Raw genomic sequence first — 541,876 nt, 5'->3', positions numbered from 1 at the left:
TCTTATTTTAGGGAACGTAGCCTGGAAAGTGCCTCACTGTGCTAAGCTAAATGTATTGTAAATAAATCTAAGTAAAAATATTGAGGCCTTTTATTATCCCTTCCCATCCTCTTTGAATATGGGAGGCCTGTGTAACTATGTTACCTACTAAATACATATATTTTTGAATTGGAATATGTGCCCAAGATTCGCTCGTCCCATAATAAAGTATACTTAAACATAGCTGGCGAGGAGTGGGTGTATATACTACACACCTCTGCCTACCCCTTGGTTGATACAGGCGTGATACTATGTTAGATTCCGTCCGTTGACGTGCCCTCAAAGTCATAGGTACAAAGTTATTTTCCATGATAACCACCGCTTTTTTGAGTCTGACACTCTCAAATGTAAAGTATATAAACAAATTCTATGTAAATTATATATTCCGTTGAAAATGCCGTGAGAAATATTTAAAGGAATCACTGAATGTTTGTAAAACCGTAACAAAATCGATCGATTGTACATCCCTTTTGAATTCAACTGACATTTCGGTAATAACCGGTAACGTGTCGCATCACTAGCAGACAGCAAATTGTTGGCGATCGAAGCGAGCGTTCTGCGACTGCGTTGTTCAATTGCAAATTTCTCGATAATCCAGCAGCGAGCTAACATAAGTGCACAAGTTTTTACTAGTAAACACTTTGTAGTTATTATAAATGGCAGACAAAAAAGGTATTTATGCGCTTTATTTATTTTGCCTTTGTTCTCTCTCGAAGAATAGCTTGACATGAGTAACGTCACTTATAAGACCTTGATTGACTAGTTTTTGTTACATTATTGTTGTTTTACGCTCTTATTAACTTTCCGGATTTAATTTACCGTTGTTTTTGTGAGAAATTCGGCGTAAAAATCAGATTTTTCCGAATTTTCGCGGCGCAGATCGATAAATGGTGGAAAGCAAGATGGTCGCCAGGGTACTCCTATATGCGGGATTTTGGTCCGGAGCAGAGCTATATTTAGGCCCATTCATCATAACAACTGATTCATGAGCCTACAGTTTACGTTTGGGCTATAAACTTCTGACAAACACCCCAATCTCCTTACACATAGACAACTTTTCTGAGCTTATAATTACCCACTTTTTCATAGTAATTCTTAGAAATTTTCTAAGGTTTTACCGTCTTACCCCTTACTAGCGTAATCAGAATCGGAATCTTTGTTAATTAATCGATAAATTGGTCAATTTCTAAGTAGGTCACAGAAAATTTTCATGCATTTTTATGTAGGTAGGTAGGTACCTGCCTATATTAGAATAAGATAATTCCAGTAATGCTTCCTCTTATGACTAGACATTTCTTCCATGTATAGGTAGGTATTTGTTTGTAAATCTATTGTTTGTAAAGAATTCTAGAATCTACATTGATTACCTGTGTTATATACACTTCTGATTAATTACTGACTTAAGATGACATAATTGTCATCTATTAAAAGTTTAAATCAATATTTTTTTTAACTATAATACACATACACAGATCTGTATGTTAAATATTTTATGAGTTGAATTTTAATGAAGAAAGTTTTTAATAAATACTTACCCTAGTAAGCTGACAAAGTGGTGTCATCCCAATTTTATTAATAGTTTGATAGGCCTTGCACTTTATGTGGGTCAATCAATGTAGGTTGTAATGTGGGTTAGGTCATGCAATATATACTAAAGATTATGTCAAGGAACTACTTACCTAGCCAGCTTTCCGTCCATAAGTCTGTTATGAACTGAAACAAATGAAAATAAGATTAAGATTAGTTTGCTTTGGCTTAACTCAATGGTGCCAATTCGGGCACCCACAGAGTAAATTTTTATAAGTTTTTTTTTATTTACTCAATAATTATGTTGAATTTATAACACAGATAACTTTGATACACAGATAATTCTGAGTAGAATAGAGTAGAATCTTGCATTTAAGACACATAGTGGAAACACATTATATAATAAATAAATAAAAAAATAATTATTTTTCCAGTCAGGTTTTCTGTCAGGCTTTAAACTTATAGTTTCATAACTTAATTTGACAGAACTCATACTCCATCTCTTTCTTGTATTTATTGTAAGTGAAGGACAGCACTAATTGAGCTGTCAAACTAAGATTATGTTAAGTTTGTGTCCAACTGAATAGGCATATAACACACACAACTTCACCCGACAGATATATAACACATCTCTCACTGGGTAAAAAGATTAATGAAGATTTTTTACTATAAACAAAATACCAGTTTGCTCTAGTGACGTCCCAAATAATAGATGACATGATAATCCGCCCACTTCTATTATTGTTTACTTATGTTAAACAAACGTTGAATTATTCACAAAGACATCAGTATGCAACCTTGCGTTACAAATGTCAAGCTTCATTTGAATTACGCTTAGCTCTTAAACCTTATAAACTTGGAGATATTCCTATTTATTTCCAAGTGTACTTTAAATTACATGTAATTTATAATAAATAATATCACTTGAGATACGTGCAACTTCCTAAAAATATTTACACGAACTCAAGCGAAAAGATATGTGCTTATAATAATTGTGAGTCGAGGACAAAGTTCTCGGTCTCCGAGGTGTGTGAGGTCAGGGATGGTTAACCGTCCCGGCTGTTGCGAGTTGGTTTGTAACGTCAGTGTGCGACCCCCAGGCGAGGCAGCGAGACCGCGGCGCCGCCCTGCCCGCGCGCCCGACGACTAATACCTCATGTAATGACACACATAGAATTTTCTTTTCTTTATTTTTTCTTTGGATAGTTAAAGAGAGACCAATATATGATATGTGCGTATCGGCGTGTGGACGATCGTATGTGTTATTGATTCGATTGTAACCCAGTGGTGGGTTGACTGCTGCTAACAATTCTATTTTTTTATCAAAGCTGCCATCTCTTGTTGGAAATAGAAAATTAATAAAAATGCAGAAGTTCACTACATTTTGCAGTATTTTTTTAAACTACTAACTAGACCTGACTTGTTTTATCATTTTGTGAGTCTTCTTCTTCTATCGTGTGAGTTGTGAGGTGGAGTACCAACCTCATCAACCCTGGTGTCAGGGTTACTATTGAGCCGCCAAAGGCCCCTGACATGACTCATATAACGACTACGTACTTACATCAGTAAGTAATAACCGGGACCAACGGCTTAACGTGCCTTCCGAAGCAGATTTTGTGAGTTTAAAATAGACTTATATACACTTAGACTTATATTCATGTGAAACATATTTTTTTGTGTAAAAACAGAACTATTGAGTAGCAGTCAAACCATCACTACGTTTTTTATTCATAAATCAGACTTACGATCATGTTTGCAAAGTAAAAAAGAAAATTAAAAAATATATACTTTGTTTTTTTTTTCTGGGAGGACTGCATTTGACTGAAGCTAAATGGTTGGCTGTACAGTAGATGTTTTTTGCTTGAATTTTATATGTATAGATAAAAAAGTCCTTCCGGAAATAAATATCTTATTAAAAAAAACATGCTCGCCTGTCAGATTTCTTAGTTAACATTTATAAAAAATAAGTTGTGTAAGTCCAAGTTTTGTCTTTTTGCATAAAAAGTAAAATTAAAAAATAATATCTCCGAAAGACAAGACTCCCGTAATTTATTAATTAATTGATGTTTCCTGCTACCACTTCTTTTAATTTTTCATTTCCAAAATTTAGTTCACAGCTTATTTTTTATTTGATTTTTAACACATTGATTTTTTTACATTAAAAATAATGGCCAGTCATTTTTGCTATTTAAAAAAATAAAAACTTTATACTTCTAAGAACTACTATTATGCAACAGTAAATTACAAAATATTTATTTTTAAATTACTTCTTAAAAGACTGGCCATTATTATAAAATTGCTAGAATTTTTGCACCTCTTAAGACAGAGAAGCATAGTGTTTTTTTTTAAAGAAGTGCTCCTCTGTCATCAAGATTCCCTATTTATTTTACAATAGGGACGTCTTTGTTTGAGTTGTTTTTTTTTTTTGAGTTTTTCTTACATAGTTTTATAAGCTAACTCTTTAGAATTACGACCAAATTAGAATGACGTAAAAGATAAATTTTCGTAAAATAAAACAAAAAATGACGTCATTCTTTTTATTTAAGATTGAAATCTGACACGTGTTTTGTGCTCTAGTCCAGCTAACCTCAGATTTTAATCTTCTAGCACCATATTAGGATAGGTCTAATATGTGCTTAGGGCTTGACTTTTATTTTTACATTAATTTAGAAAATGTAAAAGTCTTGTCCTTTCCTTTAGTTAAGATTGTGTGTTGAATACTAACATTAATTTTAAAATAAATCAGATTTATTAAAAAAAAAAAAACAAAAGGTACCAACAAAGATTTAGCTTGACAACAAAATAGTGGTCTAGAATTTATAAAAAGCTGATTTATTTTACTAAAATGGACACAAAAAGGTAAACTAGCACTTTTTTAATAATTTTTGTGTTCATAATTATACCAAGTAAGGTGATGGTGCAAACGACAAGAAAAATATTTTTTCGCGTTGTTTTATAACTTGTATGTTTAAAACACAAAATGTTTGAGTATTAACTTACATTGGATTGTGCACGACTGAACATTAAATTTTAAAATACATTAAAATAGTCGTGTACAGTTCAAGTCAATTCCAGTTACTTGCCAACCCTATAAAATTCACTTTTTATTTTTATTTTAGTGTAAGTTTTTTACAGAGTTGAAAGTAATTGGTCCTTGAATTGAATCGATATGTTAACAGGAATGAAATATGTTAGTGCGTGTGTGCCTAGAGTAAGGTAGGCGAATGGAGATTAGGCTGTTCGGAACACCAATCTGCTGTACACCAAGCCCCTGTAGTGTGCGAACGCAAATCGCGCGCGTTGCGTTATATGAACTAACGATATTGGCGGGTGGGTGATAAAAAATCGCGTCGCGCGCTTTATACAGTTGCTATATTTCGGCTACTGCCATCATAATGGCGGAAAAAATATAAACACAAAATAGCAGATAGAAAAAGTCAAACAAAAAAAATCTTATGAAAAAATTTTTACTTTTTTATTACAGTAAATATTTTTAAAGTAGATTTTCTGCAGAATCTGATCTCCATTGGCCAAGCTGTCTATAGCGACATATCCACAGCTATTGACGGTCTGCATGCTATATAAGCTTATGAAGGACAGGGACGTATGCCAGAGCGGTCCGAATTTTAAACTACCCACAATCAACACCACTCAATCAGTTTCCCACTTTTCATTTTGGTATTCCCTCTCGGTCGTTCCAAGTCTTTTCAGGGTTCCAGGTTCTAAGGGACTTATTTAATTTATATATTAGAAATAAAATAGTTTATTTATCATATAGATATATCAGTTTGATATATATTTTATACTCTAGGGTCTGTTTTAAAAGGATATAGCAGACCTAGCTTGCAATTTAACTATAAATTAAGCTTTACTATATGTTTGATTATTCCTGTTGCCATATTGAAATGTATGCCAAATGGATCCTATTAATTGATTTTGAGTCAATTGGTTTCAATTTAATTGAACCTTATGCAATTGAAAAGATTTTCACGTTTTTGGTTACATTACAAACAAATAATGGCTTTATGTAACCAAGTAATTTATTAAAAATAATAAAGTAAGCCAAGAAACATATTGCCAAATATGTAATGAAAATACGACTGGAACTTGGCATGCATTCCAGTACTGGCCTAATTTGCAGTAACGTGTTTGGCGAGGGGTTACTACCAGGATTTTTGTCGTTTTAACAACTTTTCCGACATTTTGCTGTTTTAAACAGCGGTTTTTTTTGTCAGCATGTCTTTTGTTTTGTTCGCTCGAACGTGGCTTCCCGGAGCACCTGATTTTATAGATATAAATAATTCTGGTAGATGTAGATAATTTAGTTTGGAGTTTAAGTATTATACTTTTTTAGATCTTAATAATAAATATGGCGGAGAATGCATGGTGTTGAAAAGATTTTTAGTTATTTTCTAGTATTTGTTTTATCTTGCATGCTTCTGTGTCCTTCAACGCACTCATATCATAGTCGTTTTTTTTATTTTTTTCAATTAGACTTTCGCTTTTTTGCATAAACGCTTTTATCAAAAACAGCAAAATATTATGGAATTGTTAGTTTTGATTTTTGGCAAAAACGTTTTGAACACAAATCTTGGTAACGAGTATCATAGTTAGTTAAAGATAGATAATGATAATTTTGGAGGAATGTTCACAATGTATCCACGGTGTCTGGATATGTTCGACCACCATGTTTTTTGATGATTTTTAGATAGCGCACGCACGACAAGACTACTTGGCAATTTTATTATATTTTTTTTAACAAACCTTTAAAGAAATACAAAAAATGGAGTTACCTACTTTCAAAAGTTCGAAATTCAAAAATATAATATGTTTGATATTATTTTGAGCGTGCGTGGGTCATAATACTTTGGTCGATTTTCACATTAAAAACTAAAAATATTTATTTTCAATTTTGTCCATTAAATAACTTTTACCAATATTTTCTGGAGTGAAGACAGTTAATCTCGTATTTAAATTTCGAAATACTTCGAAAATCGATCAGCAGTTCTTCTACAGATAAATATTTGATAAAATAAATGTCTTTTCCTAAAGGTTCTTAATCGTGTGATTATTGTTTTAAGTTTTATACAAATGAAATGGTCACAGTGGCTTCTACACTGCACAGAGCTTTACTAAACCCTGCTGATTGTATGAAAAAAGAAAATGTTTTTTCATACAGCCAGTCAGAGCCAGTGTGACCATAGGAATGCATTGTAAATAACATTTGGTAGGTTTGTCAGCACTCGCTAAAGTCGTGTTCGACGAGTTTAACCTACCAAATCATTGTTTGCCTTCGGGGCAGTTTAAAAAAATATTTTTTTCTTAAACTGGGCCGAAGTGCTCACCACACGAGTTTTTTCAAACACATTTTCCGAAGGTGCGTTCAAAGGTCGCTCTCATACAATTGGCTTTTTACTGCCGCTTTTTCAGAGTGAAAAACGAAGGTAGTTGTCGAAATTTTTAAGCGAATTTTGAATGTGTCTTGTATTTTTAACTTTGTTTGATGAAACTCTAAATTTGGTGGACTTCGCCTTGTATGGGCATCGCTTGTCGTTAACACTGACCCAGTGATTGCGTGTGGATGAGACGTGGACAAAATAAAAATAATAAAATTACTACTATTATAAAGTTACCGGTATCTATATTTTCGTAACATTATTCCTCTCATCCATGCGAATGCCTTGCAAAAACAGTGTTGCCGTGAATCTTAGATTAAGAATTTAGGAAACCTTTTCAAAAATTTCCTGTGTAGTATATAATTGAAATGGTTTTACGCACGCCGGCGGGAAATGTATGAAACATTTTTAATATTCGTTATTACAATTTTTTTTCACTATTATCCCCACTTTGTGTACAAACGAAGCACCTAAGTGTCGTCTCATATGTTTTGTGACCGGTGTTATTAATTTTAAATTTTAAAACTGCAACACTGGTTTTAGCATGGTAACACCGCTGCGTCAAGCGTGAATGCTCGGGCTTGGGTTGCGGATACGACCCGACCGGCTGACTAGCAACCGACACGTCAGATTCACACGAGGCTAAAATGGCTTAGCGTTGTTAAAAATCTACAAAAAAGACCAATCACAAGTGTTCATGACGTCATCAACAACGCTTCTGATTGGCCGAAACCTCTACCTATCACAGTTTTTTTTACTTTGTAACGCTAAGCCAAAAATTGGCAGTAATTTCAAAAATGGCCTTATTTAAATCGGTCTTGATTAGCCTCATGTCCTGATATGTCGGGTGCCAACGCCCGCCGGGCAGCATCACGCCGGCGCGCGCTAACAGTGTAGCGGGTTGTTACAGTGACACCACCGCTGGGCGCCTATCCGCAGCCGCAGCCGCCCCAGGGACCTTTCTTGCCGGCGCCGCCGCACCAGGCCGCTCCGCAATATGGAGGTTAGTATAGCTTAGAGGAGCTCGGTGGCGCAGCGGTTAACGCCCTCGGTCTGCGATTGTTGAAGTTAAGCAACTTTCGCAAAGGCCGGTCATAGGATGGGTGACCACAAAAAAAAAGTTTTTATCTCGAGCTCCTCCGTGCTTCGGAAGGCACGTTAAGCCGTTGATCCCGGCTGCATTAGCAGTCGTTAATAACCATCAATCCGCACTGTTTAAGGCCCGATCTCCCTATCCATTCATAGGGAAGGCATAATGGGCTGATGATGATGATTATTATAGCAAATAAGTCGTCTTAGTGCATATTGCGTTGGATGTACCTTGATTACACCGATTGAGATGTAGTCGCGAGCTTATGTTTTTATAGAAAAAAAACCGTGATAGAAGAACGCATGACCGTGACTTACATAGTGTCAGAGGATCGAATCCCGGCTCTAAACCACTGAATTCATGTTTGGATCACAGATAATTGGTACAGAAAAGTAACAGATCTGAGGGTGCTCAAGTGGGCGTGGACCTCGGCTGCAATCCGCCTTCGTGAGTTGTGTATGTTCTTTAAACTAGTTACACGTTAGATTCTTTGATGACTTTGTTTGCAGTGGCGGGTGGCTCGCCGTACGGCGTGGCGTTTGGCGGCGCGGCGGGTGGCGGCGGAGTGGGCGGGGTGGCGGGGGTACAAGGAGTCTATGCCCCCCCTTACGAGCAGCTGCCTCACCACCAACTGCCTCTAGGCCAGCAGCTGCCCGTCTACAGCCCTGTCTACCCGTATCCGCCATACATCCCGTACCCCGTGCAGTATTACCCTTACTACCCAACAGCGGTGCAGCCGAGCATTCAGCCGCTGCGTCCGACCATCATGATACCGGTGAGTGGGGCTATCTATTTCTTCATCACGTCAACCAGTGCGTAGTGAATGCTAGTCCTACGAGCTGCATTGTTAAACTATTATTCCCCCACAGAACGGGTTCGAGGCTGGCGGCAGGTTCGAGGGCCTGGCGCAGACACTGCTGCCGCCGGCGCCGCCCGGCGTGCCGCCGTCGCCCGCGCACCTCGCCGCCATACAGCCGCATCAAGTGCTGTACGTATTACCTTATAGACTCGCCGCCCAATATTCATTCCAACACTACATAAAACTGTCAACCATTAGCGATACGGCTCTACGGGTATAACAGAGATCTCGGTGAGGTGTACTTAGTTGTCCTAGATGTACCTCTAACTAATTATGTCATGTGTTATGTTGGTACCACTTAGAAGAATAAAGTGTTTTGTCCCTCGTAAAATTATTCAACACATAACCCGAAACGAAAGCAGTCATTAATTAAATGATCGCATCAGAGATTGATTAGCATTATCTAATTCAGTTGAGAACCATTAGTGGCATTAAAAAGTAGATTTAATAGCTCCGATTAAAAATATTTTTGTTACTTATACGCGATACTTTGTCATATCATAAATAGCGCTCAGTTAATACAAGCATTTGTGTATTGCAACTAATATAAGTCTGTCTCCTTTCAGGTGGCGTTAAGAGCAGTTTGAGGTGCCACAAGCAGGCGCCGGCGACACAACGTACAGACAGACGAACAAACTATACCCTTGCATGCCATGCCTCCTGTGAGTAGGCCTTCTTAGTCTTCACACCTGTGTAAAGCAGCCTAACCTTTGGGATAACATAGGCTATTTTATTATTTCCTTATCTGATGTCGGGTAAACAGTTCTAAAATACGTATATGAAACATGACTTTTGATTTAATAATTGTCTAGGGTTCATTTTCAATTAATTGAACCTGGATATTTCAATTTAATTGAATCTGGATATTTCAATTTAATTGAATCTAAATATTATGACGTTACTTAAATGTTTCCGGTGTGCGCACAAACCTAATGAATTGTGACAAAAAATGAATTACGGTATACACGTTTTTTGTGATTACACCAATGAATTCATAGATTATTTTTATAATTATAAAATATCAAATATAGAAACTTAATTCAATTAATTGAATTATGATTGAAAAGCATTGTATATTGCTCGGCATTAGACAAATGAAATAGCTCTTTCGATTTATGTCAAAACTATATAAATTAGAAATAGAAGACAAATATATGTAACAAAAAAAAATTGTTGAAAAGATATAATATGTATAAAAAATGTCTGTGTGTCAGTCGGCGCGTGAGCTGATCTGTTTTCGACTGTGATGTCTTACGCTTCGGTCTGCGTGGTCCTCGCGACATGGTCCGACGACCAAATCCGAACACTAGTCTCGTATGATTTATTTATTTAAAATATGTATTGTAAAACATCAGAGAAAAAAAGACACTAAAAGAGTCATGAGAAACGTCAAAAATGGCCAGTCAAAACTAAATATATTGGAATTAAATATTTCCAAACAAAGTAGGTGCTTAAAAAGTATTACGATTGTTTTTACAAGTTAATTGCATTTCTCATGCAAAAATTAAATTATACACATAATGACGAACGTATGTTTTTTTTTATATTTATCAAGTCGATTCCTTTTTTAACCTGGATGATGGGTTAACACTGCTTTTTGGTGTCATGGAAAGACTGCTGTCTATATTTTTTGTTGTGATCTGTGGCGTCGACTACGCGGACTGGAAGCGACTGCTAGCGCCGCGTGCGCTGCTCTCATACTATAGTATTATTCGTAGAGGGCGTATGACTAGTTTAATCTCGCGGGTTGCGCTGCCTGTGTGTTGGAGCTATGTTATTTACATTATCTGTCTGTAAAATCCCAACAATAGGCTTTGATTTAAATTTAAAATAAATTTTGTCATAATTCCACTGTAATGAGATGACAAACTTAACAGTAACATATCTTTTACTCTTTATTATAATATGGTTATATTACAACCCAACCCACAGACAACGCAGTCCAACCTAGTGATAATGAGAATGAAGAATAAAACAGTTATAATAAAGGTTGTGCGTGAGGAGCGAGACGTGTGAGCATGAGTGTAGCGATCTGTCCAGGCTAGTTTGGACTCTAGTTAGGTGGTTTATGGTATGGTTTTGTTTACACTGATAATGAGAAATCAAGTGAGAATATTCTTTTTTCAAATATGTTGATAATGAATTTGATTTTTTAGATTCAATTAAATTGAACCTTAGAATCCTATTAATAAAATATCTGGAAGGAAATATAAATAATAAAAAATGTGGATTTTTTTATTAATTGGATTCGAAATGTTCAGTTTAATTGAATATGAGAACTAAAATAATTTAACAAGTTTCAAAAGCCAGGTATTTTTTACTTATAGTGTAAGAAAAGATGACATTTGCTATTCGATGGACTAAAACTAATAATTTACAATGTAATAATATTCTTTGATTAACTGTTCATCATCAACATAATCTTGAGTTTTTGACAGAAACTACAGCCATCTGAACTTCCAACACAAAAAAAACTGAACTTAACAACATAGAGAATTGATATGAGCGAATATCAAAATTTCAAGTTTGGTGGCGAACTGTCATATAATTTTTTCGTGAAAAATTGGGTTCCGACATGAAAAAGATCCAAAAGGATCCTCAGTTCCACTACTCGGAACCCAATTTTTCACGAAAAAATTATATGACAGTTCGCCACCAAACTGGGCACATTTTGATATTCACCCATATCACATGGTTGCCAAGATTTGTACCCGGTTAATGGCAATAGACATGAGACTTAATATAGCTGGCGAAGAGTGGGTGTGTACTTATACTATACATCTCTGCCTTCCCCTTCAGAGGTACAGGCGTGCTGCTATAAATTCAATTTGAGTCATCATCATCAGTCTCAAACAAAACCATACGATAAAAAAAAGAACAAAAATCAACATGGCGTTAGAATCTCACTTGACAGTAAATATACAACTGTTACGTTCAGTGTTAGGTGTTGAGCTGTTATTTCAAGGTACGTCGGTTCAACGCCTGTGTTATAAACTGTCACTTAGTTTGTTGTGATGTGGATTATTTGTAATGTAACACAATATCACGCCTATTTCCCGTTGGGGTAGGCAGAGACGTGGTCAGTGGAATTCCAATAACATTTAACAAAACCAACATAACATTTTATTGTATTTGTAGTGTAAAGACCCTTTGAAATGAAATGAAATTTATTTGCAGAAAACTTTACTAACAATCATTTTTTCACTTTAATAAAAAAATAAACAAGAAGTGAATACAAAATTTAAAAAAAATGCCTGCGATGTTTTAACCGAACAGGTAACACAAAGTGACTTATGCGATACGTCCCCAGCAAATTCGAACCCGGAACCTCCGAATCACGAACCCAACGCTCAACCACTGCACCACGGAAGCCGTAAAAAATAAAATAAAAAGTTTATACCTACAAATAATTCACATCAAAACCTAGTGGTAGGTGCTAGTTGATTTTCATTCGTTATTAAAATTTGTGTTGATTGTAAGTGGCCTTTATGTAAAGGTGCGAACACACGGCACTGGTAAGGCACGAGTCACAAGGCAGACTGCCTTAGGCAGCTGTTACACGGTCAGATTATGATTGGTTGTTAAATAATAATAAAAAAAGTTAAATTGGTCATACGGACGATCTAGTCAGTTTTTTTTTAATTGGGGGGGGGGAGGAGTCCTTACGTCATCATTATTCGGAATGTCAAGACAACTATATAGAAAACTTTATTAGGAAAAAACTGCCCATTTCTCCCATCAGGTGTCGCTACTGTTGAGTGTCAAACTTTGACAGTTCCCAATACTAGTTGAGTAAACAAACATATTGCTTTGGTTATCCCACCGGGGTAAGCAGACTATACAATCAAAAAATAAATAAAAAAAAAAAACAAAAAAAGCAAAATTATAGTTTTATATTTATTCTCTAAAGATCGGGGAGAAAACTTAGAAAAACTTATTTCCTACTGGCCGCTTTTCGTTTTCGTAACTCATCCTTCAGACGGGATACACTCCACGTTACTCCAAATTTTATAGCAGCTTATCACGTATTTTAGCTGCACAGTATGGAGAACTGTCATTTAGGAACATTCAACAGTGTTGCCGCCTACATTTGAGCTTGTAGTTTTTATCCTTATTCAAATTCGTCAGTCTAAAAGGAAATAGTAGGAGTGACTTATATTCCACTCATCTGTCATATATTGTCGCTTGTTTTTTTATAATGCATAAATATCACAATATACGCCCCACTGTTTGGAACTGACCATATTGTTGTTATAATGATAACAGATAATGGATTTCAATGCATTTGATCATAATTTTGACCGTGAACCGCGCGCCTTGGAATTCTGAGTGCCTTGACTAGTTGTCGTACGAACCTCTGACGGTTCTCATATATACATTCGAAAGTGGAACGCATTTAAAACCGCTTTTTGAATATAAAATTAAATTATAACTTTAAAATGTGCTAATTCCTGTACACCATCTAAATTCATTTTAAGTTATAATTGTCATTTTCTTATCCGCCGAAAAGGAAAGGGACGGATGATTGACAGCTGTCACTTTTAAAAAGTGAGTGAATGAATCCGGGCGAATGAAATAGGTGAAAAAAACAGTTTGATGTGTGTTGTCAAGTTAATTCTATCGGGTTATTGGCCAATGTAATATTTTTAGAAGTTGTTTTAAATTTGTGCACAAAATTGACGTGTTCCGTAAATTTTATGCCAGTCAATTAGCCGTCCCTTTTCGGCGGATAAGAAAATGACAGGTATACTTAAAATTAGATGATGTGTACTTGAATTAGCACCAATGTCTATAGCCTGTGTTCGCAATATTATTATGATAAAAAACTCGATCCCAGTTCGAAATTTAAGCTCAAAGGTCTTTAACATCATACAGATGTAGTAAAGAGATATGAAAGAGTATTATTAAAAATGAAAATTGGTCTTAAGACGACATTGTACTAAATATGACAAGACTTACACATTCCTAATGTATGTGAAAAGTCGTCAAAAATCTAAAAATGTCTTGCCTCAGTTTGCCTTAAGACAAGCTTTCTACAAAACGGTAGCTAACATTTTCCAATTCACTCAGAAATTACAGGGTAATGGAAATAAATCAATTTGGGTAAAAAATAATAATGAAACTTTTATTCGGACGAATTGAAAAGATTTGATTATTTTATATACTTGTATGCTTGCACTGTTCCTGATGATTTAGGCGCACATTGCCACATTAGCAAAATGACATTCTCAAAATTCATTCATTGTTTTAGTGGAAATTTGATATGATGTTATTGTCTTTTTTTTTTTGTGTGTGTGGCGTCCTTTTATAATAAACTTTTTCTATTCTATTCTATTCTAAAATGCCACATTAGCATAATGTCATTTTCGCATAATGCCTGATTGGCGAAGACTACTAAAAAGTATTTTTTTAAACATGTTCGTTGTAATTGTCATTAATAGTAGTGTGGCATTTTGAGAATGTCATTTTGCGAATGTGGCGTTGTGAGACGAATGAAATTTGGAACCCTAATTGATGTTGTTTAGCCAAAACCCTGTTGCGTGAACCCTACACGGGTTTTTCTCGTTGACCGACAAGAACCTCCGTGTGGTTGTTTTTTTTTTTATATTGTTTTCTACTTATTTATGTTATACTGTCGACTTTTTGAATGTATTGAACTTTTTGTTAGCAATCATGTTCGTTAACTCTTTCTCGTAGCGAATGACTATTTTATGAAACATGTAACGTAGTTTTGTGTTCAAAGAGTGATTCACAAAAGAACGACATCTCTAAAGGTGCGTCTCCACACACAAGAACGCCGCGGGAAACAGTCGTTTATAAGACTGTGTCGATTATAAACTAGTGTGGGAAGAGCAAAAAATAATAATAAAAAAATAATAATTGTTTTTTTTTTTTCGAAATTTAAAAAGTGTCGCCATTTCGTGATTCGCTGTTTGAAAATGACGGAACTATGTTGTAGGTTCTATGCGAGATAGAAGTTATAATTCGTTAGCCGCCTTGGGAGAGAATTAAAAAAGTATACAAATGTAGACTATAGATTTTTAAATCAGATAATATTTTCTACTAAAATGTGTTAATTGTCTCCGATGGCGAGCGAGCGAAGCCAAGTGATTTAAGTTGTATTAGCATCCCAACCGGTAGAGGGGCCACAGTATGTTTCTCTTGTGTCCAAAACCCAGCGCTTGTATGGTGTAGTGATTTACTTTGACACTTTAATGCCTAATACAGGGTGTTAGTGACATCGTAACGAGTTGATATCAAGTGGTATTTTACATGACAGAACTATGAAGCTAAAGATAATTTTAAAAACACTAAAATGTTCATGGATTTTCTGACAGGAAATTCCACTTGATATAGTCTCAGAATCATAGTCTGAATCATCCCCCTCAGTATTCGTTACGTGTCGCTAACACCCTGTTATATAGAGGTAGAACCGAGAGTGTTCAATAAAAATATTATGAACTCAAACTCAAAAATATCTTTATTCATTAGGTAAAATAATAACTATATTCTTTTTTTCTCTAGGCTATTATGTTCCACTGCTGAAAAAAGGTTTTAATTATAATGATCTGAATCTAAAATTGATCTAAACTTGTGCTTTGATACAAATATGCACATTTTTGATGAAGAGAATATAAACTTTAAAAATACCAAATACCCCGCTCCGGAACGCTCCCGGCTTAGGTTAGGTTTCCACTGACGCGGAGATGTGCGGATTTGACCAATCACACCGCTCGAGAGCGAAAAACGAAGACGCTCTGTCACTCTCCCTCACGGTAATTGGTCGATTCCTGCTCATCTCTGCACAGCTCCGCGTCCATGGAAACGCAACCTTACCTCTATGTATAGCAAGCTAAATACTGTAGAGTATACGCATTTACAAATCAACAAAAATACATAAATCTGTTTACATTATTGTAATGATTCGGGCAACAACCTACTTAATTTGACAGGACTGCAACTAGCTCCATCTCTTTCCTGAACGTGTTGTAGGAAAAGGACAGCGCTAGTTTAAGAGCTGTCAAACTAAAGTTAGACGTCTGTGTCTGAATAGGCACCATTATCAAAGTAAATCACACACCCCTAAATCACTTTATAGAAATATTTTCGTTGTCAAAATACCGCGGCATCTATTCCCATGGTGTTAACCACGCACTGTAGATATCAATTTGGTTTCGTAAAGACATGTTCAGACGTTCGAGGCGTGTCTTCTTGTGGCTTTGTTGAACTAAAGAGTGACAAGGAGTTAGCACGTGCCGATAATCGCAACTATAGGTGGATGCGCCACCGCATTTTGCCATTAAATGTGATGTATAAGCCGCATTCTATGAAAACGACATTTCTGTCACAAAAAAATGTGCAAATAGAGAATGTGTGGAGATGGTGCATACCTTTGTAGTTCTTCGAACACCGGAACTCAAATATCATAACCCTAAACGCGAAGATATCTTAGGGTGGTATTAACAAACTAATCTCAGCTGAGACTGCCCTCAAGATCATGCTCAAGTCCCTGTTTTTATATGAGAACTGTCACATTGACATGATCTTGAGAACAGTCTCAAAGCTGAGATTCGTTTATTAACACTTTCAAGGACAGAACGTTTAATGACGTTCCGATTCCAAGATGTCATACTATTATGAACCATCAATGACCCATGGTCTCTGCCCGTGAAAGCGTTCATACCACCCTAAGGGTGGTAGGGACTTGAGCATGGCCTTGAGGGCAGTCTCAGCTGAGATTGATTTATTAATACCACCCTTAGAATCTATCTTTTGTCAGTAAATATCCAGTTAGGTCATTTAACGATATCCGTAAGATCTAACTGGATATTTGCAAACAGATTTTACGGCAATGATATGTGATGGTGTTCGATGGTCTACTCACCAGCGCCCTCCTCGTGCTTACAAGGTCCTTGTCACCAGCCTACTTCGTCGAGGCAAACATACCGAGGCACAAGTGACACGTGCCTCGCGTCTAAGCCTGCCTCCTGCCTTAGTGACATCGTAACTACTAAGGGGACGATTTAGACCATGATTCTGAGTTAATATCAAGTGGAATTTTCCTTCGCAAAAGTATAGAACTAAAAATAATTAAAAAAACAAACAATTTCACTTGATATCAACTCAGAATCGTGCTGAATCGTCTCTCTAAAGTTTTCGTTACGATGTCACTGTATAAAGTTTATTGATGCCTTACAAAATATACATATTAAAATACTCCCAGTTGTAAAACTCTTTATATGCCCTAGAAATTACATTTAGCGCTAAAAAGTGTTTATTTTTTTACAACTAAAGGCAGTCGAAACCAGTGTTAAGTTACAACGCATATCATAACATAATAACAACACATCCATTTTGGGATGTGTTTTAGAATCTCACTAAATATAATCGCTATTTCTAGATTCATATAAAGAGTTATAACGTTATGTGTAGATTATGATTTGGTATTTATTTTTTTTATTTTCATAATCTGCATGTGAATATCGTACAATAAGCTTCGGGTATTTAGTCAGTTTTCAAAATGCCCGGAACTTTGTGGTGTTATTTTGACCGTGACATTGTGTCATGACTTTGGCTTGCGAACTGACGACTGCTATTACGTGTGATTCTTTATTAAGTTTACTGTCATTTCTACATATTTCATTTTATATCTCCGTGGCTTTAAACTTAATGAAGTCGTAAGGAATTAAGTCAGGTTTGAGCAACTTTTGACTGTTAAAATTTATGAAAATCGTGATGCTAGAGAGCGAAGTTCAGGAGAAATGTAATATACCTAACTGCACAGACCGACTAAAGAAAAATGTATTGACGAAATGAAGTTACTTTAATGCTACTAGGGTAGTTTCCAACTAGTCAATCAGTTACTTTTTAGTTTTTACTAAACGTCAAATACGAAATTACTATGGAATTTGTGTGAAAAATTAACCTGTGACGTAATATATAAAGGTGACAAAATGTCGCACTTATTATTTACATTTTTCTTTATTCAAATTCATAAATAAATAGAAAAGAAACGTTTCTTGTCACTTTTAGGTCTGTCTTTAACTTAATCAGAAATTCATAATTTATCTTTGACCTAGGAAATCCCAATTGTCTTCAGTTAGTTATGTTGAGTATTTTTTGCATTTTCTATTGAACTTCGCATCAAAAGCTTAGCTTTGCGTCCTATTTGAGTAGACTCTTAAGCGGACGGAGTGTCTGCATTCCCGAATTGCTATGAGTTGTCATAGCAAGGTCCGCCGCGGATTTGCCGATCTAGTTCTATTAGGAATCTGTACAAAACAGGAAATCCTAATGCCTTCTGGGGGGTAAAGGCCATATAGAAGCAACTCACCTAATAAAGCAATATAGATCTTAGATGGATTGCTTTGATTTGGCTTTTTAAACCCTTCTCTAGTTCAAGTGGAGACGGAACACGGTTCTTATGAATATTTCGTTTTGTTCAGCTATATTCAAGTTTTTATACAGTAGTCGTGAAGTTCGGTAGTATGAAGTCGCGACACAGTGTCGCGGGAGTTCAGTCGGGGTACATAAATATAGTAAGTGTAAGTGGGTTATGCTCAAGGTATGGTTAGGTTCGAGTCGCGTGCAATACATAGCATAATTATTATTTTGTTTCCAATAAAATTATTAAAATCGATTTGGTTGTATTATTTCTGACCTGATTCTGAACAAGTACCTACTAATTATTATTACATAATTATTCAAAAATATAATGTGACAGCCTCCGTGGTCTAGTGGTTAGAGCGTTAGGCTCACGATCAGGAGGTCCGGGTTCGATTCCCGATGGGGACATTGTCAAAATCACTTTGTGAGACTGTCCTTTGTTTGGTAAGGACTACAGGCTTGAATCACCCGATTGTCTAAAAAAATAAGTTGATTCCGTGCTTCGGAGGGCACGTTAAGCCGTTAGTCGGCCGTTAAAACCACCAACTCGCAGTGGAGCAGCGTGGTGGAGTATGCTCCATACCCCCTCCGGTTGATTGACGGGAGGCCTGTGCCCAGCAGTGGGACGTATGTATGTATAATGTGATGGCAGAAGCGTATTTAAAAATAATTGTTGCTTGATGTTTGGAGAAGATTATTTATAGAATTTTATTTCTACCAACAATGGAAGGACCAGCCTCACTCGACATCTAATACTGGAACTGCTGAAAGTCCAAGGACTGATTGCAAGGTTATATATAAAAAAAATCTACCTATACTGTTGCTCTTTATTTTGATAAGAATTAATACGATATTTCCACTCCGACCAACTAAACGGATCAAATTCAAAAATATCTTTATTCAGTAGCTAGCATAGTTACACTTTGAATCGTCAATTTTTACATAACGAACGTTTCATCCGCCTAAAACTACTGCATAAACTAGAAACTAATAACGGGTAGAGTGTTGTGCCTGGGTGTAATAAAAAGGATCATCATTTAAATATGAAGGTAAAAGATGCATAATGGTGCTAATTCCTGTAAATACCATCTAATTTTATTTTAAGTAATATCTGTCATTTTCTTATCTGTCGAAAAGAAAAGGGACGGGTAATCGACAAGCATAAAATTTATGGAACACACGTCAATTTTAAGCACAAATCTAAACCAACCGTCTAAAAATTTTACATCCGTCAATAACCCGACACAGTTAAGTAGACAGCACGTCAAACGGATTGCATACCAGCGACGTACCTTTTGATTCGCCCGGGTTATTCATTCATTCACTCATTCTTTCTAAAATTAAGAGCTGTGAATCATCCGTCCCTTTCCTTTTCGACGGATATGAAAATGACGGATATAACTTTAAATAAAATTAGGCGGTGTCTGCAGGAATCGGGGCCAATATGTCTGTTATCCATGAATTTAGAAGTTTAAATGAAGGCAACACTACAGCGCTATCTATATTTTTTGGGGAAACGTGGGCCTGGATAGTCCAATTACGATTTTTTTTCAAATTCAAATTCAAAAATATCTTTATTCAGTAGGTAACATAGTTACACTTTGATCGTCAATTTTTACATAACGAACGTCTCATCCGCCTGAAACTACTGCAGCTTCTCACAACCTGTATAGCCGGGGAAAAGAAGCTGCAAGAAAAACCTCGGCACAGGGCCCTAGACGTTCTTTAAAAAAATAAAAATAAACATAAAATATTGGTATACAATTGAGTAATTTCGCTGCCTAATATCAGTTCTCAGACAGTTAATCCCATGCATTCATATCTTCTAAATAATCACTATCTATATAATAACCTTTTTTGTAAAGTTTCTGTTTAACTACTGTCTTAAAACAGTTGAAAGGCAAATTCTGAATGTATGGGAATCTTATTGTAAAAACGTATACATTGCCCCTTAAAAGATTTAGTGATCTTATGTAATCGACTGACTTGTAAAGCAAGTTTATTTTTATTCCGGGTATTAACAATGTGCCGAGCGCTATATTTTGCAAATAATCCTATATGTTTTTTTACATAAGTACTTATACAAGTTTTTGTGAAACCGCAACATTATATAATAACGTGGTACGTTCATTAGATTATTGTGCCTAGTGATGTAGTTCGACACGAAACACGACAAAAACTACCGTCATAAATTTATAGCAGTTTGATTTGTAACGAACATAATTCATAAAGGAGAAAATTTTCCTACCTTCACTGGATAGCGGCCGGCGGCGAGACCTCGCCGATGGGTTTCCGACGACAGCGAGGCTGTGCTGGACCGCTACGATGGTCCCGGCGAAGTAGTGATTACCTTCAGAGGTATATCAGCACTCATCATTTAAGAGCCACGCTCTTGTCAGTGTAGCATTTTCCATTCCAGTCTATCAAAGGCCAATTCCTTGACTTCCCTATAAATGTCTTATAGACGTTAACCTTTTCTTTAATCTGTTCCACTAAGCACGCACTCCACGCAGCACTAAATCACGTAAAAAATCCGCACTCGCGTCGTACGCGCTATAACTTTCTTACTAATACACGAAGTCCGTATTTATTGAAGCGTTTACGGGTATGTCCATATTTTATGACGTGGTAAAACAGTTATGCGCGACACGATAGAACAAACACGTGCGCTATAGCCGAGCGCTGTACTGCGAATGAAGGTTGATAGTTAGCCCGGGAGTGGGGGAAGTCACGTCTACCCACATTTTATAATAATAAAAAAAACTCAAAATACGTATAGGTCTACCAGAATCTGATGGCATAAAAAAGTAAAAAAAATATTGATTTTCCTATGGTAATATTAAACTGTCTCCTGTCATGTCTAAGTACATGTTTTGTCAACAATACTGAGATTTTCCAAAGATTCCTTGAAATTATAGTAGGTTCCCAATTCCAAAATAACGTAATAAGGACGATATTTGACCACGTTTATGAGCGACTTTCCAAACGAGGTTCCCAAAAACAATATAGATCCAGTTTTAACGTGATCATTACGTATTTCTCATTACTCGGGAACGTAATTAATCAAAAATGTAATGTAATGGCAAAAGCACAATAATATAATTGTTGCTTGAATTTCGGATCAGATTATGTAATTGCCTAATTACAATAATGAATATGGAAAAAGGGTATGGGACTACACACTGCCTTCCATACTTAATAACCTACCTAACAACATTATCAATAAAATAACCGTCAAAAAAGACAACTATATAAAAAACCTACTCAGGCGCCACTTTACTGTAGATAAATACCTACAACCTACAATCACTAGATAACTGCGAGTGATACGAACTCAACAGTATTATGTTGCATGCAAATAATCTTTATACTTTTAAGATTCAGCATGTAACCTTAAAATGTACCCAATATTTTTTTTATTTGAAATAAACAGTTTTAAATAAATAAAAAAAAAATGTATAGAATTATGTTGCTTCTTTTTATTTTGATCACAATGATAATGGGTGGAAGATGTATTTATTGTGCCTGGTGTAATAAAAAAGGGTCATCATTTGTACCCACAAACAAAGATAAAAGATGCAAATGTCTGTTAGCCATGAAATTAGAAGGTAAAACGAAGGCAATTTTATACAGCGCCATCTGTTTTTTTATTTGGGGAACGTAGCCAGCCTCTTTGATGACGTCACCGTTTTATATTTTCTCATTTTATTTATTAGAAACACCATTTAATCGAACCGTTCTGATGCTCGAAAAAAAGGTATCTCATTTAACTAAGTATTTTCAGATATCCACCCTTTAAACGATAAATTCGAAAGTTTTTTAAGGAAACTTGATGCTTGAAGGCCGCCAGATTGTACTGTATCTATCATCATCTGTGTAAATTTGTTTTGTATGTTGTGTGCAATAAAGTATATTTGTATTGTATTGAAACTAGATTTAAAATATGATAACAAAGGTGGTTCGTATAATAATCAATATGAGGTCAGGTAATTATACTTGTTGAATTAAGTGATTTTTCAAAATAACTTATTTATATTAATCATATAAAAATAAGTTTGGCAAAAGGCAAGATGGGAACCACTGCTCTATTTTTCCCTAAAAAGTAGTACTTATGGAGGATGCTACACCGACAAGAGCGTGTCTCTTAAATTAGTGATGATGATGATGATGAAAAATAAGTTGGCCCGAGAGCCATGGCTCTCTATATACCCTACTTGCTCTTTGAAATTTCCATCGATAACTATCAAACTGTAAACTGGTAAGCACTATCGCTTGGTGACAAGATCAGCCTACTTTAGAATTTTACAAATGGGCAAACACTTCGTCAGAGGAAAATGCTTTGCGTATGGCTGCTACCTTCCCCTGTGTTCCTCTAAAAGGCATCATGACGAAAATTTAAATAAAACTACTACGAACTAACAACAATACCATTTATTTGGTTATACAGGTTTTTACATATAGCAACAATCAAATAGGATAATTTGGCTAACTTGTCGAATTGTCGATATATAGGTGATAGGACGCGGGTACAACGCATCTAAACACTAAACTATTGTGAACTCATCAAATGTTAATGTGCTTTAGAGAAAACAACAAAATGGCGACGGGAATACAATCTTTGGCGCCAAAAAATTATAAACGAACCAGCTTCATGTTACATCGATAACACCGTCCGGTACAATTATAATATCAATAATACATATTTTGCAATGGTTCAACTGGTCTAGATACAAAATTGTGTTTAAATTTGAATAAAATCTATAATATCGGAAGACATGTTGGAAGCCCATTATAAATACTTACATCTTTTGACATTGAAAATATATTTTCTTTTTACACATATCAAGTATAATATTATATTCTTCTATATTCATCTACTCTCAAAATGGAAGCACAATGATTTTTTTTAACAACACATACAATAATGGACAAATTCTTTTAGAATTTGCTTACCTTACTACTAAATGTGGAAGAAATTGAAATAACAACATAATAGTTTCTTCTCTACTACCATTCTCGTACAAAGCCATCTCTGAATTTTATTTAGAACATGCGACTAGATACATAGCGCCATCTATTGTTCAGTTGAGGAACGATTTAGTAACGATAAAATTAAAAATAGAAAAGTATCAATATTATTTGGAAGACTTGGTTACTATGTTATTGGAAGACCGTGGATTATAATTAAACTAATATTTTTCTGTTTCCACATCTTATCTAGAACCAGGCATCCACGGACACGCGCGCACTACATATTTACACTTATTTCTTTATAATTTGACTGATAGTTTTCGTTTTCATTTTGTTTCGAAACAAATCCTATTCTTGTTCGAGTTCCACTATTCGCCACTAGATGGCGTTACTTGTTCGAAACTACTACATGACAATTTCTAAATTGGCGCAGTTATATTGCAAGTGAATTTCAAAATTGTCGCGTAGTGTTAAAGAAAAAAAAATGATCGGCTAAGCCACAACATCACATATCAAGCACATCGATTATTAACAGACTTCACATAAAATAAAGGAAGGGTTTTATCAACAGTAAAATGTTCAGATGATCCTGTATTTTTTTTTAAAGTGTTATTTTTTTTTCTGTTGATGGAGCCCTCCCGTACTATCACTCATTACATTACGTTACGTTAAGATTGCTATTGTCATTGTCACATCGCAATTTTCTTATAAACTAGTTAGTTTCTAGTACTGACTCATAAACCAAGTAACAACAAAAATAAATAATTAAATAATAACTTAACATACTTACTCAAATAAAATATTTTCCAATTTTTAATAGATATGGAACTAAAATATGAACGGTAATACACTTTGAAACCAAGTCACATTAACTTTTTGACAAATTGAAATGTCAAATATGATAGTGCCAAATGGTTCTGAAGTAGATAAAGTAGGTGGAGTAGATATTTGAAAAATAATTATAACTGAAAAACAACAGGAATTATTATTACTAATAAATAATAATAAAAATGCTTATAGATAATACTTAGTACTATTTAAACTTATTATAAACGGTATATTTTGTAATTTAAATCTTAATATCTACTGGCGAATGACGTTAAAACGCGAATTATAAATATTTATTGCGTTTATACACAATAATTTAATTTCAATTTACTTATTATTAAAAAAATATAATTGAACTTTTACAGAATTTAATGAAAAGAAATTAAAATTGGTTGTAAAATAGCGAAAAAATACTACATTAAAAAAAAATGTTTTAAATAGGTACGCTTAGGAATCAGCGATAAAAATACAGAATAAAAACTAAGAGTATTCAGATTTAAACTCTTACTACATAATCGTAAAACATTATTTTAATTGGCAAAACGGGAGATATGTCGTACAAATATGTGATCGATATTAACTACTTTATTAACCTAACATGTATGTAAGTACTTACACAATACGACGCGTTACTTTTTTATTCTAATAAACGCGTTGTTATTTGATTACTAAAAGAGCGTCCATTTTGGTATTTTGGAATTAAATTTTCGCAAACTATTTTTGCAGCTTTATTATTTTTGTTAAGAATAATGTTTTTATTTACAGTCTCTGTGGTCTAGTGGTTAGAGCGTAGTGCTCGCGATCTGGAGGTCCGGGTTTGATTCCCGATGGGGACATTTTCTGAAATCTCTTTGTGAGACTTTGTTAGGCTAGTACATTGCAGTTTTGAATCGCCCGATTGTCTGAAAAAGTAAGATGATTCTGTGCTTCGGAGCGCACCGCTATTCGCCGTAACAAACACGTCCACCAACTGTCACTGGAGCAGTGTGGTGGAGAATGCTCCATCCTTCTCTGGTTGATCGACAGTGCCCAGTAGTGGGATGTATATCTGTCGTTTATGTTAAATATATTGTTATTTTTTTTTAAATATTCAGACGGTAATATTATCCTGCAGTTTTAACAAAGTTGCATTTTATGTATATTTCTACAAATATTTAGTTAATTTTTATTGTCCCATCTGTTCTTTATGTAAACGAATCAGTATCAATTCATATGTATATTTATTTATTTCTTATAATTTTTATATCAAATGGACACTCAACTAAATATATAACGCTGTGCGTTGAGGTTACATTTAAACCAACTTTTATAATACTGTTTCCTTGGTTACGCTTTTAGCTACTATATTTTCTATTATATTGTATGTATATATATTTTTATATATTATATATACTTTTTAGCAAGCAGCAGCTTGTAGCTTTTAGAAGTTTTAATAAATATATATATATATCTTTCTATATTATTTTTTTTAATATATATATATATATCTCTTTCTATAATTTTATATTTCAAAACCCCGACAATGCTCCATATATAAGCTGATATAATAATTTTGTTATGTTCGTATTGTTAATAACATTTTAGGTAGGTACTATGTTGTCTTACAGTTGAATAATACTAGAATTTAGAAATTGCTTTGTATTCATAGCGATGCAAAACGTATTTTGCGTAAAGTAAGTAAATCAACATATATTCCCCGCCTTTGACGATATGATAATATTTATCATTAAAATATATATACTTATATTTAAGCCTTACGTCGGAATATGCATCATATTTATATTTAATATTCATTTTTATTAATTTACCACTGCTAATAAACTACTTATGATAAATATTATAACTTATGTAATTACTTTGAAAATATATTTTCATTGTCAACATCGCATATTTGGTAAACATATTTTGACAAATAATTTACATATTTGTAAATGTATATTTTCAGGAAAATTCGCGAAACAAATATATGTTTTTTTTTTAATGAAATGTGTTTAAGATTTAACGTAACATCCAAACCTCTTTTGTGTAAAGATAGACTTTTGTAATAAGTACTCTAAATCAAGTCATATTTTAAATTCAATTTCGACATAGAAAATCGTTTTAAGTATATAGATTTTCCTCCAAATTTAAGGATAATGGACCGCTATTCACTACAACATGCTTCGCTTCATTTATCGTTCCTTCGTAGCAATAAAATACTAAAATCCCAATAACTTTCAATTCCTATTCGCAACTACTCATTCTTCGTTACATTGCCGAATAAATATTAGAAACTAAAGCAAATATGTACAAAATCAATTCTGCCTATCAATAAAATATATCACCTACGACGTGTGTTTCAAATTTTAACTAATACAATTCAATTCTACCTAAAAATAATCAAGCACCCGAATTTTACAATTAAATCAATTATTTAATTAATTTATTTAGTGTGATGGTGATGTTTTATGTAATATATAATTAAACACCATTAATTTCAAGTACAAGTTTTGACACAAAGTTTTTCAAACACACAACAGTCATATTTTTTTAATTTTTATACATTTTTAATATTCGATCCAACAGTTTTTTTTTTCAGAAGAGTATATTCTATGACTAATAATCTATTTTATTACAGCAAAATCTAATTTAGGAAGATATCGTTCGCATGCTAAGAATTTTGTCAAGAAATATATCATTCTAGAATTTTCCGAATTCAAGAACAGTCAAAAGTGTTTTTAGAAGCCAACGATACCTTCCTATGTAAACATTGATTCAGAAAAATAATTACTTATCATTTAATTTTATATATTCGTTAAGAAAGCAAGTTGCTATCGTGGAGAGATAAATAAAATAAAAAATACGACGAAATAGGGATTCCAATTACATAAAAATAAATACAGGAAAAAATAAGAATGACCGTTTGTATCTGTATTTGTTAGTATGTGGTATCAGTCACTAAGTTGTTGTATTCGATCCTTCCTCTAAGTATTCGTCACATTAAGTTCATGATCATAAATGGTATTCATAAAAAAAAACTTAAGTAGGTAGGTATATAGCTAATATTTAACCGGAAAATTTTAGCAATCTTAGATTCATAGGATTGTTTTTGTTAAAAAAACAAGAAATAATATCAGTGATATAATTGTCCGACTGAATACCGTGTGAGAGAAATGTACCTATTTATAAGTGACGTCAAAAAAAAGGTAAGTAGGTAGGTCATTTTGAACATATATTAATTGTATATGAAGAGTCTCCCTGTTATCCCGTATTCATGGAGTCCCCTTACCCAACCTGAAGATTTGACAGGGCCGGTTTTTTACAGAAGCGACTGCCTGTCTGACCTTCCAACCAGCCCAATACAGGTTTGGTCACAACTCCGAAATGCATTTCTCGGGAATGCGGGTTTCCTCACGATGTTTTCCTTCATCACTGAGCTTTATTATTTGTATTCGAAGACAATTTATGTGACATCGTAACGAAAACTTCGAGAGATGATTCAGACCATGATTCTGAGTCGATATCGAGTGGAATTTTCTGTCGCAAAAGTATGGAACTTATAAAAACTACGACGGAAAATTCCACTTGATATCCTCAGAATCATCTGAATCATCCCCCTCAGTATTCGTTACGATGTCACCAAAACCCCGTATAGTCCAGTCATTTAAGCTTAAATTAGGTAAGAATCTCGGAATTCGAGATACCCAGCTGTAAGTCTGTAAATACTTGTATATTGACACCCTAAAAGTTGTCTCAAAACCTACATATGGTAGGGTGTACGCAACTATTAAATTTCAAGGTCAAAGTTCACAAAAATCGTTTTTTTGCGCTTATTTTGTAGATATCTCATTTCCTGTGGGTTTTTTGCTATTTGTATTTATTATCAATATTGTAGAATACAAAATTCTCTACAAATTACCTCTATACATTAGTGAGGGATTTTAGAACAGTGCTTGTTTAAAAGTGGATTTTCAAACTAAAGGGCTGAAAAAAAATTAAAAAAAAAAAGCAAGCCCTCTCTCTCGCGTAGCAACCTGCTCCCGTCACAAGAGGTTATCAGTTTAGTCAACGATGATGTCGTGCCCCAGGCGGTCCATCTCGGCCAGCAGGAAGTCGACATCCCTCTCGGTGACGGCCGCCGAGGAGATGATGTTGCGGAAGAAGTTGGGGCGGCGCTCGTCGGGCTGATAACCCACCATGATGGTGCCCGCTTGCATCATGCGGCCCTTCAGTTTGGCGCACACCTGACGGAGTCAGACAATCAGCTAATTAGTAATTATCCAAAGGTTGCTTGGCAGAAAACGTAGCGGACCCAACTAGTTGGCCACCTAGTTCCGCTCACGTGCAACAGATGGCGCCACATTCAGTCTTCAAGCAGTCGTGAAACGCGGTATCGAAGTTTACACAGCAAGACGCATATATACAACTTGCAATACAACACTGTTGGACCGTCAATCCCTAGTCACACTACCAACTTGTGGCTAGCGGGGTACTTTGCTCTGTTCGGTACCCCGAAAATATCCTTTGGCGGCAGCACATCCTTGCCGCTAAAGAAAATGACCGTAAGCGTAGGCTTAGCCGTAACCCTCAGCCCTGAAAAACCTAAGCCGACCTAAACAGTCTATTACGATCGCCTCTTCCTTTTCGATGCGAATAGTAAAGGACTGGAAATGTCTGCCATCGTCTGTTATTCCAACTCGTTATTATCTGGGAGTTTTCAAGGCTAGAGTGAATAGGCATTTGCTAGGTAAGCGTGAGTCACCTTGGACCGCATCGTCACTGACCATCAGGTGAGATTGTGGTCAAATCATCCCCCTTAGTATTCGTTACGATGTCACTTACACCCCGTACAAGTACTTACTGCAGCTATACAAGTGCGTATGGCTGTTATTGACATGATATTTACATTGATATCAAGTGAAATTTCCTTTCGGGAAATTTTGGTGTCATTATTTTCAGTTTCATACTTTTGCGACTGAAAATTCCACTTGATATGTTCAACTTGCATACTTTTTATAATTTTAGTAATTTATCTGTCCAATAATGTAAATGGAAATAATATTTGATTCTATGTCAATCTGTCTTAGCAAATGAAACAATATAGGCGGAAATGTGACTCTTAATAAATAGGAAATAGTCACTTATTTACCTTTTTATAATATGATAAATACTTAGAATGAGGGTCTGAATCAGCCGTCAAAGTTTTCTTTACGATGTTACTAACACCCAGAATAAAAAAAAAATACCTTTCCAAGCAGCAACTCCTTGTCAGCAGAGTGGGGCACGTGGCGCAGCTGCTGCGGCAGGTACCAGAAGGACACGTTGACCATCTCGGGCTCCAGGATCAGCTGGAACTTGTCCGGCTGCTCCTTGATGCGGCGTACCATGTACTCAGTCAGCTCCATCAGGCGGTCCATGTGGTTCTCGAAGCCGGAGGTGCCCTGGAACGAGAGGGTTTGAAGTTTGCGATTATTATCATAACAAGGGGCTTTCCAGGCTACGTTCCCCACAAATAATACAGATGGCGCTGTCGAAATTTAACTTGATAGTTACCTACATACATACATAAACTCACGCCCGTAATCCCTAATGGGGTGGGCAGAGCTACAAGTAATCAAAGACAACTTGCAGCCACTGTTGATACGATGTCGTAAGCTGGATATGATGAACCTTATGGTGATAAGGGATCAGCCTATCGCCCATAACATTAGTCCATCATGTTAGAGGACACAATCCCTCTGTCGGTTTTCACGACATGCCCGGGAAGACAAGCAGCTGAACGTTTTCTATGTTTTTATTTGCTCCCAGAACAGCATAGAAGCAGATAGTTACCTATTTCCTCAAATAAAAATATACACCCTGATTGGTGGATGTGGTTCCTTAAATCCTGACCATCTGCTGGATTGACTTCCTCTGAACGATGATTGTATGAACTCTTTGCTTGAAGATGTAGGTATGTGTGTATGGTTATCACGAATGTATGGGCTTCTTCTGGGTGGCGATAAATGATAACGCTCAAGTATGATATAAAGCACTCTAATAAACTTTTCACAATAATACTGGTTATTATAATAAATTATGAGACAATGGATTTACATCTACGTTATGTGAAAACGCAGTATATCGGACGGTGGATTAGACGGAAGTGGTGACGTAGTTCGATTGCCGGCTTGCCGGAGGTAGTATTGATTCACGATTGAACTGTATCGCCGCTTCGGTCTGCGTCTGTGACTTAATTCTGATCACATCCATCTACCGAATAAAATAAATAGTACTGAAAAAGTTAATGTCTTCTCTAATAGAACAATTCACTAAAAAGATTCCTTATTAGTGAATTGTTTATATTACTCTCGCCATATTTAGAGGTTTTGTATACGATCTATAAGGATTATTGTATTCGATGATTCGAGGCATTCTGTATTGTACCATGTGTTAATAAACACGTGTATCCCATTATTCAAAGTACTTATTATTTTAAACGATCTCATCTAAGCCCCATCACCACAGAACGTTATTATAATATTAAGTACAGATTTTTTTAATGATGATATATATATATATATATATATATATATATATATATATATATATATAGTAGGTACTTATATTTCAATAGCTCTAAATAAATATGTATTATACATATATAGATTTAAGTGTTAAAGTTCCTAAAGAGTAGATTTTTTTAAGATAGGTTAGTTATAGATTCCTTTTATTTATTTTTAAGTAATCGGCAACTAGATGCCTCTCTTGTTTGCTGTGCCCTAGCAGGGCTTCATATGTACATATATTAAGTACAACACCTTGTATAACTTGTGACTTGCAATAAACTTCTATTCTTTTCTACTCGGGTAAGTACACAAATTATTCAATAATACTATGAAATGGCAGAAGCATTATAAAAATAATTGTTGCTTGATATTTGGATCACATTATGTATAGAATTATGTTGCTACCTATATTGCTTCTCTTTATTTTGATCGGAATAATAATGGGTACTTCGGGTTACAGAACTTGGTACAATTATGACTCAGCTTGGTACAAGTGTGAGCACTAATATTGGCAAGCCACTACAACCACAACTTGAAGTTATCATTGTGTCGACTACACTGGCTCACCTAACGTGGTATCATACTTCGGGTTAAAGATCTTGGTACAATTATAACCCAAATTGGTACAAGTGGTACTAACCTTGGCGCGCCACTGCAGCCACAGCTTGAAGATATCATTGTGCCGACCACACTGGATGACTTTGTCCCCGGTGTCATATTTGGGGTCATAGATCTTGTCTGTCATGAACAGATACTCGGCTGACATCGCGTTGCAACTCAAGAGGATGCCCTGTGAAAATAAAAAATACTTTTAAGTTGCTACGATTTCCATTTTTTTATTATCTTAAGTGCAGTTTTCAACGACCTCCGTGGTCCAGTGAGGTCCAGGCTCACGATCCGGAGGTCCCGGATTCGATTCCCGGTGGGTACGGTCACGAACACTAATATTTATACACTTTGAAACCATGTCATATTTTAACTTTTTTGACAAATGAAACCGTAAGTCTCACTAAATGTCAAATATCATAGTGCGACAGGGTTCTAAAGTGGGTACATTATATTGCTCATGACTGTACATATCATAAACATTACTTTGTGGTCCCTAGTTTGGTTACGACATTACAGGCTGATCACCAGATTGTCCGAAAGTAAGATGATCCGTGCTTCGGAAGGTTACTACTTACTGATGTAAGTAGTCGTTACATGAGTCATGTCAGGGGCCTTTGGCGGCTCAATAGTAACCCTGACATTAGGGTTGATGAGGTTGGTACTCCACCTCACAACCCACACGATAGAAGAAATCGACCATTATAGACAGCGATACGGCTCTACAGTTGGTCTAATAGAAAGCTTGGTGAGGTGTGGGTACTTAGTTCATCTTGCGATGGATGTACCTCTGACTACCCCAATTGGGATATAGCTCTGAGCTTGTGTTCATATTCATATTCATTTATTACCGACTTCAAAAAAGGAGGAGGTTCTCAATTCGACATTATTTTTTTTGTTTGTTCTGGGATAACTTCGTCGAGTATGAACCGATTTTGATAATTCTTTTTTTTTTTCGTAATAGTTATATTATATATTACATGTCATATGGAAAATATAATACTCGTAATACAATAATGGTACATAAGTACTAAGTGGTAAATTTTAAAGTGAAAAATTCTTTAAAGCTATAGAAATTGTGTTCGAGTAGTCAGCATTTAAGCCTACTTTTAAAACATTTCAATGATGGCGCGTCAACGATTGTCCCTCAATCGGCGCTTATCGCTATCGACCCGCCAGTGTCGATTAATTCTTTCAAATATTTTTCCTCTCAGACGACGCCTTGAGCCGAGGTTCGGGCCCAACTGGGCACCTTCAGACCTGTTGTCTTAAACGTTGTACCGGGTGAGAGCCTTCAGCGCTCCCCATTTGTCCGGCCAAGTAGTTAATGCCATCTGCGGCAAATCTACAATAAGTCACGTCGAAAAAAGAAACGTCAACGATTGATTAAGGCAATCTGTTATACACGGTTGGCCCAGTCACATGAGTCAGTTTGCTGGACTTGGCGAGTCTGTGTCTGACAGGTTGGAGTCTATTCGCGTGCCGTAGCGTGTTGTGTAGATATGTAATACTATGTAGCCAGAAGCTAGATAAACAGTTATTCAAACCATTTTCTATTAATAATATAATACTTGGCATACCTCCGTACCTCCGTACTTCATCCCTCTATCGAGCCAACCCCTATCTTTTAAAGCACTTAACATTCCCCGACTAACTCAAACAAAACTCAACCTCACCTAATCCTTTTAAAGTCTATAATCGATTTTGAATGTGAAGTAGGTTCAGTGGCGGTATTGTTTTTTAGGGTTCCGTACCCAAAGAGTAAAAACGGGACCTTACGATTATTACTAAGACTCCGCTGTCCGTCCGTCCGTCTGTCTGTCACCAGGTTATATCTCATGAACCGCAATAGCTAGACATTTGAAAGTTTCACAAATTACTTATGTATTTCTGTTGCCGCTATAACAACAAATGTTAGGGAGTTTGACTTCGATAGCTAAAGAGAGAAAATTGGACTGACCTGAAGCTCCTCGTCTGCTGGATTTCGGGGCGCCCCGGTCTCGTTCACCACAGGCAGTGTATATAGTCCTTGTGTGTAAGATTGCACTTGTCTTGTGTCGATAATTTGGAGTAATTGAGCACTTTTGGGAAATAGAAAAGCCTAGAAGGCGTATGAGCTCGTTGAGCCGTTGTGATTCGACCTGAAAAGTCTTGAGAATGTAATGAGAAAGAGACGTAGTTCAGTCTCTTCACGTTGGCAGCACTGTCGTGTGCGTTTCATTAGTGCACTTTGCAAAGCGTTTTGATCATATCCAAAATTCAAATTAGCTATCGATTTGGATGAATAGAAATACATAAATTACGAACTAGAAATAACCGTCTTGTGCTTGTGACAATTGGTTTTAAAAGAAGTACGGAACAACAAACACTAAAAACAAAATAAACTAAATATTTAAGGGGGCTCCCATACAACAAACGTGGTTTTTTGCCCTTTTTTTGCTCGATATCAATAATGGAAACAGGTATGGCAATAGGAGCCATGGCATGGGCCTTTGGCGGCTCAATTATAACCCTGACACCAGGGTTCAGAGGCTGGTATTCCACCTCACAACCCACACGATAAGAAGAAGAAGATGGCAACAAGTAGGCACAAACACACAGGTAGGTTCAAATATTCACAAAATACCCAAGTGTATTTTTACTTCAATAATAAAATTAAGATAAATTAAATATTTAAGGGGGGCTCCCATATAAAAAACGCCATGTTTTGCTTATTTTTGGTCGATATCGAAAGCTTACAATTTCAATGATACGGAACCCTTCGTGCGCAAGTCCGACCCGCACTTGGCCGGTTTTGTTAAATGATTTCGAGTCGTGTTGCAAGCAGCGTAAGGTTGGTTATGTTGAGTCGTCGAGAGTCGATATGGTATGCTAAGTCGTAAATTGTGAAACCCCGCCCTTCGAGTTGAGATGTTAGTGATGTGACTGTCACATAATATTTGTGAATAAAAATAAATAAATATAGATATATCGATAGTTATCGATAGTCGAGCAATAAGGCCGCCTATTTGTACTGTTTTCAGTACACACCATATAAGTTTATTTTAAGTTGTAAGTACCTGTCATTTTCTTATCCGCCGAAAAGGAAATTTTCATTTTAATCCCAATTGTGGTAGTCAGAGGTACATCCATCGCAAGATGAACTAAGTACCCACACCTCACCGAGCTTTCTGTTAGACCAACGTGATAGGTGAGCCGTATCGCCGTCTATAATGATCAAACTGTGTTACTGAAAACTGCACTGGATTCTACGTCATTTCCCGAGGTGTTATCGACATTAATGGCCATCGTGGTCCGGTAGTAGAGCGTTGGGCTCACGATCCGGAGGTCCCAAATTTGAATCCCGCCGAGGACCTATCAAAAAAATCTCTTTGTGGGCTCTGGTTTAGTTATGATATGACATTTCAGGCTAATCACCTGAGGGTCCGAAAGTAAGATGATCCGTGCTTCAGAAGGTTTGTTAAGCCGTTGGCCCCGGTTGCTACTTACTGATGTAAGTAAGTAGTCGTTACATGAGTCATGTCAGGGGCCTTTGGCTGTTCAATAGTGACCCTGACACCAGGGTTGATGAGCTTGGTACTCCACCTCACAACTCACACGATGGAAAAACCGACATGTCTACATTATGTTCCCCTCACTAGCCCCATCTGACGGACGTTTAATTAAATCCTCCGACATTCACAGCATATGTTGCCAATCACCCCTCGCTACCCTAGCCAAGGGATACTACACTCTATATTCTAGGGAATACGTCTCAAAATTGAAGAGGAACGGTCAATGTACGCACATTGAATGTAGAAATAAGTTTTTGAGTACTTTTTAAAGGTATTTTATGGTTCATTGTGTTTTTTTTTGTTTCTGTGCTGGAGAGGAAGCGAATAAGAAACAACACATTCAGCGGCTTGTCTTTCCGGGAATGTCGTAAAAACCGACAAGAGGGATTGTGAGTTCTAACACGATGAATAATAAGCTAATTTCCAAGTACTTAGTCAAATCAGTTACTTTTTACTAAACGTCTAAACACGAAATTCCTATGGAATTTGTGTGAAAAAGCAACCTGTGACGTCATAGAAATACAAGACAAAATGTCGCACATATTATTAAGTACATTTTTCTTTGAATCTGGTGAAGGTCGCGGGAAGCCGCTGGATGCGGGCAGCGCAGGACCGATCGTCGTGGGGATCCTTGGGGGAGGCCTATGCCCAGCAGTGGGCGTCGTACGGCAGATGATGATGTGGCATTTTTCTTTAATTCTTAATAAGTTAAATAGGCAAAAGAAAACGTTTTTTGTCAACTTCACTTTAATAAGTTACACTTTGAATCGTCATTTTTTTACATAACGAACGTCTCATCCGCCTAAAACTACTGCAGCTTCTCACAACCTGTATAGCCGCGGAAAAGTAGCTGCAAGAAATACCTCGGCACAGGGCCCCAGACGTTCTTTAAAAAACTTGGAATATTGTTATACAATTCAGTAATTTGGCTGCCTAATATCGGTTCCCAAACAGTTAATCCAATGCATTCATATCTTCTAAATCTTTTAATAACCTTTTTCACAAAGTTTCTGTTAAATCATTAGTCTTAAATCTGAATAAAGATAATTACTCACAGATAAAAGTGCCTTAAGGCCAATTATCCACAGACAGCATTTGCCATTAATAATAAGGGCAATTATTTACAGATGACGCCTGCAGTTGACGGGTTTACTGCCCACTCTTAAAGTTAATGTGGCGTGATGACGGCGGCCATGTTGTATTTTATGACTGTCATGAACATGTGACTTTGTAAGTGATTATGGTGGTTTAGAAATGGTAAGTAATTTTTGTATATTATTCGCAACCAGTTGGTAAGATAATGGTGTTGATTCCTGTACACACCAATTTTATTTTAAGTTATACCTGTCATTTTCTTATCCGCCGAAAAGGAAAGACTAAGACACAGAAAACTGGGATCATAAAGATGATTTTCGTGATATGTCCCTACCGGGATTCGAACCCGGGACATCCGGTTGGTAAGAGAAAGAAAGAAAGAAAGAAAATATTTATTTCCATATTGGACGCCACATTTACAAACTTACATTACAGAAATAAAAAGACAAATAATACAGACATTAAATACACAATGGAGGCGCCCAAAATAAAAAAAGGATCTCCCTCAGCATAATGCCGTGACACGTGCTTAGCACGGGCCGCGGCGCTGGTATTATGGGAGACCTATCGAACGTGAGCCACGGACACACCAAACTCAATTACGTACCTACTTATATACAATAAAGAAAACATACTATGATACTTACATAGATTATAATGCATTACTTATACTTGATATTATAGATATATATTCCTATTAAAGATATATATGCAAAATGAATAAATAAAACTTACTTATAATAACAAAACTACTAAAGTAAGCTCAACGCTCAACCACTAGACCACAGAGGCCGTTAGAAGATGAACTGAGTACCTACGCATCAGCGAGATTTCTGTTAAGACTTATGGGATAGGTGAGCCGTATCGCCGTCTGTAATAAGTAAAAACACTTGAATTTTGTAAGGCAATCTACCCCCTAGTGTACGTACCTCGTACTTGAAGTGCACGGTGGAGCACTGCAGCAGAGTGCCCATCAGCTTGTGGGGGTTCCACGTTACGGAGTCCGCTCTGAAACAATACAATACAATTGTTAATGAGTCTGATAGCAAGCACTTACCTAACTCCTGGGTTGCCGTGTGCCCGCATTTTTTTTGACGTGACTTATTGCAGATTTGCCGCAGGTGGCATTAACTACTTGGCCGGACATATGAGGAGCGCGTGCCCAGATGGGCGCGAACCTCGATAGGTAGTCGATAGCGATAAGCGCTGATTGAGGGAAATCGTCGACCACGCCGGCGGGGTCGGTATCGGGGTCCTGAAGTGTTTGGTGTCGCGACCTCAAAGTGAGAGGCAAGCGTTCTACCTACTGGGCTACCACGGCTTAAATTTTTAATAAATAAAGAATAAAAGAAATTAGACCCATGTTGGGCGCCAATATGAGAAATTAGACCCATGTTGGGCGCCAATATGAGTCTGCAAGCATTCTACCAAAGAAAAAAGAATTGTCTCTATCGGGAATCAAACCTCAGAGATCGTGAGCCTGCTCTAACCACTAGACTACGGGCACAGTTTATCCATTTTCTCAAAAACACCATGGGGAAAACATTTATCTAAGCGCTCCATACACATTTCTCTCGCCTTCACCCATCCATCATTCCCACAGAATATTAACGCGAGTTAAAAACCACTTGTTCTGACGTCATCAATTACTTTGTGACGTCACCGCCACAGAGTATAAATGAGTGGCTGTATGCTAATGTTGCGCGTGCCTATTCGGTGTGATAATAATGTTGTTTTTACATCAAGGGGGTGTTTTGTGTTTGATACGGTTTTGTTTATTTTTCCAGATTCAAAACGGAGTTAACATAACATGAGAGGTACGTGCATCGCAAGATGAACTAACTACCCACACCTCACCGAGCTTTCTGTTAGACCAACGTGATAGGTGAGCCGTATCGCCGTCTGTAATGGTCAAGCCAACAATGTTAGTGAAAACTGCACTTACTTAATAGAAATTAATAAGAAAGAAAGAAAAAATATTTATTCGACAACCAATAAAAAAAAAAAAAAAAATATAAATATTTTTTTTAATAACTCGTTCAAATTCAACCCCTAAGGGGATAAAAATGACAAAGTTTGTATGAAACTTTTATAATTTTATAGTCGCGAATAACAGCTAGTCGTTCAATATAATTTGAAAGGACCTCTGTGGTCCAGTAGTTGAGCGTTGGGCTCACGACCCGGGTTCGAATCCCGGTGGGGATACATCACGAAAATTACTTTGTGATCCCTAGTTTCGTCAAGACACTACAGGCTGATCACCTGATTGTCTGACAGTAAGACGATTCGTGCTTCGGAAGGCACGTTAATCCGTTGGTCCCGGTTCTTGCTTACTAATGTAAGTATGTATTTGTTACATGAGCCATATCAGGCGCCCTTGGCGGCTTAATTAGTAATCCTGATAACAGGGTTGATGGAGTTGGTAATCCACCTCGCAACCCACACGATAGAAGAAGAATATAATTTGTTTTTCAAACATAACTTATGTATGAATCCTTTAAAAATCTACTTTGTATTCAATTTAATGATTAGTTATAAGAACATTGTATTTACTCTTCTCACACACCCTCTCACAATCACTCACGTACACTTACATCTTACACAAAGAGAGGTTCACAACCTTTTGTATGATAGTAACTTTATTGTAACTTTTTTGTTGACTCTGTCGGAAACATAGGATTGTATGCTGGCTATATTTTTGTGTCTTTCTCCAGGAGAGAGGCATCATAGACTGAAATACAAGTATTTATATACTTAGTCGGCTATGGTACCTACTCAATTATATTCATGTCAATTATGCTTAACTTAAGGAAAACTATGTACCGATATTTTTGTCAATAAATATTATTATTATTATTATTATTATATACACATCGCTCTTCGAAGTGCAAGTGTATGTAAAGTGCATCAGACAGTTATCTGCTATTGACTCAGCTGGCTCAGCGGCTCAGATGGCTCAGACTCGCAGCGTTAGGGGATGTTTTGTAGGGCGCTGTTACACCGGACTTTTAAAAAAATGCCTTCGAAAAGCGTCTGTTTTGATCATCATTTCCATAGCGTTATGTAATGAGGAACTCGGTGGCGCAGCGGAAAACGCGCTCGGTCTGCGATTGTTTAAGTTAAGCAACTTTCGCAAAGGCCGGTCATAGGATGGGTGACCACAAAAAAAAAGTTTTCATCTCGAGCTCCTCCGTGCTTCGGAAGGCACGTTAAGCCGTTGGTCTCGGCTGCATTAGCAGTCGTTAATAACCACCAATCCGCACTGAATAATACCAAATGTTTTGAATTTATTGACAAATTCAAAATATTTGGTATTTTATTGTAAAAACGTATACATAACCCCAAAAAAGATGGATTTAATTTACTTAATCTAGAATTTTGAATAGCAATTAACTGATGACAGTGTGATAAGACAGATATGTCTTATGTGTATGTGATATGATTTATCTATCTATCTAAATGTGGTGTGAAAGACGATATAGTGACTAAGATTGAGAAGGGTATGTTAAGTTGGTTTGGACACGTAGAGCGGTTGAATGATAATAGAATTGCGAAAGCGGTATGTAAAGCGAAAGTTGATGGTAGGGCTGGCAGAGGACGACTTAGAAGTACTTACATTGACCAAATTGGAGATGTCCTTAGAAAAGGTTTAATACGATCTACTCTAAACCGGCGTGCGTGTATGAAGCGATTGTAGAATGTGGAGGAAGCAAGAGAAGTGTGTCAGGATCGAAGCAAATGGAATTCTATAGTCTCTGCTTACCGCGGTGGCGTGAGTTTATGTATGTAATTAACTGATGCAAATGAAATATATATATATATATATATATGTGAAAATACATATACAGGGTGTTAGTGACATCGTCACGAATACAAAGGTGGATGATTCAGGCCATGATCCTGAGTTAATATCAAGTGGAATTTCCTGTCGGAAAAGTCATCCCTCAAAGTTTTCGTTACGATGTCACTAACATCCTGTATATACGTATTATGTATATGTGTCTGGTGTAAATGTGTATATTATGTGTGTTGTAGGTTTTACCTAAATAAACTTTTTTATTATTTTTTTTTTTGACGCAGGTGAATTTTGCTTTGTTGGTATCTCAAACGCTCGGTGTCACAGGCAGCCATTTCAAAACTGACGTCCCATCTCAGAGGGAGAGTGTCGGAATGTAGCCCTCTTTTTACGAGGGCTTTTAATTAATCGTCCCCCAGCGAGGGGAAGTGACGTAAAGCAAGGATTAGCGGCAATCCCTAATGCTATGGTTTTCGCATTTTTTTAAAAGGCTCTTCGGCCTAAGCTTTTTATTTTGAGGCACTTTTTCTTAGCTTTAAATTAATTAGTTTTTAAGGTTCCCAACCTTAAAAGGAAAAACTGATCACTTTGTTGCTCCTTGACATGACTTATGGAGTTATAGGTTTCCTCAGCTACTACTTGACCGGACAAATGAGGAGCGCTGACAGCTCTTATCCAGTACAAAAACTTAAGACAACAGGTCTAAGGGTGCCTAGTTGGGTCGTGAAATTCGCAGGAATTGTACCTCCAAGTTCTGTTCTGATTATTTTTAGCTCTGCCCACCCCATTAGGGAGTACGGGCGTGTATGTTCAAGTATAAAATATCGAGTCAAATAAAGACCGCTCGCGTAGCAAGTGAACCGTAGTATGACGTGAGAACCTACATATTGTAACGACAGCTACGGCGTAGCTGCGGGCTATGAGCGTAGCAGACTACGCGGGGGATTTAGGGCTGTACCTGGTATTTTTTATTTATATTTTTATCTTTTAAATAATAAAAAAAAAATAGCTTAAGTTCGTCATCCCGATCGGGGTCAGCAGAGGCACACAATCGTTAGAATGTACAGAACCATTTTGCAAAGTTTCAGTTTCATTGTGGTTTTAAAACTATCCAAAAGTTGATGTCAGTGGGTAAGTACATTATTAAGTAAGTATAATACAAACGGCCTCCGTGGTCCACTGGTTGAGCCAACGCTCACAATCCGGAGGCCCCGGGTTCAAATCCCGGTGAGGACATATCACAAAAATCACTTTGTGGTCCTCAGTTTGGTTAGGACATTACAGCTGGTCATTCGATTGTCTTTAAGATTATCTGTGCTTCGGAAGGCATGTTAAGCCGGTGATCCCGGTTACTTCTTACTGATGTAAGTAAGTAGTCGTTACATGAGTCATGTCAGGGGCCTATGGCGAGTCAATAATAACCCTGACACCAGGGTGGATGGGGTTAGTAATCACCTGACAACCCATACGATAGAAGAAGAATCGTATTTGTTTTGAGTGGCAACCCTGTATTAACGTCACTCGGTCCAACGCACACGGGTTGGGATTGCAGATGTTTAGCAGCGCACTAATGGAAGGACGGATTAATAGGTAGCTTTCACTGAGAATTTTGATATAGAAGAGAAAAGTAATATTTATATAACATAACATAATATACATTGTTTTAAGTTTACGCAGTTATTATCATAATTAAAACACATAACACAGACATGTCTACCCGTAGAAAATTATGGATCTACCTACTCTACTCCAATCTCATCAGTCATCCCGTGATCATGGCACTTGCAACAGTGTCGAAATATCGGGAGTCTCATATCCCCATTTTAAACGCGGTAAGAACCCGTTATTATGACTGTGTTTTAATTATAACATAATATATATAAATAATAATAATATTTAAAAAATAAACGTAATATATATAAATAAAAGAGAAAAGTAATATTTATATAACATAACATAATATACATAATATAACATAAAGCTTCTTTTCCCCGGCTATACAGGTTGTGAGAAGCTGCAGTAGTTTTAGGCGGATAAGACGTTCGTTATGTAAAAATTGACAATTCAAAGTGCAACTATGTTACCTACTGAATGAGGATATTTTTGAATTTGAATTTGACTAAGCTCACGACTATATCCCAATTGGGGTAGTCAGAAAATCCATTGCAAGATGAACTAAGTACCTACACCTCACCGAGCTTTCTGTTAGAACAACGTGATAGGTGAGCCGTATCGCCGTCTATAATGGTCGAGACAACTGTGTTAGTGAAAACTGCACTTAAATTAAAAACTCATTGCTGCAAGTCCGGATATATCTTTAGATATACATTAATTCACGATTTTCCACTAGGGTAAGCAGATACTATGGAATTCCATTTGCTCATGAAAATGTTAGTGCTTTTTTGCAATTATTTTCAGTTCCATACTTTTGCGACGGAAAATTCTGCTTAATATTAACTCAGATTGAGCTGAATCATCCGCCTCAGTATTCGTTACGATGTCACTAACACTATTGGGCTCCCCTCAATCAACTGGAGGGGGTATGGAGTATACTCCACCACTGCTGCTCCATTGCGGATTGGTAGAGGTTTATGGACTAAAATCCGGGGACCAACGACTTGACATGCCTTCCGAAACACGGAATATATTTTCATATAAGTAGTATGTATTTTCATGAGTTTTGTGACGGAAAATTTCACTTTATATTAACTCAGAATCATGGTCTGAATCATCCCCTTGAGTATTCGTTACGATGTCACTAACACCTTTTATTATAGGCTGTTTTTGTTATGTATTTGATTGATTGTACTGGTAGTTGCAGCTTCCGAATACATACATATCCTCACGCGAGTCCCTTTTAAATCCATCGTCTACAGGTAATACAAATTCGTTTCACGCGGAAAGCCACGGGAGTTCCGTGGTTCCTTTGCAATGAAAATCTGCACATTGACCTAGGTCTGCCAAACATTGCCCAATGGCTTAAATTAGCTTCAAAACCTTTTTTTATTATTCTGCTCCACACCACCCAAATACCCTGGTAGTTGCATTTCAGAATACATCCCGCTTAGAGACGGTACTGATATTTAAGTATCGGAGTCTGAAGGACGTAATATACGATTCTGACGACCCGATTACTCTAGCCATAGAAGCGGCCAATAAGCTTGCGACAACAAACACTTCAGGACCCCGATACTGATCCCGCCGGCGTGGTCGACGATTTTCCTCTTTAAGCGCTTATCGCTGGTAATTATATTATTATGAAAGTTTATATTTTAAGGTCCCTCAGCGCTCCCCATTTTTCCGGCTAAATACTCAATACCATTTGCGGCAAATCTACAAAAAGGCACTCTGACACCAGGGTTGACGATAGAAGAAGCTCTCCAAAAAAAAAGAGATTGATTGTACTTACCGCTCGATGGCAGTCATACGAGGATGACGATACTTCTTGGAGAACAGCAGGCCTCCGCCCCAAGCAGCCTGTCATCAGGAAGATACATATTAGCACCAATGTTCAAACCATCATAGACGGCGATACGGCTCACCATCTATCACGTTGGTCTAACAGAAAGATCGGTGAGGTGTGAATTGATGAATGTGGAGGAAGCAAGAGTTGTGTGTCAGGATCGAAGCAAATGGAATTCCATGGTTTCTCGTACGCTAACGACCTCCGTGGCCCAGTGGTTGAGCGTTGTGCTCACGATCCGAAGGTCCCGGGTTCAAATCCGGGTGGGGATAAATCACCAAAATCACTTTGTGATACCTAGTTTGGTTAGGACATTACAGGCTGATCACCTGATTGTCCAAAAGTAAGATGATCCGTGCGTCGGAAGGCATGTTAAGCCGTTGGTCCCGTACTAATTAATGATGTAAGTACGTAGTCGTTACATGAGCCATGTCAGGGGCCTATGGCGGCTCAATAATGACCCTGACACCAGGGTTGATGGGGTTGGTAACCTCACAACCCACACGATAGAAGATAGTATTATTTGGTACTCACATCAACATGCATCCACATGTCATACTTCTCGCAGATGTCAGCGATCTCCGGCAGCGGGTCGAAGGCCCCCAGCACCGTCGTGCCGGCTGTCGCGTTCACGAAGAACGGGATCTGGACAGACGGATATAGTTAGTTCATCATCATCAGCCATACGACCCCCACTGCTGGGCAAATGCCTCCCCCAAAGATCTCCACGACGATCGGTCCTGCGCTGCCCGCATCCAGCAGCTTCCCGCGACCTTCACCAGATCGTCGGTCCACCTTGTAGCGGGCATACCCACTGAGCGTCGTCCGACACGTGATCGCCATTCTAGATACTTCTTCGATACTTTCCGCCCCGCATCAATTTTGAACCTAGCTCAGACGCTGTTTAGGGGAGGTGAACCTAGCTCAGACGCTTGGGGTTAAGGCGGCACACAATAAGAATTAGATTTTTGTATGGAGTGTCCAGGGTGTTCCTCCAATTGAGAGCACTGACCGCTCTCCATTTGTCCGGCCCAGTAGTTAAGCAACGTTATACTCACATGCCCCTTGTCCTTGTGGTACCTGACCAGCCGCTCCAGCTCCTGCGGGATCATGCGCCCGCGCTCGTCGCTCGGTACACATATGCAGTAGTCCGTGCCGAGACCGCACACCGATGCGCATGATTTCACTGAGTAGTGGCACTGGGGGAGAGATCATTATAACATGTGAATAGTCGTAAACGTAAAAAAGTCATATGGTATAGGGGTCTCTACACTTGGGGCACCTTTAAGTACTTGGGGCAAATAAAAGTACCTACTTGGGGCAACTCAAAGTACTTGAGGAAACCTAGCTAGAGTGAATAGGCACTCTAGAGGACATCCGTCACTTACCATCAGGTGAGATTGTGGTTGAACGCGAGCCTGGGCAAACAACATTACTTAGGGAAACTCCAAGTACCTGGACAAACTCTAAGTTCTTGGGGTAACTCTATCCATACCTTACTACGATACCATACCTCAAGTATTTGGAGATCAATCAATCAATCATCATTTATTTGCGGAAAACATTGGCAACATTGGTGCTTACAACCCCCAAGGACTTAGATTTTGCCCAAGTACTTGGGGAAACTCCGATAACTTGGGGCATCTGCAAGTACTTTACGTACGGTATGGTGTGTTATGGTTGGTAGATTTTTTTCACACTTCAGGACCCCGATGACACTTCAGGACCCCGATACCGACCCCGCCGGCGTGGTTGACGATTTCCCTCATTCAGCGCTTATCGCTATCGACCCACTAGGGTCGATTAATTCTTTCAAATATTTTTCCTCTCAGACGACGCCCTGAGCCGAGGTTCGCGCCCAACTGAGCACCCTCAGGCCTGTTGTCTTAAACGTTGTACCGGGTGAGAGCCTTCAGCGATCCCCATTTGTCCGGCCAAGTAGTTAATGCTATCCGCGGCAAATCTACAATAAGTCACGTCAAAAAAAAAGGTAGATTTTTATTGCTTGCACCGCCTATGCATGTTCTTTGGCCATATCTTACCTGGTCGGAGGTGAACATGACGAGGTGCCCCGGCAGGCTGGTGAGCCCCTTCTCCTTGTAGTACGGGAACTTGTGGTGGCGGGCCGCCAGGAACGCGTACAGGTTCGAAACTGACCCACCTGTAGGAAGACAGGGTGGTTAGAATTCTATAACCAACAACATCATAAGCCTTTCGCCGTCTATAATGGTCGAGCCAACTGTGTTAGTGACAACTGCATTTGATTCTTGTTATCGACATTAACGACCTCCTTAGTCCAGTAGTTGCGTGTTAGGCTCACGATCTGGAGGTCCTGGGTTCGATTCCCGGTGGGGACATATCACAAAAATTACTTTGTGGTTCCTAGTTTGGTTAGGACATTACTGACTAATCACCAGATTGTCCGAAAGTAAGATGATCCGTGCTTCAGAAAGCACTTTAAGCCGTCAGTCCCGGTTACTACTTACTGATGTAAGTAAGTAGTCGTTACATGAGGCATGTCAGGGGCCTTTGGCGGCTCAATATAGTAACCCTGATGGTTAATGATGTTGGTACTCCACCTCACAACCCACACGATAGAAGAGAAGACGTATTCAGAACTACATCCATTGCAAGACGAACTAAGTACCTACGCCTCACCAAGCTTTCTGTCAGACCAACGTGATAGGTGAGCCGTATCACCGTCTATAGTATAATGGTCGAGACAGCTGTGTTAGTGAAATCTGCACTTAAGATAAATTAATAACTCATAGGTGCAAGTCCAGTGCCTGGGTTCGAACCGGCGCTGCCAAGCTGGGAGAGGCAGTCCAGTGACCCACAGGACCACAGTGATTCCAGTCTTTTAGAAGCGACTTCCTTTCTGACCTTTCAAACTGCGAAGGGAAAGCCAAGGACGATAAGGTTTCCCATCTTTAATCAACTCACCAGGAGCAAGAATGGAGTCTCCGCCCTTCCAGCCGATCATGTTCCTCATCTTCTCCAGCACGACATTCTCCATCAGAATGAAAACCGGTGCTATCTCGTAAGTGAACATGTTGGTGTTGGCAGCTGCTGTCAACCACTCGCCGGCCAGAGACACGATATCTAACCCGGTTGACAGCTGGTTGAAGAAGTGGGGGTGGCCTGTGGGTAGAAAATGTATGATAAATAGAATTTTTTAAATCCAACTAGCTTTTGCCCGCGACTTCGTCCGCGTGGCGTGTTATAAAAGAAAGATCTTTGTGTGTGTGGGAGTGCATATCAAATTTCAAGCATCTAACTTATGCAGTTTAGATTTTTTCATACAATTTTTTTTCCCCGCTAACTCCCATTTTTCAAAATACTTACAGCCATAACTAAATTTTATATTTACTAAGGTATGCATGCATGCTAGATTTAAAACATCCATCTTACGCGGTTTCGATTTTTCATACAAATGTTTCTTCCCGCTAACTCCCGTTTCCGTGGGAATTTTGCAATATCCTGTTGCAACTACGCTTTAAGTTAACTAAGGTACCTGCATGTCAAATTTCAAGCGTCTATTTTAAGTGGTTTAGATTTTTCATACAAAAGTATTTTCCCGCTAATTCCCGTTCCCGTGGGAATTCCGGGAATTCCTTTCTTAGTGCACCTCTACGGTACCTAAGCTACGTCGCTACCAAATTTCAAGTGCCTACGTTTAGCCGTTTAGGCTGTTGATATGTCAGTCAGTCAGTTTCTCCTTTTATATATGTAGAAGATTAAAGCCAAATGGTCATATGCGGTTGGTGTCATAGTAAAAAATGTTCAGAGCAATCTACTTGATGGCTTCGACATATTTTTTTTCTCTGTAATGGAAAGTTGATGATCTCCTTTGGTGCATAATGGCGCTGATTTCAGTCAACACTTCCAGTGAAGTAAGGTAGGAAATCTTAAAGATAGGATATCTCCAAAACCGTAAATAATCGCTGAACATACATGGGGGTTTCTGGTAGCCAACGAGCCCCTCTATTTAATATTTCATTTTGATCCTGAACCTCTGGGCAACCCTGTATAGTATAGGTTATTTTGACGTGATTTATAAATTTGCCGCTTTAACTACTAGGCCGGACAAATGAGGGGCGCGGTCCAAACTTATCACCCGATACTGAAATTTAAGGCCACAGGCCTGAGAATACCCACTCCTCGCCAGCTATGACTAAGAAATAGGGAGCGAGCATATTGGATAAATCCTGGAAAACACGTGATATCAATCTATGATTCAAATATGAGAACTCATATATTAGAACGGAGGAGGTCGGTGGCGCAGCGGTAAACGCGCTCAGTCTGCGATTGTTGAAGTTAAGCAACTTTCGCAAAGGCCGGTCATAGGATGGGTGACCACAAAAAAAAAAGTTTTCATCTCGAGCTCCTCCGTGCTTCGGAAGGCACGTTAAGCCGTTGGTCTCGGCTGCATTAGCAGTCGTTAATAACCACCAATCCGCACTGGACCCGTGTGGTGGTTTAAGGCCCGATATCCCTATCCATCCATAGGGAAGGCCCGTGCCCCAGCAGTGGGGACGTTAATGGGCTGATGATGATATTAGAATATGAGTTGGGATTCGAACCTGTGACACTACGATGTATGTAAGTCATACGTACTCGAAAGGGCATCACGAATTTGAGCTGCTTACCAGCTCTTTTTTGGCACGGAAGAACATTAAAATCTCCCATCTGACTTTCAAATTTACACTGTTTTTACACGAAATGCTTCCCAACATTCTCCAAGACAATTCAATTTACAATAAAACCTCTAAAACTGTGTTACTAGCAACCAGAAACCAATCTCCCAGTCGACCGGCCCGACCGGATGTGACCGGATGTAATAGCACGCGCCATTTCATCCCGCGATTGTCCGCCATGTTGAATTGATGCGGTGTCAACTGTTTTCCTTTTTTTTTAAAAGATTATGGCCTGTTGTTTTTGAGTGTTGCCAATTTAGACACATTTAAACACCTACAACACGTCGCAATGACCAGCTTTCGCGACACGACAACCGCGCCGCGCCCTATGACATTGGCCGCCTCTATAGCTAGAGTAATCTCTCGTAATTTCTAGTAATCTCTCTCGTATATACGTCATATATGATCATCACGACCCAGGATCGTGTAATATGACGTCCTTCGGGCGCCTATACTTTTCAGTATTGTCCCTAAGCGAGATGTATGCGCAACTACCAGGATATTTGGATGGTGCGGAGCAGAATCGATAAAATGTTTCTAGAAGTTAATTTGACCCATTGAACCCAAAAAAGGAAGACCTAGATGCTTTTTGTGGTTAGCACAATTTACGAATTGTGCTATATTTTTGATTTTTAGTACTTAATACAGCCTCCGTGGTCTAGTGGTTAGAGCGTTAGGCTCACGATCTGGAGGTCCGGGTTCGATTCCCGATGGGGACATTGTCGAAATCACTTTGTGAGACTGTCCTTTGTTTGGTAAGGACTTTTCAGGCTTGAATCACCTGATTGTCCGAAAAGGTAAGATGATTCCGTGCTTCGGAGGGCACGTTAAGCCGTTGGTCCCGGCTATTAGCCGTAAAAACACCTCCACCAACCCGCATTGGAGCAGCGTGGTGGAGTATGCTCCATACCCCCTCCGGTTGATTGAGGGGAGGCCTGTGCCCAGCAGTGGGACGTATATAGGCAGTTTATGTATACTTGGTACAGTATGAAATAAACCCCCTAATATATCATAATAATATTCTATCCGATAAGGAAATTGATTTCCCTCATAAAAATACGGCATTCCGACACCGTTCGTGTGGATGATAAAATACCTCGTGTAATGGCCGCGGCAAGATGGCGGCTTTCCCGCCAAAATTGCCAACATGGCGGCAGCTTTATGGCTAATGATGTCATAAAATATAGCATAGAATCGCGATCAGCTTGGGATTTTATACACGTAATCTTTTAAAATGCTAATGGATGGAACATACGAGGATAAAAAGGAAATATTTCATAAGTACCATGTGTTTTGAGTGGTCACTGAACTGGTGACCTACCAGCGGCATCCGGTAATATGTATATGGGTCGTATACGATTCTCACGACCCGATTAAGTACTCTAGCTATAGAGGCAGGCAATCTGCTCGCGACAACAAACACTTCAGGAACCCAATACCGACCCCGCCGGCGTGGTCGACGATTTCCCTACTTCCACGCTTATAGCTACGATAGAGACGATTAATTCTTCCAAATATAGTCCTCTCAGCCTTGAGCAGAGATTCTCACCCAACTGTGCACCCTCAAGTTATCTGTTATTTTTGTTTAAGAGCCCTTAGCGTTCCCCATTTGTCCAACCATACTTAACTACTGTTGATGACATCTGAGGCAAATCCACAAATTAAATAGTCACGTCAAAAAAAATTTAAAATAAGATAAATATTTGTATACTTTATTGAGCACAATGGACGCACGATACAGAGATGTTTATGTTTATAAAAAAAGTGTCAAATGATAAAGTGTCGCCCCCTATCTTAGTAAGATTGAGAAGGGAATTCAAATTCAAGAATACCTTTATTCAGTAGGTAACATAGTTACACTTTGAATCGTCATTTTTACATAACGAACGTGTCATCCGCCTAAAACTGCTGCAGCTTCTCACAACCTGTATAGCCGGGGAAAAGAAGCTGCAAGAAAAACCTCGGCACAGGGCCTGTCTGAGAACTGATATTAGGCAGCTAAATTACTCAATTGTATACCAATATTTTATGTTTATTTTTATTTTTTTAAAAAACGTCTAGGGCCCTGTGCCGAGATTTTTCTTGCAGTTTTTTTCCCCGGCTATACAGGTTGTGAGAAGCTGCAGTAGTTTTAGGCGGATGAGACGTTCGTTATGTAAAAAATGACGATTCAAAGTGTAACTATGTTACCTACTGAATAAAGATATTTTTGAATTTGAATTTGAATTTTGGCCCTAGACGTCCTTTAAAAAAAGAATGTCAAGTTGGTATGGACACGAAGAGCAGATGAAGGACACAATACTTATACAGAAAGGCACAACTGAGAAAAAAAACATCTACCTATTATGTCACCCGCATGTTTATAAAAAAAGTGTCAAATGATAAAGTGTCGCCCCCTATCCCTAGGGGCGGGTTATCTGGCCGCGCAGGGGTGCCAAACAAACAATATTAAATCAATCTGAGGGTATTTAAATTAGCTGGATTGTTGGTTTATGGGTCGAGTTGCGTTCAATTTGAATAAGTATGGTTTAAGATGGTGTTGGATTGAATTAAGTTTGTTTTGTTGGTTGGATTTTTCATAAAGGGAGTGGAATTCTTTGCCGTCTTCTACTGTATTTCCGAATGCATATAACCCGGGTGCTTTCAAGGCCAGAATGAGCAGGCACCTTCTGGGCGAGCTCGCTCCATCTTAGTCCACGTCAATGCCTTCGGGCAAGTCTGCGGCCAAGAGCAAACCCAACAAAGGTAATTTTTTATATGTTTGTACATTTCCTTATGAATAACTGTATCAGTCAGTATGTAATAACAAGGGTCATCATTTATAAGTACACAAAAACAAAGATAAAAGATGATGAATGTCAGTGAAAACTGCACTTAAAAATAAATTAATAACACATTGGAGCTAATTCCTGCAGACGCCATCTAATTTTATTATTTATTTATTAAAAACACTTACATCTACCATTACAGTTTATATAACCAATTCGATAGAGTAGGAACATATCTTGACATCACTTACTAATTTATTCGGTACCTAACTATTGTTTATAAATATTCATTTTATAACTTAACACATATAGCGTAACCTTTGTAAATTCACTTTTAAGTTATACCTGTAATTTTCTCATCCGTTGAAAAAGAAATGGACGAGTAATCGACAGACATAAAATTTATGGAATACATATCAATTTTAAGCAGAAATCTAAAACAACCGTCTAAAAATTTTACATCGGCCAAAAACCCGACAGAATTAAGTAGACAGCACGTCAAACGGATTGCATACCAGCGAGGTGCCTATTTTATTCGCACGTGTTATTCATTCATTTTAAAATTAACTTGTTGACAATCATCCGTCCCTTTCCTTTTCGGCGGATAAGATAATGACGGGTATAACTTAAAATAAAATGAGAGGTGTGTGCAGGAATCGGGGCCAATGGTACCTAAGGACAACGTTAAAACAAAAATCATTCAAAATTCCACATGACATGACTCCAAAACACTTCTTTCTACTGTCATTATATTATATTTTATCTACATTTTTTATCAGCAGCTTTCCCCCACACGCCCGTCGCAGTTTATCGCGCCATTGAAAAAGTTTATCTACTGGCGACACAAAACATGTGGGAGATAGAAGAATATTGTTTTTGCCATCCGCGAGGGATGAATCCCGGGGGAGGCGGGATTTATACACCACGATACGCCAGAGATAAACGTAAACAGACGGACGGGCGGAAATTAACATAGTCTTTTTACCTCTTCCTCAATGTATACCTGTGCTACAGTTTATTTTGTAATGTTTATTTTTGTTATATTTTCTTTTTATGTTATAATTTTACATTGTAAGTAAAATTAAGGCTAGTTTCTAATAAAAAAATTATCTGGTTCCCCAAGATTCAGGCATTGCCTAGTTTGGGGACCCCTGTACAACTCCTGAATTCTAATTAGTTTAAAAGCACACCTTTAGTATTAAGTAAACATATATTTTTGTATTTCTCTTATTTTGTGCAATAAAGTTATTATTATATTATTATTATTATATTATCTTCTTATGGTGTGGGTTGTGAGGTGGAATACCAACCTCATCAACCCTGGTCACTCCCCGGACACTTCATACAAACAACCTCGTTTTACACAGACACTGCACATTGACATTATCGTACACGCGCATCTGTGTGTGTGACGTCTGACACCATACGATTCGAGTCTAAACTATGTTCGAGGGGGGTGAGGTAAACCTAGCTCAGCCGCTGGTGGGGAGCGAAGAGTTGCCATTCTATACGTAGTATTATTCCTTATTCTATGCCCTGGTGTCAGGGTTATCACTGAGCCACCATATGCCCCTGACATGGCTCATGTAACGACTACGTACTTACATCACAGACACACGCACTCAAACGCACACTGAATCTTTACATTTACTTTACATACTTCTTTGTGTACCACTCAATTTTTATATTTTATGTTTTGTTTTGGCTTCACTTTTCTATAGTTCTAAGGTTATAAATTAGGAGTTCCGTAAGAGGTTGGGAGCCTGGTGATCTGTCACACAGGGTCACACCTAGTATCGACACCAGTCTCTCACAAAGGCACTATAGTGTGTATCATTACCTTAGTTAAGTTTACATAATTTGTGTTACCTTTGTGAAGGGAAAATAAAGATTATTTTTATTTATTTTATCAGTAAGTAGTAACCGGGACCAACGGCTTAACGTGCCTTCCGAAGCACGGATCATTTTACTTTTGGACAACCAGGTGATCAGCCTGTAATGTCTTTTCAAATTAGGGATCACAAAGTGATTTTTGTAATGTCCCCACCAGGATTCGAACTCGGGACCTCCGGGTTGTGAGTCCAGCGCTCAACCACTGGACTATGGCCGTTGCAGTTAAGAGTACTGAAATAAACAAGTCCTAAAATATCGAATCGTGTAATGTAAAATTTGACATGCGAGTGGCGATAGATAAGTGCACATCAAGGGTTGTTCACTGAAGTAGTGTCTGGTAGATGGTGGTGTTGCTGACGTTAAGTACACAGTTCATGTCTGATTATTGACACTAAGTAACGACCTCCGTGGTCCAGTGGTTGAGCTTTGTGCTCACGATCCGGAGGTCCCGGGTTCGAATCCCGGAGGGAACAAATCACAAAAATCACTTTGTGATCCTTAGTTTGGTTAGGACATTACAGGCTGATCACCTTATTGTCCAAAAAGTAAAAAGATCCGTGCTTCGGAAGGCACGTTAAGCCGTTGGTCCCGGTTACTACTTACTAATGTAAGTGCGTAGTCGTTACATGAGCCATGTTAGGGGTCTTTGGCGGCTCAGTAATAACCCTGACACCAGGTTTGATGGGGTTGGTAATTCACCTCACAATCCACACGATAGAAGAAGAAGACCTGGTTGTCTGAAAGTAAGATGATCCGTGCTTCGGAAGGCACGTTAAGCCGTTGGTCCCGGTTATTATTACTTAGTGATGTAAGTACGTAGTCGTCACACGAGTCATGTCAGGGGCCTATGGCGGCTCAGTGATAACCCTGACACCAGGGTTGATGGGGTTGGTAATCCACCTCACAACCCACACGATAGAAGAAGAAGACACTAAGTGTTAGAGGAGTTACGATGAGTGATAGAGTATGAAACAGTGTGAAGAGAGATGAAGCGTGAAAGATGCACGACAGGGGTGCAATAAACATACATACATACACTCACGCCTATTTCCCACCGGGGTAAACAGAGACTATAGAATTAAAACTACTGCAGCTTCTCACAACCTGTATAGCCGGGGAAAAGAAGCTGCAAGAAAAACCTCGGCACAGGACCCTAGACGTTCTTTAAAAAAATAAAAATAAACATAAAATATTGATATACAATTGAGTAATTTAGCTGCCTAATATCAGTTCTCAGACAGTTAATCCCATGCATTCACATCTTCTAAATAATCACTAACTTTATAATAACCTTTTTTGTAAAGTTTTTGTTTAACTACTTTTCTTAAAGCAGTTGAAAGGCAAATTCTGAATGTCAATGGGAATATTTTCTAAGGACATCTCCAATTTGGTCAATGTAAGTTTTAATAAATCTTTATTTATACGTCTTATTCAAAAGATCAGTAAAAAGCCAACACCATGTGAGCCACCTAACATGTAAGTGCGAGCGAGACAGACAATCTGCGCGCTCCCCTTTACTCCTTACGGCCATTTAAGACTAAAGTAACACCCAGAGGGGGTGAGGTTGTCCCCCACTGATTGCTGCGCGGGGGGGGGGGGGGAGAGGAGAATTACCGTTCTATACGTAGTATTATTCTTTATCATTTTTACAATAAAATACCAGATAATATTTTAAATTTCTCAGAGAATAAATTTAAAGCTCACGTGAAGCTTACTTTATGTAAAAAAGCTTATTATAAGATTAATGATTACCTAAATGATAAAAATGTCTGTATTGAATGTGTTCCTCTAGTTATCAAATAACTTGTAATGTACCCTCATTGGTTTAAAAGATGTGTTGCTGTTGCAGTTTCTTGTCATTTCTTCTCCTCAGACATAACACGTTGCGAAATGACGTAAATTCAAAAATGTTACATTGACTTTCAACAAGTTTATCCATGATAATTACGTTGAATAAATGATTCTGATTCTTTGTTCTATGACACCATTACTGTAACTTTTCACTAAGCGGTCACCCATCCAGAAACAGGACGGTGCAATCTTCGCTTAACATGCATGATCGCATTTCATCACGCTCGGCTTGAACGGGGGTAGAGAGGGATGAGTGGTACTTGAGGACTTAAATAGGCTTCAAGGGCTCTTGAACTGAGAGGGGATGTCATCTGCCAGCGGTGTCAGTTATTTCTCTCACGCTATGTCTCTAGAGGGGTTGGTAGAGTAATCCACGGAATACCAGCGTCGTGGCTCGCGCCGCGGCTTATGCTGAGTGAGGCCCTTTCATAAAGGACACCGCCATTGTCGACCAGTCCATACACTCAATTACAATTTGCCTTGATGTTTACTGTCTATTTATATGTACTCTTTAGTGTAAGTTGCATTTATTACATGTTTTGATTAAAGTTACGTTTTATTCCGTGTTTTGTTGTTTATCTGTTTTTTTTTTAATTTATTTATAACACTTCATAAATTAAGTACACATAGATTGTTTTACAAACATCGCTAAACCTAAACAGGTATGTCTCGATGCCTTCTTCTTCAACTGTACTATACTGTGGTGTTCCATGTCTGTGGTGTCCTATACTGGGTGTTAGTGACATCGTAACGAATACTGAGAGGGATGATTCAGACCATGATTCTGAGTTAATATCTAGTGGAATTTTCCGTCGCAAAATTCATGAAATTTTGAGTTTTGTTTTTAATTATTTTCAATTCCATATTGTGCTTTTAGCTGCATAGAACCCAAATTTCAATAAAAAAAACAATAATGACAAATTATCGAAAATTTTCGATGTAATGGAGACAACAGCTGCTCGAACGGGTCAACGGCCACACGCACCGCGCCGCGCACCCCGCTCCGCACGCCCCGCTCCGCACGCCGGCGGCGGCGGCGCGGTGGCGGCGCGGCCTACAAAGTAGGCACTACGAACCGATCCTATTTCTTTCTCTGTCTATCGTAAATTATAAATTTATTTTATTCTTATTCTTAAATGGACGGATAATCAACAGGCATAAAAATGGAATACACGTCAATTTTAAGCAGAAATCTAAAACAACCGACAGAATTAAGTTGACAGCACACGTGAAACGGTTTGCATACCAGCGAGATACCTTTTTGATTCGACCGGGTTATTCATTCATTTACTCATAGGAATCGGGGCCATTATCTACCTAAAACAGCTGAAACAGTAAATAATTGTATTCTTTGTTGTCATTAGAATAACTAACAACCAACTAACACAACCACCACAGATTAGGTAATTAGTTACCTACTATGTCAACCATCCACCAACTTAGTATGTAAGTACCTACGCAAAACCTCGCTACACAAAAATCGAGCGAGATCGCGTCTAGAATTGGGCGGACACTCCGCCAGAGTGTTGCCTATCGATATTCTATCGATACCTAGTTAAAAAAAAACCAATAGTAGGTACCTATCGATAGATCTTTTAGATCAATACCCATTATTGTTACAAAGCAAGACCTATCGGTACTATCGCTAGTATCGATCTAAATGTACTATCACTACTTTCGATAGTTTAGACAATTTTCAAGTTCAACAATTGATAATCTACCTATCGATAGTTCGGCAACTCCGCCGCGTAGGCAATGTCGGCATGTTCAAAGAAAAAAATTGTCCGAGAGGAGTGATCTTATTTTTCTTGTTACATGTTGGTACCGAGGTACTAAGTACTAAGTTATTCGTGGTTTTAAATCTCATTGTTAAATCATCAGTAAAGAACTAATTAAACCTATCCTGTTCTGTGTACAATATTCATGTAACGGCTACGTGCTTACATAAGTACCTAGTAGACGGGAGCAACGACTTAACGTACCTTCCGAAGCACGGATCATTTTACTTTCGGACAATCAGGTGATCAGCCTGTAACGTCCCAACCAAAGGCCTTATAAACAGATTTTTGTGATATGTCCCCACCGGAATACGAACCCGGACCCTCCGCATCCCATCGCTCAACCACTGGACCACATAGGCCAAGAAGGTTCTAAGACATAATTAAAGGATCCTGGGACGCAAGACCTCCGAGTTAGGGCTTGTTTGATCTGTCTTGATGGATACTCGGACGTGAATAGCCTCACGGATCACGGAGACTAAAGTAGGCATTACGAACAGATACTAGGTATTTCTTTGAGTTGATAGGTATCAAGTGAAGTTTCCTGTCGCCAAATTCATAAAAAAAATAGATTTTTTTCAGTCCCATATTGTGTTTTAAGCTGCATAGAACGCACATTTAAAATAAACAAATAAAAATTACTAATTATTAAATTTTATCAATGTCATCAATAATAATAATAACGTATCTACAAATTCAGCTATGCGCAGGTGAATAGCCGGCGCACGGGTCAAGGGCAACGCTCGCCAATAAAGTAGGCATACGAACAGATACTATTTCTTTCTCTGTCACTTGCACCATAAACATACTTCTCTCTCTCTGTCTAGTCGTCGGCTCGACTCGGCCGCGGCCGGTGCGTCGTCGGCGCCCTTAGTCGGCGCCTTTGATGCTTTGCGCTAACGCCGCCGCGCGCTTCCGCTCAGTCGAATACTAAGCTTGACGCGAATCGCGTGATGTTTTTCGAGGATATTTTTTTCGTGTTTGTGAGTGTTTGTTTCATTCTGTAAATGAGTAGTGTCGACTATGATGATAGATCATAGACCATTTACTGCGCAAAAGTATGGAAGATTGTTGATGTTTATTAAAGAGCAAGGTGTTGTGTTTGTGAGTGCGTGTGATACCTACCTACCGCGGAAGAAACGCGATGTTGCATACCTACGTGACGTGACATGTTCTAGGGTACCTACCTAGGTACTTCATCCGAAGGAATAACAATTAAGGTAAGGCAAGAGTAGGGTTTTTATTGTTAATAAGTTAGGAACGTTTTAATAACTGGTAGGTAGATACCGTGCGTGAAAAATCGTGGCAGTAGGTGTTCTACTTCAACAAACAACATTTTTAAACGTTGAACCACTAAGCATCTAAATACAAGAGAATGAAAACTCCTACCTAGATATCAACATCGTATCACGCACGCGTAACGTGGCCGCGCGTAAGTTTAGCGTCTGTGTGGCGCGTTGTTCGACTTACATTGCGGCACAGTAAAAATTGAAAATCTTAATTAAACATTTGCGACAAGAAAAACACCCACCATCGTTTTTAGTACAATAAAATAGGCGTTCCATTTTTTTTTTCGTTACGATGTCACTAACACCCTGTATAATAAATATTTCTTTCTTTATTTCTTTTCTTTCTTAATAAACTTTTCTTTCTTTCTTATTCCCTTTACCAGAACATACATACATACATATACTCACGCCTATTTCCCCCAGGGTAAGTAGAGACTATGGGATTCCATTTGCTTCCTGACACACTTCTCTTGCTTCCTCCACATTCATCAATCGTTTATTAATTTCATACACGCACGTCGTTTCAAAGTAGGTCGTACTTTTTTTTTTTGACGTGACTTATTGTAGATTTGCCGCAGGTGGCATTAACTACTTGGCCGGACAAATGGGGAACGCTGAAGGCTCTCACCCGGTACGGTAGGCCGTCTGAACCTTTTCTCCAGTCCCGTCTCCAATCTCCAATGAGGTCAATGTAAATGTTTTTTGGTTTACCAGAAAACGACTATATCCCAATAGGGTAGTCAGATGCACATCCATCGCAAGATGAACTAAGTACCCACACCTCACCGAGCTTTCTGTTAGACGAACGTGATAGGTGAGCCGTATCGCCGTCTATAATGATCGAGACAACTGTATTAGTGACGACTGCACTTTGATTCTTGTTATCGACATTAACGACCTCGGTGGTCCAGTGGTAGAGCGTTGGGCTCATGAGCCGGACGTTCCAGGTTCGAATCCCGTTGGGACATATCACAAAAATCGCCATGATATGGTAAATTTTAGGTTTCACTGTGTTTCGGGCTTTTACAGTAAGTAATATTATACACTTCTGCCTACCTCTTCAGGGATATAGCCGTGGTGTTATGTTTATTTTTTTACGTTACCCCTTAAAATGGTTTGGGTTATACGAGAATTAAAAGTTCTTTTTTTTATTGGTATATGTATTTATGTAATCTTACCCTTGCGTCGAAATAAAAAAAAACAATCAGCATTCTAAAAAAAGTCAACAATAGACAAGTCAGATTCAAAATTGATTCTATACACTCCACACAACAAGTACCAAACAAAACCTAACTTTATTCAACAGTGTTAAAGTTATATTTCCATTGTAATGTTTTAACATTGGGGTTGCCAAAAGTAATATTAATTCGTCAAAAGGAATTTAATATAATCCCCCGCAGATGGTGCGCTATTAATTCCGAGTCAGGTGTTGCCATAAGTCCTGTTTAATCTGCATTCTGGCAACACTGGGGTTTATAATCTATGCTCGTTGGGGCGGGAAATAGTTTTGCTTAGGGTCACTTTGTTTGTTGTTTTAATATAAATTCTTCAAAATCACTGATAGCCGTGTTCGGACAACTTGTTACTTGCATCTTAGCGTTACAGGTTTGAATCCCAGATCGGGCTGTTGCATTTTCTTGTCATTTCTTCTCCTCCTAACACCTTCCGAAATGACGTTGGTTCAATAAATGTTAAATTGACCTTCAACAAGATTATCCATAATACTTAATTACGTTGAATAAATGATTCTAACTTCAGGCTCTAAATCACTGAATTCGAATTCTTCTTCTATTCGTGTGGATTGTAAGGTGGATTACCAACCCCATCAACCCTGGTGTCAGGTTTAATACTGAGCCGCCATAGGCCCCTGACTCATGTAACGACTACTAACTTACATCAGTAAGTAATAACCGGGACCAACAGCTTAACGTGCCTTCCGAAGCACGGATCTTTTTACTTTTTGGACAATCAGCCTGTAATATCCTAACCAAACTAGAGATCACAAAGTGATTTTTGTGGTTTGTCCTCACCGGGATTCGAACCCGGGACCTCCGGATCGTCAGCACAACGCTCAACCACTGGACCATGGTGGCTGTAATTCGAATTTATGAGTTTGAATTCACGTTTAGATCATAGATAATAAGATAGTTTCCAACTAGTCAAATCAGTTACTTTTTACTAAACGTCAAAACACGAAATTACTATGGAATTTGTATGAAAAAGCACACTGTGACGTCATAGAAAAACGTGATAAAATGTCAGACTTATTGTTACGTTTTTCTTGATTTAAATTCATAAATAAGTTAAATAGAAAGAAGAAAATGTTTTTCGTTAGTTTTAGATCTGTCTTTATTTATACATTGTTTTAACTTGCAACAGTGTCGAAATATCGGGAGTCTCATACTTTAAACGCGGTAAGAACCCGTTATTATGTGTCTTTATTTAGTAATCAGAATTTCATAATGTTCAAATTCAAAAATATCTTTATTCAGTTGGTAATATAGTTACACTTTGAATCGTCAATTTTTACATAACGAACGTCTCATCCGCCTAAAACTACTGCAGCTTCTCACAACCTGTATAGCCGGGGAAAAGAAGCTGCAAGAAAAACCTCGGCACAGGGCCCTAGACGTTCTTTAAAAAAATAAAAATAAACATAAAATATTGATATACAATTGAGTAATTTAGCTGCCTAATATCAGTTCTCAAACAGTTAATCCCATGCATTCGTATCTTCTAAATAATCACTAACTTTATAATAACCTTTTTTGTAAAGTTTCTGTTTAACTACTGTTTTAAAACAGTTGAAAGGCAAATTCTGAATGTCAATGGGAATCTTATTGTAAAAACGTATACATTGCCCCTTAAAAGATTTAGTAATCTTATGTAATCGACTGACTTGTAAAGCAAGTTTATTTTTATTCCGGGTATTAACAATGTGCCGATCGCAATTTTTTGCAAATAATCCTATATGTTCTTTTACATGTATCTTGAATCTAGTACACGACCCAATTGATATCAAGTTTCCAGAATTTGTGCCCGGTTCACTAACCGGGCCTATTGCCACTGCAATAGGCTCGCCCTCTGAGACATCTCTTAATAAAAAACCCAAAAACTTGACAACAAAAGCCAGAGGAAATGAGGCTTATCAGTAACCATAAACAAGTTATCTGAGAGGGAGTGAGGGCCCTCTGTCCTCCGGGAGGGCTTATCAGAAGACGTTGTTTATTGAAATGGGGAAGGAGTGACTAGATTCAATATTAAAAAAAAATCTAGTCACTCCTTTTTTTTTAATATTGTATCTAGTCGTTTTCTTTTTATCGGTATTTTTATCAAATAATATTTTAACAGCCTCCGTGGTCTAGTAGTTAGAGCGTTAGGCTCACGATCTGGAGGTCCGGGTTCGATTCCCGATGGGAACATTGTCGAAATCACTTTTTGAGACTGTCCTTTGTTTGGTAAGGACTTTTCAGGCTTGAATCACCTGATTGTTCGAAAATGTAAGATGATTCCGTGCTTCGGAGGGCACGTTAAGCCGTTGGTACCGGCTATTAGCCGTAAAAAACTCCTCCACCAACCCACAGTAGAGCAGCGTGGTGGAGTATGCTCCATACCCCCGCCGATTGATTGAGGGGAGGCCTGTGCCCAGCATTGGGACGTATACATATAGGCTATTTATATAATATTTTAGGCTTTTGGTCGCGTTTCTTTCATAGCTGGTGAGGAGTGGGTACTGTGTACTATAAACCTCTGCCTATCCTTCTGGGGATACAAGCGTGATGCTGTGTTATATCTTGTTACATTGACATTCAGCGCGTGTCGTCAAACTTCAAGCCCCTTCCCAACTTTGATTCGATTTCAAAGTTAGTCTAAAGTTGATGAGCTATTCACTGCGGTGCGGTAAGTAACCCACTTTGGTGGAGTATGCGACGTGGTGCGTTTGATTCAATTTGTGGTCTAATTGCGTGGATTGTTGCTGTGGTATTACTGGACGTGATAAACATGTTTATCTTACATAAACTGACGCCCGTAACCCTTAAAGGGGTGGGCAGACTGCAAGTAATCAAAGACAACTTGCCGTGATATCTATTCAATAATATAAGACAGCATCACGCCTGTAGTCCCGAAGGGGTAGGCAGAGATGTATAGTTCATCCACTCCACGCCAGCCATGTTTTAAGTCCTATTAAACAGGGGGCGAGGCTATTGCCTTTCATCATCAACTCAGAATCATGGTCTGAATCATCCCTCACTGTCACTAACACTCTATCTACTTGTATGGCTACTTTTATGTATTGTACAGGGTGTAAGTGACATCGTAAGGTGGATGATTAAGCTCATTATTCAGAGTTAATATCAAGTGGAATTTTCCATCGAAAAAGTACAGGGTGTTAGTGACATCGTAACGAAAACTTTGAGGGATGATTCAGACCATGATTCTAAGTTGATATCAAGTGGAATTATCCGTCGCCAAAGTATGGGTCGGAAAGTAATTTAAAAAAACAAAAAATTTCGTGAATTTTTTGACAGGAAATTCCATTTTTTCGATGGAAAATTCCATTTGATATTAACCCAGAATCATGGTCTGAATCATCCCCCTCAGTATTCGTTACGATGTCACTAACTACAGGTATTTCTTTACTTCCAAATCCACGAAACTTTTTTAAAACCATCAATATCAGAGAGTAAGTTCACAAATCCATAGATAAGAAAAACCTTCAAATATAATACGACCATCCGTTATCGCTCGGATTATCCGGAGAGAGTGTATAAAATCAATCCATATTCGACGGGCGAATAGATGATCTATCAAACATGGTAATACTGGGACAATGGGTGAGTGGGGCCCTTAGAGTGGGGTGTCTATGGTTTCGTGTTTTATCTTTTAAGGGGCAATGTATGGGTCAAAATCAGAGAGGTGAGCATTTTAGGTTTTCAAATAACTGAGAAATTAAGTTTCCTTTTGAAGAAAACTAACAAGTGGAGTCTGTTGTGTCATTTGTCAAGAACCTTACCTGTGAAGGGGCACGCACATAAATATTTATTTTAGAAGTTGTAGCTTTTAATAAGAATAATGCCACCGCCATAAGTCATTTCGGGAACACTTTAAATTATTTTTTTAAATAATAAATAAATCAACGCATTTAAGATTCACCTTCAATAAACTGTAATAAGCCTGTTCCTAAATCGTAAAATCTTGTTATTTTATATATTTTCATAATCAAAACACTTATTTTTCAAATTACTCTCAATAATTTTTCAATTTGTGTAAATTCCGCCCCAAAATTTCACTTTATTGTATACATAATTGCTCTACGTTATATAATAATAATATGAACACAAAAGTTTAAAGATTATTTCATCTTGTATATGCAAGTTTTAACTATACAATTACTTATTTATGATTTATTTGCCGTTTATGTGATGTTCCCGAAATGATTGGAGTGTTCCCAAAATGATGGGAGTGTTCCTAAAATGATGTCGACTTTCCATGATTGAACGCAACACCCGGTTTTTGGCATATTTTATGAATGAAAATAATTCACATTTACAGTATTATACCTTTATTTGTCTTTAAGGAATGAGGAACATGAGTATCAAAATTTAAACTGTAATTTAACTGTAATTTTAACTGTGTGTAATTTCAATCAACAACAAACATTAAGATTGCACATCAATGCTTAAAATCAAAATCTACACTTTGTAGTTTAAAAATAAACAGACATTAGGAATAAGAAACAATATATGCATAATCACATTAACATAATATCACAAAGTAACTCGAGTCTCAAAGTTTGAACTTAAAGTCTAACAATACCTCACTTTTCGAATATGTCCATATTTTCATCAAAACAATAAAAACTACGTCTACCTTTTTTCTGTAATTCCGGTGTGGGTAAAATTTTAACAACTTGTTCACAGGGGACATATGAAACATCATTTTGTACAATTGTAAATATTTTTGGTGAGTTCCGCTGACAACGAAGAAAGGTGACTTTTATTTCACCATCTTCATCAACTGAGGTGTCAGCGACTGCAACATATCTATATTTGATGTTTTTATTTTCAGTTGTTACATTTACTAGCAAAAATGTCTTTGGGCATATCATGTTTGGATGGAAGTTCTCTTTATCACTTCCGTACGATGTACCAGCACCAATATCGTTATTTTCTCGACGAAGTCAATCTGAAACGCTTTGGAGATTCTCGTCATCCGAAGTGTCTGATCCGTATACATAACCTCTTGTTAATTCATTAACTTTGCGAGTAGGCGTATCAGCACTTTTTTTGTGAAACTCTTTCTTTACATTTTCTGTTTCTCTCTACTTTTTTACGTAACTTATCTATGGTTCTTTGCATTTTTTGTATTTTATGTTTCTGTTTTTTAACGGTTCTGTAAGCCTGCGCTTTATCTTTTTTAACCTGTTTTCTTCCTGATTTTTTCCTCAATACTCGAATATCGTTTTCCATCTCATTTTCAGAATCTGGGGGGCTGTTAGCTAAAATACTTTTCATAATCTTTTTTTTCTGTCTATAATTTTGTGAATTTATTCTCCACAATTTTCTCTGTTTCCTCTTTTCTCTTTCAGTCATATCACTAACAATCTTAACTTTATTTTCAGCTTTCTTTCTTTGGTAATATTCCCTATCTTTCAGTCTCTTCATCTCTTTTTGTTCAGGTGTCATTTTATTTAAAAACTTGCGCTTCCTTGCATTAGCCTTTTCACGATGCCTCTTATAAGCTATACTATCTTGTTTTAATCGTTTTTTGGACTTCCTTTTATCTTCATTTTTATCGTCTTCCATGTTACTGGTAATAATTTGATACCTGAAACCAAAATTTTACTTTGTTATGCATTTCAAAAGCATTAAAGCATAATTTTGTTCAAAGATTGTCATTTCGTGAACGCCCATGTCATTTCGGGAACGTCCATCATATACGAGAACGTTTCCTAAATGACCGTTCCCGAAATGACTATTCAATAAATATTTTCATGTCATGCTTGACGCCGCCATGTTAGATATTGGTTTTAGAGGTTATGAACAAGTAAGCTGCAAAATTTATAGAAATTTTGCAAAAAGTATGCAAATTTTCGAAAAACCTATCAGCAAACTGCGTTCCCGTAGTGACAGGGAATTAAAGTACGCTTCACATATATCAAATTGAAAGGTACTTACCAAAAAAGTCAATTATTTTTTTCCGTGAACACGACGCATGCCGTTTGCTTTCACAAGCGAACTTCACACTGCTGCTCACTAACGCCACCTGGGGTGTGTTGTTTTAAATAAATCGACCGTTGACCTCCGCGTTCACGGAATGATTTGATAAACGTCAGACAGTATTTGAATAGCCAAAATATGAAGAAATTAAATTTATATTAATTTAATTTATAGATAAATTCTTAATTTGATAGTTTTAAAAGCTAATAGTAAAATATGACATTTTTAAGTCCTAATTGTAAACATTTTTGACTTGTCTGAACTATGAAACCTGGTATAAGGACGCATTCCCGGAATTTAATTTATAGATAAATTCTTAATTTGATAGTTTTAAAAGCTAATAGTAAAATATGACATTTTTAAGTCCTAATTGTAAACATTTTTGACTTGTCTGAACTAATTTAGACTTGTTTTTGGTTAAAAACAAATAAAACATTAATATAGAAAAATAAATATGCTAAGTGCCTTGTAATTATGCACAAAACCTTTATTTTGAAATAACTATCATTGTAATATAACATTATTTTATTAAGAAAAACTTTGTCAGAAGCATAATGTTCACCTCTTTGATTTTGACCCGTATACGTTTTTACAATAAGATTCCCATTGACATTCAGAATTTGCCTTTCAACTGCTTTAAGAAAGTAGTTAAACAAAAACTTTACAAAAAAGGTTATTATAAAGTTAGTGATTATTTAGAAGATATGAATGCATGGGATTAACTGTCTGAGAACTGATATTAGGCAGCTAAATTACTCAATTGTATATCAATATTTTATGTTTATTTTTTTTTTTTTAAAAGAACGTCTAGGGCCCTGTGCCGAGGTTTTTCTTGCAGCTTCTTTTCCCCGGCTATACAGGTTGTGAGAAGCTGCAGTAGTTTTAGGCGGATGACACGTTCGTTATGTAAAAATTGACGATTCAAAGTGTAACTATGTTACCTAATGAATAAAGATATTTTTGAATTTGAATTTGAATTGAATCAGGAGTGTTGGTCTCACCAACACAATTCTCACAATTGGTTGGAGGAAGACCGAGAAGGACTTACGATGACCAAATTGGGGATGTCCTTAGAAAAGGTTTAATACGATCTACTCTGAACCGGCGCGGGCGTGCGTGTATGAAGCTCTATAGTCTCTGCTTACCCCGGTGGGAAATAGGCGTGAGTTCGAATCCCGTTGGAAACATATATATAACTTACTTTGTAATCCCTAGTTTGGTTAGGACATTACTGGCTGATCACCCGATTGTCCGAAAGTAAGATGATCCGCGCTTCGGAAGGCACGTTAAGCTGTTGGTCCCGGTTATTACTTACTGATGTAAGTGAGTAATCGTTACATGAGTCATGTCAGGGGCCTTTGGCGGCTCTAATTGGGTTGGTAATCGACCTCACAACCCACACGATAGAAGAAGAATATCTAAAAAACTTTTTCTACTCCTCTACTTTAATCTGGCATTTAAATAACTAAAAAGTCTAATATAAGTACATACATAATTAAACTCTTTGAAAAAGTGTACGCTCTATGGCCTATAAAAGCATTGTTTACAAAGTGTAACTGTACTATAATGTCGCCAAAAAAGCATTGTTGTTGTTTTTTTTTTTGACCTGGAAACTGGCACCTTTACTTTGTTTGGTGCCATAGATATACTATAAAAAAAAAAGTATACATTTGCCGCCATTTTCCCGCGCGTTGGAAAATATTTTTATAAATAAAATTTTTCTTTGTATTATTTTTGTTTCATTTAAAATTACGTCGTCGTAGAAAAAGTATTGTATGCAACGTTGTATAACTAGGTCAAAAAATGCTCGTGGCGTCTCTTATTGCGATGTTCGCCAAGGCTCACATCGCAACTCACGCCACTCGCATTTTTTGACCCTTCTTATACAACTGTTGCATAAAATACTATAATAATAAGTCCGACATTTTATCACGTTTTTCTATGACGTCACAGTGTGCTTTTCATACAAATTTCATAGTAATTTCATGTTTAGACGTTTAGTAAAAAGTAACTGATTTGACTAGTTGGAAACTACCCTCTTGAGATATAGTCGCCAGCTTATGTTATGTTATGAAGTCGTGTAAGAAATAAGTACAGTCACGAGCAATATAATGTACCCACTTTAGGACTCTGTCGCACTAACATTTATTTATTTACCAAAACTTAAAACTATCATTACAGGACCATCCTAATCCGATAGTACAGCACTTATATCTACTTATGACAAATAACACAATACATACAAGGTAGCTTTTGACATATTTGACAATTACCGAGACTTACAGTTCAATTTGTCAAAAAAGTTAATGTGACATGGTACCAAAGTGTATACATATTAATGCTCGTGACCGTACCTCATTGGGACTTGTCCAACATTGACAATTATAAAGGCGACCCCACACGTAATCCAATGATTTGCGCGGCGCGCGGTGTGGTGAGCCTCTTGTAAATCAATGAGGATTTTATAACGCACATTTACTGCATATTTATTCTTGCCGGCAGGGGAGCGACAGGCGCCGGCGTCTAAGCCCGGCTAATTATTTAAATTAAGTAATGTTTTGAATTGTTTTAAAACATAAACAGCCTATATACGTCCCACTGCTGGGCACAGGCCTCCTCTCAATCAACCGGAGGGGGTATGGAGCATACTCCACCACGCTGCTCCAATGCGAGTTGGTGGAGGTGTTTTTACAAGTTTTATTTTTTTTATAAGTTTTATTAAACAGGCCCCAGATCGTGAGCCTTACGCTCTAACCACTAGACCACGGAGGCTGTTTATCCTCCATAAACGTTGCTTTAAAGATTCTCCACCACTTCCAATCCCCAGTTACCCCTCAACAAAGGGATGTAAGAAGGGATGTAATAGTAAGTAAAATTCCGTCAGTGTATCGAATGCGTTTGATGGCCCCCTGCACGTCGCGTGGAAGTAACTGCCATCATCTCGGACCATTGCTGGGGATAATTGAATTGTTTGAGATGCGGGTACACCGCGCTTACGGACCAGCGGGTAGGGCAGTCACGATTTTTGGAGTTTTGAACGACGTTATTGGCAAAAACAACTATCAAGTCTTGATATTGATAGATAGATAAGATCTTTATTTAGGTTACTTACCTAAATTTATTTTTTTAAATTAAAATTTGAACGTATTAGCCTCGTAACGCCGAAGCATAATTACGATTTCGAAGTAATAAACGACGGTGGTACCTTGAAAAGGACCAAATTTTTGTAGTCGTAAAGGCCGAGCACTTCAAGTACAAATTTTAAAGTGTTAGAGTTATCCGATCAGGTTCAAATTAAGTGGAGACCTATGTAAGGATGAATAGAAGACATTTTTGAAAAAAATACGTTTTTTTTTAGTTCTTCCCGAAGGACTCCCGGTTTGAGTCACTACTTTTAGTAAAATTTTAAAAATATTATTATTATAAAGGGTTATGTATTTTTTCATTAACATACATACCTATTTGTACGTCATAAATATGTGTATATACTTACATATTTAAATATAAAATAAGTAACGAGTTTTAGTTTTTATGATGTAGTTTGTGATTAGTCCCTCTGGAAGTACATTAGGTTTATATTATTAGGAAAAAAAATAATTCATGGTGTCAGTTTAGATCATCATTAGAAGGAAAAAGGAAAAAAAATGAAGACGGTAGTTTTTTTTAATCATACGATCACGTAAGCAAGTCAAGTCTATATCGGTATGATTTAATAACATATAACAATTTAAAAAACTTTTTGAAAAATATCCGGACATGACACCTAAAGTCCCTTGCAAAGGACTAAAAAAGTTTGCTTTCATATTGCTAACGATATTGATACAAAATTGATAAAATAACTAGGTCATGTTGTTGATTATTATCTTACCTGCGATTTCTGAAAATAATGTGTATGAAAAACTACGAAATTCGATTATTAACTTGATTTTTTTTACCTCGTCGCCGTGTGCGCGCCATCTTTACCAATAAAATGACAAATTACGACAAGTGATACATATGTCTTTTTTATTAAAGCCACCTATTCACGTAATTGAATGAACTAGTTCATAGACAAAATACTTTTTTTCTCAATCGGCGCAAAGGTTTGAATTAAATTGACAGGCAAAGTTTTGGTACTTTTAAAAGTACCTTCGTTGATTATTAGAACATACTATTTCAAAACCTTCGGCCTTTATGACTACAATTATTTGGTCCTTCTCAGAGGACCCCAGGGCTTACGAGGTTAGAAAAGACATAAAATTATAATAAAAAAAAACTAGGTAGTTTTGGAAGCCTGTTGTGGTTTTTTTTTGTATTTTGACGAAGCTTGTGCGGATTTTATTAAGTATGATTTGAATATCCGTTTTTTTTTTTAATATGAATGTTGGTACTACGAAGCCTGTGGTGGCTTTACATTGTTTTTTTTTCTTTTTTTTTAAATTATAATTAAATATGTTTGTTATTAAATAAATAAATAATCAACGTAAGTCCTTTATAGTTTTCAAACTTTTTTCATGGTAACATTTATGAATCTTTATTTAGGTTTAAGACGTTAAGTACCTACATTAAATTCTTAATATTAAAATTTGAACACATTTGAAAAGACATAAAATTATAATTAAATATATTTTTTTATTAAATAAATAAATAAATAATCAACGCAAGTCCACCCTTTACAGTTTTAAACTTGTTTATCATAGTAACATATTTTTTTATAATTAAAAGATTTGAGTGCATTTGATCACGATCCAGTATTTTTTTTTTTTTTGACGTGACTTATTGTAGATTTGCCGCAGATGGCATTAACTACTTGGCCGGACAAATGGGGAGCGCTGAAGGCTCTCACCCGGTACAACGTTTAAGACAACAGCCTGAGGGTGCCCAGTTGGGCGCGAACTTCGGCTCAGGGCGTCGTCTGAGAGGAAAAATATTTTAATGAATTAATCGACCCTAGTGGGTCGATAGCGATAAGCGCTGAATGAGGGAAATTGTGATGTTATTGTCTTGTCTTTGTGTGTGGCGTCCTTTTATAATAAACAATTTCTATTCTATTCTATTCTAAATCGTCGACCACGCCGGCGGGGTCGGTATCGGGGTTCACGTTCCAGTCTGGTCTAAAGCAGCGATATGGATCCAAACACAGCTTTTTAATGAGTGACTTTCCAGGCTACGTTCCTCAAAAACAATATAGATGGCGCTGTAAAGAATTTCCTTCGTTTAACCTGCTAATGTCATGGATAACAGACATATATTATGCATCTTTTACCTTTGTTTGGATATAATAGAAATGTTGTACTCACCAGTCTTGACCTGGTGTTTGAGGGTGGTCTTGCAGTCCTCGAGCAGCTGCTTCAACGGGAGAGGGTCCTCGGGCAGGTGCAGATCGAGGATCTTCAGCATCTCCTCTGGCATCTTGAAGTCCAGGATCTGAGGAAGTTAAGGAGTTGAAGATAAGAAAGCTTTTGGAATCCTGGCGGTCTATAGGTCACATTGAATCAATTTATCTAAACAAACAATATTGCACATTCTCATTGCAATCTTTGACCTGCTGGACATATTGGTCCAGCTGGAGTGGTCTGACTCGTTGATGAAAACTGATGAAAAGTGATATTCTACCCCTTCAATGCAGACATTAGTGCGTCAGACTTACTGCAATACCTCACGCGTTTAATAATCGGTTAATAAAACTGGATGAATGTAGATGAAAAATGATGAAGAGTGAATTGATGAACTCTTTGCCTTATGAAACCTGATGAAAAGTGATATTCTACCCCTTCAATGCAGGCATTAGTGTGTCAGACTTACTGCAATACCTCAGGCGTCTAAGAATCAGTTAATAAATTTGGATGAATGTAGATGAAAATTGATGAAGAGAGTTGATGAAATCTGATGATGTACCTTCTCATTGCGGTCGTTGACCTGCTGGACATAGTCGAGCAGGACATCCAGCACTCGCTGGAGGAACTCCCGCGTTTGAGGGTTGGCGTCCTCGCGGTATGGGAGGATTGCTGTGGGCAGAGAAATGGTAGTCAGTTGATGTCCAATTGATAAATAGAATAAGTAGGTTTCATTACAGGCTGACCACCTGATTGTCGGAAAGTAAGATGATCCGTGCTTCGGAAGGCACGTTAAGCCGTTGGTCCCGGTTAGTACTCACTGATGTAAGTAAGTAGTCGTTACATGAGTCATGTCAGGGGCCTTTGGCGGCTCAGTAATAACCCTGACACCAGGTTTGACGAGGTGTGGAATGTGGAATATGCTCCATACCCCCTCCGGTTGATTGAGGGGAGGTCTGTGCCCAGCAGTGGGACGTATATAGGCTGTTTAATGTTTATGTATGTACGTATGTATACTTAACGGTTGCCTGGAATAGATTGCTACTTAGCAATAAGGCCGTCTATTGTACTTATTCTATTTCTCTTTTGTTTTGTTTATTATTTATTTCTATTTGTGAAATAAAGTTTTTGTTATGTTATGTAGGAGCTGCAGGGCAGGTAATGCAGTCTGTCGACTCTTAAAAAATTGTCAGTTAAATACCAAGCTTTGTTTTTTTTTTATTTCACACTTCCTTGCCTCTTAAAAGACCTTTCTTTTTCTACAGATTAAAAAAAACAAGTGCATCCTACATTTGTGACGTCACAATCAAAGGGCAAACAATTCCTCATAGAACTTGACTGATTACAGGACAATACATTGTTTTATTAGAAAACCTAACATATTAACATACATAATTATGTTTTACACACCAAGAAAAACTCTTAAACTCACATCTACATAGACTTAAAGTCAAAAATTCAACAAAAACTTGTTTTCTACCACGCATTTTCGCTTAAGCTTTTCACATGAAGCTGCAAAGTTATTTCCGCAGTCGGAAAACGTTTTCACGGAACATTTTTAAATGACATTACTATTTCTCAACTGTAAATATAATATTGTCGACCCTATATTGAAAATCAAAAGCCATTGTTATGAGAAAATATTGTGCGTAATATCAAAAACGTGTGTATAAAAGTTGAGGGATTTTGAACATTAGGTAGTACGCAATAAGGTGGATACGTGATCAGTAGTAGGGTAACCCCACGTAATTTGGGAACATCTGTGGACGGAAGTCAGTGCAATGTGACGCCGGTTGGATGACCATCGTTTGTAAGGGAAATTGGACAAAAAATAAAAATTAAGTACGGTCACGAGCATTAATATGTATACACTTTGGTACTATGTCACATTAACTTTTTGACAAATTGAACTGTAAGTCTCACTAAATGTCAAATATGTTAGTGCGACAGAGTCCTAAAGTGGGTACATTATATTGCTCATGACTGTACATTATGTTTTAGTTTTTGTGCTTGAATGATGCTGATTCCTGTACACACCACCTAATTTTATTTTAAGTTATACCTGTCATTTTCTTATCCATCGAAAAGAAAAGAGACGGGTAATCGTCAGGCATAAAATTTATAGAACACACGTCAATTTTAAACAGAAATCTAAAACAACAGTCTAAAAATTTTACATCGGCCAATAACCCGACAGAATTAAATAGATAGCACGTCAAACGGATTACATACCAGCAAGATGCCTATTTTATTCGCCCGGATTATTCATTCGTTTTAAAATTAACTTGTTGACAATCATCCGTCCCTTTCCTTTTCGGCGGATAAGAAAATGACAGATATAACTTAAAATAAAATTAGATGGTGTTTACAGGAATTAGCACCAATATTAAAACATAAAAAATAAATACAGCAATGCTCTAATGACATTCACCACTTGTCCGAAGAAAACTCACCGCATGGCCACCCTACTCTCACACATTCCTGAGCACAATATTACAAGGGTGGTACGGACGAGTTTTTTTTAATCACGGCACGACCCTTAGAGGGTGAGCAGTGAGCAGTCATTGTGGAACGGATGCGAGTTACATTCCGGGTTTGTCATTTTGTACCATTGCTGATAAATAGGGGTGGGGTTGCCGCTACAGAGGTCGTCGGTTCGAGGTTTGTTAAAATATTTTTTGTACGTTTTTTTACAATGCGAAAGCTTTCAAATATTTTTATTTATTTTTTTATTTATCGCTATGTGTGCGTTACCCCAACAAGAAAGTATCTCCTAGAGTTATATGAGTAGAACGTATAGTTGGTGCCTTATCTGCTGTAAATGTGCCCCCACATAAAAAATGTGTGCCCCCTGTCGTTTCGAAAAAAAATCGAAAAAACGATTCTTGCTGGGGTAACGTTTTTCTAGCAGGAAAATTCTAAACGAATGATCGGAGAGAGAAAAACTGTGCATGGCCAGATAGCTTATATGTGTGCCAAAATGTGCCCCCAAAAATAAAATCTGTGCCCCTTCAGATTTTCGAGATATTGCATTTCCTGCTGGAGTAACGTTTTGATGAATAGTATATCTCTAAAACCATTGCATGTGCCCCTGTAGAATAAACATACGCGAGTAGCTCTTAATGTGTGCCCCTTTGTGCCCCAATTAGATTTTAGAAAATATTTATAGTTTTCAAGTTATCGCGGTTTTATGAAAACCCGAAAAAACATCGCAGCGCCTAAATGAGACAAGGCATAACTTCGCTGAAAACTGTATTCGGTCTTTCTTGACGCTAATAATAACCATACAAAGTTTCAAAAATGTTCATGCATGCGTTTTTGAATAATCTTGCTAAAAGTAAAAACGATGGTGTCATAACTTTGACGGCAAAATACAAGGAACTGGCACAATCCCAGATGTGTAGGTGTAAACCAAAATCTTGTGCCTTTAGTCAAAAATATATGGTGAAAATATTGAGCTTCAAATGTTACGCATTAAGTAAATATAAACAAAAAACCAAAATATGTAAACAACGGCTGGTTATCCGACCAAATTTGAATGACTACTAAAAAGCGACGGATTCATACATATCGATGACCTTCTTTACTTTACTCACTAACCGGTTCACACGTGTTGTGCCTGAGTACACTGAAGTAGAAAAGTAATAACTAATAAAATAAAGTTGTTATTGGATTATATTTTAATAGCTGTTTCTATGACCTTACACATGATTAAGTACATTTATAAGAGCCATTTTCAAATAAAATGTACATGTGACTAACATGCTCAAAATCGTGACCAAACTGTTTTGTGACATACCTGTATTTTTATACTAATGTAAGTCACATTTATTGTAAAGCAGAGTTAAAACTATGTTTCATTTATATAGTCACAAGGTGCATTTAATATATTTTTTAATTAGCCCTCAAAACTTTTGAACGCGACTGTAAGGACAACAGCTTAGGTATAATACGTCCAATAAAGAAGGTCCTCGTTAAGTATGAATCCGTCGCTTTTTAGTAGTCATTCAGATTTGGTCGGATAACCAGCCGTTGTTTACATATTTTGGTTTTTTGTTTATATTTACTTAATGCGTAACATTTGAAGCTCAATATTTTCACCATATATTTTTGACTAAAGGCACAAGATTTTGGTTTACACCTACACATCTGGGATTGTGCCAGTTCCTTGTATTTTGCCGTCAAAGTTATGACACCATCGTTTTTACTTTTAGCAAGATTATTCAAAAACGCATGCATGAACATTTTTGAAACTTTGTATGGTTATTATTAGCGTCAAGAAAGACCGAATACAGTTTTCAGCGAAGTTATGCCTTGTCTCATTTAGGCGCTGCGATGTTTTTTCGGGTTTTCATAAAACCGCGATAACTTGAAAACTATAAATATTTTCTAAAATCTAATTGGGGCACAAAGGGGCACACATTAAGAGCTACTCGCGTATGTTTATTCTACAGGGGCACATGCAATGGTTTTAGAGATATACTATTCATCAAAACGTTACTCCAGCAGGAAATGCAATATCTCGAAAATCTGAAGGGGCACAGATTTTATTTTTGGGGGCACATTTTGGCACACATATAAGCTATCTGGCCATGCACAGTTTTTCTCTCTCCGATCATTCGTTTAGAATTTTCCTGCTAGAAAAACGTTACCCCAGCAAGAATCGTTTTTTCGATTTTTTTTCGAAACGACAGGGGGCACACATTTTTTATGTGGGGGCACATTTACAGCAGATAAGGCACCAACTATACGTTCTACTCATATAACTCTAGGAGATACTTTCTTGTTGGGGTAACGCACACTATCGCTATCGAGCGATAAGCGCTGACTGAGGGAAATTGTCGACCACGCCGGCGGGGTCGGTATCGGGGTCCTACATCTGTTTCTTTACTTGATATTGAAAACAAAAACATAATACTTATGATAATTTCGACGAACATCGGTTTTGCTTTTTTGTAATTGTTTAGTGGATGATATGATGTTATTGTCCTTTTTTTTGTGTGTGGGCCCTTTTATAATACTGGTTGCCTGGAAGAAATTGCTGCTTAGCAATAAGGCCGCCAGATTGTACTGTATCTATAATCATCTGTGTTAATTTGTTTTGTATGTTGTGTGCAATAAAGTATATTTGATTTGATTTGATAATATACTATTTGTGTTCTAAATAATCGTACAAAAAAATCGCAGTTGTTTTTTAATTAAAAGCAAGACTCCCTGAATTTAACCCCTCAGAGGTCACAATGTGGGACATCAGCCGTGGCTAATTGGAGGATGGATGGAATTCCTGACGACCCTCAGTTTAGAGGGGAAAGTATTTTATACGAAAACTTGTTTGTTTCTTTCTCTTTTTGAAATGGAATTCTATAGTCTCTGCTTACCCCGGTGGGAAATAGGCGTGAGTTTATGTATTTATGTTCTTCCTCTTTTTGCCGTGACTTCTTGTAGATTTGCCGCAAAGGGCATTAACTACTTGGCCGGACAAATGGGGAGCGCTGAGAGCTCTCACTCGGTATCTGATTGGCTGCCTCTATGGCTAGAGTAATGTATGTACCCAATCAACCCTGGTGTCAAAATTCATGATGTGTTAAATTATTTTCAGTTCCATAATTTTGCTACGGAAATTTTCACTTGATATCAAATTTTTAGTTACGATGTTACTAACACCCTGCGTTTGTACATTTTTTTTTCATGTATCCAAAGGTTGTCTGGAAGAAATTTCTGCATGAGCAATATCTGTTGTTCTTATTTCTGTGTCTTGTGTTCGTTGTGCTCTTTTTGCCGCAGCAGGCATTAACTACTTGGCCGGACGAATGGGGAGCGCTGAAGGCTCTCACCCGGTAGCCCGTTGAGCTCAATAAAGTATTCTTTTTCTTCTTCTATCGTGTGGGTTGTGAGGTGGACTACCAACCTCATCAACCCTGGTGTCAGGGTTACTATTGAGCCGCCAAAGGCCCCTGACAGTGCTCATGTAACGACTACTGACTTACATCAGTAAGTAATAACCGGGACCAACTGCTTAACGTGCCTTCCGAAGCACGGATCAAGTATAAATTAGATAGAAATTAAATAGAAATTAATAAAATTAGATAGAAATTCTTCTTATCTTATCTTATTTAGCCTATACGATCCCACTGCTGGGCAAAGGCCTCCCCTTGATTTTTCCACTCCTCTCGACTTTGCGTGATCTCCGGCCAATCCTTGCGATAAGCATTGAGGTCGTCACACCATCTTTTACGCGGTCTGCCTCGACTTCTAAGCCCGCCCTGAGGTATCCAGTGAGTAACGACTCGTGCCCACCGCTCCGGATGCATCCGACAAACGTGTCCGGCCCAGTCCCACTTCAGTCTGGCGGACTTTTTCCCTACATCAGTGATACGCGTTTTGGAGCGCAGTGTAGTGTTTCGCACACGGTCGATTCGTTTAACGCCTAGGATACTGCGTGCGTGGATAGAAATTAGATATTAAAAATAAAGTATTTTATCTATGTCGTTCTCAGAAGCATATGTTTCCTGCTCACCCCGTTCGGGCCGCATAATGCAAACAACGTTAATAATTGTCAGCGGCACCCGGTAATCCCTGGATACATCAGAATTCACTTTGCCTAAAGTGTTAACCCTCACACCACCGGGGTCGATGGGCCGCAAAGTGTGGTAGTGTGGGGCCTAAATTAATTCCAATATCGACATTTCAAATTATTCGTTAGTTAGGAGCCGTGGTAGGCCCGTTGGTAGAACGCTTGCCTCTCACTTTCAGGTCGCAGGTACGAATCAAATTCAAAAATATCTTCATTCATTAGGTAACATAGTTACACTTTGAATCGTCAATTTTTACATAACGAACGTCTCATCCGCCTAAAACTACTGCAGCTTCTCACAACCTGTATAGCCGGGGAAAAGAAGCAGCAAGAAAAACCTCGGCACAGGGCCCTAGACATTCTTTTTTTAAAAAATCTGCACAGGCCTAAACCAATGATTGTCGAATTTGTTTTCAAATTCATGTTTGGATCATAAATGATTATCACGTGCTCAGCAGTGAAGGAAAACATCATCGTGAGGAAACTCACATTCCCGAGAAATGCATTTTCGGAGGTATGTGACCTAACCTGTATTGGGTTGGTTTTTTCGCGGGTTGAAAGGTCAGACAGGCAGTCGCTTCTGTAAAAAACCGGACCTGTCAAATCTCCAAGTTGCCACATATGGCATTCACTACTTGGCCGGACAAATGGAGAGCGCTGAGGGCTCTAACCCGGACTCAACAACAAAATCTATACAGGATCACAAATATGACAGCAAGCGATAGCACCTAACGTCCTCCCAGTATGCCCCTCTCAGTAGGGTTGTGTTTGACAGGTAGTGATAGTAGATGGATTACGATACCCATCGAAGACTAGTGATGGGACATAATTATGTCGATATATCGCCTCGATGATGATTTTAAAGGAAATATGGAGCTTGATGACTTAAATTCTACGATTCAGCTTCGCACCACCCAGCGACTGCCTGTCTGACCTTCCAACCCACAAAGAGAAAACCAGCTCAATACATGTTAGGTCACATACCTCCGAAACACATTTAATTTTCTCGAGAAAGTGGGTTTCCTTACGATGTTTTCGATCACCGCTGAGCACGTGATATTCATTTATGATCGAAACATGAATTCGAAAACAAATTCGACAATCATTGTTATAGGCCTGTGCTGGATTCGAACCTGCGACCTCAAACTGATAGGCAAGCGTTCTACCAACTGGGCTATCACGGTAAGGTAGGTTGAACTTTTCGAAAAAGAGTTACTTACAATTTTTAATGACTTTTATATGTAGATATTCATTTTCTAACTAAAACAATTTTCTCTTCACAAAAGTATTCCTTCTTTCATTGTCTTCTATCGTGTGGGTTGCGAGGTAGATTACCAACCCCATCAACCCTGATGTCAGGGTTACTATTGAGCCGCCAAAGTCCCCTGACATGGCTCATGTAACGACTACTAATTTACATCAGTAAGTAGTAGCCGGGACCAACGGTTTAACGTAATTAAAACACGTAATAACGGGTTCTTACCGCGTTTAAATCAGGGATATGAGACTCCCGATATTTCGACACTGTTGCAAGTGCCATGATCACGGGATGACTGATGAAATTGGAGTGGAGTAGGTAGATCCATAATAGATAATAACCTTGTAAACTTAAAACAACGGTTTAATGTGCCTTCCGAAGCACGGAAGGCTTTCATTGTGAGTAAACAGGACAAATTCTCTCGATATAATCATTGCGAGTGGTCATGGTAGACAAGCCACGTAAGCCAGTGGCTCAGCCCTCCATTTTATAGGGGATTTGGAAGACTTGAGGGGGCAATGGGAGGCGCAAGCCCACTGCTGGCTATTAGCGGAAAACATAAGTTTATTAACATTAGTTTAGAAAGGAAAACATGAAACAGTAGGACTAGGGCCCTGTGCTGGGAGGTTTTCTGGCCACGTCTTTCCCTCAGCGTTACAGATTCCGATGTGGTAGTAGTTTTACAGCTAGTTACATAATATTATGTAATTTAATTATGTTTGACGTTCAAAAAGCGCTAACTTTGTAAGCCAATTTTGAAAAATAAATATTTTTTTATTTTTTTTAATTTTGAATTTTTACGCATTAGAAATACTATTTCTGTTCAAATTCAAATTCAAAAATATCTTTATTCAGTAGGTAACATAGTTACACTTTGAATCGTCAATTTTTACATAACGAACGTTTCATCCGCCCAAAACTACTGCATCTCTGTTGAAGCATAGTTAAGTACATGGAGCGTTCCTGAGAAATGCATTTTCGGAGGTATGTGACCTAACCTGTATTGGGCTGGTTTTCCCTTCAGTTATGTAGGATCTATAATCTGGTACGAAATTTAGTATATTATGGGGTATACAACGTTTGAGGTATTTATGTCACAAGCTTCTGACGTTATAGAAAAACGTGGCAAATTGTCGCACTTATTACTTACATTTTTCTTTATTTAAATTAATTTATTTATAAGTAATATTATTTATTAATAAGTAATATTACTTATATTACTTATAATTATATTATAAGTAATATTAATTATATTATATTATAAGTAATATTATTTATAAATATAATTATATTATAAGTAATATTATTTATAAATATTATTTATTAATATAAGTAATTTTAAGTATGCACTTAAATAGAAAAAAAGAAAACGGTTTTTGTCACCTCTAGGTCTGTGTTTATTTAGTAATCACCACATCATTTACCATTGACGTAGAAAATTACCCAATTTGAAATAGTTTGCTAGTTTTCGAAGCAAAAAGTTTTTGCACAACGTTAGCAAAGTAAAACAATAATTAATCGCTTAATCGCTTATGATATAAATGCTAACAGTAGCACGGGTATAAAAGTGAAGCGAGCGAGAAAGCAGACGAGAATTGATAGACTATAGCCCCGTCGGGATTTTCACACGAAATACAATATTTTTTATCTGTTTCTTGTGGATTATCACCGGCTGGTGGAGTATGGAAACGGCTTTTTTATTACTAAGTATCTAATTTTGAGGAGCTCGGTGGCGCAGCGGTAAACGCGCTCGGTCTGTGATTGTTGAAGTTAAGCAACTTTCGCAAACCCACAAAAAAAAAGTTTTCATCTCGAGCTCCTCCGTGATTCGGAAGGCACGTTAAGCCGTTGGTCCCGGCTGCATTAGCAGTCGTTAATAACCATCAATCCGCACTGGGCCCGCGTGGTGGGATAAGGCCCGATCTCCCTATCCATCCATAGGGAAGGCCCGTGCCCCAGCAGTGGGGACGTTAATGGGCTGACAAGGATCTCCACGACGATCGGTCCTGCGCTGCCCGCATCCAGCGGCTTCCCGCGACCTTCACCAGATCGTCGGTCCACCTTGTAGCGGGCCTACCCACTGAGCGTAGTCGTCGTTGGTGGTAGCCGAATCCAGTCCGGGGATATTGTTATGTAATTAATCATATGGCTAATGATTTTTTTTTTTAAATGCCATGACTAGGATACAAAAGGCCCTGGGAGCTGGTGCCGAGTTTTTTTTGCAGCTGCTTTCCCCGGCTATAGATACAGGCTGTGAGAAGCTGCAGTAGTTTTAGGCGGATGACTCAAAGTGTCACTAGTGAATAAAGATATTTTTGAATTTGAATTGTTTTTTTTTGTTTTCGTAAAGCCTTCTCCACATTGCCAAGCGGCAGTGATCCGCACAAATGAGGGATTCACCAGATCTGCAGTAATGACGCGGCTTACTGCGTATTGTGATGAGATGGATGCATTATTTGTACAAACACGAGCAAATAGTTCATACTTCAACTTTGCACTTCACTCGTCCGCAAACCCACCCACACACGGACCTCCGCGGAAGTATATTAGAAGGTTGTCTTGTGCATTATAGTTTGCTGATGTGTGGACGGTCATAGGATGGGTGACCACAAAAAAAAGTTTTCATCTCGAGCTCCTCCGTGCTTCGGAAGGCACGCTAAGCCGTTGGTCCCGGCTGCATTAGCAGTCGTTAATAACCACCAATCCGCACTGGGCCCGCGTGATGGTTTAAGGCCCGATCTCCCTATCCATCCATAGGGAAGGCCCGTGCCCCAGCAGTGGGGACGTTAATGGGCTAATCATGATGATGCTTAAAAAGTTTGCGTCATGGCCTCCGTAGTCCAGTGGTTGAGCGTAGTGCTCACAATCCGGAGGTCCCCGGTTCGAATCCCGATGGGGACAAATCACAAAAATCACTTTGTGATCCCTAGTTTGGTTAGGACATTACAGGCTGATCACCCGATTGTCCAAAAAGTAAAAAGATCCGTGCTTCGGAAGGCACTTTAAGCCGTTGGTCCCGGTTATTACTTACTGATGTAAGTAAGTAGTCGTTACATGAGGCATGTCAGGGGCCTATGGCGGCTCAGTAATAACCCTGAGACCAGGGTTGATGGGGTTGATTCACCTCACAATCCACACGATAGAAGAAGAGATGTAAGGAGATTCCTCATTATCACAGGAAAGCTGAAAACCTTAGTATGATAGGCTATTTAACAATAAATTACTTTTGTATGCAGTATCTTACGAAAAGGTAAAATGGCTATGGAATTTGAGAAGCAGTACGGTCACGAGCATTAATATGTATGCACTTTGGTACCATGTCACATTAACTTTTTTGACAAATTGAACTGTAAGTCTCACTAAATGTCAAATATATTAGTGCGACAGAGTCCTAAAGTGGGTACATTATATTCCTCATGTCTGTACCTAGAGCTGACGTAGTTATCTGTTTGCAGGAGTATTAGCTAAAGACAGTGGGGTTGAACCGGCGACAGCGGTTCTCATACAAAATGCGCGTTAGGGCCTTTCCAACCTTAGCCATAGAGGCACCGAATGAGCTCGCGACACAAAACACTTCAGGACCCCGATACCGACCCCGCCGGCGTGGTCGACGACTTCCCTCAATCAGCGCTTATCGCTATCGACCCACTAGGGTCGAGTAAAAAAAAATATAAAATATTTAAAAAAAAATATTTTATAAAATATTAAAAAAAATAATAATAAAAAAAGAAAATAAAAAAAATATTTATTATTATTTTAAAATATATATTTTTTTCTTTTTTTGTATATATATATATATATATATATATATTTATATTTTTTTTTATATTTTTCCTCTCAGACGAAGCCCTGAGCCGAGGTTCGCGCCCAACTGGGAACCCTTAGTCCTGTTGTCTTAAACGTTGTACCGGGTGAGAGCCTTCAGCGCAACCAAGTAGTTAAATGAATGAATGAATGAACTCGCTCCCACAGAGAAGCCACACGCTTGCGCACAGCCTGGAAGCCATCAGTGCTCCAGGAGGCGAACATCCCCGAGGCACTGCAGCGCCAGGGCAGCCCCAACAACCCCCTGAAGGCGTTATTTATATTGAACGCGCAAAGCACTGAAGGTCTTTTTGGTGTAATTGCTCCAAAGGTTGCACGTGTATAAACTGTGGCAATAGGTTTTGTACAGGGTAACCTAAAAAAAAGGGTTAAAGCCATCTGCGGCAAACCTACAATAAGTCACGTCAAAAAAAAAACTTTTCCAACTTCTTTCTTCTATTTCATGATTCTGATACACGACTTTCGCATCTGCCCTTATAAACTATTAAGTAGTTCTCAAGAATTGAAGGGCATGCGTGTTTCCATCAGCTAATCCTGGATTAGCGAGGGCGGCCATGTTTTTTGTTAATTGACGGAGGGCATTGGAGATTCGGAGGGCCGTGGGAACTGACAGAAGTAACTCGGGCAATTAACGCTTTCACTGTGTAAGTTGCGTAACTGAATATATAATATATATCACGGGCCTTCCCTATGGATGGGTAGGGAGATCGGGCCTTAAACCATACACGCGGGCCCAGTGCGGTTTGATAGTTATTAACGACTGCTAATGCAGCCGGGACCAACGGCTTAACGTGCCTTCCGAAGCACGGAAGAGCTCGAGATGAAAACATTTTTTTTGTGGTCACCCATCCTGTGACTGGCCTTTGCGAAAGTTGCTTAACTTCATCGCAGACCGAGCGCGTTTACCGCTGCGCCACCGAGCTCCTCGTCAGAGGTAACTCAGGGAAATTAACGCTTTCACTGTGTAAATTGTGTAACTGAATATCAGATATAAACTCCTCACTTACAATGTTATTTTTCGATAAACACATTGGAATTTATGACAAGAAAAAATGTGCCCCACATATGGGACATGCGCGTATGAGTTTCAAACTTGAGATACATAAGGTCACGACTATACATCCCAATTGGGGTAGTCAAAGATGACGCCCTGAGCCGAGGTTCGCGCCCGACTGGGCACCCTCAGGCCTGTTGTCTTAAACGTTGTACCGGGTGAGAGCCTTCAGCGCTACCCATTTGTCCGGCCAAGTAATTAATGGCATCTGCGGCAGATCTACAATAAGTCACGTCAAAAACAAAAATACCCAGTTAAGGAGTACTGGAGTGACTTTTTATTTTAAAATACTTAACAAAGAAAATAGATATTACCTTCCCATACCCTTTTACAGAAGCCAGTAAAAGAAATAAATAATCAGAACATAATGATCCCCTAATTCGGGACAAATAGCCGCAATCACTATATTAAACAACGGTCTGTCTGTCTGTCTGTAAGCCGAGGTAAAGCCGGGTAATCCCACTATATATTATTCGCCATAGATTAAATATATTACAGACGCGACAGAACCGAAGAAAATCCACAATTATTTTTTTTGACGTGACTTATTGTATATTTGCCGCAGATGGCATTAACTACTTGGCCGGCCAAATGGGGAGCGCTGAAGGCTCTCACCCGGTACAGACAGCAGCCTGAGGGTGCCCAGTTGGGCGCGAACCTCGGCTCAGGGCGTCGTCTGAGAGGAAAAATATTTGAAAGAATTAATCGACCCTAGTGGGTCGATAGCGATAAGCGCTGAATGAGGGAAGTCGTCGACCACGCCGGCGGAGTCGGTATTGGGGTAACACAAACGCGACAGAACCGAGGCAAAATGTAGTCAAATAAGATACTTTTTTCCGAAAAGTCAAAACGAAAGTTTTCTTTGTAGTTTTGTATGGAAATACTGTCGTGTGACGTCATGAATGAAAGCGGTCAAACGTCGTACTCATTGTTACTTCATTCATAAACAAAATTCGAAAAATATGTCGATTTCTAGATTAGCATTTTATAATTTATCATTGATTTAACTTTAAATTCTACTCTGGAGGTCTAAAACGCCACATCAAAGCAATCATCTAAAAACAATATTGCAATTTGACATTTAAAACAAAAAAGTAAGTGCGCAATATGTAACAAATGTCAAATAGCAATGTTGCTTTTTAGGTGAATCGATTTAAAGTGGGCTTTTTAAACCGTCCGAAGGAAAATATAATGAATGTTCAAAATAACTGTTACAAAATTCAAATAAGCTCACTATGAGTGACTTTCCAGACTACGGTCCCAAAAAAAAAAAATAGATGGCGCTGTACAGATTTAGGCACAATATCCTACCCAGCAATGCGTCCCATCTGATTATATTTCCTACTCTATGCCAACCCCACATTGCATCCCTACAGCACAATTTTACATCACGTCGCTTTGAGTTAGACGCTCCATTGAACGTCATTTACGATAAGACCTTCCAGTGCTCCTATTGGAGTGTTTTTATGGTCTCTAGATGAAGAATGGGAGTGGAATAGATTGCTATTTAGCTATAAGCCAGCCTGTTATTTTTTGCCCGTGAATTTTGTACATTTTTTACGAGATTTGTTAGGTTTGTGTAGGTTATACTGTACGAAATGCAAGTCACCTAAAATGCCTATGATTCCGTGCCTTGAAAGGCAAGTTAAGCCGTTCTTACTAGCTATTAACTTTGGTAAGTACGTAGTCATTCATGATCATCATTAATTTCAGAGCCACGCTCTTGTCGGTGTAGCATTCTCCATTCTTGTCTATGAAAGGCCATTCCCTTCACTTCTCTTTAATCTGTTCCATGTAAGCTCTTCTTGGTCTTCCCCTTCCCCTCTTTCCTTGTAGCTAGTCGCTTGTACGGTCACGAGCATTAATATGTATACACTTTGGTACCATCTCACGTTAACTTTTTTGACAAATTGAACTGTAAGTCTCACTAAATGTCAAATATGTTAGTGCGACAAAGTCCTAAAGTGGGTACATTATATGCTCATGACTGTACGTACAGTCGTTACTTGACAATTTTTTTCTTTGGTTAAGTTAGGTTTTTTGTAGAAAATCATCATGGAGCATGAGTACAAGTCCCGTTCGAGTCAGAATTTCTCGAATTAATCTTATCTTTATGGATATGGGACTTAATTATAACTAGCGAGTAGGTACTGAACACATTTGCCTACTCCTTAGGGGTACAGGCGTGATGCTATGTTATGTTGTAATTTTAAAATCATAATTTATTTCTTAAGATATCAAATCAAGAGGCTGCCTTCTGATTGCAACTCATCCCATTAGTGTTGCACTTATGTGTGTATGTGTATGTGCTTGTGTATGTGCTTGTGTATGTGCTTGTGTATGTGTTTGTCTCTTCTTCTTATCGTGTGGGTTGTGAGGTGACGTACCAACCTCATCAACCCTGGTGTCAGGGTTACTATAGAGCCGCCAAAGGCCCCTGACATGACTCATGTAACGACTACTTACTTACATCAGTAAGTAGTAACCGGGACCAACGGCTTAACGTGCCTTCCGAAGCACGGATCATCTTACTTTCGGACAATCAGGTGATCAGCCTGTAATGTCCTAACCAAACTAGGGATCACAAAGTGATTTTTGTGATATGTCCCCACCGGGATTCGAACCCGGGGCCTCCGGATCGTGATTCCAACGCTCAACCACTGGACCACAGAGGCCGTTATGTGTTTGTGTATATGTATGACGTGTAAGTGTACCTATTGTGTATGTAAAAAACTTCAGTAATTTCGTATCAGTCCTTGAAGTAAATGTTAGAAAAAGGATGCAGTACGTTTTATCTCATCAATCACGCACCACAGACAGCAGAGAAAAAATATTGGAAGAAACAAACTTTTACTCGGAAAACCGCCCGCCCTCTTTTGCAAAGTCATTGTGAGTGAGTATTGTAAACTGCAATTAATCACAGCTGACTTTAAAACCGCATCGAAGTGGCAACTGCCTACCCTAATTGGTTGGGGTCATTAATTATTTCGACCCAGCCGCACTGAGGATTAAGTGAAATAGGTATTTTACTGCCGTCACAAATTGAAATTTCAGTCTTAGAGAATTTATGTGTGTTCTAAAATTGAAATTGACTTTTTAATGGTGTCGTTGTTTAAATTCGCCTTATCTAAGACGGGCAAAGATCTGAGGACGATACAGCCTTGATTTCAGTAATTTAATCTTCGAAATTCACAATCAAAAAAACAGTAAACACAGTTGGCTCGATCATTATAGACGGCGATACGACCACCTACGTTGGTCTAACAGAAAGCTCAGTGAGGTATGGGTTTCAATTGAAATGAACTTTCAATGTACCTCTGACTATCCCAATTGGGATGCATTCGCGAGCTTATGCTATATATAAACTAAAAAAAAAAAAAAGTTTATTTAGGTAAAATCTACGACACACATAATACATTTAACCTCAAAGTTAACAAGTATTAAATTACAGTTTTATCATAGTACCCGCAAATAATCTCAAATCTTAACGTTTGGCGCACGCCCGGCGGTGTTTCCGGAGGAAGTGACGCGACGGATGCAGATAGCGCGTGACTTCACTGTTGATATGACGTCATAAACCCGCGCCAGTTGGACTTTTAGCCGGAATAGGGCTTACATGTCAGTCGACTGAATAATTTTTGTATACGGAGAGGAAATATGATTGGCCACCTGATACGACACGATTCATTTATAACAAACATTATAGAAGGAAAAATTGAAGGGAAGAGAGGAACGGGTAGACCTAGGAGAACATTTATGAAACAAATAAAAGAGAAGGTGCAGGTCGTGTCGTATCGGGAGGTGAAGGATTTGGCGGGAAAAAGAGAGGAATGGCTATTACTCCACCGACAAGAGCGCAGCTCTTAAATAGAGTGAGAGAGAGTATACGTTTTTACAATAAGATTCCCATTGACATTCAGAATTTACCTTTGTACTGTTTTAAGACAGTAATTAGACAGAAACTTTGTAAAAAAGGTAAGGTTTGTAAGATTAATGGTTATTTAGAAGATATGAATGCATGGGATTGTCTGGGAACTGTTATTAGCCGAATTACTAAGTTGTATTAACAATATTTAATGGTTTTTTTTTTAAAAATAACGTCTATGGTCCTGTGCCGTCTTTTCCCCGGCTATACAGGTTGTGAGAAGCTGCAATAGTTTTAGGCGGATGAGACGTTCGTTATGTAGAAAATGACGATTCTCAGTGTAACCATGCTATATGTTACCTGCTGAATACAGATATTTTTGAATTTTGAATTTGACACACCTCTGCCTTTCCCCTAGGGGAGACAGGCGTGATGTTATGCATGAGCAACGTGATAAAATTTTGTCACGGTCATTGTGATGAAGGTAAATGGTACTTACAGTCATAGTAGAGATTTCCCACTGCACTGGTCAGTCTGGGGGTCCCTTGTCCTGACAACGCGGCCATCCTCTCGCCCTGCAGGGTAGACAGACATTTTAAATAAAGCTCTTTTTGACATAACTTGAACAGCCTCCGTGGTCTAGTGGTTAGAACGTAAGGCTCACGATCTAGAGGTCTAGGTTCGATTCCCGATGGGGACATTGTCGAAATCACTTTGTGGGACTGTCCTTTGTTTGGTAAGAACTTATCAGGTTTGAATCACTTGATTGACCGAAAAAGTAAGATGATCTAGGGTGGTATTAATAAACGAATCTCAGCTGAGACTGCCCTCAAGATCATGTTCAAGTCTCTGTTTTATATGAGAACTGTCACATTGACATGATCTTCAGGGCAGTCTCGAAGCTGAGATTAGTTTATTAATGGTGCTAATTCCTGTAAATACCATCTAATTTTATTTTAAGTTATATCTGTCATTTTCTTATCCGCCGAAAAGGAAAGGGACGGGTAATTGACAAGCATAAAATTTATGGAACACACGTCAATTTTAAGCACAAATCTAAACCAACCGTCTAAAAATTTTACATCAGTCAATAACCCGACACATTAATTTACTCATTCTTCCTAAAATTAAGAGCTGTGAATCATCCGTCCCTTTCCTTTTCGACGGATATGAAAATGACGGATATAACTTAAAATAAAATTAGGCGGTGTTTGCAGGAATCGGGGCCATTACCACACTAAGTGTGGTTTATATAAAATACATACAGTATGTAATATTAATTTAAATAAAGAATTTCCAAAAACAAAATCTTGAATGGTCAAGTGGGGAGCGCGAAGACATCATCCGGTATCGTAGAATAAAGAATAATACTACGTGAGGCGGTTGACACGCTCGGTCTGCGATTGTTGAAGTTAAGCAACTTTCGCAAAGGCCGGTCATAGCATGGGTGACCACAAAAATAAAAAAAAGTTTTCATCTCGAGCTCCTCCGTGCTCCGGAAGGTACGTTAAGCCGTTGGTCCCGGCTGCATTAGCAGTCGTTAATAACCATCAATCCGCACTGGGCCCGCGTGAGGGTTTAAGGCCCGATCTCCCTATCCATACATAGGGAAGGCCCGTGCCCCAGCAGTGGGGACGTTAATGGGCTGATGATGATGATGACTACGTATAGGACGGTAACTCCCCGCCCGCACCAATCAGTGGGGGCCGACCTCACCCCCTTTGGGTCTTACTTTAGTCTTAAATGGCCGTAAGCCGCTAAGGAGTAAGAAGAGCGCGCGGATTGTTTGTCTCCCTCGCACTTACACGTTAGGTGGCACACGGTAGAGATGAGATTTTTGAATGGAATGTCCGGTATTTACTTAATAGTAAGTAGCATAAAAAAAACACCAAATAAATATGATTTTTGCTATGGAAAATTGCACTTAATATATTAAGTCAATCAAAAGGCATGAGCTGAATCATCCCCCTCAGTATTCAGTACGGTGTCAGTAACTGTTTAAGTAAGTATATATAAATATGAAAATAAGTACTAGATTACAAAATGAATCATTGGTAAGCACATTTGAAATTAAAACAATCTAATTGGTTATAGTTACAGGTGCCTACTATACGAAATATTATGATAGTTTTGCTATAAGTTACTTTATACATTAACTACAAGGATTCAAATAGCTACTACACATTAATACACACTACCTTCTAAAATAAAATATATAAGTAGTTATATTATGTCATCATGCATAACACATTTAAAATCAAAAAATAACGAACAAAGAAATGCAATTCAAAATGGCGGAAGCAAACAAGATGGCGTCTATTGAAATGTGAGAAAATGGCGGGAATTGGACGAACCAGTTGGATATGCTCAGCAATTTGTTTGCAGTACGAAAAAAAACCGTCCAAGGTTAGCTTTGACATGAGGCTACCTTCTATTCTATTCTGTAAAAAGAAAAAAAGAATTTTATTAATTTTATTCAGAAAAAAAATATATCAAAAAAATTTTAACATTTAAATTTAGAATTCAAGTAGAACGGTTAATTATACATAGCTCTAAATAAAATAAATATCATTCACGGCTATATTTCCAATCAGGGTAGTCAGAGGTACAGCCATCGCACGATAAACTACCCGTGTTTCACAGAGATTTATATTCGGTTAATTCGTCATTTTAAACTATATTGTTTTAATAGAATATATGAATTCAAAAGGCAAGTACATAAGATAGTTCTGCGCAGGTCTCATTGCGCATGCGTCAAGAAATCCATACCTTAAGGTCAAAAGGTTATTAGACAAAGATTTGAACAGTAATAGAGGTTCATGTATGAAGAAACGTGAAGAAAAATAAATGTGATCTAAATAATTCTACATTATTCTAATTTAAACAATATTTAAAATAAAAAAATATGTCAAAAATGGATTTACTAACCTTAGTGTTTTCTTGAAGATTTAACTTTTAATTGTACTTAAGTAATTTAATTCAATTTAACTGATTAAATTTTAAAATTTAAACTAATTTAACTGATTACTATTTGTAAGATATATTTTTTGTTGAGAATCGAATTAATATATGGCAGATCGGGTCGTTTATATAGTTATATATAAAGAGAGTATGCTCGCGGAATTTCGAGATTTTATATATGTTTTTCATATATGAAGGAGAGATTATGGTCTAAGAGAAATATCTGCCAGCGAACAGCTGTTTAGAAGGACTGCCCCCAACTCGGTTGGCGACGGACTGCCAGGCTAGGTTTCAGTTTTCAGGGGGTCTGGCCCGCGCAGGCGCGGTACAAAGGTCGAAGGTTAGGGGGAACAGCCCCCCACTTTAACATGGTCAATAACGGAAAACGGGTCACCTATCGGTTCACCTTCAATTAAAAATTTAAAGCTGAATGCCCCTTTAAAACCCAAACACCTTTTGTGTCTCGAAAACTCGGCTTAAAAGACAATGCTCAAAATGCACTAAGAAACGTAATGTTAACTCCTATACTTAAAGGTTGCCTGGAAGAGATTGCTACTTAGCAATAAGGCCTAAGGCAATTTCTCTTTTGTTTTATATTTTGTTTTTTTTTTCCTGTTTTGCGCAATAAAGTATTTGTTATGTTATGTTAAATCGATCAACCTGAAAGTGGTGTAACTTAATGGGTCATATATGGTCCACACGTACCTAAACCAATCAAGTCAAATTCAGTAGTTTATAGCCCGAGCTGGATTTTTTTTTTAGCGTGACTTATTATAGCTTTGCCGCACATGGCATTAACTACTTGGCCGGACAAATGGGGAGCGCTGAAGGCTCTCAGCCGGTACAACGTTTAAGACAACAGACCTGAGGGTGCCCAGTTGGGCGCGAACCTCGGCTCAGGGCGTCGTCTGAGAGGAAAAATATTTGAAAGAATTAATCGACCCTAGTACGTCGAGGTAGACCTCGGAAGAGATGGCGTGACGACTCTGACGCTGCCGGAAAGACTGGCCGGAGTACACACAGGGAGGCCTTTGCCCAGCAGTGGGATCTTGTAGGCTAGATTAGATTAGATTAGTGGGTCGATAGCGAAATGCGCTGATTGAGGAAAATCGTCACCACGCCGGCGGGGTCGGTATCGGGGTCCTGAAGTGTTTGGTGTCGCGAGCTTATTGACTCGAGCCGAGATTCGAACCCGTGACACGAAGGTGGAAGTCAACGTTCTCCGAACAGGGCTCATGGATTGCATTATACATGTGATGCAAATACGTGCGAAAAAACGTGTAAAGTACAACCGAGTAAGCAGTTACGTAATCCTCAGTGTGGGTGTTAAGTGGGTCCCAAATGGCAAAGGCGCATCCCCACACAGCCACCCACTTCACACGTCTGCCCACGCTTGCACTTGTCTTCCCACGTCTGTTTGAAAAGGGCGTGACCTTTGGTCTATTTGAGCCATGTACAGTCATGATCAATATAATGTAACCACTTTAGGACTCTGTCGCTCCGGCCAAGTAGTTAATGCCATCTGCGGCAAATCTACAATAAGTCACGTCAAAAAAAAAAAAAAAAAAGGACTCTGTCGCACTAACGTATTTGACATTTGGCGAGACTTACAGTTCAATTTGTCAAAAAAGTTAATGTGACATGGTACCAAAGTGTATACATATTAATGCTCGTGACCGTAAGTGTTTCCAGTAAAGCGAAGACTTACTATTCAGTTTTAGCGGCCTCTGTGGCCCAGTTGAGCGTTGGACTCACGACCCGAAGGCCCGTTCGAATCCCGGTGGGGACACATCACAAAAATCACTTTTTAATCCCTAGTTTGGTTAGGACATTACAGGCTGATCACCCGATTGTCCGAAAGTAAGATGATCCGTGCTTCCGTTCAAGCCGTTGGTCCCGGTTACTATTTACTGATGTAAGTGAGTAATCGTTACATGAGCCATGTCAGGGGGTTGGCGGCTCAATCATAACCCTGACACCACCAATGTCGATACCACAAGATCGTCGGAAGTGGAAAAAAATGGAAGAGGCCTACGTCCAAAATTGGATATGAATTTAGGCTGATATAGAGTCCAATCAATAACAGCCTCAGTGGTCTAGTGGTTAGAGCGTTAGGCTCCCGATCTGGAGGTTCAGGTTCGATTCCCGATGGGGACATTGTCGAAATCACTTTGTGAGACTGTCCTTTGTTTGGTAAGGACTTTTCAGGCTTGAATCACCTGATTGTCCGAAAAAGTAAGACTCCGTGCTTCGGAGGGCACGTTAAGCCGTTGGTCCCGGCTATTAGCCGTAAAAACACCTCCACCAACCCGCAGTGGAGCAGCGTGGTGGAGTATGCAGAGTATGCTCCATACCCCCTCCGGTTGATTGAGGGGAGGCCTGTGCCCAGCAGTGGGACGTATATAGGCAGTTTATATATAGAGTCCAATCCAGTGAGTGTAATACCAATTGGAGTAGTCAGTACATCCATCGCAAGATGAACTAAGTACCCACACCTCACCAAACTTTCTGTTAGACCAGCGTGATAAAAGAGTGAAATAAATCAGGAAAAAAACCTCAGCGCCACCTACATTAAAGTTCTCTCAAGATTTCAAACGCAGTAGTCAAACACAAACACCTCTTTGTAAGGCTGAAATCACAAAACGGGACACAAATCTCTCCCCCACTTTCACCCCTCTCACACCCTCTCGGAGGGAGGCAGAGCCCTCTTAGGGGCGTGAGCGGAGGGCTACGCCCCCTCTTAAACCGGTCGATACCGAAATTCTCGTATCTATGGTATAACAAGTATAGAATAGTGTGAAACACGTTCGTTTAAGTTTTAATTTAAAACATTTTTAGTGTTCATTCCAGTACGGTCACGAGCATTAATATGTATACACTTTGGTACCATGTCACATTAACTTTTTTGACAAATTAAACCGTCATCATCATCATCAGCCCATTAACGTCCCCACTGCTGGGGCACGGGCCTTCCCTATGGATGGATAGGGAGATCGGGCCTTAAACCATCACGCGGACCCAGTGCGGATTGATGGTTAATAACGACTGCTAATGAAGCCGGGACCAACGGCTTAACGTGCCTTCCGAAGCACGGAGGAGCTCGAGATGAAAACTTTTTTTTTTGTGGTCACCCATCCTATGACCGGCCTTTGCGAAAGTTGCTTAACTTCAACAATCGCAGACCGAGCGCGTTTACCGCTGCGCCACCGAGCTCCTCAATTAAACCGTAAGTCTCATTAAGTGTCAAATATGATAGTGCGACAGGGTTCTAAAGTAGGTATATGATATTGCTCATGACTGTACACACAAACTAATTTTAAGTTATACCTGTCATTTTCTGACCCGCCGAAAAAGAAAGGGACAAGTAATCGACAGGCATAAAAATGATCGAAAACACGTCAATTTTAAGCAGTCATTTCATCTGTTTAAAGTTCACAGCTGTCAATGAGTCATGTCAGGAGCCTTTAGTAAATAGTAACCCTGACAACAGGGTTGATGAGATTGATAATCCACCTCACAACCCACACCATAGAAGATCTCATACCATAGATAAATAGATAAAATACTTTATTGAGCACAATGGACACAAAATACAAGAGACAAGGACAACGTATACAGAAAAGCACAACAGGCGGCCTTATTGCTCATGCAGCAATTTCTTCCAGGCAACCTTTGGGTACAGGAAAACTCATCATCAACATCATCATCATGTCGTCCAAACCGTATCCGGCGACGGCGACTCCTACGTATCTATCCCGGGTCGTTGTTGTGGTGGGCTCTGATGTGGCTGGCGAAACCGAACTTCGACTTGAAGGTCCGGTCACACGGCACACAATAAAGCTGGCCTAACGAATTACCGAAAAATTACCATAGTACCTAAAAGTCGTAATAAATTAAAGTGCAAATCACGCCTCTAATTCCTATCAAGGTGGGCAGAGTCATAAGTCACTAAAACCACTTTTAAGCCACAATGATATGCCGTACTTGTACATAACGCCTGTATCTCCATAGGGGTAGGCAGAGGTGCATAGTACACCCATTCCTCGCCAGCTATGTTTAAGTCCCATGTAATAGGGGACGAGCCTAATGCCATTAACCGGGCAGGAATCTCGGAAACCACGTGATAACAATTATTTACGATCCAAACATGAATTCAAACTCATAAAAGTCGAATTCCGAAAGAAAAAAAAAAAAAAGTTTTAAAAGTCGAGTTGAATGTATATGTGTGTCGTAGGTTTTACCTAAATAAACTTTTTTATTATTTATTATTTATTATTATTATTATTAAACACTACGTTACTACTACTTCTATGTAATACTAATATTAGTGAGTAAGAAATTATTGTTACTAACAACCTGGGTCCAAGTTACCCGTAATTTTTTTTTTATTATTATTATTAATTCCGTGGTTTAGAGCCGGGATTCGAACCCGCGACACTTTGATGTAAGCACGCGATTCTTACTTTTATGATGACGAATAGGAAGAAGAAGAAAAGAAGAAGCAGTCACTAAAATATAATCATAAACAGCCTATGTTATATGGCGGCTCAATAGTAACCCTGACACCAGGGTTGATGGGGTTGGTAATCCACCTCACAACTCACACGATAGAAGAAGAAGAAGGTTAATGCCGAACTTGTCACTAAAACATAATCATAAAGCGTATATATATACATCCCACAGCTAGGCACAGGCCTCCCCTCAATCAACCGGAGGGGGTATGCATACTCCACCACAGCTAATAGCCGGGACCGACGGCTTAATGTGCCCTCCGAAACACGGAATCATCTTAAAGTGATTTCGACGATGTCCCCATCGGGAATCGAACCCAGATCGTGAACCTAACGCTCTAACTATGAGACTACGGAGGCTGATTTTTTATTCGGATGACCTTCGATATCTATAAACATGGTTTAGTAAGCAAAGTAATGAAATGTCAAGAGACCTCACTCACGATATCAGGTGTCCATCAGCCAGATAGCTTATCAGCTAAAAGCTCGGTGAAGAGGATGAAACAATCTATTTTCAGAAATCTGTTAGCACAGAGTAGTTTGTAGGTATAGAGGCGATATATTTTTTTAATTTAAGTATACAAGGTGTTAGTGACATCGTAACGAATACTGAGGGGTACGATTCAGACCATGATTCTGAGTTGATATCAAGTGGAATTTCCTGTCGGAAACTTCATGAAAATATACAATACAATACAAATACACTTTATTGCACCAAAATAAAAAGAAATAATTACAAAAAGTCTCTTAACAAAAAAAAATATTAAAAAAATAAAATAAAAAAAATATTAGTGTTTTTTGTAATTATTTTCAGTTCCATACTTTTGCGATAGAAAAATCCACTTGATATCAACTCAGAATCATGGTCTGAAATATCTCCATCAGTATGTGTTACGCTGATACTAACACCCATAAGTATGTATTGTATGGGTACTTGTACGTACTTGTACGGGGTGTAAGTTATATCGTAACGAATACTGAGGGGGATTCAGCTCCTTTTTCTGAGATAAAATCAATTGGTATTTTCTGAAACTGAAAAAACAAAAATAAAATAAATAAAAAACTGACAAGAATTTAAAAAAGAAAATAAACATGAATTTTGCGTCAGAAAATTCCACTTGATATTAACTCAGAACCATGGTTTGAAGCATCCCCCTCAGTATTCGTTACGATGTCACTAACAACCTGTATACCTAGAGAAAAAAATATCAGTTATGTTTACAATAAAATAGTATTAATAGTAACAAACAGCGAACACCCTTACCAACCCTCAGTGGAGCAGTGTGGTGGAGCACTCCATACACCCTCCGGTTGATTAAGAAGAGGAGGCCTGTGCCCAGCAGTGGGACGTCTTCTCCTTCTAATCGTGTGCGTTGTGAGGTGGAATACCAACCTCATCAAGCCTGGTGGTGTTACTATTGAGCCGCCAAAGGCCCCTGACATGGCTCATGTAACGACTACTTACTTACAACAGTAAGTAGTAACCGGGACCAACGGCTTAACGTGCCTTCCGAAGCACGGATCATCTTACTTTCGGACAATCTGGTGATCAGCCAGTAATGTCCTAACCAAACTAGGGATCACAGTGTTTTTTTTTTAGTTTGGACGTGTATAGGCTGTTTATGATGTTTGTATTAGTAAAATACTTATACTTAGGTATTTATTTTTATGTTATCATCATCATCATCATCAGCCCATTAACGTCCCCACTGCTGGGGCACGGGCCTTCCCTATGGATGGGATATTTTATGTTATATTTCATCTCAATTCACTACTCTATGATTGCAACGAAAACCTTTCATGGAGAGAGCTTAGCCAGATAACCGCAAACCTACGAGGAGACCGCACTGATAACTGTGAGTTTTATTATTATAAGATTTTTTTTTACATTATCTATTTCAACGTAACATGAAATAAGCTCACGACTATATCCCAATTGGGGTGGTCAGAGGCACATCCATCGCAAGATGAACTAAGTACCCACACCTCACCGAGCTTTATGTTAGACCAACGTGATAGGTGACCATGTCGCCGTCCATAATGGTCGTTTATTTTTTATTTTTTTATTGTACATTTGCCGCAGATGGTATTAACTACTTGGCCGGACAAATGGGGAGTGCTGAGGGCTCTCACCCGGTACAAAATTTAAAACAACAGGCCTGAGGGAATCATATTTGAAAGAATTAATTGACCCTAGTGGGTCGGCGGTAAGCATCGAAGAAGGAAATCGTCGACCACGCCGGCGGGGTCGGTATCGGGGTTCTGAAGTGTTTGTTGTCGCGAGCTGATTGACCGCCTATATGGCTAGAGTAATCAGGTCGTCGGCTATATTACATCAAATCAAATCAAATCAAATATACTTTATTGCACAGAACTACATTTAAACAATCAGACATAACACATGAATACAGTACAATTTGGGCGGCCTTATTGCTCTAGACCAATTTCTGCCAGGCAACCACCAAAAGGAAATAAACATTTACAAACAACTTGGATTCTGATTAAAATAAAGAGAAGCAATATAGGTAACAAGATAATTCTATAGATACATAACGTGATCCAAATATCAAGCAACAATTATTTTGATGTATTTTTTTTTCTTCTGCCATTACATTGTATTTTGGAATCTCTTCTTCTTCTTATCATGTGGGTTGTGAGGTGGAATACCAACCTCAACAACCCTGGTGTCAGGGTTATTATTGAGCCGCCAAATGCCCCTGACACGGCTCATGTAACAACTACATACTTACATCAGTAAGTAGTAACCGGGACCAACGGCTTAACGTGCCTTCCGAAGCACGGATCATCTTACTTTCGGACAATCAGGTGATCAGCCTGTAATGTCCTAACCATACTAGGGATCACAAAGTGATTTTTGTGATATCTCCCCACCGGGATTCGAATCCGGGGCCTCCGGATCGTGAGCCCAACGCTCAACCACTAGACCACGAAGGCCGTTTTTGAATAATTATAAATGAAAAAAAAAATAGGTATGAAGCATACTCCACCACGCTGCTCCACTGCGGGTTGGTGGAGGTGTTTTTACGGCTAACAGCCGGGACCAACGGCTTAACGTGCCCTCCGAAGCACGGAATCATCTTACTTTTTCGAACAATCAGGTGATTCAAGCCTGAAAAGTCCTTACCAAACGAAGGAGTGATTTCGACAATGTCCCCATCGGGAATCGAACCCGGACCTCCAGATCGTGAGCCTAACCCCCCCCCCCCCCCCCCCCCAAATTACCACGAAATTACTTAATTAACACGAAAGCTCTCAACAGCGCCATCTATATTATTTTTAAGGAACGTAGCCTTGAAAATTCTTCATTGCACATAAGTAGTACATTAGGATACTTGGTTTACATAACCACAGACACAATATGTAGATATTGAGGCACAAACGAATGCCACGATCAATATGGGACACCATCGCTCTCCTTCTAACATATAGCCCTGTCTCTCTCTACATCGAAACGATGGAGCCTTGAGTGAAGGTGGCGAGAATTCAGGATTTCAGACGGATGGTGCATGATATCAAACATAACATGAAATAAGTTCACGACTATATCCCCAATTGGGGTAGTCAGAGGTACGTACAGCCATGAGGCTCGAACTCAAAAATAACTTTAATCAGTTAATTTGGTAACAGAGTCACACTTTTAATAGTTAGATTTGTGTTTTAGGTTCAAAGATTCTTTATTCTCATTAAGACATGAAATAAGTCACTTACATGAGAACAGATTACAATAAAATAAATACTAATGTTCGCTCGTACAGAAAATTCACAGTTAACTTCACAACTCACCACACTTAATTTATTTCACATTAAATTAAATACATTCCCATCACGATCCCTCCAAAAACAAGTTATGGTTGATATTTGTTTTCGCCGAATCATTCGCGTAAACTACCTACTGCAGCTTCTCAACTTGTATAGCAGGATAAGCTGCAAGAAAAACCTCGGCACAGGGCCCTAGACGTTCTTTAAAAATGTTAGTAATACTTACAGTTTCAGTAATTTGGGTCCCAGACAGTAATTCCCGAGCATTTCTTTTTTCTAAAGTCTATGGAACACGAAGGAAATACACGTCCATTTTAGGTGGACAACCTTTTCAACATTTTAGTTGGCGTATATGTATGTACCTATATAACCGGACAGAATTAAGTTGACAGCACACATTAAACGGGATATATAATAGATATTTCAATCCCGAGCCTTTATTCTAATGCCGGAATATCGGGGTTTAAATTAACAATTACGGGATTTTACTACATACCTAGTATAAAACAAAGTCGCCTTTTCTGTCCCTATATCCCTATGTACGCTTAAATCTTTTAAACTACGCAACGGATTTTGATGCGGTTTTTTTAAATAGATAGAGTGATTCAAGAGGAGGGTTTATATGTATAATAACATCCATTAATAGTGGAGAAATACTGTTATTTTTGAGGTTTTTAATGTGATGTCGTAAATAATTTAATTTTTTTCCTCAGCATTGCACCACCCGAGCGAAGCCGGGGTGGGTCGCTGGTGTATTTATTATAAACCAGCGTAGTAAATACGTAGTGAGGAGCTCGGTGGCGCAGCGGTAAACGCGCTCGGTCTGCGATTGTTGAAGTTAAGCAACTTTCGCAAAGGCCGGTCATAAGATAGGTGACCACAAAAAAAAAAGTTTTCATCTCGAGCTCCTCCGTGCTTCGGAAGGCACGTTAAGCCGTTGGTCCCGGCTGCATTAGCAGTCGTTAATAACCATCAATCCGCACTGGGCCCGCGTGATGGTTTAAGGCCCGATCTCCCTATCCATCCATAGGGAAGGCCCGTGCCCCAGCAGTGGGGACGTTAATGGGCTGATGATGATGATGATCAGTAAATACGTACTGGACAGGTACCCTGACTTAACGGCTATAGAGATGGTATGAGATTTCTATCATCAATTTAATTATTAATGTTATCAGTGTCAACTTATTTATTAGCGAATTTCTATAACTATTTACTACTATCTATCTATCTCCGCTTACCTAACCTGAAGATTTGACAGGTAGGTACTGTTCTTTACACAAGCGACTGCCTGTCTAACCTTCCAACCCGAATCGAATACCAGTCCAATACAGGTTATGACACATATCTCCGGAAACACATTTCTCAGTATGAGTTTCCTCACAATATTTTCCTTCACCGCTGAGCTGAGATGAAAATTTTAAGTATTATTGATTACATACCTTATAAATCTCACTGTGCAAAAAACTCATCTAACCGCTACAAATTATATCAAATCAAACATTAATTGGGTTGACAGCGAAGTAACTATTTCCACATCAAAAGAACCCAAGATACTAAATGAAAATCCATTTCTATACTCTTATGAATCCTCCGATTATCAGAAGAAAGCTATAAAAATAGATTGAAGAGTATGGAGACCAATAAAAATGAAAATTGGCGTCAAAAGTGTACAGTCATGAGCAATATAATGTACCCACTTTAGGACTCTGTCGCACTAACATATTTGACATTTAGTGAGACTTACAGTTCAATTTGTCAAAAAAGTTAATGTGACATGGTACCAAAGGTATACATATTAATGCTCGTGACCGTACATACTTTTACTTATTGCGTAAGTTTGCAATTCTATACAGCGGCGGCCCTAGCAAAATGTTTAGATGGTGCCATGGTATAAGAAGACCGCTCAATCCTATGACAAGCCGCCATTGCTAGCCCTTTGATGACGTAAGTGTTACCATTCAATTGGTATCTCCAACATTCCAAGGACGTAAATTTTATTGTTGAAAATTAAATGAATTACTGACTAATGTATTTAATTACTATTCTCTCTCTCTATTTAAGAGCTGCGCTCTTGTCGGTGGAGTACCTAATCGCCATTCCTCTCTTCTTCCCGCCAAATCTTATGTATGTATAATTTCTTACTTTGTTCATAAATCAAAACGATTGTCTTCAACGTAATAAAGAACAAAGTGAAATTGACGTAAAAAGACAAAACCTAACAAATTAAAAAACTTTGAAATATTTCACAGATGACGAACATTTTACTCTTCGCCCTGATAGGCGTGGCGGGGGTGGTGATCGCCGACCAATCAGAGGTCAGCGTTTCCGACGGCCAGCCAATTGAATCGCTGGAAAATCACGTGGGAGAGAGAAGGGTAGAAACCCCTGCTGTGGTCCTACAACTGAAGTATGATAGAGGGGAACTGAATAAGATATATCTAGCTCAGTTCCGAAAAGGCTCAGAATCCTGGGTCCCCTCAGTGCCGGCCCGGACGAATCTGTGCGCGGACCTGTGCCACGCAGGTTTTTTTTTATTATTTAGGTTGTTTGTGTTCGTTCCTTTGCCGTTTGTTTACGTTTTTCATTAAAGGTTTTTTTAATGTCGGTTTCTGTGATTGTTGTGACAAAAGGTGTTTTAATAGTGACGTCAGTGATGTGTTTTGTGTAGTTGTGTGGTTTTTATTTTATAGTTTTAAAAATGGAAACAGTTATTCAAACGGTAAGTTTTTCACTTATTAATATACCTCACACTATTATTAAGTTGCTTACTTAATTCACCTTAGTAACAATAAATTCATTAAAAAAATGTTTTCTCATTTTAATATTTCATTATCAAATCCATTGATACATATAATTATAATGTTTCTATGGAACAACTCATACACAAATTATTATAATGCTATTTTCAAACTAGGTAGTTATATTTTTAATGAAATTTTGTTTTTCGTCGCCATTAAAACATTTTGTTTTTATTTTATTTTACTTATATAAATTGATGTTTATTTTTATTATTATTGACCTTTGTGTTATATTGATAAGCATACAGATCGCAAGACAAGCATGAACATAATAAAATAAAATACTTTAAACATGTCAATAGCGCCTACCTATAGAAAAATAAAAAATACTTATTACATTTTCTTGCAATAGGGCAATATAGCTTACGCGGCCTCCATTGTGTCCATTTTTTCTTATTATTGTCTCAGATCAGGTTCTGGACGCAATATAAAAAAAATCGGAAAGAAAGAAAAGATCCTTTGGAAAGCATAAAAGGCATGAAACTCAAACGTAGCTACCGAGATACAATGGCGCTATAGACGTAAATTGACCAAAATTTTGAAATCTTTTTTTTTGTGTTTTCTGGACTCTGAAAAACTTTTTTAAAACAATATAATACATTATGATATATAATTATTTATGTAAGTACTTAGACTTAGTTATTCAGCAACAAATCTTGACTCAATTTTTGTCTACCACTGAATTTTATCACATTTTTAGCCAGGGCAAATATGACCGTAGAAAAAGAACCCCGGGACATAATCTGATAGAATTTTGCCAAAATCATAGGGAAAGCAACAAAAAAAAGCAAGCAAACCCGCTAAGCTAAGGGAGTAAGCTTTCATCACATGCAAGTCTCAACAGTGGAGTTTCTTCCAAATAACACCAATCAATGTAACAGCAATGGCTGTTACACACAGTAGTACACAGTTAGACAATAAACGACTGTCTTATCTTATCTAATTCCATACATTTTTGCCCATTGTCATTTATTTATTTTGACATTTGGCGGCGTCGCATCGTTCACCGAAACCGTTTTCTTTTTCGACTTATCATAAATTTGGCGCATATAGCTTTAAGAGTAGTGAAACTGTCAAGCGTTACAGTAGCCTAGAACAGATGGTCCGTTTTGTGAGAGGTATTTTTCATTATATGTTTTTATTTATATTGCACAGGTCTGGGCGGGTCGGCGTGCGGGTCATCCTGTCTGGACATGTTACCCGTTGGTCTGCAGACAGCCCTGGAGAACGCCAATGATACTGCTGAAGCCTTCGGAGAGCCGAGGGTAGAGGTCTGCCCGGCGCTCTGTGAGAACCACTTAGGTAAGCACCTAGCTGCCACTATAATAACAAAAACGACTCATACATATGGCGACCAACATGGGTCTAATTTCTCATATTGGCGCCCAACATGGGTCTGATTTCTCATATTGGCGCCCAACATGGGTCTAATTTCTCATATTGGCGCCCAACATGGGTCTAATTTATATTATTCTTTATTTATTAAAGAATTAAGCCGAGGTAGCCCAGTTGGTAAGAAAGCTAAACCCACATACCCTAGAAATGTATTTCGCATAATTTTGAAACTCATAACTACTATAAGCATAATAATTAATGACAATAATGATATCTAAGCATAATTATTATAAGCATAAACACTATACTCCGAATAAAAAAAGTGTTGGCACAACTTTGAACATGTTCGAAACTTACTTTTTCCTTGGCTGCATTTTGTTGTGACTTTTTATATTTTTTGACACTATTTCATGCTGTTGGTCATTATTCAGTATACTTTTCGTGTGTAAGATAAACATGCTGGCGGCGTAGGGGTGGCCCAAGGGCCACCCCCGCCGCACCCTAATCTACTGTTATGCCTTGTAAAAATTATGACAAAACACTATTATTCTAAAAAAGAATTATGGATACCTATTTATATGCAAATCAAATTTATACCAACAAATATTAGTCCAGAAATAAGTTATACCTAACAAACCAGTATTCCTAGATGTTATTATGGGAAAGTACTATTATGCTAAAGAACGTTATGCAAAAAGGATTATGATAATTAAAATTATGACAAAAACATTTATGCATTTTAAGAGAATCCTTACTACTACGCCAAACTACATCATGATGTGGGCAACGAATGATATTCTATTTCATGAAATGATGGAGCACATCATGAAATGATCAATTCTATGATCTGGCCACCACATATATATTCTTATACACCTCTGCCTGTCCCTTCGGAGATGCAGGTTTATGTGACTTATATTTCTCTCTCTCTCCAACCAGGTGAGCCGCTATGTAATTGCAACTCAGAGGTCTCCGAACAAGTCAATGTTGTCGACTGGAACGCCGTCTGCACTACCTTCTGTGTATCCGATGGATACGTTCTTAATGGTAAGCATTTACAATTGACAGTCTGAAATGCTTACCGTTGAGGGCCTGAAGTGGCAAATGTTTATGGTTCTACACTCACTGGCGTATAACCCGTGCGAATCGAGACGCATCGCATCTGCAAAGCGGCGGATCTTCTTCTATCGTTTGGATTGTGAGGTGAATTACCAACCCCATCAAACCTGGTGTCAGGGTTATAACTGAGCCGCCATACGCCCCTGACATGACTCATGTAACGACTACGTGCTTATCAGTAAGTAATAACCGGGACCAACGGCTTAACGTGCCTTCCGAAGCACGGAACATCGTCGTGTGGAGGCGGCGGATGATCGTCCTTGGCACAAGGTGTTCATCTGATTCGGTCAGTAGTAGAAAGAGGAACATTTGACATGTCACTTACCTGGGCCTGGGGGCAACGCCGCCGTCGGCGCCGATACACGTAATTTCAGTAAGTACGTCGACAATATAGGGGAGAGCATATTTTATCTCAATCAAATATACTTTTACGATAGATGAGCACCAGTGGGAATTCTACGTATTTTCTTTACTTTACGTACAGAACCACGTACCGTACCTTCAGAACCGTATCTTCAGTTTTAGTTGTCCAAAAAACTACTTTCCGACGCAATATCTAACATAACTCTCACTCCGTCAGGTTGCCCGGCCTGCGAGGAATCCATCACACCGACATCGGTGGTCAAAATATCGTCATTGTCTCGAGTCCTCAACACTGAAGACGGATGGACGGCGTGGTGCAGCGTACAGTGTCAGCAGGGCCACGGCGGCGCGGCCTGCAACTGCCACCGATCGCCTCTGCAGTAATATTGAATATTTACCCAAAACCTAAAAAAAAATACCAATGGGTGAATATCAAAATGTGTCAAGTTTGGTGGCGACTGTCATATAATTTTTTTGTGAAAAATTGGGGAAATTGGGAAAATTGGGAATTGAAAAATTCCTTTTTCATGTCGGTTCCGAGGATCCTTTTGGATCTTTTTCATGTCGGAACCCAATTTTTCACGAAAAAGTAATATGAAATTTCGCCACCAAACTTGAAATTTTGAGATTCACCCCAATTTACCTAATAATACAGCGCATCTCCAGGGAGAAAATGCCAATGCGATACACCAGCCTACCATATATCCCAACTGGGAAAGTTAGAGGTACATCCATCGCAAGATGAACTGAGTAGTCAAACCTCACCGAGCTTTCTGTTAGACCAACGTTGGTGAGCCGTATCGCCGTCTATAAAGGTCAAGCCAGTCGTGTTAAAGAAACCTTTACCTTTTTTATAGTGACTTAGGGTTAGTGGTTTGCCTCAGATGGCATTAACTACTTGGACAAATGGAGAGCGCTGATGCTTTCACCCGGTACACAATTTAAAACAACAGGCCTGAGGGTGAACAGTTGGGCGAAAACCTCTGCTCAGGGCGTCTGAGGACTCAGCCAGGACCAGTAGTCATTATTATACATTAACAATACATACAATCTCCAATAGTAACTACCGCACGCTAGAAACAAAAAAATCTGAATATAATGGTACCCTCTGGAATATAATGGTATTGAGTATTTTTACAGTTGATAAAACATGGAAAGATTTACAACCACTGGAAGCCATTAAAAATAACAGCTAGTATCATTGTCAGCATTAATCAAAACTACAAAAAAATACATAGTATTTGACTTCGATTCCGCACCATACAACCTCGATTTAATAGTCTGTAAACTCGAGGGATTTTTTTTAATTACTTATATGAAGACCTAATTCCACCGCTAACAAAAACCTATCGCTTATTCTTTACAAAAAAAGTAATGTTATCAATTTGTAACCTAAGCTAGCATTCAAAAAAAATTTAAACCATACTATCAAAGTGTTATAAAGGATCAATTTAGTTAATTAATAATTATAAATATATAATTATATGATTATTAATATATCTAGTCATGTAACTTTAATTCAAATAATAATTATAAGTAATACCACTTACAACAAATAATTTGTTTTAAAAGTAAAAGTACTTACCTACATTTATTGTAAAATAACTACTACTTAGTACTTGGCTTAAATTAATATTGTTATATAATATATATTTTTATTAAATTAATGTACCTATAACCAAATGTAATCCTTATAATCTTTAGTTTTAAGAGAAAAACTGTGTGAAGGACAATATAAAACATGTAGATAAATGTGTATCTACTTAAATGTAAATGTATGAATTCATTTAAAATATGTTACTGTTCATTTAAATTCATTTATTTTGATTAAAGTTTGATTTTATTTTACACTTATTTTTTTGTTTTTATTTAGTTTTTGGAACCTACCAGTCAATTATTACCAAATATTATGTTTGACTCCCTAAATTTTTCAATTTTAAACATTATTTACATAGTTGCTAACGGTGTACATATGTCTGTGTGTAGTTCGTGCCAAAATAGGCGGATTATTCTTTACTTGTATTGTTAATATGTAACATATTTCATGATTATCATAGTTTCACTATTTGTAGCTTATGGCTTTTAATACCCAAAACTTTTTGCCATTCAACAATGTACATACAGGTAAAATTATAAAATAAGAATATTTATGGATCTATTTACCTGATAGACGGCAGCAGTAACTGTCAGTGCTATTCAGAGGCGGAGGACAGGAGTCCTAGTACGGCTTTGAAATAGACTACTCTGGGCGCCATCCCACTCGCGTCAGACAGAGTACTGCGGGGCGAAAGGCAAGAGGGAAACCACTAAAAAGTAGCATGGAAAATGCTACACCGACAAGAGCGTGGCTCTTAAATTAGTGATGGACCTTAGAGGGCACAACAAAATAAAAAAAAAACACAAAAAATATAATCGCCAGTCAATCTTCTGAGACGGATACCTCACCTAAAAATAAATTACGGCTGAAGAAGAAAAATAAAAAAAAACAACACTCACAGATAAAAGTTAGAAGTCAAAGATAAGAATAAATCTGAGGAGAGAAAAGTTATTTGAGTCGAATACTGTCAAAGTAGATGCTAAAAAAGTCATAAATGGATATGTTTTTAAAAGTGCCTCTACTTATACGTAAACTCGGTATATATCCTTCTTGCGTGATTTTCTAAAATATCGCTGGCTATAAATAAGATAATCATAGACTATTCGATTCCATGGACAATAGGGAATTTTAAAGTGCTAACAATTACTATCGCTGCCCGCCCAAAAAAAATTACCCTCCGAAATTCGTAAAAAATAAATAAAAATCACATTCAAAAATTTACCCGTACAATTAAATTAATCATAAAACTTACCAAGATCAATGTTGACACATTTATCAATAAATCAACACAATCCACAACTTAACAAACGCCCGTAAAAAAAAACAACTTAAACATATTTTCTTTTCTATCATTATTCTGAAAAAATAAATTCACTAAAAAAAACAATGTATTTTTCAAATGAGCAATTCAGATACGCGACTGCCACGCTTACACTTTAAAAAAAATAGAATTATAAAGAAATAGAGGCATCAATTTTCCAAAAAGAAGACTAAAATGCTATTTTCGCTTCCGCTCGCTACTATATGCCTAGACATGTTTAAGGCTATTACAGAAAAACTACATTTGAATTTAGAACTGTTGTTGTGCGGTTAGCGTAACAACAAATCGACTCCAAACAAACTGCAATCCAGCTTAAAACCAACTGTAATCCAACTGCAATAGAACCGCGTTAATCGTTATATTGCTTTGTGTGCAGTACGTCTGTAATAGCCTTTAGATGTTGTAATTTAACCATTTATCTAATATTACTTAAGTATATTTATTATTACAATTATGAATAAAAAATCGTGTACATATAAACTACAATCCAATGCGTAGAGAAGTAATAAATAGAATATGAAGTTAAGGATCGCGCAGCACTAGATGCCAAAGTAATATTAAGAATTTACTTATTAAAAAAATATAATAAATTATGTGTGATTGATATGTGTGAGAGAGAATCGTTAAAGTTTTTCTTTTTTTTTTTAATTTTTATTTATTATAATCATGTCAAATTTAGTTCCAACACTCGCCACCGGCGTTTCTTTTTGTAGTTTAAATTGGACCGTTGTAAATTATTACTCTATTTCGCCATGGAGTAACTAGATGTCGCTAACCGCACACACTTACATATGGAAATAAGTGCCATCTAGTGACGGTGAGTCGTAGTATTATGAACACTGACAGTTAATGACGGACTTCTCAGGCCACGTTTCTTAAAAAAAAACATAGATGGCCCTGTACAACGTTGCCTTCGTTTATCCTTCTCATTTAATGGATCATCATCATCATCATCAGCCCATTAACGTCCCCACTGCTGGGGCACGGGCCTTCCCTATGGATGGATAGGGAGATCGGGCCTTAAACCATCACGCGGGCCCAGTGCGGATTGATGGTTATTAACGACTGCTAATGCAGCCGGGACCAACGGCTTAACGTGCCTTCCGAAGCACGGAGGAGCTCGAGATGAAAACTCTTTTTGTGGTCACCCATCCTATGACCGGCCTTTGCGAAAGTTGCTTAACTTCAACAATCGCAGACCGAGCGCGCTTTTTACCGCTGCGCCACCGAGCTCCTCAATTTAATGGATAACAGACATTATATATGTACATCTTTTATCTTTGGCTTTGGGTATAAATGATGACCCTTATTATTACACCCAGGCACAGCACATTTTCCACCTATTATTATTCTGATCTAAATAAAGAGAAGCAATATAGGTAGCAACATAATTCTATACATGATCTAATTCAATGAGAAAATTAGTAATTATCACGTTAAAGGGATTACCATCAGGTGAGATTGTGGTCAAAGGCGAACCTATATTATTAAAAAAAAAAAGAGGGGGGAATTTAATAGAAAACAACATGATGCTATGCGCACGGCGCTATCGACACACCCTGTCATAAATCATTATTTTACACAACTTTTTTTTTAAAATAACTTTTAGAATAACGCACCAGCCAGGATGATGTGTTTCGAAGAGGTCACATCATCACATCACCTACACGAGTGTGATAAAGCGTCTGGTTGATAGGTATACCGGATCCATTTTGATACTTTAATACTTACTTCTATATTTTTATAACACCACAATTTGTACGAACACATGGTCGCAATAAAACATTTCTATTTCTATAGTATATTGCCCACACTCCATCATGTTGGGGAATAATCAAAGGCATAAATAATAAAATGACAATTCTACTTCTGTTTCGGTCTACATAGATCAATTAAAACCTATTTTAAGATTAATTGTCGTGTTGTAAACCGCAAATAATTTCTTGGTATTTTTTTTTACGGACGTCAATTAATGATTCATTGTTTTGTGTGTGTTTGCGTGTGTGTATGTGTACATTGCCACAAATACACGTATGGACGTAGGTATGGGAATAGTGTGTAAGAATTTTGTGTGTAAGAGTGTGTAAGAAAGTAGGTAACTGAGAGATATAAAAACCATCTATTGTGTGAATGTATGTGATGTTGTATTGTTTATTTGAATTAAAGTAGGTATGTATGTGTGTAGGATGTATGTATGAGAGATATTTTAGACTAAGAACAACCAAGAATTATCGCAACAAACAATATCACACAAGTCTTCCAATAATTATAAGATTATTAGTGTAAATAAAATTAAATAAAAATAATTATTAATTAATTTAATAAATAAGAAAATTGTATGTATACCACGTGTAACCAATAAAATTCAAAATTATATATTTTATATACATGTATAAGGCTTATTGATAATTTATAACATAATAAAATAATATTACTAGTTTAAAAAGTATAAATTATGCTGCTACATAATTTATAAATGTAATTTTTTACGTATTAATATCAATAATATTACCCGATACACATATATATATTTTTTGCTTTTGTCATTGAAAAGCAAAAACAAAAAAGTTAAGTTAAAATGCGCGCTTTACGTACGTAACATATGAAAATTGTACGCACAAGTTCCACATTAATTTAATATCAATATTTAAAAAATACTGGAGTAAGTATAGTAAAATAGTAATTTCTAGACAACATAAATAATTATTAGGGATCACACACATAAGATAAGCTCACGGCTATATCCCAATTGGGGTAGTCAGAGATACATCTATCGCAAGGTGAACTAAGTACCCACGCCTCACCGAGCTTTCTGTTAGACTAACGTGATAGGTGGTTAGCTGTATCGCCGTCTGTAATATACCTATATTAGGGATTTGCTATCATAAAACATTAATGTCTTTTATGGCCCTCTGCTGGGTACAGTCATGAGCAATATCAAGTACCCACTTTAGAACCCTGTCGCACTATCATATTTGACATTTAATGAGACTTACGGTTTAATTTGTCAAAAAGTTAATGTCATATGGTTTCAAAGTGTATACATATTAGTACTCGTGACCGTACAGACATTATGGAGCATACTCCACCACGCTGCTCCGCTGCATATCGGTGGATGCAACCCCAAGCGTACTCTTGTTTATAACACAATATCATCACGACTATATCCCAATTGGGGTAGTCAGAGCTATCTGTTAGAATACGCTTTGTTTCTATGTTCTTATTTTTATAGATAGTTGATATTAAATTGTATTTTATCTTTCTCTTATGCATGTTATAGTTTAAATTATTCTTGTTGTTGTTAAAAGGATCTGTTTATGTTTGAAATTTTTAATAATATATAATATAAATAATAATTTAATATATATATTATTATTTATTATTATTATTATTTAATGTATAAATAATAATTTATAATGGGAATAAAAAATATATATAATGTATTAAATTATCTAGTTAAGTATAATTAGCTGTTAAAGGATAGCACGTTTATCATACCCATATCAGAATAGTTTTAAAAGCGTCAGTAATTAGTTCTTGAAACAGTTTCGTATACAATGAAAGAGTTTCCAGGCTATGTTCCTCAAAAACAATATATACAGGGTGTTAGTGACATCGTAACGAATACTCAGTTAGTGACATCGTAAAAAAACTAAAAAAAAAAACATGAATTTTGCGACGAAAAATTCCACCTGATATTAACTCAGAATCATGGTCTGAATCATCCCCCTGAGTATTCGTTACGATGTCACTAACACCCTGTATATAGATGTCGCTGTAAAGATTTCCCTTCTCTAATTTTTTTTTGTTTAACTTAAACGAAGGAAAATCTTTAACCTTTTAATTTCATGGATAACACACATAATGCATATTTTATCTTTGTTTGTAGATATGATTGCTTTTATACAGAATGTTAGTGACATAGTAACGAATACTAAGGGGATGATTCAGACCATGATTCTGAGTTAATATCAAGTGGATTTTTTTGTGCGAGAGTCCGGGATGTGGTTCCTGGCAACAGTTAATATTAATTTACCTTTTTTGGCGTGTTTTTAATAAGAACAATGTTCAAGAATTAATTGCTGACGAAAGTCTAGATTAAGGGTACCTATTTAAGACCTAGATCTTATTTTAATCAATGTAAGCTGTTGTGGAGACAATAATACATTAGACCTATCTCCCTTACCCTAACATAATTATAACATCCTTAAAACGTGTTTTGAGATGTAAATGTTAGAAAAATAGATTACTTAAATACTATTATAGTTTATTACATATATAAAAAGCCACATTAAAGCAATTGATCTCAAAAAAATAAAGCCGCGATTCCTTGGCAACATTTGGCGCGCGACGTGTTGCCCAAAATGTTGAAAGTTAGCGCCGAACTTATTGTTTAACAACGTTGTCTGATTACGCTTCTAGTACAAGTCTGTCGTCGACAACATGTCGCTAGAGTAACTAGTGTTGTTGCGTGTCACGTCTACAGTCGGCAACAATTGATGCTCAACTAACGATGCTCTAAACAGCAAGCCGCGCAACATGTTGCACTCCAGCTGGCAACGTCGCGCGCTGTTGTGCAACGTTGCCGTACATGTTGAGCGTTGCGTGTTGCGCGTTAATTGTTGCCTAGTGGATAAGAGGCTTAACTAGTGTTGTTGCGCGTCATGTCTTCACTCGACAACAATTGATGCTCAACTAACGATGCTCTAAACAAACAACAAGCCACGCGACATCTTGCGCTCCAGCTGGCAACGTCGCGTGCTGTTATGCAACGTTGCCGTACATGTTGAGCGTTGTTGCCTAGTGGATACGAGGCTTTAATATTGCAATTTGACATTTCCTTATTTTTGCATTTTTTTATACAAGGGAAAAGAGAAGGAAGACCAAGAAGAGCTTAAATTGGAACAAATTAAAGAGAAGGCGAACGTCGTGTCGTATAAAGAAGCCAAAATTAAATAATTGGCCTTTGATAGACAAGACTAGAGAATGCTAGACAGACAAGAGCGTAGCTCTTAAATTATAATCATGACATTTCCGCATATAAAAGTGCGCAACGTCAACAAAATAATATCACACAGCAATATTACTTAAACTTTATTTTTTTCTATTTATGGCTGCATCCATTATGTTAGGTACTATTAGCTGCATTATTCAGAAACGATGATCCGCATTCTTAGAAAAGTTGCTTCAATTTGGCCTTTTTAACTCGTTATCGATGTTATCATAAGTTTTAAAGTAACTGTGTAAATAGACCCACTCTTCTGGGAAATCTAGGGATCGAACTTAGGGCACTTTCCAGAGACAAAGTTAGTTACCGAATATGACCTTCCTTTCTAGTGTTGCTAACTATAGGTAATTTACAATCGATAATTTTTATGGGAAATGGTTACGGGCGAAAGTAGACTTAATCCCGTGCCTGTAAGGTTGGCCACAGTGAAGAGCATTGCATACAAATTCAAACCGAAACCTACCTTGATTACAGCCTCGACGCCCTCGCGGGGCCCGAAGTGGATCAACACAGTAGGATGCGTGTACAGATAGTTTTTTTTTTGATGATGTGTGACGATAGCGTCAAACTATCGATAATCATAATCATTTAGAAGGGTACATTACATTGTTGATAGACTTTCGACAGGCAACACTATTCCGTTATCGTCTTCCACAGCTCACTATGTATATATCGAGATTATATACAGGGTGTTAGTTACACCGTACTTGATTGTATTAAAAAAAGGGTAGGTGATTTTCTTGTCGGAAATATTTAATCAAGAATTTGTTTATTTTTTTTATTTTAAATTTGGGTTCTATGCATAGGACTAAAGTATTTAAAAAATACACTATGAATTTTCTAACAGGAAATTCCACTTGATATCAACTCAGAATAATGATGAATCTTCCCCCCAAAGTTTTCGTTACGGTTTCTGTCACTAGCACTCTGTATTTTCCTATCAAAGGTATTCAAAACTTATCTCTTACCTGCATCTGTTTCAGCATCTATCTGACCCACTGTAGCATTATTAAGAAAACATATTTCAGCACAATACACTGTTATATATCAATATCTCAATAATTAAAATACAACTAAACTTTACCACGATTTTTTTTTTTTTTTTTTGTTTTTGTTTTCCCCGAAGGGTAAGGCAAAGGGAACTATGCCCATACAGCCATGTCTTACGTATTTTTTTTCTTGATGATTAATGAAATGATGAAAGGTGATGAATGATGATGATGAAACCTAAGCCCCCACCCTCGGAGTAGACTCCTACTCCGAACCCCAAACGAATTAACTCAAAAGTCCGCATAAACTTTTGAGTTATGAAGCGGCTTCCCAGCACGAAGCGAAAATAGGCAGATACACTTTGTTCATTGAATACTCCAATATAATAACACTCGCGAATGTCTTCTGACTAACTTAATGCGATCATTAACCACAAAACACCACTTCGTATTAATTATTTAGATTACTCAATGAAGAAAGCAACTGTCCCGTTCCCGTTTCCCGCCGAAAAGCCACTTTACCACGAACTTTAATAATTCACGCGGGAGATAGAACTGTCAAAGTGACAAATTAGTGATGTGACATCATCGCGGCTCAATCGCGGCTAATAATAATAGGTGATGTTTCTGGTCCATCGATTGCAACAGGTATCTTTAATCGACATACAAAGTTATAATAATATATAAAAAATAAAGTTAAAAGTAGGTTCTTAAGTGTGTTTTTGTTGATTTACATTGTGAAACCTACGCGTCACAGCAATGTTACTTGTAAATTTAAATTATTTTGTAAAATATTTCTGGTTATAATTTAATTATTACTTATACATAACATAATACGTATTATATAATTTTCTTATTTTCAAATACCTGTGATAATGCTTGATGTTTTTCTGTGTTGTAAAATGTTTAATTGGAAAATAGTGTTTTATTTCCTCTATTGTAGGTAAATGATTTTTGTGTTAGCACTCACACGTGCTTAGGGAAACTCACAAAGAGAAATTAATACGATTTTCTCTTTATCGATTTGTTTTTTTTTACCTAATAAGTACACAGTTAGGTTAGGTTAGATAGAAATAAAACAGGTTATCAATAAATAAAATCTTGATTTCGTTAACAAATTAAATAATGTTATCTTAAGTTATTTAATGTATGCATACTTCAAGATTAGCATGATAACCAGGTATAGAACTGAATAGAAATTGTTTATTATAAGTATTTCTTTATAGGTATCTCTTTTCTTTATCATAACATAAGCTGGTTTTCCCTTCGCGGGTTGGAAGTTCAGACAGACAGTCGCTTCTGTAAATAACTAGACCTGTCAAATCTTCAGATTAAGTAAGCGGACCCTTTTAAAACGAGATAACGCTAGGGAAATGATCAAGTTGGAGGCACTTCACGTCTTCAAATATCAAGTGTCTTCGTTTCTCATACAATCCGCACTGGTCACTTTTTTACCTCTCTTTCGAGGCACTAACACTTGCTCTGTCCATTCTTTCACATCCTGAAGCTCCAAACTTCTTGGTTTAAAACTCTTCGGATTCAACGGAACCTTACCCTCTGGGGTCATCTTCGACTTGGCTAAAGTCATCCCGTGCTTTCTTCTCAAATGCTTATCGCAATTCGACCAATTAAAGAACTCCATTTTGCATATTTCGCACGAATACGGCTTAGAACCGGTGTGTTGCCTTTCATGGACTCGCAAAACGTTTTTAAACCTGAAAGTTTTGCTGCAATATTGGCATTTAAAAGGCATCACATCCAAATGCGTCGCCATATGACTTTTCAAGAGAGTTTTCGATCTAAATCTTCTATAACAACTGCCACATTCAAAAGGCCTTTCCTTACTATGCGTCAAAACATGCTTCCTCAACCTCGATAAGTTAATAAAACTCTTTTGACAAATCTTACAGACTTGTGGGTCGGGGTTATCATGAATTAAAATGTGGGCTTTTAAAGCCCCCTTCGTATAGAAGGACATGCCGCATCGATCGCAGAAGAAGTCTCGAGTTCTCTCCGTATGTAACTTCAAATGATCCCGAAGATTATTTGAGCTTTTAGCTATTTTCTGACAAACGGAACAAGTTAAATCCTTTTGGGTCAGAGCGCGCCGTTTTCGTTTCTTTTTAGATTTTGCAGAGTTGTAAATGGAGTTGTGTTTGTCTAAAGAGGCTTGGTCTGTGAAGGTTTCACCGCAGATCGTGCAGTGAAGCTGGTGTGTTGCTAAGTGTGATATTTTATCGTTGTCATATTTGTGATTGCAGTGCGGGCAGTAGGACCTAGAACATATTATTCTACATTACATAACATAAACAGCCTATATACGTTCCACTGCCGGGCACAGGCCTCCCCTCAATCAACCGGAGGGGATATGGAGCATACTTCACCACGCTGCCTCACTGCGGATTAGTGGAGGTGTTTAAACGGCTAATAGCTGGGACCAACATCTTAACGTGCTCTCATTTTTTCAGACAATCAGGTGATTCAAGCCTGTAAAGTCCTTACTCAAACAAAGGACAGTCTCACAAAGTGATTTTGACAATTTCCCCATCGGGAAACGAACCCGGACCTCCACATCGTGAGGTTAACGCTCTAACGTATATGAATGCATGGATTTAACCGTCTGGGAACCGATATAAGGCAGCCAAATTACTGGTGTTTTTTTACCAAATCACTGAATTGAATTACAATGTTTTTTTAGGAACATCTACGGCCCTGTGCCGAGGTTATTCTTGCAGCTACTTTTCCCCGGCTACACAGGTCGTGAGAAGCTGCAGCAGTTTTAAGCGGATGAGACGTTCGTTATGTAAAAAATGACGATTCAAAATGTAACTATGTTATGTATGTGATAGAAGTAATATTTAACTTACGTCAAGCCCGGTCGATGCTCGACCACATGCTCCACGAACTCCTCATACCCACCAGTGGAGTAACCGCAGTCCACGCACGACACGCCGCCACACTTGCCGTGGACTTCTTTCGAGTGGTGGCGAAGTTGGACCTGGTCTGTTACCTGGTAAAGGGGAAAGGATGGTAAGAAAAAAGGAAACATTTTCGAAAATTATTCACATCAAGGTTAATGAGGGATTTTCGAAGCTACGTTCCTGAAAACCAATTTAGATGGCGCTGTACATCCTTCTAATTTCATGAATAACAGACATGTGCATATTTTATCTTTGTTTTTGGGTATAAATTATGACCCTTTTTATTACGCCCAGGCACAATTACATCTTCCACCTGATTATTCTGATCAAAATAAAGAAGAGCAATGTAATTCTATACATAATGTGATCGAAATATCAAGCAACGATTATTTTCATATACACTTATGCGACACAACGAGTTTATTAAAAACATCATAGAAGGAAAGAGAGGAAGGGGAAGACCAAGAAGAGCTTACATGGAACAGATTAAAGAGAAGGTTAACGTCGTGTCTTATAGGGAAGTCAAGGAATTGGCCTTTGATAGACTGGAATGGAAAATGCTACACCGACAAGAGCGTGGCTCTTAAATTGATGATAATGGTACTTCTGCGATTACATTCTGAACCCGAGTAATGAGAAAATAGGTAATTATCACGTCAAATCTCAACAGCGCCATCTGTATTATTTTTTGGGAACGTAGCGTGGAAAGTCCCTTATTGGCGACAGCATAAAAAGCGACTACCCACAAATAATTAAATAAATTATTATAAATTATTGATTAAATATTGAAGAAATAGATAATCGATATGGATAATACATATTTGGTTTTATATAATGAATATAAGGAGCGCGAAAATAAAACGGCGTCGCTCTTGCTACTCCATTTTGTTTCTATTCTTTTATGATAAAATGGTGCTAATTCCTGTAAATACCATCTAATTTTATTTTACGTTATATCTGTCATTTTCTTATCCGCCGAAAAGGAAAGGGACGGGTAATCGACAAGCATAAAATTTATGGAACACACGTCAATTTTAAGCACAAATCTAAACCAACCGTCTAAAAATTTTACATCTGTCAATAACCCGACACATTCTTTTACTCATTCTTCCTAAAATTAAGAGCTGTGAATCATCCGTCCCTTTCCTTTTCGACGGATATGAAAATGACGGATATAACTTTAAATAAAATTAGGCGGTGTCTGCAGGAATCGGGGCCAATGGTGCTAATTCCTGTAAATACCATCTAATTTTATTTTAAGTTATATCTGTCATTTTCTTATCCGCCGAAAAGGAAAGGGACGGGTAATCGACAAGCATAAAATTTATGGAACACACGTCAATTTTAAGCACAAATCTAAACCAACCGTCTAAAAATTTTACATCAGTCAATAATCCGACACGTTCATTTACTCATTCTTCCTAAAATTAAGAGCTGTGAATCATCCGTCCCTTTCCTTTTCGACGGATATGAAAATGACAGATATAACTTAAAATAAAATTAGACGGTGTCTCCAGGAATCGGGGCCAATGGTGCTAATTCCTGTAAATGGCCAATGGCCCCGATTCCTGCAGACATCTCTTAATTTTACTTTAAGTTATACCTGTCATTTTCTTATCCGCCGAAAAGGAAAGGGACGGATGATTGACAGCTCTTAATTTTAGGAAGAATGAGTAAATAAATGAATAACCCGGGCGAATTTTTAGACGGTTGTTTTAGATTTGTGCTTAAAATTGACGTGTGTTCCATAAATTTTATGCTTGTCGATTACCCGTCCCTTTCCTTTTCGGCGGATAAGAAAATGACAGATATAACTTAAAATAAAATTAGATGGTGTTTACAGGAATTAGCACCATTATGTGGCTAAATTGTTACACACCGTTTTCGCTAGATGGCGCTTGTCTGTGACAAATATACATCATCATCATCATCATTGGCCTTATACGTCTGTTTCAGACGATTTATGACGTCATTGCCACGAAGAAATGCACTTTCTTTCATGGCTGTGCAAGCCAATCCTAGAGCGGCAAACTCTACCGCACACTCTGCAGGAGAAGTCTCCAACTGGTGGATTGTTGTTGGTTTGATGGCGTTTCATTCTCCTGCTCGCCAGTGTGTCAAACCAGGTGTGGTCATGAGTGTCGCGTCCATCGAGCACACGCTTCTTCCACAGGTCACGATCATCGGTGAGCTCCTCCCATGCCTCGTGGTAAATCCCAAATGAACTCATGTCTCTTTTGACGCAATCTTTAAATCGAAGCACCGGTCTTCCGACATCTCTCTTACCGAACAAATATACATTCCTGTACAAAAGTATTTACTAAATTTCTGGATTTTTGTTACAAATAAACGTAAATACGTTTTTGAGGAGCTCGGTGGCGCAGCGGTAAACGCGCTCGGTCTGCGATTGTTGAAGTTAAGCAACTTTCGCAAAGGCCGGTCATAGGATGAGTGACCACAAAAAAAAGTTTTCATCTCGAGCTCCTCCATTAGCAGTCGTTAATAACCACCAATCCGCAATTACAGAGGGAAGGCCCGTGCCCCAGCAGTGGGGACGTTAATGGGCTGATGATGATGATGACATTTTTTTTATACGTAGTTTCCAATAATAAGTAATAAAAAGAACATTTAAATAGGAAGTTGTCACTAACTATCACACCCAGAGTAATGCTGAAGAAAATTTTGAGGGTTTATAATATTTTTTTATTGTTTGTAGGTTCTCTAGACATTAAAGTAGTGGCAAAAAGGTGTAGAGTTCATTTAGCTTAGTTTATCTATGACAAAAATAATAATTTCGATCACACTTACGCCATCTATTGGCGCCGAAACGTAACAACGGTCCCAACACCCTTCACAAATACACATTTTTCAAAAAGGCGTTTATGTGGTTTTGACTAAACGGCTACGGTAAATATATTGTGCGGACCCAACTAGTTGGCCACCTAGTTCCGCTCACATGTAACAGATGGCGCCACATTCAATAATGCAGTCTTCAAGCAGTCGTGAAAAGCGATATCGAAGTTTACACAGCACGACGTGTATATACAACTTCCAACACAACACTGTTGGACCGTCGATCCCTAGTCACACTACCAACTTGTGGCTAGCGGGGTACTATGCTCTGTTTGGTACCACGAAAACATCCTTTGGCGGCAGCACACCCACGCCGCCAAAATATCAACAAAAGTAGACCATGAAACATCAAGAATTGCATGGGTTTTATTAACCATCTTACCTTGGTCCCGCAGTACCGACAAAGCCAAGGATAGTCTGCCCAGGACTCGACAACCACATCATCCAGGGAAATCCCTGAGTGGCTCAACAACTCTTCAACCAGCATCTTCTTAGAATTTCTCCGAACCCATCTGTAGGACTTCAGATGCCGTTGTAATGTGGATTTTTTTGAGAATGTCTCACCACAAAGCTGACAATACGGATTGGATGTATGTGTGTCTGTATGCTTGTTGTTTTCTAACTTGATGTTGCAGTATTCACAGTAATACCTAGAAGGAAATATAAAGTACAAATATAAAATGTTGTTGGGGTTGTTGATGGGGGACTTTCCAGGCAACGTTCCCCAAAAATAATATAGATGGCGCTGATGATGGAACATAATAATTACCCATTTTCTCATTACTCAACCAAACAACAATATAATGGCAGAAACTTATATACAAATAAGTTTCTCTATTTTTACTCATAAAATTTTATGTAATAATTTACCATGGCATACTGTTATTTGTCCTATTATTAGTTACGCATAGTATTAATTTGTCATAATCGGAGTATAGTTTTTATGCTAATTATGCTTACATATCATTATGATCATTAATTATTATGCTTATAGTAGTTATGGTTTTCAAAATTATGCTTAAAAAGTTATGCAAAAAGGATTATGATAATTAAAATTATGACAAAAACATTTATGCATTTTAAGAGAACCCCTACAAATAATTGTAGCTTGATATTTGGATCACATTATGTATAAAATTATGTTGTTATTTATATTGCTTCTCTTTATTATGATCAGAATAATAATGGTTAAAGATGTAGATAAAAGGATTAGAAGAACACTCTTCAATTGTTGCTTTCCTTCACTTACAATATGTGCAAGAAAGAGATGCAACTAGTTTTCATCATCATCAATTTCAGAGTCACGCTCTTGTCGGTGCAGCATTTTCCATGCTACTTTTTTAGGGAAAAATAGGGCAGTGGCTTCCCTCTTGCCTTCTGCCCAACTAGTTTTAGTCCTGTCAAATTAAAATTAAGTTGGTGGTTGCCTGAATCAACACCAATACCTATAAGTATTTTTTTTTATATGTGTTATACTTACTTAAGGCTGTCTCTGTGTTCCCTTGCATGTCTAATAAAACAGGTAAAATCATCCAAGTCCAATTCACAATCTGTGCATTTGAAACCATTACAAAATGCATGATTCTCCTTACAATGCGCTCTTAAAGTGTCTATATTTAAAAAAGTCATGTTACAATATTTACAAATACAGTTATAATCACTCCAAGATACTCCAGAAAGGGTCACAAAATTAGATTTTGAATCATGTTCGATTTCTTCATCTAAAGTTTGGAAATCATTCCCGTAATCAATGAAAGAGGTGTTTATTTCAACATTCTTTGTATTTTCTATCTTTATAGCAGTATTTGAAGGCACAGAGAGGTGTTTAGGGATGTTTTGCACGTCGATTTCTTGTTTAAAACTCGTCGAGAACAAATTAGTTAAAACCGCTTGTGATGTCTTAATTTTACTGAAAAACTCATACGAACTGCTCAGAGAGAAGTAACATAAGCTGCATATCGTTTCTGGAAGACTTTTTAGGCCGAAATCAATGGAATTTGAAGGAAAACATGAAAGTTTTTCGTAGATTTCTTGCTGTATGTTCAAATCGTGTAATAAATAGGTTATATCCGCAGAAAGTTTCTGTTCAGCGCAAAATCTACAGTATAGTAAGTCAGAGGCACTCATGGCGCTTTAATTTGTCTGCTTATTAAGCATAAACCATTGAAATAAAACCAAAATAAACAAATACAAGAAAGAAACAATACAATACAATCGCCTGTCATTTCTCCTTTTTATTTCTTTTCAAATTATAATGGCAAAATACTTTTGCCATACAGCCTTATTCGAAGTCATTTATTACGCCACTATTTTGTATTCAAATCACTTCAACTTCAACCACACTGCTAGGAGGTATAATTTATTTTCTAATCTTAATGAATATATAAGAACAATATATGTAACTATTTCTTTTAATCAATAAAACGATATAGAATTTTAGAACAATATAGGTCATTTGTAAATGTGGTCAAATATTAATAGTTAATAAAACTTAAATTAATAATACTGTATGCGCTTAAGTCTTTTGCCTACTCGTCGGATAATATTAAAATACAAAAATAGGGCTTCATTCGAAAAAACCGGTGACAACTTATAATCGAGCATTATTATAACCGAGTTTGTTATATTTTTTACTTTTTTGCTACACATCTACTGGAACTTTTTGTATTTTTTTTCATTTATAAATAGGATAATAAATAATGATAGCAAATAATAAACTGGCCAACTTGCTTTCATTTTAATATTCTACATGGATTACAATGATTACAAAGCACAGGAAACATAGGTAAAAAAATAATACATAAACTGATCCTTGATATAAACTAACGCCTGTAATTCCAGACAGGGTGGGCAGACTTTTAGATCAACAGATAACTAGCAGGCATTGTTGGCGTACTAAGACCGAAATGATAGATCGCGAAGTACCTATCATCTTTCTACGTCAGGCTGGGTGGGAATGATAAACAGTAGATCAAAGCGTGGCGCGCTCGAAAGAAGTTCCGCGATCACGGTGCAAGCGTCGCGAATCTCAATATTTTCATGAAATTATTATGACTTGTCAATGAAGAATTTTCCAGGCTTCTTTAAAAAAACTAAAGATGTCGCTGTAAAAAAAATCCTTCGTTTAAGATTTTAATTTCATTGGATATCAGACATGCATATTTTCACCTTATTTTTGTGTATAAATTATGAACCTTTTTATTACACTCACGTACAATACAAATTCCACCCATTATTATTCTGTCCGAAATAAAGAGAAGCAATAAGGTAGCAACATAATTCTTTGCTATACATAATCTGATCCAAATATCAAGCAAAAAATATTTTTATACATATGCTTCTGTCATTACATTATTGAATAATTATGTACCGGAGAAATGAGAAAATAGGTAATTATCACGTTAAATCTTAACAGCGCCATCTATGTTATTTTTGGGGAACGAAGCCTGTAAAGGTCCCTCATCAGTTCCATTCAAATCCGCGGGATTTTTTTCAGAGCACGTACTCTAGTATACATAAACATACACATAACATAAACGACCTATATACGTCCCACTGCTGGGCACAGGCCTCCCCTCAATCAACCGGAGGGGGTACGGAGCATACTCCACCACGCTGCTCCAATGCGGGTTGGTGGAGGTGTTTTTACGGCTAATAGCCGGGACCAACGGCTTAACGTGCCCTCCGAAGCACGGAACCATCTTACTTTTTCGGACAATCAGGTGATTCAAGCCTGAAAAGTCCTTACCAAACAAAGGACAGTGTCACAAAGTGATTTCGACAATGTCCCCATCGGGAATCGAACCCGGACCTCCAGATCGTGAGCCTAACGCTATAACCACTAGACCACGGAGGCTGTTGTACTCTAGTATAGACTCATTTTATTTTCGACCTAAAAAAAATAATAAAAAAAAATAAGAATACAGAATATTATTTTTAATTTTTTACATTAATGTTCCGATGTGCAATACACTATCAATACAATAAAATAATATTTCACCATTAAAATAAAGCTTATTATTTCCTTATTGATAAAACTTATTAAATATTTATGAATATAACACAACATAACCTTAATTTCAGGTCAACTAAAAGATATGGCTTCATTTCCAACAATGTTGTCAGTTTAATTTAAATGATATTGTCAAAAGCACGAGTGAAATGACAACCACCAAAAATAGATTAAAATTTAATTTAATTTAGCCCTTATTTATAAATAAAACCAATAAAACGAAATTACGAAACGTAAACCTTAATACTTTGTGTGACTTTCCAGACTAAGTTCCCAAAAAAAAAAAAAATTTAAAGATTTGCCTTCGTTTCACCATTTCATGGATAACAGATACACTTATCTTTGTTTTTGGGTATAAATAATGACCCTTGTTATTATACCCATTATTATTGTGAGCAACGTAATTCTATACGTATCTGATATAAATATCAAGCAACAATTATTTTATATAATATGCCTCTACCATTAATTATATTTTTGAATAATTATGTGCCCAAAATAATGACAAAATAGGTGGTTATCCGTGCTTCGGAGGGCTCGTTAAGCCGTTGATCCTGGCTATTAGCCGTAAAAACACCTCCACCAACCCGCAGTGGAGCAGCGTGGTGGAGTATGCTCCATACCCCCTCCGGTTGATTGAGTAGAGGCCTGTGCCCAGCAGTGGGACGTATAGAGGCAGTTTATGTTTAGGTGATTATCACGTTAAATTACGTCAAGCAGTAGTTTTAGGCGGATGAGACGTTTGTTATGTAAAAATTGGCGATTCAAAGTGTAACTATGTTACCTACTGAATAAAGATATTTTTGAATTTGAAAATCTCTACCACGCCATGTATTTTTATGGAACCTAGCCTGGAGAGTCCCGCATTGAGACGCCCAAGACTTTTATGAAACTAATCTTAGGATGACTTGATGTAAGATCATCCTTATTGCGCTTATTAGTCATCCCATCAGAAAGGCTAAAATCCAAGTATTTTCGCTAGTTTTATGCACACCAACAGCATCATCATCATTAATTTAAGAGCTACGCTCCTGTCAGTGCAGCATTCTCCATGCTACTTTTTTTAGGGAAAAATAGAGCAGTGGTTTCCCTCTTGCCTTCCGCCCCGCAGTACTCTCTCTGACGCAAGTGGCACACCAACAAATTTTACCAAAAAAGCGTAGATTCTTTATCCCATACGATTAAGTCTTTCAAACTATTGCTTATTATGCCAATCCACGTTCTAAGAGGTAACATTTTCTTCCTTTATAACCTTTTTCTTGCCTCGTTTCGCCGGAATCATTATTTTACTCTTCCATTCTTCCATACCTTGGACATCTACCTGAACAATTTGACCCGTCTCTGGATTAATAGGGAATACTCCTGCTGCCGTGATCTTCTTCTTAGACGTATCCAGATTATGCCGTCTTTTCATATGCTTGTTATAGTTCGACCAGTTGGAAAACTCCATACAACAATGTTGACAGTTGTACGGTTTGGCTCCAGTATGCTGCCTCTCATGATTCTTCAGAATCTGCTTGAAACGGAATGCTTTATTGCAATATTGGCATACGTGAGGCATAGAGTCCGTATGGATTATCTTGTGAGCATTCAACTGATACTGCAGCCTGAAACATCGGCCGCAGACTTCACAAGAGAATGGTTTAACACCCGAATGCATTTCAACGTGGCGTCTTAACATATTAGGGAATAGGAAAGATTTGTTGCATATCCTACACACATGTGGACGGACTTGTTCGTGAGCCATGACATGCGAGGTCAAAGTCCCTTTACTAAAGAACGTCTTTCCGCAGCGGTCACAAGTGTAATTCCTCTTCCTATCACTAGTATGGCGTTTTAAGTGGTCCCTTAAGCTGTTTGGGTTCTTGTAAATCTTCTTACAGATGTGGCAAGTTAGGTCTTCGACTGTGATTGGGGTGCCGGCTTTCCTTCGCGGTTTCCGCTTAGGTTTGACAGAGATGTAGTCTCTGAGGTGCTGTCGTAGGGCCTCCTCGTTTGTGAGGATCTCGCCACAAGAGGGGCAGGACACATGGTTCTTTGGGAAGTGCTTCTGGATATGTGTTGTCAACTGGGCGGTGGTCTCGTCACAATACTGGCAGCAGTTCCTGGAAGAATGGAATGAAATGTTATCATCAGACCTGCGAACACGTAAAAAGTAGACCTCCAGATTATGTGGGTAATGTTACAGTCAATCTAAAAATACCAGGGCTTAGACCAAGAGGACAAACAAAAACAAGATGGGCGGATGTGGTCAAAAAGGACCTGTGCATGTGCTAAGTCTCCTAGAACGACACTTATAATTCAAATATAAGACCACGCCTATTTCCCTTTGGGTTGGGCAGAGACGAAACACTTATTTACTTAAACCTTTAGAAAACATGCACTACCACAATGCACTACCAACGTTACATAAAAAGGCATTTAAAAAATTCCCCCTGGCACAGATTTTTTTTGTGTGAAAATGAAAAATAGAATAATGTTTATTATCAGAATTAGTTTCAGGTTTATTTTATACAGAAAATATAACAGAAAATTTTTAAACATTGATGAATTAAATCACCTAAGAATCTATTTTATGATTATTACAACTCTCTGCATAACATAAATAGCCATTATTATGACCCACAGCCACTGCTGGGCACAGGCTCTGCTTAATTGATTGGAGGGGGTATAAATATATTATTAAAAAAAGAAAGGAAAACATGAAACAGTAGGACTAGGGCCCTGTGCTGGGAGGTTTTCTGGCCACATCTTCCCTCAGCATTACAGATTCTGATGTGGTAGTAATTTTACAGCTAGTTACATAATATGTAATTTAATTTTTGACGTTCAAAAAGTGCTGACTATGTAAGCCAATTTTGAAATTTTTTTTATATAAAATAATGTTTTAAATTGTCAAATTTTATATAGCAGATGCCCTTGATCTCCTACAAATTGGGATATTTATAAAAATATTAATTATTGAAAAAATGCTATTATTACCTTAAATCCTTCCGATGTTTTCGTACATGCTTCACAAAAATATCAAAGTCATCGGTCTTTCCAAACGCCTTACAATCGGCACACAAAAACGCTGCACATTTACTATGAGCCACTTTACTATGTGACCGTAGTATCTCTACGTTTGGAAACTCAATATTACAAAATGCACACACCCAAGGGTATTCTTTCCAAGATTTTGTATCTTTCCCCACTTCTGGCACTTCTTTTGCATATATTTGTACGTTGGAAGTGAACGGACCCTTCTGCAACGCTACATCTAGTATATCCTGGACATTTAGCGCTTGTTCAAATGATTCAGTTGGACAATTCTGTATACTACTTATTGCACTTTGTATTATGCTTGTTGCTGTAATATCCTCCTCTTTAGGCTCGAGTTTGATGTTAAAGCTAGATGCCACAGGCTGGTTATTTTTGATGGGCGACTCATTTTCCTTTTTAACCTCAGTAAAACTATCATTGTCTCCGAAAAATTCGTCTAAAGCTGTTCTGTCGTCGTCTGAAAAATCGTATTTTGCATCGGCGGTTGTCTGGTACAGAGCGCATAAAATGTCCTGTGCCCTTTTAGCTTTATCTAGGAAATCATAAGCTTTCTTTAGCGCCTCGTAGCATATGAAACACACAGTTCTAGGCAGGCTAACATGGTTAGTTATATCTACGTAAATTGCATTAAGAAATGATAATTTCGATACGACTTCGTTGTATTTTTTTTGATCGCAGTCTAAGTTTAACAGCCTTTCGCGGCCTTTTGGTTCCGCACATAAACGGCAGTACATAGTTTCCATTGTGCTAACTCATTTATATACACGAATTGAGTAAATATAATAGAAAATTAGAAAAATACTTTCGCCTATCGAAAGCCAAACATTTTTTGACAACTACATTAACTACAGATAAAATAACATAAAACACATGAAATCGATCGATTTCGGTAAACACCGGTTTTCAACTTCCAGAACATCTGTCAAAAGCTAAAAATAAAATTGTAACCAAACCGGCCGCCGATAAGATATATTTTTGTTGATATACAAATAAATTATAGAATCTGTTCAAATAATTGTATAAGTGTAATTGTTTAAACAAGCTATTTAAGTTAGTTAAGTGTTTACGCAAATACAGTGCCCGCTCCAGGGGGCCCACACGTACATTTGAAGTCCTATTTTTTGTTTTTTTGTAATCGTACTATATTTTTAAAAGAAAACAAATAATCGAAGTTTTTTGCAATGCTTTAATCAGTGACAACTTAAATAAAACAGTGAATAACTTTTTAAATTCCGCAACATAACAAAAGATTATAAATGGAATCTAATTTAAACATGGAACTAAGCAGTGTAAAGGTAGAGTCTCTGGAATTAGATATAGATATAAAAACAGAAAATGATAATGACTTAGAAAAAGATACTTGGCAAACATATATTTGGGTTTGTTCTCTATGTCATGTTGATTTTAAAACTGTAGAAGAACTGAGGTCTCACACCAAGGAAGAGCATAATATGTGCAATGCCTTTGCCTGTTTCGATTGCAAGAAAAATTACATGTTGTTTGAAGAATTTATAAAACATATTCGAGAGCACAGAGAAGCTTTAGGGTAACAGTTATACTCTTCATTATAATTATTGAATAATGAATGAATAAAATAAAATTATTTAAAAAAATTAAACATATTTACAATAATTATTTTGATTATTTACAATACAATATTTTTTTAATTGTTAAATACCTATGTTTAATATTTTTAAATATTTTTTTATGAGTACAATTTATAATTTTAGATTTAATAATAATAGCCAATTATTTATTTTATTTATTTTTAATTTTCATATATGATAATTATTTAATTTTATTTAGACATTTATAGTTAATTACATTTTTTGAAGATTTTTTTTAATAATATTAGTAACAATAGTACCTAATTAATAATTACTAATTCCAGATCCAACTGTCAATATTGCAAAGAATCATTCACTAGTGAGGAACTGTGTAATGAACATGTGAACACCCATCTAAATGGATCACAGAAGATCTGCAAATTATGTGGAGAGATATTACCAATTGCAAGTTCGTTGGACGAACATAAACAATTATATGGACAGACTGTGCGTGCTAATGGAGAGGTTGAGAAGAAGTCATGGAAGGACTATACTTGGATATGTCAGGTATGGTAGAACATCATCATCATTCTCCTGCCCTTAATCCACTCTAGGTGGGGTCGGCACAACATGTCTTCCTCTTCCATTTCTGTCAGTCGTCATCCCAGCACTCACACCTTTCACACACATATCACAATCCATCCACACGCTCATGGAAGAAATGACATAAAAAAAATATATTAATATGACTGCATATAACTACAGAACTAAGAACTATTGTACACATGATAGCAGAAACAAATGAATTATGAAGAATTACTGCTCCTTCGTTATATTTTAACTAACTCTGTCTATCTGTTACAATGAAATTTGTTACAAAGATAGATTGGACATTGGGAATAAGTTATTATATTATTTTGGGAATAACAAAAAAAAATTGATCTACTTAGGAACCCCCAAATTTGATATGAGGATAAAAATTCACTAGTTTGATCGGAGTTGAGACCTGTGCCCAGCAGTGGGATATATATGATGTTTAAAGTATTTTATCCCACATCCCACCATAGTATACTAACTACTAACTTATAAATAGATCTGCAGTACAAAGTATCCCGACTCGGAAGCCTTGCGTGTGCATGCGCAGGCAGCCCACAACCGTTGCTTCGCGTTCCGCTGCGCCGACTGCCAGCAACAGACGACCAACTACAACCAATTTGTCGCTCATGTCGCCTCACATAAACCTCATTTAAGGTGAGTTATGTCATCACTCTGAAGTGGCAGTGGGTGGGGCATATTGCCCGTGGAACGGACGACCGATGGGACTCGGACTATAAGGTTCTCGAGTGACTGGAAAGCGCAGCGTGGACAGAATGCGTCCTCCTCCGGTCCATGCGAATTTCTTTCGATCTATGTATCGTCATACGTCATCATTATATAAATATAGTAGACCGATATATATAAATAGCCTTATATTCGCCCCACTGCTGGGCACAGGACTCCCTTAAATGAACCAGAGCCCTCTTATGGAGCATACTCCCCTACGGTGCTTCAGTGCAGATTGGTGGAGGTGTTTGGGCCAGTAACCCGGGACCAATGGCTTAACGTGCCTTATGAAGCACAAGTCTGATACACAATTCAACTCATTTATTTGCGAATAACCAATATGTACATCAGGGGCGTTAAAGAGGCCACAACGAAGCGATTCATCTAAAAAAGCAATAATGCTATTTGATATTTGTGTGCATTGCGCATTTACTTTTATATGCTTTTTCCTTTTTAACCTCCCAGATGCAACCCAATATCCGAGAATTAATATAAAATTATGAGATTAAACGAACTTACCTGTAAGTGAAGTTCTATCTCAATTATACGAAGCTCCTTGTTCGCGAGGACTCCCTCCCTTCAATTTTAATATCCCGCCCTAAAGCTTCCACAGGTGATGGAGTAAATACTCTCGAACAAGGAGCGAGTATAATATAACAATAGTTACAATGGCCCCGATTCCTGCAGACACCTCCTAATTTTATTTTAAGTTATACCTGTCATTTTCTTATCCGCGAAAAGAAAAGGGACGGATGATTGTCAACAAGTTAATTTTAAAACGAATGAATAACCCGAGACAATAAAATAGGCGAGATCACTGGTATTGTAATCCGTTTGACGTGCTGTCTACTTAACCCTGTCGGGTTTTTAGACGTATTAATATAAAATTGACGTGTATTCTATAAGTTTTATGCCTGTCGATTACCCGTCCCTTTCTTTTCCAACGGATAAGAAAATGACAGGTATAACTTAAAATAAAATTAGATGGTGTCTGCAGGAATTAGCACCATTATTAGATTATGTTGACATCGCAATGACTGTACAAAAACAGATCATACGAATTTTATGTTACAGAAAATTATTACCTACCCAAGTTAAAACATTTATACAACGCACCATAGTTCATCAAAACAATAGAAGTGCACGAAATTCTAAATGTACCAATGGTCAGAGAAGAAATATGCAATCGTGGAACCCAGTACAAAAAAAGATTAGAAATGCACCCAAATCAGCTTGCGGGGCAACTAACTATTCCAGAAACCATACATAACATAAACATAAACAGCCTATATACGTCCCACTGCTGGGCACAGGCCTCCTCTCAATCAACCGGAGAGGGTATGGAGCATACTCCACCACGCTGCTCCACTGCGGGTTGGTGGAGGTGTTTTTACGGCTAATAGCCGGGACCAACGGCTTAACGTGCCCTCCGAAACACGGAATCAACTTACTTTTTCGGACAATCAGGTGATTCAAGCCTGAAAAGTCCTTACCAAACAAAGGACAGTCTCACAAAGTGATTTCGACAATGTCCCCATCGGGAATCGAACCCGGACCTCCAGATCGTGAGCCTAACGCTCTTACCACTAGACCACGGAGGCTGTGCCAGAAACCATACGTCGTCTAAAAAAGAAACGAGACATTTTCGATAAGGACAGTCAGACCGAATGACTACTTCAAAGAAAGGACCGACTTCGCTGGGAGTAGCGTCCTCCATGCCATATAAACCCAACTCATCTGTTTATAGTCAATGAGACTGATCGCAAGATAAAAAAAAAACCCTACCCGAGTATGTAATCCCAATATCTTTCAGGAACTACTGCCAATACTGCAACGAGTACTTCCCAATCGTCTCCCAGATGAGCCGCCACGTGGTGCGCCACGTCGCCGGCGCACAGCGCCCCTGCCACGTGTGCGGCCAGCTGCTAGACCACACACTGCTGGACAAACATAGGAAGATGTTCTCAGGTAACCGTCTGACAGGTAGACACAATTTTCGTTCGTGATCCATAAATTAAAAAGTGGCTCACGACTTTATCCCAATTGGGATAGTTAGAGGTATATCCAAGATGAACCGAATACCCACGCCTCTCTGAGCTTTTTGTTAGAAAAACGTGATAGGTTGTTAGCCGTATCGCCATCTATAATGGTCGAGCCAACTGTGTTAGTGAAAACTGGACTTAAAGTAAATTAAAAACTGGGCTAACTCTGGTACCGGGGTTTGACCTGCGCTCCCTGTTTGATTAGCAAGTCAATGAACCAAACGACCGCAGTGGTTATCACGGAAGTCAACAAATTTTATAACTAATAATTTCTTTTTTATAATAAAACTTTGTTGTTTCTTCATGAGCTACTCTGAAGAAACAGTAAGGTATTCTGTTCTGGCCTCTGAATCATGTCTCATAATCCCATCTAAGAATTGAATCCTTTTTCAGGGTCCGACACAGAACTCGCTAAGATTAAAACAAAAAGAACTTACAAGAAGAAACCACCTCCAACCATAGACGAATTAACTTGCAAAATTTGTCTGAAAGTCTGGGACACTAAGCGTAAATTGACAATACACACTCGCACCCACAACGAAACTAGACCCAGGAACTATGCTTGCCCTATTTGCAATAAGGCTTTCCGAAAAAAAGGAACTATGCAGGACCATGCTGCGTCCCATAGCGCTGTCAAAACTGAAATTTGTCTAGTATGCAAGAAGGAATTTCACACAAAACGCGGTCTAAAAGCGCACTTATTAACCCATAGTGACATAAAACCTTTCATATGCGACGAATGCGGGGCGAGTTTTAGATCTAAGCGAGCCGTTCAGAGACATTTGACGACACATTCACAAAAGAAAAGTTTCAAGTGTTCCCAATGCGAAAGAGTGTTTAAGTACAAAGAGAATTTGATAACGCATAGCCATTACCACACAGGGACCAAAATTTACCCTTGTGAGATTTGCGAGAAGCAATTTTCGACTTGGATCAATTGTGACCGTCATATGTTTAAGAAACATGGTGTGAAGTTAGCGAAGACTAAGAACACTGCTCAGGGAAGCTTGAATATAGACAAAGCGACAGGAGAAGTGAATCCGTTGAAAATGGATGAAAAAACTTTAGAATGGATGGATAATATGTTAAAAGATGAGAGGAAACGAAAGGATTCGAATGAAACTAATGTAGCGTAGATTTAATGCCTACAAAGTGACGCCATCTGGGGTATTAAAAGAGATCAAATTAAAGCAATTCATCTAAAAAAGCAATATTGCTATTTGACTTTTGCGCATATAAAAGTAAATTACCAATGTCAACAAATGTCAAATAGCAACATTGCTTTTTAGATGAGTTGCTTTAATGTGACCCTTTGTAATCCCCCAGGTGGTGTATGGAGCATACTCCAACAAAAACCAAAGAATAATATGCAAACATTGGCGACAAAGAATTGTCAATAAAACTAATTACATATAAATACATAATACAATTTATATTACTTAATGTATCCGTATTATAAAATGTATTCATAGGAATTCTATGTATTCGTAAATTACCTTTTTATAAGATTTTTAAATAAATTAAATTTATAGTTTAAAAATATTTTTATTTAAAGACAAGAATAAAATCAATAAACAATATATGTTTCGTATAATTTTAGTTAAAATTAATACCTATGTAATAATAGGTAGGACGTATTTATATTTAACGAGAATAACAGCAAAATATATCGATTTATTTTTGAATATAATTAATTTGTAACTATTGACTGCAGTTTTTTTGTATGTGTTTGGAATAGTCCGGACTTTTTAGTGATATGCCGTTATCAAAGTGGGAAGATTGCCAGCAGTAAAGTGCAAAAGTTATCTAAAAAGAGCATTATTACCTTTAGGTAGATAGGATCAAAGTACAAGGAATCAGCGTTGTGGCACTCCCTCAATGTCGGAGTGTCACAACATCTTGCTGAGCTGACGTCCCTTTTTAGAGATAAGTTTTAAATTCATTATTTTGTTCATTATTCTATTGTGTGTACCACCTACTTATTTCTAAAATAAATGTTTTTCTTTCTTTAAAAAAAAAGCAGCCAGTGACCTATTAAAAAGTTTCTACAATAGGAACGTTCCCAAAGCGGGAATATTCCTGTTGTAGAAACTGGTTTTATCACTTATACAAATTAATCGTTAGATGTTAGGCTTTTTTTTGTGTTGTTTGTTTTTTTTTGTGTATGTAATGTAGGAAAGAGAGGAAGGGGAAGACCAAGAAGAGCTTACATGGAACAGATTAAAGAAAAGGTTAACGTCGTGTCTTATAGGGAAGTCAAGGAATTGGCCTTTGATAGACTGGAATGGAAAATGCTACACCGACAAGAGCGTGGCTCTTAAATTGATGATGATGATGATGTAATGTAATGACTAATACAATAAATATACTTTTTTGCACCAAAATAGAAGAAAATATTTACAAAAGAGACTTAACTAGTTACATGGCAAATGGCAATGTAATTTATTATTATTATTTCGTAATTCATTAATGTATTTCATGTAGCTGATTCCAATACATACCATTTAGTTTTATTTTAAGTTGTGCATGTCATTTTCTTATCCACCGAAAAGGAAAGGAAAGAAGAAAGAAAATAGGGACCGATTGATTGACGGTTGTTAATTTTATGTCGCTGGTATGCAACCCGTTTGGCGTGTGCTTAAAAAAGTTGTGCTTGTAAAATTTTTAGAGAGTTTTTTAGATTTTTGCCTAAAATTGACGTGTATTCCATAAACTTTATGCCTGTCGATTACACCCGTACCTTTCTTTTTCAGCAGACAAGAAAATGACAGGTATAACTTAAAATAAAATTAGATGGCACAGGAATTAACCCCAATGTTTGTCATATTTAAATTATTATTTGCATTTTATAATTTAAATAACTAAAAATGCAGACCAGTGTTAAATGCTGATCAACTGCAAACTGTAACATTTTTATTGCAAATAAATGAAAAGTTATAAATAAGTTACTTTTTACTAAACGTCAAAACACGAAAGTTCTATGGAATTTATATGAAAAAAAAAACCACACTGTTACGTCATAGAAAAAGTTATTAAATGATGGACTTATTATGTTTTTCTTGATTAAAATTCATCATCATCATCAGCCCATAAACGTCCCCACTGCTGGGGCACGGGCCTTCCCTATGGATGGATAGGGAGATCGGCCCTTAAACCATCACGCGGGCCCAGTGCGGATTGATGGTTATTAACGACTGCTAATGCAGCCGGGACCAACGGCTTAACGTGCCTTCCGAAGCACGGAGGAGCTCGAGATGAAAACTTTTTTTTTGTGGTCACCCATCCTATGACCGGCCTTTGCGAAAGTTGCTTAACTTCAACAATCGCAGACCGAGCGCGTTTACCGCTGCGCCACCGAGCTCCTCATTAAAATTCATAAGTTCAATATAAAAACGAAATTATTGTTCGTTAGTTTTAGATCTGTCTTTATTTAGTATTATCATCATTTTATCATTTATCTTGAACCTAGTATACTTACGACACAATTATCTATTTTATTATTTTAGTACATGGAATATCTCCTATTTTACTGAAAATTGAACGATTTTTTTTGTCTCTTACCGGGACATCTCCGTCTTTTTATGTTTCCTTCTTCTTCCGCCCCCGTTTCTTCGGCCTCAGCATTTCATCGCACCACTCCCTCGCGTTACCGCCTATCTCTATCTTCTTCGCTTCTCCTGAAAAAACGTAACAGAAGCTCACGACTCTAGTCCCAATCAGACAAATAAGAGGCATATCCATCGCATAATTAACTAAGTACTCACACTCCTAAACATAGAATAATGAATAATACTTCGTATAGAACGGCGAAAAGCTAGGTTTACTAAAAAAATGCTAGCAAAATTGCTTTTTTAGGTGAATTGCTTCAATGTGGCCTGTGTAACCCTCCTGAATATTCATTTATAACCACTAGAACATGTTTTAAGTAAGTAATTTTGTTTTATAGCCGTGACTTCGTAAGCTTATGTGATTAGTATTTTATTAATTTTAAGCTAAAACCACAAAACACCACTTCGTATTGATTATTTAGATTATTCAATGAAGAAAGCCTTCCCGTTCCCGGTCCCACCAAAAAGTCCGCGGCAAAGAGAATATAAATAAATCTGTATGTTGGATGGAAAAACAATTTATTATAAATGACTACTATTTAGGCCGGCAAATGCAACAACTTTATTTTTGATTTGGTTTTCCCCGAAGGGTAAGGCAAAGGGAACTATGCCCATACAGCCATTTCATTTTATGTATTGATTTTTTATTATAATATATGTCCTCTTTTAAAACACGGTACTTACCCATTATTTAAAAATGTTTAAATAATATGCGTTAAAACAAAAATATTTTTCCAATATTCCTTTTCTCAGATTGTAGTATTTTTAGTTTTTTATTTATTCTCTTCATACAAAATCTCTTTATAAATTGTCACTGACATTCTATTACACTTGTCAAGTAGTCAAAGCCTTTAGAGAAAAAAAAACTCACGCACACAAACTAACATTGACACCTCTACACGCTCAGCAAATACACTGTAATCTGCACCACTACAAATGTAGAATTGATCAAAATTGAGGGTCTGAAATATGGTACTTCTCGTATTCGGACCCTAAATTTTTGTTAGTTTGCGAAAATAATACACCAAAATATTACTATTTATCGGTTTTATAACAATATTCCTCTATCCGTTTTCCTGTAGCACTGCATCAACTTTTGTATGGAAAACGGATCACCTTAAGCTAAAAAAGCACGCAAGCGGGCAACCGCCAACTTAATTAGTCAAAACTCAAACTTCATCTCTTTCTTGCACATATTGTTAGTGAAGGACAGCACAAATTTAAGAGCTGTCAAACTAAAATTATTATATTACCGGAATAAGCACCATTATATGAATATGTCGAATATTGGAGGGTTTACCTGTCTCTCTGTTGATGTCCAGTTTCCCTTGAGCAGTGATCTTGGTCTTCGCGAAGGTTACACCATGTTTTCTGATCATATGTCTATTACAGTTGCCCCAATGGTTAAAGGTCTCGTTGCATACTTCGCAAGAGTACGGCCTTATGCCTGAAAAGTTTGGTCAAATATTTAAAATCTAGTTTTCTTATTTTGGAAGGTAGTCGAAAAAAAATAGATGCACTATGGTGCTGACACACCAACTAATTTTATTTTAAGTTAGGTACACCTGTCCGCCGAAAAGGGATGGGTAACAGACAAGCATAAAATTTATGAAACACACGTCAATTTTAGGCAGAAAAATATATTAAAAAATTGCAAAAAAAAAGAAAAAAAAATATGCAAATAAAAAATACAATAAATATCTTATCCATTTCAAATTATACATTAGCCAATAACCCAATTAATTTAATTTTATTGTATTTTAATTTTGATTTTATTTTATTGTTTAAGTGTGTAATTAATTAATATAATATAGTAATTATAAGGTGTATTAAATAAACAAATAATTCATTAGAACATACAAAAAATAACCCAAAACCCAACAGAGTTAAGTTGTCGGCACATGTCAAATGGGCATATCAGCGAGATGACTATTTGAGTCTATATAAATATTTCCTTTTAGGGTAGGCAGAGACTTGGAGTTCCACTTATTACGATCCTAACACACCCCTTTCGCTTCTTCCACTTTCATCAAAGATTACCTAGTTATTACTAGTTATTACCTCATCATCATCATCATCAGCCCATTAACGTCCCCACTGCTGGGGCACGGGCCTTCCCTATGGATGGATAGGGAGATCGGGCCTTAAACCATCACGCGGGCCCAGTGCGGATACAGTGCGGTTATATAGTTATTACCTACTAGTTATTGATTCTTTCATTTTAAAATTAACAGCTGTCAATAATCTATCCCTTTCCTTTTCGGCGGGTAAGAAAATGACGGGTATAACTTAAAATAAAGTTAGGTGTGTACTAGAATTAGGGTCATTACCTGTATGCTGCCTCTCATGAATCTTCAAGTAACTTTGCAACCTAAACCTCTTGCTACAAGTCTGGCATTGGAACGCCATCACATTGCTATGCGATGCCAAATGCAATCGCAACTGACTTTTCCTCCTAAACTTTTTGCCGCATTCGTTACAAACAAATTGTTTTATCTCCAAATGCGTAGCGATGTGGACTTTGAGTCTTTGTTTAGTGAGAAAAGTCTTTTGACATATCTCGCAGGTTTCTGTCTTGTTGTAGTGTGTTTTTATATGGTTGGCTAGCGTTTTAGCGTCAAAGAACGCTTTCCCGCAAGTGTGGCAAACTTGGTCTCGTTCGCGTTTATCGCTATGGATCACTGTAACGGTCACAAATACAAGATTTCGTCAGAAATTAATAAAGAACAGGGGGTTAAAAAAACAATATTGCTATATGACATTTGCTCGCTTGTGAGGAACTCGGTGGCGCAGCGGTAAATGCGCTCGGTCTGCGATTGTTGAAGTTAACCAACTTTCGCAAAGGCCGGTCATAGGATGGGTGACCACAAAAAAAAGTTTTCATCTCGAGCTTCTCCGTGCTTCGGAAGGCACGCTAAGCCTGGTCCTGGCTGCATTAGCAGTCGTTAATAATCATCAATCCATTTAAGGCCCGATCTCCCTATCCATCCATAGGGAAGGCCCATGCCCCAGCCGTGGGGACGCTAATGGACTGATGACAATGACATTTGCTTGCATTGCGTACTTAACCCCCAGGTGGCCTAAATAGGCCACATTGAAACAATTCATCTAAAAAATAAATGCTTTGTAATCTACCTGTTTTTACAGAAGCAACTGACATGGTGGGCTATTGACTCATTATCATTATCTCGCAAGTGTTAACCCGTTTCCACAGAGTCCGCTTACCTAACCTGTAGATTTGACAGGTCCAGTTTTTTTTTTTTTTCAGAAAAAACAGACATGTAGTCAGTTGACTCACCTTTATGATTCTTCAGCTGAAACCTATTCGGGAAGTGTTTATTACAGACTCCGCAAGTCGAACTCTCCGAGTTGCTGGTTCCTCTCACTCTCGGCGTGTCAAACAGAGTCATGTGTTGCGTGAGAGACGTACTATCTGGGAACATGTCACCACAACCATCGCAAGGTTTAGAGGTTGATGTGTGTGTCGATATATGACTGTCTAGTTCCCGGCCGTTTGGATAGTACGCGTCACAATATTGACAGTAGTTTCTGGAACATAAAGACGACTGTGACTTAAGTCTAATCTTTAGAAAAAGAGAAAAACTACAATCAGATATTTTATGTTCCTGACAGACAGAAAATGTTGTCTGTAAAGACCCTCAAGCAAATAGCATGTTGCAATCTTATTATCCATCATCTCCCTAGCGTTTTATCTCGCTTCTCACGGAGTCCGCTTACCTAACCTGAACATTTGACAGGTCCGGTTTTTTACACAAGTCACCTACAGTTGCCTGCCTGACTTTCCAACCCGCGAAGGGAAATCTAGCCAAATACAGGTTAGGTTACATGTTTCCGAAACGCATTTCTCGGGAATGTGGATATGCTCATGGTGTTGCAATCGCTGATCGCTGTTGGTTGCCGAAATCTTATTATTAGCTTACTTTATTTACACTCCTGTTAGCCCTCCTGCTCAGCATGGCATTATTGAAGAAACCTATTTAGAATTTCTATAGTCTTATGTCGTTAAACTTGGTACAAATTTTCTGTAATTATTGTTTAATAAGTGTAAAACCGGACCTGTCAAATTTTCAGGTGAGGTAAGCGGATGATCGTTTAGTAAGAGTATGTAACTCATTTTAACAATACACTCACCCCAAACAACTCCTATGCGCCGTGACGTGTTCAATAAACTGCTTAAAGTTGACCATAACAGCGAGACAGTCCACACACTTCATGGCGAAGCATTTGCGGTGTACCTCCTGAGTGTGGACACGTAGGCTGCTGATGTCTGGCAGCTTGAGACAGCAGTCCTGTAAAGAGGAACAGAGTTATAGTCACTAACAGCTGCTGATAGTAGACCTTTATTAGGATAGGTACTTCCTCTTTCTCTCTCTATTTAAGAGCTGCGCTCTTGTCGGTGGAGTAATCGCCATTCCTCTCTTTTTCCCGCCAAAACCTTCACCTCCCGATACGACACGACCTGTACCTTCTCTTATTTGTTTCATAATTGTTATTACTTCCTCTTTCACAAAGATTTATTTTTTTATTCCTCGGGGCCACAATGAAGCACTTCATCTAAATAAGCAATATTCCAATTTGACACTTGCATATAAAAGTAAGTGGGTAATGGCAGCAAATGACTAATTTTATCTAGCCTACCAAATCCCACTGCTGCTCAAAGGCCTACGTTTTTCGATCTTCTTGTGTGTTTGTGCGTGTCCCTCCGGCAAGCGTCTAAGTAGTCACGCCAACTTTTTCAAAAAATGGCAAATAGCAATATTGCTTTTTAGATGGATTGCTTCACTTGCTATTGAATTTATTGCTTGATGGATTGGATAGCCTGTTTTATCCCCCTGTGCTGTTCTGGTGGGATGTTTAATGGGACTCTGAAGACTTACAGCTATACCCAACCGGACATGAACTACGGAAAAAAACATTAATAACCTGACAAGTCCACTCGTACTCCTTCCAACTGATAGAACATTTCACCTTCCTCAACTTCTTCTTATAACATTTAGATGACAAGGGAGCTCTCTTATACACTCGCCTGTGGCGCTCCAATGCCGGTCGGCTTGGCAGTTCCTCACCGCATAGCTCGCAAATATGGCTAACGTGCCAGTGACTGGCGGCGTGGGTAGTCACCTCGTCGGCAGTGGCGGATTTTTTATTGCAGTACTGGCAATGTAGCCTGAAATTTTATTCCTTAAATTAAGTAGGTAGGTAAATGGATACTTCATTCAATTTTTTTGCACATTTATATTAATTTATTTTTAATAAGATTGAGGAACTGGAATTTATAGTTGTATAAGTTTCTGAAGAAATGAAACAAAAAAAATGGAAGTTGTAAAAAATATCTATAAAAAATAAAAAGATAACTTACTTTTTTATATGTAGATTAAAATATAAGATTTCGCCCTGAAGTAGTAGGATATTATAAGCTAGATTAGGTTAGAATGAAAAAAAGAAAAGAAAGCTAGGGCCAGGCTACAATCCTCAAAAATAATATAGATGGCGCTGTCTAGATTTAAAATGATAATTACCTATTTTGTCATTGGTAGGGTACATAGTTATTTAAAAGTATAATGTAATAGCAGAGGCATACATAAAAATAATTGTTGCTTGCTATTTGAATCACATTATGTATAGAATTGTTGCTATCTATATTGCTTCTGTTTATTTTGATCAGAATAATAACGAGTGGAAGATTTGTGTTGTGCCTGGGTGTAATAAAAACCAAGTAAGGTATAACAAGAGTCATCATTTATACCAAAAAATAAAGATAATAGATGCATAATGTATGTGGGAATGAAAGCTTATTATGAATATGATGTGTGTGAGGTGAAGTTTATGAACGTGTCCTGAGGGGGAGTGAGAGGGCAGAGAGGAAGGGGAAGGAAGATAGCGACGGGGAGATTTGCAAAGCGCAGTTGTGTTCTATATAAAATTCAAAAGTGAGTGAAAAATATAAGAAACCTTAAAGTATTCTATGTTATCCATGAAATTAGTACGTTAAACAAAGGCAACTCTGTACATACAGTGCCATCTATATTTTTTTGGGAATATAGCTTAAAAAAAGAAGTCCCTCATTAAAAAAAAAATATCTCTTACCTCAACATCTCTTTATGTTGTCTAACATGTTCAATAAATGGATTAAAATAATTGAAAATCTCCATACAATCCATGCATTGGAATCCATAACAGATTGCATGTACAACTTTACTGTGATCTCTGACTTCTGACATAGAGTTGAAATTTGCATGGCAATGGCAACAAACCCATTCATAATCCATCCATGAAATATTTTTTGAATCTGTATCCATATTTTTAAATGTATCTATAGATGTATTACTCATATTCTCTAGTGTATCCATGGATGTATTATTCATTTTTATGGATGTATTTGTTCTATGGTTCTTATTTGAAGAATTTGTATGATTATTTCTACATTTCTTTTTCTTATTTTGTTTTAAATTTTCTGTTAACGAACTTATATGATTTTCAAATGTATGTAATATTTTTTCTGAATCTGTTGCTGAAAAATTAACAGGGTCCTTTTTGAAAATTATTTCAGTATTATTTACTTCTGCTTCAAAATTTTCTTCATAAATATCTGTTTCTTCATCTTTTTCTTTCTTCACTGTGAATTCGCATATATCAGTTATTGTACTGTTATAAAAGTTTTTCAACATTATTTGGGCTTCTTTTATTTTTTCTAAAAAAATATAAGCATCTCCTAAACTTTTGTAACATAGTTGACAAATGGTTTTTGGTAACATGTTACATTCTATGTCAAGAAAATCAATTTTTAAACATTTCACTTTTTTGTAAATATCTTGTAACATTTCTTGATCTGTGGAATAATTCAGTTGATATTTTAATTTTTTATTTTCTCCACAAAAACGACAGTGAGACAGTTTATCAGTCATATTTAGAAAATATTTTATAATTGATGTGGTCACCACACAGAACTTTAATTTCTTGATGAACTTAAACTATATTTAAAACACTGCTCTAAAAGAATATTTTTGAATCTAAAGTAATTAACACTGTCAACAAACAAATTTTAGAAATATTTTTCGCAGTCAGCTGTTTATTTTAATAGCAAGTTGTCAAAATTCCAGTAAAAACCGGTAACTTCCGTAAATTGATGATTTACATTAGTCTACATAATTTCTAGGATTTGAGATTACATCCGAATGTAAGAAATACTAAATGACCCAAGTAAATTGCTTGATATGTCATTTACTGCGTGTAACATAGTTCTAATCCTCAAAGCTCCAATCGATCGATTTCGATACAAAAACTGGTTTTTGAGCAAGGTACTCCTAAAAAAACAAATATTTCACAAATGTCAACGTCAAACAAAAGATGGTTGTCCCAAATATCGCCTAAATCGGGCTTGTTTTCTCCTAAATAACAATGAATAACGTTGATAATAATTACTGCCGTCTGTGCGCAGAGCTGAAGCCTTCCAAGAAGCTGCTTAACCTCCAAACTGACGACGAAAAACGACGGGAAATGATAGAAAAGTTGACCAGAGTAAACGCTAGCACAGATTTGTCTGAAGATATCTTGCCAAAAACTGTTTGTTTTGTGTGTTTATTCTCATTGGATCGCGCTTTCGAGTTCGTCGTAGCCATAGAACAGGCTCAAACCGTTCTAAACAACATATTTATCGCCCAACAAACTAAAAAAGAGGTAGAAGAAAGCTGCTCTGATGAGGATTATTACGATGTACCTGATGATGTTAAGGTTGAAAATTTGGATGTAAAGCAAGAGGAGAAGGAAGAATTGGAGACGCTGAAGAAGTTAGGGATAGAGTACGAGGCTAGACCACAGGAGAAAAAGTATAGTCCTAAAGACTTAAGTCTAGATACAATACCGCTTTCACAACTCAAACTAACTTGGAAGGATTACAGTTGGACGTGTTCGTACTGTGAAACCCAATTCGCAACAATAGACGAGCTTAGAACCCATTCCATACAGTATCACGACTATTGCAATGCATTCCGTTGCACCGATTGCAAAATTCGAAAACTACGCTTAGATAGTTTCTTAATTCATGTCAAACGACATCGGAAATACCTTAAATTGTCTTGTTATAAGTGCCATAAACGATTTTCGAGTCCTCGCGAAGTTAACATTCATGTTTCGAAACACAAAAGTACGGAGCATTTTTGTCCTGGTTGTAACACATGTTTTACTACGTCTGAAGAGTTGAATTTGCACACAAGTACATATTACCAATCTAGGAAGTCTAGACCGATACCACAAGTGCCTAGAGCACCGGATGATTTGTCTTGTTACCTTTGTAAAAAAACTTTCAAATACCGTGGTAGCTTAAACACACATTTACTCATACATACAGACAGAAAACGGGACCATACATGTGACAAATGTGGCAAATGCTTCCTTAACAAGCAGAATTTAGCTGGTCATATGATTTTACATGACAATGTACGTCCATTCCAATGTGAGATTTGCAAAGCATCATTCAAAACTCACGGTCAACTTAGAAATCACGTTGGAGTTCACGATAATCGGAAGCCATTTGCATGTGAACAATGTGGACGGTGTTTCCGTCTTCAAAAGCAACTAACTTCGCACAGTATTATCCACACAGATGCATTACCACACATTTGCACATACTGCAATAAAGGATTCCGTTTCAAAACCATTCTAAACCAACACTTACGTCAACACACTGGTGTGAAGCCGTATTCTTGTGAAGTATGTCAAAGGGACTTTACGAATTGGCCTAATTATAACAAACATATGAAGAGACGGCATGGCATGGATATGGCAAAGAAGAAGCATACTCCGGAGGGGGTGTATCCTATAGACCCGACAACCGGTGAGATTATAATGCACATGGAAACAAGTAAAATGATAGAATGGAAGCAGAAAATGATGAGTCAGAGAAGACCGGGAAGGCCAAAGTTAAATGTGAAACTTGAAGACAAAAATATGGTTCAGAATGAAAAACCAACAGAAACTGTCAGTTAAACGTAATAATAGTCAAAATAATTTATTTCATAAACTTTGTTTTATAAACATTTTTGTATAATTTTAATAATTATTATGATAATTTAATAAATAATATGTATGAAGTAAAGATACGGTCATAAAGTAGGTTAAGATTCAGAATAAGGCAATCTGTTTCACTGTACTTATTTTGTATGACATATAAACTTAAGTATAGATTGTTTTTTATTATATTAAAAACGTACAAATACCGTATTTTGTATTAGAAATACATACTTTAAAATTAATTTTGTTAATTATTATATTATATAACACCATAATTTCATATAAAACGAGTTTATTTTCAGCAATTATCCTTTTCAAACATTCTTAAATTATATTCTGATAATAATGTTAGGGTTCGTAATGTTTATTTTATTATTTAATTATTATTAGAACTTAATAACAGACGGAATAAAGTCGTGAATCTGTGTCACAACGTTTATTATTTTTTATTTGGAACTGGCATATTATTTCATTTGTTTTTATTTTGATTTTTTCTTTTTCGAACGGGAACGTTTTCCCGCTTTTTAAAAAAGGCGGTGACGGGAATTTTGTTCGGTTGTGGTAATCTATAAAGAGTTGGAGAGTTAACATTGTTTATGAAAATAACATTATTCAAGAGAATTGCTGAATTGTTTGATTACGACGAGCATCTCCACCTGAGAGCAGTAGTATTATCACAATAATTATTCGTCAGAAATGTGGTACCATCAATTTTATACAAAAAAGAACCTTGCTTCCCTATGCTTTGGAGATGGAGAGCACATTTTATTTCGATAAAAAGGAAATAAAACGACTAAAAATATTAAAATTATCGTTGTTATTTAACGCTTATCAAAGCTAAACACCTGGGAGATATTTTCTCATCAAAAATCTTCTTAAATCTACTTTTTTCTATTCCTTTTTCTTGTAAATACAGCACTCTATCGTACAAAACAAAATTCTCTATCACTGGCTGCAAATAATTTTGAAGTAAAATAAAAATGGCGGCTTTCACTTTCAAATGTTGCGTAGATTGTTTTTTATTATGTTAAAAACGTACAAATACCGTATTTTGTATTAGAAATACTTTAAAAGTAATTTTGTTAATTATTTATAATGAATAGTATTATGAATTATGTTAATAATTTAATATAACACTGTAATTTCATATAAAACGAGTTTATTTTCAGCAATTATCCTTTTCAAGCATTCTTAAATTATATTCTGATAATAATGTTAGGGTTCGTAATGTTTATTTCATTATTTAATTATTATTAGATTATATAACTTAATAACAGACGGAATAAAGTCGTGAATCTGTGTCACGAGTTTATTATTTTTTATTTGAAACTGGCATATTATTTCATTTCTTTTTATTTTGATTTTTTCTTTTTCAAACGGGAACGTTTTCCCGCTTTTTAAAAAAGGCGGTGACGGGAATTTTGTTCGGTTGTGGTAATCTATAAAGAGTTGGAGAGTTAACATTGTTTATGAAAATAACATTATTCAAGAGAATTGCTGAATTGTTTGATTACGACGAGCATCTCCACCTGAGAGCAGTAGTATTATCACAATAATTATTCGTCAGAAATGTGGTACCATCAATTTTATACAAAAAAGAACCTTGCTTCCCTATGCTTTGGAGATGGAGAGCACATTTTATTTCGATAAAAAGGAAATAAAACGACTAAAAATATTAAAATTATCGTTGTTATTTAACGCTTATCAAAGCTAAACACCTGGGAGATATTTTCTCATCAAAAATCTTCTTAAATCTACTTTTTTCTATTCCTTTTTCTTGTAAATACAGCACTCTATCGTACAAAACAAAATTCTCTATCACTGGCTGCAAATAATTTTGAAGTAAAATAAAAATGGCGGCTTTCACTTTCAAATGTTGCGTTTCCCGCCAAATCGAATGTAGTTCTTCTAAATCAAAATCCGATTCTGCATTTTCTCCCTTAGGAGCATTGGCTGAAAGTAGGTTTTCGGGTGTCAAAGCGAATCCTTTTTTGGCATCTTGAAGATAGATTGAAAAATCGTTGAGAACAGTTTTTATTCTAACAGCTTTGCGTTTTTTTCGCTTTAGTTTGAAGTTATCTGTAAATTAAATAAAAATATTTTGCTTATTATCATTATTACGTTCATAAAGTCGTGTATTATTGATGGACCTATGTTATGGAATGCTTATCTACTAGATAGGAATTATGTATCTGCACTATTTGATTTTTATAACAGAAATAATGGCGTGACTATCTTGAATACTAAAAAGTATTATAACGTATGTATTTCCCGTTGGCACACTTAAGAAAAACTATTATGATTACCTCTAAGATGTTTACTATACACTAAAAACTCACGTTTATGTGCATACAGTTGTACAGTAGCCCTTGCCAGAAGATTAAAAACCAAATCTTCTAAGTTCTCGTCGACAGTTGGCGGTTGAGCGGCTAGCCTCAAAAACGGGACCTTCAGAAACTCGAATCCTTTATTCTCCTCAAATATCTCTTTCAAACAATTACTTATTGGAAAATTCTTGAATCTGTCGTCTTTAGAACCGTCTCTCGCCATCTTGTGGTAGCAACAAGGCATTAAAACTAATGCTTTTGCGTCAGCCATTTTTAAAAATAAGTTCATACCGTCGACCGTTAAATCGGCGCACGCATGAAGTCCGGATATACAGAAATTACTCGATTTCCCAAACTTATCTGTTAAAAATTCTAGTATTTTTTCATCAGAATGTTCATTTATCGTATGTTTAATGTATTTGACCGTTTCAATCGAGTCTTCATGGTATTTTCTTTGACGTTTTTTGGCGCCTACGTAGTGGTTCTCATTGCATTCTACGCCCAATACTTTAAGGTTGGTTGTTTCATAAATTAATTGGTCTAAGTAGCCCTGAAAAATAATCGTCGCATTATGAAAAAGGTGGCTGCAATGCAAGTGTCTGTCTACCCAATTAAGAGTTCCGTCGGGTAAGTCTATGTAGTTTTAAACGCCTTCAAATAAAAATACTTACTAAACCGGATCCAAAATCGACGACGATCTCGCAACTATTTTCTTCACAAACTTTTTTTAACTCATTCGCCAAGTAGACTATTTCATGTTTCTTTTTAGGACTCACTGGAACATCGATATTATTTCCAAAATCTACATCTGTTACTATTTCTTTATGATCTACTTTAAATTTTCCTATTCTCTCAAAAAATGTCCTCAAAAATTCGTTATCATCACTATTCTTGGGCAAATCAAAATCTTTGTCAAATATATTCACGTCTTTGAAATGCGCGTCTTCAATTATTATTAGATCTAATATTTTATGCACAAGTATTTCTGTATTGGCAAAGTTGAATAATCGCTCGTACTGTCTAAAGAATTGAATTGATTCCTTGAAATAATCTTCGGGAGTTTCAAAATGCGCTGGGAGACTCATTCTTTACCTGAAAAGTAATATTATCTATTAGTCTAAGACGAATATGAATATAGGGTCGGAAGGGAAAGGCCTAAGCGAATGGTTTAGAGAAAGTTCTACCAACTAGTTATAGATATAGTACTGTAAACCGGCGCCAAGTGAGTGCTAATGAAGATTTAAAGATAAGTTTAAGCGAAAATAGTGTCGCAGAAACGTGGTCTCTACCAACTCTTATGGGAAATACGCGAATTGCAGGTCTAGACCCAAGGGTAAAACTATGTACTTTCATGTGGTAAACATAAGGGTAAATGTATTTTATAATCTGCACATTAATGCGCACTAGATGTCGCTAGTAGTATTAAAAAAACGCGCTATCATATACAGTGACGTGCGTAAGGACTGGCTTTCTTTTTTCAAATTGTTCCTTCTTGTACTTACTCTGTTTTTCATCCATATCTGATGTGCTTTAGTGCGCTCGGTTTCCGATTTCATTTCACTTAGATAAAAATTACGCTAACATAAATTATGGGCCAGCTCAGCCCATAAACCGTACTGCTCCAATGCGGATCGGTGGAAGTGTTTAAGCTAGATACATAAGAATACGCCTATTTCCCGTTGGGGGTACGCAGAGACCAAGGAGTTCCACTTACTATGACCCTGACATACCTTTCGCTTCTTCCACTCTCATAAAAGACTTCAAGCTCGCCGGTTTAGAATACTCTTGGCCTGATCCTTCTTGTCACAAGACAGCATAATCATAACAATTATATTTATTTTCGATATTATGCTCCTCTGTGTCATGCGGCGCCACCTATCCGCGCCTAGCGGAACTACAAACAATTAGCGCAACCTAGTGGATTAGTAATTTATTTGAGACGCATCGAGAATCAAGCACGTGATCGAGCATCACCATACATGTATTGTGTAGCCTGTTTTGTTTTCTTTCTCTCAATAACGTGCTGGTGATCACATCTTTCATCCTGAATCATCATAAGACATCCTGGATCTGTTCGCGGTTTGTACGCATAGGCTGCTTCTTTTAACCCTATCCTACCCCTTACACCCACTTTTACTTTGAGCTAGATGAAAAAAATAATACTTTCCAGGCTACGTGCCTCAAAAACAATATAGATGGCGCTGTACAGGCTTGAGCAATATCATGTACCCACTTTAGAACCCTGTTGCACTATTATATTTGACATTTAGTGAGACTTACACTTCAATTTATCAAAAAAGTTAATGTGACACGGTTTCAAAGTGTATACATATTAGTACTCATGACCGTACAGCTTTATCGTGATACCTATTTTCTACCCGTGTAATGACCCAGGTACATCATTATTCCAAAATATTGTATGTGATCCGATGGACAATATAATAAAAAGATACCAGTAAACTCAAAAATATTTATTAATAACAGTCTCAACTTTCTAAAATAATCATCGTTCATCAAGTTCAATAAATACCTAGTCATCTGTTCAACATTTAGATAATTAAGAGCTTACAATACCATCTACATAAAGCACACTCCTTACAAAAATATTACATTTCCAAAATACCAGAATGGAAGTTGATAAACAAACTGTATTTAAACTACAATGCAACTATCAAATAACAGTGATAAGTTCTCACCGGCTTGCAATAAAATTGCATTTCATTATTTGGCAGTTACATTGCAGTTGAAATACAGTTCATGTGTCGAGAAATCGACACTAAAAGCACAATAGACTTTAGAAACTTAAGTCCCAAATAGAATTTATAATGCATTTTTCGTCTGAACTTCTATAAAAGCTGCTTAGTTTTCGGGGCTACCTATGATGACAATTTCCTACACCGAACTGTACTTACACACTGTCGAAAACAGACACACAAATCAAAGACCCGGAAAATGCTTCTATACTTCCTCTTTTTACATGTCAAAATATAGACACCTAGTTTATATTCCAAATAATACATCGAACAATAATTTCTTTAACCGAAGCTTTGAGCTTAGCAAAGTTTTACTTAGTCATTCCTTTTCTTGACTTTTTGTAAACTAATAAGTCCGACTTCCGAAAACAAAATTGTCCACTTGACTTGTTCGGTTTCAAAGAACATTCGTGAAGGGGTTTCGAAACATAACTAAAATTCTCTAATGTCCAGCTTAAGGTAACATAATTATTCAGTTCACCTGAGCCACTTCTTGCTGTGGTCCGCTTATTTTCTCCCAAGTTTCTCCTTCTTTGTCCAACTGTGATGCGCCTTCGCCGATAACGCATTTGCCTGCCCACTTGTCGGATTTCAAGTACTTAGCGCAAACAGTGATCAGATCCTCGCTTGTGACGCTTAGCACTCTTTCTCTTTGTGTCTTCCAAATGTCGTATGATAATCCATAAAGGAATAAGTCGACTCCTTTCATGTATTCGGCTATTGGTTGATCCATTTGTTGCAAGATGGATAACTTCGCTTCGAAAAGGTTCTGGTCGTCAACTAATTTCGTATTTTCTGCTAACCAGTCAGCCGTTTTGTCGAAAACGTCCAAAGTTACGCGGGAATTCGGATCTCTGTATGAATAAAAGCTGAAGATTCCGTCCACAGACAACATCGCTCCACCGCCATAAGCACCGTTCTTTTCTCTTACGATCGGATGCAAGTATTTCGACGTCAAGAATCTTGATAACACTCTAAGTTTCGGGTAATCAGGGTCAGTATATGGAACTGTAGGAATGACTTTCGCGCAGAAGTTGACAGGAATATTCATGGAAATGTGTAATCCTTTCTTGTCTTTCGGTTTGGGTTGGCAATCTGTCCAGTTAATGCGGTTGACATCCTTTTGGGTTTCATCTGGGCACAGATATTTCATGAACTTGTCGACATAATGGAGGTTTTTGTTGTCACTCGAATAATGGAATGTGGCTCTTAAGTTCGAGCCTTTTAGGATTTGAGTTCCGATTTCGTCAATTGTACCTTGAATATCTTCGATTTTTAGGTTGTTTTGGATTTGCTGCATGGTCATAACATGATGGAGGCCCATAAGATTCTCTTTGCATTCATCTGCTGATGAAACTAGCGACTTGGCTGCTTGCATGGCGTACGTGTGACCACTGTCAATTACGCCGCTCGTCAACGACGAGCAATAGTTGTTCATCAACATTCCCATTCTCTCCTTATTCTCAAAATTGGGTTTCCTGAATATTTCTGCCCAGATATCGAGCATTTTCGGGAGATTGTCGTCGAGGCAATGGCTTCCGATGAGCAAACCCTGTTCAAACTGCTCCTGTTGGTCGATATGTTCAGTTATATGCATTAAGATGCTTAATCCAGAAGTAGTTTTGCTTACGTACTTATCAAAATCTCTGTAGTTGTATGACTTTGTGTCGAATTTGTCCAAAACGTACTTGAAGAAAGGTAGGAGTTTTCTCTGACTTTCGTTAAGACAATCTGTGCCTAGGACGCCTTTCAAATACGAGACGCCGTTAGTGTTTCCTTCGCAAAGTTGCAGCGGGATAGTGCCAGCCACTGTGTGTTTTAGTGGTGGAGCAGTTTTGTTTAAAGTGATCTCATCTATTTTCAAACAGGGCAACACATCTAAGTTCTCCTGCTTCTTTTGGGCTTTCGCCAACTCGAAGCCCTCCAAGAATACCTGCTCTTTCTGTTCTGAAGTCAACTTTTCTACTTTCGACTGGAGTGATTTTGCTTCTGCTGTATTAAATATATCGTCGAATTGTGGATTGGGCACCATTTTCATTGTCAACTTGTGTTTATTGTTGATAAAGTACTGTTCTATCACACCTTTGATGTAAGCCGGTTTCATCAGGTTGGTCTTTAGTTGTGCAAGCAATTCATTGACTTTCATAGCACCTAAGATTGGGCCATTATGATTCCACAATGGCATTTGATTGAACAGTACATTCAATCCAAATTTCGGCGATTGATGCTTGATGGACAGCTCAAAGCCGTGTAATACGCTCTCAATGTGATCCTTTTCAAATCCCTTCTCATGTATCTCTTCAAGTGTTTGGTTAACAATTTTTTCAACTATGGGAAACTTGTCTTTTTCAACATCCCTCAGTCCAATAACAAATAATGTATCCCTTATTTGATTATCATAACCAGTCAAACTGTTGTAACCTCCAGATATGTTTTTCTCAATTAGGCTTTTGTAAAATGCTGAATTTGGGCCGATTATCATCAACTCCGCAAGTGCAGTCAACATAAATGTGTCATAAATGTTTGTTATATCAGACATGACGTAACCAATGGCTATCTGGTTCTGTTTATCAATAGGTCCTCCGTATTGGTCTACTCTGCATGCTATTTCGGCTTCTCTTGGCTCGTTCCAGCGTGGTTGTTTCTGAACAACAGTGTTTGTTGGGTCTAGGAATGTGTATTTATTCAAATATTGCTCACTTAGAAACTTTAAATTGGTTTCCAAGGGAAAGTTTCCATAAGAGTAAATCCTGGCATTACTAGGATGGTAGTAGGTTGCGTGGAATTCTTTCAAGTGCTCATGTGTCAGTTCTGGAATGTGCAATGGGTCTCCTCCTGAAACATATCCATAGGTACCTTGCGGTAATATAGCATTGATAAACTTCTGTCCAAATACCGAACTTGTTTCAGAGAATGCCCCTTTCATTTCATTGTACACTACTCCTTTAAATGCTAGAGGAGATGTCTTGTCATCCAATTTTGTATGTTCTAGTCTCCAGCCTTCTTGTAAGAAGTCTATTCTTGCCAGGTTTGGTCTGAAGACTGCATCTAAGTATACTTTCTGCAGATTTCTATAGTCTACTTCGTTTTGTGAAGAGAACGGATAGAATGTATAATCTGGACCAGTGAGAGCATTCATGAATGTGGCAAGAGACCGGTTTAACATTTTGAAGAAAGGGTCTCGAACCGGATATTTCTCTGAGCCACATAGAACTGTGTGCTCCAAAATGTGCGGAGTCCCCATGGAATCTTGAGGGGTGGTTCGAAATCCGACTGAAAATACATTGTTTGGATCATCTCTTTCTAAATGCAAGTATTCTGTCTTGGTTTTCTCATGTGTGAGGAGGTAAGCAGTCATATTATACTCTTTAATATGTTCTATATCAGTGCAAATAAACCCATATACGGTCTTTCCTGGCTGTATGTTTTTAGAGACATATTCTTTCTTTTTCAGGACACTAGAGCTGCTCTGGCGGCTGTCTGACGTCACAAGCCGGTTGTAAAGCCTCCTCCATCCATTAGTTTGAAGTCTCGAGTACATCTTTTCGTCTTATTCCGTAGCAGCTCACTTTATCTGCAAAGCACATTCACTCACTGTTAATGTTCCCGTGAATCACATAAACTACGATGAAACTTACGAATGGACAGATCCGAAAATCCCGAAAAATTTTGCCGCAAAATGAAAACAAATGAAAAGTGATGCAATGGTTGATACTTACGAAATTATGTAAGACTTTTCGAGTATTTTTTTCCCAATGTACTCTTTTGTATTTTTAATCTTTTTCAAATGTATATGTCTCGGTGTTTTTTAAATAAATCTACATTATTTTAGAAAAACTATAACCTCCCGAAACCTTGCGGTAAAATGACATTGTGACTTAGGAGTTGCCATAATATAATAGTAAAACACATACAGTTGAAAATGAAATAATAAAAGTTACGACAGTAGACAAATTCTGCATCATGCCAGAGCATAACTACTCGATATTGACACACCTGTATCATCTGAATTGATTGTTGTTTACCAAAGCAATTAGTAAGCTTTCTTTGGTAAATTATGATTGTTTATATTGGCAACATTGAAAGCACGTTTTGAATCCTATATCTAATCTATATATCTATCTATTTAAACCGTGGACATTTCTACTAATCTTAAAAAATATAAAACGTTGTACGCACTATATTGCGACATTTTTAGTTCATTAAATTATTTATCAGTTTTGAAGTATATATTCTAGAATAACGTATTTAATATGCATTACTTGATGTCATTGTAAACTTTGGTAAACATAAACAGAGTGAGAATTCACTGAGAAACAGATTACGAACACAACACACAAATTTTGCCATTTCTTTCTTTTTAAACACGTGTTGTACGTAATGTACACACGTCGAATTATTTTTGCTATAAAATAATAACAAAATAAGCCAAAATGAGTTTGTACAACTTCAAGAAAATCGCTGTGGTCCCCACGGCCAAGGTACGTGTGAAAATCCTGCATACATCATTTAAATTCACATTATTTTTTCCATAAGTTTTAGAAGTAACCTCAAAACTGTGTATTTCTTTTGATTTACAGGACTTTATAGACATAATACTGTCTAAAACGCAAAGGAAAACACCCACAGTAGTCCACAAGCACTACAAGATATCTCGGATACGTGGGTTTTATATAAGGAAAGTGAAATACACACAACAGAACTTCCATGACCGACTTTCTAGGATTATACAGGTTTGAACATGTTTTTTTTATTTAAAAATAACTTTTGAGGTCTGCGTAAATGTGCAGATATGTGACCTTTGCCATAGTTTGTAAAAACAGTTATGTGTATCCAAGTTGTGCAATAATGTGCTTATTTGCCAACTAGGGTAGGCAGAGGTACATTCACCGCAAGATGAACTAATACCCACACCTCACCGAGCTACCCTACCGCTATAACTGTCTTAATATTTTCAGGAATTCCCAAAACTAGATGATGTGCATCCGTTCTACGCAGACTTGATGAACGTTTTGTATGACAAGGATCACTACAAGCTTGGTCTCGGTCAACTCAACACCGCCAGACATCTTATTGACAAGTAAGTTTCACTTCACTTCTAAACTAATCTAATCTAATCTAGCCTACAAGATCCCACTGCTGGGCAAAGGCCTCCCCTTCCTCTTTCCATTTTTCGCGGTCCTGTGCGTATTCCGGCCAGTCCCTCCGGCAAGCGTCCAAGTCGTCACGCCATCTCTTTCGAGGTCTGCCACAACGCCACTTCACTTCATTTTTTAATATTTATGGCTGCATCGTTTAGAAACGATGATTCTGCCAATGTCAAGGTACTGCAGAAAAAAACAGTAAAAAAATAAAAAAAAATTGTTGGTAGTTACATTTCAATTGTACTGAAGACAATTATGAATAAAGAGTTAATGTACTAAAACATTCTCTTTCCCTTAAGATTTTTCTTTTATTTAAAAAAAAATATATATAATAAATAAGGGATACTGTCTGTCTTGAACAACATGATTGATTGCCTGGTCTGCTAATATGCCACCTTATGGCCGTCTTAATCCATCTTTTCACATTTCCACATCCCACAAAAGGATATGGAGTTATCCCTATCTTTCTATTTACAAATTTCTCTGCTCTCCCTCTATTTTCCCCCTTTTTCTCTCACTCTTACGTCATTAACTGTTAATTACAACATGTATATATATATTTTTTTAATATTAAGTATAAGGGGTGTTGGAGTCTGGTACAGGACCATCCAGGCAAGTCCGCTATGGACTCCTTGGTTTGAGAATGCCAACCTCAGTAGGAAGCTATTGATTTCAGCTCTCAGGCTTCGTTCCGGACACATCCCAACAAATAAGTTTTATCATTTAATGGGTATTAAACCTTCACCTCTGTGCCATGTCTGTCATATGGTCGATGACCTTTACCACGTTTTGTTGGAATGTGCCCGGAATATAGACGTGAGAAGAAAGGTTTTTCGCTCTCAAGGTGTGATTTCTCTTGGCAACGGAGAAGTCAATTGCTGGTTGGCAGAGCCACTATCAAATAAGGCTTTTAGTTTATACTATCTGGTTGACCAATCCCTTGTCTAAGGGATAGGTACACGAAAGCACCTATGAGGCTGGCATGATCACACAGGGTGTTCAAAGCCTCGTTAAAAATAAGAATAAAAAAAAAAAATATAAGCTGAAGAAGGCATCGAGACAAACCTATTTAGGTTTAGCGATGTTTGTAAAACAATCTATGTGTAATTTATGAAGTTATAAACAAAAAAAAAGCTAAAAAAAAATTGTTACAATAAGTTCATAATAAAGGCTATATCTATCTATCTATCTATAATCTGAGAACCTTAATATAACATAACCTTTCAGTGTAGCGAAGGACTATGTCCGCTTACTGAAGTACGGAGACTCACTGTACCGCTGTAAGCAACTGAAGCGAGCTGCTCTCGGACGCATGGCGACTATCATGAAGCGTCAGGCTGCCAACCTCACATATCTGGAACAGGTGATCATAATAATTTTTTGTTCTAAGAACTTAACCCAGAAAAGCTGACTGCCAATAAAATAGAAGGTTTCAAAAAAATAGAAATTACATACATACATAAACTAACGCAAATTTCCCACCAGGGTAAGCAGAGAATATGGAATACAAAAAAAAATATAAAAAAAATAGAAATTATATACATACCAGTCTCTGCTTACCCCCGTGGGGAAATAGGCGTGAGTTTATGTATGTATGTTAATTGCTACGCTATATAAACTATAATGACTCAATGTACAAAATGTATCTAGAATTAAAGAGAGTAACATTTTAACATTATTAGGATACACCACCTAGCCCAGTTGGTAGTGAATCCGCCTGCCACTTCAGAGGTACCAGGTTCGAATCCCGCGCGGACATGGCCCGATCGAAGCTGTGTAGAGTCTCTATACTCTGTTCAGTCAACTCGCGGCCGACAGCAGTCTTGCAATAAGGTCGCACGCGTGTTGATACAACGCATGATGTGCATTACCCATTGCAAGGACAAATACATCTAAATATATAAAAGGAGAAACTGACTGACTGACATATCAACGCACAGCCTTAACGGCTAAACATAGGCACTTGAAATTTGGAAGGGACGTAGCTTAGGTACCGTAGAGGTGCACTAAGAAAGGAATTCCCGGAATTCCCACGGGAACGGGAATTAGCGGGAAAATTCTTTTGTATGAAAAATCTAAACCCATTTAAGTTAGACGCTTGAAATTTGGCATGCAGGTACCTTAGTTAACTTAAAGCTTAATTGCAACAGGATATTGCAAAATTCCTACGGAAACGGGAGTTAGCGGGAAAAAATATTTGTATGACAAAATCGAAACCGCGTAAGATAGATGTTTTCAATCTAGCATGCATGCATACCTTAGTAAATATAAAGTTTAGTTATGGCTGTATTTTGAAAAATGGGAGTGAGCGGGAATAAAAATGTATGAAAAAATCTAAACTGCATTAGTTAGATGCTTGAAATTTGTTATGCATTCCCACACACACAAAGATCTCTCTTTTATAACACGCCACGCGGACGAAGTCGCGGGCAAAAGCTAGTTATTCTATACGTGCATAACATCACGCCTATTTCCCGTTGGGGTAGGCAGAGACCACGGAATTGGCTACTTGACAGTTGTAACAATACAATTATATTGTTTTTTTTTTTACCTAAAGCTGCTGTATATTTCTATTTAATGTCCTCTAGCCCTCGTTGACAATTACTTCCGCACAATATCCCAGGAAGAGGAAATGACTGAAAACCAGCGCTGGATGGCGCCATTAACGTCCCCACTGCTGGGGCACGGGCCTTCCCTTTGGATGGATAGGGAGATCGGGCCTTAAACCATCACGCGAGCCCAGTGCGGATTGATGGTTATTAACGACTGCTAATGCAGCCGGGACCAACGGCTTAACGTGCCTTCCGAAGCACGGAGGAGCTCGAGATGAAAACTTTTTTTTTTGTGGTCCTATGACTGGCCTTTGCGAAAGTTGCCTAACTTCAACAATCGCAGACCGAGCGCGTTAACCGCTGCGCCACCGAGCTCCTCATCTTTACCTAGTTCTTATAGCAAATGTAAATTGTTACTTGCAATAAATTTATTCTTATTAAAATATGACAGTGTAGATGAATCCAGTCACCTGTACAACCAGAGGAAAACAGATGAAACATCTCGCATCATGAATGTTACCTTTATCTTAGTTACCGTTCTGTACGTTCTTTATTCTTTATTCTTTGACCGTCAGGTGCGCCAACATCTGTCCCGTCTGCCATCCATCGACCCTTACACACGAACCATTATCATCTGTGGATTCCCCAACGTCGGCAAGTCCAGCTTCATCAACAAGGTATGTCAAATTCAAAAATATCTTTATTCAATAGGTAACATAGTTACACTTTGAATCGTCAATTTTACATAACGAACGTCTCATCCGCCTAAAACTACTGCAGCTTCTCACAACCTGTATAGCCGGGGAAAAGAAGCTGCAAGAAAAACCTCGGCACAGGGCCCTAGACGTTAGATATAAATAAACATAAAATATTGGTATACAATTGAGTAATTTAGCTGCCTAATATCAGTTCTCAGACAGTTAATCCCATGTAGTTACATTGTTTTAAGTTTATGCGGTTATTATCATAAATAAAACACATAATAACGGGTTCTTACGGGAGTCTCATGTCCCTACTTTAAACGCGGTAAGAACCCATTATTATGTCTTTTAATTAAAGTATGTACTTATGTAGTTATTGATTTACCACTACCGTAGATACAGCGTTTAATACAAAAATGCGGCGAAAACTTGGCGCTTGTTTAGCTATACATTCGTACACAGCGGTATATACATTCAATAAAATCGTGTCAAATTAAGAAAGTACGCATCGTCTTATTACGTATATTAGCGTTTGGTGCTTCGTAACGCGGTCGGGTTATACTGCCACTCGGATTGACCGGGAGTATTTGTTTTAGTGTATTTTAAACTAAAATAATAATTTTGGTGGGTTTTACTGCGAAAATTAAAATGTTTATACTGTGATAACATGCGCAATGTCATTACTTATTAGAAATATGATGTTCCATCTTTCTTTTTTCGCTTTGAGCTGCTATTTTTGCAAACAGTAGAACTAGGGCCCTGTGCTGGGAGGTTTTCTGGCCACGTCTTTCCCTCAGCGTTACAGATTCCGATGTGGTAGTAGTTTTACAGCTAGTTACATAATGGTGCTAATTACTGTAAATACCATTTAATTTTATTTTAAGTTATATCTGTCATTTTCTTATCCGCCGAAAAGGAAAGGGACGGGTAATCGACAAGCATAAAATTTATGGAACACACGTCAATTTTAAGCACAAATCTAAACCAACCGTCTAAAAATTTTACATCCGTCAATAACCCGACACAGTTAAGTAGACAGCACGTCAAGCGGATTGCATACCAGCGACGTACCTTTTGATTCGCCCGGGTTATTCATTCATTTACTCATTCTTCCTAAAATTAAGAGCTGTGAATCATCCTTCCCTTTCCTTTGCGACGGATATGAAAATGATGGATATAACTTAAAATAAAATTAGGCGGTGTCTGCAGGAATCGGGGCCAATATGTAATTTAATTTTTTAACGTTCAAAAAGCGCTAACTTAGTAAGCCAATATTGAAAAATATATAATTTTTTTTACCACGCACTTCTCCGTGTTGCCAGTTCGGCGCCTAATCGCGCACTGAGGTGTAGTACTGTCAACGTCGCTATATTAACAGTAACTTTGCGTCCCACTTTTTGAGCGCTGATGTTCAATATAGTAGTAAATTGTTTCATACGCGCACGCCGATTCAGAGTAGATCGTACTGCAGAATGATGAAGATGTCTATTTCAATAGCACTCATTTTATTTCAGATCACTCGCGCCGACGTAGAAGTTCAGCCATACGCATTCACAACAAAGAGTTTATACGTCGGACACACAGACTACAAATATCTGAGATGGCAGGTTAGTAAACTCACGCCTATGACCCCTAACGGGCTGGGCAGACCTGGAAATATTTTGAGGAATTATGGCCCGATCGAAGCTGTGTAGAGTCTCTATACTCTGTTCAGTCAACTCGCGGCCGACAGCAGTCTTGCAATAAGGTCGCACGCGTGTTGATACGACGCATGATGTGCATTACCCATTGCAAGGACATATATACAGGGTGTTAGTGACATCGTAACGAATACTCATGGGGATGATTCAGACCATAATTCTGAGTATGCTATTCTGAGCAAGTGGGATTAACCTAACCTTACCTTGAAATGTTAAGTGTCACTTTTCAGCACATACCTTGTTTTCTTGTACCATGGATTACTCTGTTATATGTTATATTAACGGGGTTTATATTTAAAGCTAATCCCCCCCCCCCCCCCCAGGTGATAGACACGCCCGGCATCCTGGACCACCCGCTGGAGCAGCGCAACGTGATCGAGATGCAGGCCGTCACTGCGCTTGCGCACCTGCGCGCCGCTGTGCTCTACTTCCTGGACCCCTCCGAGCAGTGCGGGCACAGCATCGAGGACCAGGTACTGATAATAATGTTCCCAATAAAAGACACCACCATAGTTGACCAGTCCATACACTCAATTGCAATTTGCCTTAATGTTTACTGTCTTTTTATATATACGGTCACGAGCATTACTATGTATACACTTTGGTACCATGTCACATTAACTTTTTTGACAAATTGAACTGTAAGTCTCACTAAATGTCAAATATGTTAGTGCGACAGAGTCCTAAAGTGGGTACATTATATTGCTCATGACTGTACTCTCTTGTGGAAGTTGTGTGAATCAGAATCAGAATCACTTATTCAACCTAATTATCATGGATAAACTTGTTGAAGGTCAATGTAACATTTTTGAATTTACGTCATTTCGCAACGTGTTATGGCTGAGGAGAAGAAATGACAAGAAACTGCAACAGCAACACATCTTTTAAATAAATGAGGGTACATTACAAGTTATTTAATAACTAGAGGAACACATTCAATACCAGACATTTTTATCATTTAGGTAATCATTAATCTTATAATAGGCTTTTTTACATAAAGTAAGCTTCACGTGAGCTTTAAATTTATTCTCTGACAAATTTAAAATATTACCTGGTATTTTATTGTAAAAACGTATACATAACCCCAAAAAAGATGAATTTAATTAACTTAATCTAGAATTTTGAACAACAATTTTATTTGTGTTATTCCGTGTTTTGTTTTTTATCTGTTCTGTGGTGTCCCTATAGGTATAATAAACATTTATTTTTTTCTTTCAAGAGGGGAAAATGCAACATTTAGATTTGCCTTCATGATGTACGGTAGTCGTCACTAATTTAAGAGTCACGCTCTTGTCGGTGTAGCATTCTTCATGCTACTTTTCAGGGAAAAATAACGGCCTCTGTGGTCCAGTGGTTGAGCGTCCCGACGCCCCGAGTTCGAATACCGGTGGGGACATATCATAAAAAATCACTTTGTAATCCCTAGTTTGATTAGGACATTACAGGCTGATCACCCGATTGTCCGAAAGTAAAATGATCCGTGGTTCGGTAGGCACGTGAAGCCGTTTGTCCCGGTTACTACTTACTGATGTAAGTGAGTAATCGTTATATGAGCCATGTCAGGGGCCTTTAGCTCAGCTTAGCTTTAGTTCAAAAATAACCCTAACACCAGGCTTGATGAGGTTGGTAATTCACCTCAAAACCCACACGATAGTAGAAGATTTACAATTTTGGAATCTTACCCTTAACTCTTAAAACTTTAAGAGCGCTTCCACACATAGACGCCACAAGGCTTGTGGCTTACAATAAAACGCGAAAAGAAATTTAAAAAAAAATGTATTCGATTTTTTTTTAGTAACTACCCTCTCTATTTCTTTCCCAGATATCCCTGTTCGAAAGCATTAAGCCGCTGTTCTCCAACAAACCACTAATCGTGGTGATGAACAAGATGGACGTAATAACCCCTGAGGAGCTGCCTCCCGCCAAGAGAAAGCTGATTGAGGACCTAGAAGCCGTCTGCGCCAAGGGGAACCTCGTCAAGTGAGTCAAAGTCAAATATACAGGGTGTTAGTGACATCGTACCGATTACTGAGGGGGATGATTCAGCTCATGAATTTCCACCACAAGGGTTGAAGAATTGAAAATAATTTAAAAACCATTAATTTTCTGACGGAAAATTCTACTTGATACCTACTTAGAATAATGATTCGAATCATCCCCCAAACTTTTCGTTACGATGTCACTAGCACCCTGTATTTATTGCTATTGGAAGAATAAAATACAGATTTAAAAACCTTGATTTAAGCACTATCCTCTCTTTGGAAAGTCGGAGAGAACATCGTGATCAAGTGTTTCTATACAAAATATTAAAAAAATGCGATTGATTCTACTTACTTTGTTAACAAAATTTTGTTTAAGTGTCGCAGCGTTAGACTTCGTCCCAATTCTGACACTTTTGCTATTCCTTTTTGCAGAACGGAATTACCTAAAGCACCGTTTTATATTTAGAACTTGTAGCAAATATAATGATAAATACAATAGCATTGACATATTTCATCTTAAGCACAATAAATTTGTATCTGCCCTCAAAACGTTGGAACAGATGTAGCATCAACTTTTCTTTCTATTTTTGTATTGCTTGCTTACTTAATTTATTTATTGCTTCTGTCTACTTCTCAGTGATGCATGTATTAGTTATAAGTGGAGACTTCATTGGCTAATGTACAAACTATTTGCATTTTTTAAATTGTTATTTAAGCTGTTTGTTTCCCGATTTGAAATAAATAATAGTATTTTATGCAACAGTTGTATAAGAAGGGTCAAAAAATGCGAGTGGCGTGAGTTGCGATGTGAGCCTTGGCGAACATCGCAATAAGAGACGCCACGAGCATTTTTTGACCTAGTTATACAACGTTGCATACAATACTTTTTCTACGACGACGTAATTTTAAACGAAACACAAAAATTTTCCAATTTATTTTCCAACGCGCGGGAAAATGGCGGCAAATGTATACTTTTTTTTTATAGTATATCTATGGCACCAAACAAAGTAAAGGTGCCAGTTTCCAGGTCAAAAAAAAAAAAAACAACAACAATGCTTTTTTGGCGACATTATAGTACAGTTACACTTTGTAAACAATGCTTTTATAGGCCATAGAGCGTACACTTTTTCAAAGAGTTTAATTATGTATGTACTTATATTAGACTTTTTGGTTATTTAAATGCCAGATTAAAGTAGAGGAGTAGAAAAAATAAATAAAATGCTATCGCACTGTGAGGTCGCAGGTTCCATCCCCAGCACCAACCTAAACAAAAAATATTCATACAAATGAGTATATCGTAACAGACAATGCAGATTAACGGCCTCCATGGCCCAGTTGTTGAACGTTGGACTCACGATCCGGAGGCCCGGGTTCGAATCCCGGTGGGGACATATCACAAAAATCACTTTGTGATCCCTAGTTTCGTTAAGACATTACAGGCTGATCACCTGATTGTCCGAAAGTAAGATGATCCATGCTTCGGAAGGCACGCTAAACCGTTGGTCCCGGTTACTATTTACTGATGTAAGTTATGTGTCTAAGTTACCGCCTTGGGCATATGCCTGTATGGTAACTTATAGTTGTAATTATTAGATAAATAAATAAAATAAATGTAAGTGAGTAATCGTCGAGCCATGTCTGGGGCCTTTGACGGCTCAATAATAACCCTGACAGGGTTGATGAGGTTGGTCATTCACCTCACAACCCACATGATAAGAAGAAATAATAATAATATTTTTTTTTTTTTTTATTTGCATTAACAATAGTGTAGAAGTGTAGAAGAAGAATGCTGTTGTGATATTTATTCCTAATTAATGTTTATAACGTTTGTGCCCAGCGCGGACTCGAACTCTGAACTGACGACGGTCCCGGTGATGCGCTGCTCCACCGTGACGGAGGCGGGCGTGCAGGAGGTCAAGATGGAGGCCTGCGAGCGGCTGCTGGGGCACAGGGTCACCGAGAAGATGAGGACGAAGAAGGTGACATTGAATTCAAATTTTAAAAATATCTTTATTCAGTAGGTAACATACACACACACGCAGACACACACTTACACTAATTCATAATAATTCATTCGCAATAAAAATGGTATTACAGTTTGCAGATGGTCAGCATTTAACATTTGGTCTACATTTTTAGTTATTTAAATTATAACATGGATATAGTTAAATAAAATAAAATTGATAATTTAAATGTCTACTACACACATACACACACACACACACAACACACACTTACACTACACCCACACACACAACACACACTTACACTACACACAACACACACACACACACACATTTACACAAACCAGCCCAATCCAGGTTAGGTCACATATCTCCGAAATGCATTTCTCGGGAGTGTGGGTTTCCTCGCGATGTTTTCCTTCACCGCTGAGCACGTGATAATCATTTATGATCCAAGCTAGAATTCGAAAATAAATTCGACAATAATTGGTTAAGGCCTACGCTGAGATACGAACTTCAAATCAAATCAATTTATTTGCGAGAACACAGAATACAAAAATGGTAGTGAAATAATGTCGATCGATCGATCTCATAGATAGATAGATAAATGATTTATTTGGTCTACAGACACACATGCATACAATACAAATCAACAAAAATACACACCACATACAAAATGTTTAACACACGCCAGGTATGTATGTGTGCTGCAGCAGCGCAAAACGGTCATAGCTCAGCGCAAGTTTTTGCCCTTTAGAGAAAATCGCTGATTTTCAGCTACAACCCGGATAGAGGCAACCGCGGATACGGTAACCGAACTAATTGAGTCGTAATATTCCAGGTGGACGGTATCCTCAACCGGCTGCACGTGTCGCTGCCCGCCCCGCGCGACGCCAAGGCGCGGCCGCCCGTCATCCCGCCCGCGGCGCAGGCCAAGCTGGACCGCGCCAGCCGCAAGAGGAAGCTGGAGAGAGAAATCGAGCTCGAGGCTGGGGACGATTACGTGCTTGGTATGACTTCTATTGTGTGGATTGTGAGGTGGATTACCAACCCCATCAACCCTGGTGTCAGGGTTATTACTGACCCGCCATAGGCCTCTGACATGACTCATGTAACGACTACGTACTTACATCAGTAACAACCGGGACCGACGGCTTAACGTGCCTTCCGAAGCACGGATCATCTTACTTTCAGACAATCAGGTGATCAGCCTGTAATGACCTAACCAAACTATGGATAACAAAGTGATTTTTGTGATTTGTCCCCACCGAGAATCGAACCCGGGACCTCCGGATCATGAGCACAATGCTCAACCACTGAGGGGTAGACAGAGGTATATTATATTTTACAGGGTGTCAGTGACATCGTAACGAATACTGAGGGGGATGATTCAGACCATGATTCTGAGTTGCTTATCTCAGGCGCCAGTCTCCACTCGTACATACCCTTCAATTGTGCATTATTTTGTGAAACCCATTTATGTACATTGTGGAGAACAAATAAAAAGATCTTTATTATTATTATTATTATTATCTTGGACACAGGTATAAATAGGTAGGTACCATAGCTGACTAAGTATATAAATACTTGTATTACAGCCTTGTAGTACTATTCTATATGTCTACCACCCCCACGAACACAGAATAGAATAGAAATAGTTTATTATGAAAGGACGCCACACAGAAAAAGAAAGACAACAATATCATATCTTATTTCCACTAAAACAATCACACTCACAATCACAGAAACGTGTCAGGTGACCCAAACAATCTATTTAACTCGTAATCATAATTTCCCACACGATTCCAGATCTCCAGAAGAACTACTCCGAGATTCCGGAGGAGGAGCGCCACGACCCCATCCCTGAGTTCTGGGAGGGACACAACATCGCCGACTACATCGATCCGGATATCTTCGACGTGAGTATTGTACAATATACATACATCATCATCATCAGTCCATACATAATTACACCTATTTCCTGTTAAGGTCGGCAGAGGCCCAGTTGGAAGAACGCTTGAGGTCGCAGGTTTGAATCCCAGCATAGGCTTAAACCGATTGTCGAATTTATTTTTGGAATTCATATTTCGATTATAAATGATTATCAAGTGCTCAGTGGTGAAGAAAAACATCGTGAGGAAACCCATATATCCGAGATATGCATGTGACCTAACCTGTATTGGGCTGGTTTTCCCTTCGCGGGTTGGAAGGTCAGACAGACAGTCGCTTCTGTTAAAAAACTGAACCTGTCAATTCGTCAGGTTAGGTAAGTGGACCCCGTGAGAAACGGGATAACGCTAGAAATATGACGTAGGTAGACACCACGGAAATGCATTGAAACTATATAAAATGTTATAAAAATAGATATTGGTCTATTCCTCGCTATATCTTTCCAATTTATTAATATCAGAATCAACAGCCTCCGTGGTTAGAGTTGGGCTCACCATGTGGAGGTCCGGGTTCGATTCCCGATGGGTACATTGTCGAAATCACTTTGTGAGACTGTCGTTTGTTTGGCAAGGACATTGCAGGCTTGACTCACGTGCTTCGGAAGGCACGTTAAAACCGTTCGTCCCGGCTCTTAACCGTAAAAAAACACCTCTACCAACCTGCAGCAGAGCGGCGTGGTGGAGTATGCTCCATACCCCCTCCGGTTGATTGAGGGGAGGCCTGTGCCCATCATATATGGGCTATTTATATTATATCAGAATACGGAATGTTGGACAAAATAATTTACTCAACATCTTCACATTCACTCTACTGCGGGGCGGAAGGCAAGAGGGAAACCACTGCCCTATTTTTCCCTAAAAGTAGCATGGAAAATGCTGCACCGACAAGAGCGTGGCTCTTAAATTCTTCTTCTATCATGTGGATTGTGAGGTGAATTACCAACCCCACCAACCCTGGTGTCAGGGTTTATTACTGAGCCGCCATAAGCCCCTGGCATGACTCATGTAACGACTACGTACTTACATCAGTAAGTAGCAACCGAGACCAACGGCTTAACGTGCCTTCCGAAGCACGGATTTTTTTACTTTTTTGGACAATCAGGTGATCAGCCTGTAATGTCCTAACCAAACTAGGGATCACAAAGTGATTTTTGTGATTTATCCCCACCGGGACCTCCGGATCGTGAGCACAACGCTGAACCACTGGACCGCGAAGGCCGTGTCTTTCTTAAATTGATTGATGATGATTCACATCCACCAGAAACTGGCGGAGTTGGAGAAGGAGGAAGAGCTCCGCGAGGAGAGCGGCATGTACGCCGCGCCCAAGATCGAGCTGGACAACACCATGAGGGAGATCCGCGAGCTGGCCAGGCAGATACGGTATGACCACGCCCCGGACACTTCATACGTTTTTTTTCCTTTTTTTTACTGAACGCTCTTTTTGTTAAAACGTAATTAGAATTGAAGAGAACAACATTTTAAGCGTTATTAGGGTACACCACCTAGCCCAGTTGGTAGTGAACCCGCCTGCCACTTCGGAGGTACCAGGTTCGAATCCCGCGCGGACATGGCCCGATCGAAGCTGTGTAGAGTCTCTATACTCTGTTCAGTCAACTCGCGGCCGACAGCAGTCTTGCAATAAGGTCGCACGCGTGTTGATACAACGCATGATGTGCATTACCCATTGCAAGGACATTCTTTTTTTTTTCATCCAAGTTTTTTTTTTTCTAAAGCGTGGAACTTAAACATAACTGGCGAGCAGTGGGTATTTACATTATACCTCTGGTTACCCCCTTTGGGGATAAAGTTATAAAAGGCTGTTATGGTAAATTTAAAAAGTACATATAGTATAAATTCACGTCTATTTCCCGTTGGGGTAGGCAGTGCGAGGCAGACTACAAAATGAAAATTAAAAAAAAAGTTTTTTTTGTTTGTTTTTTTTTTTTACTTTTTTATGTTAAATAATTGTAACTTCATACTAGTATACGCGGGGTTGAGAGTATAAAATTAAAAAAATATATTTTAGCTATATGCTCCGTACCCCTTCCGGTTGACTGAAGGGAGGCCTGTTCCCAGGGCGATATAGGCTATTTATATTATGAAATGAAATGTGTTTTTTTTTTTGTAGTAAATTGTGGTCATACATAGTGGAGGAAGTAAATATTATGGCTCAGCACATTCAGTCATATTCTGTCATACAATAGGTAATTATTATATTGGTCCCGATTCCTGCAGACACCTCCTAATTTTACTTTAAGTTATACCTGTCATTTTCTTACCCGCCGAAAAGGAAAGGGACGGATGATTGACAGCTCTTAATTTTAGTAAATGAATGAATAACCCGGGCGAATCAAAAAGGTATCTTGCTGGTATGCAAACCGTTTGACGTATGCTGTCAACTTAATTCTGTCGGGTTATTGGCCAATGTAAAATTTTTAGACGGTTGTTTTAGATTTGTGCTTAAAATTGACATGTGTTCCATAATTTTTATGCTTGTCGATTACCCGTCCCTTTCCTTTAAAAGTCATGTAGCGGACCCAACTAGTTGGCCACCTAGTTCCGCCCACATGCAACAGATGGCGCCACATTCAATAATGCAGTCTTCAAGCGGTCGTGAAACGCGATATCGAAGTTTACACAGCACGACGCGTATTACAACTTCCAACACAACACTGTTGGACCGTCGATCCCTAGTCACACTACCAACTTGTGGCTAGCGGGGTACTATGCTCAGTTCGGTACCACGAAAACATCCTTTGGCGGCAGCACATTCTTGCCGCTAAAGTCATAAAAAATTTAGTATTATTCTTAAATTTAAAATTATTTTCATTTTTATACTTTTGCGACGGAAAATCCCACTTGATATCAACTCAGAATCATGGTCTGAATCATCCCTCAAAGTTTTCGTTACGATGTCACTAACACCCGTATATGTTCTATAAAATTAATAATGCAAATAACGTGACCTCCCCCACAGCAACAAGAAGGCGATCCTCAAGGACGAGTCCCGCCTCACCAAGCAGTCCACCAAGCCCGTGATGCCGCGCACCAGCCGCGCCCGCGCCAGGGACCGCTCCACCGGCAAGCTCAGGGACGAAATGGAGAAACTTGGTGAGCTTTTTTCACGTGACATGCCAATTTTCCATCGCAACAGTCATCATCATCAATTTAACACGTTGACAGTCTCCATACAAAATGTTTTTACTTCCTTGTACATAAACATAAACTGCCTATATACGTCCCACTGCTGGGCACAGGCCTCCCCTCAATCAACCGGAGGGGGTATGGAGCATACTCCACCACGCTGCTCCACTGCGGGTTGGTGGAGGTGTTTTTACGGCCAATAGCCGGGACCAACGGCTTAACGTGCCCTCCGAAGCACGGAATCATCTTACTTTTTCGGACAATCAGGTGATTCAAGCCTGAAAAGTCCTTACCAAACAAAGGATAGTCTCACAAAGTGATTTCGACAATGTCCCCATCGGGAATCGAACCCGGACCTCCAGGTCGTGAGCCTAACGCTCTAACAACTACACCACGGAGGCTGTTAAATAGTCGAATCTTAATACTAAATATACAATTTATCAATAAAATTATTAAAAAAAACTTAGTCCATAAATAACCTGCCCCTGACCGTTCCCGGTGCAAGGGTGCCCATAACGGTCGCCGCATTACCGCGCTGAATAGCAATGGCCAACCTTTGCTCCAAGAACGAACCTGAGTCACCTGTATTTATTTGTGTTATTTCGGCTACTCCCTCCAGGCGTGGACATGTCGGAGACGAAGGAGGCCCACTTCACGCGCTCCGTGTCCCGGGGCCGCTCGGCCTCCGCTGCAGCATCAGGCCCGGTCGCCAAGAAGGCGCGGCTGGACGTGTCCCGCGGCCGCTCCGTCAGCCGCCCCGCCCGCGACGAGCAGGGCGTCAAGGATGTTGCTGTCAGTATACACTCAAATTTAATCATATCTTTATTCAATATTATTATTACTGTATGTCATCATCATCATCATCATCATCAGCCCATTAACGTCCCCACTGCTGGGGCACGGGTCTTCCCTATGGATGGATAGGGAGAACGGGCCTTAAACCACCACGCGGGCCCAGTGCGGATTGATGGTTATTAACGACTGCTAATGCAGCCGGGACCAACGGCTTAACGTGCCTTCCGAAGCACGGAGGAGCTCGAGATGAAAACTTTTTTTTTGTGGCCACCCATCCTATGACCGGCCTTTGCGAAAGTTGCTTAACTACAACAATCGCAGACCGCGTTTACCGCTGCGCCACCGAGCTCGTCAAACATTGTATGTCACAACATACTACTGTAGACGACAGGTCGACATGGCAATTCTCTAGTGACGTGACGTTTTCAATATCGATATATTTTTATTATGTATGTAACAAAATGTGAATAAAATAATACCACGTTTTCATTTAAGTTAATATTTATTCATCTGAATCATCTAACGTATAGCGATACGTTAGATGATTCAGATGAATAAATATTGACCAGTGACGAAGATTCTTTAAGTTTTTGTAGCGACAAAAACTTAAAGAATCTTCGTCACTGGTATCTCCGACTTTTATAATAAGCCCTGTCTAATGTCCGATTGACAGAAAATTTGTAACAATTATTTTTCCGTTCAATGTCACAATTTTCTAACACTTTTCTAGCTAGTTCTCGAGCTTGAGAGTGAATTATTGGTTTTTTTGCTTGAACACGCGACGAAGATGCAACCGTAGCCATTTTTAAAACACAATAGTAATAAATTATGTGAGCGAGATTATAATCGATAAACGCGGTCGATGCGGACTCGTGCGACACTAAGACTAAGACGCCGCGGGGACTGTGCGGGTGTGCGGGGCGACCCCGCCCCGATATAGTGATTTCGAGAATAATTGTAAAAAAAAACATTACTTTAGGAAAAAATCTAATAATTATCACTAATTTAATTACACTATTGCATTCAGTCGTGGATACTGACATAAAATTCAATAGATTTATTTTTGGTAAAATGTATGTAGAATTAAAGAGAGCAACTTTATAAGCGTTATTAGGATACACCACCTAGCCCAGCTGGTAGTCAATCCGCCTGCCATTTCGGAGGTACCAGGTTCGAATCCCGCACGGACATGGCCCGATCGAAGCTGTGTAGAGTCTATCTATACTCTGTTCAGTCAACTCGCGGCCGACAGCAGTCTTGCAATAAGGTCGCACGCGTGTTGATACAACGCATGATGTGCATTACCCATTGCAAGGACAAATATATAGTAACATCGTAAAAACATAAGAAATCAGAAATTATTTATTCGCTTAGGATATGTAGGTACAGAGTCACAATATGGTATAAAGCAGTGTTACAACATCTCTATCCTGCTAATTATTATTAGCATGCAAACGTACAACGTAAAGAATACAGAGGTGGATAATTCAGACCATGATTCTGAGTTAATATCAAGTAGAATGGAAGGAGCCTCCCCGAGCGGCGCATTGAAGTTTTCTCGCGCCCGGCGCACCCTGGTAACAGTCTGCGGACGGTTTAGTCGGTAACGCAGACTGGCCGATCCTTTCACCACGATGGCGATCCAATGTGATCGGTCCTCATCAGACCAAACAATTCGAAATCACCAGAGCCAGAATTTCCCATTGCAAAAACATAACTAACTTATTAAAAAAAAATCATTAAATCATTAATTATTAAATCATTAATTATTAAATCATGGTCTGACTTATCCACCTCAGTATTCGTTACGTCACTAACACCGTGTACATAATGATAACTATTCACCTTCTACTTGGATAGCCTATATACGTTCCACTACTGGAGGTATGGAGCATACTCCACCACGCTGCTCCACTGCGGGTTGGTGGAGGTGTTTTACAGCTAGTAACTGGGACCAAAGGCCTTCTAAAGCAAGGAATCATCTTTCTTTTAATTCAATTTACATAATCTTTTCTTTTTGGTTATCTTCATAATTCATACCCCTCGTGGCTGATTGAGAGGAGGCCTGTGCCCAGCAGAGGGAGGTATATCAAATCAATTTATTTGCGAAAACACATAGAATACAAAAAAGGTGGTAAAATAATTCAAATAACAATGTTGTGATGTGTTCGGCCTGCTTGCTGGCGTACAAAATACAAAAATAATAATAATAAAGAAATGGTATATGGTCGTAAGGCCCAAATGCCTTTTAAAATCCAAATCCCATTGTTTAACTATTGTGTCTGGAAATCCGGGCCTTACGAGGATATTAAAAAGAAAATTATACTTATTATTAAAAAAATATATAATTAAAAAAAGAAAAAAAATATATAATTAATTTCTTATTATGTAAGCTGTTATGTCAAGTACTTAATGCCATTTACAGCAAAGATACAATAAAGCACGAAAAAAAAATATCTGACCTTAAATTCCCTATCTCCTTTCACAGATGCGAAAGAAAGTCAAGGACATGGCGCACGTGGCCATCTCGAAGAAGACCAAGAAGATGGGCCTCAAAGGAGAGGCGGATCGCTTCATCGGAACCAAGATGCCCAAACATCTGTTCGCTGGCAAGCGAGGTGTCGGCAAAACCGACAGACGATAATGATAACCCACTGGCTCTTACTGTTATTTTATTATCTTGTATATTACATCAAGTTTATATTTTTCTGGCAAACGAGGTGTCGGCAAAACCGACAGACGCTAATGATAACCTAGGACTTATATGTTATTATGTTGTATATTCCGTCAAATTTGTAGGTTTCAAGTTATTATTCGATTTGTTTATCAAAATGATATTCTCTCTTACAAGCCTCTGTTGTCTCTCCACTTTCCCACACTTTTCCACTTTTTGTATTCCCTGTCTGGGGGTTTAAAAAACCACAATGTTGTCTATTTGGCAACCACCAACAGCAAAACTAGCTTTATCTGTTTCATCTTCAAAGTTCCAGCCTCCAGCCACTTACTTTCATCATCAAAAAAATCGATATATTGATAGTTGTCATTTTGAGAAGTTAGCATTCTGAGAAGTTGGCATTTTGCGAGTGGTTGGCATTTTGCGAAGTTGTCATTATGAGATGAAAGGCTTTCTTGCACATATTGTTAGTGAAGGAAGGCACTAGTTTAACAGCTGGCAAACTAAAATAGGCTCCTTGACAACCAAAAATGAGATACTTTTTACGAAACGTCAAAACGAAAGTTCCCTTTGGAAGCAGTCAATCGTCGTGCTCATTGTTACTTAATTCATGAATAAAATTCGAAAATAAGCCGAAATGTAAAATGAGATTGATTTTTTTGTCACCGAGGATGAGAAGCAGTGTATTTTCAATATTGTGTTATTATTTAAGAGTATAAATAAAGAAGTTGTATCATATTTTGTGTTATCATTTACTTATTAATTGATTTATAGGAAGATTATTAGATTTTTTGATTGCTTTCAATTTTTTTTTACGTTTTTCCTCACCTTGTGGCTGTCTGGAAGAAATCGCTTTAAGCGATAAGGCCGCTATTTCCCATGTACTTAGTTAAGAGTCTTTTTGTAATTATTTCTTTTTATTTTGGTGCAATAAAGTGTATTTGTATTGTATTGTAAGAAGACAATTTGCAGCCAACACACATATAGAGGAAGTACATAGGCGTATATACCGCGATCAGATCTAGGATATTTTATAACACCAGGTCAAGAGTACTATAAACCGGCGAGCGTGGGTGAAGACTTTGATGGGAGTGGAGGAAGCGAAGGTGGTGTGTCAGGATCGTAGCAAGTGGAATTCCGTTGTCTCTGCCTACCCCAACGGGAAATAGGCGTGATGTTATGTATGTATGTACAGTCATGAGCATCATATACCCGCTTTAGAGCCCTGTCGCACTATCATATTTGACATTTAATGAGACTTTATGGTTTTAAAAAGTTAATGTGACATGGTTTCTTAACGTATACATATTAGTACTCGTGACCGTACGAAGAAACCAGAGCAAAAAATATCGTAAGTATTTTGCTGTATCAAGGTGTATTTTAACACCGTTAACGCAAAAATAATCCAAAATCTCCCGTTTTGTCTTTTTCCAAGTATAGAAAGAAAGAAAATATTTATTTCCATATTGGACACCACATTTACAAACTTAAATTACAGAAATAAAAAAAAAAAAAACACAAATAATTACAGACATTAAATACACAATGGAAGCGCACAAAATAAAAAAAGGATCTCACTCAGCATAATGCTTAGCACGGGCCGCGGCGCTGGTATTATATGGGAGACTTAACGAACGCGAGCACGGACACACCAAACTCAATTACTTACGTATCTAGTTAGGTATTACGTAAATTAGCGACATTACTGTTCTAGCTAAATAATAATAATAATAAAATCGTTTATTTCGGACAAAGTCCATATAGAATGTTAGTATTATACAAACGACTTATAAACTAGTGTTAGTAGGACATTATTCGGGCGATCAAATGTATGCAAAAAGAATCTGACTTGCGTTCACGGTAATTTCACTTCCTATATTCGAAGAATACTCTTCAAAGTACCAGGAAAACATGGACTGCAAGGGCACAATTCTATCTCGACAGAATCCTTTTCTGTGATTGGCTAAAATAAATTTAATTGTCACTTGTCATTTTCAACCAATCAAGGCCCGAGAAAATTCCTAAACGTCAGAAGATTTGTCAAATATACTAACTGAGGGTAGTACGTAAGCTTGAGGTAGTTCGTCAGAATACAGCTAACAAAACAATACACTTCTCTTTCGCGCTAACCTGTATACTGATCTTTCTGTCCTTGTCAAATTTAATCACAGGTTAGAATTTTTATGAGGGTACTTTTAAATATGTTAGTCAGGCGGTCAAGTTGTTTGACAGACCAGCCGTTAGAACAATACTTGTCCCTTTCGCGCTAGGCTATATACTAATATATCTGTCCTTGTCAAACTAATCACACAATCATCTGGTTTCTTGGGTCGCTGAAGTTCCTATTGAGTTATGCATTCCTAGTACTCGAAAACCAATATCACCAACCAATAGCACTATTGTGAGCAGTACGTTCTATTTTTCCCCTACAAGTCGATCGCCGATAACAACATTAGCTCACGACTATCCCGATTGGGGTAGCCAGAGGTACATCCATCGCAAGATGAACTAAGTACTCACGCCTCACCGAGCTTTCTGTTAGACCAACATCGGCGCCTATAATGAAATGAAATGAAACAATAAATAATGGTCGAAACAACTGTGTTAGTGAAAACTGCTCTTAAAATAAATTTGGTGCAGGTCCGGTACCGGGGTTTGAACCGCCCCGAATTCTTCCTTTACTCAACCTCATCAACCCTGGTCTCCAGGTTACTATTGAGCCGCCAAAGGCATCAAACATCAGCAAGTAGTAACCGGGACTAACGGCTTAACGTGCCTGCCGAAGCACGGAGTATCTTACGAGAATAGCGTGATCAGCCTGTAAATTTTGTGATATTATGTTGCCATCGGGATTCGAACCCGGGACATCCGTGTCGAGAGCCCAATGCTCAACTACTGAACCACGAAGATGACATACAGTGACAGGTATTCATTCAGTCCATCTTTATGTCCATCATGTTAGAAAGGACCCAATCACTCTGTCGGTTTTTACGACAAGTCCGGGAAAATTAGCTGTTGAAGAACGCCTTACAATTTTTATTCGCTTCCAGTGAGCGGCATAACAAATATTCAATGCAAATAGAAAGTAGGAAACAGCAAAAATGTCTGTTTGCCGATTTCAAGTACCAGGAGCGCATAAACGCTAGGGGGTGTTCGAGTCACTCAGTATCTATCTTGACCAATAGAAGTCCTATCTTGTGATTGGCTAAAATTCCAACATACTTACTGACAAGAATGTCACTTTGAGCCAATCAAAATCCCTGCGAATTTGAATTTTTGATTAGTTGACAGCGAGAACTCCTATCCTGTGATTGGCTAAAACATTTCAATAAATTTCCGTTTAAATTCACACCTGTCAGATTCAACCAATCAAAGGCCTGAAAAAATCGTAACAGAAAATTATTCGAATCTGCGGGTAGTTGAAAATTATAAGGTTAGTAGTTAGTCAGCAGGCATTGTAGCTGTTAGAGTTATACACGTCTCTTTCGTTCTAGGCTGTAATAATATATTTCTGTCCTTGTCAAATTAATCACTCACACGACGCATCACACACTCAAGCGAGTGCTCTCGTCAAGTCTCGCCGAGGCTTGTGCTCGATAGGCCAGTCCGCGAGATCTGCTATTTACACTCTCGCAGAGATTGTACACAGCCGCCGAGTCACGCTACTTCTATTAAGGTATGCGTTCCTGGTATTCGATCTTCTTCTATCGTGTGGGTTGTGAGGTGAATTACCAACTTCATCAACCCTGGCGTCAGGGTTATTATTGAGCTGCCAAAGGCCACGACATGGCTCATGTAACGACTACTTACACAGTACCTTCCGAAGCACAGATCATCTTACTTTCGGCATCTTAATTTTGATAGTTCCTCATACTATTTGAGTAAACATATTGTTTTGGCTATATTTTTACACTATAACCCTTTGCGCAGTATTTAACTGCAAAATAAAAGTGTTAAGTATATTTAAACCCCCTAAAAATCGGAAAGAAAACATCAAAATCAAAACTCCCGTTTTCCAACTGATGGTTTTTCTTTTTCGTAACTCATCCTTCAGACGGGATACACTCCACGTTGCTTCAAATTTTATAGCAATCGACCTATAGTTTTTATCCTCATTAAGTAGTAAAATAGACCATTATTGTTAAAAGAAGAAATAAATAATAATACCTTATGGTTGTCTGGAAGAAATCGCTTTAAGCGATAAGGCCGCCATTTGCCATGCACCTTATTAAGAGTCTTTTTGTAATTATTTCTTTATATTTTGGTGCAATAAATAAAAACATTTATTAATGTGTTGGATGCCACATTACATTTTTTCCGTGCTGCCGAGCACGGTCGCACTCCAGCTTTTTTCCCACTCTAGCAAATGACGGTTCAGCGCGACAGAAAAGGATAAAAGTATAGGAAAGTACAAAACGATGCGGCTAGAAATTCATCCTACGCTTTCACGCTTAGCTTTTTTTTGTCGTAACTTGTCGTAGACTCGTCTCGGATGGTATTCACTACTTGGCCAAACAAGTGGCGAACACTGAACCCCACATCACTCCTCATCTACAGCTGGGTAAAAAACAAAATGAAACACGAAATTAGCAAAATGAATGGCACATTTATATTTAATTAATATTATTCATTTTTATAATTAGACCTTTTGTAATTATATTTTACTCTATGCGCTTGAACTGACAAACAAAAATATCAAATGTCTATGATACACGCCACAGCAGTGTGGCCAGGTGGAAAAATATAACAAAAAAAGAAGCCTCGTTTGTACAATCTCCAGGATTTTAAACTTCCAGTGCCTTGGACCATTCATAAAAAAATGAGCATTTTATAATAAATTACGGTTTACGTACCAATTAAAAAAAAACTGTCATCCTAAAATAGTAAGTAGCTGTACGTACAGACAACAAATTATATAATAATAATAATTATTAAAAAAACTTAAAAATAACGCTAAATGGAAGAAAAGTTAACTAAACTAGGGTCATGAGACACTTACAGCTAGCAGTAGAATATTGAATGAAAACTTCTTGACCTCTCCCTCTAACTACGAGCACTTGAAAATGTACAAAAAAAATACAAATATATTTTTTTAATATTTGCTTAAATTATTATGCTTTATCAATCCGCAATCAAGCAGCGCGGTGGAGTATGCTCTATACTCTTTCTACTGACAAGAGATCTATTCCCACTATTGGGACTTGTAGTGAAAACCTCGAATTTTTTGAAAAATGATTGTCTCATGCGATTGTCTTAAAAAAAACTCCGAAATTCACTTTTTTTTTCTTTTTTGACGCGACTTATCGTAGATTTGCCGCAGATGGCATTCACTACTTGCCCGGACAAATGGGGAGCGCTGAAGGCTCTCATCCGGAGAAAAGGTTTTTTTTCGAAACGCACACCCTAATCTCATTCCGGGTAAAAAGTGAGTCAAAAGTCAAAAATCTATTTTATTCATTTAACCATAACTTTTTATTGACAGCATATTTTTAAATGCGGTCTTAGTATTTATTACTGAGTATTTAATGAGCTATTCAGTTATATAGGTCTTGTTAGTGGACATTTGGACCACTTTTGGCCAATCTCCTTTACCCAGCCAAGAAGAGTTATTTCCTAGTATCATATCTCCTTAGCGTTATCCTGTTATTCACTACCGCTTAGCTAAAACCTGAAGATTTGACAGGTCCGGTTTTTTTATATAGGTTATTTTATTTATTATTCCGTTACCATTATATTTGTACAACATTTTCCTGTACCCAAAGATTGCCTGGAAGAAATTGCTGCATGAGCAACAAGGCCGCCTATTGTGCCTTTCTGTATCTGTTATCCTTATCTCTGTATCTTGCGTCCATTGTGCTCAATATTTTATCTATCTATTATCGTACTTGATATTCATTGAATTACAAAAACATTTTATTCTGATTAATTAAATCAATCCTGACAGAGGGCAGCAGTAACTGTCAGTACTATTCAGAGGTGGACAGGAGTCCTAGTACGGCTTTGTAATAGACTACTCTGGGCGCCATCCCACTTGCGTCAGACAGAGTACTGCGGGGTGGAAGGCAAGAGGGAAACCACTGCCCTATTTTACCCTAAAAAAATTGCATGGAAAATGCTGCACGGACAAGAGCGTGGCTCTTAAATTGATGATGATGAATTAAATCAATATTCAAGTGCTCGTAGTTTTGTTGAAACTCCCACGCCCAGCGGTGGGACGTTTACAATTTTGGCGTCAATTCCTTTACTAACCGTTTTTTTTTGTTTGTGAGTTTGTTACATATCTTAGTGGCTTAGAATAAGAGATTTCAATAGTAAATCCTTTTACTAAAGTCAACATAACATACTATATTCCAATTGGTAGTCAAAGGTACATCCATCGCGAGATGAAATAAGTACCCAAAACTCACCGAGCTTTCAGTTAGACCACAGTTAGTAAAGTTTTATTTAATTATTCTTCAAAACCTATACTTTTTAACCCAAATTATTATATACAAAAAAAAAATATTTTTTCTTTTTTTTTTATATAAAATAAATTGGGCCTATATTATGTCCACCAATGCGCAATGGAGCAACGTGGTGGAGTATATGTCGTATCTCTTTCGATTACAGGATTCCAATGCCCAGCAGTGGGACGTATTTGGGCTGTTGATAGTATCAAATATTATGTACTAAATTCGTACTTTTTTACAACAAACTCACAAACAATAACATCAAAAACGGTCTAGTGAAAATGCGTTAAATTAAAGAAACATATTTCTATATAATACAGGCAACTTAAATTACTTCCACAATGGCTCCTTACATTTATTAAAAAAAAAAAACATTTTATTCAAAATGAAAAGCTTTTGTTTAAAAATATAAGTGTATTTAAAAAAAATCTTATTGTCTTTTATGACTGCAAGTTGTCTGGCTCACCCCGTTACGGATCACGAGCGCGATTTTTTTAATTTTAAACTTTACACGAAAGTAGTATTAAAGTAGCAATGCAGTACACAAAAGTAATCCATTTTGAAAAAAATGGCATATTTTTCTTTTTTACACGGAATCCATTGTAACAACTATCAATGCTGTACTTTACTCATAATCCATAGACTACTGATCCAGTACAAATTGTAATTGTAATAATTTTATTGTAACTTATATATTTTTATAATATATGCATATAAAATAAAATCAAATAAAAAAAACACTGTCATGTTCTAACTGTCATACGGGTTAGCGCTATAAAAACTTGCTATACCGAATTTGGTAAAGCTTTTGTGATAGGTCAATTAAAAAAATATATATTTTCTTAATTGACCAGGGTTATGGTGATTTTTTTTACAAACTCATACTGGGGGTCCAACAGTGGGATGTATATAGGCATTTTGTTGCTCCAAGTATATGACGTTAAAAAAAATATTACAAAAAAAAAAACACAATGACAGACCAATAAGCCAAAGTTAATTGAGCTTCCACAATACTCCAATATTTACAAAATAAAAAAGTAATGATTTTTATTATGCGATTCGTGGAAATATATTTTTTTATTAATGAAATGGATTTCAGTAAGGATTCCTTTTTAATTTGAAAATAATAAAAATATTCAGAGATACTTCCCGAAAGCCCGATTTTTCTCGGAAAATATCTCATGTAATATTTTTTAATGTCAACACAATTATATCATATTAAATCAATTTTTAGCGTAATAAATAAAAGAAAATTTCCTTTTGAAATCCTCACTGTTATTAAACTGCAATAGAATAATAATTCAGTATACTAAAAAAAATATATTTTTCCTATTATCTTGGTTAGGCGAGCATTTACGGAAATTTAAAAAAAAAACTATATTTTTTAGTTTACTGAATTTTACTCCATTTTGTTTTTCGAAAAATGTCAAAACCGAAGTATATTTTTGATTAAAATGTCCTGATTTACTGAAAAATGTCAACATAAAAAATAGCTACCAAATAAAATCTAGGCAAAAAATTTATAAAATATATAGATTTTTATAATAAAATAATACCTTATTTTAGATCACCTGGACCTATGTATATGAATGTATAAACATACAGACACTTCACTGGAGGTTTGATACAAATAGAAAAAAAATCCTTAAGTACGTTCTTAAGTTTAGCAGCCATTTTCATCAAATACACTTAACAATTCGTGATGGTTTTTATTTGTAAATGCGTAAAAAACATTTATGGACTATTTTTCTAAAAAAAAAACTAAAAATGCTGTAAAAAGGAAATCGTTTTAAATAAATTGATGACATTTCTTCTTTGCCCGAAAGATAAGAAATGTCAAAAATTTTATTTAATCAACAAAAATCCACAAAAAGAATTTTTTTTGTAATAATATTTTTTACAGCGCAAAATTATATTTTACGCATTTACAATAATAAACCTAACGAAAAAATACACCACATATTCGCACCACAAGCAAACATTCATTTCTCAAAATATAATTAAATTGTCGTATCCTTAGCACTCGCGGTAAGGAGTCCATTTCCGACATTATTGTCGAGCTAAAATGACAAAAAAAAGTTAAATGTGTAAAAAAACAGGACGGTAAGCGGTGGCGGCGCTAAAAAAAATCCTCAAAAATGGACTCCCAACTCCTAAAAAAATACGCTTTTATGGCAGCGGAAAAAAATCGATTTTTAAAATTGTAATTAAAAATATCTTTTTCTTAATTATTATTAAACGCTATCCCTATACATAAATGTAATCTAAGCTAATATTTTACAATTTCTGGATTTCATGTCTTTGGGGTTAAGACAGTGTACGTTTGTCAAAAAAAATGAAGTTGTTTTTTTAATAGCGATCTTGGGCGTTTTACTTCAGTTAAAGTATATACTATAATAACCTACAGCTAATAATATACACGCTTATATTACTATAGTCCAAAATACGAGTCACTACGCACTGCTTTCAACACTTTGGGGCAATTTTTGACCATACAACTTAAAAAATAAAATTATTTTTTTCACAATTCGAATTTCAAGTCACTAGCTTCAGTTAAAATATAAGAAAATTCGCTAGTTGATAAAATACCTGGGGAGTTAAAAAAGACACATTGAACCAATTCATCTAAAAAGCAATATTGCAACTTGACATTTGCGCATTATTAAGAAATTTCAAATAGCAATATTGCTTTTTTGGATGGATTGCTTCGATGTGGTCTTTTTAACCCTCCCAGAGAAAGGAAAGTAAAATGGAACAGCTTAGTCACAAGACTACAGACGTCTCGAAAATACCTAATACACAGTTAAAAGTATAGACTGAATCAAATGACTTGAAACACCAAATGTATATTCACTGGGCCACAATTAGAGACATTTTCTTTAATTATAACTACATTTGTGTTTGTATGTTTAAAAAAAAACAATATTAAAATTATATTTTGACATTAACTCTCTTGCCCGAAACTTTCAGAGTGAAAATGTCATTAATAATTTAATTTTATGGCAACATTTATTAATCATATTGTCACTTCGAACTATGTTTTCATTGCTCAAGTAACTTGCTAATATTTTAGCAATAACTTGCAAGTAAATCTTGATTAAAACACGGCTTCAATAATGGCTTATTTTATGTATAAAGTCAGTTGTAAATAAAAATATATAATCTATTTACAGTGTAAATGAATATAAATACAAACACACATATAGTTATATCTCTGTCTCCAGCCAGAAGGCCCAATTCATAGGCCAACAGTCACTTAAATTCATGTTTGCTTAAAACGAACTTTTTTTAAACCTTGGTTTTTCCTTGACCACTCCACCTGAGGGGTCACATTTTTTCCTCTACGGTCATCTTCGTCTTAATCTCACTTTAATCTCTGGGGTCCCTCCGGAATCCCTGGCTCATTCTCTTATACATCTGTTTCTACCTTTCTTGTAGTTCCAAACCATTATTAGCCCGGAGTTCATCTGTATTCCTCAAAAACCCTTCTACTCAGGGTCACTTATATTACCCGGAGGTTATTCTATCCTCACAGTATTCCTCAGAGATCGCCTCTTTCCCTCAGGTGTCGTTTATATTGCCCGGAGATCACCTTTATCCAATCAGGATTACCTATATTCCCTGGTGAACCGTTTAATCCCCTCAGGGGCAATTGTTTCGCCCAGAGGTCACTTATACAGCCCAGAGTTCCCTCAGGGGTCACCTATAAGGGCCGGGGGTCACGTGTATGGCCAGACAGTGTGTGTAGGCTAGGGCAGCGCGTAGGGGCGGACGGGGAGTCGCTATTGTGGCGGGGGACCGCTCGGGGGCTGCCCTGGCAGTTGGCCCATGCCCTGAGGAGAAAAAACAAAAATTAATGTGTGTTTGCTTAAAATGGTAACTATTCTTCTCTTCTTCTTATCGTGTGGGTTGTGAGGTGGAATTAACAGCCTCATCGACTCTGGTGTTAGGGTTTTTACTATTACTCAATGTGTAATAGGTACCTAATCAAAAGGGCGTAAAACGACCTCCACCAACCCGCAGTGGAACAGCTTGGTGGAGTATGCTCCATATCCCCTCCGATTGATTGAGGGGAGGGCTGTGTGCTAATTTATAATATATAAATTGTAAGCTGAATGAATATGCCGCAGTAGATTTGCCGCAGATGGCATTAGCTACTTGGCCGGACAAATGGGGAGCGCTGAAGGCTCTCACCCTGTACAACGTTTAAGACAACAGGCCTGAGGGTGCCCAGTTGGGCGCGAACCTCGGCTCAGGGCGTCGTCTGAGAGGAAAAATATTTGAAAGAATTAATCGACCCTAGTGGGTCGATAGCGATAAGCGCTGATTGAGGGAAGTACAGTTATGCACCTACCGGCATGGGTTGGTAGTGTTGTAGCGGTGCGGCGAGCAGTTTCGGCGCCTCTTCCGCCTTCTCCTCCTCGCGTCGCTTCAGGCACGCTGCTTTTGGGTTTAGATTGCGTTCTGGAATATAATAAAAATAAACGTATAATACATAAAAAAAAAAATCAATAATATTTATTTTTCAATATTAGCTTTCAAAGTTAGCGCTTTTTGAACGTCAAAAAATTAAATTACATATTATGTAACTAGCTGTAAAACTACTACCACATCGGAATCTGTAACGCTGAGGGAAAGACGTGGCCAGAAAACCTCCCAGCTCAGGGCCCTAGTCCTACTGTTTCATGTTTTCCTTTATTACTTTTTTTTTAAATCCAGTTTGTATTACATAATTTATAGACTTAAATACCATGGTATTCCAATTACAGTCGGTGGAAGGAAAGTGAAAAATAAGGAGTTTATGTGACTTTATCACAGAAACAGTGTTTTATATACGCAGCACCCGATCACGAGTTGACGCGAAAGCCAGCCATCGTTCCCTTCGCACATTTTTGAGGGAAAGGTGCGACCCGACTTCCGGACGCCACCGCGTACACGAACATTTCGAGGCTAGCATGCACCACTTATATAAAGAAGCTCAGAATCCTCCGCCTGGATATTAAAGCTACCAGCCCAGTGGAGCAACGTGGTGGAGTATGCTTCATAGCTCCTTCCGGTTGATTGAGGCGAGGCCTGGACCCAGCAAAAACCACCTTTTACCATTATATGGGTAATGACTGTAATTGATATCACGTGGTTTTAGGATTTGTGCCCGGTTAATGGTGGGTCTACTATACACCTCTGCCTACCCCTTCGGGATACAGGCGTGATGCTACGTGATGTATATATATGACTGTATTTGGAGTACATCATATTAATGTTGATTCATTATAATATTGGTATGTACGACCAAATTATCTCATGCTTTCCGGATACGTTTTGACTAACCAATGAATTGATGTACTATTTATTGATCAGCTTCTTTTGCACCGGATGCGCATAATTAAATAGTAATAACAAATTAGTTTTCCACTTGATAAGAGGGAACTTGCGCCAAGCAACGAGCGTATAAAAGTTATAAAAACATATTTTGTAATATAAAATATGCCACAAACCATCGGGATTATAATTATAAAATACACTCTTAGCTTTTAAAATTATAATTATATAATATAAACCACAACCTTGACTCCTGACTTATAAATTATAAAATTGGTCAAAAAGAGACTTCAAACCTTTGTATTGTAGAATATAAAAAAAAAAAGCATTTTTTTACTGTGCTACTGACCTCTGACTTGCTGCTCGAGGGTCATGATGACCTCGACAGCCATGTTGAGGATGCCCAGCTTGGTCTGCGGCTTGTCGCTTTTCAGGTGCGTCATACACATGCGCCCGAGCTCCTTCAGAGCTTCGTTTATGTCTCTTATCCTTATCCTGTGGAAGATTTACAAGTGACTTAGAAATTATAAAATATGTATTTTTTTTGTTGTAGAAATTGAGCTGGTGTTATTTCGAAATATTCTATTTTTTTTTTAATTAAGAAGGGTTTGCTCTTGACTTCGTTCCTCCACGAGGAGAAGAAGAGATCGACGGTGGCCCGTAAATTAAAGGACCCCAGGTTATAAGATACAGGAAACACCGACGCCGGCAGCCCGGGTTTTATGTACATTTGACAATGTGATTTAATTAAAAGCAAGCTCAATTAATACACAAAGTATGGCTAAATAATGTAAAAAAAAACAAGTCTTTTTAAATAACAAATCGGGTCACAATATGCAATGTCACTATAATAAAAAAATATAATAATTTCTTCATTATTTTAAATACAATATAGATAGATAAAGGTCTCATGGTTTCAAATTGGTTAAGAGTCTTCAAAATGGGCCTTTGGCGGCTCAATAGTTGACTGTACGCTTGATGAGGTTGGTCATTGGTCTCATAACCCACACGACAACAGAAGATTCATACCAAAAGTGTCTGCAAGCTGATATTTCGTGGCTTGCGACTCGCCTGCTACCTCTAAGAGATATGTAAGAAAGGAATTATTTATTATAAAAGGACGCCACTCAGAAGTCTGCTACTATTTATGTTGTCTGTCGGGCGTCGATTCTGTCTGTCAGTCTATCTTTCTATAGACGTCCACAGAGGCTGGGTTCTGCTGCTGAACATAATCTCACCTTCCACACCCAAACCATTTTTGAACAGTTTCTCTCTCGCTCCATCTTTTTTTACAGGTTCGCGTTTCACCACAATCTCACGTCTTCAAGTGAGGATGTGGCCTGAATGGGGACACGCTTTCAAATGACACCTTACTGTCTGACCTTAGAGCAAGCCGGGGAAAGGAGTAGTCATACGCCTTCTCATCTGCCAGAGTGTTTGGACCTTCAAAACTAGTTTGTACCCGAACAACTCTTAGATCTCAACGACTGATCAAATCACTGAGCAATAGTTCTTAAAGGAAAGGAGTCCACGGCTGATGATGGCCGATTAAAATAACTCCGTGTCGTATTTTAAAGCTAATTTTCCTAAACAACTTTTGAAATCTATCGATAAAAGCCAATTTGGTTCTATCGACAATTGGTATCGAGAAATACTGCTATGGCTACTCCCCTCCGCCGGAAGCCCATGGAGCTATGGTCTTAAACTATGCCTGACCTTTCTCTCGCATTGTTGGCCTGCCGCCTCTCCTTCTCTCGAAGCGCCTTGGCCTGAGGATCCGCCTCGTCGTCTCCCTCGTCCGCCGATGAGCAACTATATACCATGCTGATATTACTCTGATGATCTACTATGAGGGGGAGTAACTTGTGCTTTGAACGTGGAATATAAATGTGTAAGTCTTAATGTTTTTGTGTATAGTTTGAACTGGCAATTGGTGAGGAGTATAAGAGAAAAAATGGGGTAATTTTAAGAAATCGCAGTAAGAGGCGATAGCGTATGGTTAGTATCTTAGAGATCAGAAAGTAAAATGGGATATAATGATAGCGAAGTCTAGTTGTTGGAGATATTTCTCAGCTTAAGAAGCAGAATGCTGATAATTGGATGGCTTTGCGTTGAAGATATTTGGGCAGATCAGGATTTTGACCAAAAAAATGCGGGGAAAGATCAGCATGGATCAGTCTGAATCCAGAATTAACATGTTTTAAGATTTTTGAAGATTCTTTAGTCAAATCAATCGCCAGTTCATTTTTTTAATTCTATGTCTAAGAGTGTGTTACTTAAGGTAAAGTATGGAAGAGTTTGTGTACGGAGTGTTTGGTCAGAAAAAGCATGACAGTCGTATCGTAACGTTAAAAATACTTGTGGTTCTGCCAAAAGTTGAGGGTACAATGAAGTGTTTTTATCACATTTTTTCCAACCAATTCTGATGCATTCCAGGGAGCATTCCTGAGACGTTCCTGTTTACATAGAAATCTCGACACACTATCATATCGTGGCTGGAAAGGCAAAATTACGTAAGCGCCAAAATAGCAGTCCATGTTATGATATCTATTGCTAGACATTGATAATGAAAAGGCAATGTAATCTTACATTGACGTCATCTTATCAACTCCCTAGCATTATCCGCTTACCTAACCTGAAGATTTGACAGGTCCGGTTTTTTACAGAAGCGACTGCCTGTCTGACCTTTCAACCCGAAGGGAAAACCAGTCCAATACAGGTTAGGACACATACCTCAAGGATGTAGGTTTCCTCAAGTTTTCCTTCACCGTTGTGCACGTGATAATTAATCATTTATGATCCAAACATGAATTCGAAAATCATTGCTTTAGACACAGGTTCGAATTTGAGTCTGTACTCGACCGGAAAGTGAGAGTCAAGCGTTCTCCAACTGCTACAAGACTTAAGCCTAGGTTACACAGTGCGAGCTAACATGCGAGCTGACCGAGTCAGTTATTGAGGTGCAGCTACTACGCACGTGTGACCGCATCATACGAGTTACTGTCATGTGCGAGTGGGACAGTTGCTCGCGTTCGAGTTACTTTAACATTTTTTGTTTTACTCGCTACTTGCTTTCCCCCACCACACCATTCGCACGCCGCTCGATCGTCAACTAGCACGATTTTGCGAAATGACAGTAGCTCGTACGCTTGGGCTCACGCCGGGTACAGTGTTTCTTGTTTGAGCGACATGATACAAACTAAATTATACCAGTACACTGGTATAGTAGCTGTCTTCTGCGACGCCAGCAGTTTGCATAGTGTGACCGTGCGAGGCGAGTCGAGCTACTGTCATGAGTACACAGGCACAGTAGCTGTCTATTGTCACATCAGCTGCTCGCACTGTGTAACCTAACCTTTACGTTGACTTGTCACCCAAATTGGATAAAAGGGTAAAAAGTGACGATAAAAAAAGAAAAAAAATACTTTAAACGGCTCTTTCTCGAAATGGCCTTTGGAAGGTTGCGTATTTTTGCCTTTTCAGTAACGATATACACTTCCGCTTCCCAGTGTACTATCCTGTATGAATTGTGGTTTAAGGAAGATCTATGCCCAGCTGCAATAAACATACCTCGGACACGGCCGCGCGAGAGAGACGGCCGACCTCCTATATGAGACTTATGCTAAGATAGACAAGGACAGACATACCACCCTGAAGCCATGACACCTTTTAGTTTATGATGATGATGATGTAGCGATGTTATTTTCTAAGTTCAAAAGCGTAGGCGAATAATATGTATTTAATAAAAATATAGGTCAAAGATAAATTGTAAAATGCTAATCTAGAAATAGAAGCCAGTCTGAATATGAAAAATCCATCTCATTTTTGTTGTAGACTTATTTTCGAATTTTAATTACGAATTTAAATCACAACAAGTACAATGGCTGACTGCTTCTATTGATGACGTCATTAGGACTGCATTTCAATAGAAAATTGTCATTGTGACGATTTTAAAATGTAAAGTCTTTCTTTATTAACAAAAAAAATCACATCAAATGTGTTTTTTTTTTTTTCAAAAACGCGCTCACGTTGTTTACGGCGACGATTACGAAGGTTGTCTGGAAGATATCGCTTTTAGCGATAAGGCCGCCTTTGCCCATTTCTTTTTTACTTTTTCCTTGTTTCTGATCTGTGTTTTGTGTGAGGTTAAATTTACATACTTTAATGTATTTATTCATTCATTCGCCGCCGTTAGTTTTATCTATCTATAATTAGCTTGAAACTAAAGCATGATAATAACCCAACTAGAATGATCTGATGTAAATGAAATGGAAACAAGGAGTTTTTTTTTTTATAACGAATCTGACTTACTTTTTCATTTTAAAACAACACTTACTGTAAAATTAAGCATAATTTGACACTTACTAAATAATCCATTTGTGAAGTTGTGACATAGCCCGAGATATCAAGCCAATTAATAAAAAAAAAGAAAACTATTAGAAATTAAGATGATTCCGTGCTTAGGATGGCACGTTAATTGCGGGCGGTTGATCGAAAGCCTGTGCCCAGTAATGTCTATTTATTTTATGTTATTATAAAATTTTCAAACATTTATAACAATAAGATTTATATTATCAAAATTCTCCAATTCTCACTTACCTCACTCTTAAAAGTACCTTAAATTTTGACACGGAAAATATAGGAAATGTACCGCAACACACAGAGAACAAGACAGATAATGGAGTGACATATACACACTGTGACCCGATGTTAGGAATGATGGAACACTGAAACTTCAATACATTGTTTGTTAGTATATTTACACCAGAATTTATAGCCCAGAAGTTCTTGGGGAAAAGTGCCTCCAGATTTGTGTTCAAAAGCGTTATCAAAAATGATGACTCAGAATGACTTACACGTCACCATCTCCCTAGCATTATTCCGTTTTCACAGGGTCCGCTTACCTAATTTGAAGATTTGACAGGTCCGGTTTTTTACAGTAGCGACTGCCTTCCAACGGGTCTGACCTTCCAACGCGAAGGCGAACCAGCCCAATACAGGTTAGGTTACCAACAATTAAGTACTATATACCTTACCGGTTCCAACTGAAAATCAGCGCCACAGTCTAGGCATTATGCTGAGGTGGAACCGTTTCGGCATACATTAAAAATTGTATTATTTAATATGTGAAAACATTAGTATGTCGAATAAATATTTTTTCTTTTCCTCTATATTTTATGATTACATGGTACCACTGCCCGGATTGGTTTTATTATAGTTGTCCATCAGTGGCATTTGAAACCATTATATAACCTCGTTTCCAGACACAATAGTAAAACAATGGAGTTTGGATTTTTAAAGGACTGTCGGCGTTACGACCATAAATGATTTTACGTTAAAAAATCAAATATTCAGCAATTATCGACAGAAAATAAACATATTATCCAACTTACTCAGATAATATTTTAACAAAAAATGTTAACGTTGTAAACACAAATTTAGATGCACTTTAATAAAAAAAAAGGAAACCGACTTATATTGAAGTTTCATAAAAATACAAGTTTATATTTTATAAGTCTGTACTTAAACTATTATAAGTGAAGACTTACAAAACCTTGTAATATTAGGAAACTAAAACACGTTGGAAGGTAGGTGCTTTGTTTATTTAAATTTATAATTTTAGGAATTATAAAATACTCATGTGGTGTAGTGGCTAGACAAGTCGGCCACCAAAATACAGGCCATGGGTTTGAATTCCCGATCGTTTTTCTAAAGTGATTCAAGTTTGCCTTAATGTGTCTCATCTGTTTAATTAAAGAAGAACTGTGCCGATTTATTCGACTACATTTTATTTCTCAAATTATTCTTTATTTGACGTGACTCATTGTAGATTTGCCGCAAATAGCATCAAGTACTTGGCCGGACAAATGGGGAGCGCTGAAGGTTCTCACCCGGTCTCAAATTATGCAAACTACTATACTCTCTAATATTATAATTTTTTATAAGTTATAATTATTAATTACTTTTTATAAGTTACATTTATTAGTTCCCGTTTTTTAACAAATTATTTATTTCAGATAATTTAATAATTAAATAACATAAGCTGAGAGTCAGAGGTACATCCATCTAAATAGTATTTTTTAAATTATTTTTTATTGATAAATAAAATGTTTGTGATATTTTTGAATTCTGACGAAACAAAGCACCACCCCCAAATGCAAACTATAGCATGACACTATCACACACCTCTCTCTAACATTGTTGGCCTGCCGGCGCTCTCTCTCGCGCGCGGCCTTCGTGTCGGGGTCGGCTTCATCCTCGTCCGCGCTACTACAGCTGCGCACAGAGCTTCGTTATAGAAATAGATACAGTTGTAGTTGGCATCGAACAGTTGACAGATGTGCGGTAACACTGGGTCTAGGTGGTAGGTAGGCGGGAGGTTGTTTCAATGGGATGATAAATATGAGGTTGGATGATGATAGAAGTTTGATAATGAAAAGAATGGAAAATTATGAGAAATAAATTTGATAATGAAAAACATATGAAGTAGGAATTCTATGTAGGGTTTGATTTACTACTTGCCGATATATCTTACCTATCCACAGAATAAGTATCTGATATCAGTACTACTCATGCTAGATAATTGTGGATAGGCTATCAGACACTTATCAGAAATTTTCAAATCAACGTTAATTTGGGACAAAACTTCAAGAAATATTATTTATAATAAAATCTTTCAAAATTGTCTATGCTTACTTTTTCTGTATAAATAGTAATAATTCCCAAATAATATAAATAATAAGTTGTACCAGTGTTACGCGTTACATACTGTCAACTGTACACATTAGTTAGTTATGTATGTATGTATGATTGTATCAGTGTGTATGTATGTGTGATGATGATGATTTTATGACTTTAAAACAAATTAAGAAGAGGCGTGGCTTACATACGAGTATCTCTATGTAAAATAGTTTCAGTTCCTGAGTAAGGACAGTCAGCTTTAAGGCGACCCACTGCTAGAGATTTTCTGTCCTTTTACTTCCAACTTTTGTCACTAAATTCCACAGACCTAAGGCCGCCCGCTGAGGGGATTTTCTGTTCATTTACTTCTCAGCGAATTAGAAAATTATATATCCAGCTATCGATTGGGTATTTTTATAAAACTAAAACGCTAAAATAAACGCTAATTTAGGAATAGAAGCCAGTCTAAAATGGTCAAAAATATTTTTTTTTTCTTATCGACTTATTTACGAATTTTAATTATGAATTAAGTAATAATAAGTACGGCAATTGACCGCTTTTATTGAAGACACTACTGCACTTTGCTACTTTCATATAAATTATTCGTCTAAAAGTAGCAAGTAGCTTGGTGTGACAAGGTTTAAAATAAAAAAACTAAATATTCAAAAATTTAAAAAAGAAACCTCGCGTCTTCCAACTAGTCTCCACATGTCAAAAGTATCTTTCTTATACTTGTCTTATTTTAATTCTTTAAAAAAGTAAAAAAATAAAAACTTCCTTTAAGTAGTTAAGAAAACTAGTTTTGATATTAGGGCTGAAAACAGATACAGATTCTTCCGAATCGTAGACGCCATCGGCATTTTTAGTTTTGTGAACAGACAAAATCCAGTCCGGTTTTGGTTTAGTTACGTTACAAAACTAAAAATTCCGACAGCTCGTACGATTCGGAAGAATCCTGAAGTGCTCAGCTTAATCCGTCATATTCGTTATAACAAAAGACAAGTATAATAAAAAGATTATAATGTATAACCCGTGAGAATTCAATATCAACCCCGCGTCAAGGGAATGGGGACTAACGACGCGTCTTTTCAATTAGCGCGGGTTATAACATTGTGTGTGTGTGTGTGTGTCGGGGACTGTATGTGTGTGTATACTGACTATCGGCGGCTGCGTTTGCTGGAGGGCGGCTTGGGGAGCTCGGCGCCCGACGCCGAGGGCTTGCCTTCTGCGCACCCCTCTACTGGCTCTTTGCGCTTTTCTGGAAAGTGATGTAAACGTGAGTCATTAACAAACATACATACTTAAACCCACGCCTGTTTCCCACCGTAGCAAGCTGATACCATGTCGGAGATGTCCTTAGAAAAGATTTAGTAAGATTTACTCTGAACCGCGCGCGTATGAAGCGATTGATGCAATTGCGTGGTCTCTATTAGCCCTTGTGAGTTCATTAAATATTTAAATAAAGAATCGTTAAACAATTACAATATTTTGTACAAATTAAAAATCCCGTAACTCCGATCCCGAGGTCCCAGATTCAAATCTTGGTGGGGACATATTACAAAAATCACTTTGTGATCAATAGTTTGGTTGGGGCATTACAGGCTGATCACCTGATTGTCCGAAAGTAAGATGATTATGATGATGACGAAAGTAAGATGATGTAGTCTTCGGTAGCTGAATAATAACTCTAACGCCCGGTTTGATGGGATTTGTAATGCACCTCATACCCCACAGGATAGATTAAATGGAAGACCTTTTGCCCAGCAATGGGACACTTTAGACAATAAATTAAAAGGTAATAATACGTACTGGTATTGGGCAAGAGATGGCGCTCCATCTTGACCGGCGGCTCGTGCAGGTGCGGGACACCCGGTACACCCAGTCGAGACACCGCTGGAAGTATTGCACATAATTAGTAGACACAACATAACATCAGCTCTCGACTATATTCGAATTCAATCACTCAGAGGTATGGGTTTTGACATCGTAACGAATACTGAGAGGATGATTCACACCATGATTCTGTGTAGATATCAAGCGGAACTGGGGTAGTCACGAGGTACATCCATCGCAAAATGAACTGAGTACCCACGCCTCATCGAGATTTCTGTTAGACCAACGTGATGTCAAATAATCTGCGATCCAAATATGATTTCAATCACATCAAGTCGAATACAAATATTATATTGTTAACGCATAAAAATAAACTAATGAATGAATGAACTCTTGTTGTATCTGTCAACAAAGGTCTTCTTCAGGATGTGGAAGAGAACTAAACAATAATGAAGTTGTATTTGTTACCTGGCGGCGGCTGATGTGGATGCACGTCCTGTGGGTAGAGGTCTGGCGCCTCCGCGTGGTTGCGCAGCACGTTGATGGCATCGTCCAGACGCTCCTCCATGCGGGCACCCTGGACAACCCAGTGATTACTCATAAGGTCTAAAAGGCATTCAAATTCTAAAAGAACATCTGTCGTGAGAAGTTTATATCTTTAACTGTACATACATTTTTTAAGTTACTTTGCATCCTTACACCATTTTTATAAATATGGTCTTAAAAGGGTAGTTTCTAACTAGTCAAATCAGTTACTTTTTACTAAACGCCAAATCACGAAATTACTATACAATTTGTATGAAAAAATAACCTGTGACGTCGTAGAAAAACGCGACAAAATGTAGCGCTTATTATTACATTTTTCGTTATTAAAATTCATAAATAAGTTAAATAACAAAACAGAAAACGTTTTTTGTCATCTTTAGATCTGTCTTTATTAGAATTTCATAATTTATATTTGACCTAGGAAACTACCCAATTTTTGTCTATTTTTGACAAATACACAATTATCTTTAGATCTCTTTGTATTTACAAAGCAGAATAATAACCTTAGATTAAACAAAATCTAATCATTCGCATGAAAACATAAAAAGCTTCAGACCAAACCATGCCATCGGAAGTTGGGTCGCAAAGAAATGATGATTCGATTTGCCACTCAACTTGTATTAAAAAAAAAGAAAAATATATTTAAATAATGGGCTGACGGATAAACAAGCGATTGGTATTTTTTTACATTAACCTCTTAAAACCGAGATTTCCAGACACAATAGTTAAACAATGGGGTTTGGATTTATAAACAACATTCGGTCTTAGGAGGATATAGGGGGCAACCGAGAAAACGAATCGCCTGATGGTAAGCAATTACCGTCGCCCATAGACACACGTAACACCAGAGAGGTGGGTGCACAAGTGCGTTATAAATACTACTTTTTGTCATTTACATCGGAAATATCATATCTAGTGCAGATGCCCTAACATAGTATGCATGCTGGGCCATTATTATATAAGCAATGGCTGGCCTCTCATGGGGATTAAAAAGGCTCCATCAAAGCCATTCATCTAAAAAAGCAACGTTGCTTTTTGACATTATTTGTTGACATTGCGCACTTACTTATACATGCGCAAATGTCAAATTGCAATATTGCTTTTCAGATGAATTGCTTCCATGTAGCCTTTTTATTAAAATTATTGTATCTAAATAATATATATTTTTACTATTAACGCCATCTATTGCGCTATGTACATCATCATCATCATCAGCCCATTAACGTCCCCACTGCTGGGGCACGGGCCTTCCCTATGGATGGACAGGGAGATCTGGCCTTAAACCACCACGCTGGCCCAGTGCGGATGGTTATTAACGACTGCTAATGCAGCCGGGACCAACGGCTTAACGTGCCTTCCGAAGCACGGAGGAGCTCGAGATGTAAACTTTTTTTTTGTGATCACCCATCCTATGACCGGCCTTTGCGAAAGTTGCTTAACTTCAACAATCGCAGACCGAGCGCGTTAACCGCTGCGCCACCGAACTCTTATGTACATGAGTTGTATATTTGTATGTGTCAAATAAAATAAAGGTCAGTTTCGCAACGACCGTTTGTGTTTTACTACTTTTTAACCCCTCTGTTCTTCATCTGGTGAGTAAAAATTGTATATTATAAAAAGAACTAACACCCTCAAAACTTGTTTATCCTCCACCCATCTCGGTCTACTCACCCCGACATCGCTGTGATCCCTGAGGAACACCATGGCCTCGTCCAAGGTCCGTTGCTCCGCCCCCGCGCCCTACAGTGCCGATTACAGTCAGCGACCGTGGGAGTGGAACCACACACCACTTATATTTATAACCGGGTTTATAAGTGACTAACTTTTTTACGTACAGCACCGCGAAAAATGGAAAGAAGGGGAGGTCTTTGCCCAGCAGTGGGGTCTTGTAGGCTAGATTCAATTTGATAGGTATAATTATTATTTACATAATTTGACAAGTGTAAGTGTATAATTACGCGGTAGAGTATAAGTTATTACTTACACAATATGGTTTTTAATAAGCGCTTAATTACGCGGTTTATAAGTTACCATTTACAAAGTATAAGTTATATGACTTTATAAGTAGCTAATTAGAAAGAGTTTCTAAGTGACTAATTACAAGGTAGTATTTATAAAATTATAAGGGATTTTGTAAGCGTCTAATTACGTAACAAGAGTTTACAAGTCCTTTCTTACATTATTATTATTACTTTTTAGACAAGTTTAATTGTTACTATTTACAAAATATATTTTTATGTGCCTATTAACGCTATGGTCGAGTTAGAAGTCATTAATCGTTTATTATAAGTGATTAATTACAGGCGCGATCTTTTTTTTATTTCACGTACAAATCTTCGATCTGAAAATTCTATCCAAAAATTATCTACAAAATGGAAACCGTACAAGTCTACAAAAACAAACGTCTATGGTCACAAGCTCCACACAGTCGCTGGGATTATTACACAAAAGAAAAATAACAAAAACACAAAAAAAGGGGAAAATGTGATTTAGATACTTTTACGGCTTTCAGATAAAAAAGTGTAAAAAAATATGTTTCTCCACCAGCCCGTTGTTGAGCAGCTTGGTGGAGAATTTTTCCTACCCCGTCAGGTATGGGGGAATTTTTTTACAAGTATCAAAACCACATTTTCCCGAAAAAAAATATAAGTTAAAAGCTGAGAGACTATTAATTGTACATCTACGGAAAAATCTCACACTAAAACACACAAAAAATTACATATTTCAGTTCAGAAAAATCTATTTTTTTTATGTAAATTACAACATAAAAGAAAATGTTACATACATGCATGAAATACCATGCCTAGATCTAGAACTATGGAAAAAACCTAGACCTTCCAAGAAAAATATGTACACTTTTTTATTTTGGGGACTTAAGAGGTGAGAGAAGGGCTTTGGAAGTGGAAAAACTTTTTTTTTCATTGCTTTTGCTGTGTAATAAAATTCGAAAATACATTTCTTTGCAGTCTCATTCTTAAATAAAAATATCATCATCGATATGCGAAACAAAAAAAAAACTGTTTTATCGTCAACTGTGCAAACATCCGTCTTGCTTTTTTGTAATTGTTTTAGTGGAAATTTGATATGATGTTGTTGTCTTTTTTTGTGTGTGGCGTCCTTTTATAATAAACTTTTTCTATTCTATTCTTTACTTTGTAAAAAAAAACAAGAAAAATATAAAAAAAAATAATGTATTTTTTTTCCATCTCTAAAATGAATGAACAAAGCTATTTAAATAAGCAAATAAACCACTATTTATTAACTCTACACTTTGACGTCAGTTATTGTTTCGTTTCCGATGTTAGGAGGTTACAACGGGCAACACAAACTTCCATAGACCCCTCCCCCATCGTTGACTCCCCCTTTCACCCCCGCCGGCCCCCTCCATAACCCAGTAGCATTACTCACCATATTGGTGGTGTTGGGGAACACGGCGACGTGGTGATGGTGACCGTTTGGTAACACTGGTGGGGACGACACGCCCGGCGCAACCCAGCCGGCTTGTTGCTGTGGATAGAAAGGAAAAGTTAGTATCATAGTATCACGGAATAGAGAGGTTCGAAATTCATACCAGTATGAGCAAATAAAAGCCTCCCTGGTCTAGTGGTTAGAGCGTTAGGCTCACGATCTGGAGGCCCGGGTTCGATTCGCGACGGGGACATTGTCGAAATCACTTAGTGAGACTGTCCTTTGTTTGGTAAGGACTTTTCAGGTTTGAATCACCTGATTGTCCGAAAAAGTAAGATGATTCCGTGCTTCGGAGGGCACGTTAAGCCGTTGGCTATTAGCCGTAAAAAAACACCTCCGCCAACCCGCAATGGAGCAGCGTGGTTGAGTATGCTCCATATCCCCTCCGGTTGATTGAGGGGAGGCCTGTGCCCAGCAGTGGGACGTATATAGGCTGTTTATGTTATGAGCAAATAGTTTATACTTCGTAAAACGACGTATGGAGCTCTGCGATAATATTATTAAAGTCTATTTTCTGATCAAAACAAAGAAAAGCAATATACGGAGTTAGCAACATGCGTCAAAACACGAAATTACTACGAAATTTGTATGAAAAAGCACACTGACGTCATAGAAAACGTGATAAAATGTCGGATTTATTATTACGTTTATCTTGATTAAAATTCTTAAATAAGTTAAATAGAAAAAAAATATTTTTCATTAGTTTTAGAGCAGTCTGTTTAGTAATCAGAATTTCATAATTTATCTTGAATATTACTTATTCTCAGTATTTTGGTTATATTTTTGAATAATTATGTACTCGAGCAATCAGGAAATACGTAATTATCGCGTTAAAACTGTACAGCGCCACCTATATGTCTTTTAGGGAATGTAGCCAGGCAATTAAAAACGCCTACAACACTCGTGAGAGTTTGCAAGCGATACAAAAAACGTTATCGGTTTCATCACCGAGTTTTCCTTCACAGCTATCGGACGTCTAACATGGTACACTATAAATGGCGAGATAACTTCTATACCGCGTTCTAAAATACCACTAGCGCCATCTATGGGTACACAATGGAACTAATTTTAGCGCCATCTGTTGAATGCGACTGCAACTAACTATGTGATCAATCAAGAGACATGTCAAAAAAATAGGTTTTTAAAATCTGCTCTGATCAATCACACGCTCGTAATAACTTTCGGGGTGAGCAGAGTTACACAGTACCGCAAGATCGGCGAAAGTTATAGCTTTTTAGTCTAGGGGCTTAAGAAGAACACATTGAAAGAATTCAACTAAAAAAGCAATATAGCTATTTGACATTTGCTGACATGGCGCGCTTATTTTTACGTGCGCAAAATGTCAAATAGCAATAGGGTGACTATCAAAATGTCAAGTTTGGTGGCGAACTTTCATATTTTTTTTTCGTGAAAAATTCGGTTCCGACATGTAAAAGGATAGTTCTAGCTACGAGGAACAAGTTACCTCAAACGCACATTTTGATATTCACATTTTTTTTAGATCCCCTGACATATTAGCTTGATCCATAGACGAACTATTATGACGAAGTACTGTCAACGGCCATACGGCGACGTGTAAACCGAGGAGAAAATATGTAATTCTTTCCGTATTAGAGCTAGATGTCGCTTTCCTACCAGCGGGACATAGACTGCGGTCGTTTATTCTGTAGGAGCGCTTCGGGATATAGGAAAATAATACCCATTGTCTTCTTAGTTGTTCTCGAAGACCAAGATGGCGTTGCCTACTAAAAGCTTTATCATACTTTACAACACCATCTAACATCATGTAACTAACAAATTCTTTGACTATATCCGTGCTTCGGAAGGCACGTTAAGCTGTTGGTGTTAGTTTACATGCGTCATGTCAGGGGCCTTTGGCGGTTCAATAATAACCCTGACACCAGGATTGATGAAGTTGGTGATTCACCTCAGAACCCGCTTGATAATAAGAAGAATGACATGGGTTAGGCAGTTGGGTATACCTGTGCATTGTGCATGTGATGGTGTGGGCTGTGTTTGAGCGGGTAGAGGCGCGCGTGCGGCGGCGGCGAGTGCACCGGCGTGGCGGGCGACGAGCCGTACGAGGACACGCTGCCTTCCGCTAGGGCTGCGCCCGCGCCGCCGCTGCTCGGGTACATCTGGAACGAGATATTTTTTTTTTATTTGACTATTGTACATTCAATTAAACGGCGGTGAAACACTAGATTCCGTAAGTGTAGCGGTGATCGAAATTATTATTTTTGTCATAGATAAACTACACTAAACAAGCTTGCCACTACTACTAAATAAGTCACCGGGTGAGAGACTTCAGCGCTCCCCATTTGCCCGGCCAAGTAGTTAATGCCATCTGCGGCAAATCTACAATAAGTCACGTCAAAAAAAAAATACTAAATAAGTTTGCTACTACTTGAAGGTCTAGAGAACTTACAAACAATAAAAAATATTATAAATCCATCCTATTTCTTCAGGTTTACTCTAAATCTGAAGTTACGTCGTCTTTTTATTACAAATAAACCTTTACAAAACTTTTTTATGTGTAGTTTCTAATAATAAGTAATGAAAATAACATTTAAGTAGGAAGTTGACAATAACTTCAGACCCAGAGCAAACCTGAAGAAAATAGGTAGGATTTTTAATATTATTTATTGTTTGTAAGTTCTCTAGACCTTCAAGTAGTGGCAGAAAGGCGTAGAGCTCATTTAGATTAGTTTATCTTTGACAAAAATAATAATTTCGATCACCGCTACACTCACTCCATCTATTGTTGCTGAGCGGTGAACACCCTTAAGCGGTGATTACACTACCCAATCCACCCAGCCAGAGGCAAGGTCACATCGAGATTGGGAAAATCGATGCTGTTACACTAGCTCAAGATCGGGGTTACCATGGTATAAGAAAACCATGAAAACCATATAAAAAAAAAATCATCTTTTTTGGGGTGCTGTATACGTTTTTACAATAAAATAACATAACATACACATAGATACGAGGAGCTCGGTGGCGCAGCGGTAAACGCGCTCGGTCTGCGATTGTTGAAGTTAAACGACTTTCGCAAAGGCCGGTCATAGGATGGGTGACCACAAAAAAAAAAGTTTTCATCTCGAGCTCCTCCGTGCTTCGGAAGGCACGTTAAGCCGTTGGTCCCGGCTGCATAAGCAGTCGTTAATAACCACCAATCCGCACTGGGCCCGCGAGGTGGTTTAAGGCCCAATCTTCCTATCCATCCATAGGGAAGGTCCGTGCCCCAGCAGTGGGGACGTTAATGGGTTGATGATGATGATGATGACACATACATAAACAGCCTATTTACGTCCCATTGGTGGGCACAGGCCAATAAATACCAGAGAATATTTTAAATTTATCTGAAAATAGATTTAAAGCTCATGTGAAGCTCACTTTATGTAAAAAAGCTTATTACAAGATTTATGACTACCTAAATGATAAAAATGACTGGTATTAAACGTGTTCCTCTAGTTATTAAATAACTTGTAATGTATACCTTCATTGGTTTTTAAAAGATGTGTTGCTGTTGCAGTTTCTTGTCATTTCATCTCCGCAGCCATAACACCTTGCGAAATGACGTAAATTAAGAGTATTTTTTTTTGTCTGTGTACTTATTGATTTCCGTGTGGTTTCTGTCCTGTGTTAAATGTAATGTACCTGTCTGTCTGTGTCTGTGGTGTCCGGAAGTAATAATGTTTCTTTCTTTCTTTCTTTCTTTAAATACAAAAATGTTACATTGACCTTCAACAAGTCTATCCATGATAATTACGTTGAATAAATGATTCTGATTTATGATTTCATGATATCTGTGGTTGAGTTGATACTGACCGGTTGTAGAGGCGGCTTGGTTAGCAGTATGGCTGGTTCAGGGGGCGAGTGGTGTGGGGCGGCTGCTCGGAACGAGGACATCGGTGGCAGGGGGAGCTCGGCGGCGCCCGCCTCCCCGCCCGCGCCCGACGCTACTGATATACCTGGAAGAGTAAGGAAGACTGTTAAAGGGTCGTTCTTCTTTTTTATCGACAATGATCTGTCCTTCGTTCTGCTTCTGATAAGTTATGTTTTAGAATTTTGTTTCATGTTTCCATTGTCCAAAAATATAGTTATCTTATTATACTCAAAATACAAGCAAAATACTAATCGGTTCCTCAATTAGTCCTTAAAGAAGCTTGATTGTTTTTCACAAAATTCTGTGACAGAGTGGTAAATTAAAATGCTGTCTCCGATGAAAAGGACCACTCTGTAACAATATTTTTTGGAATGTGTCTACAAAGAAAAGTATGTTACCAAGATAAAGAGAACCTCTAAATGGTCCTCTACAGACACATCTTTATATGATGTTTTAAAATATTTAATGCCGTTATAATTTTAAAGATGTTAAATCCGATAAATTGAGAAAATGTCTTTTTATTGTCGATAAAAAAGAAGAACGACCCTAAAACACATCTTCTTCTTCTATCGTGTGGGTTTGTGAGGTGAATTACAAACCTCATCAACCCTGGTGTCAGGGTTACTATTGAGCCGCCAAAGGCCCCTGACATGACTCATGTAACGACTCCTTACTTGCATCAGTAAGTAGTAACCGGGACCAACGGCTTAACGTGCCTTCCGAAGCACGGATCATCTTGCTTTCGGACAATCAGGTGATCAGCATGTAATGTCCTAACCAAACTAGGGATCACAGAGTGATTTTTGTGATTTGTCCCCAACGGGATTCGAACCCGGGACCTCCGGATCGTGAGTGCAACGCTCAACCACTGGACCACGGAGGCCGTTGTTAAAACACATGAACAGCCGAAACAATAGGCAAGTTTCCAACCAATCAAATCAGTTACTGTTACATTGGTCCCGATTACTACTTACTGATGTAAGTAGTCGTTACATGAGCCATGTCAGGGGCCTTTGGCGGCTCAAGGGTTGATGAGGTTGGTAACTCACAACCCACACGATAGAAGAAGTTACTTTTTATTAAACGTCTTTTTTTTTTCTTTGACGTGACTTATTGTAGGTTTGCCGCAGATGGCATTAACTACTTGGCCGGACAAATGGGGAGCGCTGAAGGCTCTCACCCGGTACAACGTTTAAGACAACAGGCCTGAGGGTGCCCAATTGGGCGCGAACCTCGGCTCAGAGCGTCGTCTGAGAGGAAGAATATTGAAAGGATTAATCGACCCTAGTGGGTCGATAGCGATAAGCGCTGAATGAGGGAAATCGTCGACCACGCCGGCGGGGTCGGTATCGGGGCTTTTTACTAAACGTCAAAACACCAAATTACTATGGAATTCGTATGAAAAAGCACACTGTGACGTCATAGAAAATCGTGATAAAATGTCGGACTTATTGTTACGTTTTTCTTGATTAAAATTTATAAAAAAGTTAATTAGAAAAAAAGAAAATGTTTTTCGTTACTTTTAGATCTGTCTTTATTTAGTCATCAGAATTTTATAATTTAAATTGAACGTAGTACACGACCCAATTAATAATTAGTAATTGATTAAGTGTAGAAAATTCCGCTTTTTAGAGACAAAACCCCGCTTTTTAGAGACAAAATCCCGCTTTTTAGAGACAAACCTCCCACGCTTTTTAGTGACTTAGAGAGACAAAATTAATGGTAAAGTTTGTTGAACCCACCTGGCGACGCGATGTACACGTCGTGGTGATAGGGCGGCGCAGGCGCAGGCGCGGGGGCCGGCGCTGGCGCCCCCACCGGCTGGTAGTACTGCGCGCCCCACTCGCCCGTGTAGTATGGCTCCTGGTACTGAGCCGGTGCGCCGGCGCTCTTCGGCGACGCGTAGCGGCTCGGGGAGTCATGACCGAATTCATCGCTGCCATACTGAAATGAAGAAAATTGATTGGTTAATTTTTTGATCATTAGAATTGGAAGGGTGCAATGTAAATGTTTGGCGGCGAAGGTGATTCCTTCACTTGATTTGGTGGAAACTCAACCTACTCCAAAGCGGAGCGGAGACTCGTTCAATTCCTTTAATCTGCCCTTCTCTCATCATCATCTCCGTTTTCGCAGGGTCCGCTTACCTAACCTGAATGATTTGACAGGTGCGCTTTTTTGACAGAAGCGACTGCCTGTCTGATCTTCCAACCCGCGAAGGGAAAAACAGTTCAATACAGGTTGGGTCACATTATCATTTTTCGGGAATGTGGGTTTCCTCGCGATGTTTTCAAACAAGAATTCTCTGATGACAGATTTTTTATTGTGTGATTGGCACAATATTTTGGTACGTACAAATGTTAAAAACAGACGGGTGATTTTATATTTAACTGCTAGATTCGTTAATTGGTAAAAAAAGGATATTTTTGTAAAGGATCTTTATAAATAAACCACATTTAATTTAATGAATCTTACAAATAAGGATAATGTTTAATTAATTATTTATTTCGTATTAGGAAACAAACGGATTAAATACCAATTCGCAATATGTTATCGCTGATATTTTGTACATTAGCCAATGACGGGTTCTTACCGCGTTTAAATCAGGGATATGAGACTCCCGAAATTCTTATATTCCGATAATTTTATTTATTTAATAAATATATTATATTCATTACCAAATTCTAACTACTTTTAAAAAACTAACATTGCTATAAATATTATTATTTACTATTTCCGATTGTTTTTATTTTTTCCGATATTTAGTCATCCCGTGATCATGGCACTTGCAACAGTGTCGAAATATCGGGAGTCTCATATCCCTGATTTAAACGCGGTAAGAACCCGTTATTATGTGTTTTAATTAGCCAATGAAGTTATAATATTTCACAGGCCTAAATTATCCTTATACACTTCAGCACTCCTGCTCCTTCCATGACGCATGTTTCCCAGAATACAATTACTTGCACAATTATCTGTCCAAAACTGCCCGCACCATATCTGTGCGGTGCGGGTTGCGACACGGCGAAAGTCCGTGTGTGATTGCGCTTATTGTGTCCGAAAGTGTACGTTGTAGTTAGTTTACACCGCTGGACAATGTGAGGTGTAAACACTCACATCGTATAAACAAACAGACTCGCATTCGCTAAGGAGTTTTTTTTTTTCTGAAAAATCATCCGAATCGCGTTGTAAATACGTATTAAAGTTATGCAGATGTCGTGGCCAGATCTTAGAATTGATCATTTCATGAAATGGCCATATTTCATGATATTTTTTATATTGCCGTGCCCTTGCAGGGCGTCACATGTACCTTTTTACTATGTTCCACCTTAATTTATGTTCGTGACATGCAATAAATAAATGAATATGAATAAGACATGGGGGAGGCCTTTGCCCAGCAGTGGGATCATACAGGCTAATAATAATAATAAACTACTACACACACTATGGAAGAAAAGGGAATTTATTTATCTTTTTCCAGTGTAGTATATTCCTTCTTCTGTTTTAGTGCAACAAAGCGGTTTGCATTACACATTATTTCCTCTTTTCCATTATTGCACAAGCACCATATTTAGAATAATGACATTCACTAAAGTAATTCTCCTATATAAAGTGAACAGTTCAATAAGGCAATACGGAACCTTGTACGAGCCCAGTTGCGCTGTCCGGCGGTGTATACTTATCTCGCGACATTGTTCTCTTCATAAGGTGTTCGACTTTTAAAGAATGAGATATTATGGTAAACAGCGTTTTGACTGTTTCATAGTGTGAATTATACACTTCGTTCATGTATAAAGTCACGCCTGTAATGACTATTGAGGTGGACAGGGCCTCAAGTCGCTGGAAGAGCACTTAGAAATTTAAAATATCTCCTTGGTAGTCGTTTTTAAATCCAAACATGAATTCGAAAACAAAGACAATCATTGGTTTAAACTGGATAGGGATACGAACCTGCGACCTCAATGTGAGAGGCAGACGTTCTACCAACTGGGCTGCCACGGCTTGAATTATTTATTGTATTACACTTTGAATGGCCATTTTTACATAATGAACATCTCATCCGCCTAAAACTGCAGCTTCTCACCTTCATAGCCGGGGAAACGAAGTTGCGAAAAAAACCTCGGCACAGGGCCCTAACACGTTCTAAAAAAAATCTTTTCGGCGGGTAAGAAAATGACAGGTATAACGTAAAATAAAATTAGATGGTGTGTACAGGAATCAGCACCAATCACTGAGTAATGTTCTGCGTATGAGTCAGATCATCGAACTGTAGTCTGGAGTCTGCTGAAGCCGTGACTCACACACGCTTCCTGTGATGACGACTTAACGGTACAAGTGTAGGGATTGCCGCCGACCGAAACAAAAAAAACCGAATTCAAATTTTTTTTAAATCTTCTATCGTGTAGGTTGTGTGGTGGATTACCCACCCCATCAACACTGGTATCAGGGTACTACTGAGCCGCAAAAGGCTCATGTTACGATTACTCACTAACATATGTAAGTCGTAACCGAGACCAACGGTTTAACGTGCGTTCAGAAGCACGGATCTGTCAAATAAAAAGTAAGAAATATTTGTTGTAAGAATCTGATTTCTAAGTAAAAAGACGGTTTGACTGCATGTTCGCCCAATTATTGTCTGTTGGATTTAACTTGTCCCTGCCCACCCTAAAAGAGATTATGGGCGTGACTAAAATCTTGTATTTTTATTATTCGTTAAGGACATTCCGATCTCGCGAGATCTCGTCAAATTTTTCGAGATTAATCCCGAAGCACAATATGACGAGTTCCCATTCGAGATTGACGGGATTGGACGAATCTCCTTGAGTTAAAACTTAATTATTTAGTGAATTAATATTGAAGAATAAATGTTTTTGTTTTCTTCCAAAAAAATATTTTGTTTGAATTAACCTCATTATCACAAACAAGCAGTTTTCCTCGTTTTCTGCCATCCTAACATTACATTTTTTTATGAACTAGACGAGATCTCGGTGGCGCAACGGTAAACGCGCTCGGTCTGCGATTGTTGAAGTTAAGCAACTTTCGCAAAGGCCGGTCATAGGATGGGTGACCACAACAAAGTTTTCATCTCGAGCTACTCCGTGCTTCGGAAGGCACGTTAAGCCGTTGGTCCCGGCTGCATTAGCAGTCGTTAATAACCATCAATCCGCACTGGGCCCGCGTGGTGGTTTAAGGCCCGATCTCCCTATCCATCCATAGGGAAGGCCCGTGCCCCAGCAGTGGGAACGTTAATGGGCTGGTGATGATTTTAATTTCAATAAACTTTATAAGGAAGTTGATCTCGATTTGTTTAACACCGGTTTTGCAGCGAGGAGATTACTCAGTCAAAGGTTTTTTGACACCTAATCTTCCTTTAATTTTCTCTCTTCTAACTTTAATTTGCATGTGCACAACTCTCTGATGTCATATTAACTAGTTTAGGGTTATCAGTAGAAACCTGTAATTAGTTTTCAAACGTTGGTTATCCTCAAATTAATGGTGTCAAATGAAAAAGGATAACCATATTGAAGACTAGAGAACCGGAGAGGAAATATGATTGGCCACCTGATACGACACGATTCATTTATAACAAACATCATAGAATGAAAAATTTAAGGGAAGAGAGGAAGGGGTAGACCTAGGAGAACAATTATGAAACAAATGAAAGAGAAGGTACAGGTCGTGTCGTATCAGGAGGTGAAGGTTTAGGCGAGAAGAAGAGAGGAATGGCGGTTACTCCACCGACAAGAGCGCGGCTCTTAAATAAAGAGAAAGAGAGAGAAATAATATCTCCGCTCCGTGCTTGTCGCTTAAACCACTGACAACGTTATTACCAATTAATTTATTTCTAACGGATATTCCGTATGCATTAACATTTTTGATTCCCAACCCGTTTTTTATTCTAATTCACTGTCTTATATTTATGATGGGCTTGGCTTGGGTTTACACACTCAAAAACGGTGAAAGAAAAAAAAGCGGGAAAAGTGAAAGTGGGTTATAAGTGAAGAAACATGTGTTTCTATCACGCTTCTATTATACATAGCATCATGCCTGTACCCCTGATGGGGTAGGCAGAGGTATATAGTACACCCATTCCGCGCCAGCTGTGTTTAAGTCCTATGTGGTAGGGGAAGAGCTCATTAGAAGATTGCCATAAACAATGATCTACCATCCAAACATGAGGTCAAACTCATAAAGTCGAGTTCTCGGGAATGTGGGTTTGCTCACGATGTTTTCCTTCACCGCTGAGCACGTGATAATAATCTATGATCTAAATATTTAGGTTTAGACCCGTGCTGGGATTCGAAACTGCGACCTCACATTGAGAGTCAAGCGTTCTTCGAACTGGGCTACCACCACTAAAGATGAAGTCCTATGCATTTACGTCTTAAAATTAATATAACATAACATAACAAATACTTCAATGCACAAACAGAAAAAAACAAAATACAAAACAAAAGAGAAATATATAGAATCATATACCGGGTGTTAGTGACATCGTAACGAATACTGAAAGGGATGATTCAGACCATGATTCTGAGTTAATATCTAGTGGAATTTTCCGTCGCAAAATTCATGAAATTTTGAGTTTTGTTTTTAATTATTTTCAATTCCATATTGTGCTTTTAGCTGCATAGAACCCAAATTTCAATAAAAAAAACAATAATGACAAATTATCGAAAATTTTCGATGTAATGGAGACAACAGCTGCTCGAACGGGTCAACGGCCACACGCACCGCGCCGCGCGCCCCGCTCCGCACGCCCCGCTCCGCGCGCCCCGCGCCGCACGCCGGCGGCGCGGCGGCGGCGCGGCCTACAAAGTAGGCACTACGAACCGATCCTATTTCTTTCTCTGTCTATCGTAAATTATAAATTTATTTTATTCTTATTCTTAAATGGACGGATAATCAACAGGCATAAAATTTATGGAATACACGTCAATTTTAAGCAGAAATCTAAAACAACCGACAGAATTAAGTTACCAGCGAGATACCTTTTTGATTCGACCGGGTTATTCATTCATTTACTCATAGGAATCAGGGCCATTATCTACCTAAAACAGTTGAAACAGTAAATAATTGTATTCTTTGTTGTCATTAGAATAACTAACAACCAACTAACACAACCACCACAGATTAGGTAATTAGTTACCTACTATGTCAACCATCCACCAACTTAGTATGTAAGTACCTACGCAAAACCTCGCTACACAAAAATCGAAAATAAATAAATAAATAAATCTTTTAGATCAATACCCATTATTGTTACAAAGCAAGACCTATCGGTACTATCGCTAGTATCGATCTAAATGTACTATCACTACTTTCGATAGTTAAGACAATTTTCAAGTTCAACAATTGATAATCTACCTATCGATAGTTCGGCAACTCCGCCGCGTAGGCAATGTCGGCATGTTCAAAGAAAAAAATTGTCCGAGTGGAGTGATCTTATTTTTCTTGTTACATGTTGGTACCGTACCGAGGTACTAAGTACTAAGTTATTCGTAGTTTTAAATCTCATTGTTAAATCATCAGTAAAGAACTAATTAAACCTATCCTGTTCTGTGTACAATATTCATGTAACGGCTACGTGCTTACATAAGTACCTAGTAGACGGGAGCAACGACTTAACGTACCTTCCGAAGCACGGATCATTTTACTTTCGGACAATCAGGTGATCAGCCGGTAACGTCCCAACCAAAGCCCTTATAAACAGATTTTTGTGATATGTCCCCACCGGAATACGAACCCGGACCCTCCGCATCCCATCGCTCAACCACTGGACCACATAGGCCAAGAAGGTTCTAAGACATAAAGGTTAAAGGATCCTGGGACGCAAGACCTCCGAGTTAGGGCTTGTTTGATCTGTCTTGATGCAACGCAACGCGCGCCAATAAAGTAGGCATTACGAACAGATACTAGGTATTTCTTTGAGTTGATAGGTATCAAGTGAAGTTTCCTGTCGCCAAATTCATAAAAAAAATAGTTTTTTTTCAGTCCCATATTGTGTTTTAAGCTGCATAGAACGCACATTTAAAATAAACAAATAAAAATTACTAATTATTAAATTTTATCAATGTCATCAATAATAATAATAACGTATCTACAACTTCAGCTATGCGCAGGTGAATAGCCGGCGCACGGGTCAAGGGCAACGCTCGCCAATAAAGTAGGCATACGAACAGATACTATTTCTTTCTCTGTCACTTGCACCATAAACATACTCTCTCTCTCTCTCTAGTCGTCGGCTCGACTCGGCCGCGGCCGGTGCGTCGTCGGCGCCCTTAGTCGGCGCCTTTGATGCTTTGCGCTAACGCCGCCGCCGCGCGCTTCCGCTCAGTCGAATACTAAGCTTGACCCGAATCGCGTGATGTTTTTCGAGGATATTTTTTTCGTGTTTGTGAGTGTTTGTTTCATTCTGTAAATGAGTAGTGTCGACTATGATGATAGATCATAGACCATTTACTGCGCAAAAGTATGGAAGATTGTTGATGTTTATTAAAGAGCAAGGTGTTGTGTTTGTGAGTGCGTGTGATACCTACCTACCGCGGAGGAAACGCGATGTTGCATACCTACGTGACGTGACATGTTCTAGGGTACCTACCTAGGTACTTCATCCGAAGGAATAACAATTAAGGTAAGGCAAGAGTAGAGTTTTTATTGTTAATAAGTTAGGAACGTTTTAATAACTGGTAGGTAGGTACCGTGCGTGAAAAATCGTGGCAGTAGGTGTTCTACTTCAACAAACAACATTTTTAAACGTTGAACCACTACTAAGCATCTAAATACAAGAGAATGAAAACTCCTACCTAGATATCAACATCGTATCTCGCACGCGTAACGTCGTAGCCGCGCGTAAGTTTAGCGTCTGTGTGGCGCGTTGTTCGACTTACATTGCGGCACAGTAAAAATTGAAAATCTTAATTAAACATTTGCGACAAGAAAAACACCCACCATCGTTTTTAGTACAATAAAATAGGCGTTCCATTTTTTTTTTCGTTACGATGTCACTAACACCCTGTATACTTCTGACATAAAACAGTTAGGCGTATTTTCTTACTTCTATTTCCTCTTCATCTTCATAATCTATCTACTCGTTTTCTTCCATAGTATTATAATAGTACTTTAAGTATTGATATTTATTCATTATAACAAATATATGTGTATTATTATTATGTAGTTTATGTACTCGTAATATCTATCTTTGTATTCATTTTTATACGTACAAGTATTCCCATGCTGCACTATCCCGCTATATTACATAATATTCAATATCTCCTATACTTAAAGGTTGCCTGGAAGAGATTGCTACTTAGCAATAAGGCCGCCTATTGTACTCATTCTATTTATCTTTTGTTTTGTATTTTGTATTTTCATGTTTGTGCAATGAAGTATTTGTTATGTTATGATTACAATGGTCCACATATTTCCTAATTATATTTATGCCTTGTTAACTCGCCCAGCCTCTGTGGTCCAGTGGTTGAGCGTCGGAATGACGATCCGGAGGCCCCGGGCTCGAATCCTGGCGGGGACATATTACAAAAATCACTTTGTAATCCCTAGTTTGGTTAGGACATTACAGGCTGATCACCTGATTGTCCGAAAGTATGATGATCCGTGCTTCGGAAGGCACGTTAAGCCGTTGGTCCCGGTTACTATTCAATGATGTAGGTGAGTAATCGTTACATGAGCCATGGCAGGGGCCATTGGCGGGTCAATAATAACCCGGACACCAGGGTTGATGAGACTGGTATTTCACCTCACAACCCACACGATAAGAAGAAGACTCGCCCAGCAGTGGGACGTATATAGAGTGCTATCTCCAACTATTTACGGCCAACATTGCGTAGTACAGCACTATTAATAGCACAATTAGAAATGTTCCAACATGTATTAAAATGTGCTATAAATACAATGAATAGCACTTATTGAGCACGTGTTTTATATAGACTTCAGTTTGCGTTAATAGACTTTGGTTCCGGCTATTAGCCTACCGGGTGAGAGCTTTCTGCGCTCCCCATTTGTCCGGCCAAGTAGTTAATGCCATTTGCGGCAAATCTACAATAAGTTTAAAAAAAATAGCCGTAAAGAAAATATCTCCACTAACCCGCAGTAGAGTACCGTGGTGGAGTATGCTCCATACCCCCTCCGGTTGATTGAGGGGAGGCCTGTGCCAAGCAGTGGGACGTATATAGGCTGTTTATGTTTTGCATTAGTTAACAAACATAACGTAACATAGCATCACGCCTGTTGCCGCTGAAGGGGTAGGCAGAGATGTATAACATTACCATCCACTCCTCAGGTAGTAAGTAGTTACATGAGCCATGTCAGGGGCCTTTGGCGGCTCAATAATAACCCTGACACCAGGGTTGATGAGGTTGGTAATTCACCTCACAACCCACACGAGAGAAGAGAAGATCCACTCCTTGCCAGCTATTTTTGAGTCCCATGTAATAGGGGACGATCCTATTGCCTTGTCAAGTTGTCACCATAAGGTTCATCATATCCATCTTAGGACTTCGTACCAACAGTGGCTGCAAGTTGTCTTTGATTACTTGTGTGTGTATACATATCATATACCAACTGGGCAGCATCAGCACTCCCCATTTGTCCGGCCAAGTAGTCAAATCTACATTAAGTCACGTCAAAAGAATCTGACAAAGACAAGTGTGTAAGGATCGAAGTAAACGGCAGTCCATAGGCTCTGCTTACCCCGGTGGGAAATAGGCGTGAGTTTATGTATGTATGTGTATGTAAAAAAAAAACTATTGAATGTTATACAAGTACGAAACAATCCAGGAAGTGACAAAAATGTCTTCAATGTATATGTATACCATAGCACAGAAAGGTGCGTGGGCGCAGGGCCGTGTATAATGATCTGTTCTGTGACATTCCCTGAAGATTAGAGTATAAATACTCGTTAGGTCTAATGAAGGACGGATGTCTTGGTAAATAATTGATGTTTTTGTTTAACGATAACCGTGGTCCAGTGGTCGAGCGTTGGACTCAGGATCCGGAGGTCCAGGGTTCGAATCCCGGTGGAGACGCATCACAAAAATCACTTTGTGAGCACTGGTTAGGTTAGGACATGGGGCATACTGGGGTAATGTTCTAACCAAACTGGGGATCACAAAGTGATTTTTGTGATGTGTCCCTACCGGAATTCGAACCCGGCACCTCCGGATCGTAAGCCCAACGCTAAACCACTGCACCACAGAAGCCATTTGTCCTGATGTACCTATGTTATCACAAACTTACCCCACTCTCCTGGCTGGTGGTATTCGGGATACCATGCTCCTCGTTGTATCTTCTTCGCGCCCTATGCCTCAGCAGGGCCGACGCGTCGGGCTGCCCAAAACTGAACACCTCTTCCTTGCCGAACACTTTCTCACTAAAATCCGTGGTCACATATTCCGAAAGTCTTTCCTTTTCGTCACTGTTGACGTACTCCGAGCGAACACCGTCGAGGATCTCCGAAGTTAGCCGAAGGGATTCCGAGGCTCTTATGACGTCACCATCTGGCCGGTAAGTCTCGCAGATCTGGTTGAACGTGTTGAAGTATTCCGACGCCAAATCCGTCTTCGGCTGGTAGTCCTGGGGGACCGGCGGCGGATCAGCTGGCAGGAAGCTGGCCTCCATACTCGAGTCATGTCTCAACGCCATTTTAGGTCATCGCTTGAATTGCACTTAAACTTGAATTTTTTACACTTAGCCGTTCGACGCATCACTGTTTTAAACTATCACAGCATTCTGTACAGAGGAAGCGAAAGGATTAATGGCCTGATTCCTGCAGACACCTCCTAATTTTAAGTTATACCCGTCATTTTCTTGTCCACCGAAAACGAAAGGGACGGGAGATTGACAACTGCTAATTATAAAATGAATGAATAACCCGGGCGAATTATAAAAGCATCTCGCTGATATGGAACTTGTTTACTATTAATATATGCAGTTTGTTAACTAGATAATATTTTAAATTTGTCAGAAAATAAATTTAAAGCTCATGTGAAGCTTACTTTATGTGAAAAAGCTTATTATAAGAATAATGATTAACTAAATGACAAAAATGTCTGGTGTTGAATGTGTTCCTCTAGTTATCAAATAACTTGTAATGTACCCTCATTGATTTAAAAGATGTGTTGCTGTTGCAGTTTCTTGTCATTTCTTCTCCTTAGCCATAACACCTTGCGAAATTATGTAAATTCAAAAATGTTACATTGACCTTCAACAAGTTTATCCATGACAATTAAGTTGAATGAATGATTTTGATTTCTAACTTTTAAATTTCTGTGACTTTTAAATTTCTGCCTAAAATTGACGTGTGTTCCATGAATTTTATGCCTATTGATTATGTCCCTTTCCTTTTCGGCGGATAAGACAAAGACATGTATAACTTAAAATAAAATTAGATTGTGTGTACAGGAATCAGCACCATTATCTGCGTCTACGCATTGCCAACAGATGTCTCGGACCACCCTAACGCTAACCGCAAAATCCATAAACAATGAATAACCAAATTAGGCAAAAAAAACGAAAATCATCGAGAATCGATTTTGAAAACCACCTTGCGAAACCCTTTTCGGATGCCCGACCGGGGATCGAATCTGTACAAAGAGAAAGCAGGTAAGCCGGCTATAGTTTATGCATAACATGGCCATGGCAAGTAATACGCCATCTGTCATAGGATCTATAGAAAACTATACAATGATGGAGCGTATTCATGCGTTACAGGTATAAAAACTGGCCAAGCGCGAGTCGTACTCACGCACAAAGGGTTCCGTACGATTACTGTATTACGATTATTGTAATTAGTCTCTACACTTAGCTTTATATACAGTTGTTGTTACCCTAAGAAAATACTGTGTAAAATGACTGTAAGTAAACCATAAAATAAATAACATACATAACATAAATAGCCTATACACGTCCCACTGCTGGGCACAGGCCTCCTCTCAATCAACCGGAGAGGGTATGGAGCATACTCCACCACGCCGCTCCACTGCGGGTTGGTGGAGGTGTTTTTACGGCTAATAGCCGGGACCAACGGGCTTAACGTGCCCTCCGAAGCACGGAATCAACTTACAAAAAACAACTACACACTACTACTTATAAATAAATTACTGACTATGTTAACAAAAGTAGGTACACACATATTGTCTACCGGTTGCCCTTATTGATATCGAAAAAAAAAGGAAAATGTCGCGTTTGTTGTGTGGGAAACCTCCTTAAACGTTTATTTTATTTTGTTTTTAGTATTCGTTGTTAAAGCGGCAATAGAAATACATACTTTGTGAAAATTTCAAATGTCTAGCTACGGACGGACAGACGGACGGACAGCGAAGACTCAGTAATAGGGTCCTGTTTTTACCCTTTAGATACGGAACCCTAATAAGTGTGTAAAAAATGATTATTCAAATCGTGAAATGCGGTGTGAAGATTTAGCGCTGAATCTTCAGAAGGTATAGACCATAAACATTTATGTACATACAACCATTGAACGAGAAGCTGCAAAGTACACAATGTAATGTGATGTATTCAGTCATCATATCACTAATTTAAGAGTCGATCTGGTGAAGGTCGCGGGAAGCCGCTGGATGCGGGCAGCGCAGGACCGATCGTCGTGGAGATCCTTGGGGGAGGCCTATGCCCAGCAGTGGGCGTCGTACGGGTGATGATGATGATGAAGAGCCACGCTCTTGTTCGTGTAGCATTCTCCATTCTTGTCTATCAAAGACCAATTCCAGTACTTTTCCAGAATTACCGCAGAACACACCACGGACACTTCATACAAAGTACCTCGTTTTACACAGACATTATCGTACACGCGCATCTGTGTGTGTGACGTCTGACACCATACGATTCCATAATCCGAAGCTAAGCACGTTAAGCCGTTGGTCCCGGTTACTACTTACTGATGTAAGTGAGTAGTCGTTACATGAGCCATGTCAGAGGCCTTTGGCGATTCAATAGCACACCCCGGACACTTGATACAAACAACCTCGTTTTACACAGACACTACACATTGACGTTATCGTACACGTGCATCTGTGTGTGTGACGTCTGACACCATGCGATTCAAGTCTAAACTATGTCCGAGGGGCGGTGAGGTAAACCTAGCTCAGACGCTGGTGGGGAGCGGAGAGTTGCCGTTCTATACGTACTATTATTCCTTATTCTGTTGGACGTGTCAATCAGTTATTCACAATACCAGGGGGTAACGAATTGCAAGTTATTTTCATGTCAAAAATGACATGTCAATGTATGGTATGGACACGCCGAAGGGGTACTGGAGAATACGATTGTATAGTCCTATGAATATTACAGGGTAAGGTATTTGATTCTAGTGATTATTCCACTGGGAGTTTTGTGAAAAGAAAATACATAAACAGCCTATATACGTCCCTCTGCTGGGCACAGGCCTCCCCTCAATCAACCGGAGGGGGTATCGAGCATACTCCATCACGCTGCTCCAATGCGGGTTGGTAGATGTGTTTTTACGGCTAATAGCCGGGACCAACGGCTTAACGTGCCCTCCAAAGCACGGAATCATCTTACTTTTTCGGATAATCAAGTGATTCAAGCCTGAAAATCCTTACCAAACAAAGGACAGTCTCACAAAGTGATTTCGACAATGTCCCAATCGGGAATCGAACCCGGACCTCCAGATCGTGAGCATTACGCTCTAACCACTAGACCACTGAGGCTGTTAATGAAAAGAAAATAATTTAGTTTCAATCCAATCTCAACTTCTACCAGAAATTAAATTATTTGTCATCATCTCCGCATTACCCCGTTTCTCACAGGGTCCGCTTACCTAACCTGAAGATTTGACAGGTCCGGTTTTTTACAGAAGCGACTACCTATCATATCATATCGCTATCGACCCATTAAATCTTTCAAATGGAATTATCTTAGACGACGCTCTGGGCCGAGGTTCAGAGGCCAAGTGGACGCCCTCAGGCCTGTTGTCTTAAATTTCGGATGAGAGCCCTCATCATCAGCCCATTAACGTCCGCACTACTGGGGCACGGGCCTTCCCTATGGATGGATAGGGAGATCGGGCCTTAAACCACCACGCGGGCCCAGCGCGGATTGATTAACGACTGCTAATGCAGCCGGGACCAACGGCTTAACGTACCTTCCGAAGCACGGAGGAGCTCGAGATGAAAACTTTTTTTTTGTGGTCACCCATCCTATGACCGGCCTTTGCGAAAGTTGCTTAACTTCAACAATCGCAGACCGAGCGCGTTTACCGCTGCGCCACCGAGCTCCTCAAGAGAGAGCCCTGAGCGCTCCCCATTTGTCCGGCCAAGTAGTTAATGCCATCCGCGACAAATAAACAATAAGTCATGTTAACAAAAAACATAAGCTGCCTAAAGAAAGTGGCAGGACATCCAAAGAGAAACCGCATCAAGTATGCAGACTGTTTTATCTCGTGATAATCTGAAGATAGTCGTACACAGCGACGCGTTATCTTGATCGTTATACCGTTACGATACCATCCCTTGGTTAGTTTATGAGATGCGAAAGTTAATGTATCTACTCCGATAAGTCGAATTTATTGCGCTGATTATCGAGTTTTAACTGAGCCGTGGTAGACGAGTTGGAAGAACGTCTGACTCTCAATCTGAGGTCGCAGGTTCAAATCCCAACACGGGCCTAAACCAATGATTTATGAATTTGTTTCCGAATTAATGTTTGGATCATAAATGATTATCACGTGCTCAGCGGTGAAGGAAAACATAGTGAGTAAACCCACATTCCCGAGAAATGCATTTTCGGAGGTATGTGATCTGCGTATTGGGCTGGTTTTCCCTTCGCGGGTTGGAAGGTCAGACAGGCAGTCGATTCTGTGAAAAACCTGCTTATTACTATAGAATAAGGAATAATACTACGTATAGAACGGCAACTCTCCGCTCCCCACCAGCGGCTGAGCTAGGTTTACCTCACCCCCTCGGTGTTACTTTAGTCTTCAATCGTATAGCGTCAGACGTCACACACACAGATGCGCGTGTACGATAACGTCAATGTGTAGTGTCTGTGTAAAACGAGGTGTTTTGTATGAAGTGTCCAGCGTGTGACTAAAGACCCAAAGGGGGTGATAAAAAGCATGAGTCAATGTTGTATGAAATCAATACAACGTGAAAGTGCTTATATTTCGTTTTTTTTTCGCGATTCAATCTATACGGCTTCTTATAACGCGATATGATGCGCATCCAATGAGTCAGCGCACTTAAGATACTGTTACGAAGATATAATGTGGGCACTACATAACATAGCATCTAGTATGTACAGTCATGAGCAATATAATGTACCCACTTTAGGACTCTGTCGCACTAACATATTTGACATTTAATGAGACTTACGGTTTAATTTGTCAAAAAAGTTAACGTGACATGGTTTCAAAGTGTCATATTAGTACTCGTGACCGTACGGAGTGTGATTCGTTCATTTAATAGCCATTTACTACATAAATTGTTACTGGAAATAAATTTATTTTATTCTTATTCTATATAGTTGGGATGGTAAACTATAGAATTCCACTCGTAATTTTCTTTCTTGTGGGCTGTGAGGTGAATGACCGACCCCATCAACCCTGGCGTCAGGGTAACTATTGAGCCGCCAAAGGCCTCTGACATGTCTCATGTAACGACTACGTACTTACATCAATAAGTAGTAACCGGGACCAACGGCTTAACGTGCCTTCCGAAACATGGATCAGCCTGTGTAATGTCTTAACCAAACTAGAGATCACAAAGTGATTTTTGTGATATGTCCCCACCGGGATTCGAACTTGGGGCCTCCGGTTCGTGAGACCAACGCTCAACCATTGGACCACGGTGGCCGTTAACCCTGGTGTCAGGGTTACTATTGAGCCGCCAAAGACCCCTGACATGGTTCATGTAACGACTACACACTGTTTTACCTGCCTTCTGAATCCCGACCATTTTACTGTCAATGCCCTATACAAACTACACACAAAGTGATTCTTTGTTAAACTCCTCACCGAGATTCGAACCCGAGACCTCCGGTTCGTGAGCCCGACGCAAATTTAACACCTAACAAAGCTTACTTGAGCAATTACTTAACACGAAATTGGGAAGCCGGGCACCGAATCCCACACCTCTGGGTGGCGACCACCGACGTCGCGTAACTCTACACCGCACGATCAGCTGGTCGCATACCGCACTTCAGTGACCCTGAGGTTGTTGGCATGGGGTATGTGGGCATATGCATCCCGGTTGTAAACCACTAAATTCGACTTTATAAGTTTGAATTCATGTTTGGATCATATACATAATTGATATCACGTGGTTTCCAGTATTCATGCCAGGGTTCATGCTAATGGCAATAGACCCCCTATCAAACAGAAACTTTATAAAAAAGGTTATTTTAAGATTAGTGATTATCTAGAATATATGAATGCATGGGATTAGCAGTCTCGGAACTAAAATTAGGCAGCCAAATTACTAAATTGTATAACTATATATTACGTATTTTGTTTAAAAAAACAACGTCTAGGGCCCTACAATACAATACAAATACACTTTATTGCACCAAAATAAAAAGAAATAATTACAAAAAGTCTCTTAACCGAGTACAAGGCAAATGGCGGCGTTTTGTATTGTATTGTATTGTCTAGGGCCCTGTGCCGAGGTTTATCTTGCAGCTTCTCTTCCCCGGCTATACAGGTTGTGAGAAGCTGCAGTAGTTTTAGGCGGATGAGACGTTCGTTATGTAAAAATTGACCATTCAAAGTGTAACTATGGTACCTACTGAATGAAGATATTTTTGAATTTAAATTTGTTGAAGGACCTAACTCAGCCGCTGATGGGGAGCGGAGAGTTGCCGTTCTATACATAGTATTATTTCATATTCAACCAAGCAATCAATCAATCATTCTTTATTGCACAAAAACATAACTCAGGACATGTACAGACGAATAAAATACGCACAATAGGCGACCTTATTCTATGGTTATGTGGAAGAAAATAACATCATCTACCTAGCTTTATCCCGTTTTCCATAGGGTCCGCTTACCTAACCTGAAGATTTGACAGGTCCGGTTTTTACAGAAGCGACTGCCTGTCTGACCTTCCAACCTGCGAAGGGAAAACCAGCCCAATACAGGTTAGGTCATATACCTCCGAAAATGCATTTCTCGGGAATGTGGGTTTCCTCACGATGTTACGGTCATTAGAATGTAATTTTTCAACAAGGCGCTTGCATGTTTTTAGCTATAAGTCGAAGATATAATATAATAAAAAAAAACAGGTGATATGTCTACATGATGCCATCTGGCAGGTGGCCGAGGTCGCAGGTGGCACGGTCAAGGTCGTCAGTTCGATTCCCCGTTGACAACATTTTTATGCAAAAAAAAAACCGTGTCGATGTTTGCGAATATCTTTAGCTTCTAATGGGTTGAGTTATTAATTTATTTTAATGTACAAAAACATTTTTTTTTATATAATTATGACAACTATTCGCACAAAGCGCTTCGTTTCGTCCTTCATTATGCGCGTTGCTAGGGAGTGGAATTCTTTGCCGTCTCCTGTATTTCCCAACGCATATAACCCGGGTGCTTTCAAGGTCAGAGTGAACAGGCACCTTCTGGGCGAGCTCGCTCCATCTTAGGCCTCGTCAATGCCTTATGGCAAGTCTGGGGCCAAGAGCAAATCTATCAAAGATAAAAAAAACGAATGGTTCATAATTTCACCACTGTTCAAAAATAATTCACTGGACTCAGTGACTGAACTTTTGCTTTTTAATTGTACCTCTGACTACCCCAATTGGGATATAGTCGTGAGCTCATGTTATTTTAAATATAACCCAAAGACACAGCACTGCCGATAGCATACTCCACCTGTGTGTTTGTAAACAACGCCGCCATATGTTGGGGCACCAGTTGACAGGTGTGGTGGGGTATGGAATGGAGTCACAGATGTGCCAAGGACGCGTGATGACAATAAGGGACTTTCCAGGCCACGTTCCCGAAAAAAAAAACATGGCGTTAAATGTATACGGTCACGAGCATTAATATGTATACACTTTGGTACCATGTCACATTAACTTTTTTGACAAATTGAACTGTAAGTCTCACTAAATGTCAAATATGTTAGTGCGACAGAGTCCTAAAGCGGGTACATTATATTGCTCATGACCGTACACATTTATCGTGATAACTACCTATTTTCTCATTGCCCGGGTACATAATTATTAAAACAAATGTAATGGCAGAGACATATGTATGTATATAAAATAATTATTGCATAATATTTGCATTACATTATGTTTTGAATGGAGGTGTTTTTACGGCTAATAGCCGGGACCAACGGCTTAACGTGCCCTCCGAACCACGGAATCATCTTACTTTTTCGGACAATCAGGTGATTCAAGCCTGAAAAGTCCTTACCAAACAAAGGACAGTCTCACAAAGTGATTTCGACAATGTCCCCATCGGGAATCGAACCCGGACCTCCAGATCGTGAGCCTAACGCTCTAACCACTAGACCACGGAGGCTGTGACCCGCAGTGGAGCAGCGTGGTGGAGTATGCTCCATACTCCCTCCGGTTGACTGAGGGGAGGCCTGTGCCCAGCAGTGGGACGTATGTAGGCAGTTTATGTATGTTTTGAATGATGTTGCTACCTATGTTGCTTCTCTTTATTTTGATCAGAATAATAAATAATAATGGGTGAAAGATGTATTGTGCCTGAATGTAATAACAAGGGTCATCATTTATATAAAAAAAAAAAAACAAAGATAAAAGATGCATAATATATGTCTGCTATCCAAGAAATCAGAAGGTTAAACGGATTTGTTCCGTTCTAATACCAAATACTAATAATACCACTTGGTATTAGTTTATTTTCGAATTACCAAATGGTATTAGTTTTTGGTATTAGAACGGATTAAATCGTTAAACGAAGGTAACCTTGTAGCCTGGAAACTCCCTCGATGGGTATTTCACTGGGTCAAAGATAAATTATTTATTCAAATGGAATTCCACAGTCTCTTCTTACCCCGGTGGGAAATAGGCGTGAGTTTATGTATGTATGAGAAAAAAGATAATTTATAAAACGCTAATCTAGGTATAGAAGCCAGTCCGCCGGCGTGGACACGGTTGTGTGCAATAGGGTCGTGTACTAGGTTCAAGATAAATTATGAAATTCTGATTACTAAATAAAGACACATCTAAAACTAACGAAAAACATTTTCTTTTTTCTATTAAACTTATTTATGAATTTTAATCAAGAAAAACGTAATAATAAGTCCGACATTTTGTCACGTTTTTCTATGACGTCACAGAGTGCTTTTTCATACAAATTCCATAGTAATTTCGTGTTTTGACGTTTAGTAAAAAGTAACTGATTTGACTAGTTGGAAACTAGCCTATTGCGTTCCCGTATCCCCGCCACACGGCGGCAAGGAGGAGCACCGTTGGGTTTTAGTGGGTATACCGGGTGGCGACACCTGGGGAGTCCCACATAATCCCACATATCCCACACATGCGCAACGCATTTCCCAACGTCAAAAAAAAAGGTATAGAAGCCAGTCTAAGACGATCAAATATAAATCTCATTTTTCTTTTTTAACTTTTTTCGAATTTGAATTATGGTTGATTCGATGACGTCACTAGGACAGTATTTCCATACAAATTTATATTCAAATTCAATTACTTTTTTTTTATATTAGGCAGCTAAATTACTCAATCGTATAACAATATTTTGTGGCCTATGCTCTCGCGGCATCTCTCTATAATGAGAACTCTGTGGTTTCAATCTTCTTATCGCTAACAAAAAGCAAAACATAATTTTGTGTGAATGTTTTCCTACAATGGGCTGGTCCAAACATGGCTTGAAAACACCGAGTTTTTTTATTATTATTTTCATACAAATCATTAACAAGTTACCTTGACAATGAGACGACTGTTATCCCTAATGGGGTGGGCAGAGTCGCAAGTAATCAGTAGATACATGCAGCCACTTTTGTATGCCAACACTAATAGACGGGACGAACTGCTTAACGTGCCCTCCGAAGCAACGATATTACTTTTTCATACAATCAGGCGATTCAAGCTTAAGTCCAAGCTTTTAAAATGTTGTACTTGCTAGATTCAAAGTGTTTTCTGAATTAAACATACTCAACCCTCTCTCTAGCATTATCCCGTTTTCACAGGGTCCGCTTACCTTACCTGAAGATTTGACAGGTCCGGTTTTTTAATGAAGCGACGGCAGTCGCTTCATTATTAGACAGGCATGTCTGACCTTCCAACCCGCTTGTCTGAACGTTCATACCTCCGAAAATGCATTTCTCGGGAATGTGGGTTTCCTCACGATGTTTTCCTTCACCGCTGAGCACGTGATAATCATTTATGATCCAAACATGAATTCGAAAACAAATTCGACAATCATTGGTTTAGGCCTGTGCTGGATTCGAACCTGCGACCTCAAAGTGAGAGGCAAGCGTTCTACCAACTAGGCTACCACGGCACGACTCTAAGAAACAAAATTCCAATCACATAATTAAACATACTTCTAAAGAATGTCATATCATAATCGACGAAATACCAATTAGTTTTGGAAAGTCCGGGATAACAGTACACCGGGCAGATGGTGACTGCCGGGCAGGTGGTGAAAGTCTGCGCGTGAGTGGAATATTTGTTATACGGGATAAATTACATGATTACACGGTGGTATTTTAACGGATTTCTCTTGTATGTGATACCGGGCGAGCATTTAGAGATCCGCTTGTCTGGGCAAGTAGTGACTGACGTATAGGGCAAATGTGAAACAGTCACCCCCCCCTACTAATATGACCTTGGAGCATAGAATAAGGAACAATACTACGTATAGAACGGCAACTCTCCGCTCCCCACCAGCGGCTGAGCTAGGTTTACCTCACCCCCTCGGTCTTACTTTAGTCTTCAATCGTATGGTAGACGTCACACACCTAGACGCGCATGTACGATAACGTCAATGTGTAGTGTCTGTGTAAAATGTGTGCTTGGAGCGAGCGTGACCCCCAAAATGGGTCGTCCCTGTTGTAAAAACTCTTTAATAGTAAGGACAAAGCATCTATTCTGTTTCAAATTGTTCTTTCTTTATCTTCCTAAAGGCATAGGTATAAGGGATAATACTACGTATAGAAAGGCAACTCTCCGCTCCCCACCAGCGGCTGAGCTAGGTTTACCTCACCCCCTCGGTCTTTAGTCTTCGCGTGTGCGTGTACGATAACGTCAATGTGTAGTGTCTGTGTAAGGAGGTGTTTTGTATGAAGTGTCCGGGGTGTGCTAAAGTTAAGGTAATAAGTTCTTTTTACATAACTTTTGCGGGTTTTTCCTGCCGAGTTCCCATTCCCTGGGAAGGCACATTACTGCCTTCAACTATTTTGCCCACCTGTGGGCAAGTGGGACAATTAAACACCCACCTGACGTAAAACCAGCGACCTCACTGCATAATTTACCACAAATGTACTGGTTAAAAAAAACAACAAAAACCAATTGTTTAAAAAAAGAAAACTCAAGCAGGTCAAAACAATAACGCGAGCGAGTTGGACCCGAACCGGTTACCCAGCTGCCGACTGCGGGCACCTGCCACTAAACCTACACGATATTTAATGGTCTTTAATTAGTATTAAGTGCTAATCGGAAGAACGTTATGAAATGGAAATATTTATTTACGTTTTTTTATTGTTAATGATTTTGTTCAATGGAGAAATTCAACCATATAACATAGTATCACGCCTGTATCCCCGAAGGGTAAGGCAGAGGTGTATAGTGTACGGTCACGAGCATTAATATGTATACACTTTGGTACCACGTCACATTAACTTTTTTGACAAATTGAACTGTAAGTCTCACTAAATATAAAATATGTTAGTGCGACAGAGTCCTAAAGTGGGTACATTATATTGTTTATGACTGTACACACTCACTCCTCGCCAGCTATGTTTAAGGGTGGTATTATAGTATTTTATGCAACAGTTGTATAAGAAGGGTCAAAAAATGCGAGTGGCGTGAGTTGCGATGTGAGCCTTGGCGAACATCGCAATAAGAGACGCCACGAGCATTTTTTGACCTAGTTATACAACGTTGCATACAATACTTTTTCTACGACGACGTAATTTTAAATGAAACAAAAATTATACAAAGAAAAATTTTATTTATAAAAATGAAGATGTAAATTTTGAATGGTATTGTGTGATATGGTAATATTGGGTACATTGGTAGGTTTTACTGCAGTGTTGATATGTAGATCGGTATTTTGTCCAATTTATTTTCCAACGCGCGGGAAAATGGCGGCAAATGTATACTTTTTTTTTATAGTATATCTATGGCACCAAACAAAGTAAAGGTGCCAGTTTCCAGGTCAAAAAAAAAAAAAAACAACAACAATGCTTTTTTGGCGACATTATAGTACAGTTACACTTTGTAAACAATGCTTTTATAGGCCATAGAGCGTACACTTTTTCAAAGAGTTTAATTATGTATGTACTTATATTAGACTTTTTGGTTATTTAAATGCCAGATTAAAGTAGAGGAGTAGAAAAATAAACTAATCTCAGCTGAGACTCAAGTCCCTGTTTTTATATGAGAACTGTCACATTGATATTATCTTGAGAGCAGTCTCGAAGCTGAGATTGGTTTATTAATATAACCCTTAGTCCCATGTAACAGGGGGCTTGCCTTTTGCCATTAACCGGGCACATATCTTGGAAACCACGTGACATCAATCAATCAATAATACTTTATACATTGATTTAAGTTTACGCGGTTATTGGTGCTAATTCCTATAAATACCATCTAATTTTATTTTAAGTTATATCCGTCATTTACTTATCCGCCGAAAAGGAAAGGGACGGGTAATCGACAAGCATAAAATTTATGGAACACACGTCAATTTTAAGCACAAATCTAAACCAACCGTCTAAAAATTTTACATCCGTCAATAACCCGACACGTTCATTTACTCATTCTTCCTAAAATTAAGAGCTGTGAATCATCCGTCCCTTTCCTTTTCGACGGGTATGAAAATGACGGATATAACTTAAAATAAAATTAGGCGGTGTTTGCAGGAATCGGGGCCATTATCATAATTAAAACACATAATAACGGGTTCTTACCGCGTTTAAATGGGGATATGAGACTCCCGATATTTCGACACTGTTGCAAGTGCCATGATCACGGGATGAATCAGTCATCAGTAAGAACCCGTTATTATGTGTTTTAATTACAATAATACTTTATTGCACAACAACATACACAAAAGACATAAACATACGAATAAAAACATAAGCACAATAGGCGGATATCAATTATCTATAATGCAAACATGAAATCAAACTTTTTTTTTGACGTGACTTATTGTAGATTTGCCGTAGATGGCATTAACTACTTGGCCGGACAAATGGGGAGCGCTGAAGGCTCTCACCCGGTACAACGTTTAAGACAACAGGCCTGAGGGTGCCCAGTTGGGCGCGAACCTCGGCTCAGGGCGTCGTCTGAGAGGAAAAATATTTGAAAGAATTAATCGATTCTAGTGGGTCGATAGCGATAAGCGCTGAATGAGGGAAATCGTCGACCACGCCGGCGGGGTCGGTATCGGGGTCCTGAAGTGTTTGGTTGAAATCAAACTCGCAAGTCGAAATCAGTAGTTTACAACCCGAGCCGGGATTCAAACCTAACACTCTGTAAATCGCGCTTTCTCGGATCTATCACGAATTTTATAAAAATAAAATCCCCGGAGGTGTTTTTTTACGACTAAAACATCTCTTCCCGCAGTGGAGCAGCGTGGTGGAGTACACTCCATAAACCATCCCGTTCATTGATGGGAAGCCTGAGCCCAGCAGTGGGACTTATATAGGCTGTTTGTGATTTATGGTATGTAAAAACTACGGAAAATACCTAATAATAAATAAAAATGTTTCAACCAAGGATCAAATCAGCGACCTTCCTACACAAAACCCTTTCAAACTACCAACACAGTTCTCTAGTCACTATTCACGTAAAAAACACGCTCGATTCCAAGTAGGGGAGGGCAGGGAATGTCGTTAAAATAGCATACTCGACTCGCTATTTAGATTACGTCGGTACAGTCAGCATTCCACACATTGCTAACACTGTTATGTTTTTGCTGACTGTACCATAATAGTTACTGGCATTCCTATGAAGACTGCGGATTGGATTGGGTTCTAGGCAGATGCGCGCTTAACATAATATAGCATCGCGCCTATAACTGAAAGGGGTAGACAGAGGTCTTAGTACTATACCCGCTCCTCGCCAGCTATGTTTAAGTCACACCGAACACCACGTGATATCAATTATCTCTGAACCAAACATGAATTCTAAATCATAAGTAGAGTTCAGTGGTATAGAGCCCAAACCGGGTTTCGAACCCGTAATACTACATTTAAGTCACGCTTTCGCCAGATATCATAGATTTTTGCAAGTTAAAAAAATAATACACAAACGCCTATTTCCCACCGGGGTAAGCAGAGACTAAAGAATTTCATTTGCTTCGATCCTGACACACTTCTCTTCCTTCCTCCACATTCGTCAATCGTTTCACACACGCCGGTTCAGAGTAGATCGTACTGAACCTTTTCTAAGAACATCTCGAATTGGGTCGTCGGGTTCAAGATGAATTATGAAATTCTAATACTAAATAAAGACAGATCTAAAAGTAATGGACAACATTTTCTTTTTTTCTATTTAACTTTTTTATGAATTTTAATCAAGAAAAACGTAATAAAAAGTCCGACATTTTATCACGGTTATGAGGTCACAGTGTGCTTTTTCATACAAATTACATAGTCATTTCGTGTTTTGACGTTTAGTAAAACGTAACTGATTTGACTAGTTGGAAAGTAGCCTATTTTCTCAATGTACGTCCTTCCAGGCTGATTAATGAAATTCAATTTTCGAAAATATTATCCTTCGCAATAATCACTACATAGTATAAAACAAAGTCGCTTTTTCTGTCCCTATATCCCTATGTACGCTTAAATCTTTAAAACTACGCAACGGATTTTGATGCGGTTTTTTTTTAATACGAGTGATTCAAGAAGAAGGTTAAATAGTGGAGAAATACTGTTATTTTTGAGGTTTTTAATGTGATGTAAATAATTTAATTTTTTCCTCAGCATTGCACCCGGGCGAAACCGGGGCGAGTCGCTAGTTAGATATTTCGAAAGCACTTTACCTTCTAATTTTACGAAACATATAACCAACCCCTTCCTACTCCAATTACAATAATATAACCCTACCGCCCGGTAGTTACTGGATATAACTGGATATAACCGGATATACAGCAGTGGGTGTACAATTATATTATTAAAGGCCCCAAATACGAGGGGTTGAACTATCTTTTTTGTCTGTAAACAGTTATTATCGTGATAAAAATATATGTTTGAGATTATTATTTTTCGTTTTTATTTTTTATACTGTGTATTATGAATTTGTTTTGCTTTTTATGATTTACTATAAATAAGAGAATATAAATCTTTTTTTATCTGTAAACAGTTATTATCAAGATCTTCTTCTATCGTGTGGGTTGTGAGGTGGATTACCAACCCCATCAACCCTGGTGTCAGGGTTACTATTGAGCCGCCAATGGCCCTTGACTTACATCAGTAAGTAGTAACCGGGACCAACGGCTTAACGTGCCTTCTGAAGTACGGATCATCTTTCTTTCGGACAATCAGGTGAACAGCCTGTAATGTCCTATAACCAAACTAGAGATCACAAAGTGATTTTCGCGATGTGTCCCCACCAGGATTAGAACCCGGGACTTCTAGATCGTGAGCCTAACGTTCAAACCACTGGACCACGGAGGCCGTCAAACTTACTGATGTAAGTAAGTAGTCGTTACGTTAGCCATGTCAGGGGCCTTTGGCGGCTCAATAGTAACCCTGACACCAGGGGTGACGGGGTTGGTAATCCACCTCACAACCCACACGAGAGAGAAGATTCCTTATTCTTTGACTAAGCATAACTCCACGTCGCGTCAGCGGCGTCGCCCCGTCTGTCGTCCGCCATTACAAATGCGCTGCGCATGGGCACCGTGTGCATGCATAAACAACATAAACATCTACTTTGATTGCTGATTGGTAGCCTGTAATACAAACACCGATTCAAGTTGCTTGCTTATACACTGAACTTCTAAATTATGTCAGTGTGTACATTATATTGCTCATGACTGTACTAGGTTCAAGATACATTTCGGTTTACAAATTACAAATACAAAATAAATAAAAAAACAAAATTACAAAACAAAAAAAAAATACAAAAAAAATATATTTACAAATTGGAACCCAAGACGTCACTTAGAAATAAATTTAAAGAAATTAGTATTTTAACTTTGGCATCACAATATATCTTTGAAAACTTAATATATGTAAAAAAACATATAGGATTATTTGCAACAAATAGCGATCGGCACATTGTTAATACCCGGAATAAAAATAAACTTGCTTTACAAGTCAGTCGATTACATAAGATCACAGTATACGTTTTTATAATAAGATTCCCATTGACATTCAGAATTTGCCTCTCAACTGTTTTAAGACAGTAGTTAAACAAAAACTTTACAAAAAAGGTTATTATAAAGTTAGTGATTATTTAGAAGATATGAATGCATGGGATTAACTATCTGAGAACTGATATTAGGCAGCTAAATTACTCAATTGTATACCAATATTTTACGTTTATTTTTATTTTTTTAAAGAACGTCTAGGGCCCTGTGCCGAAGTTTTTCTTGCAGCTTCGTTTCCCCGGCTACACAGGTTGTGAGAAGCTGCAGTAGTTTTAAGCGGATGAGACGTTCGTTAACTAAAAAAAAAATGACGATTCAAAGTGTAACTATGTTACCTACTGAATAAAGATATTTTTGAATTTGAATTTGATAAATTATGTAATTCTAATGACTAAATAAAGACAGATCTAGAACTAAGGAAAAACATTTTCTTTTATTTATTTATGAATTTTATTCGAGAAAACATAAAAATAAGTGCGACATTTTATCATGTTTCTCAATGACGTCACAGTGTGCTTTTTCATACAAACTCCACAGTAAATTTGTGTTTTGACGTTAACTAAAAATCAACTGATTTGACTAGTTGGAAACTAGCCTATTTATCTAAAAAGCAATACTGCTATTTGACATATTTGTTTGCATTGCGCACTTACTTTTATGTGCGCAAATCATCATCACATCACCAGCCCATTAACGTCCCCTCTGCTGGGGCACGGGCCTTACCCTATGGATGGATAGGGAGATCGGGCCTTAAACCATCACGCGGGCCCAGTGCGGATTGGTGGTTATTAACGACTGCTAATGCAGGCGGGACCAACGGCTTAACGTGCCTTCCGAAGCACGGAGGAGCTCGAGATGAAAACTTTTTTTTGTGGTCACCCATCCTATGACCGGCCTTTGCGAAAGTTGCTTTACTTCAACAATCGCAGACCGAGCGCGTTTACCGCTGCGCCACCGAGCTCCCCAAATATCTAAGTGCAATATTGCGTTTTAGATGAATTGCCTCGATGTGGCCTTTGTAAGCCCCCTGTTGTCTATTATTTTACCCTCAATACCCGTATACCCGTCTAGTTCAAACACTCTCAGGCACTCTCAGCTAGGGATACTGTCGCTGTAACATGATACTGCAACGTGCTCCGCGCTTCCGCTCTTAACATCCGCCATTTTTATTTTTAAGGAGTTTTTTTCCGAGATGGGACCGTATTGATTTTAGCCAAAGATAATGGAAGGTAGAAACGTTATAGCATAGTGTAAAGGATAATATTCTTACATATATGCACAAAACGATCATCGTCTATCGTGTGGGTAGTGAGGTGGATTACTAAACCCATCAACGGTTCTCTGTTTTACTCATAAAATTTTATGTATTAATTTACCATGGCATACTATTACTTATCCCATTATTATTGGTTACGCATAGTATTAATTTGTCATAACTTTTTAAGCATAATTTAAAAACCGTAACTACTATAGGCATAATAATTAATGACAATAATGATATATAAGCATAATTATTATAAGCATAAAAACTATACTCCGAATAAGAAAAGCTTTGACATAACTTTGAACATTTCCGAAACTTACTTTTTCCCTGGCTGCATTTGGTTCATGATTGTGACTTTTTATATTTTTTGACACTATTTCAAGCAGTTGGTCATTGTTCAGTATACTTTTCGTGCGTAAGATAAACATGCTGGCGGCCTAGGGGTGGCCCAATGAACCCTAACCTACTGTTACATTATGCCGTCTAATAACGACATCCGTGGTCTAGTGGTTGAGCGTTGGACTCACGATCCGGAGGTCTTGGGTTCGAATCCCGGTGGGGACATATCACAAAAAATACTTTGTGGTCCCTAGTTTGGTTAGGACATTACAGGCTGATCACCTGATTGTCCGAAAGTAAGATGATCCGTGCTTCGGAAGGCACGTTAAGCCGTTGGTCCCGGTTACTACTTACTGCTGTAAGTAAGTAGTCATTATATGAGCCATGTCAGAGGCCTTTGGCGGAATATCAATTAGACGAATAAATTATATGCCTTATAACAATAGGATAAACTATATTTATAAAAAAAAATATTTTTTTTAATTTTTTCTCCAGTATTTTACAATATCGATATTGTGGACCTCCCAGTAAGCAATTTAATATGCTCGTATTGGGAGTGACCACGCTGCTTCCGAGGGTTACAATATATAAATACTTAACTTAAAAATACAATTAAGTGAAAAGAAGAACAAAAATTTATACTCAATGACATAGTATGCCAAAAAACTATTATTTCAAATTATCGTTATGAAAAAAATAATAATAGGCCAAACTGAATATAACAAATAAAATTTGGAGAACAAATAGAATTCCCTTTCACAAACATATTCTTCATCACACAATCCATCCACACTTTCTTGGGTCGTCCCCTACCCCAATATCCATCCCCATTCATACTCATAACTTTCCTCCTTATATGCCTTTGATCCCACCAAATATGAGTTTCAAAATCCCATCAGAGCCTCTCTGCACATATGCCTACGTCTGTCTGTATGTATTTATGTGTAATATATACACATTAATATTCTAGCGGTATCGCACGCAGACTGAGTGGCGAGTTTATGTATGGTCAGCAGAATAAGTTCTATCGATTGGAAGCATAAAAAAGAATTATCAAAATCGGTTTATACACGACGAAGTTATCCCCGAACAAACAAAAAAAAATATAGGGTCGAATTGAGAAACTCCTCCTTTTTTGAAGTCGGTAAAAACCAGGTATGAACTTTTTAAACATACACGAAGTTTATACATACATACTTCTTCTATCGTGTGGGTTGTGAGGTGGAGTACCAACCTCATCAACCCTGGTGTCAGGGTTACTATTGAGCCGCCAAAGGCCCCTGACATGGCTCAATACATACATAATTACATGACTCAATATATACATACATAAAGTCACGCCTATTTCCCACCGGAATAAGCAGAGACTATAGAATTCCATTTGCTTCGATCCTGACACACTTCTCTTGCTTCCTCCACATTCATCAATCGCTTCATACACGCACGTCGGTTCAGAGTAGATCGTACTAAACCTTTTCTAAGGACATCTCTTGGTCAATGTAAGGCCTTCTAGGTCTTCCTCGAACGAACTTTATATATAGTTAAATATTTATTGCGGATCGATATATACAGGATGTTAGTAACATCGTAATAATACTGAGGGGGTTGATTCAGACCATGATTCTAAGTTGACATCAAGTGTTTTCCGCTACAAAATTCTTGTTTGTTTTTTTTTTATTATTATTTTCAATTCTATTTCGCGATGGAAACAAGTATTTACGGGGTATAAGTGACATCGTAACGAATACTGAGGGGGATGATTCAGCTCCTGATTCTGAGTTAATATCATTTCCTGTCAGAAAATTCATGAAAACTTTAGTGTCTGTTTTAATTATTGTCAGTTTCATACTTTTCCGACGGAAAATTCCACTTGATATCAACTTATAATCAAGGTTTGAATCATCCCCCTCAGTATTCGTTACGATGTCACTAACACCCTTACCCATTATGTGGGTATTTGGTGCATCTTGCGATGGATGCACCTCCGACTACCCCAATTGGGATATAGTCGTGATGAGTATATGTCATGTCATGTTATGTTTATTTTTTCTGCCGTCTCTACCATTCACCAGATTAGTGGGTCCTCATTTTTATGTGGATACATAAATTAAAAGTCAATCCGATTCTATTGGTAGATACTTGTTATTTACGTATAATAAATTCTAAGTATTAACAAACCTCGGACACTTCATACAAAACACCTCGTTTTACACAGACACTACACATTGACGTTATCGTACACGCGCATCTGTGTGTGTGACGTCTGACGCCATACGATTTAAGACTAAAGTAAGACCAAGGGGGTGAGGTAAACCTAGCTCAGCCGCTGGTGGGGAGCGGAGAGTTGCCGTTCTATACGTAGTATTATTGGAGCCAACCCGCATTGGAGCAGCGTGGTGGAGTATGCTCCATACCCCCTCCGGTTGATTGAGGGGAGGCCTGTGCCCAGCAGTGGGACGTATATAGGCTGTTTACGTACGTTCGTACGTACGTAGTATTATTCCTTATTCTATAGTACTAAGTAGGTACCTACACTTGTCACATCTGGCTTAGGTCGCAGAGACTTCATTCGAATTTCAAACTCACATTTTTCCCACACTCACGATCTAAAGGTCCGGGTTCGATTTCCGGTGGGGACCGGCGGGCTGAATCATCCGAAAGATTGTCTGAAAAAGTAAGATTTCGGGCTTCGGAAGGCACATTACGACCCCGGCCTACTAGGCTAAAACGCCTCCACCAACGCGCACTAGAGCAGCGTGGTGGAGTATGCTCCATAAAACGCGCGCCATACAAGTATGAGCAAATAGTTCATACTTCAACTTTGCGCTCCACTCGTCCGCAAACTTTACGACGCACGGAGCTCCGCGATAGTACATTAAAAGGTCGTCTTAGTGCATATAACTTGTAAACAAATATTGACTATCTTCCAAGGAGATCCCTTCTTATCACAGGAAAGCTTAAAACCTTAGTATGATATGATAGGCTATAGTATATCAAAAAAATATTTTTTGTCAGTATCTTACGAAAAGTAATGATAAAATTGCCTATCACATAAAATCGACATTGCTGGTAAAGTGGCCGTGGAATTTGAGAAGCAGTAGAGCTATCGTAGTAAAAGAAAGCTGGGTTAACGACCTCCGAAGTCCAGTGGTTGAGCTTTGGGCACACGATCCGGAGGCCCCGGGTTCGAGTCCCGGTGGGGACATGTCACAAATCCCTAGTTTAGTTAGGACATTACAGGCTGATCACATGACTGTCTAAAAGTAAGCTGATCCGTGCTTCGGAGGGCACGTTAAGCCGTTGGTCCCTACTACTTACTGATGTAAGTAAGTAGTCGTTACATGAGCCGTGTCAGGGGCCTTTGGCGGCTCAATAATAACCCTGACAGGATTGACAGGGGTGGTAATTCACCTCACAACCCACACGACAGAAGACGAACGTTTGAAGAAGATGACGTCAGAAGACGGACGGGTTGAACATTTTTTTATTTTGGCTTGACTTGTTGTAGATTTGCCGCAGATGGCATTAACTACTTGGCCGGACAAAAATGGGGAGCGCTGAAGGCTCTCACCTGGGGTTGAACCGGCGACAGCGGTTTTCATACACGGCGTCGTCTTTCTTCTACTCCCTGGTCTATCCCAATGGGGATCTCTAGCGTGAGTTATGCTAGTCCACTAAACCCTCCGCCATTGGGCCACGTCAGTTATACTAAAGTGAATATTTAATGAAAAGAAGTCGCATATAATGATCGATATTCGCTATAGCGATTATTCTAATTGTTCATAACTACTGTAGAAATACACTTCTCATCAAAAAAATCGAAACACTTCCGTTTTCATTGTTTCTGTCCGAATTTAACACAAAAAAGAATTCATACGATGAAAAAAAATACATAAATGTATAGCTGGCAGTTTGGCCATTACAGTAATAAGCGAAAATTCTAAATTCAAAATTAGAATTTCATTTGTTTATCTTATAAACGAAATGAATCACTGTTTTGAGACAAATGTGTGTTTAGGGTTGGAGTACATTTAGCGTTTAAAAACTAAAAATTGGCGCCTATCCTTAAACTTTTTGTTTTTTATTTCAATACTGTGACTTTGGGACGTCTGAAAAAAGGTTTTTTTTCTAAAACGTATGGATACTTTGCCCACAGAAGCCGCCCAAGTTGTGGCATTGCTGGATTCTGGCCTTAGTCAGCGTGTTGTGGCTGCAAGACTGCATCTAAGCCTGTCATCTGTTCATAGAGTCTATAAACGTTATCGGGAGACTGGTTTGTTCACGCGCCGTTCAGGATCTGGCAGGAATCGGGTCACTTCTGAGCGCGATGATCGATTTATTGTAACAACTTCTTTAAGAAATCGACGCCTTAACGCTTTCCAACTGCAGCAGCGGCTTCGTGTTGTACGAAGGGTGGCTGTAAGTGACTCTACAATTAGAAGAAGGTTGAAGGATCGTGGACTGGTACCGCATAAGCCAGCAAATGGGCCGAAATTAACTGCAGACCATCGAAGAGCGCGCCTTAACTTTGCACGTGAGCACCTAAATTGGTCATACCTACAGTGGAGCAAAGTTCTCTTTTCTGATGAGTGTAAAATTATGCTGTATGGTAACGACGGAAGGAACAAGGTCTACAGAAGAGACGGAGAACGCTATGCACAATGCTGCATTAAAGAAAAGGTCAGCTATGGTGGCGGTTCGTGGACGGTTTGGGGAGGAATCAGCGCCGACGGTAAGACAGAGCTTGCTTTCGTGTCTGGGCCACGTCTGCCTGCACTAAACTGTCATCGGTACGTCGAAGAGTGTCTCGAGCCTCATGTGATGCCCTATGCACATTTTATTGGCAACGGCTTCATATTCATGCACGACAATGCTAGGGCTCACACCGCGGGCGTCGTACGAGATTATCTTAACGAAGTCGATATCTCTATTATGGAATGGCCAGCAAGAAGCCCGGACATGAATCCCATTGAACATCTGTGGGATGAATTAAAGAGACGAATTCGAGCAAGAGATCCTGCCCCAGAAACACTTAGCCAGCTGCAAGATGCAATCCAAGAGGAATGGGACAATATACCACAGCATGTGATCGTGACTCTCATCCGATCGATGAAGAACCGTATGGAAGCAGTAATTAGAGCTCGGGGAGGGAATACAAGTTATTAAATAAACGTTTTTTAGCTTTTTTTTTCATTTACGTGTGTTGTTTTATCCATTTCCTTTATACTCCATACGGAATAAAAATGACTCATTTAACAAAATACGAAACCTATGAAAAATTCATTTAAATTTAGAACATTAACATTAAGATTTGATAAGCTCATATTAGTCACTATTAAACGACATTTAACATTTATTCCTAAATGTACACATTTTTCTGATAATCCTGACAAAACGTAAACTTGCAAGGTGTTTCGATTTTTTTGATGAGAAGTGTATTTGTTCTGATGTTAAAATACAGAAAGACATAAAATACGTAAGCTCCCAACTATATCCCAATTGGGGTAGTCAGAGCTCCATCCATCGCAGGAAGCACTAAGTACCCACATTATGGGTATCTACTTTCGTGTCCGGTGTCAGGGTTACTATTGACATAGAATAAGGAATAATACTACGTATAGAACGGCAGCTCTTCGCTCCCCACCAGCGTCTGAGCTAGGTTTTCCTCACCCCCTCGAATATAGTTTAGTCTTCAATCGTATGGCGTCACACGCCACACACACAGATACGATAATGTCAATGTTGTAGTGTCTGTGCAATACGATGTAGTTTGTATGAAGTATCTGGGGTGTGCTATTGAGTCGCCAAAGGCACCTGACATGCCTCATGTAACGACTACTTACTTACATCAATAAGTAGTAACCGGGACCAACGGCTTAACGTGCTTAGCTTTTGATTATGGGTATGAGCTTAGTGACACCTTAACGAATAGGGGGATGATTCAGGCCATAACAATCAAGTGGAATTGGGGTAGTCAGAGGTGCATCCACTGCTAGATGAACTAAGTACCTACGCCTTACCAAGCTTTCAACCAACGTGATAGGTGAGCCGTATCGCAGTCTATAATGGTCGAGCGAATTGTGTCAGTTTTTTTTTAACGTGACTTATTGTAGATTTGCCGCAGATGGAATTAACTACTTGGCCGGACAAACGGGGAGTGCTGAAGGCTCTCACCCGGTACGTTTAAGACAACAGGCCTGAGTGTGCCCAGTTGGGCGCAAACCTCGGCTCAGGGCGTCGTCTGAGAGGAAAAATATTTCAAAGAATTAATCGACCTCAGTGGGTCGATAGCGATAAGCGCTGAGAGACGGAAGAATTAATAACTCATTGGTGCAAGTTGAGGAACTCGGTGGCGCAGCGGTAAACGCGCTCGGTCTGCGATTGTTGAATGACGGCTGATCATGTGGTGCAAGTCCGGTACCGGGATTCGAACCGGCGCTCTCCGTTTGAGAAGCAAGCCGGTGTGCCACTGGACCTACAATGTCAATTGGTTATTAAGATTAAATCTGTCTATAGTATTATGATAATTAGTGACGTCACTTCCTTTGAATGATACAACTGCGAGTAGGCCGATACACATATTTTTATAACTTGAATAAAGATGGTGTCTTATGCGTGGGCGCATCTTCACGCCCTTTTATGCGTATTTTAATATTATTAATTTTATTTTGCTTCTCGCTGGACTACAAACGAATAAAAAGCATATTGAGTCGTTTCTAAGATGATGAACCCATAAAGGACGATAGGCTTCTTCTATCGTGTGGGTTGTGAGGTGGATTACCAACCTCATCAACCCTGGTGTCAGGGTTATTACTGAGCCACCAAAGACCTCTGACATGGATATTACAGGCCGATCACCTGATTGTCCGAAAGTCAGATGATCCGTGCTTCGGCAGGCACGTTAAGCCGTTGGTCCCGGTTACTACTTACTGATGTAAGAAAGTAGTCGTTACATGACTCATGTCAGGGGCATTTGGCGGCTCAATAGTATCCCTGACACCCAGGGTTGATGAGGTTGGTAATCCACCTCACAACCCACACGATAGAAGGAAGTGGTTTAGAGCCCGAACCGGGATTCGTACCGGTAACACTGAGATGTAAGCGGCGCGTTCTACGAACAGAGTTATCACGGATTATGTGTGTGTGATTCATAAAATGATCCTGTTAGCAACAACATTTTAATCTTATCATTACCTAACAGATTTGCAAGGATTTGATAACTTATGTTAATTATGCGTGTTGTCAATTAATCTTATAAATGAGTTATGACTAATAGTTCGAAAACATGCGTTTGTTATCAACTTATTACGGTGCAATTTTAGTACATTTAAGACGTTCATTTTAATGAATAATAAGTAATTCAATTCAAATTCAAAAATATCTTTATTCAGTAGGTAAGATAGTTACACTTTGAATCGTCAATTTTTACATAACGAACGTCTCATCCGCCTAAAACTACTGCAGCTTCTCACAACCTGTATAGCCGGGGAAAAGAAGCTGCAAGAAAAACCTCGGCACAGGGCCCAAGACGTTCTTTAAAAAAAATAAACATAAAATATTGGGATACAATTGAGTAATTTAGCTGCCTAATATCAGTTCTCAGACAGTTAATCCCAAGCATTCATATCTTCTAAATAATCACTAACTTTATAATAACCTTTTTTCTAAAGTTCTTGTTTAACTACTGTCTTAAAACAGTTGAAAGGCAAATTCTGAATGTCAATGGGAATCTTATTGTAAAAACGTATACATTGCCCCTTAATAATCAATTACTTAATGATTATTGAATAACAAATATCAAGATTACAAGTTCATTTAGTACGCGAGTTGCGTACGTACGCACGTACTTCTACGTGCAAACAATCGGGCATAAAACGACCTCCGTGGTCCAGTGGTTGAGCGTTAGGCTCACGATCCGGAGGTCCCGAGTTCATGAAGTGGAAGAAGCAAGATAAGCATGTCAGGATCAAAGCAAATGGAACTTCATATTCTCAGCTTACCCCGATGGGTAATAGGCGTGAGTTTATTTATGTATGTGTAGAATTCAAATTTTAATTATACAAGTATGTTGTTGAACAAAAATCCGGAAGATTTTCGATTTACTTGATGAGAAGCATATCACATTATGTACCTCTGCCCACCTCATTGCGGTCTACGGGCGTCAGTTTGCGTATATGTAGAAGAAATGAAATGAAATTTATTGTCATAAATGTGGTAAGTATATCGATGGAAGTAAAGCTTATAGCGCTCAGCACATTTAGTCACTTGTGACATACAATAATAACTACTAAAAAATATTACAAAAACACTTATCTATATAAAAAAAAAGAAAGAAAAGAAAAAAAAACCTATTTATAAACTGAAAAGCTCACTTATGCTATAAAACTGCTTCCCCTTTAACCACTTTTTGAGTTGGGATCTAAACTTTAGATGGGTTAGCTCTTTAATATGGGACGGAATGGCGTTATATGTTCTCACACACATAGTATGACAATTTTTATAATAAACTGTAGTTCTAGTAGTAAACTCCTGTCTTAGTTTATTTGGATTTCTAAGATATGTGGACAAGTATTTAACAAGGTGCACTATAGGACCAGATCTTAATTCCTACATCTAGTTTCTATCACCTTGCGTTGTTGCCCAGCTAACGTGATAATAAAACGAAAAATGAAATTCTTAACGGATCATCCATCTTTCCCTAACACAGTACATGGTAAACTTTAAATGCAGGGTGTTATAATAATGATAAATTGCTCGAACAGGCGCCATAGTCCCCCATAGCCCCAGTATCCCGGTCCACTAACCCCCAACCCAATAGCCCAGTTCCCTTTGTTCCCATAATCTGCAATAGTCCTACACGAACCGGGGATTGTCTTTGGGTGCACTCCCATAGTGCATACAGGGATAATCGCCGGTTGGTGTCACACCACATTTAGATTACATTTAGAAAAAAAAAACATGAATTTTGCGCCGGAAATTTCCCCTTGATATCAACTCAGAATCATGGTCTGAATCATCCCCCTCAATATTCGTTACGATGTCACTAACACCCTGTATGCAATATTTGTGTACGTGGTTTTTATGAAAGGTAGATAATGTGTGAGTGTGCTGGTAAGGTAGAAACAGTTCTCTGACTAGCCCTCCGACAAAAATCTTGGGATCGATTTTGAGGCCACTAGCTTAGAAGGAATAATACTACGTATAGAACGGCAACTCTCCGCTCCCCACCAGCGTTTGAGCCAGGTTTACCTCACCCCCCTCGGTCTTACTTTAGTCTTCTATCTTATGGGCGTCAGACGTCACACACACAGACGCGCGTGTACGATAACGTCAATGTGTGGTGTCTGTGTGAAACGAGGTTGTATCCAGCGGGCTTAGCACCGAAAGCGCGCGACTCTTTCTCGCCTCGACATACGTCACCCGTCACTCTCTCACAATACTGCACAGAAAGAGACAGACGATCTCTGTCGCGGCGAGAAAGAGTCAATAGACAGCGCCTGTTAGTGACACCGTAACGAAACCCCTAAGGGTTCATCATCATCATCAATTTAAGAGCCACGCTCTTGTCGGTGCAGCATTTTCCATGCTACTTGTTTAGGGAAAAATAAGGCAGTGGTTTCCGTAAGGACGGATGTGGATACACGTAAGTACGTACCTATCTAACTGACCTTGCATTTAAGTAAACTAGCAATAAATAATCTTACCTTTGAAGTAATAGAATAACATTTCAGTTAAACGTGTAGATGTTTACGCGAGATCAAAAAAATACGAATAGTGTAATGACAGCTTAGCTTTGTTGTTCAGTAACGATTTACTTTCCAGGCTACGTTTCTCAAAAAATATAGATAGATGGATAAAATACTTTATTGAGCACATCATCAGCCCATTAACGTCCCCACTGCTGGGGCACGGGCCTTCCCTATGGATGGATAGGGAGATCGGGCCTTGAGCCACCACGCGGGCCCAGTGCGGATTGGTGGTTATTAACGACTGCTCATGCAGCCGGGACCAACGGCTTAACGTGCCTTCCGAAGCACGGAGGAGTTCGAGATGAAAACTTTTTTCTTTTGTGGTCACCCATCCTATGACCGGCCTTTGCGAAAATTGCTTAACTTCAAAATCGCAGACCGAGCGCGTTTACCGCTGCGCCACCGAGCTCCTCATTTGAGCTATTGAGCACAATGGACACAAAATACAGGTATATATAGATGGCGCTGTACAGATTTACATACAAACCCTAACGGGGTAGGCAGAGCCACATGTAATCAAAGACAACTTGCAGCTCCTGTTGAAACGATGTCGTAAGCTGGATATGATGAACCTTATGGTGATAAGGGATCAGCCTATCGCCCATAACATAAGTCCATCATGTTAGAGGACACAATCCCTCTGTCGGATTTTACGACACGCCCGGGAAGACAGGCAGCTGAACAGATTTTCCTGCTTTTATAATTTTATGGATAACAGAAATACGCATCTTTTATCTTGTTTTTGGGTATAAATGATGACCCTTGTTATTACACCCAGCTACCTACAACACATATTACACCCATTATTATACTGATCAAAATAAAGAGAAGCAATATAGGTAGCAACATAATTCTATACATAATGTGATCCAAATATCAAAAATAATTATTTTTATATACACCTCTGCTATCACATTATATTTTTGAATTATTATGTACCCGAACAAATAAGAAAATATGTAATTATCACGTTAAATTTATACGGCGCCATTTGTTTTTTTTTTTTTTTATGCGAACGTAGCCTGGAAAGTCTCTCATTGTAGATAATACATCAAAAACACAATTTGAAGTATTTCTTCACGGCATATTCCTTTCGGGCAGATTGTTTACCTTGACTTTTTTTCACGAAACTAATGATAACTCACTTGGTCGAACATATAGTAATCTACCTGCTTTTTTGACGTGACTTATTGTAGATTTTCGCATATGGCATTAAATACTTGGCCGGACAAATAGGTACAACTGTACATACAACTTTTATTGACTGTCGAAGTAATGAAACGTATCCAAAATCCCAAACAAGAGTACAACTAACTTCACAACTTTTGGACTCAACTTTCGGGACGATGACGCTGCCAATAGGGTTGCCATCATCGGCTCCAGTTACTTGCACTATTTTCGGAAATTTTATTTGAGAAAATATTATTTTTCTTTTCACATTATATGCAAATCCAAAAATATCTTTAGCTAGTAGGTAACATTTTTACACTTTGAATCGTCATTTTTTACACAATGTTAACCAGCATACAGGAACAGCGGGATTACTTTTAAATGACGAACTAATGTTATTTAACTTTTACAATCAAACAATCGTAAAACATCGCCAATCAAAAAGCATCGAGAATAGAGCGAGATCCCAACAAGTGACAGTTCGTGGGGAAACGTCCAAAAACTTGAATACACATCTAACAATCAATCAGTTTAAAATAAAATCTTTAAGTCTGATATATTGCGATAAATAATTATTTAAAAGTGTTCAATAATTATTATAAATTAATATATGATTATTAGGTACATTTAATACGTTAAATTTCAGTTTGCTAACAATAACTAACGCCTAAAACTACTGCAGCTTCTCACAATCTGAATAGCCGAGGAAAACACGCTGCAAGAAAAAACTCTTAAGATAACAGTACGCAGAGGTCTATCTTATATACAGCTACTTCTTTCTAGCTATGTTTAAGTTCCATGTAAGAGGGGGCGAGCCTATTGTCATTAACCGGACACAAATCCAGGAAACCACGTGATGTCGATTATCTTTATTTATTATTTTACTTTTCCTTAAACGTTTTGCGTAATTTTTTACAGTCATTTCTATGATTTCTTAGTAGGTAGGTACCTATTTTCGAACGGTATTTTCAATATATTTAACGGAAGCCATATTGAAATAAAGTTTTGTGAAAAAGCAAGTAGGAAATTTTCCGTAGAAATCTTGAACAAAAGACAGACAACTTATGTATAAAGCATTTTAGAACTATTTTAGATATTTTATTATGATTTAGTTTTTTAATTTAAATAAAAGACGCTAGGTACTTACCATAGCGTCTTTCTTTAGACGTAAAATAAAATTTTCATTATTTTTGTTATTTTTGCCAGTCCCGAGCAGGCAAAGGAAACGTAGGCCACACAGCCAAATATAAACTTGTTCATAATTTAATAGCGTCCAGGTCAGTCATATTTTAAACGCTTAGACATGACTTTTACCGCCTAATAAGAACAAAAAAAAAATTCTCCATGTTGTATATCTTGACAAGTTTTCCCTACAAAACACTTTTAACCCATTTCCGACACCTAAATATCCGAGAACCACACAAACTCCACTAAAAGACTTTGGCAACCCTACTAAACAAAAAAAAGTACCCCTCATAGGTACAAAAAAGTCATCCGTACGCCTTACCATGTAACTTGAAACAATCGTTGGCAAAACGTAAACACTTTTCACAATGGAACGAATATGCACTTAAATCCTACATTACAATTCCTAGGGCACAATGGGTAACACAAGTTTGATATCAAGTGGTATGGAACACTGTATTAGTTACATCACAAACTTCGACCGCGCGGGGCAGTGTACGCGGCACACAACATACTCCGATGGCGGGCCATGGACAACTGCCGTTCACTTGCCCGGTGTTGCCATTGGTGGAGAGAAATTACCCGTTTGGGGGTAATTTTTGGGGATGGAAGTAGTTTGGTTTATTCTTTGAAGAGTTTGTGGGATGAGGTGTTAAAGTGAAAAATAGAAAGTTTATGATCCTCGATGTAACTTATTTTTCATTGCAATTTTAAATTTAAATGTACACATTAAAATTTTCACTTATCGCACATAGATAATTTAAAACAGTAAGCCAATAATGCAAGCACAGAATAACTACTTATTAATAATTCCGCTCTTTAAGATGAGTTAAAAACAGTTCTAACATAAAAAAGTGTGGGGGTACAAAAAAACTCCCGTTCTAATAGTAACCAAATATCTCTCATCGTTCATGCCTATTAGTGATGGTACGGAGCATTCTCCACCACACTATTTCACCAGAACCACCCAAATGAGGGCCTGTTTCATATTCATAACAGTTACAATTAAAAATTACAACGTCAATTCTATGTACATTGCGGAGTATGTGTTTAGAAATATTTTCAAGCTTTATATTAGTTCCGCAATGAACACCAAATTGTCGTTGTATGTTACAATTGTAACCGGGCCTTACGTATCGAACTTGGATTCTTTTTTATTTATATTGACGTGACTTATTGTAGATTTGCCGCAGATGGCATTAACTACTTGGCCGGACAAAAGAACTTGGAATCGGAACTGTTCGTTTAATGGTCAATGTATGATTATTACCAATAAAACAAGTTCACACGACAGTCGCTTACGTTCTTAAAAAAACATTTACCCCCCAAAATGGGTAACAAAAGCTCTCTATCCCTGGCAACACCGCGACGTTGCCAGCCCGTGCGCCGCGTAATGGGAATGAGGTTAAAGTTTCCAACCAAACTTTTTTTTAATTTTCAGTGGTCGCTTTACTACAATAAGTGTATGGGGCTTCAGTGAGTCTAAGTTTTTTTTTAATGGATTGTTTTGTGTTTGTGTAGATTAGTATTGTAAATTTGTGATGTAGAGTCGTTGGATTGGACGTACTAGATTTTTTTTGTTTTTGACGTGATCGTATACGTACATTTGCCGCAAATGGCACTAACTACTTGGCCGGACAAATGGAGAGCGCTGAGGGCTCTCACCCGGTAATTGCAGCAGTGAGGTTTATTTGCGTCGTAACCGTCAATAGAGTCAACAGAACATAACATAGCTTCACGCCTATATCTACAAAGGGGTAGGCAGAGTTTAGTTTAAACACCCACTCCTTGCCAGCTATGTTTAAGTTTGACTCCCATGTGAGGTGAGCCTATTGCCATTAACCGGGCACAAATCCTGGAAACAACGTGATATCAATGATCTATGATCGAAACATGAACTCAAATGCCTCACCCAACAGGGTCCACATAATACCAGCGTCGTGGTTCACGCCGCGACTTGTGCTGAGTGAGGCCCTTTTATCTCAGGACGTCCACCACCACCTTATGATCATTGTAATTAACATCCTCCTATGCTTTTAATAGTTTTGTAAAAAAAAATTGTGATGTTATTGTCTTGTCTTTGTGTGTGGCGTCCTTTTATAATAAACAATTTCTATTCTATTCTATTCTATAAATGAAATAAAGAAATCAGAAATCAGAATCATTTATTCAACGTAATTATCATGGATAAACTTGTTGAAGGTCAATGTAACATTTTTGAATTTACGTCATTTCGCAAGGTGTTATGGCTGAGGAGAAGAAATGACAAGAAACTGCAACAGCAACACATCTTTTAAAAACCAATGAGGATATACATTACAAGTTATTTAATAACTAGAGGAACACATTCAATACCAGACATTTTTATCATTTAGGTAGTCATTAATCTTATAATAAGCTTTTTTACATAAAGTTTAAAATTTAAAATATTATCTGGTATTTTATTGTAAAAACATATACATAACCCCAAAAAAGATGAATTTAATTTACTTAATCTAGAATTTTGAATAGCAATTTTATGTTTATTGCATATGCAATTTTATGTAAAGATTCTGCTTGTGTCCATTATTATGGGCGATAGGTTGATCCCTTTTCACCATAAGGTCCACCACATCCACCTTAGGCTTTCGTGTCAACAGTGGCTGCAAATTGTCTTTGACGACTTAGAGATAATGCAAAAACATTTTCAATAATATCTATACGCACTTCGAAATGACAAATAGAACAGAGAGAGTCAAGAGAGAGAGAGAGAGTGAGAGTTTAGTTAAGAGCCTTTTTGTAATTACTTCTTTTTATTTTGGTGCAATAAAGTGTATTTGTATTGTATTGTAATGTAGAACCTCCTTTTTTGAAGTCGGTTAATAAAAAGAAGAACGAACCGGCGCAACGTAATTTAAAAAGTTAAATCCTGAACGGTGATTAGTGGATTCAAATTTAGAATAAGAAGATTAATTGAACCTTTTTTTACAAAATAAATATTGTAAAGTTAGGAGTTTTGGCTCTTTAGGGTTAACAGTGTAAAGGAATTTTAAAGTCCCTGTGGTACACCAGCTTGCTCCTAAAACGGGGAGCGCCGGTTTGAATCCTGGTACCAGACTTGCACTATCATCATCTTCATCATCAGCCGTACGCCCACTGCTGGGCATAGGCCTCCCCCAAGGATCTCCACGACGATCGGTCCTGCGCTGCCCGCATCCAGCGGCTTCCCGCGACCTTCACCAGGGGCCTGTTTAATAAAACTTACAATTGTAAATTACAACGACAATTTGATGTACATTACGTAGCTAATATGAAACTGCAAAATATTCGTGATCACACACTCCGCAATGTACATCAAATTGTCATTGTAATTTACAATTGTAAGTTTTATTAAACAGGCCCCAGATCGTCGGTTCGGACTTGCACCAATGAGTTATTAATTTATCTTAAGTGCAGTATTCACTAACACAGTTGTCTCGACCATTACAGACGGCGATACGGCTCACCTATCACGTTGGTCTAACAGAAAGCTTGGTGAGGTGTGGGTACTTAGTTCATCATGCGATGGATGTTCTGACTACCCCAATTGGGATATAGCCGTGACCTTACGTTATGTTACAACTTATCACCGTGAGGCACAGCACAGACTTTATCACTTCGTATGAATTTAACGTGCAATTTATTACAATTCTTATCTAATTGTTTCACTGGATGTTTGTATATTGTATGTAAGTAATGTGCGATTTGAACGCGAAATCTCTTCAACTGGATATATTTTTCGATTCACAGCGAGCTCTGAAGAGCAAGCTGACAAGACACTATCTCCATTAAAAAATAGTTAAATTAGAACAGTTTATTTGGTTTTTCGGTACGACAATGCAGGACGGAAAGGACAAGTCACAGGGACTGTAACCTGGAACCTGTCAGTACTATTCAGAGGCGGAGGACAGGGGTCCTAGTACGGCTTTGAAATATACTACTCTGGGCGCCATTCCACTCGCGTCAGACAGAGTACTGCGGGGCGGAAGGCAAGAGGGAAACCACTGCCCTATTTTTCCCTAAAAAAGTAGCATGGAAAATGCTGCACCGACAAGAGCGCGGCTCTTAAATTGATGATGATGATGTTTCTAGTAAAATATTATATCCCTCTTGTAAGAATTGCTTAACCTAAGTTTACCTGTTGTTCGAGGACGGCGTATGAGGGACTTACCTGTTGAAAAAAAAAAAGAATTAGCTTGAAATCAGAAATCAGAATCATCTATTCAACGTAATTATCATGGATAAACTTGTTGAAGGTCAATGTAACATTTTTGAATTTACGTCATTTCGCAAGGTGTTACGGCTGAGGAGAAGAAATGACAAGACACTGCAACTTACAAGTTATTTAACAACTAGAGGAACACAAAGCAAAGGTAAAAAAAAAAAAAAACATATTCAATACCAGACATTTTTATCATTTAGGTAATCATTATGATTTTAAAATACTACCAGGGGCCTGTTTAATAAAACTTACAATTGTAAATTACAACGACAATTTGGTGTTCATTACGTAGCTAATATGAAACTGCAAAATATTTGTGATCACAAACTCCGCAATGTACATCAAATAACTCGATGTGGTGTGGATACTTAGTTCAACTTGCGATAGATGTACTCTCTAACTACCCCAATTGGGATATAGTCGTAAGCTTATGTTGTGTCCGGTGTGTACAGTCGTGAGCAACACCATATACCCACTTTAGAACCCTGTCGCACTATCATATTTGATATTCAATGAGACTTTATCCTACCTGCTTTTCCACCGTAAATTTCTTTATCACCTCCGAGATTTTCTAGAATTTTTATTATTTAAAAGTTGGTCTTCTAGCCCCTTATATATCTTTATATTATTGATACCTTTTGCATAGGATGTGTTGCCCTAACTAATAGCTCAACCAGATCAATCTCTGCCTGGCCGAACGCTGATCCCCAAGACACAGGCCTATAAGCTTAGTTTGGAGATCAGAGTTCAACAAATAATTTGTACACCTTCTATATAGGCACTTAACTTAATTGCACATCTGTACAAATTTCTTTGATAATAAATAAATTATTATATTATATTATTATATACTTACGGTTTAATTTGTCAACAAAGTTAATGTGACATGGTTTCAAAGTGGTGGTTATTATACATTAGTACTCGTGACTCGAGGGCGAAGCTTCTAGAAAACCCGAGTCCACATTCAACATGACATTACATTATCGAACCTTGGACAGTGTATCTGACAGGGTGAAATGTTTTGGATTTGGACACACCCGGGTCACGTGGCGACGCTGAAACGATAAGGTATAAACACAGCCGTGGTATTTGACGACGGTGAAAATATGACATGGCAAATATAAAGTTTATCTGAAGATTCCCTTTTTTTCAACGAGAATTTTATCTTCTTATCGTGTGGATTGTGAGGTGGAATACCAACCCTATCAACCCTGGTGTCAGGGTTATTATTGAGCCGCCAAAGGCCCCTGACATGGCTCATGTAACGACTACGTTACATCAGTAGTGACCGGGACCAACGGCTTAACGTGCCTTCCGAAGCACGGATCATCTTACTTTCGTACAATCAGGTGATCAGCCTGTAATGCCCTAACCAAACTAGGGAACACAAAGTGTTTTTTGTGATATTTCCCCGCCGGGATTCGAACCCGGGGCCTCCGGATCGTGAGTCCATCGCTCAACCACTGGACCACAGAGGCCGTTTTCTCTGGACACAGATCATGCCTATATCCTCAAAGGGCCATGCAGAGTATAGGTATACACACAAGTATAAGTATCATTAACACCCTATATAAGACGTAAATAGGCATTCTATAGGACTCTACTTAATGAAGGAACGCTAACAAACCCGCGAGAATCAACTAGTTATAAAATAATACATACATACATACATAAACTCACGCCCGTAATCCCTAATGGGGTGGGCAGAGCCACAAGTAATCGGAGACAACTTGCAGCCACTGTTGATACGAAGTCCAAAGATGGATATGATGAACCTTATGGTGATAAGGGATCAGCCTATCGCCCATAACATTAGTCCATCATGTTAGAGGACACAATCCCTCTGTCGGTTTTTACGACATGCCCAACCAATGCCAATGCCAATGTTTATAAAATAATAACCAACGCAATATCTATTACGTTAAGTTTACAGCTTCAATAGAGATTCTTCAATAGGGACGACTGGTATCGACTGGTGGTCCAGTGGTTTGAGCGTTCGGCTCACGATCCGGAGGTCCCGAATTCAAATCCCTAATTGGGTTAGGACATTACAGGCTGATCACCTGATTGTCCGAAAGTAAGATGATGCACGTTAAGCCGTTGGTCCCGGTTACTACTTACTGAGATGTAAGTATGCAGTCATTACATGAGCCATGTCAGGGGCCTTTGGCGGTTGAATAGTAACCCTGACGCCAGGGTTGATGTGGTTGGTACTCCACCCTACAACCCACACGATAGAAGAATAAGTACACACACCCACTCGTCGCCAGCTATGTTTAATTCCTAGGTTTATAAAGGGTGTTAGTTACATCGTAACGATAACTTTAAGGGATGATTCAGACCATGATTCCGAGTTGATATCAAGTGGAATTTACGGTCGCAAAAGTATGGAACTGAAATCATCATTTCATCTTCACTTTATATGCCGACTGTAATTGGAATACCATTGTATTTAATTCTATAAATTATGTAACACAAACTGGATTTAAAAAAAAAAGAAAAGAAAGGAAAACATGAAACAGTAGGATTAGGGCCCTGTGCTGGGAGGTTTTCTGGCCACGTATTTCCCTCAGCGTTATAGATTCCGATGTGGTAGTAGTTTTACAGCTAGTTACATAATGGCCCCGATTCCTGCAGACACCGCCTAATTTTATTTTAAGTTATATCCGTCATTTTCATATCCGTCGAAAAGGAAAGGGACGGATGATTCACAGTTCTTAATTTTAGGAAGAAAGAGTAAATGAATGAATAACCTGGGCGAATCAAAAGGTACGTCGCTGGTATATAATCCGTTTGACGTGCTGTGTACTTAACTGTGTCGGGTTATTGACGGATGTAAAATTTTTAGACGGTTGGTTTAGATTTGTGCTTAAAATTGACGTGTGTTCCATAAATTTTATGCTTGTCGATTACCCGTCCCTTTCCTTTTCGGCGGATAAGAAAATGACAGATATAACATAAATAAAATTAGATGGTATTTACAGGAATTAGCACCAATATGTAATTAAATTTTATTGACGTTCAAAAAGCGCTAACTTTGTAAGACAATTTTGGTAAATAAATATTCGAGCTGACATATCCTTTAAACGGCCCCCCCCCCCCTCAGCAGGTTTCCATCGATCCTCGTGTCATACAGATCTTGACAATAACTGTATATATTCAGAACAATGATATAACCAGTTGCGCAACTCGCCACGTCACTTTGTTTTCAGTCAATGTTGACATTCCCCAGCGTCTTGAAAAACGTCATGCGTCACTTCCATAGTGTGTTTTTTTTTTGTTTTCGTTTTCCCCGAAGGGCAAGGCAAAGGGAACTATGCCCATACAGCCATGTCTTATGTATTTTTTTCTTAATAATGATAAATGAAATGATAAAAGATGATGACGATGATGAAACCTAAGCCCCCATCAGAGCAGACTCCTACTCCGAACCCCAAACGAATTAACTCAAAAGTACTTTTGAGTTGTAAAGCGGCTTGTTGGCACGAAGCGAAAATAGATAGGTACAGTTTGTTTATTGAATATTCCGATATAATAACACTATGAATGTCTTCCGACTAACTTAGTGCGATCATTAACCACAAAACACCTTTTTTTTTTTTTTTTTGACGTGACTTATTGTAGATTTGCCGCAGATGGCATTAACTACTTGGCCGGACAAATGGGGAGCGCTGAAGGCTCTCACCCGGTACAACGTTTAAGACAACAGGCCTGAGGGTGCCCAGTTGGGCGCGAACCTCGGCTCAGGGCGTCGTCTGAGAGGAAAAATATTTGAAAGAATTAATCGACCCTAGTGGGTCGATAGCGATAAGCGCTGAATGAGGGAAATCGTCGACCACGCCGGCGGGGTCGGTATCGGGGTCCTGAAGTGTTTGGTGTCGCGAGCTGATTGGCTGCCTCTATGGCTAGGGTAATCGGGTCGTCGGGATCGTATATTACGTCCTTCGGACGCCGATACTTTTCAGTACCGTCCCTAAGCGGGATGTAATCGGAAGCCGCAACTACCAGGGGATTCGGGTGGTGCGGAGCAGAATCGAAAAAACGTTTGGAAGCTAATTTGAGCCATTGGGCAATGGTTGGCAGACCTAGGTCAATGTGCAGATTTTCATTGCGAATACACACACAAAACACCACTTCGTATTAATTATTTAGATTATTCAATGAAGAAAGCAACTGTCCCGTTCCCGCCAAAAAGTCCACCCACAGTGTATATATATAATCCATGTCCTGGTGGGGACATATTACAAAAATCACTTTGTGATCCCTAGTTTGGTTAGGACATTACAGGCTGATCCCGTGATTGGCCGAAAATAAGATGATCCGTGCTTCGGAAGGCACGTTAAGCCGTTGGTCCCGGTTACTACTTACTGATGTAAGTACGTAGTCGTTACATGAGCTATAGTTAACAACCACCAATCCGCACTGGGCCCGCGTGGTGATTTAAGGCCCGATCTCCCTATCCATCCATAGGGAAGGCCCGTGCCCCAGCAGTGGGGACGTTAATGGGCTGGTGATGATGACGATGAGGGAGCCCTCATTCCGATAACATGCATAACTCAACAAAACTGTTTTTATTGCCCAGTATTCGTTTAAAAAACAACATTTGCAAATATTCACGCTGCCCGCCCTGTACAGATATGGCGTGAAGATAAGCGGGTATGGGGGTCGTTTCCCACGTGGAGTCTTTGCCCTCGGGGTGGGCAGACACCTGTGTGTTTTTTCAACCGTTCAGTCGTGTTCGCACTATATAGAAGCAGTGGAGTAGGTTACGAGTCACCTGCGAACTTAACATCGCCAGTAGTGTTCTCGAACTATCGATTTTAATCTTAAAACAATTAGTGATGTGTGTCTAAGTGCACCGCTACACACTTTTGTGATTTTTATTATTATCATCCCTTACTTGCACTTAAAGTTTGCACTAAATAAAAGAAAATATTTACAAAAGACTCTTAACTAAGTACATGGCAAATGGCGGCCTTATCGCTTAGAGCGATTTCTTCCAGACAACCATAAATTGAGGAAAAATGTAAAAATTGTAATTGAAAGATACATACATATAATACATTCTTCACTTGTACTGCGCATGATATTGTATATTTTTTTAATATACGTAATTTATATTTGCAGTGTTTGTGCAATGAAAGTTTATTATTGTAGACATAAACTCACGGATCAGTAAGATGTACCGGCGTGCGTCTATGAAGCGATTGATGAATGTGGAGGAAACAAGAGAAGTGTGTCAGGATCGAAGCAAATGGAATTCCACAGTCTCTGCTTGCTCTCGTGGGAAATAGGCGTGAGTTTATGTATGTATGTATACACATAAACATGCTTATTTTTCAAGCTGTTACACCGCTTCCTATTTACACTGTGGTCACCTGCTTGTCTATGCCAAGTATTATATTTTACAGCGCGTCGTATTATGCTAAGAAGTTAATTAATATATTTTTATGCCATTATTTAGTGTTAGGGATAAATGTTGTAATTTGAGGAAAATATTTCAGACATACCCATGGTCTAGTGGCTAGAGCGATAGGTTCGCGATTTGTAGGCCCGGGTTCGATTCCCAACGCGAACATTATCGGAATCACTTTGTGAGACTGTCCTTTGTTTGATAAGGACTTTGCACGCTTGAATCACCTGATTGTCCGAAAAAGTAAGATGATTCCGTGCGGAGAGCACGTTAAGCCGTTGGTTCCGGCTATTAGCCGTAAAACAGCTCCACCAACCCGCAGTGGAGCAGCGTAGTGGAGTATGCTGCATACCCCCTCCGGTTGATTGAGGTTAGGGAGGGATACAGGGGGCCCTTTCTATATAGGCTGTTTATATTCGTTATATAGGAGGAAAATATTTTTACATGAAATTTCGCAAAATTCATCAAAATTTTGTTTTTATTTTTTAATTATTAGTTTATATACTTTTGCGTCGGAATATTCCACTTGATATCAACTCAGAATCATAGTCTGAACTCTGAATCATCCTTCAAAGTTTTCGTTATCACTAGCACCCTGTATAAGACGTAAATAGGCATTTTATAGGACTCTACTTAATGAATGAATGCGAACAAACCCGCGAGAATCAACTAGTTATAAAATAATAACCAACGCAATGTCTATTACGTTAAATTTACAGCTTCAATAGAGATGGGACGACTGGTATTGACTGGTAACGGCCTGTGGTCCAGTGGTTTGAGCGTTCGACTCACGATCCGGCGGTCCCGAATTCAAATCCCGGTGGGGACATATCACAAAAATCACTTTGTGATCCTTAGTTTGGTTAGGACATTACAGGCTGATCACCTGTTTATCCGAAAGTAAGATGATCCGTGCTTCGGAAGGTACGTTAAGCCGTTGGTCTCGGGTACTACTTACTGATGTAAGTAAGCAGTCGTTACATGAGCCATGTCAGGGGCCTTTGGCGGCCCAATAGTAACCCTGACACCAGGGTTGATGGGGTTGGTCCTCCACCTAACAACCCACACGATAGAAAAGAATCAATGAAGTATCACCAACTATTAAACAAATACTAGTATAAGTACTAGGTAAGCGTCACAACAAAAAGTATTACGCGAGTTACTCTACGCGACGTTGTCAGCTCTCATCGTTAGAAGGAGAGGGGGTATTGTGTGAGCGAGAAGGAAACAATAGGGGCTGAACTTTCTTAGAGCGCTTATAAACATTAGCATTGTATAGGGTATCTTCACGCTTTTGACTTGTGGGGTACGGATTGATAATGAGAATGCGAATTTTAATTGTTTGTTGCAAAAAAGTGACTTCAGCTATAGACTTCTTCTTCACTTGTGTGGTTTGTGAGATCTATAATCGACCTCATCAACCCTGATGTCAGGGTTATTACTGAGCCGCCAAAGGCCCCTGACATGGCTCATGTAACGACTACGTACTCACGTAGGTAAATAGCTGGGACCGACTGCTAACCGAAGCACGGATCATCTTACTTTCGGTCATCTTCTATCGTGTGGGTTATGAAGTGGATTACCAACCCCATCAACCCTGGGGTCAGGGTTACTATTGAGCCGCCAAAGGTCGCTGACATGGTTCATGTAACGACTACGTAGTTACATCAGTAAGTAACCGGGACCATCGTTAACGTGCCTTCCGAAGCACATATCATCTTACTTTCGGACAATCAGGCGATTTCACCGTGACAAAACTGGCGACAGTCTCACAGAGTGATTTTTTGTTAGACATGTCCCCACCGGGATTCGAACCCGGAACCTCCGGATCCCGAGTCGAACGCTCAACCACTGGACCTTATTTATAAAAAAAATATACGACCCACTGTGACTGCTGGGTACAGGGAAAGCTTCCTCAATCAACCGGAGGGGGTATGGAGCATACTCCACCACATCACTCTACTGCGGGTAGGTGAATTTGGCTCACCGTACCATCCGGAGCACAGAATCATCATTGTGTTAATTTAAATAAAAAACTAATAAAGACCCTAAGGTTGCCTGGAAGAAATTGCTATTTAGCAATAAGGCCGTCGATTGTACTTCTGTCACATTTGTAATTGTTTTTAGTGTTGTGTTTACCTATATGTGCAATAAAGTGTTTTTGTATTGTATTGTATTGTAACATAATGGACTAATGTTATGGGCGATAGGCTGATCCCTTATCACCATAAAGTCCATCATATCCATCTTTGGACTTCGTATCAACAGTGGCTGCAAGTAGTCTTTGATTACTTGTGGCTCTGCCCACCCCATTAGGGATTGGGCGTGAGTTTATATGTGTATGTTGTATTGTAAAGACCTAAAAACCCGAATACACTAACTGAACTCAATTAAAAAGTTAAAACGGAACTTGTTTATTACAAGTTACAAGTAACTTGCACTCCGACTTGGCCTACTTATAGGCGGCGTAATAACTGGTAATTATTTATCAAACTATTACCAGGGGGGGTTGGCGGAAACGAGAGAGATAATTATAATTTCAATTATTCTCCTCCATGGTTTAGTTGCTAGAGCATTGGGCTCACGACCTCGAGGTCCGGGTTCGACTCCCGATGGGGACATTTGTCGAAAATCACTTTGTGAGATTGTCCTTTGTTTCATAAGGACACAAAAAAACTGGACCTGTCGAATCAAATTCAAAAATATCTTTATTCAGTAGGTAACATAGTTACACTTTGAATCGTCAATTTTACATGACGAACGTCTCATCCGCCTAAAACTACTGCAGCTTCTCACAACCTGTATAGCCGGGGAAAAGAAGCTGCAAGATAAACCTCGGCACGGGGCCCTAGACGTTCTTTAAAAAAATAAAAATAAACATGAATCTTCAGGTTAGGTAAGTGGACCCTGATAATGCTAGGGAGAGGATGATGAAACGAAGTAAATATGTAGAGTGCCATCTATATTGTTTGTGAGGTACGTAGCCTGATAAATACCACATTAAGTTAATTTGTCAGCCACTGGCCCCGATTCCTGCATACATACATAAACTCACGCCTATTTCCCACCGGGGTAAGCAGAGACTATAGAATTCCATTTGCTTCGATCCTGACACACTTCTCTTGCTTCCTCCACATTCATCAATCGCTTCATACACGCACGCCGGTTCAGAGTAGATCGTATTGAACCTTTTCTAAAGACATCTCCAATTTGGTCATCGTAAGTCCTTCTAGGTCTTCCTCTGCCAGCCCTACCATCAACTTTCGCTTTATATACCGCTTTTGCAATTATATTATCCTTCATCCGCTCTACGTGTCCAAACCAACCTAACATTCCCTTCTCAATCCTAGTCACTATATCGTCTTTTACACCACATCTCTGTCCGATTCCTGCAGACACCGCCTAATTTTATTTTAAGTTATATCCGTCATTTTCATATCCGTCGAAAAGGAAAGGGACGGATGATTCACAGCTCTTAATTTTAAGGAAGAATGAGTAAATGAATGAATAACCCGGGCGAATCAAACGGTACGTCGCTGGTATGCAATCCGTTTGACGTGCTGTCTACTTAACTGTGTCGGGTTATTGACATGGTAAAATTTTTAGACCGTTGGTTTAGATTTGTGTTTAAAATTGACGTGTGTTCCATAAATTTTATGCTTGTCGATTACCCGTCCCTTTCCTTTTCGGCGGATAAGAAAATGACAGATATAACTTAAAATAAAATTAGATGGTATTTACAGGAATTAGCACCACTAAAAGAGTATTTTTAAAACGAGATTGTTCTCATAAACTCCGGCGCAACGGGTATCATCACTCCTTATAGGCATTATTCATTTATGTATGACGATTTTAACTTTTATTAGAGACTCTTCTTCTTCTATCGTGTGGGTTGTGAGGTGGACTACCAACCTCATCAACCCTGGTGCCAGGGTTATTGAACCGCCAATAACCCCTGTCATGGCTCAAGTAACGATTACGTACTATCAATTCTCTGGAGGAGCTCGGTGGCGCAGCGGTTAACGCGCTCGGTCTGCGATTGTTGAAGTTAAGCAACTTTCGCGAAGGCCGGTCATAGGATGGGTGACCACAAAAAAAGTTTTCATCTCGAGCTCCTCCGTGCTTCGGAAGGCACGTTAAGCCGTTGGTCCCGGCTGCATTAGCAGTCGTTAATAACCATCAATCCGCACTGGGCCCGTGTGATGGTTTAAGGCCCGTTCTCCCTATCCATCCATAGGGAAGGCCCGTGCCCCAGCGGTGGGGACGTTAATGGGCTGATGATGATGATGATGACTATCACTTCAATAAGTAACCGGGACCAACGCTTTAACGTGCCGTAATACTCAATAAACTAGTAATCAGAAAGAAACCAAACAATTATACAGGGTGTTAGTGACATCGTAACGAAAACTTTGAGGGATGATTCAGATCGTGATTCTGAGCAAACATCAAGTGGAATTTTTCGTAGCAAAATTCCCGAACTTATAAAATATTTTTTTAATCATTTTCATTTCTCTACTTTTGCGATGGAAAATTCCATTTGATATCAACTCAGAATAATAAGCTGAATCATCTCTCTTAGTATTCGTTACCATGTCACTTACACCCCGTACAAGTACATACTGGTAGCCATACAAGTATGTGTGTTAGTGACACCGTACCAAATAGTGAGGGGGATGATTCAGACCATGATTCTGAGTTGATATCAAGTGGAATTACCTGTCGGAAAATTCATGAAAATTTTAGTGTTTTTTTTTTTATTAATTTCAGTTCCGTACATTTGCGACGGAAAATTACACTTGGTAACCTCAGAATCATGGTCTGAATCGTAACTCAAAGTTATCGTTACGATGTCACTAAAAACTTGTATATACCACATTACCAGACTAATTTCGTGGAACTTAAAAACTATTTTATTCATAAACTCAACTCCCCTACGACTCGTAACTACTTTCTGACGACGGGACTGTAAAACGGCCGAGTTGAAAAGTTAAAAAAACTTAAAATGGCAACCCGGAACAACACTTAGCGCTGTCTAAATCGATGCTGAAAGAATCCTCAAAGTTTGTCACCGTATTACGTGTTGAAGACGACTAATATTGCTATCTTCTATCGTGTGGGTTGTGAGGTGGGTTACCAACCTCATCAACTCTGGTGTCAGGGTTACTATTGAGCCGCCAAAACCCCTGACATGGCTCATGTAACGACTACGTACTAATACAATTATTTATTAAATAAAAATACATAAACAAGTACATCCCATCCAACTACAATTGTAACAACACACATATTATTCTTCTTCTTTGCGAGTCGATGGCGATCGAAGCTAAATTTTTGCTGACCAATAATTGGCCACGCTTACGGCATTGTCAGTGGCTTCGTACAGGTCTTCAATAGTGCAGGTGTTAGGGCACACACATATTATTAAAAACAAAACATAAAAAAGGGATAAAAAGCTATAAATAAAAAATGTCCTCCTGCTCACCACATCGAGGCAAAGTCCCCAGAATACTGGCCTTCTGGACCCCATGGGGCCAACGTTTCTACAGCAAAAGGCAAGAAAAAATACGACGTACTACGTAATACTACGTACTTACATCTATATATACTTTCAGACAATCTGGTGATTAGCCTGTAATGTCCTAACCAAACTAGTATTTTTTGTCGTATGTCCCCACCGGGATTAGAAACCGGGATCTCCGGATCGTGAGCCCAACTATACAGGTTGTGAGAAGCCGCAGTAGTTTTAGGCGGATGAGACGTTCGTTATGTAAAAAATGACGATTCAAAATGTAACTATGTTATAGCTACTGAATAAAGATATTTTTGAATTCGAATTTGAACTTGCTATCCCAACACGTAATACACGTCAAACTTCAAACCACCTAGCGACTACGCCTATGCAACGCTCTGCATGTTTTATGAAGCGCGCGTAACTTCGTCCGCGCACCACGGTTTAAAATGGTTTAGATTTAGACCATCTCTTGCCTGTCATTTTCTTATCCGTCGAAATGGAAAGCGACGGATTGACAACTGTTAATTTTAAAATTAATGAATAACCCGAGCGAATAAAGTAGGCATCTCGCTCATATGCAACCTTTTGACGTATGCTGTCTACTTAATTCTGTCGCGTTATTGGCCAATATCGGAAATTTTCTTAACAAGTCTAAGAAAGTTTTCTTAAAACTAGTCAAATCAGTTACTTTTTACTAAACGTCAAAACACGAAATTACTATGGAATTTGTATGAAAAAGCAACCTGTGACGTCATAGGAAGATGTGATAAAATGTCGGACTTATTAAGAAGAAGAAGAATAAGAATAAAATAAATTACATTTTTACATTTTTCTTCATTAACATTCATAAATAGGTTTTTTTAGGTTTGGATCTGTCTTTATTTAGTAAAAAGAATTTCAAAATTTATCTCGAACCTAGTAAGTGTATTGGGTAGTGATCCAACTGGGGTAGTCAGAGGTACATCCATCGCAAGTAAACTAAGCACCCACGTCTCACCGAGCTTTCTGTTACACCAACGTGGTATGTATCGCCGTATCGCCGTCTATAATGGTCGAGCCAACTCTGAGACTGTGTTAGAGTCTTCTTTGCCAATAATTCATTGGTGTACCAGGCCGGCAATTTGAAAAATAATAGTTCCAGCCAGCGATATGTCCACTAACCACTCCTTTACCAAATATCGTTTATTTAAAAAAGGAAACAATATAAACGCGGTATGATACTTGTTTCTTCCCCATTCGGCCACGTCAGCGTAACAAACACAAATTAAGCCTTCGTACACAATAGACTGGCGGAGGCGATAGCGGATATAAATCTCTGAATGGGGTAGTCAGACGTACCTCCATCACAGAATGAACTAAGTACCCACACCTAACCGAGCTTTCTGTTAGACCAACGTGATAGGTGGTGAGTCGCGTGGTATAGGAAGACCAGCCGGGTCTGCATGAGAACTGCGCCGCGCGCGACGCGAATAACATTGAGCGCTTCGAACAATATACGATACGAATGCTATCTACGTAGATGGACGTCAAACAGCTATTGGTCGAACGCCTCGATAAAATTCGCGCGGCGCGCGGCGCGGTCGTCATGCAGACCCTACAGGTATGCTCAAAACTGACAGCTAACTTTACAAGGTTAGCCCAGCTGACGTCATCCGACCCTGCGTTGCCATTTCGTAAAAAACAAATTACCCACGTTCAATGTTTTAATTTACTTCGCAAGGAAATTTTTTACTTTTAGTAAAAGATTTACGTACAGTGATAATGATTTTTATATATGTGACAAATAATAGTAACTAAATACATTAGTCAGTAATTCACTTAATTATCAATAATAAAATAAAATTTACGCCCTTGGAATGTTGGAGATACCAATTGAATGGTAACACTTACGTCATCAACGGGCTAGCAATGGCGGCTTGTCATAGGATTGAGCATAGCTGGTCTTCTTATGTCATGGTGAGTCGTGTAGCCGCCTATAATGGTCGAGACAAGGGCTTTTTGGCGGGAAACGGGAACGGGACAGTTGCTTTCTTCATTGAATAATCTAAATAATTAATACGAAGTGGTGTTTTGTGGTTAATGATCGCATTAAGTTAGTCGGAAGACATTCGCGTGTTTTATTATATCGGAGTATTCAATAAACAAAGTGTATCTATCTGCCTATTTTCGCTTCGTGCCAGGAAGCCGCTTCATAACTCGGAAGTTTATGCGGACTTTTGAGTTAATTCGTTTGGGGTTCGGAGTACGAGTCTACTCCGAGGGTGGGGGCTTAGGTTTCATCATCATCATCTTTCATCATTTCACCACGCACATAGTATCCGTCATTCGGAAACTGGAAAAAATAAAGAAAAAAAATACGTAAGACATGGCTGTATGGGCATAGTTCCCTTTGCCTTACCCTTCGGGGAAAACCAAAATAAAAAAAATAAATGGTCGAGACAACTGTGTTAGTGGAAACTACACTAGTTGAGTTCGATACCGGGATTCGAACCGGCGTTCCCCGTTGAGAAGCAAGCCGATGAACCACAGGACTACAATGACTACCTTGAATCAATTTGAGTCGTGTACTAGGTAGAAAATAAATTATGAAATTCTGATTACTAAATAAAGACAGATCTAAAACTAACGAAAAACAATCAATTTAACTTAATTTAATTAATTATTTATTTTAATTTTTTTTTAATATTTTTTTATTTATTTTTTTTATTTTCTTTTTTCAATTTAACTTATTTATGAATTTTAATCAAGAAAAACGTAATAATAAGTCCGAAATTTTATCACTTTTTTCTGTGATCATACAAATTCCATAGTAATTTCGTGTTTTGACGTTTAGTAAAAAGTAACTAATTTGACTAGTTGGAAACTAGCCTATTATCGAAGATCGATAACGACCTTGGTAATCCAGTGGTTGATCGTTGGTCTCTTTGGATTACGAAGAGGAAATCACCTTGTGAGACTATCCTTTGTTTGGTAAGGACTTTTCAGGCTTAAACCGCCTGATTGTCCAAAAAAGTAAGATGATTCCGTGCTTTGGAAGGCACGTTAAGCCGTTGGTCTCGGCTATTAGCCGTAAAAACACCTCCACCAACCCGCAGTGGAGCAGCGTGGTGGAGTATGCTCCATACCCCCTCCGGTTGATTGAGGGGAGGCCTGTGCCCAGCAGTGGGACGTATATAGGCTGTTTATGTTATGTTATTATATCACGTGGTTGACAGGATTTGTGCCCGGTTAATGGCAATAGGCTCGCCACCTGTTACACGGGACTTGAACATAGCGAGGAGTAGGTGTATAATTGTTAATAATTGTACATACTAAACACCTCCACCTACCCCGTCGGGTAACAGGCGCGATGCCAGTTTTGTTGTGAATACATTCGCGCGATTCCATATTAAATGAAGCGTTCGATTCCGCCGCTTCGTATCCACGCGTTTCTCGTGTGCAGGCGATAAAATTCCCACCTTCGTATAAAGAATTCACACAACAATTACTGGGTTGGTGCTTCGTTTATGCATCACGCCATAACGGAATGGGGGTAGACATTAAAGATGTAGACTGATATTTTCACCTTTGATTGGACTGGACTGGTTCCTTTTTATTTTTGTACGGTTCAATATAGTATTTGCTGGTTTGTGTTTAACTTCACGATGTATCGTTATCGGGGTAAGCTGGTTTAGACAGATAACATAACATGAGCTCACGATTAACGGCCTCCGTGGTCCAATGGTTGAGTGTTCAACTCACGATCCGGAGGTCCCGGGTTCGATTCCCGGTGGGGACATATCACGTTGTGATACCTAGTTTGGTTAGGACATTACAGGCTAATCACCTGATTATCCAAAAAGATGATCCGTGCTTCGGAAGGCACGTTAAGCCGTTGGTCCCGGTTACTACTTACTGATGTAAGTAAGTACTCGTTACATGAGCCATGTCAGGGGCCTTGGGCGGTTCAATAGAAATTGACGTGATGATTTTTTATGTGGAGATGGTTGAAGTGATGGAGAGTGACATAGGCTATTTTTGTCTCTTTCTAACCCCCCACTTCCCTAAAATGGGGGGTGGAAATTATAATGGAGGATTTCGCAATTTTCAAGGTAGAAAGCTAAAAATTGGTATGCGGATTATTTGTGTCTAACAAAGTACCTAATCGTGATTCATTTTTTTTAAATCTGCCCCCAACCGCTTCAAACAGGGGGTGAAATTAAATACCTATGGGAATTTTCACAGTATTCAAGATCTCTCTCTCTCTCTCTCTCTCTCTCTCCTTAGCATTTATTATTCCCATCTGATGGTGGGGTCTGCCTTCTTCGTACAGTCATGAGCAATATCATGTATCCACTTTAGGACTCTGTCGCACTAACATATTTGACATTTAGTGAGACTTACAGTTCAATTTGTCAAAAAAGTTAATGTGACATGGTACCAAAGTGTATACATATTAATGCTTGTGACCGTACTTCTCTTCCACTTCGCTCTATCAGACGTGTCGCTTTCGGAGACATTGCACATGCACAGGTCCTTCTTGACCACATCCGCCCATTTTGTTTTTGGTTCTTTGTTTTGGTTATTTTCAAGATAGGAAGCTAAAAATTGGTACATTAGGAAAGGGGAACCATGTTACCCAAAATTTACTGCGAGCGAAGCCGCGGGTACAAGCTAGTTGTACGTAATACGTATATAATAAGTAAGTAACTTCGTACTAATCATAAAACTGTCAATTTGACCTCCCTGAAGCGTGTATATCTAATTCATACTAATTTATGGACGTTCGTAATTAATAGGTATTCGTTGCCTTTATTATACAATACTTGACTTTAAAATTATCCAACTTGTCATAGTTAATTCATAATGTAGACCAGGAGCTAATGGCACACCTAGGACACTTCATACAAAAATATGTAGGGGCACACCTAGGACATTACATACAAAATTCTGTAGGGGCACACCTAGGACATTACATACAAATATCTGTAGGGGCACACCTAGGACATTACATACAAATATCTGTAGAGGCACACCTAGGACATTACATACAATTATCTGTAGGGGCACACCTAGGACATTACATACAAAATTCTGTAGGGGCACACCTAGGACATTACATACAAAATTCTGTAGGGGCACACCTAGGACATTACATACAAAATTCTGTAGGGGCACACCTAGGACATTACATACAAATATCTGTAGGGGCACACCTAGGACATTACATACAAATATCTGTAGAGGCACACCTAGGACATTACATACAATTATCTGTAGGGGCACACCTAGGACATTACATACAAAATTCTGTAGGGGCACACCTAGGACATTACATACAAAATTCTGTAGAGGCACACCTAGGACATTACATACAATTATCTGTAGGGGCACACCTAGGACATTACATACGAATATCTGTAGGGGTACACCCCGGACACTTCATACAAAAATCTGTAGGGGCACACCTAGAACATTACATACAAAAATCTATAGGAGCACACCTCTGACACTTCACACAAAAATCTATAGGGGCACACCTCTGACACTTCATACAAAAATCTATAGGGGCACACTCCGGACACTTCATACACAAATCTGTAGGGGCACGCCTCGGACACTTCACACAAAAATCTGTAGGGGCACACCTAGGACATTACATACAAATATCTGTAGGGGCACACCTAGGACACTACATACAAAAATCATTGCGTAAGTGCGAGGGAGACAGTTCACGTACTCTCTTCTTACTCCTAAGTGGCTTACGGCCATTTAAGACTAAATAAGACCCAGAGGGGGTGAGGTCGGCCCCCACTGATTGGTGCGGGGCGGAAAGTTACCGTCCTATACGTAGTCATCATCATCATCAGCCCATTAACGTCCTCACTGCTGGGGCACGGGCCTTCCCTATGGATGGATAGAGAGATCGGGCCTTAAACCAGTGCGTATTGGTGGTTATTAACGACTGCTAATGCAGCCGGGACCAACGGCTTAACGTGCCTTCCGAAGCACGGAGGAGCTTGAGATGAAAACTTTTTTTTTCTGTGTTCACCCATCCTATGACCGGCCTTTGCGAAAGTTGCTTAACTTCAGCAATCGCAGACCGAGCGCGTTTACCGCTGCGCCACCGAGCTCCTAAATTACATGGGACTCAAACGTAGCTGGCGAGGAGGTCACGAGCATTAATATGTATACACTTTGGTACCATGTCACATTAACTTTTTTGACAAATTGAACTGTAAGTCTCACTAAATGTCAAATATGTTAGTGCGACAGAGTCCTAAAGTGGGTACATTATATTGCTCATGACTGTACCACAGTGACTGTGTGTGGTGATCTTTTATAATTATTATTTTTCTTTCTTCTTTATATTATACACTTGTGCTTTTTTTTTTGACGTGACTTATTGTAGATTTGCCGCAGATGACATTAACTACTTGGCCGGACAAATGGGGAGGTTTGAAGGCTCTCACCCGGTACAACGTTTAAGACAACAGGCCTGAGGGTGCCCTGTTGGGCGCGCACCTCGGCTCAGGGCGTCGTCTGAGACGAAAAATATTTGAAAGAATTAATCGACCCTAGTGGGTCGACAGCGATAAGCGCTGAATGAGGGAAATCGTCGACCACGCCGGCGGGGTCGGTATCAGGGTCATCTACACTTGTGCATAACTCTAGCTCTTATACTATAACAATTACTATGGTCTGTAATAATAGTAAATACTATATATCATAGTACAGGTATTAGTATGAGTGGGTGGAATTAATTCCACCATCTTTACAATCGTCAACTGTGTCCGTTCGATGAACTTGAAGATTTGTGCAGGTGGGCGCTAAGGGGGTAGATAAGGAGCAGTGTTTGTGTACAAATACTGTGTAGTATTTACTGTGTTTATTGACGTTGACCGTACTAGAGTGAGGATGGTAAAAAAAAAATGTTCATGTTTCATGTGGTTTGTGAGGTCAACGACCGACCTCATCAACCCTGGTGTCAGGGTTACTATTGAGCCGCCAACGGCCCCTGACATGGCTCATAAAAAATCAACAATGAATAATTATTACAAAATCTCCGACCACCGAGAACTCAGACGCAAAGTGCAGTAACTCAAAATTTAAAGAATCAGGTGACGCCGAGGTCGAAATTTGAATATTAAATAAATAAAATGTGTAGAAAAAAATGTCCGATTCAATATCCGTTGCTCCCATACCTGCGTGGTAACTGGTAACGTAATAATAATTTCGGATCGCACGCGCCGCGACAGATGTTCGCTTTCGGGTCACCTCGGTGGCGTTCGGGCGTCTTCGGTTCTTTACGGGTCCCAGGAAGGAAAGTTTGAATCGAACTTGAGATTTTTTGAGGTTAATATCTGCTTGCCTGGACTGGTGTGGTTATTTGTTAGTTTTAAACATCAAGGAAATAAGGTAAACGTAGCCATGGTAAGGAGAATCAGTGTTTTTTTGTTTTTAATAAATAAAAAAATGTGTCTGTAATTTTTCTTCTGATTATTTGTCCCTCTGGCCACTTAATTAGGAATTACAGGGGAGAGTTATGTAAGTATGACGATTGTAATATGCGATTTTAGTTCATTTGAGCGGAAGGCAAGAGGGAAACCACTGCCCGATTTTTCCCTAGAAAAGTAGCATGGAGAATGCTACACCGACAAGAGCGTGGCTCTTATATTAGTAGCCAGTGGCGACCCTAGTAAAATATAGGTGGTGCAAGACCTCAAAGTGGCACCCCTCAGTCCCTTAAAATAATTTTTTTTTCCATTAATTTACGGCCCCAGAAATTTACGTATTTAATTTTTTTTTAAATGTCGTTTACGGCCATCCGGTAAGAGTTGGCCGCAATCTAACCCAATGGAGTTTTAGTTTGCGGCTAAGGTGAATCAATTTTGCCAATATTTTCTTGTCTCGCTTGCACTTACTGGATAAACGAGTTTTTTTATATGCACAAAGCATCCAGGGTATGGCAATACTTAAAAAAACATATTTAGTGTAAGGTTCATTGCACGCAAGTATCAATTTTAGGAATATTGTCATTTAAATATCGTCATTGTCATTCAATCTTGTTTTACATCGTCGAAATTGAGTGGTATAATAGGATTTATGTTGGCAACATAAAAAACATTTATGAGAGCCTTTTATAAAAATAACGGTAAAATGTAGCTCGGGCTCACTATTTTTCTGATATTTACGCAGTAAGGTAGAAAAAGTGTTCGGTATATTCGACATTGTGTTAAATAAACTCTAAGTAACTGTTCCCTTGGTTTCAGTTCTGGAATTCCTATAAATTTTCGGCAGGAGTTCTCCAGTAAAACCACTTTTTTAAACACATATTTTAACATAATGACGGTGTTCAATACTATGGTGGTCGGTCTTTGTAACTTCCCGCATGGTTACAGACTGGGAAAATGAAACCCAAACCAAAAATATCGACTAAAGACCACCCTAGTGCTTTTATATTCATACATTATCTCTCTATCATTATCGTGTTTTTCACAGGGTCCGCTTACCTAACCTGAAGATTTGACAGGTCCGGTTTTTTACAGAAGCGACTGCCGGTCTGACCTTATAATTATATCACATACCTCCGAAAATGCATTTTTCGGGAATATATTCTATATGGGTATAGAACATATTCAACATCTATAAACTAACACCTGTGATCTATAGGGTGGACAGAGCCATAAGTAATCAGTAGACAAGACAGATCACTTCCTCATTCAATGCATTTTTGTGGTCATATTGCTAAGGGAGATTCTATAAGACTCACTTAGAAAATTTTGGCCTTTAAACGGACCCTACAAAAAGAACGTGTAAACTGCGCAAACTCTTTCGCAGTCGCCGACCTGCGGAAGAGTTTTCTCAGTTCTGGCACTACAATGGTAAATCGCCAATTCTAATACAGATGCACAAAAATCAGTGATACGTCCAACAGATCCACGTGACAACAAAAGCTAAAACGCTCCGCAACAGCAATAAATCAGACATAATGACAAAACGGCACAACTCAAAAAACCCCCATTTTGCCTGTCGCGTGCTCTTGCGCACCGCTTTTTGATTCCGAGCAGTTATACGTCTTTGGACAATTCTCATAATGATTTACGATTTTTAGTTACTGATTTTATCAGTTTATTCACCATGTTTGGAGCAATTAAAAACTGGGCTGGAGTTGGCGAGATATTGATATTGGATTATCCTCTTCCTTATTTTTTTCATATCAGCTGTTTTCTATGTCCCTCCTCCTGTGTATTAGGTGTGGGCGTTATCACATTTTCACTGGGTCCTGACCTGAAGATTTGACAGGTGCGATTGCCTGTATAACCTTCCAACCCGAAGGGACAACTAGCCCAACACAGGTTCGCAACGGGGGTTCACAATGTTTTCCTTCATCGCTCGTGAAGTGAAGAATGTCAAAGTGTCGAATATTTCCAAAATAAATAAAAAAATGTGCCCTCATATTTATTTTAATTATTCTTTTACTTTATTTTGTAATTATTTTACAGGCACAAGATCTGATCGCTACGTGAATCGGCCTGGCCCTTGATATCCAATCGTGAGGGATCTGTAAGGACTCGCGTTTCGCTATTCAGAGCTCCCCTTCGATTTAGCCTTTTTTTTAAGTCGGTCATTCAACTTGTCTTTTGGACGCGATTTAAAAGGACTATTGAGATGAGATGTTTTATTGGGAATCCTTGTTCGGATTTATGTTTGATTTGATTAATACGTTTTTTGAGGAGTTGAGATGGGATAAATCATTAATCCGCCGTAATTATTACAAGCAAGAGTTCGAATCTGGGTGGGGACATATAACAAAAATCATTTTGTGATCCCTAGTTTGGTTAGGGAAAAACAGGCTGATCAGCTGATCGTCCGAAAGTAAGTTGATCCGTGCTTCGGAACGCACGTTAAGCCGTTTGTCCCGGTTACTACTTACTGATGTAAGTATGTAGTCGTTACATGAGCTATGTCAGGGGCCTTTGCCGGCTCAGTAATAACCCTGACACCAGGGTTGATGAGGTTGGTATTTCACCTAACTTACGAGTCACTGTGGTCGTGTGTCACCGAATTGCTTGTCAAATGGGGAGCGCCTGTTCAAACCCTGGTACCTTAATTTTTGACGTGGCATTAACTACTTGGCCTGAGAACCCAGGTATCGGATTTGCACCAACGAGTTGTTCATTTACATTCCGTGCAATTTTCCCTAAAACAGTTGAACGGCGATACGGCTCACGGCCTATCACGTTGGTCTAACAGAAAGCTCGGTGGCGCGTGGGTACTTAATTCATCTTGCGATGGATGTACGTCTGACTACCTCATTTGGGATATAGTCGTGAGCTTGTAATATTAGGACGTAATTATCGATGATTCATCTTTTGTGTCCTGTATACACATATTTAGTAGGTGCGTAAAATTACGTACTTATCCATATCGTTATAATCTTACAGCCTTCAAGGCTAGAGTGAATAGGCATTTGGTAGGTAAGCGTGAACCACTTTAGACCACATCGTCACTTACCATCAGGTGAGATCGTGGTCAAACGCGAGCTTATATTATTTAAAAATAATAAAAAAATATATATAATGCGAATCTCTCTCTCTATTTATGAGCTGCGCTCTTGTCGGTGGAGTAATCGCCATTCCTCTCTTCTTCCCGCCAAAACCTTCACCTCCCGATACGACACGACCTGCACCTTCTCTTTTATTTGTTTCATAAATGTTCTCCTAGGTCTACCCCTTCCTCAATATAATAATGCGAATACATCAGAAAAAAGTGCAGTCAAACTGTGTGTGTTATTTTGGAAAGGAAATAATCCACGAATTTTACGATAATACGTACGTCGTAAGTGCGATAATAATCCAAGAATGATTGAAAGTAACCAATTCTGAGATATAATTTTATATTAAATCAGATAAGTTTTACTAAATATGTAGCTAGTTTTCTGCTAATAGCCAGGTTTTACTTTAGCTTCCAATCAAATAATGTATGTATGTATGTGCAATAAATAAAAATAAAAAGTTCAATTTACAATATCCAGAACCCCACAAACAAATAAACCGCTAATACAATTACCCCTATTTCATCAAAACGCGACTTACGACGTTTTACTTTCAGACCATTAAAAGGGTGACCATAATAAACTTAGCACTCGATATAATTTAAACATACTTTGGACTTTATTGTTTAGATATTAAAGCTATTGAATAAACGGTGGATTTTTAAACATAACCCTCCGTTTGTCGAGGTCGGGTGGGAAACGGGATTCTTTTTTTTTTAGCTAATTTGAATATGAATAAGAGTATTTAGTATTGGGTTGGTTAGGTGGTTATGTGTGTGATTTGATAAATGTACCGCTCCGTTTGATTTTAGTTTTTAACCCCCGACGCAAAAACGACGGGGTGTTATAAGTTTGATGTGTCTGTGTCAATGTGTATGTGTCTGTCTGTGGCATCGTAGCTCCCAAACGGATGATCCGATTTTAATGCGGTTTTTTTGTTTGAAAGGTATATCAGTCGAGAGTGTTCTTAGCCCTGACCCTGACACCAGGGTTGATGGGGTTGGTAATTCACCTCACAATCCACACGACAGAAGAAGTACCACTGTCCAGCTACGTGATAAATTGCTATAAAATGTGGAGCAACATGGAGTGTATCCCACCTGAAGAATTATAAGCTTGAGTATGTGCGCTTATTATTATTCTAAATATTATATTAATATGCCTTGTTTTATGTATCTGCGAGGGCATTTAGCATGTGCCAGAGGGGGCAAGGCGGTAGGGCTGCGCACACGCAATACGAAAAACAATGTTCAGAAAAATCAAAAAGGCTGTGGTGTGTTTTTTTATACGTTAGATAGAGGATAATCCATCGACCTAATATCGACTGATACATCACTATGCTAACCCAAGCAGAGACTATGGAATTCCATTTGCTTCGATCCCGAGACACTTCTCTTGCTTCCTCCACATTCAACAACCGCTTCATACACGCACGCCGGTTCTGAGTAGATCGTACTCAAACTTTTCTAAGGACATCTCCAATTTCGTCAATATCTTTCAGCAGGCTGAATGCACCCTATTGTTAGAAAGTGCTTCGTATGGCACGTTAAGCTGTTGGTCCCGGTTACTACTTACTAATGTAAGTAAGTAGTCATTACGTGAGCCATGTCAGGGGTCTTTGGCGGCTCAATAGTAACCCTGACACCAGGGTTGATGAGGTTGGTAATTCACCTCAAAACCTACACGATAAGAAGAAGAAAAGATTACAAGTCACTGTGGTCCTGTGTGTCACCGAATTGCTTGTCAAATGGGCAGCGACGGTTCAAACCCTGGTACATTTATTTTTGACGTGGCATTAACTACTTGGCCTGAGAACCCAGGTATCGGATTTGCACCAACGAGTTGTTCATTTACATTCCGTGCAATTTTCACTAAAACAGTTGGTCGTCGAATTCAAAACTACAAGAATATCCCCTGGCGGCGGCCAGTTGTTGAACGTTACTGATTACTTATGGCTCTGCTCAGCTCATTAAGGATCACGGGCGTGAGTTTACGTACGTATGTATGTACGGCAGCCATTACCGTGGCCAGCCCTGGCTGCGCCCGCGCCGGCAGGTGTCTACAATCCAGTTTCTCGCTCAATGTATGGAAAGGGAAAGCTTCACAATACTCACTTAGCGACTAACCTCTTACTAACATGGTTGCGTTCACGCTCATGTGTTACTGGGGTGCGCAGGGAACACAGTCAGTGTGATCACCCGACTGCGCAAAAATAGGATGACCCGTGCTTCGGAGTGCACGTTAAGCAGTCGGTCCCTGCTACTATTTACTTAAGTATGTAGTTGTTAGTGTGTAGTTGTTAGAGGAGCTCGGTGGCGCAGCGGTTAACGCGCTCGGTCTGCGATTGTTGAAGTTAAGCAACTTACGCAAAGGCCGGTTATAGGATGGCTGACCACAAAAAAAAAGTTTTCATCTCGAGCCCCTCCGTGCTTCGGAAGGCACGTTAAGCCGTTGGTCCCGGCTGCATTAGCAGTCGTTAATAACCACCAATCCGCACTGGGCCCGCGTGGTGGTTTAAGGCCCGATCTCCCTATCGATCCATAGGGAAGGCCCGTGCCCCAGCAGTGGGGACGTTAATGGGCTGATGATGATGATGTAGTTGTTACATGAGCCATGTCAGTAATAAGCTGAATCATCCCCCTCAGTATTCGTTACGATGTCACTAACACCCTGTATATGAGTAGTCCTACCGGTATACAGGCTGTGTTATGTTACAATCAAAGGATCAGACCTATCATTACCTATCGTCTTGATCAGGATCTGGGACGAGTCAACACGTCACGTCCAGAGACGTATCCCGGAAATGTTCCCACTCACAAAATGTTTAGACCATGATTCTGAATTGATATCAAGTGGGATTTCCGGCCGGAAAATTCATGAAAAAACTTTTTTTCTTCGCTTTATGGTTGTCTGGAACCAAATCATAATTAAAACACATAATAACGGGTTCTTACCGCGTTTAAATGGGGATATGAGACTCCCGATATTTCGACACTGTTGCAAGTGCCATGATCACGGGATGACTGATGAGATTGGAGTGGAGTAGGTAGATCCATAATTTTCTACGGGCAGACATATCTGTCTACCCTCTTTCTTTGCCGCTTGTTTATGTTTTTGATATCGGAATGTTCGGAACCATCTGAACTCGCACCAAACTCACTACGACAAACCGCACTCACTGTGTCCTCACGTTTTTTCACCACGTTAGGCCGTTTCAAGCTTTTTACAACACCTACTACTGGTCGATAATTTGAACCCGTCTTCCCTGTTGAAATTTTTTATGTTTTCTGATTTCAATAGCCTCTTTTACGAGTCTGGGGATGTAATGACGTTCAGTCATCCCGTGATCATGGCACTTGCAACAGTGTCGAAATATCGGGAGTCTCATATCCCCATTTAAACGCGGTAAGAACCCGTTATTATGTGTTTTAATTATGATAATAACCGCGTAAACTTAAAACAATGTATGGAACCAAATCGCTTTAAGCGACAAGGCAGCCATTTGCCATGTACCTAGTTATTTATTATTTATTATTTTTATTTATTAAAAATAAGCACAGTACTTAATACATTTTTTTACAATTGACGGTGCAACAAAAACCAACTTAAGAGAAAACTGTTAAGAGTCTTTTGTAATTATTTCTTTTCATTTTAGTGCAATAAAGTATATTTGTATTTGGTTTTATCACTGGTCCTTACTGTTAAAGAGTTTTTACAACGGGAATTTTCCCGGGAACAGCACAACGCGAGTCGCGTCGAAGCAAGATGGCGCCTATTGAACAATTAGTGGGCAATTTCGTTCGAGTGTAAAACTTCTTGTTATTATTGCTAATTAGCTGATCAGTGTGGCAGATGGTCAACCTGACCGGTCCGTAGTAGCTTGACCAGGATAAACCACTGGTTAGGCAACCAGTAAGGCTAAAATGCGCATCGTGATAAAATTTTGTCACGCTCATTTTATCGATTCCGACGATATAATTATGTCGTTTTTTACAGGAAAATTCCACTTGATATCAACTCTGAATCATGGTCTGAATCATCCCTTAAAATTTTCGTTACGATTTCACTTACACCCTGTATATTTATACCTGTTTTCAACTGTCTCCGACTCCATTATATAGCATGTTCTTTCTCCCCAAGGTTCATCATCATCAATTTAAGAGCCACGCTCTTGTCGGTGTAGCAATTTCCATTCCAGTCTATCAAATGCCAATTCCTTGACTTCCCTATAAGACACGACGTTAACCTTTCCTTTAATCTGTTCCATGTAAGCTCTTCTTGGTCTTTCCCTTCCTCTCTTTCCTTCTATGATGTTTTTAATAAATTCGTCGCGTCTTATTAGGTGTCCAATCATCTTGCCTCTTCTGTCCTCAATAATTCGCAGTATTTGTCTCTTTTCCCTTACTCTTACTAGCACTTCCTCATTTGTAACCCTTTCTGTCCAACTTATTCTTTTCATCCTCCTCCAACACCACATTTCAAAGGCCTCGAGTCTCTCTTTGTCCTTCTGTGTCAGTGTCCAAGGTTGCCTGGAAGAAATTGCTGTTTAGCAATAACGCCGCCGATTGTGCTTCTCTGGTCGCTTCTTCTTTTTTTTTTTCAAAAAATAAATAAATTACGAAGCGATTAATTATTTTTTAATGTTGTGTTTATTGAAGCGTATTGTGTTATCGTTAAAATTACGTAAAATCTGTTTTTTATATCTTCAAAAACGAACTAGTCATAATGATAATCATCGCAGAATGTCGTGTCGGATTTTCACCCGATGACCGACGCCGGCACACCTGGGCGTATTAGCATATTATATGTGCGATATTGATATGTGCTACTATTGTTGTGGGCGAGAACTTGGTGAGATGCCATCGAGTAGTTCCAGGCGGAAGAGATGTTCGTTATGTAGGGTTGCTTTTCCCCGGATTTGATTTTTTACAATAAGAGTCCCATTGACATTCAGAATTTGCCTTTCAACTGTTTTAAGACAGTAGTTAAACAAAAACTTTCCAAAAAAGGTTATTATAAAGTTAGTGATTATTTAGAAGATATGAATGCATGGGATTAACTGTCTGAGAACTGCTATTAGGCAGCTAAATTACCCAATTGTATACCAATATTTTATGTTTATTTTTATTTTTTTTAAAGAACGTCTAGGGCCCTGTGCCGAGGTTTTTCTTGCAGCTTCTTTTCTCCGGCTATACAGGTTGTGAGAAGCTGCAGTAGTTTTAGGCGGATGAGACGTTCGTTATGTAAAATTGACGATTCAAAGTGTAACTATGTTACCTATTGAATAAAGATAGTTTTGAATTTGAAAATTTGAATTTGTCCTAGTTTAGAGTCCTCTACAACAATACCTAAGGCATTTCTCGTGGATTCACTACATCTTATGTATGTATGTTTACCTTTATGTTTTCCAACTAAATGTTGTGTGTATATTTTAATGTTGTAAATGTATATGTGTGTCGAAGATTTTACCTAAATAAACTTTCTTTCTTTTACGCGGTCTTCCTCGACTTCTAAGCCCGCCCTGAGGTATCCAGTGAGTAACGACCCGTGCCCATCGATCCGGATGCATCCTACAAACATGTCCGGCCCAGTCCCACTTCAGTTTGGCGGACTTTTTCCCTACATCAGTGATACCCGTTTACCCGCGTAAAAGATGGTGTGACGACCTCAATGCTTATCAGAAGGATTGGCCGGAGATCGCGCTATGTCGAGAGGAGTGGAAAATCAAGGGGAGGCCCAGCAGTGGGATCGTCATCATTATCATCATCATCATTAGCCGTACGACCCCCACTGCTGGGCATAGGCCTCCCCCAAGGATCTCCACGACGATCGGTCCTGCGCTGCTCGCATCCAGCGGCTTCCCGCGACCTTCACCAGATCGTCGGTCCACCTTGTAGCGGGCCTACCCACTGAGCGTCGTCCGACACGTGGTCGCCACTCCAGAACCCTTCCGCCTCAGCGGCCATTGGTTCTCCTCGCTATGTGTCCTGCCCACTGCCACTTCAGCTTTGCAATTCTCCGAGTTATGTCGGTGACTTTAGTTCTCCTGCGGATCTCCTCATTTCTGATTCGATCGAGCAGGGAAATACCGAGCATAGCTCTCTCTATTGCCCGCTGAGCGACACCGAGCCTCCTCACGAGACCCATAGTAAGCGGCCATGTCTCACTGCCGTAGGTCATCACTGGCAACACGCACTGGTCCAAGATTTTCGTCTTGAGACACTGAGGTATTTTGGACGAGAAGATATCGTATAGGCTAAATAAGATGAGATAAGAACTTTCTTTAACTTCTTTATTTTTATTTTTTTTCATTTTTTATGTATGTTCACTGTTTGCCATCGAGATCCACTGGTTGTCCACCAGAGAGGCTGCTCAGCGGCCGGTCAGTAATGTATGCGTGTATCTTAATGTGGACATTCGTATGCCGTAGCGACAAACTTGTCTAGACAAGTACAGATTTATATTTATACTATAAACCACTATATTACGAGTCGTTTGACGCAAATTGGGGCTCTATCAATGACCATTCATTTACCACTATCGTAGATACAGCGCTTGATACAAAAATGCGGCGAAAACTTGGCGCTTGTTTAGCTATACATTCGTACGCAGCGTGTCAAATTAAGAAAGTACGCATCGTGTCCAGCCAAGTAGTTAATGCCATCTGTGGCAAATCTACAATAAGTCACGTCAAAAAAATAAAAACAATTGTCGGTGGAGTAATCGCCATTCCTCTCTCCTTCCCGCCAAATCCTTCACCTCCTGATACGACACGACCTGCACCTTCTCTTTTGTTTCATAAATGTTCTCCTAGGTCTACCCCTTCCTCTCTTCCCTTAAATTTTTCCTTCTATGTTTTTTATAAACGAATCGTGTCGTATCAGTTGGCCAATCATATTTCCTCTCCGGTTCTTTTTAGTCTTTATCTTCTTCTATCGTGTGGATTGTGAGGTGGGTTATCAACCCCATCAACCCTGGTGTCAGGGTTATTACTGAGCCGCTATAGGCCCCTGACATGACTGATTATGGTTTGGCGGTTGTGAAATCAGAATCATTTATTCAACGTAATTATCATGGATAAACTTGTTGAAGGTCAATGTAACATTTTTGAATTTACGTCATTTCGCAAGGTGTTATGGCTGAGGAGAAGAAATGACAAGAAACTGCAACAGCAACACATCTTTTAAATCAATGAGGGTAAACATTACAAGTTATTTTATAACTAGAGGAAGATAGAGGAAATGTATCTTTATTATGGTTCGTTTTCCTTCAAATACCTTCATAAGTTTATAATATAATTGATCCAAATTGGGTTATTTCGATGATGACACAAAAATATTCCGATGGAAATGTAACTGATAGTGAATGATTACAACGTCAAACACTTGGCCACGTGCGCGTGAGTCACTCTATATCAATATTAGCTCACCTTATCCAAATATATCACGTCGAATATTTAACAATTCTAGTAGACATAAGTCACTGAGGTCCTGTTGTTCACCGGCTGGCTTCCGAGTCGGGGAGCGCCTGTTCGAATCCCGGTACCGGTTTTGCACCAATGTGCTAGAGCGGCTCCAGCGTTTATGTCAGGGAGGGGTAACCAGGTCGCCCAATGGAGTGGGGTGGGGGCAGGAAATGACATGAAACGATTCTTACGATATATTCGTGTCGTTTTGTCGATTGTTGCTTTATACAAATATACATAATTGCTCCAAAATAAAAATAAAAAATTACAAAAGACTCTTAACTTTGTACATGGCAAACGACGGCCTTATCGCTTAAAGCGATTGTGCTAATATGTGAACCAAAATAAGTCAAGTCGTTCTGTCAAAATACGAACAAAATCACGTGGCACGCATGTTAGGGAAAAAACAAACTTATTTAACAAAATCAGGTTTAATTTCGCGTGGTGGAGTATGCTCCAAACCTTCTCCGGTTGATTGAGGGGAGGCCTGTGCCCAGCAGTGGGACGTACACAGGCTATTTATGTATGTAAGTACTATAACAATACAGGATTTGCGCAGGAAACGCGCGGGATCATGCGGCGCTTGACCGCGCTATTTGCGCGCGAGTTATTGTTGTGGTGTGGTGAGGAGAGCGAGCGAAGAGCGAGTCAGTGAACGACCTCATCAACTCTGGGTGCAATAAAAAGGGTCATCACTCATCGTTTATACCCAAAAACAAAGGTAAAATTAGATGGTTAAACGAAGAAAAATATATACAGCGCCATCTACAGGGTGTCAGTGACATCGTAACGAATACTCAGGGGGATGATTCAGACCATGATTCTGAGTTGAGTGAAATTTTCCGTCGCAACATTCATGATTTGTTTTTAGTTTTTTTTTTAATTATTTTCAATTCTATACTTCTGCGATGGAAAATTCCACTTGATATTAACTCAGAGTAATCAGCTGAATCATGCCTCTCAGTATTCGTTACGATGTCACTTACACCCCGTACAAGTAGGTATGGGTGTTAGTGACACCGTAAAGATTACCGAGGGGGATGATTCAGACCATGATTCTGAGTTGATATCAAGTGGAATTTCCTGTCGGAAAATTCATGGAAATGTCAGTGTTGTTTTTAAATTACTTTCCGTTTCATACGTTTGCGACGGAAAATTCCACTTGATATCAACTAAGAATCATCCTTCAAAGGTTTTGTTACGATGTCAGTAACACCCTGTATATTTCATTTGAAGAACATACCCTGGAAAGTCCTTTATTGAACCTCGCTAAAGCGTATGCCTCGCGCGCCGACCGGATGCTAACAGTACCGCGCTGCATCCGGCTAAGTAGCGTTACCTTACCGTCTCGTGTGAACTGCGCTTTACTTACCTGCGGGAAGAAAGAGAGGGGTTATTACATGATATATCTACTACTACTTTACTTTAGGGTTTAATTCTCTGGAATAGTTAATATAATTTCCTGGTTTAACGGCCTCCGTGGTCCAGTGGTTGAGCGTTGTGCTCACGATCCGGAGGTCCCGGGTATCACGAAAACCACTTTGTGTTCCCTAGTTTGGTTAGGACATTACAGGCTGATCACCTGATTGTCAGAAAGTAAAAAGATCCGTGCTTAGGAAGGCACGTTAAGCCGTTGGTCCCGGTTACTACTTACTGATGTAAGTATGTAGTCGTTACACGAGTCACGTCAATGGCCTTTGGCGGCTCAGTAATAACCCTGACACCAGGGTTGATGAGGTTGGTATACCACTCCACCTCACAACCCACATGAAGAAGGAAGGTACAGGTGCAAGGGTTGTAAGCGTGAAAACATATCAAACTTGTGACAAACAACTTGTGCGCATACGCTGTCGTGTAACTGACACAGACAGCGGTATATTCCATAACAGGGTGGACAGGTATGGCGTGTATTTATAAGTGTAATCTGTACAACACTTGTTTTTTACCGTCGAAGCCTTATTTGCTACATTATAGAATTTATAAACTTTAATATTTAGTGTAATAGCATGTATGTTTGTTTGTTGAAGTCAAACCGGCGATTCCGTGGTTTTTTTAGCTTCTTTTCCCCGGCTATACAGGTTGTGAGAAGCTGCAGCAGTTTCAGGCGGATGAGATGTTCATTATGTAAAAATTAAAAAAAAAAAACCCCATCAAAAAAAGTTATTATTATTATGACAAAAGGTTAAAATGCTGAAAAGGTTAAATTTTATAGAGTTTACTCTATAAAAAGCAAAAAGTAACTTATCCCACATATGCTTGTAAGCAAACTGAGCGTGTAACATTCCTATCACACCTAACAAACGACCTGATGATCTTGAAGACCTGAACCGATTTCCACCAAACATAGCTAAGAACACTCTCGACTGATATACCTTTCAAACAAAAAAAACCGCATTAAAATCGGATCATCCGTTTGGGAGCTACGATGCCACAGACAGACACATACACATTTACACACACACACAGACACGTCAAACTTATAACACCCCGTCGTTTTTGCGTCGGGGGTTAAAAAAGTGACGGTTCAATGTGTAACTAACTATGTTAGCTACTGAATGACGATATCGCGCACTGAGGTAAAGTACTGTCAACGTCGCTATATTAACAGTAACTTTGCGTCCCACTTTTTGAACGCTGATGTTCAATCTACGGTAGTAGTAAATCTATGGCCTTAAATATACATAATTGCCAATATTTTCCAAGCAAAGTCAGAGCAACAAACAAGTTTAGTGTGAAAAGAAAAATGCCAACTTTGTTATATCGCATTGAAATCTTGTTTGTACATATTCAGAAACCATAGAGTAAGACATTGATTTTAAATTACCACTTGTTATACAGGCGTGGTTGACAAGCAAGCGAGGAGTAGAGGAGAGCGCGTCTGTCTCTCTCACACTTACGCGTTAAATAGAATAGAATAGAAATAGTTTATCATAAAAGGGCGCCACACACAAAAAAAGACAACATCATATCATTAATGACCATGTGGGCACATTTGTATGAGACTTAGTCCAAGAACCTCCACTGAATGAAAGCTTATGCTTTCCCTATGATTCTGGTAAAGTTGTAACAGATTCTGTCCCGGGGTCCTTTTTCTATGGCCATGTTTGTCCTGGCTAAAAGTGTGATAAAATACAGTTGGGGACTAAAATTGACTTAAGATTTGTTGGCGAATAAGTAAGTCTACATAAATAATTAAGTGTCATAATGTATATCATTTTAAAGAGGATCTTTTCCAGAATCCGAAACTGCAGATCCTGGTTCAATTCCCGATGGGGACATTGTCGAAATCACTTCGTGTGACTGTCCTTTGTTTGGTATGGACTTTTCAGGCTTGAATCACCTGAATGTTTAAAAAAAACAAGACGGTTCCGTGCTTCGGAGGGCACGTTAAGCCGTTGGTTCCGGCTAGTAGCCGTAAAACACCTCCATACCCCCTCCGGTTGATTGAAAGGGAGGCCTGGGCTCAGCGCAGTGGGACGTATATAGGCTGTTTATGTATGTTTATGAATATGCTATCACTTAAATCGCGACAACAAACACTTCAGGACCTCGATATTGGCCACGCCGGCGTGTTAGCCCTCACTCAGCGCTTACATCCAGTAATGTGCCATTCCCAGCATAAAAAGGTGCAAAACTTATGCAAAAACCTTTAGGCAGATAAGATCAGAGTACAAGAAAGAACAATTTGAAAAAGAAAGCAGCCAGTGTTCTTACTCTCTCTCTTTATTTAAGAGCTGCGCTCTTGTCGGTGGAGTAATCGCCTTCATTACTCCATAGATAGGGCATGTAGAACGGTGGTTGCCCCAATCGCCTTCCGTTCCGCAGTACACCGACCAATTTCTCAATCGGTGATGTTCTAGCTAGAGCCCTACCAGAATCCATTTCCTCGGCCTCCAACCAGTACTGATACCGCTGCTGCCCGGCATCAGGGGTGCGCTTTTTTTAGTGTTCTTACTATTTAAAGTTTTTACGACGGGAACTTTCCCATTTTGGGAATATTCCCAGGAACGCCACAATACCGCATATATCGCTATCGGACCACTAGGGTCGATTAATTCTATCAAATATAATCCTCTCAGACGACGCCCTGAGCCGAGGTTCGAGCCCAACTGGGCACACTCAGGCCTGTTGTCTTAAATTTTGTACTGAGTGAGAGCTCTCAGCGCTCCCCATTTGTCCGGCCAAGTAGTTAATGCCATTTGCGGCAAATCTAAACTAAGTCACGTCAAAGAAACCTATCACTTAATAGTATTTTATGCAACAGTTGTATAAGAAGGGTCAAAAAGGCTCACATCGCAATAAGAGACGCCACGAGCATTTTTTGACCTAGTTATACAACGTTGCATACAATACTTTTTCTACGACGACGTAATTTTAAATGAAACAAAAATTATACAAAGAAAAATTTTATTTATAAAAATGAAGATGTAAATTTTGAATGGTATTGTGTGATATGGTAATCAATAGTTCTTCATCCATTTTTCCTTTTTATTTTATACTTTTTAGTGTTTTGAAACGAAACACAAAAATTTTCCAATTTATTTTCCAACGCGCGGGAAAATGGCGGCAAATGTACACTTTTTTTTATAGTATATCTATGGCACCAAACAAAGTAAAGGTGCCAGTTTCCAGGTCAAAAAAAAAAAAAAACAACAGCAATGCTTTTTTGGCGACATTATAGTACAGTTACACTTTGTAAACAATGCTTTTATAGGCCATAGAGCGTACACTTTTTCAAAGAGTTTAATTATGTATGTACTTATATTAGACTTTTTGGTTATTTAAATGCCAGATTAAAGTAGAGGAGTAGAAAAAAGTATGAAATGTAAGATGGCAAAAAGACCTGCCCATAAGAGTGTTTAGACGATCTTTGTTTAAGCTACTGAGCGAGAACCCCTTTTATAGTGTCAGTGAATTTCTTGATCACAAAATGTAATAATTAATTGTATATAAAACTGCATGGCTCTTTTTTTTTTGTTTATTAATGTATGTTATTTAAATTTAATTCAATGTTAAATTGTATAATAATTTGTATTATGTATTTATATTGTTTTATATTTATGATGTAAGTGCTGATTGTAATTGTAAATGTTGCAAGACCTCTCTGTATTTGCATACCAATATTGTTTTGGTTAAATGTGTGAAACTTTAATTTAATCATATATAACAACCAATGTACCACATTTACTGCAAATAAATGATTTGATTTGATTTGAAAGAAAGTATTATTTTCTGCATTTTTTTTTCTCTTACGACATTCCTTTAGTAACAATGGTCTTATCTTTACAATGCCTCTATTATCTAAGGTGTGAACACACAAATAACCTGTATACAGGGTGTTAGTGACATCGTAACGAAAATTTTGAGGGATGATTGAGTCCATGATTCTGAGTCGCAAAAGTATCGAACTGAAAATAAAAATAATAAAAAAAAAACAATTAATTTTCCGAAAGGAAATTCGAGATTCAGCTCATTATTCTGAGTTAATATCAAATGGAATTTTCCATTGCAAAAGTATAGAAATTAAAATAATTTATAAAAGTATATATTTATTTTCCGTCGGAAATATCCACTTGATATCAACTCAGAATCATCCCCCTCAGTATTGGTTACAAGTCACTATCATCATCATCATCAATTTAAGAGCCACGCTCTTGTCGGTGTAGCATTTTCCATTCCAGTCTATCAAAGGCCAATTCCTTGACTTCCCTATAAGACACGACGTTAACCTTTTCTTTAATCTGTTCCATGTAAGCTCTTCTTGGTCTTCCCCTTCCTCTCTTTCCTTCTATGATGTTTTCACAAGTCACTAACACCCTGTATAATCACACCTTAGCCTTTGTAGAACAGCAAGGAAAACAGATGTTGCAGTCTTTTGTTAAAAAATATTATGTTAGTAAAAGTCTATTAGTTTATTACTTTGCGAACATTCTTTTTTTGTTTTTAGTGGTGGAGCTCGTTTCGGTTGACCGGGAATTAAAAACTCTCGGCACGTCATGGGAGCAAGCTACAGAGGCAAAAGATCGCGAGGAGTGGAAATCTGTTATTCGAGCCCTACTTCCCAACAGGGGATAAACCAAACCAAATATAATTAAAACACATAATAACGGGTTCTTACCGCGTTTAAATGGGGATATGAGACTCCTGATATTTCACTTACACACACTGTTGCAAGTGCCATGATCAGTCATCCCGTGATCACGGCACTTGCAACAGTGTCGAAATATCGGGAGTCTCATATCCCCATTTAAACGCGGTAAGAACCCGTTATTATGTGTTTTAATTATGATAATAACCGCGTAAACTTAAAACAACAAATAAAATATATAAACCAATAAAAAGATAAAATAAAAAGATAAAATAAAGAATAAAATAAACCAAAAGGGGGTTCACGCCGCGACTTGTGCTGAGTGAGGCCCTTTTATCTCAGGACGTCCACCACCACCTTATGATCATTGTAACTAACATCCTCCTATGCTTTTTGTAATTGTTTTGTGAAAATTTTTACGTGATGTTATTGTCTTGTCTTTGTATGTGGCGTCCTTTTATAATAAACAATTTCTATTCTATTCTATAAAAGGATTAGAAGATGAAATTTAGAAAGACACCTTTTTTTTGACGTGACTTATTGTAGATTTGCCGCTGATGGGATAAACTACTTGGCCGGACAAAGGAGAGAAACACCGTTTAATTAGTTTGGTTAGATTACATGCTGATCACCTGATTGTCCGAAAGTAAGATGATCCGTGCTTCGGAAGGCACGTTAAGCCGTTGGTCCCGGTTACTACTGATGTAAGTTAGTAGTCGTTACGTTAGCCATGTCATTTGGCGGCTCAATTGTAACCCTGACACCAGGGTTGATGTGGTTGGTAATCCACCTCACAACCCACACGATAGAAGAAGAATCTATATTGGAATATAATCACTAAATGAGCTACACAGTTTTGTTAGTAATGACTTCAAAAGCATCATCGTATCAAATTCGTATTAAAAGTCCACAATAATTTCTCCTAAATGCCCAAATACCTGTACAGGACGGCATATGCTTTCCAAATCTCAAAGATCCATTGTCGGATCGGTGAATCCGAAGAAAAAAACCCGAACATCTGTCGCTTACACCCCTACACCCCCGTAGAGTGAGACAGACATATTTCTTGCCGCAAGCGCGAAAGGGACGGCGCAACAAAGCACCCTTGCGGCAAAAAATTATAAATTTCGATGCGCGCGCGCTCGTTCCGTTTCCGAACGAAATCTTTGGATTTAAAGGTTTTGATAAGCAAAAAGCTGTTGTTATGGAGATTTTAATTAGTTTTTGAACGAATTGGCCGTTTAGGGATCCTTAGTGCGTCAGTTTATTTATTTATCATTATGACTTAAATTAATATTGAATACGCACATAGGCCCCGATTCCTGCAGACACCGCCTAATTTTATTTTAAGTTATATCCGTCATTTTCATATCCGTCGAAAAGGCAAGAGACGGGTAATCGACAAGCATAAAATTTATGGAACACACGTCAATTTTATGCACAAATCTAAAACAGCCGTCTAAAAATTTTACATCAGTCAATAACCGGACATAAGGTGGGTGACCACAAAAGAAAAAAAAATGTTTTCATCTCGAGCTCCTCCGTGCTTCGGAAAGCACGTTAAGCCGTTGGTCTCGGCTGCATTAGCAGTCGTTAATAACCATCAATCCGCACTGGGCCCGCGTGATGGTTTAAGGCCCGATGTCCCTATCCATCCATAGGGAAGGCCCATGCCCAGCAGTGGGGACGTTAATGATGAAGTGCAGTTTTCACTAACACAGTTGCCTCGACCATTATAGACGGCGATACGGCTCACCTATCACGTTGGTGTAACAGAAAGCTCGGTGAGGCGCGGGTACTTAGTTCATCTTACGATGGATGTATCTCTGATTACCCCATTGGATTATAGTCATGACTTATGTTGTTACTTTAAGTGCAGTTTTCACTAACACAGTTTGCTCGACCATTATAGACGGCGATACGGCTCACCTATCACGTTGGTCTAACAGAAAGCTCGGTGTCGCGTGGTTGCTTAGTTCATCTTGCAATGGATGTACCTCTGACTACCCCAATTGGAATATAGTCGTCTTTATATAGGGTGACAATGATTAAACTTTTACTTAGAAATTCCCACGGCCCGCTCAGGAAGCTATCGGGACACCACCTCCGTAATTTACACAAAAAAAGAAGCTAAATGAAAAAAAAAAACACCCGCATATAAAAGCTAAAGCTACTCGGAACATCTGTCTCTCCAACACATACGAAGTTTTTTGTCTCGTTCACACTTGGGGATTCGGTGTATGTCTGTCCCTTTCACTCGCAGGGCAGGTAGGGTGTAGGCAGGTTGCAATAGTTTTTCAAGTGTGAGTTTTGAGTTTTAATTTGATGTAGTATCGAATTTCGACGGGTTGTCAATGAAAAAGTTGGTAATAAGTGAAGTATGGGAGCATTGCTGTGATTGGGTCGTTGAAGGGAAGTAACTTCTAAGAAACTATACACTTATTTAAAAATAAAAAGTAAAATACAATAGAAATTTATATTTTTTTCTTATCTAGGTACGTTAAGCTGTTGGTCCCAGCTACTATTTAATTAAGTAAGTATGTAGTCGTTACATGAGCCATGTCAGGGGCCTTTGGCGGCTCAGTAGTCACCCTGGCACCACGGTAGACGAGATTGTCCTTGACCTCAGTGCTATCACTATCACAACCCACACCAATAAAGATTACAAGCGTACATATTCCCGACATTCATAAAGACGTATCCTCTACTCGCTCGCGACTCCGGCGCACGTAGTGTTTTGTTTTTATTGCGGCGTGCGCGCATAACAGCTGGTCGGGGCTTTGACCACGGCGGGGTACTGACCCGCTTTCTGGCGGGGTTTTGGAAAGCAGTTCGATGATAACGGGGTGGAACCTTAAGGATTTTGTACATTGTAGACGTAAGGACGACCTCGTGTGGGTTGTGAGATGGAATACCAGCCTCATCAAACCTGGTGTCAGGGTTATGATTGAGGCGCCAAAGGCCCCTGACGTGACTCAAGCAACGACTATTGACTTACATCAGTAAATAGTAACCGGGACCAACGGCTTAACGTGCCTTCGGAAGCACGGATCATCTTACTTCTGGGCAATCAGGTGATCAGCTTGTAATGTCCTAACCAAACTAGGGATCATTAAGTGATTTGTCCCCACCGGGATTCGCACCCGGGACCTCCGGATCGTGAGCAGAACGCTCAACCACTGGACCACGGAGGCCGTTTTCACCATTTCCCACCGTAAGCAGAGACTATGGAATTCCATTTGCTTCGATCCTGATACACTTCTCTTGCTTCCTCCACATTCGGCGTTCATACACGCACGCTAGTTGTAATATTTACAAATATAAGAAGAGGGTATAGTGGTAGCGGTGCTTCTATGCTGTTCTGGGAGCAAATAAAAAACATAGAAAACGTTCAGCTGCTTATCTTCCCGGGCATGTCGTAAAAACCGACAGTGGGATTGTGTCCTCTAACATGATGGACTATATTATGGGCGATAGGCTGATCCCTTATCACCATAAGGTTCATCATATCCAGCTTACGACATCGTATCAACAGTGGCTGCAAGTTGTCTTTGATTACTTGTGGCTGTGCCCACCCTATTAAGGATTACGGGCGTGAGTTTATGTATTCGGCGCTGTTTCCAATTCTATATAAAAAAACAATATAAAACGAGTCTTTCAGTAATTTGAAAGCTGAAGAAACCTTTTCTAAGGACATCTCCAATTTGGTCAATGTACGTCCTTCTAGGTCTTCCTCTGCCAGCCCTACCATCAACCTTCGCTTTATATACCGCTTTCGTAATCCTATTATCCTTCATCCGCTCTATATACCAGGCTACGTTCCCCAAAAGAAAGTACAGATGGCGCTGTATAGATTTAATAACGTGATATAATTACCTATTTTCTCATTATTCGGGATACATAATTACTCAGGACAGCATCATGGAATTACGCGGTCGATGTCGCGGGTGGATAGAAAGTGAGGATGATGCTTCACAGTCGATTTCGACTACAGCGGTAGCAGCTGGTGGATTCATTGATGGTTGTCATTCAACAGCTTGGAAAGTCTGCTCTCTGGTGCGCTTTGTGATGGCTCGCATAGCCAATTTTATGTGTAAAACACATTTTGGGCACGTCAGCACACCCCCTACGTAATTATAGATGATTGCCGCAGGTGGTCAGGCTTTCAGATCATCACGTTTTCTCTCCAGATCTGACCTTCTTTCTTCTTCGAAGTCAGACACCTTTTGTTGGACAAGGCGTCTCCACTCCGGGCGCTGGCTTGCTTGCGCCACCCAGCATGAGGGCTCGCTGTGGCACCATAAATGACACTACCAAAGGAATGATACTACGTATAGAATGGCAACTCTCCGCTCCCCACCAGCGTCTGAGCTAAGTTTACCTCACCCCCTCGGTCTTACTTTAGTCTTCAATCGTATTTCGCAGACGTCACACACACAGATGCGCGTGTACGATAACGTCAATGTGTAGTGTCTGAGTAAAAGTGTTTTGTATGAAGTGTCCGGGGTGTGCCAGAGTACAAGGGGAGCAAGAGAGATATACAAAAACTACGTCAGTATTGGGGTGCGCTTGCGCCCCTCTGTTACGCTCCACGCGCAGCACGGGTAGCGCACATCCTCACTATGCACCCTACTAGGGTATACTGCACTTGTTTACATTGAATATATTCTTTTGAAACTGCCCCATATGAGTTTAAAAGATTTAAAAGTATATCCAATCCAGTGTGTGTTGCTCTTAGCGATAAGGCGCTTTGCCCACCTTAGAATAAGTAAAGTGTGCAATAAAGTGTGGGACACATTGCTCGAATGAGCAAAGAAAGATGGACCCGGAGATTGTTGGAGTGGCGCCCACGAGCATTCACAAGACCGCGAGGAAGACCACCAATGAGAAGGACGACATCGTGCGGCACGCAGGATATGGCTGGATGTCGATAGCCCAAGATCGTCGGAAGTGGAAAAACATGGAAGAGGTCTACGTCCAAAATTGGATATGAATTTAGGCTGATATAGAATGTGTGGAAGGCGTGCGTGGGGCCGTATCCAACACGTAGAAGCCCCTTAAGACAATTTACTCTAAATATTATTATATTCTACTCAACATCTCCCCAGCATTATCCCGTTTTTCACAGGGTCCGCTAACCTAACCTGAAGATTTGACAGGTGCGGTTTTTCACAGAAGCGACTGCCTGTCTGACCTTTCGACTCGCGAAGGGAAAACCAGCCCAACACTGGTTAGGTCACATTTCTTCGGGAATACGGGTTTCCTGACGGTATTTTCCATCGCTGAGCACGTGATAACCATTTATAATCCAAACATGAATTCGGAAACAAATTAGAAAATCATTAGTTTAGTATCTTGGGATTCAAACCTGCGATCTCACACTGAGTGTCAAGCGTTCTGCCAACTGAGTTACCAACGCTCCATAGGATATTGATATAAATTGTTTTAAGTTTACGCGGTTATTATCATAATTAAAGCACATAATAACGGGTTCTTACCGCGTTTAAATGGGGATATGAGACTCCCGATATTTCGACACTGTTGCAAGTGCCATGAAATTATGGATCTACCTACTACACTCCAATCTCATCAGTCATCCTGTGATCATGGCACTTGCAACAATGTCGAAATATCGGGAGTCTCATATCCCCATTTAAACGCGGTAAGAACCCGTTATTATGTGCTTTAATTATTGATATAAAGAAATAAAAAATAATAGGAGTAAACTTTCAAGGATCAATGTGCCAATGCGCAATGCAGAAAGTAATTCAAGAAACTTTGCTTTATAATGGCCCCAATTCCTGCAGACACCTCTTAATTTTATTTTAAGTTATACCTGTTAGATGATCTGTACTGGAATAGGCACCATTGTTTTAAAATCCTATACCCCAATTCCTGCACAAAATGTAATCGTACGCACAGAATTCTCTTTACAAACCACCCCTGTGCCCCCACTCATATATCAGTATGCGCACGCGATTGGCGGGAACGTGCCAGGTGCGCGCGTCGCCCCCGCGCAGGCGCGGGTTGTCTCGGAGACGTATAGGGATGGGATTGGTCGATGTTTAATTTATCGATATGTTGTTTAAGCGGATATTGGTGATTTGGTGCTGATAATTTTGTTTTAAGGTATAACTGTCATTCTCTTATCCGTCGAAAAGGAAAGATACGGATAATCGACAGGCATAAAATTTATGGAATACACGTAAATTTTAGGAAGAAATTTCAAAACTCCTCTCAAAATTTTATATTGGCCATAAACCCGACAGAATTAAGTTGACAGCACACGTCAAACAGGTTGCATACGAGCGAGATGCTTATTTTATTCACCCGGGTTTATTCATTTTATTAGTCTTCTTCTATCGAGTGGGTGGTGACGTGGATTACCAACCTCATCAAACATGGTATCAGGGTTATTATTGAGCTGCTAAAGGCCCCTGACACGGCACATGTAATGACTACTTACTTACACCAGTACTAAACCAGGACTAGCGGTTTAACGTGCTCTCAGAAGCAGGATCAATTTTATTGATACAGTAACGAAAAGAGAAAGTTCGTGTCCACTTAGATATTTATTCTGAAACTGATCACCCTGTAATCCAGGCAGTTAGTCAGCTTATTATTCAGGATTTTGGCAAATACCTCACTGATCAGGCATTCAGCATAAAATTCAGTCCGTCTAGCCGGACAGATGTCAGCCAGGGCATCATTAGCCTTGCTAATGCACCATCAACGATGCCAGGATTCACTTGACAAATGGCCGAATTATTCTAAACACCTTTGTTTTGTCTGTGTTGACAGGTCCTTATGAATTTTCAGGTTCCGTGGCAGAGGCAAAGTAAAAAAACCTCGCGTAGTTTGGATTTTTTGATCATCATTATCATCTGATTGAAGAGCTCGGTGGCGCAGCGGTTAACGCGCTCGGTCTGCGATTGTTGAAGTTAAGCAACTTTCGCAAAGGCCTTTTGTTAAGCCGTTGGTCCCGGCTGCAGCAGTCGTTAATAACCGTCAATCCGCACTGGGCCCGCGTGATGGTTTAAGGCCCAGCAGTGGGGACGTTAATGGGCTGATGATGATGATCATCTCCTAAGCGTTATTCCGTTTTCCACGGGGTCGGCTTACCTAACCTAAAGATTTGACAGGTCCGGTTTTTTTAGAAGCTGAAGCCCTGAAGATCTGGCGTGACGCTTGCCGGAGGGACTGGTCGGAGTACGCACAGGACCACGAAAAATGGAAAGAGGAAGGGGAGGCATTTGCTCAACAGTGGGATCTTGTAGATTGTATAAGATCAGCAGTATAAAGAACGTGTTTTACACATACGCACTAAGAAAGCGTTTTTTTGGAAATTGACAACATTTCATTTTTACTAAGGTGCCTTAAATCGAAAACCATTTCGAGATATTTCTATGATTTACACAAAACACATTTTTTCAGATTTTTTAATTCAGTAATAATAGAAATATATTGAAAAATCCACGAGGTCAACAGAGGAAGGCATAATAAGTTCAGACCTTTACATAAAAATTATAAAAAAAGTAAATGTCATACATAACATGACACTTTGTTTGCGACTTGTTTTAAATACGCATGCAAAGGTACATTACATTATACTGCCTTCATTCTATGAATGGCAGAATCCAATTTTCAAAAAATATTTTTTGTAACTTCTAGTGGAATAATCTTGAAAAGAAAAAATACGTGTCTTCTATTTAAACAAGTACTTTCGAAATAGCACAAAAAAACCACGACTTAAAAATTTGAAATGTTGTCAATTGTATGAAGTAAGAGAAATTTTCAAAAAAAAAACTAAGCTAATCGAAAAAAAAGAAAAATAACGACGGAACCTATAAACCTTCACAACAAATTCTCCAATAAAATCATTGCTTACGATGACACTTATTACCAACGGGAAAAGGAATATTTCATGCATGTGTATGAGTTATGTATGTATATTGTAATATATGTGTGTATGAAATATGCAGTGGCATCACTTTGGCAGATCGCATCCATTATGAATAACATTGAATGAATACTAGACGGAATAATGTCGGGCAATATGTATTTTTAAGAATTAAACTATTTTTTGTACAGTTAGTTGTCTCGACCATTATAGACGGCGATACGGCTCACCTATCACGTTGGTGTAACAGAAAGCTCGGTGAGGTCTGGGTACTTAGTTCATCTTACGATGGATGTATCTCTGATTACCCCATTGGATTATAGTCATGACTTATGTTGTTACTTTAAGTGCAGTTTTCACTAACACAGTTGTCTCGACCATTATAGACGGCGATACGGCTCACCTATCACGTTGGTCTAACAGAAAGCTTGGTGAGGCGTGGGTACTTAGTTCATCTTGCGATGGATGTATCTGGCGTATAGTCGTGAACCCGCGTTATGTTTTTTTGTCATGTTTTAATTCTATATTCATAATTAATATTTTTTAATTAGTATTTGTGTACTAACATAATCAACATTAAATGTCATAATTATTGTAAGCAATTAATCAAATACTATTGAGGAGCTCGGTGGCGCAGCGGTAAACGCGCTCGGTCTGCGATTGTTGAAGTTAAGCAACTTTCGCAAAGGCCGGTCATAGGATGGGTGACCACAAAAAAAAGTTTTCATCTCGAGCTCCTCCGTGCTTCGGATGGCACGTTAAGCCGTTGGTCCCGGCTGCATTAGCAGTCGGTAATAACAAAACAATCAATCCGCACTGGGCCCGCGTCATGGTTTAAGGCCCGATCTCCCTATCCATCCGTAGGGAAGGCTCGTGCCCCAACAGTGGGGACGTTAATGGGCTGATGATGATGAGTCAAATACAAATTGTATTGTCCGTGATGATATATTATTATATATTTTTTAATATTATTTATTCTTTGACTGTAGGCACAAAATAAATTATAGTAACCAACAGGCCAGATGTTCTATAATCTAAACTAGTATAATCCTAAGTGACGAAATCTTTGAACTGAATAAATCCAAATTGACAAGTAGGTATTTTGAATATTTTATACAAAGTGTGTTACTTATATAGGTAGAAATAATACCACAAAATTATTTAATGCAATAATTTTTATTTTTGTTTTTTTTATTAATTGGTTTTTTATTGACTGGATAGAGCTCGCACAGAACCGGGATACTTGGAAAGACATGGGGGAGGCCTTTGCTCAGCAGTGCGATCATACAGGCTAATAATAATAATTAATTGGTTTGCGTTTGCTGTTGACCACTTTTTTATTTCAATTCCTTTTAGGATTTTTTATTTATTTCGTAAAAAGTAAATTTAAATATTAATAACGTCAGAGAGATGATTAAATTTATTAAACTTAGTTTATTTATTTTTTTATACCCTGTGTTTATTGTGTTTTATTAATTAAAAAAATATTTTATTTTATTATTTATTTATTTTATTTTGTGTTTTAGGACTCCAGGCCTCCACCTCCAGAAAGTCATGGTCAAGAGAAAATAACAAAATATATAAAAAAAAATAGTTAACTTGAATTAAACACAGACTAAATCATAAAACATTTCTTAAAAAGAAAATATCAAATCTATAAATGCTTGTATGTGTGTGTGTGTGTGTGTGTCATTAATAATAATATAAAGAGGAAAGATTTTTATGCTTGTAATTAATAAACTCAAAAACTACTGGACCAATTTTGTACATTAATAATGCACTCAAATAATTTAATTTGTTAATACATTAAATCTATCGACATCGACATTATCGACATGTATCCCATCCCTATCTCGCAAAAAACGGAGCGTGCCCTTTCTACAGGTATGCAAGAAGGTAGATATACATTCTCTACTTTATCATTTCTCGGATCTTTGGATCGGAACTGATGTTAATTACTGTGTATTGTAATCATATAATACACAGAAATTAGCATCGGTTCCGATGTTCTGTGTATTATATGTCATATAATACACAGTAATTAACATCATATAACAACCACTAGTGGTCAAAGCGTCAGACTCACGATCTGGAGGTCCGGGTTCAATTCCCGATGGGGACATTGCTGAAATCACTTTGTGAGACTGTTCTTTGTTTGGTAAGGACTTTTCAGGCTTGAATCACCTGATTATCCGAAAAAGTAAGATGATTCCGTGCTTCGGAGGGCACATTAAGCCGTTGGTCCCGGCTATTAGCCGTAAAAATACCTCCACCAACCCGCATTGGAGCAGCGTGGTGGAGTACGCTACATACCCCTCCGGTTGATTGGGGGGAGGCCTGTGCCCAGCAGTGGGACGTATATAGGCTGTTTATGTATATGATATATAATCCGTGATAACCCTGTTAGGAGAACGCGTGAGTTAAATCGCAGTGTGACCGGTTCGAATCTCGGCGCGGGCTCTAAACCAATGTACGGAAAATAACATAACATAACAAACACTTCATTACACAAACAGGAAAACACAAAATACAAAAGAGAAATAGAATGAGTACAATAGGCGGCCTTATTGCTGAGCGGCAATCTCTTAAAGGAAACCTTTAAGTATATGAGATATTTAATATTAAAATCAAATCAAATATACTTTATTGCGCACAACATACAAAACAAAATTATACAAATGGATAGATAGATACAGTACAATCTTGCGGCCTTTTTGCTAAGCAGCAATTTCTTCCAGGCAACCAGTGGAAAGGAAACATTACAATTTATATAATACAGCGGGAAAATATTTCGTTTTCAAAGCGACTTTTTTTCACATTGTTTTAAGTTTACGCGGTTATTATCATAATTAAAACACATAATGGCCCCGATTCCTGCAGACACCGCCTAATTTTATTTTAAGTTACGAGGGGAGGTCAAAAAGTTCGCGGAATGGAGGGGTTGGAGGGGGTTGGTTTGCTCGTACAGGTAGCCGCTAGTTGCACACCTCATTAACAGTATATGTACCAAGTTTGAAGCAAATCGGGTCATTAACGTTTGAACTATCGACCAGCAAACAAGTGAATCGGGAAGAACTCAGCGAATATGGAGAAAATTGAACACCGCACCGTCATTAAGTTCCTCACCAAGCAAGGAAAATCCGCTCAGACGATTTTTCAAGAGCTGTTAGCAATTTACGCGGACTCTGCCCCTGGTAAAACCATGGTTTACAAGTGGCATAGTCTTTTCAAGCAAGGAAGAGAGTCGATTGAAGATGACCCCCGCTCCGGACGGCCCATTGAGGCCACCACACCGGAAATCATCGAAAAAGTAGAGAAACTTGTATTAGAAGATACCCGCTTGAAGAAGAAGCAGCTTGCAGCAATGGTCGGTGTATCCGAAACAAGTATTTTAAATATCCTACATCAACATCTTGGGATGACTAAGGTCAGCGCAAGATGGGTTCCAAGAATGCTCACGCCACTTCAAAAAAGCGAGCGTGTCGAGTGTTCTCGCCAGTTTTTAGAGCTCTGTGGAGAGAATAAGGAAGAAGTTATGGCCCGGATTGTTACTGGAGATGAAACCTGGGTTCACCACTATGAACCTGAGTCGAAGCAAGAGTCGATGCAGTGGCATAAAAAAGGCACACCTCCTCCAAAGAAGTTTAAGGTGTCACAATCGGCCGGAAAGATCATGGCCACTATTTTTTGGGATACAGAAGGTATTTTGCTGATTGATTATAAAGATCGTGGTGTGACTATAACGGGACATTACTACGCTTCTTTACTGGATAGATTGAAAGAGGCTATCAAGGAAAAAAGAAGAGGAAAGCTGTCAAGAGGTGTGCTCCTTTTGCACGACAACGCACCCGTCCACACGTGCCATGTTGCGACGGCTGCCATTCACCGATGCGGGTTCGAAAAATTAAACGACCCGCCTTACAGTCCAGACTTGGCCCCCAGCGATTATTATTTGTTCCCAAAAATGAAAAAGGAACTGCGTGGACGAAAATTTGGCGATGATGAAGAAGTCAAGTCTGCAATTTCGGCCTATTTTGACAGCAAAGAGAAATCTTTTTTTTATGATGGAATAAACAAATTATTTGATAGATCCGGAAAATGTGTTAAGGTTAAGGGAGAATATATTGAAAAGGAAAAATAGTTTCGTGTTTAATTTCGACCCCCTTCCCCCTCATTCCGCGAACTTTTTGACCTCCCCTCGTATATCCGTCATTTTCATATCCGTCGAAAAGGAAAGGGACGGATGATTCACAGCTCTTAATTTTAGGAAGAATGAGTAAATGAATGAATAACCCGGGCGAATCAAAAGGTACGTCGCTGGTATGCAAACCGTTTGACGTGCTGTCTACTTAACTGTGTCGGGTTATTGACGGATGTAAAATTTTTAGACGGTTGGTTTAGATTTGTGCTTAAAATTGACGTGTGTTCCATAAATTTTATGCTTGTCGATTACCCGTCCCTTTCCTTTTCGGCGGATAAGAAACTGACAGATATAACTTAAAATAAAATTAGATGGTATTTACAGGAATTAGCACCAATAACGGGTTCTTACCGCGTTTTAAGTAGGGATATGAGACTTTTGACTTTTTTCTTTCGACTCTGTTCTTTCTATCACACGATAGAAGAACGCGAGACTAGATATAAAAAAAAAAACATGAATGAATTATAAATATTCCATAATGGCCACGTGACACGATACGTAATACCAATAGCGATCACGTTTAATAGATGTGACCATGTGACTCAGTACACAATATATCGGCTTGCGAAATAATGATAGCGGCTTCAATGCCCGATATTACATTCGTCTAACAAACACGTATTTTATTATTGATTTGGAACTGTATTAATTACATCGCGTGGTTTACATACATACATACATAAACTCACGCCCGTAATCCCTAATGGGGTGGGCAGAGCCACAAGTAATCAAAGACAACTTGCAGCCACTCTTGATACGAAGTCCAAAGATGGATATGATGAACCTTATAGTGATAAGGGATCAGCCTATCGCCCATAACATTAGTCCATCATGTTAGATCGTGGTTCCCATCGTACAAATAAAAATATACTTTATTGCACCAAAATAAAAGTAAATAAATTACAAAAGACTCGTAAAGGAATCGCAGCGACATGGGTTCGAATCTCGGCCCAAATTCACGCCTATTTCCCAACAGGGTAAGCAGAGACTATGGAATTTAATTTGCTTCGATCTTTACACACTTCTCTTGCTTCCTCCACATTCATCAATCGTTTGAAACACGAATCGTTTGAATTGTTATGGGCGATAGGCTGATCCCTTATCACCATAAGGTTCATCATATCCAGCTTACGACATCGTATCAACAGTGGCTGCAAGTTGTCTTTGATTACTTGTGGCTCTGCCCACCCCATTAGGGATTACGGGCGTGAGTTTATGTATGTATGTATGTTGAAACACGCACGCCGGTTCACAAATTCACACTAGATCGTCCTGAACATACATAAATAAAATAATCATTTTAACATGTTCGTCCTACTGCTAAATATGTTATGCGTTACAATCGATATTATTTCGTCTGTGGGCGGACTGGATAGTGGATACCCTTGCTTGATATAACTTCCTTGCCACATTCTTAATGAAAGTCACTCGATACTTAAAAAAAAATGTCACACACAGCCTATACGAGCATACTTACAAAACATACAGCCTATATTAAAACACATAATAACGGGTTCTTACCGCGTTTAAAGCAGGGATATGAGACTCCCGATATTAAAAACAATGTATACAGCCTATATACGTCCCACTGCTGGGCGTCCCATCAATCAACCGGAGGGGGAAAGGAGCATACTCCACTGCGCTGCTCCACTGCGGGTTAGTGGAGCTGTTTTACGGCAAATAGTCGGGACTAACAGCTTAACGTGCTCTCCGCACGGAATCATCTTACTTTTTCGGACAATCAGGTGATTCAAGCCTGAAAAGTTTCCAAACAAAGGACAATCTCACAAAGTGATTTCGACAATAACTCCCTTATTATTTAAAAAATAAATAAACTAAGTGTTGCAAGACTGGAGTACATAGGTACCTACAAGTTCGAAGAAGGATGCAGCTCACAGAGATAGGGCACGTATGATGACGGCTTGACCTTCGAACTGGAGTCATGTTACTACGTGTCTTGAATTGAATTTTTTTTTTTTTTTGCTCTTTTGGGTCTGTTTTGGATAGTGGTGTAAATTAGCTATAAGAGCTTGTAATAATAATAAATAAATAAATAAATATAAATCAACAAATAAAACGGCCTGCGTGGTCCAGTGGTTGAGCCTAACTCACGATCCGGAGGTCCCCGGTTCGAATTCCGTTGGGGAAATATCACAAAAATTACTATGTGATACCTAGTTTGATTACGACATTATACAGGCTGATTACCTGATTGTCCAAAAAGTCGGAAAGCACGTTAAGCAGTTGGTCCGGGTCACTACTTACCGTTGTAAGTAAGTAGTCGTTCTACTTGATATCAACTCAGAATCATGGTCTGAATCATCCCTCAAAGTTTTCGTTACGATGTCACTAACATCCTGTATACCTACACTACACCCACTGCTCGCCAGCCATATTTAAGTCCCATGGCTCGCCCCCAATTGGGGCGCCACCATTGCCATCAATTATCTGCGACCCAAACATGAATTCAAAATTCAGTGGTTTAGAGCCCACCACGGGATTCGAACCTATAACACTACAATGTAAGTCACACATCAGTACAGGGCTATCAAGGATTTCCATTCACGAACTTACGGAAAAAAACTTTCCTTATGATTTTTAGTTACATAAAAAAATATGTTATAGTAAATAGAACATAAAGATATACATGTAGGTACTTACCGTAACAACAAACATCAAAACGAAACAAAAAACAACAGTATATTTTTTATGTTCGTTATTTAAATTGGCAAAAAATCCGCAGCTACACGTTCCTAGTTTCACAAAATAATGACGAAAATAAAATCCTACAGGAACAATTAATTTTGCAACAACAGTACAAACAAACAGAACAATGAATGAGTTGTCTAGTACATTTGTATGTAACATGTGTAGAAAAACTAAAAACAACTACTCCTTAGTACTACAACACAACACGGAACAACAGTGCTAAAGTACAACAAAGCAACAGTGCTAATATACAACAAAACAACAGTGCCGAAATAAAAAAAAACTATAACAGTGACAAAGTACAACACAAAACAACATTGTCAAAATACAATAAAACACAAAACAACAGTGCAACAACAAAACACGAAACAACAGTGCAACAACAGAACACGAAACAACAGTGCCAAACAACAGCTCACCCATTGTGGTGGCACGTCTGCGTGCTGATGGTGGTGTTGGTGGTGGTTGCGACGGTCGGGCTGGTGGTGACCGTTGGCGGCTGCGCACGACGTCGCCGCCACGCCGTACTAGTGTGCACAAAGAGGTAGGTTACGTGCTTGGACGGACAAGTGGGGTGCTTTTCCGTAGTAGTGAGATATTTTGAGATAACACAAGTTAAGATATTTTTTTCACACGGTTTCACAGATGAGACACCATGGAATTTAAATCATTTTTAAAAGGTAGTTGTTCAATCGGAAAAGTTGTCGAACTGGGAAATGGGCAAATTGGGAAAGTGGTCGAATTGGGAAACAGGTGAACTGGGAAAGTGGTCGTATTGGGAAACTTGGCGAATTGGGAAATTGGTCCAATTGAACCGGAAGGGGCGGATCCGGGGGTAGGGGGGTCATGACACTCGTATCTGAAACCTGCGATCCCAAAGTGAGAGGCAAGCTACACTTAGTATAGTGCAATTTAGCGGTGAATCATCAGAAGGTATACACCATAAACATGTGTGTTCAACCATTGAACGAGAAGCTGCAAAGTACAAAGGATTATTCAGGACTTTTCTAGAATTACCACAGATGACATTAACTACTTGGCCGGACAAATGGGGAGCGCTGAAGGCTCTCACCCGGTACAACGTTTAAGACAACAGGCCTGAGGGTGCCCAGTTGGGCGCGAACCTCGCCTCAGGGCGTCGTCTCAGAGAAAAAATATTTGAAAGAATTAATCGACTCTGGTGGCGTTAGGCTCACGATCTGGAGGTCCGGGTTCGATTCCCGATAGGGTCATTGTCGAAATCACTTTAAGAGACTGTCCTTTATTTGGTAAGGACTTTAAAGGCTTGAATCACCTGATTGTCTGAATAATAAGTTGATTCCGTGCTTCGGAGGGCACGTTAAGCCGTTGGTCCTGGCTGTTAGGCGTAAAATACCCGCAGTGGAGCAGCGTGGTGGAGTATGCCCCATACCCCATCCGGTTGATTGAGGGGAGGCCTGTGCCCAGCAGTGGGACGTACTATTTATGTTTTATTTTATAAGGGGGGGGGGGGGTGAGGTAAACCTAGCTCAGCCGCTGGTGGGGAGCGGAGAGTTGCCGATCTATACGTAGTATTATTCCTCAATGGCTAAACTTAACGCCGTCGTAAACCAACGGGGACAGTAAAGGACCATCGGGCACTTAACTGATAGTTAAGTGAGTGGCGGAATGAAAAGGTCGGCCATTGACCCCGTAATGATGCTCGTATCGCTATAAGGGGAGGCAGTAAAACGAAGCCTATAAAGATAGACTTGAGGAATTTTCCGGGCATTCGATTTTTTTTTAACTTTCAGCATGTCAGAATTTGCCTTTCAACTGTTTTAAGACAGTAGTTAAACAAAAACTTTACAAAAAAGGTTATTATAAAGTTAGTGATTATTTAGAAGATATGAATGCATGGGATTAACTGTCTGAGAACTGATACTAGGCAGCTAAATTACTCAATTGTATACCAATATTTTATGTTTATTTTTATTTTTTTAAAGAACGTCTAGGGCCCTGTGCCGAGGTTTTTCTTGCAGCTTCTTTTCCCCGGCTATACAGGTTGTGAGAAGCTGCAGTAGTTTTAGGCGGATGAGACGTTCGTTATGTAAAAATTGACGATTCAAAGTGTAACTATGTTACCTATTGAATAAAGATATTTTTGAATTAGAATTTGTCATGGGATCAAGCTACAGAGGCTGTGTGCGCCGAGGTCTTTCTTGCAGCTTCTTTTCCCCGGCTATACAGGTTGTGAGAAGCTGCAGTAGTTTTAGGCGGATGAGACGTTCGTTATGTAAAATTGACAATTATGTTAGCTACTGAATAAAGATATTCGAACTCTACATCCCCACAGGGGATAATAGGACTAGAAGAGAAGAATTTTTCTTTTGGGAATTTCGACGAATGGCGGCCATCTTCCTTTGTTGATTTGCCGTATTAACTACTTGGGCGGACAATTAGTGCTGAGGGCTTTCATCTGGTATATAAATGGCAGCACAAACATGGCTCCATGGCAGCACAAGCTGAGCCATTTCCTTTTGCCCGTATTCGCAATATTCATAATTAAGTACTTAGTTTATATAGCAAATGTACATTGTTACTGGCAATAAATTTATTTTATTCTTATTCTTATTCTTATAAAACAGTTGCCTTTCCATCGCTCGCCAACGTTCAAAATTTGAAACTATCTATATTCAGTAGAGGAGCTCGGTGGCGCAGCGGTAAATGCGCTCGGTCTGCGATTGTTGAAGTTAAGCAACTTTCGCAAAGGCCGGTCATAGGATGACAAGCAAAAAACGGGACAAAAAAAAAAAGTTTTCATCTCGAGCTCCTCCGTGCTTCGGAAGGCACGTTAAGCCGTTGGTCCCGGTTGCATAAGCAGTCGTTAATAACCACCAATCCGCACTGGGCCCGCGTGGTGGTTTAAGGCCCGATCTCCCTATCCATAGGGAAGGCCCGTGCCCCAGCAGTGGGGACGTTAATGGGCTGGTGATGATGATATTCAGTAGGTAACATAGTTATACTCGTAATTTTTTACATAACGAACGTCTCATCCGCCTAAAACTACTGCGGCTTCTCACAACCTGTATGGCCGGGGAAAAGAAGCTGCAAGAAAAACCTCGGCAGAGAGCCCCATCATGTTATTTGGATTCGAACCCGCGACCACACGACGTAAGCCACGCAATAAAGAATACAATTAATCTCTTAAAATAACGTACTTATTTCGAATCCCTATAATCCCTACACATGTTTACATATAACTATACGTACATTATGTATGTATGTGTGTATACGCTTTAGTCGCTTGAGTGCCCGCTTCGTCCTCAGTTTTATGACTACGACTGTCTTGTGTACTGGCGGGGAGACAACTGTTATAAGATAAAAAAAACATCTCCCTAGCATTATTTCTACCCCTCTCTATCTCTTTATTATCCTAGTACGGCTTTGAAGCCGGCGGAAGGTAAGAGGGAAACCACTGCCCTATTTTTCTCAAAAACAGTAGCATGGAGAATGCTACACCGCCAAGAGCGTGGCTCTTAAATTAGTAATACGGCTTTGAAATAGTCTACTCTGGGCGCTATCCTACTCGCGTCAGACAGAGTATTGCGGGGCGGATGGCAAGAGGGAAACCACTGCCCTATTTTTCCCTTAAAAAGTAGCATGGAGAATGCTGCACCAACAAGAGCATGGCTCTTAAATTAGTGATGATGAGCATTATCTCTATTTCCCAGGGTCTGCTTACCTAACCTGAAGATTTGACAGGTCCGGTCTTTTACAGAAGCGACTGCCTGTCTGCCCTACCTACCCGCGAAGGGAAAACCAGCCACAGGTTAGGGCACCTCCGAAAATGCATTTCAGGGGAATGTGGACTTCCTCACGATGTTTTGTGGGTTTCAGCACGTGATAATCGTTTTTTTTTATTTTTCATTGTTTTCATAAATAAACATCAACACTCGCGTGCCCGCCAGTCCCCTAAGCTAAGAGGTAACAAAGAGGAAGGTCGCGAATTAAAAGCAAGTACCGACTTCCCCTCTTTCCCTTTCTCCTTACACGTCACACTTGTGAGGATAACTTAGGCTAAGTTATCCTAAGTTAGCATTAGTTATTCTAATATTGACTAATAGGTATTTATACATAGTCGTGAGTTTACTTTAATAAATAAAAAAAAATAAATAATGTCTTACCACATAAATAACAAATAACCACACCCCGAACACTTCATACAAAACACCTCGTTTCACACAGACTCTACACATTGACGTTATCGTACACGCGCATCTGTGTGTGTGACGTCTGACGCCATACGATTGAAGACTAAAGTAAGACCGAGGGGGGTGAGGTAAACCTAGCTCAGCCGCTGGCGGGGAGCGGATAGTTGCCAATTGTACTGTAAGTCCTTATTCTATGGCAGCGAGATACAAAAAAAAGAAAAATATATATATTCTGAAGATTGTTTATAATTTTCATTGTAAAATTGTTGTCTAGAAAAAAAAGTACGAGTCGAATTGAGGCACTGGCAAAAGCCATCCATAATATACAACCACTGAACATCTGCTCGTCGGCATTCCACAAACTGACAGACAACAGGTTACTTGTATTACAGTAACCGACTAATGGATGTACTGTTGCTAACAAAAAAAAAATGGCCACCGGACATAATTGTTATTGGATTCGCCAAGTTAATTGTTGGTTTATGGGATATTTATTCGCGCGCTTGAAACATGTGGAGTGATAATACCCTCCGTGGTCCAGTGGTTAAGCGTTGGGCTCACGATCCGGAGGTCCCGGGTTCGATTCCCGGTGGGGACACATAACAAAAATTATTTTGTGATCCCTAGTTTGGTTAGGACATTACTGGCTGATCACCAGATTGTCCAAAAGTACGATGGTCCGTGCTTCGGAAGGCACGTTAAGCCGTTGGTTCCGGCTGCAGTAGCAGTCGTTAATAACCATCAATCCGCACTGGGCCCGCGTGATGGTTCAAGGCCCGATCTCCCTATCCATCCATAGGGAAGGCCCGTGCCCCAGCAGTGGGGACGTTAATGGGCTGATGATGATGATGATGATAACTTAAAATAAAATTAGATGGCGTCTGCAGGAATTAGCACCATTGTCTGCCTAAAGGTTAGGTAATAACGCTCTTTCGTTTAAGTTTTGCGTCTTTTTACCGCCTTTTTTTCTTTTTCCCACTTTGAGAATATTCCGTGAACGGCGCAGCAGTGGACACATTGCATATTGAGATTAAAAGATAAAAGTTTTAATACCCATACCCGTGGCGCCACCTATTAGCATGAAAAGTAATTTAATTTAACCATACATCAATATGTCGATAAGCGATGAAAACAAAATGACCAAGTTGTATGGAGATTATCATCATCATCAATTTAAGAGCCACGCTCTTGTCGGTGCAGCATTCTCCATGCTACTTTTTAGGGAAAAATAGGGCAGTGGTTTCCCTCTTGTCTTCCGCCCCGCATTACTCTGTCTGACGCGAGTGGGATGGCGCCCAGAGTAGTCTATTTCAAGGACTCCTGTCCTCCGCCTCTGAATAGTACTAACAGTTACTGCTGCCCTCTGTCAGGTTCCAGGTTGCAGTCCCTGTGACTTGCCCCTTCCGTCGTGCATTGCCGTACCGATGGCTCCCATCTTCGCCTCTGCAACCGTTGTGGTCTTTACCCGTATCTCTGGACAAGGGCCCTACGTTATACCCCGTAGGACTGGTAGGTGTAGTATGGAAATTATCATCGACCAAAAAATTATTCTTTTCTTTTTAAAACGGCGATATGGCTTACCTATCACGTTGATCTAACAGAAAGCTCGGCGAGGTATGAATACTCACTTTATCTTGCGATGTATGTACCTCTGACTACCCCATATGGGATGTAGTTAGCTTATATTATGTTAATAGTGACTAGTTGTTTCACATATCCTGCGTCTGCGCACTCAATGACTCCGCATTGTCTCTGCACTAATAACTTGGGATAATTACTCGACAAGATGTATAAGTGCAAACGATTAACAACAATAATTAATAAATTGTTTTCTTCATCGAACCTTACCATTTTTAGGGTTCCGCACTAAGTTTGACGTGTTAATAAATTCGTCGTGTCTTATTAAGTGTCCAATCATCTTGCCTCTTCTGTCCTCAATAATTCTCAGTGTTTGTCTTTTTTCCCTTACTCTTACTAGCACTTCCTCATTAGTAACTCTTTCAGTCCAACTTATTCTTCCATCCTCCTCCAACACCACATTTCAAAGGCCTCGAGTCTCTCTGTCTTTTTATGATCCAAACATGAATTTGAAAACAAATTCGACTATCATTGGTTTAGGCCTGTGCCTGGTTCGAACCTGCGACCTCAAAGTGAGAGGCGTCCTACCAACTGGGCTACCACGGCTCTTCTTTAAGTAACAATAAATAAACAAATAACTTAAAAAAATACACATTCATTCATACACGTTCATTCTTTTACACTAAAACTACTGAACCCAAGACACCCGACACGTGCTTGACCGTCTTTTTAAATTAAGAACTGTAAACTTGTGGCGGCAACAGTTGATATTGATTAAGATATTTTGTTTAATTACTAGCAATTATGAGTTTATTTGAGGGTCTTCTTCTTATCGTGTGGGTTGTGAGCTGGAATACCAACCTCATCAACCATGTTGTCAGGGTTATTATATTACTGAGCCGCTAAAGGCCCCTGACATGGCTCATGTAACCCGGTAAGTAGTAACCGGGTTACATGAGCCATGGGTTTGCCATGTACTTAGTTAAGAGACTTTTTGTAATTATATCTTTTTATTTTGGTGCAATAAAGTGTATTTGTCTGTAATGTCCCAACCAAACTAGGGTTCACAAAGTGATTCAGGGTTATTACTGAGCCCCTTGAGGCCCCTAACATGGCTCATGTAACCCGGTAAGTACTGTTGGACAATCAGGTGATCAGTCTGTAATTTTGTGATGTGTCCCCACCGGGATTCAACCCGGGGCCTCCGGATCGTGAGCCCAACGCTCAACCACTGGACCACGGAGGCCGGAAGAAGACTAACACTAGGTTAAGCTTTATATGGACTAATTTCCGAAATAACATACATAGACACATAAACTCAACCTATTTCCCGCCGGGGTAAGCAGAGACTATAGAATTCCATTTGCTTCGATCCTGACACACTTCTCTTGCTTCCTCCACATTCATCAATAGCTTGATACACGCACGCCGGTTCAGAGTAGATCGTATTAAACCTTTTCTAAGGACATCTCCAATTTGGTCAATGGAAGCCCTTCTAGGAATTTTGAATATAGAACGGTAACCCCCCCGCACCAATTCGTATCGCCGACCTTACCCTCTCTGGGTCTTACTTTAGTCTTGAATGGCCGTAATCTAAGGAGTAAGGACACACGGTAAGATGTACATTAAACAACCTAACCCCAACGGGATATAGGCGTGTTCTTATGTCATCATCAACATCAGCCCATTAACGTCCCCACTGCTGGGGCACGGGCCTTCCCTATGGATGGATAGGGAGATCGGGCCTTAAACCATCACGCGGGCCCAGTGCGGATTGGTGGTTATTAACGACTGCTAATGCAGCCGGGACCAACGGCTTAACGTGCCTTCCGAAGCACAGAGGAGCTCCAGATGAAAACTTTTCTTTTTGTGACCCATCCTATGACCGGCCTTTGCGAAAGTTGCTTAACTTCAACAATCGCAGACCGAGCGCGTTTACCGCTGCGCCACCGAGCTCCTCCGATCTTATGAACGTTTTTACAATTGTAATGTTTTCTAAACGGGTCTTCACACTAAAACAAAATGTCCGGTTAATAATATGCGGCCACAAGATGTTACATTTTAAATTACCCGTTTGCCAACCCGTCAAGTGTGAGTCGGACACGGGACGCACCTGTCTGTCACTGCAAGTTTAACCGCTTCATAGTTAACCATAGATTGCGCACTGGTGTGGTTTTATTGGGTTTATCCACTGACATACTAGTTTCGTTACAGGCTGATCACCTGATTGTCCGAAAGTAAGATCACCCGTGCTTCGGAAAGCACGTTAAACCGTTGGTCCCGGTACTACTTACTGATGTAAATACGTAGTCGTTACATGAGTCATGTCGGGGCCTTTGGCGGCTCAATAGTAATCCTGAGACCAGGGTTGATGGAGTTGGTAATCCACCTCACAACCCACACGAGAGAAGACATCGCGATTAACAGCCTCAAAAAAAAAAAAAAAAAAATTTTTCAAAATTGGCTTACAAAGTTAGCGCTTTTTGAACGTCAAACATAATTAAATTACATATTATGTAACTAGCTGTAAAACTACTACCACATCGGAATCTGTAACGCTGAGGGAAAGACGTGGCCAGAAAACCTCCCAGCACAGGGCCCTAGTCCTACTGTTTCATGTCACCTCAATCAACCGGAGGGGGTATCATTAACTTATAGCTTTAAGATTCTAACTTGTAATTATTATTAAGTACCAAGTTATCTTGATATTCACTTCGCGTGCTGTGGAAGTACAAAAAACATTATGATATTTTAATCTTTAGTAGACTAGCCGGGACCAACGGTTTAACGTGCCCTCCGAAGCACGGAAACGACTTACTTTTTCGGACAATCAGGTGATTCAAGCCTGCAAAGTCCTTAACTGTAGCTCCCCACCAGCGTCTGAGCTAGGTTTGCTTCACCCCCTCGGTCTTACTTTAGTCTTCAATCATATGGCGTCAGACGTCACACACACAGATGCGCGTGTACGATAACGTCAATGTGTGGTGTCTGTGTAAAACGAGGGGTTTTGTATGAAGTGTCCAGGGTGTGCTTAAAGACCCAGAGGGGGCGGAATCGGCGCTCATACGATTGTAGACTAAAGTAAGACCGAGGGAGTGAGGTAGCCAGGTTGGCTCAGACGCTGGTGGGGAGCAACAATAAAGAACATTGAAGGCTTGAATCACCTGATTCTCCGAAAAAGTAAGATGATTCCGTGCTTCGTAGGGCAAGTTAAGCTGTAGGTGCCGGCTATTAACCGTGAAACAGCTCCACTAACCAGCAGTGGTGCAGCGCATTTTAGTATGTTTATACCCCTGTGCCCAGCAGTGGGACGTATAAAGGCCTGTTATGTTATATTGTGTAAACGTGTTCCGTGTTAAGGACATCCCCGATTCGGTAAACGTCTCTCTGGGTCTTACAACAGCAAACCAATAGTGCAGTAAGTGAATCAAATTATCCCCCCGGTGAGAGGACCAGCGAAATAATGAAGCGGGTGACGGCTATCTGTTGGGTACCAGCAATAATAGCCCAGAAGAACACACACACACACACACACACACGAAGGTTCCTGTCAGTTTTTTCCTTATTTAATTTCTTTTTTTTTATTTCTGTTTTTTTTTGATATATTTTTTGGATTATAATATAATTATACATTTCTCTAATATTTGTAGCTACCTAGTAACACATTAGAATATATTAAATAATTACCATGGGTTGGGGCCTGGTGACCTGTAGTACAAGGGAATTCCTTTTACAAGCACCAGCTCCCTTAAAATACACTTGTATCACAATGTTAGCTAACTAAGAATTTTTTTTGTTTTGTTTTGTGTTTTAAGTGGAGAAATAAACATTTTTATTATTATTATTATTATTAATGAAGACAAATGACGGACCGCGCTGACAGAGGGCTGGGCGGCCCTGGTTAATCACTTGAAGACTGCTCAGATCATCATGTATTTATTATCATCTTTACCTAACATGTAATTTATAATGAGACCCCCACTTGATGATCACTTCGCGTGCGGACGGGATAAAAATATTTATAGCTGCCCTGCGGTTTTGTTAAATGAAGGAATAAGTAATTTAAACAGTTGCATATAATGCCATATTATTAAGTCCCTGTGGTCTAGTGGTACGGTCACAAGTCATCATCATCATTTATTTATTTATCATCATCATCATCAGCCCATTAACGTCCCCATTGCTGGGGCACGGGCCTTCCCTATGGATGGATAGGGAGAACGGGCCTTAAACCATCACGCGGGCCCAGTGCGGATTGATGGTTATTAACGACTGCTAATGCAGCCGGGACCAACGGCTTAACGTGCCTTCCGAAGCACGGAGGAGCTCGAGATGAAAACTGTTTTTGTGGTCACCCATCCTATAACCGGCCTTTGCGAAATTTGCTTAACTTCAACAATCGCAGACCGAGCACGTTTACTGCTGCGCCACCAAGCTCCTCACGGTCACGAGTACTAATATGTATACACTTTGAAACCATGTCACATAATTTTTAAGTCTCAATTGCTCGGGACTGTACACGTAATTTCAATACAATTAAAAAAAGATCGCACACCAGCTACTGTCTTCAGCACCTGTTCCAAACAGTGCAAACAGAACCACTTCGCCGTTCCCCAATTATAAGAACGTGTTTCGGCCAATTTATAGACAATTTTATATTGGCCGGGCTTATTTATATATCGACGGTAAAAATGATAAATACAAAGGTTTAAACGCTTGTCCAGGGGCGGATCCGAAAGGCCCTAACCGCTTCTTGCTGGGTCCACAGAACCAGCGTCGTGGCTCGCGCCGCGGCTTATGCTGTGTGAGGCCCTTTTATAAAGGACACCACCATTGTCGACCAGTCCACACGCTCAATTACAATTTGCCTTAATGTTTTACTTTCTATTTATTTGTACTCTCTTGTGTAAGTTATGTGTCATTCCGTGTTTTGTTTTGTTTATCTGTTACTGTGGTATTTATGATAAACGTTTCTTTCTTTCTGCTATCGTGTGGGTTGTGAGGTGGAGTACCAACCTCATCAACCCCGGTGTCAGGGTCACTATTGAGCCGCTAAAGGCCCCTGACATGACTCCTGTAACAACTACTTAAATTAGTACTTAAACGTCGTGAGGAAACCCACATTCCAGAGAAATGCATTTTCGGAGGTATGTGACCTAACCTGTATTGGGCTGGTTTTCCCTTCGCGGGTTGAAAGGTCAGACAGGCAGTCGCTTCTGTAAAAACCGGACCTGTCAAATCTTCAGGTTAGGTTAGCGGACCTTGTGGATAATGATAGGGAAATGACTTTTTGTAAGATACAAAAGTATTTTTTTTAACGTGAGTTTCACTTTAAGGGGACGATATTGGGGCACATAAGTCCACACTTAGGTACTCAAACGACAATAAAGTACAAGGGAGGTTAAACCGTTGGGCCCGGTTATTACTCACTGATGTAAGTACGTAGTCGTTACATGAGTCATGTCAGGGGCCTATAGCGGCTCAATAGTAACCCTGACACCAGGGTTGATGGGGTTGGTAATCCACCTCACAACCCACACGATAAGAAGAAGGGCTCAAAACAGCCTAGCTCCGCTCCTGGTCGTAACCAGTCGTACAGCTCGATTGAGCCCACTTACGAATCTAAAAAATCGAGCAAAACCGCGGCAAAATGTTAACTTGAGATTAAGAATATTGGATTAATTTAACTTTGGAGCGGTAAACGCGCACGGTCTGCGATTGTTGAAGTTAAGCAACTTTCGCAAAGGGCGCTTATAGGATGGGTGTCCACTTAAAAAAAAGTTTTCATCTCGAGCTCCTCCGTGCTTCGAAAGGCACTTTAAGCCGTTGGTCCCGGCTGCATTAGCAGTCGTTAATAACCATCAATCCGCACTGGGCCCGCGTGATGGTTTAAGGCCTGTTCTCCCTATCCATCCATAGGGAAGGCCCGTGCCCCAGCAGTGGGGACGTTAATGGGCTGGTGATGATAATGTGATGTAAATAATTTTATTTTTCCTCAGCATTGCACCCGAGCGAAGCCGGGGCGGGTCGCTAGTGCAAGATATACCTTAAGAAACAAATATATTTCCGATATGATTTATATCCCGGGGCAAGCAAAAAGATCAGGTTATCCTTGGGTATGAAAACCGCAACCTCAACTTTATCCTTCGCCTTTTTTTATTGGAATTTTTCCTATTGCTATTGTTTGTTTTCATTACCTCTACAAAATAGGTAGATCTAGGTCATCTCAGGCCTTTACATCTTTATCAGATGATTCAAACAGCGTTTCTGTGGCAGATCTAGGTATGTAACGATATATTTTGTAATGTACATCGAAGCAATTAACGATCTCCGTGGTCCAGTGGTTGACTGTTTGGCTCAGGATCCGGAGGTTCCGGGTTCGATTCCCGGGTAGGGACATTCCCGTTGGTCCCGGTTACTACTTATTAGTGTATGTAGCCACACGATAGAAGAAGAAGAAGGTCGAAGCAATTCATCTAAAAAAGCAATATAGCAATTTGAAATTTGTAAAAGTAAGTACGAGAGAGCAATATTCCTGTATTAGATGAATTGTTTTGATGTGGCCTTTTTAAACCCTCAGTACACACCTAATTCATAAATTAAACATATCACTCGGGAGAAAGTACGATTCACAACTTGTGTGGCCTCGATAAACAATTAACTGTGGTTTTTCAAGACACTTACTATGCTACAAAACACAAAAAAAAAAAAACACAAAAATGACACGTCCTCTCATATTGAATGATCTCATACAATACAATATTCTACATTAGGTATACAGGGTGTTAGTGACATCGTAGCGAAAACTTCGAGGGGTGATTTAGGCTATGATTCCGAGTTGATATCAAGTGGTATTTTCCGTCGAAAAAGTATGAAACGGAAAATAATTTAAAAAAACAATAAAATTTTCATGAATTTTCCGACAGGAAATTCCACTTGATATCAACTCAGAATCATGGTCTGAATCATCTCCCTCAGTATTCGTTACGATGTCACTAACACCTTCTGAGTCAATGATATGTCAATAACAGTATCTAGTCTTGCTTTGGCATTTAAAAAAAAAAAAAAAACAAAAAGTGGGTAGGTATAAAAAAACTCACCATTCCATTATCCATGCCCCCATATGGCGATTGGTACCCCGCCTTTTCTGTGACTGAAAGAAAAAAAATCGATACAAATTAGACAATTATAGACAGTAAATTCACTTTTTTTTAACACTTCACATTAACACTTTCTTTGTTCGCACATCGCCGCGTTCCTCGAACATTTTTTTTTAATTGTTTCGTGAAAATCCGCCATGTTTGTTATGCCATTTCGTGCACTATTCGTTTTTTTTTTATAATACACTTAGATATCAATTTTCCGCGGTCCTGTGCGTACTCCAGCCAGTCGCTCCGGCAAGCGTCCAAGTCGTCACGCCATCTCTTTCGAGGTATACGAGGCATACGATGCGTGACGATCCGTGCCCACCACACAGGGTGCATGCGACAATAAAAAAATAAAAGGAAAGAAAAAAAAGAAAAGAGGAAGGGGAGGCCTTTGCCCAGCAGTGGGATCTTATAGGCTAGATTAGATTAGATTTAGATATAACTTAGAATCAGTTTGATTATGACGCGTCCTTTGTAAATCCCGCAGAATCATGATTCATTCAGTATGTCACAATTCTTCATAACATAAGCTCACGATTATATCCCAATTGGGGTAGTCAGAGGTACATCCACCGCAAGATGAACCAAGTACCCACACCAATTTAGAGTTAGACCAATGTGATAGGCAATGGACCAATGTAGTCGTATCGCCGACTATAATGGTCGCCAAAACTGCGCTTAAGAGAAATTAATAACTCATCTGTGCAAGATTGAGAATTCTTCAATTCTTTATCTTGGTTCAATTTGATAACTTTAAAATGTAAACTTAAAACATAGCAACACAACAAGCGTGCTAATTTATATAATAAATAAAAATAAAAGTGTTAAAAGTTGTCTACTAAAGGCCCCACGTTGGGCGCCATTATTAAAACCACCGTCACTTTTGTTATAAAGCAATTGTTTGTAAAACTATTCAATTCAATTTCAGCATTCAATTATTATCTTTATCCCATAAAAGGGTGTTATTTCTATATGAATCCGTTTTTTTTTAAATAAAGAAATATAGACCCCAAATGATTGAGGTCAAAGTAAATAAAAGAAAGATTAAATTCTATTATGGCCGCTGGCGTTTTTTTTTTTATTATACTTTCCCCTTTTTTATTTTTTTATTACTTCAAGTGGCTTCGGTGACAGTTTTTAATGGCGTTATAGAGAAAACTAGAGATTATAAATGAATAAAATAAGTAGAATTAAAAATTTTGTTCGCATATTAATTATTATTATAACGACGGAAACCCCCAGAGCCATGTCAGGGGATTTTGCCGGCTCAATAACAACCCTGACAACAGGCTGATGAGGTCGGTTATTGACCCCACAACTCATACGAGACAAGAAGAACGCCGGAAAATTATCTAAATCTACTAAAATGTTCGTATTATTCCTTTGAGTAACATTTTAACCATCTCTCTTTCAAAACTTATCACCATCATTATTTTAAGAACTTTAATATTAAGTATATACATGGATAAACTCACGCCTGTAATCCCAAACGGGGTGGGCTGAGCTACATGTAATCAAAGATAACTTGCAGCCACTGTTGATACGAAGTCCTAAGATGGATATGATGAACCTTATGATGACAAAGGATCAGCCTATCGCCCATAACATAAGTCTATCATTTTAGAGAAGTTTGGATAAGAAAACAGAAAAAAAAAACCTTTCAAATATAATCCTAGGCACCCGAGCTGTCTTGAATTTTGTACCGGGTGAGAGGCCTCAGCGCTCCCCATTTGTCCGGCCAAGTAGTTAATGCCATTTGCGGCAAATCTACAAATAATAAGTGGAACGATAAGGATTACGCCACGACTCGTGTATGTCTGTCAATGGGACTTTCCAGGCTACGTTCCACAAAAAATAACAGATGGCGCTGTATAGATTTGCCTTCGTTGAATCTTAAAATTTCATAGATAACAGACATATAATGCATCATTTGTATTTGTTTTTGGGTGGAAATGATGACCCTTGTTAATACACCCAGGCACAACATATCTTCCAACCATTATTATTCTGATCAAAATAAAGAGAAGCAATATAGGTAGCAATATTCAGTAGCAACAAAATTCTAGATAAAGTTAAATTAACTTCATCTTTTTTGGAGTTATGTATACGTTTTTACAATAAAATACCAGATAATATTTTAAATTTGTCCGAGAATAAATTTAAAGCTCACGTGAAGCTTACTTTATGTAAAAAGCTTATTATAAGATTAATGATTACCTAAATGATAAAAATGTCTGGTGTTGAATGTGTTCCTCTAGTTATCAAATAACTTGTAATGTACCTTCATTGATTTAAAAGATGTGTTGCTGTTGCAGTTTGTCGTTTCTTCTCCTCAGACATAACACGTTGCGAAATGACGTAAATTCAAAAATGTAACATTGTCTTTCAACAAGTTTATCCATGATAATTACGTTGAATAAATGATTCTGATTTCTGACATATTTCTGTACGTATCTAATCCAAATATCAAGCAACAATTATACTTATAAACGCCTTCGCCATTACATCATATTTTTTAATAATTATGTACCCCGAACAAAGAGTAAAATAGGTAATTATCACGTTAAATCTGATCAACGCCATCTATATTTCTTTTGAGGATCTTAGCCTGGAAATTCTCTCATCATCATCACCAGCCCATTAACGTCCCCACTGCTGGGGCACGGGCCTTCCCTATGGATGGATAGGGAGATCGGGCCTTAAACCACCACGCGGGCCCAGTGCGGATTAATGGTTATTAACGACTGCTAATGCAGCCGGGACCAACGGCTTAACGTGCCTTCCGAAGCACGGAGGAGGAGCTCGAGATGAAAACTTTTTTTTTGTGGTCACCCATCCTATGAGCGGCCTTTGCGAAAGTTGCTTAACTTCAACAATCGCAGACCGAGCGCGTTTACCACTGCGCCACCGAGCTCCTCAAAAATTCTCTCATTACCCCACAAAAGATCTCAAGGGATACTAATAAACTCTAAGGGACAAAAGACAAATTCAAGCCATTAGAACAACGTTGGCTTTTTGTTAAATAAATTAGTTGAATTAAACCTCTTTTGTTCCCCAGTTCGCGTCTCCGCACAATTATAAAACACATTCACAATAATCTACATAATTATTTTACCTTAGGGACGCTCTGTTATCGACTAAGTCAATTAGCGAATCGATTTATCAATTGCAAAGTCGATTAAGAAGTATCTCTGTGAAAGATAATTTTAGGTTATATTTTATCTTTTAAAAAAGGAAAATAAAATAATGGTGCTGATTCCTTTATACACCATCTAAGTTTATTTTTAGGTTATACCTGTCATTTTCTTATTCACCGAAAATGAAAGACACGGGTAATCGACAGGCATAAAATTTTTAAGTCAATTTTATGCAGAAATTTGAAAGAAACGTCCCAAAATCTTATATTGGCCAATAACCCGACAGAATAAAGTTGACAGCACACGTCAAGCGGGTTGCATATTAGCGAGATACCTATTATATGATAAGCTATGATAGTTATCTTCTTCTTCTATCGTGTGGGTAGTGAGGTGGATTACCAACCCCATCAACACCGGTGTCAGGGTTACTATTGAGCCGCCAAAGGCCCCTGACATGGATCATGTAACAACTACTAAATTACATCAGTAAGTGCCTTCCGAAGCACGGATCATCTTTCTTTCGGACAATCAGGTGATCAGCCTGTAATGTCCTATAACCAAACTAGGGATATCTATGATATCCTGTTATTGGCGAGGATAGTACATGTAATATTTAAGTAAATAACTATTGTAAATGGTGTTCAATATTCAATATTCTTTATTTGCATACTATGATGGTGTACAAGTTTGTAAGTTACATATGAGTTTCACATCACGGACCCTTTCGGGCACAACAAAATAGATGTTTAAATGAGAAAAGGAAGCTTTTCAAATAGTAACATCAGTATCATTAAGGTATTCACTAGTGCTGTAGTAACATTTATTAATTAGAAGTTCTTTTATTTTTTTAATAAAGATTTGAGTGTTGGATATATGAATAAGTAAATAAATAACTTTGAATGTGATTTTTTAAAGAAACATCGATTCTAAAACATATTAATTCTTGATTTCGAAGCCGCACATCACTACAAGTTCCCCTTTAGACGATAATGCGAATGAGCTGTCTTTATGATGATGAGTTGACTTTAGGAGATCATCTTCGAGTCTCAAGGCCATTAGGGGTCTGAGCAACTTGGCTGTTATTTTAGGGTGTTTGCATTGCGTAAATCAAATTATGCGTGGGTGAGGAGTTACTAAGGCTGATTCTCAGACAATTAGAGCTTGGCTTCAGTTCGAGAGTCCGGGCTGGAATTCTGTTTTCGTTTTGACGTGAATATTTCATAAGTTTATTTCCGCAATAGGAGAGGTTGGAAGGGCCGAAACGCGCACTATACAAGTCTGAGCGAAATATTTCATACTTCAACTTTACTCTCCACTCGTCCGCAAACTTAACGACGCACAGAGCTCCGCGTTAGTATATTAAACGGTCGTCTTGTGTACTGATGATCTCTCCGACCGATTTCGGCCATGGCGACCACTTCGACTTCTATTGCACGACGAATACTATTGGCACGACGTTGATGCGCCCAAAGATGGCTTATGTAGTCTCCTTACAGTGAACTCCCGCGCACAGTGAGGGCACGTGAGCACACCGTTTTGGTAATTATAATGAATAGCGGCAGGGGGGTTTTTGGGGTGGGGGGGGAGGCGGCTTGTGTATTATAACCTGCAGGGCAATAATCGACCATCATGCAAGGAAATCCCTCCTTATAACAGGAAAGTTAAAAACCTTAGTATAATCGGCTATTTATCAACAAAAAATCTAAAAAAAATACTTTTGTATGCAGTATCTTACGAAAAGTAATGATAAAATTGGAGCCTATCACATAAAATATACATTGCCGGTAAAGTGGCTGTGGAATTTGAGAAGCAGTAGAGCTATCGTAGTCATCTGTTTGCAGGAGTAGTAGTAAACGAGAGTGGAGTTCCGACTACAGCGGTTCTCATACAACTTGCGCGTTGGCCTTTTTCAATCTTTCTTAACGACGAATTGGGTAGTTTCGTAGGCTAAAAATAAATTATGCCATTATTATAAATATTCCATAGTAATTTCGTGAGCATCAGAATGACTGCCCAAAATGACAGATCAGCTTTCAAATATTACTAACATCCAATACCTTTTAGCTACTATTTAACACCTTTGTATAGATATTTCGTGTTTTGACGTTTAGTAAAAAGTAACTGATTTGACTAGTTGGAAACTAGCGTATTTAATATAACATTTTATTGCAACATAATAACTTCTTCTTCTATCGTGTGGGTTGTGAGGTGGAGTACCTCATCAACCCTGGTGTCAGGGTTACTATTGAGCCGCCAAAGGCCCCTGACATGGCTCATGTAACGACTACTTATTTACATCAGTAAGTAGTAAACGGGACCAACTGCTTAACGTGCCTTCCGAAGCACGGATCGACTTACTTTCGGACAATCAGGTGATCAGCCTGTAATGTCCTAACCAAACTAGGTACCACAAAGTATTTTTTGTGAAATATCCCCACCGGGAATCGAACCCGGGACCTCCGGATCGTGAGCCCAACACTCAACCACTGGACGACGGAGGTCGAACATAATAACAATTCATCATCATCGAAATCAAACCATATCACACAAGGGCTGAGTATCACGAGCAATTATCCGTTGAGCGGATCTGACAAGCGCAGTATACTAACTAATCTGAATTAGACGCTTGGCAGAATGCTTTGTGTTTTCATTGCCATCGTTACAATAGGGAATGTTTTAATGTCTATTTCTCTACACGGTTTTGCCTTTGCCTTTCCCCAAGGGGATAACATGACATAAACAGCCTATATACCACTGCTGGGCACAGGCCTCCCCTCAGCCAACCGGAGGGGGTATGGAGCATACCACGCTGCGCCACTGCGGGTTGGTGGAGGTGTTTTTACGGCTAGCCCTCCAAAGCACGGAATCATCAAGGTAAACAAGGTAATACAAATAATAATAAAATTGTGTGCTATCAACTTAATACTGTCGGCTAATACCAATGGTCGGCCTATTGGCCAATGTAAAATTTTCAGGTTGGTTAAATTTCTGCATAAAATTGACGTGTGTTCCATTTTTATGCCTGTCAATCATCCGTCCCTTTCCTTTTCGGCGGATAAGAAAAAGACAGGTATAACTTTGAGAGTTCCCATCATAAACCTATCTGTCTCCCTCTGTGTGTTCTAATAGTAAAACTTAAAGGTACTTGTTAAATAGATTAACAAATTAGTTTATCAATTTTGGCACGTGTTAATGTGTAGAAATTTCGAACTACCCTCAGTTAACAAATTGAATCTGGAGTTCGGTAGAAGGCTGTTCATGATATGTTATGTACAAGTTTCAGACGGGTAAAGTTATCTCTAAAAAGGAGTTTCATGGATTGAGAGTGAGTCAAACTGGTCTCCGCCTATCCCAATGGGAAATAGGCGTGATCCTATGTTTTTAGACATATTGGTGCTAATTCCTGCAGACGCCATCGGGCCATTAAAAATCTAAGAAAATTCGTGAACTGAACGTTTGGACAAATCAGGAATGAAGAAAACTCTATGGACTGGCAGAGGAAGACCTAGAGAGACGTAAAGATAACAACATAACATAAACAGCCTATATACGTCCCACTGCTGGGCATAGGCCTCCCCTCAATCAACCGGAGGGGGTATGGAGCATACTCCACCACGCTGCTCCACTGCGACGAAAAAGAGACGTACATTGGATTATTTCTTTATTGTTGTATTTATTTATACATGTATACAGGGTGTTAGTGACATCGTAACGAAAATTTTGAGGGATGATTAAGCTCATTATTCTGAGTCTAATTTTTTCTTATGTTGGTGCAATGAAGCAAATTTGTATTGTATAATATATATTTCAACAAAACCTCGATTTCTTTCAGTCATATTATGCTTCGGGATTGATCCCGAAAAATTTGACGAGATCTCGCGAGATCGGGTTTATTTTTTTTTACACAATGCAAACTGCTGCTGCAAGGCCTGTTTAAAGGGAGAAAGTAAGGAAGACTGTCTTCCTTTAAACAGTTTAAATAAAAGAATCGATACTGCAGACACAAAATTAGTAGACACCCCCTCACCCCCACTTCAAAGGGGTCTGGCAAGTCGCATCAATCGACAATGCGCCGGGACGACTGACATAAATAATAATAGCGACTATAGCGGGCAACAAAGCGACTCACTAATCCAAATTATACGCTGCGACAAGTCAGTGGGGTTGCCAGTTGCCATTACGAACGGCACAAGAGGGGTTTGTTTTCTTTTATAACATTTATTTAATATATCAAAGAGCTCGGTGGCGCAGCGGTAATCGCGCTCAGTCTGCGATTGTTGAAGTTAAGCAACTTTCGCAAAGGCCGGTCATAGGATGGGTGACCACAAAAAAAAAGTTTTCATCTCGAGCTCCTCCGTGCTTCGGAGGGCACGTTAAACCGTTGGTCCCGGTTGCATTAGTAGTCGTTAATAACCACCAATCCGCACTGGGCCCGCGTGGTGGTTTAAGGCCCGATCTCCCTATCCATCCATAGGGAAGGCCCGTGCCCCAGCAGTGGGGACGTTAATGGGCTGGTGATGATGATGATATCAAAATACAATACATACCCAGTGTACATATGCCATTCCTACGTGCATATAATAACATAACATATAATAATATGTAATATTACACAGTTTACCAGGCTGTTTAACGGCCTCTGTGGTCTAGTGGTTTGACTTGGGCTGACGATCCGGAGGTCCCGGGTTCAAATCCCGGTGGGGACACATCACAAAAATCACTTTGTGATCCCTAGTTTGGTTAGGACATTACAGGCTGATCACCAGATTGTCCGAAAGTAAGATAAGGTAAGTTAAGCCGTCGGTTCCGGTTACTATTTACAGATGTAAGTGAGTAGTCGTTACATAAGCCATGTCAGGGACCTTTAGTAATACTAACCCTGACACCTGGGTTGATTAGGTTGGTACTCCACCTCACAATCCACATGATAGAAGAAGAAGACAGCGCGATAAACTGCCTTATACGTCCCACTGCTGGGCAAAGGCCTTCCTCTTCCAACCCACTTACACCCGCATCATAAATCTTTTCATGTCTACTTTCATTCATTCTCTCTACATGTCCGAACCATCGGATAATAGTGCAAACCTAAGCTATCTTGTCGACCATTTGAAAAATACCCTGCCTTTCCTAACCTACGATTTACCGTGAATTATCTTCGCTACAAAGTTTCCAATGCCCTGTAATTCCGCTATTACTGTCATATGCTATTCTTAAGAACCGTCTAGGCACTGCCTATCAATCGAATGCTACTGATACGTCCTTGAATGTCGACAACTGGTCATTTGAATATTGAGTTGTTGGGGAATCTAAGATATAAAATAATAATCATATGAATTGCAGTCATTGTGGTACACCAGCTTGCTTCTCAAACTGGCTTTCGAACCTTGGTATCTGACTTGCACCAATGAAGTTGCAGCCTCGACCATTATAGACGGCGATACGGCTCACCTATCACGTTGGTCTGACAGAAAGTTTGGTGAGGCGTGTGTGCTTAGTTCATCTTACGATGGATGTATCTCTGACTACCCCATTGGATTATAGTCATGACCAATGATCGGAATAGGTAGTGCAATTTAGGGTCAACGACCTCAAACATTATATTAGTGTGGATACGCCCGGCGGGATTGCGGGATTGCGGGATTTCGGATATTTTCTATCTATACTGGTATTATAAAAGAAAACAATTATTTCATAAGTAATATATTTTAAATGTTTATCATTTCTAAAGTGAAAAGTATGGAAGAAATAAAAAACATTGGTCCAATAATTTTTTTTTTATTATTGTTAAACGTGTAAAACGTGTTTATTATCGTAACTGAATAGTTACGAATAAAAGTGTTCATACAATGTAGACAACAAGTTAAAATAATCATTTGTTAATTAACAACATAATCAGAGAAATACCATTAGAAAACATAGCATCACGCCTGTAACCCCGAAGGGGTAGGCAGAAGTATAAAATACCCACTCCTCGCCAGCTATGTTTGAGTCGCATATAGGGGGCGAGCCTATTGCCATTTATCGGGCACCAATTATGAGCACATGATAATCATAATGAAATTTAACATTGTTGATTGATATTTAATTTAACCTTTGCATTAAATAAAAACAGTAATTATCGTAATTTATTTCAATTCGACAGAAAACTGACGAACGAACGATTGAATTAAAAAGTTTGTTTCCTTCAATCATCATCTTCATTCTCACTATCAATTTCTTCAACATTTGAAATGGCATTTTCGTTTTCTGTGGAATTGAAATAAATTACGATAATCTTTTCCATATTTGCCAACTTTAATCTATTTCTTTTAACATTTAATATCCATTTATATGTCGAAAACGTCCGTTCAACTTCTACTGATGTCAGCGGGGCAAATTTCCAAATTAAAATATCGTCAGTTGCTGAACCGCTTTCGATTTGTTCTGAAAACGTCCTGATAATATCAATATCCGGATTGCGAGCTATGACTGCTTCTAATTTATTTTGTATAGGTGAACTCATACTCCAATTTACTACTAACCTTACTTCATCAAATATTTGAAATGATTCGACTATGGATCTATCGCGTTTTTGTAAATTTGTCAACGCTATTTGTATTATTTTAAAATTTTCGTCGATGAAATTTAAATCATTTCGAATATTGTCTTTATTAATAATATTTTTCGCTTTTTTTTATTGAGACTTCTTCTGAACTTCTCAAACATGTCAAAATATGTTTAATTTCGTCAAAATATTTCACATAATAAGAGGCTGCTGCAAGCCAAGTGCCCCACCGTGTTATTATTGGTTGAGGTGGCAACGGTAAATTGGGATACATGTCTTTTAACAATTTTACTCTACTGGGAGACTTCAAAAAAATTTTCTTTCCGTTGGCAATCAGTGTGTCTACATCCGGATATTCAGAACGTATTTTTTCTGCTACCCGATGGAGAGCATGAGCTAAACAAGTGACATGCTTCATGTTCGGAAAATGTTGTTTTAAAACTCGCCCCGCTGTCAACATGTACGCAACACTGTCTGTACATAACAAAAGAACACTTTCCACTTTATCTTCATAGGAGTCACCCCACAGATTTTTCAAACAATCAATGACAAACTGAGAAATTGTTTTTCCATTAACATTTTCTAATACTTTACAAGCTATTAGGTAAACTTTTTTTGATGCTGTAGAGTTCAAAGGTTTGACCAAAAAGTGCACTACATATCTTCCTAAGAAATCAGTAGTTTCATCCAATGAAATCCATATTTTTTCGTCCACAATCTCGCTGTGTATTGTAGCAAGCTTCTTTGCATAAATTTCGTCCAAATATTTTTTTCTGAGTATTGATTCACTGGGCAGCTTTTTTCGATTAGAACAAGCGCAGCACATGTATATTTGAAAAAAGTTTTTAAAAGATGGGTTTTCAACTTGTGCCCACGGAATATTACAGAGAATAAAGAACTCTATAAAATCAAATAAAAAATCATTTGGAGACATCGACGGTGTTCCCTTATGCACAACTCCCTCAACATGTCTCTTGATGGTGCTCTTTCGACATCCGATGTTAGTCTCACATTTCGTACAGTAAATTGTATGATTTGTGGACTCGTACATCAGTTCAGGATAGGATTCAATCCAGCGTTGAACAGTCTCTTCCTTTGCTCGCCAACTCATGTTGTCTGAGCTGAGTAATCTGAAAAGAAAAAAAACGTTTAGACTATTATGTAAACATGAAGTACATGTTTATAAAAAGTTAGTCCTGTTGTATAAATAGCCATATTGTATTTATAGTCAATACTAGATAACATTACCGTTCCCGCGATATTCCGAGACTTCCGAGGCACCATAAAGTTTGCATCGAACTGTTTGTACTTTTAAACGTAAATTACGATGGCCTCTTAATTTTTCGTAGACTATAATATATATTTATCATTCAAAATATCTTTAAAAAAGCAACCTAACTATGAGCCAAATATTATTCAAATCCTATTAGCTTTTTTCTTTGTGGAGAGACCTTTAAGCATTTTAATATCCTAATCTTATTTAAAACTTTACAAGTCTTCATAGCTAAGTATTTTAAAAAAGGGCTCGGGATCAAACCTTGTTGCCTTTTATATTTTTAATACTCTTAAGTACTATTTTGAAACAATAGAGACAAATCAAGAGAACTTAAATATGATTCAAGTATAAAACCAATATCAACAAAGTAACATTGATAGACTAAAACTATTTCTAATTGTAATTTTCTAGGTTACAATCAAACAAAACCTTACACATTTAAATATGAATGTTAGTACTTACCGATTTTCACCCAAAAATGGTCCTTTTCATAAACAAATCCAATTCAGTCACGCAAAAATCAGAAGCCCGGTATACAAGAGCCAAATTATCACAAATGTAGAGGTTCGTCAGTCCATAAAACAAGCCAAGATGTCGTCAAGATAACCAAATAAGTAACTCGAACTCACAACGTATGCACTCAATGAATCGAAGAACAGGAGTGAACAAACACCGCCGTATCACCTCATCATCCCTTTTGCAAAAAAGAGACAGAAATATGGGATTTATTGTCTCTTTCTCCCATTTACACTTTATGTTAGTACTCTTATCAGTCGTTGCCTTTGTTAAGCAAAAACAATAATAAGTACAGAAGTTTCACTCTTTTATTGTTTAGCGCATGCCGCCGCCACTTGAAAGGCAAATGCCGCCAACAAAAAAAAGTAGAACACTGCATTCATTTCAAATTGGCATCTTATCGCTAATCGTACAAGAGTGCAATTTGCGTGCCTTTGTATTCGTACAATACATTTTCTAAGAATTTTAGTTGAGTTTGAAATAAGGAAAAATATGGCGGTCAATTAAGTTAAGTCGCGTTAAATTGCATAATAATTTAATGTAATATAACGTTTTTAAACCCTAATAATCTTTATTGTGACCAGCTCGTATCGAAATAGTAATCCCGCGCGGTTGGCATGTCCATGTTAAGATTTCGTCACGCAATCCCGCCAAATTGCACTACCTATTCCGATCACTGGTCATGACTTATGTTGTTATCTTAAGTGTAGTTTTCACTAACACAGTTCCCTCGACCATTATAGACGGCGATACGGCTCACCACCTATTCCGTTGGTCTGCAGAAAACTCTGTGAGGTGTGGGTACTTAGTTCATCTTACGATGGATGTATCTCTGACTACCCCATTGGATTATAGTCATGACTTATGTTGTTATCTTAAGTGTAGTTTTCACTAACACAGTTCCCTCGACCATTATAGACGGTGATACGGCTCACCTATCACGTTGGTCTGACAGAAAGCTTGGTGAGGCGTGGGTACTTAGTTCATCTTGCGATGGGTGTAACTCTGACTACCCTATTGGGATATAGTCGTCAGCTTATGTTATGAAGATAAAATGGTGATTTTCCTGTTACGTTGTACTTCTTCACGGGTTTTTGATGTTACTTATGGACTTTCCTATATACAATATGATGTAAACGTAGGCACTCTACCTACGTGAGTGATGTTACTCGTTTTCCCTTCTAGATGACGGCTTTGAGGAAAACGTGAGGTGAATCAGGGTAGGTTGTAAAACATGAACAAAGTAACACCTCATATAAGGACTTCTTATTTTTTCAAAGAACGTCTAGGGCCCTGTGCCGAGGTTTTTCTTGCAGCTTCTTTTCCCCGGCCATACAGGTTGTGAGAAGCTGCAGTAGTTATAGGCGGATGAGACGTTCGTTATGTAAAAATTTACGATTCAAAGTGTAACTATGTTACCTACTGAATAAGGATATTTGTCTAAATTTTATATTTATTAATATTTATTTTTTTAAATACAAGTAAGTGCGAAGTAAATGTCAAATAGCAATATTGCTTTCTTAGATGAATTTCTTCGATGTGGCCATTTGAACCCCCTGATGGGAGACATATGCAGTTTTTATCTTAATTAAAACAACCTAACAAAGACATCATAGAAAGTTCCTGAATATTTTTGACAGTAAGTCCATATATCCAACATTTTCTACTTTATCAACAGTGCGCGTGCGTTCTATTCTAACCATTAAAATAACCTAACCAATCAAAACACATTTAACCGCAAACTAACCGAGCAGTTAATTCCCTGACAGATGGTAAGATAACTAACTAATAGGTTAAAGCACCATCAAAATTGGTGCAGTCTCTATTAAGTATCATTTCATAATAAAAAAAAAATATATCGCTATCTCAAAATCTGTTACAACCCTAATTCAAAACAACAAAATACGTACTAAAAATACCTTATTTACCAACTGTATAGACTATCAATAAAAAACTTTACTCCTTTATAAAAAAGCTTTATTTTTATATATCTCAATAATTAATCTAAAATAGTTAAGTATCATTGTACCATATCCAGGCACCTTTAAACCGTATGACACTAGCAATACAGTCTACTTTCCTATGAACTTCAGCACAAAATAGGGGCGATCCAAACTTCAAATAAAAGTTTTCCCCTCATAATAAAATAGAAAAAAAAAATCTTGATGAAATAAATCAATCATTTCACACTGGATTAGCAAGGAGAATCAGAATTGTCTATCTCAAGGGTCAGTTGTATTTGGAACCCTAACTTTTATTATGTAGGTAAAATATACAGGATGTTAGTGACATTTTAACAAAAAAGTTAGAACGTCTACTTGCTTGTACTAAAAGCGATCGTACGTGATTTTTCTTGTCAGAAATGTTTAAGTAAGATTTTGAGTTTTTACTGCGTCGCAATATAAATTGAACAGTCGCTAGACTGGTAGTGGTCCGGCCAAGTAGTTAATGTCATTTGCGACAAATCCACAATTAGCCACGTCAATAAAAAGAAAACAAAAAAAAACTGACTGATTACAGGCTGATCATCTGATTGTCCAAAAGTAAGATGACCCATGCTTCGGACGGCACGTTAAGCCGTTGGTCCCGGTTATTACTTACTGATGTAACTACGTAGTCGTTACATGAGCTATGTCAGGGGCCTTTGGCGGCTCAATAGTAACCCTGACACCAGGGTTGATGAGGTTGGTAATTCACCTCACAACCCACACGATAGAAGAAGATTATTAAATCAAAACTATCATTTCACCCCCTCAAGGACAACTTGTTAATTTGATGACATTAAAGTACCTACCATTCGTTCGATGCACTCATAATGGCGCGCGCCCGCCACGTGCTTTCGCGCCAATTTCTATGTCATATTTATTTTTATTTGTTTTTTACAAAACGGACATTCGAATGCCAGTATGTCAATATTGGGTTTATCACGACAAATATAGGGTAAAGATGGTTGATTACGTAAAATATAATAATAATATATTCACACATGTATGTATACATAAGATGATGTAAGAAAACTAAGATTTTTTTTTTTTTAATACGATCACGAATATTTCCCATTGGCAGAGACGGAATTCCACTTACTGTGACGTGAATTACCAACCTCATCATCCCTGGTGTCAGGGTTACTATTGAACCGCCAAAGGCCCCTGACATGACTCATATAACGACTACGTACTTACATCAGTAAGTAGTAACCGGGATCAACAGCTTAACGTGCCTTCCGAAGCACGGATCGTCTTGCTTTCGGACAATCAGGTGATCAGCCATGTCCTAACCAAACTAGGGACCACAAAGTGATTTTTGTGATATGTCCCCACCGGGAATCGAACCCAGAACCTCCGGATCGTGAGCCCAAAGCTCAACCACTGGACTACGGAGGCCGTTAAATATGTACGATAAATCTCATAGTTTAAATCGTCCACTACCTTTACATTTTCACACCCGAACCAAAATCAAAGACCCGTAATAATAATACTACAAAAAAAATCATGAACATTATAACTCCACGCTAATTTCAATAATCATACGGTTTCTAGTCACACTATATTGTATGTTGCCTCTCGCTCTGGCATATGGCAGTCGTGGTGAGTTAGAAAGAGAGAGGCGAGGTTATGAAGTGGGTCGGGATAGCTGTAATGTTAGAATATTGTCAAGCGTGAAGTGATTATTGGGGTGGGAGAGTATTCATAGTCCAGGTTTCAATTTGGTATTTGGTTGTTTTTATCCATCCCTCTTTTCATCCCCTCAAGGGGTGATTTTCGGGTTAAAAACTATCCTATCGCCGCCCCATTCTGAAATACACGTAACGTAAGTATCTTTTTTGAAAAATTACCTTTTATGTGTCTTTAACAAAACCTCGAATGAATTCCTTTCCGAGTAAAAATTTACATTCCAAATTTATACAAAGAAAAGAAAGAAAGTTTATTCAGTACAACAAACAAGTAAAAATTATAAATAAGGCCCTGGCTCCTAAACACACACTGGATTCTTCACTGAATAATCGACGACGGACGACCTCCGTGGTCCAGTGGTTGAGCGTTGTGCTCACGATCCGGAGGTCCCGGGTTCGAATCCCGGTGGGGACAAATCACAAAAATCACTTTGTGATCCCTAGTTTGGTTAGGACATTACAGGCTGATCACCTGATTGTCCAAAAAGTAAGATGATCCTTGCTTCGGAAGGCACGTTAAGCCGTTGGTCCCGGTTACTACTTACTGATGTAAGTACGTAGTCGTCACATGAGTCATGTCAGGGGCCTATGGCGGCTCAATAATAACCCTGACACCAGGGTTGATGCGGTTGGTAATCCACCTCACAACCCACACGATAGAAGAAGAAGACTGAATAATCTAAATAATTAATACGAAGTCAAAATTCAAATTCAAAAATATTTATTTTTCAAAATTGGCTTACAAAGTTAGCGCTTTTTGAACGTCAAGTGGTTAATGATCATATTAAGATAGCCGGAAAACATTCGCGATAGTGTTATTATATCGGAATATTCAATAAACAAAGTGTACCTATCTATTTTCGCTTCGTGCCAACAAGCCGCTTCATAACCCTAAAGTTTATGCGGCCTTTTCAGTTAATTCGTTTGGGGTTCGCAGTAGGAGTCTGCTCCCAGGGTGGGGGCTTAGGTTTCATCATTCATCGTCATCATATTTCATCATTTAGGTAATTAATCATCATCAAGAAAAAAAAATACATGAGACATGGCTGTATGGGCATAGATCCCTTTGCCTTGCCCTTCGGGGAAAACCAAAACAAAACTCTATATTCGAAAATGACAAATTGCAATATTGCTTTTTAGATGAATTTCTTTAATATGGCCGTTGAGACCCCCTGAGTTATTCGCAACATTGAGTCCCTGACTACAGCTTGGGCCCCTCAGGGTGGGACCGCTACGCTTGTAGTATGATTAATCGGAGGGAATGCAACCCTCCCGCTGTACGCCACTGGGTTGCACTTTTGTATGCACTCCTGTGATGGAGAATTATGTAGGTTACGCGGATAATGCGAATTTGGTGATATTACCAGCACACGACCAGTGATGACCCTGGGAATTTTCCTACTTGGGGAATATTCCATAATTATTATTATTTGAGGAGCTCGGTGGCGCAGCGGTTAACGCGCTCGGTCTGCGATTGTTGAAGTTAAGCAACTTTCGCAAAGGCCGGTTATAGGATGGGTGACCACAAAAAAAAGTTTTCATCTCGAGCTCTTCCGTGCTTCGGAAGGCACGTTAAGCCGTTGGTCCCGGCTGCATTAGCAGTCGTTAATAACCATCAATCCGCACTGGGCCCGCGTGATGGTTTAAGGCCCGATCTCCCTATCCATCCATAGGGAAGGCCCGTGCCCCAGCAGTGGGGACGTTAATGGGTTGATGATGATGATGATTATTATTATTTATTTATAAAGGTACATACAACATTACAGTGTAACCCAATGCGCTGTATGACGAGAAAACATAAGCTCAAGTTTTTTATCTGTTGCTGTGGTGTCCTGAGGTATATGACCTAACCTAGGGCTGGTTTTCCCTTCGCGGGTTGGAAGGTCAGCAGTCACTCTTCAGGTTAGGTAAGCGGACCCTGTGAAAAACGGGATAACGCTAGGAAGATGATGACTGTCGTGTCCCTTTATAATACATGTCTCTTTCTTTCCGATAAAAAAGTCTCACTCAGCACAAGTCGCGGCGTGGGCCACGACGCGCGATTTGGTTTAACCTCTCATATGCCGAGATACCAGACACAATAGATTTTACATTGTGTCTGGTCGAGATCCGCGTTCCGGCGTTCGAAAGATTAATGGGGATCGCCACCTCCTTACCGCTTGCCTAACCTGAAGATTTGAAAAGTTCGGTTCAGATTTAATTGGGATAACCTCACAAAACAAACAAATCAACATCACGTCCAGAAAATCACCATTCTTTTCTTTTTTTTTGACGTGACTTATTGTAGATTTGCCGCAGATGACATTAACTACCTGGCCGGACAAATGGGGAGCGCTAGGCTTTCACCCGGTATAACGTAATACAACAGGCCAGTTGGCCAGTTGGGCGGGAAACTCGGCTCAGGGCATCGTCTGAGAGAAAAATATTTGAAAGAATGAATCGATCCTAGTGGGTCGACAGCGATAAGCGCTGATTGATGGAAAGAAAATCAGCAAAATTATCAAAACCTATTAACACTCAGAGCAAGAGAAGATATCACTCACAGACCCAGGAGCCCATCTCAATTAAGGGTCAGGAGCAAACAGCTTAGCCCCTAAAAAAACAACCAGGGGCAATGTTTGCCAACAAACACTAGGAACCGTGTGCTTACCTAAACAAACATGGCGACTGCAGTCGTTAGCCGACTGGACTCCTATGGCAGTCGAATGAGAGGAAAAAGAACAATAAGCAAAAATTACCTAACACCATAGAATACATACATACATACATAAACTCACGCCCGTAATCCCTAATGGGGTGGGCAGAGCCACAAGTAATCAAAGACAAATAGCAGCCACTGTTGATACGAAGTCCAAAGATGGATATGATGAACCTTATAGAGATAAGGGATCAGCCTATCGCCCATAACATTAGTCCATCATGTTAGAGGACACAATCCGTCTGTCGGTTTTTACGACATGCCCGGGAAGACAAGCAGCTGAACGTGTTCTATGTTTTTTATTTGCTCCCAGAACAGCATAGAATATATTATTATTTATTTAATTTTATGATAAACATAGATGCAATTGATTAGTAACATGGAATAAAACTTAAAAGATAATGTTAGTAATAATAATAATAATAAAAAAGTTTATTTAAGTTTAGTAGTTGTATTTTTATTTGATTTGATTTTATTTATTATTTTAACTTTGAATGTTTTATTATGTAAATTAATGTAAATTATTTTGTAAAGAATATTGAATAATATAATATCGTCACTGGAAAGGCAAAATTACATAAGCGCCAAAATATCCTATAATAGTAGTCCATCTTATGATATCTATTGCTAGACATAGAAATTTAAAAAACAATGTAAACTTACGTTGACGTCATCTAAATTGGATAAATGGGTAAAAAGTTATGATAAAGAACGAATAAAATTCTTTAAATGGCTTTTTCTTGAAATGGCATTTTGGCGCTTACGTAATTTTGCCTTTCCAGTGACGATATAAATTATGGATCATTATAATCTGAAATAAAGCAATTTTAGTTATTTTTTACCCACGACGGAACGGAGCAGGTATATGCGTTTAGGGTGAGAGATGTTTGTTTGTGTGCGTTTGTGCAAAAGTAATGTTCCAGCATATCTTCTAAACTAATGATCCGATTTTGATTAATTATTGCATTCCAAGTTTATCATACGTTCTACTAGGTAATACACCTTTTTTAATGTTTCTTTTATAAGACTTGATCAAATCTACGATCTGGCAAAGACACATGTTTAGGTAAGTTTAAAAAACAAATAAAACACAAACATTTACACACACACACACATACATTTATTTAATTATTTATTTGCTTTATATTTCTTCGCAGAGGCCGGTCATAGGATGGGTGACCACAAAAAAAAAGTTTTCATCTCGAGCTCCTCCGTGCTTCGGAAGGCACGTTAAGCCGTTGGTCCCGGCTGCATTAGCAGTCGTTAATAACCATCAATCCGCACTGGGCCCGCGTGGTGGTTTAAGGCCCGATCTCCCTATCCATCCATAGGGAAGGCCCGTGCCCCAGCAGTGGGGACGTTTATGGGCTGATGATGATGATGATGATGATTGCTTTATATTTATTTATTATATCATTATTCTATTCTGATAAATACCAAATAAAGATGGCGTATTTTAAACTAACCAGCCATAAATAGCGGTCGTTCGGTCGCGTAATGTTATAAAGAAGAGATTTATCCTTATAAAGTGAGAATGAGATTTATTATTGTAATTATAGTAGGTAATTAACAGTTGGTGGTACACTTTGCACTGCGGTATATAAGGATTGGTATGTGATGCGGCAAGAGATGGGTTTTTGTAAGGGGCGAGCATAGAATAAGGAATACTACGTATACGTGATTATTTAGAAGATATGAATGCATGGGATTAACTGTCTGAGAACTGATATTAGGCAGCTAAATTACTCAATTGTATAAAAATATTTAATGTTTGTTTTTTTAAAGAACGTCTAGGGCCCTGTGCCGAGGTTTTTCTTGCAGCTCCTTTTCCCCGGCTATACAGGTTGTGAGAAGCTGCAGTAGTTTTAGGCGGATGAGACGTTCGTTATGTAAAAATCGACGATTCAAAGTGTAACTATGTTACATACTGTATAAAGATATTTATGAATTTGAATATACATACATTATACAGGGTGTTAATGACATCGTAAGCGAATACTAAAGGTGGTATTTATAAACTAATCTCAGTTTCGAGACTGCCCTCAAGATCATGTCAATGTGACAGTTCTCATATAAAAACAGGAACTTTAGCATGATCTTGAGGGCAGTCTTAGCTGAGATCAGTTTATTAATACCAGCCTAAGGGAGACGATTCAGACCATGATTCTGGGTTAATATCAAGTGGAATTTTCCGTCGAAAAATTCATGCATTTTAATGTTTCTATTATATTAGAATTGAATATAATTGTATACGTATATATGTTTGTATATTTTATAATTAGTTGTAGATATAAGTGGAGATCCTTGGGGGAGGCCTATTCCCAGCAGTGGGCGTCGTACGGCTGATGATGATAAGTAAGTTTATTATATTAAGTAATATGTTGCGATGTAGGTATGTATGTTTCGGGAATCGAACGCAGGACCTCTGGATCGTGAGCCCAACGCTCAACCACTGGACCACGGTGGTTGTTATTTTCTCTTTGTGAAAACATACATTGCTATTTATTATATTATCACAAAGAGAATATGATGCGTACGGTTCAAATTACTATTGTCATTGAACTGTTATCACAAATGTGTGGAATGACCTGATGATGGATGAGATGTCTGAAATGTTGAAATTGATCATTATTGGGCTCACGAACCGGACGTCTCAGGTTCGAATCCCGGCGGGGAATATCACAAAAATCACTTTATGATCCCTAGTTTGTTTAGGACATTGCAGGCTGGTCACCCGATCGTCCGAAAGTAAGACGATCCGTGCTTCGGAAGGCATTGCAATACTACAATTTCATCAGTCGTCCCGTGATCATGGCACTTGCAACAGTGTTGAAATATCGGGAGTCTCATATCCCTGATTTAAACGCGGTAAGAACCCGGTATTACGTGTTTTAATTGTGTAGAAAATATAATAACCGCGTAAACTTAAAAAAATATTTTCTTCATGTTTCAATAAAAGAAACGAATACGATCTACTCTGAACCGGCGTGCGTGTATGAAGCAATTGATGAATGTGGAGGAAGCAAGAGAAGTGTGTCAGGATCGAAGCAAATGGACTTCTATAGTCTCTGCTTACCCCGGTGGGAAATAGGCTTGAGTTTATATATGTATGTATGTTCAATAAAAGATTACATTATTAAAACATATTTTTAGTTATTTTGTTACATTTGAAAAAAAAAAGAATTCTATTCTATTCTAAAGCAGGCTGAATGACGTTAAAGCCTTAGCCTTTCCTTAGTTCGTATTAAAACTTCAATATTGACGTTTTGTTAGGGTAATGTGCTTTGATTAACTAGTATGTAACTTGAATAGTAAATCAATTATTACACTTGCGATAACCTAGGGGTTACTACGTACTTGGTATGATGTTATCAGGTCACAGTTCGGGCAGATGGTGATAGAGAGGGTGCTAATTAGAAAGATTACGAAGGCTATTAGCATAGGATGTTTGAGTAAACGTAGATTTTTTTTTAACGTGACTTATTGTAGATTTCTTGAGGCGGGCAGTAATTAATAATTGTATGCCGGGTGCCTCCTATTTAGACATTTTAAAAAGAATAATTTCATATCAATTCTCACAAAATAGTACAATCATAATCTTGGCCGGTAGGAGAGGTAACGCGAACAAAGAACTACTTACTCATTATATTTCCTTACTTAACAGCCTACCGAATGTAGCACAAGTGATTTTGTTTGCATTGCCTTTCAGCCAAAGTCAGCTAAAAACCGAAAATAAGTTTAGACATGATCTAAACCTGACGTTGCATACTTTAGTATGCGATTATTATAATAAGTTTCAGTTTATTGATACGAATTCCTATGTTAGGAATTTTTATTTGACCAAAGATAGATATTACTATCTATCTAACTTTTACAAAAGACAAATAGCGAAGTCGCTATCCTTTTTTTTTACAATAGAATCAGCCAATTCGTTGGCTTTTAACGCGTCTGCTCCTATTGAGCAGCCTATTTTTATTTCTGACATTTGTAATTTAAATTAAATTTAATGACAACAGAGAAAAACTTTGGCTGTAGTAAGTTAAATGAGGACATATTAAATATAAAATGCAATAAGAAAAATACAAATGTAATCAACCTGGTACACCAAAACATACAAGGAATATTGGGCAAGGAACTTGAAATTGAACTTTTTTTAAACAGTAATTGTGTTGATATTATGTGCGTAACTGAACATTGGCTAAAAAAACATGAGTTCGTTTGCTTCAATAATCACCAGGTTGCCAGCTCGTACAGCAGGGAGACGGCTATCCGTGGCGGTTCATTAATATTAGTACGTAATTGTTTAAAATATAAGGAACGAACGGATATTGTAAGTCTCTCAGTTGAGCGAACTGTTGAGCTAGCCTGTATTGAACTCAGCCGGCTTATTGTATTGAGCGTATACAGACCCCCCGCTTCATCTTATGATCTATTTGAGAAAGTTATTGATGAAGCTTTATGCAAATTATGTAATAAAAGCAAACATGTTATCGTCTGCGGTGATTTCAATATTGATATTCTGGAAAATTGCTCATTAAGTACTACATTCAAATCTTTATTTCTGTGTTATAATCTTGTAAATCTTTTTTCAGAACCAACCCGAATCACGTCACAGTCCGCGAAATGTATCGATAATATTTTTAGTAACTTAGAACCTTGTGATAAATTAATAATTAATAAATTAAAGTCAGATCACTGTGGTCAACAAATATCTTTCAACTTATTTATTGACCGCTCTCTGAAAAAGGATGTTACATGCAATCCCATATCAAGTAGTCGTTTAGAACAATTCAAAGATAATATGTCAAACAAATTACCAGAACTTCCTTACTGTGATGACCCAAATTTGTTATATAACTCCCTATTTAATCTAACAAAATCGGAAGTTAGTAAAGTATTTAAGGCAAAAACAATTAAGAAAGCAGACACACCAATTTTTAGTGACTGGGCGACGGTAGGAATTTATAAGAGTAGAAACAGGTTGTATGAACTTTATGAAGAAAGAACATACAATCATAGCGTAGCTTTTCACGACTATGTAAAACGGTATTCAAAAGTTTTCAAACGTGTTTGCGTTACCGCGAAGGCAATGTTTGTTAGCAGTAAAATTAAAGGTAGCTCAGATATTATTAAAATGACTTGGAAAGTTATAAATAGCGAAAATGGGAAAGTCAAAGCACGCGATCTCGAGTATCAATTACAAATTGACGGTAAACTACTCACAAATGATAAGCAAGTTGCTGAAGCTTTTGAAAAATTCTTTACTGACATTCCATTTTCGACTACCAAGGACTTGAAGTCATCTCCTGCACTCGCTCAATCACTTGTAAAGGAGCACATAGATACGTCCAAAGTAGATAAACTAACATTTACACACGTGAGTCCTAGGGACGTCTTAAGAGCTTTTAAATCTTTAGAAATGAAAAAGACTGCAGATCTTCATGGTCTCTCTGTTAAAGTCATTAACTCTGTGATTGATTGCATAGCTCCCTATCTATCATGTATATTTAATAAATGTGTAGACAATGGTGTGTTTCCAGATTTAATGAAGCACAGTAAAGTCATTCCATTGTTTAAAGCTGGTAGTACTTCTGACCCTACTAATTTTAGACCAATATCTATACTACCCACGCTTAGTAAAATATTTGAAAAAATTTTATTACTGCAATTACTTCAACATTTCAATTTAAACAATTTAATGTCTAATAAACAATTTGGTTTCACAAAGGGTCGCTCAACAACCGATGCTGGTGTTGAGTTAATAAATCATGTTTTTCAGGCTTGGGAGGAGTCCAAAGATGCTATTGGTGTCTTTTGTGACCTTTCCAAAGCCTTCGATTGCGTTTGTCATGATATATTGATCGCGAAACTTCGTCACTATGGAATAACAGATAATGCCATCGCTCTTTTGGAGTCGTACCTTAGTGGCCGCGTTCAGAGGGTTGATGTGCATGGCTCCAGATCGTGTGGATCTAACGTCACTATAGGCGTCCCGCAGGGCTCAATTCTAGGTCCATTTCTATTCCTAGTTTACATAAACGACCTACCTAGTCTTGTAAAACATGAAGTGGTGCTGTTTGCAGATGATACCTCCTTACTTTTTAAAGTAAAGAGACGACAAGATTCCTTTGACGATGTAAACAACGCCATTTCAGAGGTAGTGGATTGGTTTACTGTAAACAACCTGCTACTTAATGAAAATAAAACAAAATATGTTTATTTTACGTTATCGAATGTTAGTAGGCCGCTCGATTCTATTATTGTAAAAAATAAGGAATTGGACCTCACGGATACTGCTGTATTTTTGGGAATTACTTTGGACGCTAAGTTGCAATGGAGTCCTCATATTGATAAGTTGTCCAAAAGGCTCAGCTCAGCAGCATTCGCGGTCAAAAAAATTCGTTTAATAACCGATGTAGAAACCGCGCGATTAGTTTATTTTGCCTACTTCCACAGTCTAATGTCGTACGGCATCTTGCTGTGGGGTCATGCTGCAGATGTGAACAGCATTTTTGTTCTGCAAAAGCGGGCCATTCGGGCGATTTACAAATTGGGACCCAAGATGTCACTTAGAAATAAATTTAAAGAAATTAATATTTTAACTATGGCATCACAATATATCTTTGAAAACTTAATATATGTAAAAAAACATATAGGATTATTTGCAAAAAATAGCGATCGGCACATTGTTAATACCCGGAATAAAAATAAACTTGCTTTACAAGTCAGTCGATTACATAAGATTACTAAATCTTTTAAGGGGCAATGTATACGTTTTTACAATAAGATTCCCATTGACATTCAGAATTTGCCTTTCAACTGCTTTAAGAAAGTAGTTAAACAAAAACTTTACAAAAAAGGTTATTATAAAGTTAGTGATTATTTAGAAGATATGAATGCATGGGATTAACTGTCTGAGAACTGATATTAGGCAGCTAAATTACTCAATTGTATATCAATATTTTATGTTTATTTTTATTTTTTTTAAAAGAACGTCTAGGGCCCTGTGCCGAGGTTTTTCTTGCAGCTTCTTTTCCCCGGCTATACAGGTTGTGAGAAGCTGCAGTAGTTTTAGGCGGATGAGACGTTCGTTATGTAAAAATTGACGATTCAAAGTGTAACTATGTTACCTACTGAATAAAGATATTTTTGAATTTGAATTTGAATTTGCCATGACATTAACTACTTGGCCGGACAAATGGGGAGCGCTAAGGGCCCCCGGTACAAAATTTAAGACAACAGGCCTGAGGGTGCCCAGTTGGGCGTGAACTTCGACCCAGAGAGTCGTCTGAGAGGCAGAATATTTGAAAGAATTATAGCTATAAGCGCTGAATGACGGAAATCGTCGACCACGCCGGCGGGGTCGGTATCGGATTTGCACCAACTGGCACTCCCCGTTTGAGAAGCAAGCCAGTGTACCACAGGACTGCAATGACAATGAAAAAGTAACAAAGCCATATTCTTCTCTTCTTCTATCGTGTGGGTTGAATTACCAAACTCATCAACACTGGTGTCAGGGTTACTAATGAGTCGCCAAAGGCCTCTGACATGGCTCAAGTAACGACTACTTACTTACATCAGTAAGTAGTAACTGGGACCAACGGCTAAACCATATTTAATTACGCCCTATATTACAAAATGATTTACTTATTTTAAAATAAATTTATGTTTACATTATAACAACTTGTAATGCATTTGATTATAATTATAATACCAATAGTAAACATGACACGTACTAGAGGATACCCCCTGACCCGCCTGTAAAAACAACCAGACGTACTGACGCTTTTATGTCAATATATATACAGGGGTATAACGTAGAACCCTTGCCCAGGGATACGGGTGAAGACCTCAACGGTTGCAGAGGCGGAGATGGGAGCCATCGGTACGGCAATGCAGGACGGAAGGGGCAAGTCACAGTGACTGTAACCTGGAACCTGACAGAGGGCAGCAGTAACTGTCAGTACTATTCAGAGGTGGACAGGAGTCCTAGTACGGCTTTGAAATAGACTACTCTGGGCGCCACTCCACTCGCGTCAGACAGAGTACTGCGGGGCGGAAGGCAAGAGGGAAACCACTGCCCTATTTTTCCCTAAAAAGTAGCATGGAGAATGCTACACCGACAAGAGCGTGGGTCTTAGTGATGTGATGATATAAATACAGGGTGTAAGTGACATCGTAACGAATACTGAGGGGGATGATTCAGTCCAGGATTCTGAGTTGACATCAAGTGGAATTTTCCGTCGCAAAAGTATAAAATTGAAAATAATTTAAAAAGACATATGTCCTTAAATATTCCGAGAGGAAATTCCGTTTGATATCAACTCAAAATCATGGTCTGAGTAAACCAACTCAGTATTAGTTACGGTGTCACTAACACCCATACGTACTTGTATGGCTACCGTACGTTCTTGTACGGGGTGTAAGTGTCATCGTAACGAATATTGTGGGGAGTGATTCAGCTCATTATTCTGAGTTAATATCAGGTAGAATGTTCCATCGCAAAATTATAGAATTGAAAACAATTTAAAAAAATTGTTGCTTGATATATAGAAATCAAACTATGTGTAGAATTATTTAATTTAATTAAGAGTTGGTGAGGTAAAACCTAGCTCAGAGGCTGGTGGGGAGCGGAGAGTTGCCGTTCTATACGAAGTATTATTCCTTACTCTATGGTTTCGGTTCGCTTCTATGCTGTTCTGGGAGCAAATAAAAAACATAGAACACGTTCAGCTGCTTGTCTTCCCGGGCATGTCGTAAAAACCGACAGACGGATTGTGTCCTCTAACATGATGGACTAATGTTATGGGCGATAGGCTGATCCCTTATCACCATAAGGTTCATCATATCCAGCTTACGACATCGTATCAACAGTGGCTGCAAGTTGTCTTTGATTACTTGTGGCTCTGCCCACCCCATTAGGGATTACGGGCGTGAGTTTATGTATGTATGGTTTCGGTTTCGGCAGAAAATGTTACTAATGTTACTAAAAGGCAGGAAACTACAGTCCATCATCCATCTAAGGACTTTGTATCAACAGTGGCTGCAAGTTTTCTTCTGACTGCTTATGACTCTGTTCATTATTATCAATTTTCAACACATTTTTTATTCATTATCTTTCCAATAAACATCTATAACACACTTAATTAGCGATGTTTAATAAAATAATGTTGTAATGTAATAAATAATTGATTTGTTTATCTCATTCGGAGTTATCAGTGTGTGACAGTTTCGTATATGAGTCAATTTATAAGTGACGATTTGAAAGTTTTGAAACCTAATGATTCTATCGAGCTTCGGAGAACACAATTAAAACACATAATAACGGGTTCTTACCGCGTTTTAAATGGGGATATGAGACTCCCGATATTTCGACACTGTTGCAAGTGCCATGATCACGGGATGATTGATGAGATTGGAGTGGGTAGGGTCCCCATTTTAAACGCGGTAAGAACCCGTTATTATGTGTTTTAATTCGGAGAACACGTTAGTAGTTGGTCCCCGCTACTATTTACTTGAGTAAGTAGTCGTTACATGAGTCATGTCAGGGGCCTTTGGCGGCTCAATAGTAAGGGTAGGGTAAATGTGGGATAGATGCCCTAATAGGATAGATGCCTAAGAAAACACATTGGGACTTGTACGAGCACTACACGCATAGTTTTTTGTTTAAATACTAGCATATCCCCTCCCACACGCCAGTCGACGCCAAGTGTTTCACTGGGATGGACGCATCGCGAGTTTTGGCGCGAAATACATTGTCGACGCCGATAAATTTGCGAATTTTCGTTACATATACCGTTTTTGGTGACCACAAAAAAAAAAGTTTTCATCTCGAGCTCCTCCGTGTTTCGGAAGGCACGTTAATCCGTTGGTCCCGGCTGCATTAGCAGTCGTTAATAACCATCAATCCGCACTGGGCCCGCGTGATGGTTTAAGGCCCGATCTCCCTATTCATCCATAGGGAAGGCCCGTGCCCCAGCAGTGGGGACGTTAATGGGCTGATGACGATACCGTTTAACGTTTCGTTTTTCGTTTTCGTTATATTGAATTGGAAATGTTTCTAAACTGTAACAATATTTGCATGCTATTGTTGATAGCTGATAAGGAGGGACTTTTATGAGCATTCATCTATTAATCTACCCTTTTCAAAAGCAAATAAATAGTATTTCTATTTACGTACCTAAGGGTAAGGGTTGATGAGGTCGGTTATAGTTCTCACAACCCACATAAGAGGAGATCAATCGATTCTTGAATCATCTCCCTATCGATATCCCTATTTCACAGGGTCCGTTTACCTGACCTGAAGACTTGTTAGTTCCGGTTTTTACAGAAGCGTCTGTATCTGACCTTCCAACCCGCGTAGATTTTTTTTGGACGTAACTTATTACAAACTATCACAAACACAGAACTGTGCAGATTGGCTGGGCAAAATACTGTGGAGGCTGATATCAGCACACGGAAATGGCGGTGGATTGGTCATGTCTGCCTTTGAAGACCTGTGGAACATCCCGACGAGCTTTGACCTGGTGTGCGCGTGGAAAACGCAAAAGGGAGAGTTGAATCCCTCGGCATGTCATGGGAGTAATCATCAGAGGCTGCAAAAGATCGCGAGGAGTGGAAATCTGTTATTAGAGCCTTACATCCCAACAGGGGATAAAAGGAAGGAAGTATGCAAATAAAGAATATTGGATTAGAAGAAGGATTTGTTGTTTATGGAACACGATGTTCGTGCGTCACCCAACAGGGTCCACATAATACCAGCGTCGTGGTTCACGCCGCGACTTGTGCTGAGTGAGGCCCTTTTATCTCAGGACTTCCACCACCACAGTATGATCATTTCGACAAACATCTGTCTTGCTTTTTTGTAATTGTTTTAGTGGAAAGATATGATGTTGTTGTTTTTTTTTTGTGTCGTTTTTTTTTTTAACTATTTCTATTCTATTCTAATTATTATAGGTTTGCCCTGTTTTTCTACCTGGGTAAACTGAGAATGATGATTTCAATTTGGAACAAAACTCCTTTGTCAATAATACGTAGCCTGAAAATTAAACTGCATTTGTACCCTTACCTATACCCGCGATTATGCATTGTAATGTAATTGTAACAGATGCAATTATGGTGTAATTTCCAGTCAATATCGATTACTTAAATCGATATTGTCTGAGCATTCGATTACACGTTCTATGTTTTAATCGCTCCCAGTCCGGCATGGAAGCCCACGCCGATATCCCCGCAAGGGTAGGTAGATGCATACTATGATGATTGATGAATGTGGAAAGCAAGAGAAGTGTGTCAGCATCGAAGCAAAAGGAATTCCATAGTCTCTGCTAACCCCGGTGGGAAATAGGCGTGAGTTTATGTATGTATCACTCAACAAGATGTATGAAATGACCGTTAATACGCCGATAACGTCGTCAATTCGCGGGTACACAATAAATTTGTTAATGTTGTCCATTATTTATTATAGTGTGCGCGAATTATCATCGAATGGCCGACCTCGACCGCTTTACAACTAATGATGCAGTAAAGCTAAAACCAGTGGCGTAGCTCCAACAAGCTTTAAGCATAGCCACACCCCGGACACTTCATACAAACAGCTTCGTTTTACACAGACACTACACATTGACATTATCAACACGTGCAACTGTGTGTGTGACGTCTAGGGCTGCCAATTATAATACCTAATTTAACCGTTATTACTAACGGCCTCCGTGGTCCAGTGGTTGAGCGTTGGGCTCACGATCCGGAGGTCATGGAGTATTGAGCCACCAAAGGCCCCTGACATGGCTCATGTAACGACTACGTACTTACATCAGTAAGTACTAACCAGGACCAACGGCTTAACGTGCCTTCCGAAGCACGGATCATCTTACTTTTTGGTCAATCAAGTGATCAGCCTGTAATGTCCCAACCAAACTTGGGATCACAAGTGATTTTTGTGATATGTCCCCACCGGGATTCGAACCCGGAGCCTCCGGATCGTGAGCGTAACGCTCAACCACTGGACCACGGAGGCCGGATTTGGAGTGAATGTAAATTATACTATACACTACTGCCTACCCCTTCAGTGATGCTATGTTTATGTTTAAATAAAAATAAAAAGGTTGTTACCTTACTGTGTGTATATGTGGTGTAATAGCAACTATCTGGTGACAAGCTTCTATTGATGTTTGGGATTCAACACCACACGCTTATGAATTCTACTTTTTTACAGTCACTTAAGCTTGTGAGAACGGAATATATCAGAACGCAGATTCTAATTTTAAATTAGATGGCGAAGATTTTGCTCGTCAAATCGACGAATTAAAACAGCTTTATCAGATATCGAATGTTCTGGTAGGTATTTGCCTATTATAACGTAGGATCACGTTTGTAACGACCTCCGTGGTCCAGTGGTTGAGCGTTGGGCTCACGATCCGGAGGTACTGGGTTCGATTCCCGGTGGGGACATATCGCAAAAATTACTTTATGTTTGTCCGAAAGATGATCCGAGCTTCGGAAGGCACGTCAAGCCGTTGGTCCCGGTTACTACTTATTGATGTATGTACGTAGTCGTTACATGAGTCATGTCAGGGGCCTTTGGCGGCTTAATAGTAACCCTGATACCAAGGTTGATGGGGTTGGTAATCCACCTCACAACCCACACGATAGAAGAAGAAGAGAGTCATTATATTCATTTAGCTCAAAAGCGGGCTAAGAGGCATAATCAGGATGGTGGTGGTTTTATGTGCTTCTTTATGTTTCCCATATCCTATTCTTGCGCTGTATCTATTGACTTTTTTCTTCAACTATCTGTGCTTCCCTTCTGTGCTGTGCTACTCAATAAACTATACATAAAGGAGTTGCGGCTAGTTATTGGAGGGTACGGTCACGAGCATTAATATGTATACACTTTGGTGCCATGTTACATTAACTTTTTTTGTCAAATTGAACTGTAAGTCTCACTAAATGTCAAATATGTTAGTGCGACAGTCCTAAAGTGGGTACATTATATTGCTCATGACTGTACCTATCATCTACCTACCACCAGCGGAGCCCACATCCGTATCTCCGCCGTTATGCCAAGCTACGGAGACGCTTTCGCATTCTTCAAGTGGTAGGTTTGCATAACATTGCATCACGCCTATACAGGCGATACCCCCAAAAGGGCAGGCCAGAGGTATAGTACAGTCATGAGCAATATAATGTACCCACTTTAGGACTCTGTCGCACTAACATATTTGACATTGAGTGAGACTTACAGTTCAATTTGTCAAAAAAGTTAATGTGACATGGTACCAAAGTGTACACATATTAATGCTCGTGACCGGACACCCACTCCGCTCCTGTCATGTTCAAATCCAATGTAATAGGATCATCTCTCTAGCATTATCCCGTTTCTCACAGGGTCCTCTTACCTAACGTGAACATTTGACAGGTCCGGTTTGTTACAGAAGCGACTGCCTGTCTGACCTTCCAACCCGAAGGGAACCACCAGCCCAATACAGGTTAGGTCACATACCTCCGAAACGCATTTCTCGGGAACGTGGGTTTCCTCACGATGTTTTCCTTCACCGCTGAGCACGTGATCATGTAATAGGATAAAAAATATTAACAAATATTTATATTTCGATTTTCCTCAAAGTAATCTCTAGACGCGATATTTTCTCACGACTCCTCCTAACCTGCCACGTATGATGAATGTGGTACATGTAACAGTTTCTACATAAACCGTGTCGATCCGTATTTGGCAGGGTTATATTGTCAGACTTTGATTCATACAGGTTTAAGATATGTCGGCCTATTGTAAAATATTTGCGCGGGTGCCATTTTATAAGCTGCAGCGGAATGTAATTGGGAAATTATGAATGCTACGGCGCGGCGGTGCGAAATCCGAAATGTCACGATGGATGTAATTAACTGTGTGTTCGTTACATGAGTCATGTCAGGGGCCTTTGGGTGTTACAGGCTGATCACCCGATTGTCCGAAAGTAAGACGATCCTTGCTCGGAAGGCACGTTAAGCCGTTGGTCCCGGTTAATACAACATCAGTAAGTACGTAGTCATTACACGAGTCATGTCAGGGGCCTTCGGCGGCTCAATAGTAACCATGACACTAGGTTGATGGGGTTGGTAATCCACCTCACAATCCACACGATAGAAGAGAGGAGAATACCTAATATTGGCCCCGTTTCCTGCAGACACATCCTCATTTTAAGTTATACCTGTCATTTTCTTATCCGCCAAAAAGGAAAAGGATGGATGATTTATTCCACCTCTCAGCCCACACGAGAGAACAATACTTTCGTGAACAAATTATTTTAGGGTTTCTTGCGAAAATGGCAAACCAGAGACTCATTTATTTATTTATAAAAAAGGTACACCAATAGCTTATTATAATAAAACATTAAAAGAAATAATAGTTACATCAGGAATTAGACTGTTACATAAGCCAATTATAGGTGCAAACAACATGTGCAGTTAAGACAACGTAATCGTTTAGTAGATAACTAAATCTCTGTATTTTTTTTTAAAGAACGTCTAGGGTTCCCATTGACATTCAGAATTTGCCTTTCAACTGTTTTAAGACAGTAGTTAAACAAAAACTTTACAAAAAAGGTTATTATAAAGTTAGTGATTATTTAGAAGATATGAATGCATGGGATTAACTGTCTGAGAACTGATACTAGGCAGCTAAATTACTCAATTGTATACCAATATTTTATGTTTATTTTTATTTTTTTAAAGAACGTCTAGGGCCCCGTGCCGAGGTTTTTCTTGCAGCTTCTTTTCCCCGGCTATACAGGTTGTGAGAAGCTGCAGTAGTTTTAGGCGGATGAGACGTTCGTTATGTAAAAATTGACGATTCAAAGTGTAACTATGTTACCTACTGAATAAAGATATTTTTGAATTTGATTTTGAATTCTTCTACAAATGCTTTTTTTATTATTTTAAAACGCGTCTCGGCTGTCGCTTGGACCACACCCCAACAGCGGTGTAAGAAGGTAACACTGCACCAAACATGGCTAGATCAATGGCATCGATTGTGATACTAAATCGCATACTGATTGATAGCTTAGCTTTAATTAAATATGAAATACTTATTGAAACTTGTTTATTGCACCCGATTCTGTTCGTTTAGATTTCTTTTCTGATCAGCTAAAGCTGTGGCTTAGAGAGAAGGTTTTTTATTATTTTAGAGAATTATGTGGTGTGTGTGTGTGTGTGTGATGTGTGTTCTGATGTAAATGAGTAGTCTTACATGAGCCTCGTTAGGGGATTTTGGCGGTTCAATAGTAACCCTGACACCAGGGTTGATGAGGTTGGTACTCCACCTCGCAACTCCCACGATAGAAGAAGTGAGTTATAAACGTATAAACTGCCTATATATGTCCCACTGCTGGGCACAGGCCTCCCCTCAATCAACCGGAGGGGGTATGGAGCATACTCCACCACGCTGCTCCAATGCGGGTTCGTGGAGGTGTTTTTACGGCTAATAGCCGGGACCAACGGCTTAACGTGCCCTCCGAAGCACGGAATCATCTTACTTTTTCGGACAATCAGGTGATTCAAGCCTGAAAAGTCCTTACCAAACAAAGGACAGTCTCACAAAGTGATTTCGACAATGTCCCCATCGGGAATCGAACCCGGACCTCCAGATCGTGAGTCTAAAGCTCTAACCACTAGACCACGGAGGCTGTTAAGTGAGTTATTCCATCCTAATAATATTATGTACTTTCGATGTAAATATAATTTATCATTATACGCACTCCTCGCCAGCTATGTTTAAGTCCCATGTAATAGGGGACGAGCCTATTGCCAATAACCGGGCACATACCCTGGACACCACGTGATATCGATATGAGGAGCTCGGTGGCGCAGCGGTTAACGCGCTCGGTCTGCGATTGTTGAAGTAAAGCAACTTTCGCAAAGGCCGGTCATAGGATGGGTGACCACAAAAAAAGCTTTCATCTCGAGCTCCTCCGTGCTTCGGAAGGCACGTTAAGCCGTTGGTCCCGGCTGCATTAGCAGTCGTTAATAACCATCAATCCGCACTGGGCCCGCGTGATGGTTTAAGGCCCGATCTCCCTATCCATCCATAGGGAAGGCCCGTGCCCCAGCAGTGGGGACGTTAATGGGCTGATGATGATGATGATGATTATTATTGCGCATGGCAAACAAAAATAAAATATCCTGCATGGATCATATATCCAGCTTAAGCTCCCTTAACCAAGTCTCTTGACGATGACGCATAAGAAGTCAATTAAGTGTGGAAGATACGCGGAGGCTGGAGTGGAACATCTTCGAAGGCACAAATTCGGACCTTGTTCGGGATCCCGTGAGGAGGGTCCCTGGCTTTGTCTCCAAACGAAAAATCTGGACCCGACTGAACCGGTGTATTCATATTCAATATTCTTTATTTGCATACTATGATGGTGTACAAGTTTGTAAGTTACATGTATGAGTTTCACATAGACCCTTTCGGGCACAACAAAATAGAAGTTTAAAAGAGAAGAGGAAGCTTTTCAAATGGTAACATCAGTATCATTAAGGTATTCACTAGTGCTGTAGTAACATTTATTAATGAGAAGTTCTTTTATTTTTTTAATAAAGATTTTGTCACTTTTTTCTTCTTTTAATATGTTAGGCAGTTAATTATAAATATTGATGGACATCACATATGGGCTAGAAGAATGTAGGACGAGTCTAGATATAGGTAAGTTTAATCTTTTTCCATGGCGCAATGTGTATTTTACAGGGGGATCTTCGCGACGTTTAAAAAAATCTTGGTGTTTACGAACAAATTTACAAATTTCTAAAATATATAGAGAAGGAAGTGTAAGTATTTTATGATTTCGGAAGTGTGGTCGACAGCTTGTAGTGTGTAGGAACGACCTTGGAGAGTCGAACCATCACCTACATAAATGGGGCTTAAAGGAATCGCCATACTGTGAATGTGGTCACCCGGACCAAATATCTCACACAGTGAACGTCCTGCATTGTGTGATCGATTATCTATCTATAATCCAAACATTGAAAAGTGTTTACATATGATCATCATCATCATCATCAGCCGTACGACGCCCACTGCTGGGCATAGGCCTCCCCCAAGGATCTCCACGACGATCGGTCCCGCGCTGCCCGCATCCAACGGCTTCCCGCGACCTTCACCAGATCGTCGGTCCACCTTGTAGCGGGCCTACCCACTGAGCGTCGTCCGACACGTGGTCGCCATTCCAGAACCCTTCCGCCCCAGCGGCCATCGGTTCTCCTCGCTATGTGTCCTGCCCACTGCCACTTCAGCTTTGCAATTCTCCGAGCTATGTCGGTGACTTTAGTTCTCCTGCGGATCTCCTCATTTCTGATTCGATCCAGCAGGGAAATACCGAGCATAGCTCTCTCCATTGCCCGCTGAGCGACACCGAGCCTCCTCACGAGACCCATAGTAAGCGGCCACGTATGATATTATACTATACTCCTCTGGCTACCCCTTCGGAGATACAGGCGTGATGATATGTTATGTGTAAGGTTAAAATATAGAGTACATAAACTGTATGAAATGAAGTTACGAAGTTTCATGCGAACAAAGACGCGGGCAGAATGTATGAAATAAACAAATTGATGATTCATTTATAAAATTTATGAGGTACAGTCATGAGCAATATAATGTACCCACTTTAGGACTCTGTCGCACTAACATATTTGACATTTAGTGAGGCTTACAGTTCAATTTGTCAAAAAAGTTAATGTGACATGGTTTCAAAGTGTATACATATTAATGCTCGTAACCGTATGTAGTCGTCAGCTCATAGTTTGTTTTTACACCCAACCTCGCGACTATACCCCAATTGGGTCGTGTACAGTCATGAGCAATACTTATAATGTACCCACTTTAGGACTCTGTCGCACTAACATATTTGACATTTAGTGAGGCTTACAGTTATGTAAAAATTGACGATTCAAAGTGTAACTATGTTACCTACTGAATAAAGATATTTTTGAATTTGAATTTGTCAAAAAAGTTAATGTGACATGGTACCAAAGTGTATGCATATTAATGCTCGTGACCGTACTGCCGGGTTTGGATTCTAAGTCGCATCCATAAGAGAGAAATCCCTGTTCGGAAAACGCGTGACTACGCCGTGGTGTCACAGGTTTGAATCCTGACTCGGCCTCGAAACCACTCAATTCGACTTTATGAGTTGGAATTCATGTTTGGATCACGGATAATCGAATCACGTGGTTTCCAGGAATTGTGCCTGGTTACTGGCAATAGCACAGCCTCCGTGGTCTAGTGGTTAGAGCGTTAGGCTCACGATCTGGAGGTCCGGGTTCGATTCCCGATGGGGACATTGTCGAAATCACTTTGTGAGACTGTCCTTTGTTTGGTAAGGACTTTTCAGGCTTGAATCACCTGATTGTCCGAAAAAGTAAAAATGATTCCGTGCTTCGGAGGGCACGTTAAGCCGTTGGTCTCGGCTATTAGCCGTAAAAACACCTCCACCAACCCGCATTGGAGCAGCGTGGTGGAGTATGCTCCATACCCCCTCCGGTTGATTGAGGGGAGGCCTGTGCCCAGCAGTGGGACGTATATAGGCTGTTTATGTATGTATGTATGTACTGGCAATAGCCTCGCCCCCTATTACCTTATATTATTATTTGGGTCTTAAACATAGCTGGCGAGGAGTGTATGTATAAATTGTACTTTACACCTCTACCAAGCCGTTCGTCTTGGATACTACTTCCTGATGCAAGTAAGTAGTCGTTACATGAGTCCTGTCAGGGGTTTTGGCGGCTCAATTTATCCACCTGGCAACCCACACGATTGAAGTAAGTAAGTAAAATATTTATTTCCTCTACAAATAACATTTATTTATTTATTTATTTATTTATTGTTCTTATACCAGTTTACAATCATTTTATAGCATGAACATTAATAATGGCCCCGATTCCTGCAGACACCGCCTAATTTTATTTAAAGTTATATCCGTCATTTTCATATCCGTCGAAAAGGAAAGGGACGGATAATTCACAGCTCTTAATTTTAGGAAGAATGAGTAAATGAATGAATAACCCGGGCGAATCAAATAGTATGTCGCTGGTATGCAATCCGTTTGACGTGCTGTCTACTTACCTGTGTCGGGTTATTGACTGATGTAAAATTTTTAGACGGTTGTTTTAGATTTGTCCTTAAAATTGACGTGTGTTCCATAAATTTTATGCTTGTCGATTACCCGTCCTTTTCCTTTTCGGCGGATAAGAAAATGACAGATATACCTTAAAATAAAATTAGATGGTATTTACAGGAATTAGCACCAATATTTGTAGAGGCTGTAGCCTAAACTAGGGTATCCTGTGTTATAGGTATAGAAGAAGTATAAGTGAATACAATAAACACTTCTAGTCAATTTTACAGGTTTTAAAATAACAAAATGGCTGCTTGCTTCGACCTCGAACGCCCCTATAACATTAACGGCGGATCCGGGAACCATACAGTGATTCATTAGCTATTAATTCTCCGTTAATTGAGCACTTTTGTGGAAAAATCGCGGTTTATAGTTTTATTGCTTTAGCGGGGTTAGTGCCAAGATGGTGAAACGATCAACGGGTCTTGATCAGTTCGCGGGAATGTTCTTGTTGTAAAAAATCTTTAATAGTAAGGACACTGTCTGCTTTTCTTTGACTCCTGTCCTCCGCCTCTGAATTCTATTCTACATTTTTCAATTACTAATTTCAGTTTGGATAAAATTTGGAACTGCATAATTTTACCTAAATTGTCTATTAGAGGAGCTCGGTGGCGCAGCGGTAAACGCGCTCGGTACGCGATTGTTGAAGTTAAGCAACTTTCACAAAGGCCGGTCATAGGATGGGTGACCACAAAAAAAAAGTTTTCATCTCGAGCTCCTCCGTGCTTCGGAAGGCACGTTAAGCCGTTGGTCCCGGCTGTATTAGCAGTCGTTAATAACCACCAATCCGCACTGGGCCCGCGTGGTGGTTTAGGGCCCGATCTCCCTATCCATCCATAGGGAAAGCCCGTGCCCCAGCAGTGGGGACATTAATAGGCTGGTGATGATGATGATGATGATGTCTATAGAGAGGTTTTGTTAACAAAAAACACCCCCGAATGTGATTTTTCAAAAAGGCATACATACATAAACAGCCTATAGGTATACGTCCCACTGCTGGGCACAGGCCTTCCCTCAATCAACCGGAGGGGGTATGGAGCGTACTCCACCACGCTGCTCCAATGCGGGTTGGTGGTGTTTTTACGGCTAGTAGCCGGGACCAACGGCTTAACGTGCCTTCCGAAGCACGGAATCATCTTACTTTTTCGGATAATCAGGTGATTCAAGCCTGAAAAGTCCTTACCAAACAAAGGACAGTTTCACAAAGTGATTTCGACAATTTCCCCATCGGGAATCAAACCTGGACCTCCAGATCGTGAACCTGACGCTCTAACCACTAGACCACAGAGGCTGTTGTTTCAAAAGGGCGCTTCAATCAAAATCAAAAATACGTCATTGCACCTATATAAAACAAAATAGATGCAAAATACTTAAGTACGTACATGGCAAATGGCGCTTCATCATGCGTCATCGTCAAGAGACTTGGTTAAGGGAGCTTAAGCTGGATATATGATCCACGCGGGATATTTTATTTTTGTTTGCCATGCGCAATAATAATCATCATCATCATCACCAGCCCATTAACGTCCCCACTGCTGGGGCACGGGCCTTCCCTATGGATGGATAGGGAGATCGGGCCTTAAACCATCACGCGGGCCCAGTGCGGATTGATAGTTATTAACGACTGCTAATGCTGCCGGGACCAACGGCTTAACGTGCTTTCCGAAGCACGGAGGAGCTCGAGATGAAAACTTTTTTGTGGTCACCCAAAATGGCGCTTATGTGGTATTTATAACACGAAATGGAAAGACGACTTCGAAAGTTTCGGTTTAGTTTCACCATCGAATTATCGATACAGTTTTACGCGTAGCAATAAACTTGATTTATTTGTTCCCGACGATCTTTCGAGGCCGGGCAGGTTAATACACTATTATATTGGGATTTGAAGATCATCAATGTGCTACCGTAACATGCTTCCCTCATATTTCTCTACGTCTAAAGCCCTGTGCCGAGGTTTTTCTTGCAGCTTTTCCCCGGCGATAAAGGTTGTGAGAAGCTGCAGTAGCTTTAGGTGGATGAGGCCTGCTTCTGTCAGGGAGCTCATTAAACACTGTTTCTGTGATAAAGTCACATAAACTTTCCTTCCACCGACTGTAATTGGAATACCATTGTATTTAAGTCTATAAATTATGTAATACAAACTGGATTTAAAAAAAAAATAAAGGAAAACATGAAACTGTAGGACTAGGGCCCTTTGCTGGGAGGTTTTCTGGCCACGTCTTTTCCTCAGCGTTACAGATTCCGTTATTTTATATACAGTTCGTTATGTAAAAATTGACGATTTGACGAAAAACTAAAGATATTTTTGAATTTTAATTTCTGCGTTCTCCATGCAACGGGTCACGTCTTCGCGAGCGACTCGACCAAATAATCAAAATGTGATTAAAATTGATGTTGACTTTTATAAAAGCAATGGCAGTAATCACAATATATCCTAAAGATCTGTGTTTTTTTTTAATCTAATTTTTATCTAGGCTTGAACCACTCTTGTTGGTTATGCCAGCTTCATTTACAGCGTTTAATGATAATTAAACCATCACTTTAAAGATCAATACTAGAGCTTCTTTTCTATCGTGTGGGTTGTGAGGTGGATTACCAACCTCATCAACCCTCGTGTCAGGGTTACTATTGAGCCGCCAAAGGCTACATGACTCATGTAACGACTACGTACTTCAGTAAGTAGTAATCGGGACCGACGGCTTAACGTGCCTTCCGAGCACGGATTGTCTTACTTTCGGATAATCGGGTGATCAGCCTGTAATGTCCTAACCAAACTAGGGATCACAATGTGATTTTTGTGATATGTCTACACCGGGATTCGAACCCGGGACCACTACAACACTACGGGAATACTACAACACTACGGGAATACAACAGCATTACACCATGTCGCTCAGGGATTTTTTGCTAGTCATTTCCCCAGTTTAAAAAAATACTAAAACTTAAAAGAGGCTATATTTCCTAAATGGGCCATCATAGCCACAGTGAGTAGTGCATGTAATTGTATGTGGATTTTGTACGGAATACATTAACTTGCCATCTGTGTCAACAAGTAACGACAAATAGGCGAATACACGTCTTATAATCGTTGCCAAAGGAATATTATATCTAACATTTTTTATTATAGTAAAATACAGTATAATTTATATATAATCTAATTTAAATTTTGTTTTTTCTTAAAGAATGTTTTCGTCCCAGTGCCGAGGTTTTTCTTGCAGCTTCTTTTCCCTGGCTACACAGGTTGTGAGAAGCTGCAGTAGTTTTAGACGGATGAGATGTTTGTCCAAAAATATTTATATATGTAAAAATTTATGATATGAAAGTGTTACTAAATCAATAAAGATGTTTTTGAATTTGAATTTGAGAGAGAGAGAGATGACTGTAGTGCCATGTCCCATTTTTCAGTGTATATCAATTCCTTTCACCCTGAGGTTGCCTGTATGAAATTACAGCGATAAGACTCCAGGTAGGTTTTAAGTATTAGTATTGATTTTCATAAATACTGATTATCTGTCATGAAGTGGTTCTTCACATTATCGGTTTATAGAGAAAAGCTCAAAAGCACCATTTTGAAAAATACATTTGGATGACATTTTATTTATTAAGAGATTTTTATTTACAAAACCTCACAATATACAGCCTAGTTTGAATCTAGCTAAAAAAATCGTAGTTTATTTTTCTGGACTAAAATGAATTTAAAAAGATTGTGAGGCGTATTGAAACCGTACATCCCATCAAGGGACAAAAGGATTAGAAGAGAAAATTGAAAGAAATCGAGGGTTTGTTGCACAAAATCACATTAGGATGTCTTGATCATCTCCGTAGCATTGTCCTTGTTTTCAGAAGTGACTGCCTGTCTGACCTATTAACCCGCTAAGGGAAAGCCAGCCCAATACAGGTTAGGTCATATAGCTCTGATAATGCATTTCTCAGGAATTTGGGTTTCCTCACGATATTTTCTTTCATCGCTGAGCATGTGATAATAATTCATGATCCAATAGATAGATAGATAAAATACTCCAATCATGAATTGAAAAAGAAATTCGACATTACATTAGTACAAGTACGTACAAGAGGCAAGCATTCTACCAACTGAGCTACCACAGCTCAAAATCACATTGGAATATGTTTTTTCAATTTCAAAAAGACAAAGTGGTAGGTATTCACTACAAGGTGTCTATTTTACGGATTTCAGGACCAAATATGGCTTAAAGTTGTCTTCTTCACTTTAATTGTAAATTGGAAGTGACGATGGTGAATGTCGGTGTACGGACAAACCAAAGTTGGTTTTTGTTGCACCGTCAATTGTAAAAAAAATGTATTAAGTACTGTACTTATTTTTAATAAAAAAAAATCTGCCCACATCAATATGGGTGAAGCGAAAGTGGAGTATCAAGATCATAGTAAGTGAAATTCTAAGGTCTCTGCCTAGCCCAACGAGAAATAGGCGCAATTATACTTATGTGTGCTTGTATTATCATCTCAACCATCAATTTACCAGATTTATAGCAATTTAAAATGAAGATGACCAATCAATACACTATTGTCCCAATGAACACACAGTAACCTTGCTCCTAATACGACTCCATGTCACAGATCTAACAATGTTACATACCTATTACAATAAATTTACTTCATTTGTGTCATTCATTGTTTAAACTAGGCTGAAAAAAGTAGGGTCTAGGCTGCATGGATAATGGACTAACATTGTTCAAATTAAAAAGCAAAATTAAATTGTTTTCCTTAAATAATAATTCCCGCCAGTGTTTGCATGGAACACACAACTCATTTTATAAATGGCCAGCAACTGAAACCGAAGTATGAAATGTTTATGTAATTTTTTACGTAGAGTGACGCAATTTGTATATTATTAAAAGATTTTCAAGCGTAGTTTTACATGTTTTCGATAGGCAGCTATAGTTTAGTGCCGTATAAAGAAGCTATACGACGCTCGCGCTTCGCATGTGTAAATAAACAAATTTACGCTGTAAACATTCGCCTTTGGCGAACATAAAAACGTTGTTTCGCGTACCAAATCGCTATATCGACTCACAGCGACAGATCCAGGCTGAATGCGTGCAATTCCTCTGACTTAACTACCAACAAAAAAAAAATGCATCCTGACTGATGCTTCACTGATACATTGTGATACACGTTATTATTCATAGAAAAATAGCGCTATGAGTCGATATAGCTAGTATTTTACCTGGTAACAGCGTCAGAGCGTACGTCAAAGCAAATATATCCTTTGAAACAATTCAGCTTCGCTCTGTAAACCAACAGTGGCACAATGGAATGAGCACATTTGACAATCTTACGTGCGACCAAAACATAGGCTTTTACAGCCTTTTACTACAATTCTGCCGCTTCGTATCCAATTAAACACATGTAGTAGTATTCTAGGAACGATAATAGAAGCATATCAAACGTTTAAACCTGATATCTTGAGCGTATTTTGAAAAAATGCTCGGAGATTTCAACACTGAAATGGCATAACACGCAAACACTTTGGTCGATTTTCACACTGAAACACTTCACTTTACCGCGAAAGTCTGTTCGAGGAACGCGTGATGGGCCACGGTATGCATTTTCTCACTCACCTTGTTGTTTATTTGCTATTTTATTGAAACAGTTTTGAAAAACTTCATATAAATGCATAGGCTCGTCATCGCTCGTCGCCATTTTGGATTTTACTGTCGAAACACCACAGACAATATAGAATCAAAGAAAATTATAACGGGCTCTTCGTTTCATCGTCAATGTTACTAAACTAAAATGTCAGATGGAGATTTTATTAAATATTGAATACATTTTATTCTGAAAATTCTTCGCATTATGTAACGTGAATGATTGTATTTGAAAGACAAAGAATTTCACCAGAAATACAAAGAACAAATAAATTTTAAGTCTTTATTTCTGGTTGAAAGGAGATTATTTCCTGGGGTCAATCCATAGACAAACACCAAAAAAGTTTAATATCCGCCATATTTTGCACCGAAAAAATAAGTTTGACGTAAGAGCAAGAGCCTACAAAATTTTCGAGTGCACTCACAAGGAAACAAAACACACAATTTATCTTCATGTAACATGTTTTCACTGAATTCTATAAACACCCAAAACCAGGTAAGCGTCTAACTGTACTGAGAACGTTAAAAAAATATCAGATTCCTTCTTAAAAACATAAATTGTTTGTCATGTACATAACCTTTGTGTCATTGCAGATTTTAGTTAGTTTTAGTCAGCTAACGTGTAGATATTCGAGCTTGTTCAAGCTCAGGAAGCACGGTATTTGTAAAAAAAAGGATGTGAAGGCGAAAGAGTCATCAACAGCGTTGTGCAATGCAACTTTGTACCCTGAATCGTTGGAGGAGGCACTTAGGAATTTCGACAAAAATGACTTGTTGGAGCTGCGGCGGAGCGACGTGCGGTCGCTGTCGACCGTCGCTGGGGCTCACAGAGAGCCTCTGCGGAGTCTCACAGACCTGACTTCAGCTAGAAAGGTATCCTATATATCGGCAGATTCGTTTGAGAAAAACAAAAATGGGTGGTCACCAAGTGCACACCCTACATTGTACGTTAACATGCGAAGAAAGAATACTAGGTACCGTCTTTCGGAGAACTTTGTTGGACAACTTGCGAACAGCATGGCAGCAAATCAGTTCAGTTGCAGCGTCCAAGTGCGGGGATTCAAAACAGAGAGAAGTGTGAGCGCTGACATGAAAAGGAACCCGAACCTCATGAATAGACTGCGTAAGTTATTGGGTCAGTATTTTGTAGTGTGAATTATTATTTATGTCATGCATGCTTTGGGTCATTCTTCATTGGGGGATTCTTATAAGAAAATGTGACGTTCATTGCATCACCTTTTTATTGACGTTATTCAAACTTCTTGGTACATAAAAGTACTGCTTGTAAAAGAGTATATGGTTTATAGATCTATGGTTCTTGCATAACAATTACAATACTTGTTTTCTTTATGGAATAATGCCAAAGGTCATATTTTAAAATTTAAAACTTTAATAAATATGGTTCTCTCTTCTTTTATTTAATCCTATTATCCTTTGATGGGATGAATAAGTATTAATAACCACCTAATAATCAATACAAAGTGAATCAATTTTTTTTTTGAAAGCCTTGCTTCCGAAACATTGTCCGATTAATTATAGTACACTTTATATTAAGTCTCTTATTTCGGAGTGCCTCATGGCAAAGGCCTCCTCCAATCCTTTCCAATGATGGCGATCACGCGCCGCTCTTGTCCAGAAAGGGCCCGCAGTCATCTTGATCTCATCGTCCCATCTCCTTTTCGGTCTACCCCTTTTTCTGGCACCGTCTCGTGGATACCACTGGGTAATTGTCTGGCTCCACTTCTCCACTTTGGATCTTAGCATATGTCCGGTCCATCTCCATTTCTGCTGGTCTATTCTAGTTAGAACGTCAGTTAGTTTAGTTTTTGTCCTAATTTTTTCACTTTGTATCTTGTCTTTGAGTTTTAGACCAAGCATGCTTCTTTCCATCCGTCTTTGACACTTTGCTAGTTTTTCCCTATGCTGTTTGTTTAGGGCCCAAGTTTCGCATCCATATGTCAGACATGGTAGTATACAAGAGTTGAAGACCTTTCTTTTTACTCCTAGCCATAACTTTGGACTTTTCATTACCTCCTTCAAAGACCAGTACTTCTTCCACCCATTGGCAATTCTTTTGTCTATTTCTTTGCTGGTCTGGTCCTCGAAGGATATAATTTGTCCCAAGTAGATGTACTCGTCTACGAATTCCAGGGTTCTGCCATCTACTTTGACTTCGGTTTTGAGATTGTTAGTCATCAACTTCGTTTTGGAGGCGTTCATAGATAGGCCCATCTTCCTGCTCTCGTTTGCTAGTGTTTGACACATTTCTTCGAGCTTGGATGGGTTTTCTTCAAACAAGACTAGATCGTCCGCAAACCTGAGATGGTTAAGTGTGGCTCCATTTATCTTTAGTCCGTAGTCATCCCATTTCAGTCTTCTGAATATACTTTCCAGTACTGCTGAGAACAGTTTTGGTGACATTGGATCGCCTTGCCTTACGCCTTTCTTTATGGGGAATTCATCCGCAAGTGTTTCCAGTTGAATCCTGGCTCTACTGCTTTCGTATATGTTTTTAATTAGTTTGATGTAAGTTGGGTACACACCTTGCTGCTCCAAGCTACACCATATAGCTTCGTGTTTTAAGCTGTCAAAGGCTTTCGAGTAGTCTATGAATGCCATATACAATGTCTTGTTGTATTCGTTGTACTTCTCTATCACCTGTTTGACTGTGTGAATATGGTCAATTGTTGAAAAATTTTTCCTGAATCCGGCTTGTTCCTTCGGCTGATTCTCATCCAGCGTGCCTGAAATTCTTTCTAGAATAACTTTTCCGAATACTTTATACACATTCGACATGAGACTTATCGGCCTATAATTTCCAATATCTGCCTTGTCGCCTTTTTTGAACAGTAGTATGATATGCGATTTACCCCACTGCAAAGGCGTCGTTTCTGTCATGAGGACTCCATTGAAAATATCTGTTAGAATTGGAGTTAACTCTTCCATTGTACCTCTTATCAGTTCGTTGCATATTTTGTCAGGTCCTGATGCCTTCTCCAGTTTTTGGCTTTTTATAGCTCTTTCGATTTCAGTTTCGAGAAAAACAGGGACTTCTTCCGGCTTTATTTGGAGGATAGTTGGAGAGTCTGATAAATTATTGTTGCTGTCTGCTTTGTATAGGTTTCGGAAGTAGTTGGTAGCTATGGCCTTGATGTCACTTCTTTTTGTTGCCTCTATTTGTCCTTTCTTTATTTTCGGTATCCATTCCTTTTCGACTTCTCGTAGTTCTTTTAAGGCCTTTTTTGTTCCTCCTGTTGCTAAGATATGTTTCTCAATCGTCTGAATTCTATGCTTTGTACGGTCTTTTCTGATGTTTGTTCTTATTTCCTTGCTGATATCTGATATAGCTTTGTTCTTTTCTTTTGTTGCCAGTTCCAGGTTTCCCCGAAGTTGTTTCCTTTTTTCCATTAGCATGAGTGTTTCAACTGTGAGACAGCTTCCTTTCCTTTTAGAGTTGTTGCTGATCCTAGATGCAAGTATCTGTTCAAGTCTGTTATACTTGTCTATCGGGTCTACTGCCTCTTCATTACGCAGGGCATTCAACAGGTCTGAGACAGGCTCTTCTGTTTCCTTTTGAGGTGGTCCGTTAGGCTGGTTTGGACTGTTGATTATCTTTTGCCTGGGTGTTCTAGGCGGGTAAGCTCTCAGAGCACTCCGAACCATGCGATGATTTGTGTTGAAATTGAGATTTTGTATTACTCCTGTGTCCGTGAAAGCTGATGGATAGTTTGTAGTAATGTAGTCTATCTCGTTCTTGTAAGTACCATCCGGAGAAATCCATGTCCATTTTGATTTATTTTGTTTCTTAAATATGCTGTTAAGTGCCGTCAGCTTATTTTCAAACATAAATTCAACCATCCTTTCGCCATTTGGACTCCTCTTTCCGTGCCCGTATTTTCCTAGGACAAACTCGTCCTTGTTCTGCTTCTGTCCCACTTGTGCGTTGAAATCTCCCATTACTACTATATGTTCATTTGCATATTTTTCCACTACTTCAGAGAGCCTATTGTAGAAGTTTTCTGTTTCTTTTATTTCTGCTAGTTCTGTTGGTGCATAGATTTGAATTATGACCCATTTCTTTTTAAAATTTGGCAAGTTAAGTATAATTGCAGCTATCCTCTCTGATATTCCTATAAATTCCTGAATGCAGTTCCTTAAAGTTGACTTCACTAGGAATCCGACTCCCTTGTGCCCAGGTGTCTCACCATAGTGATATAGGATGTATGTTTGTCTGTCTTCGATGCCTTCTCCCAATCTTCTCATCTCGCTTATGCCTAAAACATTCCATTTCAGTTTTTCCAGGGCTATTTCCAACTCGTGTAGACTTTCAGCTGTTCTTAGTGTTCTGGTGTTCCACGTACATATGTTTAACACGTTGCCTTTTCCATTCCCTGGGGTTATGTTGTTCTTCCGGATTGGAGGGTTTTGGTCTGTCGTCCCACGGTGACCAGCCGGCTTGGGACCTAATTTTTTAATTGTCTTTAGTTTTTTGGAATAATTTCATGGTGTTTCCCCCCCCGATTTGGTATCCGTGTCGTGACGCATTCCTTTATCTTTGCCATTTGTGTAATATTATCCTCTTGTCCTGGTGATGGGGCTTCTTTACGCTTTTGTGATTTTCGTTGATTGTCTTCCTTTACCACGAGCTTGTTGTATTTGATAAAGGCAATTTTTCCTTTGCTTCTCTCTTCTAAAAGTAGCGGGATTAGTGCTTTTCTTTCCTCCAAAATCTGTTTCGGGTAGTCCTCGGTAATATAAGCTTCTGTTTTTGAGGTTATTTTTCTCTTGTTTCTTAATATTTCTTGTTTTTTACGAAATGATGTAAAACGGACCAAAATAGGGCTTGTTTGATCAATACCCAGTTTTCTGGTGAAGTCTATGTCACTGTCTTGAAGTTGTATTCCCATTTCTTGGTTTACGACTTTCAAAATGTATGATGCATTTTCTTCTTTTGGGTTCCCGAACTTGTGAAATATTAGGTTATTAGCACGTTTTCTCGTGTCTTCTTTGATCAGCTTTCCTTCGAGGTAATCTATTCTCTCTTCTAGTGTCGTAATTTGTTGCTCATGCTGAGTTTGTTTTTCTCGTATATCGGTTAGCTCACAGTTCAGTTGCTCGAAAATATTTCGAGTTATTTGTTCTCCTTGCTTTTCCATTTCAACTTTGATGCCTTGAAATATTTTCGCTAATGCGGTCTCTGACAGATCCATTTTATTTTTGCGTGTAATGGAACGCAGCGAATTTATCTAGTATTGGCAACACTGAATGTTGATCTTATGACAGTTGTTAATATGACCTTTGTACTATGTATTAGCTATGGTTATTTGTGTGTATGATTTCACTTGGTATTTCGTCGCTGTTTTTCACTCGAATTCACATTTAAAACCACACTCCACAATGATATTTCTTGTCTCCGGTCCTTGTACCACACTTTTGTTGCTTGTTTTGTCCCGATGGAACGGTATTTGCACTGATTTTTATTAAAATACTGGGGCCGCACTTAGACGCGTGTATATTTGACAGATGCCAAACCGGAACCGTTTGAATCAATTAATGTGAATCAATTAATACAACATAAATAAACACAATAATAAATTATAGATTAAAAAAAAATATATTTTGGAAACAATAGAAAATAATAAAAAGTAATAACTAACCCTTTATTACCACTCTTTTCTACCATATTTTACCCTTTTCACTCATTCTTCCATCTTTCTTCCTGACTTACATTTCTACCATTCTACCCTTCTAGTACCGCGTTGTTAATTTAAAAATATCTCTATTCAGTTGGTAACATGGTTACACTTTGAATCGTCAATTTTTACATAACGAATGTCTCGTTCACCTAAAGCTACAGCAGATTCTCATAACTTGTATAGCTGAGGGAAAGTAGCTGCAAGACAATCCTTGGCACAGGGCGCTGGCAACACTCACAGTCTCTCAATCTGTATTCAGTACGTAATAAAGGGTGTTAGTGACATTGTAACAAACTTGGAGGGATGATTCAGAACATGATTCTGAGTTGACATCAAGTGGAATTTCCGGTTGGAAAATTCATGATTAGTGTCTTTTTAATTATTTTCAGTGCCATACTCTTGCGACGGAATAATACTCAGAATAATGGTCTGGTCACGGTCAAAGTTTTTGTTACGATGTCACTAATACCCTGTATAGTTACAATTTAAATCGTAAATTTTTACATAACAATCATCTCATCTATCATTCGTCAGCCACACCGTCAAGAACTTTAAACCCCTCTACGCCCCCAGGTTTAGGCACTACGCCGGTGGCTGCGGAGAAACAGGCTTCCCACATGGGCCCGGATGTCGCTCCTCGCTTGGAGAAACTACTTACAGAGGACACCGTGCTTAACACCCAACAGAGGGACAAGATTAAGATCGCCTTTGCTGAGGGATATCTTGCTGGTATGTGAATTTTTTTTTTAATAAGTTATCCGTATGTAATTTCTTTTCCTTTTTCAAAAAGTTTAGGGTCGTCGTAATATGGGTTTTCGTGGGGACGTCCATAAATTACGTGAGGCATTTAGGGGGAGTGAGGGGGTCGAATCGAATCTCACCCAATCTCACTTGGGGGATTAGGGGGTCCCATAAATAATAAACATGTTTTTATTTTAAAGGCCGTCTATAAATTACGCGAGTTGTTTTTGATTATTTACGACTCCCCCCCTCCGTCCTTGGTGAGAAGTCGTGAGGTTTTTCTCGACTCATTCCCCCCCTAATCTCACGTGAGATTTTTCGAAATGCGTATTTTTAGTGTAGATTTATTTAAAAAGAAACATGTACTTACGTTATCACTCCTAATTAGCAATAAGCACAGCGCATTTTGGCGCTCGCATGACCGCGATAATTGTCATTGTGAAATATTCAGCCGTATTTTAGTACAGAAACATGTTTTGCTTAATTTAAGTTTAAATTTTAGACTGCGTAAAAGTTACGCGATTTTTGCCAGGATCAAAACCCCCCCAAGTGAGATTGGGTGAGATTAGGCTCGAGCCTCTTTCCTCGGCAAACGCCTCACGTAATTTATGGATGCCCCCTAGGGCCGGGCGTGGCCACCCGGCTAGAGAAGCTGCTCGCAGCTCACCCCGACCTCAGCGCCGCCGAGAGAGACAAGATCAAGATAGCCTTTACAGAAGGGTTCATCGCCGGTAGGACTGTACGATATCCACTTTGTTCTTTTATCCACACTTACACTATAGATTCTTACACTATATATTCTTACACTATAGATTCTTACACTATAGATTCTTACACCATAGATTCTTACACTACAGATTCTTACACTATAGATTCTTACACTATAGATTCTTACACTATAGATTCTTACACTATAGATTCTTACACTATAGATTCTTACACTATAGATTCTTACACTATAGATTCTTACACTATAGATTTTTACACTATAGATTCTTACACTATAGATTCTTACACTATAGATTCTTACACTATAAATTCTTACACTACAGATTCTTACACTATAGATTCTTACACCATAGATAGATGCTTACACTATAAAAGTAGTACAGTGGGGCGGGGAGGGATTCCATCCATATATGGTCGACTTTCCTCTTTGAACCGCTAGATTAGTTTCCATTACGCGAACTTCTAAAGTATGGAATTCTCTCCCTGCGTCATTGTTCCCCGATACATAATATAATTTGGGGATTTTCAAGACAAGACTGAATAGGCACTATTTGGGTTTCCATGCTCTAGACCACATGGCTGCAGACCAGCCTGGATCGTGGTCAGACGTATTTAAATCTCTTATTATAAAAAGGGTATCATTTAAGCTATCACCAATTTAATTAGTTTTGTGTTTCTTAAATAATAGGGTTTGTCCTCAAAATAGTAGATCTGTCACCAAAATGTAGTCACCAAACAATGCAAAATCAGTTCCACAATAAATCACCTAAAATCCTGAGATATAAGGTCTAGTACCAAATAAATGTTTTTGTATGTATTATAATAGGTGTGTCCTAATAAGTATTTAAACAAACTAATTTAAAGAGATTACCAATAAATCATATTATGTTACTAGAAAATTGCATTAAGTTCAAATAAAAAATTAGGGTTCTCATCATCGTTTCAACCAAAAGATTCTGCTACTTAACTAGACTCCCAAGGTTCTAAATTTCCACTGGTAGTATAAATTATATTTAGCAGAGTAGTAAATAAAACAATTAAAGTCAATATAATCAATATTTATTGTTTAAAATAATTACCACTGAACAATCAGCGCTGGTTTAAAATAGCTGGCTTATGGGCACGCCGCCCGCGTCGCGCATCGTGTGATCGAACCTAGTTCTGTACCGTCGGTGAAAAGTAATACAACTCGAGTTGTATCACTTTTGAGTTATTAGCACACGCTTCATGTTCAAAAAATTCTCTTTCTTTCTGTCTAATTCTCGTAACTGTAGCTATTATAAATACGGAGATAATTTTTGTGTTTAATGATATAAGTACTCTTTGTGAAGGGTTCATGCTGTTATGACACGTGTAACATAATTCATCTTAACTTGCATTAAAGTGAAATGAAGATTTTCATTAAATATTTTGGTGTAAGTAAATGCAACTCAACATATATTAAAATACACGCAATCCTTGAATTCTCACGGTCCGTGTTTAATGATATAATTTTAGTTGTAACATCAAACACCAAATTTATTTTTTCGTGAAAAGTAATATAAATTAATATATATCAAAATATTTCAGAAAATACGATCTTGGATATCAATAACGTGTCGTGTATAATGATACATACAAGTTCGATTCCATGCGCCACCAGTGTGTATCCTAGGGTGACCTCCGCATAAACCTGTCTATGGGAAGCCATTTTGTCTAGAGCTACAGCAAACCATATCTGATCCGCATTGCGAATGGGTAAAGGTTAAGTTAGTACTTCAAACTAAACCGTGTTTTTTCTCTTTCTGCTATAACCACCTTGTAGTACTTAATTATAGTACCTCAATAAGTTGTGGGTCCTGATCCTGGCGTCGTTATCACCATGACAGTTAGTCAAGAGGTATTTGAGATTTGTCATAACTATCGTTAGTCTCCTTCCCTTAGCTCGAAGCATAGCTATTTTACATTGTTTTCTTGATTACATGCAGGTAAAGCGGTGGCAGATTGAACGCTGCTTTCATTGCTAAGGAGGTTGTAGACGTGAAAACTCCAAACCGGTCCGGTTGGACGGGTCCAAATATTATCAAGCTCCAATTAATATGCAAGCCATTCAATACACGCTGGTTAGATCTTTGATGCAAGCGCCGGTAGTGGTATTTTTGAACCTACACAGCCGTAGATGATCGTACATACTTTTGGGTTTAAGGTCTCACTGGGATCCAGCTCGGCATCGGCAGCATCGGGATCTGCCACATCTTCTCAAGAGACTATTGCCAGTTTCTCAAACACGTTGAATGGTGTAAATTTGTCGAGCTTCCTCATCTTTATAAAGGAAATAACTACTCTGAACTCTGAGCACCACCGTTAATATTTTTTTTCTGTATTTTGATTACATAAGAGAGAATTACGCACAGGACCGTGAAAAATGGAAAGAGAAAGGGGAGGCCTTTGCCCAGCAGTGGGATCTTGTAGGATAGATTAGATTAGAAGCAATAATTGGCAACACCACGGACACAACCCCTTAATTAAACCAGGTCACAAAGTTTGTAAAAATCCCAGGAGGTATTTGAGCTTCTGAAAGGTGTTAGTTGGCTTACATTGTCAACAAAAGCACGCATAATGGATCACTTGCGTTTATGCGGAAAACTGAGCCCATTAAAATAACATTACATATGGGACATTTGCCCATACATGTTGTGCCGACCCCACCTAGAGTGGGATAAGGGCAGGAGGATGATGATGATATAGTGGGATGTTTGACCACTTCACAAAAGTGGTCCATACGCGAGGATACGCGGAAAGTCCCCCACGTGTGCTTACGTGTAGAGTTTTGCGGAAACGAGCTCATTTAGCTTAACCATAACAGGCCATGGTAAAGGTGATAAGACCTACCCTGAGGATAGCCCTGTATAACCTATAGGTTTGGAGGTGAACCAATGATCTTCATTTTCACTACCTATTGATTCGACTCCGTTTATCGTTCTGTCAATATTGCGGGCTACCATTAGACTGGGAATTTTAATAATTTGAAGTATTGAATTATCAAAACCTCTGTGGAAATGCGCCCTTCGATCGCCGGGCAAGATTTGCTCATTTTCTTCGTGATACATGTTATACTTTACTTTAGGGGATTTTGATTGTGGAATGAGTTGTAATATTTTAAATAGTTTCAGCAGAAAAGAAGTAACACTTATCAGTTTGTGTGATTTTGGTTTAAAAGTACGTAGGTACATCACCTTTATCTCCAGGCCATGCTGCCAGGCTAGCCGGAAACATTCCTAATGACTAGTCTTAATATGATTCCTCTTACCTTCATTTGTTAGGGGTGGAAATTATTATCATAATTGAATTCGTAAGATTATGATTGCAAAAATGAACCAAAAGTGGTTTTGACTAGGGGCGTAGTGTAGTGAAAAAATTGTGTTTGTAGCGGGCAGCAGTGGGGGTTTTGACCGGTTATTTATGAGTTTTGAGAGTAAAACCATAACAAAAATATTTTATTATCGCCACCTTAAACTATATATACGTGTAGCATCTTTATATGTATTTATTACTAGAAATTCGTAAAAACATGTATCACTTTACACAATAAAACCGAAAAAATAAATCAAGTTATATCACTTGACACAAATTCGTTATAGTTTATCGTTCGTGTCAATTGATATAAGTTACGTTTCTTTACTTTTTAAAGAAAATAAATATAATTTTGTCTTTCTACAACTTTATAAAATAAACTTTCTTCGACGACTTTTGTTTTTTTGTACAATAAGACTGTAAAATTAATAATTGAAATATGATATATCAACAATGACTTTTGTATAGTTATATGTGTAAAAAGGTATAAGTAGACTTGTATCAATTTACACAGTATAAAAGTTAGTGTCAACTGATACATGTAATTTATTTTGATTCTCTACCATTACTGTTTAAGTTCTAAATATAACTAAATATTAGAAAAGAAACCTTCCATCATCACCTATCGACACATCTAACTTCTGTTCCATTATTCCTTATAAGTCGCGAGCTAGAATTTTTTTAACTTTAAACTCGATTTTCTCAAAACTTGAATTTTGGACTTGTATTACTTTTCACCGACGGTACAGAGTTACCTACTACCCATCGTTGAGGCCGGATTAGTCAATTTTTAAAGCGCGCCAATTTGTCTCCGCCCCTTTGATCATTTTTTCATTAAAATTATAAATTGATGTATTAAATTGGTAACGAATACTATTAATTTAATATCTGAACGAAATAAAATGTTACTACTGTATTGGTGACAAAATATCAAATAAAAAGGAGTCGCAGTCAGGGATCGATAATCGATTTATTTGGTGACAGATCTACCATTCTGAGCACAGAGTTATTATTTAAGTAACAAAACTGTTATTATAAGAACGAAGTTTATATTCATGTAATGCAATATAATTTTATTGGTTATCGATCTCTTATTTTACACATATATTAACATTAATTTGATAATTCATACCTGGGAACAATTTTTGTTTATCTGAGAACTAAAATATTTCGTGGCGATAGATCTATTTATTAGGTGATACATCTTGATGACAAATATAAATTTTGGTGATAGAAAATATAGTCCCCTTATAAAAAAAGAGGAGCTCGGTGGCGTGAGGAGCTCGGTGGCGCAGCGGTAAATGCGCTCGGTCTGCGATTGTTGAAGTTAAGCAACTTTCGCAGAGGCCGGTCATAGGATGGGTGACCACAAAAAAAAAAAAAAAAAAAGTTTTCAACTCGAGTTCCTCCGTGCTTCGGAAGGCACGTTAAGCTGTTGGTCCCGGCTGCATTAGCAGTCGTTAATAACCACCAATCCGCACTGGGCCCGCGTGGTGGTTTAAGGCCCGATCTCTCTATCCATCCATAGGGAAGGCCCGTGCCCCAGCAGTGGGGACGTTAATGGGCTGGTGATGATGATGATGATTATAAAAAAATACATAACACATGTTACAATTGTCAAAACTTTTTGTCGAAATTTTTTCGAAGTTATCAGTTACACAGTGTCTAAAACAGTTGAGGTCTAGAAAAGTGAATAATGGAACACGAAATGGTGAAATTTTCCTGTTGGAACTCCATAGACATTTCCAAGGTCACGAGCATTAATATGTATACACTTTGGTACCATGTCACATTAACTTTTTTGACAAATTGAACTGTAAGTCTCACTAAATGTCAAATGTGTTTGTGCGACAGAGTCCTAAAGTGGGTACATTATATTGCTCATGACTGTACGAGAAGTATTTAGAGAACGTTTTAATGTTTAAAAGTGTTAGGTTTGTGACTTTTAAAGCAATCAAACTTTTCACGGTTATCATCATAATTAAAATACATACAGTGTTACTACAAAACACAAACTAAAAATAAACTAGGTTTGAAATAGTATTTCGCGCCACGAAAGAAGTCGGCGGATTTTAATGAAACTAACTTGACAAGTCATAATAATTCTATGCAGAATCTGCGACAGTAGCGCCGCGGCCTTCGGGACTTCTTTGGTATACGGATTATATTTTAAACATAGTTTATCTTTTAGTTATTGTATTGTAGTAACACTGTTATTATCGGGTTCTTGCCGCGAGTCTCATATCCCTTATTTGACGCGGCAAAAACCTGGTTATATGTGTTTTGAACTTTCCACATTGTGGAGTCCTACCATGGTCCATTGGTCCGTAGTTCCTTTAAGATAGAGAGATAAAAAACATTTATTTGGTATAGATACAGACAGCTAATCAACAGAGACGTAGTTCTGTATTGAACACGCCAGGTATGCATGTGTGCTGCAGCAGCGCAAAACGGTCATAGCTCAGCGCAAGTTTTTGCTCTCACGTACATAACGCTGAGTTTCAGCTGCAAAACGGCTGGAGAAAGCCGCGGGTTTGCCAATAAAAATCGATAAATAATAAAGAAAACAGATAAAGTACGCATTGGTACTATGCACAGCACGTCTGTCCTGCATGGCTTGCTCCCAATAAACTCAACACCCAAAGCCAACTCCCCCAACACCCCAGTAACAGCCTCTCTGGTGTTGCAGGCTGCCAGCCAGAAGCCGGGCGGGGCACGAAAACGAGCAAGTACCTCAAGGTGGTTCAGCAGCTACTGACCATCGTGCTGTTCCTCGCCATCTTCGTATCGCTCATGGCGTCAGTCTCCGGGACCGTCTTCCGGTAACTATCTACTCTTGAAATAACATTGCAATGCACACACAGGAAATACAAAATTACAAACAGAGAGAAATAGGAGAGCAATACGTGGCTGCTTCTTTTTCCTATGTTTTTTTTTACTATAGTGTGGGTTGTGTGGTGGCCGACTAATCACAGCAACCCTGTCAGAAAGGATATAATATATGTATATACCCGTTTCACGTAGCACATCACAACTTGTAATTTGCAAGATGAGACAGGTATAGTGGTATGGTGATTAAACAGAAAATTTAAAAAAAGGTTATTATGAGGTAAATGACTGTTAGAAGATAGAAATGCATGGGAATAATCGTTTGTGAACTAAAATTAGGCAGTCCAATTACTGAAATTATATTCAATATTGTTTTGTTATTGTTGTGTTCGGTTATACAGGTTGTGAGAAGCTGCAGTAGTTTTAGGCGGATGAGAGGTTCAATAAAAACATAATTATAATTATACATAAGAATTGACGTTACAAAGTGTAATTATATTGCCTAATGTACAAATATATTTTTGAGTTTGAGTTAAGTTGGTGTTTTCGCACGCGAATTGGGGACGGACGATTCTGTTTTTCTGACTCGTTATAATCTAGGAATCTTCAAGGCTAGAGTGAATAGGCATTTGCTAAGTAAGCGTGATTCACCCTAGACCACATCGTCACTTAACATCAGGTGAGATTGTGATCAAACGCGAGCCTATTATATAAAAAAAATAATAATTCACAAATCTCTCTCTCTCTCTCTCTATTTAAGAGCTGCGGTCATGTCGGTGGAGTAATCGCCGTTCCTCTCTTCTTCCCGCCAAAACCTTCACCTCCCGATACGACACGACCTGCACTTTTTCTTTTATTTGTTTCAATTCACAAATACGAGCCCAATATAAACCCACCCCACGGAGCCCCACAGAGTATAATCAGCGTCACTGTCTGCTACATGCGCAGGATCCAGCTGGGCAACCAGGTGGAGGTGGACCCTGAGGACATCTCCGTCACCTTCGACGACGTCAAGGGCGCCGACGAAGCCAAGCAGGAGCTAAAGGATGTCGTGAGTTATTGCAACTATTAATTCCACCCGGATTAAATCCTGACCTCCGTGGTCCAGTCGTTGCGCGTTGTGCTCACGATCCGGAGGTTCCGGGTTCGAATCCCGCTGGGGCAAATCACAAAAATCTCTTTGTGGTGCCTAGTTTAGTTACGACATTGGAGGCTGATCACCTGATTGTCCAGAAGTAAGATTATCCGTGACACCAGGGTGTCAGGATTATTATTGAGCCGCCAAAGACCCTTGTGACTCAAGTAACGACTACGTATTTACATCAGTGAGTAGTAACCGGGACCAACGGTTTAACTTGCCTTCCGACCCACGGATCATCTGTAACTGTCGTCGAGCTTCAACTTAAATCATCATCTCTGCAATCCAGGTGGAATTCCTTAAATCGCCGGAGAAGTTCTCGTCACTTGGCGGCAAGTTGCCCAAGGGTGTGTTGCTGGTGGGTCCTCCGGGCACGGGCAAGACGCTGTTGGCGCGCGCGGTGGCGGGCGAGGCGCGCGTGCCCTTCTTCCACGCCGCCGGGCCCGAGTTCGATGAAATCCTCGTCGGGCAGGGCGCGAGGCGTGTCCGGGATCTATTTAGTAAGTAGAACTTGGTGTAGGGGCACACCACGGACATTACATACAAAAACCTGTGGGGGCACACCTAGGACAATACATACAAAAACCTGTAGGGGCACACCACGGACATTACATACAAAACTCTGTAGGGGTACACCTCGTACAGTACATAAGAAAGTCTGTAGGGGCACACCTAGGACATTACATACAAGAATCTGTAGGGGCACACCTAGGACATTACATACAAAAATCTGTAGGGGCATACCTAGGACTTTACATACAAAAATATGTAGGGGCACACCTAGGACATTACATACAAAAACCTGTAGGGGCACACCACGGCCATTACATACAAAAATATGTAGGGGCACACCTAGGACATTACATACAAAAACCTGTAGGGGCACACCACGGCCATTACATACAAAAATATGTAGGGGCACACCTAGGACATTACATACAAAAACCTGTAGGGGCACACCACGGCCATTACATACAAAAATATGTAGGGGCACACCTAGGAGATTACATACTTAAATCTGTAGGGGCAGGGGCACACCTAGGACATTACATACAAGAATCTGTAACGATATAAAGTAAGCGTTTTTGTAATTTTTAAAATGCTAATCCGAAAACTATCATGTGGCCAATTTAGGGAATCATTAATCTTTTAATAAACTCCTCACCTCTCCTTCCTTCACAGAGGCAGCGAAGGAACGCGCCCCGTGCGTGATCTTCATCGACGAGATAGACTCGGTGGGCGCCAAGCGGACCAATAGCGTCCTCCACCCGTACGCCAACCAGACCATCAACCAGCTGCTGTCGGAGATGGACGGCTTCCACCAGAACGAGGGCGTCATCGTGCTGGGCGCCACTAACAGGCGGGACGACTTAGACCAGGCGCTGCTGCGTCCGGGTCGGTTTGACGTCGAGGTTTGTTATCATCATTACCTTAAGAGCCACGCTCTTGTCGGTGTAGCATTCTCCATGCTCCTTTTGAAAGGAAAAATAGGGCCGTAGTTTCCCTCTTGCGTCAAGTCTCACCCCGGACACTTCATACAAACAACTTCGTTTTACACAGACACTACACATTGACATTATCGTACACGCGCTTCTGTGTGTGTGACATCTGACGCCATACGTTGCAAGTCATAAACTATGTTCGAGGGGGGTGAGGTGAACCTAGCTCAGCCGCTGGTGGGGAGCGGAGAGTTGGAGTTTTATTCGTAGTATTATTCCTTATTTTATGGTTAAGTGTGGCAGGATCGATAACGGCCCCCGTGGTCCAGTGAAAGCTTTGGGCTCACGATCCCGAGGTCCGGGGTTCGAATCCCGGTGGGGAGTTACAAAAATCACTTTGTAACCCTAGTTCGGTTAGGACATTACACACTGATCACTTGATTGTCCGAAGGTAAGATGGGCCGTTGGTCCCGGTTACTACTTACTCATATAAGTATGCAGTCGTTACAAGAGCCGTGTCAGGGGCCTTTGGCCCTGATGAGGTTGGTAATTCACCTCACAACCCACACGATAGAAGAAGAGGATCGAAGGAAATGGAATTCCATAGTCTCTGCTTACCCCAGTGGAAAATAAACGTGAGTTTATGTATGTATGTTTTTTTATTTGCAGGTGAACGTGCCAACACCGGATTACGGCGGGCGCCGCGAGATCCTGGAGCTGTACCTCGCCCGCGTGGCCGCCAACACCGACGTGGACTCAGACGTGCTCGCGCGGGGCACCACAGGCTTCACCGGCGCCGACCTTGAGAATATGGTCAACCAGGCCGCGCTCAAGTAAGCCTTACATAAAACATTAATATAAATAGCCTAAAAAGGTGTTAGTGACATCGTAACGAACACTTTGAGGGGTGATTTAGACCATGATTCTGAGTTGACGTCATCTACACTTATCATACATGTCAAACACACTAACACGCGCTCACACACACACACACACACACACACACACACACACACACGCACACACACACGCACACCTTTCATCTTCCTTATCAAATGTTTATTAAAGTTTATGGAACATACATCAATTTTAGGCAGGACTTTTAAAGCCCCTCCCAAATTTTTGTATTGGCCTATAACCCGACATAATTAAGTTAACAGCACACGTCAACCGGGTTGCATACCAGCGAGACGCCTATTTTATTCGTCCGGTTTTCATTCACTTTAGAATTGACATTTGTCAATCATCCGTCCCGTTCCTTTTCGGCGGATAAGGGGTCTGTAACTTTAGTTCGAATGTCAGTAGTTCGATGAATGCTTATTGGACTGAAATATTTTTCGAATTATATTTTTAACGAACGATCATTCTTCCGGTTGACCGAAGCATTCATCGGATAACTCACATTTGGAATTTCCAGTTGTTCGATGAATGCTTCGGTCAACTGTTCGTCGGTAAAAGAGGGGTTCGATACAAAGTTGACTCGGAAGAATGATCGTTCGTTAAAAAGGGTTTCAGTCGAATAAGCATTCATCGAACTACTGACATTCGAACTAAAGTTACAGACCACGGATAAGAAAATGACAAGTATAACTTAAAATTAGGTGTCTGCAGGAGTCGCGTAAAAAAAAGTGTGATTGTGTTATGTTTAACAGAGCAGCGATAGATGGCGCGAAAACAGTAACAATGAAATATTTGGAGGACGCTCGGGACAAGGTGCTGATGGGCCCGGAGCGGCGCTCGCGGCTACCGGACGAGGAGGCCAACATAATCACCGCGTACCACGAGGGCGGGCACGCCGTCGTCGCTTACTACACTAAGGTACGCGTGATTTTTTATGTAGGGGATGATTTTTTTACGTAGGGGATGATTTTACGTAGGGGATGTTTTTTTATGTAGGGGATTATTTTTTTATGTAGGGGATAATTTTTACGTAGGGGATAATTTTTACGTAAGGGATGATTTTTATGTAGGGGATGATTTTTACGTAGGGGATTATTTAGAGATATTGGCTGTTATAAGAAGATGGTTTATGATTCACGGGATATTTTTTGAAATTAGTGTTGAATTTTGTAATAGGGGATGATATTTTTTATAGAGGATGGTCATGGTTTATTCTTTATTGTGCTAGATATTTAGGTCATTTACATTTGCAGTTGTTATTTACATTATTAAATCGTCCTCTAAATACTACCATTGCAGGCATTCACAAGTTTTAAAATACACATTACATGAAACTTAAATAAATATCAGCATATTTGATTCAGGGGATGATTTATGAGATACGCGGTGAATTTTGTATTAGGGGATAATAACTGTGAAAGACCAATAGGACGTCTACCAGGAGGACGAGCAAAAACAAATGTGATGAGATATTGCCAAGAAGGGCTTGTGCTTGTGCAATGTCTCCAAACTCCATAACCTCTGCTTACCCCGGTAGGAAATAGACGTGAGTTTATGTATGCAAAGCGGTCTCCGTGGTCCAGTGGTCGAGCGTTGGGCTCACGAGCCGGAGGTCCCGGGTTCGAATCCCGGTGGGTACATATCACAAAAATCACTTTGTGATCCCTAGTTTGGTTAGGACATTACAGGCTGATCATCTGATTGTCCAAAAAGTAAGGTGATCCGTGCTTCGGAAGGCACGTTAAGCCGTTGGTCCCGGTTACTACAAACTGATGTAAGTAAGTAGTCGTTACATGAGCCATGTCAGGGGCCTTTGGCGGCTCAATAGTAACCCTGACACCAGGGTGGATGGGGTTGGTACTCCACCTCACAACCCACACGATAGAAGATGTATGTAAGAAATCTTAGAGCAATATGTTTGTAACAGGACTCCCACCCCCTACACAAAGTGACGATCATACCGAGGGGGCCGTCGCTAGGACACACCGCCTATATACCCGCCAAAGAAAGGTAAGACATTATTGAAAACTTAATACAGGGTGTTAGTGACATCGTAACGAATACTCAGAGGGATGATTCAGACCATGATTCTGAGTTAATATCAAGTGAAATTTTCCGTCGCAAAATTCATGTTATTTTTTTAAATTATTTTCAATTCTATACTTTTGCGATGGAAAATTCCACTTGATATTAACTCAGAATAATCAGCTGAATCATCCCTCTCAGTATTCGTTACGATGTCACTTACACCCCGTACAAGTACATACAGTAGCCATACAAGTAGGTATGGGTGTTAGTGACACTGTAACGAATACTGAGGGGGATGATTCAGACCATGATTCTGAGTCGATATCAAGTGGAATTTCCTGTCGGAGAAGTCAAGAAAATTTTAGAGCTTATTTAAATTATTTTCCGTTCCATACTTTTGCGACGGAAAATTCCACTTGATATCAACTCAGAATCATGGCCTCAATCACCCCTCAAAGTTTTCGTTACGATGTCACTAACACCCTGTATATGTAAAAAAACATAGGATTATTTGCAAAAAATAGCGATCGGCACATTGTTAATACCCGGAATAAAAATAAACTTGCTTTACAAGTCAGTCGATTACATAAGATCACTAAATCTTTTAAGGGGCAATGTATACGTTTTTACAATAAGATTCCCATTGACATTCAGAATTTGCCTTTCAACTGTTTTAAGACAGTAGTTAAACAAAAACTTTACAAAAAAGGTTATTATAAAGTTAGAGATTATTTAGACGATATGAATGCATGGGATTAACTGTCTGAGAACTGATATTAGGCAGATAAATTACTCAATTGTATACCAATATTTTGTTTATTTTTTTAAAGAACGTCTAGGACCCTGTGCCGAGGTTTTTCTTGCAGCTTCCTTTCCCTGGCTATACAGGTTGTGAGAAGCTGCAGTAGTTTTAGACGGATGAGACGTTCGTTATGTAAAAATTGACGATTCAAAGTGTAACTATGTTACCTACTGAATAAAGATATTTTTGAATTTGAATTGAATTTGAAATAGAAATGTTTTATTGCGACCATGTGTTGTACAAAATGTGGTGTTATCAAAAATACATTTTATCACGTTTTTCTATGACGTCACAGTGTGCTTTTCATACAAATTCCGTATTAATTTCGTGTTTTGACGTTTACTAAAAAGTAACTGATTTGACTAGAAATTGGAATCATTTATTCAATGTAATTATCATAGAAACTTGTTGAAGGTCAATGTAACATTTTTGAATTTACGTCATTTCGCAAGGTGTTATGGCTGAGGAGAAGAAATGACAAGAAACTGCAACAGCAACACATCTTTTAAAAACCAATGAGGGTATACATTACAAATTATTTAATAACTAGAGGAACACATTGCTTGCATTGCTTCTATGCTGTTCTGGGAGCAAATAAAAAACATAGAACACGTTCAGCTGCTTGTCTTCCCGGGCATGTCGTAAAAACCGACAGAGGGATTGCGTCCTCGAACATGATGGACTAATGTTATGGGCGATAGGCTGATCCCTTATCACCATAAGGTTCATCATATCCATCTTAGGACTTCGTATCAACAGTGGCTGCAAGTTGTCTTTGATTACTTGTGGCTCTGCCCACCCCATTTGGGATTACGGGCGTGAGTTTATGTATGTATCTATGTAGAGGAACACATTTAATACCAGACATTTTTATTATTTAGTCATTATATGGGGATATGTTGCAACAGTGTCGAAATATCGGGAGTCTCATATCCCCATTTAAACGCGGTAAGAACCCGTTATTATGTGTTTTAATTATGATAATAACCGCGTAAACTTAAAACAATGTATTTAATCATTAATTTTATAATAAGATAGTTGGAAACCAGCCTAATGCTTCAATGTGGTATAACGCCCCCGTTGTGTCCAGGTATCACGTGACGAAGCAGCAACTCCTGGCCATGATGGACACGATGATGGGCGGGCGCGCCGCCGAGGAGCTCATCTTCGGACCCGACAAGATCACCTCAGGTCAGACAAAAATATTCTCTGGGTGCGTAGGGGGGGAACCAGTGTAGTGCAGTTTCTTTCAGCCTGCGGATCAGTTACAGGGGACCCGTTTTATATCTTTTTTGTGTAGTATTGAACACAGCGCCATCTCGCCTTGTTCAATGTAAGGTCCGGGAGCATCTACTTGCTATCGTTGGGCTCCGCAGTTGGCGACTTTCCACCAGTAACCGGAAGATGGCGTGTGCCGATATTATACTTTATTGCACTTAACAACTAGTTACATCACAAACAAGAAATGGACGTTTATAAGGGTGGACTTATCTCTAAGAGAGATCTCTTCCAGCCAACCCAGAGGTAGTATTAGAGTAACTGCGGAAGAATAAAAAGAGGTGCAATATATTAAATACATTATAATAATTATATCTACATATAAAACCGTTTAAAAAATATATATTGTCACGTTCTTATCACGCGAATCAAATAGGTTGTACTTACTAGGGTAAATAAAACGGTATATAGAAATAAAACCAAGTTTATTGACATTAAATCCCTAGCAAGTACATAGATCGGATCTCTGGGTCGCAGGTAATTTGATACTGGCTGAGCACCCTTGGTGCAGTAGGAAAACTACCACTTCCCTGTAACTCTTCCCACGACGACACGGGGTACACCGGCGCGCGCAGCAGGGCAGCAGAAACGGTGGGGTAAGTACAGGACCGAAAGTGGATCCAGCGGGTTGTAGAACCCGAAAGGTGAAGCGGTAGAGGTAAGTACAGGACCGGTAGTGGGTCCTGCGGTTGTAGAACTCGAAGGGTGAAACGGTGCAGGTAAGTACAGGACCGGTAGTGGGTCCAGCGGTTGCTGAACTCGAAGGGTGAACCCTGGAACCCGGAATTAGTCATTTCAAGAATTGTCCGAATTCCCAGTCTGACTGCCACATGCCGATTCCTTAGCTTGATTGAAGATGGGAAGTGGATAGCAAGCAAGCTTAGCAATCTAAGATGTGGCTGTCAGCAAATTACACACAATAAAAGTGAATTTAGCAAAATAAATTTAGAAAAAGAACAAAGAACAAGATAAATTTATGGTAGGTAGTTGTTTTAAAAAACTATCTAAAAAAATAGTAAAATTGAATATTTTAAGCTGAATAATTTTAATAGCAACGATATTAAACGTATTTTGTACATTAATATTGTTCCATTTAAGAATTATTTAAACAAGGAAAGTACTTAGGTACAAAGATAACTTTACGTTGGTTAAGTAGAATTAATTTAGAAAAATTGACAATTTAAATGTTGTTTTGAACATAAAAGATTGCTAATTATGATATAAAATAAGCACTAAAGCGTGAAAATACATTTACCCGATGATTATGAAAAATGACAGTCATGCAATGAACAAAGAAAGCATGTACTAGTCTACGTTGATATTTAAACTAATAAAAATAGTAATTGCTACACTTACCCAATTAATGGGGATAACACAATACTATAAATTATTATATCGTAGACAAAATTAGTAAAAAAAAGTACCTATTTAAAAAATATACGAGTAATCGAGGTGTTCTCGCTACAAAGGCAGAAGGATTGTGTCGAACATCCGATCGGAAGAGTAGCGGCTCGGCTGTGGAATGTAGGTACGGCTACCTACGCAATGTGATAATTATTAAAGTCGTACAATATTAACGGAATTATTTTGTAAATAGCTATGTTTTGTTAAATTAATTAGTATAAGTTTATTTATGTAATAATATTTTAGTTTTAAGCAGTAGTTTTTAAGTGTTTTCAATGATAACTTTTTGATAGTTCCTAACAGAAAAACAAGAGCAATTACACTCAGTAGTAAAACGCGGCAGGCGTTACATACCCCCCTTTTTTGGGTAGGATTTTCGCTAAGAAAATCCGCTGACTAAAATGTAAGCTAGTCTGTCCTTCTTACTATTGACCATTCTAAAAATTACGTGGTACACATTCATTTCAACCCTTCCATTCACCCCCCTACTTTCTTTCATCCCTTTCACACACAAACAGTTATCTTATTTAGTTTTAAATGACTGCGTCCTTTCCAAAAAGAGTACTAGACTTTTAACCGCAGCTTAGTACTCACACGTAATCAATAGGAGATTTAAGGTAACCGTTTTTTTTTTTCTTTTTATAGTATAATTTTCTTATCTTCGGGGTAGGGCCGAAGATAAAATAAATAGAATGTCCTAGGGGTAGGGCCTGGAGATTCAATATTTTTTTTTTGTAAAAAAAAAATTAGAAATACTATATATAAGTAAATATATTTAAGACGGTAGGTAGTTTTAGTAAGTAAGCCATTGTTTTAGGCTAGTTTTGGATTTTTTAGTATAAGTTTTGGTAGTTTTAGTAAGTGTAGTTTTTGTTTTTTTTTTTTTTATAAAGTAGTATTTAAGGTATTTTTAGAGAATATTAGAAGATATTAGAAGACGCATGCCATGCTCAAGATTTAAGTTTTTGGCAGGCCTAAGGCGTTAGATGGTATTACACATCAATCTCTTGACTGACTCTTACAGTCTGCTCGAGAATTAGTAAGCAGCTGGGGGATTCTATGTTTTTCTCTCACTTCCATCCCAGCAAGGAAGTTTTGTAAATATGGAAAGTTTTATTTTAGTTAGGTATTTTTTTGTTTATTAAGTTTAGATATAATCATTTAGAATAGTTTGTAAGTTTAATATCCTTGACATGCCATGTACCTCTTCATAAAGGAGTTCATCTTTCTGAAGTGATAGATATTTAATTGGACGAGACATCTCTATTACTTTATGTTTAAATTGTAATTAGTTTAGTTGAATAGTTATTTTTTTGAGTAAGTGTTGCAAGTACCTGAAGTCTTAATAACTAAAACACAACAAACGGCAGAAGGAAAATAACAAGAAAACAAACGCTACTATCAAAAGTACACAACAATTAAAACACAGGGGTAGACAGAGGTTGGCAGTGCAAAATCAAAGTTTTCCTTCTGTGCGATGTGGTAGGTTCGATTTTGAGTTTTTAATTGTATGCAATCACCTTGAAAGAGAAATAGTAAGGTATTCCCACAAAGCAACCACAGCACACAAAAGTTGCAATTACAATTCACTTAGAGCTAGACAAAATAATCAGACCAACACCAAAGATGACCAAAAATGCTAAAACCAGCAAAAAGGATACTCAGCTCAGTATTTCCTTAGTTGGGCGCCATAGTCACGTTCTTATCACGCGAATCAAATAGGTTGTACTTACTAGGGTAAATAAAACGGTATATAGAAATAAAACCAAGTTTATTGACATTAAATCCCTAGCAAGTACATAGATCGGATCTCTGGGTCGCAGGTAATTTGATACTGGCTGAGCACCCTTGGTGCAGTAGGAAAACTACCACTTCCCTGTAACTCTTCCCACGACGACACGGGGTACACCGGCGCGCGCAGCAGGGCAGCAGAAACGGTGGGGTAAGTACAGGACCGAAAGTGGATCCAGCGGGTTGTAGAACCCGAAAGGTGAAGCGGTAGAGGTAAGTACAGGACCGGTAGTGGGTCCTGCGGTTGTAGAACTCGAAGGGTGAAACGGTGCAGGTAAGTACAGGACCGGTAGTGGGTCCAGCGGTTGCTGAACTCGAAGGGTGAACCCTGGAACCCGGAATTAGTCATTTCAAGAATTGTCCGAATTCCCAGTCTGACTGCCACATGCCGATTCCTTAGCTTGATTGAAGATGGGAAGTGGATAGCAAGCAAGCTTAGCAATCTAAGATGTGGCTGTCAGCAAATTACACACAATAAAAGTGAATTTAGCAAAATAAATTTAGAAAAAGAACAAAGAACAAGATAAATTTATGGTAGGTAGTTGTTTTAAAAAACTATCTAAAAAAATAGTAAAATTGAATATTTTAAGCTGAATAATTTTAATAGCAACGATATTAAACGTATTTTGTACATTAATATTGTTCCATTTAAGAATTATTAAAACAAGGAAAGTACTTAGGTACAAAGATAACTTTACGTTGGTTAAGTAGAATTAATTTAGAAAAATTGACAATTTAAATGTTGTTTTGAACATAAAAGATTGCTAATTATGATATAAAATAAGCACTAAAGCGTGAAAATACATTTACCCGATGATTATGAAAAATGACAGTCATGCAATGAACAAAGAAAGCATGTACTAGTCTACGTTGATATTTAAACTAATAAAAATAGTAATTGCTACACTTACCCAATTAATGGGGATAACACAATACTATAATAGTATTTTATGCAACAGTTGTATAAGAAGGGTCAAAAAATGCGAGTGGCGTGAGTTGCGATGTGAGCCTTGGCGAACATCGCAATAAGAGACGCCACGAGCATTTTTTGACCTAGTTATACAACGTTGCATACAATACTTTTTCTACGACGACGTAATTTTAAACGAAACACAAAAATTTTCCAATTTATTTTCCAACGCGCGGGAAAATGGCGGCAAATGTATACTTTTTTTTATAGTATATCTATGGCACCAAACAAAGTAAAGGTGCCAGTTTCCAGGTCATAAAAAAAAAACAACAACAATGCTTTTTTGGCGACATTATAGTACAGTTACACTTTGTAAACAATGCTTTTATAGGCCATAGAGCGTACACTTTTTCAAAGAGTTTAATTATGTATGTACTTATAATTAGACTTTTTGGTTATTTAAATGCCAGATTAAAGTAGAGGAGTAGAAAAATTATTATATCGTAGACAAAATTAGTAAAAAAAAGTACCTATTTAAAAAATATACGAGTAATCGAGGTGTTCTCGCTACAAAGGCAGAAGGATTGTGTCGAACATCCGATCGGAAGAGTAGCGGCTCGGCTGTGGAATGTAGGTACGGCTACCTACGCAATGTGATAATTATTAAAGTCGTACAATATTAACGGAATTATTTTGTAAATAGCTATGTTTTGTTAAATTAATTAGTATAAGTTTATTTATGTAATAATATTTTAGTTTTAAGCAGTAGTTTTTAAGTGTTTTCAATGATAACTTTTTGATAGTTCCTAACAGAAAAACAAGAGCAATTACACTCAGTAGTAAAACGCGGCAGGCGTTACAATATATATACACAAACATATGCCTAAGCCTCTATAAATATTACACATATAAAATATACTATACCTACATACATACCTATTATATATATAACAATATACTATATTATATAGAAGGCTATATCTTGGAGACCCTTGTCAAGTAGCTGCTGAAGAATGTTGGCGTCAATATTTAATACACGCGCGGCGTAGCGACGCCAGCGCGCTTTGGGTAAAAAAAGGATTCTTTACCAACTGACTACGGAGACTTCTCCTACAGAATTGCGGTAGAGTTTGCCGCTCTAGGGTTGGCTTGCACAGCCATGAAAGAAAGTGCACGTCTTCGAGGCAATGACGTCATAAATCGTCTGAAACAGACGTATAAGGCCAATACGACCTACGGCCTCTATGGTCCAGTGGTTGAGCGTTGAGCTCACGATCCGGGGGCCCCGGGTCCGAATCCCGGTGGGGACATATCACAAAAATCACTTTGTGATCCCCAGTTTGGTAAGGACATTACAGGCTGATCACCTGATTGTCCGAAAGTAAGATGTTGCGTGTTTCGGCACGTTAAGCAACGGCGTAACCGGGATCAACGGATCCCGGTTACTACTTACTGATGTAAGTGTACGATCTCTTGCTATGGCCGCACATACTACTAATTTGATAGTTCTTGATAAATGATAAATCGATGTTGATCTTCTTCTTCTTCTTATCGTGTGGGTTGTGAGGTGGAATACCAGCCTCATCAACCCTCGTGTCAGGGTTATTATTGAGCCGCCAAAGGCCCCTTACATGGCTCATGTTACGACTACTTACTTACATCAGTAAGTAGTAACCGGGACCAACGGCTTAACGTGCCTTCCGAAGCACGGATCGTCTTACTTTCGGACAATCAGGTGATAAGCCTGTAATGTCGTAACCAAACTAGGGATCGCAAAGTGTTTTTTGTGATATGTCCCCACCGGGATTCGAACCCGGGACCTCCGGATCGTGAGCTCAACGCTCAACCACTGGACCACAGAGGCCGTTAAATCGATGTTGATTTGAAGACCTTATTTATTCAATTTTGAACTTGATACATGAGTGCACGATTGGATGGTAACTCGTGAACTGATTGATATTGCTGACACCTTAAACATGTGCGGTGTAATTGGACCGTACAGGAAGTTACACCAGGGTTGACGAGGTTGGTATTCCACCTCACAATCCACACGGTAGAAGAAGACTATTCCAAGATATTAACTCTCCACTATATTCCTGATTAGGGTCGTCAAAAGTGCATCGACGATGAACTAAGTATTCACACCTCACCTAGCTTTCTATTAGACCAACGTGGTATTCCTTTATAAATAAATAAATAAACATGATAGGTGAGCCGTATCGCCGTCTGTAATTGGGTCGTGTACTAGGTTCAAGATAAATTATTAAATTCTGATTACTAAATAAAGACACATCTAAAAGTAACGAAAAACGTTTTCTTTTTTCAATTTTACTCATTTTTGAATTTTAAACAAGAAAAACGTAATAATAAGTCCGACAATTTATCACGTTTTTCTATGACGTCACAAAGTGCTTTTTCAAACAAATTCTATAGTAATTTCGTGTTTTGACGTTTAGTAAAAAGTAACTGATTTGACTAGTTGGAAACTAGCCTATGGTCGAGCCAACTCTCTCTTCTTCCTTGCGCTATCCCACTTTAGGTGGGGTCGGCTCTCCTAATTTTGCGGCGCCATGACATTCTGTCTAGGGTTGTCGGGTCGGGTAAATTTTCATTTTTCAATAATCGGGACATGCTGGTCCACCAAGTATAAGGACCTCTGCCTCTTTTGTTCTCGGGCAGGCAAAGAGCTGTGTGGACTACATGCTGCTGGTCTCTCCGCATTACGTGGCCATACCACCTCAAACGACTTTCTTTCAGCTTATCGGGTATAGGGGCTACTTTGAAGCTTCCGCGAACGTACTCGTTTCTAATTTTGTCTTGCCTAGTCACCCCTCCCGACCATCGAAGCATTTTCATCCCAACTGGTCGAGCCACCTGTGATAGTGAATATATAACACAGAAGTAAAATAAGTATAAACGGGTATTTGAACTTTTTAAATCCTAAGGGTACATTTCAGGGATTCAAGGCCACTGGTCATTACTCAGATACTTTTTTTTTTCTGTGGTCAGATACTTTTTGTAATTATTTCTTTTTTTATTTTGGTGCAATAAAGTGTATTTGTATTTTGTATTTGTCATTCGTTAAGCATTTTAAAATAAGAAAAAGTGTAATAAAAACTTGTTGCAGGCGCGTCGTCGGACCTGAAGCAGGCGACGTCCATCGCGTGCCACATGGTCCGCGAGTGGGGCATGTCGGAGAAGGTGGGGCTGCGCACCATGGAGCCGCCGCGGGCCGCCGCCGCCGACCAGCTGGGGCCCTACACCAACGAACTGGTACACACCACAAATTCAAATACTAATTCAAAAATATCTTTATTCAGTAGGTAACACAGTTACACTTTGAATCGTCAATTTTTACATAACGAACGTCTCATCCGCCTAAAACTACTGCAGCTGCTCACAACCTGTATAGCCGGGGAAAAGAAGCTGCAAGAAAAACCTCGGCACAGGGCCCTAGACCTTAAACATATTAAACAAAATATTGGTATACAATTGAGTAATTTCGCTGCCTAATATCAGTTCTCAGACAGTTAATCCCATGCATTCATATCTTCTAAATAATCACTAACAATAACCTTTTTTGTAAAGTTTTTGTTTACCTACTGTCTTAAAACAGTTGAAAGGCAAATTCTAAATGTCAATGGGAATCTTATTGTAAAAACGTATACATTGCCCCTTAAAAGATTTAGTGATCTTATGTAATCGACTGACTTGTAAAGCAAGTTTATTTTTATTCCGGGTATTAACAATGTGCCGAGCGCTATTTTTTGCAAATAATCCTATATGTTTTTTTTACATTATATTAAGTTTTCAAATATATATTGTGATGCCAAAGTTAAAATACTAATTTCTTTAAATTTATTTCTAAGTGACGTCTTGGGTCCCAATTTGTAAATCGCCCGAATGGCTCGCTTTTGCACAACAAAAATGCTGTTCATATCTGCAGCATGACCCCACAGCAAGATGCCGTACGACATTAGACTGTGGAAGTAGGCAAAATAAACTAATCGCCTCAATATTTGTTACGATGTCACTTACACGTTGTATAAGTTCGTATGGGGTTCATCATCATCATTGATCTTATACGTCTGTTTCAGACGATTTATGACGTCATGTGTGTTAGTGACATCGTAACGAATACTGAGGGGGATGATTCAGAACATGATTCCAAGTTGATATCAAGTGGAATTTCCTGTCGGAAAATTCATGAAAGTTTTAGTGTTATTCTATTTTATTTTCAGTTTTATACTTTTGCGACGGAAAATTCCACTTGGTATCAACTTAGAATCATGGTCTGAATCATCCCTCAAAGTTAAAGCACATAATAACGGGTTCTTACCGCGTTTAAATGGGGATATGAGACTCCCGATATTTCGACACTGTTGCAAGTGCCATGATCACGGGATGACTGATGAGATTGGAGTGGACACAATGTATATCCAAAGTTTTCGTTACGATGTCACTAACATCCTGTATTTATAAATGTTTCTGGCTATATACGCCCCCCTGCTGCGCAAAGATCTCCCCTCTTTCAACCGGAGGGGGTATAGAGCATACTCCACTATGCTGCTTCACTACAGGGTATTGTCTGTAAATATAGTTATTTGTTGAAAACATTATGTATGTACGTAAAAATGTATCTCTCCTTCCGAGAAACTGTGAAAGGCATTCTCACAATACAAGAAATAAACATAAAATTGCTATTCAAAATTCTAGATTAAGTAAATTAAATTCATCTTTTTTGGGGTTATGTATACGTTTTTACAATAAAATACCAGATAATATTTTAAATTTGTCAGAGAATAAATTTAAAGCTCATGTGAAGCTTACTTTATGTAAAAAATCTTATTATAAGATTAATGACTACCTAAATGATAAAAATGTCTGTATTGAATGTGTTCCTCTAGTTATCAAATAACTTGTACTGTACCCTCATTGATTTAAAAGATGTGTTGCTGTTGCAGTTTCTTGTCATTTCTTCTCCTCAGCCATAACACGTTGCGAAATGACGTAAATTCAAAAATGTTACATTGACCTTCAACAAGTTTATCCATGATAATTACGTTGAATAAATGATTCTGATTCTGATCCACTATGCTGCTTCACTGCAGGGTATTGTCTGTAAATATAGTTATTTGTTTATTTATGAAATAACTGTCCCCCCCCAGGTGGACAGTGAAATCAAGAAGATCCTGTCGGAGAGTTACGAGCGCGCTAAAACCATCCTGCGCGCGCACGCCAAGGAACACAAGGCGCTCGCCGAGGCTCTACTCAAGTAAGCATATTTTTATAATATAAACTAAAAAAAGGTGCCGTGGTACCCCAGTTGGTAGAACGCTTGCCTCTCACTTTGAGGTCGCAGGTTCGAATCCAGCACAGGCCTAAACCAATGATTGTCGAATTTGTTTTCGAATTCATGTTTGGATCATATATGATTATCGCGTGCTCAGCGGTGAAGGAAAACATCGTGAGGAAACCCACATTCCCGAGAAATGCAATTTTCGGAAGTATGTGACCTGACCAGTATAAGGCTGGTTTTCCCTTACGGGTTGGAAGATCAGACAGGCAGTCGCTTCTGTATCCCGTTTTTACAGGGTCCGCTTACCTAACCTGAAGATTTGACAGGTCCGATTTTTTACAATTTGACCCAATACAGGTTGTGCTGGAATCGAACCCGCGACCTCAAACTGAGAGGCAGGCGTTCTACCAACTGGGCTACCACAGCTCTCACGCACGATAGATCATCATTGTTAAATCCTCTCGTAGATACGAGACCCTTGACGCGGAAGACATAAAGGCCCTCATGAATGGCGAGAAGATGAAGGTGGAGCGCAACGCCCGCGGCAACAAGGACGCGCCCGCCGCCGCGCCGCAGCCGCCGCCGCTGCTGGGGGGCGGCCAGCCCGTGCCCGCCTAAGGTAGCCCACCGCTGGCCACACCCCGGACATTTCAGTAGACAGCTGACATCTCAATCATCATCATCACCAGCCCATTAACGTCCCCACTGCTGGGGCACCCTTCCCTATGGATGGATAGGGAGATCGGGCCTTAGGCCACGCGGGCCCAGTGCGGATTGATGGTTATTAACGACTGCTAATGCAGCCGGGACCTACGTAACGTGCCTTCCGAATCACGGAGGAGCTTGAGATGAAAACTTTTTTTTTGTGGTCACCCATTTTATGACCGGCTGTTGCGAAAGTTGCTTAACTTCAACAATCGCAGATCGAGCGCGTTTACCGCTGCGCCACCGAGCTCCTAATCTCTCCCTATCCATCCATAGGGAAGGCCCGTGCCCCAGCAGTGGGGAAGTTAATGGGCTGGTGATGATGATGATTGCTTTAATGTGGCCGTTCTATCCCCCCAGGATTGTAAGGTACAATACAATAAATCAACTTTTCCCTTGCAGATTTCGTGGACCATAGTTTTGGATTCGTCTTCACGGCAGACTGTCAAACAAATATAGTCGTTATAACAATAGGAATAAAGTGTCTTTGAAAATTTTGCAGGCCGACGCTACGATGTATTGTCAACTAACTTGAATAAACATAAGTAAAACAACAACGTACTTTCTAGAAGTTTCTTTGTAGTTTGGTGAACGGAGAAATATCCTCTCAGACCACGTGATATAAACTAGAAGCTCAAATGTAGGTGGCAGCACTGTTGAGTTCCTAAATTTTGACAGTTCTCCATACAGGCCTCGATTCCTGCGGACACCTAATTTTATTTCAAATTCAAAAATATCTTTATTCAGTAGGTAACATAGTTACACTTTGAATCGTCAATTTTTACATAACGAACGTCTCATCCGCCTAAAACTACTGCAGCTTCTCACAACCTGTATAGCCGGGGAAAAGAAGCTGCAAGAAAAACCTCGGCACGGGAGCCCTAGACGTTCTTTAAAAAAATAAAAATAAACATAAAATATTGGTATACAATTGAGTAATTTAGCTGCCTAATATCAGTTCTCAGACAGTTAATCCCAAGCATTCATATCTTCACTAACTTTATAATAACCTTTTTTGTAAAGTTTTTGTTTAACTACTGTCTTAAAACAGTTGAAAGGCAAATTCTGAATGTCAATGGGAATCTTATTGTAAAAACGTATACATTGCCCCTTAAAAGATTTTGTGATCTTATGTAATCGACTGACTTGTAAAGCAAGTTTATTTTTATTCCGGGTATTAACAATGTGCCGATCGCAATTTTTTGCAAATAATCCTATATGTTTTTTTACATATATTAAGTTTTCAAAGGTATATTGTGATGCCAAAGTTAAAATACTAATTTCTTTAAATTTATTTTAAGTTATACCCGTCATTTTCTTGTCCGCCGAGAAGGAAAGGGACGGATGATTGTCAACATGTTAATTTTAATGTACTTATGTAAACTGTAGTGTTTACATAAGTACATAAACACATCTTATTGTAATACACGTAGGTATAATTATATATATAAAAAAATATGTAATATATTATAAAATACTTGAATCGATTATACCCGCTGGTATGCAATCCGTTTGACGTGCTGTCTACTTAATTCCGTCGGGTTATTGGCCTATGTAAAATTTTTAGACGGTTGTTTTAGATTACTGCTTAAAATTGACGTGTATTCCATAAATTTTATGCCTGTCGATTACCCGTCCCTTTCTTTTTCAAAGGATATGAAAATGACAGTGACGTAAAATAAAATTAGATGGCGTCTGCAGGAATTAGCACCGCTGTCCAGCTAAAATTCGTGATAAATTGCTATAAAATGTGGAGCAACGTGGAGTGTATCCCGTCTGAAGGATGAGTTACGAAGAAGAAATGCAGCCAGTTGGAAAAAGGCAGTTTTCATTGAAAATTAGTTTTTCTAACTTTCATCCGATTTTTAGTGAATAATTATAACACTATGATTTTGCAGTCTTCTTCTATCGTGTGGGTTGTGAGGTGGAGTACCAACCTCATCAATCCTGGTGTCAGGGTTACTATTTAGCCGCCAAAGGCCCCTGACATGGCTCATGTCACGATTGCTTATTTTGCAGTTAAACGCTGCGCAAAGGGTTATAGTGTAAAAATATACCCAAAACAATATGTTTGTTTATTCAAACAGTATGGGGAACTGTCATTATTGAAGAACACACAACAGTAGCGACATCTGATGGGAGAAATGAGCAGTTTGCTCGGCCAAGTAGTTAATGGATAAATTATATTTTTCACTAAATGGATAAACTATTCAACGGTTCAAAAGAACACTATTCTACGAATATGCTACTCATACAGTAACTGGAACTTAAAGGTGTTACACATTGATTTACAACTACCGTAGATACAGCGCTTGATACAAAAATGCGGCGATAACTTGGCGATTGTTTAGCTATACATTCGTACACAGCGGTATATACATTCAATAAAATGTTGTCAAATTAAGAAAGTACACATCGTCTTTAGCGCGTGGTGCTTCCTAACGCGGTCGGGTTATACTGCGATTCGGATTGACCGGGAGTACTTGTTTTAGTGTATTTTTTAAATACATAGTATGACGCCTGTGCCCCTTAAGGGGTAGGCAGTGGTGTATAATGTCTACATCCACTCTTCGCCAGAGCGCTTCGTTACTTTGAAATCCACGTTTTTATTAACAAAAATTCAAAATTACTAGTCAAAGTCTAATACGTATTTATCTACTATCCTTTATCTATATCTGAAGCGTATATACAGGGTGTTAGAGACATCGTAACGAATATTGAGGGGTATGATTCAGACCGTGATGCTGAGTTAAAATCAAGTGGATATTCCCGTCGGAAAATTCATGAAAATGTTAGTGTTTATTTCAACTGTTTACAGTTCCATAAATTTGCGGCGGACAATTACACTTTAAATCAGAATCATCCCTCAAAGTATTCGTTACGATGTCACTGACACCCTGTAGATGTCTCTACAGGACACGACACGTCAAATTAAAAAAAAAACTGTCAAACGGGTTGCATGTCAGCGAGATGCTTATTTTATTCACCCGGGTTATTCGTTAATTCATTTTAAAATTAACAGTTGTCCATCATCAGTCCCTTTTCTTTTCGACGGATAAGAAAATGACGGGTACAACTTAAAATTATATGGTGCGTACTGGAATTAAGAGCTTGTCTAGAAAGGGCGAATTCGCCGCGATTATCTAGCGCGTATTACGCGCGACCGTTGCGTCCACAAGGTACGTACCAACGCGCGAGCATTTGGGTATTCCGTGTCATAATTTTGCCGCTCCATTGCCCTCGATACTTGCACTCGCTCTAAAGTTCGCGCGTTAACTGGACGCAACAAGGCGTCCCTAGTATCTCAACTCGCGCGCAATACGCGCGAGTCGAGAGTCGACCGTAGTATTTTGAATTCGCGCGATGCTTGTGGACGCGATGTATTGCTGCCTAGTATCTCACTAACGCGCGAATCGTTTCGCGGCGAATTAGCCCTTTGTGGACAAGCTCTAAGAGTCAATATCGCCTAGTGCGAGAGAGACGGGATATATTATGTTATTCTATTCGGGTTACGTTATATATAGGACAAATTATACCAATTCGAATTCAGTTCACAGCAAAAGTAATGTGCGTTTCATGGGAATGTTCGGTCACAAGTACTAATATTTATGCACTTTGAAACCATGTCACATTAACTTTTTTGACAAATTGAACTGTAAGTCTCACTAAATGACAAATATGTTAGTGTGACAGAGTCCTAAAGTGGGTACATTATATTGCTCATGACTGTTCCTGTTGTAAAAAAAACTCTTTACTAATGACATTGGATGTTTATTTTTTCAAATTCTTGTTTTTTTTTCGGTTATCTGCCTAGGTAATGAAACTCTGTTATAACTTCGACTTTTTACTGTCGGGTATATTCCCAGGAACGAGACATCACTAACAAAATACAGAAGAGCAAAATGGCCGGTCGAAGTCCACGGTTTAGGAATCACTCTCTGATCACTTGAAGAACCACCTCTGTACACTGTACAGTCATGAGCAATATAATGTACCCACTTTAGGACTCTGTCGCACTAACATATTTCACTGATGAGACTTACAGTTCAATTTGTCAAAAAAGTTAATGTGACATGATACCAAAGTGTATACATATTAATGCCCGTGACCGAACACAGTGAGTGGCTTAACAGGCAACGTCCCAAAAAAAAAAATTAACATATTTCCTCATTGCTTGGGTACATAATTACTCAAAAATATAACGTAATGGCGGAGGCATATATGAAAATATTTGGTGGACAATGTGTTGTGCCTGTGTATACCCAAAAACAAAGATAAAAGATGCATAAGTCTGATATCAATGAAATTAGAAGGAAACGAAGGCAAAATTTTCATCTGTTGGTTTTTTGGAGAATGTCGCCTGGTATGGCCATTATTCATTGTTTTAGGTTTACGCGGTTATTATCGTAATTAAAACACATAATAACGGGTTCTTACCGCGTTAAATCAGGCATACGAGACTCCCGATTTTTCAACACTGTTGCAAGTGTCATGGTCACGGCATTGCAAGTGACATTTCGATATCAAATACATAAGCGGCAAAGAAAGAGGGTAGATATGTCTGCCCGTGGAAAATTATGGATCTACTCCACTCCAATCTCATCAGTCATCCCGTGATCATGGCACTTGCAACAGTGTCGAAATATCGGGAGTCTCATATCCCTGATTTAAACGCGGTAAGAACCCGTTATTATGTGTTTTAATTATGTCCATTATTGTTAATAATTGGCACTGCAATGGCGACTTTACCACTTTACTACTCTACAGTAATTAATATTATGTTATTTTATAATTGTAGACTTTCTTTAGTTTATTTAATAGTTAGGAGAAATATTTTTTTGAAAGCATGGCTTGTGAAAACTTTTTAATTGTCGTCTTCCTTTTTCAAATTAGGCTGCGTGCTGGAGATTGGTATAATTTTTACCGACGATTTTTGTAATGAAAATTGTTAATTTTAAAATTATCACCTGGCAACTTTTTACGACAATCTAGCTTATGATTGGACGCTTTTGACCATTGTTGCCATTTAATAGTTTTATAATATGATTTGTTATGAAATATAAATAGTTTTCATAATGAATTGTAACTGATGCTTTAAGAAATAGTTTTCACAAGTCAAGCTACCATAGTTCAAATCGGGAAGTCTCAATAAAAATGTTGACTGTATATTTTTTTCTTTTATTTTCTTTCTTTAACAGCCAACAGAAGAAAAGCCAGAAAGTCAGCCAGAGAGAAGTATGTTTTTTAAGCTCAAACTATGTAAATAATACATAGAGGTTGCGTCAGGAAAGAAATCCCGCGTATTTCAAAGGAACTAAATGACATAAACAAGCGGCAAAGAAAGAGGGTAGACAGATATGTCTGCCAGTGGAAAATTATGATCTATCTACTCCACTCCAATCTCATCAGTCATCCCGTGATCATGGCACTTGCAACAGTGTCGAAATATCGGGAGTCTCATATCCCTGACTTTTTCTCGAATATAATGGTAACACTTACGTCATCAAAGTGCTAGCAATAGTGGCTTGTCATAGGACTGAGCATATCAGCGGGCCTAGCACGGTAAGCACGCGACTCTTTCTCGCCGCGACAAAGATCGTCTGTCTCTTTCTGTGCAGTATTGTGAGAGAGTGACGGGTGACGTATGTCGAGGCGAGAAAGAGTTGCGCGCTTACGTTGCTAAGCCTGCTGGTCTTCTTATACCTTGGTGAGCTATACATTTTGCCGTAATTATTTTTTTCATGTTTTTTTAAAGGTTATGGCATGGAATCAAGTGCTTTGGGCAAAGTCTTCTTTTATGAACTTTTTTCTGGCTTTTTGGCGGGAAACGGGAACGGGACAGTTGCTTTCTTCATTGAATAATCTTAATAATTAATACGAAGTGGTGTTTTGTGTTTAATAATCGCATTAAGTTAGTCGGAAGACATTCGCGAGTGTTATTATATCGGAGTATTCAATAAACAAAGTGTATCTGCCTATTTTCGCTTCGTGCCAAGAAGCCGCTTTATAACTCGAAAGTTTATGCGGACTTTTGAGTTAATTCGTTTGGGGTTCGGAGTAGGAGTCTACTCCGAGGGTGAGGGCTTAGGTTTCATTATCATCACCTTTCATCATTTCATTAATCATCAAGAAAAAAAATACGTAACATGGCTGTATGGGCATAGTACCCTTTCCCTTACCCTTCGGGGAAAACCAAAACAAAAGAAATGAACTTTTTTCATGTTAGCTTCGGCAGTGTTACCAGTATAAAAACTGTAAATCTACTATGACGCATAGGGTAGGATTGGATAGTATAACCGGATTATGCGCACTGTAGGGGACTGGAAAATAAAAGACGGTAGTGGAAAATACGGTGTATTATATCGCGTAGTGATGTGTGCGCGGCACGGCGAGGCATCGAGAGGTGAGCGCGTGCAGCCGCGGGTTGTCGCCGGCGGCGCGGTACACGTCTTCTAGGCGGATGAGAGTGCGCTCGGTACTCGAACTAGGGGGAACAGATATGGCAACACTTACATTCGGTCACGAGCATTAATATGTATACACTTTGGTACCATTTTACATTAACTTTTTTGACAAACTGAACTGTAAGTCTCACTAAATGTCAAAAATGTTAGTGCGACAGAGTCCTAAAGTGGGTACATTATATTGCTTATGACTGTACATACATTCGTACATAAACTCACGCCTATTTCCCACTGGGGCAAGCAGAGACTGGAATTCCATTTGCTTGCAAACACACACACATACTAAACATAAATACTTCGATAGGTGAGCCGTATCGCCGTCGATAATAGTCCAGCCAACTGTGTTAGTCTATTACCGTGTGGGTTGTGATGTGACCATCCTCAGCAATCTTGGCGTCAGGGTTAAAGGGGCCAGGGCGTGGCTCATCATAACGACTTCACTTCGTACTTATATTAGTAAGTATTAGCCAGTGTTACTGTATTAGTGAAAACTGCACATTATACGTTCCACTGCTGGGCACAGGCCTCTCCTCAATCAACCGGGGGGTATGGAGCATACTCCACCACGCTGCTCCAATGCGGATTGGTGGAGGTGTTTTTACGGCTAATAGCCCGGACCAACGGCTTAACGTGCCCTCCGAAGCACGGAATCATCTTACTTTTCCGGACAATCGTGTGATTCAAGCCTGTAAAGTCCTTACCAAACAAAGGACAGTCTCACAAAGTGTATTCGACAATGTCCCCATCGGGAATCGAACCCGGACCTCCAGATCGTGAGTCTAACTCAAGCACTCATTTGGTGCAAGTCCGGTACCGGGGTTCGAACTGGCGCTCCCAGTTTGAGAAGCAAGCCGGTGTACCACAGGACCACAGTGGCTTATTATAACTTTTTTTAGTAAGTTTCTGTTTAAGCACTGTGTTAAGGCCTCAAACTGGATGACAGCGGCAGCGGCGCGGCGGCGGCGGCGGTGCGGGGAGCGACGCGTTCAAACGCTAAGACTTATATTGAAGTGTTCTCGACGGCAGCGGCGGCGGGGTACGAGCGGTGCGCTCTACTCGAGCAGTGTCTCTGCATTTGAAACTCGCCTTTTTGTTTCCTTTGTTCATTATAGGGATTCAGGAGGGTTAAAATGGCCACATCGAAGCAATTCCTCTAAGAAAGCAATATTGCTATTTGACATTTGTTTGCATTGCGCACTTACTTTTATATGCGCAAATGTCAAATTGCAATATTGCTTTCTTAGATGAATTGCTTCGATGTGGCCATTTTAACCCCCCAGATCTTCTTTTGCCCATAATAAATCGTACGAAACAAAACTACAATCGAAAATGCGTTGTCACCGTTTCGACATCGCCGCCGCGCCGCTGCCGCTATCATCCAGTTTGAGCCCTAAAAGTGTCGAAAGGTGAATGCCAGCAGTGCCCCCTCACCCGAGCCACGTGGGCGGCAGCGCGTGCGCAGCCCGCTGGTCGCTGCGCCGCGCCGCCAGCGCCGTGCGCAGCAGTTCATGCGCCAGGCTGCGGGCCGCCGACAGCAGCACCGCGTGCACCGCGCTGGAGTGTGCACACACGTACGGTAAATCATTATAAAAACGGTCATTAATCATGTATAAATCAGTAGATGAAGGTTGATGGTAGGGCTGGCAGAGGAAGACCAAGATGTCCATAGAAAGAGTTCGGTACGATCTGCCCTGAACCGGCGTGCGTGTATGAAGCGATTGATGTGGAGGAAGCAAGAGAAGTATGTGGAAAGATTTTTTTTTCAACAAATATTTTTTTTTTTTACCTCTGATGGGTTTTCAAAGGCATTGACGAGGCCTAAGATGAAGCTCACCCAGAAGGTGCAGAAGGTGAAGGTTCTAACCTCACTATCACAAACAAGCACTTTTCATCGTTTTCAGCCATCCTAACTTTACATTTTTTATGAACTAGACGAGATCCCGAAAATTTCGAGATGTCGCGGGATTGACATTTCCAATCCCGCGGGATCTCGAACTTGCAATCTCGAGTTGGGATTGCATTTCCTAATACAAATAGAAGAATCAATAAATAACTCACCTACAAGAATACCCGTTTCCAACATCTTCATTCCTCAACTCAATACCGATATCCGCACACTTTCTTTCTAAAAACAGATATCGCAGCCTCTCCTGCGCATCTTGTACTGGCAACACTTGTAAATCACTGCTCGAGTCTGGCAACACTTCCTTTTTCACTGTGGCCGCTTCTTCCCACTTAACGATTTCAATCTCCTCATCAGATTCCGTTAAGTCCAAAGATTCACTTAGATTCTGACTGAACTCTTCACTGTTAAACCGTGTCAGTGTGGTGATATCCGTTGCATTTGGGAATATTTCCCTTATGTTTGAGTCGGTCTTCCTCAAGTTTTCCAAGTCGGTCCACGATGACCAATCGGTGTCCGTGGTGGTGGGTTTGTTTGTGGTGTCCGGTCTGACAGGGTGGTAGCCATGGAGACGGGAGTAGATGAGGATTTGCTTCGTCCGCCATATTGTTTCTGTCGTGGTTAGGTGTTCGGTGCACAGCTTATTTATTAGCTTCGCTCGTGACCACTGGAAAATATATTCTTTTTAAAACTTTAAGTATAAAAAAAAATGTTTTTTGTTAGAATAAGTTCATAATAAAGGCTATATCTATCTATCTAAATATAGGGCAGTCAGCTGCTTATTTTTATATACAGGGTGTTAGTGACATCGTAACGAAAACTTTGAGGGATGATTCATAACATGATTCTGAGTTTTCTGACGATTTCCTGGCGGAAAATTCCACTTGATATCAACTCAGAATCATGGTCTGAACCATCCCACTCAATATTCGTTACGGTGCCACAAACACCCATATGCACTTGTATGGCTACTTGTATGGGGTGTAAGTGACATCGTAACGAATACTGAGATCGATTCAGCTCATTATTCTGAGTTAATATCAAGTGGAATTTTCCATCGCAAAAGTATTGAATTGAAAATAATTAAAATTATATCATGAATTTTGCGAGGGAAAATTCGACTTGATACCAACTAAGAATCATGGTTTGGACCATCCCGTTCAGTATTCGTTACGATGTCACTAACACCCTGTATGTGGCATTTATGGCAGACACGAACTTGATTTTGATTAATTTACAAATGTGGTAGTGTGTAATTATGATTGCAATTTGTCTTATGGCTTGAAATTCAAAACCCTTTGACTATTGGTTTTGGAAATCCGGATCTTATGAGGAGGAAATCAAGAACTCCGGTACCGGAGTTCGAACTTGCGCTCCCCGTTTGAAAAACAAGCTGGTGAAATATAAGACCATAGAGACTTAACTGTCAGCAAAAAATGAGCAAAACAAGCAGTGGATAAGTTCTTTTAAACTTCTTACCTCTATATTTCTTCTCTTTGCAAAGTCAAGCTTCCAATATTTCTCTTCCGTCTCCACACAGAACGGAAAACATTTCAAGAAGTCCGGATCCCTCGCCTCTTTCGAAATTAAAGGTATATTTCTCAAACAATAATCTACCGCTACTTTCATATTACAAAACCTTAACAACGCTGCACAAACACTTTCATATACACTTTTTTCTTGTTTCACACTAATACTAACTTCTTCGGAATATGGGACGTCAACCGTGTACACGTTTTGTGGTATGGCTTCTCTATAAGTCTGTGGTCCTAAATAGCAATGATCGTTTTCAATATGCGTGTAGTTTTTCCTTAAAACCGTTTTCTTTTGCACTTTAGACGTCTCGTTCTTCAATAGGCTTTTAATCTCCGGTTTGAGTAAAGAAACACCACCTTTCTTGGTATTTTTCTTCACATTTCTCATCCCGTTCGGTTTGATTGGACTTATTTTTGCAGTTTTGACGTTCCCTTTAGAATTTATGACTATTTCTTGTACCTTACTTAAGTCTAACTTTCTGTCCATTTCTAAGTAGTAAATTTTGCCTGTCGTCGGGTCCATGTATTTCATTATTCTCTTTTTGGGTGACGTTGATTGTGTAAGCAACTCATTGGGTATATCTCCAGATTCTTTTTTAACATTAACATTGGTACCATCATTCCAATGTGTATTTTGTTCCGTTTCTTCAGTATCAATTTCTTGTTTTACAACTGGTTCTACGTGGTTTTGAACGGGGTTCTCTTTTTGTATTATGTTGGTTTCTATGACATTCTCAATGTTGATTTCCTCTGGTTTCTTCTGTGGTTTAATTATCATCTCGTCTACGTCCAACTCCGTTGTGTTTGAGAAGAAATCTAACCAGTTGTCTGCTTGTTTGTCGCTGTCATTTATACTGTTACCGAATATGGAGTTTTCAAATTGGTTCTCAATTGGTTCCTCACTGGGTTCTGCGTCAGTTTGTGGTTCTAGGTCGGTGGGTTCTTCTTTAATGTTCTCTACAGTGTTATCTTCTTTGAACTCATATTTGAGCATGTCTTCTGTGCTATACAACCATACATCTACCACTGTCTCAGCACCTGAAATGTAATAAATATATATTTTTAGTTGCATACTAATATAACGAAACATCATAGGAGAGAAACTACCAGGAAAGAGAGGAAGGGGAAGACCAAGAAGAGCTTACATGGATCAGATTAAAGAGAAGGCGATCGTCGTGTCTTATAAGGAATTGAATGAGTGAACCACTGAATTCATCTTACCCTTCCTCTCTTTCTTTCTAGCTTCCCTTGTATGGTGTACCCTTTGGGTACAGAACCTTAAAAAGAAAATAGTCCGTCCCCGACTCCAATATGTAGCATGTTCATTCACCCTAAGGTTGCCTGGATGAAATTGCTGTTTAGCAATAAGGCCGCCGATTGTGCTTCTCTTGTCACATTTGTGATTGTTTTTAGTGTTGTGTTTAAAGATGATGAGATGTGCAATAAAGCGTTTTTGTATTGTATTGTATAGTCTTAAAGTAGCATGGAGAAAATGCTACACTGACAAGAGCGTGGCTCTTAAATTGATGATGATGTCTTACCTAACGTCTGGAAGCCGGTGTAATTCCGATCCAGTTTGATGGTGTGCTCTATGGAGGCTGGTCTGTTTCTCTCTGGCAATGGGAAGTGCAGCTCCACCCTCGCCGGGAACTCTCCCCAGCCGCGGCGGGAGATGTGGAATGGGGGTTTGCTAGAAATAATAACATAACATAAGCTCTTTTTTACCTTTAATGGGTTTGCTCTCGGCCCAAGACTTGCCCGAAGGCACAAGCTCTGAGCTCGCCCAGAAGGTGCTTGTTCACTCTGGCCTTGAAAGCACCCGGGTTATATGCATTCGGAAATACAGAAGACGGCAAAGAATTCCACTCCGCGTTGTACAGATTTAACGTGATAATTACCTATTTTCTCATTACTCGGGTACATAATTATTCAAAAATATAATGTAATGGCAGAAGCATATATAAAAATAATAGGCTAGATTCCAACTAGTCAAATCACTTACTTTTTACTAAACGTCAAAACACGAAATTACTAAGGAATTTGTTTGAAAAAGCAACCTATGATGTCATGGAAAAATGTAACAAAATGTCACACTTATTATTACATTTTTCTTTATTAAAATGCATAAATAAGTTAAATAGAAAAAATAAAAGTTTTTTTGTCACCTTTAGATCTGTCTTTATTTAGTAATTTGAATTTCATAATTTATCTTGGGTTTAGTCTGCTTCTCACAGATAAAAAAGCATTCTTATTTTGTAAAAATAAATATTTAAAAATCTTATAAAAAAAAAACTATTGGATAATTAATTTAATTGTTAAATGACTAACTACCATTCCATATTTTATTGTTACAACTGTCGAATATCCAATTATGTAATGATAATGATGGATAATAGTGAGAATTGGTTATGACTCGAAATATGAAGTTCAAACAACATTCTTTCATTCATTGTGTTTCATTCACTGTGACGTCATACAAAAACGTGACAAAATGTCGGACTTATTAATTTTTTTTTTATTAAAATTCATAAATAAGTTCAATGGAAAATGTTTTTCGTTAGTTTTAGATCTTTATTTAGTATTCAGAATTTCATAACAGCCTCCGTGGTCTAGTGGTTAGAGCGTTAGGCTCACGATCTGGAGGTCCGGGTTCGATTACCGATGAGGACATTGTCGAAATCACTTTGTGAGACTGTCCTTTGTTTGGCAAGGACTTTTCAGGCTTGAATCACCTGATTGTCCGAAAAAGTAAGATGATTCCGTGCTTCGGAGAGCACGTTAAGCCGTTGGTCCCGGCTATTAGCCGTAAAAACACCTCCATCAACCCGCATTGGAGCAGCGTGGTGGAGTATGCTCCATACCCCCTCCGGTTGATTGAGGGGAGGCCTGTGCCCAGCAGTGGGACGTATATAGGCAGTTTATGTATGTTATGTAATTTCATAATTTATCTCCTAGTACACAACCCAATTGTTGCTTGATATTTGGATCTGATTATGTATATAATTATGTTGCTACCTATATTGCTTCTCTTTATTTTGATTAGAATATTAATGGGTGGAAGATGTATTGTGCTAAAAATGGTCATCATTTATAACCAAAAACAAAGATAAAAGATGCATAGGTAGACAACATGCATAATTCAAAAATTCAAAAATATTTATTTTTCGAAATTGGCTTACAAGGTTAGCGCTTTTTGAACGTCAAAAAAATTAAATTACATATTATGTAACTAGCTGTAAAACTACTACCACATCGGAATCTGTAACGCTGAGGGAAAGACGTGGCCAGAAAACCTCCCAGCACAGGGCCCTAGTCCTACTGTTTCATGTTTACCTTTATTTCTTTTTTTTTAAATCTAGTTTGTATTACATAATTTATAGACTTAAATACAATGGTATTCCAATTACAGTCGGTGGTGGAAGGAAAGTGAAAAATAAAGAGTTTATGTGACTTAGAATAAGGAATATAACGCATATAATAAGTAATAATACTACTTAAAGCACATAATAACGGGTTCTAACCGCGTTTAAATGGGAATATGAGACTCCCGATATTTCGACACTGTTGCAAGTGCCATGATCACGGGATGACTGATGAGATTGGAGTGGAGTAGGTAGATCCATAATTTTCTACGGGCAGACATATCTGTCTACCCTCTTTCTCTGCCGCTTGTTTATGTTTTTGATACCGGAATGTTCGGAACCATCTGAACTCGCACGAAACTCACTACGACAAACCGCACTCACTGTGTCCTCACGTTTTTTCACCACATTAGGCCGTTTCAAGCTTTTTACAACACCTACTACTGGATTCCACATACTCGACAACTTGAACCCGTCTTCCCTGTTGAAATTTTTATGTTTTCTGATTTCAATAGCCTCTTTTACGAGTCTGGGGATGTAATGACGTTCAAAACAATGTAAACAATAATACTACGTATAGAACGGAAACTCTCCGCTCCCCACCAGCGGCTGAGCTAGGTTTACCTCACGGTCTTATTTTAATCTTCAATCGTATAATCTTCTTCTATCGTGTGGGTTGTGAGATGGATTACAACCTCGTCAATCCTGGTATCAGGGTTTCTATTGAGCCGCCAAAGGCCCCTGACATGACTCATGTAACGACTACTTACTTACTTCTGTAAGTAGTAACCGGGACCAACGGCTTAACGTGCCCTCCGAAGCACGGATCGTCTTACTTACGGACAATCGGGTGATCAGCCTGCAATGACCTAACCAAACTAGGAATAACAAAGTGATTTTTGTGATATATCCTCACCGGGATTCAGACCCGGGATCGTGAGCCCAACGCTCAACCATTGGACCACGGGAGGATCGTATCATCGTATCAACGCCAATATGTAGTGTCTGTGTAAAACGAGTGTAGTGTCTGTGTTTGTTATGACGTGTCCGGGGTGTGACGAAGTCTCCCGACATGTCGGGTGTGTCAGGCGTCATTTCAGATGACATACTCACTCGATATGCACAGTATGATGCGGCGCGTATGAATGGTGAAGTCTGACTGTGACGGCCGACACGACAGCTGACAAGTCTGGCTGGTCGGGCGGACCGCGCACGTACAGCAGCCACTTGTGGGTCGACCGGTCCGCTGACGACGCTGGCGGCGCGTATTTCGACGTGTTGCCTGGAAGATACATTTGATAACATCAGCTCACGCTATATACATGGTAAGGACTTTTAAGCTTGAATCAACTGATTGTCCGAAAAAGTAAGATGATTCCGTGCTTCGGAGGACATGTTAAGCCATTGGTCCCGGCTATTAGCCGTAAAAACATCTCCACCAACCCGCATTGGAGCAGCGTGGTAGAGTATGCTCCATACCCCCTCCGGTTGATAGAGGGGAGGCCTGTGCCCAGCAGTGGGACGTACATAGGCTGTTTATGTATGTACTGCCTAAGAGAATTTAAAAATAACTCTAGATAAGACATTGCGGCATCAGTTCATTATGAGTCACGCAGATGCTACTACTCAGTTCACCTTGCGATGGATGTACCTGTGATTACCCCAATTGGGATATTCTCGTGATGTACTGTAGCAGAGTACAAACTCTGCTTATACTGGCCTTTCGTTCTGACCGTCAATCATTTTAAATTACGAAATTCTCATTCCATTCCGCATTTCCTTTCATTTTCCACTGACTCATTGCATCCCCGACCTTCATAATAACAAATCTTATAAATATATAAAAGGAGAAACTGACTGACTGACATATCAACGTACAGCCTAAACGGCTAAACGTAGGCACTTGAAATTTGGAAGGGACGTAGCTTAGTTACAGTAGAGGTGCACTAAGAAAGGAATTTCCGAAACTCCCACGGGAACGAGAATTAGCGGGAAAATCCTTTTGTATGAAAAATCTAAACCGCTTAAGTTAGACGCTTGAAATTTGGCATGCAGGTACCTTAGTAAACTTAAAGTTTAGTTGCAACAGGATATTGCAAAAATCCCACGGGAACGGGAGTTAGCGGGAAAAAACATTTGTATGAAAAAATCTAAACCGCGTAAGATAGATACACGCCACGCGGACGAAGTCGCGGGCAAAAGCTAGTATATTATACTGTAGATCTGGCCGTTCCCTCTAACTCTGGATTTGTTTGTGAAGTGTTTTAATAAACTATACAGGGTGTTAGTGACATCGTAACGAATACTGAGGGGGATGATTCAGACCATGATTCTGAGTTAATATCAAGTGGAATTTTCAGTTTTCCTTACGATGTCACTTACACCCCGCATATTCCTGCTTGCTGTTGCTTCTAATTTATCATCGTCATCACCAATCATTACTCTGCCGGCACGTCGGGATACCATCTTCACCACCCACCGTGAGTACTCACCAATAATGATCCGATAGCGGTATTTGGTCTGGTTCCTGGTGGGGTCAGCGACGCTTAACACGTTGGTGATCTTCGGCTCCATTCGTCGCGGGACCTTCTTAGGGCGCCGGGGCTCCGGTTCAGGGGACGCCGGCCGCAGAGACTTGGTAGTGTCCGCTGCTATCGTGTAGTTACGAGATTGGACCATTGCCTGGGGGAATATATATACAGTGTTAGTGACATCGTAACGAATACCGAGGAGGATGATTCAGACCATGATTCTGAGTTAATATCAAGCGGAATTGTCCGTCGCAAAATTCATGATTTTTTTTTGTAAATATGTTCAATTCTATACTTTTGCGATGGAAAATTCCACTTCATATTAACTCAGAGTAATGAGCTGAATCATCCTCCACAGTATTCGTTACGATTTCACTTACACCCCGTATAAGTACGTATGCTAGGACACCGTAACGAATACTGAGGGGGATGATTCAGACCATAATTCTGAGTTGATATCAAGTTGAATTTTGTCTCGGAAAATTCACGAAAATATGATTGTATTTAATTATTTTCAGTTCCACAGTTTTGCGACGGGAAATTCAATTTGATATCAATGTCATAGGTGGCCACTGCAATTTATATCCAATTATCTACGGAGCTAGGCTGTCTGCGACCTGGTAATCCCCCTCCCCTAATATAAAACTTGAATACACTCTTGGATGTGTCCAATATTATTTTTATTTCCTTGCAAAGTAAATATAAAACATTGGTCGTGGGTAATTTATTTTTTAGGAAATGGCAACACAGCTGGGCTAACCTTGAAATGTTAGCTGTCACTTTTGACCTTACCTGGTGTTCTTATACCATGGTGTGTACTGCAATCAACACCAATATCAACTTAAAATACCAAACTTGTGGCGGACCCAACTAGTTGGCCAGCTAGTTCCGCCCACATGCAACAGATGGCGCCACATTCAATAAAGCAGTCTTCAAGCAGTCGTGAAACGCGCTATCGAAGTTTACACAGCGCGACGCATATACAACTTCCAACATAACACCGTTGAGATCGTCGATCCCTAGTCACTCAACCAACTTGTGACTAGCGGGGTACTATGCTCAGTTCGGTACCCTGAAAACATCCTTTGGCGGCAGCACACCCTCGCCGCCAAAAACTGATTAAGCTGAGGCCAAGTCGAATGGAGAAAGAGTGGAGTGGAGTGGTTCATACAGTGTAAGAATGAGGTCATTAGATGGAGTGTCTGATGCCCCCTTACTGAGTAATCCTTCCGAGTCTTGTTCCTAGGTGCTCGTCGTCGGAACAGTATCTCGTGGAGCTCCACCGTCGAGGACTGCTTGCCGAGCAGCTTGCGCACCGACGGGTGCAACCGACGCTGGTTGTCACGGAGTACGCCTGAGACCTGCGCACACGCATTCAATCAACTAGGTGACAACATAAAAAAATATATAAAATATAACAAAAAACGGGGGAAAGATTCAATGAAACTTTGTAATTTATAAAGTTAAAATCATGAAATTTCGCACGAAGGTTTCTTAAATAATACAAATGAAAAGTAAATAGGTATTTTTTTTGGAAAACATCCCTGAAGGGGTTAAAAAAGGGCCTCAAAGAAACTTAATGATATTTGAAGTTAGAAACACGATTTCAGTTAAAGTTTCAAATGTTATAAATAAGCACTAAGGAGTTTTTGGAAATTCATCCCCTAAAGGGTTAAAAAACGGGATGACAGTCTGTATAAAACTTAGCTACGCGGACGAAGTCGCGAACAGATAGCTAGTATTTACATATTTAAAATGTGCAAATTATTAGCCCTTTCATTTGATGTTACCTACTGAATAAAGATATTTTTGAATTTGAATAACGCCCCAGACAAATAGCAGTGAAACACATAACCCTCCTTTTTGCTTCGCCGCTGTCGGGTAAAGATACGAATTAACTAACTTACCGCCGCGCGTGCCCTGGGCTCGCTCTGTGCAGCCACCTCGTCCTGCACTTGCCCACTGCTCAATTTCAGTCGTTCTTCATTGTAATAGTTGTTCACTAGAACGTAGCGAAGTCGGTGAAGCATCCGTCTTGCCATGAGTGCCCTGGAAGCAACGTTATGTTGGCTTAGGTTCATGTTCCGATCAGCGAGTCTAAACGGGCCACATAGAAGCAATTAATCTAAAAACAATTTGACATTTGCGCATATATAAAAGTGTGCAATCTCAAGAAATGTCAAATAGTAATATTACTTTTTAGATGAATTGCTCATACCGAGTAAGCAGAGACTATGGAATTCCATTTGCTTCAACCCTGACATACTTCATGTATTGTTTCGATTTAGGCTTTTTAACTGCCTCTGATCAAAAGAAGCTATTCCTGATAATTATCTGTCCTCTCTATCATAATAATAATTAGAGATGTACCGAATATGAGATTTTACTAAATATTATTCGGTTAAGACTATTACTAACTGAATATTTGGCTGAACTATTTGGAGGACGTAAATAATTATATGCATATAAAGTGATTTTTTAAATTAATATAAAATAGGGTTGCATTAGACCACAATTTCACCTGTGTGTGTGTGTGTGTGTGTGTGTTTGAAGATGTGGTCTAAGATGGTACAAATTACTTTTTAAATAAATTAATGACTTTGATCTACTGTCATATATTGTTAATTTCTGTAAAAAAACTTTATTTTCTTTCTATTCTTACATGAAGATTATACTCAATAAATGCTGCACTAAAACTAAATATTAGTTATTCATATAGTCCCAGAGAACTAAAGAATTCAAATTCTAGAGAATTATACGTCTTATCAGGCTATGGCCAGCTATAATCAGATTTAAAACTTTCCATAAACAGTTAGTATCATAGAATCTCATATTTGTATCATGACTCATAGAACATTAGTCTTAAACTAAAGGTTATTGTTGAGTTCCTCATATAATTAACTTGGTATTATGTGTTGGTTATGTTGATGGCATCAAGTCCCTAATTACCACTATTAAGGACAAATTTGAAGCAACATTATTTAGTACATTTAGGCTAAGCCATTTAGCTTAGGTCGCGAAAACAATCATTTACGTTCCCAAACAATAGCTCGGCAAAACAAAACAATGAATCAGCGTGTTTTTTTTCGCTCACACCCATTTTTTTAAAACCATACAAGTCATAACCTCAAAAACTTTCATGTTTCGCGCGTTTTCAGGGAGTTGAAGGTCACCAACGATACGCACCTCTGGTCAATGAGCATAACTTCATTTTCCCTTGTCTCCAGCTCGGTTGAAAACTCCCGGCGAATTATTCGCCTGATTTTATCTATCTTGTCCTCTTCAGACGTACTCGCCACCACTTCCTCAGCGCCCACCGACGCCTCCGGGTAGTCCGGGTCATGATACTCCTTCTGCCGGTCCATTTATAACTATTTTCCAATCAAAAACGATCAAACGCCCCAAAAGCGTCCAAACAAGTTCTCTTCTTCGTCCTATTTTTGACCTGAACTTTTACGTCACAACACTCGCGCAGTAGCCGACCAAGACATTTTTACACTGTAAACAACGTGCTTTAACGTATTTCGCAGAATTTAAAGCGCAAAACAAATTAGAAAATTATTAATTTCCGCATTTGACAGAGAAAAGGTCAACAGCCGATTCATTTCATCGGCCTTTTTTTTCTGACCATGGGTGAATAAAATTTTCGGCTACATTCGGATACACGATACACAGACAGACCAAATATTGGCCAAATATGGCAAAATGGTAAACACAGTCACAGAATGCAATAGAAAACGTACTTATGAAAAAGAAGTTCATGTTTTTTACCATGGCAACATTGTTAGATAATAAAAAAAACTGTCAAGTGTCTGGGCTTTTTGGCGGGAAACGGGAACGGGACAGTTGCTTTCTTCATTGAATAATCTAAATAATCAATACGAAGTGGTGTTTTGTGGTTAATGATCGCATTAAGTTAGTCGGAAGACATTCGCGAGTGTTATTATATTGGAGTATTCAATAAACAAAGTGTATCTGCCTATTTTCGCTTCGTGTCAGGAAGCCGCTTCATAACTCAAAAGTTTATGCGGACTTTTGAGTTAATTCGTTTGGGGTTCGGAGTAGGAGTCTACTCCGAGGGTGGGGCTTAGGTTTCATCATCATCACCTTTCATCATTTCATTAATCATCAAGAAAAAAAATACGTCAGACATGGCTGTATGGGCATAGTTCCCTTTGCCTTACCCTTCGGGGAAAACCAAAACAAAAAAAAAAAAAATGTCAAGTGTCTGTCAAACGCTGCTGACGATTTCTCGGAAGGATTCTGCCTGTCATCGTGCTCTAGAAATCACGTTGCGGCCGATACTCTTTGTTGTTTTTGGATTAATCCTCTGATTGTTTCAAAATTACTGTATATATTGTTGTGTATTATTGGTGCTGGTATTTCTGTGTTTACGTGGTGAGTGTTTTGTGCATGTAAATCCCTGTTTTATTATATAATGGGGGACGATCCTCCTCCGGGAGGAGGTGGTATTCCACCAGACTTGGAGGGTCCTCTTCAGGCTTTGAATCCAAGCCAGGGGGAGTCTTCTGGTGCACAGAGAACAATGAAACGTCATGCGGAGACGGAAATAACTAATCCCAACCCCAAGAAAAATATAACCCCGGCCGCTTCTGTGCAGGATGTATTTACTGTGCCAGAATTCGCAGGCGAAAAACTGAAGTACTCAGATTCTGACCAAGGCCCCTTTTCTGTACATGTCTCACGTTTGGAAAGTGATCCGTCAGCGGGTCTCACCCTAAGAGTGCTAAAACTTGCCCAACTCTTGTTCCAACATAAAATACCTGGCATAGTTAACGGAGGTGTTACATCCGTAGGACGCAACCGGATTTCTGTGGAGTTTTCCTCCTCTTCTGCTGCCAACAACTTTGTAGCAAACCCATTCCTTGAAGAGAACAAGTTATGTGCATCAATCCCTCAGTTCCAGGTTTCAAGAATGGGGGTTGTTAGAAACATTCCCATTGACTGGTCTCTGGAGGAACTTGTTGCGGGCCTCCAATACCCCACCAATTGCGGACAGGTAATAAAAGCTAGGCGACTAAATTCCAAAAAAAAAAATATCGATGGAACTACTACTTGGATCCCCTCCACCACTGTGGTCCTGACCTTCTTGGGTCAGACATTGCCCAATAAGGTATACTGTTTTTATTCGTCTCTTCCTGTCGATATTTACCAGCTTCCTACCATCCAGTGCAGAGGCTGCTGCCGGTTTGGTCACATTAAGACGCAATGTAGGTCTAAACCCCGTTGCTACAAATGTGCTCAGCCTCATTTAGGTGAGAGCTGTAACACTCCTGACGACCTAGTTTCATGCCTACTTTGCAATGGCAATCACAGAGCTACAGATTCGAGGTGCCCTGAACACTCCAGACAAAAGACCATCAAGATAGTTATGTCCGAGGAAAATATTTCCTATGCAGAAGCCTCCGTCCGTTTCCCCACGGTTAAAAGATCTTTCGCGGATGTTCTCTCCCAACCGGCCCCATGCTATTCCCAACCTACCTTCTCTCCTCCTTCGCCAGGTTCTCCATCCGCATCCCAACCTAGTACTTCTTATCGGAAAACTGTATTTCGTGAACGACGCCCAGCCCCAGAATTGAGCAGACCGTATGATAATCAGGCTCATTCTAACATCACCAGGTCCCCCAAATCCTCACAACCCAATGGTTGTGCCTTCCAAGCTCCCTCTGAGTCCACCCCTTTTCTGACTCCCAATGATAACCTCATTGAACTGTTAATCTGTTCCCTAATTAATGTTATATCTAAATTCTCAGATTCCTTACCGAACAATGTCATGTTGCTACTGAAACAATTCTTCTCTAAAATACTCATCAATAATGGCGGGTCAATGTCTCCTACAATGGAACTGTAAGAGCATTAGATCCAAAAAGTCTGAATTAATCTCCTTAATCAATAAGCACAAGCCTGTCGTCTGTGCCATCTCTGAGACTTGGCTGAGGCCGGGTTCCATTTTCAGGTTCCCTGGTTTCTCCTGTCTTCGGGATGACAGGGATGATGGTTATGCTGGCTCGGCCATCCTTGTCAATAAAAAATGCACATTCTCCCAAATCCCCATCCCCCCGCATGATCGCGACCTTCACGTGGTAGCAATTAAGATTTTTAACTACACAATTGTCTCTGTTTATCTACCACATCCCAAGTCCTCTCAAATTATAGAATTAAAAGATATTCTTACTTCTCTTTCTGGGCCATTTATAATTCTTGGTGACTTCAATGTTCACCACACTTTCTGGGGATCTTATAAATGTGACCATTTGGCTCCTCACTTATTTGATCTCCTGGACGATATCAACCTGTGCGTGCTGAATGATGGCTCACCGACGCGGAGGACTTCACCACTGTGTGGTGGTTCTAGCGTCGTGGATCTGTCGTTGGTTTCGCCTGGTTTGGTGCTGTCTCTCTCGTGGAGGGTCCTACCTAATTGCCATGGGAGCGATCATTTTCCTATTATTGTTTCCTTTCTTTCCTCTTCCTCTCCTGTTAAAGATCCTCCTCCTCTTCTGAAGTACCGCCTGGGTATGGCTGATTGGGATAAGTATGCTAAGCTGGTAGATAGTAAAGTCACGTCTCTTACCCCGATCTCTTCATCTAATTTTCTTGCCTGTTACGATGAGTTTACTCTATGCATTACTTCATCCGCTGACGAATCAATCCCTTTGAAAAATTCAGCTCGGGGCAAAATCTCCTCACCTCCGTGGTGGGACGCGGAATGCTCTGAGAGTGTACGTCTTCGTGACATGGCAGAGAATTCTTTTGCTGGTGATCTAACTTCTTTGGAAAAATATCTGTGTTTTCAGAAGGCGTCTGCGCGTTGCAAGAAGTTACTAGCCAAGAAAAAGGTTATGGGATGGCGTGACTTCTGTGAGTCTCTCGCTCCCCGGTCTCCTGCTTCTTTAGTCTGGAAACGTGTTAAAGCTTATAGAAGGTATCTGCTAAATGATAATAACATAACTTGTAACGACACGTCCTCTTGGCTACCGGATTTTTTTGACAAACTCGCTCCCCCCTCTGTGCCCTACCAGGACTGTCTTCCTACCTCCGCTCCCCCTTCACCTTCTACTCATAGTTTCAACGAGCCCTTTTCATACGCTGAACTATGCTGTGCTCTGGATAACTTAAAAGTCTCATCCCCTGGCATGGACGGGATTCCTTACTCTTTTATTACCAAATCCACAGTGTCAGCGAAATTATACTTTCTGGAAATCATCAACCAGGTATTCACTTCCGGGATCGTTCCTGATTCATGGAAGACCCAAATAGTCGTTCCAATTCTCAAACCTGGAAAAGATCCAAAAGACGCCTCCTCTTATAGGCCTATCGCCCTTTCATCGACTCTCGCCAAAATTCTGGAGCATTTGTTGAAAAACAGATTGGAGTGGTTGTTAGAGAATAGAGGACTATTATCTAAATTTCAGTTTGGTTTCCGTAGAGGTATGGGTACTCTGGATAGCCTTAGCATATTCACCACTGATGTTAGACGAGCTCTCAGTAAGGAAGAGCATGTCATCGGTGTCTTCCTTGACATCTCCTCTGCTTATGATAACGTCCTCCTCCCAATACTCAGGCAGAAAATGCTTCAGCTGAATATCCCGGAGAGGATGGTCAATGTCATCTGCAATCTTCTCATGGCTCGATCTATCGTTGTAAGAGTTCAAGGCTCTCTATCTCCTTCCAGATCCCTATGGAAAGGTCTTCCTCAGGGGTCAGTCCTTAGTCCAATATTATATAACGTGTACACCTTCGATCTCGATAGAACAGTTCTTTGCTTCAGCAACATCCTCCAATACGCGGATGATATTGCTCTGTATGTTTGCTCCTCCTCGTTTACGGAAGCATGTTCCCGGCTCAATTCTGCTCTATACTACCTAAGCATCTGGCTTAGTGATCATGGACTTTCACTATCTGTTCCAAAGTGTAGTGCGGTTGTGTTCTCCCGTAAACGTGCTATACCTACCATTGCGCTAACCATTGATGAACAGCCGGTGACTATCCGTGACAGGGTTAAATTTTTAGGCGTGATCCTCGATAGTAAATTGACTGGTTTGTATCACCTCGAAAATATTGTTGCGAAATGCGAAAAAAACATAAACGTCCTTAGATCTCTGTCTGGGGTTCGTTGGGGCTCCCATCCTTATTGCCAAAGGCTCCTGTACAATGCGATTATTCGTAGTCATTTTGATTACGCCAGCTTTATTTTAGAACCTTGCAGCAAAACTGCTCTACGTATACTGGACAGGTTACAGGCTAAATCCTTGCGAATAATTACAGGAGCGATGAAATCGTCCCCTACGAATGCTCTCCAAGTCGAATGCGTGGAACCTCCACTCCAATTGCGCAGACAGTTTTTGTCGGATAGGTATTATTTTAACATTTTACAAAACTCTTCTCACCCTCTTCATAAAAAACTTAATTCCCTCAATTTATTATCCGCGTCTAGTTATTGGTCACATAAAGACTTGCCGCCTCTCGTCAAGTCTTTTAAAAAAGTCAGTTCCCTTACTATTCACCAGACCCCTAAATCCGCAATTTTTGAATTTCCATTTGAGTCTCTTGTTTTTTGCCCAAAGGTAATATTAAACCTAGGAATAGCCAAGAATTCGCCGGGCGCTGATAAGGAGTTCAACAGGATATTGGAGAAAAACTGGAAGGACTGGCTCCAGCTCTATACTGACGCCTCAAAATTCTCCGATTCTAGCCACGTTGGATCAGCTGTATGGATACCTAAATACAACATCATCCTTAACTTTAAATGCCCCTCTAGCTCTTCAATCTTCACAGGTGAGTCCATTGCCATTTTAGAAGCCGTGTCTTATATAGAATCTCACAAGCTGAACAAATCAATAATATTTTCAGATTCCTTGAGTTGTCTACAAGACTTATTAAAATTGCCTTTCCATTCAAGGGAAATTTTTTATCTCACCCTCAAAACCAAGGAAGCCCTTTATCGATGCCAACAGAGTGGAATTGAGGTTATTCTGGCTTGGATCCCAAGCCACAGTGGTATTCACGGTAACGAAGTGGCTGATCTGTGTGCTAAGGAGGCTATTCGCTTAGGCAACAATTCCCATAACAAGTCTTTCTCCAGAGACATCAGGTCTCTTGCTAAACCACATTTATTCAAATCTTGGAACGAGCACTGGATAATTTCCAAGCAAGCAAAGGGTAAGGTTTATGGAAGTATCCAGCCTACTATACCAACAAGACCCTGGTTTAATAAATATAAAAATTTTGAAAAGTGGGTAACTTCCACTGTTATCCGTTTGCGTCTAGGACACGTGTGCACTCCTGTTTTCTTAGCCAAATTAAGAATCCGTGACCATTCTCTATGCGAATGTGGTGTTGAAGATGGCACAGTAGATCATTTATTTTTTTCCTGTCCTAATATAGGTATATCTCTTTATGATATTCTCCCTCCTAATATTCCCCGCCCCGTGAACGTTAATTACCTCTTAAGTTTAGTCTATACCCCTTTTATTAATATATTATGCAATTTTATTAAACGTTATAACTTAAAATTATAAAAATTTAAGGCAAGTAACCCTACTTTAAGTTTGCTTCTCCATAACCTCTTTACGTGTTACTAACCTATTTGTGACGTCATTTTAACATTGTGTTGTCCTACTTTTAGGTTACTTTTGCAACAGTGGACTACCCACCGAGTATTCTCTGCGAAGAATCTATCTTACATAAAACCGGTTATTTACGTTTACAAACAGTTTTCTTCGGAACTTTGACATTGGCAGAATCATCGTTCAGTAACGATGCAGCCATAAACAACAAGAAAGAAGAAAGAAGATTTCTCGGAATTGTTGTTTTCCATTTCACTACAAAGGAAAGTCATCACGCCCGAATATCGGTGACTTGTTTTGTGTGTAACGTAATGTGATTGCTCTTAACGAGCGCGCGCCTATGTCCGACACGCAGGCAGCGGGCCAGGAGGCCATGTCCGACCGCCGACCGTTCTTCTATCCAGATAGTAGTAGTGATACGGAGGAATACAGACGTGACGAGGATAGACGCAAGAGGCTCTCGAAGAGGAACGGCCCGATGAGGACGCGGATACCTTCGTCGACCATGCCGCCGAAGAACCAGGCGCCCAACACTCCTACTCCGTCAACATCTACAGCACAGGATGCTCCGAGGAATGGGAAGGCTGTAAACCAAATCGAGGATAGAATCACCCTGGTGGTTGACAATACGAGGTTCGTGGTGGACCCTGCGCAGTTTACGGCGCATCCCAACACTATGTTAGGAAGGATGTTCAGTTCAGGTATGTGCTTGTAGATTTCTGATTTGTTTATCTTTTTAATATACCTATCACTCATGAGAAAATTATAATGGCGATAGTCCATACAATTTTTTTCTAAGTCTTCATACAATACGATTTTTTTTTAAGCTCTGGCCCATAATGTTCCCTTAGGTACACTCTAAAAATTTTCTTTTACATTTTGATTTGTTTCCAATTGGTGTGAATTAAAACAAAGTGTGTGTTGGAATATTATTGGGATTTTTTTTTAAGAACATGTCATTCTAATCAAGATAGAACATTCTAGAATGTTGAGACATTCTTATTTTAAATTATTATTGTCTATTGTCTTGTAAGACCCCAATTATGGGCAAAAATACCCACTTAAAAAAGTACAAAAATTAAATAATATATTAATTTTAAAATTGAAATACAAATACAAAATTGAAATATTGCACCAAAATAAAAAAAAAACTAGTTACAAAAGAGACACACAGTTAACAGGCTTTTGTTTTAAAATGTTACTTAATTATTTTATGTTGTTTTTAAAATTGTTTCATAATTTGTATTACAAAACCTATTTACTAATTATATTTTTATACCTTATATCAGTTTGGGTGTAAAATGACCCAGAATCACAGTTTGTGCCTACCTAATTAAATAAAAAATAAAATAAAAGTTAGTGCTCCCATTTAATTAATAAAATATTCTATTCATCAATCACTTAAATTAAGAAAATCTGTAATAAAAGGTGTGCCTATCTCTAAAAGAGATCTCTTCAATCCAACTTTAAATGGTATAAATGGAGATTTAAGAATAAGAATAAAATAAATTTATTGCCAGTGACAATTTAGATTTTTCTATAATTATGAATACGGGCAAAAGGAAATGCCTCAGCTTGTGCTGTGATGGAGCCACGCTGTGGCGCCATCCAGCACTGGTTTTCAGTCATTTCCTCTTCCTGGGATATTGTGCGGAAGTAATAGTCAACGAGGGCTAGACGACATTAAATAGAAATATACAGCAGCTTTAGGTCATCATCATCCATTTAAGAGCCACGCTCTTGTCGCTTTTATCGTTGTTGTTGGTGCTTTAGTCTTGTCTTGTGTTGTTGTTGTCTTGTCTTGTCTTGTGTGCAGCTTTAGGTAAAAACCAATAAAATCAAAAGACAGATTTCTTGTTGGAAAGCATAGAATGTACAAGCAAACATGTTAGGGTTGGTCACAATATGGTATTGTTAATATGTTATTGATTGCAAGGATCAATATGCTACTTTCCAACTAGTCAAATCAGTTACTTTTTACTAAACATCAAAACACAAAATTACTATGGAATTTGTATGAAAAAGCAACCTATGATGTCATGGAAAAATGTAACAAAATGTCACACTTATTATTACATTTTTCTTTATTAAAATGCATAAATAAGTTAAATAGAAAAAATAAAAGTTTTTTTGTCACCTTTAGATCTGTCTTTATTTAGTAATTTGAATTTCATAATTTATCTTGGGTTTAGTCTGCTTCTCACAGATAAAAAAGCATTCTTATTTTGTAAAAATAAATATTTAAAAATCTTATAAAAAAAAAACTATTGGATAATTAATTTAATTGTTAAATGACTAACTACCATTCCATATTTTATTGTTACAACTGTCGAATATCCAATTATGTAATGATAATGATGGATAATAGTGAGAATTGGTTATGACTCGAAATATGAAGTTCAAACAACATTCTTTCATTCATTATTCATAGTCCCACTGCTTTCCACATCAGAAATAAATTAATGACGCAGTCACAACCCACATTAGAATTTCTTGGTTGTGAAAGTCATTATAACGTAAACAATTAGTCATCATTTCATTAGTTATAGGTTTTCATAGTCATATAGGTAGTTTCCAACTAGTCAAATCTGTTTACTAAATGTCAAAACACAAAATTTCTATGGAATTTGTATGAATAAGCAACCTGTGACGTCATTGAGGAGCTCGGTGGCGCAGCGGTAAACGCGCTCGGTCTGCGATTGTTGAAGTTAAGCAACTTTCGCAAAGGCCGGTCATAGGATGGGTGACCACAAAAAAAAAGTTTTCATCTCGAGCTCCTCCGTGCTTCGGAAGGCACGTTAAGCCGTTGGTCCCGGTTATTACTTACTGATGTAAGTAAGTAGTCGTTACATGAGCCATGTCAGGGGCCTTTGGCGGCTCAATACCCTGACACCAGGGTTGATGAAGTTGGTAATTCACAACCCACACGATAGAAGAAGAGAAGACAGTCCCTGTGACTCGCCTCTTCCATCCTGCATTGCCGTACCGATGGACGCGTTGTATATGTGCTATATTAATTTCCAGGGTTAGACTTCACTCATACGAATGAGCGCGGCGAGTACGAGGTGGCAGAGGGCATATCAGCCACGGTGTTCCGCGCCATTCTGGAGTATTACCGCGGGGGCAGCATCAGGTGTCCCCCCACGGTCTCCGTGCAGGAGCTGCGGGAGGCCTGCGACTATCTCCTGGTGCCGTTTGATGCTAACACTGTGAGATGTCAGGTATGCTGTTACTCCAATTTATCCATAGGATAGGCAAAGGTACATCGTCCATGCCCAAGGACGTAATATACGATCCCGACGACCCGATTACTCTAGCCACAGAGGCTGCCAATCAGCTCGCGACCCCGCCGGCGTGGTCGACGATTTCCCTCAATCAGCGCTTATCGCTATCAACCCACTAGGGTCGATTAATTCTTTCAAATATTTTTCCTCTCCGACGACGCCCTGAGCCGAGGTTCGCGCCCATCTGTGCACCCTCAGGCCTGTTGCCTTAAACGTTGTACCGGGTGAGAGCCTTCAGCGCTCCCCATATGTCCGGTCAAGTAGTGAATGCCATCTGCGGCAAATCTACAATAAGTCACGTCAAAATAAAAAAAAATCGTTCTTCTCATCCTACCCTCAGAATCTTCGTGGTCTTCTCCACGAGTTATCCAACGAGGGTGCTAGGAGACAGTTCGAGAGCTTTCTAGAACGTCTGATCCTGCCCCTCATGGTGGTGTCAGCGGAGAGAGGGGACCGAGAGTGCCATGTTGTGGTGTTGTTGGATGACGACGCGGTGGAGTGGGACGAACAGTACCCACCACAGATGGGGGACGAGTATAGTCAAACAGTCCTGTCCACACCATTGTATAGATTCTTCAAATATATTGAGAATAGGTAAGCAACCATTTTTAACGTGTAAGGTGGTTGAGTGTTGGGCTCACGATCCGGAGGACCCGGGTTCGATTCCCGGTGGAGACATATCACAAAAATTACTTTACTGGCTGATCACCAGATAGTCCGAAAGTAAGATGATCCGTGCTTCGGAAGGCACGTTAAGCCGGTGGTCCCGGTTACTACTTACCGATGTAAGTAAGTAGTCGTTACATGAGCCATGTCAGGGGTCTTTGGCGGCTCAATAATAACCCTGACACCAGTAAGAAGACCATTTTTAACGTGTAAGGTCTCAATATTCTAAATCCACAACAAAATATCGATTCAAAATTTTAGGTATTTTTATTAGTTTTATATTGGCAACACTTAAGCCGTGAACTGGGCTGCCCAGCTGCCGGAACGCTTGCCTCTTACTTTGAGGTTGTAGGTTTGAATCCAGCACAGGCCTTAACCGAATGCATATTTGGATCATAAATGATTATCACGTGCTCAGCGGTGAAGGAAAACATCGTGAGGAAACTCACTCACGTTTTTCATTTTAATCCCCATTAATTCCTGTTCAATGATGATGAAATAATTCTGATTTCTGATTTCATTTGCAACAGAGACGTGGCAAAACAAGTGATGAAGGAGCGGGGCCTCAAGAAAATCCGGCTCGGCGTGGAGGGTTACCCGACTTACAAGGAGAAAGTGCGCAAACGCCCTGGGGGTCGAGCAGAGGTCATCTACAACTACGTCCAACGCCCATTCATCCACATGTCCTGGGAGAAGGAGGAGGCGAAGAGTCGGCACGTGGATTTCCAGTGCTTCAAGTCCAAGTCTGTCACGAACTTGGCCGAGGCGACAGCTGATCCGGCTATAGAGCTCGAACCCAACCGAGTGAGAGACGTGAACAGAGAGGCCGTCGAGCCAGAGGTCCAAGAACCTCCGTTGGAAGTGCAGGAGGAGGAGAGAGGGGAGTGATTGAGGGTCGGCTCGTGTGTAGCGAGCAAGGTTCTCATGGCAATGTTCTGTATTGTGTGAGTGAGACGGACTACTGTTGTAGAGTCGATAGTTGACCTTGAAAATCATCTATACAATCGATAATATCGATTCTTGCAATAGTCAGAACTCAGAAGCAAGAATGGCCCCGATTCCTGCAGACACCTAATTTTATTTATTTCTTTAAAAGGAAAGGGACGGATGATTGTCAAGAAGTTAATTTTAAAACGTTAATTTTAAAACCTGCATTATCTAAGCGAATAAAATAGGCATCTCTCGACGTGCTGTCTACTTAACTCTGTCGGGTTATTGGCCGATGTAAAATTTTTAGACGGTTGTTTTAGATTACTGCTTAAAATTGACGTGTATTCCATAAATTTATGCCTGTCGATTACTCGTCCCTTTCTTTTTCAACGGACGAGAAAGTGACAGTGACAAAATAAAATTAGATGGTGTCTGCAGGAATTAGCACTATTAAGTTATTTATTTATTTTATTTGGGACAGCAACAGTCATATAATTGTACAATGTTTGGTTTCATTTACAATAAATAAATAATAAGCCTTGCTTCCGAAACATTATCAGGTTTTTTTTTTTTTTTTATATACCCCTGCCGCACAGGATAGGCAGGGACCTTATCAAAAATTCAAAAATTCAAAAAAAATTCAAAAATATTTATTTTTCAATCACATACATATGTTAACAATCTATCTCTTATGTCTATTCTGCCCGCAAGGGGCCCTACGCTACGCACACTTTCATTCTGTTCCTCTATTACCATGCCAGTTCTCGCTTTTATGCCTCTCGCACTTTCATTCATCTTCTTTCATTCTTTTCATACCTAATTCCCTACTCTACTTCTTATTACTATTAGGAGACGAGACGGACACTGGACACAGGGGTTTTTTTTTTTTTTTTTTTTTTTTTACCAAATTTTTATTAGATTTGTTTTCTTAATCTATTTCTTACATGCTAAACAGTTGTCACTATGTTTAATCTTAATTCTAATTGCTTATATCTATCTATTTTAACATTATCAGGTTAGTTCCAGTTCACTTTATATTAAATCTCTTATTTCGGAGTGCCTCATGGCAAAGGCCTCCTCCAATCCTTTCCAATGCTGGCGATCACGCGCCGCTCTTGTCCAGAAAGGGCCCGCAGTCATCTTGATGTCATCGTCCCATCTTTTCGGTTTACCCCTTTTTCTGGCACCGTCTCTTGGGTACCACTGGGTAATTGTCTGGCTCCACTTCTCCACTTTGGATCTTAGCATATGTCCAGTCCATCTCCATTTCTGCTGGTCTATTCTAGTTAGAACGTCCTAATTTTATCATTTTGTATCTTGTCTTTGAGTTTTAGACCAAGCATGCTTCTTACCATCCATTTCATTTACAATAGGCGTTCACTATATCCCAACAGGGGATAAAAGGATTAGAAAAAGAAGATATACCGCTGTGTACGAATGTATAGCTAAACAAGCCCCAAATTTTCGCCGCATTTTTGTTTCAAACGCTGTATCTATGGTAATGGTAAATCAATGATCGATAGTTTTAAATTAATACTATCGATTTGTGTCTGACTATTGCAAGGACTATCGGTTTTATCCATATTCTGCCAATACTATTCTTTTTTTTAAATATCGATGGTTTATCGAGGGTGGCAACACTAAAACGGACTGTGAAATATCTGTGTGGTGCTTGTGGTCCAAGGACGGTGTGACTGTGAAATTAAGATGTCGCTTTGAAGTTCCTGATACCCAGGTTTGATTGTTTCAATATCCACCACTGCTAAAAAGGTACATGAAATAAGTTATAAGCACCTAATCTAATTTTTTTTGTAAAAAAAGACAGCAAAAATTGTAATGAGATTTGACCCCCACATATGGGGGTGTTTTCTCGATGAAATTACTCGTAGAATCCACCCTTTAAGTTTGTCAGGTCCGAAAAACTATACACTGTGTAGATGGCGCTGTATAACACTGCTTTCGTTTTATCTTCTAATTTCATGGATGAAAGACATATTATGCTTCTTTTATCTTTGTTGTTGGGTGTAAATGATGACCCTTTGTTATGACATGTCATTGTTATTTTACAGAGCAACACGGACCTCCACTGTATGTCGATATATGGACGCTGTGAACTCTGAAATAAATCGAGCCAGGTTAGAGTTAACATCTTAGAATTCGGGTGTAATACATCAACCTTCTCCATTTAGTAAAGTTAGACGGAACTTCTAAGTTATTATTAACGTCTCGTCACACTCCCGGCGTGACGGACTAATAGTGTGACGACTCCCACTTTTCAGCACATTGTAACGTTTACGTCGCGCTTACGCCTCGTCACGCCAGCAATGTGGCGAGAGGTTTATTATACTGTTGCCAAATAATCGATTATTTACCTCTAAATATTGATATGTCTTTCGATAGTATTGCACAATTTGCTAATACAAGTTAAATTATTGTGTACGTTTAAGGTGTTACCACAACGCAGGACGATCGATGTCGGAATCTGTTGTCGACGAGATTTGATTCTACATTTTTAACATTATAGCAAATCATTAAAAGTCTTTAAACGATTTAGTAAACATTTTACCCAACCAAGGTTCGAACCCGAGACACAGTCTGGTTTGATGGTCAAGGTGACTTATCACGCCACAAAGGTCGTTTATAACCTATAACTATAATGTAAAAAAAAAGCTAAATCAGTCGCGTGTGTACACCTTTACGAACCCTGTGCAACAACTAGATTACTCGTTAGTATGTAACCCCCTTTTAAGCTCTCGACACACAGCGGGTGAGACGGGGCGCTTACGCGACGTTTGTAGTTTTAATCAATTTGTCAGATAATGCACCAAACCACCACCACCGAATTCAACTTTATGAGTTTGAATTCATGTTTGGATCATGGATAATTGATATCACGTGGTTTCCAAAATTTCTGGCTCGTCCCCTATTACAAGGGACTTAAACATAGCCGTAGGAGCGGGTGTACTATACACTCTATACTCACTATATACTCTGCGTACCTTCAGGAATACACACGTGATGCTTTGTTATGTATGTGTTGTGAGAGAAAGACGTGGCTTCACGTTCAGTGGGGCAAACGCCCACAGTGTGACATCTCGTTTACATATCCGTATATTACAACAAGTATCGCGCTGAAGTCGCGACGCCCCGTCACACGAACTGTGTGACGAAAGGTATCTAGTTATTACGCGCTGGTTATTATGTGGGCCACATAATTTGCATGTAGCTATACTGTAATACTTGTTGTTATCTTTATAAGCACAAACTATAATCAGACTTTGATATAATACACCTAATGTGATTCTTAATCATCTAAATATAGTCGATTCTGAGATAGGCATTTTATTTAAAAAAAAATCTTGTATTATGGATTTGCGCCCGGTTAATGGTAATAGGCTTGCCAACTATTACATGGGACGTAAACATACCTGGTGAGGAGTGGGTATATACAGTGTGTTAGTGACATCGTAACGAAAACTTTTAGGGATGATTCAGACGATTCTGAGTTAATATACAGTGGAATTTTCCGTCGCAAAAGTATGAGACTGAAAATAATAAAAAAAAACACAAATTTTCAAGAATTTTCCAGTCGGAAATCATCCCGTCTGAATCATCCCCCTCAGTATTCGTTACCATGTCACTAACACCTGTATACTATACAAGTATACACCTTTGCCTACCGCTTCGGGGATATTTAATAGGCGTGCTATGTTGTGTTATTATGTTCTGAAATATCAAAAAAAAATAATAATAATGAACTGCGCTAATCATCAGTTGATGTTTAAAGTCCATTTGGCTCCAAAGAAGTTGCACGTTGAAATTTGTATTGAATTTAAAATTCTGTCGAATAACATTGTAATATTTTTTCTTGTCTTGGCCTACTGTAGCAATCACCTTTAATATTCCAGCCTTTCCGATGTGTTCCATTTAATATTAATAAAATAATAATATAAATATAATAGGATAATGAACAAGATATAGATTTCCCGCGCAATTCATGTGCTTGATTTTTTTCTAATGGCAACACTCAATTTTCCCCCATTAGGATTTAATAAACAAGATATTTCATAGATTTCCCGCGCACTTTCTCAAGTTTCGAGTGCTTAATTTTTTTCTAATGGCAACACTCAATTTTCCCCCATTAGGATTTAATAAACAAGATATTTCATAGATTTCCCGCGCACTTTCTCAAGTTTCGAGTGCTTGATTTTTTTCTAATGGCAACACTCAATTTTCCCCCATTAGGATTTAATAAACAAGATATTTCATAGATTTCCCGCGCACTTTCTCAAGTTTCGAGTGCTTGTTTTTTTTCTAATGGCTACACTCAACTTTTCCCCCCAATATTTTTAGCGCCACTAAAAGACTATGTACCTCTTAAAACGCACATTACCAGTAAACTAATGTTTTTTTGCTGGAAAAAATGTGTTTTGCCTTCAATCAATAATATTTGAGGGTTTAGTGTTAATTAATTATTACAAAATTAATGAAGGATTAATTGTAAATCTTATAAGTTGTGCTTATTTTAGCAATTAGATACAAAATATATCGATTCAGGTAACAAATCAATTTACTTTTAATAGCGTGCTAAAATATTAACAAGATTGGATAGTACTTCGAACACCGTATGTCAAATTCATTACATATCCGAAAAACTTTTGACTTTTATCCAGCTAGAATTTATGTATGTGGCCAATTTACGTAAGTTTTAACTGGATATATGCAAAAAGACTAAATATTCTAGAATATTTTTGCGTTTACAGTAACGCAATTGACTTCCGGTGTTCGAAGATCGACCCGTTAGCGAAACGGGTATTTTGGCACCAGTTACCCGTAGCATAGAACCCGCGCACACGCGAACTGGCTGAGTCGCGGGAATAAAGGTATTAATCATCTCCCTAGTTAGTTATCCCGTTGTTCACAGGGTCCGCTTACCTAACCTTGAAGATTTGAAAGGTCCGGTTTTTACAAAAGCAGGAAAAAAGTTATTAAACTATGAAATAAAAAGTAAATTGTTACCTGGTTCGGTTTCGTCCATTTTAGATAGTTTTTTTTTTAAATAAATATACAATACTGAACTGTACTTTTTTCAAATGACAGATTGTTTTTTTAATGTTCGTAAATGTAGCAATAAAAAATCTACTAGACGGATTTTGATGAGGCTAAGGCATAAACTTAAATACAGAAGTAACCTTGCTTGTATTAAATAACTATAATTTAGTTAATTAAAGACTATTTTGTAGCTTTGAGCGATGAATACTTTGTATCGAATGTATTCGAATGTTATAATGTTTTTTTTATATAAATACGATACATATCATATTCTGTTTTATTTTATTTCATACTTACATCCAGATTTGTTGTACTTTGGGACGCAAAAAGCCTTAAAATATCTGATGAGGAACTTTGCAGGTTGCGTTCCACATGAGCAATGTCAGGGGCTTGATAACGCTGACACCAGGGTCGATGAGGTTGGTCATCTTCCTCACAACGTACACGATAGAAGATGGAAAAAAAAACTCGGGTTGGCTTAAAATATTTTTATTTAAGTAGATTTTTTACACAGTTGACTCGACGGCTCACCACCTATCACGTTGGTCTAACTCCTAGTTGGGTAATTTGGTGCTAATTCCTGCAGACGCCATCTAATTTTAAGTTATACCTGTCATTTTCTTATCCTTTGAAAAAGAAAGGGACGGATAATCGACAGGAATAAAATTTATGGAATACACGTCAATTTTAAGCAGGAATCTAACCGTCTAAAAATTTTACATCGGCCAATAACCCGACAGATTAAGTAGACAGCACGTCCAACGGATTGCATACCAGCGAGATGCCTATTTTATTCGCACGGGTTATTCATTCATTTTTAAATTAACTTGTTGACAATCATCCGTCCCTTTCCTTTTCGGCGGATAAGAAAATGACGGGTATAACTTAAAATAAAATTAGGCGGTATAGGGACGGACGTCGAGGAGGCAAGTAAAACCAGCGAATGCATGATTAATACAGATTATATTGAAAGATCATTACATAGATTATTAGACATACTTAATAGCTATACTTACTACACTACATATGCATTAATCTGTATTAATCATGCATTCGCTGGTTTTACTTGCCTCCTCGACGTCCGTCCCTATAGCGGTGTCTGCAGGAATCGGGGCCATTAATAAACTAATCTCAACTTCGAGACTGCTCTCAAGATCATGTCAATGTGACAGTTCTTATATAAAAACGGGGACTTGAGCATGGTCTTGAGGGCAGCCTCAGCTGAGATCACCCTTAGTTCATCTTGCGATGGACGTAAGTCTGACTACCCCAATTGGCATATAGTGGTGAGCTTTATCATGTGTGTTAGATATTTATAGTTATAGCACAAACCTGACACTTGATACTAAACACCTCGTTTTACACAGACACTACACATTGACGTTATCGTACACGCGCATCTGTGTGTGTGACGTCTGACGCCATACGATTGAAGACTAAAGTAAGACCGAGGGGGGATGAGGTGAATCTAGCTTAGCCGCTGGTGGGGAGCGGCGAGTTGCCGTTCTATATGTAGTTCCTTTGTTATTGGAAGTCAGGATTGACGTAGATACCAATGTCGTATGCAAGTCCTTTTCCTCTCTCACTCTTCATTCGTAGGTTGACGAAGGAGTGGCCGACCCCTCCGGCGGTGATGTTCACGCTTGCTCTGCTATGCAGGGTGTCTAGAGCTTGGATGCCCTGGAACGGGAAACATAACATTAAACCCACACAGCATGGAACCTGTTTGCAACCATGTGGTTGCCTGGAAGAAATTGCATTTAAGGTATAAGACCGTCCAGTTAGGTTAGGTCACACAGGTTAGGGCTCAATACAGGTTAGGTCACATATCTCCGAAAATGCATTTCTCGGGAATGTGGGTTTCCTTACGATGTTTTCCTTCGCCGCTGAGCACGTTTAGGCCTGTGCTGGATTCGAACCCGTGACCTTAAAGTGAGAGGCAAGCGTTCTACTAACTGGGCTACCACGGCTCTTATCATTTAGGTAATCATTACTTTTATAATAAATAAGCTTTTTTACACAAAGTAAGCTTCACATGAGCTTTAAATTTGTTTTCTGACAAATTCAAAATACTGTCTGCTCTTGTATTGTAAAAACCATGAAAAAAAAAGTAAAAACGTATGTTGGCAATTTAAGAAAAAACTAAACTAAACCTGAAATTAAAAAAAAAAGGAACGTCACGCCACTTTAAAAAAAAAAAACGTTTTGGCGCGTATTACGTCTGGGACTTCGAAGAAAAACAAAAACAAGTGAAGACGGATTTTGTCGTGAGAAGTGTAAACTGAAAAACTAGTTTCTGTAAGTATTGGATTTTTATTAATATTACTTATTATAATTCCTAGTAATAATAATTGGTATTCGTAGTAAGAGTGACATTTAATTTAATATTAACTGATTAAAACTGGGTATGTTACTAATATTTACGTTGTATTGTAGATTTTGTTAACACGTACTTATACATAACAACCGATTTAAAACGTTTTAGATCAAATGTTGCCGTTTTAAACCCCCAGTAAATCGTTTTAAATCGTTGAAAACTCGCCTACAACAATAAAAGATAAATAATAAAAAAAAAAATGTTTATTTACTTTAAAAGTAGATTTTTACAATACAAGGGCTCGGGGTCTCCTTTTAAGCAAGAAGTTGCTTGTAGTAGGAGGCTCCGCTCTTCCATAACTATTTTATACATATGTAAACTAATAATTATGTGTACGTGTGTATGTGAGGGTGTGTATGGGTGTGTGTGAGTATGTGTAGTGTATGTGCGCTTATGGTGTATATGTACGTTATATAATTATGTTATTCTATATATTCGTTAGCAAGATAGATTCTACTTCTGCGTAGGTTTTTTGATTTAACCAAGCTGTAACAGATTTTTTACAGTTATAATGTGACATAGGATATATATTTAGTTTTTTATTTAGTAAATTATATATATAAGATGACTGTTTATTGTATTGCCTCATTGCAAATGAAGTTGAAGAATGAAAGAACTGTGTTTTAAACTTCATTATGGGCATTTTTTGGTCACTTGACGTCGCGTTTCGTATTATTACATACATACATACATAAACTCACGCCCGTAATCCCTAGTGGGGTGGGCAGAGCCACAAGTAATCAAAGACAACTTGCAGCCACTGTTGATACGATGTCGTAAGCTGGATATGATGAACCTTATGGTGATAAGGGATCAGCCTATCGCCCATAACATTAGTCCATCATGTTAGAGGACACGGTTTTTCGTATTATTAGTTTATACAATATCAATAGAAAGTACCTATAGAACTAAACACGCTAAGTAAATTATTATCAGTAACAGTATACTTATTACACATTCAAAAATTCTTTACACAGTTTATAGGTACTCCGTTATATTCTTGCCTCGGTCATACATAACATAAACAGCCTACATACGTCCCACTGCTGGGCACAGGCCTCCCCTCAATCAACCGGAGGGAGTATGGAGTATACTCCACTGCGCTGCTCCACTGCGGGTTGGTGGAGGTGTTTTTACGGCTAATAGCCGGGACCAACGGCTTAACGTGCCCTCCGAAGCACGGAATCATCTTACTTTTTCGGACAATCAGGTGATTCAAGCCTGAAAAGTTCTTATCAAACAAAGGACAGTCTCACAAAGTGATTTCGACAATGTCCCCATCGGGAATCGAATCCGGACCTCCAGATCGTGAGCCTAACGCTCTAACCACTAGACCACGAAGGCTGTGCCTCGGTCAAATCAAGAAAATGTAGTTATAATTAAGAAAACTACCGTAAACGTAATTGAGTTTGGTGTGTCCGTGGCTCACGTTCGATAGGTCTCCCATAATACCAGCGCCGCGGCCCGTGCTAAGCACGTGTCACGGCATTATGCTGAGGGAGATCCTTTTTTTATTTTGGGCGCCTCCATTGTGTATTTAATGTCTGTATTATTTGTCTTTTTGTCTTTGTTTTTTTTTTCTATTTTTTTTTATTTCTGTAATGTAAGTTTGTAAAAGTGGCGTCCAATATGGAAATAAATATTTTCTTTCTTTCTTTCTTCTTTAAAACCATTATCATCAATAGCAGCCGTTTTAAATCGAAATAAATGTTTTTTTTTCCGTTTTAAACCGGCCCTACTTCTATATACATGACCCATCGATTAAAGAGGTCGTTAGTGGAAAGTTGTTGCAGGAAAACTCGCCACAACAATTGATCAAATGTTTATAAACCGCTTCTGGTAATATTTGCACAGAAATGACTGAATATGCAACTGTATTATGTTCCATACCAAACAACGAAGTCAGTTTGCATCTATCAGTCTTTTTTTAACAGTCAACACTTGGCCAGACAAAAGGGAGTAACTTCTTCTATCCTACTTGCAAATTCATAATCAAAGAAGGACTTTCCAGGCTACGTTTTCCAAACAAACTGTAGATGGCGCTATAGGTACAGTTTTGTTTTCGTCTAACCTTCTAATTTCATGGATGACAGACATATGCATCTTTTATTTAAGTATTTGGTTTTGGGTATAAATGATGACCCTTTTGAGGAACTCGGCGGCGCAGCGGTAAACGCGCTCGGTCTGCGATTGTTGAAGTTAAGCAACTTTCGCAAAGGCCGGTCATAGGATAGCTGACCACAAAAAATAAGTTTTCATCTCGAGCTCCTCCGTGCTTCGGAAGGCACGTTAAACCGTTGGTCTCGGCTGCATTAGCAGTCGTTGATAACCATCAATCCGCACTGGGCCCGCGTGATGGTTTAAGGCCCGTTCTCGCTATCCATCCATAGGGAAGGCCCGTGCCCCAGCAGTGGGGACGTTAATGGGCTGATGATGATGATGACCATTCATTACACCCAGGTACAACACATCTTCCACCCATTATTATTCTGATCAAAATAAAGAGAAGCACTATAAGTAGGTAGTATCGTAATTCTATAAGTACAATGATTTTTATGTACGGCCGCGAGTACTAATATGTATACAGACCTACACTTTGATACCATGTCACATTAACTTTTTTGACGAATTAAACCGTCATCATTATCATCATCATCAGCCTATGAACGTCCCCACTGCTGGGGCACGGGCGTTCCCTATGGATGGATAGGGAGATCGGGCCTTAAACCATCACGCGGGCCGCGGGCCCAGTGCGGATTGATGGTTATTAACGATTGCTAATGCAGCCGGGACCAACGGCTTAACGTGCCTTCCGAAGCACGGATCATCATACTTTTTTGATTCAAATATATTTTGTTTATATATGTAACTCTATCTGATAGATACCTACATTGCTTATTTGCGCTATGAGTCATGTCAGCTTCGCGGGATCCAACAGACGGAAAATTAAGGAGCGACTGAAAAACAGCGTCTGTTTCTTCGGAAATAGACACAATGCTGAGTTCGTGTCCTATTCACTGCTGTGCCACATTATGTACTTACTGAGTTTAAAAAAATGTTTTATGATATTTTGTTGTTTTTACTCTGTTTGTAACACTTCGTATGTAATGTGTCACAATTTGTTGAATAAACATTTTTTCTCTCTCTCTCTTTTTGGACAATCAGGTGATCAGCCTGTAATGTCCTAACCAAACTAGGGATCACAAAGTGATTTTTGTGATATGTCCCCACTAGGATTCGAACCCGGGACCTTCGGATCGTGAGGGACCGCCCAACGCTCAACCACTGGACCACGGAGGTCATTATTTAGTTATAATGCTTAACGGGGTAGGCAGAGCGCGCTTGTTTTGACGTATATTATGAAGCGCATGGTAACAGGTGTCATGTTATCAGCCCATCGGATCTATAAGTCTCTCTTCATTTAAGAGCTGCGCTCTTGTCGGTGGAGTAATCGCCTCCGTTTTCATTTCCTTCCCCTCAACCCCCCTTCCCTTCTTCCTCTTCCTTTTTCGTTTTCTTCCTTTTCTTTTTCCTTCCCTTTTCTTTTTTTTGATCTATAATTATGTTTCTATAATAACTATTGTTTTGTCATACATTGTTTAAAGTTTACGCGGTTATTATCAGAATTAAAACACATAATAACACATAAAATTCTTACCGCTTTTAAACGAACCCTTTATTATGTGTTTTAATAGGTGTTGAGGGGACGGGTGCAGGATACACGTAGATCCCCTTCTCAATAATAGAACAATAATAGAATAATAGAACTCCACTTGGACGAATAGTTTATTAGAGTATAAGTAGGTATGTTTCTATAAAAAAGTATTGCTTTTTTTAAACTCACCTGAATTTTTTTATACTCCGGTCCTGAGTAGAAATAATATTTGACTCTCTTCATAAACGGAAAGGCATTATACTCCACCATCTCATGTTTAGCTAATAGCACTCTGTTGGCCACATTCCCCACCACCAAATGATCTCCACTGACACTGCACAGCGCAATAAGCAAGGTAATTGCCAATACTACCACTTTCATGATTAAAAGTTACAAAATAATCACGACTTTATCAAGAAAATTCGCTCAATAAATAACTTTAAATTACTTTTTCTTAAGTTTAACTGACTAGGTGTGACTTATTCTCGAATTTTACGCGTTATAACGCAGCCGTGGTTTATTAAGCATTGAGAAACGATAATATACCGATAAAAGGTCGACTAGATATCGGAGGTCGCTTGACTTTTGATGAGTAAGTATGCAGTACTAACAGCTAGTAACACAACTTTGGTTTAGCCTTGACATAACTATTTTAACGGCCTCTGTCGTCCAGTGGTTGAGCGTTGGACTCACGAATCATGGATGGAATCACGGGTTCAAATCTCGGTGGGGACATATCACAAAAACCACTTTGTAATCCCTAGTTTGGTTAGGACATTACAGGCTGATCACCTGATTGTCCAAAAGTAAGATGATCCGTGATTCGGAAGGCATGTTAAGCCGTTCTCAGGGATGGTACTGAAAAGTATCGGCGTCCAAAGGACGTAATATACGATCCCGACGACCCGATTACTTTAGCCATAGAGGCGGCCAATCAGCTCGCGACACCAAACATTTTAGAAGCCCGATACCGACCCCGCTGGCGTGGTCGACGATTTCCCTCATTCAGCGCTTATCCCTATCGACCAACTAGGGTCGATTAATTCTTTCAAATATGCTTCCTCCCAGACGACGCCCTGAGCCGAGTTTCGCGCCCAACTGGGCGCCCTCAGGCCTGTTGTCTTAAATTTTGTACTGGGTGAGAGCCCTCATCGCTCCCCATTTGTCCGGCCAAGTAGTTAATGCCATCTGCGGCAAATCTACTATAAGTCACGTCAAAAAAAAACAATATATTATTTTATTTGTATTATAGTATTATTATACATACATACATACATAAACTCACGCCCGTAATTCCTAATGGGGTGGGCAGAGCCACAAGTAATCAAAGACAACTTGCAGCCACTGTTGATACGAAGTCCTAAGCTGGATATGATGAACCTTATGGTGATTAGGGATCAGCCTATCGCCCATAACAGTATTATTATAGTAACATTTATATTATATTATATAATATTTAAGTATTTGATGTTCCGAGATGGATGTTAAAACTAATTTAAGCTGATATACTGTCATTGTATACATTATGTGTGTATATTGGTTTTTCCTTGTTGGATTTGTACATGCGCTTGCGTCGCAAGAATTTAACTGGAATCTGTTCAATGACTAATAAAACCTCTCTTGATATCATAATTGTTTATTTCTAAGTTATTACTTCTCTCTCTCTCTATTTAAGAGCTGCGCTCTTGTCGGTGGAGTAACCGCCATTCCTCTCTTCTTCCCGCCAAAACCTTCACCTCCCGATACGACACGACCTGCACCTTCTCTTTTATTTGTTTCATAAATGTTATCCTAGGTCTACCCCTTCCTCTCTTCCCTTCAAGATATTACTTATCTAACTTAATTTAGGTTTAAGTAAGTACATAATTGGGCAAAGGCAAGAGGGAAACCACTGCCCTATTTTTCCCTAAAAAGTAGCATGGAGAATGCTACACCGACAAGAGCGTGGCTCTTAAACCTGAAGATTTGACAGGTCCGGTTTTTTTACAGAAGCGACTGCCTGTCTGACCTTGCAACCCGCGAAGGGAAAATCAGCCGAATACAGGTTAGACATACCTCAGAATATATTTCTCGGGAATGTGGGTTTCCTCACGATGTCTTCCTTCACCGCTGAGCACATAGTAATCATATATAATTCAAAAATGAGTTCGGGAAATTCGACAATCATTGGTTTAGGCATGTGCTGGATTCGAACCTGCGACCTCAAAGTGAGAGGCAAGCGTTCTACCAACTGAGGTACTGGGCTATTACGGATCTTATTAGTTATTTTAGTAAGTATTTACTTACATAAGTATAATAATACATTCCTACTAATGCGATGTTCGGAATTAATAACAATAGATACTTAACAGCCTCCGTGGTCTAGTGGTTAGAGCGTTAGGCTCACGATCTGGAGGTCCGGGTTCGATTCCCGATGGGGACATTGTCGAAATCACTTTATGAGGTCCTTTGTTTGGTAAGAACTTTTCAGGCTTGAATCACCTGATTGTCCGAAAAAGTAAGATGATTCCGTGCTTCGGAGGGCACGTTAAGCCGTTGGTCCCGGCTATTAGCCGTAAAAACACCTCCACCAACCCGCAGTAGAGCGGCGTGGTGGGGTATGCTCCATACCCCCTCCGGTTGATTGAGGGGAGGCCTGTGCCCAGCAGTGGGACGTATATAGGAATAAAGAAAAAAATATACTTATCAAGAAGTTCGCGTAAAGAAGATTGCATATTATAGAAGATAACATACTCCTTTGTCGTTCGTACAATCAAATCTGTCTTCTTTTTCTTCTTCCAAAACGCCAGGGGATTCAAAATGACGTTTGACATTTAGAAAACAATTGCAAATCAATGCCCTTCATAGATTTGCATTCCCGTTGTGAAGAATATTTGTTTTTTTGTACGTATAGCTCTATTTTATGGTATCATGCAAGGTTTGAATTTGTTAATACATAGCAAATGTTATTTTCCAATTTTTTATGGTGAGTACTACTTTAATCTTTATGTACTTAATGCGTGTTTGTCTGAGGTAAAAAGCGCACCGCGTTTAATCTCTCAGGGATATATAGTCGAGCGTAGAAGCACGCTATAAATTGTGTTCATTGATTTAAAAATAAATACTTATATCTTTGGAAAATCTAAATAAAATTATCTCTTTACCGTAAAAAATAGTAGGTAAATGCGTTAAGTATAGAAACATGAATCTTAACGAAATACCCCGAAATGGAAGTTGCAAAATTCAGAATTTCGAATTTGTAACAGTTTGACGTTTTGTTTGACAGATAGCCTTTCGTGTAAGTATACTTATTTCGAATATTATAGCCATTTTTTTACCCCAACAAGGACCGTGGGCATGGGTATATGTATGTATGTTCTGAAATGCATTATTTGGCATCTATCGTGATAATTTGTGGTCCCATCTTTGATCGGATAAGACGTCATCGTATTTATAAGTAGTGGAGACACTCGGGGACCGATGTTGGAGGTGGTTTTGGCTCCAGTAAATAAAACTCCTTCGAGATGATGTTTAAAGTGGACTGTACTGAATTAAATGTAGGAAATTATTTACATAAAGAGAACTTGCCTCGTCGGCAAAGTCCGTGGCGTAAAATAATATTGCCAGATCAAAATAAATTACTTACTTACTTATTTCCCCACACAAAAACATGTAAATAAAACTTTGATGTTGCCAACAATAAGTCTACCATCGAAATATTAGGGTCATTTAACATCAAGAGTGATACAGCAGGTACTATTTCGGTATCATTCCGTTAAAATTATACAAGTTTCCTCTATTTCAGTTTATTTTATCTGATGGTGCTTATTAACTGCCATACTATATCTAAAAGTATTGCAAACGACGAACGATTGGATGAGATAATTGATAGTATCAACGACTTTGAATATACCACCGAGCACAGCGCAAGACATGACAGGTTCCACCACAAACACAGGCGAGAGGACGCCAAAGAGATCACCACAAAGACCCAGAAGTCTAAGACTTCTTCTACACAGAAGACAACCAAACACGACAGCGAAAAGAGCAAGGATTCAACAACCCACTCCCACGCGACGACCCATGAGCTGGTTAAGAATGTAGACAAGTCTGCAACTGCAGGCACCACTTTGGTAGGCGATCTATGGAGGCGAATCCACTTGAAACTCAGCAGGAAGCTGGACAAACCCGCTAAGAAATCCAATGAAAAGAAGAGGAAAGCTCGTAACAAACAGAAGGAGAGGGATATAGTCGCTACTACCCCCGATACAAGAGCTCTAAACGACTATGAATCATTCAAACGACGCACTAACAAGCGACGTGCGAAAGCCAAATTCGTTTACGACAAGAAAAAGCGACATGCGCTTCAAGATGACAATAATGATATCAATGTGAAATACAATATGCAGAACACCACGCCAACTGGGTTCACGGAGAAGTTGAAAAGACAAGAAACTTTAAAATGGAAACCGATTCGGAACATGACAGATAATTTTAAAACTACAAGTTTTAAAACTTACGTACCGGTTTTCAGTGAGGATATTATTACGGCGACAGAGAAACTTGGCACCCATACTGATAATAGCTACATGCCTAATTGGGATAAGCAGAAAATAGTTGTATACAATTACACGCCTTACACGTCTGAATATAATTCCAACAATAAACAAGGTGCTCCCACTGAGTCTTTTATGGAGGAAATGACAGAATATGCTGGTACGGCAGCTATAGAGGTCCTGCTAAACAAGATAAAAATAAATGCTATTAAAATGATATCGGAACAGAACCCGTCCGTCAGTGATATTGTTACAAATTCTGTCACCGAAACAACCTTCTCTTCAGATCCCATACTCTCCCATATCGACGTGGCTAAGCCGGAGGTCGGATTTGTAAAAAATGAGTTTGAAAATGAAACAGCCTTTAACAGTCTAGATGAAGCAGGCTTGAGTGATAACGAATCGCTAGCCGTAACTTTTGCTAATGATCACAATATTAACGCCAGATCTGTTCGTGACAACTTGTACACTATGGCTTGTGACATAGAAGACAAACTTGAGAAGGAGATCAAGTGCGCATATAAAAAAGCTAAGCACAAATTCACGGATCAAATATCGAAAGAAATAAGCGAAGTTAAGCACGCCACCAAGAAAGTTGTTGAGCAAGCTTCGAAAGAGTTGAAGAAGGTGGCCGATTACATCGAGTCTTCAACTACAGCTAAAACTTGCAGTCACAAGATAGATAGCACAAAGCACTTACACAAGACATCAAAGATGACTACATCTAGACACCACCGTGCGACAAGCACTGAAGACTTGGAGAATAAGATCCAGAGGAGTTACTCGACTAGATATCATACACCCATCACAACAGAGTACACTTTACCAGCGCTGGACGATGACTATGCAATGCTGAATCTATTTGAAAGAGTATTAGCTAAAACTCACGAAGATAATGTGATGAAAATGCTGACGACTCGATCGCAGCCAAAGCGTCGAGCCTCTAGAACGATCAAGATTTCTAAGCGAAATCTCGAGACACTCGAAGATTTGGCTTTGAAGGAGAGTATGAGGAAACTTGATGATGGTGAAGAGGTTCCGGACGATCTCACTATATACGATGATGAGGTGGGAGGCAGCAACAACGGTAACAATAGAGAGAGCGACAGCAAAGACTCCAATAACACCAGCGAGATTTACTACAGCAGCACCTTGAATCCTACAGAAACCTTCATCCACACTCCAGATAATTATCGGTCTACCGAAGACACCAGCTTCGAAAGTCTGACTAACAAGCTATCTTACAACGAATTTGTGAATGGATATAAGAGTTATCTGAAGTTTGCTAAAGAGTTGAATGATCAGAATTTTTCTGATCACGTTCGCTATCAAGCGCACAGACACCATAGCGTTGACGACGTAGGGAAGTACATCTTGAACAAACTCCCACCGGTGCCAAATTACGAATTCCCATCAAGAAAAAAGAGACATTTCTTTGACGATTCCGATTCAGAAGATCAGGACATATCGACGAAGAGTGACGAGTCTTGGTTCAAGAAGCATTTTTACTTGTTCCTCGATAATGGTCCCCAGAAGAAGTTTCATACTTCGCAGACGGTGTCATTGAAGTATCCTGTCGGGGAACCAGAAACGACGATATTAGCATCAAAAGTAGACAAAAGGACTGAAGCTTGGAAAGACGACGATTCCACTTTCAAGTTCAAAATTAGTTTCGATGCTCCAGGCACTGAAATGCCTGACGCAGTTGACCTTGATGACATGTCAAGGACTTTGGAGAATGAGAAACAGATGTACAGTGCAAACCGTAAGTATGATGGACTATACATTTATTTTTTAGTACAGTTTTCACGATGCGGCTCATCGCCTATCACGTTGATCTAACAGAAAGCTCGGTGAGATGTGAGTGCTTAGGTGGGTGGGTGCTCTGGTAAGTACCTAGAATACCACTGAGTGTTAAAACATAAAATTAAATAGGTGTGTCATTCTCACAGATGCGTTTTGTAAACTTAGCCGATGACTGGACTATCACATTTTTACCGCGAGATAATTTATTAAGATCAAATTGTGCCCAGGGATACACAAAGCAATTATTTTGTATCATCATCCACCTGTCCTTATCCCACTCTAGGTGGAATCGGCACAACTTGTATTCCTCTTCCATTTTTTATGTCAATCGTTATATCAGTCATCATCATCAATTTAAGAGCCACGCTCTTGTCGGTGTAGCATTTTCCATTCCAGTCTATCAAAGGCCAATTCCTTGACTTCCCTATAAGACACGACGTTAACCTTTTCTTTAATCTGTTCCATGTAAGCTCTTCTTGGTCTTCCCCTTCCTCTCTTTCCTTCTAGCTTTCCTTCTATGATGTTATATCAGTACTCACACAAAAAAGATAAATAATTATAACTTTATTTTTGTTTTAATATTTTTTTTTATTCCCACAGAAACTCTGAAAGAGGGCATGGTGAACACAGAAACAAAAGAGCAGGAGTTTAATTTCAAAGAAGCCATGGCCAACCCGGTAAACATGAAAGAATACAAACCAGATACAATGAAAGACACTTACCGGGATGAAGTTCGCATTGAAGAAATGAGCACCACAGAATATGCTCGACCTTTAAACAACATGGTTGTACTTAAAAGTGCACAGCATTATTTGAACAAGATCCTCGGACGGTCTTCAAACAAACATGCTTTTAATGAGACTAATCCTGATGAGATTATAATGGATGTGACTTACGATGATGCTATACATAGATATAAGAGAAGCGATACGAGGGAAGTAAAGGGTGTCCACTTAAAGAACTACGTGCAAAAAGACTCGTTTGAACACAGAAAATCAACAGTACCAAACAATTTATTCGACCAAGCCGCTGTGAACCATGATGACACTTTGAAATTCAAGAACTTTGGCTACGTGGACGTGGACTTAGTCGCAAAGTCGACGCAGAAGCAGAAGTCTAAAAAACCGAGTAAAATAAAGAAGTTTTTGAACAAGTTGTGCCGCAGAAAGAAGAAGGAGAAGAAGAAACCAAAACGAGCTGCCAGGAAGGAGAGGTATAATCCGTTTAAGAGACTGAAGGAAATGTTCAAGAAACCGTCGAGGGCGCCAGCGAACTTTGACGCGGATTACAATATCATTACCACTGAGTTGACATCGTTTAAAGTAATTAAGTATGATAAAGTACCAAGCATGGCTGAAATGTATAAGCAAGTGCCAAATATAACAGGAGAGGAACGGGGTCAGTACAGTATTGACAGTATGCTTACATACTCCCATAAAATGGCATCTGCACCTACCACTTGGAAACCTCTCAATAATTCGGGCTCTGTCCAAAGTTTCACAGTCTATTCTGGTAAATACCTAATGACATTTTTGTAACCTCCAGTAGCCCTGCTTCGAAACAATATATTGTTGTCCCTTTCATTACCTTGTAGACTTTGACTGTTTTTGGTCTTGTTACACCCGTTATTTTCTTGTCAATCAGCCTCTAGGTTCCATTAATGGACTGTCTATGCCAAATGATACTATCTTGCCAGTTGCATCTTGAATTATGATTAACAGCGGTTTCCTCTTTTCAGACGCGGACAATAATTTCAGAGTCAAAATGAAGAATTTCAACGTGAACCAAAATCCTTTCCAAATTAATTTGCAGCAGACGACAGGCCCGTCCCAAGAAGCATTCACTCCATACAACCCAATCTTCACTCAACCGTACACCACACCTGTATATTCTCCAGCATTTTCTCCCCCATACACCACTTATTCACCAACTTACAAAGAAACTCAATTCAGTCCAACTTACACCTCAACTGACATTCCAAGTTACACGCCATACAAACCCACTTACACCCCAAGTTACACGCCCAGTTACAGCTCAAGCTATCCGAATTACAAACCGGCTTATTTAAATTACAAGCCCACTTATCCAAATTACAAAGTTACTTATCCCAGTTACAAACCCACATTCAGCACAAATTACAAACCTATTTACAACCCAAACTACTCGAGTGACTTCCAAAACGAAGTGCCTACGCAGAACCTAATGAGGATTCCTGGACATCAAATGACAGTAGCCCCTGGATCGTTTGACGAATTTATGAAAGCAATAGACACCGGCTCGAAGAAAGCAAAAACACAACAGACCACAACTCCTATTAAAACAACGTTGACGACTGTAAAAACGACTAGCAAAACTCCTATGGTTGACATCAAAAACGTTAAAATGCCAGCATTCGTTTCCCGACAGAAGTTCAGACCGTTGATTGAAGACATAACCGTTCAGGCATTCACAAGATCCCCTTCCAGGGCAACTAAAGATGACTTCTTCAGAACTAAGAATGAATTCAACGCAGTCATTGTCAAACCTCAAATGAAAACCAACCACCACAATGCTCGTTTGTTAGTAACAAGAGAGAATAAAAAGAAGATATTGACAGCAGAAGATAGAAGGAAGCTTCAGGAAGAAATAAAGCGGTTGACTGAAGGAGCGAAACCTTCAATACAAGATCAGGAAGAAGCGATGACAACTGAAGAAAGCAGGCTACAGCAAGAAGACGAAAAGATTATGAATGAGCAAAAGAAATTAGCAGCAGCAAAACCTGAAGATGCAGCAATGATGACGTCTAAGAAGTATCAAGCCTACCCTGATTATTTCAGTGATTTCATAAATTGGCACAAAGATATTCTGAACATGGACACCGTGTCCAACCCAATGTGGGAAGATGTCATGAAGACAATAGTCGATGACGTAACAACTCCGAATATCAACAAACTAAGAGAGCAGCTTATGCAGATGAAAACTTACTTTGAACCTGACTCCAAAGCAGAAAAGAAGAAAGTGTTAAAAGTCACGAATGAATTGAAAGGAGTTCAGGAAAAGGCAAAGTCTAAAGCTAAGCAGAAGTTTACTTCGACAACAGCCACAGCGAAAGCCAAGGGCAAACAGGAGAGGACACAGAAAGAAGCAAAAATGTTGTATGAATATAAGAAGTTTGAGCACTATAGTCCTATGAAAGCCAAGTCCGAGACGCACTTTAACAACTTAGGTAAGTTTACTATCGTTACCATTTTCAAGAGCAATCCCAACCTAACAGGAAGGTTAAAACAGGTCATAGTGAAGCGATTCATCAAGAAAGCACTTGTATATTTTTATTGTTCATAAGTGTAACTAAGTATTCTAAGTTTACACAAGATAAGGTACGGTACGGTTAAATAAATTGAAAGTCACCTGTCAAGTCGTTTAGCAAAATTGTTAAAATTATTTCCCATAAGCAGTATTTTTGCTCAGGTAAGTATGTTTGTTTTTTCTTTGACTGTGTCGAGAAAACAGCTATCAAGTCACTTACTTGTAAGCGCAAATGTCAAATTGTAATACTTACTTATTGCTTTTTAGATGAATTGTTTCGATGTGGCTTTTTTGAGGCCCAGAAGGGCCAACGTTTTCCTACTCCAGATTAGTTTAGATTCGGCGTTAGCCCGCTATGCACAGATTCCTTCTAAAATAATCTCAATTCTGAGACAACGTTCTGATCGGAACTTCACTCCCAGAAGTCGCAGCTGAGCACAGTTAGGCATGCGGTTAAAAAAACATAACTTATTTGAGGTTTTACGCCTACAACTCTCCGCTCTTCACCAGCGACTGCGCTAGGTTTACCTCACCCCCTTCGGTCTTATTTTAGTCTTCACTCCGTAGTCCAGTGGTTGAGCGTTGGGCTCACGATCCGAGGTCCCGGGTTCGAAACCCGGTGGGGACACATCACAAAAATCACTTTGTGATCCCTAGTTTGTTAAGGACATTACAGGCTGATCACCTGATTGTCCAAAAAGTAAGATGATCCGTGCTTCGGAAGGCACGTTAAGCCGTTGGTCCCATTTACTACTTACTGGTGTTGCCTTTGGCAGCTCAATACTAACCTTGACAGCAGGTGATGGGCCTTGATGAGGTTGGCAATTCACCTCACAACCCACACGATAGAAGATCGTACGGGCGTCAGGGTCACACACACAGATGCGCGTGTACGATGACGTCAATGTGTAGTGTCTGTGTAAAACGAGGTGTTTTGTATGAAGTGGCCGGGGTATGCTTTAGGTCACAAGCCCATAATATTTAGGTAATCCACGCTGTTCCACTTTACATCCGTTATATATTCTGAAAAATTCAAATTAATTGGGCTTTGGTCTTTGGAGATGTGTTGGTTGGTCTTTCATTTATCAACCTGATGCTATCCCTTCCCAGAGTGGTTGGAGAACGACGCATCCACCACAATGCGATCCGATTTCCGTCGTTCAGTCCACGGAGAGTTGGTTGGCGGAGGTCGCCATCATACGCACCAGATCAAAAGTAATTATGGCTGTTATTTCCATATTCTGGAGGAATTTTATCGCCTGGTAGTTGCGGCTTCCGAATACATCCCGCTTAGGGACGGTATTGAAAAGTATCGGCGCCCGAAGGACGTATACTTACCTGAAAATCAGATTACTCTAGCCATAGAGGCGGCCAATCAGCTCGCGACAACACTTCAAGACCCCGATACCGACCACGCGGGCGTGGTCGACGATTTCCTTCATTCACTAGGGTCGATTAATTCGTTCACGTAATTTTAATCCTCTCAGATTGTGTTCTCTTAAAGTTTGTCCTCAGCGCTCCCAATTTGTCCGGCCAAGTAGTTAATGCTATCTGCGGCAAATCGACAATATGTTACGTGAAAAAAAGAAGCTATGGGTTGAATTCCTTGTGCCAAAAGAGTTGATACCATTAACTTCTTGAGGCCAATAGCCAGACACAATAGTTTAACAGCGGGTTTGGATTTTAAAAAGGCATTCAGAGAGTGGAGCAGCGTGGTGGAGTATGCTTCTCATCCTGTGATGAGCTCGCTCCATCTTAGGCCTCGTCAATGCCTTCAGGCAAGTCTGGGGCCAAGAGAAAACCCATCAAAGGTAAAAATTAACCATTTTTTTTATTTTTCAGAATACAAATCGAGCAAAAACAACAAGCAATATAAATCAGATTCTGGGTCTAATAATGACAACTTTTTGACGAAGGAAATGAAAAGCAAGCTTGCTGGCTTTATGAAACAAAGTGGTAAGTAATGATAACATTGTTTTAAGTTTACGCGGTTATTATCATACATAAACTCACGCCTATTTCCCACCGGGGTAAGCAGAGACTATAGAATTCCATTTGCTTCGCTCCTGACACACTTCTCTTGCTTCCTCCACATTCATCAATCGCTTCATACACGCACGCCGGTTCAGAGTAGATCGTATTGAACCTTTTCTAAGGACATCTCTAATTTGGTCATCGTAAGTCCTTCTCATAAATTAAATAAAATCATAAATTTAATAAATTATGGAACTACCTACTCCACTCCAATCTCATCAGTCATCCCGAGATCATGATACTTGCAACAGTGTCGAAATATCGGGAGTCTCATATCCCTGTTTTAAACGCGGTAAGAACCCGTTATTATTGTGTTTTAATTAAGTAATGATAATTTTATTTACTGATATTATAACAAAGAACAACAAAAAAGTTCAGGTATATTTCTAGCGATATTTCCATTATTATTAAGTACACATATAATATAAACTCACGACTATACAGGGTGTTAGTGACATTTTAACGAATACTCAGGGGAATGAATCAGACCATGATTCTGAGTTAATATCATTAAATTATTTTCACTTGATATCAACTCAGGATCATGGCTTGAATCACGCTTCAGTTTTCGTTACGATATCACTAACACCCTGTATACCAATGGAGTGTCAAGATGAACTAAGTATCCACACCTCACCGAGCGTTCTGTTAGACCAACGTGATAGGTGGTGAGCCGTATCGCCGTCTGTAATGGTCTCCATCAAACCAGCTATGGTAACTGCACCCGGGGTTCGAACCGGAACTCCCCGTTGGAAAAGCAAGCCGGTGAACCACAGGACCATTTTTTTTCGAAAAAACGTTTTGAAGCTAATTTGAGCCATTGGGCAATGGTTGGCAGACCTAGGTCAATGTGCAGATTTTCATTGCGAAGGAACCACGGAGCTCCCGTGGCTTTCTGCATGAAACGATTTTGTAATACCTGTAGACGGTGGATTTGAAGGTCATGATCGGACGGATGCAAGTCGGGTAGATTTTCACCTTATTCCTAAGGGACAATTTACTACGCTTGTTAAGGAGACAATGAAGACGGCCCATTCAAACGCAGCGCGATCGCGCACACGTTTGATATCGGCCTTGAAAGTAAGACGTCTATCTAAGACTACGCCGAGATATTTGACTTGCTCTTCCCAAGGGATCGGCTTGCACAGGACCATTATTATTACCTTTAAATATAATTTTCAGCCAAAGCCCAAGCTGTTCTGACATCAGTTGCGACAGCGAGCGAGAGAATACCAGCCAAACTACATGGAACAGTAAGTTGAAATTACCTTGGCATTACAGAGACGATTCTTCGACATTGGTTTTTATAACCACTGGATATGAATCCCTGTCTGAAAAGATTCTTCAAGAGATAATCAATCTTCTATCGTGTTGGTTGTGAGGTGGATTACCAACGTGAGCAAACATGTCAGGGCTATTATTGAGCCACCAAACGCCCCTGACATGAATCTTGTAAGGAATAATACCAGGGACGGCAACTCTCCGCTCCCCACCAGCGGCTGAGCTAGGTTTACCTCGCCTCCCTCGGTCTTACTTTAGTCTTCAATCGTATGAGCGTCTGACGTCACACACAGATGCGCGTTTATGAATAACGTCAATGTGTATAGTCTGTGTAAAACGAGGAGTTTTGTATGAAGTGTCCGGGGTGTTCTGTTACCAATTCTGTCTACTCAGCCTGTATCCACACACTGCTGGGTATATGCCTCCTCTCTTTCACGCCATCCTTTCCAGTCCTGTGAAATCTCATCCACTGCTTTCCGGCATAACCTCTCCATGTCATCCGACTATCGGGCTGGTGGTCTGATTCGATATCGCATACCATCATGTGGCCACCATTCTGTAACTGCCTTAGTCCATCTGTTGTCTTCCCGCCTTAACATCTCCAATTTGGCCAAGCGATCTTTGAATTTAGTGCGTTGCCGAATTTTAACGTTTAGTATACGTTCCACTTACCAGATGCCTAAAAGCTTCATCATTATAACTTCATCATTGTTTTGTTTCTAGTCACCAAAAATGAAGATCAGCCCACCGCCTGAGCAGTACTTCACGACGCCAGTGCCAATGCCTTCCACAGACTTCGACAAGTTTCTGAAAGAGAACCAAATTGACGTCCAATCCGTCACTTCGCCGTTCACAGAACTCTCTAGTTTCGAAGAAGACTTCCTAGCGAAGAAAGCTCACAAATCTAAACTAATGGACATGAACGGTCATACTGCTGTGCACGTAAAGCCGAAAATTGGTCGTGTGCATACAGCAAAGCCGAATAAGGGTACCGCTAGAGGAATGTTTGCTGACGATTTTAAAATTCTCACTGGTCTATCTACAGCTGGACAGAGAGAAGACCCTGACATAGACTACTTTGATCAACTTGAGAGCAATATAGTCGATGATAACAAGATCGCCAGATCTAAACGGATGGATATACTTTACGGTTCTGATGTCGAAGACGATTCTTCAAAGCCTAAAAGGAAGATTAAGTTGTTCAAAGAAAACCAGGATACTACTTACAACTCTGCAGAGATTTTAGCCACGAGCAACATTGGTCCTGAAGATTTTGATATCACAATTATAGATTTAGACGAATCTACTCAAGACGAAGGAGGCGAAAAGGAATTCGACGCAACAGCTCTCTATCAGCATTACACTGAGACACCAAAAGTCACAACTGAAATAAAGCCGCTGGATGACATAGAAGCGAAGTTGAGACACAATCAGAAAGTGACGAAACTAAAAGAAACTGCGAAACAAACCACTAACGCTACTACAACATACTACAAGGACAAGAGCTATACAAAGATGAAACCTTTGCCGTATGATAACTACTTCCCGAAATATACGTCACAACAACCACATAAGGCACACAAGGCGAAGACGACGAAATATACGACTACGACACCCGCGACGCAGACTGTGCCAGAAATTCCAACGCGATTCATGAAGAAGTACCCAGATTTGAAGTTTGAAGCTCAGCCGAGGAGACTGCAGATCACCAGCCACTCCTACAAGTTTGACATTCTGTATGATGAAACTGCAAAGAAGAATAAGGATCGATATGATAGTAACAGTAAGTACTTAATACGAAAATCTTGGCTGCTTATCCCGCTTATCTTAAGAAAGAACACTCCTCCTGCGACCCAGACTGACTCGCTCATTCATCACGGCTAGGTGTTCCAAATTTTGCATGGGGGTTCCTTTTAGGACGTAGGTCGGGATTTTGCGAAATTCAACCCCTGAAGAGGTAAAAAGGAGAGGCAAAGTTTGTATAAGACTTCCACAGTTTTAATAGTAGGGTTTCACGCGAATGACGTACAGGGTGTTAGTGACATCGTATCGAACACTGAAGGGGATGATTCACACCATGATTCTGAGTTGATATCAAGTGGAATTTTCCGTCGCAAAATGGTTTTTTAGTTATAAAATTATTTTCACTTGTATACTTTTGTGACGGAAAATTCCACTTGATATTAACTCAGAATAATGAGCTGTATTCATCAGTATTCGTTGTGATGTCACTTACACCTCGTACAAGTACGTATAGGTAGCCATACAAGTAGGTATGGTTGTTACTGAGGGGTATGATTCAGACCATGATTCTGAGTTGATATCAAGTGGGATTTCCTGTCGGAGAATTCGTGAAGGTTTTTGTTTTTATAATTTTCAGTTCCATAATTTTGCGACAAAAATTCCACTTGATATCAACTCAGAATCATGGTTTGAATCTTCTTCTTTGCGAGTCGATGGCGATCGATATTATTATTTCTTTCTTTTTTCTTTTTTTTTGTTTGAATCATCCCTCAGCTTTCCTTACGATGTCACTAACACCCTGTATAGTCATGAGTTTTGTTTTTTATCCCTCAGAAACACCGCGCCCGCAGTCAAAGATGTTGGAAGATGACAGTAACATGCAAGAGGGCAGTAACGATAGTGAGTAAGTTAGATTTGCTTAAATTGTCCCCACACAGTCCCATCACATTTGTCTACCCTACTAGCTCTTGGCAATGAGGGATTTTCCAGCTTACCTTCTTTAGAAATCACATAGATGGCATTGTTCAGTTTAGGAAGTTATATATTTAAAAACCATACACTTTTTTTGTTGTTGTGCCCGTAGGACAGGCAAAGGGAACATAGCCCATAGAGCCAGTAAACCAATTCGTATTAAATTACTTGCTCAGAATTAGGCTTTTTCGGCCTCCGTGGTCCAGTGGTTGAGCGTTGGGCTCACGATCCGGAGGCCCCGGGTTCGAATCCTGGTGGGGACATATTGCAAAAATTACTTTGTGATCCATAGTTTGGTTAGGACATTACAGGCTGATTGTCCGAAAGTAAGATGATCCATGCATGTTAAGCCGTTGGTGCCAGTTACTACTTGCTGATGTAAGTACGTAATCGTTACATGAGCCTGTCAGGGGCGTTTGGCAGCTCATTAACGACCCTGACACCAAGGTTGGTGAGGTTGGTCATCCTGACAACCCACACGACAGAAGACGACCATCCTCCAAATAAAAATCGCAATATTTCGACAGAATCCCCCAAATCATTATCATGACTGAGTTGGTCGAAGCAGTCGACAACTTCACAAGACCAAACGTCATCATTCACATTGACCTGCCTACGTACTACTTGCCAAATCGGGAAGCGACCCAGCCAATGGCACCAGTAACCAAACCATCCAGGTCTTGGAAAGATCTGGTCGTAAGATGCCTGTCCAATATGGCCTTTAACAGCGCTAAGAGTGGTGTGGATGTGTCTTAATTCCAATAAAGTTTTTAGCATTGCCGCCTCCGACCTAACAACATCGGGGACTCCGCCGCATGGGGTCAGAATTGTGCGAAAAGGTAAGTATTTCTACGTTTGTTTCTTTATATAAACATAGATAGGGATTAATGACGATATCGCCACTAATTTAAAAGCCACGCTCTTTTCGGTGTAGCATCTCCATGCTACTCACTCGCGACACTCGCGACGCGAGTGGTATGGCGCCTAGAGTGGTCTATTTCAAAGCCGTAAATAGTACTGACAGTTACTGCTGCCCTCTGTCAGGTTCCAGGTTACAGTACCTGTGACTCGCCTCTACCGTGCTGCAGTGCCGTACCGATGGCTCCCATTTCCGCCTATGCAACCGTTGTCTTCACCCATATGACGATGGCGACGATATATAGGTCGGAAATTTCGTATAGACAGGAGAAAAACCCGGTGGTGTAATGGTTAATACGCTCGTCTCAGTTTGACAAGTCCAGTCCGAGTCAGATTTTTTAGATTTAAGTTTCTCTTTGTGGGTTTCTCTAAACCAGAGTAAGTGGAGCATGCAAACTCAAATAGTACCTGTTGTGTTCACTCTTGCCTTGTCCCCCAAATTATACATACTTACCGGGGAACAATGATGCAGAAAGAGATTTCCATTCTTTGGAATTGTGTCCTTTCTAACACATTGGAGTTATACAGAGTGTTCAGCGTACCCAATATTGAGGGGGATAATTCAGCTCATGATTCTGAGATAATATCAAGTGGAATATTCCGTTGCAAAAGTCATGCTATTTAGTTTTTTTTAATTAAATAGCATACTTTTGCGATGTAAAATTCCACTTGCGCCACACGTGGATATTAACTAAGAATCATGAGCTGAATCATCTCCCTTGGTATTCGGTACGCTGTCGCAAACATCCTGGCGAGGAGTGGGTGATGCTGTTGAGCATCAATTGATGCATACACTTTGGTACTATGGCACATGATGTTTTTTGAGAAAAAGTCCCACTAAATGTCAAATATGTTAATGCGACAGATTCCTAAAGTGGGTGCATTATATTGCTCATGACTGTACAATTTTGCCCACCTCTTCGGGGATACGTGATGCTATGCTGTTATGTAAAACCCTCGGTACCGTTAACGTCCCCTATCTTCCAGCAATGTGGCGCAAGTGGAAGGCCAGCTCCAAACTGAACGCGACATCTGACAACCTGAAGGCTGCGGAATCCACCGACACCACGAAACGGCACCGCTTCAGATTCATACCACGTATGTCTAAGAGTGGGCAATGGGTTAGGGTTGTATGGACATGTGATGACGAGGGACGAAAGACAATACGACAGGATATAGTTTCCACCAACCCGTAGTGGAGCAGCGTGGTGGAGTATGCTCCATACCCCCTCCGGTTGATTGAGGGGAGACCTGTGTCCAGCAGTGGGACGTATATAGGCTGTTTATGTATGTATGTATAGTTTATTGAGCACAAAAGACAACCTTATGGTTGCCTGGGCGAAATCGCTTTAACGATAAGGCCGCCATTTGCAATGTACTAGTTTGTAACAAATTTTATTTTCGTGTAGTCATGTGTCGGTTGTAACGTCAATGACCAACCTTTTCAACTGTGTCAGGGTTATTATTGAGCCGCCTAAGGCCCCCGGCATGGCTCATTTAACGACTACGTACTTACGTCAGTGAACAGTAGTAACCAGGACCAACGACTTAACGTGCCTTCCGAAACACGGATCATCTTACTTTCGGACAATTTGGTGATCGGCCAGCAAAGTCCAAACTACAAACTGCTGCTAGGGATCACAAAGTATTTTTTGGGATATGTCCTCACAGGACTTCGCCGGGACCTACAGAGCTCAACCGCTGCACCACAGTGCTGCAGTACCAGTATACAGGGTGGCCCAGAAGTTCAGGTTCAAAATGAAAAATTAGAAAGAGGGGCTCATTAGCTACCAGAAACACCCCCATGTATGTTCAGCAATTATTTACGGTTTAGGAGATATGACCCATTTTGTACCTTTTTCTAGATTTTCTACCTTACTTCAGAAATAATCATTTTGTCGCTATCCCTTTCTTAATAATTATTTTATTTTACTTCACAACTATGCCTAAGTCTGTGTACCGGTTAATCAAAGATAAATCAAAGTGAAATCAAAGATAAAAAAAAAGTTATCGGAAGTCAAAGTGAGAATTCGACCAAAATTGTTACAGTTGTTGAAACTTCTCCGAAGAATAATAAACACATGAGATTGTCATGGACCCTGAAAGTATTTCTAAAAACTGCTCCATTTAATAGGCTTTTAGAAACATTCAAAAAAGTACCCTTAATACGGGCAAAAAACTAAGTAATTAGCCCTCAAAGATTGCAAGACAGACAGATTTGAAGGAAAATTTGACATTCTCATACAATGTAGCTGCTACTTTCTAACGTTGTTAAAGGTGCTCAAAGACACATTTTCAATTAAAAGTAAATAAAAATCACGCTTATAATCGCTAACAGGGTAGACATAGCAACAATCGGAAGACAAAACTTGCAGTCACTATTGGTATTCGTATTTTAATGAAGGGACATAGATTTCAAGGAAAAAGTTATCCCTAAACACTGTTGGTGATTCATACTATTGGATACCATGAATCACCAACAGTGTCTGTCTTGCAATCTTTGAGGGCTAATTATTTAGTTTTTTGCCCATTAAGGGTACTTTTTTGGATGTTTCTAAAAGCCTATTAAATCGAGCAGTTTTTAGAAATACTTTCAAGGACACACCAAAAGTGACTGCAAGTTTTGTCTTCGGATTGTTGCTATGTCTACCCTGTTAGCGATTATAAGCGTGATTTTTATTTACTTTTAATTGAAAATGTGTCTTTGAACACCTTTAACAACGTTAGAAAGTAGCAGCTACATTGTATGAGAATGTCAAATTTTCCTTCAAATCTGTCTGTCTTGCAATCTTTGAGGGCTAATTACTTAGTTTTTTGCCCGTATTAAGGGTACTTTTTTTGAATGTTTCTAAAAGCCTATTAAATAAAACAGTTTTTAGAAATACTTTCAGGGTCCATGACAATCTCATGTGTTTATTATTCTTCGGCGAAGTTTTAACAACTGTAACAATTTTGGTCGAATTCTCACTTTGACTTCCGATAACTTTGTTTTTATCTTTGATTTCACTTTGATTTATCTTTGATTGAGCGGTACACAGACTTAGGCATAGTTATGAAGTAAAATAAAATAATTATTAAGAAACGGATAGCGACAAAATGATTATTTCTGAAGTAAGGTAGAAAATCTAGAAAAAGGTACAAAATGGGTCATATCTCCTAAACCGTAAATAATTGCTGAACATACATGGGGGTGTTTCTGGTAGCTAATGAGCCCCTCTTTCTAATTTTTCATTTTGAACCTGAACTTCTGGGCCACCCTGTATAGTAAAAGATTGTTTGTTGATAGTCTTGCAGAAACTGCATCTCATATCCAGCGGCAGTAAGAGCAAGTCGAAGAAACTGAAGGTACAAGACTCCCTGGACACCGCCACAGCGTCTATGCCCACCCTCGCACTTACCAGTAAGAGCTTGATCATATTCAAGGTCCTCATAAACGGAAATAAGTTAGCATTATTGTGTCTCAAAAATGCCACAAGGAAAATCGTACCACGGCGGGGGGGCTTTCAAAATCATATCGGCAATATAATAAGTATTAATATGCCATTATGGCCTTTATAGCATTTTTTTGGCGTGGCTTATCGTAGTCAACGTTTTTTTTTTGCGTGACTTATTGTAGATTTGCCGCAGATGGCGTTAGCTACCGGACAAATGGACAGCGCTGAAGGCTCTCACCCGGTACAAAGTTTAAGACACCAGGCCTGAGGGTGCCCAGTTGGGCTTGAACCTCGGCTCAGGGCGACGTCTGAGAGGAAAAATATTTGAAAGAATTAATCGACCCTAGTGGGTCGATAGCGATAAGCGCTGATTGAGGGAAATGGTCGGTATCGGGGTCCTGAAGTGTTTGGTGCCACGAGCTGATTGGCTGCCTCTATGGCTAGAGTAATCGGGTTGTCGGGATCGTGTATTCGGAACCAAGTAGTCAACGCAATATGCGGCAAATCTTCAATAAGTCATGTCAAAAAAAACTGGTTGCAAGTTGTTGTCTGATGTATTCAATAAAATTGCAGCCAACCAGCACACAACAGAATCTGAAAAAGCAGAATCAGTAAAAGGTAAAACACAAAAAGAAAAAAGTAGAAAGAAACGTCATATAAGCGACGAAAACCTGATTGAACTGGAACTTGATGCTCTGGAGAAACTAATGAAAGTGACAGATGTGAGTATCAAATAATATATAAATTAATACATACATACATAAACTCACGCCTATTTCCCACCGGAGCAGAGACTATGGAATTCCATTTTCTGTGACCCTGACACACTTCTCTTGCTTCCTCCACATTCGTCAATAGTTCAGAGTAGATCATACTGAACCTTATCTAAGGACATCTCCAATTTGGACAATGTTCGTCCTTTTAGGTGTTCCTCTGCCAGCGTAATCCTAAATTTATTATCCTTCATCCGCTATACGTGTCCAAAACGTTCCTTCTCAATCTTAATCACTCACTATATATATCGTCTTTTACACCACATCTGTCTCTTATCACACTGTTTCTCACTTTATCACTCAATATAACACCGCAGATGCTACGCAAAGATATAATTTCTACGGCATTAATCTTATTTCATGCTCCTAATAATAAGTAATTATTTTATAAATAACCAATCCAGCACTAAACCGGCAATCTAGCGCTGAGCCTTGCGCAATCTTCTGTCGTGTGGGTTATGAGCTGGATTACCAAACTCATGAACCCTGGTGTCAAAATTACTAATGAGCCGTTCAAGGGTTCATGGCTCATGTGACAACTACTTCCATCAGTAAGTAGACCACAGAGGCCATTATCGTGCGCAAAATATCCTTGGAATGGAGCAGTCAGAGGTATAGAGCTGTTAGACCAACGTGATAGGTGGTGAGCCGTATCGCCGTCTATAATTAGACAACAGTGTTTATGAAAACTGTACTTCAGATAAATTAATAACGCGTTGGTGCATATCCGGTACCGGCTTTTGAGAAGCAAGCTGGTTAAAAAAAGAATTGACTTATTTCTTCAGAGATCCAGAAAAGGAGTCCACGGTATGGTTCCATCACAGATTCCGAATCCAGACGACATATCCGTCATGTTCCCAGTCGAAATGCACTCTCAAGACGGAGTAACGATACTGACAACCAACGAACCGGTATACACAATATTCACAGCGAAACAACCGCTATGTACAGAGTTGTTTTTGAAGAATTTGCAGGTAAGGTTATTTTGGTAATGATGATTGTTTCAATACGATCGGAAGCAATATCCAACACAGAATCCAATCCAGCACAGGCCCAAACCAATGATTGTCGAATTTGTTTTCGAATTCATGTTGGGATCATAAATGATAATCACGTGCTCAGCGGTGAAGGTAAACATCGTGAGGAAACCCACATTTCCGGGAAATGCGTTTTCGGTGATATGTGACGTAAACTGTATTGGACTGGTTTTCCCTTCGCGGGTTGGAAGGTCAGACAGGCAATTGCTTCTGTAAAAAACCGGACCTGTCAGATATTCAGGTTAGGGAAGCGGACCCTGTGGAAAAACAGGATAATGCTAGGGGGATAATATATGATCGGAAGTAATATCGCAGCATTTTTAGAATGAATGAACGAAATCTATATCCTAAGACTGCGGGGCGGAAGACAAGAGGGAAACCACTGCCCTATTTTTCCCTAAAAAGTAGCATGGAGAATGCTACACCGACAAGAGCATGGCTCTTAAATTAGTGATGTGACTCCAAGGTTGCTTGGAAGATATTGTTGAGAAATAAGACCGCGTGTTGCGCCTTTATGTATCTGTTGTCCTTATTTCTATAGTATATCGCATCCTGTGCCCGTGGTGCTGAATAAAGCATATTTTATCTTATTTTTCACATCGTTAGCTCGTTACAAATGCATCTCACAGGGCACGGTTCTTGCGTCGATGGTAGGAGAATGTCTGCTCTAGTCGTTGTACGGCAACTCCGCCGCAGGCTGCGCGAATTATCGAAGGCTTCGATCAATAGTCGTACGACATCTTTCCATGTGGGTGGCATTCGCTGCCTGTATTTGTCGAAGCCCTCGATATGATTCGCGCCACGCGCGGCGAGCCCTCCGTGCAGAGACTGCTGGTGTCTTCAATGTTTGTCACTATAAGGTTGACTTTAAGGATGGAAACTACACGTTGAGAGCAAGAATTATTTATCACTGATCTTCCTAACTTCGTAACTGAAGCAATAATTTCTGCTAATCAAAACATGCTACTCCTAACATTCTTTTACAGCCTTTAAAGCATAGAGAAGAGCCCGTTGCAACCACACACACAACTAAAGCAAAAGAGAAATTAAAAGCAAAGCATAAAGCAAAAGTTAAAGCAAATGAGGGGGATAAAATACTAGAAACGGGTACATTAGACGATGATGTTATAGCTTGGCTGTTAAGCTCTTCGTATGTACCACCCTTGCAAACAGCCCTTGCAACTAACAAAATAAATCTGACAACAAAAGCACCTCTATCAACAACCTCGGTGAAGTATAAGAAACTACTGCAGATGCCCAAAAAACTCAAAATGCCGAAATCGAAATTGTCAATGGCCACTTTAATCAAATCCGTGAAACCCGAAATGTCATACGAAGCAGAGATGTTTGTACAGCATCAAGTACAGCATGAGGCGACGACCAAAAAAACTCGGTTAAAGAAAAGAACTGTCCACGACAGCGATGTTGTTTACACAGCTAAAGACGTGGCCGCTCTAGAAGTCATCGTCGATATGATGAAAGAGGGCGCTGGAGACGATCTGAAGAACAGTTTCATCGCAAAATCGACGACACCAGCTAAAGCGAGCCTTAATACCAACTCCATACAAGTTCATATCGCAATTCCATACAGCATAGACGACAGGAGGAGATCCGCTGATCCATCAAGGTTGAGAAAAGTATTCTCAGCCAAAATGTATACGCCAGTTGACTTGGAATATCAGGTACGTTCATACGAAATACCCGGCCAAACGGCCTCGTACGCAGTGACACCTAGAGGCAATGACAACGTCATATCGCCAGGAATGTATCTGCTCGTAGAAAATAACAAAGCTTACGACTCGTCAGCTTTTGCGTTGAAACCAGTGAAAACAGATTCAGTTAGACAGGTTAACATTAACAGTAGTCTTGCGCCGCCGACTGTCACTACGTCGACAAGCCCAAAGAATCTGGCGAGAGTCACCCTCACGAAAGACTTCATTCAATCCGTTAATGAGCAACTTTTGAAACTTTATCAGAACCTGAGCGCCGTCAGCGAAGTGGCGACGCGCCACTCCGTTCACAAGAGGAGCCACCGTCAGAACAAGACTACAGCTGAGCAAAAGAAAAATGAGATATGGAAAAAGAAAACGCATTGGCAGCCGTTCAATCGTAAGCCAAAACCTAAGGGTATTAATTGGGAGTCTGTTAAGGAATATTTTGGCAACGAAAGAGTGTGTTCTTGTAAGTGTAAGACTAACTCGACGATGTGCAAAGCATGCGCCGCTAGTGACGCTGTGATATCCGAACTGATTTTCGAGTTTGACAATCTGGCTAAATACATGAACGACCACTGCACCGAGATACAGACGTTCTTCTGGATGAACCCCATCGGTGGCAGGAAGCTCAGAGACCTGGTGAGACGAATCGACAAAAACCTAAACAACTATTACAAACGGGTCAAGGGGAAATGTCAAGGACGAACTTGCAGCACTTTCCACACTTACATTGACAAAAGGGAGTTCATTATCCCGTACGAGCCCCGTTACAAAGTAGACCTGTCGCTCTTGGAAGATTTCGAAGATCTTGCGAACGATATCAAAAGGGCCGGTAAATTGAGGCTTTGCAGGAAAAATGAGATGCTTCGTGAAAAGGCGGATTATCTCGCCGAAATAACTCTGAATTGTCTTAACAAAGTACTTATAAAAAGAGAAGATGATTATATATCGTCATCAACTGACAAAACGACTGTTATTAAAAGTGTGTATGCTTTAGATAACATAAATGTTAACATTATATGTAGACAAAGTAGGCCTGATGAGTCTACTAAGTCCTACATAATGGGAAATTTCGAAACGCCGTCAGCTGTAGTGTTTCTTACAGAACCAAATCTTTCAGCCGAGTTTCTTCATTATGACGATGACGAGGTCAAATACGCAAAGAAACCTAAGGGTCTGAAGAAACTGTTTTGGAAGAAAAAGAAACATCAATTCAAAAGAACGAAAAACAAAAGGGGGACCGATGTCGATGTTCAAATTGAGTCATCCCTTAACGCTCAACCTGGTGTTTACTCAAATTCAGATGCTGATTTGAACAGTGATAAAGCTACCAATGGTATTAGATGGAATATTTTGGATAAAGATGCAAGGCATGGCATTACTTTTAAGCTTAATGCATCGGCGACAATAGACAATATTGCATCGGCCAATGTCACTCAAGCATCTTTACATAAGCATACCGAAACTCATATCCAATCGCGTTCGTTTGACGATTTTACTACTGAATATGACACCACAATAAAGAACGAACTATTAAGTTACAATATGAATGAGCTCATGAAAGTCTTCGACAGTTTACCCGGTGCGCAAGAGGTGAAAAACATAACAGAATCATACTACGAAACGACAATGTTAAAAAAAGACATAATTGAAAAAGAAAAATGTCCACCAACGCCTACTCAAAAACCTAAAACAGTAATAGTGAAACCGAAAAAACCGGATAAGCACAAGATGAAGATCTGTTGTAAAAAGAAAGATAAAGACAAGGATAAAGATAAGGACAAAAAGAAACCTTGCGATAAACCATGTGAAAGCAAAGAAAAGGAACCAATCCCAGACAAGAGTGATGAAGAAACTGAGTGTCCTGTAGCAAAAGATAAAGGCGAAGACACAAAACCATGTAAAGAGAAAAAACCGTGCAAAGAAAAGAAACCAAAAGAAGAAAAGCCATGCAAACCGTGTAAACCATGCAAACCATGTGAGGAAGAAAAACCTGAAGAGAAACCGAAAGAAGAAAAGCCATGCAAACCTTGTAAACCATGCAAACCCTGCAAACCGTGTGAACCATGCAAACCATGTGAACCATGCAAACCATGTGAGGAAGAAAAACCAGAAGAGAAACCGAAGGAAGAAAAACCGTGCAAACCTTGTAAACCATGCAAACCGTGTGAACCATGCAAACCGTGTGAACCATGCAAACCCTGTGAACCATGCAAACCCTGTGAACCATGCAAACCGTGTGAGGAAGAAAAACCAGAAGAGAAACCGAAGGAAGAAAAGCCATGCAAACCTTGTAAACCATGCAATCCATGCGAGGAAGAAAAAACAAAAGAAAAGCCTTGTAAACCCTGCGAGGAAGAAAAAACAGAAGAGAAGCCGCCTTGTAAGCCTTGCAAAGAAGAGAAGCCCAAAGAAGAGAAGCCTAAACCCTGTAAACCACCATGTAAGGACATAGATGATGAAACCGAGAAACCATGCAAAGAGCAAGACGACGAAACAGAAAAACCTTGTAAAGATGAGGCTGATGAAACAGAGAAAAAGTGTAAATGCAAAGAACCATGCAAATGTAAAGAAAAGCCACTTCCGAAATGTGAAGAAGAAAAAGATGAGAAGCCATGCAAGTGTAAGCCGTGTTGCGAAGAACCACCGCCTCCACCACCGCCACCGCCACCACCGCCACCACCGCCGCCTCCACCACCATGCAACTGCAACTGTGAAGACGGCAACGGGAAATGTAAATGCAAACCTTGCGAATGCGACAAAATACCCAAAAACGGAAACGTTTCCGATACTGAATACTTTGATGGAATATCAACTATCATAGACATGCCACTCGTTAAAACAACAAAAAGAACATGGCTGCAGAAGTTGCGATCTAGAATCACAAGAGGCGAAGAAGAACCCGAAATTACAACAAGAAACCTAACCCATATAGTCAGGCAAAACAGATCACCAACAGACAATAAAAAGGAGACAGGACGGCATGTTATATCTGAAGCAACAACTACAAGTTATCCAACAATATTTATCATGGAAGAATTTGCCGATAACGGTACAGGAGACATTGAAGACAAAGATAAATTACTAGTCACAATATTACAGTATGAGAAAAGGAAAATCAACAGCGAACTGAAGAGGTTCGAAAAGAAACACGCTGTGAATAACAGCGTGCCTCTAGAAGACGATATGAGTGATGTATTTATTGTGGAGCACACGAAAGCATTATAGTAAGTGATTTTTATTACACTTTTTTCTACCGTGGTCTAGTGGTTCTCACGATCTAGAGGTCCGGGTTCGATTCCCGATGGGGACATTGTCGAAATCACTTCGTGAGGCTGTCCTTTGTTTGGTCAGGACATTGCAGGCTTGAATCACCTGATTGTCCGAAGAAGTAAGATGATTGTGTGCTTTGGAGGGCGTTAAGCCGTCGGTCCTGACTATTAGCCGTAGAAAACACCGCCACCAATCCGCAGTGGAGCAGTATGGTGGAGTATGCTCCATACCCTTTCCAGTTGATCAAGGGGAAGCGTTTGCCCAGCAGTGGGACCTATCAGAATTTACTCAATCATAGTCTGAATCAACCTCAAGTTTTCGTTGCGGTGTTCCTAACACAAGTCTACTTGATAAGTGCGCTTCATCTTTGCTCTTGTTTCTGATTAGCTTCTGCCCTAGACTAAGCGTCCTCTAGTTAATTTTCAAATGGCCCGCCGAGGCTCTCACCTGGTACAAAGTTTAAGACCTGGGCATCCTCAGGGCGTTGTCTGAGGAGGTTAAATTAATCTACCCTGGTGGACCCCATAGATTGATATAATCCTACTCATGTCCTACAACTTTAATTACTTGAGTGGCTAATTAAAGTTGTAACAGATAGGATTATTGGGACAAGAAATAAATAAATTGTAGGTACAGGGAAATTTTTGACCACGCCGGAGGGGTGTCTTTAGGGAATCCTAAGAAAGTAGGATAACATTACAAGCGTATGCGCAGTTTAAGGGTGTGTATATGTAGGGCAGGTTTCCTTGCAGCACCACGAGGAAACCGAAGACCAAGCTGGAGTATGAGCATGCCGAGGGTGATTACTGCATGTTCGATATGGGGAAGAAAACGACTAAAAGCTCAACAAAGTGGGGGGCGCTGGAGAAACTCCTGGACGGGTTTCGGTGGAAGACCACGCACAAGGTAAGACTGAAACAATTAACCCAATCATTTTTAAAAGTGACTCTAGGTGACTTCGGCGGCGCAGTAAAAAGGCGCGGTAGAAAAAGAACCTATAACCTGCAACCTGACAGAGGGCAGCAGTAACTGCTAGGACAGCAACCACCCACCTGCTCTAGGCACCATCCCACTTGCGTCAGACAAGGTAGTGCGGGGTAGAAAGCATGAATGAAACCACTGCCGTACTTTTCCTAAAAAATAGCATGGAGAGGAATGCTACACCGACAAGAGTGTGGCTTTAAAATTAGCGATGATAAAAAGAACTCAAATTATGTCCCTTATATAATATACATTAATAGGCTATATGCATCCCACTGCTGGGCACAGGCCTCCCCTCAATCAACCGCAAGGGGTGTGGAGCATATTCCACCACGCTGCTCCATTGCGTGTTGGTGGAGGTGTTTGGGCTAGAAGCTGGGGCCAGCAGCTTAAGTGTATTCCGAAGCATGGAAATTACTTTCTCAGATAGTCAGGTGATTCTGCCTGTAATGTCCTAGCCGAAAAAAGGACAGTGATTTCTCTTACCGCCTATTAGCGGTCTTCGATCGTGTGGGTTGTGAGGTGGATTACCAACCCCATCAACCCTGGTGTCAGGGTTATTATTGAGCCGCCAAAAGTCCCTGACATCGGTAAATAGTAGCCGGGACCAACGGTTCAACGTGATTCCGAAGCACGGATCATCTTTGGACAATCAGGTGATCAGCCTGCAATGTCCTAACCAAACTAGGGATCACAAAGTGATTTTTGTGATATGTCCCCACCGGGAATTGAACCGGGACCTCTGGATTTTGAGCTTAACTCTCAAACCACGGAAGCCGTTGGGTATTAGTGGTAAAAAAACGGGATGGTTTCTCAAGGCATGATTTTTGTCTCACTCCTCTTCAGAATCAGTTATACAGCGTAGACGGATTTGGAGGCCTAGGTGACCGCTCGGGTGGTACGCGGCTAGTAAAGCAAAAGTTGTCTCGAGCAGGCAGCCGTCCCATCAAGGAAGTGGACCCTCAGCTCACCGGCGAACTGACGTGGATAATGGCGGAAAGCGTCAGCACACTTCTCGCCGAGGGTAAGTTGGCATACTCCCCATTTGTCCGGCTAAGTAGTTAATGTCGTTTGTGGCAAATCCACTCACAAAAAAATACAGAACAATATGGCAGATGCAACAAAAACAAACAACACGCAACAACAACAAGCAACTTCTTTTATCGTGTGGGTTGTAGATTACCAACCCCATCAACCCTGGTGTCAGGGTTACTATTGAGCCGCCAAAGGCCCCTGACATGGTTCATGTAACGACTACTTACTTACATCAGCAAGTAGTAACCGGGACCAAAACGGCTTAACAGTTAACGTGCCTTCCGAAGCATGGATCATCTTTCTTTCGGACAATCAGGTAATCAGCCTGTAATGTCCTAACTGATTTTCTCAACCACTGGACCACAGAGGCCGTAAAAATCCTTCTATATTTATGTTGATGGAGTTCGTATAAAAGTGGACTTCTCTTCCAGACATGTCGACGATATCCAAGATGATGACGTCGAGCGAGCACACCTCTACCTCCTCAATGAACGTGACTGTCACGTCCTCCCCCATCCCGTTGCTGACCAACGCCAACGACACCACCCCCGAGGCTCCCACCACCACCCTTCACCACCACAAGGAAACAACAACGCAGGCAACGACACAGAAGGTAAGGATCTTGGGTGACTATTACTCTACCCATAGAGGCAGCCAATCAGCTCGCGACACCAAACACTTCAGGAGCCCGATACAGACCCCGCCGGCGTGGTCGACGACTTTCCTCAATCAGCGCTTATCGCTATCGACCCACGAGGGTCCATTAATTCTTTCAAATATTTTTCCTCTCAGACGACGCCTTGAGCCGAGGTTCGCGCCCAACTGGGCACCCTCAGGCCTGTTGTCTTAAAACGTTGTACCGGATGAGAGCCTTCAGCGCTCCCCATTTGTCCGGCCAAGTATTTAATGCCACCCGCGGCAAATCTACAATAAGTCACGTCAAAAAAAAGAACGGTAACTCTCCGCCCCGCACTAATTCGTATAGAGCGTCGATCTAACATCGTGTAAACTAAAGTGACCGTAAGCCACTATCGAGTAAGACGATGCGCGCGCATACTGTCTATCTCCCTCGTACTTACACGGTAAGGCTGCACACTGTAAGGGTCGTATAAATAAACCAATCTCAGCTGAGACTGCCCTCAAGACCATGCTCAAGTCTCCGTTTCTATATAAGAACTGTCACATTGACATGATCTTGAGGTCAGTCTCGAAGCTGAGATTAGTTTATTAATACCACCCTAAGAATGAGATTTTTGGAGTGTCGGGGGTATGACACAGGCTTTCCATGATTATCAATCCAAGGGGCTGTGCGGAAGGTCACTGCTGGTTGACGAAATGCCTAAAGCAATAAGTTTCTTTCCCCAGAAAACAAAAAACACAACAACAACAAAATTGACAAGCAAAACAACAAAGTCGACAAAGACGACAAAGTCAACGAAGACGTCTAAAACCACGAAACCGACGACTACGACAGTATCAACAAAAGCGAACAAGAAAACCACAACAGAGAAGAAAAAACAAAAGTCGACAACCAAGAAGAATTCAAAGAAGAAAACGGATGGGAAGAATGGCAGATCTGTCGATAGTACAGGTAATAGTTGAACTAGTATTCCTTAAAAAAACATTGTTGATACTATGAAGTGAAAAATATGTACTTCAGAAAAGACTATCAGCAGACATAAGCTCACGACTATATCCCAAAACTCGTCAGAGGAGGATCCATTGCAAGATGAACCATGTACCCACACCTCACCAAGCTTTCTGTTAGACCAACGTGAAAGGTGGTGAGCCAACTGTGTTAGTGAAAACTACACTGAATAACCTAATTCTTGCAGACACATCCTAATTTTTTTTTTTTTTTGTTTTCCGATTCCTCCTCGTACTCATATAACGCCTTTTCTCAACAATTCTAATTTGCTAAATATGCATCATCGTTTAAGTTTATATTTTGCTTGTCAACTGCACGATATTATTAAGTTTCAAGAACCTCAATACCTCTTTAAAAAACTCTTGTGGCGCAAATCTGCGAGGTCTTGCTCAATAGTGATGCATCTGCCGCGACATAGGACTGCCGCTTTTCGTGGAGGCTTCAGTTACCGATCTAATAAATGTTGGAACGATATTCCACCGCCCCTTCGGAAGCTTACTTCCAAAATTACTTTTAAGGTGAAATATAAGGAATATCTTCTTAATATTCAGAAAAACGTCGGTAACTGAACTTTATACTTATTTCATAATTATGTTATACACATCTACTTGTCATATATTGTTTATAAATCTCTCTCGTTATCTGTTTATCTGTGGCTTTTATTTTACACATCTGTTTATTTGTCGTATCTATTATGTATACTTTAACCCCTTGGCATACTATCTACCTTTGACTAATACTTTCATATTTTTCGTAATCCCTTAATTCATATATTTTCTTCATAATTATATTTGCTTATTTTCTTATTTATTGTAAGTAAATCCCGACACTTTTTGTTGGCACGATAGTTCAAAGTATTTATAAGCGTAACTTAGGTACTGGCAGAATATCAGTGTTGCTAAGAGTGGTATTTCTACTATTCTTCGCAACAACATGCTGAGTCAGTCCCTTTTCCCTGGCAGTGTATTTTTGATTTGTATACTTATCTTTATCTTTTCTACTATTGTACTGCACTGTTTTGGGAATAAAGTTATTCTATTCTATTCTATTCTAATTTAATTTTAAGTTATACATGTCATTTTCTTATCCACCGAAAAGGAGAGCTTAGGCATTCCTCTCCCAATTCCACCACTTACACCATATAGATATTGAGGGAGATGATTCAGCTGAATCATGAGCTCATGATTCTGAGTTAACATCAAGCGGAATTATCCGTCGCAATCGCAAAAGTATAGAACTGATTTATTGGAAAATTCCACTTGATATTAACTCAGAATCGTGATCTGAATCATTCCCCTCAGTATTTGGTACGGTATCACTAACAACCTCTACGTATATATAAAGGAGTGTAGAGTATTTTCCAAAATGCTCCAAAAATAACACTGATCATTTGCTTCAAGAGGCTTGTGACTCCACAACGGAGTTCTGCCTCTGTGACCTCCAAGCGACCTCCAACCACATCGTCGACGTTCGCAGGACCCTACCCCGGAGGGACTTCGAGCACTACGTCAGGAACATCACATGTTACAGGTCCGTCTTTGCGTTGTTTAATGAGCAGACCAGCTGGGTATGCATGGATGACCTCCGAATAGTAGTGGGCAGCATTACGGGTCACTGCCCACTCAACAAACATCTATTTAATATAGGGATAACGGACAGCCCACTTTGTAGAGGCTGTCTGGATGCAGAAGAAACTGCCCCCATGTAGTCCTGGAATGCACGGGAGTGTCAGCACAACGGGTAAAAATCCTCAAAGGAATGGGGTCGCTCCGCGAAGCCTGTGAAAGCCCCAGGGGGCTTCTGAGCTTCTGGAAGGAGTTAGGTTGTCTTACGTAGTCAACAACTACACGCATAATGGGCCATCTTAGAGTCTAAATGCGGAAAACAGAGCCCACTAACGTAACATAACATAACATGGGTGGGTATGCACGAGAACCGCGCGCGACGCGGATCATATCGTAGCTTCGATAACTGTACGGCGTCTATCTACGTGGATAGCATTCGCTGCGTTTATTTCGCAACAAACTCTTCAAAACCCCGATAGCGACCCCGCCAGCGTGGTCGGCGATTTCCCTCATTCAGCGCTTATCGCTATCGATCCACTAGGGTCGAATAATTCTTCCAAATATTTTCCTCTCAGACGTCCTTAAACTTTGTACCGGGTGAGAGCCTTCAGCGCTCCCCATTCGTTCGGTCAAGTAGTTAATGCCATTTGCGGCAAACCTACAATAAGTCACGTCAAAAAAAGCTGCGTTTATGATATAATTAGCGACGCGTGCGGCGTTGTTGCTATGCCTTGAGGGCTGGCGTAGATTAGACCAGAGAATATACATACTCAGGTAAATAGATAGACGGACATAGCTCACGTAACGACTACTTACTTACATCAGTAAGTAATGACCGGGACCAACGGCTTAACGTGCCTTCCGAAGCACGGATCATCTTACTTTCGGACAATCAGATGATCAGCCTGTAATGTCCTAACCAAACTAGAGACCACAAAGTAGTTTTTGCCCCACCGGGATCCAACCCAGGACCTCCGGCTCGTGAGCCCAACGCTCAACCACTGGACCACGGAGGTCGTTAGAATACAGTAGTTAAAAGTCTATTTCGTCTTGCCAGGTACAAAAAACCTCCAGATTATTTTTTTATAGAGCCTTGGAAGAAGGTTCGTAGACGCAACGACTTGAGAATCAGCGAGCAGGATAGCCAATCAATAAAAAGCATCAAATGGGATTGGATTCGAAACAAAAGATCATTGCTTTCAACTGACAACATAGATGATGATGAATTAGGAATTGTCGATGATGCATATGATGACACTGATTCAGCGAATGATTTTAAAGCAAAAGACGGTTTCAATGTTATCAAGCTGGTAGGGGACACAGGTGATGGTGATGGAGATGAGAGTTCTTTCGAAAGACTTTACAAAGGGGAGGATAATGTTTATAGAAAGAAAAAGAAGAAGAGGCGGAAAAGAACTGTAGAAGACATGAAGGAGCTCATCTTGGGGTTGAAGAATCTGCCACCGCTCAAGCCGGTTTTGGTAAATAGAACTTCATTTAATTTCATACTGCACAGACGAGCCCAGTCGGAAGACCGCTTGAACCTCACTGTCAGATCGCTGGTTCTAACCCGGCACGGGCCTAAACTTGTATCCCCGAAGAGGTAGACATCGGTGTATTTAGTTTTAGACCTAGGTACCTGTGAAAAACGGGATAATGCTAGAGAGATGATGATGACTACGTACAGCCCGCTCCCCACCAGCGGCTGAGCTAGGTTTACCTCACCCCTAAGGTCTTACTTTAGTCTTCAATCGTACGGGCGCCAGACGTCACACACACAGATGCGAGTGTATTATAACGTCAATGTGTAGTGTCTGTGTAAAACGGGTTTTTTTTTTAAAAAGTGACCGGGGTGTGATCTATTTACTGAAAAACTTAGGTCATCGGCCTCTGTGGTCCAGTGGTTGAGCTTTGGTCTCACGATCCGGAGGCCCCGGGTTCGAATCCCGGTTGGGGACATATCACAAAAATCACTCTGTGATCCCTAGTTTGGTTAGGACATTACAGGCTGATCACCTGATTGTCCGAAAGTAAGATGATCCGTGCTTCGGAAGGCACGTTAAGCCGTTGGCCCCGGTTACTACTTACTGGTGTAAGTAAGTAGTCGTTACATGAGCCATGTCAGGGGCCTTTGGCGGCTCAATAGTAACCCTGACACCAGGGTTGATGAAGCTGGTATTCCACTTCACAACCTGTGTGGGAAATAAGAAGACTGAAAAACTTTCCTTCCAGAACCAAGTGTTCGTGATGTTAGGTGACAGTGTGACTTTAGACTGCGTGCCACCATTATCGCACATACGCCAGCGCGCCGACCCAGAGGTCGAGTGGAGTACGGACCGGATTGGCATGATGAAGTATGACAACGTCGTGGTGAAGGGCTCCAGTGTGGTCCTCAGGAAGGTGGAGACGAGAAATGTTGGGAACTACACCTGCAGCCATGTGAGTTTATTATTTTTTCACATATACCTCGTTCTTCTTCTTCTATCGTGTGGGTTGTGAGGTGGAGCACCAACCTCATCAACCCTTGTGTCAGGGTTACTATCGAGCCGCCAAAGGCCCCTGACATGGCTCATGTAACGACTACTTACTTACATCAGTAAGTAGTAAACGGGACCAACGGCTTAACGTGCCTTCCGAAGCACGGATCTTACTTTTTGGACAATCAAGTGATCAGCCTGTAATGTCCTAACCAAACTAGGGATCAAAATTTTGTGATAAGTCCCCACCGGGATTCGAACCCGGGACCTCCTGATCGAGAGCCCAACGCTCAACCACTGGACCACGGAGGCCGTTACCTATAGACCTCGTTTTACAAACCTTGTCTGCCAACCATTGCCCAATGGCTCAAATTAGTTTCATAATGTTTTATCGATTCTGTTGGAGTTAAAGCTCATGTGAAGCTTACTTTATGTAAAAAAGCTTATTATAAGATTAATGATTACCTAAATAAAAATGCCTGTGTACCTCTACTTATTAAATAATAAGTACCCTCATTGGTTTAAAAGATGTGTTGCTGTTGCAGTTTCTTGTCATTTCTTCTCCTCAGCCATAACACCTTGCGAAATGACGTAAATTTAAAAATGTTACATTGTCCTTCAACAAGTTTATCCATGATGACGAATTACACGTTGAATAAATGATTCTGATTTTTGATTTACTTACAATAAATGCATTTGATTTGATTTTTGTGTATTCAGGAGCGGTATATCTACCGAGTGGTCCAGCTGACGGTGTTGGCGCTGCCCCAGTTCAGAGTTGTCTTCATTCCTATGTACAGCTCCGAAAGTGGCTGCACTTATGACGTGAGTTGTCAGTTGTCACTATAAAGCGACGGTATTGCGATTCCCATTCTTCTTCTTCTATCGTGTGGGTTGTGAGTTGAATTACCAACCTCAACCCTGGTGTCAGGGTTACTATTGAGCCGCCAAAGGCCCCTGACATGACTCATATAACGACTACGTACTTACATCAGTAAGCAGTAACCGGGACCAACGGCTTGACGTGCCTTCCGAAGCACGGATCGTCTTACTTTCCAAATGTCCTAACCAAACTAGGGACCACAAAGTAATTTTTGTGATATGTCCCCACCGGGAATCGAACCCAGGACCTCCGGATCGTGAGCCCAACGCTCAGCCACTGGACAACAGAGGCCGTGATTCCCATTGAAATTTCTGGAGAAACTCGTTCTAGCCAGATTGGGGTAAATGTGCCCAACAGGCTGCAGGCCTGTTTTACATTTTTGTACCGGGTGAGAGCCCTCAGCGCTTCTATCCAGCCACACTTGGCTGCTTTGGTGGGTTGATACCATTTGCAGGGGAAAATAATTTCGGCGTCTAGATTTTGCGTGGAACATTATACAGGGTGTTAGTGGCATCGTAATGAATACTAAGAGGCTTCCCCTCAAGCAACCGGAGGGGGTATGGAGCATCCACTACGCTCAACTGCGGGTTGGTGGAGGTCTTTTACGGCTAATGGCCGAGACCAACAGCTTAACGTGCCCTCGGAAGCACGGAACCGTCTTATTAAATAATTTATATAACATAACATAGAGAGCCTACATACTGTTGACGACAGGTCGACATGGCAATCGGGGCATGAGGTGAGCCGCGGAGGCGGGGTCGCCCCGCACACCCGCACAGTGCCCGCGGCGTCTTAGTCTCAGTGTCGCACGGGTCCGTATCGACCGCGTTTATCGATTATAATCTCGCTCACATAATTTATTACTATTGTGTTTTAAAAATGGCTACGGTTGCATCTTCGTCGCGTGTTCAAGCAAAAAAACCAATAATTCACTCTCAAGCTCGAGAACTAGCTAGAAAATTGTTAGAAAATTGTGACATTGAACGGAAAAATAATTGTTACAAATTTTCTGTCAATCGGACGTTAGATGATTCAGATGAATAAATATTAACTTAAATGAAAAATCGTGGTATTATTTTATTCACATTTTGTTACATACTTACATAATGGTGCTAATTCCTGTAAATACCATCTAATTTTATTTTAAGTTATATCTGTCCTTTTCTTATCCGCCGAAAAGGAAAGGGACGGGTAATCGACAAGCATAAAATTTATGGAACACACGTCAATTTTAAGCACAAATCTAAACCAACCGTCTAAAAATTTTACGTCAGTCAATAACCCGACACATTAATTTACTCATTCTTCCTAAAATTAAGAGCTGTGAATCATCCGTCCCTTTCCTTTTCGACGGATACGAAAATGACGGATATAACCTAAAATAAAATTAGGCGGTGTCTGCAGGAATCTGGGCCAATAAAGATATATCGATATTGAAAACGTCACGTCACTAGAGAATTGCCATGTCGACCTGTCGTCTACTATACATCCCACTGCTGGGCACAAAAAATATAATAAGTACAGGCCGGTACAGGGTGTTAGTGACATCGTAACGAATACTAAGAGGGATGATTCAGACCATGATTCTGAGTTGATATCAAGTGGAATTTTCCGTTGCAAAATTCATGTATTTTTTTTATATTTTCGGTACTTACCATACTTTTGCGACGAAAAATTCCACTTGATATCAACTTAGAAAGGATATAGGGTCAAGTCACAGGGACTGTAACCTGGAACCTGACAGAGGGCAGCAGTAACTGTCAGTACTATTGTATACTTTGGCGATGCCATAGTAACGGAAACTTTGAGGGATGATTCAGGCCATGTTTCTGAGATGTCAAGTAGATTTCTTTTGTTTGAAAGGTAACTTTAATCACTTCCATCCCAAGTAGCATTCGGGGTTCTATATAAGATGTCTAGTCGTTCACATGTACTCTACAAGCTGTGTATGTCAGCTGTATATGAGCTGTATAGCTTGCTATAATGCTTTTATTGAACCAGTTTGGGCACAAATTAGACAGCCTTAAGTTCACTATGGCTGTACATTAGAAGTAAAATAGCATTATAATAGCAGTTTAAGTAGTAACATCGGACTTAAGGCTGACTTACGGCACTATATGGAACGCAGTGTGAACCATACAACGTACATGAGTGTAATAAAGAGTAATAAGTGGCTAAATACACAGCCTTCACAGTTAAAATCGGACAAAAGTACTCCAGTAAGCTACCTTAAATTCACTTGTGTCCTAAATTATTTCCACATTTTAATATATTAGTTTGACAATTGTATGGAGTGCACGGATTCGGGGCAAACTAACTCCGGCGGATTATTATTATAATATAATGTCTTATAAATATACTATATCATGTTAATGCCATGGGAATGCAACTTTATCGTGAAATGTATACATATTGACAACTAAAAATTTCACGCGCCTCTGTAAAAACGCTTTATTCATTTTGAAATATTTAAAACTGGCTGAGAGGAAAATTTACATTTTCAGTTTTTGATATTTTATTGGCATTATAATTATACTACGGTAATTAATTTTAACATGAAACCAAAACTCATTCGCTCTATCTGCGTATTTTGTGATAAATCTGCATTAATCTTGTAGATTTATTTGGTAAATATTTTAGGTTACGTAGAACAAAATGGTGGAAATGAAAAACGGCTATGTGAACTGTTATAACTCCTATTTCATGCGGTGAGCGTATATTAGGTTCACATGTGTTCTGTTAGAATGCTGTTATCTATATGAAGTCCCACATTTGTACCACTGCAGCGCCAATGTCAATTAATTTATTCTAATGTGAACTTATGTACAGCTTTAAGATGTAGTTCAGGACAATTGTGTATATTTAATTCTTTCTTCAAATACTGAAATTTTAGAGATCCGCAATAAAAAATATTAATGGCCGTTAAATGCCCAGTTACTAATAGTCACCTAAAGTACAAATTTTGTAACAAAGTAACAAAAATCACATTTTCGTGTGAGACACACAGTTGGCGTCAGAGTTTACATTACAAAAACACTACTCTGTTCAAGGAGGTATTTAAAATAATGTAAACAAACTAGATAAACAGGGACAACATTATGCCCTGCGACAGAAAAGGACAGAAAATAATTTGTTTGCAATCACCACACTCTGATATCTGTATATTTTGAAGGGAACTTTCAGGTTCAGGCATACTATTTTCCTCTGCATCATGTACGGAACCACCAACAACGGTTGAAGTCGCACTTGTTGAAGCCTTATCTTTGCAATGGCGCTTGGGAAAAAGTGTAATAGAATATCACATTCACATTCATGTTCAGCTTACAGCAAATAAGAGTAATACTTGTGGACAAATAAACTGCTATTGATGTTAATGGACAACACATATAGTCCTTCTAACAGCCTACAGTCTACATGTGAATCATTTAAACACTTCTGTACAGATAGTAAAAAAACCCAGGTAGCACAAAATTGCTGCATAAGCGCTGAACAAGTGCTGGTTAAGAATATCAATGCTGTATGACGGTATTTAAATTGGCTGTATTAAAGCTGAAAAAGCGCTTTTTCAGCCAAAAAGGGCCCCAAATTAACCAGCCTTTGGTATTACAATGGCTGAAAATAGGCTGTGGTTTACGTTAATAAAGGCTTAATTAAAGCTGCAATAAACACTTTCGAAACGTTTCATTCTGTTTAAGATTACCATATCCAGCGCTTGCGCAGCTTTTGACGTACCCGGTATCCAATTGAAACGTTTTTTTCAGCTTTCCATATAAAAATATTTAATCTTTTAAATTTTTAACGACAGAAAAATAAGTTTCTATTCAACAGCGACAGGGCACCCATTTTGAATTAAAATATTGCTGCTTCGAGTTACGGTAACTTGAACCAGTGATTATTATAATAAGTTCAGATTGCGAGTGCAACTTTATCGTGTAGTATATACTAATTTATAACTAATAATTGATGCGCCCTTAGAATTATTTAATTATATTGAAAGAAATGTGTAGATAAGTTTCGAGTGAAAAAGCTTTTGGTAAAATTTTACTTGAAATCATATATTATACCCTTTTATGAACGTACTTTAACTTGAAACATAGTTATTATGTGAAATAAATGTGTAGTTTTGAAGAATTTAGGATTTAAAATTTGATACAAACTGTATTTTTGAGGTTAGTTATGGCGTCCATAAGGTTTCAGCTTAAGTCGTTGAAAAAATATCTTGTGATTCTATTTGCTGAAAAGAATACCAATAATCAGCCACAGGCTGCTTATGTTCTGCATAAGATACTTTCAATTACACTTTTAGTTTTTACAAGGTTTTGGGGTACGCAGTTCTAATGACTAATGAGGTATATCGTATTTCAGCAACTACTTTATGCAGCATATTAGGGCTCCTTTGGCAAATAATAAAAACCGTTAAACCGGTATTATCTATCTATATATATTATACAATCCTTTGTCCTGAATGGCGGATCACAGCCCAAACCGGAGTCATCAAGAGCAACAAGTTCCATAAGGGTTTGCCGGGATGGGATAATCTTTATAAAAGTACGCATAAATGACACTACGTTTCTATAAGAATTATAAGCCACTTGTAAAATTACACAAAACAGCTTTGCAATCCAAGCTGTTAAAATATACGACTCGATACACTTTTACAGCTTCAGGAGTAATTAAATTATACTTTGACGTATTTTAAGCAGCTGCAGGCTGTTTAAAGTATTTATTTTACAGCTTTAACCCGAAGTCTGTTTATTGGTTTCAAAATAGACCACAAGAAGTGTAAAAGCTTGATAAAAGATGCCTTCACCAGCTTTAAGCGTTAGAACACCACTGGGCCGTACCGTTAACCAGCTGCCGTTATAAAAGAATATTTTTCAGCCATTCAACAGCAAAAAACGTTATAAGACACTAACTATGAACTCGTATGCAGTCCACAGCTTAATTACGTATTTTAGATGTACCTTTTACCAACCATTGATTAACTAACTTATTTCAAAGTTTCATAACAGCCTATGGAAGCTAAAAAAACCATTAAACATCTTATATAACACTTTTACACTTAAATAAGAGGCAGGTTGGACATTTAATCAGCCAGTGTGCTACCTGGGAAGGTTATTTTAAGTATCACAAACAAGTCCTAATACAGCTACTGGCTGTATAACAGTCTAAAACAAGTAAACATAACAGCCTTTGGCTTTATAAATGACCACAAGTGTTATATTAAAATGCTAGCTCTATAACATCGAACAAGTAGGCCGTTAAACAGCGGTTGCCGTATCTCTACCTTCCTATAATGCTCTTAGTCAGAAAGCTGACTAAAGGATAGTTGTTAGAGTATTATAACGCCCATAATCGTATAAAAGTATTACTCTACACTCCTATACGTCCCTTAGACAGGGATAGGTGTAATTAATTGCAATAATGCAGCTAATACATCACGAGTGAACTGTAGTAATGCTTTAAGTTCACCTTGGAACTAAATGTGTACTCTTAAATGGAACAAAATGCTACTTGGGATGATGGTCATTTGCAGGATCTAAGAGCGTTGCAGCAGTTGGGTCAAGTGATGTCCGAGGAGGGTTGGGTGTGTGGTCACGATACTGCGAGGATTGACGAGCCCATCTGTTTGGAGGATAAGGTGGGCAGTGTTTATAATCTCAATCCTTGCGATAATATTTGTCTATGTAAGTACTCTAATTTTATTAAAATAATTGACACCAGGGTTGATGAGGTTAGTAATTCGCCTCAAAACCCACACGATAGAAGAAGAAGATTAAAATAATTTGGTATATATTGTTTATTGTTGGGCAGCGCAGGACCGATCGTCGTGGAGTTCCTTGGGGGAGGCCTATGCCCAGCAGTGGGCGTCATACGGCTGATGATGATGATGATAATATTGTTTTACGTTTACACGGTTATTATCATAATTAAAGCACATAATAATGGATGACATTCCGTGATCATGGCACTTGCAACAGTATCGAAATATCGGCAGTCTCATATCCCCATTTAAACGCGGAAGAACCCGTTATTATGTGCTTTAATTATTGGTATATATTATAATGTATATAAACCATTAACACATGTTTATGGAACACGATGTTCGTGCGTCACCCAACAGGGTCCACATAATATCAGCGTCGTGGTTCACGCCGCGACATGTGCTGAGTGAGGCCCTTTTATCTCAGGACTTCCACCACCACCTTATGATCATTTCGACTAACATCCTTCTTGCTTTTTTGTAATTGTTTTAGTGGAAATTTGATATGAAGTTGTTGTCTTTTTTTTGTGTGTGGCGCTCTTTTATAATAAACTATTTCTATTGTATTCTAGTAACCTCTGGATCACACCACGGATACTTCATACAAAACACCTCGTTTTACACAGACACTACACATTGGTGGTAATCCCTGTAGTCAGCATCTAATTGATTTTAAGTTGTACCTGTCATTTTCTTATCCGCCGATAAGGAAAGGGACGGATAATCGACAAGCATAAAATTTAGGAACACACGTCAATTTTAAACACAAATCTAAAACAACCGTCTAAAAATTTTACATCGGCCAATAACCCGACCAGTGGCGGATTTACCAGTAGGCTGAGTAGGCTGAAGCCTAGGGCGGCAGATTTTAGGGGGCGGCAAATTTGGCCCAAATTTTTTTTTGTCTTACAGAAGTAAAATAATAGATATTATACCTATACACAAAGAAACAAGTGACAAGAGTCATAACATTTTAGTAATGCACAGTATACTGAACATTCTTACGTCTGTACGGGCTTCAACCGAACATATTTTGCTAACTTTGCGCCGTGTTTTTGGTAGCGCTGTGCACTCGACTTATTAGTATCGAATTTCAGAGGTCAGTAGAGGCGGCAAATTTGTAAATCCGCCACTGAACCCGACAGAGTTAAGTAGACAGCACGTTAAACGGATTGCATACCAGCGAGATGCCTGTTTTATTTGCACGGGTTATTCGTTCATTTTAAAATTAACATGTTGACAATCATCCGTCCCTTTCCTTTTCGACGGATAAGAAAATGACAGATATAACTTAAAATAAAATAAGGAGGTGTCTGCAGGAATTGGACGCATTATTTAGAGCCATTGTTCGTGTAACGTTGTCCATAGACAACGTATATATACAGGGTGTTAGTGACATTGTAACGAAAACTTTGAGGGGTGGTTCAGGCCATGATTCTGAGTTGATATCAAGTAGAAATTTCCGTCGCAAAAGTATGGATTGGAAAATAATTAAAAAGAAAAGAAAAATTTTCATGAAGTTTTTGATACGAAATTCCACTTGATATCAACTCAGAATCATGGTCTGAACCATCCCCCTCAGTATTCGTTACGGTGTCACTAACACCCAGTATAGCGGTCATAGCCTATGCTGGGTTTATCTTCAGGATGACGCAAGTATCCACCTGCGTGCCACCGCCATACTGACCGTCTGCCCACCCCCCGAGGTGCGCTGTAGCGCGCAGTGTCGCCGAGATCTTCAATGTGCTCTTGCGCTGCTCTGCGCTTCTAATGCTCCCGCATTGTCTTCTGTTAAAGGTGAGTTGGAACATAGATATCACGTGGTTTCCAGGAATTGTCACCGGTTAATGGCATTAGGAGGAGGTTGAGGAGCCCGGTGGCGCAGCGGTAAACGCGCTCGGTCTGCGATCGTTGAAGTTAAGCAACTTTCGCAAAGGCCGGTCATGGGATGGGTGACCACAAAAAAAAAAGTTTTCATCTCGAGCTCCTCCGTGCTTCAGCGCGTTAAGCCGTTGGTCCCGGCTGCATTAGCAGTCGTTAATAACCATCAATCCGCACTGGGCCCGCGTGGTGGTTTAAGGCCCGATCTCCCTATCCATCCATAGGGAAGGCCCGTGCCCCAGCAGTGGGGACGTTAATGGGCTGATGATGAATGGCAATAGGTAGGGAATGGCGTTCGGCATATCTTGCAGGAAACAGATAAATTAACTGCTATTTACCATTTGTAGACACTTATACAGGGTAGAGGGGAACAGTCACGAGCAATATAATGTACCCACTTTAGGACTCTGTCGCACTAACATTTATTTATTTACCAAAACTTAAAACTATCATTACAGGACCATCCTAATCCGATAGTACAGCACTTATATATACAGGTTGTGAGAAGCTACAGTAGTTTTAGGCGGATGAGACGTTCGTTATGTAAAAATTGACGATTCAAAGTGTAACTATGTTACCTACTGAATAAAGATATTTTTGAATTTTTGAATATTTTTGAATCTTATATCTACTTATGACAAATAACACAATACATACAAGGTAGCTTTTGACATATTTGACAATTACTTACCGAGACTTACAGTTCAATTTGTCAAAAAAGTTAATGTGACGTGGTACCAAAGTGTATACATATTAATGCTCGTGACCGTACAGGTGTGATGCTATGCTATGTTGTTCCAGTGCTGCTGTCCAGAAACGGTCTGAACATGACCCTGACTCCCTCGATGAAGGCAGACAGGAAGATGATTGTAACTCATACACTCCGGAAGAAAGGTAACCTTGGACATAAAATAATATGTAAACAGCCTATATACTTCCCACTGTTGGACAAAGGCTTCCCCTCAAGCAACCGGAGGGGGTATGGAGCATCCACTACGCTCAACTGCGGGTTGGTGGAGGCGTTTTACGGCCGAGACCAACAGCTTAACGTGCCCTCGGAAGCACGGAATCGTCTTACTAAATAATTTATATAACATAAAGAGCCTACATACGTCCCACTGCTGGGCACAAAAAAATATAAGTACAGGCCGGTACAGGGTGTTAGTGACATCGTAACGAATACTGAGGGGGATGATTCAGAGCATGATTCTGAGTTGATATCAAGTGGAATTTTCCGTTGCAAAATTCATGATTGTTTCGTGTTTTTTTTAATATTTTCGGTACCATACTTTTGCGACGGAAAATTCCACTTGATATCAACTCAGAATGGGAAAAGGGTCAAGTCACAGAGACTGTAACCTGGAACCTGACAGAGGGCAGCAGTAACTGTCATTACTATTCAGAGGTGGAGGACAGGAGTCCTAGTATGGCTTTGTAATAGACTATTCTGGGCGCCATCCCACTCGCGTCAGACAGAGTACTGCGGGGCGGAAGGCAAGAGGGAAACCACTGCCCTATTTTTATCCTAAAAAAGTAGCATTAATGCTACACCGACAAGAGCGTGGCTCTTAAATTGATGATGATGATCAACTCAGAATCATGGTCTGAATCATCCCTCGAAGTTTTCGTTACGATGTCACTAACACCCTGGATTATTTCCAGACCTACAGGGCCACACGGAGTATCACCGCCTCGCAGCCAGCATGGCCCCAGGAAACCTGGACATTGTGCTCTCCTGCCCTGCAGGATACTATCTCATGCCGAAGGACAAGATTTGTGGTGAGTATTCCGGTCAACTCAATTGGAAGACCGCTCGACTCCCACTGTGAGGAAAATACTAAATGCCTCCGTGGTCCAGTGGTTGAGCATTGGGCTCACGATCCGGAGGCCCCTGGTTCGAATCCCGGTGGGGACATATCACAAAAATCACTCTGTGATCCCTAGTTTGGTTAGGACATTACAGGCTGATCACCTGATTGTCCGAAAGTACATGATCCGTGCTTCGGAAGGCACGTTCAGCCGTTAGTCCCGGTTAGTACTTACTGATGTAAGATAGTAGCTACATATTGATGTAAGTCAGTAATCGTTACATGAGCCATGTCAGGGGCCTTTGGCGGCTCAATAATAACCCTGACACCAGGGTTGATGAGGTTGGTAATTAACCTCACAACCACACGATAAGAAGAAGACTAATACAGTTCACCACCTACATAACAGAAAGCTCAGTAAGATGTGGGTACTTAGTTCATCTCTGACTACCCCAATTGGGATATAGTCGTGAGTTTATGTTTAGTTTTTTTATCCACAGCGGCGTGCCCCTGTGACACGTTCGCGGGCGCCGGCGACAACGCGTGCTACCCGTGCCCGGCCGGCATGAGCGCGGAGCCGGGGGCGGAGCGCTGTCGGCTGTCGCTGCGCCGCATGCGCAGGTACGATGTACGTACACAGGTTACGGTCACGCTATAGTCTGGTAACAGTCAGGTTACAGTTACGTTAGTCGGGTTATAGTCATGTTACAGTTAGGTTATAGTCAGATTGTAGTTAGAGTGGGTAACGAGGGTAGTAAGTACACTACACGTTTTAATCACTGAGTTAGTGGGCAGTTTACCGTCCATTAGGTATGCTTTATTGTAAGGAACTTGTCAAGTTGCTGTCATATTGTCAAATTACAGTTAGAAGTATTACGAAAAGTCCCGTGTTTTATCTTAGGAAATAGTGAGGGTAAATGAAGCTACACATGGTTACAGTTATATTACAGTCCTATTATTCGTAAACATATTTTGTCCGGTCAAGTAGTAGATACTATCTGAGAAAAGTTAGAATAAGTCTCCCTAACAGGTGAAAAACAAAATTTACAAAGTTAATATTACCCATTCCTTGTTTAGTGGTGGTTCTACCCGCCCTGTGGGTACGCGGTGGCTGGTGGTGGGCTGGTGCTGGCTAGCGTGGTGTGCGCAATATGTGCGTTGTTGGCGCACGTGACGTCACGCTCGACGCGCGCGCCCGCGGCCGCCACGTCAGTCGCACGCGTCGAGAGCCGCTGGACTTGGAGCAAGAAGACTGGTTGGCTGATTTATTAAAACATAACATAAAATAAACAGCCTATATACGTCCCACAGCTGGGCACAGGCCTCCCCTCAATCAACCTAATTTATTATTTATTTTCATTCTTCATTAGACATTATTTTCAGGGTTTGTTCCTCATGCCTTTTGAGTAACGCCACTTTAAACGTTTTTTTGAACTCTTTTTACTGAAACATGACAATGACATGACTATAACTGTAACCTAACTGTAACTTAACCATGAGCTGACTGTAACGTGTCTGTGACCTGACTGTAACCCTGTACCATCTGTAGGCATCATAATTTGCGCGGGTTTTCTTGGCAAGGCATATTGTAGGCTTTATTGAAGTTTATAAATTCTCTGCATCAGCTGCGAAGAAATGCAGCAGCACATCAGCAGCCGGTGCGCGTGGTAAACCGCTGTCACCATCAGCTGTCATCCTCGCCAGGTTCTTCAAGGGATCGCCGGCGTCCTCATCCAGGGTCACTGGTAAGGTCCATGAGTGAATTTGTTCACGATTTGTTGAGTATTGATTGCCAGCTCGATGTGACGAAATAACAAATTATATTGCTTTGGTGTACGCTCCATGCACCCTCCGGTTGATTGAGGGGAGGTCTGTGCGCAGCACCGGGACGTATATAGGCTGTTTATATTATCTAATCATAGTTCTGTCTTCATAAGATTTTTAAAGAACTTTTATAACATAAGCTCACGACTATATCTAAATTAGTGTAGTCTAAGGTACATCCATCCAAGAGTTCAAGTACACACACCTCACCGAGCTTTGTTAATTAGACAAAGTACAATTTAAATTGCTCGAAGTCCCTAACATTTTCATCGTAAAACCCGTGATAATTTTTTTATCATAGATTATTCTACATAAGGCCTTCTTAATAACTTAACCTACTTACTAATTAAGAGCCACGCTCTTGTGGATGTAACATTCTCCATGCTACTTTTTTAGGGAATAATACCCCTTTTGCAGTACTCTGCCTAATGTGAGTGGGATGGCGCCCAGAGTAGTCTATTTCAAAGCCGTTCCAAAACTCCTGTCCTCCGCCTAACCTAACTACTTTTCATTGCTCTTGGTAGATTCCCAAGAAACCAAGTTTGAGCAATGGAAAGAGAAGAATATACCACCGCCGCTGCCACCTATAGACTTTGATGTCACGTGAGAACAGAAGAAAGAACTCTAGAAGCAATAGGAAATGTTTCAGAAGTGTGCAAGTACGAATATAAAGTAGGTTATATAATTTCAGAATAGAAAATATTTATCCCCACGTTTAAAAACTAGCGTTAGATATGTTATGTATTAGGTAATCTTATATACACTTTAACTACAGATTTAATAATTCTGAAAAAAAAAGTGTTTTTTGAGGCTAATACACACACACAAATCGACATTTTCGGCATACAATGCTGAATCTCTCGGCAAAATTTCACTTCGATACCTTCGGCCGATTTCTAACCTTGCACACCAAGTTTTCAGCAAAAAATGATATTAATTCGAGCTTTTCTTGTGTTATTATGTGTCTGATTCTGCATTAAACTAATTTACGGGTGTTTAACGTATCGGCTAAAATATACTTGTACGGTTATGCTGACAACTGGCAAGTTGGGTGTGTGTTGTCTTTAGAAAACATGGAAATTGAAAAGTGCTATATCTATGCATATGACTTTGCTTATGGTTACGTTTTGTATTTAAGTGTATGCGTATACTTTTAGATGTAGTATTGTGTAAGAAGGCACTGTATAGTATTTTCTAAGAGTGATTTTGTTCATATGTAATTTAACACTAGTACTTCCTGTTTGGCCTAAGTTCTTAAGTACAGTGATATTGTTTCAAGCAGTGGTTTTATTTTAAAACACGCGCATTACGAGTAAATGTATTCAAGTTAAATAACTACAATGTAAAGTGACCGTATCGACTTTATAAAAGTCATCTGCTAACTGTAACCTAACTAATGTGACCGTAATCTAACTGCAGCGTGATCGTAACCTAATTTATGTACTTACTTACCTTTATAAATAAATAATCACTGGTCCGGATACATGATAAAAATGTCGAGACCACAGACGCGGATATCCTCCTGTTGCGAGATCGAGGCGATAACGTAACCTAACTAACGTGACTGTAACTTAATGTAACGTGACCTTAACTTAACTGTAACGTGACCGTAACTTATACGAATAGGGTCTTCTGCGAATAGGGCATGTACGAATAGGGTATTCTACGAATAGGGCATTGAACGAATAGGGTATTCTACGAATAGGGCATTTCAAGAAAGAGCCCAAAAACTAATGCAGGTCCATTTGCGAATGAGTTCTTTGTCTACTAAACCACTTAACTGTAACGTGACAATAACTTTACTGTAACGTGACCGTAACTTAACTGTAATGTGACCGTAACCTAACTTTAACGACATTGTAGCCCGACTATCTGTAACGTGACAATAACTTTACTGTAACGTGACCGTAACTTAACTGTAATGTGACCGTAACCTAACTTTAACGACATTGTAGCCCGACTATAATTTGTGTTTCAAACCTACACTTCGGCCTTTCACTGTGTCCTAGCCTAAATAGGTAGTCAATACGCCGGTTTAAGGCCTACATAACATTAGGCGAGCTGCTGTCAAATGAAAAACTGTAAAATTACAATAAATACTGTATTTAAAAATCCTTCATTAAAAAGGCACTGTATTCAGACTCCAAAGCCTTCACCGCTCCCTCTGCCATCAACAGCGCCCTCTGTTCTCGGAGGTTGTGAACTAGCTTCTCCTGTCTCTGGGTGCGAGTGGTGAGTGTTTTTATTCTCGCCTCTAGTCGAGAGATGGCGCTCTCGTGCGACGACGATAGCGAACGCGTGGAGTCGCGGAAGTCCTGAAATATATTTTAGATTGGTGTAACACAATTTTAGTCACTGTGATTAGTACTCAATATTCGGCAGGAGGACCCGGTGGCGTAACGGTTAACACGGTCATCCCGGCTTGACAAGAGCAGCGGGTTCAAGTCCCGTCATGTAACGACTATTTGTTTTTTTTTTATTTCCTGATATTTCCATGTAAATATCATTTTGAGAAAAGGACATTCTGAGAAAAGGACATTTCGAGAAAAGGACATTTCGAGAAAAGAACATTTCGAGAAAAGGACATTTCGAGAAAAGGACATTTCGAGAAAAGAACATTTCGAGAAAAGGACATTTCGAGAAAAGGACATTTCGAGAAAAGGACATTTCGAGAAAAGGACATTTTGAGAAAGGACATTCTAAGAAAGGACATTTTGAGAATAGGACATTCTGAGAAAGGACATTTTGAGAATAGGACATTCTGCGCCCAGACGACTTAAATCAGTGAGTCATATCAGGGGCCCAATAATAATCCTGACGCCAGGGTTGATAGGGTTGGCAATCCACAAGAAGAATCGAAAAAAATCTGACTCGGATGGGACTCCAACGGCGTAACGTGGCTTCCGAAGCACGGCTCATCTTACTTTTTGGACAGTCGGGTGACTAGCCTGTAATGTCCTAAACAAATTAGGGATCACAAAGTGAGTTTTGTGATTTGTCCCCGCCGGGATTCGAACCTGGGCCTTCCGGATCGTGAGCACAAAGCTCAACTACTGGACCACGGCGGCCGTTTTCGATTTAATTTTCTAATTGGCTTAAGGTTACCTTTTCAGCTTTCTTAGCCGCCTCCAACTGCGACCTCAAGCTGTTGACAGTATCTTCTAGTGTGGCGCTTCGGGCCTCTGCGCTGGCGACGCGGGATCGAAGCCGCTTCACCTCCGAAGACAGTCTATCTGACTCGCTTCTTTGTTCTTTGTATTGACGGTCTTTTTCCTGGAGAGAGAAAAGTACAGGATTAGGAAGGAGCCTTTGGCGGCTCAATAGCAACCCTGACACCAGGGTTGAGGTTGGTACTCCACCTCACAACCCACACGATAGAAGAGAAGGAACGAGCGCTTAGTGAAATGAGATATTTTTACCCGATGGATGTTTTAACAGTCCAGTGATCCATATATGGGTCATAGCGGACTGGCTCCATATGTCTGTGAGCCATACATGGGTCACTAAGAAACGACTTGGATCCCGGGTATCTTAGCAAAGTTTTATATTACAGTATGTTTGATAAATGCTACTGTCCACATGTAAAAAATAATAACAATAAGACGGAAGATAGGTGGCCCATCCAGTGAGTGGCGAGCCACCGCCTGCTCATTGTATCTTTGTTATTAACATTTGTTATTAACAGGCGCCATAGTCCCCCATAGCTCCAGTATCCCGGTCCACTAACCCCCAACCCAATAGCCCAGTTCCCTTTGTTCCCATAATCTGCAATAGTCCTACACGAACCGGGGATTATAATTGTCTTTGGGTACACTCCCATAGTGCATACAGGGATAATCGCCGGTTGGTGTCACACAACATTTAGATTAAATTGTCTTAAGGGGCCTCTACGTGTTGGCTTCGGCCCACGCACGCCTTCCAAAAGTCCGGGACTCTATAGGCCCTAGATATGTAAATGACATAAATAAGAATAATTGGTCTGTGACCCGTGTCTCTGGTAAATACCCTCCGAAAGAGGAGATAAACTATAGTTAAAAAATAATAATAATAAAAGTTTATTTAGGTAAAACCTACGACACACATAATACACCCAGGCACAATTACATCTTCCACTCATTATTATTCTGATCAAAATAAAGATAAGCAATATAGGTGGCAACATAATTCTATACATAATGTGATCCAAATATCAAGCGACAATTATTTTTACATATTATTATTCATTATCACCAGCCCATTAACGTCCCCACTGCTGGGGCACGGGCCTTCCTTATCGATGGATAGGGAGATCGGACCTTTAACCACCACGGGGGCCCAGTGCGGATTGATGGTTATTAACGACTGCTAATGCAGCCGGGACCAACGGCTTAATGTGCGTTCCGAAGCATGAGCTCGAGATTATTATTTTTTGTGGTCACCCATCCTATGACCGGCCTTTGCGAAAGTTGCTTTACTTCAACAATCGCAGACCGAGCGCGTTAACCGCTGCGCCACCGAGCTCTTCATATTATTATTACATTGCATTTAGACCAGTGTTATTTAAGGCCTTATCTTATCTTATTTAGCCTATACGATCCCACTGCTGGGCAAAGGCCTCCCCTTGATTTTTCCACTCCTCTCGACTTTGCGCGATCTCCGGCCAATCCTTGCGATAAGCATTGAGGTCGTCACACCATCTTTTTCGCGGTCTTCCTCGACTTCTAAGCCCGCCCTGAGGTATCCAGTGAGTAACGACTCGTGCCCACCGCTCCGGATGCATCCGACAAACGTGTCCGGCCCAGTCCCACTTCAGTTTGGCGGACTTTTTCCCTACATCAGTGATACCCGTTTTGGAGCGCAGTGTAGTGTTTCGCACACGGTCGATTCGTTTAACGCCTAATATATATTTAAGGCCTTAATAATAATAAATAAATAAATAAAAATAATAATATGCTATACTGTAACGACTATGTATGGCTGAGGGCAGCCGTGTTTCTCACCCATTTCGAAACCTCTCGTGGGTAGGGGGGTATTGTAACGAAGCATTTCGGACCAACGAGCCTTGTAGCGACATCTTGTGGTTTCTGGCGATATAACGTTGTTTTTATATTTTACCCGCAGGACATCACAGATGGCGCTGCAGGGCTCGTTGGTCCGAAGTGCTTCGTTACAATACCCCCTCCGGTTGATTGAGGGGAGGCCTGTGCCCAGCAGTAGGACGTAAGAGTAGCTATTGTTTACGTTTTTATGTTATGCTTCTGCCATTACATTGTATTTTTTATGTACCCGAGAATTGACAAAATAGGTAATTATCACGTTCATCTCGACAGCGACATCTATATTATTTTCGGGGAACGCAGCCTGGAGAACCTGGGCTGCGCTGGTGGCCGAGGAAATGGATTCTGGTAGGGCTCTAGCTAGAACATCACCGATTGATAAATAGGTCGGTGTACTGCGGAACGGAAGGCGATTGGGGCAACCATCGTTCTACACGCCCTATCTATGGAGTGATGAAGGCGATTACTCCACCGACAAGAGCGCAGCTCTTAAGTAAAGAGAGAGAGAGCCTGGAGAGATTGACATGCGAACCTGACCTCCAGTTTCTTCGCCATAAGTTGATATTTCGCCTTCATATCAGCAGCTGCCGCCTGGTGATTGTTACTCCTATTCAGCAGGCTCATACGTTCCGCTTCCAGCTCAGCTTGGTGCGCCAGATGTACCTCGCATTGGGCTGCCTGGAAAGGAACGGAAATGTCAATAAGCTTAGGTAATATTTTTTTTTAAATTATTTATTTATTTATTGCATGTCACATGGTATTACAGTTGTTATAAGTAAATAATGTACAAACATGTGACACCCTGTAAGGGCACCGCAAAAGTATTCCAACAATAACTTAAAACTAAAAAAAAAATAATTATAAACTAAAAATAAAAAAAATATAAACTATTTTTTATATAACTTTACTTAGTTTAGAAATTATATATACTACTATTATTATTCTTATTTTTAAGTACTTATCAGTAACTAAGATTTTTTACATAAGTTTTGCGTCATTTTACTACAGGGAACGACAGCGCCCTGAGCCGAGGTTCGCGCCCAACTGGGCACCCTCAGGCCTGTTGTTAAAAGTTGTACCGGGTGAGAGCCTTCAGCGCTCCTCATTTGTCCGGCTAAGTAGTTAATGCCATCTGCAGCAAATCTACAATAAGTCAGGTCAAACAAAAGCTACCGGGAACGTTCCCAAAGTGGCACCATCCCACTCGCGGCAGGGTTGGCCACCAACCTACTGCGGAGCGGAAGCCAAGAGGGAAACCACTGCTTTATCTTTCCCTAAAAAGGCAACATGGAGAATGCTACACCGACAAGAGCGTGGCTCTTATATTAATGTAAGTCTTAACGTCTTCATCATCACTAAGCCCGAATCACGAGCCCGAGCCGGGAATCGAACCCGTGACCCTACGATGTAAGCCACGCGTTCTCCGGACAGGGCTATCACAGGTGGAAATTATGTAAGTATGTGTATAATCTTTTATACTTCACATCACTAATTTAAGAGCCACGCTCTTGTCGGTGTAGCATTCTCCATGCTACTTTTAGGGAAAAATAGGGCAGTGCAGGGCAGTGGGCCGCCAACGGCCCCTGACTGACACTTCAGTAACTAGTAACCCGGACTAACGGCTTAACGCACCTTCCCAAGCACGGATAATCTTACTTTCGGACAATCAGGTGATCAGTCTGTAATGTCCTAACCAAACTAGGGACCACAAAGTGATTTTTGTGGACCTTCGGATCGTGGACACAATGGACCACTGGACCACTGAAGTAGTCGGAAACCACGTGATATCACAAAAATATTTTGCGGTCATATACCTACCTATCTATTGTAAATATAGCTTAACCACATCCTATTGCCTTTTCTTATCTTATCGTGACTATTTGTCATGCGCGACAAAATGCATTCAACGATTCGTGTAATATAGTATGCATCATCATTGGCCACAGCATCTATCGTAGATGATTCTTGCAGCACTTGTGAGTCTACGGGCTCCCGCAGCGCCGCCGATGGCTATAGAGCCAGGCATTTCTTGCCACAAAATTACAATCAGTGGACCACTTATATGTATACTGGGTGTTAGTAACATCGTAACGAATACTGAGGGGGTTGTTTCAGACCATGATTCTGAGTTAAAATCAAGTGGAATTTTCCGTCGCAAAATTCATGATTTTTTTTTAGTATTTTTAAATTATTTTCAATTCTATACTTTTGCGATGGAAAATTCCACTTGATATTAACTCAGAATAATCAGATGAATCATCCCTCTCAGTATTCGTTACGATGACACTTACACCCCGTACAAGTACATACGGTAGCCATATAAGTAGGTATGGGTGTTAGTGACACCGTAACGAATACTGAGGGGGATGGTTCAGACCATGATTCTGAGTTGATATCAAGTGGAATTTCGTGTCAAAAAATTCATGAATTTTTTTCTTTTCTTTTTAATTATTTTCCAATCCATACTTTTGCGACGGAAATTTCTACTTGATATCAACTCAGAATCATGGCCTGAACCACCCCTCAAAGTTTTCGTTACGATGTCACTAACACCCTGTATACTTATAACTTGACTTAGCATTAGAACCCAACTTTTTTAATTACGATGAATATTGGACATTCTGCGAATTGGACAATTTGCGAACTGGACATTTTGCGAATTGGACCATTTGCGAACTGGACATCAACACATAACACATAACAAATAACACATAACACACACACATACACACACACGCGTACCACTGATATACGTGTACTCGTCTGCCCCTACTACTTTAATTAATACGTGGTTAACTGTAATTAGCTTCACTAGCTTATAACATAATATTATTGTATTGTAAATGAGCTGTTGTTAACCTGAATAAATAAAATAAAAAAAAATAAAAAAAATTGCGAATTGAATAGAATAGAATAGAAATTGTTTATTATAAAAGGACGCCACACACAAAGACAAGACAATAACATCACTTATTTTTTTTTTTACAAAACAATAATAAAAAGCATAGAAGGATGTTCATTACAAAGATCATAAGGTGAATTGGACATTCTGCTAATTGGACATTTTGCGAATTGGACATTCTGCGCCTAAACGCATCGTTCGCACACAAAACGCGACTCCTCAGGAGGTGGTAAAGCACGACGAAGACTTTTTTGCTTCACGTTTTCCAGCTAGTCATCGTCATGTCTTCCCGACATGAAGTCCCGACGTTAATATCATAATTAAAACACATTTATTTATTTATTTATCTAATAATTACAACTATAAGTTACCATACAGGCATATGCCCAAGGCGGTAACTTAGACACATACATTAATATAAACTTAAATTATTATTTCAATATTTACAATATTTTACTTATATACCTAGCTAGATACTAAACTTATCAAATATCTTACCTATTATCACATACAATTTTAATTATAGCCTCTGCGAACTTCGCCAATGAACAATTGAACAGGTCTATTTCCTTGGCAACCTCATTTAATATATTTAGAGCGGTGGTAACGGGATCTTGCCTCATTATATTAGTGCGACTCTTGGGTATATAAAAAATTTGATTCCGCGGACCATGCCTCAACCGTAGATTTGGGACTTGCAGCCCGATAGCTATGAGATATGAGACTCCCGATATTTCGGCACTGTTGCAAGTGCCATGATCACGGGATGACTGGTGTTTTAATATCATGGCGCCATTTAGAATAGTTTTTTTTTATACAGGCTGTTAGTAGAATAGAAAGAATAGAATAGAAATAGTTTATTACAAAAGGGCGCCACACTAACATAACATAACATAACATAACAAATACTACTTACAATAAAAAAGCAAGACGGATGTTTGTCGAAATGATCATAAGTGAGATCGTACTGAATACTGAGGGGGATGATTCAGACCATGAGCACCTGACTACCCCAATGAGGATATAGTCGTGAATAGGAAATGCAATCTCGCGAGATCTTGTCTAATTTTCAGGATCAATCCCGAAGCATAACATGACGAAATCCCGTTCGGGATTGACGGGATTCGGCGAATCTCCTTGATTTATATTTTTTGTTTTGATCATTCCGATTTCCAAAGAAAACTTAATTATTTAGTTAGTAATATTGCCTAACAGAGGGCAGCAGTAACTGTCAGTACTATTCAGAGGCGGAGGACAGGAGTCCTAGTATGGCTTTGTAATAGACTACTCTGGGCGCCATCCCACTTGCGTCAGACAGAGTACTGCGGGGCGGAAGGCAAGAGCGAAACTACTGCCCTATTTTTCCCTAAAAAAGTAACAATCATGCTACACCGACAAGAGCGTGGCTCTTAAATTAGTGATGTGATGTGAGCCTAACGCTCTAACCACTAGACCACGGAGGCTGTTACAACTAGATATTGAAATAACTAGTAAAAGTATAAATATTTTTATATATTTTTTTCATTTTCATATTTCCAATCCCGCGGGATTTCGAATTTGCGATCTTGAGTCAGGATTGCGTTCCCTAGTCGTAAGTTAATGCAATTATAAATTTTTAAAATCAAAATATACCTTTTTGTTGATAGTACTTTGCAGTAAGTCAATTTGCTCCTGCATCAACTTGACTCTGGATGATAAGAATTTGCAGATACTCTCGACGGAGGCTCTTTCTGAAATATACGAGATAAAACAAATCAAATCAGTCTTTGTTGCGCACGCGCATCCTTACAGGTTGCCTGGAAGAGATTGCTACTTAGCAATAAGGTCGCCTATTGTGCTCATTCTATTTCTCTTTTGTTTTGTATTTTCTTGTTTGTGCAATAAAGTATTTGTTATGTTATGTTAACAAAGCTCAACAGTGCTGCCACCTACATTTGAGCTTCTAGTTTTTATCCTCTTTGGTGAGGCTTTTTGGCGGGAAACGGGAACGGGACAGTTGCTTTCTTCATTGAATAATCTAAATAATCAATACGAAGTGGTGTTTTGTAGTTAATGATCGCATTAAGTTAGTCGGATGACATTCGCGAGTGTTATTATATCGGAGTATTCAATAAACAAAGTGTATCTGCCTATTTTCACTTCGTGGCAGGAAGCCGCTTCATAACTTGAAAGTTTATGCGGACTTTTGAGTTAATTCGTTTGGGGTTCGGAGTAGGAGTCTACTCCGAGGGTGGGGGCTTAGGTTTCATCATCATTTCATTAATCATCAAGAAAAAAAATACGTAAGACATGGCTGTATGGGCATAGTTCCCTTTGCCTTACCCTTCGGGGAAAACCAAAACAAAAAAAAACCTCTTTGGTGACATTGTAAGCAGAACTCTAAGGGATATATCAGAATAATTAATATGTATTTAAACATAGTTTACCTTTTAAAAATGATGGCGGCAATACTTTATCTTGAACACTAACAGACACAAACGCGTATAGAAACTCTAAATCCCCATTAATTTGAAGTCTCCTCTCTGGAATACAACAATCGCATACAACGGTTTTATCATAATTTAAGTTACTGTTTGTGCTACTTTCTTTACTTTTCAGCATTCCATTTTCAAATTCTTCATTCTGTATGTCTTCATTTTGATTTAAACTTTTATTGTGCATCTTCTTTGTTAGTTCTGAAGTAGTTTTTTTTATTGTTTTGTTTTTTACTGGTGTGCTGTGTTCAGATGGTTTTGGAGTGTTGCAACAGTGTTTTGTGTTTGGCGTGTGGTGTGGGCTTAAGGTTAAGCTGTGAGAGAATTCGGAGAAGATGTCTTGTTTTTGCTGTAAAGAAATATAATAATTTACATTTAAGTTTGTTAATAGTAAAAAATAAATTAAAAAAAAAAGGTTTCAGGGTTATTATTGACCCGGTTTAGGCCCCTGACATGGCTCATGTAAAGACTACATACTTACTAAGCTCAATAGTAACTGGGCCAACAGCTTAACATGCTCTCCAAAGCTCAGAATCATCTTATAACATAACAAATACTTATTTTTCAGCTAGCTATGTCCTAACCAAGCAAGGGATAGTCCCACAACGTGATTTATTTGTTTATTTATTAAAACATTATCTACACAATAGGTAACGATATTGTAACTAATATTATATGACAATTACGGCGTACATAACATTCACAATTTATAATTAGACGTGTGGGTATGACGTGGGGGTATCGAACCCAGGATCACAGAGACCGTTTGATATTGAAGTCCTAAGATAGTTATGATGAGCTGCATAATTGTATATCATTCAGTTCTTTTAGAATAACAATGAAACTATCGACAAAACTATGCTTCAAAACTTACCATCGCTTTCTCAATTTGCTTCATAAGACTTTCAGTTTTCTTCTCTAATTGTTTATTGAGCTTTTTAAACTCATCCTCACGCGCTAATAGATCTAAAGAATCCATTTTAAGTGTATTTTCTTAAATTTTAAAATTCACAGCTATAACATTAGTTTGACATTTCGTGATAATGATAACCTTACAAAAATATCAACTTAATAATGAATAACAATTTCAAAGAAAGAAGTACTTTTATATTTTGTCGGGTTATCTATCCCATTGCTATGGTTACGGTAACTATGTTAGTCATAACACTATTTATCTTTGTTGCAGATTTAAGTCAAAGACTTTACTTTTAAAGTTTTTTTTGCGTAAAATCCTTTTATTGTAAATATGAATGTGACATGGTTAATAATATATTTCAACTTTAATTATAAAGGTAATTTCAATGATGTAAACATAGTAATTCAACTGTTGATTATGTGATTGTACCTCCATCTAGTAGATGTAAAATGAACCATTACACTTTCAATGCAACACGTTCAATGTCAAAAACAGCTGTGCGCCGACCAATCAGAAACGAGGATAGTAATGTCAATAATCTATGTTTTCTTTGTTGTCGACACGCGTTTACATTTTTTGACACATTGCTTTGTCTCCCATATGATCTTATTTGGCTCAATCTTAGCATTTCTCGAGGAAATAATATAGTAAGCTCGTAGCTGCTAGCCTAAAATAGGTATATAAACCATTTTTTCTTCAAAATACAGCAAGATTTCCCTAAAAATCGTATCAAGGTCGCTGATGAATCTTTAAGAGGAAGCGAGGTGGGTATATGAAAAGAATGAGAGGGAACTAAAGTTTATTGTCTATTTTCAATCGATTTACCAATGAGAACACACTGGGCCCAGCTGACATTTTCAGTAGGTGATTGAGGAGTGTGTTGTGAGGTGCTCGCTTCGCGTGAGTCCTTCGAAATTGTGAAAAATCCCCCTTGGACTGCGTTCACGCGTCCACACTAACTGTTAACAGTGTAATAATGTATTTTAAGAGAAAAAGACACGACTATCGAAGTGTTATATTATAGCGCAGGTGTTCCACAGTGGAGTTAGACGATTTTGTTTGCTGCTAAAAAGGTAAGCTCTTTGTGTTACTAAACGATGTGTTACCCATATGTTTAGCTTTTACAACGCAAAAGACGTTTTTACAAACAAGAATAACGCATTTAACTTGGGAATATTTCGAAACGTGAATGATAAAAAACCTTTGCGTTTTTAGAAAGTTAATATTGACAGGTCTATAACCCGATGGATTTATGGTGGATTTGTTAATCATATGGAAAGTTTATATATGTGCATGTGCATCGTGATTTAGTAGGGTGTGAGCGTAATTTATTTATCGTTTATATGTATATATCTGCGTGGGCAGATAGCGTTATCTTTAATGTAGTAAAAATCAAAATAAAAATCAGCTGTTGGCTGTACGACAAACCAACAAAGGATGAACGTCCTCCAGTTCATAGCCCTAGCGATTTTTCTTTTTTTTGGTCGAAGCAGGTACCTTTGGCAAGCCCTTTTTGAGAACCAGTTTTTTTAGTGATGTGCATTATTTGTACCGGTTCCGAAGTCTAGAACCGTAACGGTAATTTTCGCTTCCTCTATACACCCGAACGTTTGGTAAATATATTTTGTGCGATATAGGTACTCAGGTAAAATTAGCTAGATTTTATCGTACGCTTACAGTTGAGTCATTTTTAAACCTTTGCATCTGTAGTTGTCTCGCTCTAACGTAAATGCATTTTTACGGTGCAGAAAGAGAAGGATGCTTCTTTGTGCAGGTTCGGTAGGGCAATCCAGTTTTTTGACCTACTTTTTGTATCTATTCGATAAAATGATGCCCATTACCTACTATTCGGGTTAAGAGACAAAGAGATTTGTTAACTAATTGACCCTAATAAGTCTCAGTCGCTCTTATGTCGTTTTTAACTAGAGGGAAAGAGATGCAAGATTTTCTTTAGCTGTTTCCAACCATGTCCTTCGATCCGTTCTTTCAGTTGTTCGCTAAAATCGACAACTAATAAATGTTAGAGAGGGATGGATGTCTCCTCTCACTTTTACCCTTCAAAAGCTTATGGTGACCTTCGATGATGCAATGGATGTGGAAACCATTGGCAATAGCTGAGCTTAATATTCTGTTATGGTCTTTAAATGGTGGACTATGCTCCATGTTGGATTGTTTTAATTTTATGGTTTTTGAATATTTATCTGTAAAGGTCCTTCGGAAACGCGCATTTAGATGAAAATACACATCAGAATGCATTCAGCTACTTATCATCCCATCTATGTCGTGAAAACCGACGATAATCAATTTCCTCTCAAAACAATATTGTGGGATATGCCGATAACTTGTTACCATACTCAATAAGTCAGCCTCTTGTCCATTTTTTATATGTTTTTTCCTATTTGTGTGTGTCCTATTTTCCGTAGGTAGCTAGGTACATTGTGCTCTTTATACTCAATAGAGATAGTATTTTATCTTATCATAATGGTTCATAAAAATATCCGAGGACTTCAATCTGGGGAGTGGCTTTGCCTACCCCGATAGTGGCTGCAGCCGTGAAGGTCTGTCTTTTTGTAAATGTAAATATTATTTCTGGTTCTGTCAGATTTAGTGTGTCAAACGAACTAATGATTACATTTTATAGTCGTTATTAGCAAAAGATATAACAAAACTTTTCACCACGCCTGTATTCCCAAAGGATTTTTTCCAAATACAAGTATCACGATCACACGATCACGACCACGAGGCTCACGATCTGGAGGTCCGGGTTCGATTCCCGATGGGGACATTGTCGAAATCACTTTGTGAGACTGTCCTTTGTTTGGTAAGGACTTTTCAGGCTTGAATCACCTGATTGTCCGAAAAAGTAAGATGATTCCGTGCTTCGGAGGGCACGTTAAGCCGTTGGTCCCGGCTATTAGCCATAAAAACACCTCCACCAACCCGCAGTGGAGCAGCGTGGTGGAGTATGCTCCATACACCCTCCGGTTGATTGAGGGGAGGCCTGTGCCCAGCAGTGGGACGTATATAGGCTGTTTATGTATGTATGTATGATACAAGTATATCTAAGTAGGTGCATTTAGAAACAGATTACAAAAGTGTATGTTAATTCTAAACAGTTTTATCATTGGAAACCGTTTCGTAACTTACCGTAGCAACGACGCCCGGTATTTCAATAATTATCACGCAAGAGAAACTACAGGAAATGACTAGTACATGATTACTGAGTGTGAAAGTATTCACGGTAACCTGTCAAAGCCACGAACGAAGAATTATGTCGATTTTCACAATTATTTTCACGCTAGCGCCTAGCTGGTACCCGCGTCTTTGTTCGTAACCCTACTATTATAGAAGTTTCATACAAATTTTGCTACCGATTTTCATCTGCTTAAGGCTTGAATTACGAAAAATCCCGTCTTAGCAAGCATCTACGTCTTAACAGGAACCCCCATGCAAAATTTGAGACTTAGTGCTTGTAGTTTTTGAGATTTCGTGATGAGTTAGGTCAGTTAGTGAGTGACATTTTCGCTTTTATAGATTATGGCTATTAGCTACTTACCCGTTTACTTCTCTCGTGTCGTGAGGTCAATGACCGACCTCATCAACCCTGCTACTATTATTAATGCTATTTAGCTACTGATGGACTGGTAGAAAAGACATTTTGTTACTGAAGACAAGGTTACTTCTCATTTCAATAATTTATAACTGACTGAAGGTTGTTTTTTGTCGTAGGCAACTTATTGTAGATCTGGCATTCAATATACTTCTTTTAAATGTGTTTTGACAGCACGAGAGAATGTCCTAAAATAAAAAAAAAGAAATATAGAAAGTATATGTATTAATCTGACAGCTGTCAAAACATTATCAAGCGCTATTAAATAGCTATATTTATTATAGAATACTTCGACAAGTATGATAATTGATTAGATTTGTTATTTTTGTGGAATTGACTGTGTGTTTGACTGGAGTCTTGTTCATATGTGCATTTGAACGGCGGTTAAATAACAAGTTGCACATTGTTCAAGAATCATACAATGACAAATAGATTTTCCCACGATGAATCATTCAATTCCTCATGGGAGGAAGTCTCATTTGTTGGTCTGACGGTTCCTATGTGGAGTCACAAATAGCATTCCACGTTTTTCAGCTTCTTTTTATATAATTCTATTCTGTGATTGGCGAAAATATCAATGAATTTGCAGGAGTCGTCAGTTTCCACCAATCACAGGACAGGAATTCTATGTCCTGCGACAACTGAGTCAATGTGGAAACTGAGTAACACGTTTAGGCCTCTGATAGAAGGATTGCTACAGTATCCTATAGTCCTGGCTTTGGAAACTTCAAAGACATCACTGCACCACTGCATGGGAGTATTATCTGTCTTGGGGTGACTCCAGCAAACGCGTAAGGGATACTTTACATCGGATTTCCCTTGTACTCTTCATATCTTGAAACAAATGTCTTTTTTGAAAGTGACGAGGCATCCTGGTCTAACGACTCCTTCAGTAGAGTCACAGACTTCAGTCACTAACCCATTCTTATCTGTTTACTTATCTCGTGACTAGGAATTCATGAAAAAAACTGGAATGATGTTCTATGCTGCTTATCAACTGGGCCTGTCATAAATGACTGAGGGATTACGATGAATATCTAAACGGGCGTTTTAATCTCTCGACATTGGGGCAAGCAACATCATGGAGGCTAGCTATTGAGGCTGCAAAAAGAGATTAGGGTGGCTTAAACGTAGAGGCCATAAAGGAAAAAAAGGTTTTCTTTCGCACATCTCTGCACGCCATTTACATCTCTCGTCTCTGCTTCCATCACACTACACAAATATTACACATCTCCGCGTAGCGATATCCACTGAAGCTGAGCGTAGAGATGTGTGAATAACGCAATTCTATTGGATGTTTAAAAAACATCTCTCCGCTCGTCTCGACTCTGTTTTGGTGGAGTCCCGGCCTAAATATAGGTTCGAACTAATTACCCAGAAAACATTGAACTATGTCGTCAAGTAATTAAGTCTGCACAATATTACTCGTTTCGTTAGCAATCATTACTAATGAGATAACGGCTAGCTTACAATGCAAGACTTCTGTTATTGAGTTACTCGTTTGAGATAAGATCAGCTTACGTATATCCCAATTGCATTAGTTACAGGTGCATCCACCACAAGATGAACTAAGTACCCACGCCTCACCGATCTTTCTTTTCCGTGGTCCAGTGGTTGAGCGTTAGGCTCACGATCCGGAGGAGGAAATAACACAAAAATGACTTTGTGATCCCTAGTTTGATTAGGACAATGCAGGCTGATCACCTGATTGTCCGAAAGTAAGATGATCCGTTCGGAAGGCCGTCAAGCCGTTGATCCTGGTTACTACTTACTGATGTAAGTAAGCAGTCGTTACATGAGTCATGTCAGGGGTCTTTGGCGGCTATTAAGCCTCTAAAATACCAGAAGAAAATTCATTACAAAAGTATTCATACCACTGTCGTCATTGCGAACGCAAAGCAATCGATATCAGTGACACTGACACGGCAACCAAATTGCTATCGATTTTACTCGATTAGTAAAATTACATTCATAATGGCGCCGATTCCTGCAGACACCTACTTTATTTGAAGTATTACCCGCCATTTTCTTATCCGCCGAAAAGGAAAGGGACGGATGATTGTCAACAATTTAATTTTAAAACGAATGTAAAACTGGGCGAATAAAATAGGCATCACGCTGGTATGTAATCCGTTTGACGAGCTGTCTACTTAACTCTGTCGCGTTATTGGCCGATGTAAAATTTTTAGACGGTTGTTTTAGATTTCTGCTTAAAATTGACGTGTGCTCCATAGATTTTATGTCTGTCGATTACACGTCCCTTTCTTTTTCAGCGGATAAGAAAATGACAGGTATAACTTAAAATTAGATGGCGTCTGCAGGAATTAGCACCATTGTACGCGTCTGACTATAATCACAGAATAAAGAATAATACTACGTATAGAACGGCAACACTCCGCCCTGCACCATTTCGTGTCGGGCGCTGACGTCACCCCCTCTGGGTTTTGCTTTAGTCCGGCATCCTTAACGGATTGCGGCCATTAGCATGCGTAAGGAGCATGCGTGAACTACCCGTCTCGCTCGCACTAATGCTTTAGGCAGCACACGGTAATACTGTGATTTTTGTATGGGGTGTCCTATGTGCGGCTAATAGCACTTTATGATCCGGGGCGTGATTGAGTGGTTCTTGAAAGCACTGATAAACGTTATTACGGTAAACAATGCCCAGTTACGATTTTGCATGCAAAATGTGATTGGTTATTGATGTTTATATTACGTTAGTTGAAGTATGAATAGGGCTTATTACGTAACTGTATTTTTTATTGTGCTTATATTTTATTTGTAGTTTTGAGTATGATTCTTATAATAATATACCTCCACGTTTTTAAATAAATTCGCAGTGCAGCAGCGTGGTGAAGTATGCTCCCTCTACGGTTGATTGAGGGGAGGCCTGTGCCCAGCAGTGGGACGTATATAGACTGTTTATGTTATGTTGTATCTAACATTAAAAAAATAACAAATATTATATTTCACACACACAGAAAAACAGAAGATCATATAGGTTTTCACTACCAACATCTCATGGCTTCATTTAATACGGTTTAATTTTAAATTTTATTAACCAGTAAATAAATGCAAAAAATAAACTTAAGCATAAAAAATACCAAAACAATCCCGGTTACCTAATTAACAATAATGAAAAATACCGCTTCTTCCCAAAAATCCAGAAAAAAACCGGTTAAAAACGTAAAATAAGATGTTGTAAAATACCGATTGTTCCCATCACTAATTTTCGTAGTGCCCTGCCAAGGTCCGCGACCGGAGGTCTTTGCGTGATCTCGTTATAACTGGGCCGTTCATTAACCGGTTTCAGCTTTCACCAGGTTTTTAGGCTCCTTATTTTGACCATAAAACATGAACATAAATTGTAATCAGAGGTACATCCATCGCAAGATGAACTCAGTACCCATAACGACCATGTTACACCTACGTGATAGGTGATGAGCCGTATCGCCATCTATAATGGTCGAGCCAACTGTGTCCTCTGACTACACCAATTGACAACATTTCATTTTTACTAAGGTGCCTTAAATCGAAAACCATTTCGAGATATTTCTATGATTTACACAAAACAAATTTTTTCAGATTTTTTAATTCAGTAATAATAGAAATATATTGAAAAATCCACGAGGTCAGAAGAGGAAGGCATAATAAGTTCAGACCTTTACATAAAAATTATAAAAAAAGTAAATGTCATACATAACATGACACTTTGTTTGCGACTTGTTTTAAATAACGCATGCAAAGGTACATTACAGTATACTGCCTTCATTCTATCAATGGCAGAATCCAATTTTCAAAAAATATTTTTTATAACTTCTAGTGGAAAAATCTTGAAAAGAAAAAATACGTGTCTTCTATTTAAACAAGTACTTTCGAAATAGCACAAAAAAACCACGGCTTAAAAATTTGAAATGTTGTCAATTGTAGCTATATGATGTGACACTAAATTGAAAGTGGCGCCCCCTAGAGGGCAAAAACTGATAACGATTTTTTTCCAAGGGTACTGTGTTATTCAGATGAATTTCGAAGAAATATTTTGTTTTTGTATATGCGGTTTTAAAACTTATATTTTTTTTAAATCTGACGTGTCTCATATGTAGTTAGAAAATAATTTATTCATAAGTTGTCTAGCTGTCACATACAGTCATGAGCATATCATGTACCCACTTTAGAACCCTGTCGCACTATCATGTTTGATATTCAATGAGACTTACGGTTTAATTTGTCAAAAAAGTTAATGTGACATGGTTTCAAAGTATACATATTAGTGCTCGTGACCGTACACATACATAATAAACATAAACTGCCTATATACGTTCCACTGCTGGGCACAGGCCTCCCCTCAATCAACCGGAGGGGGTATGGAGCATACTCCACCACGCTGCTCCACTGCGGGTTGGTGGAGGTGTTTTTACGGCTAATAGCCGGGACCAACGGCTTAACGTGCCCTCCGAAGCACGGAATCATCTTACTTTTTCGGACAATCAGGTGATTCAAGCCTGAAAAGTCCTTACCAAACAAAGGACAGTCTCACAAAGTGATTTCGACAATGTCCCCATCGGGAATCGAACCCGGACCTCCAGATCGTGAGCCTAACGCTCTAACCACTAGACCTCGGAGGCTGACCGTACACACCTAGTTCATTTTTTGTAGATCAAATGAAAAACACTAACAAAAAACCAGCATGTTTTGTTCTTACAATCCTTTAACAGGAATCGTGTTACGGGCGATTTTTTTCCATACAATACCTTAGAAGGTCGGACGGCATTTTTGTATGGTTCTGTCTGCCCACTTAGCGTGGCTTCGATATAATAGGGTCCATTGTCTTCCCGGGCAATGAACCGACAGTTCACTATACGAAATGTAACATAACATAAGCTGGGGTAATCAGAGGTACATCCGTCGCAAGATGAACTAAGTACCCACACCTCACCGAGCTTTCTGTTAGGCCAACGTGTTAGGTGAGCCGTATCGCCGTCTATAATGGAAGGGAAACGTCTGTGGAAGAGCTGATTAATGGCCTCCGTGGTCCAGTGGTTGAGCGTTGGGCTCACGACCGGAGGTCCTGGTTTCGGCTTCTTCTCTCGTGTGGGTTATGAGACCAATGACCAACCTCATCACCCTGAGGATCCTGAAATGGCTCATGTAATGACTACATATTGGCTTAGGTAACCAGTAGCCGGCACCGACGGCTTATCGTGCCTTCCGAAGCACGGATCGTCTTTTGGTCAATCGGGTAATCAGCCTGCAATGTCCTAACCAAACTAAGGATCAAAAAGTGTTTTTTCTGATATATCTCAACGGGATTCAAATCCGGGATCGTGAGCCTAAAGCTCAGCCACTGGACCACGGAGGCCGTTAATTAAATTAAGCAAGTTGGCTTCTGTGGTCCAGTGGTTGAGCGTTGGACTCTCGATCCGGAGACCCCGGGTTCGAATCCCGGTGGGAGATTTCACAAAAATCACTTTGCGACTCCTAGTTTGGTTAGGATATTACAGGCTGATCACTTAACTGCCGAGAGTAAGATGATCCATGCTTCGGAAGGCACGTTAAGCCGTTGGTCCCGGTTACTATTTACTGATGAAAGTGAGTAATCGTTACACGAACCACGTCAGGGGCCTTTGGCGGCTCAATCATAACCCTGACACCAGGTTTGATGAGGTTGGTATTTCAACCCACACGATAAGAAGAAGCAAGCTGGAAGTTATCGTGATCACCTGGGCTCAGCTCATCACTATTAGAATAATGGGCGTGTTGCCTGTTTGTCGTCACACAGTTTGCCAGACATTCTGACGACATGGCACGCGTGACCTTCGAATGATGAGCACTTGGCAACTATGACATGGCAGTGCCAAATGTAATCGCCAAGATAAAGCACGTGTTATGTCTAGGTAACTTAGGTTTCCGCCTACATATATCAAACACAACAGCCTCCGTGGTCTAGTGGTTAGAGCGTTAGGCTCACGATCTGGAGGTCCGGGTTCGATTCCCGATGGGAACATTGTCGAAATCACTTTGTGAGACTGTTCTTTGTTTGGTAAGGACTTTTCAGGCTTGAATCACCTGATTGTCCGAAAAAGTAAGATGATTCCGTGCTTCGGAGGGCACGTTAAGCCGTCGGTCCCGGCTATTAGCCGTAAAAACACGTCCACCAACCCGGAAGTGAGCAGCGTGGTGGAGTATGCTCCATACCCCCTACGGTTGATTGAGGGGAGGCCTGTGCCCAGCAGTGGGACGTATATAGGCTGTTTATGTACGTAGTTTCCAGGATTTGTGCCCTATTATGCTACTTTTTAGGGAAAAATAGAGCACTAGTTTCTTGCCTTCTGCCTCGCAGTACTCTGTCTGACGCGAGTGGAATGGCGCGCAGAGTAGTCTATTTCAAAGCCGTACTAGGACTCCTGTCCTCCGCCTCTGAATAGTACTGACAGTTACTGCTTTGTAAGGTTCCTCAAAATCAATATAGATGGCTCTGTACAGGTGTTTCTTCGTTTTTTCCTTCTAATTCATGCTAATGTATATTTCTTCTTTTTGGGTATAAATTATGACCCTTTTTATTACACCTAGAAACTATTACTAAGACTAAGAGGCAAGATGATTGGACACCTAATAAGACACGACGAATTCATTAAAAACATCATAGAAGGAAAGCTAGAAGGAAAGAGAGGAAGGGGAAGACCAAGAAGAGCTTACATGGAACAGATTTGATAGAATGGAATGGAAAATGCTACACCGACAAGAGCGTGGCTCTTAAATTGATGATGATAAGGAACTATTACATATTCCATCCATTATTATACTGATCAAAATAAAAAGAAGCGATAAAGGTAGCATTATACACTGTATGTTTCCCAGTCACGTAGGTCAGTTGGAAGATCTTTTTCTTAGAGATAAGCTTACCCGTACTGTCTGCTTTCTTTGTATGTTTATTTTGTCTGTTTTATTGTGTACTGTTGTACCCTGACGCCAGGGTTGTAGAGGTTGAAGTTAAAAAAAAAATGTTGAGGTTAAAAAAAAAGGAAAACATGAAACATTAGGACTAGGGCCCTGTGCTGGGAGGTTTTCTGGCCACGTCTTTCCCTCAGCGTTACAGATTCCGATGTGGTAGTAGTTTTACAGCTAGTTACATAATATGTATGTATTTTTTTTTGACGTTCAAAAAGCGCTAACTTTGTAAGCCAATTTTGAAAAATATTTTTTTTTTGTTATCCACCTCACAACCCACACGAGCGAGATTATTGAGCCGCCAAAGGCCCCTGACGTGACGCACGTAACGACTCGGTACTTACGTCAGTAAGTAGTAACCGGGACCAACGGCTTAACGTGCCTTCCGCAGCACGGATGAACTTTGATCAGTCTGCAATGTCCTAACCAAACTAGGGATCACAAAGTGATTTTTGTGATATGGAGACATAACCTATCCCGTTGGTCACACAGAAAGCTCGGTGAGGCGTGGGTACTTAGTTCATCTGGCGATGGATGAGTTGTCTTTGATTACTTGTGGCTCTGCCCACCCCATTAGGGATTACGGGCGTGAGTTTATGTATGTATGTATGTATGAGACATAACCTATCCCGTTGGTCACACAGAAAGCTCGGTGAGGCGTGGGTACTTAGTTCATCTGGCGATGGATGTACCTCTGACTACCCCAATTGGGATATAGTCGTGAGTTTATGTTATGTGAAAGTACCAGGGCAGCATAATTCAAAGGATATTTGTTTATGGTCGTTGCTTTGTAGAATCATTGACCCTAGAGAACATCCTAGAACGGTTTTTTGTCAATTACTAACAGTTTTTTACTAGATTATTGAAAGTTCAATGACTTATGAGATCATTTCTAGATTCACTTCGTATTACTAAAGCCTATAACTAACGGCCTTCGTGGTCCAGTGGTTGAGCGTTCTGCTAACGATGGTCCCGGAATCGAATCCCGGTGGGGACAAATCACTTTCTAATTCTTACTTTGGTTTTTTACCGCTAATACCCAATGGCTTCCTTGGTCCAGTGGTTCGAGCGTTGGGCTCACGATTCGGAGGTCCCGGGTTCAAATCCCGGTGGGGACATATCACAAAAATCACTTTGTGATCCCTAGTTTGTTAGGACATTACAGGCTGATCACCTGATTGTCCGAAAGTATGATGATCCGTGCTTCGGAAGGCACGTTAAGCCGTTGGTCCCGGTTACTACACTGATGTGAGTGAGTAATCGTTAAATGAGCCATGGGCCGTTGGCGGCTCAATAATAACCCTGACACCGGGGTTGCTGAGGTTGGTAATCCACCCACACGGTAGAAAAAGATGTAAGCCAATTTAGAAGAATAAATATTTTTGTTTTCTTTTTGAATTCTATCCTGACACCAGGGTTGATGCGGTCGGTCGTTGACCCCACAACGCATACGGTGAAGAAATGATATTTATAACATGAAAGCCCAGTCATTAGGAAGCCCCACATTACCTACGCAATAAGTAAATAACGCGATTACATTCACTACATAACATTCGTATAGCAACACTTATTGTTACATTTATGTTACATAACATAGATGATTATGGAACACGAAGTTCCTGCCTCACCCTACTCTCTCTCTCTCTGTCTCTCTCTATTTAAGAGCTGCGCTCTTGTCGGTGGAGTAACCGCCATTCCTCTCTTCTTCCCACCAAATCCTTCACCTCCTGATACGACACGACCTGCACCTTCTCTGTTATTTGTTTCATAAATGTTCTCCTAGGTCTACCCCTTCCTCTCTTCCCTTCTATTTTTCCTTCTATGATGTTTGTTATAACCCTACAGGGTTCACATAACGTGGTTCACGCCGCGACTTGTGCTGAGTGAGGCCCTTTTATCTCAGGACGTCCACCACCACCTTATGGTCATTTCGACAAACATCCGTCTTGCTTTTTTGTAATTGTTTTGTGGATATGATGTTATTGTCTAGTTTTTGTGTGTGGCGCCCGTTTATAATAAACTATTTCTATTCTATTCTATGATGTTAATTGTAGATGTACTTTGAAAAGCTTCAGCACGATCTACTCTGAACCGGCGTGAGTGTAAGAAACGATTGATGAACGTGGAGGAAGCAAGAGAAGTGTGTCAGGATCGAAGCAAATTGAATTCCATAGTATCTGTTTGCCGTGACATAAACATAAAATGTTTATCCAGGGTGTTAGTGACATTGTAACGAAAACTTTGTGGGTTGATTCAGACCATGATTCTGAGTTGATATCAGGTAGAATTTTTCATCGCAAAAGTATGGAACTTAAAATAATTAAAAAACATACATACATAAACTCACGCCCGTAATCCCTAATGGGGTGGGCAGAGCCACAAGTAATCAAAGACAACTTGCAGCCACTGTTGATACGAAGTCCAAAGATGGATATGATGAACCTTATGGTGATAAGGGATCAGCCTATCGCCCATAATATTAGTCCATCATGTTAGAGGACACAATCCCTCTGTCGGTTTTTACGACATGCCCGGGAAGAGAAGCAGCTGAACGTGTTCTATGTATGTGTAGTGTGTTTGTATGTATAATTAAAAAAAAAACACTAAAATTATGTCTGTTTTGAAATTAGAAGGTTAAACGCACGAAAATCTTTACAAAACGTTGCCTGGAAAGTCCTTATTTCCAATGTTGCTTTCTACATGAATTGCTTTGATGTCTTTTTAGAATCCCTGATTCTGTGTTTTTTTCTTTAAATAAATAAAATTAAAATAAAATAAAATACATTTATTTCAAGCAACATAAGGCTCATATACAATACTTTTGACACAATACAGTAAAAATAAAAAAAAAACAAAATGAAATGACAATTAAATGATATAAAATACAATGAAAATAAACTAAAATAAAATTAAAATGAAATACACTAACATAATATCTAACCATAAATCTTTACCACACTTTGTTGCCTCAAATATAGAAAATCGTAAACACCAGCAATAAAGGCCAATGCGAAATGAAAATAATGTATTTTTATTCTAGGGCAATGCACCGCGCAGGTACATTGCACTTTTGGGATGAGGACACCAACACAAAGAGCCTACAGAGGGTGTTAGTGATGTTTTATTAGCTATACTTAGTTAAATTCTTAGTTAAACAGCCTCAGTGGTCTAGTGGTTAGAGCGATAGGCTCACGATCTGGAGGTCCGGGTTCGATTCCCGATGAGGACATTGTCGAAATCACTTTGAGAGACTGTCCTTTGTTTGGTAAGGACTTTTCAGACTTGAATCACCTGATTGTCCGAAAAAGTAAGACGATTCCGTGCTTCGGAGGACACGTTAAGCCGTTGGTCCCGGCTATTAGCCGTAAAAACATCTCCACCAACCCGCATTGGAGCAGCGTGGTGGAGTATGCTCCATACCCCCTCCGGTTGATTGAGGGGAGGCCTGTGCCCAGCAGTGGGACGTATATAGGCTGTTTATGTTGTTATATTATATAGTTAAATTCTATAGCCACTTTACCAACAATGGTGCTGATTCCTGTACACACCATCTAATTTTATTTTAAGTTATACCTGTCATGTTCTTATCCGCCGAAAAGGAAAGGGACGGGTAATCGACAGGCATAAAATTTATGGATCACACTTCTCAATTTTAGGCACGAATCTAAAACAACCGCCTAAAAATTTTACATTTATCAATAACCCGACCTAATTAAGTTGACAGCACACATCAAAGGGTTTGCATACCAAGTTCTGGTTACTACTTACTGATGTAAGTAATATAGATAGATACACCTCTGGCTGCCCCTTTAGGTATGTAGGCGTGAAATGTTTAATCTTAAACCACAAAGACTTGGCTAAGTCTACATATTTTTTGCCTCCAAAAATACTCTACAATAATTACAGGTAAAAAAAAACTGCTCACGTCACCAGCCTTGGTTTCGACAGATCATTAGCCTATGTTGGCTCTCTTTCTGTCTCATAATAAATGCTGTAAGTGAGAAAGGGATAGCAACAATTCGCATTTTAAAAGGTGAAGGACGCAGAAAGGCGTAGGAAAAGTAGTACTGAGTATTTAGTTGTTACTTGTTTTTTTTTTTTCATTTTAAGTTTTTACTTAGTTCTGCCTACATACAAAATAGTTTGGATTTAAAAAAACTTCACTCAGACATTTAGGGCCAGTCCGAGGTACGGTCACGAGCATTAATTTAATATGCACTTTGGTACCATGTCACATTATTTTTTTTGACAAATTGAACTGTAAGTCTCACTAAATGTCAAATATGTTAGTGCGACAGAGTCCTAAAGTGGGTACATTATATTGCTTTTGACTGTATATCCAACACAAGACGAACTAAGTACCCACACCTCACCGAGCTTTCTGTTAGACCAACGTGATAGGTGAGCCGTATCTATAAAGGTCGAGAAGGATTTTACTGCAAATGTTTAAAATATTACCTGAAACTTGACAGAGGGCAGCAGTACCTGTCAGTACTATTCAGAGGCGGAGGACAGGAGTCCTAGTACGGCTTTGAAATGGACTACTCTGGGCGCCATCCCACTCGCGTCAGACAGAGTACTGCGGGGCGGAAGGCAAGAGGGAACCCACTGCCCTATTTTTTAGCATAGAGAAGTTTATAAATTATGTAATACAAATTGGATTTAAAAAAAGAAAAGAAAGGAAAACATGAAACAGTGGGACTAGGGCGCTGTGCTGGGAGGTTTTCTGGCCACGTCTTTCCCTCAGCGTTACAGATTCCGATGTGGTAGTAGTTTTACAGCTAGTTACATAATATGTAATTTTAATTTTTGACGTTCAAAAAGCGCTAACTTTATAAGCCAATTTTGAAAAATATAAATTTTTGGTTTTTTTTTTGAATTTTTGAATGCTACACCGACAAGAGCGTGGCTCTTAAATTAGTGGTGTGGTCACGAGTTTGAATCCAGGCTTCGGCTCTAAACCACTGAATTCGACTTTTTGACTCTTTGAAAGCTCGGTGTTAGTGACATCGTAACGAATACTGAGGGGGGTGATTCAGACCATGATTCTATGTTGATATCAAGTGGAATTTCCTGTCGGAAAATTCATGAAACTTTACTAATTTTAATTATTTTCATTTCCATACTTTTGCGACGGAAAATTACACTTGATATCAACTCAGAATCATGGTCTGAATCATCCCTCAGTTTTGGTTACGATGTCACTAACATTTTGTATTTATTTTATTTATTTATTAATTTATTTATTATTATTAATGCCATAAATAACACTGGTATAAATGCTATGTCCTGCAAAATTGCATAAGCAATTTGACTGCAGGATCAGAGTCTCACTAGAACATGGTTAAATTACAAAAAATAAGAAATAGGTAAGTAATTGTTAAATTAAATCTAATAAATATATTTTTTTTACTTATTTTTAAACATTTTTGGCGCATTTATACTAGTAAGATAACCTTGAAACAAAAATAATATGGCACGGGGCAGAATCGAATAGAACTTTGCTAGAATAATAAGGAATCTTATTAAGGAAAGAAAGAAAGAAACGTTTATTATAAAGGGACACCACAGTAACAAATATAAAACAAATAACAAATATAATATAATATAAAACACGAGGTAACACATAACTTACAATCAAAACACATAATAAAAACAACATACATACATACATAAACTCACGCCTATTTCCCACCGGGGTAAGCAGAGACTATAGAATTCCATTTGCTTCGATCCTGACACACTTCTCTTGCTTCCTCCACATTCATCAATCGCTTCATACACGCACGCCGGTTCAGAGTAGATCGTATTGAACCTTTTCTAAGGACATCTCCAATTTGGTCATCGTAAGTCCTTCTCGGTCTTCCTCTGCCAGCCCTACCATCAACTTTTGCTTTATATACCGCTTTTGCAAACAACATACACGAGAAATACAAATAATTGAGTGTGTGGACTGGTCAACGATGGTGGTGGTGTCCTTTATAAAAGGGCCTCACTCAGCATAAGCCGCGGCGCGAGCCACGACGCTGGTATTCTGTGGACCCTGTCAAGTGAGGCACGGAAGCCGTGTCTCCCACAAATACAACTTGAATGAATACATAATAATATTTACTTATACTATAGAATAGAATAGAAACTTTATTTGCGTCAAACATGGTGAATAAGGTGACAAGTGGGTATTAGAAGTAGGTACAATACATGTTTCGCCATAACAATGTTGGCATGCAAATGTCATTATATGTAGACAGAGGTACACTTATTTACACTAAACTTTTATATAATAACAAAAAATATTAAAAAATTAATATTAAATAAATAAAAAAGAAACGGCCTCCGTGGTCCAGTGGTTGAGCGTTGCGCTCACGATCCGGAGGTCCCGGGTTCGATTCCCGGTGAGGACATACCACAAGAATTACTTTGTGATCCCTAGTTTGGTTAGGACATTACTGGCTGATCACCAGATTGTCTGAAAGTAAGATGATCAGTGCTTCCGAAGGCACGTTAAGCCGTTGGTCCCGGTTACTACTTACTGATGTAAGTGAGTAGTCGTTACATGAGTCACGTCAGGGGCCTTTGGCGGCTCAATAGTAACCCTGACACCAGGGTTGATGATGTTGGTATTCCACCTCACAACCCACACGATAAGAAGAATAAAAAAAGAAAAAAAAAAGAAAAAAAAATAATAAAAAATATATAAATATTATAGTGGAGGTTCTTGGACCAGTTTCGCCCATTCTCCCTTATTCGAAGTGTAAACATGGAAGTCTGTATAAAATGATTCATGTTTTTTTATAAGGTTTTTGACCGGAGTGTTCTTTGTCCACAACGAGATAAACATAGTCGAGCTAAAAAGTATAATAACATATATACACCCCTCAAACTTCATTTTCACGCCTATTTCCCACCGGGGTAAGCAGAGATTATGGTATTACATTTGCTTCGATCCTTACACAAATCTCATAACATAACATATCAACTCTTTTCGTGGAGTTGATATACTAACTTACAGCTGTAAGTAATAACCGGGACCAACAGCTTAACATGCCTTCCAAAGCACGGATCATCTTACTTTTTGGATAATCCGGTGATCAGCCTGTAATGTTCCCACCGGGATTAGAACCCGGGACCCCCGGATCGTGAGCACAACGCTCAACCACTGGACCACAGAGGCCGTTATATTGCTGTCCTAAGGTGTACCAATTGAAGTCTATCTAAACAGTTCTAAATTTCAGTCTCACTTCAAACTACACTTCATAAAATACTTCAGCGACGAAAAATAAAAACTCATCTCTTTTTTTTTATTTCAGTCTCCCCTTCCTCCACGTCTAGACTCATTCTAGACTTGTAAACTGTAGGTAGATTCAGAAATCAGCTGATTTTAACGTGAAAATTCCCAGTTCGCTGCGAGACACCGCGCGGTGCGGACGTGCGGTTCGGTTTTTTTTGTTTATAATATTTAATATAGACGCATAAATAACTCGAAAAATAATATGTTAAGTGCAATGTAAAAAAAATACCTATAGTGTAATAAATAAGAAAAATAATTTTCAGAAAAAGAATAATTTATTATAATATATATTTTTATAGTTAATATAAATTTATTGTTATCCATGAAATTATTATAATAAATTTAAATTTAATTAATTTAATAATATTAATTTTGTTTTATAGCTTCTATGAACTCCCATTTGTTTGATTATAAATTTTAACTTTCTTTTTCAACTTTTTATGGACATTTCTTTTCAGTGTGTTCGTGTAATATTTCTATTTTTCGAATGTTTATTCTTCTTTTAGCTTTAATATTTGCATTAATTTAAACATGAAAAAAAAAATCATTAATACGTTTGATTTTGTTGTCATTTTTTCCTTTTTTTTTCGTTGAGTGTTATCGAGTTGTCACAGGGTCCGCTTACCTAATCTGAGTATTTGACAGGTCCGGTTTTTACAGAAGCGACTCTCTCTCTTGATTTCTCTTTGCTTTTTTCGTTTTTTTTTCTCTTAAAAGTATATTAGATAAAATAATTATTACTTTTATAAAAAGAACTAGGTCTTACGTAATAAAAGTAAAAAAAATGTGTGATATTAAAACTATTTAAAACGTGTTTTTTTAAATATTATTCGTGGTGAAAATGTTCTGTTTATTTGGTGCTAGTAAGTATTTGTTATTTTTTCATCACGCTTGTATCCCCAAAAGGGTAGGCAGAGGTGTATAGTATATAGTATATTATGTTTACACTCACAAAACAAGCTATATTTAAGTCCTATGTTCGGTCACGAGCATTAATATGTATACACTTTGGTACCATGTCACATTAACTTTTTTGACAAATTGAACTGTAAGTCTCACTAAATGTCAAATATGGAGACAAATAATGGAAATAATAATATGGAAATTTTATATGGAGACAGTTTCAGACCAAGAAAATAAGGTTAGTGGTTTAAGGTTAGTGATTATTTAGAAACTATGAATGCATGGGATTAACTGTGGAACAGAGTCACTGAATCAGAGTCCTAGAGTGGGTACATGATATTGCTCGTGACTGTACACGACCCAATTTTCCCATGTTTTTTCCAATTTAAAGCACATAATAACGGGTTCTTACCGCGTTTAAATGGGGATATGAGACTCCCGATATTTCGACACTGTTTCATCAGTCATCCCGTGATCATGGCACTTGCAACAGTGTCGATATATCGAGTCTCATATCCCCATTTAAACGCGGTAAGAACCCGTTATTAGATAAGATAAGATAAGATAAGATATTTATTGCATTCCTGATGTTTTACAAAGGTCTTAAAAATAAAAGAAAGTACAAACAGGAACCCTGTAAGGGCACTACAACAGCTTAAAATTTAAAGAAAAAATAGTAAAGATCATGTTAAAAAAATAAAATAAGAATAAAAGATAGCTACATTTACAATTATTTCATAGATTCGTTAAAAAACTCCTTAATATTATGTGCTTTAATTATGATATTTTTTTCCAATTGTTCCACAGTTAATCCCATGCATTCATAGTTTCTAAATAATCACTAACCTTAAACCACTAACCTTATTTTCTTGGTCTGAAACTGTCTCCATATAAAATTTCATGAAAAGACAACATACATACAGAGTTACTTTCGCTTTTGCGATATTAGTATATGGATTTTTTATTTTCTCTGCTCACCCTGTAACGTGTAAACGCCGTGATGCACGGACCATAGGTGAATGCCTTGCCGGCTTTGTCGTCTGATCGTTGACCTAGGTTCGGGTTTGGAAGTCTAGACTGAATGCAGACGACACCCAACAACCTACTTAGGAGGTAGTCAGGACCCCTCCCCCTATTTAGATGGGTAGGAGGGGATTCATCTTGGGACGATGTTTAGTGAGGTGAAAAATCGACAAAAAATCTGACTCGGACGGGACTTGAACCCGCAGCTCCTGTCAAGCCGGGACGAGCGTGTTAACCATTACCATAGAATAAGGCCTCCGTGGTCCAGTGGTTGAGCGTTGGGCTCGCGAGGTCCTCGGTTCGATTCCCGAACGGCAACTCTCCGCTCCCCGCCAGCGTCTGAGCTAGGTTTACCTCACCCCCCTCGAACATAGTTTAGTCTTCAATCGTATCAGAATCATTTATTCAACGTAATTATTGTTCAAGGTCAATTTAAAATGTTTGAGTCTACGAAATCAGAAATCCGAATCATTTATTCGACGTAATTACATAACATAAATAGCCTATATACGTCCCACTGCTGGGCACAGGCCTCCTCTCAATCAACCGGAGAGGGTATGGAGCATACTCCACCACGCTGCTCCACTGCTGGAAGTGTTTTTACGGCTAATAGCCGGGACCAACGGCTTAACGTGCCTTCCGAAGCACGGAATCATCTTACTTTTTCGGACAATCAGGTGATTCAAGCCTAACACCACACAACACGTAACAGAACAGTACATAACAGTAACAGTTTGGCGGGTTAATATTGTAAGAAATAAAATTGTACTAACCAATTTAACAATAAAAAAAAAAAAAAGTCCTTACCAAACAAAGGACAGTCTTACAAAGTGATTTCGACAATGTCCCCATCGGGAATCGAACACGGACCTCCAGATCTTGAGCCTAACGCTCTAACCACTAGACCACGGAGGCTGTTGAATTCAACGTAATAAATTATCATGGATAAACTTGTTGAAGGTCAATTGAACATTTTTGATTGTACGTCATTTCGCAATGTGTTATGACTGAGGAGAAGAAATGACAAGAAACTGTAACAGCAACACATATTTTATATCAATGTAGGTATATATTACAAGTTATTTAATAACTAGAGGAACATATTTAATACTAGGCATTTTTATCATTTAGGTAATCATTAATCATATGACATTTCCAGAATCTGTCTTTTGCAGAATAAGTCATTAATAGAATGTGGCGTTTTCAGATTTTGTCATTTATAGAATTTGTCGTTTTAGACTATTGTGTCATTTCCAGAATATGGCATTTATCGACTAAAGCCATTAATCGGTTATAATAAGCTTCTTTACGCAATTCACATGAGCTTTAAAGGACATTGGCTAAAGTTGAATGGAACTTGGTCCAAACATCCACCACTCACGTGACCTTAAAAAGAAATACCAAACCGCAGTCAAAAATATGCTGTCATTAAAAAGTTATGGCTAAATGAAAAATTACGTTTTCTAACCTTTTCATGGGTAAATATTCTCTTTATATACATATATTGGCCCCGATTCCTGCAGACACCTCCTAATTTTACTTTAAGTTATATCTGTCATTTTCTTAACCGCCGAAAAGGAAAGGGATGGATTATTGACAGCTCTTAATTTTAGGAAGAATGAGTAAATGAATGAATAATCCGGGCGAATCAAAAAGGTATCTCGCTGGTATGCAAACCGTTTGACGTGTGCTGTCATCATAATGTACAAAGTTTAGACAGTTGTTTTAGATTTGTGCTTAAAATTGACCTGTGTTCCATACATTTTATGCTTGCCGATTACCCGTCCCTTTCCTTTTCGGCGGATAAGAAAATGACAGATATAACTTAAAATAAAATTAGATGGTGTTTACAGGAATCAGCACCAATATCAATCAAGTTTTAAATATAATCGAAACCAGCGCCACTACCGGTGGATAATGTTACTAATTTTACCATGTGATTGCCAACGTTTGGCCATATCATGAAGTAATCATGCATTTAGTTGCTCATATCGTTAAACGTTTTGTGTTCATTGATCTGGCCAAACTACATCGTGTTGTGGCCAATGAGTGAAATTCTTTTTAATGAAATATGACCATTTCATGAAATGATCGAGCACATCATGTAATGATCAATGCTAAGATCTGGCCACGACGTATAAAAACCCACGATCACTCGCTAGTAACTATAATTACCTTGAGATTCGTATCAAGGGCGAAGGGAGTGGGCAGTTTATTGTTAGCAAAGCAGTGTCACGGTTAAAAGAATAATTCTTATTGGCTTTTAGTACTTCCTAATTTTTTACGAGTAATTTAGTACATTGTTTTAAGTTTACGCGGTTATTATCATAATTAAACACATAATAACGGGTTCTTACCGCGCAAAATTATGGATCTACCTACTCCACTCCAATCTCATCAGTCATCCCGTGATCATGGCACTTGCAACAGTGTCGAAATTTCGGGAGTCTCATATCCCTACTTTAAACGCGGTAAGAACCCATTATTATGTGTTTTAATTATAATTTAGTACATACATGCATTACATAACATAAGCTCACTACTATATTCCAATTGGGGTAGTCAGAGGTAGGTACATCCGTCGCAAGATGAACTAAGTACCCACACCTCACGGAGCTTTCTGTTAGACCAACGTGATAGGTGAGCCGTATCGCCGTCTGTAATGATGAACAACGAAATACGAATATTAAAAAATAAATATTACTTAGGGTCCCGGGTTCGAATCCCGGTGGAGACATATCACAAAAATCACTTTGTCATCCCTAGTTTGGTTAGGAAATTACAGACAGACCACCTGATTGTCCGAAAGTAACATGATCCGTGCTTCAGAAGGCACGTTAAGCCGTTGGTCCCGGTCACTAGTTACTGATGTAAGTAAGTAGTCGTTACATGAGCCATGTCAGGGGCTTATGGCGGCTCAATAGTAACCCTGACACTTGGGTTGATGAGGTAGGTTACCAACCTCATCAACCCACACGATACAAGAAGAAGAATACTTCGAAGGTTTTTAATTCTTAATACGTTAATGTTCCAAATTCAAATTTAAAATTATATGTGAGCCAATGATGCTACTTGTGAAGTCGACATCAGTGTAACAGATTGCCTAATTATTAACTAACTGCGCATGCGTGGGTCGACCCTAAAGGGCCGCAAGGGCATACTATCTACATAAGGTTTCGGCACACTAAATGCAGATCAGAAACAGCGCAGCTCAGGCGCGGATTCCACTTGATATTAACTCTGAATCATCCCTCTCAGTATTTGTTACGATGTCACTAACACCTGTACGTACTTTGTACATGGTATAAGTGACATCGTAGTGAGGGGAATGATTCGCACATGATTCTGAGATAATAAATAATAGAAAACAATTTAAGAAAACACTAAAAACGTGAATTGTTCGACGGTAAATTCCTCTTGATATCAACTCAGAATCATATGCTGAATCATCCCTCGAAAGTTTTCGTTACGGTATCAATAACACCCTGTAGACATTTGTAAGGGTAGGGTTATATCTGGTGTAATTAATTAATTAATACAACAAAAATACAGGGTGTTAGTGACGTCGTAACGAAAACTTTGAGGGATGATTCAGCTCGTGATTCTGAGTACTTGATATCAAGTAAAATTTTCCGTCGGAAAATTCATGTTTTTAAATTATTTTCAGTTCCATACTTTTGCGATGGAAAATTCTACTAGAATCATGGTCTGAATCATTCCCCTCAGGCCCTCAGTATTCGTTACGATATCACTAATATCCAGTGTATTCATCATCACCAGCCCATTAACGTCCCCACTGCTGGGGCACGGGCCTTCCCTATGGATGGACAGGGAGATCGGGCCTTAAACCACCACGCGGGCCCAGTGCGGATTGGTGGTTATTAACGACTGCTAATGCAGCCGGGACCAACGGCTTAACGTACCTTCCGAAGCACGGAGGAGCTCGAGATGAAAACTTATTTTTTGTGGTCACCCATCCTATGACCGGCCTTTGCGAATGTTGCTTAACTTCAACAATCGCAGACCGAGCGCGTTTACCGCTGCGCCACCGAGCTCCTACAGTGTGTATTAGAGTTGTTAATTTATTCAATATTGGGAAAACGTACATGATATTATACAGGTTGTTAGTCGTTTTTTTTTATTGTTAAATTGGTAAGTACAATTTTATTTCTTACAATATTAACCCGCCAAACTGTTACGTTATATATTGTCGTAACGAATACTGAATTCGGTCCGTGATTCAGGGTTGATATCAAGTGGAATTTTTATATTCTAAACGTGTGGTTTGTAGACCAAGATCCTTGGACATAGATTGACATGATTCCAGAGTTGACTTTACAGTCATCGCGCATGCGTGCGTGATTTTGGTGTGCTGATGCCTTTATATTACACGCTCAATCAATTTCAATGGGAGCTCAATTGCGTACTCGCCTTAGACCCTTTTGTTGGAAACTATCGTTGTCTCTTACACACGTGAACTCACGCCCGCAAACCCTAATGGGGTGGGCTGGCCCACTAGTCATTTTTTAAAATCCTTTTTAAAACTAACATTTAAGCAAACAAGAAAGAACAAATTGAAAAAAAAAAAGCAGCCAGTGTCCGTATTATTAAAGAGTTTTTATTTTGTATCGAGAACATTCCCACTTTGGAAATATTCACGGAGGCACGGTGGCCGTTAACAAAACACATCTATGGTATAGAATAAGGAATAACACTGTAGAACGGCAACTCTCCGCTCCCCAAGTGAGTTTTTCAGTTTATAAATAGGTTTTTTTTTCTTTTCTTTCTTTTTTCATATATAGATAAGTATTTTTGTAATATTTTTCAGTACTTTATGTACATACATACATACATACATAAACTCACGCCTATTTCCCACCGGGGTAAGCAGAGACTATAGAATTCCATTTGCTTCGATCCTGACACACTTCTATTGCTTCCTCCACATTCATCAATCGCTTCATACACGCACGCCGGTTCAGAGTAGATCGTACTGAACCTTTTCTAAGGACATCTCCAATTTGGTCATCGTAAGTCCTTCTCGGTCTTCCTCTGCCAGCCCTACCATCAACTTTCGCTTTATATACCGCTTTTGCAATCCTACTACTTACTTACTTATTTTTTTACTTTATGTAAGTAGTTATTATTGTATGTCACAACATGACTAAATGTGCTGAGCGCTATAAGCTTCACTTCCACCGATATACTTACCACGTTTATGACAATAAATTTTCATTTCATTTCATTCCCCACCAGCGTCTGAGCTAGGTTTACCTCACCCCCTCGGTCTTACTTTAGTCTTCAATCGTTTGGCGTCAGACGTCACACACACAGATGCGCGTGTACGATAATGTCAATGTGTAGTGTCTGTGTAAAACTAGGTGTTTTGTATGAAGTGTCCGGGGTGCGTCTATGCCAACACTTAGGCCCTGCGCAGACGACAGACTATCCGTGACGCACTTTTTAGTCTGTGAAAATATAACCTATGCAATTATATGCAGTAACGCACACGACGCGCAAAAAGTCCGGCGCGTTACTGCATATAATTGCATAGGTTATATTTTCACAGACTAAAAAGTGCGTCACGGATAGTCTGTCGTCTGCGCAGGGCCTTAAAGTAAATTACTTAAGTCTATGCATGCATAGTTACGATACGTGCATACAAATATTGCATTTACGTACATAGGAAAATAGAACCTGTTTGTTTTGTTGCATAAAGTTTGTTATTGTTTGACTCGAGATATAATACCTATATCTATTCAGTAGGTAACATAGTTACTCTTTGAATCGTCATTTTTAACCCCCGAAAAACGACGGGGTGTTATAAGTTTGACGTGTCTGTGTATATGTGTATGTGTCTGTCTGTGGCATCGTAGCTCCCAAACGGATGATCCGATTTTAATGCGTGTTTTTTCGTTTGAAAGGTATATCAGTCGAGAGTGTTCTTAGCTATGTTTGGTGGAAATCGGTTCAGGTCTTCAAGGTCATCAGGTCGTTTGTTAGGTGTGATAGGAATGTTACACGCTCAGTTTGCTTGCAAGCATATGTGGGATCCGACATTTGAAACAGTAATATCTTCTGGAACTGACCTGGTCTGCTGTTAGCGTACTTTTTTATGGTCGGGGTTTTTTTTATTTTAAATTGAAATTCATTTTTTTATTACATAACGAACTCTCATCCGCCTAAAACTACTGCAGCTTCTCACAACCTGTATAGTCGGGGAAAAGCTGCAAGAAAAACCTCTGCACAGGGCCCTAGATGTTCTTTTTCTTGTACAAACAAAATATTATTGAACAATTTAGTAATTTGCCTACCTAATATCGGTTTCCAGACAGTTAATCCCATGAATTAAAATCTTCTAAATAATCACTAACCTTTTTACAAAGTTTCTGTTTAATTACTGTCTTAAAATTGTTCAAAGGTAACTTCTGAGTGGCAAATGAAAAATGTATTCTGCCTTGGGCGCTACTTTACTTATTTGTCTCAAATTGGGGTAGTCAGGTACATCTCAAGATGAACTAAGTACCAACACTTCACCGAGCTTTCTGTTAGACCAACGTGATAGGTGAGCCGTATCGCCGTCTGTAATGGTCGAGTCAACTGTGTTAGTGAAAACTGCACTTAAGGTAAATTAATAACTCATTGGTGCAAGTCCAGTACCGGGAATTGAACCGGCGCTCCCCGATTGAGAAGCAAGCAGGTGCAGGACAGTGACTTCGTATTAATTATTTAATATTAATAATATTGAGGAGCTCGGTGGCGCAGCGGTAAACGCGCTCGGTCTGCGATTGTTGAAGTTTAGCAACTTTCGCAAAGGCCGGTCACAGGATGGGTGACCACAAAAAAAAAAGTTTCCATCTCGAGCTCCACCGTGCTTCGGAAGGCACGTTAAGCCGTTGGTCCCGGCTGCATTAGCAGTCGTTAATAACCATCAATCCGCACTGGGCCCGCGTGATGGTTTAAGGCCCGATCTCCCTATCCATCCATAGGGAAGGCCCGTGCCCCAGCAGTGGGGACGTTAATGGGCTGATGATGATGAATAATATTATGCGGGCAGTGCAGGACCGATCGTCGTGTGAGATCCTTGGGGGAGGCCTATGCCCAGCAGTGGGCGTCGTACGGCTGATAATGATGAATAATATTAATTTCTTTGTTACAGGTGAGTGCACAAACTTGTTCAGTTCTGATGGAGATGATGAAGATAATAATATGGTGAGATCTCAACTGTTTTAAGACAGTAGTTAAACAAAAACTTTACAAAAAAGGTTATTATAAAGTTAGTGATTATTTAGAAGATATGAATGCATGGGATTAACTGTTTGAGAACTGATATTAGGCAGCTAAATTACTCAATTGTATAAAAATATTTTATGTTTATTTTTTTTAAAAGAACGTCTAGGGCCCTGTGCCGAGGTTTTTCTTGCAGCTTCTTTTCCCCGGCTATACAGGTTGTGAGAAGCTGCAGTAGTTTTGGGCGGATGAGACGTTCGTTATGTAAAAATTGACGATTCAAAGTGTAACTATGTTACCTACCGAATAAAGATATTTTTGAATTTTGAATTTGATTTCATCTTACTTTCGGACAATCAGGTGATCAGCCTGTAACATCCTAACCAAACTGGGGTTGAAAAAGTAATTTTTATGGTATGTCCCCACCGGGATTCGAACCCGGGGCCTCCGGATCGTGAGTCCAACGCTCAACCACTGGACCACAGAGGCCGTTTTATTATTTTTGTAATATGTATCGTACTCATTGTTGGAGAACCAAATAAATAAATAAACATAGATATATAGACTCTAAAATTTACTTTACGGATTCTGCGTATAACGTAACTAACTCAAGGCCGTGTTAAGAGAAGTGCGGCGTACCAAAGATTTCGCGTGGAACGGAACGTGGCGCTCGACACACACTTACCCACTTTCACTTCTTAGCGACCTAGATCAAGCTATCAACATCAACGGAAGAGCTACCTCTGACTTAAATATAGTCACCGCGGCTAAGTAGTTTATTCCGGACAAGTGGTTAATCCCACGTGAGTCAGGTAATGACTGCGTACTTTCATCAGTAGGTAGTCTTCTTCTATCGTGTGGGTTGTGAGGTGAATTACCAACCTCATCAACCTTGGTGTCAGGGTTACTATTGAGCCGCCAAAGGCCCCTGAAATGGCTCATGTAACGACTACTTACTTACATCAGTAAGTAGTAACCGGGACCAACAACGGCTTAAGGTGCCGTCCGAAGACATCATCTTACTTTCGGACAATCGGGTGATCAGCCTGAAATGCCCTTACAAAACCGGAGCTCGCAAAGTGATTTTTGTGATATATCCCCACCGGGATTCGAACCCGGGACCTCAGGATCGTGAGTCCAACTCTCAACCACTGGATCACGGAGACTGTTATACTATAAATAGTATATATATTGTATTTAAATACGATAACCAAAATATTATCAAAACATAACCTATTGTGTACAACAACGAACGAAAATTTCTGTATTGATGATGTCAGCTGTATAAAAAAAGATGTAAATATTTATACTTGATTGTTGTTGTAAAGAATACTACAGTAGTAAACTACAGAATACACACACTAATAATCTCCCTAGCGTTATCGTATTATTCACAGGGTCCGCTTACCTAACCTGAAGATTTGACAGGTCCGGTTTTTTACAGAAGCGACTGCCTGTCTGACCATCCAAACCGAAGGGAAAACCAACAGGTTATGTCACACCCGAAAATGCATTTTTCGGGAATGTGGGTTTCTACATTCGTAATCATCGTAATCATTTACGATCCAAACTTGAATTGAATTCGAAAACAAATTCGAGAATCATTGGTTTAGGTCTGTTCTGGATTCGAACCTGCGACCTCAAAGTGAGAGGCAAGCGTTCTACCAACTGGGCTACCACGACACTTTTGACTTTAAGTCCCATGTAATAACCATTCTTCTTCTATCGAGTGGGTTGTGAGGTGTATTACCAACCCCATCAACCCTGGTGTCAGGGTTACTATTGAGCCGCCAAAGGCCCCTGACATGACTCATGTAACGACTACGTACTTACATCAGTAAGTAGCAACCGGGACCACCGGCTTAACGTGCCTTCCAAAGCACGGATCGTGTTACTTTCGGACAATCAGGTGATCAGCCTGTAATGTCCTAATCAAATTAGGGATCACAAAGTGATTTTTGTGATATGTCCCCACTGGGATTCGAACCCGGGACCTCCGGATCGTGAGCCCAACGCTCAACCACTGGACCACAGAGCCATTAACCGGGCCCAAATCCCGGAAACTACGTGATATCAATTATCTGTTCCAAACATGAATTCAAACTCATTAAGTGGAATTCAGTCGAAAAACAAAATAATCGGATCAAAAACCTCTTGTTCAAAGTCAGTTTAAATAAAAACTGATGACGACATACTACGCAGTAAAAAGTTCAACAAACCAGGAAGAGAGAACGTACGAACGAATTTGGACCATAATCCGCGAGTTTACAGGGCAAAATGCCAGTCCAAGTTTAGGTTGATTATAATGTTAATTAAAGAGTGCTTTGGAGTAATATTCTTTTAAATTGATGACGTAATGAAGGGCTTGCGTTCCTCAAAAACAATATACAGGGTGTTAGTAACATCGTAACGAATACTGAGGGGGATGATTCAGACCATGATTCTGAGTTAAAATTAAGTGGAATTTTCCGTCGCAAAATTCACGTTTTTTTTTAGTATTTTTTTAATTATTTTCAATTCTATACTCTTGCGATCGAAGATTCCACTTGATATTAACTCAGAATAATGAGCTAAATCAGCCCTCTCAGTATTCGTTACGATGTCACTTACACCCCGTACCAGTACATACTCGTACAGGTAGCCATACAAGTACGTATGGGTGTTAGTGACACCGTAACGAATACTGAGGGGGATGATTCAGACCATGATTCTGAGTTGATATCAAGTGGAATTTTTCGATCGCAAAAGTATAGAATTGAAAATTCATGAAAATTTTTGTGTTTTTTATAAATTATTTACTATTCCATACTTTTGCGACGAAAAATTCCACTTGATATCAACTCAGAATCATGACCTGAATTATCCCTCAAAGTTTTCGTTACGATGTCACTAACACCCTGTATATGGCGCTGTAAAGATTTTCCTTCGTTTAACCTTCTAATTTCATGGATAACAGACATAATACATCTTGTGGTCCTTAGGTATAAATGATGACCCTTTTTTCTGATGACACTCAAGCACAATTACATCTTCCACCCATTATTATTTTGATCAAAATAAAGAGAAGCAATATAGGTAGCAACATAATTCTATACATAATGTAATCCAAACATCAAGCATCAATTATTTAAATATATGCTTCTGCCATTACATTGTATTTTGGAATAATTATGTACCGTGTAATCTTCTTATCGTGTGGGTTGTGAGGTGGAGTACCAACCCCATCAACCCTGGTGTCAGGGTTATTACTGAGCCGCCAAAGGCCCCTGACATGGCTCATGTAACGATTACTCACTTACATCACTAAGTAGTAACCGGGACCAACGGGTTAACGTGCCTTCCGAAGCACGGATCTTACTTTCGGACAATCAGGTGATCAGCCTGTGATGTCCTAACCAAACTAGGGATCACAAAGTGATTTTTGTGATATGTCCCCACCGGGATTCGAACTCGGGGCCTCCGGATCGTGAGGCCAACGCTCAATCACTGGGACCATGTCGAAGTCGATAAAATGACCGTGACAACGATGCGCACGTTAGCCCTGCTGGTGTGAATAAAAAAAGAAAAAAAAACACAGGCTTATCACTCGATTGTCCGAATATCAGATCCGTGCTTCGGAAGGCACGTTAAGCCGTTGGTCCCGGTTACTTACTGATGTAAGTACGTAGTCGTTACATGAGCCATGTCTGGGACCTTTGGCGGCTCAATAATAACCCTGACATCAGGGTTGACGAGGTTGGTAATCCACACAACCCACACGATAGAAGAAGACTATAATCTATGTCGAAAAGGGCTCTGACGTCACATTGCATTCGAATTTCAAATGATCGACCTATTAAACGATAAGTAACACTGTCTCTATGGTAACAAAGCTTATTTTCATTTTGATTGGTTTTTGTTAAGGCGATGTTTCTATCTACGGAAAATGATTTTCTTTTGTTTCTGCAAAACCGGATAAGGGTGAATATCAAAATGTGCCAAGTTTGGTGGCGAACTTTCATATTATTTTTTTGTAAAAAATTGGGTTCCGACATGAAAAAGGATAGTTCAAGTTACCTCGTAGCTTGTTCTAGGAAAAAGTTACCTCGTAACCCATTTTTTTACGAAAAAGTAATATGAAAGTTCGCCACCAAACTTGACATTTTGATATTCACCCATAACTGAACCGGACCGGACCTGTCAAATCTTCACGTTAAGTAAGCGGACCCTGTGACAAACGGGATAACGCTAAGGAGATGATGATGGAAATGTTTCTTCTTATTGCATGACGATAAAGAACTCCTTAAATCTCTTCGCCTATTCACTCTCCCTTAAAAAAAAGAGTGAAAAGACAATAGGCTTCCAACTAGTCAAATCAGTTCCTTTTTACTAAACGTCAAAACACGATATTACTATGGAATTTGTATGAAAAAGCACACTGTGACGTCATAGAAAAACGTGATATAATGTCGCACTTATTGCTTTTTTTTTACCATAAGGATCATCTTATCCATTTTAGGATTTCGTATCAAAAATGTAAGTTGTCTTCTGATTACTTGTGGATCTGCGTACCCCAGTAGAAATTACTGGCGTGAGTGTATGTACGTATGTTGTATTCATTTATGTTAAATTAAAGATTTTTTCTTCTTCAACGACCTCCGTGGTCCAGTGGTTGAGCGTTGGGCTCACGATCCGGAGGTCCCGGGTTCGATTCCCGGTGGGGACATATCACAAAAATTACTTTGTGGTCCCTAGTTTGCTTAGGACATTACTGGCTGATCACCAGATTGTCCGAAAATAAGATGCTCCGTGCTTCGGAAGGCACGTTAAGCCGTTGGTCCCGGTTACTACTTACTGATGTAAGTAAGTAGTCGTCACATGAACCATGTCAGGGGCCTTTGGCGACTCAATAGTAACCCTGACACCAGGGTTGATGAGGTTGGTACTCCACCGGGAGTTGTTGGTTTTTTTATTCAACCGTTTTAATACAACATCGCCTTAACAACACGTTACCTTCATACAATTCCAAAGACAAAAGACATCAAGTGTTAGTAAAGTTATTGAATTTGCTTCTCTATTGCAATGCAATAGAGTTCAAAGTAGATTGTGTTGTGTTACTACGTTATGTTTTAAGCATAAGTTTGCAAGTTTGAAGGTCTGACATTAACATTATTTAAATTTGGAACACATTTATTGTTTGTTTTTAAGTTTTTTTTTTTTTTTAAATACTAGTACAAGCTTTTTCTAACGGCTAATGGCCATTTAAGACTAAAGTAAGACCTTAGGGGTGAGGTCAGAAAAATAAGAATTGGCGCGGGCGGAGAGTTACCGTTCTATTCGTAGTAGGTATTATTCTTTATTTTATAAATATACTAGCAAGCAGGCAAAGCAGATAGGTACGGTCACGAGTACCAATATGTATACACTTTGAAACCGTGTCACATTAACTTTTTTGACAATCATCATCATCAGCCCATCAACGTCCCCACTGCTGGGGCACGGGCCTTCCCTATGGATGGATAGGGAGATCGGGCCTTAAACCATCACGCGGGCCCAGTGCGGATTGATGGTTATTAACGACTACTAATTCAGCCGGGACCAACGGCTTAACGTGCCTTCCGAAGCACGGAGGAGCTCGATATGAAAACTTTTTTTTTGTGGTCACCCATCCTATGACCGGCCTTTGCGAAAGTTGCTTAACTTCAACAATCGCAGACCGAGCGCGTTTACCGCTGCGCCGCCGAGCTCCTCGACAATTAAACCGTAAGTCTCATTAAATGTGAAAAAATGATAGTGCGACACGGTTCTAAAGTCGGTACATGAAATTGCTCATGACTGTACAAAGTTATATTATTATAGATTGACAATTCTATCTCTTTCGTTCACTCGTCGTTAGTGAAGGACAGCAGTATTTGTTGTATTTTCAAACAACGCAATATATTGCTGTTAGAATTATTTACTCGTTAAAACAATACACGATTTATTTTAAGGTCACACTGCGAATTACAAGGTCTTCTGACAGACAGACAGAATTTATCTAATGTGTATAGATAATTGCGTTTCAAGATTAGGTAATCGGTTTATATGTATACTAGCGACTCGCCCCGCGGTTTCGCTCGGGTGCAATGCTGAGGAAAAAATGAATGAATGATTTACGACATCGCATTAAAAATCTCAAAAATAACAGTATTTGTCCACTATTTAATGGACGTTATTATACATATAAACCTTCCTCTTGAATCACTCTATCTGTCAAAAAAAACCGCATCAAAATCAACTCAGAATCATGAGAGAAAGGGTCATTTTGCGAAACGTACATTATGAAAAAGGATCGTTTTGCGAAGTGTATAATATTTTGCAAAAGGTACACGCGTCGAGAGGAATTAGAATTTTTTTTTTTAATTTATTGCGGCTTTGGTTACAAGGCCATTGGCCGAAAAGTGAAACTTAAATAACATGAAAATAACAAAATTGAGTATCCTAAACTTAAAAAAAATACAGATCAACTTAAATTAAGCTATATAAAAAACAACATAGAAAAAAAAATAGAATATGAACGGAATTAGAATTACAACAGGACATATTATATAGTACATCGCCTAGTGCGAAAGAGACGACAGATATGTCTCATGCCTTTGAACGAAACATACAAAATAACTCGTATTTCTACGCTAATGAGACAGATTTAAAGCAGGTTATAAAAATCCGTTTTTGCCGCCAAAATAAAATGTCTTCCGCATTCTAATCTTCCGGATTTTAAAATAATGCGCGACTATCCAGGCTACGTTCCCCAAATACATGTGGGATGGGGCATGAAGAAAACGATTACTATTTCTAATAAACTTTGTTTATTTTGCAACGTTGTATGAGTTTTTACTTTTCCGTTATTCAAAAACACCCGTTCGCCATATCTCTGTCATTCTGCAATCCTTTTCTCTCTCGCTCACTCGTCGCTCTCTTTCACACACTTTGCGTTACGTTTCATTCAGCCTATCATTCCTACACTCGGCCATCCTGCTCTCAGTCTGTCCTCAGACTGACACATTCTGATATTACATTTAATAACAACTTTTATACACAAATAACTACTACTTGACAAACATCTTTGTTGTAAATGAAATAATAAAATCAATAACTTTTTGAACAAACTTTAGAAATAATTATCTGTTAAACTTAACATCACTACTTACACTATCTTTAAACACACTGTAGAAATAATATGATATCTTAAACTACCCCTTAACATCTTATTACAACATACCTACTAGAAAAAAAAAACAAAATAAGTAACTTAAACACCTGAACCTTGAAATAAAATTAACTAAATAAAGACACTATCAAATAACACCATTCTGGATCATAGTCACTTCGTTTATAGTCTTTTTCAGAGTACCAACCAGGTCTCCTTCTTCAAACATCCGTATTTTCTTTCTCTTTCTGTCAAATGCCCTTTCATTTTCTTCGTGTACCTTTCGTAGTCCTCCTATGTACTTCTGTCTTTTCTTCCTGTTAAATATCTTATTGTCTTCCTCTTGTACTTTTAGTTTTAGCACCTTATCTTGTACACTTTTGTCCATGCATTCTTTCTTGTTATTTTTATCAAACAATTGACAACATTCCAGATTCTGTTTTATCTTCATAGGCCTGTAGTTGTCAGTCACTTCTGGTACTACTGGAACTTCGGTAACCTGTTGCTCATCACGGGCAGGTAGACACCGTAAAGTCAACTTATTATCATGTGGCATAATCTTAATATCACCAGCATCAATCACAACTGTAGTATTAGCCAGAAAAGGTTGTCCTAAAATGGCCTGATACGGTATAGCAGTGTCCGGTATTACGTGGAACACCACATCAAAAGCATACCCGTCCATTTCCATACTAGTTGTCAACTTGCCATGAGAATACACCTTTGTAGAACCAACTCCTGATATTGTCATATTTTCATCTTCACAACACTTTAGTCCGAGCTTAGAATACGTATCACTCGTTATGAGATTAATGTCACTGCCGGTATCGATCAAACATTGTACTTCTTCTTCACAAATGCGCGATAATTTAAGCGATTTATTCGAAAGTCCACTTTTGAAAACACTAAGTACCGTTGCCGCCTTTGACGTCTGATTTGACGTTGACATTTCTTCATTCGTGTCCGCGTGACTTCGTTCATTCCATTCATTCGCGATCGGAGCGCCCTCTTGCGACTGCACGTATAAAGCTTGCCTATGGAATTCACGCCCACCATCATGGCGACTTGTCGAAGCCGTAGAATTTGTCACGTGATTTATCTTGCAATCTCTGCTTATGTGGCCGAAACTATTGCACTTAAAGCACTTCACGCCTTTCGGACACGCAATAGCCCCATGATCTTGATCGCCGCACTTATAACAATGCTGCCCCTTCACAGATTTTTTACTTTCAAATCGATCCATGCTTGTAGACATCCTTTGGTTTCCTTCACCTTCATAACGTTTCTTCATCTTCTCTTTCATAGTTTCATACAACATTAACTTCTCTTTCAATGCACCATACGTAACTACACCGTACAAAATAGCTTTGTTCATTTCATGATCGGTAATTCCGTCAATTATGTACTGAATGGCTACATAATCCGGGAATTTCGCCCTACGGCCCAATTCTTTCATAGTCAGCATGTACTGATAGTATGTCTCGTTCTTGCGCTTTTTCCGTGCACTCATAATCTCGTGCATTTCCTTACAATTTTCTATGGAGTCTGGAAATTCCTTTTGTAACGCATTCTTCAGTTCTTCATATGATTTAAACGGTTTTTCGGACCTCAACCATAGCTCCGCGGTACCAACCAATGATCGTCGCGCTATAATTAACTTCTGCTGCGCGGTCCATGAGAATATCTCGGCGTTATCTTCAATATCCTGCGCCCATTTAGCGGATGAATAGGTTTTATCTTCGGCGCTAAACTTCGGAATAACATCGGCCATTGTACACAAATTCCCCGTACTCATAAATGTAAATTCACCTCTTTCTTCTTTCGTCTTCAACATCTTTCGTCTTATTTCTTCTTTTATTTTCTTATTACTTCGCAAAACACCTTTAATGCTCAGTAAACACCTTTAATACGTCGTAAATCTTCTTTTCATCTTAAATTTTCATAACCTTTTTCCGTCTCGTGCCTGGTAATCTTCTTCAAACTTGGTAATCGTCAACTATATGCCCATCCCGGACGAGCCCCCAAAAATTGTGGGATGGGGCATGAAGAAAACGATTACTATTTCTAATAAACTTTGTTTATTTTGCAACGTTGTATGAGTTTTTACTTTTCCGTTATTCAAAAACACCCGTTCGCCATATCTCTGTCATTCTGCAATCCTTTTCTCTCTCGCTCACTCGTCGCTCTCTTTCACACACTTTGCGTTACGTTTCATTCAGCCTATCATTCCTACATACAATATAGATGGCGTTGTTCAGTTTAAACGTGACAGTCTGTTTTCTCATTTCTCGGGTACATAATTATACAAAAATATAATGTAATGGCTGAAGCATGTATAAAAATAATTGTTGCTTGATATTTGGATCAATTAAAAAAAATAATAATAATATAATAATATTTTTTTTGATTATGTATAGAATTATGTTGCTACCTACCTTCATGGGTAACAGATATTGAAAGAAAGAAAGAAAGAAACGTTTATTATAAAGGTACACCATAGTAACAAATATAAAAGAAATAACAAATATATAATATAAAACACGGAGTAACACATAACTTACAATCAGAACACAATAAAGACAACTTACACGAGAAATACAAATAATTGCATTTGCATCTTTTATCTTTGTTTTTGGGTATACCTACCTAAATGATGAGCCTTTTTCTACACCCAGGCACAATTATCTACATCTTCCACCCATTATTATATATATATTAGTGATGTAACGAATGTTGGATTTTTCACATTCGCGAATGCGAATGCGATTGCGAATAATTATCTTCAACATTCGCGAATGCGAATACGAATGCGAATATTTTAAAATGTCACCGAAACAGGCTGCACGGAGAAAGAGCATCCAAACTTTTATTTTTAAAATTTAACATTCCATTGCTTCAATTTAATTATTAAGAATTAAAAATTACAACAAATGTAATAATTCAACATGTTATTAGAAAAACTATATTTTGTGTACCTTCTTACTTATATCATTTTTTTACACATATATAAATAACTTGCAATTGAAACCAAATGTTAACATAACAAGATTAACAAGTATTAGCTAGATGTTTACTTTAGTTTAAAATAAAAATAATTATAATTTTGTTTTAAAAAAAAAAGGTTTATTTAGAAACAGTTAAAAATGTTTTCGTTTTTTTGTTTTTTAAGTTTATATTTCATTCATTATAAATATATTTAATTCCTCAGATATATAAAGTGAAATGAAAAAATATACATTTAAAGCCAAAGGTTATAAATACTTAATACATTAGACATTTAAATAATTTTGTTTCAAGTAATTGTTTAGTTTTTTAATAAATAGAAATTGTAAACTTTGTTTAAAAATGGTAGCAAAATAATAATGAATGCAAACCTTACCAAGTTGTAACAAGGCTGATTAATGTTAGATTTGATGAGATCTCTGAAGTTCTTTTTTCATGAATAAGACATTAATTTAGAATGTAGAAGTATGATTTAATAAAAATATCTAAGTGTTATCTATTGTATTATTATTTCATATGCATGCTTATAATAATTTCCTTTTTGATTATTAAAACATTCGCTAAGTATTCGCATAAATTTTGCGAATGCGAATGCGAATATTCAAAAATTTGCGGATATTCGCGAATGCGAATGCGAATGCGAATATTCGTTACATCACTAATATATATATATATATATATATATATACTTATATATATGCTTCTATGCTGTTCTGGGAGCATATAAAAAACATAGAACACGTTCAGCTGCTTCTCTTCCCGGGCATGTCGTAAAAACCGACAGAGGGATTGTGTCCTCTAACATGATGGACTAATGTTATGGGCGATAGGCTGATCCCTTATCACCATAAGGTTCATCATATCCATCTTTGGACTTCGTATCAACAGTGGCTGCAAGTTGTCTTTGATTACTTGTGGCTCTGCCCACCCCATTAGGGATTACGGGCGTGAGTTTATGTATGTATGTATGTATATATATACTTTATTGCACTTAACAACTAGTTAAGTACATCACAAACAAGAAATGGACGTTTAAGTTTACGCTTATTCAAGAAATTAGAAGCAATATAGGCAGAAACATAATTTTATACATAATCTGATCCAAATACCTTTCAAGCAACAATTATTTTTATAAGTATATGCTCCTGCCATTAGGTACATTATATTTTTGAATAATCATATAGGTATCCAAGTAATGAGAGAATAGGTAATTATCACGTTAATAATAATATAATAATAATAAAGCTTTATTTCAGAAAAAAAATCCATACAATACAAAATACAACATACTTAAAATATAATAATAAAATTTACAAAAATAACAACACCTGACAATAATAACGATACTTAAATAACTAAAAAAAAATAAAAAAAGTTTATTTAGGTAAAATCTACGACACACATATATACATTTACAACATTAAAACGGCCTCTGTGGTCCAGTGGTTGAGCGTTGGACTCACGATCCAGAGGCCCCGGGTTCGAATCCCGGTGGCATATCACAAAAATCACTTTGTGATCCCTACCCTAGTTTGGTAAGGACATTACAGGCTGATCACCTGATTGTCCGAAAGTAAGATGATCCGTGCTTCGGAAGGCACGTTAAGCCGTTGGTCCCGGTTACTATTTACTGATGTAAGTGAGTAATCGTTACATGAGCCATGTCAGGGGCCGTTGGCGGCTCAATTATAACCCTGACACCAGGGTTGATGAGGTTGGTATACTACCTCACAACCCACACGATAAGAAGAAGAATAACATTAAAATATACACACATAAACATTAATATCATAACTATCATAGCACTACTTTTTCCCCACAGAGAGCAAAGTCCAGAATCGCATCATCGCATGATGTGAGAGTCGCAACTTGTCGAAATACTTTTAATGATGATGTTAGAACTGGACATTACTCTACTCTCTGCATGAGAGAGGCAACACGTTTCCTTAACACAGCTGCAAAATCATCTGTGCGCCAAAAACAGAACATCCCAGAGGCACTACAATATCTAGGCAATCGAAACATTGCTCTAAATACATCATTATATTGGACACGCGATTGTTTAGTATAGTTGGTTAAATCTGGACACCGCCATCTATGTTATTTTCGGAGAACGTAGCCTGCTATAGGCTTACACAATTTTCGAAACGAAATATCTTAAATAATGTTCCACTTAACAACGCGGAAGTTACGGTCTATTACTAGCACACTCGGAGTGTTGTCAAACAAATTTATCCGTCTCTTTCGCACGCGTGAACACAAGCGATTGCTGTCTCGTTCGCTCGCGAATCAAAATGGCCGCCCGTCCCATATGATCGTGATGATTATCTGCTGTTTATGTTTACGTTTCTATTTACATTTTAGTAATGCTCGTTCGCTATCATCACGCATGCTATTATCCGCTGATTATCACGTGCTCAGCGGTGAAGGAAGACATCGTGAGGAAACCCACTTACCCGAGAAATGAGTTTTGTAACCGGTTAGTAGGGCTAACTTGCTTTAAGTAAATAAAATTTTGTCACGGTTGTTCTATCGATTCTGACGATATAATGTCATGATCACTCATATTTTAAAAGAAGTTTAAGCAAGTAGATATCTCAATATCTGACATGAATATTAACTAGATTAAAGTTAAAAGTTGCGAAACGATGGAATTTATAATGGACTATTAATTTACCTGCACTTTTATCGTTCAAGCAAATGGGCATATAATTTAAAAGTATTTTAATGATTTAAAATATTATTAAATAGAATTAATATAAATTATTTATAATTGTAAATGTCATACAATTTATTAATTAATTTAAAAAGTAAGTAAACAGAAAAGGCGGGAACGGAAGTGAGAATTACGCGGCGAGAAAAACAAATGAAGAACGGGGTTGGATTGGTTCCCCGACTTTTCTAGGAGACGTTGGTTGTGGAAAGAATTACGATGGAAATTAGTAAATAGTCGATAGAGTCACACAATTAGAGTGTTTTCTTGAAAATAATTATGTCGTTTTGTCTTATATGTTTCATCTCAGTAACGCATCCCAACGAGTGGGTCTTAGCATGTACATGGCAAAGACAAAAATTATGTCCAACGACCATGTTGCACTCACTCCAGTTCAGGTTGGGAACGTTACACTTGAAATTGTAGACCAGTACATCTACCTAGGGCAAATAATCCAGTTAGGTAAGTCCAACTTAGAGAAAGAGATCTCTCGTCGGATCCAACTCGGATGGGCAGCGTTCGGGAAGTTGCGGAATATCTTCTCGTCCAGGTCCAAAATACCTCAGTGTCTCAAGACGAAAGTCTTTGACCAGTGCGTGTTGCCAGTGATGACTTACGGCAGTGAGACGTGGCCGCTTACTATGGGTCTCGTGAGGAGGCTCGGTGTCGCTCAGCGGGCAATGGAGAGAGCTATATATTATATTTTCCTACGGTATTTTCCTGCTGGATCGAATCAGAAATGAGGAGATCCGCAGGAGAACTAAAGTCACCGACATAGCTCGGAGAATTGCAAAGCTGAAGTGGCAGTGGGCAGGACACATAGCGAGGAGAACCGATGGCCGCTGGGGCGGAAGGGTTCTGGAGTGGCGACCACGTGTCGGACGACGCTCAGTGGGTAGGCCCGCTACAAGGTGGACCGACGATCTGGTGAAGGTCGCGGGAAGCCGCTGGATGCGGGCAGCGCAGGACCGATCGTCGTGGAGATCCTTGGGGGAGGCCTATGCCCAGCAGTGGGCGTCGTACGGCTGATGATGATGATGATGATGTCTTATATGTTAACCTAATATGCGAGGTTTTCGGTACTCAGTTCCAGTGATGTGTTATTCCCCCGAATATTCCCACTTTGGGAACATAAACTTATGTAAAAAGCGCTTTATAACCTAACCTTTAGGCAGATAAGACCTGAGTACAACAGAGAACAATTTGAAAAAAAAAAGCAGCCAGTGTCCTTACTATTAGAGTTTTCAAAAATAACGGCTTCCGTGGTCCAGTGGTTGTGCGTCGGGCTCATGATCCGGAGGTCCCGGGTTCGATTCCCGGTGGGGACATAACACAAAAATTACTTTGTGGTCCCTAGTTTGGTTAGGACATTACAGGCTGATCACCTGATTGTCCGAAAGTAGGACGATCCGTGCTTCGGAAGGCACGTTAAGCCGTTGGTCGCGGTTATTACTTACTGTAAGTACGTAGTTGTTACATGAGTCATGTCAGGGGCCTTTGGCGGCTCAATAGTAACCCTGACACCAGGGTTGATGGGGTTGGTAATTCACCTCACAACCCACCCGATAGAAGTGGATTAGAGTTTTTACAACGGGAACTTTTCCGGGAACTTCACTGCTCAGTTCATTGTGATGCGGTGGGTAGCGGTTCGAAATGAAAGGCCCAAGTGCAGATTAAATACTGAATTTATTTGAATAAATGCACCCTATTTATAATGGGTTGTATGACTAACATTTTAATGATAAATTTATATTGGGTTACAATGTTATGTTAAGGATCAAGTTTAAGGTATCTTATAACTAATCTCATTATCCGTAAATGGTCATAGAATATGGTCATATAATATTTCTTTCCTCTTGTTACGATCAAAACAAACCTTATATGGTATACACGTGTACCGTCTCTTCTTTCTTTGTTTTTCTTATATATCTACCTACTCCTACACCACATCTTCATCCTTTGGGAAAAATAATAATAATAATTAAAGTATATTATTATTATTTTTGTTTACACAAAATACAGCTTTGTCCTATTCTTGTGCACAATATTTTCTTTGTTATCTTCTTTTATTTTTACATTTTCACCCATATCACTAATGACTGTGAATGGTCCTAGGTAAATTTTACCCAACTTATCTCTATTTTCATTTTTAACCAATATTAAATCTCCTGGTTCATATTTTATTGCGTTTAACCTTTTATCATGAACTGTTTTTCTTTTTTCCTTTGATTTTATTAAATTTTCTCTAGCTTCTAATTGTGATTTCTGTAATCTGTACTTTAATTCTATTGGATAATTATCATAGTTATAAATTGGGTCAACTTTACTCATAAGATTGTTTGGTATATTACATAGTTTTCCAAATACTAGTTCAAATGGTGTAAATTTTGTTTCACTGTGTACAGTAGTATTATATGCAAAACACCAGTATGGTATCCATGAGCTCCACATTTGATAATGATTATCTGTCTGGATTCTTAGGAAAGCTCCTAAGGATTTATGTGAGTTTTCTAAAGATCCTATACTTTCATGATGGTATGCAGTTGCTTGAATTTGGTTTACATGTAATAGTTTACAAACATCTTTCATGATTACTGAAATGAATTCTGTACCTCTATCAGTTGCTATTTCGCAAGGTATACCGTATCGTAAAATAAAATTGTCAACAAATGATCGTGCTACAGTTTCGGCTTCCTTGTTTGGAATTGGGTAAGCTTCGACATATTTAGTTAGTTCACATTGTAGAGTCTAAATGTATACATATCCATTTGCATCTTTATTAAAAGGTCCTACTATGTCTAAATAAACTTTTTCAAATGCCGTAGATGCTGTAGTTGTGATACACATTGGCTGTTTGATATTCTTATGATATTTTTGTATTTGACATTTTTCACACTTCTTTACAAATTTCGCTATATCATTATCCATGTTTGTCCAATAATAATGTCTCTTAATATTGTTCGTCATTCGCCTAATACCTGCATGGCCACTGCTAGGTAAAATATGAAAATCATTCAGTATAACTTTCTGGTCATCTGTATTATCTACTTTTTTAACACCTTGTATAATACACAATCGTGGTCCCTGCCACTTACTTTCTTCTTTTATTTTCTTAGCTAGCTCTTTTATAATTTTCTTATTATCTTCACTGCGAATTATGCATAATTCCTTTATTTCTAATTTGTTACAAAATTCCTCTAGTTCTTTCACGACGAAAACTCGTTTCAGCCATGATCCAGAACTGGGATTTATAGTAACCATTGAGTTCATAGGTGTGTACATAAATGTATCATTTCCCCTACGTATTCCTTTGCCACATAATGCATTCTTTTTATATTCATTTTTATCAAAACTTAGTTCTATATAATTTTTAGGCTTTCTTGTTAATTCTACGACTCTTGGGTGATCAGTCCAATCGTCTGTATCATTGCCTTTTATTTTTTCGGTAGTTTCCTTGTTTCTTCCATTTTCTATCATTTGTCGCCGTCTTCGTGTCATGACCATTATAGTATTGATTTTGTCGTTCATTGATTTTAACTCTGAAAATTTGAAAATCCTGCCTGTAAGGAGCGATTTTGATTTTTAGAGTTAGTTTGATAATTTGGTTTTCCACGAGTTGCAAAGTTATGAAATCCTCGTTTTAAAGGTCTTCCCCTAGTCCAAAACACCTGTCCTGTTGATGAGGAACCCGTGTTTACTTCTGCATCTTTTGCCCCTTGAATTGCGTCTTTTAACGTTTGGTAATTACGTGCTGCTATGATTGTTCTTAATTTTTCATCTTTCAGCCCTTCTGCAAATTTATTAATTGCCTGTTTTTCATTTAGTGGTTTCAGAATATTATAAGCGTCAGCTTTCCCATCAGCTTGTGAAATAGTTAGGTCAACAAACATCTGTTCAAGCTGTGAGCCAAATTTTCAATAGTCCAATTTCCTTGATAACAAGTTTGCATTTTCTTCTGTAGCGCGACATCTGATTTAGTTGTTAAGAGATGTTTTTTCATATCAGCAATCATTTCTTTAACACTTTTATAGTTACTTCCTAGCCTTAACTTTGCTACTTGGGACAATCGTGTCTTTAACACGAATTGTACAAGGTTTGATTTACTTTCTTCAGTAATCATTGTAGAATACAATTCTATAGCATCTATCAATTGTTTCGTAACTGTTTCTGAACCATCCATTACTGGTAGTAATGAAACTGCCATGTTTGTCTTATTCATCAACTTTTCTATCTCTAAATATTTTATGTTTATTTCCTCTATTAACTTAACGGCGTCCTCTGACAATTTTACCTTTTCGTATAATTTTAATGCTATTTCAAAGTTTGCAAATGTTTTCCTAGCTTCTTCTAGTTTACTTTTAGCAGCATCACTTGTTACACGTTTTTTACCAAATTTAATTAGGTATTGTCTTATATCATGCAATTCCGTGTGAAACTTATAAAAAATGTTTTCTGCCATGTGACGTTAAGTACTTGCTAACCATAGTAATATATATTATTTATATGCTTTGACTTATTATCACTAAAACAATTTTCTCAAAACCAAATTTAAGTATGTGATTAAATATAAAGTAATAGAAATTATTTAATTACACTTACAGTACATTTTACTCTGCTCTGCTCACTACTTCTTCACTTTTATAACACTTTAACCAACACTTTACTTACTGATCACTCACTCACGTTTACTGTTGATGTTGTCACACTGATAAACGTTGCGATCGTAGAACTGCTGCAGTGGATTGCCGCTCAATCTTCTTGGTTAATCGCTTATGCAATTTTTTGTAGATCATGTAAGCTAATATTATGGCACATATTACCACAATGGCAATGGTAAGATTGTAGGTATCTGCTGTTTTTTCAAAGCTTGGGATGCTGTTTGGAGCAAAGTTATTTTGACCACTTTGGGTGATAATCACTTCTTCTTTTTTCTCCTCCTTGACTGCTGCTTACCCATTGCTATTACTTTACCAATCTGCATAAGTTGTATCTCTCTCCCACTTGATCTTCCATAACCACAAAAGTCTTCCTGCATTCACTAACTGAAGATCTGCTATGGCTTTCGTTCCATTTGGAAAATCAATGTCCAATTGATTTTCTACTACCGCTTTATGAGCTGGTGTTATTGTTTTTGGACATAAGTTTACGTGCCCTATATGTCCCTCTATGTATGCCGAAATAACGTTTCGACCGTCTTCTGTTGTGAACTTCAAGTCCAGAAGTACTACTTCGTTTATCTTGCAGAACGTACGTAATCTCCTTTTAATAATGTCTAGGTACGAGAAGGTGTCCACCAAGTTGACGTTGATCTCGAACTCCATCTTGAAGCCTCGAATACGACTGACCGATTTCAATTTGTTTCTCCATTATTAGAGATCAATTAATAAACAATCTAAATTACCGACGCATTCCTACGGATCACTTAACTCAAACTCGACACTCTCGTGCCAAATATGGGAGGCGCTGGATAGCCGACACTTAACGCGAACGCGAACGCACTGGCAGGGTCGCCATGTGATGCGGTGGGTAGCGGTTCGAAATGAAAGGCCCAAGTGCAGATTAAATACTGAATTTATTTGAATAAATGCACCCTATTTATAATGGGTTGTATGACTAACATTTTAATGATAAATTTATATTGGGTTACAATGTTATGTTAAGGATCAAGTTTAAGGTATCTTATAACTAATCTCATTATCCGTAAATGGTCATAGAATATGGTCATATAATATTTCTTTCCTCTTGTTACGATCAAAACAAACCTTATATGGTATACACGTGTACCGTCTCTTCTTTCTTTGTTTTTCTTATATATCTACCTACTCCTACACCACATCATCTTGCGATGGATGTACCCCTGACTACCCCAGTTGGAATATGAAGCTTATGTGATAAGTATATATGTGATAACAGCCTCCGTGGCCTAGTGGTAAGAGCGTTAGGCTCACTATCTGGAGGTCCGGGTTCGATTCCCGATGGGGACATTGTCGAAATCACTTTGTGAGACTGTCCTTTGTTTGGTAAGGACTTTTCAGGCTTGAATCACCTGATTGTCCGAAAAAGTAAGTTGATTCCGTGCTTCGGAGGGCACGTTAAGCCGTTGGTCCCGGCTACTAGCCGTAAAAACATGATCAGGTGGAGCATGATCCATACCCTCTCCGGTTGATTGAGAGGAGGCCTGTGCCCAGCAGTGGGACATATATAGGCTATTTATGTTATGTTTATGTTATGTGATAAGATTAGTCTACAATCTTTTTTTTTTTTTTTGACGTGACTTATTGTAGATTTGCCGCAGATGGCATTAACTACTTGGCCGGACAAATGAGGAGCGCTGAAGGCTCTCACCCGGTACAACGTTTAAGACAACAGGCCTGAGGGTGCCCAGTTGGGCGCGAACCTCGGCTCAGGGCGTCGTCTGAGAGGAAAAATATTTGAAAGAATTAATCGACCCTAGTGGGTCGATAGCGATAAGCGCTGAATGAGGGAAATCGTCGACCACGCCGGCGGGGTCGGTATCGGGGTCCTGAAGTGTTCGGTGTCGCGAGCTGTTTGGCTGCCTCTATGGCTAGATTAGTCTACAGTCGATAACCTATGCAATATATGTATAAGCGGCCTTATTAATGAAAGAATGAAACATTTATTATTTAGGACACCACAGACACGGATTACATTTATATATATATACATTATAATGACATCACATCAGAAGTCAACGCACACACGAAATATTTTCTATAAATCAAATCAAATCAAATCAAATCAATTTATTTGCAACAACAACAACATTTTATTTTTGTTTATATAGAAACATGGAAAACGAACACAGAAACTTATACCTAAATTAAAATGTGACGTCATGTCGGCTTACCCATGTTATTGATGGCAGACAAAAATAAAATATCCTGCGTGGATCATATAGGTAACCGGCCTTGATAAGTGTTTTGATAAGTTGATAAGATACATAAATATCTATTTTAGGTCACCTGGATTATATATGGAAGTAGAGATGTGTCGACTATCGGTTTAGCCGACTAGTTCGCTCACTCAGGCCGACTAATTGACTACTTTTCAAAAGGACACTGGCTGATTTTTTTTTTCAAATTGTTCTTTTTTCTTTGCTCTTATCTGCCTAAATGTTATTATTATTTGAGAGTTGTGAGGACCGGACTGAATACAGCCCGCGAGATCACTGCGACCTTGTCAGATCTATTGTGACCTAAATCCCTACATTTAAAAATCCTCCTCTAGACCGATCCGTTCGAAGAGATCCAACGTCTTTTTGGGTAATCAGAAATCAGAATCATTTATTCAACGTAATTATCATGGATAAACTTGTTGAAGGTCAATGTAACATTTTTGAATTTACGTCATTTCGCAAGGTGTTATGGCTGAGGAGAAGAAATGACAAGAAACTGCAACAGCAACACATCTTTTAAAAACCAATGAGAATATACATTACAAGTTATTTAATAACTAGAGGAACACATTCAATACCAGACATTTATATCATTTAGGTAGTCATTAATCTTATAATAAGCTTTTTTACATAAAGTAAGCTTCACATGAGCTTTAAATTTTTTTTCTGACAAATTTAAAATATTATCTGGTATTTTATTGTAAAAACGTATACATAACCCCAAAAAAAGAAAGGGATCCCAAGTGTACGGCTTCTACTATGTATGAGAGCCTCACACCTGCATAGCAGATGTAGTGGCGTCTCATCTTCTCCTAAGCAGAATCTGCATAGTGGAGACTCGGTCAGCTACATTCTGTGTAGGTGCTTATTGAGTCTACAATGCCCCGTGAGGGCTCGTATTAAAATCCTAACCTGCGCCCTAGTGAGAGTAAGGATTTCTGATTGCTTAAAGGTTAGGTAACAAAGCTGTTTATACGTAAGTTTTGCGCTATTTTACTGCTGGGAACGTTCCCAAAGTGGAAACATTCTCTTTAACGGCACATTGCTGTTCCCGACTAGTCGTCTTTCCCGATTAGTTGGTACAACTCTATTAGGAAGTCACTGTGACTCAATTTTGGCATTATACTGATAACAGTAATCTCGAACGAATGAAAACAATGCCAGACATAAAGTCCCCACGCATACATACATAAACTCACGCGCGTAGTCTAGGGATCACAAAGTGATATGTCCCCACCGGGTTTCGAACCCGGGGCCTCCGGTGAGTCCAACGCTCAACCACTGGACCACAGACCCCGTTAGCTATTGCCATTAAGCGGGCTCCTGGAAACCACGTGATATCAATTATCTATAATCCAAACATGAATCCAACTCATAAAGTCGAATTCAGTGGTCTAAAGTCCAAGCTCTCCACACACGTAATCCCATCAATTTTCCATCGCGAAAGCAAGTATATAGAATCATGAATTTTTGCGACGGAAAATTCCACTAGATATCAACTCAGAATCATGGTCTGAATCATTCCCCTCATTATTCGACGATGTCACTAACACCCTGTATACAATACTCTGCCTACCCCATCTGGGATACGGGCGTGAACCTATGTTGTGTTGTTTTTTACTGCGTTTCCACCCACACACCTTTTAACCTTCAGAAAAGGTCACACCATGGAACTTTCAGGCATTGATCTTCTTTGTCTCGGCGCATGGTAACTCGGGGGAAGGGTGGGTCCGGGGAAGGGGGAGGGAGGGGAGGTACGGGGGGGGGGAAGGTGCATCGGACCTTGACCCAGTTCTTGGAGCCGAGGGTTTGTGTGTTGTACAGGAGTGGAATGTTGGGGTAGGTAGGTAGATATAGGTAACTGCGTGAGATGTCGTTGGCTTGGTTAAAACCACATTAGAAAGAAAGAAAGAAAGTATTTTATTTATTTATTTATTTATTTTATTTATTGCATGTTTGTTGCACCCTGTCAGGGTGTCGCAAAGAGGGCAAATACATTATAACTTACAATATTTACATTTTCCAATTGTAATATTAATGGTGAGTTAATTATCATCTTGGTAGAGTTAAAGTTAGGATTAAATAAAATTATATTACTAGCATGCAGTTAGTACCATACTTAAATTCTAATTACTTAATTTAATACTAGTTTAATTTGTCATTCATAAATTCATTTATAGTATAATAGCATTTTTTAATCAACATCGATTTATTATTAGAGGACGCCACAGTAGAAACACAGTAGGGGAAAAAAAAATACACAAAATCACAATTATTAACAAAAACGTAAAAGAAAAATAATAATAAAATACAAAATATTGGTCGTAACAGTCATATGGCATTAGCGCCTTATTATTTTTGTTATCGTGTGGGTTATTACAGAGCCGCCAAAGGCCCCTGACATGGCTCATGTAACGCCTACATACTTATATCAGTAAGTAGTAACCGCCTTATTGAGAAATCATAACAATAGCCTTGTTTCCAACTAGTCAAATTAGTTACGTTTTACTAAACGTCAAAACACGAAATTGCTGCGGAATTTGTATGAAAAAGCACACTGTGACGTCATAGAAAAACGTGATGAAACGTCGGACTTATTGTTACGTTTTTCTTTATTCATAAATTAGTTGAATAGAAAAAAAGAAAATTTTTTTCGTCAGTTTTAAAACTGTCTTTATTTAGTAATCAGAATTTCATAATTTATCTTGACTACGCAATTATCAAATCAAATATCCTTTTTCGCACAGAACTTAATGTGAACAATCAGACATAACACATGAATACGGTACTATTTGGGCGGTCTTATCGCTCTAAGGCAATTTCTTCCAGGCAACCACTCATCATCATCAGCCGTATGACGCCCACTGCTGGGCATAGGCCTCCCCCAAGGATCTCCACGACGATCGGTCCTGCGCTGCCCGCATCCAGCGGCTTCCCGCGACCTTCACCAGATCGTCGGTCCACCTTGTAGCGGGCCTACCCACTGAGCGTCGTCCGACACGTGGTCGCCACTCCAGAACCTTTCCGCCCCATCGGCCATCGGTTCTCCTCGCTATGTGTCCTGCCCACTGCCACTACCAGGGAACAAAAATTGTCAAGATTTTCTTTAACAGAACCTTGATGTATTTTAATGTTTTTCAACATAACGTACATAAACAGACTATAGACTTCCCACTAGTGGGCACAGGCCTCCCCTCCATCAACCGGAGGGGGTATGGAGCATACTCCACCACGCTGCTCCACTGCGGGTTGTTTTACGGCTAATAGCGGCTTAAAGTGCCCTTCGAAGCACGGAATCATCTCACTTTTTTCGGTCAATCAGGTGATTCAAGCTTGCAAAGTCCTTACCAAACAAAGGACAGTCTCACAAAGTGACTTTCGAAAGTATCTCAATCGGGACTCGAACCGGAGAAGGTCGTAGTTTACGACAAATCATAATAATTAATGATTTGATTGTCGTTTATGTAACACGTGTAGTATGTTGACCTATCCAACGATACCCAGTCGAAAATAGGTGACCTACATTGGAATTAGGTCATCTGCAGGGCAAATGCATTACGTCAAATGATGTTATAACATAACATAAGCTCGCGACTATTTATTTATTAAGGTACATACAACAGCCTCCGTGGTCTAGTGGTTAGAGCGTAAGGCTCACGATCTGGAGGTCCGGGTTCGATTCCCGATGAGGACATTGTCGAAATCACTTTGTGAGACTGTCCTTTGTTTGGTAAGGAAAGGACTTTTCAGGCTTGAATCACCTGATTGTCCGAAAAAGTAAGATGATTCCGTGCTTCGGAAGGCACGTTAAGCCGTTGGTCCCGGTTACTATTTACTAAAAGTGAGTAAACGCTACATGAGCCATGTCAGGGACATAACCCTGACACCAGGGTTGATGAGCCTGGTATTTCACCTCACAACCCACACGATAAGAAGATTGAGAATCAATGACAAAACTTTTACTTTTAAGTCTGATCGTGTTCTCCTGACCTAATTTTCACCTAAAATAATATTCCGTGGCTGAATGAGCTGGTCCGTTGCTTCGACCCTATTTTGGTAACTTACTGTTGCCGACGCCCACAGAATAAAAATAGACCATTTCATATTCTAACGCTTTTACCGTTGCATTCATTCTCTTTGCTGCATTTTATGCTGGATTAGAAAGCGGGTTGTGCTTTCTCAACCTCAACCTCAATAACCTCAGTAACCCTGGTGTCAGGGTTATTATTGAGCCGCCAACGGCCCCTAACATGGCTCATGTAACGATTACTCACTTCAGTAACTAGTAACCGGGACCAACGGTTTAACGAGCCTTCCGAAGCATGAATAATCTTACTTTTGGACAATCAAGTGATCAGCCTGTAATGTCCTAACCAAACTAGGGATCACAAAATGATTTTTGTGATATGTCCCCACCGGGATTCGAACTCGGGGCTTACGGATCGTGAGTCCAACGCTCAATGACTGGACCACAGAGGCCGTTGATTCTCAATATAAACCTAACTACTTTTTTTTAAAGGAGTCTTTTTTAAAGGAGATCGACCAAAATTGGTCCAAATGTCCACCACTAACGAGTCCTATTTAACCCTTTCACGGGCAGAGACCATGGGTCATTGGTGGGTCATAATAGGTAGTATGACACCTTGGAATCGGAACGTCCGTAGACGTTCTGTCCTTGAAAGTGATAACTGAATAGCTCATTAAATACTCAGTAATTAATACTACTATATACTACGGAGGAGCTCGGTTGCGCGAGGAGCTCGGTGGCGCAGCGGTAAACGCGCTCGGTCTGCGATCGTTGAAGTTAAGCAATTTTCGCAAAGGCCGGTCACAGGATGGGTGACCACAAAAAAAAGTTTTCATCTCGAGCTCCTCCGTGCTTCGGAAGGCACGTTAAGCCGTTGGTCTCGGCTGCATTAGCAGTCGTTAATAACCATCAATCCGCACTGGGCCCGCGTGGTGGTTTAAGGCCCGATCTCCCTATCCATAGGGAAGGCCCGTGCCCCAGCAGTGGGGACGTTAATGGGCTGATGATTTTTTTTTTTGATGATGATGATGAATTAATACAAATATTAATAGCAATATTGCTTTCTTAGGTGAATTGCTTCTATGTGGCCTTTTTAACCCCCTGGGGGGGGGGGGGGGCCCAGGTCATAACAGCAAGATGTACCCACACTTCACCGAGCTTTCCGTTGTGTTTGAATTAATTTGTCTTCATTCTTCCAGATGCACAGTAGCGAGCCCCTCCCACCGCCGCCGGCGACAGGCCCCAACCTCCTGTACCAGCTGGGCCGCCTGATCATCCGCGCCCGGAGTGTCAGCCCCACCGCCCGCGCGCCTCGCGACCCCCGCGACCGCCTGTTACAAGCCAAACTGCGCGCCGCCAAACCCTCTACCAGCCAGGTAAGGCTTTTCATATCAACCCTGGTGCCAGCTCATTGAGCCGCCAAGGGGAAGCGAAGCTCCCCACAATGTGGTCTGATGACATTGCAGGCTGGATCAAAGAAAGAAAGAAAGAAGAAAGAAGGGTACATTACATTCAACACAGGACAGAAACCACACGGAAATCAATACCCAGAAAAAAAAACAAAAGAAAAACAAACCAAAATCATAAAAAATAATAATAATAAAGCAGGCGCCATAGTCCCCCATAGCTCCAGTATCCCGGTCCATTAACTCCCAAACCAATAGCCCTTTATTCCTATAATCTGCAATAGTCCTACACGAACCGGGGATTGTCTTTGGGTGCACTCCCATAGTGCATACAGGGATAATCGCCGGTTGGTGTCACATCACATTTAGATTAAATTGTCTTAAGGGGCCTCTACGTGTTGGCTTCGGCTCCAAGCACGCCTTCCAAAAGTCCTGGACTCCATAGGCCCGAGATATGGAAACGACATACAAATAATAATAATAAAAGTAAGTATCCTAAATGCAACGCACTGATCACCTGATTGTTCGAAAAAGAAGACGATTCCGTGCTTTGGGATCATGGGTCCGGGCTACTAGCCCAAAACACCACCAACTGTCACTGGAGCAGCGTGGTGGAGTATGCTCCGTATTCCCTCCGGTGGATTAACGCGAGGCCTGACCCCTGCAGTGGGACGTATATAGGCTGTTTATGTTAAGTTTTTTTATTGATTTTTTTTGGTGTTTGCTGCTTCCAGGTGGTGACTCAGCCAAAACCGGACCCTGTGCCGAAGACGGTGGTGGAAGCTCAGCTGGACAGCCACGTTCAAGCCTTGTGGAGCGAGCAGATACCTGTCTGTATTGAGGTCAGTTACCATCACACCACTGCGGTCTCCGTGGTCCAGTGGTTGAGCGTTGTGCTCACGATCCGGAGGTCCCGGGTACGATTCCCGGTTTGTTTAGGACATTACAGACTAGATCACCTGATTGTTCGGAATCATTGGTTCCGGGTTACTAGCCCAATACACCTCCACCAACTGTTACAGGAGCAGCGTGGTGGAGTATGCTCCATACCCTCTCCTGGGGGAGGCCTGTGCCCAGCAGTGGACGTATATAGGCTGTTTATGATCGAAGTTTCAGATTGTATAGTTCAGCGTCTCATATTCCAGGTGCTCCTTGCCCCGGACTGCCCAGAATGCTTCTCATCTCTCAGCCGGATCGAGGAGGAGGCGGCGTACGACAAGCTGCACTGCACACAGCGAGCACTGCTGCTGGAGAGGTGGACCATGCGAGCCAGGGCCAACAAGTGGGTTAACCTCATCAACCCTGGTGTCAGGGTTATTACTGAGCCGCCAAAGGCCGACATGGCTCATTTAACGACTACACACTTACATCAGTGAGTAGTAATACATGAACCATGTCAGGGGCCTTTGGCGGCTCAATAATATCCCTGACACCAGGGTTGATGGGGTTGGTAATCCACCTCACAACCCACACGATAGAAGAAGAAGACTATAATTCGCCAAATAATTGATATCACGTGGTTTATAGGATTTGCTGATACGCTTACGCATGGTAACGCCTCGTCGATACTGTCGCGTGCGGTCGATCTCTCTCGCTCTAGCAAATGACTGTTCTTAGTAACAGAAAAGGATAGAGCTTAAGTGCTATGAGGTACCAGATATGGTTTGACCCTAACCCTACCAACGTTTCGTCCAGGTCCCACGAGACACCAGCATTCATCACGTCGCAATGGCTGCTGAACGCGGTGCGGTCCCAGCTGCACTTCTCTCAGCTGGCGGCGTGGTTGGCTCGGCTGAAGGGCGAGGGTGCTGAGGAGAACGCTAGCGAACGCAGGTACCAATCATAATTCAATCCCAAATTCAAAAATATCTTTATTCAGTAGGTAACATAGTTACACTTTGAATCGTCAATTTTTACATAACGAACTTCTCATCCGCTTAAAACTACTGCAGCTTCTCACAACCTGTATGGCCGGGGAAAAGTAGCTGCAAGGAAAACTTCAGCACAGGCCTATAGACGTACTTTTTTTTTAAAAGAAAACAATATTGTTATAAAATTTTGTAATTTGGCTCCGTAATATCAGGCTTTAAGGCGGCCTTTTGTGTTTATCACACTTCCCTTGCTTCCTCCACATTCATCAATCGTTTCATACACGCCGGTTTAGAGTAGATCGTACAGAACCACATCACCCCCAGAAACTACTGTAAATAACCACTCCTTTTCAATTCCAGACGCAAGCTAAGCCGCGAACAGTGCAACTTCAAAAAACTGGAGTCCAATTGCGACGAAACAGACCCCGCCAACGAGGAACGCAAACTAAACATCGTCTATTCCATTAAGATACCTGGAGAGAGCTATAAAATGGCAGAATTTAGCAGACCACCCACCGACCATACCTTCCCTGTCACCGATATAGGCAACAACGTTTACCTCAAAGTATCCCTCGAATCCCTTCCACGCATCGACGATATACCCACAGTCAAATGCACCTGTCAAAAACGCCGAGCGAGCAAGGAAGTACCTGTAGGCGCCCACGAAGAATTAGTCGGGAAACTTAATGATCTCAGTCTAGGTCAGAAGTACGAATTTGGTGGCATCAACTCAAACATTGGCACTTCAAGTCGGCGACTGTCCATAATCTCCAACCCAGGATCCACTGAGTATCTCTTCACTACAGAAGAGAAAAAAGAAGAAAAGATTGTCGACGACAGAATGCACACTAACTGCAGCGAGAACGGTAAACACAAGTGTAATTGTGACGAGGAATCTGACAATCGGTCTTCTACAAGCTTTAATCAGGAACCTAAGAAACTAGACGAACGGAGGTTGAAAGAAATAGCTAAATACAAAAGGAGACTGCGCAAGGAAAACAAACTTAAGAAGCTGTGCGACAGCACGTCGTCAGAAGGAGATGGTCTTAAGAAAGAAACTCGTACATCGATCCCTATTTTACAGGCGGCGAGATTCGACAGATTCAGAGCTATAGGATGCTATAGAAACCAGACATATTTGACATTGCCTGCGAGTAGGATTGAAACGAAATCTCCGTTTATTGATTCAGTGAGCGTTCCTCCGACTGAATACAAAAGAACCGTCTCAGTGTCCACTCAAACAGACGATATATCCTGCCAATGCGGTGTCAAAGTGAGTTTCAAATGTGAGAATTGTCGAATGGTCAGATCTGATGGTAATTACAACTTGGCGTCACTCGACGCCGAAGAGAAATGCCAGGAAGAAGCAGCGGATACCGGAACGCGCAGAAAGTGTGAAGACGAGGAGAAGTCTTTCAAAAAGCTCAAATGTGATAATCTTAGTAGTAATTTAATGTGTGATAATTTAGTTGAAGATAGTGTTAGCGTTAGTGATTTGATTAAACGGCCAAAGTTGCGTAGGCTCTTGCCGATGGTCGATAAGATTGAAAAGGTCCTGTCTGACAGACGCAAGAAGGACTCCCCAGAAAAGGATATGGAGCAACTGCACCTCAACAAGGACGACACAGTATTCTCTACCCCAAAACCAGAGACGAAAAGACAGAAAACGTTTTCGATAAGCGAAGACGACTACGTTATGTACGAAAAATGCGACTACGGTACCATAGATCGTTGTGACATGGATTCGCCGAAGGAGGTCGACCAGAACGGATTCAAATTCCCGGATCAGAAATCGGATACGGACAATTTGAATCCAGACTCGTCGCAGAATCCTAATGAATTAACTTTGAATCCTGACCCGACGGGTTTAAATCCTAGTTTGGATATTGACGCGGACAATTTGGATCATAAGAATTTGGATCCGCAAGTTCCTTCTCCATCGGAAATGGACAAGTTCAGGTGGAGATTCGACTCTGCTGCGTCCATGGTGTTTCACACCAAGACTGGACTGCCGTTGACTTCAAGCCCTGCTCCTCTGAGGAGGGGGAACAATTGCTTCGACTTTGACGACTCCATCAACGGAATTTCTGGGATTAAAAGGTGAGCATTATTTACCATCATCTGATGATGATTGCGAGGTTTTGTTACCGAAACTCAGATTTTTCAAAAAGACGCTTATGTGGTATTAACTTAATGCGACAATGGTGCTAATTCCTGTAAATACCATCTAATTTTATTTTAAGTTATATCTGTCATTTTCTTATCCGCCGAAAAGGAAAGGGACGGGTAATCGACAAGCATAAAATTTATGGAACACACGTCAATTTTAAGCACAAATCTAAAACAACCGTCTAAAAATTTTACATTGGCCAATAACCAGACAAAATTAAGTTAACAGCACACGTCAAACGGTTTGCATACTAGCGAGATACCTTTTTGATTCGCCCGGGTTATTCATTCATTTACTCATTCTTCGTAAAATTAAGAGCTGTCAATCATCTGTCCGTTTCCTTTTCGGCGGGTAAGAAAATGACAGGTATAACTTAAAGTAAAATTAGGAGGTGTCTGCATGAATCGAGGCCAATAAGCATCTGAATCAATATTCCTTTTTTTTAGATGAATTGCTTCGCTGTGGCCTTTTTAACCCCCTAGGTTTTTTATTTTCCGGATTGCTTCAGACTCTCTCCTTCTTCTTCTAATCCTTTTAATATTCCCTGGTGGGATGTAGGTCTCGAATAACAGATTTGCAGCACTCCTCAGTGTCTTTTGGAGCCTCTTTACCTTGCTCCCATGACAGGCCGAGAGTTTTTAATATCTTCAGATTACAAGAATCATTTCTTTTTTCATAAATGCTAAACGGCCTCTGTGGTCCAGCGGTTGAGCGTTAGGCTCTCGATCCGGAGGTCCCGGGTTCGAATCCCGGTGGGGACGGATCACAAAAATCACTTTGTGATCCCTAGTTTGGTTAAGACATTACAGGCTGTTCGCCTGATTGTTCGAAAGTAAGACGAAGCCGTTGGTCTCAGTTGCTACTTACTGATGTAAGTGAATAATCGTGACATGAGCCATGTCAGGGGGCTTTGGCGGCACAATAGTAACCCTGACACCAGGGTTACGCTGGTAATCCACCACACGATAAGAGAAGATAAATACTTTAACCTTCCACAGTGCTCTGTTTCACCCGATCTCCCCTCCGCCGCCCGCGCCGGCGTCCCCCGCGTCGCCTGCGCCGCGCGTTGAACCCCCGCCGCGGCCCAAGAAGGAGACCAACACGCCCAAACTCAGGATTGGACCCAGTACTGGACTACTTGGTGAGTTGCTGATTACTAGATTAAATTCAACGAGGGACTTGCCAGGCTCATCGTCACTAATTTAAGAGCCACGCTCCTGTCGGTGTAGCATTCTCCATGCTTTTTTATGAAAGAATAGGGCAGTGGTTTCTCTCTTGCCTTCCGCACCCGCATTACTCTGTCTGACGCGAGTGGGATGGCGCTCAGAGTAGTCTATTTCAAAGTATATAGGACTCCTGTCCTCCGCCTCCGAACAGTGCCGACAGTTGCTGCTGCCCTCTGTCAGGTTCCAGGTTACAGTCCCTGTGACTTGCCCCTTCCGTCCTGCATTGCCGTACCGACGGCTCCCATCTCCGTCTCTGTAACCGTTGAGGTCTTCACCTGTACCCTGGGCAAGGATTCTACGTTATACCCCATTCAAACAGCAATTATTTGTATATATGCGTCCGCCCTGCACCATATTTGTTTCTCCATTCCAGGCAGCTTCGAAGAGTCAGCCTTGAAGGGCCGGCTGGAGCCAGTGGCCACGGTAGCCGGGTTCACCGCCGAGCTCGGCGCGTGCGGCGCCTTCTGCCCCCCGCACCGCCGTCTACCAGTCACCGTGTTCTTCTACGCACCTGGAGGCACAAACGCACCCTATATGGTGAGAGTACAATCGTGAGCAATATTATGTACCCACTATAAATTATGTAATGCAAACTGGACTTAAAAAAAAGAAAGGAAAACATGAAACAGTGGGACTAGGGCCCTGTGCTGGGAGGTTTTCTGGCCACGTCTTATCCTCAGCGATACAGCTATGTGGTAGTAGTTTTACAGCTAGTTACATAACATGTAATTTAATTTTTGACGTTCAAAAAGCGCTAACTTTGTAGGCCAATTTTGAAAAATAAATATTTTTGAATTTTACTTTAGAACCCTGTCGCACTATCATATTTGACATTTAATGAGACTTACGGTTTAATTTGTCAAAAAGTTAATGTGACATGGTTTGTAGGAGTAGTAGTAAAAGACAGTGGGGTTGAACCGGCGACAGCGGTTCTCATACAAAATGCGGGTTACGGTCTTTCTGTCCGTTTTCTTCTATTCCGTGATTTTAAGAAAAGTAGATATTAAAAAAAAATGCTACTTAGGTTCTATGACGATCTTGTGACGTAGCGAGTAGGCGCCGCTACTTCAAAAGCGCACCCCTGATGCCGGGCAGCAGCGGTATCAGCACTGGTTGGAGGCCGAGGAAATGGATTCTGGTAGGGTAGGGCTCTAGCTAGAACATCACCGATTGAGAAATTGGTCGGTGTACTGCGGAACGGAAGGCGATTGGGGCAACCACCGTTCTACACGCCCTATCTATGGAGTAATGGCGATTACTCCACCGACAAGAGCGCAGCTCTTAAATAAAGAGAGAGAGAGAGATATTCAAAAACATCATTACAAGTAAATGAAGATGAATCCATGATAATGATATTTTGCTTCAAGACTCGGCATTATTGCTACCAAGTGTGCATGTTTTCCAGAAAACCTTTGGATATGAAAATATCTTCTCATCTTATACCTACTCATTCCATTTTTTTTATTTATTTATGGTCACCAACAGAGTCAACAACAAGTCTTTTACAGTAAAGATCTTCATAAAATGACATAGTAATTGTTACCCTAATACCAGGGCACATCTTATACTCATAAACAGCCTATATATGTCCCACTGCTGGGCACAGGTCTCCCCTCAATCAACCGGAGGGAGTATGGAATATACTCCACCACGCTGCTCCAATGCGGGTTGTTTTTACGGCTAATAGCCGGGACCAACAGCTTAACGTGCCCTCCGAAGCACGGAATCATCTTACTTTTTCAGACAATCAGGTGATTCAAATCTGAAAAGTTCTTACCAAACAAAGGACAGTCTCACAAAGTGATTTCGACCATGTCCCCATCGGGAATCGAACCCGGACCTCCAGATCGCGAGCCTGACGCTCTAACCACTAGACCAAGGAGGCTGTTCTTATCTTATACTCATTCCATTTTTTTTTCCAGGGCCACATAAACCTGGGGCCAAACGGGTACCGCGTGGCTCGCTCAGGCACGATCCAGGTCTCCCTGTTCAACCCCCACGGGACGCTGGTGAAGATGTTCGTGGTGCTGTACGACCTGACCTGCATGCCGCCCATGGCGCGGACCTTCCTGCGGCAGAGGACCCTGTACATGCCTGCCGGGGCGGAGCCCCCAGCGCCGCATGAGCTCCACAAGTGGCTGCGGTATCTTATACACTTGAGGTGAGGGAGGGATTAGAGGGGGGTTATGATGAACGGAGGGGGAGTGATCCAGAAGGGGTGACAGAGAACAGGATCTTTAAGTGAATATATAGGTAGTAGTGAATGTATAAGTATAGGCAGTAGTTAACGTAATGTAACTTGTACCGTCCGTTCTTTCATTGTGTATGCTTGAAAAAGCAGAATTTGGTGATACTATTTTTATGCACTGTAATCTGCAATGTACCTAACCTGAATTCATTCAATAAACGTTTATTATTAATAGAAAGTTACATAATTTCAGGTTTAAGAAGGGAAATAATAGGGAGAGGGAGAGAGAGATAGAGAAATATAGAGTAATTAAAGCACATAATAACGGGTTCTTACGGGTTCGGGTTATTATGTGCTTTAATTATGATAATAACCGCGTAAACTTAAAACAGTGTATAAATATAGAGTAAGACATGGGGGGGAGGATGATAAACAGAGGGGGAATGGCACATGCGCAAGTAGCTCTTCTCCGAGGCGGCCTAAGTCCCTCTGTTAGACGCCGGGCTCTTCGGTTATACCCCACCCCTATAATCCATCACACATACACATACATAAACAGCCTATATACGTCCCACTGCTGGACACAAGCCTCCCCTCAATCAACCGGAGGGGGTATGGAGCATACTCCACCACGCTGCTCCACTGCGAGTTGGTGGAGGTGTGTTTACGGCTAATCTTCTTCTTATCGTGTGGATTGTGAGGTGGAATACCAACCCCATCAACCCTGGTGTCCGGGTTATTATTGAGCCGCCAAAGGCCCCTGACATGGCTCATGTAACGACTACGTACTTACATCAGTAAATAGTGACCGGGACCAACGGCTTAACGTGCCTTCCGAAGCACGGATCATCTTACTTTCGGACAATCAGGTGATCAGCCTGTAATGTCCTAACCAAACTAGGGATCACAAAGTGATTTTTGTGATATTTCCCCACCGGGATTCGAACCCGGCTAATAGCCGGGGCCAACGGCTTAACGTGCCCTCCGTAGCACGGAACAATCAGGCGCTTCAAGCCTGAAAAGTCCTTACCAAACAAAGGACAGTCTCACAAAGTGATTTCGACAATTTCCCGAAATCGAACCCGGACCTCCAGATCGTGAGCCTAACGCTCTAACCACTACACCACTAGAGGCTGTCCTAATTGCAATTTTCTGTTAATTACAGGTTCATGACATCGAAATCGGGCAAATTGTACCTGCACACCGATATACGTATTCTGGTATCCCGTAAAGCAGACTTAGACACTGCCACGGCACATTCCGCCTTATTCCGCCCGATGCCGACCAATCAGAGCGCGATCGCGTCATCGCCGACCAATCAGAGCGCAGAAGACAAACCGACCAATGAGAAGCGGGAGAATTCAGCCAATCAAGCGCCTGGAGTCGTCAAGATGGCGCCGAATCGTGTCTTTGGCGGTTGCAGCGAGTTTGAACAGAGTAAAATGCGTGAGATTGGATACGATAATCAAAATGGCGTGTCTTATGAGCTGAGAAGCTTCACTTATGCCCCGGAGAATCCTAGGTATTCTCCACGCTAGTACTGGGCAAAATTTATGTACGGAATGATAAATTTTCTCTATAGTGCCTGTAATTTTCGGTACGATAATTCGTGTTAATGTATGTATTAATGAAAAAGAATATATTTTTGGTTTTTATAAAAAATAATGTGTTTTTTTTTGCTTCTCTCTTGTGAGAGTGTCAGGGTTACCAACCACCAACTTGCAACAATAAATTATTCAAAGTGCAGTTTTCACTAATACAGTCGCCTCGGCCATTATAGACGGCGATACGGCTCACCTATCGCGTTGGTCTAACAGAAAGCTCGGTGAGGTGTGAGTACTTAGTTCATCTTGCGATGGATGTACCTCTGACTACCCCAATTGGAATATAGTAAGGTTTTGAGTGGTATTACATAATGATGGAAATGAAGAATAATGAAAGATAATCACCTGCCTGGTAATAAACACAATAACCCACCTTTTTGCTTTTGGTAAAAAGACACAAATTAATAGCAAAAATAATTTATTTAAATAAATAAACACCACACACAAAACATACAATAAATAAAAATAACAAACATTCTTATGGCGAATACGCTAGATATTATTATTAATTTAATTATTAAACGCTAAAACAATAAATTACTTAAGCGTAAATTTTAAATTATAAGAAGTTTTAAAACTTCATGTGTCGAAAATTTCGGAAAATATATCCTAAAAAACATTTTCCAAAATTTTCTTAATAAATAATAAATTATTATTTATTCGATTTTTATTAATATTTGTACATAGTCAGACGTTGATAAATGCTTTAATAATATGTAGTAAATAAGCAAACACTATTTTCAATTATTAAAAAAATGATTCTGATTCTGGCGAACATTTCTGATGGGAAAAATAGCATTTTTTATCTTTATAAAAT

General features: G+C 39.2%; 18 protein-coding genes, 2 long non-coding RNA genes and 4 other non-coding genes across 36 annotated transcripts; 14 read left to right on the top strand and 10 right to left on the bottom strand.

Moving 5' to 3' along the window:
• Nucleotides 1-551: 551 nt before the first annotated feature.
• On the top strand, nt 552-18,551 carry LOC126378533 (DAZ-associated protein 2-like). The gene is made up of 5 exons (XM_050026959.1): nt 552-711; nt 7,873-7,965; nt 8,562-8,827; nt 8,922-9,040; nt 9,478-18,551. Exons 1-5 carry the CDS (start codon nt 696-698, stop codon nt 9,485-9,487), a joined length of 504 nt encoding a protein of 167 aa, XP_049882916.1. The 5' UTR covers nt 552-695; the 3' UTR covers nt 9,488-18,551.
• A 9,586-nt stretch (nt 18,552-28,137) lies between these two features.
• LOC126378412 (glutamate decarboxylase) lies at nt 28,138-88,945 on the bottom strand. The gene is made up of 13 exons (XM_050026761.1): nt 88,880-88,945; nt 87,025-87,100; nt 70,512-70,621; nt 69,914-70,040; nt 46,082-46,279; nt 45,181-45,299; nt 44,197-44,337; nt 43,673-43,783; nt 43,085-43,152; nt 36,809-36,887; nt 31,265-31,414; nt 29,323-29,517; nt 28,138-28,320 (listed from the first exon to the last, which is right to left on the bottom strand). The coding sequence occupies exons 1-13, from the start codon at nt 88,943-88,945 to the stop codon at nt 28,138-28,140; spliced, it is 1,623 nt and encodes a 540-aa protein (XP_049882718.1).
• A 6,890-nt stretch (nt 88,946-95,835) lies between these two features.
• On the top strand, nt 95,836-105,109 carry LOC126378510 (uncharacterized). Its single transcript, XM_050026920.1, has 5 exons — nt 95,836-95,853; nt 100,027-100,300; nt 101,731-101,877; nt 102,850-102,957; nt 103,610-105,109. Exons 2-5 carry the CDS (start codon nt 100,027-100,029, stop codon nt 103,774-103,776), a joined length of 696 nt encoding a protein of 231 aa, XP_049882877.1. The 5' UTR covers nt 95,836-95,853; the 3' UTR covers nt 103,777-105,109.
• An 8,575-nt stretch (nt 105,110-113,684) lies between these two features.
• Nucleotides 113,685-120,282, bottom strand: LOC126378384 (zinc finger protein draculin-like). The gene is made up of 4 exons (XM_050026697.1): nt 119,562-120,282; nt 118,464-118,731; nt 115,175-115,317; nt 113,685-114,583 (listed from the first exon to the last, which is right to left on the bottom strand). Exons 1-4 carry the CDS (start codon nt 120,206-120,208, stop codon nt 113,716-113,718), a joined length of 1,926 nt encoding a protein of 641 aa, XP_049882654.1. The 5' UTR covers nt 120,209-120,282; the 3' UTR covers nt 113,685-113,715.
• A 2,538-nt stretch (nt 120,283-122,820) lies between these two features.
• LOC126378375 (zinc finger protein 90-like) lies at nt 122,821-140,655 on the bottom strand. Of its 2 annotated transcripts, XM_050026683.1 has the most exons (8): nt 139,764-140,655; nt 138,600-138,843; nt 137,808-137,965; nt 136,954-137,204; nt 135,986-136,336; nt 134,956-135,102; nt 133,609-133,724; nt 124,074-124,198 (listed from the first exon to the last, which is right to left on the bottom strand). In XM_050026683.1, exons 1-7 carry the CDS (start codon nt 140,579-140,581, stop codon nt 133,627-133,629), a joined length of 2,067 nt encoding a protein of 688 aa, XP_049882640.1. In that variant the 5' UTR covers nt 140,582-140,655; the 3' UTR covers nt 124,074-124,198; nt 133,609-133,626. The 2 variants fall into 2 exon arrangements, with proteins under 2 accessions (XP_049882641.1, XP_049882640.1); XM_050026684.1 differs by lacking the exons at nt 133,609-133,724; nt 134,956-135,102; nt 135,986-136,336; ... (2 more) ...; nt 138,600-138,843; nt 139,764-140,655 and adding an exon at nt 125,076-125,960 and having other exon boundaries at nt 122,821-124,198.
• On the top strand, nt 126,099-131,608 carry LOC126378411 (zinc finger protein 883-like). The gene is made up of 5 exons (XM_050026760.1): nt 126,099-126,681; nt 127,027-127,249; nt 127,776-127,933; nt 129,819-129,973; nt 130,441-131,608. Exons 1-5 carry the CDS (start codon nt 126,392-126,394, stop codon nt 131,181-131,183), a joined length of 1,569 nt encoding a protein of 522 aa, XP_049882717.1. The 5' UTR covers nt 126,099-126,391; the 3' UTR covers nt 131,184-131,608.
• Nucleotides 140,656-141,013: 358 nt separating the features above from the next.
• LOC126378410 (gastrula zinc finger protein XlCGF57.1-like) lies at nt 141,014-142,941 on the top strand. The gene has a single exon (XM_050026759.1). It carries the CDS (start codon nt 141,075-141,077, stop codon nt 142,659-142,661), a length of 1,587 nt encoding a protein of 528 aa, XP_049882716.1. The 5' UTR covers nt 141,014-141,074; the 3' UTR covers nt 142,662-142,941.
• A 4,527-nt stretch (nt 142,942-147,468) lies between these two features.
• LOC126378347 (presequence protease, mitochondrial) lies at nt 147,469-151,636 on the bottom strand. Its single transcript, XM_050026614.1, has 2 exons — nt 151,485-151,636; nt 147,469-151,339 (listed from the first exon to the last, which is right to left on the bottom strand). Exon 2 carries the CDS (start codon nt 151,304-151,306, stop codon nt 148,238-148,240), a length of 3,069 nt encoding a protein of 1,022 aa, XP_049882571.1. The 5' UTR covers nt 151,307-151,339; nt 151,485-151,636; the 3' UTR covers nt 147,469-148,237.
• Nucleotides 151,637-152,095: 459 nt separating this feature from the next.
• On the top strand, nt 152,096-171,108 carry LOC126378380 (nucleolar GTP-binding protein 1). The gene is made up of 15 exons (XM_050026691.1): nt 152,096-152,246; nt 152,346-152,498; nt 152,724-152,845; nt 154,137-154,272; nt 156,037-156,138; nt 157,677-157,769; nt 158,186-158,335; nt 159,685-159,842; nt 161,682-161,823; nt 162,650-162,818; nt 163,618-163,727; nt 165,019-165,137; nt 166,735-166,868; nt 167,521-167,693; nt 170,185-171,108. Exons 1-15 carry the CDS (start codon nt 152,199-152,201, stop codon nt 170,338-170,340), a joined length of 1,965 nt encoding a protein of 654 aa, XP_049882648.1. The 5' UTR covers nt 152,096-152,198; the 3' UTR covers nt 170,341-171,108.
• LOC126378612 (small nucleolar RNA SNORA16B/SNORA16A family) lies at nt 154,665-154,797 on the top strand. Its single transcript, XR_007568134.1, has one exon. It is a non-coding gene; the product is annotated as a small nucleolar RNA SNORA16B/SNORA16A family (small nucleolar RNA).
• On the top strand, nt 157,832-157,964 carry LOC126378605 (small nucleolar RNA SNORA16B/SNORA16A family). The gene has a single exon (XR_007568128.1). It is a non-coding gene; the product is annotated as a small nucleolar RNA SNORA16B/SNORA16A family (small nucleolar RNA).
• On the top strand, nt 165,323-165,455 carry LOC126378606 (small nucleolar RNA SNORA16B/SNORA16A family). The gene has a single exon (XR_007568129.1). It is a non-coding gene; the product is annotated as a small nucleolar RNA SNORA16B/SNORA16A family (small nucleolar RNA).
• Nucleotides 168,884-169,018, top strand: LOC126378607 (small nucleolar RNA SNORA16B/SNORA16A family). The gene has a single exon (XR_007568130.1). It is a non-coding gene; the product is annotated as a small nucleolar RNA SNORA16B/SNORA16A family (small nucleolar RNA).
• A 3,848-nt stretch (nt 171,109-174,956) lies between the features above and the next one.
• On the bottom strand, nt 174,957-240,553 carry LOC126378387 (transcription factor 12). 9 transcript variants are annotated; one of them, XM_050026700.1, is made up of 15 exons: nt 240,114-240,545; nt 209,809-210,300; nt 200,298-200,499; nt 198,498-198,640; nt 196,649-196,804; nt 194,607-194,705; nt 192,870-192,938; nt 191,121-191,229; nt 190,629-190,712; nt 189,978-190,077; nt 188,325-188,426; nt 183,855-183,950; nt 182,488-182,633; nt 181,174-181,283; nt 174,957-180,652 (listed from the first exon to the last, which is right to left on the bottom strand). In XM_050026700.1, the coding sequence occupies exons 2-15, from the start codon at nt 210,211-210,213 to the stop codon at nt 180,602-180,604; spliced, it is 1,872 nt and encodes a 623-aa protein (XP_049882657.1). In that variant the 5' UTR covers nt 210,214-210,300; nt 240,114-240,545; the 3' UTR covers nt 174,957-180,601. The 9 variants fall into 9 exon arrangements, with proteins under 9 accessions (XP_049882657.1, XP_049882658.1, XP_049882659.1 ...); XM_050026701.1 differs by having other exon boundaries at nt 240,188-240,545; XM_050026702.1 differs by having other exon boundaries at nt 240,259-240,545.
• A 2,038-nt stretch (nt 240,554-242,591) lies between these two features.
• On the bottom strand, nt 242,592-342,028 carry LOC126378595 (uncharacterized). Its single transcript, XR_007568120.1, has 2 exons — nt 341,747-342,028; nt 242,592-243,004 (listed from the first exon to the last, which is right to left on the bottom strand). It is a non-coding gene; the product is annotated as an uncharacterized LOC126378595 (long non-coding RNA).
• A 7,724-nt stretch (nt 342,029-349,752) lies between these two features.
• On the top strand, nt 349,753-380,990 carry LOC126378364 (ATP-dependent zinc metalloprotease YME1L). Of its 3 annotated transcripts, none has more exons than XM_050026652.1 (15): nt 349,753-349,890; nt 349,989-350,517; nt 355,664-355,819; nt 362,583-362,715; nt 363,671-363,773; nt 364,150-364,360; nt 365,043-365,272; nt 365,969-366,132; nt 366,952-367,117; nt 368,127-368,209; nt 370,120-370,220; nt 377,540-377,685; nt 379,581-379,687; nt 380,179-380,330; nt 380,819-380,990. In XM_050026652.1, the coding sequence occupies exons 1-14, from the start codon at nt 349,855-349,857 to the stop codon at nt 380,327-380,329; spliced, it is 2,316 nt and encodes a 771-aa protein (XP_049882609.1). In that variant the 5' UTR covers nt 349,753-349,854; the 3' UTR covers nt 380,330; nt 380,819-380,990. The 3 variants fall into 3 exon arrangements, with proteins under 3 accessions (XP_049882609.1, XP_049882608.1, XP_049882607.1); XM_050026651.1 differs by having other exon boundaries at nt 349,989-350,529; nt 355,670-355,819; XM_050026650.1 differs by having other exon boundaries at nt 349,989-350,529.
• Nucleotides 370,716-373,867, bottom strand: LOC126378583 (uncharacterized). Its single transcript, XR_007568107.1, has 2 exons — nt 373,770-373,867; nt 370,716-371,080 (listed from the first exon to the last, which is right to left on the bottom strand). It is a non-coding gene; the product is annotated as an uncharacterized LOC126378583 (long non-coding RNA).
• A 5,767-nt stretch (nt 380,991-386,757) lies between the features above and the next one.
• Nucleotides 386,758-399,872, bottom strand: LOC126378350 (uncharacterized). 2 transcript variants are annotated; one of them, XM_050026616.1, is made up of 10 exons: nt 399,398-399,872; nt 398,119-398,260; nt 397,429-397,572; nt 396,173-396,362; nt 394,794-394,962; nt 391,860-392,008; nt 390,263-391,356; nt 388,939-389,450; nt 388,312-388,434; nt 386,758-386,900 (listed from the first exon to the last, which is right to left on the bottom strand). In XM_050026616.1, exons 1-10 carry the CDS (start codon nt 399,574-399,576, stop codon nt 386,774-386,776), a joined length of 2,829 nt encoding a protein of 942 aa, XP_049882573.1. In that variant the 5' UTR covers nt 399,577-399,872; the 3' UTR covers nt 386,758-386,773. The 2 variants fall into 2 exon arrangements, with proteins under 2 accessions (XP_049882573.1, XP_049882575.1); XM_050026618.1 differs by lacking the exon at nt 388,312-388,434.
• Nucleotides 399,873-406,029: 6,157 nt separating this feature from the next.
• On the top strand, nt 406,030-416,001 carry LOC126378450 (BTB/POZ domain-containing protein 10). Its single transcript, XM_050026815.1, has 5 exons — nt 406,030-406,502; nt 408,826-409,022; nt 409,426-409,679; nt 410,282-411,241; nt 411,697-416,001. Exons 1-4 carry the CDS (start codon nt 406,142-406,144, stop codon nt 410,637-410,639), a joined length of 1,170 nt encoding a protein of 389 aa, XP_049882772.1. The 5' UTR covers nt 406,030-406,141; the 3' UTR covers nt 410,640-411,241; nt 411,697-416,001.
• A 205-nt stretch (nt 416,002-416,206) lies between these two features.
• Nucleotides 416,207-422,332, bottom strand: LOC126378550 (uncharacterized). The gene is made up of 2 exons (XM_050026986.1): nt 421,955-422,332; nt 416,207-417,413 (listed from the first exon to the last, which is right to left on the bottom strand). Exons 1-2 carry the CDS (start codon nt 422,144-422,146, stop codon nt 417,258-417,260), a joined length of 348 nt encoding a protein of 115 aa, XP_049882943.1. The 5' UTR covers nt 422,147-422,332; the 3' UTR covers nt 416,207-417,257.
• A 2,232-nt stretch (nt 422,333-424,564) lies between these two features.
• LOC126378317 (uncharacterized) lies at nt 424,565-451,860 on the top strand. Its single transcript, XM_050026510.1, has 19 exons — nt 424,565-424,569; nt 425,550-428,065; nt 428,707-429,504; nt 429,845-429,977; nt 430,218-431,311; nt 433,234-433,347; nt 434,608-434,678; nt 435,430-436,489; nt 437,284-437,349; nt 439,327-439,437; nt 441,626-441,739; nt 442,347-442,495; nt 443,332-443,520; nt 444,570-445,571; nt 445,668-448,525; nt 449,324-449,477; nt 450,399-450,576; nt 451,019-451,200; nt 451,831-451,860. The coding sequence occupies exons 1-19, from the start codon at nt 424,565-424,567 to the stop codon at nt 451,858-451,860; spliced, it is 10,824 nt and encodes a 3,607-aa protein (XP_049882467.1).
• A 137-nt stretch (nt 451,861-451,997) lies between these two features.
• LOC126378316 (uncharacterized) lies at nt 451,998-468,375 on the top strand. Its single transcript, XM_050026509.1, has 12 exons — nt 451,998-452,178; nt 453,638-453,765; nt 454,858-455,281; nt 456,033-456,239; nt 456,998-457,102; nt 462,697-462,801; nt 464,571-464,721; nt 465,607-465,699; nt 466,468-466,584; nt 467,114-467,241; nt 467,691-467,868; nt 468,239-468,375. Exons 1-12 carry the CDS (start codon nt 452,146-452,148, stop codon nt 468,373-468,375), a joined length of 1,806 nt encoding a protein of 601 aa, XP_049882466.1. The 5' UTR covers nt 451,998-452,145.
• Nucleotides 468,376-470,524: 2,149 nt separating this feature from the next.
• On the bottom strand, nt 470,525-479,888 carry LOC126378459 (testis-expressed protein 9-like). The gene is made up of 6 exons (XM_050026834.1): nt 479,724-479,888; nt 478,802-479,198; nt 478,008-478,105; nt 474,011-474,151; nt 471,543-471,710; nt 470,525-470,752 (listed from the first exon to the last, which is right to left on the bottom strand). Exons 1-6 carry the CDS (start codon nt 479,826-479,828, stop codon nt 470,543-470,545), a joined length of 1,119 nt encoding a protein of 372 aa, XP_049882791.1. The 5' UTR covers nt 479,829-479,888; the 3' UTR covers nt 470,525-470,542.
• Nucleotides 479,889-480,616: 728 nt separating this feature from the next.
• Nucleotides 480,617-541,072, top strand: LOC126378345 (protein FAM214A). The gene is made up of 10 exons (XM_050026612.1): nt 480,617-480,838; nt 531,794-531,970; nt 532,735-532,842; nt 533,146-533,282; nt 533,696-533,833; nt 534,232-535,971; nt 537,040-537,182; nt 537,641-537,804; nt 539,190-539,428; nt 540,621-541,072. The coding sequence occupies exons 2-10, from the start codon at nt 531,794-531,796 to the stop codon at nt 540,991-540,993; spliced, it is 3,219 nt and encodes a 1,072-aa protein (XP_049882569.1). The 5' UTR covers nt 480,617-480,838; the 3' UTR covers nt 540,994-541,072.
• Nucleotides 541,073-541,876: the final 804 nt, after the last annotated feature.

The sequence above is a fragment of the Pectinophora gossypiella genome, chromosome 26, assembly GCF_024362695.1.
Source record: "Pectinophora gossypiella chromosome 26, ilPecGoss1.1, whole genome shotgun sequence".
NCBI classification, from domain to species: Eukaryota; Metazoa; Arthropoda; class Insecta; order Lepidoptera; family Gelechiidae; genus Pectinophora; species Pectinophora gossypiella.
Note: the sequence above shows the minus strand (reverse complement) of the source record. Positions and strands in the feature narration are given on the sequence as shown.

Bases quoted from the DNA above. Each gene is read 5' to 3' on its own strand.
- LOC126378387 (XM_050026700.1), bottom strand. From the start codon at position 210,213: ATGGCGTTGAGACATGACTCGAGTATGGAGGCCAGCTTCCTGCCAGCT. The intron at 196,805-198,497 runs GTCAGTATCAAC...ATCTCGTTCCAG, and splicing joins CCAAGCCGCCTCTACAACCG to ATGTACCCGAGCAGCGGCGG. The intron at 190,713-191,120 runs GTAACAAATACA...CAATACTTCCAG, and splicing joins TCCACATCAGCCGCCGCCAG to CGGTGTCTCGACTGGGTGTA.
- LOC126378412 (XM_050026761.1), bottom strand. From the start codon at position 88,945: ATGTCAAAGCTAACCTTGGACGGTTTTTTTTCGTACTGCAAACAAATT. The intron at 43,153-43,672 runs GTGAGTACCAAA...TCCTGATGACAG, and splicing joins ACATGTGGATGCATGTTGAT to GCTGCTTGGGGCGGAGGCCT. The intron at 36,888-43,084 runs GTAAGTACAATC...GTATTGTTTCAG, and splicing joins CGTATGACTGCCATCGAGCG to AGCGGACTCCGTAACGTGGA.
- LOC126378317 (XM_050026510.1), top strand. The intron at 441,740-442,346 runs GTAAGAGCTTGA...ATAAAATTGCAG, and splicing joins GCCCACCCTCGCACTTACCA to CCAACCAGCACACAACAGAA. The intron at 448,526-449,323 runs GTAAGTGATTTT...GTTTCCTTGCAG, and splicing joins GAGCACACGAAAGCATTATA to CACCACGAGGAAACCGAAGA.
- LOC126378550 (XM_050026986.1), bottom strand. From the start codon at position 422,146: ATGAAAGTGGTAGTATTGGCAATTACCTTGCTTATTGCGCTGTGCAGT. The intron at 417,414-421,954 runs GTGAGTTTAAAA...TTCCCGTTCCAG, and splicing joins CGGAGTATAAAAAAATTCAG to GGCATCCAAGCTCTAGACAC.
- LOC126378316 (XM_050026509.1), top strand. From the start codon at position 452,146: ATGGGAAGAATGGCAGATCTGTCGATAGTACAG. The intron at 466,585-467,113 runs GTGAGTATTCCG...TTTTATCCACAG, and splicing joins GCCGAAGGACAAGATTTGTG to CGGCGTGCCCCTGTGACACG. The intron at 467,242-467,690 runs GTACGTACACAG...TTCCTTGTTTAG, and splicing joins GCCGCATGCGCAGGTACGAT to TGGTGGTTCTACCCGCCCTG.
- LOC126378411 (XM_050026760.1), top strand. From the start codon at position 126,392: ATGGAATCTAATTTAAACATGGAACTAAGCAGTGTAAAGGTAGAGTCT. The intron at 126,682-127,026 runs GTAACAGTTATA...TACTAATTCCAG, and splicing joins GAGCACAGAGAAGCTTTAGG to ATCCAACTGTCAATATTGCA. The intron at 127,934-129,818 runs GTGAGTTATGTC...AATATCTTTCAG, and splicing joins TCACATAAACCTCATTTAAG to GAACTACTGCCAATACTGCA.
- LOC126378533 (XM_050026959.1), top strand. The intron at 7,966-8,561 runs GTTAGTATAGCT...CTTTGTTTGCAG, and splicing joins GGCCGCTCCGCAATATGGAG to TGGCGGGTGGCTCGCCGTAC. The intron at 8,828-8,921 runs GTGAGTGGGGCT...ATTCCCCCACAG, and splicing joins GTCCGACCATCATGATACCG to AACGGGTTCGAGGCTGGCGG.
- LOC126378364 (XM_050026650.1), top strand. From the start codon at position 349,855: ATGTTTTCACTGAATTCTATAAACACCCAAAACCAG. The intron at 362,716-363,670 runs GTAACTATCTAC...CTACATGCGCAG, and splicing joins GTCTCCGGGACCGTCTTCCG to GATCCAGCTGGGCAACCAGG. The intron at 368,210-370,119 runs GTAAGACATTAT...CGTTGTGTCCAG, and splicing joins TATATACCCGCCAAAGAAAG to GTATCACGTGACGAAGCAGC.
- LOC126378459 (XM_050026834.1), bottom strand. From the start codon at position 479,828: ATGGATTCTTTAGATCTATTAGCGCGTGAGGATGAGTTTAAAAAGCTC. The intron at 478,106-478,801 runs GTAAACTATGTT...CGTATATTTCAG, and splicing joins GCCGCCATCATTTTTAAAAG to AAAGAGCCTCCGTCGAGAGT. The intron at 474,152-478,007 runs GTATATTTTGAT...GTTCCTTTCCAG, and splicing joins AAAGTACTATCAACAAAAAG to GCAGCCCAATGCGAGGTACA.
- LOC126378350 (XM_050026616.1), bottom strand. From the start codon at position 399,576: ATGGACCGGCAGAAGGAGTATCATGACCCGGACTACCCGGAGGCGTCG. The intron at 397,573-398,118 runs GTAAGTTAGTTA...GCGTGTGCGCAG, and splicing joins AGCCCAGGGCACGCGCGGCG to GTCTCAGGCGTACTCCGTGA. The intron at 389,451-390,262 runs GTAAGAAGTTTA...TATATTTTCCAG, and splicing joins CAAAGAGAAGAAATATAGAG to TGGTCACGAGCGAAGCTAAT.
- LOC126378384 (XM_050026697.1), bottom strand. From the start codon at position 120,208: ATGAGTGCCTCTGACTTACTATACTGTAGATTTTGCGCTGAACAGAAA. The intron at 118,732-119,561 runs GTAAGTATAACA...ATTTCCTTCTAG, and splicing joins GAACACAGAGACAGCCTTAA to GTATTACTGTGAATACTGCA. The intron at 115,318-118,463 runs GTAAGATGGTTA...CCCCTTTACCAG, and splicing joins GTCGGTACTGCGGGACCAAG to GTAACAGACCAGGTCCAACT.
- LOC126378375 (XM_050026683.1), bottom strand. From the start codon at position 140,581: ATGACTGATAAACTGTCTCACTGTCGTTTTTGTGGAGAAAATAAAAAA. The intron at 137,205-137,807 runs GTGAGTGTATTG...TTTATGTTCCAG, and splicing joins GCGCATAGGAGTTGTTTGGG to AAACTACTGTCAATATTGTG. The intron at 136,337-136,953 runs GTGAGTCAACTG...TGACCGTTACAG, and splicing joins TCAGCTGAAGAATCATAAAG to TGATCCATAGCGATAAACGC.
- LOC126378380 (XM_050026691.1), top strand. From the start codon at position 152,199: ATGAGTTTGTACAACTTCAAGAAAATCGCTGTGGTCCCCACGGCCAAG. The intron at 152,499-152,723 runs GTTTGAACATGT...TAATATTTTCAG, and splicing joins GACTTTCTAGGATTATACAG to GAATTCCCAAAACTAGATGA. The intron at 165,138-166,734 runs GTATGACCACGC...CCTCCCCCACAG, and splicing joins GAGCTGGCCAGGCAGATACG to CAACAAGAAGGCGATCCTCA.
- LOC126378410 (XM_050026759.1), top strand. From the start codon at position 141,075: ATGAATAACGTTGATAATAATTACTGCCGTCTGTGCGCAGAGCTGAAG.
- LOC126378450 (XM_050026815.1), top strand. From the start codon at position 406,142: ATGTCCGACACGCAGGCAGCGGGCCAGGAGGCCATGTCCGACCGCCGA. The intron at 406,503-408,825 runs GTATGTGCTTGT...ATTAATTTCCAG, and splicing joins AGGAAGGATGTTCAGTTCAG to GGTTAGACTTCACTCATACG. The intron at 409,680-410,281 runs GTAAGCAACCAT...CATTTGCAACAG, and splicing joins TTCAAATATATTGAGAATAG to AGACGTGGCAAAACAAGTGA.
- LOC126378345 (XM_050026612.1), top strand. From the start codon at position 531,794: ATGCACAGTAGCGAGCCCCTCCCACCGCCGCCGGCGACAGGCCCCAAC. The intron at 531,971-532,734 runs GTAAGGCTTTTC...TGCTGCTTCCAG, and splicing joins CCAAACCCTCTACCAGCCAG to GTGGTGACTCAGCCAAAACC. The intron at 539,429-540,620 runs GTGAGGGAGGGA...TGTTAATTACAG, and splicing joins CGGTATCTTATACACTTGAG to GTTCATGACATCGAAATCGG.
- LOC126378510 (XM_050026920.1), top strand. From the start codon at position 100,027: ATGACGAACATTTTACTCTTCGCCCTGATAGGCGTGGCGGGGGTGGTG. The intron at 100,301-101,730 runs GTTTTTTTTTAT...TATATTGCACAG, and splicing joins CGCGGACCTGTGCCACGCAG to GTCTGGGCGGGTCGGCGTGC. The intron at 102,958-103,609 runs GTAAGCATTTAC...TCACTCCGTCAG, and splicing joins CGATGGATACGTTCTTAATG to GTTGCCCGGCCTGCGAGGAA.
- LOC126378347 (XM_050026614.1), bottom strand. From the start codon at position 151,306: ATGTACTCGAGACTTCAAACTAATGGATGGAGGAGGCTTTACAACCGG.